Source organism: Dromiciops gliroides, chromosome 4 (assembly GCF_019393635.1).
Source record: "Dromiciops gliroides isolate mDroGli1 chromosome 4, mDroGli1.pri, whole genome shotgun sequence".
NCBI classification, from domain to species: Eukaryota; Metazoa; Chordata; class Mammalia; order Microbiotheria; family Microbiotheriidae; genus Dromiciops; species Dromiciops gliroides.
In genome coordinates this window covers 339929916-340440419 of record NC_057864.1, presented here as the reverse complement: position 1 = coordinate 340440419, position 510504 = coordinate 339929916, and the positions used below count along the sequence as shown (strand labels likewise).

The following is a 510504-nucleotide window of genomic DNA, read 5'->3' as shown; positions in this document are numbered from 1 at the left end:
GGCCAGTGCTCTATTCACTGTGCCACCCAGCTGCCCCTATCCACTGTTAAAGAGATAAACTTTAGATGGTTGTACAGGTGCAGATCAAGTATCTTCCTGTGGTACCATAGCTAGTATGTATCTAACAAAGTCTGAGCCCAGATCTCGAGTCTTCATTTAGCTCTCTAACTACTGTCCCACATCTTGGGGGAATACTGCTTAGTGTATTTGTCCATTGTGATTTCAGGGTGACCAGAACGGTTTAGGCATCAGATCTAGAGGGAAGAAAATGGTTGGGCAAATTTAGTCATTTCTGAGTTCAGGAAAGGCAGGTCTTTTAGTAATGGGTGGGAATTTGGCTGATGTATCAGATGGGACTTGAGTAAATCAACTCCTCCATACTTGTGTGTCCCAGATTGGAAAAAAGCTTTTATTTTATATCTTGTCATACAAGATCTCCCTTTATGAGGCATCACTAAGTACTTACAATCACTCCATGTCTATCAGGAATCAGCATGACCAACAGATAGAGGGCTGGAGTTGAGAATCTAGAGCTCTGGGTTCAAATTCAAACAATTATTAGCTAGATATTCATTCATCTCTCTGTGACTCAGTTTTCATATATACATATATTATACTTATATATAATATGACATATGAATATTATATATATATATACTATATTACATATAAAGGATAGCACCTACTTCATAGAGATGTGAGGACCAGATGAGATAATATATGTAAAGTACTTTGTAAACCCCAAAATACTGTATAAAGTCATCTGTTATATTATGCTACACTATATAATACCATGATAGGATTATATTACACAATATTTGAGGGATCATTCCACCTTCATATTGGGTGCTAATCTCTCTTCTCTGCCTCTCTGTTTCTTTCTTGGTCTCTTTTTGTTTCTCTCATTCAAACAACTATGTACAAACAAAATCTGTCTCTATTTCTATCATCTCTCCCATCTTGTTCATCTTTATCTCTGTAGCTGAATCTCAATCTCTCTCTCTCTCTCTCTCTCTCTCTCTCTCTCTCTCTCTCTCTCTCTCTGTTTCTGTATCTATCCCTTTGTTTCAGAAAGACTCATGTTCTCTGGCTAAGAGGCAATCAGGTAATATAGTAGAGAGAGCTTTGGCCTGGAAATGAGTTCAAACCTGACCTCAGATACTACCTGTAAGACTCTAGGCAAGTCACTTAACTGCCTCAATTTCTTCATCTGTGAAAAGGAAATAATAATAGCATCTACCTCCCAGGGTTGTAAAGCTTTTTATCACAGTGCCTGGAACATGATAGATACTTAATAAACAATCAATTCCCTCCCTCCTTTCCTAAGAGGTGTAACAATTGGAATGATGCCACATGCTGGAGACTTACTGTAGAAGAGTTCCGCCCATGAAGTGAAGGTCTTTGAGGGCAAGACCAGGAGTCTCTTCTTTGGCGTCAGGAAGTGATGCGGGCTAGTGGGAGGAGGAAGGAAGAGACTGGTGCTCGGTCTCGCTCTTTTTTCCTCTGGACTCTGGTGGAGAGGGGAGCTAGAAATGCGCTCTCCCTTTAATAGATAGGAATCTATTCCTTTCTCTCTCTCTTTACCAAATGCTTATTCTCCTTAATAAATGCTTAAAAGTCTAACTCTTGCTAAAGTTTATAATTTATTGGCGACCACTCATTAGATATTTTATAGAGTTTAGCTAGAATTTTAGCCCTTAACAGAGGGTATCTGTGCCAGGATTTTTGGGGATAGGGTTGGGAAATCAACTTTGATGTGGAGTTTCTTGTTGCATAGGAGGATCTCTTTGCCTCCTTAATCATTAGTGAATCAGTTGTTTGGGGGCCCAGGAACTGGGGCTATCACACAAGATCTACCTTTGTTTCATGGTGATGCTTCAAAAATGTGAGTACAGGTGAGAGAAAACACAGTTTTCTGTCATGACTGCCTCTTGGCTTGAGTGAGACCCTCTTCTCTCCTCAGACTAATTGAAGATATGTCCAGGGGAATCAGAGATCAGAGTTCAAGCTGGGTTCCACACCTTATTAGGCGGTAGGTTCAGGAAGAATGACTTGGTCCAGGAGAAATTAGATAGTGAGTATTCTGGTGGGTAGAAATGCAATTCATATGATTAGGCTTAGAATGATATCACAGAACATCACTGGCTACCACAAAAACTCAGTTATTTACTCTTTTTTTAAAGTTATTTACTCTTGGAGGCAGCTAGGTGGTACAGTGGATAAAGTAGTGGGCCTGGATTCAGGAGGACCTGAGTTCAAATCAAGTCTCAGACACTTGACACTAGCTGTGTGACCCTGGGCAAGTCACTTAACCCTCATTGCCCCCTCCCCCTAAAAAAAGTTATTTGCTCTTGAAAGTCAGTAGTGCCCTATCCTCAAAGCTTAATGAGCTTGGTAGTGCAAATATTCTTCAACAATTTGATGGATCAGTGTGGCCACTTGAGCTAGTGATAAAGATTACAACCCATCCATGCTTGACCATCATATAACTCATTCATTTTATTTTTTGTTGTTCAGTCATTTTCAGTTATGTCTAACTTTCCATAATCCTATTTGGGGTTTTCTTGGCAAAGATACTGGCATTGTTTGCCATTTCCTTCTCCAGCACATTTTACACATGAGGAAACTGAGGCAAACAGGGTTAAGTGACTTGCCCAGGGTCACACAACTAGTAAGTGTTTGGGACCAGATTTGAACTCAGGAAGATGAGTCTTCCTGACTCCAGCCCAGGCACTCTATCTGCTGTGCCACCAAGCTGCCCCTTCTCATGTGATGCTTATTAATTTAGTGGACTTTTTTGTTCAGCTGTTTTTTACTCTTATTCAAGTCTCCATGGCCTCATTTAAGGTTTTGTTGGGTTTTTTGCAAAGAGAATGTAACTCTTATTTACGTCCTTCCATAAATCCATAGCTGGAAGGCCACCCAATGCCTTGGGGGACTTATCCGGGTTCTCTTTACAGTCCCTGGATACAATGAATACCACTGATTTTGTTTCTAGTATGATGCATAACGAAATAAAAATATTGAAGGGAAACAACTAGATCAGATGTTCTTTTTTTTGTAGGACAGTGAGGGTTAAGTGACTTGCCCAGGGTCACACAGCTAGTAAGTGTCAAGTGTCTGAGGCCAGATTTGAAGTTAGGTCCTCCTGAATCCAGGGCCAGTGCTTTATCCACTGCGCCACCTAGCTGCCCCCTAGATCAGATGTTTTTAACCTTTTTGGTGTCAAGGAGTCTAATAGACTTATGGCAGTCTACCAAAGCTTATGGACCCCATCTCAGAATAGTATTTGTTGTCAACATTTATAATAAAAGGAAGTGCTAAATTTCAGTTAGAGGTTAGTGAAAATAAAGATCTACTATTTTTTCCCATTCAAGTTCATGCACTCCTTAAATTGTACTCGTGGACCCCCAAAAGATCCATCAATCCCATGTTAAGAACCCTTAAACTAGGGAGAAGATTGTCAGTTTTATCTTTCTTTTTTTTAGTTTTTCCCAAATTGATTTGTATGGTCATTTAAACAAAATTCATCATCCCACCTCCATATTACTCCTTTGTATTTTTGCTAAGAAGAGCCCACATGATCATTTGAAGTCTCAAATTGTCCAGAAATATACTAGGAAATGAAAAGAAGTTTTCTAATCCCTAAGTGAGACAGGAGGCTGTGCTCAAGGAGCCCAACCCCTCCCCCTCCACAAAAGAGGGGGGGGGCAGCTAAAAAATGTCAAGGGCTTTTCTAGCTGGATGGTTGGGTGTGGCTGGTTAGACCTCTATGAGTTGCCCATCTGTTTGCTGGAAAGCGGCTCATAATAGTAAAAAACCAGTAGGTGGTAGCAGAGAGCAACAGTAGAGATGCCTAACAGAGAGTCCCAAAGTGAAGCAGAGGAGATGCAGATGAAAAGATAGAGAATAGCCAGTCAGTCAACAAGTATTTATTAAGCAGCTACTATGTGCCAGTCACTGTGCGAAGTGCAGCAGAGCAAAAGAGAATCCCAGATCAGTAGAAAAAGTAACTTGCCCATTGGCATCACTAGAGTAAAATGTGAGTTTGGTGGCATTTAAGACAAGAATTAATTTGGCCATGTCTGTTTCCAGGCTACATACGTGCCTCCTTTATCTACATTCTCTATCACATATCTTGCCTACCCATCGCTCCCTCCATCTACATAGGGAATCATACCCTTACCTGTGGGTGCTCTGCCCAAAGGAATATAAATTTGATCTCTGAAACTTTGCAAGAGATCTTGGGGTTTACAAGCTAGATTTTTTTTCTCTTTCCTACTTATTTGTTTTATCATTTTAAAAAACTGAGACAATTAACTCTTCCCCGTGCAGTTTTATTTGTGATTTATTGAAATACAGCACTGGGAAAAACCAGGCTTTGATAAAGCCTACTGGGATTCAAATAGAGCTACTTAACCATACCTTAAACCCAAATCACACTGGCTTTCATTGATTGACCAATAGTAGAGCCTAGCCCAAGCCTCACTTGGTCATTCTTTGGGTTCTGATGGCTCAGAATGAAGCAAATAGTAATTGTTTCTGTTCTGGCTAGAAACCTGGAGGGTCTTCCCCTCCCAGACTGATTTTTTTTGGGGTATAGGTAGGTTAAAGAGGCTGGCTTTTACCTCATACCTAACCTTAACCACTGAATGGGTATTGCCTCAGAAAAACTGAGACCTGAGAAATACCTTGGCTTAAAAAGGCCAAGCTTTCCCACTGAATCTGGCGTTAAGTCCAATTGTTCTGACTTATGTCTTTCCACTGGACTCTAATGACCCTGGAGAAGAAGGTGAGACTGATAATTTTGCACAGCCCAGCCTCATTTAAACCCAATTCACTTGCAAGTCAAGACATCACCTTCCTGGTGTAATTGGTTCCCTTTGAGGACTAAGGACAAACAATAACCCATTGCCCCTCCATATAGGATCCATGTGTCTTCCATATAATACTTCCCCAGTAGTGGTATGGTAATCTGTAAGAGAGTAAACAATCAAACAAATAAATATGGAGGAAATACCTCTTGGTTAGTTAAATAAAGATATATTTTTCCCTAAGTTAATAAACTCCTTGAAATATATCTATGGATCTCTGTGGACCCTAGGTTAAGAATCTCTTATCTAATGTAACTCATTTCTTAGAATCAGATCCCAAATTTTCCAAAATGCATATAAAACAGGTTAAACATGAGGTCTTGGTAAATAGACCCAGGGGAATAATAAGTATGAGGAGTAACTGAGTTCCCTCTGCTATCACATGGGTACAGGTATCAAAGTATTCCTTCTCTCTCAGCCAGGTGAAAAGCTCTCTCTCTGGCTCCCCTAGTTGGGCCATGTTTTGAGGTAGTTAATGTGCTTCATGGTTTGTTGTTGTGGCTATGGGGTAAGAAAGAGGGCTGGATATTTGAAAGCATGTTGCTGGGACTCCTAAGGAAGAAAATTAACAACAAAAACAGAATAAACACTTATTGAGCTTATGTTATGTGCAAGATCTTGTGCTAGATATTATAAATACAAAGATAGATAAGACAATCCCTGTCCTCGGGGAGTTTGCCATTTAATTGGAGCAATAAGATAAGTAGATATTAAAATAATCATGATTAAAAAGATAATTATGTTTTTTATTTTTGTGGGGCAATGAGGGTTAAGTGACTTGCCCAGGGTCACACAGCTAGTAAATGTCAAGTGCCTGAGGCTAGATTTGAACTCAGGTCTTCCTGAATCCAGGGCCAGTCCTTTATCCACTGTGCCACTTAGCTGCCCCCTCAAAAGATAATTATGATAAACACATCAGTACACATAAAAGTCTTCTAATAAATTTTAAATTAGTCTGGGGACACAGGAATGCAGAAAGGCTTTATGTGGAAATAAAAGACATATAATTCCAGAGTTGCAAGGGACCTAGCCCAGTTTTTTTCATGATGAGGGTTGGTAATATAATTAGATGTACAGAGATGTACACTTTTTACACAAAGAAAGACAGATTTAAATCATTGGAGAAATATTAATTGGTCATGGCTAGGCTAAGCCAATATAATAAAAATGACAATTCTACTTAAGTTAATTTACTTATTTTTTGCCATACTAAACAGAAAACCAAACAACCAAAGAATTATTTTATAGACCTAAAATAGTAACAAAATTCATTTGAAAGAGCAAAGGGTCAAGGATATCAAGGGAATTATGAAAAATAATATTAAGGAAGGCAGCCTAGCAGTTCCAGTTTCAAACTATATTACAAAACAATAATCATCAAAACAATCTGGTACTGGCTAAGAAATAGAGTAGTAGATTGGTGGAATACATAAAGTAGTATTACGCTACAGTATATCTAGTGTTTGATAAACCCAAAGATCTAAGCTTTTGAGGTAATAAATCACTATTTGACAAAAACTGCTCTGAAAACTGGAAAGTGGTTTGGTAGAAACTAGGCATAGGGGGCAGCTAGGTGATGTAGTGGATAAAGCACCAGCCCTGGATTCAGGAGGACCTGAGTTCAAATCCAGCCTCAGACTTATTAGCTGTGTGAACCTAGGCAAGTCACTTAACCCTCATTGCCCTGCAAAAAGAAAAAAGAAACTAGGCATAGTCCAACATCTTATGCCATATACCAAGATAAGGTCAAAGTGTATAGATGACTTGGATATAAAGAGTAAAATCATAATTAAATTAGGGGAAAATGGAAAAATGTACCTGTTAGATCTATGGACAAGGGAAGAGTTTATGACCAAGCAAGAGATAGAGGAAATTATAGGAAGTAAAAGAAATAATTTTGATTATGTGAAATTTAAAAGCTTTTGTATAAACAAAACTTACGTAACCAAAATTAGAACAAAAACGGGAAACTGGGGGAAATTTTGCAATAAATTTTAGGAAACTGAGGCAAATTTATAAAAAATAAGAGTCATTCATCAGTTGATAGATAATCAAAGTATATGAACAGAAAGTTTTCAGAAGAAGAAATCAAAGCTATCAATAATTACATGAAAAAATGTTCTAAATAACTACTGATTAGAGAAATGAAAATTAAAACAACTCTGAGATACTACCTTACACCTATCATGTTTACTAGCATGACACAAAAGGAAGATTACAAATGTTGGAGGGGATGTGGGAAAATTGGGACTATGTTGCTGAAGTTGTGAACTGATCCACCCATTCTGGAGAGTAATTTGGAACTATACCCAAAGGGCTATAAAACTGCGCATTCCCTTTGACCCAGAAATACCACTACTAGATCTGTTTCCCAAAGACATCACAGAAAAGGGAAAAGGACTTATTTGCACAAAAATATAGCAACCTCACGGTAGTAAAGAATTGGAAATTGAGGGGATGCCCATCAGTTGGGAAATGGCTGAACAAGTTGTGGTATATGTGTGATGGCATACTATTATGTTATAAGAAGTAGTAAGGGGGGTGATTTCAGAAAAACCTAAGAATTATATGAGCTGATGCAAAGCGAAGTGAGCAGAACCAGGAGAACATTGCACATAGTAACATCAATATTATAACAATGATTAACTGTGAAAAACTTAGCTATCCTGATCAAGACAATGATCTAAGACAATTTAAAAGGACCCATGATGAAAAATGTTATCCACCTCCACAGAGAGAAACTGATGAACTCCTAATGCAGATTGAAGCATACCTTTTCACCCTCTTAATTTTTATTGTTTAATTTTGTGTTTTCTTTTGCAACACAGCTAATATGGAAATATATTTTGCATGACCTTATATGTAAAATTGAAATCAAGTTGCTTTACTTCTTAAGGAGTGGAGTGGGGCAGGTAGGAGGAAGAGAATTTGGATCTCAAAATGTTTTTTTTAATTGGAAATATCTACTGCAACAAATAAAAATAATTTAAAATATATACAGAGACATAGATTGAACTGCCTGTTTGGACTGTCCTGCACTGATTGGGTGTGACCCAATAAAAGAGAAGGTTAAGAAAAAATGGTCTGCTACATTTCCCTTTCCATGGGGGATGGGATAGTTTCCTCAGGAGAAACAAGGAGAGAGGAATGAAGAAATATTCCATCAAATTTTGAATCCTCATCTAGACACTTTCTTTATTCAAGGGTATATTCCAATTCTGTAATGATACTACTGGTGGCTATGTTTGATATATCTATATATCTATCTATTTTAAAATATAAAGAAACTTGGGGGATAAAAAGGAAGAAAACCAAGGCTGACAGGATATGTTATATTCCACACCAACAGTTCCCTTCAACAACCCCTTGGAAGCATATACTACATGCAGGACACTGGGTTAGGTGCTGGGGATACAGTAACAAAAATGAAAAAAGCACCTGCCTTCACAGAGATTGCATTTTACAGTATTTGAAGGACACAATAAGTACCCAGAGAAGTACATACAAAATGGAAAAAAAAATAATACAATAATCTCTTTTTTTGTTTGTTTTTTTGCAGGGCAATGGGGGTTAAGTGACTTGCCTAGGGTCACACAGCTAGTAAGTGTCAAGTGTCTGAGGCAGGATTTGAACTGAGGTACTCCTGAATCCAGGGCCAGTGCTTTATCCACTGTGCCTCCTAGCCGCTCCCAATAATCTCTTTTAACAACTGGGGAGTGGGGCAATGAGGAAAATCCTCCCATAGGAGGCTTTGTCCTAAAGAAGGTTAGAGATTTGGATCAGCAGAGATGACAAAGGAAATTCCAGATATTGAGGGGAATGAGGGGAACCTGCGCAATGGCAAGAAACAGGAGGCAGGAAATAGAATGTCATATATGCAGAACAACTAGTAGACCAGATTGAATGGAATGCAGAGTAAATGAAGGGGAATAATATGAAATAAAACAGCAAAGTTTGGAGGAAGACAGATAGTGAAGGGTCTAAAATATGACACTAAAGATTTTGAGTCTTCTCTAGCTAAATTCAGACTGTTGGTGGTTCTAATCACCATCTTCAGTCACAGAATGACAAATGGACACAATTAATTTCTCATCAGGAGAAACACCTATATAATTCTTCCTTGTTGAATCCTTAGCTTCCTTTGAAGCTTACCTCAAAGGTCTATTCCTTTGAATGTCGGGTCCTGATCCCTTCACTTGCTAATGCCTTCCACATTTCAAGAATTACTTTGTATCTGCCATATATGTGTGTATGTATACTCACATATGTACATATATACACCTATATATTTGATATTACTTTTCTGTGCATGTATTATTACCCTCCCCCAATCCACTCCCACATAAACAGTAGAATATAAGTTCCTTGAAGGCTGGGATTGTTTCATTTTTGTCATTGTATCCCAGTACCTAGCTCATATCTGGCATATAATAGGTACTTAATAAATGCTTGTCAAGTAAATGAAGGGACAGGGGAAGATGAGACCAAAATGGAGAATGGCCTTGATGTATTTGAACTGAGTTATGATAACAAGGTCCTATGGACATACGGCCTCCCAAGGAGCAACCATTCACATTGTTGGATTCTAGGTGCACAGTCTGCCATTTTTAAAAAGGTCGTCAATTTACCTAAATCTTATAACTGAATGTTCCACCACAAGCCAAAAGGCATCCTTCTGAGTCTAAAAACCCCAGCTGTACCATGAACCACAAGCTTTTCAAAGCTGAACTGCCGTGGTGGTTTTAAGGGCTGCTTTGGAGTGCAGTAGAGAATGGTCTCTATTGTGCTTTCTGCTTTGATTGATTTCTTATGGGTTTCTGTTTTCAACCTCGTGATTCCCTGCTCTCTGTGTTGCAGTGAAGCAAACACAGATACTTCATATCATGGCCTGGTGGCCAGCTATTGCTAGGGTGTATACGAGAGAGTCTCTGGTTAAAGAAAGGGGCATTTTGGCTTTTCTCTGTACGGGGACTACTCTCAGTGGAGCAGTTCAGAAGAAAGGGCAGCGATTGCCTCAGGCAACATGAGAAAGCAGAAGGGAAAGATGCCATTGAAAGTGCCTTTAAAAGCTGCTGGGGGTAAAATGCTGAGTTTTTTTGTTAAAGGGAACAGTTAAAGCCAAAGTGATCCTGAAAAGTTGGGTCCTCATTTCTTTGGTTATTTAATGAGGATAAAACACATACAAACACAAAGCTCATTTTTTTTTTCAGGGAAAATTATGATATCTGTGGATCACGGAGAAATGGGAGGCTAATTTCATTTATCTCACTCTCCCTTGTAACCTGGCAGCTAGGTGGCACAGTGGATAGAGTGCTGGGCCTGGAGTCAGAAAGACCTGAGTTAAAATCTGGTCTCTTATTAGCTGTGCGACCCTGGGAAAGTCTCTTAACCCTGTTAGCCTCAGTTTATCTGTAAAATGAGCTGGAGAAGAAAGGGCAAACCACTTCAGTATTTCCGCCAAGAAAACCACAAATTGGGTCATGAAGAGTCAGACATAATTAAACAACAAGTCCTATAACCGCCAGAGAGTGGGTAAGACTGGTAGTAGGAGTGGAGGGGGCTAGTTAAAGAATGTGTGTGGGTTAATAAACCTTTTGAAATGGAAGGTTAAGTTCCTGAAAAAGATGAAGGAAAGAGAGAGGGAGAATGAAAGCAGGAGCGAGGTCTCAGCGTGTGGGTTAGCAGATTGCTTCTTGTCAGAAATGAGATTGATTGTCAGACATTGTCTGATAATGTCCAAAAACACTGAGACAAGCCTGAGTCATTCTTGGCAAGTCCAACGTTCCCTTAAGTGGCTGTTGATTTGTTATGATTTCAGGGACCCTGGAATGGTCCCCCACTCTCCTGTTTCTGATGCCCAAATTGCACTGTAGAGAATTATTATCTTAGGGTTATGGTACTGTTATTAAAGGGCAAATACCCTTGGAGGTATGACACACTCATTTGCACTGTGGTATATATTAAGTGTATCAGAGATTCCCCAAGTGACAATGGAGAATAAATACTGGGATGGAAGTTTTGAAAGGAATAAGTGGAGAAAGTAGGGTCATTCCCCAATGAGGGGAGCATGTCAGGGCAGAGAATCTGGAATAGCCAGTGAATGATATGAGGCCATCAGGAATGAGGGAGAAAAGGGCACTTGAAGGGAGAGGTGAGAGGGTCCTAATGTAGAATAATGTGAGGGGAGGAAAGAGTACTAACCAGGAGTCAGTAGACCAGGATCTTATTTCTTGAATGAAGAGGTGAGAGGGTCCCAATGTAGAACAATGTGGGGAGAGGAAAGAGTACTAACCAAGAGTCAAAAGACCAGGATCTTATTTCTGGTTCAGCTGTGTGATCTGGAGTAAATTACTTTAACTTTTCCAAGGCTCCACCGTTTCCTCATTTGTAAAATGAAAGTGTTGGGCTAGATGGTATTTAAGTTCCCTTCTAGCAGTAATATTTTATGGTTCCAAGAGAAACTTCAACCTACCTCATCATTTCAGGCTCTGAATCTCAGTCTTTTTATGTTATAGATTGTTATTAGAGGTCCAGTACTCCCTTTCAGATTGTTCCCTCTAGTGGTAAATAAGATGAACCTTTAGTAGTAGTATGAGACTCACAGAAGAGCCAAGAAATAGGTCAATTAGCATCACCAGTTCCACCCCCTGGAAACTTGGCCTATTCAGAGGCTGCTTTGGGGTCTCTCCAGCCCTGCCCAGGGATAAACAGTCAAGCGGAATTGCTTTGAGAGGAGTTTACTCTCTTGGGAACATAGAAGACACAGGGATTTTAAGTGACTTTCTCCTTGGTTACGAAAGGAGTAAGTGGCAGAGCTGATATTTGAACCCGGTTTTTAAACTCTGAATCTATTGCTTCTTACATTTAACCACATAAGGAGGAGCTCAACTATCATCAGTTAACTTGTGCTGGCCAACTTTGCTGGCATATGAGGAGGTTTTTTCCTAAGTAATTCTTTAGGTAGTTGCCACGACAAACAGGGAGTTGTGTGTGTGTGTGTGTGTTTTAAAGCATCCTAATTATCCCACATTCACCACAATATTTATATCAGAAGAGACATTGTAAAGATGGAATTAGGTAACATATGAAAAGTACTTTGCAAACCTTAAATTGATACATGAATAGCAATTTTATTGTTATATTACTGGGTGAATCTACCCATATTCTCTTATTATGTGATTCTCTAGGTCTTGTTACCATGCATGGACATACCACATAAACATCTATCTGCATATTACAAGGGCAGAGTCAAGATGTCAGAGCAGCAGGAAGAAACACAGCCTAGCTCCCATTACATACTTCCTCCAAAAAGATCTAAAAAATGGGGGCAGCTAAGTGGTGCAGTAGATAAAGCATCAGCCCTGGATTCAGGAGGACCTGAGTTCAAATCCAGCATCAGACACTTGACACTTGCTAGCTCTGTGACCCTGGGCAAGTCACTTAACCCTCATTGCCCCCCCCCCAAATCTAAAAAATGCATTGATGGATTATGATTGAGAAACCCAAGAAAAAGTCACAGAAAGTCATTTGATTTTTTTTAACCGAGAGAGCAGCCTCAGAAGAAAAACAGAGAGGTTTAAAAACAAACCTATGAGGGAAATGAGGGTTGAATGAACCATACTGACTCCATCTTGTGACTCAATTCTGGATCCAGCTTAGTTTCCTTTGGATTCAATTATGCCAGCCTCAGACACTTACCAACTGTGTGGCCTTGGGCAAGTCACTTAACCCCAGTTGCCTCAAAAAAAAGAATTGAGGATGATTCAATTATGGAATCTAGTTCAACTTTTGTTTTGGAAGAAAACTTCATTCAGTTATGAGAACTGTGAGAAACCCATAATGCATTGTTTGAGCCTAACCCTGCCTGGTTGGAAAGCTGGACTACCTCTACCTGTTGCTTAGAGAACTTTAACTAAGGATCTATATGATGCTTATTAGATATAAAGATTAATGGGAAAAGGTTTTCTCGCAATTATGCATCTTAAGCAACTCATATGTCTCCTACGAAAACTGGCCCTGTACTAGTTAATCAGCTATTGTTTCTGTGTTCCTTTGATTGAATGCAGACATTTGGGGGGGGGGACATAATTTTTTTCCTGATTTCAGGGAATTTTGACTGTTAACTCTCCCCTCCAAGCTTGGAGAGTCCCATATCTTTCCTCCAATTAGAAATTGGATTACCTAATTTTCTATCCTGGTTAATTGTTTTCTTTTAATTAATTGGCCTTATTTGATGAATTATTTTTAATGCACAAAAATCTGTTTCCCCTTGTATTGGGGGTCCAGTGTCAAAGCTGAGGAGACCTGGTCCTGATTTGTTCTACAATTGACATGCATTGCCTAATAAATTGATATGCCTGGAAGCTTGAAGTTTCATTTCCTCAGTCATTTCAGATCCAGCCACCATACAAACAGACATATAGCCCTACAAACTAGCGATGGGGTCTTGTCAGGAGCACCAAGCGTAGAGCATTCCAGCACCGAGGAAACAAAAGATTGCTGACACTAAGCATCGGGGTAGGAAATACCAGGGCGGGAAAAGATCCCAAGGGATCCCTGGACTAGTATGGGGCCCCAGGATGAGTGCCATCTGGTAGCTCTGTTGACCATTTCTCAGTTCTCGGTCATAGATCCAGCATATACTCAGGAGGAGCAATGAAGGGTGGATGGAGTAGATTGTTTGCCCTGGCTGCATACTGATTGAGGAGCAAGTTCAGAAGCAAACAGTAGCCATGTGTCTCTGATTCCAGGAGCAGAGCAAAGACTCAGTTATGGCCTCCATCCTAGGGTGAAGCCTGTAGTGGAGTAACCAAGGCATGAATTATAGATCAAAGGAAGAATCTCTCAGTAGCTAAGTCCAGCAGGAGTCTACTGAAATTTTCACTCAGGAACAAGTTGATAGGCCCAACCTAGATCAGGAATTTGTGGAGCCCAAATGAAGAGGGCAGTGAGCAGACTTCACTCCAGGTCACATCACTTTGTAGCACTGAAAGCTAGCAGGCCCTTGCAGGTGGAAGCTGTGGTCTAGCTAGATGACTGCTTCAGTTGCCACTTGGAGAAGCATTTGTTTCTGACCTTGGACCGCAGATTCTGGTTCAGAACCATAGACAGTGCACAGGTGCTCATTCTATCTGGAAGAAAAGGAAGTGGTGGAGCTACTCTGCCGATCATAAACTAGAGCTGGTAAGTCATTTCATCCAAACTCTTCATTTTCCATATGGTCCTTGCTTCAGTGTAAGCTCTGGCTTCTCTAGTTACTAGAGATATGAAGTAGTAATTCATAACAATAATACTTGACAGTTACATAGCATTTTAAAGTTTGTAAAATATTTAAAATGTGTTATCCATCTGATCCTCGTAACAACTCTATGAAGTAGGCAATATTATCTCCATTTTATAGATGAGGAAACTGAGGCTGAGGGAGGTTAAGTAACTTTTTTGGGATTACAAGCTAGTAAATATCTGAGGAAAGATTCAAACTCAGATCTTTCTGACTCTAGGTCCAGTGCTCTATCCACTACACTACTAGTTCATCTCCCTATGACCTTGGAAGTTATCTTATCATCCCTAATATATGCATTGCTTTTTCCTTACCTTTCTTCTCTTCTTTTCTCTCTTTCTTCTTCATTTTCTACTCCCCTCTCTCTCTCTTTTCCTCTCTTCTTTCTCTTTTTTTGCTTCTTTGCCTCAGATTCAACAAGAGCACTTATTCCCAAGGGTAGGCACACATCAGCAATGCTGATAGACAACAGAGGTATAGAGACAGCTGATGTTTGCCAAGGATGTTCTTGAACTGTTGAGGAAGAATGAGAAAGGAATAGGGAAGAAGTAAACCCTGGCCCTACATTTGAACATACTGAAGCACAAGGGGATTTTTTAGGTTAGGACAAATAAATATTCAATCCTGAGAAGACTCATCGCCTCTCTTAAAAATGTTGGTTTTATGTGGGAAATGGAGATCTAAGGAAATGGCCAGGGTGAAGTGATCTTTTGAGATAGCAAAGCGAAGGCAGTTGTTGTAAGTTTCAGGTACTTGGAGCCATGTATTTCTCATCTCAGTCTCAAATAATTAAGTTTTAATTCCACCATTAATTTTTAAATGTCTGCACTGCTTATGTTTAAAACTTTCAGAGGCTACTTAGAAACTAATTTCCCTCCCTGTGCAATCTAATGGTATTTGAGAATTGTGAATCAGCATGACTGAATACAACTGTGGGTAATTACTCTGCATGGTTAGATGATATGTTTCTTTCCTGAGGGATAGACTCATTTCTGGATGTGCTTAACTCCCATTAGAGTTAATGGAAGCTATGTGCACACTAAAAGAAGAATGCAGCAAGTATGTAAAGACTGAATGTCACTGGAAGCAGAAAATATGTACAGATATGATCATGCTTTGAAATTATGTATCTAGTATACAGAGTCTAAATGTGGAAGAGATTTGGGTCTAAGGAAAGCTGAAAGTAAACTTGAGGAGCCCAGCTCATGAGAAGTAGCACTCTCTTGTTCTTTACATGGATATTGTGGAAAAAGAAATAACTTGAATAATGTTTGTAGTTCTCTGGCCCTCTCAGGAAGTTCCCAAAAGGCCCTGAGAACTACTCTCAGAATATTCACTCAGTCTTTTTCAGAGATGAATGTTGGTATATTCTGTTTTGTAGAACCACTGGCTAATATAAATAGAAGCATATTCAAATAAATACAAAAAATTAAAACCCTGTGTATATTACTACATGTAAAAAATCACTACTTTTAGAGCCATAATATTTGGTATAGTCTTTTTTTTTTGTGAGGCAATAAGGGTTAAGTGACTTGCCCAGAGTCTCACAGCTAGTGTCAAGTGTCTGACAAGGTCCTCCTAAATCCAGGGCTGGTGCCCTGGAATCCACTGCACCACCTAGCTGCCCCCTGGTATAATCTTTAGCCCAGAATTTAAGCTCTGGATTTACATGGATCTGGTGCATTCTTAGGGGCTTCTCACACATAACCCTTTCTTTGGTTCATGCTCCCATTGAAAGTTATCCCTGGGAACATCAAAATTTTGTTCATGTCTAGTTCTCTCAAGAACTCTCAGTTCTCAGAGAAGCATTTAGGATAATGATAAATCAAACATAGGATAAACTTTACTTAACCTGACCAATAAAAAACCAACCAACCAACAAAATATATAACCAAAAGTATGAAAAGGCAAAATCATCTTTCTTTCTCTAGGGGGCTTTCACTTCCTCAGTTTTTCAGACTTACACTATTGCTCTGTAGTTGAGGTCTCCTAAAAAGAGAAATCACTTGGAGTGCTAGAGAATCAAGCAACCCACCCTTGCAGTGACTCCTCCCCTCCCTAAGGGGCAAACAGTCTATAATAGTTAGAGCACTGTAGTAGGGTTGTCTCTCCAACTAAGAGAAAAGATTCAGTATCATTAAGAAGGGAGGAACTTTTCCCCTTGGACCTTTATAATCAGAAAAACTATTAGTGCTAATGGAGGAAAAGGAGCAAGTTTGCTCTCTCACATTGGGTCTCTGTCCCTTGCTTCTCTTCTGCTTGCACTACTGCTCGATCTCCAAACTCTTCTATGTGGTCTAGGACAAAAGTTCTTCATGTCTGTTGTATCCATGTATCCTTTGGCAGTCTGCTAAAGTCTACAGGTCCATTCTCAGAATAATGTTTTAAAAATAATAAAATAGGGGGCAGCTAGGTGGTGCAGTGGATAAAGCACCAGCCCTGGATTCAGGAGGACCTGAGTTCAAATCTAGCCTCAGACACTTGACACTTACTAGCCATGTGACCCTGGGCAAGTCATTTAACCCTCATTACCCCACCAAAAACAAACAAATAAATAAATAGATAAAATATAGGATTGCAAAGGAAACCAATCATATTGAAATGCAGCTTTAAAAAAAGTTCATAGACCCTGGGTTAAGCAAGGTCCAACAGCTCAGCATTGTCCAGGAACTACTATTTTTTGGTCCTGAAAGTTTGGTTCCATAATAGCTCCACTTTTCTACAAACTTCTCTGCTTATATAATCTGTGACTATGTGTTTCCTCTGTTCCTAGAGTCATACAATTCCCTGAAATTACCTCACTGATGTGCAGGCCTCCTCTCAGAAGAATTCTCATCTCCCAGACCAGCTCTCATGGAAAAGCCAAGTCCAAGAGTGAAGGTCAATATCTATGGACTAACATTGAATCAATCATGCATGAGTTTGTCATCAGTGAGCCAAAGATTACTCAAGACCAATAGAGAAGACATTTTCAGAACCTGGACAAAAGCCTCATGTGTAGGTGACAACAAGGACTCCAGACAATGCCTGGGTGCATACCACTTAGCCTAGTTATTTTATTTTGGGCAAATAGCTTAACTTCATTTGAATTCAGTTTAGTTTCATTGTCTATAAAATGAGAATAGCAGAGCCTATATCATAAGGTTGATGGAGTGGTGGAATGAACCCTCCTTTCAAGCTCATTTTAAGCTTTATCAGCTTAAAACTGTACTAAGACTTTTGGAACACCCTATGTAAGACCTTTCAGAAATCATAGCAGGGGCAGCTAGGTGGCGCAGTGGATAGAGCACCGGCCCTGGAGTCAGGAGTACCTGAGTTCAAATCCGGCTTCAGACACTTAACACTTACTAGCTGTGTGACCCTGGGCAAGTCACTTAACCCCAATTGCCTCACTAAAACAAAACAAAACAAAACAAAAAAACCAAAAACAGAAATCATAGCATATTTACATGTCAAATACTACCATTATCATTGTTATCAGCAAACCTGAAGTAAAACCTGTAACTGCTCACAGAAGATAGATAGAAACATAGAATGAAATGGCCACTCTATTTTTGGATAACTCTAATAGGGAAATTTTCCTTACATCGTTTTCCACCCATTGCTCCTAGTTCTGTCCTTTGGAGTCAAGCAAAATAAATAGGATCCTTCTCCCAGGTAACAGTCTTTAAATACTTGAACACTATTTTATGGCCTCCATAAGATTTTTATTCCTCAGGCTAAGCATCCTCAGGTTCTTGAACTGAGCCTGAGAGTACATATTCTTTTAACCAGGCTTCTCATTCTATCTGTAGCACTAGCAACAAATCTGATGAAATCTGAGTTCATGGAGAAATAAACATCTCTCCTGGTGTATGAGCACATTCATTTTCATATTAACAAATAGAGGACCTAGAAAAAGTGCTCTGTTCTCTAATGTATTATCATCTTCCTCTTCTTGCTCCACTTTCTTCTTTTCCTTCTCCATCACCATTATTTCCAGGTACCTGCCCAGTTTTCCTGAGCACTGGCTTGGTAATGTCCTTGGGATAATGATGCCAGCTAGTTTGTCTACTGTTTAATTTTTTTTAAAGTGAGGCAATTGGGGTTAAGTGACTTGCCCAGGGTCACACAGCTAGTAAGTGTTAAGTGTCTGAGGTCGGATTTGAACTCAGGTACTCCTGACTCCAGAGCCGGTGCTCTATCCACTGCGCCACCTAGCTGCCCCTACTGTTTAATTCTGATAAAGTCTTGGTTTAGGTCTTCTGTGATGTATACCTGCATATTAGCAGAAATGTAGAGCAAATAATCCCTTATCTCTTTTTTTTTCCAGACACATCACCCCTTTTGTGTATAACTGTTGCTTTTTAATTTTTTAAAAGTATTCTGAGTAAAAAAGAAAGCACCATGCAAATCAAGCTGAACCCCTGGAGGTACATTGTTCCCACTAAAAAGAAAGCATTTGACTAAGCAGCTTAGATTGAGCAATTTTGAACCATAACTTATATGTATAACTGTGTGTGTATATGTATATAAATAAATGCAACACATATAATACATATATTTTGTGTATATATGTGTATAGAACTTGGAAAGCAGACTAGCACAGTGCAACATATATGTGCATGTGTGTGCGTACTTTTCAATTTCTAAAATTTAAAATTCATATATGTATATATAGGCACACAAATATGTATATACATATATACACATATGTATATATATATATACTTTAAAATATGAGGGGCTTGGATTAGATTATTTCCAAAGCTTCTTCCATTAAAAAAATTTAAATTCCTGCATATATACAATGTATATGTGCATGTATATATGTAAGTACTAAATAAATGCATGTGTATAGGTATATGTACATATATAGACATGTATATATATATGTATGTACTTTTAAAAATGAGGGACTTAGACTAGATAACTGTCAAAACTCCTTCCATTGTAAAAATTAAAATGCATATATATTCAAACTATATGTAAATTCATGTACATATTTTAGATGCATGTATACATAGAAACATGCATTTTGAAAATTAAAAATGGAAATATATATATGTGTGGTCATGAAGAGTTGGATACAATTGAAAAATGACTAAACTAAACTGATATACATATGAGTTGTTTCCTCATTTGTAAATTGAGATGTTTAAACTAGATGCTCTCTAATTTCCTATCTAGCAATAAAATCCCATGATATTTAATAATGATACCACAATTTGAGAAATGTTCTTTCCATTCTAGGAAGATCATGTGAAAGGGAAAGATTTGATCTAGTATTTTTTTTTTAATCCTAAGCAAAGAGAGTAAACAGGATGATAAGGGGAATGCTTAACCTACTTAAGGGAACTAGCTATTTTCAAGCATTTTAGAACCACTTAGTTTCCTTAGAAATAATATATTTGCTCATTTTAGACCATTCTTATCTATTCACTGAAGCAAGTCAGGAAAGATTTCTGCTTGCCTGTATTTAGGTTAGTTTACTTCATGTTTCTGCACTTACTTGAAAGTAATCCAAGTATATTTAAAAATTACAGAGAAGATCAGACTTTTCACTACATGAAATAGATTTCCCTTTTAAGTTGATGAGTTGAGATCAGTGAAGTACAGGACTCTAAATGAAACATGTGATTTATTTGTGGTAGAGAAGGGGCTACCGCCATTAGGAGGGACATTTTGTGATCTAGGTGAGGCCCATCACGTGTCATTTTAGCCTCTCAGCTCCAGTAATGCTTGGTCTGTGTGACTCAGAATTCTGAGAAGGTTCACTGCCTGCTGACTGTCATTAGATGCAGCTGGAGCTCAGGTCATTGTGACAGGGGAGGCTAGGTTTGTAGGTTTCACATTTGCCTCTGGAGGCTCTTGGTTTCAACCCAACTTGGAGGGCTCAGAGTTAAGCTTTTGGGGAGGGAGCAATGGAGGCGGGGGGGGGGGAGGCGGGGGGCGGGGGAGAGGTGAGGCTGCAGCTTCATCACTGTCCAATGGTTCCACAGCTTCTTTTTTTCCAGTGGTTTTGTTATGAGGAAGATTTTTGTGTTCCAGGCTCACCCCCAGTTCTTGCCACGTGCCGCATGTGGCTTCAGACAGAGATTTTATTTTAGGATTTTCATCACATGCAACTAGGATAAATTAATGAGTTCTCTATAGGGGCAAATTTCTTGGAGAGATCTGTTGCTAAGGACCAGTAACACATGTCTCTCATCTTGTTGGGATGTTAATTTGATTAAATGTTGGTCATCTCACCTCAGGCAAACGTGACAGAGAAGTCTTGCTACAGAGGATGCCTTGTGCAGAGAATAAAATGTGATTGATCTGTCTAGCTTACCCTATTTTGATTTCATGGAGGAGCCAACAGGTGCTCAAAGGCCTTCAGAAGGTTTCTTCTAGTTCATACAGGACCTGAAGATTTAAAATTAGTGGCTTCACAGGTATATACTCAAGTCAACAGGTATTTACTGAGTGTCTATTATATACCCAGAGTAGTGTTAAGCACAGGGCATGGGAAAACAGCTCAAAAGGAGACAATGACCCTGTCTTCATGAGGCTTGTGATCTTCTTAGAGAGATTAAGACATAATACAGATTGGGTTGTATGACATTGTATACAGTCTCACACTGCTATTTAAGCACCCAAATGGGAGGGATAGATAAATAATTAATTGTTGCTTCTGCAATTCTATGGAGAGAAAGATAAATTAGGACTGAAAAAATCAACCAGAGAAGTGTAAGTCCTGGAAAAAGAGTAGATTTCATATAAGTAGAGTGTATAGAGGAGGGCATAATAGTCAGGGAATACAGCATGAGCCAAAGCAGAGGTAGAAATGAGCATTGTGATGGAATACTACTGTGCTCTAAGAAATGATGAGCTCAATGATCTTGAAAAACACAGAAACACTTGTATGAAATAATGAAGAGCAGAATCAAGAGAACAGTGCATATAGTAACAGCAATATTGTTTTAAGAATGACTTTGAGTGAAGAAGTAATTTTGATTATTATAAATACCCAAGTTAACTACAAAGGACATATGAAAAAAGATGCTATCAACATTCAGAGAAAGAATAGATAAATAGAAGTATGTGTAGAATAATTCTACATATATACAAACATATACGTATATACACATACACACATATATGTATACCTATACCTATTACCATACCTATACCTATTACCATACCTATACCTATACCTATGCCTATGCCTATGCCTATACCTATACCTATACCTATACCTATACCTATACCTATACCTATACCTATACCTATACCTATACCTATACCTATACCTATACCTATTTGTGTCTAATGGTAGCCATCTCTAGTGGGGAGAAGAAGGAAAAAAGAAAAAAGAAATTTACATGTTTATTATATATTTAAAAGACAAAGCAAGTTGTACATAATAGATTTACAATTTCCTGTGCACATTTTATTCTCTTTTCATTATACTATGTTATGGAAATGATTCTTTTATTCTATAAATTAGAAATAAAATAAATTCATTAAAATTTTTTTTAAAAGAAACGAACATGGTATATGCAGCGGGCCATGAGGCTAGCCAATTGATCTTTCTAGTTTTATTGTCCATTACTACTCCTCTTGTACTCTGTGATCTAATCAAACTGGTTCTCTGATCTTCAAATAAAGCATATCTCCCATCCCTGTACTGGCTTGGAATCCCAAGTTGGGAATGTACCATACTCATAGAATCCTTCTCTTCCTTCAAGACACAGCTCAAGCATAGAGGGTCTTTCACAATCCCCTTGATTTCTAGTGCTTTTCCCCTCAAATTACCTCATATTCAGCTACTTTGTGTTTGTTCTCTTTATATTTTTCTGTATGTACTTATGTATGCATGTACTTGCCATCTCCTCTATTTGAAGATAAGCTCCTTGAGAGTAAGGGTTATTTCATCATTTGTATTTGTATTCTCAGTGCCAAGCACAATGGTTGGTCCTTAACAATGTTTCTTAAATGATCAATTGATGTGGAAAATTTGTATTGGAGAAGAGTAGGTGATTAGGTTAATTTGTTAATGATTAGCCTTGATGGCCAGACTGGAATTTTAGAATTTTTTTTCCTTTTAAGTTTTATTGATAACTTTCATTTTTACATCCCAGTCATTTCCAGCCATATTCCACCCCAAAGAAATTTTCCTTATAAAAAGGGGGGGGCAGTTAAATAAAACTAATCAATACATTAGCTATGTCTGACAACGTATACAGTGTTCCATACCTGTAGTTTCCCATCTCTCCAATGAAAAGACATTTTTCTTATACTTTCTCTGGGGCTAAGATTGACCTTTATAATTATATAGCATTCAGCTTAATGTTATTGTTGTTTTAATTTGCACCGAGTTATTCATAGTGTATCCTATGTTCTTGATTCCGATTAGTTTTGACTCTTCATCAATTCTTATAGGTCTTCCCATTTTCCTCTTAATTTTTCTTTTTCTTTTTTTTATATTGGCCCTTTATCTTGTTGGTCATAGTTTGTCTGTACGTGCAGGTGTATGCTTAACACAGACTCTGGGAATTCATCCTATGACCCAAGGTCATCAAAAACATTAAATATTAAATGAAAAGGGAGGCTGGTGTGTTCTGTAACCCTGTAGCTACAAGCCCTCAGCTCCAATAACATCTGATTATGATAAAGATCACTGCCCTTTCATGTAATTAGATGCACCTAGAGCACATGATACCGTAAAACACTTTCGAGATAATTTTTCTGGGTTTAGCATGTTGGTAACTGAAACTAGAGAGAACAACTTCTGTAAGACAGCAATGGAGCAAGGTGGTCTCAGGAGTGGGGTTGGGTGGAAAGACTTGCCCAGAATCATACATAAAACAGAGATTGGACCCCAAATCAAGTTTTCCTGACTATAAGACCTGCCTTCTATGTACTATTTCATGCTGGCTTCCTGAGATATAGTAGTATAATGAATATGCCAAAAAATGGATGGATATTAAGACAAGAAAGAAATAGCAAGATTAGAGAGATTTCATGGCAATTTTTTTGGCAATTATTGTCTAGAGAAAGCACTCTACCACTGGTTCAGAGCAAATTTTGTTGCTCAAGACATTTTAGGACAATAATGAAGGTCCCGTGGTAGCCACAAAAAGAGAGAAGTATGATTACCACCTTAATGGCACCTGAAGAGCAGGCAAATTCAAGGGACCTGGGTTGAAAGAAAGAATATGATGGGAAGACAGATCCTAGGTGTCCAGAAAAGCCACAGAGAAATTAAAAAATCAGTGAGTATCACTGTGGAAGCTACTTTATCCTTTTGATCCCTCCTTCCTTCTAGGAGGAAAAGAAGTGAATCAGATCTAGGCCTCACCTATCTCCACTCTATCCTCTTTCTTATAACAGGGGCTAGAGATTTAATCCTGGAATGACAGTTAGCTCACTTTTATCCTAGAGATAATATACTATCCCTCACATTCGTATGGTACCTTTCTCTGTTATTTTTACAGCATCTATATCAGAAGAAAAGTTATTAGTACAATCACAATAACTCAGAGACCCCAGTTAAAAAATACCATTTGTACAGAGGTTCTATGTCATAATGTACATTTTGTGTACTTCCAGCTAACTTTTGACTTCTTTATTTGAAGACACAATTAGTATACTGGAAATATTTTCATTTTAAAAGTTAGCTGTGAATATTATAGTTCTATAGGACAAGCATGGAAGTGGGTAGTTCGAGAAAGAGTAGCCCATGAAAAGGCTATGAGAGTGACTGGGAGCTTCAGTGTGAAGTCTCTCTTTTGAGATTTCTGTTTTAGATAGCTCTAATTGTTAGACGGGGGAACTAGGTGGCACTTGGATTGAATTCCTGAATTGAAATCCAGTCTCAGATACTTACTGGCTGTGTGACCCTGGGCAAGTCACTTAACCCCATTTGCCTCAGTTCCTCATCTATAAAATGAGCTGGAGAAGAAAATGGCAAACCACTCCTGTATCATTGCAAAGAAAACTCCAAATGAGGTTACAAAGAGTTGGACATGACTGAACTGACTGAATAACAACAACAACAATTTTTAGGAACTTATTCCTGACATTAAGGCAAAATTTACCTATTTGCAACTTCTTCCCAAATCTGCTAGTTCTGCTTCTGAGGCCAAACAGAAAATATCTGATCCCTCCTCCATATGACTGCCCTTCAAATACTTGAAGATAGCTTGTACATTCCCCATGAGTCTTCCTTTTGCCACACTCACCATCCTCATTTCCTTTAACTGATCCTCATTACATTAAGCTTTTTTAAATTAAATTTTATTTTTTAATCTCCAAAAATTTGCCTTCTCTCCCTTCCATCTCCCCATTGAGAAAGAAAAACAAAACTCCTGTTACAAGCATATATAATCAAGCAAAACAAATCCCCACATTGGCCACGTATAAAAACAAGTCTCAATCTGAACAAATCAATCACTTCTCTGTCAGGAGCTGTGTTTCATTATAAATGCTCTGGAATTATGATGGGCAATTCTGTTGATCAGTGTTCCTGAATCTTCTTTATAATAAGTTGTCACTGTATAAACCATTTTCTCCATTCCACTTACCTCATTCTGCACCTTTATTCTGCAAACAAGTATTGCCAGATTTCTCTGAAATGCCTTCACAATTTCTTTTTTTTGTTTGTTTTGCAGGGCAATAAGGGTTAAGTGACTTGCCCAGGGTCATACAGCCAGTAAGTGTCAAGTATCAGAGGCTGGATTTGAACTCAGGTCCTCCTGACTCCAGGGCCAGTGCTTTATCCACTGCGCCACCTAGCTGCCCCTGCCTTCACATTTTCTTAATGATATTCTAGCATATTTATATGCTACAACTTGTTCCATTATTCCCTAATTAGTGGGGCCCCCTCTGCATTAAATTCTTTGCCATCGCAAAAATTCGTTATAAATGTGTTTGTACATCCTTAGAGTTTTCTTTGCTTAGGGTCATTCCTTCCTTTAATCTTAATCTACCTTCTTTCTTTCCCCTCTTTTCCTTCTTTCCCTCCCCCCATCCCACTTCACTGCTTAGTAAAATGTATTTCTGTAAACAACTCTAGGGGTGTGTGTGTGTGTGTGTGTGTGTGTGTGTGTTTCCTGCCTTTGTCCAGTTCACATGAGGATGAGGTTCAAGTATCCATTACTTTCCTCTACCTATTCCTCTTTGTATAAACTTTTGTTGTTACATGGCAACCATTTGAGATAAAATTTACACATCCATTCTTCCTCTCCATTATCCCCTTGTATATCCCTCTTTCCCCCTTTCCATTCTTCTAAGATCAGCAAAATATCACAGAATCCTAGCTCTGTCACTAATAATAACTGACATTTAGCTAACACTTTAACATATGCTAACACTTTTTCTCTCATCTCAGCCCCACAACAACCCCATGAAGTAGGTACTTATCCTATTCCAAAGGAAAACAAATTAAGCATTGGAGAATTTTGGTGGATGCCTAAGGAATCAAATAGGAGTCATTGTTGGGATTTGAACTCAGGTCAACCTGATTTCCAGTCTAGCATTTGTTTTACTAGACCAAACTGATGCTCCAGGTATATGAACTTGGGAAAATCACTTCATCTCTTTATGCCTTAGTTTCCTCATCTGTAAAATGAGAGAATCAAACTAGATAATCTTTAAGTACTTTTACAGCTCTAAATTGGGATTTTCAGGCTAGTCCTTGACTATTGTCCCTATTGGTGATAATTTGGATATGTGGCTGGTTCAAATCTTGACAGTGTTGAAATGCTGGATGTCTTGCTAATTTTTATTTTCTTACTATCTTTCCACAAAGGTAATTCTAGTCCTGAAAAGAAACACATTTACCCACTCAAAAAAGTTGACAGAACTAAAATTTCATAAAATCCCTAAAATTTTGCTACCTCCTTATTTTCTTGATAAGTTCTCTATTTTCTGGAATTTCTACTACAATCCTGTATTTCAGGCAGATAGTATGACACAATAGATAGAGGGCAGGCCTTAGAATCAGTACAACCTGGGTTCAAGCCTCATCTTTTAAATATACTGGATGTGTAATCCTGGCCACATCATTTAATCTGTAAGTATCCCTGGGCAAGTCCTTAAGAATAAAAGTTGTGGGGGAGCAGCTAGATGGCACAGTGGTAAAATACTGGCCCTGGATTCAGGAGGACCTGAGTTTAAATTTGGCCTCAGCCACTTGACACTTACTAGCTGTATGACCCTGGGCAAGTCACTTAACCCTCATTGCCGGGCAAAAAAGAATAAAAGTTGCAAAGTAGGTGTTGATCTGTGTTGGCAGAAGGAGTTTCCTCACTTGGGACTTTCCTGCACCAGTGAGATCATAGGTCTAACCCAAAACCCATCAACAAGAATAAAGAACAGGCACCAAGACAGGGTAGAGGGTGTTTTTAGATAATGGGCATATATGGATATTGCTGAGTGCAAAGATGCTTATGGTCCTCTGTTGGATGAGCTTATGGCATAATATTTAAGAAACAAACAAGAGTATTTGTTTTTACTGGGGAATGATACCTTTGGTAAACCTTTGGTAAACCTCTCGGTGAAAAACTAGTGAGCCACCACTAATCTTCAATATTTCCTTATCTTCTAGTTCCTTCCCTGCTATGTAAAAACATGCCCCTCTCTCCTCCAACTTGAAAAAAATCTATTTGATATGACCATTTTCTACTAGCTATCTTCTAATCCTAGCCCTCTTTAAGGTTAAACTCTTTGAAAAAGCTAACTGCACTAGCCCTCTCTACTATGTCTCCTCTTACTCGCTTTAACCAAAACTACCCTCTCCAAAGTTACCAATGCTCTCTTAATTACCAGATATATTGGGCTTTATCTATTCTTATTGTTCTTGACCTCTTGAAAACTTTGACACTATTGGTCACCATCTTCTTTGGGATATTTTCTTCTCTCTAGGTTTTTCTGACATTGTTCAGTCATTTCAGTCATGTCTGACTCTTCATGATCCTATTTGGGGTTTTCTTGGCAGAGATACTGGAGTGCTTTGCCATTTTCTTCTCCAGCTCATTTTACAAATGAGGAAACTGAGGCAAGTAGGGTTAAGTGCCTTGCCCAGGGTCACACAGCTACTGGACCCCAGGCCCAGGATTCTATCCACTGTGCCACCTAGCTGCTTTGGTTCTCCTCCTACCTAACTAAATATTCCCTTTCAGTGTCCTTTACTAGATCCTGATTCAAGCTGTGCCGGCCAACCTTGAGTGTGTCACAAGGATCTGTCTTGAGCTTTCTTCTCTTCTATATGATAGATTACAAACTGACTAATATATAGACTAATAGAGACTGAATTCACTTTATCTTGATTGGTTCTCTCATTAGCTTTAGTGAGTTTAATTATTATCTTCATGCTGATGATTTGCAGATCTATCAGTTTCCTCTCTCCTGAGTTCCAGTCCCACATCAAACTGATCTTGAACATCTCAATCTAGATGTCCCAAAGGTATCAACTTCAACATTCCCAAGACAGAATTTACTATTTTTCCTCTAAAACCCACTTCTTCTCAACTCCCCTATCACAACAGAGAGTGCTACCATCCTCCCAGTCAACCAGATTCACAACCTTGATATTATCCATAACTCTTCACTTGTACTCACTCATATTTCCAATCTCTTGTCAAGTCTTGTCATTTCTGCCTTCACAACATTTCCTGCATATGGGTCCTTTTCTTTACTCACAACCACCAGTCTAGCTCATACCTTCATCACTTCATGCCTGTAACTATTTCAAAAGCCTTCTGGTTGGTCCCTTTGTGTCATGTCTCTCCCCAATCCATTCTCCATTCAGCTGCCAAAGTGATTTTCTTAAAGTATAGTTCTAAATATGTTCCTTCACAACTCAAAACACTGCAGGGGATTCCAATTATTTCAACGATAGGTTATAAAATCCTCAGTTTTCTGTTTAAAGCCCTTCACAGCCTTACCACTTCCAATCATATACTTTATTTCTCTTTACATACTTTATGGACCATTTACACTGGATCCCTTCTTGTTCCTTGACTCTGACACAACATCTTCCAAACTTTGTGTCTTTCAAAAAACTGTACCCCATTCCTAGAAGACTATCTCCCACCTTACCAACATTTCTTAGTTCCCCTGGCTTCAGGACAGTTCAAATACTACCTTCTGCATAGGCCTTTATCAGTCTCTTGATGGCTAGTGCTTTTTCTCAGAGGCCTAGAAAGCTGAAGCTCTTCCAAGGAAGGGGTTGTCTCATTTGTTTTCCCAGAACCCATCACAATGACTAGCATGTGATCAGTGTGAGTGAATGCTAATGGGAATGAGAATGGGAATGGGAGAGGTGGGATTTGAACACAGGCCCTTACTCTAAATTCTCTGCCCTATTCATGGTACCATACTGCCTCTCACATATTAGGTCTGAACAGTATGAACATGTAAGTGCTCAATATGGATGGGGGATTGAATGATTTGTTGGTCTCACTCACAGAGAAATATAAAACAAATGCGAAAGAAATATAATTAGAGAGGCCTGCATGACTATGGAGATATTTATTACCAATCACATCAATGTCCATGTGGGTTACTAAAGAGGACCGTGGATTTTAGGTTCATATATGGCATGAATAGAATGCTTATAGCTCTGCTGATTAGTATTCAGGTTTATCCCTAAACTTTTTCTTCTAGAGATTCAACACAATGAAATATAAGGCAACCTCCCTCCCTTACTGCTAATCCTTTGAGTGGGAAAATGTTATAGGTAAGACTTATCATCGAGTTCTTCCTGCCTCGGTTAAAGTCTTACCAATGAAATCAATCAGGAAATAAATCCAATAAATCAATACTGACTGATCCAGGCAGTGTGTGGTGTGAGAAAATAATGGGATTTGGCAGATACTCAAAGGCTCACCTAGAGATTAATCTAAATTGATTGAATTAATTGAGAGTGATTGACTGCTGATTAGCCGGCTTCAAGTTAATTAGATTGTAACCACACCTGGCTGACCCTTAAGGAGGTATTGTTCTCAGAAGCTAAGGACTTTGAACTTAACTTGAGACCAACTTCAAGTCCAGTGAATCAATGGATTTGGATGATTCCAAACAATCAACTTGAAGCAGTGTGTAAGGACCACCTCTATTCCAGACCTATAAAAAGCTTCCACACTCAGTTTGAGGCAGTTCATGATTGAAGCAGGCTCGTGGCAGAGGACTTGAGGAAGAACCAGACCAGACCAGGTTGGAACTCTAGGCTAGATAGGCCTTTTCTTAACTCCACTCGTTCTCTTTTTTCTAATACCTAGTATGCTTTAATAAATGCTTAATGCCCAAAGACTGCTGCTAAAACTTCTAATTTAAGGCGACCACATATTTAGATTTTAAACATCACAGTGGAGAGACAAGTTTCTACAGCCTGAAGCTGGGAAGAAGTATTCTGTCTGGTGTTTTAGGGCCCTAAAGATGGATAACTATGTGATGTTAATGTGGGTCATCAGCTTGTGACTTTCATGTTTACACTGGGAGTCCAATTCAAGTACAAGTCCAGACATCACTCTGTGATGTCATTGATCCTCTTCAAAAATGAAGGATAAACAACCACAACTACAACCACCACCAACAACAATGTATTTGTGTGAAAACCCATATTTGCAAACAGATAAAATAGGTAACATTCTTCCATTGGCCTTGGTTTCCAATGGAACGCAAGTTCTGGCAGTTGTAGCATATAACATTTTCCTGCTTCCAAGGCACTGGGGTAAATTTCACATATCAGAGTTCACCAGTTCTTGAGAAAGTCTTCATGGTGTGTTGAGGGGTGGGGGTTAGGGTTAAACCTGAATACTAATAAGCAGAGCTATAAGCATTCTATTCATGCCATATATGAACCTAAAATCCAAGGTCCCCTTTAGAAAGGGGAGAAAACAATGACCAGGATCAATGGATAAATGCTTCACCTTCATTAAAACAGATAAAAAGGTTTCTGCCACCGAGCATACTGATTGTTTTATCTCGATTAGGGTTCTTAGGAAGTGTTTAAAGAGCTGTTTATTCTCCAGACTGCTAATTAAGACATGGTGTTTCCCTGAACAGGAAAACCTAGAATTCCATGTTGTTTCGGTGCCTTCAGTTGGTCAGTGCCTTCTATTTTCTGCTCACCAGGTACAGTGTTCTGAACACAATAAACATTCCATAGGTGCTGCTGATTGATGGGCAATTTCCATGTCATTTATATAAACCGTTGTGACCTAGTGTGTGGCTTGCTGTTCTCTAGAATCAGGACAATGCATGATTAAAATGTCAAGTTCAAACCTCTGAGGTACATGGAACATTGAATAATAACCTTATAGGTGTAGGCTTGTCCCACTTTATACACTAGGTCATGCTTTTGAAATGCTTTGTAAATTTAATTTTTGTATAATGAAACAAATTTTTTAAAACGGTAAGCAAGCTCTGCCTATAATAATAGGTACTTAATAAATATTCCTTGTACTGAGTTATAATGGACTCGCTAAAGAATCCTTTTTGCAAAGTGTTTAATCTTCAATCTGTTTGCATAGAAACAATGAAAACAATAAAACAATGCATAATTAATCAGAAAAGCAGCATATCATGCTGGATAGAAAGCTGGCCTTCGAGATTCAAGAAAACTTGGGTTAAAGTCCCTTCCCAGACACATGCTGGTCATGTGACACTGAACAAGTCCCTTATCCTCGAGCAACTCTAGTCCTACATGGTATTGGGAAGGTGCCCATATGCATTTGTAAAGGAGGTTACTCACTGATAGCTTCCTGAACTGATGAATCATAGGTCTGGTAAAAAAAAAAAAATCTAACAACATTTTCTGTCTTCAACCTTCTTGACATCTCTTGTGCATCTGACACTATTGACTACCCTCCCCTCTTGGGGTTTTCATGACACTGTTTTCTCAGTTCTTCTATCAGACGGACCCTTCTTTTTCAATCTCCTTTGCTAGATCATTATCTTTATCTCAACCCTGAACTGAAGGTGTATGCAAAGGTTCTGTCCTGGACTATATTTTCTTCTATTACTTGGTGACTACATGTACTCTCATGCTTAAATATCATCTTTATTTATGTTGTTGTTCAGTTGTTTTCAGTCAAGTCCAACTCTTTCTGACCCCATTTGGGATTTTCTTGGCAAAAATACTGGAGTGGTTTGCCATTCAATTCAATTTAAAGATGAGGCCAATAAGGCAAGTGACTTGCTCAGGGTCACATAGATAGTATGTATCTGAGACCTTATTTGAACTAATGAAGGTGAGTATTTTTGATTCCAGGTCTGGCATTCTATCTGCTGTACCACCTAGGTGCCCATTTATTTATACATTTATAATATTTTTATTTTTAGGATATATACTTATAGGATTTCATATATAGGATATATATGAAGATAAGGGCTGGATATATATATATATACATATATATATATGTATATATAGGTATACACACAGATGCATATATATACATATGCATACATAGATACATGCATATTTTATATATATCTGTATGTGTACTTACATATATATCCAGCCCTTATCTCTCTCTAATCTTATATCACTAAGTCTCTACATTTCTTTCAGGTCTTTTTGGGAGGGAATCAAGGCCATCTTTTTTTCCCCCGGGGCAATGAGTGTTAAGTGATTTGCCCAGGGTCACACAGCTAGTTAAGTGTCAAGTGTCTGAGTCTGGATTTGAACTTAGGTCCTCCTGAATCCAAGGCCAGTGCTTTATCCACTGTGCCACATAGCTGCCCCCTAAGTCTCTACATTTCAAACTGGATGTCTTGTACATAGCCCAAATTCAATGTATCTAAGAAAGATCTCATTACCTTTCCCCCTCATTCCATACTCTTCCTAATTTTCCTGTTTCTGTTGAAGGCACTACCCTGTCACTCATGTTCTCAACTTTGGAGTCATCCTTGACCTCAACTGTAACAATTTGGTGATATATAATCAATTGCTGAACCTTGTCAATTCTACCTCCACACCATCTCTTTTCTTCACTTACAAAGCAACTACCCTAGTTCTGTTCCCCATCACCTTTATACTAGACTATTATGAGAGCCATCTAATTGATCTCCTTGCCTCCAGTCTCTTTCTTCTCCACAAAGAAACCAGGAGTTAGTTTGTAGGCAAAGGGGAGCTACTGGAGGTTTGTGAATGATCTTGTCACTAAAAAGTTGATGCAAAGAGGTATGTTCCTAAAGCAAATTATTTTAGTGGCCATGTGGAGAATGGCAAGCAGAGAAAACAAATAAGGAAATTATTATTCCATTTGAGAGGTGAACAATGTTTGATCCAGGGTTGTGACTATGTAAATAGAGAAAAAATGGACAAATGTTAGAGAGGTTATGAGGTAGAATCAATGATATTTGGCAACTTGTTGTATATTAAAGGGTACAGTCATGGGAGGAGGATTCATTTGGAATTAGTCTGGAGAAATAACCCGAGCTCTGAAGTCAACAAGCACTCATTTCAATCATCTGCACTCACTAATTCAGATTGTATCAGAAAAACACAAGAAGCTAATATAGGGCAGCACGTTTTGACATGAGGAACTCTTGTGGTTTATCCAGTAAATGATATGTAAACTCAAAGTAGTATGTTTCTTCCAAACAGATGGAGGCTGAGTCCTTGTTTTTCATTATACGAATAGAATCTTCTTTTAAAACTATTAAGTTTCATAAAACCCAGTTCTATGACTGAGGCCAAGAATGGGGAATTTGTTTCTATCAAGGGTTATGGGCCAATGGGGGAAAAATAAATTAAGGGACAAATGGAAGTAAAAATGATTGGATTTGGTATATTGCCTTCCCTATTAGAGTATGGGCTTCTTGAGAGCAGGGTCTGTTTTTGCCTTTCTTTCTATCCTCAGCTCTTAACACAATGTCTGGCATAGAGCAAGAGTATAAGAAATGTTTGTGGGCCTGAATTTGGTTAATTTAGTCTGCTTATTTTTCTCTTGAGAAAAACCCAAAAGATTATGAAAGTCACTCACAGAAACAGTAGAAAGAGAGAAAAAGATAAAGAAAGGAGGGAGAAGTGATAAACAAGTGCAGATTGAATTTTCCTGTGAGCTATATAAAGAACTATAATGCAAGAACCCTACATGAAGATTATACCATAACTAAGGAAACAAAATGTGAAATTAAGAGAGAAAGTAAGTCCTGAATCAGTTGATCAATAAATATTTATTTGGCATCTACTTATTTTATGCCAAACACTGTTCTAGGAATTGGGGCTAAAAAATAAAACACAGTGGCTCTTTTCTTCAAGGAGTTAACATTCTAACAGAAGAAACAACATGAACCCAGATAAATAAACACAAACTATATATACAAGGCAAATGCAAAGTAATTAGGAAGAATGGCATTAGCAGGTAGGAGGGGGGGTGACACTTCAGCTGGCCTTTGAAGAAAGGAGGAAGTACAAATGAGGTATAGGAAAATGTCTGTGTAAAAAAAGCAGACACTAGACATGTAATGTTTTATATGGGGAACTGCAAATAGGCCAGTTTGGCTAGAATAAAGACTATACCTAGGAAAGTAATGTGAAATCAGTGTGGAAAAATAAGTGGAGACAATTTGAGAAAGGCTTTAAAAGTCAGAGGGGAATTTGCATTTTTTAGAGCCTATAGGGAGCTACTGAGCCGGGGGAATAACATGGTCTGACCTATGATTTAGAAATATAAATTTATCTTTCTGTACAAACAGAAGCAATGCATCCAAAATTAGAAGGGAGGCAGAAAACTGGGAAACAATTTTTGAGGCCAATACTTCTGATAAAGGCCTCATCTCTAAAATATATAGGGAACTAAATCAAATTTATAAGAATCCAAGTCATTCCCCAATTGAGAAATGGTCAAAGGATATGAACAGGCAGTTTTCTGATGAAGAAACCAAAGCTATCTATTCCCATATGAAAAAATGCTCTAAATCTCTAATGATTAGAGAGATGCCAATTAAAACAACTCTGAGGCACCACCTGACACCTATCAGATTGGCTAAAATGACAAAAAAAGAAGATAATAAATGTTGGAGAAGCTGTGGGAAAATTGGAACACTAATTCATTGTTGGTGGAGCTGTGAACTGATCCAACCATTCTGGAGAGCAATTTGGAATTATGCCCAAAGGGCGATAAAGCTGTGCATACACTTTGACCCAGCAATTCCACTTTTAGGTCTTTTTCCCAAAGAAATCATGGAAAGGGGAAAGGGACCCACATGTACAAAAATATTTATAGCTGCTCTTTACGTGGTAGCAAGGAATTGGAAGTTGAGGAGGTGCCCATCAATTGGGGAATGGCTGGACAAGTTGTGGTATATGAATACAATGGAATACTATTGTGCTGTAAGAAATGATGAGCAGGAGGAGTTCAGAGAAACCTGGAGGGGACCAGAAGAACATTGTACACAGTATCATCAACATTGAGTGTTGACCTACTGTGATGGACTATATTCTTCTCACCAATGCAATGGTACAGAAGAGTTCCAGGGAACTCATGATAGAAGAGGATCTCCAAATCCAAGAAAAAAAAAAAAGAACTGTGGAGTATAGATGCTGATTGAACCATACTATTTCTTTTGTTTTGGGTGCTGTTGTGTTTTTTTTCTATTTTGAGGTTTTGCATTACTGCCCTGATTTTTTCTCTTATAACAGGATTAATGCAGAAATGGGATTAATGTTATTATGGATATATATATATATGTGTGTGTGTGTGTATATATGTGTATATGTATATAGATATATAGATATAACCTATATCAGATTACCTGCTGTCTAAGGGAGGGGGGAGGGAGGGGAGGGAGGGAGAAAAATCTGAAATTGTAAAGCTTGTATAAACAAAAGTTGAGAACTATCTTTACATGTAACGGAAAAAATAAAATACCTTATATGTATAAAAAAATAAAAAATAAAATAAAATCAGATTGTAAAAAAAAAAAGAAATATAAATTTATCGGTTTATGGAAGATATATTGGGGAGAGGTGAAACCGAAGGCAAAGAGATTTGCTAGGTCATCATGCCTGTACTGTCCCTTAACTGTGAATATACCTCAAGGTTCTTGCAACAGTCCTGGTGAGAGGTGATAACAGGATGGTCACTGTGAGTGATGAAAAGAGAATGGATGCAAGATATGTTGTGGAGGTAAAATCTATGAGACTTGGGAAATGAGTAGATATGTGGGATGAGGCAGGCTGAAAAGTTGAAGTTGATGCCAGTGGGGTGAACCTGAATAACCACTAGGATAGTCATTCCCTAAACAAAATAATGAACATTAGGAAGAGGAGTGAGTGTAGGGGGAAAAGACACTAAGTTTTGTTGTGGACATGATAAATTTGAGGTGCTTCTGGAACATCAAGTTTGAAATGTCCATAGGCATTTGGTAATGTTGGATAACAGGAACTCAGGATAGAAACCAGAATTAGATATGTGGATATTAGATAAGTTGATCATTAAAACCACAGGAGAGAATTATTTTAGTGAGAGTGAGAAAAAAAAAAGAGATAGAGAGGAACGATGAGGATCCTGGATATAGTTTTGAGGTATATTCACAGTTAAGGGACTGGACAGCGGTGATGACCTAGCAAAAGTGTCTGAGGAGTTGCCAGATAGATAGGAGGGGGACAAGGAGAGAGCAATATCATAAAATCCCAGAGAGGAGAGAGTATCTAGGAAGAGAAAATGGTCGATAATGTCTCATGCTGCAGAGAGGCCGAGAAGGAAGGGGGTTTGAGAAAAGGCCATTGAATCTGGAAGTTAAGAGTTTCTTGGTAACTCCTGGAAAAAGCAGTTTCAGATGACTGATGAGCTAGGGAGCCAGATTGCAAATGCTTGAGAATCATTATAGATAGGTTTTTCTAAGAGTTTGGCTGTGAAAAGGGAGAGAGACACTGGACAATAGCTTGAGGGAATCGCTGAGTCTAGTGATGATTTTTAAAGGATGGGGAGAATTGGGCATGTTTATAGGCAGCAGGAAAGGGGCCAATAGATAGGGAGAAACTGAAAATTGGAGTAGGGATGTGACTGAAGAATTAATCTTTCAGACAAGATGGTAATAAGATCAAATGTTCAAATAGAGGATTTAAGTCCAAGTACAGTGGGAATTCAGAGAAGGCAGAGATTAGTATGGCATGGAGTGATGAGGAAAGGCTTTTTGAAGGTGGCTACGCTTTATAGGATAGGAAAAGGAATAGAAAAGATGCCTGTCGATCAGCAGAGGAAGAGAGTTCTAGATGAAGGGAGTGGCATGAGTTGCTTCCAGAGGTGAGGAGTATGGTATCTGTGTGACAGTGAAAAAATCAATCTGGTTGGAGAAGCTCTGTTTCAGGGAATGATGGGAAATAAGGTTAATTCTAATTCAGTAGGATTAAAAAGTGCTTGTCAAAGAATGATGCTACTCTTGTTGCTAAGCAGCTTTTTAGTTGTCTGTCTTTATGACCTCTGAAATTAAGAAAATAAACGTGTTGATAACCACTCATCAGCAAAGACAATCAGTAAAAGTAAGCTCTTGAGTTTTTCATTCATGTCTTTGTATTCCTAATGCCTAGAATAGTCTTTTTCTTGCTCATAATAAGTGTCTGATAAATATTGAATTGAATGGACTATCTGATCAGGTATACGGTAGAACTGCTTGAGGACTGTTGCAAAATTTCATCCAGGCCCTACCTGTTCTTGGTGATGCTAGCATTTGAAAGCTGCACTTGTACAAAATGCCAAAGAAAATTTCCCAGCAGGGAAGGAGCTTTGTGAATGTGCTGAAAGAAGAGAACTATTCTATTCTAAGGGGGCTGATGAAAGTCTCTTTTGATTTTGTGCTGTAACTGATCTCATCAGGTAGCCAAGGTGGAAAACTACAGCTGAGAATTGCAGGCTTTTGTGGTGGGCAGAGGTAGATTCTTATTCTCTTTCTGTCTCTGTCTCTTTCTCCCTCTGTCTCTGTCTCTTTCTCTCTGTGTCTGTCTCTGTCTGTCTCTGTTTCTGTCTCTCTGTCTCATATTTCCTTAGTAATAATCTCAACCAAAGCCTGAAAGGAGAGATAATTTTCTACTCCTTGGTTCTAGGGTAGGGAATTGGGGGACAGTTAGAATACAGGGAGAAAAATCACAATCAAATTTAACAAACCTTAATTAAGCACCTGCCATTATAGAGCCTAGAACAGATAACCAGAATTGTGTTTTCAACTTTCCTTCCCACTGCCCCAATATTTTAAGCTTACACAAAGCAGGTACTATTTTATAATTAAATTTTACTAGTGTTTTATATAATCCTGTTTATAACTTGTCACTCATCCCTTCAGGATATTCATATTGACATAAAAATAGGATCATAAAGCTAGAACTAAAAGGACCTAAGTGGTTTTTAAATCCAATTCCTTCATTTTATTTTATGCATTCATTCATTCATTCATTCCTTTGTTTGTTTTGGGTGGGGTAATGAAGGTTAAGTGACTTGCCCAGGGTCTCACAGCTAATGTTAAGTGTCTGGTGTCAGATTTGAACTCAGGTCCTCCTGAATCCAGGGCCTGTGCTCTATCCACTGTGCCACCTAGCTGCCCCCCCAATCCCTTCATTTTGGATGAAGAAACTGAGGCACAGAAGAGTTAATGACTTGCCCAGGGTCATACAGTTCTTAAGTATCTTGGGTGGGATTTGAATCCAAGAATTCCCACCATATTCCAATCACTAAACCAGAAAGTTTTGTGTATAAGGAGATTTGAAACCCATTATTCTTGTGTCAGTCTGGGTACTTTAAACAACAAATGCTCAAATGGATCCATGCCTTCGTTGATATTTATGCTTCCTCTAATGACTACCCATCCATGCCTGCCTATTCTTGCCACTCTCACCCACATCCTTCCAAAAATTGGGATCTATCAACAACCTTGTAAAACAGATTACTAAGATTACTCTTTTTTTATAGATGAGGAAACTGGGGCAGACAGAGGTGAACTGACTTGTCTAGGATTACACAGGGGAAAGTGGCATCCTTTCCCTTCTCTCAATTCACCTGACCCCTGCCTTTATTTTATCTTTGTATCTCATAGCACCTACCTTAGTGCCTTTCACATCATCATTAACATCATCACCATCATTAACATTTAGTGCTTTAAGGTTTGCAAAGATATATGAACTTGTTCATTCTCACAACAACCCTGGAAGGCGTGAGCTATTATTGCTATTTTATAATTAGGGAAACTAAGCCTCAGAGATGGTAAATGCCTTATCCAGAGTCACACAGCTAGTAAGTGTCCAGGGAAGGTTTTGAACTCAGGTCTTCCAACTCCAAGTCCTTTTCTCTATCTATAATATCACATGTACACCGAATGTAGGTTCTAAAAATTATCTTGTGTTTACTATAATTATTATTGAGTACTGACTGCAAATCCTTCTTTCTCTCTACTTCCCCCTAAATTTTACACAGGCTAGGGCAATACAGATTTTAGCTTTTGGGCAATTTTAGTTTTTTACTGTCGTTCAATCACTTCAGTCATGTCTAACTCCCATAGCCCCATTTAGGGTTTTCTTGGCAGAGATACTGGAGTAGTTTGCCATTTCATTTTCCAGATGGGGAAACTGAGGTAAACAGGGATAAGTGACTTGTCCAGCATCACACAGTTACTAAGTGTCTGAGGACAGATTTTTAATTCATGAAGATGGATCTTTCTGACTCCAGGCCCAGCACTCTATCCATCTCACCACTTAGTTGCTCTTCAGAGTTTTTACATTAGCTGTTTTTCTACCTTTGCAGTATATGCTTTTTCACCTTAGAAGCTGGTCGTTTATTTTTTTCTCTTCTCATTTATCACAAAAGTTCTCTCAGCATTTCTGGTGTTACATGTTACTCAATAACAAATTAATTCTTCCTTCTATTGACCCTTGTTAGAACAAGGAGGCCCAAACTAGTATACTTCTCAGAATGAGAATGGTACCTGCACACTTGTCCTTAAACATGACTATCTCTAAACCTTTTCACATTGGGAAATTGTAACTTCCAGCCTCTCAGATTCTATCCTCTCAATGCAGTTCAGTTAAATTCGACTTGACAACATTTATTAAGGATGTACAACATAGGGGGAAGCTATGTGGCACAGTGGATTAAGCACTGGCCCTGGATTCAGGAGGACCTGAGTTCAAATCCTGCTCAGACACTTGACACTTACTAGCTGTGTGACCCTGGGCAAGTCACTTAACCCTTCAAAAAAAAAAAAAAAGGATGTACAACATAGAAGGCATTGGGAATGCAAAAAATGTAAAGTACTAACCCTTAGGGAGTTTTCATTCCACTAGGGGGGTTTACAATGTTTATGTAGAAAAGTAAATACAAGCAATACCGGCTGTTGGAGAACACAGTCAAGTGGGGTGGGGAAGGTCTATTTGGATAATAATTAACATTTATATATCACTTTGAAGATTGCCAAGCACTTTACACTTTACACATCTGATCTTCACAACAATCCTGTGAAATGGTGTGATTATTATCCTCATTATACAAATGAAGAAATTGAGGCTTGAAGAACTTAAATGGCATACTAAGGTTGGCACAGTTTACAAGGATCAGAAGTAGGATTAGAACCCAGATCCTTTCTGACTCCAAGGTGAGAGCTCTTACCACTCTACCACATTGCCTCTCTACAGCTGTGTAGAAGGTAGTACCCAAGTAATACCTCAAATGAAGTCAGAGATACAAAGAGGTGAAAGTGAGGAAGAATAAGGTCCTCTACTCTCACAGCTTCAACTATTCTCTCTATGCTGACCACTCCCTGTATCACTAGATCTGATTGCTTTTCTGAGCTCTAGGTCCACACTTCCAATTATCTGTTGGATATTTCCTCTGGAATGTCCTCCAATGTTTTCAGACTTGATATTTTAATGGTTCTGCAATCTCATTAATGTGGGAGTCCCATCTACTGGTGCATATGGCAACATATTCATAGTTGAGAAGATGCAAATATATAATATTTTTAATTTAAAAAGTTGCTAGAGGAATTCACATGACTTTGGGTCCACCATAAAACTATGTTGCCTAATCTCTTTTAAAATTTTTATTTATTTATTTATTTATTTTGGTGAGGCAATTGGGGTTAAGTGAATTGCCCAGGGTCACACAGCTAGTAATTGTTAAGTGTCTGAGGCCAGATTTGAACTCAGGTCCTCCTGAATGCAGGGCCAGTGCTTTATCAGCTGCACCACCTAGCTGCCCCATATTTTATTTGTTTTGTTAAATATTTCCCAATTGCATATAAAAAGAGTTTAATATTCATTAAATTTTTTTTATTTCACAATTCTCTACCTCTTCCTCCTCCTACTCTTTGGGAAAGTAAGCAAGAGAATGTCAATTAAACACATAAAGCCATGCATTGTGTGTTATTAGCCATGTATGTCATCTAATCTCAGTGAGGCCCTCATTTCACCTTATCTCTTTAACTATTTCATACTTCCTTTCCTCCTCAGCAGAAGACCTTGCCTCATAATACACTGAAAAAATTGAAGTCATTCACTTTGACTTCTATCTTTGTTCTTATTCTATATTTTAAAACCATTTGACATACAAATATTCTTTTTTGTTGTTTTGTTGTTGTTGTTTTTTACATACCAGTATTCTTATGGGGTTTTCATTGTACACCCATTCTCTCCTTTAATTCAGTCTCTGATTAAGAAGTGACCTGTTGGGGGGAGCTAGGTGGCGCAGTGGATAGAGCACCATCCTTGGAGTCAGGAGGACCTGAGTTCAAATCCAGCCTCAGACCCATGACACTTACTAGCTGTGTGACCCTGGGTAAGTCACTTACCCTCATTGCCCTGCAAAAACAAAAAAAACAAATGAAAAAAAAAGAAGTGACTTGAGGGAGGGAGGGAGGAGGGGGGGGGGAGAGAGAGAGAGAGAGAGAGAGAGAGAGAGAGAGAGAGAGAGAGAGAGAGAGAGAGAGCTCTTCTCTTAAGTCTCTAGGGAGACAAGTTAGACATGGGGGAAATGTGAAGGACCCATATTTCCTTTAGCTCTCTGTCTTTAAAACTCTCTCTCTCTCTCTCATCTGGAACCATATGAGTTTATTATTGAATCAGAAGCTCTCTTATCAGCTCCCCAAACTCTTTCCATAACTACTCACAGTGGCGAGCAACATTGAGTAATCATTCTCCTCACCAATGAGCAGTCTTATGCAAATGCTCCAAGCTGGAACTCAAGGTTAGGCAAGAGTACCAACATATACCTTGGACAGTCCATTAGTTTTTTTCTCAAGTTTCCTACATGATCAGTCCATCTTCTTTTCTAGTCATACATATCCTTGAAAATTGCCTCTACATATTCTTGTGCAAGTCATCATTAATTTCATTCTGCAGTTGCTTAAACCCATAAAGTGTCCTTCCATTGCCTTTTGGGTTATTTACATTAATGTCAATTCTAGAGATAGTATTTTAGGTTTTGGAGCTATATAGTCTCACTTTTATAATTCTAGTGTCAGGGCAGCTAGGTGGTGCAGTGGATAGAGCACCAGTCCTGGATTCAGGAGGACCTGAGTTCAAATCAGGCCTCAGACCCTTGACACTTACTAGCTGTGTGACCCTGGGCAAGTCACTTAACCCCAATTGACTCACCAACTCCCCCCCCCCCCAAATGCTAGTGTCAAAGGATGGGCTTTTTCATAATAAATAATAGTGTAATTATTGAAAGTGCTATGCATTTCCTATCCTTATCTCCTCAATCCTAGTCCCAGCTTGCCCATTCAATTTGAAATAATTTAGCAAACATTTAGTAATCTCCTACTATATGTAAGGTACAAAGCTAGATGCTGAAGACATGGACAAAAGTGATATAGTTCTTTCACTCAAGGAGCTTACATTCTACTGTAGGGAAACAACATATATACTGATTAATAAATGAAAATATATATGCATTAGAGCTGACTTAGAAGTCACCTACTCCAGTCCTTTTGTTTTAAAGATGAGGAAACATACAAAATAAACACAAAAAACGTTTTAGAGAGGTGAACACTAAGAAAATGGGAGGATTAGTGAGAGTCCTATGTAAGAAGTGGCACCTGAGCTGATCCTGAGAGGGATATAGGGATTCCAGGAGATGGAGGAAGTGGGTAGAGCATTCTAGGCTTGTGCAAAGACATAGAGGCAAGAGATTAGAAAACAGAATTCAGGAAACATTTATTAGTTCAGTTTGAATGGAACATAGCATGCACTAGAGAAGAAAAGACTAGAGGGGAACAAGTAAGAGCTTGTTTTCATATATTTGAAGGGATATCATGCTGAAGAAGGTTTAGACTTCTTTTGGGTGGCTCCAGAGGGCAGAACTAAAACTACAGGGACATATATTTTGGCTCAGCAAAAGAACTAGGTCAGAGAACTGTGAAATAATTACTATTATTTTAAAATGAATCTAACTTCCTTTTCAATTCTAAATTCTCCTAGAAAACTCAGCTACTCCTTTCCACAATGTATTAAGCCTTAAATTTACAGACTCTGTGTGAATGTATTACATTTAAAAGGTTCAATTTAAGTTAATGCAAAAAAATAGCTCCCTACTTTTTTAATAGCACAGTATAAACCATATTACCTCATTGGCACACAGATCTGATTTTCCAAAAGACCTAAAAGAAAGGTGAAAGGAAAACTATTCAATATAATTTCCTCTCAAGGAACAATTTCCAAGAGTCCCTTTGTTTAACTTCCACTCTTTGATTAAATGTTCCTTCCTTTGCAAGATCTTTATTATGTTTTATGTCAGGGTCTCCACCCTTTCTACAAGTTGCAACTCCTTATAAAGTCTTGAGAACTAAAGCCTTGAGTCTCCATCCTTGAGAAAGAAAATAAAGCAAAGCAAGGTAAGGCAACAAGCATTTTCTGTTTACCTTGTGTCAGGCACTGTCCTGGAGATACAAATATAAGCAAAAAGAAATAGTTCCTACTCTCAAGAAACTTCCACTCTAATGGGGGAAGACAACATTTAAAAGGTAAAAAGTGGGCATATGGTGTCCAAGTCCAGAAAGTCAGAAGCAGAGCAGGAAAGGAATGAAGGGCTGGCTTCCCCAAAATGGAGGCCCTGGGAAGAAATCACCAATGGGAGGAGATACAGTATGTCTCTCTCTGTCTCTGTCTCTCTTGAATATAATTGCAATAATTTACACACCCAACACAATGTAGGAGACCTTGAATTTCTAGTTCTAGGAATTGTAGTCCCTACAGTGTCAATGTTCACTGCATTAAATATCAGAAGACTTGGATTCTGGTTCTGACTTAGCTATAAAATAGCTTTGTAACCCTAGGCAAATCATTTAACCACCTTAGGCTTCACTTTCCTCATCTATAAAATGAAGATGTTAGCCTAGAAAATTTCTAGAGTTCTCTTAACTCTAAATCCTGTTATCATCAAATGACCAAAGACTCCTTCTAGCTATAATATTTTATGACTTTATGAAAATTATTTAGTGATTATAAGCTTTAGACAGAAGATTGACCATGGTCCCAGGCCAGAAGCATCAACACAATGGTAAATATAATTTATATCCTATTTACCTCAGTTTCTTCTTCTGTAAAATGAAGGTGTTATACTTGATGGCTTCTAAGGTCCCTTTCAACTCTAATGTTCTATAATTCTATTGAAATGATTGGGGGATAAAGAGCTCTAGACAGAGAAATGCCAGACCAGAAGTAACAGAGCAATGCCAAATATAATTTACACCATGTTATATCATGTAACTCCAATTTCCTCATCTGTAAAAGAAGGTTAGATTCAATGACCTCTTAGGTCCCTTCCAGATTCAAATTTGTCCTTTTACAATCCTATGTTTCAGGGCAGCTAGATGGTGCAGTGGTTAAAGCGCTGGCCCTGGATTCAGGAGTACCTGAGTTCAAATCCAGCCTCAGACACTTAACACTTACTAGCTGTGTGGCCCTGGGCAAGTCACTTAACCCCCATTGCCCCACAAAAAAAAATAAAAAAGCCCCCCCAAAACAATCCTATGTTTCTCACATTTTAAAGTTCAATGGACAATTTTAAGGAGAAATATAAGACTGGTTCTTTTTAGCTGAGCTCACATAGAGGGGCAATTAAAAAACAAATCTGACTATGAGCAAAAAATAACCAGATGACAAACAAAGTGAAACAGAGGAGGGAGCCTGCTATAGGTTTTTAAAAACGGTCAGTGGTGTAAAATTCAGTGACTGTACAACAAGGGATTCTTAGTAATCTGAAAGGGGACCAGAGTAGCTAGGCAGCAGAACTTGCTGATAAAACCCAATAACAATGGCAAGCCAAGGCAACGGGAACTTGAGTAACATAAGCAAAGTGAGGTAACTGGGCAACATGATGGGAGGAGAAAATAAGGGGAGACTGGTAGTTCAGGAAATTATGTCTGAAGCAATTATCCAGAACGTACTGGGTCTCTAACCACCACTGACATAGGAGATTATAAGCTAGTGCTAAGACTATTTCAGGTCAATGGATGTCAGATGAACTCCAAGCAAAGTCCTTTTCCCCCACCAGAATGAGCACCAAGAACTAGGATCCCAAAATACTAAGATAACGAATTCACATACTCAAGATCTAAGAACTGAAAAGCAGCATCAAAAATTACAAAGCAGGATCTAAGTCCCCAAATGAGATAAGTTATTTTTTTAATGCAAAGGAGTTGAAGTAGTCCATCCACATGTATATCTTGGGCAAGTGCTGATCCACTGTGCCTCAGCCTTTCATAATTAGTGGCAGCCCAGACACCAAGCCTCTTGGTAGCATAATGGCAAGCAAGTGCTTGGTGGCAATCAGCTATCTAATATCAGCCCAGGCCCAGGCCTCAGTGTACCTCAGCTCCCAATAGTGAGTGAAAATCAAGTCAGCATCATAGCTGAGGTCTGGGAATTATGAGACAATCTATTGTCCTGTGGCTGGAAAGCACTCTCCTTGTCCTCTTTTAGTCACTGAAATTCAAAAGCTATTTATTCAAAATCTCCTGTCCTCCTGCCACTCCTCAATCCCTCATCCATATTCACTTTAACCCTCTAGTGTTCCTGTCCTGATCAATCATTCCCTTCCATTGTGTCCTCTGGAATCCCTCCCTCTTCGTTTTATTGTTAAGAAATTGCCCTTCGTATTAGATCTCTTTCTTTCATATTCCTTTCATCTTCTGGCACTCATTGAAACCTACCTTCCCCTAAAAGTCGATGTATCCCTGGATACCCTCAGTACTAGGTGGAACTTCCTTTCATCCTCACTGGTACACAGGACCAGAGGAATAAACATAAACTCTTTATTCCTCACAGTCATTTCCAGACTCTCCAAAGTCAAATGAGAAAACTGAAGCATTCAGGTGTTAAGGGACTTGCCTCAGGTTACACAGTAAGTAAGTAACCATGGCTGGATTTGAATTCAGGTTGTCCTGGCTCCAGGTCCAGCACTTTATCCAATGAGCCACCTTATTCTCTAATAAGTGTCTTACCTTCTATACCTGATTTTATCCCAGGGCTCTGTCTTGGGCTCTCTCCTTTTTCTATACTATTATTGATCTCATCAGCTCCTTGGGTTTAATTATAATCTCTATACAGATGACTCCCAAATCTGCATATCTAGCACTTATTTCTTTTCTGAGCTCTAGTCTCACATCATCAACTGCCTCCTGGACTTTCAAGTCTCCTGGGAATCACAAATTCAACAGATCCAAAATGGAACTCATTACATCTTTCCCTTTAAATCTACCTTCATTCCCAATTTCCTGCTATTTGTTAAGGACACCTCCATTCTTTTAATCACTCAGGTTTATAATCTCAGAGGCTTCCTTGACTCTATACTCTCCCTAAACCCCATATCCAACTGATTAAATAGTTTTATCACACCTATCTTCATAGCATCTCTGGATTCCATCCTTTTCTTTGTGCTCACAAGGCTATTACCCTAGTTCAGGCCCTCATCACCTCCCACTATGGCAATAGCCTCCATTAGTATTGGTTGCTCTTCCTCCAATCTCTTCCTTTTCTAAATTGTCCTTCCCACAGCTGCCAAACCTGGCATATGTCCAAAGCACAGTTCAGTCCAAGTCACTCTGCTTAAGAAGCTTCTGTGGCTCTCCATTATAATTCCAAACTGTGCTAACTGCTAGAGACACAAAGCCAAAAAGGACCATGGTCCTTGCCACCACAAAGCTTATATTTGAATAAGGGGAGAGAATACACATAGGGGAGTGGTGACCAAGGAAGGATATATTTATTTAGAGAGTCACAGAGATAGTGATACTTACCTGCCTTGATTGGCAATTAGCACTTTCATGCCCTAATGAAAATGGAAGTTTCTCTGATCTTCAAGTAGGAGTCCAATTACCAGCAAGGTGTTCTCAATCAAATCTAATTACCCACCTCATTTTTCCTTTTTCCACTGAAACACAGATCCTCCTTTTCCTTCCCTGTTCATTATGGAGCCACTAGCTGCTCACATTTTTTTGAATATCAGCCTTCAAGACTTTAAGTGGATGGGAATATTTGCAGACCAGATATCTAGTAGCTTCCCTTTTTTTTTTTAGTAAGGCAATTGGGGTTAAGTGACTTGCCCAGGGTCACACAGCTAGTAAGTGTTAAATGTCTGAGGCCAGATTTGAACTCAGGTCCTCCTGACTCCAGGGCCGGTGCTCTATCCACTGCACCACCTAGCTGCCCCATCTAGTAGCTTCTTGAGGTTGGCACATAGAGAAATGGTCAGGAAAAGAGTTCCCCTCCCTTTTTATTTCCATTTGGGCACTTGTGAAAGTCTCCATATTCAACTCCTAGGAGGTAGAGAATGGACTTGTCATTTAATTAGTATAAGAAGCTCCCAGGATGAGGAAACCCCTTGTATCAATGCAGACTGACATCTTCTTCAAAACTTAATCTTAGAGAGTTGTCTGGAGTGCTAAGCAGTTAAGTGACTTGTCCAGAGCCACACGGCCAGTATAGGTCAGAGTCAAGACTGGAACCCAGGTATTCTTGGTTCTGAGGCTGGCCCTCTACCCACTACTCCATACTATTTCTCTGTGTGACCCTAGGCAAGTCACTTAACCCCAATTGCCTTAAACATCTGGGGCCGTCTCCAGTCGTTCTGTTATGTATCTTGCCACTGGACCCAGATGGCTCTGGAGGAGAGAGGGAGGTTGGTGACCTTGCACAGCCCTCCCTCAATTAAATCCAATTCACTTGAGTCATGACATCACCCCGATGTCACACTCCTCTTTGAGAACAAAGGACAAACAACAACAACTATTTCTCTTAAGATTAAAGATGACTTTCCTCCAGCGTAAGGAGGAAGGTGAAAGAAGTGAGAAAAGAGATAATAGAATTATATCCTGATCTGGAATAAACTCTTCCTGTTTAATTCAAGCTTATAGCTATTTGCTCACCATCACTTTTTAGCATCTAATAGAGAATAAAAGACAGGAGGCCAAGTGTGGGAGGGCTGTAAAGTACCCATATTCTTTCTGTGTTGTCCTTTACTGTTCAAATGTTGAAAGCAGAACTGAAGGTCAGGAGGGGGACCTTCAGGGACTACCTCTTCCACTTGCTCTGTCTGAAATAGGACTGCATTCGACTCAACCTGAAAATACTGGGTGATCACTTTAATTTTTTAAATAGTCTCCAGGAAAGGAAATTCACCACCCCCAATGAATGAATCAAGTAGGACTTCTGAAGTACCTACCATGCCCAGGCACTGTGATTGGCTCTGAGGATATGATGACAAAAGTGAAACAGTCTCTGCCCTTAAGGAGGTTACAACTTCCTCGTTAACCCTCTCCAGTGATAGCAAGTGGGAAAAGAGGCTGGTAGATGGCAGAGTGGATAGTGTTGGACCTGGATGAGGAAAGACTTAAGTTTGAATCCTGCTTCAGACACTTAGTAGCAATATGACCCAGAACAAGTGACTTCAATTCTCTAAGCCTTAGGTTCCTGTCTGTAAAGTGGGGATAATAATAGTATCTACCTCACAGGGTTATTGTGAGGGTCAAATGAGATGACAAGTAAATTGCTTTGCAAACCTTAAATGGCTATAGAAAGGGTATCTATTATTAATAAAAATAGACAAATGACTTGATGTGAATTGACCAGGCTCACTCAGGGAGAGGGGGTGAAGGGGCCCATGGAATATGGTAGCCTTGGTATCACCAATGTCTCCAGTACTACTCTGCACAAAGAATTCCAGTATATTGAAGAACATGTTAGTGGCTGATGAGGGGTAGGCATGCTCACCTTTCAAAAGAAACTGAAGGCAAGTGAGGTCTTGTTGCTTATACAGCTGTCACATTCTATTAGTGCCTGGGGAGGCCTCATCCGGCACAGAAGTGATTTCATTTACAGACAGAATTTGCATAATTAAGCTTGATAGAACTTTGATGTTTTCTTGGCAGCACAATTGTTTCATCACTTACCAAACCTTTGGGGAATTGCTCACGTGGAATTTAGAATTCTAGAGTTCCAAAATACCTTCCTTTTCTACATATTAACTCATGTGCCAATTTGACATCAGGGCAAATTCCAAGCCCATTTATTTACTCCAGAGATGGGCCTGATTCTACAGGCTGCCCTCTGGCCCAGCATCCTCTGATTTCAATGGGAGACTGGATAAAGATGAAGATGAATTTCACTGCCAAGATTTTTGAAAGCATGGTCTGTGCTTGTTGCCAAGCTTCATCACCTACTCTTTTCTTTTTCCCTCCTCACTCTATCAAAGCTATACTCTCCAAGGTCACCAACAATAAGCTTATCATAAAATCTAATGACCTTTCCTTAGTCATCATTTTCCTTGTTCTATTTGTTGATTTTCATATCATCGACTATTTTATCCTTGACTCCTCCCCCTTTCCTTGTTTTCTATGACATTATACTGTTTGTACTTGCTTAACTTCTGGTGTTGTTTTAAAAAAATAAGATTTTATTGATATTTTAATTTCATGACCTTATTTTATATTTATTTTATTTTATACATTTTATAATTATATATTTTGTATATTCCCAGTATGTTCCTTCCCCCTGACAACTTCAGAGAGCCATATCATTTTTCAAAGAATGAAAGAAAGAAAAAAATAATTTAGCACATTAACCAACACATAGAAAAAGCCTGATATCATATGCAGTAGTCTATACTCATCTTCCACCTTCGCAAAGTAGAGGGGGCACTTTCTCATATTTCTTCTTTGGAACAGAGCTTGGCCATTATAATTTCCCAGCATTCAGTTTCTATTGCTATGTTGTGGTTCTTCCCACTTATATGATAGTCATTGTAAACATTGTTCTCTTGGTTTTGCTTACTTAACTTTTTATCAGATTATCCAAGCCTTTCTGTGTGTCTCTATATTAATTATATTCATTGCTCCTTACAGCACAGTAATATTCTATTTTTTCATGTGCCATAATTTGTTTAGACATTCCCTAATCAATAAACATTGACTTTATTTCTAATTTTTCAAAGTTCTGCTATATTGAACAAGTTGTGCTATATGACTGTAATGAAATACCATTTTGCTATAAGAAATGACAAGCAGGATGATTTCTGAAAAACCTAGAAAGACATGAACTGATGAAAAGTGAAGTGAGCAGAACCAGGAGAACATTGTACACAGTAACAGCACCATTTATGATAATCAACTGTGAATGACTCAGCTATTCTCAGCAATACAATTCCAAAGGAACCCATGATGAAAAATGCTAACTACCTCCAGAGAAAGAACTGATGGAGTCTGAATCCATATCTAACCAAGCATGCTATTTTTTCACTTTATTTTTTAATGGATTTTTTCTTTTGATCTGTGTTTTCTTCCACAACATGACTAATATGGAAATATGTTTTTGCATGATTGCACATTTATAACCTATATCAAATTACTTACTGTCTTGGGGAAGGAGAAGGTGAAAAAGAAAGGGAGAAAATTTGGAACTCAAAAAATTTTAGAAAAACTTTTAAATTATCTTTACATGTAATTTGGAAAAATGAGATATTTCAAAAGAAGAAAGTTCTGCTATAGAGTCTTCCTTATCATTATTGAAACTTTTTGTGATATGCCTATAGTAGCAGGATTTCTAGGCCAAAAGGTATAGACATTTCAATCACTTTCTTTACAACTGACTCATCTTTTTTTGTCTCCTTAAAATAGTTCTTATTTGTCATCTCATTTTCTAAACTTGGGTGATCAGTGTTGAGCCATCTTTACTTTACTCTCTATCCCCTCTCCCTTGAAGGTTTAGAGCTAGAAGAGACTACAAAGGCTACCTAGCCCAATACTCTCATTTTCTACATGATGTAACTGAGACCTGAGGAATGGGCCTTTAAATGACTTGCTCACTGGACACATAAGTAATAGGCATCAAAGACAGGATTTGAACCCAAGTTCTCTGACTCTAGTGCCAGTGCTCTTTTCATTGCATATCATTCACATATAGTCTGACTCTTTATGACCCCATTTAAGGTTTTCTTAGCAAAGATACTGGAGTGGCTTGCCATTTCCTTCTCCAGCTCATTTTACAGATGAGAAAACTTAGGCAAATAGGATGAAGCAACTTGTCCAGGATCACTCAGCTAGTAAGTGTCTGAGGCTGGATTTGAACTCATGAAGATGAATCTTCCTGGCCTGGCCTTTGTCAAAAAGCCTTCTATTGAGTGAACTTAGTGAGTTCTTTAAACCCCTTTAGGAGAGTCAGTTTTAGGCTTGACTGTAAAATACGTCAAACTTGTCTTCATTACTCTCCCTTCTCTCACTAACCCTGGTACCTTCCACTTGACCTTGGGTGACCATGGTATCTCAACTGGTCCCTCCCTATTGGAGTAATCTCCCAAGATCCAGACTTTTCAAAATCTAGCACTATCCTTGTTCCTGGAACTGTGACCAGGTCCCTTGCTCCCTTGTGACCAACCACCAGTGCTCCTCTCCAACCTAGAACTGCAACCCAGAATGTCTCTGGCCTGAGAGCTCCTGGAAGCTGCTACTGTTGCCACTAGCTGCCTTCAAGGTCCACTATTGGTGCTATGTCATGTGGACTCTGGATCAGTGTGTACTCCAGACTGGCTTCCATTTCAGTATAATAGACCTCTCCTGCCAACTTTCTAAGTCTGCTTAGGCTGAAAAAATCTCTCACCCTGACCTTTTATTGGTTTTGCCTCTCCAAAATTTGATTTGAGGCATTATTTAAAGTTGTTTGGAGGGGAATGTTGAGAGAGTTCAGTTGGCTTGCTGCCTTTAATCTGCAATCTTTGCTCTACCTTGACAATATTTTCTTTAAAAAATGAATAGCAGAATAAAAAACAAAAAAAGATCATATATGTGTACATAAAAACACACACAGCAGGTATTGTCTCCAGCAGGTTATACCCCAGCTAGAGAAGAAGACAAATGTAGAGCACATATGTGACTGGGGAATATGCATGGATAGGTACATGTATAAGGAACATATATGGACAGGTAATATACATTAAAAAGGGTGCAGATTGGGGTCATCGAGGTGGCACAGTGGATAAAGCACCAGCCCTGGATTCAGGAGGACCTGAGTTCAAATCCGGCCTCAGATACTTAACACTTACTAGCTATGTGACTCTGGGCAAGTCACTTAACTCTCATTGCCCCACCAAAAAAAAAAAGGGGGGGGGATGCAGATCTAAGAAACACATGTGGTCAGGGTTTAAATATGGCTTAAGTAACTAATAGCTATGATTCTGCATGGCCACAGATGTTCTCTGCTATTACCAATAATTAAGAACCTTCTGCTGGCACATTGGTAATGTCCTTAGTATCTCTACTAATGCTGCATTTATCTTCTGTGCTGCTCTCTGAAAGTTTTCTCCACTATTGTTCCCTGGTGCCATCACCTGATGTGCAGCCACAGTGTGGCTTCTTTGCAGTTGCAGAGGTCTACTATCTCTTTACCTTATAGATTAGAGACCAACTTTAGCTTTTTTTTTTCTGGGAAATGAGGGGTAAGTGACTTGCCCAGGTTCACATAGCTAGTGTCAAGTGTTTGAGGCCAGATTTGAACTCTGGTCATCCTGAATCCCGGGCTGGTGTCTTATCCATTGTACCAGCTAGCTACCCCAACTTTAGCTTTTCTGTGATGTAAACCCACCCATGAGCACCCAGACACCAGTATACAATCAGCTAGTTAATGAGGCTCTCAGATATTTCAAAGTCTGCCCTCTTCTCTGTTGTCTTTTACTCTTTTATCTAATTTATGATCAGAAAATTCCCTTTATTTTTATCATGCCTAATCCCAAGAACTCATTTCTGTGAATTCTGCTTAGCAGAACTACAAAGGAGCTAAATCAAGCTGTGGCAGAGACTAACCCTAATAGACCATCATACCCCTCATTCTCCATGCAAATCACAATATCTGACCTGATTGAACAAGACCAAACGTATGGATGATCTTTTTCCTACTTTTCTCCAATAGAGTTGCTACTTTTCCATAACAATAATCCTACAAGTAATGAAATGAGCAACTTAAGTAGAAGGTAACTGAGGTAGTAATCATCACTATATTTGTTCACCTGTTGTCTCCCCCATTAGATTGTGAATTCCTTGAGTATAGAGATTGTTTGTTTTTACATCATTTTGTATTCCTAGTGTTTATCCCCATACGTAGTAGATGATTAATAAATGTTATTGACTGACTGACCAAAAAAAGAAGGTAACTGAGGGGAAAAATAATCCTGAGTAGAATAACTTCCTGCTTTCTACTTCACATTCCAAAGGTGAAAAATGGATGTTATGTCAGGGAGAAAACTGGGACAACTGTTCTATGTGAAATAAGATTGAATGACTTGAGCCAACTTCTATGAAAGGTTATAATGACAGGCAATTTGTCATTTTGCATTTGTAAAAGTATGTGAGACATTCATGGACCTTTGTTTTAGGTAGACAAAAAAGTAAAAAGAAGAAGCTCATTATTTAAAAGGAATTAATTTCTGCATGTATTTATGTTTCTGAGCCAACCATCCTGTGAGAGTGAAGGATGGATAACCAATGGATTGTCAACATACCTCATTTGGCATATATTCAATGTTAAGAAAACTACAGGAAGGTCCCTAACATAAATAGACAAGAGTTGCTGAGACAAGAAAGCATAGATAGGTGTGTCCTACATCATTTCAGGGTGTTTAGGGGCTAAAATTCTAGCTAAACTGTCTAAAATATCTAATGAGTGGTTGCCAATAAATTATAAGCTTTAGCAAGAGTTAGACTTTTAAGCATTTATTAAGGAGAATAAGAATTTGGTAAAGAGAGAGAGAAAGGCCTAGATTCCTATCTATTAAAGGAAGAGCGCATTTCTAGCTCCCTTCTCCGCCAGAGTCCAGAGGAAAAAGCCCCAGAGTCCGCGCCAGTCTCTTCCTTCCTCCTCCCACTAGTCCGCGTCACTTCCTGCCGCCAAAGAAAAGACTCCTGGTCTTGCCCTCAAAGACCTTCGCTTCATGGGCAGAACTCTTCTACAGTAAGTCTCCAGCAGGTGGCGTTATTCCAATCGTTACAGTTCCCCGCTTTGTTTCCTCAAGAAACGGTACATTTCCTTGATGAAACAGTCAAAAATAACAGAATATAATAACCTATGCTAACTAACAATATGTGAACAACAATATAGAAAAGGAAGAGAGGAAAGTTTTGTCCAGAGGGGCGATTTTTTTTTTGTCCTCATGAACCGACGCTTTGACATTAGTCTTGCAAAGGGAGGGCCTCTGCAGAGAATACATGTTACAGATGGTGTATATTATAACAGAAAGAGAAAAAAAACCAACAAAAACAAATCAAAACTGTTCATTTAAAGTCTCTGAAAGTCTTTTCTCAGATGTCCTCTAGGTGTAATCATGGAATGGAAGTCTTTTCAGGGGTTGATGTGTGGATGCTGGTAATCAGCCAGGAATATTTCCTACAAAATTGAGCTTAACACAACTTTAAAATAGCTTTGTCAATAATCAAATCAAACAATGAAAGTTCTCAAAAACATGTCTAAGGGTATTCAGAATCTTGGTTGTTACACATGAAACATATAATAAAACAAAAATTGAAACATTCTTTAAAATTATAATATTACTATAGTCCCCCCTTATGGAGGGTAATTGAGAAGACAATTGCTGCAATATTAATTATTAAAAATAATTTTTATCTGTTTCATCACTTTTTGCATCATCTGCCTAATTATCCTCATGCCATTATGAGAAATTAAAAAATCTAATATAATTGGTAACAGGTGTCAAGGCCAAATTCAACACTGTTATTTATCATGACACCTGAGATAATTATGGGGGTTACCATAAAAGAACAGAGAAATGATGGGATATGAGCATTCCCACACTTGAGCAATATATACTGCCCATGCCGTATGCCAGGCTTAAAATAGGTGGATGGAACATATGTCCATGCCACCGAACATATTGGAGGAAACTGAGTCAGACTTAATCAGATGCATGGGATTGAGATGTCCATGGCATCAGGCATATAGGAGGGAGCATAGAAGCCAGGTGTAGAAGTGAGATGGGTGGGATGAATACTTCCAGCCATTTGTACAATATTGTGGGGAAAAATAAAATAAAATATTAAACCAAGAGAATCCAACCTCAACATTAGTCAAAAGCCGTTCCCTCGGCCATACCTTGACTTCATGCATGTCTCCCCTCATGTGACAGTTCAGTGTCTGCTCTTGCATGTATTCCTCTTGTGATTGGATGGCATCTTGGCCAAGTGGCATCTGATAACTCAGAATAAAGGCAATTAATATCTTAAATGATAAGTTCCCATAATCCAAGTTTCATATGGATTTAAAAATTGAGGATAATAAATGATTGCAAAAAATGTGAATACATCTTGACTCAGAACACAATATATAATTATGCAACAATTTCAAATAATACCCCTTTTTTAACTTAGTATACAATTACTTTTTTGAAAAATCTGAACATATTTAAATACAAGTTAAAGCACAACACAATCTCAAAGAAAACTTTTACAAATGTTCCCCTCTTTTTTTTTTTTTTGGAATATGCTTATCAAAATAATACTTCTAGAATCAATTTACACTTGCCATGGCAAACAATTTGCCAGGGAAATGCTTTAAAGAGTTTGATCAAATAATCAGTTGAGAAAAAAATAACAAAAACAAACAACTCAGAAAATGGAAGCACAATACTCCTAGAATTAACATTGTATTATGAAATCAAAACCATGTTTCAAAATTAGAGAGATGAATAAATAGAAAAAAATACACATGGAACAATAAAAGACAATGAAATTCAAACTAGGGAAATCTAAATGAATATGAACTTAATATCAATAAGAGTAGTATAAAATATAAACCTGATCACATGACTATAAAAAGCTTTTACAAATATTCTCCTTGTTTTAATTTTTTTTTTTTTAGTGAGGCAATTGGGGTTAAGTGACTTGCCCAGGGTCACACAGCTAGTAAGTGTTCTGTCTGAGGCTGGATTTGAACTCAGGTCCTCCTGACTCCAGGGCCAGTGCTCTATCCACTACGCCACCTAGCTGCCCCTTCTCCTTGTTTTAAAAACTAAGTATAAGACACAATCTCAAAAGCATGAAAATCTCTATGAAAATAAACCCATACCATTAATTTCAAAATGCATATGTAATAGCATAGAAATCCTATGTAACTTCTGAACTGATACTATTACTCTGAGTGAATTCAGAACACTTTTGATTCCGATATCTAAAATCCCCAATACTCATATCAATACCTTGCTGCTTACTGCTACATTTCTGTGAAATATATACCCTTCCATGGCAAAAGAAGCGGAGTCTTGAACTATGTTGATGATTGTCATTCTTATTCAGTGTAAGTTTTTCTTCTTTAACCCCTCTATATTGTCTGTCAGTCTTTTCACCATACAAATGCTTTATAAGATTACTAATTAAAGACAAAAGCAGGTTAGCAAAATTATGAACAAAACGAGCATATCTGGAATTTAAAGGGCTTTCTAAGGTTGTCTCAGAAGCACAGCCAGGCTGGGGAAGGGCTGAGCCTGAAGCTGCAAATGTAGTTAGAGAAAGTTGCGCATGAGTATTAGATCTCTGGACTTCCCAGGCAGGGGAAGCAATGGGCTTGGCCATGGGAGGAGTAGAGGGTGGAGTCTGGAGAGGAGGGGAGGGACCAGCGCAATTTGAATCAGACTTGATTTTGAGCTCAGGCCCTACCCCCACTCCTAGGGAATAAAAAGCTTCTGGAGGTTGGGTCATTGCCTCTAGGCATGCAAAATTAGAGAATCTCTCAGCATTAGAATTTGAAAAAAATACAGGAGTGCAAGGGTTCTCTGAAAAAGCATGGCTGGGAGAGGGGGAGATATTTCCTTGTCTGAGCACCTTGCTGGCTCTTCTAACAAAAAGAAAAAGAAAAATAGAAAATCCACAAAAACAAAGCATTAACATGATCTTATCACCCATTTGTCTGGTTAAACAGACTAAACTCAAAAATAGGGTAATTAGGGAGTTTAAAAGGTCCATTTGAAAAAATTTAAAGGGAAAACACAGCCACTACGCCAGTACTTAGCAGTTAAAAGGAGAGGGTAGGGGAAATTTCTTACCCAATCAGAAGATCAGAAGACTGAGGTTTAGCTTTCCTCTTCGTGGTCAGCCATCTGTTTAGGGGCTAAAATTCTAGCTAAACTGTCTAAAATATCTAATGAGTGGTTGCCAATAAATTATAAGCTTTAGCAAGAGTTAGACTTTTAAGCATTTATTAAGGAGAATAAGAATTTGGTAAAGAGAGAGAAAGGCCTAGATTCCTATCTATTAAAGGAAGAGCGCATTTCTAGCTCCCTTCTCCGCCAGAGTCCAGAGGAAAAAGCCCCAGAGTCCGCGCCAGTCTCTTCCTTCCTCCTCCCACTAGTCCGCGTCACTTCCTGCCGCCAAAGAAAAGACTCCTGGTCTTGCCCTCAAAGACCTTCACTTCATGGGCAGAACTCTTCTACAGTAAGTCTCCAGCAGGTGGCGTTATTCCAATCGTTACAAGGGACCACTCATATTGATGAAATTGGCTGATTTGACTGGATTAGAAGTTGACTAGATTCTAAGCACATCTGGCTGGTACTTGAGAGTACTTAAGAAAGCATGGTTCTCAGAATCTAAAAAAAACTTTGAACTTCCAGCCCAATCAACCAACAAGCTTGAAGAACCTCCCCATTCTGGGAGGGGACAGGAAGGAGGAAAGGGGAGCCTGCTCGAAGAGCACTGTCTTTTTGGTTCCTGACTTGGTGGTGATGGCAGGGATAGACAGAGAGGAGCTGAGGAAAGATAGGATTGTGAGGTTGTAAGAATTCTGTTCTCAATCTTTCTCTTTCTATATTTCAATAAACCCTTAAAAATCTAAACTCATTTTATCAGTGATTTTAGTCAGTTCCCCCAAAACTGGGGGGACAGATTAGAACCCACATTTAGAATTTTAAATTACACAAAATCATAGATCCATCAATGTATCAATGTAACACCATGAAGAGGGAACAATCTTGGATCATGGCAGTATGGCACAATGGATAGGGCACTGGACTTAGAATCAGAAAGACTGGGGTTCAAAGTCAGCTTCAGATTTTTACTGAATATGTGACCTTGCACAAGTCACTTAATGTTTCTGTGCCTGTTCAAAAACAAAGAACAAACAACAACAATGACTAAGCCTAAGGGGTGGGGGACTGGTATTCATCTGAGTCCAGTTTTGTCCTTCCAAAAGGCACTTGGGATAGAGAATGTGGCTAGTGATATGTGAATTGCCTAGAGCAGGAGAAAATTGGCACAGCTTTGCGGTCCAGACCCCAGGGAAACTACAATGGGGAAAAAGAGTCAGAAAGTGAATAATAGAGGAATATAAGAGGAAAAATGAAATGATCAAAGACCTCAGGAGGAAAATAATTCAGTTAAAACCCTTGATATAAGCAGATATCCCATGAGGAAGATATTCATAAAAAAGGGATGATGGCCTCCAGATCAGTTAAACAAGTCCAGACATCTATGAATAAATATTTTGCAATAAAGGACAATTAACCAACACCTAAAGATACAGAGGAACCTGTGGATTTCTAAATCAGCATGGAACCACATCTGGATATTCCTGAGTAGTTTAGAAGAGAAATAAGAATTATAAAACCAAAATTTGTGGACTCCATAGCAGAAATAATAGGCAGAATTGAAATCCATAGAAGTCAATTTCACCAAAGAAACAAAAGACAGAACAACAGATAGTGCAATAACTGGTATTGCAAATACACAGAAGTAAAAAAGAAGTCTGGAAAAAGAAAAGCAATGATGTTATAAGAAAACATGCTCTCCATACAAGAAAAACATTGATCTTAGAAATATGATGTGTAGAGTCAACTTAAGGATTATAAGTATCCCAGAAGAACATGACAAATAAAAAAACTGAACACAATGATACAGGAAATAATATAAGGGAAACCATATAGAACCCCTGCTTGAAGAAAATATGTCAACTGAAAGAATATATTTATTGCCTTCAGCATATAAGCTCCTTATGGGTGGGGACTGTCTTACTTATTTGTATCTATATTCCCAATGCTTAGCATAGTGCCTGACACAGTAATTTTTTAATAAATGATTTAACTTTCGGTATATCTATCTGTTTTCTTTTGTCATGGATGGTATTTTATAACCCCTGGCTCTGACTAAAGAGCTGTCAATATGCCCTTGACATGGAGAGGCTTTGTAGTCACTATCCTAGCTGACAGGAGCTAATATAACCAACAGGTGTCCCTGAAGAGATTGTGGAAATATTTTAGCTAACTAGGGCTAATTTGGGGGCTAATTTGACTGGAGGACTAATCTGGGGACTTTTGACTGACTGGTTATTTGACTGCTATTAATTTAATATGGGCCATTTATAAAGTTCCACCACACTGCTCCACTCCCAAAATTGATAAGCAAAAGCTTAAGAAGCCTCTTAACTAAATAATCAAAGCAGAGTTTATTTATGAGATACTATTTAAAATTAAGAATATAGGGAAATAAAATGTACAACCTGACTGCATTGCAGTGCGTCTCTTTCCACTGCATCGCTGAGCCTGGAACTTTTTTTTGAATACAATAAGGGCCTTAGCCACCTCTTGCCTTAGGGTATGTTCCACTTTCACTGCTCAGATACTTTCTTCTAACTTTCCTCTTAATCTTCTGGCCTCCTTCCAGCATCTCTAGTCTCCATTCCCTCCTTGTAGCCCCTTTCTGTCCGTTTCTCTCCAACCTCTTAACCTTCCAGCCTCTCCCTTGCTCCTAGTCCTTAATCTTGTCCTTTGGCCTCCCTCCTTTCTTGCTCTTAGCTTTTTCTCCTTCCCCCATCTCTTAGTGCTCCAGCCTTTCTGTTCTCTTAATCTTGTCCGCCCCCTCTTAATCTTGTCCGCTGGCCTTGTCAGTCCCCTTTTCTGTCTAACTCCCAGGTCTATATATATTTTCCTTTTCTCCACTCAAATCTCAGGGGCTTTTTTTTCACCCCCACAGATCCCAAGCTAATCCGCCAGCCAGGGCTGGGGCTGGGGGGACACTTGAGCACCACGTGCCTCAGTACAGGCTATGCCAGAGCCCGGCCTGGACAAGCCCAGGATCTCTGGGATAGATCCGCTCAGGTCAGAGGGAGCTGGGGGCTTTTTCCTCCCAGCTGTCTGACCCGGAGTCTCATACAGCCCACAGGGCCTTTTGGCTCAGCTGAAGCAGAGGGGGAGGGGCACCAGCGCCTCCCACACAGAAGAGACCCTGAGGGCCTAAGGCTTTCTAATCTCAGCCCAAAGGTAGGGTCCCCAAATCAAAATAAATTTCCACAAGATGAAGTCCAGAGGCTGGGAGTAGAGAAGTTTTAGCAACCTTCTTCCAAACAGAAATACCCAATGGTAACCCGAGGAATGACTCCTAGCAGAGACAGGCAACCAAGCAGTGACCACAAGACCAAGTAGAGCAAGATACCTAGCAAATAGCAGGTATTTTATGCCCAGATGAATGAATGAATAAATGAAATAATGAAATGGAGCAAAATTTATTCTGGAGAAATCTTCTGTGTTCCCTTTTATCATGTGAATGAGTGAATGAATGAATGCATTAATAGAACCTTGATTTTTACATGTTCAGTTTCTTATTTACTGTGAGATTGTAGATAATATTCTATAGCCTACAGAATGTGGGTAATGTTCTAGTGTAAAATTAGAGGGAGTAGAATGATTATTTTTTATTCTTTATCTTTTATGTTGGTAAAAGAAGAATGGGGGCAGTTGGCAGACATTTAGTAGAGGTTTCTTTAGACTTTGCCAGGTGCAGAATTCATTAATGTATATTTCTCATATTCAAACTGTTTCATTTCTAGCTTAAGATGATGTTTGATCTTTTAAGCTTAACTAAACAAGGCATGTTTTTCCATTTACTTTACATTTTGATTTGAGTTCACAAATGGTGATTCTGGTTTTTTGTTATAAATGAGCTTTCATGTTGCTTAATGATTCTCTGAGTTACCAATCAGCAGTTACTGGCTAGATGAGAATGAATATAGAGAACCACAATGCTCTCTTTACTGATGTAGATGAAAAACAGAATCACAGAAATAAAGAGTTAGAAAGGCCTTCCAGGAATTATCTAATTCAATCCTCACTCAAATAATTGATTTTGTCTAGAACCTCCCTGGTGAGTGATCATATAGCCTATACTTGAAGACATCTAGTAATAATATACATGTTATTGTACATATTTATCTTTGTTGTTGTTGTTGTTGTTTGGTTGGGTTTTGGGGGGGGGGAGGGGGGAGGAGGCAATTGGGGTTAAGTGACTTACCCAGGGTCACACAGCTAGTATTAAGTGTCTGAGGCAAGATTTGAACTCAGGTACTCCTGAATCCAAGGCTGGTGCTTTATCCACTGCGCCATCTAGCTGCCCCCCCCTTTTTTAAAATTCTTTATTTCAACAGCTGTATAACAAGTTGGTGGGTCAGGTGCTGATGAAACCAGTATGACTGCAGTTCATATTTTTTTTTTGGTGGGGCAATGGGGGTTAAGTGATTTGCCCAGGGTCACACAGCTAATAAGTGTCAAGTGTCTGAGGCCGGATTTGAACTCAGGTACTCCTGAATACAGGGTCGGTGCTTATCCACTGTGCCACCTAGCCGCCCCCATATTTATCTTTTAAGAAGTTTTGCTTCAATTGAAGGGATGCCCACAAATTGGGGAATGGTTGAACAAGTTGTGGTATATGATTAAGATAGAATACTGTTGTGCTATAAGAAATGACAAGCAGGGTGATTTCAGAGAAGCCTGGAAACACTTACATGAACTGATGCAGAATGAAGTGAGAAGAACTAGAACATTTTACATAGTAACAGCAATTTTGTATAATGAACAACTGTGGATGACTTACCTATTCTCAGCAATACAATGATCCAAGACAATTCTAAAGGACTTAAAATGAAAAATTCCATCTGACTCCAGAGAAAGAAGTGATGGAATCTTGAATGCAGACCAAATCATACTATTTTCCATTTCTTCCCTCCCTCCCTCCCTTCCTCCTTCCTTCCTTCCTTCTTTCCTTCCTTCCTTCTTGGTTCAAGGTTTTTCCACCAAATGACTGATATTGTAATGTTTTATGTTATTACAAATGCATAACCTACATCAGATTACTTACTGGGGGGGGGGGAGGAGAAGGGGAAGAAGGGAGGGAGAGAATTTGGAACTAAATTTTTAAATGGATGTTAAAATTGTTTTTATGTGTATTTGGATGTGGAAAAATAAAATATCCTAAAATAAATAAATGAAGTTTCCCAAAAGTTTCAGAAGCATAGAAGAATCACAGACACAAAGGGAATATTTAAAGTTCATTAGAAGGACCCAAAGAAAGTTAGACTAAGCAAAGAATGGTAATAGTTCAAGATTCTCAAGTAAAGTAACTAATTATTTGTAGGTGTTTTTATTTCTTCAAATATGACTTTATATGTATTTATATACATATATGTATATATATACATGCATACATATATATACTATGTAAGCAAAAGGCTTATGGTAATTAAAAAAAATTTCCTTTATATTACACTAATCAATCTCTCCCTATCACTTTTAACAATTGCCTCTAGTTTTGCTCTCTGGTGCCAAGAATACAGTACAAAATCTCATTCCTCTTCCCCATGACAAGCACTCAAATACATATTTGAAAAAAGATAACCTGTAATGTGAGGCAGTATGTTGTAGTAAAGAGTTGACCTTAGAACCAGGGAGGCCTGGTATAAGCCCTACCCCTATCACATACTGACTGCATTATCCTGGGCAAATCATTTAACCTCTCATTGCTCTAGGCAATTGCAGAGAAGGTGCCTGATTTACCCACTATCTTGGAGAGAATCCAGAGAAGGATGACTATGATGGCCATGTCACACAGGTAGGAAGTGTTACTCTCAGTAGTAAGAGGGATGCCCATTGACTCATTTGATTCCAAATCTAGGATTTCTTCCCCTGCCTCACATTGTTACCAACTTGTAAACCCTTTTTAGAGAATACTAGGTAGGGTGTTGAACTTATACTCAAGAAGACTTGGATCCAAATCCTACCTCAGACACATGCTTGTGTGGCCCAATGCAAGTCCTTAACATTTTTGTGCCTCAGTTTATTCATCTTAAAAATAAAGGCATTGGGGGGGGGAAGCTAGGTGGCACAGTGGATAAAGCACTGGCCCTGGATTCAGGAGGACCTGAGTTCAAATCCGGCCTCAGACACTTGACACTTACTAGCTGTGTGACCCTGGGCAAGTCACTTAACCCCAATTGCCTCACCAAAAACAAAAAGAAAGAAAGAAAAATAATACATAAAAAATTAAAAATAAAAAAAATATTAAAAAATAAAGGCATTGGATTCAGTGACCTGTAAGGTTTCTTAAAGCTGTATGTACACCAACAATCCTTATGATCCTAAATGGTGCAAAAGAAGCTTTGCTTTTGCCCCACCTCAGATCATGTTGAATTATCCCTTCTTCCAAAAGAAAAGAATTTAAATGAATAGTATTTTCACCCACAGTAAAACTTCACCTTTCTGTAATCTTCAAAGAAGGTGTTTGTCTGGGTAGCTGAGGTTTTGCTACACATTAACTTTAAAAAATGAACCATTTTGGACTTAAGTTTTTCTGACCTGTATTACATAATTTCCTGCCTTCTAAAGCAGAATATACCATATGTAATTTAGCCTGTCTTTGATAATTCAAGGCAACCATTAGACATAAAGTTTTGTTCCCTGGCATAATACTATGGTGCTCAAGGTGTAATAATGTGTCCATAGATTTTTCTCTTCCGCTAAATGGGCCCAGATTGCTATGTCTTTTGAATTCTTGTCTGTTTTTTCTCTCCTTCTTCTTTCTTTGCTGTTAACTGTCACTTCTTGTGGCTGTCCATGTGCCTGCGGGGAGCAGTTTATTTTCCTCATGTATATTTTCCCACTTCCTTCTGTGAGCTTTGAAAACCAGATAACCAAGATTGTTAGAATAGTGTGACATAGGCATAAATGTGTGTGAGGGACTTGCCTATAAGTAGAATAAATGGACTTTAGACATGGATTTTGTGCCTTCTATCTTGGCTACTTAGACTAAAGCAGTGAAATAGAAAAGGTCTATATTTGGAGTCAGGAGAAAACTAGATTTGAATCCTGTCTTGAATATTAACTGGCTGTGTAACCCTGGAAAGTTCCTTTTACTTTTGAGCATCAGTTTCATCATCTATTTTTTTAAGGTGGGAAATAATACCGAGCTCACAAAATTGTTATGAGGTTCAAATGAGACCGTGTATATGAAACGCTTTGTCAACTTTCAAGCACGATTTACCTGGCAACTATTTTTTTCTCTCAATTTCTGATCTATAGTTACATTATGGATAGTTGAAGTTGTCAGTGCTCTGGGCAGTTGAAAGGATTGAGAATCCTGCCATACCTAACAGGGGTTCCAATCCCAATCTACCACAACTAGTGATTTGTGTAGCATAGCATAAGCTAGATAGGGTTACTATGAAGACTAGGAAGAAGAGTAAGCTGCCGCAAAAGCTGAGTCAGCCCAGCCAATTACTGACTAGACTTTACCAACCTTGGGATACTAATTCTTCATTCTCTAAAATCATCTATTTTTGTGTTTGTAATTTATTTTTTATTGTTTTGTGTCCACTTTCCCTTTAATTTAAAAGTCAGCTAGGTACTTGTACACTTACTGTGTGACCCTGGGTGAGTCACTTAACCTCTTTCTGCCTCAGTTTCCTCATCTAAAAATTCATAAAATCCATAAAAAATAATAGCACCTATCTCCCAGGATTATTGTAAGGATTGAATCAGATAATATTTATAAATTGCTTTGCTATACATATAGAAAGGCTAGCTATTATAATTTTTTAAAATTCCTTGGAAAGTTCCTTTGGAAAAATTTAGCATTGGACTCTGGGAAACGAGGGTATATCTCCATTGAACTGAGAGAACAAAGAGATCGGTGCTACCCTATAAGGCAGTTGTAGTGGTGATAAGTGGGTGCCCCAGTACCCTGACCGAGGCTGTGGCAAAAAGAGGAGTGTAGATAGAAAGAAAAAGAGGTAGAAACCCAAGCTTGGGTAGGAAGCTCTGAGTGGACAGCTGTAGCTTTTAATATCTTCCTTCTAATTCCTTGGGGGTGTGGAACATTGTCAGGCATGCTGGTAGTGCTGGGCTTAAAGGGAAGAGCAGAAACATGGTGGATGGGCTTGTAGGGCAGCACCAGGGATACAAGACAGAGGTTGTTATTAGCACTCGAAGCTGTGTTTCTGTATCTGGGTAGCACTCTGTCTAGTATGAACTTGACTTGGATTCTTGTTCTACTTGTCATAATGACAAGAAGATATTCAACAAAGGTAGGCATTGAGGACTACCTCAATTGTTCAGCTGAGCAAAACCTCTTTGCTTTAATTGTTCATGAAAATATACCAATCAAACATCAGAGAACCCTGGCACATATGTAACATCTATTTCAAATGGTCATGGTGAGGAACATGTTTCACAAATGGGAGTTATTATTACCATTGAATGTGGTACCTGCCATACCTGACCAGATCTGATTTCACCTTTAGATTATCTCTCCCAACACAATAACTGATTTACCTAGTACTTTACTTGGCTGGACTCTTTAAGCCTTCCTTCTTCCCCCATCTACCTTGCAGACTCAATGTTTGACTTATCTTGTCAAATGTTAGTGATTCCTGTTTGTCTGGCTTTGTTCCCTACTTTCAGGAATCTTGATGAGACTGGAATTGGGCTGAAACTGAAAGATGATGGATCATTCTCCTTGCATCTGCCTTTGTGGAAGAGTAAAGAGTTTCTGGGTAGCTTTTGTTGCTGTAGTGGATAAAGAATCTATTTGAGTCAGGAAGTCAATCAATTAATAAACATAGGTGGTGTAGTGCATAGAGCACCAGGCTAGGAACCAGGAAGATTTATCTTCCTGAGTTCACAACTGGCCTCAGCCACTTACTTTCCTTTTTGTTTTGTTTTGGGGTTTTTTGTTTTTGCAGGACAATGAAGGTTAAGTGACTTGCCCAAGGTCTCACAGCTAGTAAGTGCCAAGTGTCTGAGGCCGGATTTGAACTCAGGTCCTCCTGAATCCAGGACCGGTGCTTTATCCACCATGCCACCTAGCTGACCCCAGCCACTTACTTTCTATGCTACCCTGGGCAAGTCCCTTAATCCTGTTTGCCTCAGTTTCCTCCTCTGTAAAATGACCTGGAGAAGGAAATGGCAAACTAGTCCAGTATCTTTGCCAAGAAAACCCCAAATAGGATCACAGAGAGTCAGACATTGACTGAAACAATTGAACAAGCATCTACTATGTGCTAGGCACTGTGCTAAATTCTGGGAATACAAAGAAGGGAAAAAGAGTGCTATCTCTCAAAGACCTCACAGTTTAGTGGAGAAGAATTGGACTTGAGTCTCTCTTCTGTAACATACTAGCTGTGTGACCTTAGGCAACTTCCATAGCCTCTAAGTGCCCCAGACCATTCTCAGAAACTAAGTTGCAGAACAGATTCTGATCTGAATTGGTACAGAGAATATCCTCATTTCTTTTTTCCTTTCTCTCCTCTTTTTTTTTAAGGGACAATGAAGGTTAAGTGACTTGCCCAGGGTCACAGAGCTAATGTCAAGTGTCTAAGGCCAGATTTGAACCCAGGTCCTCCTGAATCCAGGGCCAATGCTTTATCCACTGCACCACCTGGATGCCCCCAAGTATCCTCATTTCAAGTTCTATGTAACCTATGAATTTCCATATTCAGTCCAAAAGGGTAAGAGTAACCCTAAGAGGGTGGCCAAAAGACATGTTATGAAGACAGACAAGAGCACATCTTTGAGTGGTGTGCTAGAGTGATGGCAAGCAGAGAAACTAAAACAATCTTGGATCAGATTGGTTCTGAAGAGCTGATTCTGTCTGAGCAAAGGTAGTGAGCATGTTTGGGAGAGAAAGAGCAGTCATAAAACAAGAGGTTCTATAAACTTTATCTCTCACTGTGAATGAAGTCAACCTCCACAGGTATGGTGTGGAAAAAAAGACTATTGGTCTTGAATTAGCCTTTTAAGTTTCATTCTATATATGTAGATACATATGGAACTTAAAAGGACATATAAAAACACATATGCATGCATGTACAGATATTAATACACAACACACATACATATATGTGTGTGTGCACTTATGTATGTATGTATATGAGAGGCAACAAAGTCAAATGAATAAAAAGCTGGTCTCAGTGTTAGGAAGGTCCCCATTCAAGTCCTGCCTTTGACCCATATAGGTTACATGACCCAGGGTAAGTCACTTAACCTATCAATGTTAAACTCTCTAAGAATAAGTTAAAGAATAGGTTCCAACCTGCATCAGTAAAGGAAGTTTCCTCCCTTGGAAGCACCTATACCAATGAAATAATAGATTTGGTCTAATACATACATATATATATATATATATATATATATACATGTGTGTGTGTATACACACATATATACATACATATACAGAAATATTTATATACGTGCTATATGCTATCAGCTGTCCATTTCTTACAAAATCAAGACTATATATGGAGAGAGATGTTGAATTCTGCTTTTTCAAAATGTTATGAAATGAATAATTTGTCTTTACCATATGTCTCCTTCTTTCATATGTCTTTGTGTATTAGAGAATGAACTAACCTCAAATTTAACATTTCGTCAATGAAAATGTGAAATCCATTCCTTGATTTATCTGTCATTTGTGTTACCTATAAATTATATTTAAAGGAAGTGGAAAGGAAGGACTTATTAAGTAGCCACTTTGGGATTGGCACTTGGCTAAGTGCATTATAGGTAGCTCATTTGATTCTCACAAAAACCCTATAAGGTAGGTGCTATTATTATCCTCATTTTATAGTTGATTGAATTGGGGAGACAGAAGTTAAATGACTTGTCCAAGATCACACAGCCAGTAAGTATCTGAGGTTAGATTTGAACTTAGACCTTCCTGACTACAGGCCCAGCACCCTATCCACTGGTTCACCTAGCTGGTGATTGGTTTAAAAAATACAACAAACCTGTATGTTTAACATTTAATAAGATGTGAAGGATAATAGTTGCTTCAATACCATTTAAGAGGGCTAACATGCTGGTGGATTTGAAGCCCACTCTGTCTTCAGTGGGTTCTACAACCACTTGGGGTAAAGCCATTGCTGATTCTGAAATATTTGTGAACACTTTATCTTATGAACTAGATGCTTACTCTGTTGTCCCCTCAGACATCTCATTTCCCACATGGCTGCACTCATTTTGCACTCTTTGAATTCTTATTTTGGATTTCTTCGACTTAATGTCCATGTTTCCATGTCACAGACAACCCCTCCCCCAAGCTTTTCAGCTTTCATTTGTGTGTTGTCTTCCCCAATTAGATTGTAAGCTCCTTCTTTTTTTTTTTTTGTTATTTTTATCCCTAGATCTTAGCATGAAGCTTGGCATATAGTAGGAGTTTAATAAATATTTATTAACTATTATAATGCAAGACTCATCTAACATAAGGTATGTTAATATTTCATAGATTAGGTCATATTACAGATGTCAAATCATCCTTGCCATGAAAATAAACACAATGTCTGGAACATAGTAGTCATTTAATAAATTCTTGTGAATTGATTACTTGATCTCTTTCATTTTAACTCAGCCTCCAAAATGGATATTCTTGTTCTCCTCCAGTCAGGATTATGGGAGTTCTACTTCATTTGCCAAAGTGCTAGAGATGTTCTTAGAAGCTACTTAGCAGCTATAGTTTCATCTCTTTTGTACTCTTTATCTGTATGTCCATACATGAGTATTCTCCTCCTTCCTCCACTCATGACAGGAGCTTACCGTGGTTAGGATTAGTTTTATGGGTTGTGTAAATTTTTGTATTCTTCCCAAGAAGAGTTCCCCCCATTTCTTCCAGGGGTTGTTACCAAAGGAAAGCAGTGAGGTATTTCCCATTGTACACAATCAATCAATCAATCAGCAAATATTTATTAAGTAAGCACTATGTGCCAAGAACTATGTTAAGAACTGTAGATACAAAGAAGAAGAAAAAAAGAAGGAAAAAACCCACCTCTACTTCTAATGGAGGAGAAAATATGAATATGAACAGGTATGTATGTGATATGTTACAAGTTCACAAGTTAGAGACAATTTAAGGTTAGATAAGAAGGCACCAACACAAACTACTACCAAGTGTCTTTTTTTCTTTACTGTAAACCTAGGTAAATACAGCAGCACAGACTGCGATTTCTTTTTTCCCTCTGGCATTATAGAGAAGGAGAAAAGATATAATTTGAGGAGGCAGGGATGATGTAGTCTGTGTTGATGTTATTCTGCTCAGGTATCCCTGCAGATCATGGCTCTGTTTGAAAATGAAAGGCCATTTTGCTGCAACTAGATTGACGTAAATTCCAGTCCACAGGAACATCAAAACAAAATTGAAATACAAATGATGTCCATTTGTATTGTTTGGTTATAGGATACATTAAGTCAGCATGGAGACTTTAAAAAGGTAGCAAAAATTACGTAAATGAGACATATAGAAATACTATTATATGTTGTATTTAAACAGTTCTTGATAGCAGTAACTAAATGTGTTTAAATTATATTTTTAAGGTGTGATTACTCCACACTTTCATTTTTGTTGAGGAATGGACATGTTGGTTATATAAGTATAAATAAATCCCAGCATAGAAACTCCCTCCACTGATGTAGCTTATCAACTCATCCATAACTTAGTCTTAAAAAGTTCTTTGGGACATGCTGGGACAACGTGACTTGTCCATGTTCAGGCAGCTATTGTGTGTTAGGGTCTGGGTGAGAGCCTTAAATGCAGGTTTTCCTGATGCACAGGCTACTCCTCTAACCACTTCAATATTCTGCTTCACAAAACATAAGTAACATAGGACAACATTGTGTGGGAACAGTAAAGGGAAGCTTAAAAAAAGAAGTCCACTTGAGATGATTAAACCAGAGCAGCTGAAAATTCATACTTCATTAAAGTTTATTTGGTAGTGAGCAGTTTCTGATAGTAAAGAAAAAAAAATCATCTGCTGTTGTCCTTTGCTCCACTGGGAGTGAGAGAGAAGCTTTGAGTTATTTTTCCAAGAACAGGAGGTGGTTCTTCTGTGAGCCACAGGCACTCTCTTCCCTTGTTTCCCTTGTGACTAAGGACAGGAACAGGTGGGAAGTTATGAGTATAGGGTATGGTTCTAGAACTGAGTTTTCTTTTTTGCTCAATTGACTGACCCTTAGAAAAGACTAAGCTTGTAACCTTGGCCCTATTACATTATGTTCTGACTGAGTAAATTGGTTCATACAAAAATCTTTGCAATGTGATGTCCAAGATGGGATGATAAAGAAAAGTGTATTTTATTTGAAATAAAGTTTAATTTAATGAACATTATGGTTCTGTTTTTCAGATTCTATCTTACAATTTCATTTTGATTAATTGATTGCAACATTTAAGATCCTACAAAGGCAGCCTACCTCAAAGCCAAAAAAACCTGGTTTTAAGTCCCATCTCTGACACATTCTGGCTGGACAAGTCACTTAACCTCAAAGTATTCTAGGGTACTCTCTAAGGCTAGAAGTTCCAGAGAAAGTGCCAAGTCTCATGAAATCACATATCCAAATCCTATCTCCTATCCCTTTCACACCCTAGGAATACCCTCCTTGGGTAATATTGTCTTCAGATAGCCTCCATGACTTATTTTCATATTTTAAGTGGCATCTTGAGAGGCCACATGGTATAGGGCATGGGCTTGGGATCAGGGAGATCTGAGTTCAAATTATACTTTGGGTACTTTGCTGTGTTACCCTATGTAGATAATTTAATCTGCCTAAGCCTCAGTTTTCCCACCTCTTGTTATGGATGAGGTGTGACTCAGGCCAGTCCTATGGTAGTTTAGGCTAGATATTAGAACAAAATGAGACACTTAGAGATAATTCAAAAGTTAACAAGAGGAGATTTACTTAACCATAGCAAGAGAAAGATGTTTAAGGAGGAAAGGCATTGAATATAGCTCAATTTAACTCATCTGAATGAAATTCCTATCATTTCCCACTAGTCAAACATCAGAAAGGGTGTCTAGAGTTCATCATGTTTGTTATGTATTTAGATGATGAGAAAGTGATGTCAACAGTGTTAGCTTTCCAGTCCTCTGATTCCATCAAGTTTCATGGGCGGTCGCAATACTTTTTAACAACAACAACAACAACAAAAAACCCTCCTTGCATGGGATTAAGATATTGCTTCTACCATACCTATTAAATAAAGATGAAAATGATAACACCGAACTCATTGGGTTGTTGAGAATCTACTGTGATAATGGAGAAAGGAACAAGCATTTATTAGGTCTTCTATGTGCCAGGCTTTTGAGAAATATTTAATTTGATCCTCACATCCATCCTTGGAAATAGGTGCTAAATTTTTCCCATTTTAAAGATGAGGAAACTGAGGCAAATAGAAGTTAAGTGACCTCCCAAGATCACATAGCTACTAAGTGTCAGAGGTGAGATTTGAATTCAGGTCTTCCTGATACTAGTCTCAGTATTCTATCCACTATACTAGTTCATTTCCAAATGTGGAGTGCTTTGTAAGACTTGAAGCACTATATAAATACAAGTTGTTGTCTTGTTATTAATTATTATTATTAATTATTGCATTTCAAGGGCTTTTAATGTCATGCTTATGATATTGTTGAATTGAGGCAACTTTTTAGTTAGGAAGATCCGTGCTGAAGAATGAATCTGCTTCTTTTAACTTAATATTTATGGGCTTTCCTACCATTTCTGACTGAGGTCAGTGGATAGAAATTGCCAAAAGGAAGATTTCAACATGATATGAGAGAAAGCTTCTTAACAATTAAAACTGTTCCAAAGTAGAATGGGTCACCTTGGAAGGTGGTGGGTTCTCCTCCTTGGAAATCTTCAAATGAAGATTATATCAGTATTTGGTGAGGACTTTGTAGAGGGCTTTCTTATTTAGGCAAAAGTTGGACTACAGGGACTGTGAAGGAAGTTCCAATTTTGAGATTTTGATAAAGGATAATGATATAAAATAACCAGAAGCCAGATTCTTTCATCTATATCTTAATGTTTTGGTTGGAAATGTTATTTGGATTCCGGTCAAATTCCTTGCCAGCATTAGGATATTTTTGCTTGATTGTAAGATATTTTTTCTGTAATTAAAAATGCCTCATGGCATTGGCCCTCTGTTATCCTCTGTGTTCCATCTCTGATTTTCCCCCTCTTCATAAATTTTGGCAAATTTAGAGTAAGAGCTGACATTCAGTTCCTTTGTTATTTTAGCCACTTGGATCTACCATAGGTGTTAATTGGATAGAAACAATGTTGGATGCTGTTGATTTAGACTAGAAAGATGAGTTATTTTGGAGCAAGTGACTTGATGGATAAACAAGAATATTTATCTTCCACAATCCAATTTTATAGAAAATATTAAATGTAAAAGCGTTTTGAGTTTCTTGGGTACAAATGGCTTATCCATGTCAATGTGTATATTTTCTAAAGTTTAGTAATATCAGTGATTCTTTGGATTCACATGGGACTATTTCAACCAGCTCAGAAATGTTTTCAAGTTTAAAAAAATCCCCATTTTCTTCAAGAGTTTTTGGAAGGTAGATGGGTAGCCATTTGACAAAGAACTTATACTGAAAGTGTGAATAGAATAATTTTATAAATGCTAAATAGCCTGTGGTTTAAGGTGTTTTATACTTAGGGGGCTGCGAATTTCCATGCCCCCTATTTCTACTACCTTTATCTAGTGCACTAAATAGTACCGTGGAATTCTGACCTAAATGAATTGATTTGTTTTTCAAAGTTGAACAAACTATTCTTGTAGGACTTAGCCATCATTACTCTATTAAATCAATATGGACTTGGAACACTTTAAATTTCCCCAGATGGACTGGAAGATGACAATTGCATGAGAGAAGAATGTGTTGATATTTGTGTCTTGGGTCTTAATGGTTTTTCCCTATATTCCATAGCCAAGTACTCAGTGAACAACCCCATAAGACTTAAGAATTGATATAAAAAGAAAATACTTTTTAAGCATTCCTTTGGAAATTTACAAAGATCACTTGGAGGAATTGGTAATGTTGCCATGTGTGTATGTGAGGGGAGAGTTAATACATAAAAAATTGTCCTCGAATATTTTAAAGGCTGTCTTGGAAAAGAATAGATTTCTTCTATCAGGAGGATGTTGCCAAGGGGAGGCCGGATCACTACCTGTGTGTTATATTGATTGTAGAGGTAATTCCTTGATCTAGCAGGAATTCGACCAAATAATCTTTAAGGCTCTTTCCAACTCTGAGAATCTGTAATGTTATTATTACCTGTGTGTGTTATGTTTGATTTTCTCTTTCATAATTAGGTTAAGAAAAATAAATAAAAATGTTAGGACCCAATGTTCATTTAAAAAATATATAGCATTAGATGGAAGACTGCGATACCAAGCTTTTCAAAATACTTTAATGAAACAGATTTAAAATATTGGGTTTGCAATTAGACACATACACAAATACACATTTGATGTATTTATTTGTGTACAAAATATGTTGAATTTATCGCTGTGTGTGCAGCAAAATAGACTATCACATACAACATTTTATTTTCTTTCCCCTGCTTTCCAATATGGCAACACTGTTTTGGCAGTTCAGCAGCTAGAAATAAAGTGCTATAATTAAGCAGTATTGGAATGTCTTCACTTCACAAATGTGATGTACAATTTTGGTATACAACCACATTTTTTTTTCACAGAATTGTAAGCTCAACACCCTGAACACTTTCAGAGGATACAAATATTTGTATATATATCTACATGAATATATACACTGTATATATAAAGTGCTAACCTGAAGCATGTTTTCTTGGTGAGCTTTTGTGTTAGTTTAGGTTGTTGTTTTTTTCAGACACTTTCACACTAATGGGTCTAGAAGTTCATCAACAGGCACTGTGTAGTTCACCAATATTGTCAACTTGTGCAGTGCTGGGAGGGAGGAGAGAGGACCCTTTCACACATCGCTGGGGGACCTAGAGCGGAAGTGCACTTTGGACTGGAAACAACCACAGAATAGGAGCCACATGGACCTCTGGATCTCCTGGTTCCTGTAGGCATAGATGATGGGGTTAATCATGGAGTTGTAGGTGGCAGGGAGCAAGGTGGCGTAAGTGTACACTGACGGGTACTCATGACTACCCACCACACAGTAGATGGCGAAAGGGAGCCAGCTGGCTCCAAATGTCCCAAGGACTATGGCCAGAGTGCTGACCCCCTTTCTGGTGGCTACGTAGTGAGGTGGGGCCAGGAAATGCTGCTGCAGAGCGATCTGGTGAGCGTGGCGGCAAACCACCTTGCAAATGCGAGCGTAAAGGTGCAGCATGATGGCGAAGACTACGAAGAAGGAGGTGGAAAGTAGTGCCACGTGGCTGCGAGTGAGAGGACGGACCACACTGCAAGAGGAACGGTCAGCTAGGCAGTTCCAGCCAAGCACTGGCAGGAGCCCTAGGCATAGGGACACCCCCCAGGTCACCGCCAGCATGAGATGGACACACAGTAGTGTACGCTCTGAGTAGTAAGTCAGAGCGTTATAGAGCGATAGGTAGCGGTCCACTGTGATGGCCAATAGACTGCTGACCGAGGCAGTGAAGGAGGACACGAGGAAGCCCACGGTGAGCAGGCTGATGGTCTCAGAAGGAATCACATACTGGAACACGAAGTTGAGAATGAGCCCGCAGCCCGCCAGCAGGTCAGCCGTGGCCAGGCTCCCCACTAGCACGAACATGGGCGTACGCAGCGCTGGAGTGGAGGAGATGATGGCTACCACCAGTGCGTTCTCGCCAGCAATCACAGTGCCAGACACACACAGCATCACATCCCATGGGTTGATGGCCGACAGAAGCAGCCCAGGTGAACTCGCGGGCAACTGCGATGAGAGCTCAAGGGACCCATTGGCGCCACTGCCCAGCGCCGCACTCCCTGGGGGCAACCACCGAGTTGGGTCAGATGCTGTTGCTGTCGCTGCTCCTTCCACAGCAACGGTCGCTGCATCCACAGCCCGGGAGTCGTTTAAGGAGGTGGCACTCACGTTCATAGTGGCCCGGAGCTGCAGCCTGCACCGAAGGAGAAAGATAAATGTCAGGTGTGCAGCTCAGGATGCCCCGGCAACTTCTACCAAGTGAAGTGGCTCCCCTAGTCCTAACCTATCCTTACCCACGCAACCCAAAACAGAGAGGGAGAGAGGACATGGATACTGAGAAAATACACACTAATGTAGTACATATTTTCATTTACTTATAAACTGATAGTGTTCACGCTCACATGCACATCTGCTCATCACGTGTGTGCAAGTGAATATACATACAATGCATACACGTGTGGACATAAACACGCGGGAGGTTGGCGGATTGTAAAAACAAGCTGGTTGTCTTTTGCAGGCTGAAAACAAGGCACACGCTCAGTGGGTAGCAGGTCGCTGTCCATGGTTTTGACAAGCAAAGTTTCTGACAGAGCTCTACTAAGGGGGAATCCTAGCTCTGGAGCTGAAAAACCAAATGGAAAACCTGGTTTTCCTTTTCGGGCTTGTGGAAGAGCAGGATCAAAGATGGTAATGGAGATTTACGTTGTTACATGGCACTTTCATCCCCTGACCCACCCTCCTAAACTCTTTTAAGGGGGTTTGAGCACTCACCTGGGCAAGTTAGGGATGCGGAAGCTCGTTTTGCATGGGGACCGCTCTCACATAAGTCGCCTGAAGCTCCTGCTGTCCGTTCAGAGGGTGCTCGTCTTGCTAATGACTGGTTCAGTGTGTGAGCAGGAGGTAATGCTAGCCGGAGCTCACAGTAATCGAAGGTATTTTGCTTTGCTTCCCGCTCTCCGTGTGTGTGAGATAGAAGGAGAGAGAAAGGGAGAGCAAGAGAGAGTGCCCTCCAGGAGGATGACAGACAAGTCTCTGTGACGTCAAGCAACAGAGCTTTGGATCTGAGAGGTGCAGTTTGGTCTCTTGGCCGCGCCCCCAACTCTTTTCTCCCGCCTCCCTCCAGCAGAATAACAGCAGGTTCAGAGATTAGGAGAAGCTATAGCAGTCGCCCTGGCTTAAAGAGTGGATGCTCCAAGAACCTCCAAGAATGAGAAGAGAGGAAGAAAGGAGGGAGGAAGGCTGTAGGCATTGGGGAGACAGGGTAAACTAGGAGTATGTGTAGCTTCAAAACAATAAGGAAGGAATACCCAATCGTGTAAGGAGAGTGAGGAGGCAGGTAAAACTCCAGGGTGATGAGGGAAAGGGAGAGTTAGCTGAAAGGAGATACTGACTACGTATATATGTGTACACATACACACACACACACACACACACACACACACACACACACACATATATATATATATATATATATATATATATATATATATATATAGAGAGAGAGAGAGAGAGAGAGAGAGAGAGAGAGAGAGAGAGAGAGAGAGAGAGAGAGATGGACAAAGTAGGTAGTGGTATAAAGAGAATCCAGCTGGAAGTTTGGATACCTGTTTCTTTGCACCAGCTTTGTTACTATCAAATTATGTTGCCTTGGATAAGGCACTTCTCTTCTTTCTGCCTCAATTCTTCATCTGTATAAGCAGAGGATTGGATCTGATGGTCTCTAAGCTGTTCCAGACCTAAAATTCTTTATTAAAGAAGTGTCCCAAGTAATATGTGGTTTGAGAGCAATGCAATTTGTTCATGGGGAGAGAGGAAAGGAGAGAGGAGGGATGGGGGAGTTGTGTAGAACAGGGAGATGAAGATAGTAGGATACTTTAAAGAAAAACAATTCATGTTAATGTCACCTGTGTTGTTTCTCACTTTGGAAGAAGGAATTGCGTGTTGAATATTTCAGCAGGTTTTCCCTTGCTAAAATGTCGTACAGTTTCACTAGATGATAGTGCCCTTGAAATTTACTCTTTAATTAAAGGCCAGGATTGTGTCTTATGAGAAGAGAAGAAAACAGCAAAATGTGATTTACTTTCTTGGCAACAGACTTGTCCTGTTAATTATTACCCTATAAAACAAATTACAGCACTAAAATAGTGATAACTCAGCTGCAGCAGACCAAAGGAGGCAGGAACTTTATTTTCAGCAACAGATAAATTATCCATGAAGCTTAAAGGTGTTTCCTTTGTCAGTAAAATAAACTTATCAGACTTTTTTTTAAAGCAAACCCTCCAATTATAGAGGTTGATGGAGAGACAGCTTGGTCTACTATATGCTTTGTTAATTTGCCCTCAAAAAGACCTGTATTAAAAACCCACTTCTGGCACCTTCTCTGTGATCATGGACAAATCACATAACCTCTCTGAGACTCAGTTTCCTCACCTGTAAAATAGAGTAACCAGGGTATAGACCTTAAAGGGCTGTTGTGAGAGTCAAATGAGATAATGTATGTGAAGTGCTTTCTAAACCTTAAAGCACTACATAAATGCAATTTTTATTACTTTAAGATGCATTAGATATGAGTAATTTCACATATGTTGAGTATAATAATGTATACTCATGTCATGTACTCTTTATGTCCACTTCTAATTATTTTCTCAGAGAAATTAACCATGACATGAAGATTCCACATAATTTACAAATCTTTGGCTTCTCTCAGTCCTTATTGCTGACCCACACTTATCCATATATTTTTAACCATTTTCACTTATTCCCATGTTTGGATTGAAATAATGGAATATCAAAAAGTATATTGATTTGATTTGGAAGGTCTTTAAACTTTATAGAATGCCTTCATCCTCTGCAACAGATGGTAGTAAGTAAATTACAATTATTTTCACAGAGGGTTTTTTGGGCAAATAATAATTATTAGTATTGCAATGTGAAATGACTAAAAACCTAATGAAATTATGTTTCCTGCCTGCAATTGCTTTGCCATTTCCTTCATTTTCCAAGGAGAACCCATGAGCAACGCTTCCATTTAGCCACAACTTCTTTCTGCTTTCTGGTTTCATCTATACAGAGAATGTCAAGATTGATAGAATTTAGTAGTTATAGTAGTATGTTCATTTATTAGTCCTTGGACCTTACATTTAGAGTTCCAATAATGTTAATGTTTATAGATTGTCTAAAAACAGTGTGATTCTTAGCATTTCCTCACCCAGCAGAATATATATATATGTATATATGTGTGTATAAAAATATACACACAAACACATATATCTTAGACAAACAGTGCAATTGAAGAATGAACTGGACCTGAATTGGCTAGAAGGAGGAGAGAGGGATAATTGCCTTTGGGAAATCACTAAGTTCTTTTAATTATCCCAATCTTCTCTCCCCAAAACAAAGGCTCAAATTTTAAAATATCAGTATTATTCCAGTGTTTTAGGCCACAAATGTAGCCTCTACAGTGTCCAAAGCATTGAAATTGAAAATTACAATAAAGCAATGGAGAGACTTATGGTGAGTATGAACAGGTTTCAGCACATACCAAACAAGGAATTATGAAGGATAAAAGGAGTTGTAAAGGATGACATCAAATAAATAAATGTATGAGAGGAAACGAAGACAGTTTGGTCTTATGGGAAGGAAAATTATTGAACAGTCATTGTTCTCTAATGGTATCCTCTAAATGGTTAAAAAAAAGTGAGGAAGGCCCATGAAACATTGGGTAGACCTTCCCATTAGAAGGACAAGGACAGTGTGGCACAGGTTGGAAGTGTAAAGAATTAATTGTTATTTGAGGTTTTTATGACCCCATCTTTTGGCTAGAATTTAAAAAACACCGGCGTGGGTCATAAAAACCCTCAAATAACAATTAATTCTTTACAGAAGGGATGAATGGACTGTGGTCTTCACTGTTGGAGGAAATACTAGCATCAATGAGATTTCCAATCCAATTGAATACTTGAGTATTAGATGGAGACAGTGAAGTAATATGCTATATGTCAGCCATCAATTAATCATCCAATCACTTAACAAGCAATTGGTAAGTACTTACTTTGTGCCAAATAAGTATACATAACACAGTATGGCAGTGTGTCAGAAATTATACAAAGTCAGAGAAGTGTAGCATCTGAGGACATCACTCACTTCATAGGGTAGATACCTCAGGACTGGGTATCTCAAGATTCAAGGTACAATGTGGATTCAAATCCACTTAAAAATATATTTTATGAGTCCCCCACAGATATCTTTATTTTATTAGTTAGCCAGATGACACAATTAGTTTAAAGATTTAATAAACCTAGGGAACATTCTCCCATAAGTACAGACTATGTCAATGGTAAGAGTGGGCACACATAGGGAAAACACACACAAAAACACACACGGGTCACACATGTGTCCAGAGCCTAAAGGTGAGGAGTATTTCATGTATTGCTTTAGGGACTACCACCTGCTTGCAAAGACTACCAGACTGTCCAACTATATTGTCCGTTCCATTATATGATGATCCCTTAGATACATATTCTCTGCTATTTGTGTGATTTCTGTTGAACATTGCTCAGGTGGCACTGCTCTGCTACACTGCCAGATATGACACTGTTCTGCTGGACACACCACCTTGACTAAATCCTTTCATGTATCCATGTTTCCACTGGACACATGTTATAGAGTGTTTTGTTTTTTATTTCTAGCTTCTGGATTTAGTTGAATTCTCCATGAGAATAGGGACTCAGTTTAAAATATAGGGACTTTTAATAAGTTTTTTTATTTAAAGAAAATAGCTACCTCAGTCATGGACCCCTACAAAACCTTTCTTTCAAAATACTAAGATTTTCCCCCATATACAATGACCTGTTTTATTCTCTTCAGTGTCTAGTTTATGAGTTCTCTCATATGACTAGGAGTTTCTTAACCTTAGGCACCAACCTCTTTAGGACAAGAAGCAGAGGTTCAGGTCTGTCTTTTTGAACTTCCAGGTACAATGGCTTAAATCTTTTTGTAATAGATTTCATCCTACTTTATGGTAAATATCCCTGTGCCTCCTTATTTTATACTCTGAACCCTGGAATGCCCCCTGGTCATTATCCATGAAAAGGCTATTTATTTAGGGACTACCAAACAGAGTTTGGAGGGTTTAGAGTTCTGTTTTCCAACTCTAAACTGCTTTTATTCTCCCATAGTAAGTATATCTTACTGTAGGCTGGCTTAATTACCCTATCAATATTCTAGTGTATCCTGAGAGGATGATGTATCTATATATCATTGGTTAACACCTCCCTCATCTCAATGATAGCCATTAGTGACTAGCAATACAGTTCCTTTACTACTTAACATTGATTAGCTTTTACAAATGGATATTTATTTAGAAGGTATAGCAAGAAAATAAGTACAAACATTTCTTCCAACACCTTGGGGGAAGTGAACACCTTCACCATGAAGTGAACCCTTTACCACCTCACCATGAGGATGCCTGTTCACCAGAAGAGCTTACTCTCCTGACCCTTTGAAATTTACAAGGTGGGGGCAGCTAGGTGACGCAGTGAATAAAGCACTGAGCCTGGATTCAGGAGGACCTGAGTTCAAATCTGGCCTCAGACACTTGACACTTACTAGCTGTGTAACCCTGGGCAAGTCACTTAACCCTCATTGCCCTAAAAAAAAAAAAAAAGAAATTTACAAGGCAACATTCTTTAATTCCTCCACCTAAAACCTAAGAACATATGGTGAGGCAGAGACCTATTTTCATGGAACCACATGTTGACCTCGGAGGGAGAGGGCCTAAGCTCTCTCACTTAAACTCACCTATTACTATAGTATGCTATAAGCTAAAAATTCAAACCAAGATCAGAGGTCCACCAAGAGGGGAGAAAAAGGAAACTGAGGCTAAGCCTTTTGAAAGCATTCATAGTTCTGGGTCTTCAATTGCAGCCAATTAAAGAGGCTACTACTATGCACTATGCAGTTGTCAAACCTCGACTGGTTACAGGATGTTTACGGATATAGACATGTTCCAAAGTCTTTCTAAAGCACTTCTGTTATATAGCATCATGATTACTGGAAGGCAAGTCCTTAGTCTCTTCTAGGTGGGAAATTTCATCAGCTGAGCTTACTGATGCATTCTGTTATTGTTCAATTCCTGTAATACAGTATTACTTATGTAGATTAATACATGAGAAAAATCATTGAAATAAAGCTAAATTGAGGAAATGAAGACCATTGTCTCTTCTAGGTACTCAGCCACATTCTTGGCCTTTCTTGTACAGATCAATCCAGCAAATCTTGAAAAAAGTTAGCTCATCCTTACAGGAGATTTTTTTGGTGTCATATAGGCCAAAATGAGCATGGGCATAAAGGGAAGGTAGATAGAAGTTGATTTTTAGTGTCCTATCACTTTCATTTCTCCACTCCTTTCTAGCCTCCTTCCCCTTTACTTAAATTTCTAATGTTCCCAGAGTCCTGAGGTTGCCTTTTGGTAATCTAAAGTATCACCAATGAATGTAACATTCCCCTCTTGTTTTTGTTTCCTGGAAAAATTATGAGTTCCAGCATTATCTCCTTTATTCCACCAAACCAAAACTTCCATTCTGAGAGGACAGGAACTCTTTTTTCTCTAAACTTTGTATCTATCTCAGACTCTGCAGAGTAGATGCTTAATAAATGTTTAAGTTCTATTAGTTTACCAATTTTAGGTAGAAGTTAGAGGGAGAGTATACATTCAGTTTTTCTGATTAAAATAGTTCACAATAAAATGGCTCATAGTCAACTTTGCCAGAAGGCATTTACATTTTTATAGACCTTCATTGAACCCACATGAATTTTTAATTGGCATAAGAGGTAAGGAGAAATTTTTGTAACAGAATCCTTTCTGGTGCTTTCGCTTAACTCTTGACAACCAATTGCTATTCCCCCTCCTTCAGAATTGTCACTTTATAGAATCAAAGCATTAGGACTAGAAGGGACATCAAAGAAAATCTAGTTTAACCCTTTCATTTTACAGATAAGGAAACTGAGGCCCAGGGGGATTAAGTGACTCACCCAAAGTCATATAGGTAGTAATTGGTTGAGATGGGATTTAAATTCATCTCTACTCTATTTTTAATGAATTTTTAAATGCAAAGTATGTATTTCTATATATTTGGTGGCAAAGGGTAATATGTGGCTATTATATTTAGCGTATATTTAGAAAACACCAAAACTAATAGAACCATAAACTTCTAGAGCTCAAAGGGACCTTGAAAAGTATTTAGTAGAACCCCATTATTTTACAGAACAAGAAAGCTGAAATCTGGGGAGAGTAGCCAAGTGATCTGCCCAAGTTTACACAGCTAGTTAGTGACTAAGATCAGACTTCAACACAGGTGTCTTAACTCCCAATTCAGGATCTTTCTACTACGTTTTGCAGCCTTGCCATAACCCTGTTTTTTTTTTAAATCAGTGTAATGTCCTCTGGGGCAAAAATACCCATTTACAGTTTATCTCTTTCTTATCAGTGGTGTTGAGACAAGGAAGAAAGTATAAAGAGTAGGCAAGGGGCAGAGTGTTTCTTTCTTTAAGGAGACTCTTGGAGGCAGCAACCTTATTTTGACTGAGGTGGGGTGGGAGGAATGCTTATCCTTCAGGTTGATCCCAAATAATTTTTTTTTCTAAAATTCTTGCTGTGGAATTGTATGACTAAGAAATTCATGAAGGCTTTGTTAACAAAAATTATCTAGAAATGAAATAACTTTCTTTTCACTGGAAATACAAAAATGGTCAACTTTGAAATCTACTGTCATTTTCATTTTATATCACAAAATCACAGGATTTCAGTCAGAAGGCACCTCAGTAAGCATCTTGTCTAACTCATAGCTGAGAAGGACCCCTATCTATGACATACCTGACAACTGGTAATACAGAATCTACTTGAAGATTTCTTGGGTTTTTTTGTTTGTTTTGGGGAGTGTTTTCGGTGAGGTAGTTGGGGTTAGGTGACTTGCCTAGGGTCACACAGCTAGTAAGTGTTAAGTGTCTGATTCCGGATTTTAACTCAGGTCCTCCTGACTCCAGGGCTGGTGCTCTATCCACTGCAGCACCTAGCTGCCCCTACTTGAAGATTTCTAATGATGGGGATCCCATCATTTTCCATGGCAGCCTATTCAACTTTGGACAATTCTGTACAGAAAGTTTGTTGTTGCTGTTGTTTAGTGCTTTTCAGTCATGTTCAACTCTTTGTGACCACTGTTGGGGTTTTCTTAGCAAAGAGACTGGAGTAGTTTACCATCTTCTCTAGATGATTTTATAGGTGAGGAAACTGAGGAAAGTAGGGTTAAAATAGGGTTGCTCAAGGTCACACAGCTAGTAAGTATGTAAGACTGAATTTGAACTCAGGTCTTCCTGACTCCTGGACCAGCAGCCATCCATTGCACTAACTAGCAGAAAATTTCCCTTATTGCAAACCTGAATTTACCTCTTTGCAACTCTATCAATTGCTCCTCATGCTGCCCAATGAGGCTAAACAGAAGAATTCTAATTACTCTTCCACATGTTAGCCATCAAATACTCAAAAGCAGCTATCATTACATATGTTCTTTTTGAGATTAATCATGCCTGGTCCATCAAACAATCCTCATATGGTGTGAAGTCAAGATCCCTCATCATTCTAGTTGCCTTCTGCTGGATGATCTCAAGCTTATTAATGTTCTTTCTAAATAACCAGAATTGAAAACAACATTCCAGATGTGGTCTCACTAGGACAGAGTACAGCAGGATGATCACTCCAGATTCCTAGATGGTTTGAGTCTATTGAATCTATGATTTAATTACCCTTTTGGGGGGGACCATGTCATAATATTGACTTATTTTTAGCTTGCAATCTGTTAAAATCACAAAATCTTTTTTTCCAGACAAACTTCTGTTTAACTAAACTTCTTTGATTCTGTACTTGGGAAGTTACTTTTTAAACCAAATATAAGCTTTTGCATCTGTAAATTTTCTTATTAGATTCAACTCAATCATCTAACCTTTTTGCCAAGGCAATCCTCCTTGGTCTACTATTGATCCCACCTCCTCTTGCCTTCACCAAAGATGAAGAGGGAGTGGGTTCCTGGCATGAAGAATGGCCAGTGCAAAGCCACAGAGACAAAAGATGGCATGGCATGCATGAGTAATAAAGAGAAGTTTAATTAGACAATGGAAAAAAGGAAGGAGATGTAATGTATAATGAGACTGGAAAGTATGTGTTGGTCAGGTTGAGAAGCGGTTGACATTTTATATCAGAGGCAATAGGGAATTACTAAAATATGTTGGGTAGTTGGGTAGTGACAAGGTCAGAGCTAGACTTCTTGCTGTTCCTCACATTCCTCTGGTCCTCTCAGGGCTTTTGCACAGGCTCTCCTCAGTCCCCTCCACCCCATACATGAAAGGCATTCCCCCCCTCACCTCTGCCTCTTTGAATCCCTTTTTTCCCTTCAAAGCTCAGTTTAAATGCTACCTCTTACATGAGGTCTTTTCTGATTTCCCCACCCAGTTCCTATTGCCTCCATCCCTCCCAAAATCTCTTGGAGTTTTTTTGGTTTGTGTGTGTGTGTAAACTTATTTGTGTCAATATAATCTCACATGATGGAATATAAGGCCCCTAAGAACAGTGATTGTATTATTTTTGTTTTTGCATTCCCAATGTCTGGCACATAGTAGATACTTATTAAATGTTTGCTAATTATTACCAGACATATTTACATTTAGACTGACCTATTTTGATCTCAGTTTGCTTATGGTAACTCAATGAATGCAGTTATCTTGAGATCATATATTATACAAGGAAACAGGGTAGACTTTATGTCTAATTTAAAATTTAAAACTCCACCGAAGCATAATTATTTTTTTCAGAAAGTATTCCAAAGACTGTTATTAACTGATCACGTGTCAGGTATGACCCATGTGACCATTCTAGGTGTGATGAGTCCCATAGACATTTGTATGGCCTTACAGTAAGTCAAAGTACATTTGGAAATTCTGTGATTCATAGTATGATATACTAAGTCAATATAACTTTTAGTCAGAGTCAGGACAAATGTATCTAAAATTGGAGTGCCTGAAAATAAAAATGGTGTTTTGGTACAAACCAATCAGTCAATCCAAATGTATCTTTTGAGCACCTACTATGTGCTTGAAGCTACATTAGTCATGTACAGTGGAGGACTACAGAAACATGATTCATGGTCCCTGCTCTCAGAGTACTTACAGTTTAAATATGAGGTGAAAAATTCTACCTCCAAAACAATGATAAACACAGAAGACTATATGCTACTTCTAAGTCATGTGACATGGATTTCAGGGAAGGAGATACATGCCTAACAGGGGTCAGAGAAAGCTCCACAGAAGAATTGAATCTTGAAAAGTAGATAGAATATAGATAAATGGATGAGTGAGTGAAAGGACAGGGCCGAAGGCTTGTATAGTGTATTTGTGGTTCAGTGAGACTATTCCATTAGCGTGGAGAATACATGTTGAAAAGGTTAATGAGTAGGGTGGACCCAGATGGTGAAGGCCTTGAAATATAGGCAGAGAAACAGATAAGAAGAGCAGTTTTGACAGTTGAAAGTTGAACTTATACCATTAAAAAGGGAAACAAACTATAATAGAGAGCTACAGCTTCATGTACAATCCTCTTTTTTTATTCTAACACATTTAGTGTTTGTTAGGTGAAGAATAAAGCTACATTTTAAGAAAGAGACTTAGAAGAATTTAGACATGATGTGGTAGGAGATAGGGAGCTACTGAAAGTCTCTGAGTACAGAAGAGATGTGATAAAAATGCTATTTTAGGAAGATTAGTCAGCAAATTGCATGCAGAATGCACTCATACCTTTCCTTTAAATCTGTTTTGCTCTGTGAGGGCACAAAGTAAATACATCCTTATCAGCAGAATAAAGCAAACAGTAGTTGGTATTTTTCTGTTGCAGTTGAGATAAGCCATCTTATCTGAGATCCAATCCCTCTGATCTTTTGAGAGGGATTAGAAATCTAGGAAAGGTTGTCAAGGTAACAAAAACCCCATGCTATTATGAACAACATGATTCAGGGGTTATATCATCTATTTTCTTAAAATTTCATAGGCCTAAACTAAAGGTTGGAGATTGGATTCTATAAGTCTTTGGAGTCTATCAGTCCAAAGGTTTATAGAGAGATAAGGGGAAGGTCTACCCTATACCAACCTCACCTGCCCTTCAGCAGTGGAATGACATTTAATATCTCTTCCAGTCATCTTTCCTCGGATACCTGGACAATTGAACAACTAGGCCAGTGATCTTCAACCTTTTGTGTCCTTGTTAATATTCTGTCTGCTTAAAATGTGTGATGCTTCCCTTTCTCCTTTCCTCTTTTTCACATCAAAATGTTAAATAATATGTGGATAATACTTGTTGATTGATTCAGTGATGGATTACAGACAACACCGACAACTTTGAGAATAAAAGTTGATCAATTAACCAGTCAAGAATTATTGAGCACCTCCTATATCTCAGATTTTATTGATGTCCCTGATAACACTCCTGGTAAAACAGCTGGAGACACTCCATGGTGCATACCTAGTGGGGAGATTCCAGTGATATGAAAATTCCAGCCTGAGGTAATAGATCTTGCTGAGCCTCAATTTCCCAGAAGACTTAGGTCTTTAGTGTGGCAGAGTGAAAAGAATACTGCATTTAGATTCAGAAGACCTGAATTTAAATCCTGTCTCTGACAATAACTGGCTACTTGATTTCAGGCAAAATTATTTCTATTCCATGGGCACAGATTTCTTCATCTGTAAATCAACTTAAAAAAATTATTTTAAAGGAAGGGCTTACTATATGCCAGGCCCTTGAAATATGCCCTTCTCACAAAACAAAGAGTACCAAAGGAAAAAGGGTCTTAAAAACGACAAAAAAAATGTGTTTTATATATGTATATGAAAGAAATGAAGCACAAATTAATACTTCTAAAAATCACAATGCCAAATATAATAAAATATAAATCAAATAAAAGTTTGAGGAAATAAAAAAGTCACAGAAGGAATACAAATTAGAATTAAAGATGCTTAAAAGGATCAGGAATAATTAATGAAAATTCCCAAAATGGAAAATATGCTAATTCTCCAAAAATCCATAGATACAAACAACTGACTTACTACATCCAAAAACATTTTCCCACAATGCATGAAAAAATTGTAAATACCAACTCAACAAAAATCACTAAATTATCCAAAGAACTAGAAAACACAGAGATCAAAGTGACAGATCTCAATAAACTCAAATAAACAGGTCTCAATAAACTCAAATCTTAAACAACCTCAAAAATGCTAACATCCCAGAAAATTTAGAAAAACAAAAGAATGCAAATATTATATTTCAGGAAATAGTCAAAGAAAGTACCCCAGAATTAGAAAAAAATAAACATGATAAATAGAATCTAGAAGAAGGATGACCCAAGATTCAATATACCTTGACATATTTTGGCTCAATTCCAATTAGAAAATTTTGACATGGAAAAAAATAGCACAAGCTTTCAGTATAAATATAGAAACAGTTTATTAAAGAACAATAATCAGGATTACCATGAGATTGTCATGGAAGACAAGAGATGTTTGGAGGAAATGAAATACGACATATAGAAAATTAAGAGGTAAGAGCCAAACCCCAACAATTACCTACCTAGCAAAATTCAGCATGATATTTGAATTCAAGAAATGGATAGTTGGAAAGGAATTGGACTTTGAAAAGTTGGCGAGGACATACACTTCTCTAAAGTCTTAGTACAACAGGCAAGCCTCCCAGTTAAAAGGTAAAACATTTCACAAAATTTCTACTTCTCAAATCAAGATAAACCCACTATTCACAATTTAAAAAACAAATAACAAACTGCTGTGGGTAGTACTGTAACTGATGGACTTCTAGGTTTTTCCATTTGCCTTCAGGCTGAACATTTTTATGTGTTTTCTCCTTCTTAATAATAATAAAAAGCAAGTGAGCTTTTTGAGAGCTAGGTTTATCTCGATTTTTCTATTTGTATTCCCAGCTCTTGGCACAGTGCTTAACTGATAGTATGCAATTTACAAATACTTCTTCATTCATTCATTATGTCATTCAGTCATTTTTCAACCATGCCCATGTTTTCATGTACTCATTTGGGGTCTTTTTTGGCAAAGCCACTGGCATGGTTTGCCATTTCCTTCTCCAGCTCTTTTTACAGATGAGGAAACTGAGGCCAACAGGGTGAAGTGACTTGCCCAGGGTCACACAGCTAGTAAGTGTCTGAGGCTGGATTTGAGCTCACGAAGATAAGTCTTCCTAACTTCGGGTCCAGAGTTCTATCCAGTACCATTTTGTTGTCCTTTGTTCATTATACTGGCTCAATTGAGAAATGTTTCAGAAGCATATTAAAGAGAAACAAAGGGGAAAACCATTGCAAGGGGAACCTCTTTTCCCAGAGGGAAAAGAGGAAAAAAAAGTAAGGGAGAAGGAAATCCTAAGTCAAAGCTCCTACCGTCTATAAAGAAGAAACCCCATTTATATAAACCTACATATATTATTAATATGACAGGAACTTAGTTTAGAATGGTTTTGTTAAGATAAGATTAATAATAGAAACAATAAGAAAATGTGTATTCTCTTCTGAAAGCTTGAGTAAAGAAAAGAAATCTAATAATCATAAAACTAAACATATCACTATGTATAACTAAACTCACCAATAGTCACAGAACAGTTTTAAAAACAAAATCCAGGGGCAGCTAGATGGCGCAGTGGACAGAGCACTGGCCCTGGATTCAGGAGGACCTGAGTTCAAATCCAGCCTCAGACACTTTACACTTAGTAGCTGTGTGACCCATGGCAAGTCATTTAGCTGCAATTGCCTCACCAAAACAACAACAACAACAACAACAACAACAACAACAAAATCCCACAACAAACAAAAACCCAAAACCATAATCCAAAATTATGGTGCTGACAAGAAACACATTTTTTGCATAAAACTTACCTAGATTCAAAATGGAAGGATAATCTTAACATTTACCTTATTCTTTTCAGACTCTAAAAATTAACCAGTGGCACTATTGATATCAGACATTGTTGAATCCAAAACAAACAGGAAAAGAGATAAAAAGAACATTAAATATACAAAAAGATGCTACACAAAATGAAGAAGTATCAATTTTAAATTTATATGTATCTAACAAGTCAAAATCAGGTTAGAGCAAAGGGCAAAAATTAAGAAGATATAGTGTGTAGTTAAAATGGTTCCAATTTAGCCATTGATAATAGTGATTGATTATAGTGATTAGTGATTGATAATAAAAGTGATTATAGTTATTAGTGATTTATAATAAAAAAGGAAAAAATGTACAAAAAACCAGACATTAGCATAGAGTACCATCCTTTTCTATAGGAGATTAATCCAAGTAAGTCAATCACCACAGTAAGGAAGTGAAAACTCTCAGAAACCACTTCAGCTGATTTGATCTAATTGCCAAATTGAGAAATGCTATATCCATTGTAATGCTGATTTAAAATATAGCTTCATTTGTAAAATCTTTTGGAGGTGGATGGTGGGAGACTATGAGCATATTTGCTTCATGAAACAGTGAAAAGTGGTGGAGATGAAAAAAATGTATTCTAACAGTTTGGTGTGGGACCCAGTTATGCTGGTCCATCCTGAGAGCATTTTAGAATGAAATTGGAAAGAAGACAACAAAAAAGGAGAAAAATTTTAAAAAGCTATATTAGGATTTCTATGATGAAATATATACTAGGGAAGCTAGATGGCACAGTGGATAGAGCACCAGCCCTGGAGTCAAGAGGACCTGAGTTCAAATCTGGCCTCAAACAGTTGACACTTACTGGCTATATGACCCTGGGCAAGTCACTTAACCCTGATTGGCTCACACACAAAAACCAAAAAATATATATCATATATTAATGGTAGTGGAGCTACCATGATACCAAAGTTCTTTTTTTAATATGAAAATTTTACTACGAGAAAGGTGATTGAGAAAATATCAATAATTCCAGAACCATATTCTTACTATGTAATCTCTAAAGTATTCATGAGAATAATCTATCCACATATGTTAGGCATCTTTGATTAAAATATGAGAGGAAAATGGCAAACTTTATCGAGTAAATTCTACAGAATACCACACTTTATAGACATTTAAAGGGTACAGAAAAAAATCCCTCTTTGCTTGTTTGTAGACTCAAAAACAAAGCAAACAAACAAAAAACCCAACTCATCAACATGAACATTTATTGGTAAAGTAAAATGGCACTTTCAAAAGTTGTTCTCTAAAGGTGAACCTCATTTTTAGTACCATATACATTTGATCATTCACATGTAAAAGTTATACAAGATTATTTAAAAGATACAACAGAGATAACTTTGATGATGAAAGATGCAACAATGGATGACTCTGACTATTAATATCGAGAAATAAGTCAGGAAGATATATCCTCACCAAAGATGTTGTAATGGAGAATGTTCAGCACAGAATACCAATGTAAGTGGGATTCCTTGTAGATGTCCTCCAGATGCTCCTATTTTTAAATAGTTTTGTTTTAATTATGTAAAATGTAAGAATACAGCAGTCTCCAAAATGACATAGATAATTACACAGAAGAATTCAGTCTAAAACTATCCATGCAGGATAAACCAAGTGGACGAAGCCTATAAAACATTGAAATCCCTGATCTGGCTTCTTAAGGCAGTGTGAGACTTTGGGTTTATATACTTATTTTATTTTATTTTGCAGGGCAACGAGGGTTAAGTGACTTGACCAGGGTCACACAGCTAGTAAGTGTCAAACATCTGAGGTAGGATTTGAACTCAGGTCCTTCTGAATCCTAGGTTGGTGCTTTATCCACTGTGCCACCTAGCTGCTCCTGGGTTTATATATTTATTGTACAATCCCTTTAGGAGGGAAGTTGCATAAATAAAAAAGTATAAAACTGTTTTGTCTAACATTTGACCTAACAATTTGACAAGTTGGGGCTATATTCTAAGGACATTAGTGATAGGAAGAAAAAAAAAGACTTGCCAAAAAAACAATTCTAGCACCTCTATTTGTAAAGAAAAAAAAAGACCCAACAAACAAAATGAAAACAATCTATGTGTTGAAACATTAGGAAATGCCTGAACAAATTGTGGCATGTGAATGTTATGAACTATTATAGTGGTTTAAATAGCAAATATGAGGAAAACAAACAGAAGTAGGGAAACTAATAGGAAGAGATGCAGAATTAAGAAAGCAGAAACAAATGAGCAATATACACACTGATACCAACTATATTCCAAAACAACAAAAGAAATAAAACTAAGGTAAATATGAAAAAAAGATCAAAAAGGGATACAGAAACAAACATGAAGATATTATTACCTTAGAGTTAAGAGTAATTGTTTTTGGACTTCTGGGGACAGAGCCAAGATGGTGGAGTAGAACAAGCAGCCAAGCTCTACCAACATTCTCTTCTAAACAACTTTAAAATGTGGCCTCAAAAGACAACTTAGCATGTCAGAAGGACAAGTCTCTTACCCTGGGATGGGGGCCCAGAAGCAGAAGTGGCCAGATGGAAAAAGAGATATATAATCTCACTAAAGAAAATAATTCCTTAAAAATTAGAATTGGGCAGTAGAAGGTATTCATTCCATGAGATAACATGAAACAATAAAATAAAGTCAAAGGATTGGAAAAAATGAAGATAATGTGAATTATTTCATTGGAAAAACAACTGACCTAAAAAATATATCTAGGAGAGATAATTTAAGAATTGTTGGACTACCTGAAAGTCATGATAAGAAAAAAGAGCCTACACATCATATATCAAGAAATTATAAAGGAAAAATGCCCCAATATCCTAGAACCAGAAGGTAAAATGGAAATGGAAGGAATCTACCAATCAACTCCCAAAAATGCAATCCCAAAATGAAAACTTCCAGGAATATTATAGCCACATTCCAGAGTTCCTAGATCAAGGAGAAAATATTGCAAGCTTCCAGAGAGAAACAATTAAAATATTGTCAACATCATACAAGATTTAGCAACTACCACATTAAAGGAGTGGAAGGCTATGAATATGATATTCCAGAAGGCAAAGAAGCTAGGATTATAACCAAAAATAACCTATCTAGGAAAACTACATATAATCCCTCAGGGTATTAAATGTATATTTAATGAAATAGAGAACTTTCAAGCATTCCTGAAAAAGATCAGAGATGAATAGCAAATCTGACTTTCAAATTGTGGCTAAAATTCTAGCTATACTGTCTAAAGATCTAATGAGTGGTCACCAATAAATTAGAAGCTTTAGCAAGAGTTTAGACTTTTAAGCATTTATCAATGAGCATAAGAATTTGGTGAAGAGAGAGAGAAAGAGGCCTAGATTCAGCTGTCTATCTCAGTGAGCCAGCGTCTCCTTCTCCACTCCCCCTGAAGTCCTTGCGAAAGAGCCAGAGAGAGCAAACCTCGCCCCTTCTTCGTCCCACAAGCTTCCTGTGCAAACCAGGCACATCCCATTCACATGCACACACAGCTCCAAGCTAATTGGCTGGTAGCTTTGATAGACAGTACCCATGAGCAAACATCACTTCCTGACGCCAAGGAACTGACCTTCCAAGCCACATGGCTTGCCCTCAGGCACCTTCTCATGGTGGAGCTTTCCTACAGTAACTCTCCAGTAGGTGGCGTTACTCCAATTGTCACAAAATACAAGAATTAAGAAAAGCATAAAAAGGTAAACATGAAAGACATATTAAGGGACTCAATAAAGTTAAACTGTTTACATTTCTATATGGGAAGATGATACATGTAACCCCTAAGAGCTATGTGGCAAATTAAAAAGGTTTGAGAGATATAATTCTGGGTAATTTAAACATTTTATTAATAAAACCAACATTATAATAAAATGATGGTCATTTGGCCATCTCTTTCTTAAATCAAAGACCATCATGGTGGCAGCTCATGGTTTATATGTCCTTTTGGAAAAGGAGTATTCAAAAGGATGGCAATCAACTCTGATTGGTTAATAGGTAATGAGAGAATGAATATTATAATGAAGGACTGGAACTAGATTTTTATTTTGTTGTTCAAGTTCCCTTCCCCCCAGCCTTGGGCAATCTATTCATAGAAGTTATTCCCCACCCAAGCCTGAGCAGAACACAATGGCTGCCCTACCTGGGTGGAGTCTAGATAGAGGAGAAGGTTAGCTCAACCTTCAGAGTTTGGTCTTGAAATGATGGTTAAGAAAAGGGGGAAATCTGAATCTCCCCAAATTATTGGTTATTAGCAATCATTTCACTCAGCTAAATTATTGTTAGGCCCATTATAAAGACCATCCTTAGACAGAGGACCTGGGAATGAGTTGATTATGTAGGGATGACCAAAGAGATGAATAGGTGAGGTGAGGCAAAGGGATGCACTGGGAGAAGAAGAAAGAGAGAGGAAGAATAGGGAAAATTATCTCACATAAAAGAGGCATTCAAGGAAGAGCTTTTATAGTGTGTGTGGGGGAAATGGAGGGGCAAAACATGAACTTCACTCTTTCTTGAATTAGTTCAAGGAGGAGAGAATATGTGTGTGTGTGTGTGTGTGTGTGTATTTACACATTTAACTGGGTAGAGAAATCTATCTTACCCAACAGGGAAGTAGGAGAAGAATGGAACAAGAGAAGAGGAGGGGATGACAAAAGGGAGGGAAGATTAAGAGAGAGAGTGGTCAGAAGCAAATAGACTTTTGAGGAGGGACAAGGTAAAAAGAAAGAGAAGGACAAACAAAAGAACATAGATGAAGAGTTAGAGCAAAATTAGTAATCATAGCTGTGTGATGTATAATGTGTAATGTGGGTCCTAACCTGCCCCCCCCCAATTTTGGGGAGGAAACTGGTTAAGATTACTGATAAATTCAGCAAGAGTTTAGGCTTTTAAGGATTTATTAAAGTATATTAGAAGTTAGTGAAGAGAGAGAAGTTGAGAAAGCCACCTTTATTTAGCTATCCACACTTACAGAGAACATGTGGAGTAGATCTTTCTACTCTGTTCTGCTCCTGCCACCACCATGATGGTTCCTGAATGAAAAAAGAGAGATCCAGTGAGCCAGCCTTAACTTCCTACTTCTTGTCTCCCTCCCCAAAAGGGGAGGTACTTCAAGATGATTGTTTGAGAGTGGTCTCTTGTTGATGGTGTAGTCCACAGCCTCTGAGAACAACACTCTACTCATGGTTGGCCATGTGTGGTCTCGATTTTAATCATTCTTAAGTAGGTTCTCAGTCAGTTTCTCAGTCTCACCCAATTCAATTGATTCCAAATCAATCTTCAGGTGGGGCCCCTGGGCACCTGCCAAATCCCATTCTTTTATCACAGCTGTAAATGTGAAAAGCAGGAATTCACTCATAAAACAGAAGGAATAATAGAATGTATTAGAAACCAGAATCCAACAATATGTAGTTTACAAGAAACACATTTGAAACAGAGAGACACACACAGAGTTAAAATAATGGATTGGAATAGAACCTTCAGCTGCAGTAAAAAAGGCAGGGTTAGCAATCATGATCTCAGACAAAACAAAAGAAAAATAGACCTAATTAAAAGAGATAAGCAGGGAAACTAAATCTTGCTTAAAGGTACCATAGAAAATGAAATAATGTAAATGCTAAATATATATTCACCAAATGGCATAGCAAACAAATTCTTAAAGGAAAAGTTAAATAAGTTACAGGAGGAAATAGACTGTAAAACTATACCTGGGGACCTCAATTTTCTCCTCTCATACCTATATAACTTTAACAATGAAATAAATAAGAAATAAATTGAAGAGATGAATAGATTTTTAGAAATTTTAGATATGATAATCTTCTGGAGAAAATTGAATAAAATAGAAAGGAATATGCCTTTTTCTCAGCTGTATATGACACCTTCACAAAAACTGACCATGTATTGGGGCATAAAAATCTCACAAATAAATACAGAAAAGCTGAAATATTAAATTCACTCTATTCAGATCATAATACAATAAAAATTACATTCAGTAAAAGGCAATGGAAGCACAGGTTAAAAATTAATTTGAAACTAAATAATCTAATCCTAAAGGATAAGTGGATCTTAGAACAAATCGAAGAAACAATCACTAATTTCATTAAAGATAATAATTTATATTTTTGTTTCCCAGATTGACAGTCAAAGAAATAGAATACATAAACAATTCTATCTTAGGAAAGGAAATTGAACAAGCCATAAATGAATTCCCTAAGAAAAAAATCCCCAGAACCAGATGGGCTTAAAAGTGAATTCTACCAAACACTTAAGGAACAATTAATCCTAATACTATATAAACTATTTGAAAAAAATAGGTAAAGGAGTCTTAGTAAATTCCTTTCATAAAAGAAATGTGGCTTTGCTACCTAACCCAAGGAGAGGAAAAAGCAGAGAAAGAAAGCTATAAACCAATTTCCTTAATTAATATTGATGCAAAAAATTTTAATAAAATACTAGCAAGGAGATTACAGCAATATATCACAAAAATCTTATATTATGACCAGGTGGAATTTATACCAGGAATGCAAGGCTGGTTAAATATTAGGAAAACTATCAGTTTAATTGACCCTATTAATAAAAAAATCTTGATTATGTCAATAGATATAGAAAAGGCTTTTGATTAAAATATAATACCCATTCCTATTAAAAATACTAGAAAGCATAGGAATAAACTGAGCCTTTCTTAAAATGATAGGTATCATCTACCTAACACCAAGAGCAGGTATCATTTATACTGGGGATAAGATAAAAAGCCTTTCCAATAAGATCAAGAGTGAAGCATGGATGTCCATTTTCACCACTATTATTCAATAGTATATTAGAAATGCTAGCTATGGCAGTAAGACAAGAAAAATAAACTGAAGGAGTAAAATCGTCAATAAGCAAATAAAACTCACTCTTTGCAGATGATATGATGGTATACCTAGAGAACCCTAGAAAATCAACTAAAAACTAGCTGAAACAATGAATAACTTTGGAAAAGTTGCTAAAGTAAACCCACATAAATCTCCAGTATTTTTACACACTACCCCCAAAAACTTCAACAACAAGAGATTTCAATTTAAAATAACTGTAGACAATATAAATACTTATGAGTCTACCTGCCAAGAAAAACCCTGGGATTATATGAACACAACTACAAAACACTCTTCACACAAATAAAGACAGCTCTAAACAACTAGAGAAATATTAATTGTTCATGGGTAGGCTAAACCAATATAATAAAAATTACAATTCTACCAATATTAAGTTACTTATTCAATGCCATACCAAATTACCAAATAATTATTTTATAAAACTAGAAAAACAATCACAAAATTGAGGTCAAGAATATCAAGAGAATCAGTGAAAAAAAAGTGAAGAAAAGTGGCCTAGCAGTACTAGATTCTAAACTATATTACAAAGTGGTAATCATTACAATGTGTTACTGGCTAAGAAATAGAGTGGTGGATCAGTGGGATAAATTAGGTAAACAATACACAGTTATAAATAACCATAGTAATCTAGTGTTTGACAAACCCAAAGATCCAAACTTTGGGAATGAGAAATCACCACCTGATAAAAAAATTTGGGGGGAAATTTGAGAGCAGTTTGACAGAAACTATAATCTTTCTGTGACAGCGATGTCATATTTTGGTACTCAGTTGCAGTAATATATGCAATAAGAGTTTTTTCACTCTTATTTTTAAAATAATAATAATAATAATTATTATTATTATTATTATTATTTGCAAGGCAAAGAGGGTCAAGTGACTTGTCCAGGGTCACACAGCTATTGTCAAGTGTCTGAGGCCAGATTTGAACTCAGGTCCTCCTGAATCCAGGGCTGGTACTTTATCCACTGCACCACCTAGCTTCCCCCTCACTGTTATTTTTAAGGGAAAAGAGAATGCAAATTAATAAGTAATACAATAGGATAAAGCATATATTGTTATTGTTTTTGTTCTGTCATGTCTGACTCTTTGTAACTTCATGGACCATACTCTTCATGGGGTGTTCTTGGCAAAGATATTGGAGTAGTTTGCCATTCCTTTCTCCAGGGAATTAAGGCAAACAGAGGTTAGCTGACTTGCCCAGGGTCACACAACTAGTAAGTATAAGGCTAGATTTGAACTCAGCTTTTCCTAACTTTAGGCCCAAGTGCTCTATTGAATAAGCCATCCAGGCACCCATATAAAAGGAAATGTCCTAGTATAAAATTAGTGAGTACTTAGCTTCTAAACTATTCTACTTAACTATAGCTTCCCTGTTCTAGCTTGGCTTCCTGTAGGCTAGAGTCTCTAGTATCCTATGACTACCAGGCAAGAATAGCATCTTTCATCCCAGAACACCTCCAAGTCATTTTAGTATTCCCCTTGCCCACTTCCCCTTCAGTGGAGCATTCTCACTTAAGCTCATTTGTCTATTCTATAATCCTCTGGTCATCTTTGGCCAACTAAGAGGCCCTCCTGAAGGCATGAAAGCTTTTTTGGTCATTTATCACTATTATTACATTATCACTTAGCTGACTAAATAACATCCTCTACAAGTGGGGGAGGACATAGAAAGAATGATTATATGCCACTAAAATGTATCCCCTTACTTCAGAAATGGAAAATGGAAGCTAAATAGCTAAAACAGAAAGAATAATTCTACCACAGGTAGTGGACAGGAGGAGTGCTGTAAAAATGTAATTCTTGATTATCCAGCATTCAAGAGTCAGAGGTAGCAGCACTGGAGGTCTGGAAATTAGGATTGTCAATGCAGGAGCACTGAGATCCAAAGGAAATGTGAAGTATAAAGTCAAGTGAAGATTCAAGGAACCATGGGTCTAATTGGGCCTGGGTTCTTTGGTGTTTTTTCAGGTCCTATTATTTAGAGTTAACACTATCACCTTTGATCTTCTACATGAACTCTGTCATTGGACAGCTCCACAATGGTGATTGTAGTTTCTGTACTTATTTAATTCTTACCAATAATTGGACATATGAAATATGCTTTCTCAAAGGAAGAATTTTGATTTGAGATACTCGTAACACCTTTTGGGAACACTGGAAAGTTTAATGACTTCTCAAACTTGCTTTCATGAAAATATGGAACTTGGTGGCTGTGCTGGCCACAAGATAAAGACTAGTTTTTGTGTTGTTTGTGTTGTTGTTGTTGTTTGTCCTTCATTTTTGAAGAGGACCATGACAACTGGAGGTGATGTCATGCCTTGCACTGAATCGTATTTAAGTGAGACAGGCTGTGCAAAGTCCCCAGCCTCACTCTCTCCTCCAGAGTCATCTGGGTCCAGTGGCAAGACAGAGAGAGTTTTTACAATGGTTCCATTTTCTGTTTGGGACAACAAAGACAGTTGAAGTAACATTTGGTTAACTAAACTACAGTTGAATCCTAACAAATTCACTGTTATTTGAAATTCCCTTTTATTGGGTCAGTGGTTTGTGTTTGGTATTTTGAAGGAACACAAATTATTTTTCAAAGTTAATTCTGTTGCCAGTAACATGCTTATAATCGTGGGAGAGAATGCTCCAACATAAGGAATTCTAAAAATAAGAAAATAAAAAAGAGGAGAAAGAAGAGGAAGAACAGATGTTAGAGTATACAGTGTTGGCATTTCAGATATTATCTATCACCCATTTGTTATGAAAAGTATTTTTCAGAATTTCACTCTCCCCTAATATAGCTTCGAAGAAGCTCATAATTTTTTCTCATTTGAGCAGTGGTTACCACAGTGGCTGTTTTTATATTTGGTTCTTTGTCATCAAGATTCAATTTTTAAAGTAATCTTCCCAATACAAAGTATGAGTGTCCAGGGTTTAGCTGGGGATAAATGGTGTGAATCCTTATTCCAAGACATTTTGCTGCTCTTTTTTCAATTTTATTATATATTCAATTGAATAAACACTTATTAAATGTTTTCTATGTGTAAGGCACTGTGTTAGATTCTGAGGACAAAAAGAAAATCAAAACAATTGGTACCCTCAAAGAGCTTCTGCTTTACAGGAGGATAAATGCATACAGTACAAGGAAAACTGAGTTGAGAAAGAATATTAACTACTGGGAAAGTGATGAAAAGTTCCAGGGAGTCCCCCATTAAAATGTAACTTCCTTGAGGGCAGGGTCTGTCTTCTTTTGTATTTGTATTGCCTAAACATTCCGTGTGTCTCGCACATAGTAAGTGCAGAACAAATGACATGGAGATGTGTTATGGAGTATTTAGTGTAAAGAATATTGAATAGCACCAATTTCACTAGAATATAGAGTATATAAAAGGAATTGGCTCAAATTTTACATTAGGATTAAGAGGCAAATAGGAGCCGGATTGTAGAGAGCTACATATGCCAGGCAATTAATTTTTATTTTATCTTCTAGGCAGTAGGGAGCCACTGAAGGTTTGGGAAGAGAGAAGTAACAGATTTGTGCCTCAAGATAAAACAAATAAAATTTACATAGGTTTCTAAGATGAAAAGGCTCTAGTTGGGAAAAGGTAAGGGTATATTTAGAACTCTATTGTTTAAATAATGTTCAAAATGGCCAGTACAACACATTTAACTGTCAGGATCAAGTTGCTTCAGAGTATATTTAGGAATTTGTCTGGTGGTCTGTGGAAGTATCTGATATTTATGCTTTAAAACATAAAAACTTTATACACATGACCTCATTTATTCATCATGAGAGTCCTGTGAGGTAAGTAATACAAGCATTATTTAAGTTTTATGCATAAGGAAAAGGAGGGCTAGAGAAGTTGGGTGAACTTGCTTTGGGTGATGCAAGCATTAAATGGCATAGCTGGGACGAGAGCCAGGTTTCTTGAAACTAAATTAAAGCATTGTTATTATAGAAATAGTCAGCACCATGGCTAGCAACATAAAATCGGGCAATTGCTTAAATTGAGAGAAAACTGAAGACCTGTGATGGAAGGCTGACTCTGTCATTGAGGATGTTTTCTGGGGGCAAGCTAGAGTTTTAAAATAAAGAAAAGATGTCACTAGTTCCAGTAGATTTTAATTTGGTGGGCCTATGTTCATGCCATCATGTGGTTTAGTGCATTAAAGTAAGAATAGGACGTATGCTGGCCTCTGGGACTTGGTAGGAGTACCACTGTATTCTCCGGGATTTCTGAAAATAACATTCCCTAATGTGGGTATTTGTCTATCTCTTCTCTCTACTGCACTGGCTGGCAAGGAAGCAACCCAGAAAACATTTTAGATGCTACCTCCCTATGTCCAATGCCTTGTGAAAGCATTTGGTTCTATACCATCATGGCAAGGGGGTAAACACTCTCCAAACTTTAAAGCACTATAAAATGTCCATTATGATGTTGCAAAAGTGCCTTGAAAACTGGAAAGATGATATAAGTGCATGACACTTTCTTGGGCAAATCACTTCCCCTCTCTAGAACAGTTTCTTCTTCTGTAGAACTAAAAGGTTGGATTCAATGATCTCTAAGGTCCTTCGGCTTCACTGTGATTATAATTACAATTGATAGGATTTGCCATTGACTATATGAGGGCAAACTGAAATAAATGTACTAACTCAAGAAATATTTTTCTCAATACCATATTCTCTTGTTTACATGAGATATATACTCAAATCCTTCAGTTGATTTTCACTTTTCTTTAAGCTATCATTCTATATTTCTCCTCTCTTACACAGAAAAAGTCATTTGTAATTTCCTCACTTTACACTAACCTCTCAACCTCTTGTAATTAGGTACTGCATTTACCAAGGTTACCAGTGGTCTCTTAACTGCTCAATTCAGTGGTCTTTCCTCTATCCTCATCCTTCTACATTCTAACTCTGAGTGTCCTTCAAGGCTCTGTCCTGACTCCTCTCTCTACACCTTCTCTCTTGATGCCACAGTTTCAGATATTACATCTATGCAGATCATCTGAAAGTTTATATATCCTTTCCTAATCTCTTCTAAATTTGAGTTCTATATGGGTATATAATACAGAACTCCCCTAAACTCATCTACTCCCCCTTAAAAAATTTCCTATTCCTTGGAAGTTGAGGGGGTGCCCATCAATTGGGGAATGGCTGGACAAGTTGTGGTATATGAATACAATGGAATACTATTGTGCTGTAAGAAATGATGAGCAGGAGGAGTTCAGAGAAACCTGGAGGGTCTTGAGTGAGCTGATGATGAGTGAGATGAGCAGAACCAGAAGAACATTGTACACAGTATCATCAACATTGAGTGTTGATCTACTGTGATGGACTATATTCTTCTCACTAATGCAATGGTATAGATGAGTTCCATGGAACTTGTGATGGAAGAGGATCTCCAAATCCAAGAAAAAAAAAAGAACTGCAGAGTATAGATGCTGAATGAACCATACTATTTCTTTTGGTTTTGATGCTGTTGTTTTTTTTCTATTTTGAGGTTTTTCACCATTGCTCTGATTTTTTCTCTTATAACATGACTAATGCAGAAATATGTTTAATGTTATTATGTATATACATATATATATATATATAACCTATATCAGATTACCTGCTGTCTAGGGGAGGGGGGAGGGAGGGGAGGGAGGGAGAAAAATCTGAAATTGGAGAGCTTGTATAAACAAAAGTTGAGAACTACCTTTACATGTAACGGGAAAAAAATAAAATACTTTATTAATTTAAAAAAATTTCCTATTCTTGTTGATGGAAGCACTGTCATGCTAGGACTCAGGTTCAAAATTTTAGTAATCCTTGATCTTTATTTGTTCCTCATTCTTCATATCCAATTAGTTACCATGTCCTATCATTTCCATCTCCCTGACATCTCTATCTGCTCACATGGCTGCCACCTCTAATGGCTACCACTTCTCATGTGGAATACTACAGTAGCCTAAATGCTCTACCTGATTCTTTTCTCTCCTTTCTCTGATCCTTCCCCCATAATCTGCCAAAATAATCTTTCAAAGGCACATGTTTGACTCAGTGGCTCCCTATTTCTTGTTAGAGAAAACAAAACTTCCTCTGTTCATCATTTAAAGAAAGCCTTCCACCATTTTGCTCTAGCTATGTTTCCAGACTTATGTCACATTATTTCTTCACCTCATGCCTTTGTGTTTCAACCAGATTCACCTATTTGGTGGTGGGTTTTTTTTTTTTGTGAGGCAATTGGGGTTAAGTGACTTGCCCAAGGTCACACAGCTAGTTAAGTATCAAGTGTCTGAGGCTGGATTTGAACTCAGGTCCTCCGGAATCCAGGGCCAGTGCTTTATCCACTGTGCCACCTAGCTGCCCCTGGTCTACTTGTTATCCCCCACACTCAGGATCCCTACTATGTGCCTCGCCCATAATTGGTACTTAATAAATGCTTACTATATTGAATTGAATTAATAGTGATGACAAAACTGTTATAATTTACAAATTTTCCCTTCTATACTCTTGTATCACCTATTCTCTTTCTCTTGTGATGTGTGTGCCTTAAATACCTGGCTACAGCAATAGGAAAAACCTGGCCCATTGCCAAGAGCTTTCAACCCAAGCCTCTTTCTGCCTCTAAGTATGCATGGTTATTTGGCACTAGCTGAACTGGGTAACTATTTGGTAGCAGTATAGATAAAGAACTGAACTTAGATATGCTAAATATATGCCCATTTGTTTAGATGTGCTAAGGAGGCTAGATGCTGCCAACTTGCTAATCTGCTCCACAGGGAGAGAGCTCTGTAGCTAAGGAGGCATAGTAAAGGTTGCTGTTCACTTTTCACAGCTTTCACAGTGTCAAGGCAAGGCAGCTGGGTGGCACAGTGGATAGAATGCTGGACCTGGACTTAATAGACTTGACCTGGGTAAGTCACTTTACTATGTCTGCCTCGACTGTAAAATAGAGATAATAATAGCATCTATATCAAAGGGTTGTTGTGAGAATCAAATGAGATGAAATTTTAAAAAATTTTGCGGGGCAATGAGGGTTAAGTGACTTGCCCAGGGTCACACAGCTAGTAAGTTTCAAGTGCCTGAGGCCAGATTTGAATTCAGGTCCTCTTGAATCCAGGGCCAGTGCTTTATCCACTGCACCAGAGATAATATATATATATATATAAAGCATTTAGCACAGTGCCTAGCATATAGTAGGTGCTTAATAAATGCTTGTTCTAATTGCACATGTATAACCCATATCTACTTACCACCTCAGGGAGGGGGAAGGGGAGGGAGGGAAGGAGCTATAAAATTTGGGGCTCAAAATTATAAATAAATTCTTGTTCCCTCCCCAAAGAGTTAATGAGGAATCCTTTGATTTCTTTAGCTTTTATAGATGTTGCTCTTCCCCCATCATATTTGAAAAAATAATAATAAACAATGCCTCGCAGAAAGTATCTAGTGATACCAGATGAAGTGGCTGAGTCAGCCTTCATACTATTCCTCTTTCTTCATTCCATACATTATGTCCTGGGCACAGACTCAGCATTGCTGTGACATGAGTAATAGGCAATACATAATTCTCAGATGCATCCTGTCAATATGAATGACAAAAATAAAATTAAAATTTGAACTGACTGTGGAGGGAAACTTTCTCACTCTGCTGGTATCTGGGCACTAAAGCTTGATAATGAGAAAATGGTATTTTTTCTCACTTTAGTAGTGCTGGAGTCCATATGGATTCCCCTCCCTGCCCCTTCCTCAGGGATTCTATTTAGTGAGAAGCTATTGCCAGGTCAAGTGTTAGGGTGCCAAGGAAAGGTGCCAGGGACAGATTCAATGAGGTGAGGGGAGTACATAGGGCAGAGCCAAAGCTCAGTGGGCTTGTTAGCTGGAAAATTGTTCTTTTAGGTGAAACTTCTAATGAATCATATCTAATGTGGAAGTGGAGTCAAAATTCGCTCAGAGTGGCTAAGGCTTCAGTAAGCTTGAATGAGGTGACAAATTATGGGTTTTGGTGGACAAAGCCACTATAATTATAGTTAGACGACCCAGGTTTGAGGGCCAGCTCTGCTACTTTCTACTAGGGTGATCTGGAAAAGTCACTTGACCTCTATAAGTCACAATTCCCTACTCTATGAAATGGCTATAGTACTTGGATTGTCTTTGACCTGAGGATCAAATGTAACATCACAGACCTTAAAGAGGGATAAAAATGCCAGCTTTTCTTACAGTGGCTGCACACAGGGATCTTTTTGATGCTTAGTTCCTAGTTTTTAGCTATACTCAACTTGGGCAGATCTCAGAGTCCCTGAATTCCATATAGGTGATATTACTGTGATAATCTTTGATCTTTGCACTAACTTTTCAAGAAATTGATGTCTTATCTTCAGAGCCAGATAGCATGGTGAAGCCCGAGAATCCTGAAAGCATTTATGCCTCAATTTTCCCAAACAGAGAGCTAGGGAATTTTATTTTTCAATGTGGAATGCTTCATTAATTTTCATGTCATTCTTACAGAACCAGGATAACATTGTACACAGTAACAGTAACATTGTGTGATGATCAACTGTGATAGACTTAGCTCTTCTCAGCAGTGCAATGATCCAAGACAATTCCACAGAACTCATGATGGAAAACGTTCTCCACATCCAGAAAAAAGAACGGTGGATTCTGAATACAGATTGAACCATACTGTTTCTACTTTTGTTTTTGTTTTTACTTTTTTGAGGATTTCCCCTTTTGTTCTGATTCTTCTTTCACAACATGACGAATGCAGAAATATGTTTAATGTGATTGTATATATCTAAGTTATATCAGATTGCTTTCTGTCTTGAGGAGGGAGGGGAGGGAGGGAGAAAAATTTGCAACTAAAAATCTTTTGAAAACTATCTTTGCATGTAACTGGAAAATAATAAAATACTTTTATGATTTAAAAAAATTTCATTTCATTCTTGTGCAGGGACCATGCTCATCTCTGTTGTCATTGCAATTTTAATACATGTGCTGCTCAAGAGACCATGAACTATAGAATTTTAGATCTCAGCATGGAGTCCTCTGACATATCTGCCTCTTTTTATGACAACCTCTGTCATTAACTATTTCTTCTTGTAGCATGGAGTCAAAGGACAGGAGTTCAAATTCCAGCTCTGCCACTTCCTACCTGGGTAACATTGGGCAAGTTGTTGTACCTCTATAATGGGCAGCTAGCTAGGTGGTGCAATGGAAAAAGCACAGGGCCTGGAGTCAGGTGAAAGACTCCTCCACTCCAATGAACACTTTGGTATTATGATATACAATTGTGGGGCAGATAGGTGGTACAGTGGATAGAGCACTGGCCCTGGAGTCAGGAGGACCTGAGTTCAAATCTGGCCTCAGACACCTAACACTTACTAGCTGTGTGACCCTGGGCAAGTCACTTAACCCCAATTGCCTCACTAAAACAACAACAACAAAAAAAAACCCAATGAAATACAATTGCAATAGGTGGGCGGCTAGGTGGCACAGTGGATGGAGTGCCAAGTCTGGAATCAGGAAGACTCATTGTCATGAGTTCAAATCCAACCTCAGACACTTACTAACTTGTGGCCCTGGGCAAGTCACTTAACCCTGTCTGTCTCAGTTCCTCATCTGTAAAATGGGGATATGATGGAGAGAGAAATAGCAAACCATTCCAGTATCGTTGTCAAGAAAACCTCATGGACTTTTCACATAGAGTTGGACATTACTGAACGACACCACAATTGCTCTGTATTCATCTCTATTCCTCTATCAAAGGATGGACCTCTAATGTCGTTTCCAGCTTTAAACAACTGTATGTTCCTACAACTTTTTAAATTTCCTACAAGGTGAAAGACTCCTCCTTTCCAATTACCACTTCAGTATTTCAATATAATTGGTATCCTTTGTAATATAATGTATTTTCTGCATATAAAACATTATTCTGTGAAAGGGGCCATAAGCTTCCCCAGACTGCTGAGGTGTTCATAGCACAAAAAATGCCTTAAAACCTCTGCCTTTGATGGAGCTAATTATTTTTTCTGTGATTAGGGCTTCAATAGTTATAATATCCAACTACTCTATCTTTTTTTTTTCTTTTTTCTTTCTTTAGTGAGGCAATTGGGGTTAAGTGACTTGCCCAGGGTCACACAGCTAGTAAGTGTTAAGTGTCTGAGGCTGGATTTGAACTCAGGGATCCCTGACTCCAGGGCCAGTGCTCTATCCTCTGTGCCACCTAGCTGCCCACAACTACTCTATCAACTCCATAAAAGCTATTTGTTTTTGTTTTTATAATGTTGGTCATTTGAAGAGGTTGTGTCAGCACTCCTGGCTGAGTAGAGATGCATCCCAGAGACCTTGAGGACAGCTGAGTTCATGATGTTCTATGAAGTTGTATCAATTCTTCTAGGTGTTTTATATTCTCTGATAGGCAAGGTTTTACTTTTTCTTGCCTGAAACCAGGTCTCTGCATCGTTTCTAGACCATCTCCAATGTGATCCCTCTGCATCCCTTTCTAATGCCCTCTACATAATGTCTTTCCACCATTAGAAGTAAGCCTCTTAAGGGTTGGTACTGTCTTACTTTTTTGTATTTATATCCCTAGAATTTAGCACAGTGTCTAGCACATAGCAAGAGTTTAATAAATACTTTATCATTTTTCCCTGAAGAATTTAGCACTAACCTCACCTAGAACCTGGATGTTTTCTCACATCTCAATGCAGTTTGTATTTGACCTTGGAGTCTTAAAGTCTATGCAGAGGGAATGAAAGTCTGGTAGGCCCTAGCAAGCAGGAACATTTTCAGATATGAACCTGGTAGATGAACTGTCTACTATCATAGATCTGACCACCAGCCTAGTTAATTTTGGATATGTTCTTCACCAGATGATTGACCAACAGATAATAAATATTTTAGGTCACAACAACTCATCAACTTATAAAACTGTCTAGTATAAAAACCAAATGCTTCTTTTAGTGCTACCATAACCCAAACCCCAAAGCTCTTTGGTATGAGTATCTCTCCTCATTGGTTTAGATTAATTCCCTGAGCCCGCATGAGGGAGTTCATGCAGAGTGGAAAGAGTGAAAAAGAAGAAAGATTCTATCTCTTTAATCTCTTTAGGTTATTCTAGATTCCAGCTTTGAGAGAGAAGATGGTTGATACCAAACTCTCTTCAAGTCACTGAAAGGAGAGAAAGACTTTGGGAAGAAGGCAACATGTATATCTTTGATCATATACCTATTCCTACCTTACTACACTAGTGACACTAGAGAATTTCTCCTTGGGTGAGATCTAGGGCATCTCTTTCTTTTCTTTCCTTTTCTTTTCTTTTCTGGGGCAATGAGGGTTAAGTGACTTGCCCAGGGTCACACAGCTAGTAAGTGTCAAATGTCTGAGGTCAGATTTGAACTCAGGTCTTCCTGAATCCAGGGCCAGTGCTTTATCCACTGGGCCACCTAGCTGCCCCCAAAGGCATATCTTTCTTTGTTGATCTGAGATATCTCACTACCAATCATGGAGCTTCTTCAATATGAATTGCATTGTATACATTGATATATTTTCACAGACACAATTTACTTTTTCTATTTTGCTTACCATTTGGGTAACAAGATTTCTTTGCTATTCGCTATATGTATTCATTGGGAAAGTGGTATTTGGTTGGAAAGAACTCAAGCTTTGTATATAAAGCCTGGGGTCCCCGTCTCCCCATTAATGAATAGTGATAGGTAATTTAACTTGCAACTAAAAATTGTATCCTCTAGTCTAACAATATTTAAGGGAGTAGACGGATAGAATTCTAGCCTAGTACTCCCTTCTCTCTGAGGAAAGTTGATCAGCCATTGCCTGGGCCCAACCTCCTGATTCCCCTCCTAGCAGGAATAAAAGCCTCTTTTGGAGAACGGTGGGGGAAGGAAACACTAGAGATATCTATTCTTACCTTCCTGTGAGCTTCATTAAGACAGGCACCCTACATTATATTTACTTGTGTTTGGGTAGTAGCCCCCTATTAGACTATAAGCCTTATGAGAAGAGAAAGTGTCTTTTTTTTAATTGACATATTTGGCTTTTGCATCATCTTGATTTCCCCTTATCCTCCCAATAGCCATCCCCTTGCAATGAAGGATATAAAAGAAAGAAAGAGAAGGAAGAGGAAACAGTTAAACAAATTAACCAATACATTAATTGAGTCTGATAGCATGTACAGTGTTCTACACCAATATCCTCACTGGGCCCCACCCCACAAAGAAGGGAAAGGAGTGGTTTTTTTTTTCTCTTCTCTTATTTAGGGCCAAGATTGAGCATTATAATTGTACAGTAATGGACTACATTTTTTTTTTGCAGGGCAGTGAGGGTTAAGTGACTTGCCTGAGGTCACATAGCTAGTAAGTGTCAAGTGTCTGAGGCTGAATTTGAAGTCAGGTCCTCATGAATCTAGGGCCAGTGCTTTATCCACTGAGCTACCTAGCTGCCTCCCCGCCCCCCCCCCCAGACTACATCTTCTCATGGAAACTTTTTAATCTATCTTAGAGAATATTAGAATAGTCTGCATATAGTAGGTACTAAATGAACCAATATTAAGCTTGGAGGGATTATAAATTGTATCAGTAGAGGTAGCACCAAGATGGATAAAATCATGGAGCTTTGAAAAATGGATGTCAATAAATCACCTTTTCTTGCTTAAGTGAATGAAAAAGTATATTTGGGTCATATAGTGAAAGGAAATGATAATTAGTTCACAGTTTGGCTATTTCATTGGCATCCAAAAATCAAAGAAACTAGAGAAAGGTCCACAGCAAACTGAGAGACTCCCCTGGGGTGGGTTTATGGGAAGGTATGGATACAGAGAGGCACAAGGACCAGAAAAGACATATACAATTTACAATCTGCATTGTTGAAAGAAGTACCTACATTCATGAGATCAGAGATTCATTGAAATAATGGTCATTGATTGTGATAATATTGAAGTCATAATTCAAACTCATAGTCTATTTTATCTATTATTCTTAACTTCTTGGAAAAAACAAATGCAAAGAACATTCTCCGATCCCTGCTGTACATATTTTATCATAATTAAAATTTTAATTAGTAATTATATTATTATAAGATAATATAATTATCTTACATAATTACATTATATACTAATTATAATTAGAGTCATACTCAGAGGTTAAATAGTTTGTATGTGTGTGTGTGTGAGGCAATTGGGGTTAAGTGACTTGCCCAGGGTCACACAGCTAGTAAGTATCAAGTGTCTGAGGCTGGATTTGACCTCAGGTCCTCCTGATTCCAGGGCTGGTGCTCTATCCACTACACCACCTAGCTGCCCCAAGGTTAAATAGTTTGAAGGAAAAGGTGGTCAAACTTTTAGGAAAGGGAAGCCAAATATCTCACAGGTGAAGATGTCTTTAGTTCTTTGATGTTGACCAACATATTCTCTTGTGAGGCATGGATAAGAATATGGCAAGCCTTGGTGGAGGCAACAGGGTCCCCATCACTCCATTTTAATGGTGTGGTAAGTGTAAAGTAAGAGTGAGTTACAGTAGCTACCAGTGAGTTCCTATAGCTACCCTAGTAAGTCACACCCATCCTTCTGAGTTGGACCTGAAAAAGCTAATACTAAGAGCATGATTGTTTTGCTTTCCAGGCAGTGACATATTCTGTAGCTATAACACTGGGAACATCTGCTAGGAAGAAGAAATTAAGTATAAGTGGCTGACTCATCTCCAAAAGGGCAAGTGGGAAAGACCCAACTTGCTATGGAGCATTAGAAAACAAATCCAGAGCAGATGAGGCCCTGAGTCAGGGAGTAGTTTGACTCTCTGGGAGTCAGCAGTTCCAAATTAAAGGTCCTTCTTTAATGTCTTACACTCAGCTGGAGGCTTGGGAATGATAATATACTTGTCTTAAGGCAATTATTTGCCTTATGATCTAAGGACAATCCCCAGTTCAGCATCTTACATAGTCTGGTCTCAGGTGAATTTGAATTTGGCAGAGTATTTTTTGAGATAAACAAAATGTGCTGTATAAATGCTTATTTCCTTCACCTTCCCTGATAGGCATGGGGAGGGAAGAGAATATGCATTTATTAAGTGCCTACTATGTGCTAAGCACTTTACAAATATTATCTCAGCTGATAATCACAACAGCCCCATCAGGTAGATATTATTATCCCAATCTTATAGCTGAGGAAACTGAAGTAGACAGAGGTTAAGTGACTTGCCCAGGATCACATAGTTAACAAGTATCTGAGGTCAAATTTGAACTCAAGTCTTCCTGACTCTAGGCCCATTGCTATATCTACTGTTCCATCTAGCTACTAGGATTACAGAAGGATTGAAGTTAGAATTTAGAGGTCACATAATCCAAACTCCTTATTTTATAAATAAAGAAACAGAGACCCAGAGAAATGAAGGGATTCACTCAATATACAGTTAGTTAATGGCAGAGTGGGGCTTAGACCACACATTTATCTCCTGATTCCAGGTCAATGTTTGGGTGGCTTTAGTTAGTATAATCTGAAGTGTTGTATAATCTGAGGTGCTTTGGGAAACCCACCACCATTCATAAATACCTCCACCTAAGTGACAGCATTCATGATAATTATTTTGAGGTAAACAATGTTCTCTTTTCAAAACTACAAACACTAGGGAATGGGGCATAGAACATTAAATCAAAATCATAGCATATAGAATGCTAAGCCTAAAAGGGACCATTTCCAGGGTTGTTGTTCAGTCATCTTCAGTTGTGTCTGACTCTTCATGACCCTATTTGGGGTTTTCTTGGCAAAGTTACTGGAGTGGTTTGCCATTTTCTTCTCCAGTTCATTTTAGAGATGAGGAAACTGAGGAGAACAGGGTTAAAGTGACTTGCCCAGGGTCACACTGATAATAAGTGTCTGAGGAAAGGGAGGGAACTGGGATGTGTCAAGGACTTACTCCCTCATCCTTCTATCACTATGCCGGGAGAAAACAGGGGGGAATGGCCATATACAAACAAGGCATGATGCCATCATCGCTTTATAGACATCTATATTTTTTAACAAACAGAAAGTCACTCTGTGTGTTCTATACCAATGATAACACTTTTAAATGTGATCAGTAGCTTTTGAGTAGGACAATATATGATACACATTTCAACAGGAGACATTGACTGGACAAGTTAAAGCATTAACAGGTATAACAGGTATAGCCGATGAAGTGGGAATGGGGTCCCAAAATCCTTAGTGAGTATTTCTTTTGTCTTTTCTGCTGGCAAAAGTACTCAAGACAACATGAGAGCATTAGGCAATCCAGAGCCATAGCATAGCGGGGGCCATGGGGGTTTTATCTCAGGGTGGAAAGTTTAGAGGGTGCAAAATAACAACTTGGAGCAGGCTTCCTCCACATCCCTACGTAACCCTCACAGGAGTACTGATGACAGACTCCTCTCAGAAACATTTCCACTGTCTTTAGAACCTTAGAAAATAATATCTCAGGGTCCAGTTCCTTCTCCTAGCACTTGCATCCCAGTCAAGCCCATCCCTCACTCTCCACCACAGTCCTCTTAGTTGCCATTTGTATCAGGTGCAAACAGTTTAGATTTTTAGTCTGTCTCTGAGAGAGTGGATAGGACACAGGAAGGGGAGATATGATAACTTTACTTAGTTCATCATTTTGACTAGATTATTGGGGGAAAAACAGAAAATGTTCCTACACATTCAGACATCTCTTGGAAATGATGATCTATTTCCCTTTTCCTGATCTTAATCAAGTCTTCTCATTTACTCTCCCTTCTCTAATTGTTTTTCATCTGAAATGTTTCCCATCCTCTCTAAGGATGCAAGCTCACAAGAAAGAACTATTCTCACAGATGTGAATAATAGCTGATTTGAAGGGTGGCTATTTGGCTACATTGTGTTGGAAATACATTTACAAATTAAACTATCAAAACATACCAAGTACCCAGGATTGCTAGCATGCCCATAGTGTAGACTGTAAATACAAAGCAAGAAAAATAAAACAAGACTTAGTTAATCCTACTGACTGTGTTAATTCAGATCTTTGCTGCTAACTTAGTACAGTGGGATACTTTCACATTTTCTTTTTATTTCTTCCTTTTGCCTTCTTTCCTTTTCTTCCTTCTTTTCTTCCTCCCTCCCTACTTCATCTTTCTTTCCTCCTCCCTCCCCTTCTCTTTCTTATTCCTCTCCCCTTCCTTCCTTTGTTCCTTCATTTCTTCCTTCTTTTCCTTCCTTCCTTTCTTCTTTTTTCTTCCTTGCTTCCCTTTCCTTCTTTCTTTCTATCCTTCTTTAATAATTCCAGCTCTACCACTTAACTACCTAGACAAGTCACTTCACCTATGTAGTCTTTGGCTTCCTAACCTACAAAATGAGGAATTGACATAAATGATCAAAGGACTGAATAATAAGGTCATTTCCTACTCTATATTTATGATCCTCCATACATTCATAGAATCATAAGCTCATAGACATAGAGCTGGAAAAAGACCTCAGAGATTACCTAGTCAAATCCCCAGATTTCACAGGCAAAGAAATCCACAGGGGTGAAGTGACTTCCCCAAGGTCACACAGGCAAAGCCAGAACTCTTGCCCAACTCCAAATTCAGTGCTCTTTCCACTGTACTATGTCTCAACAAAATGGTTCTCCTCTGTGTAGGATTTCTTTGTTAATAGTTAACAATTTTTAAATTTTTATTTACTTTATTCTGAACTTAAGAAATAAAACAAGCATTTCAATAACAAGATGGGATATAAAAACAGAGAATTGCACCTGAAATTTCAGATCCATAATGTATAACTTGCTATTCTTTTCAAACATACAACAAAATTACCATGTAACTTTCTTTTTTCCCCTCCCTCCCCCCACCAAACTTCAGCATAGCTACCATTAGACACAGATCTGTGTGCGTGTGTGTGTGTGTGTGTGTGTGTGTGTGTATTTGAACAGCATCTTCCTTCATAGTATCTTTGTAATAAATTTGGTTATTTATAATAGTTAGATTGACTTGGCTGCTCAAAGTTGTACTTAAAAGAATACCATTTTTAAAAAAAGGAAAAAAGAATACTGTTGTTACTGTGTATGCCATGTTCCCTTGGTTCTACTCATTTCACTCTTCATTATTTCATGGAGGTCTCTCCATGATTTTCTAAAATCATTGAGCTCATCATCTCTTATAGCAGAGTAATATTCTATCGTGAACATTTACCACAATTTGTTTAGTCATTCCCCAATTGACAGGCATCCCTGCAATTTCCAGTTAATAGTTTACAATATGTTTTGAAACTTTTGTATTTTAGTTTATAAGAGCAAGGACAGAGACTGGCACAATTTTGAGTATACATAATAACCAGCAATAAATGCAAACCTAGTTTCTTTTCTATTCAAAGTACTCACTTAGGTAACAATGTTCTTCCTCCCCCTGATCTCCTTTGCACTTTTGAGGGGGAATTGCATCAATGTGAATTTGAAGTGGCTTTTGTAGTGTTTCTGTGCATTATGAAGCAGCTTGCATTGAATTTGAAGGTAGGCTTGTTCCACAGACTATCAGCACCTGACAGTGCTATAGAGCTTTTGTCAACTGTGACAGTGACTCCATCTAAATTTTTTTAAATTATTCCATAGAATCCAAGAATGTTGACACTAGGAGGGAACTTACAGATGCTCTAATCCCCCATTCCCAGTTTTGTAGATAAGGAAACAGGCCCAGAGAAGTGAAATGATACAGACCTAATTTAATGTGACAGGGCTAGACTCTAGCTTTCCAATTTCCTTGTTAACTGTGCTTTCCACTTCAGCCTCTCAGCTTTATGATATTATTTGTTAGTAAACTTGTCATATTAGATATTCATCATTTGACTGGAGTGATTATTAGCATCCTCTGTCCTGCCTGCTCATTGTAGTTTTTGCAATAGATTGTAAACTACCTGTGGGAAGCACCTGTTTTATCATTGTCTTTGTATTCTCATTGCCTAGCTCAGTGCTTAACGAATGCATGTTGGATTGATTTGAATTTTCTTAAATAGAATATTACTCAAGATCTCTTGAGCCTGAGAAGGGGCAGAGAAGATATCCTCAAGAACATATATGAACAGAAAAGGAATCAGCCCATTTATGAGTAGAAGTTGCAAGGAGGAAAAATGAAAAATAAGGGGGAAAAACTTCCTAATAATTAGAGCTGCAAAAAGTGGGATAAACTGCTTTAAGAGAATAGGAGCTTTCCCTCTTTGGAGGTCTTTAAGCAACGTCTACACAATCACTTGTTGGGTATGTTATAGGGGAAATTTTTTTTGGAGTAGACCAGGTAACTAGCTAAGTGACACAGTGGAAGGTGTGCTGGGCTGGGAGTCAGGAAGACCTAAGTTTGAATTCAGACTCAAACACTTATTAGCTCATCACCATTTCTCAGAAACTCGAATTTCCTTCAAGACTCAGGTGATATGTCATATCCTATGGGAAGCCTTTTCCAGATCCTCTTAGTTGTTACTGTTCTTTCCCTTCTCTTTAAATTACCATATATATGTGTGTGTGTGTGTATACATATATATGTGTGTGTGTATATATATATATATATATTGTGTATATATATATATATATAATATATATATATATATTGTTAAGGGCTAAAATTCTAGCTAGTCTGTCTAAAATATCTAATGAGTGGTCGCCAATAAATTATAAGCTTTAGCAAGAGTTAGACTTTTAAGCATTTATTAAGGAGAATAAGAATTTGGTAAAGAGAGAGAAAGGCCTAGATTCCTATCTATTAAAGGGAGAGCACATTTCTAGCTCCCTTCTCCGCCAGCGTCCCCAGGAAAGAGCCCCAGAGTCAGCGCCAGTCTCTTCCTTCCTCCTCCCACCAGCCCGCGTCACTTCCTGACTCCTGGTCTTGCCCTCAAAGACCTTCCCTTCATGGGCAGAACTCTTCTACAGTAAGTATCCAGCAGGTGGCGTCATTCCAATCGTTACAGTCCCCCCTGTTGTTCCTCAAGAAACAAAATGTTTCCTTGACGGAACAATATATACATATATATATATATATATATATATACACACACACACACACACACACACACTTATCTCTACCTGGTATATCCCTTCAGTATATGTTCCAGTCCCCCCGGAACCTTTTGTAGATTACCGGAATAAGAAAGGTAATTGCACTTACTAGCTCAAACACTCACTTATGATCCAGGGTGAGTTACTTATTGTCTACCTGCCTCAGTTTCTTCAACTATATAAAGGGGATAATAATAGTTCTTAATTCACAGGGTTGTTGTGAGGATCAAATGAGATCATATTTCTAAAGTACATAGCACAGTACCCAGCATATAGTAGGCATTTAATAAATGCTTGTTCCCTTCCTTTTCAAATATTAAAATCTATAATTCCATCACTTTGTGAACCAAGAAACAGTTGGGTAAAAAAAGATAGGCTGGTTACATGACAGGAGTGAGAGATAATTGACAGCTAGCCAAAAGGATTTCTGGGGTACCTGCCACTTTTCAGTAGCTCATAGAAAAGATGGTTGATTGGTGATGATTTCAATTTAACTGGAAGACCATGGGGAGACTTCTGAAGCTGCTTTATTGGCTAGAAATTGCTAGGCTCCTTTGTGATGCTTTCCAGATTTTATCTCTGATCTGATATTCCCTGGTCACACTGCTCATAAGCAGGGAAAGGCAAGGTTTAAAATCAGGTTTCACCCAAATCCATGTCAGACCAAAAGAGGAGGCTCAGGGATAGGTTTTAAGTAAAATTTGGAGGTGAATTATTTCTAACCCTAGTGGTCATTCTATTCCACAGAATGTCTATTTTGAGATGAGATAAAACCCCCAAATAAAATGTTAATCTTTTTAAACACCAATAACAACAAAAAGAAATTGCTAGGCCATTGATGAATTACAGCTCTCCCACCCTTCTGTTAAGTCCATAGTATCTGAACAAGGAGGAGAATATATTGATCCAAAGAAAATAAAAAGACCTACCATATGGCCATAATGGAAGAATTATTGGGAACTTAAGGAGTCTCTGGGGTCTATTGGTCATTACTAGAGTTTTGTTGAAAACTCTGCTATCATCACACAATCTGTCACCAATCCCATAGATGTGTAAACCAAGAGGAACCAAAAACAGAAGGACAAAAGGGAAAGTTCTGGTTTACCTTTCCAGGCTTATTCCCCATTTTCCCCTTTCATACATTCTACATTCCAGACAAATCGGTTGCTATTTTCCAAGCTTGGTGTTACATCTCTCCCCTATGTCTTTGCACCAGCTAACCTCCATGCCTATAATGCTCTTCCTCCTCATCTCCATTTCTCAGAAACTTGAGTTTCCTTCAAGACTCAGGTGATATGTCATATCCTATGGGAAGCCTTTTCCAGATCCTCTTAGTTGTTACTGTTCTTTTCCTTCTCTTCAAATTACCATATATACTTATCTCTACATGGTATATCCCTTCAGTATATGTCGAAGTCTCCCCTGGAACCTTTTGTAGATTACTGGGATAAGAAAGATAATTGCACTCTAGGGAAATTGGTAGCTGCCTCACACATGCACCAGTATTATCTTTTGCCAATCCAAGCAAGCCAAACAGCTTACATGTTGCTCACAACCTAGGTGGCTTGGGGTGATTTGTCAGGAAAGGCATGGCTACCAGAAGTCAACTGAAATCTCCAGTAGAGTACTCACTGACAATTATATGGGTTTCCCATTTTAAAAAGTTCTTGCCTTGGCATGGACTATCACTGAAAAGTTTGGGGAGTATGTACAGAGTTTTATTTCAAGTAACTAGTATCCTGACAAGTGCAAAACTGGATACCAACAACCAGAGATGCATTACTAGTCAAGGAGAACCAACTTGAATATGAAAGTCCTGTCTAATAGGCCTTATATATCAGAAACCATGGTGGATTCTATGGAAGGGGGTAAGTAGACATGAAGAGAGCAAGGCTGCTAAAAGAAGAAGCTCTATTTAAGAGGGCTCCATCAGAAAAAATAAATTTTATAGCTATTATTCAGAGAACATATGAGCTGGGAAGAGTGGAACTTCCTAGTTGGTGATTAGGTGATATGGAGAACATGGTAGGAACAATTAAGTAGACAGAGCAGCTCCTAACTGGCAGAGAGACAGGCTGAGAGAGGACAGGGATTTAGGCTAGTTTCAGACAGGAGCTTAGGAGCTATACCTAGTGTCATACTGAAAGAGGTGGACAAGACAACAGGAACCATTAGAGTCGTGCAGCCTCACCAGAGGCCAAAGAGAGGCTATAGCAATTCAATTCAATGCAATAAAATGTAATAAATACTTACTATGCTGAAAGCACTGGCAGGGCACTGAGATGCAAAAAAAATAAAGAGAGTCCTTGACCTTAAGAAGTTTTCATTTTACTGGAAGGAAATAATATATGTACAGATAAGTAGGTACAAAGCATATACCAAATAACACAAAGGAATTTCAAGAGGTAGAGGGCATTAGTGTCCAGGAAGGCCATCACAGAGGAGGCAGTACCTGAGCTGAGCTTTGAGGAGATTTACAGATATTATGGGGGCAAAAGTGAGGAAGGAGCCCATTCTAGACATCTGCAACAAATACAAAGACATGAAGGTAAACAATGAAATATTGGATGTGAGAAACACATATCAGTATAATTTGACTGGAATGGAGAGTGTATGACTGGGAACGATATGAAATAATGTTGGAATGGTTAGTTCAAGCCAAATTGTAGAGATCATCAAATACCAGGCTGAGGATTTTGTAGTTTATCTTAAAGGCAATAGGGAGCCACTGAATATGTTGATCTATCATGGTCAAGCCTGTGATTTAGGATCCATATTTAAGTAGCTATGTGGTAAATTAGTTGGAGAGGGGAGAGATCAGAAGCAAGGAGGCAAATTAATAAGCATGATGATTATGATGATAAGAAATAAAACTGGAAAGGTAAATATGAGAGATCATTGCTAAATTTTGAAAGAACAGTTTCAGTAAAGAGGAAAGGTTGAAGGCCATATGACAAGGGATTTAAAAAGGAATGGAAGAAGACTAAATGGTGGCCATGAGTGTTTGTAATCCTTTCTAGAAATTTGGGAGGTGAGCTATAGATTGATGATAGTTAGAAAGGTTGATAAGGTCAAGTGAAAGCTTTTTATGAATGAAGAAACCTGGGCATGTTGTCAGGTGATAGGTAGGCTTTGGTAAGAAGAGATATCATCAAGGTTGCAAAAAATCTCCATGACTCAATGGCTGTATCCAATGGCCTTTCTCAATCTTCATTCCATTTCTCTTTAGAATTTGATAATTGATTACTACCTCTTCTGGGTATTCTCAGGATTTTTGTGAAATTAGCCTTTCCCCTCCCCTGCCCTTCCCCCTCACCCACAAGTCCACTGAAATCTTCTTTATGACAGGGAATGCTTACCTTTTAGCTTTTTTTTTCTAGTGTCAAGCACTGTGCTTGGAGCATGGTAAGCAGGTGCCTGAAAATGCTTGTTGTAATACATTGAATTGAATTAAGAACAGCCACTCATTAGCAACTGAACAGAAGAGAGAATGAATGATAATGAAGATAGGGTTTGAGGTATGGAGTAGGGGAAAAGAGGGAATTTATGGCAGATAGTTTCTATTTTCTCATTGATGTGGTGGTAGAATTTTTTAAGGGAACAGTACTGGAATTTATGATGACAATGAAAAATAGATTTAGGAAGAATGAGGCAGAGGGAGAGATGGAAAGGAGGTTATGATTAGAGATAGGAATTTTTGACTTCAGGTTCATAGGGATAGCACAGTTATGGATGATGTTGATAAGATCAAAGCTATATCTATGAGGTTGAGTGAATGTGGAGACCATGAGAGTTGAAAAACTGAATTCATGAACCGGGAGACCAAGGTGCTCTAAGGGATATCAACCATGTATACTGAAATCTTCCAGTATGAGAGTAGGGACTGGGGTAGAGAGGAAGACTATGGGCCAGATACTGAACTCCCTGAGAAAGACGGGAAAATGATTTGGAAGCAGGGTATGAACCTGGATTCATATCCTACCTCAGACATTTTATTAGCTGTGTGACCCTGCAAAATTACTCAACCTCTCTAAGCTGCAGTTTCCTCATTTTACAAATAATGATAATAATAGTACCTATTATTATAGGTTATCATGGGGACCAAATGACATATAAAGCTCTTTGCAAATCTTAAAGCTCTATATAAATGCTAGCCATTATTATTGTTATTGTTATTATTATATCACCCTGACAAGGATTTGGACCATTGATTAAAATGGTGATTGGAATGAAGCACAAAAGAGAAGAGACTGGTAACTGATGGTGGCAAAACAAATTGTCTGGAGATTGGAGTGAGGAACACAGAGCATGTAGACTTGTTCTCTTGGTCTGTTGTTCCTGGGAACATGGGGGGGAAAGAGCACATGGTACTGTAAAAGATGACCACAGATGCAATGCCTTCTGGGGAGATGGGAGACAACCTCAGGACCTTCAATTCCAGTGAAGCAGAGACTTCAAAATGTGATTTTACAAATCCATGGGGACATCGAGTTGATCTTCTCAGACTAGAATAGAGTTCATTCAAGGACTCAGATATGAGAATTCCCTTGTTCCTTTCTACCTCATGTAAACCTATTCTATGTTTAATACTTGTGCTAGCCAGCGTTCTTACAAGGGAACTGAAGTCCCTTTGAAAGAAATATCATAGTCTAATGTTCCTAAAGGAGACCCAGTACAGGATGGGGCAAGCTATTAGGATTATTATTAGAAAAAGTCTCCTAAGAATGAACCCAGTCTGAGATATCAGGGTCTGACACATAGGTTACGGGCAGATGTGGTCAACAGAGACTACTGATCTCATCCCTCCAGGGCTTTCTCTCTCAGGATCTATAGAGAGCAAGTTACAGAAACCTGCTGCCTGACATGAGAGAGATGAAGGTAGAGGTCAGTCAGTCAATAAGCATTTATTAATGCTCTCCTGTGTCCCAAACACCATGATAAGCACTGGGGTGTGAGGAAAGGAAAAAGACAGACTTTTCCCTCAAAGAGCTCACAATCTAATGGGAAGACACTATGCAAACAGCTATGTACAAACAAAATATACAGTGGTATTTCAGTACTTGCCAGCTTTGAAACTCATCAAATTCGGTATTTGATGCATTTCTTTTTTTTTTTTGTGGGGCATTGGGGGTTAAGTGACTTGCCTATACTCTCTATATCTACAGTTATGTAGAAATACAAACCTAGATATCAAGCTGTATCTATGCACCTACATAGGTATATCTTTAGATACATAGGTATATCTATATATGCATATCTGTATGCCTCTATAGATATAGCTATACAGTGGTACCTTGGTACTCATCATTAATTGGTTCCAAAAGGTAAGATGAGTGGTGAAAATGATGAGTACTGAGCAAGTTTTTCCCTTAAGGAGGAATGTAAATTGAAACAATCTGTGTCTGAACCCCAGAAATTTCACATTTTACTAGGCAATTTATAAATTGATAGAGCCTTGGTATACAGTTTTTAAAAGTTTGAGATGACCTGCTGGCCCACAGGCTGGAGCAGAGAGGACTTGTGTTAGAGGGCAAGAACTTCACAGTTATAAAATTAAACTCCTCTGACAAGTCATCTTTCTCCAAGCCTGGAGGGTGAGCAAGAGAATTGTCCACTATTAACAGAGCCCTCAGAGGCAGTTCTTTTTCATGCCAATATTTTTGACACTGAGGCCAAACACTTTGTTCATCCATTCAATGAAGAACTGCCTGGTTACCCTGGCTTTGCTACTGGCCCTCCACATTACATTTAACTTGCTTTTTATCACATTTTTTCTCTTGAAAACGGGGGGGGGGGGATTTTCTTCCAAAATAAACCATTTGTCACAATTGAAGACTTATTGGGGAGTAAAACCCTCAGTCTCTACCTACATAGTCCTCTACATAGTCATGACTTGTAAGAACAACTACAAAAAATCTTGAAATGAAAACCTGCATAAGAAAGGACACAGTGAAATATGTGGGGTTCTGCACTGAGCTTGAGCTACTGTAAGACTAACACATGGGTCTTTGTTTTCTCCAGAGAGATAGGAGTGTGGGGCATTGTCTTGACTCATACGGGTTTTAGCAAGTGCAATGAGTGCTGAGCAAGCATTGTGTGCTGGTGTATTTTTTTTCTCATAGAAATGCATCGAGGGGGCAGCTAGGTGGTGCAGTGGATAAAGCACTGGCCCTGGATTCAGGAGGACCTGAGTTCAAATCCAGACTCAGACATTTGACACTTACTAGCTGTGTGACCCTGGGCAAGTCACTTAACCCCCATTGCCCTGGAAAAAAAATAGTAAGTTGGGCAGAAGTGGAAAAAGAATTGTGGATGAAGTATGAAGTGATTGCAGTATCAAAGGAAAGAAGGGGACATGTTCAAGAGATGCTGTAAAGGTGAAATTGACAAGTCTTTTCAACAAATTGGATACTGGACAGGGGGAGATACTGAGAAGTCAAGGATGATACCTAGGTTGTGAGCCTAGGGGAATGGGAGAATGGAGGTGCCCTGGACAATAATAGGGAAGTTCAGAAGCAGGAAGCTTTAGGAACAAAGGTAATGGGTTCAGCTTGGGACATGCTGAGTTTAAAATGCTTACAGAACATCCATTTTGAGATGTATTATAGGCCATTGGACATGCAAGACTGGAAGGAGCTTCCACTCCAGGCTTGATAACTCCCAGCTATCATCCAGGAAATGGATCATGGAATCACAGAATGGAAGTACTGGATGGGACCTGAGATATCCTGTACTTCCATTTGCTTATTGTTACAAATGAGGAAACTGAACTTTAGTGAAGTTAGGTAACTTGTTCAAGGTCACACAGTAAGTGGCAGAATTAAGTCCAGGTCTGCTGTCTCCCAGACCTGTGCTCTTTCCTTTATGGCACAAACTTGAAGCTTCTCTAGGAAGGCTTTTGGCTTGGGTCACATTCCCAGGGAACCTTTGGAATAGCTTCAGATCTCCAAGTGGACCTTGGGAATGACTCCAACACTTTTTAATGCCTCCAGGTTTTCCTATATCTCAAAGAGGATTCCAGAGCTCATCTTTGACCTGCTCCAAGTCCACCAGCCTCCCAGACTCATTCTGAGTTCAGGATAATGACTATTTATTTTTTTATTACTATGAGAGAAACAGCTGGCCAGCTTCACTTGCAAGGGGAAATAGAAGCCCTATTTCAGTTGCTAGGCAACAAACCAGTGTGACTTCCTCATTCTGTAAGCTCAGGGTAAAATCATGTCCTTTACAGCACAGATGGCCATATCTACAGCTAAGACTCTGGGACCTCCATGCCAACAATACACCCCAGACAATTCCCTTCAGCTTGGTGACTGTTTGTCTCTTAGGGTTTCTTATTTTCAGACGTAACCTATATTTTGTTCTTTTGATTTAAAGAAAAAGTTTTCTAGCTTTGAGTCTCAGTTATTTAGGGGCCGATGCTTCATTTTGTGAACTATTACAAACCTCCAAAGATAAAACTAGAGTGGTGTGTTGGGGATTTGCCACAGGGTATACAAATTGAAAGGACACATTAGGCAAGGTAAAAATGACTGACACTGGCATTTAGGTAGCAAGATTATGTAAACCCTAGTTTCATCAGCAGGAATTATTAGTTAAGATATGTTTGTAAACTAGGAAGAATAACTGGAGCATAAGACCATATATTTTGAGTTGGAAGGGACCTTAGATTCCATCCAATCCAACCCCCTTGTGTTATAGACAAGGAGAATTATACCCAAACACATTAAATTACCAAAATCACCTAGGTAGTAAGTGGTAGTTAAAATAAGAAGCTAACAGATGGCGTGCATCTTCACTGTTCTTCCATCCTATTCTCTGTATCCCTGACCCAGTTCCACTAATGAATAGAGTTCTGGACTTAAGAGTCAGAAAGACTATAGTTTGAATCCTGATTCAATGTTGTTGTTCATCCTTTGTTTTAGAAAAGGACCAGGGGCGGCTAGGTGGTGCAGTGGATAAAGTACCAGTCCTGGATTCAGGAGTACCTGAGTTCAAATCTGGCCTCAGATACTTGACACATACTAGCTGTGTGACCCTGGGCAAGTCACTTAACCCCTATTGCCTCACCAAAAAAAAAAAGTACTCAAAACAAAAAGGATCGCTGACATCATGGGGTGATGTCTTGATTGCATGGGAATTGGATTGAAGAGAGGCAGAATTGCACAAAGTTTTCAGCCTCATTGTCTCTTCCAGAGTCAACAAAGCCCAGTGACAAGATGAGAATCAAGATTCCTGGCAATGGCCCAGGATGCAATGGATGACCTTGGTGTCTTTGATGTCTGACCAAGCTCTAAGTGCTCTACAGCTCCTGTTTCAACTGCCTTCATGGCCTTTGGAACAAATTGTTCTCATCCACCCATTCCACTGGGTGAAGTCTTCACATGCTTGGGGTAGACACCTCCCTAATGCACTGACAGGTCTGAAGCTTTTCAGTTATCCTCAATCTGGGTTAGTCCATCTGCTGAGATGGTTTGGCCACTGAGCATACTACAGCTTCTTGGAGACACAAGTGGGGATTAAATACTAGGTGAACACCAAATGTGGATGAGCAGCCCTGAAAAAGACTTGGCAAGCCCTCACACCAGAGGTGCTAATCTTCTCTGAACACCCCCTTTGGACTCTTACTAGCTGTGTGAATCTGAGCAAGTAAATTTACCTAGCTGAGTCTATATCTCCTCATCAGCAAAATGAGGACCATCCCGGTGAAGAATCATAATGCTTACAGTATCATTGTTATAAGTATCATATGATAAAATGCATATAAAGGGCTTTGAAAACTTTTAAACACTATATAAATGTGTTAATACTACTGTCAGCACCACCACAACAACTATTACCACGAAACCTTCCAACAACCTCATACTTGGTGTCATGGGGTTTTGTGCTATTTGCTTTATTTACCAAAATTGATAGCTGAGATTTGCAAGCACTGGTTTCAAGTAGTCCTCCACTGATAAGTTTTATGGTGATATCATACATTCTTAGCATTTCAGCCAAGGACTGGGTGGAGAAAAATCAAGTTAAAAACACACAAGATGTGGGTGGAGGGTGGGAATGAAGGGAGAAAGAGAAGTTGGAACACAAAGTTTTAAAAAATTGATGTTAAAATTTGTTTTTACATATATTTTGTTTTGGGGTTTTTTTGTTTTGTTTTGTTGGGCAATGAGGGTTAAGTGACTTACCCAGGGTCACACAGCTAATAAGTATCAACTGTCTGAGGCCGGATTTGAACTCAGGTCCTCCTGAATCCAGGGCCAGTGCTCTATCCACTGCACCACCTAGCTGCCCCCATATATTTTGGAAAACAAAATTCTACTTAATTAAAAAAAAAGATTAAATTAAATTTAAAAACCACACAAGATGCTTTTGCTGCTTAGTAGCTGACAGGTTTAGCCCCTCCACCCCAAATCTAACCTAGACAACTGATAAGGGAACTAAATATTTCATTTAATGAGCAGGGAACTTTGTATAGGCCTGAAAGTAAAAGTGAGCACAGAGGGTTTCTAAAATGAATATATTATTCAGGAGACATTCATCAAAGTTAGTTCCTCTGGTAAAAGGTTGCTAAATTGAGATTCCTATAGTACATGTCAGACTATATCACTGCCCTGCTCAAGAAGCTTCAGTGCTTCCTGTTGCCTCTAGGTTAAAGCACCAAACTCCTTTGCTTAATATTTAAAACCCTTTAGAGTCTGGCTCCAGTTCCTCTTTACTGGCTAATTAGATATTCTTTCCCCCTTATGCACTTCACACTCCAGCCAAATTGACTTACTTGCTGTTCCCCATTCATAACATCCCTTGTTCACATACATTTCTTTGTTCTGGCTGTCCCTCGTGCCTGAAATGGTTTCTTTCTTTGTTTCTTTTTTTGGGGGGGAGGAGAGAGAGAGAGAGAGAGAGAGAGAGAGAGAGAGAGAGAGAGAGAGAGAGAGAGAGAGAGAGAGAGAGAGAGAGAGAGAGAGAGAGAAGAAAGAGAGAAAGGGAAGGAAGGAAGGAAGGAAGGAAGGAAGGAAGGAAGGAAGGAAAGAAGGAAGGAAGGAAGGAAGGAAGGAAGGAAGGAAGGGAGTTAGGGAGGAAGGAAAGGAAAAGCTGTCATTATACAGATTGTTTTCTTGCTCACTCCATTCTTCCCAGTTTCCTATGAAAGTATCGATTTCATCATTTCTTAGGGTACAGTGATATTTCATTACACTCATATGCCATAATTTGTTTAGGTACACCTCAATAGGACACTCTTTTAGTTTCCAATTTTTGTCTCCTGAAAAGAGATGCTACAGATTTTTTGTATGTAGAAATTCTTTCCATTTGGGCATAGGTTTAGTAGTATTATAACAGGGTCATAAGCATGGTTTAGTAGTGTTTGGGGCATAGTTCCAGATTTCTTTCCAGAATGGCTGGACAAATTCATAGCTCTATCAACAGAGTACCTGTTTTCTCACATTCCTTCCAACAGCTATCATTTTCCTCCTCTGTCATCCTTGCCTGTCTGAAGGGTGTGAAGCAGAATTTCAAAGTTGCTTTAATTTTAATTTCTTGAATTATTAGTTATTTAGAGCATTTTTATTGGGGCAATACCTTGGATTTCTTCCTTAAAACATTGCCTACTCACACCCATTGAACTTTGATCTAATTTATCTTGTGGGGGAGGAAAAATATAAATAACTCTGTGCTATCTATCCATCCATCCATCCATCCATCCATCCATCCATCCATCCATCCATCCATCCATCTATCTACCTACACATACACATACACACACAGAGAAATAAGATGAGAAGGTCATCTCAAAGGGACAGCACTAATGGTGGGAATGGGATGTGGGGAGAGTGGCAAGACCAGGAAAACACTCCTATTGAATCTGAATTTCTGAATTAGGAAACCAAGTTACTTAAGAGGCAGAGGTAAGGAAGGAATGAGGGAGAATATTCCAGGCATGAAAGATAGTCAATGCAAAGGCATGGAGTTGCAAAATGGTGTGTTGTGTGTGAAGGACAGCAAGTAGAACAATATAGCTGAGAGACATAAAATAGAAGAAAACTGGAAAGGTAGGAAAGAGCCAGGTTGTGAAGGGTTTTAAAAGTCAAACAAGGGGGCAGCTAGGTGGTGCAGTGGATAGAGCACTGGCCCTGGATTCAGGAGGACCTGAGTTCAAATCCTGCCTCAGACACTTGACACTTACTAGCTGTGTGACCCTGGGCAAGTCACTTAACCCTTATTTCCCCACAAAAACGGGGAAAAAGTCAAACAAAGGAGTTTATATTTGATCCTGGAGGTAACAGGGGAAGAGGGAGGAGGGTTGGAAATGTGTGTGTCTGTATGACATTGTCAGACTGCCCCTTGGGGAAACCAAAATATAGTGCCAATTCTTATGGAATTTACAATCGGGGGGAGGGGGGAGGGAAATGGTGGTAAAATAACAGCTTAGATAGTACACAGCCAACATTGCATAATAATTGTGATAGAGTTTCAAAACAAAGTACTACAAGAAGACTGAAGGAACAATTCATTATTGATCATTTGAATCAGGGAGAGAGCTTCCTGAAGAAAAAAAAAGCAGCATTTCAGTTAGGCTTTAGAGGATTGATAGGAATTTAACAGGTAAAGGGGACCTATCAATTCAATTCAGTGTAAAAAGTGTTTATTGAGTCTCTTCTATATATCAGGCCCAATTGTATTAGACCTGGGGAAACAAAAACCAAAAGGAAAAATAGGTCCAGTCCTCAAGGAAACAGACTCTACTGGGGATAAATAACAGGTACACAGCTAAGTAAATACAAGGTAATTCAAGAAGGAAGAGAGCTAAGGAGCTCTGGAATAGAAATTAATCTGTAAAGCATGAGATGTGACTACTACGTAATGACTTTTTAGAAACAAATTTACCAGGATTTATGGTGGCACTTGAGCTAACTAAACCTTGAAGGAAGCTAGAGATTCTTTTTTTTTTTTAAGCTAGAGATTCTAAGAGGCTATGCTGAGGAGGAAGAGCATACAGTGCATGAAGGTACAAGCCCATGCAAAGAGGCAGATTCAGGATTTGGAATAATGTGATTTGCCTACCTTAAATCCCCATTGAGAGAAATGATTATTAATAACCAATGATTTGGGGAAATCCAGAGTCCCCTCCCCCCCTTTTTCTAAAGTACTATTTTTAAAGTTCAGTCTCTTGAAAGACATTACTGATAATGAGATTGGATTAACTTTCTTACAAATCTTTTTCAGATCCCACTCAGGTGGAAAAACCATTGTGCTCTAGTCAGGTTTCGGTGGGGATAAATTCTTTGAATAGATTGCCCAAGGCTGGTGGTGGTCTGGGTACAGGAATAATCTCTCTTTGAAATGATGACACTCTCAACCTCTCATTGTACTATTCATTCTCTCATTAGCTGTTAACCAATCAGAATTGATTGCCACCCTAGGGAATATGCCTCTTCCAAAGGGCATATAAACCATGAAGCTGCCCCCATGATTGTCTTTGGTTTAAGAGAGATTGCCAAATGACCATCCTTTTATTAAAATACTGTTATTATTAATAAAATGATTAAATTAACCAGAAATTATGTCTCTTGAACGTTTTAAACACCAGACCATATGCCTACACAGCAGTGAAGAGCTCTGCCAAATCTTTTTTAATTAGGAAAGTCCCAAAGACACAGAAACAGTTCACTTCTGCTGAAATGCAGGCAATGACCACATTTGGAAAGTAATAGCTATCTCATGGGTGGTTAGGAAGGTAAGGCTCCATAGCCCTTTCCTACTATCTCTGTGCTTCAGGCACTTAACCTTGAAATCATCCAAAAAATATGAGACTAAAACTGAGCACACAATAAGTGCTCAATAAGAAACTCAAGAGGGACCAACTGGGGAAATTCTCAATCCTTTTGTGTTCCCCAAATGTCCTTGAATTTGTGTATTTGGAAATCAGACCTTGAAGATCCCTTCGGTATCTTAAAGGGTTGGCAGATGGGAAAGCTGTGTCTTTTTCAATTTGAGTGTTAAGCTGGAGAGGAGGAATGTCTTCATTCAATAAGCCAGTGCCATCAGTGGCAGTAAAAAAGGAGCTTCCTCCATCACGTTACTATGGGAACACATGGATTTTTGCTACAGTTTCTTCCTCCCTACAAGTGCCCCATAAATGTGGCCAAGGTTAACATACAGGCAGCTGCTGAGCCTGCTGCAAACAGGATAGCCCAGGACCTACCTGCCTGAGGGAGAAAAAAATCCTGAGAATCTTTTTTTTTTTCATTTTCCTCCCCCACTAGCAAATTAATCAATTCTCCCCTTTCCAATCTTCAGGTTTCCTGCTGAGCCCTCAGATTTGCCCCTTGAGCTTGTTGCCTAGGTGACCAACGATTGGGGAGAGAGGGGCCAGGTGTAGTTCATTCCGAGGAAGATGTCCTTCTGGTGAACGGCAGTCAGAAGTGATTCATCCTAAGGACACAGCTCAGCAGCAACACAAAAGAATGTCCTGTCATCTTTTTCATAGACACATTCATCCCTGCCTGTCTTTGTTTTGTGCTGTTTGCTGGCACTTTTCTCCTCAGAATAAAGCCAAAGTAGCCATCTCAACTGTTCTATATAAGCCAGAGTCCAGTGCTTCTGTGTTGATACAAGGTGGATGCCCTGACTTCTCCCCACCCCCATGAACACCTATCCTCTGCATGGAAATTCAATCAGCAAGCATTTAAATCCTTAGCAGGTGCCAAACACTGTGCTATTGCTGCAGGTACAGAGATAATACCAAACCACTCCCTGATCCAAAGAAGCTTTGATTCTATTGTAGGAGACAAAGTGTATTATATAAGTATATGCAAAAAGTAAACAAAACAAATATGTGGCTTACACAGGAAGTATGATTTTTTCACTTTAGGGCAGAGATGAGTGAGTTTGAGAGGAGGGTGGGGGGGCATACTCATGACTAAATTTCCCATGGATTGGCACAAATGCAGAAAGCAGCTGCAGTTTTTTATACAAGCCATGCCACTGGCAGGCACTTGCAAATATCTGTATATATCTCTAATGCTCATCTAATAATGTTTATGAAGGAATGTTTATGCTCAGGGATCTGATTGGACTGCTACATTGTTTTGGGGAGAGGAGGTCTGCTGTTAGTGCTTTGCTCTCCCTTCCTTCTTTATACTTTGTCAACCAGTTGACTAGATTTTTTTAAGAAGCTACTATGTGCCAGGCATTGTGCTAAGCCCCGAGGATACAAAGAAAGGCAAAAGACAGCCCCTGCTCTCAATAAGCTCACTGTATAATGGGGAAGACCACAAACAAACAACTATATACAAACAAGCTATATTCAGCATAAATTGGAGATAAGCATCTGAGGTGATACATTAGCATTAGAGAGATTGGGAATGGTTTTCCACAGAAAGTGGGATTTTAACTGAAGGAGGCAGAGATAAGGAGAGAGAGCATTCCAGGAATGGGGAACAGCCTGGGGAAATTTGGTAAATATTTTGTACAAACATATATGTATATGTTGTCTCTCCCATTCCGATGTAAGCTCCTTTAGATCAGAGACTTTTGGGTTTGCCTTTATGTTCCCAACACCCTGGCACATAGGGGGTGTTGTTCATTTGTTTCAGTCATGCCCAATTCTTTGTGACCCCATTTGGGATTTTCTTGGCAAAGACACTGGAGTGGTTTGCCATTTCCTTCTCCAGTTCATTTTGCAAATGAGGAAATTGAGGCAAACAGTGTGAAGTGACTTGCCTTAGGGTCACACAGCTAGTAAGTGTCTGAGGTTGGATTTGAACTCAGGAAGATGTCTTTCTGACTCCAGGCCCTGCACTCTATTCACTGCACCACCTAGTTGCCCCACATAGGAGGCACTTATTAATTTTTTATTAATTGACTGATTGATTGACCTGTAATTTCATCAGTAGGGAGAATACTCAGAATTGGAAACTCACTCACCTATGGAGATGGGCAATTCCTCTGCAACTTAGCATCTGAGGACATTGCCTTGAGGGCACAAAAGAATTAAATGACTTCTTCATTCTAATATGTTAGAGCCAGTCTTTCATATTCTATGCATTATACTACACTGCCACATGTAAATAGGGTTGTTTCTAATCTCCTGATGCCACCTCAGAGCTGTAGAATAAACAGATGGAAGTGTCACAGTGAGTGTTGGTCTTTAGAAGGGACTTTTGACAAACGTTTTGGACATTTTCCTGATCAAAGATTAGTTTAAATTTTTTTGGATGGAGGGCAGGGGTTAGGGGAAACCCAGTAATTGGGCATGGTAGTCACCTAAGAAGTGGTTAGTAGAATGTTTCTCTCTGAGCTGTGACCAGTGGGTCATCTGTGACTCTGCAGAAGGGAGGATCATAATTAGCCATCCCTTACCCTAGCTCTCTGTCTCTTTCCCCTTGTTATTGTATCTTTCCACTTTAGGGAATCTGGGTCAATGAGATGTGTGGGTGAGAGAGGAACAGAGAAGAGGAAAAAAATGAAGCTAGGCAGTTTTCGAAAGGTAAGCTCGATAACTCGTTGTTGACTCAAACAAAAGACAATTTTCAGGGTAACAAAGGACATTTTGAAAACTACCTGTACACAGGCTGCATAACCTAGGTGCGGATCATTCTGTACAAATAAACCCATGACCTTCAGATTTCTTTCAGCCACCTTGATAAAGCCTCTAGGACTTCCTAATACACCTTATTGTTCTATAGGACTCCCCCCAGTTTGGCTGATGTTTATATCTTCATTAAAGATCTAGCTGGGGGCAATTAGGTGCCTCAGTGGATGGAGCACTGGCCCTGGATTCAGGAGGACCTGGATTCAAATCTGGCCTCAGACCCTTGACACTTACTGGCTGTGTGACCCTGGGCAAGTCACTTAACCCCAATTGCCTCACCAAAAAAAAAAAAATCTATCTGGAAGGAGAGGTAAATAGTGTGCTAATTAAATCTATATTAGAGAGTAAACGGGCAAACATCGGCAGCCTTGGGGAAACAGAGATGTTGTTCAAAGAGACTGAACTTTTACATGCACAAAATGAAAAAGAATGTGATCTGAGTCTAGGGAATTCAACTCTGAGGGAAAATTGTCTTTGATATGCCAATTATTCAGCAAGTAGGAAAAAGCTAGAAGGAAATAATAGTTATTAAAATTATTTCTCAATATTTCCTGAATGGCAAGACCATAGAAATTACACAGTCCCTGCCACTGATGAGGCTTCTAAGAGAGAGCAAAATATGTCTGGGAAATAAATTCCAAACAGCGGAAAGAAGTCAGAACAGTGTTGGTGCTATTAGGTGAGTGACACTGGTTCCTCCCATTTAGTTAGGTGCCAAGGGGAAGCTTCATCCATTTGGACTTGTTGCATCAGAGAAAACCTAATTAGGAGTCCTGGACCTGCTGGGAAGGGTCAAAATTTAGTAGGGGGTAGTTTGAAGGTAACTGGGGAAAAGGAGAATAGAAATGGCTCTCCTCCCTGCAGGTGTTTCTTCAGGGAAGGGGGGACAAGGGTAGCACCTTCTAGAATAAAGTCACAATGGTTTATGGATGCCAAATGGTAGACTGGTACTGAAGAGAGATTGACTGCAATATTCAAATGAATCACAGGAGCTAGAGAGGTTATTGGAGTTCTTGCCATTTATATTTCTTATATCAACAGCTCTCTCCCTCTCTCTCTCTCTCCCTGTCTGTGCGTGTGTGTTTCTCTCTGTCTCTGTCTCTCTCCTGTCTCTCTGTTTCTCTCACTTGTTCTCTGTCTCTCTCTCTCTTTCTCACTCACTCTTTCTCTTTCTCTCTCTTGTGTGCTCTCACTCTCTGTCTCTGTCTCTCTCTGTGTCTCTGTCTCTCTTTGTCTCTCTGTGTCTCTGTCTTTGTCTCTCTGTGTGTCTCTATCTCTGACTCTCTGTCTCTCTGTCTCCCTCCCTCCCTCTTTCTGTCTCTCTACTTTTAGGCTGCAGTCTCATCTTGGCTCTGGGTCCCTACCTTCTCACTCCACTCTCCTCTCTTCCTTTCCTCCACTTCCACAATTTCTTTTTGCTCCACTATAGTGCCCTGCCTTGGTAGGAGGTCTGGTGCAATGAAAGGTTTTGCTCTGCACAAAACATGTCCATGACGATAGAAGTGTTGGAAGCTGCTTCTCAAAGGACCAGGAAGGTCAGATAGCTTGACCAATGAAGAATAACTCCTTCTTGGCTTATGTCCATAAGGATCACATGGACTAACTCAGGGGTGTCAATGTGTCCTCATTTCAATCGAAGGAGTATAACTATTCCAAAACAAAGCATGTTCCATCTGGAATACCCATGTTCTTTTTTAAAATAGATAATATAGATGAAATTCAGAGAAAAGAATTAAAAATACTAGAGAAATGGAGAGAGTGACCTATAGAAAACAGGCAGAGGCAATCAGTATGCCAACTGTAGTGGAAAGGGCCAAGCTTTTGAGTCAGAGTATCTGGATTTGAACTCAAACTCTGCTATTTCATGTATAACGGAGGCAAATCGCTTAAAAGATCTGTCTTTTCCTTTGTAAAATGGGAGACTAGATGAAGTGATCTCTAAAGTCTCTTCCACTCCTAAACCTTATGGTCTTGTTACCCTATAAATAATCTTTAGGGAGGATCATTTCCCTGGAAGGCAAATGCTAAAAACCAAAGGATGACTCATGTGCCCATCCGCAGAGGCAAGTTTTCTTCTGGGAATTGTAGTCTAGGGTAAGGAGGACTGGCCTGAGTCTTTCCCAGAGAACAAGACTTATTATGGATGTTCAGCAAGTCCTTACCCAACTTGGGGTTGTCCTAAAGGCATAGTTCACCCTAGAAAGACTTTGAGTTAGGCCCCTAACCTGTCTGGCCCTCAGTTTCCTCCTATGTATAATGATAGGTTTGGAGTATTGTAGCCTTTGGGATCCCTTTCAACTCTATATGTATGATACTATGATTCTGAAGAACTGAGGGTCCTTCTGAATGTAACCCTATCTCTACTTCCCAACCTTGAGTCACACTATCAGGCCAAGTCCTCAGAGGCAGGCTAGCTATTTTTCCTCTCAAGATTCTAGGGGTATTCTTGGGGAATGTCTTAACCCCTATTGCCTCCCCCCCCAAAGAAATCAGTTTGTTAAAACAATTTGGTATCAGAGCCAATTTAAATTTAAATTTAAATTTAATGCAATGAGCATTAAATGCCAAGCTTGGGGGTGGGGGTGAGGGGTGGAACAAATAGGTGGATAGAGCACCTGTCCTTGAGTCATGAGGATCTGAATTCAAATCTGGATTCAGACACTTGACGCTCACTAGCTGTATGACCCTGGGCAAATCATCCAACTCTGATTGTCCCCCCCACCAAAAAAAAAGCTGCACATAGGAGTTTGTGTTATATCCCAGAGGCAAGAGGAAGCCACTAAAGTCTCTTGAACAGGGGAGTGACATTATTAGGCTTTTTCTTTTTCTTTTTTTTTTTTCCAGAATATCACTTTTGTAGATGTGTGGGTGGGGAATGGATTGGAGAAGGGCAATACTGGAGGCAGGGAGGCTACTTACTTCATATGCTAAGTTTCTCACATTTTTTCATTACCAGTCTCCCTTTCACTAAGAGGAACATAAGCAGCAAACAACAACTTTTACTTGTTTGTTACCTGGAATAAGCTACTTCTCAGACAGGGTAGGAGTTTGGGAGCAGAGAGAGCTCTGGGCACTGTGTGAGGCTGACCTAATGCTTAGAATGTGGGATTCAGGAGTTAGAACATTCTCCCCTGCTCAGCTTTGCCCTTGATTTATTGTTCCCATCTCAGCAAAGGAGCCTCCTCACAGTGTACTTTTCTCTGGAAGAGAATGGGTTTTCAATGTGTGAATGAGCTCAATTCTCTAAGCTTTCCCCCTGCTTCCCTCCTTGGGTTTGTCTTGGGGGGAAAAAAGAGTGATTATGTTGAACTTGAATGGAGCCTGGTCTCTGCAGGCTCCATTCCAGAAGCAGGTATAGACAGGAAATGATTTACCTCCTGTCTGGATGCAATGACATGATGCCATTGAATGAAGCCCAACCATGAGAGCAGATAATGTGTTTTAGCTAATTTTCTCTTTTATAGAGGAGATGCTGGATGTGTCAGTAATGTAGCCTTTAACTAACAAGAAATGCCAGGCTTTGTGAAATACAGCAACAGGAAAATGTAGTGGAGACCTGAGTTCTAATTCTGGTTTTGCCAGCATATGGCTGTGTGACTTTGGGCAAATTATTGAACTCTGCACCTCAACTCATGTACAATTTGAAATGGTAGGAACAAATTATTGTATACAATCAGTCTTAGAGTTAGAAAGAACTTTAAGAGCCATCTTATCTGACGCATGCCTGAAAAGATTTTCCACTAGATGAGTATCCAACTTATTCCAGTTCTGCTAGAAGATTGGGAGGAACCAACTACCTATCAAAGCAGCCCATTCCCTTTACAATGATCACTCTTTGTTTTTCCTTATAGTCAAGTCTAAATTGGCCTCTTTGGAACATTGATCACTTGCTCCTCATTATGTCTTATGGGGCCAAATAAACACCTCATCCATATGATAATTGTTTTTAATACTTGATAACTCTTATCTCCCTGTCCCCACTTTCACGCCCAACTTTCTCTGCACCATTCCCATTTCCTTCAACCAATTCTCATGTAACATGGACTCAAGGCAAGTCTCACATCCGCCAGCCTTCATTCTCATCACAGCTGTGCTTCTGACTTTCTGGACTTCAGTACCATGCACAGCACCAGGTACTTTCTTTTTCTCTTCCCTACTCTTTTCAATTTCATTTTTGTGTTCTTTCACCATTAGAACATAAGCCCCTTGGAAGTAGAGGTTATCTTTTTTGCTTTCATTCATATCTCCAGTGCTTAGCACAGTATTTGGCACAAAATAAGTGCTTAATAAATGTGTATTGCCTATGTCACATATACACACACATATGTGGGTATGTATATGTATATAGATATACTCACATATACAAATGTGTATGGATATATGCATGCGTGTACATGCATACATACAAATGCATGCATATATACATGTTGTGGATATGTGTGTATGTATACACACAAACACATGCATATAAATGTGTTTGAATATGCCTGTATACATACAAACACTGGATATACATATATGTATGATATGTATGTGCATGTATATGGATATGGGTATATGCATGCATGCATATATATACATAAACATCAACAACACACCTGCATGTGTACATGATGTATACACATATATGCATACATACATATATGTAATTTTGAAAAGAGGCATTAGCAGCTAGGTGGATCAGGAAAGGCCCAATGTAGGCAGGTCCTTGAGCTGAATTCCAACTCAGAGTTTCAGATTATGCCTCCTTGCTTGAACATTCCTTATTTAGCCATCCATCTTCCATGCTCTAAAATACTGGTTATTTGTCTTCATCCTTCAAGTCTTGTCTCCATCCAGCTTATTCAGTCTTCTGGCCTCATTGGTCTAATTGGGCCTCAGTTTCACTTGTCATTCTCTGCTCTCAAGGTCTTTCCTACTCCTTTCTCTATAGACAACATAAAAGAAAGAGTTACAGCTCTGAAGGGCATTTCAGAGTTTGGACTCTGAAAACCTGGGCAGAATCCTATCTCCACTGCTCTTCACTTACATGTCTAGGACAAGGCAGCTAGGTGGCCTGGCGGATAGTGTGCTGGACTTTTTTTTTTTTTGTGGGGCAATGGGGGTTAAGTGACTTGCCCAGGGTCACACAGCTAGTAAGTGTCAAGTGTCTGAGGCTGGATTTGAACTCAGGTACTCCTGAATCCAGGGCTGGTGCTTTATCCACTGCACCACCTAGCTGCTCCCTATACTGGACTTTGAGCCAGGAAGACCTGGGTTTGAATTCTGTCTCAGCAAGGATTCTGTTTCCCTAAGTAAGTCACTTAACTTCTCTGTGCCTTAGTCTTTTCACCTATAAAATAAGAGAAATGGGTTTGAAGGCCTCTAATGTCCTATCCAACTTGAAATCTAGAATCCTATGTTCCTACAGCTCACCTCTGTGAGGTTCAGACTCTTCATTTATGAAAAGGGAAATAATGGTACTTGTGTTCTCTACCTCATAGGGTTACTGTGAGGCAAACACTTCATAAACCTAACAGCATTATACAAATGTGAGTTATTATCATTATTATTATTATCCCACGCATGGTGGGTGTTAATAGGCTGCAGCATATTACCAGTGATGACTTGTACTCAAGAAGTGCCATCGTTGATATCAAAGACATGTGGCTTGAAAAAAAAAGGGAGAGGGATAGTTTCAAAGCAAGAGTAAGGGATAAAATATGAACTGACCAACTATTGTACTGATATCTACAAGATATTAAAAGAGCCATAGTGAGATCTCCAGGGTGTTGGGTAGGCCCTCGGGGAGAGAGAGAGAGAGAGAGAGAGAGAGAGAGAAGAAACAAATATTTATTAAGCACCTACTAGGTGCCAGGCACTGTGACAAGTGCTTTATCAATATAATCTCACTGGAGGACTTCTAGAAAGAAGTGGACAAAACTTGAAAAGGGTAAAAGGCTCCAGATGGGTTGTGATCTAAAAGGAGGAAATATAATTCCATTTTTTCATAGGTGAAGGAAGCTATGGGGAGAAGTGCTATCCTGGACATGATTCTGAGAAACAAAAAGGAGAAGGAAAGAACTGTTGGGGGAAGGAGGGGAAATGACAAATATTCCATGAAAAAAATTGTGATAAGGAAAGTAGTGCTTTGTTGTTGTACTAGTAGTTGCCTAGTAGATAGAGTGCTAGCTCTTGGAGTCAGAAAGACCTGGATTCAAATTATTCCTCAAAAATCATTTAACCTGGGGGCAGCTAGATGGTGCAGTGGATAAAGCACTGGCCCTGGATTCAGGAGGACCTGAGTTCAAATCTGGCCTTAGACACTTGACACTTACTAGCTATGTGGCCCTGGGCAAGTCACTTAACCCTCATTGCCTTGCAAAAACAAAAACAAAAAATCATTCGACCTTTTTGGAACTTCAGTTTCCTCATCTTTAAATGAGAATAATAATACCTATGGTTGCACAAGTAACATCATGGAAGAGAAAAGGAGTGGAAAAGAAATTTCTCACATTAAATCCAACAATGAATTGAATCCAAAGGGTAACAGTTCATATAGAATCAAAGAAATTCATAAATTAGAATTAAATGTTCAAGGACGTCTCTAGAAGGCCTCCTGTGTGGCTAGATAGAGGGTGAATCTCTAAAAGAGCTAAAGAGAGCTCCTGAAGATATAAGCTACACAGTCCCCAATGGGACAAAAATGTTCATCCATGAAGATCAGCAGACCCCATACTCCCTAGTCATGTGTTCCTTGCCCTTGTCCTCTTCTCCACTGGTGGTATGGTAACCTGTGGAAGAGTACACCCCTGTATATATAGGAAGGGGAAAGTATTTCTTGTTCATGGGAAGGGGAGTAAGGAAGAAAAGGAACAATAATTTATTAAGTGCTTATTATGTGTCAAGTGAGGAAAATTAATATTGGATAGTCTTTTTTTTTTTGCGGGGCAATGAGGGTTAAATGACTTTCCCAGAGTCACACAGATAGTAAGTGTCAAGTGTCTGAGGCCAGATTTGAACTCAGGTCCTCCTGAATCCAGAGCCGGTGCTTTATCCACTGCACTATCTAGCTGCCCCCTGGATAGTCTTATTTAATAGCCAATATCTCTCTGCATAAATTTCTGAGAGAAAGGATGAAAAAGGATGAATAGTTCCTCAAAACCCACTTCTGAACAGCCCGCACTTCTTAGGGAAGTAATTACTCTCAGCCCCTAAGACATCTACTCAATTAGCTTGAATGGGGCCTCTTGCTTCTGTTTACCCTGTTAACAGAAGCCTGTTTGAGTGTCTTTGTTTTTCCTTTATCCAAGTTTGGGGTGACTGTTCTATGAAGGGAAGACCTAGTCAGTGAAAACTTAATTGAGCCAAGATTGCTGGAGACAGCTGTTTCTTTTTTTGTTTGTTTTTTGTTTTTTAGTGAGGCAATTGGGGTTAAGTGACTTGCCCAGAGTCACACAGCTAGTGTCTGAGGCCGGATTTGAACTCAGGTACTCCTAACTCCAAGGCCAGTGCTCTATCCACTGTGCCCCGACAGATGTTTCTAATAGAGGCACTGGCATTCCTTGAGTGTCAGAGAGGAACGTAATAAGCCATATCTGAAGGCCAATGCACCTACCAATCAGGCTTAGCCTTACATTTGCCAGGAGAGGTCAATCAGAAGAAAGACACATCTGAATTTAAAGAGTCCTCTGATCCTCAGATGGGATCTGTGGTAACCAAGAGAAACCAATGACCTCAATTTATTGGTTACTGCTAGCCTAACTAATACATTCATTAATCATGCTCAGAACTTTGTCATTTGGAATTTCATTTCCAACACAGGCACTGTGGCAAGAATTGTACAAAAATCTCATTTGGTCCTTACAACAGACAGATAGAGATTAAATAACCTAACCAGGGTCCCACGGCTAGTAAGTGTCTGAGGCCAGATTTGAACTCAAGGTCTTCAGACATCCAGGCCCAGTGCTGTATCCACCTATACCATGGAGCTGCCTCTAGAAGCTATGACTCCCATAGGATCACAGATTTAGAACTAGAAGGTACCTTAAAAGTCACTGAGCCCAGAGTACTTATATTTTACTGTTTAGTGTTTAATTCAAAGGCTATCTTGGAACTATTAGGCCTTCTGGTTGCTCTAATAAAGGAAACAAACCAACATAAAGTATACTATTGTTTGATTAGGGGCAGCTAGGTGGCGCGGTGGATAAAGCACCTGCCCTGGATTCAGGAGAACCTGAGTTCAAATCTGACCTCAGACATGTGATACTTACTAGCTGTGTGACTCTGGGCAAGTCACTTAACCCTTATTGCCCTGAAAAAAAATCTGGCCTCAGACACTTACTAGCTGTGTGACCCTGGGCAAGTCACTTAACCCTGTTTGCCTCTGTTTCCTCAACTGTAAAATGAGCTGGAGAAGGAAATGGCAAAACACTCCAGGATCTTTGTCAAGAAAACCCCAAACGGGGTCATGAAGAGTCCAACATGACTTAATGATAACAACAAATCATTTGATTGGATGCTGATTCACAAAGTACTTGAGACCCAGACAGGGTAGTTTTCTGAAGTCCTGCATGGGGAGCATACCAAGTGCTACCTTCCCTTGACCCTTCTCTACTAATCATTATTCTTCCCTTTCATTGCCAAACTTTTAGAAATATTTGTCTACATTCTGCTGCCTCCACTCTCCCATTACTCATTCACTGATTGGCCCATAGCATCTTGTTTTTATCCAAACTTTACTGAAACTGTTTTCTCACCACTGATCCCTCAAGTACAAAAATCCAGTGGCTTTCTTGGTCCCTCTTCTCTCTGAGCTTTCTCCAGCACTTGAGACTGAAAGATCCTTGAAAGAAGGGATTGTGTCATTTTTCATTTCTTTGTTCCTAGTATCAAGCACATAGTAGGCACTTAGGCTTGTTTTTGGTACCAGATCTCTGATTTCATCAGTTTAAGAAACATTCAGTGAAGAATGCCCTCTTTCAATGCAAGTTGATACTTTCTCTGAAACTTATAATCTTAGAGAATTTCCTGGGTCACTGAGAAGTTAAGTGACTTGCCCAGAGTCACAGCCCTTATGTAAGAGTGATGAGATTTGAACCCAAGTGTTCCTAACTCTGAGTCCAACTTTCCATTCACTACGTCATCCTGTCCTCTCTATCTACTAATAAATTAGCTTAATAAATGCATGAGTCACCTTGACTTTTTTCTTACCACTGGATTCTGATGACTCTACAGGAGAGGGGGAGGCTGCTGACTTTAATCACTTACATCCAATTCATAGACAAATCAAGACATCATTGATCTTCTTGAGAGAAAGGATGAACAACAACAACAACAACTGCATGTGGGATTGAACTAACCATGCTCTCATTCCTTGACATTCTCTCTTCAATTGTTTTGTTTTGTTTTGCAGGGCAATGAGGGTTAAGTGACTTGCCCAGGGTCACACAGCTAATAAGTGTCAGGTGTCTGAAGCTGGATTTGAACTCAGGTCCTCCTGAATCCAGGGCCAGTGCATCCACTGCACCACCTAGCTGCTCCCTCTTCAATTGGTTTTTGTAACACTGCTATGCTGGCTCTCAGCTTACTTCTCTGATTACTCCTCTGTCTCCTTTACTAGTTTCTCTTTCCCATCCTACCCTCTCAATGTAGGCATTCCTTAAGTTTCTGTCCCTGGCCACCTTTTCTTCTCTCTTCACACTTGATGCCTCTGCAACCAGCCTATTCACATATATTGTTAAAAGGCTATTTATTTATGGAGAACTCATACAAGGTATGTATTCAAGGTAAGAAGAAGTAATACAAGAATACTCTCAAGGTCTCTCTGAAGAACTTTTAAATTGATTGCATGACATAGGAGACACTGGCACAGTACTATCCAGCATGGTATGCCCACATCAAAGAAGGCACTGTGCTCTATGACAGAAGAAATATGAGATGTGCAAATTTAGAGACATCTCCACTTCAAATGTTCACTTAGACTATTTGTGCCTGACCTGTGGTAGAGCCTTCCAAACTCATTTTTGTCTGATCAGTCACAGTCAGACACATTATACCTTGACCCCCACATAGTGACATCATTTTGGTCCTCTTTGAGAAAGGACAATCACCATATATGCTGTCTAAGGCAATGGGAAAACATTATCCTGTGAGATTTCATCAGCCTTGGTTCTCACACCTCATCAACACCTTTAATTGGAGATCTGGAGGTTGGAGCTAAGAATCCTCTCATAGCCTTTATTTAAAGAGGGCTCCTCAGCAATTTTTGTAGTGGCTAAGAATTGGAAATCAAAGGAATGCCCATCAATTGGGGAATGGCTAAACAAGCTGTGGTATATTATGGTGCTTTAAGAAATGACAAGCAAGATGATTTCAGAAAGGCCTGGAAAGACTTGTATGAACTGATGTATAGTGAAGTGAGCAGAACCAAGAAACACCGTATGCAGTGACAGCAATATTACTTGATGAAGAATTGTGAATAACTTAACTATTATCAGCAATACAATGATCCAAGACAATCCCAGAGGACTAATGATGAAGTATACTATCCACCTCCAAAGAAAGAACTGATATCGATTGAACATAGACTGAAACATACTACTTTTCACTTTCTTTCATTTTTTTCATTTATTTGATTTTTTACACAAAATGACTAATATAACAATGTTTTACATAATTGCACATGTATAACCTATATCTGATTGGTTATCACATCAGGGAGGCAGGAGGGGAGGGAGGGAAGGAGGGATAAATTTGGAACTCAAAACTTTAAATAAAGGAGTATTAACCGAGGGATATCTGATCTAAATCCTGAATTTTCCAGAAGAGGAAACTGAAGTCCTGAAAGATGAAGTGACCTGAATGTAAGTCACACATAATATGATCAGGTGAATAATAGAAACCAGTGAATAATAGAACCAGGATTCTACTCCAGATCCTCTTGGTGATCTTCTCTTAGCTCATCACCGAGAAGCTGAAATTGACACAGAGGTCACATAAAATCTGAGGCTGAAGGAAAACATTTTGCAATTCCTTTCCATAAGCTGAAACACTCCAGATTGCTCCTGCACTTTATTTCCCCTACTGAGCCTCCTCAGCTTCAATTTTTAAAATACTTTTTATCCATCCTCTAATCTCTTGTTTGCAATCTCTCCTGTTGTCTTCCCTAGATTGTCTCTCCTAAACTAAAGCCTGGTTCAAAATTCCCTTCATCCTCCTGATCTTCAACCATTCATAATGTCTCAGTGAGCTTTTCACAGTCTGGTGAGATTGAGTAGAAAGGCAGGGGTCCAAAGAGATGACAATATGGGACTAGTGCCAGGGAAATAGGGGAGGAGGAGATAAAGGGAGTCCTGCCCTTTAGCCTTCCTGTGATATCATGAAGTGCCAGGGCAGGAGAGTTCCTTTCTTTGGGGGTTCTGCCTCCACCTTTTTGCCCCTGCTTGTTGTATTTATCCCAATTCACATATATGGCTCACAAGTTTGGCATGGGCAACCTGGCTTGAAAATAAGCACCTAAATGAGCCTTTAGGGCTCATCATTGTGTTACTATCTTTCATTCATTCTATGGCCTCTTCATTCTGACATTCATTCATCCACATTTTTTTTATCACTCATTGTAAAAATTGATCTGTTGTTAGCCTTTGTCTCATTAGTGTATGGGGCATGACTCTACTCCAGGTCTCCAAGCAGTAGGTCTTAGTGTCTTGCCTGGTAGATCCAAAAGTTCTGGATTTTACATTAGAACATCTGGGTTTGAATTCAGGTTCTGCTGCTTTCTACCCATATGACTTTGGTTGCCAGTTCCCTTCTATGGTCTTCATGTGTTCTTCCATAGAATGATGTTAGCAGCTAAGGGACATGGTGGATATAGTCACGGATTTGGAGTCAGGAAGACCTATATTCAAATCCATCTCTTGACAATTTTAGCAGTGTGCCCTTGGACAAATAAGTCACTTAACTTCTCTGGAGCTTAGTTCCCTTATTTGTAAAATGAGGGAATTGGATTCAGTGGCCTCTAAGTTCTCTTCCAACTCGAAATCTATGACCTCATGATCTCAAAAGTCATTTTCAGCTCAAAATCTATGATCCATTTGTACATCGTCTATAATCACTAAGCTGATGGCCATCCCCCCAACCCTTTTATCCCATCCCCAATTCCTACTTTGCCCATAGTGATCACAACCTTTCCTGACAACTCATGGCCCTCCTGTTTCCACATTTTCCATTCTATCAAAAGGTTCTGACAAAATGAAAATTTCTCCCACAAGAAGTTTGGGACCCTACTTTATACTTTAAAGGTGTTATGAGCAGTCATGGGTTGTTGGTTTTGTTTTCTTTTAATTTCCTTCAAGCTCCATTTCTTAAGCAATTATTTGTTTAAAATTACTTCTTCATAGTGACCTGTTTATACTCAATCAAAGGCAGCATTTTGTGTCCCCTGCACAGGATGTCCTCTATGGAGAACATAGGGAGACCACACTAATAATGACTATGCACATTTTGTTGTTCTATGAATTGTTTTTATTTTTCAAGAGAGAGAGAACAAATCACAGAACCTGGGAATTTTCTCTTTGGGTGAGAGAGATAGGAAATTGCTTAGGGTGTAATTAGAATTGTCTTTTCACAACCACTTCTGTGGGTAATTTATCCAGGTTGAATAATGATAGAAAAAATAGGATGATGTGAATGGAAGTTGAGCCAAACAATTCACTTCTTGTCCATATCTTCATTCTTACCTGCTCAGTGTGACAAAAGGAAGGAACACAAAGCCTCTTCTGTTTAATTTGGGTAAAAGATATCAAAAGTGGATTTTAGAAGGGACATAAAGGCAGCAATCAAAGTGAGCCAATCATTGCTGTAAGCCTGCTAAATATTTGCAATGATTCCTTTGGAAAACAGTCCCACTGATTAGGAACACTTGAATTGATGGATGAATGAGATTGGATCTAATCACCTGGACAGAAATAAACCCACTGCCTATATATTTCTACCCCCAACACATGAAAACCTTGGCAAAGCTTAACATAAATCATTACTGCAATTTATTTTCTGGCTTTCATGTGACCCATCAAATGTCCTTCCTGTCTCCGGAAGAGGTGAACTTCCATGATTCCTGGTAATGTTAAACATCAGACCACTGTGTACCATGTACTACTCACTCTGTGATCACTCTCCTAACCTCCTTATTTACAGTATCTTGTTGGACTCCTAGAGTATGGCTGACTACATATCTGCTCAGGATTCTAGGGATAACCTTGAGGGACTGAGGTCTCTAACTTATGGGTTCCCAACAGGTGTGCTTCAATCAAAATCAATCAACCAGTTGACATCAATTAGCTTTTACAAAGGGATATTTACTGAGAAAGTGTAGCAAGAATAGAAATTACCCCCCCAAAAAAACATCCCCCTAAATGGGGGCAGACTCTCCCCTGGCAGTCCCTGGGCAGAGTAGTCTCAAACTTAAAGTAAGGCGCACATGTAAAGAACCCCGAGGCCAAGGGATATGTAAACCTCCTGAGTCTTGGGGAAATTTTTATTCCTTCAAGAAGCCTCTACCAACCTTGCTTTGGTGTTTTGGATCAGAAGCAGGCAAATCTCTCACTTGCTCAACTGAGCTGGCTCCTTGCTGGGTGTGGTGACTCAGCTGGTGAGTCAATCCACTGGGCTGGTTCAAACATGCCACTCAGCTGCTATGCTGGTTTTTCACTAAATTCAACTACAACACAACCTGGTCAATTCTATCTGATATCCATCAGCCTAGAATCAGGAACGAATAAACACAGAACAAAAATGCCATGTGTTCATGGACACATGGTGTCCAGGTTGGGAGATAAGGCAGATACTACTTCTCCACCCAGCAGCTCACAGTATTTCTCCTCACTTGAAACCAGCCAGAGGAAAGAGAGACCATCTGCTCAAACTTTTTTTAATGAACACTCAGTTATCACTCAACCTCTCCTGAATCATCCATTCCTCTATCTCTTCAGATAACCAAAAGACTTTCCGTAATCGCCATGAGTCACCATGGCTGAAACTCACTCCTGAAGTTCTATATGTTGTATTGGCAGCAAATAAAAGATACTACATATGCTCTGTATCAGGCAAGGCAAATCTGAGCATGCTCAAAGGACTGGGCCTTCACCGGCTCATCCCCCTATGATGCCTGTAAATGTTGGAACCTTTTATGTTTCTTTACTGAAGGGAGAGCAGAACTATAAGTGTATAGCTCAGTCTCTAGAAGATTCTGTGAGGGAGTAGCATAAATTCCCAGTGATAGCTGTCTGGGTCCTTGGGGTTACATGAAGGCAGGTATCACATATTCTCTGGCTAAGGTACCTGAACCACAGTAGGTAATTATTTGGGAACTGGAAAGGCATAGGGATTGTAGGGGAGAGAGTTTGTAAACCATATAGTACTCACAAGGAGTTTGTTTACAGTTTGGGACAGTTCTCAATCTGACTTTAGAGAGGCAGGATAGTTCCAGGCAACCTCCCAATATTTCCCCATGTGTCAAAGCCACCCAATAGAGGTGTTTGTACATGTGTGTGTGAGTGTTCCAAGTCTGTATCAAATGTCTTGGGACTTATGGAAGTCTCACAGAAGAGACAGGGTGGCAAGTGAATGCTAAGAGCAATAGGCCTTTATTGAGTATGCCTTAACATGTACAAGAGAAATCTTTTTCCTTTTTTGGCAGAGCAATGAGGGTTAAGTGACTTGCCCAGGGTCACACAGCTACTAAGTGTCAAGTGTCTGAGGCTAGATTTGAACTCAGGTCCTCCTGAATCCAGGGCCAGTGCTTTATGCACTGCACCACCCAGCTGCCCCCAGTACCAGAGAAATCTTAAGATCTAATAAGAGACACCTGGAGATGAACAAGAGGCAATCCAAGATACAACCAAGGATGGTGCCAAAGTTCAGGTGTAATGATCCTCAGGCCACAAAATAAGGAAGATGATCCTGGGAGAGGCTGCCCTCTGCAACTGGTCCAACTATGTCATTGCAGAGTCTCATTCTTCCTCATTTGCCTCCACATCTGGATGATTCAGCTCCACAGGTGAAGGTCCATGTATTTTATAGGAGGAAATAGGTTCTTGATGCAGAACTTTTGGATAGATGAGTTATCTTTGATGTCACAGATGGAAGAACACTAGTAATTTATTGGGTGAAGGACCCAAATGTACAGATATAAGGGATGGCAGTTTTCAACATAAATGATACCAGAAAAGGTAGGGGATGTTAGGCAACAGAAGGGGGAATGTCTTTAGAAGACAACTGGAAACAACTGAGTTCTGTGGGTTTCATGGAGGTTCCCCAAACCAGAGGTGTCTGGGATTATAACTTTGGTGAAGGATGGAGAGGGGGATTATGAAATTCTTGGTTCAGTCTGGTGTTCCCACTCTGGAAAGTCCCCAGAACCTCTATCCTCATTCTTCAATACTCCCTTTCCTAACCTTCATTATTGATACTCTCAATGTCAACCTCCAGTGGATGGAACCTGCTCTACTCAAGGTAGTCCTTTTCACTAATTGAACAACTCCAAATATTAGAAAATTTTTCCTTCTATTAAGCCAAAACCTGACTCCTTTATTTCTACCCATTGGTCAGAGGGCACTCTGAGTTCAGGTAAAACTAATCCAATTGGTCTTCCTTCCTTAACTTTTTAAATACATAAGGAAAACCATCATAGTCCCCCTGAAGCTCTTTTCCAGGCTACACCTCCCAACTACTTGCAATTAAGTCTTTTGGAATATGGTTTAAATCCCACCCCCATCTTCTATAGGAAGCCTTTCCCAATCCCTCGTAATTCTAGTGCCTTCACTTTTTAATTTATTTGCTTGTTGTCCTTTCCATTAGATTGTAAGTTACTTAAGGTCAGAGTCTTTTGACTCTTTTTGTATCTTCAGCACTTGGTACAGTGCCTAGCACATAGTAGGTTATATTAAGGACTATTAACTAAATATTACTATTTAATTACTATTTAATAATATAGAATTAATTTAATAACTTATTAACTAGGGTTAATAATGACTAATTGACTATTTTCCTCTGGACATAGTCATCTTCCCCTAAAAGTTGCCCTCCTCTGGATATGTTCCAGTTCAGCAAAGTCCTTCCTAAAATGTGGCAACCAAAATGGAAGATGGGACTGCAGATGTGATTTGACCAGAGTAAAGTACAGAAGAACTGTCATCTCTTTCATTTGGAATATTCTGCCCCAGGTCATTAAAGATGATATTTAGGCAGAAGGAAGTGGGGAAGGGGTCTAGAGTAGGAAAAATGTTGCAGTTGAAAACAAAAAAAAAAATTGTATTGCTGACTAGATATGGTCTGGAAGTTTTAGATGCATCTAGCCTTGAGTGTGTGCTAAGCCATTTACTGAGGTATCTAGAGTCTTTTGGTCTAAGAACAGTCGGATTCCATGGAACTCTGCTGTTAACACAGAACTGCATTTGTGCTAGCTTCCTGTGGTTATTGACTATAAAATCAAGTCTTTTTCATCTATCTGCCTTTACATTTCTTTTCTTTTTTTTCTTTTTTTTTGTGGGGCAATGGGGGTTAAGTGACTTGCCCAGGGTCACACAGCTAGTAAGTGTCAAGTGTCTGAGGCCGGATTTGAACTCAGGAACTCCTAAATCCAGGGCCGGTGCTTTATCCACTGTGCCACCTAGCTGCCCCCTGCCTTTACATTTCTTCATCTGTAAAATGAAGGGGAAGGATTACATTATCTCCAAGATCCTTTCTAGTTCTATGTCTGCAGTCCCCTATAGTCAGTCAAGATGAGGAGGCTCAGGAAAACTGGGGGGTATAATGAAGGCTACACAATATCCATATCTGCATGTTTGGAGACACAATATCTTCCTTCCCTCACCTTTGACTCAGACCTTGTAGCCGATGGATCTCAGTTCAGAGAATGGACTCTGACATCTGAATGCAGAATTCCAAAATGGAAGGAGGAAGAGGAAAGGGTGTTGGGAAATAGCATTTGTTGGAATGAGGAAAGCAGCCAGATGAGGGGCCAAGAATTAAAGTGTGCCATTGTGGTATATGATTGTGATGGAATACTATTGTTTTCTAAGAAATGATGTGCAGGATGCTTTCAGAAAAACCTGGAAAGTTTTACATGAACTGATGCAAAGTGAAATGAGTACAACCAAGACAACATTGTACACAGTAACAGCAATACTGTAAGATGATCAATTGTGAATGACTTGGCTATTTTCAACAATACAATGATCTCAAAACAATTCTACAAGACTTATGATTTTTTTTAAAATGCTATCCATCTCCAGAAAAAGAACTGATGGAGTCTGAATACAGACTTTCTTTGACTTTCTTGGGGGGTTTTTTGGTCTATGTTTTCTTTTACAGCATGACTAATATGGAAATATGTTTTTCATGACTACACATGTATAACCTATATCAAACTTCTTGTCTTCTCAATGAGAGGGCAGGGAGGGAGAGAGAGAATTTGGAATGCAAAATTTTGAAAATAAATGTTAAAAATTGTTTTAAATGTAATTAGGGAAAAATAAGGTACTAAATTAAACCATTAATAAATAAATGAATAAATGAATGAATAAGAATTAAAATGTATCTCTTGAACTCACTATTGAATTGCAGAGTGAGAGAATCTGACACACTCCCACTATGCTACCATGTACAGGCAAAATGTTGGAACACACACACACATATACACACATATATATACACACACAGATACATAAACACAACTGTTTGGGCTGGGACTCTCCTCCACTCCCATGCTACAATTGTTCTGCAGATAGAAATGAACTCTACTAGTGGCTAAAACAAGCAAAGAGTAAGAGTGGAAGTGCACCAACCCTTCTTTAAAAAGAGAAGTAGGGGCAGCTAGATGGTGCAGTGGATAAAACACCTGCCCTGGATTCAGGAGGACCTGAGTTCAAATCTGGCCTCAGACACTTGACACTTACTAGCTGTGTGAATTTGGGCAAGTCACTTAATCCTCATTGTCCCACCAAAAGAGAGAGAGAGAGAGAGAGAGAGAGAGAGAGAGAGAGAGAGAGAGAGAGAGAGAGAGAGAGAGAGAGAGAGAGAGAGAGAAGTAGTAGTAACTGGGGAATCACTAAACAAATTCCATCACCGGAATGTAATGGAATAGTACTGGTTGGTAAGAAATGATGAATATGAAGAATTCAAAGAACCATGGAAGGGTTACTTAGTAAAGTGGAGAGCATATTTGATAATGGAGTCAGGAAGACCTTGACACTTTCTGGGTGACACTGGCCTGACATTAGACACTTACTAGCTGTGTGACTCTGGGCAAGTCATTTAATCTGTCTCAGTTTCCTCAACTGTAAAATGGGAGTAATAATAATAATAATAACAAGAGAGAGTGAGACAAATAGAATGAGTTTTTTATTACATTTTAACTTCTATTTCTCTCTTACTGACCTCATTTCTCCTTAGCTCCTTCTTTGCTGCTTTTGTATAGATGTTTGGTTGAATGAATGAATGAGCCCCATAGTCCAGGCTTCCGCTAGTCTCTCTATTCTGTAATTATCCTCACAATCATGAGCCTTGCACACACAGGTTTTCCTGGAAACCAGAAGCAAAGGCTCAAAAAATTTTCCTTCAAAGGAGAAATGATTGTCCATATGATGAATATCTGAGCCTTTAATGGGAGTAAAACATTAACCCTGAAGTCTTCGAAGTCCATTTAAACACTCTCCCATGGTTGTTCCACAAACTTCGCATTCTGCCCATAATTCATGCCTATGTGTTAAGTTCTAGGCCCTAACCTCACCCTATATTCCTGCAGAAAAGAGGGTGGAGAGTTCTTAATTCTTCCCCACTCCCTTCCTGAATTTTTGGGTTCACTTTTGCTTTTTAAAAACACGTTAAGGGGCATCTAGGTGGCACAGTAGATAGAGCACTGGCCCTGGAGTCAGGAGTACCTGAGTTCAAATCCAGCCACAGACACTTGACACTTACTAGCTGTGTAACCCTGGGCAAGTCACTTAACCCCAGTTGCCTCACAAAACAAACAAAAAAAAACTTTAAAAGACATCACTAAATTCTTGCAAGAGTTGAAATCAATTTCAGACAAATGGGAGAGGGGCAAGGGAGAGATAGAACTCAAAAGACCAAGACAAAATTCATTTCTTCTTTACCTATTCCATCATCTCTGGAGTAGTGATCACATAAAAGGTAAAGAAGTAAATCTGCCATTTATTAATTGTGCATTGGACTCTGTCTCTTACATTAGCTTCACAGCCTGCTTGGAAAAAAGGGATGGGCAGGTGAACTCCAACTACAGATGGCCTAGAGAATTGCTCTCCACATTTAACTACACTGGGAGCTCCACTCCCAAGCCTCTAGTTACCAACTTGGTTGCAGGAGATATATGAGAGAAGCTTTTAGAATATATCTATATCTATATCTAAAAATTTTCCCCAGTTTACATGTAAAGGCAATTTTAAACATTTGTGTTTTTTTTTTATTTTGAGTTTCAAATTTTCTCTCTCCCTCCCTCACTTTCCCCACTTCTGAGACAGTAAACAATTTTATATAGGTTATACATGTTCAATCATGCAAAAAATATTACTGTACTAGTCATATTGTGAAAGAAGACATAGATTGAAAGAAAAAAAAGAAACCATGAAAAAAGTACAGAAAGTGAAAAATAGTAATCTTCAATCTGCATTTGGAATCCATCAGTTTTTCCTCTAGAGATGGATAGCATTTTTCATCATGAGTCCTTAGGATTGTCTTAGATCATTGTAGTGCTGAAAATAGCTATCATTCACAGTTGATCATTGTACGGTATTGCTGTTATTGTGTACAATGTTTTCCCGGTTCTGCTTACTTCATTTTGCAGTAGTTTATGTACATCTTTCCAGGTTTTTCTGAAATCCACCCGCTCATCATTTCTTATAGTATAGTAAATATTCCATTGTCATATGCCACAACTTGTTCAGCCATCCCCCAGTTGATGAATATCCCCCCAATTTCCAATTCCTTGAAACTACAAAAAGGGCTGGTATGGGGCTGATTTATTCTACCAAATGGGTCTGTCTTCTAAGAGAGTCTAGTTTTTGAGGGGGCAGAAGAAAATAGTTCCACTTCTGACAAGAAGTAATGGGCTGCTTAATGTCTCCTGATCTTACTTATCATTCCTTCTGATAGTGTGGCTTGGGCAAGGCCTGTCTGTGAGTAATATGATGGAGAGGCTCATAATAAGCCCTCATCCATTCCCTATCTATTATATGTTTGGTATTTTCTTCATTAAAATAATGCCCAAAGGGTTCTTTCCATAAAGTACATAAAGGTTCCCTGGGGAAAATATTAGATCAGTGCCTATTAACACATTAGCAGGAATAATTTATCAGATGAAAGAGATGCCATATATTAGAAAGCAGAGCTTTGAGGAAATAGAACAAGGTCAATGTTGGTAGAGGGAAGGCAGGTGAGCGAATGAGATTGGGTGGGGGGGAAAGGCCTGACTCTAGCATTACAGTGGGAGTATTGGGCACAGAGGTCAAGCTGGCAGCATGAGATCATTTCTGACCACAACAGAAGACACTGGATATCTGATGTTAGGAAATGAAGAAAGAACTTTACAAACGGGTATGATACTGAGAGAGACACAGAGACAGAGAGATAGACACAAAGACTTGGCAATCAGTTGCCAAATCCTGTTGATTTAAACTAAACAGCGTCTCTCACATTTGTACCCTCCTTTCTGGGCATGCAGCTTCTACCTTAGTTCAGGTCTTCATTACCTTAACTATTGTAATAGCCTTTTCATCAGCTTCCCTGTTTCCTGCCTTTCCCCACTCCAATCTAAACTCCACATAGTAACCAAAAGAATGTTCCTCAGTTATAGACCTTGCCATGTCACTTCTCTACTCAAAAGCTTTCAGTAATTCTGTCTTGCCTCTATTAGAAATATTAATTCTTCAATCTAGCATTTAAAGCCCTCTTCAGTCTGACTCACACTTACTTTTCCCAGCTTATTTCTTATTACTCTCTTTCAGCTCTCCATTGCAGCCAAAGTGGCCTGTTAGGTGTTTTCAGAATTTCACATTTCATCTCCAACCCTTCATGCCTCTGGTCAATCTCCCAGGCCTGAAATATACTCCTTCCTCACCTTAGCCTTTAAGAATCACAAACTTCTTTCAAAGCTCAAAGATTCCTGTACTTGGAGTCAGAAGAACTGGACTCATATCCTAGTTCTATCAATTAATACTGATAAGACCATTGGGAAGTCATTTCCCCATATGTAAAATTTGGGGGTTAGACTAGATGACCTCCAGATTTAAATTTATGATCCTACAATTCTATGCAAAGTCTCTTTAGTGCCTTCTAGTTGTTAGTTCTCTCTCCTTCATGTAATTACATTTTATGTGTATGTGTGTGTATTTATCCATATGCATGTTATATCTCCTCCATGGATCAAATGCTTCTTGAGGGAAAGAATTATTTCATTTTTGTCATTGTATTTGCCCAGTCTACCACTGTGCTATGTACGTGGTAATCACTTAATAATTGAATTTAATTGAATCAATAGTTGTGTTACTTTAATTCTAAAAACTGAATGAATATCTGAAAACTTTTTGGCTAAGGAGACTTTTCTTTTTCTCACCTCCATAGGAAGGAAAAGAAGACATATTTTTGAGTCAAGTGCCTAGATTAGCTAAGAGGAGTCCTAACTCAGTACATAAAATTCAGTCATAATTGGAGGAAGGAAGGCAGGAAGGCAGACAGGAAGGAAGGAAGGAAGGAAGGAAGGAAGGAAGGAAGGAAGGAAGGAAGGAAGGAAGGAAGGAAGGAAGGAAGGAAGGAAGGAAGGAAGGAAGGAAGGAAGGAAGGAAAGAAGGGACCTTTCCTCCTTCAGTAGACTCTTCTCCCACTCTTCTGTGTATTTTCTTCGCCATCTCAAGGTTCTCTTCCATTGGTAGCTACCTTTCTAGCTGGGAGCTTAAAGGAGAAAAGCTTAATGCCTAGTCAAATGGCTAATGTAGCCCCAGAGCAACCCCAGTTCATCCTTCAGAGATGAGATTGGAAAAGTACACTGAAGCCATCCCTTAGGAAGGTCTTGAATGCCAGGCTAAGGAATAGGTAACATTTTAGTTTGAGAATAAGTACATTAGATGGCAGTGATTCATATATGATACTAAAAAGACCTCATGAATACAAAATGTAGTCATTCAAAGAAAACTATGAAGATTGCTTTGCTTTTTTAAGTAAAAAATCTTCACATAATAAAATAAAATGCAGACCTCTGTTAGGCACAACTCCATTCAATTCCCACAGTACAAGGACGGACTGAGATTACTCAGGGATTACATTAGGCAATTGACAGCATTTATGCTGTCATTTCATTTTCTAGCTCTATCCCCAAGTATTTGTTTTCTTAAACAAATGTTTATGAAATACCTACTATGTACTACTCTTCCATGGTGCTAGGGAAATCATAAAGAAAAATAGAGCGCTACCTCTAGCTAATTAGCCCATACCCTATCTCTTTAGTTCTCATATTAGTCTCTAGGATTCATGTCTTATTCCCATGAGGTCTCATTCATTTTTGTACCCACCATAATATCTAGCACACTTACCTGGTGGAACACAATACATAGTTGTGGGTGGATATGCCTACAGATACACATCACAGTCTGTTGTAAGCCCCTTGTTGGAAGGTGAAATCAAAGCTAGAACTTGCTTGGTACTTTGTCCACCCAGTGCTCTTTGTGAGCAGGGGCACACTCACTATGGTGAGATTTTGAAACTAGCCAATGGATTCCCTTAATTCCATCCTTTGTTAAAAGAGTGAGACAGATGGGCAGTTAGGTGGTGCAGTGGATAAGGCACTAGACCTAGATTCAAGAGGAACTGAGTTCAAATCCAGCCTCAGACACTTGACATTTATTAGCTGTGTGACCTTGGGCAAGTCACTTAACCCTCATTGCCCCCCCAAAAAAGAGGGAAACAGTGTCAAGTGAGCCAGAGAACCTGGAACAACCATTTGATGCTAAGCAAAGGAGAATCTGGGAACATGAACAGAATAGTCTGGGAAAAGGGTCCAGTCTGAGGGGGCATTTCTAAAAAGGTCCTCCCTGAAGCAAGAGGGGTGGATGACATGACCTTTCACTGTTCCTTCTAAATCTGTGCCTCTCTGAGAAATGTACTCCAAGAAAAAGTGGTTGTGATTTTCAAGTTGGGGGAGAAGTCGGAAATTGATGTAGAAGGCCATGGGGAATCTGCAAGATAATGAGCTGGCTGTGAAGATGAGCGAGTTCAGCAGGCTCAGCAGGAAAGTGCCAAGCACTGAGGTACTTGGCAGGTCCCCACACCATGTCCCCCATTTTGGAAATTAGATCTTCTCACTCTCTAGCCTGGGCCTCAGTACTCATTTCTCTCCCTTTGCCCAATCAGTTACAGTTTATAATGCAATTTTTGTGGTTGCTAATGATAAAATCAAACTGAATTTTGCTTCTAATTTTTGCACAGACATTATGCCCTAAATGAGTTATTTTCTGTGTCTTGCATGACCTTAGCACAGTGGGAGAAATGAACTCCATTTTTTATTCAGGTGTCAGCAGACACTGGAGCTGCATCTTTTTAACCTGTCCCCATTCTGGGGTGAATAAGGCTGTGACTCTAAACCTTAATGACACTTTAATCCTAAACTTCCATACATGGTTTCAAGTCATTTGTTTAGAGGCATCACATGGGAACTGAGATTTCTTGTATTTAGTCTCTTCTCAAGAACACCTTTGGAAAATGTTGACAGTTGTCCCCAGGCCTGTTTTTATTTTAACTGAATTTACTTTGGCATTCTGACCTTGATTGTCTTTTAGAGGCTCTATTTTATGTGTTCTACTGCAAATGAAAACTCAGTCATTTGGGGAAGAGGTCGGGGTGGGGCAGTTAGGAGAGGGAAAGAGCTATCCAGCATTTCAGTAGTAGACCAAGATAGTTTTTTTTTATTTGATTAGGATCATAGGACCCTAGATTTAAAGCTGAAAGAAATCTTAACCATCATCCATCCCAAACCTATTATTTTATGGGAAATTAATTATTCTTAATCCATCATCAAGGATGTATTAGGCACCTGATAGAATTGTCTGAGGCAACATTTCTTTTTGTAATTTTAAATTTTTCTTCTTTTCCTTTTTTTAAATCATAAAAGTATTTTATTTTATAGTTACATGTAGAGATAGTTTTCGACATTTGTCTATATGAGATTTCTAGTTCCAAATTTTTCTCTCCCTCCTCTCCCTCCTCCCTCCCCAAGACAGCAAGCAATCTGATATAGGTTATATATGTACAATCACATTTCTGCATTAGTCATGCTGTAAAGGAAGAATCAGAACAAAATGGGAAAACCTTAAAAAAAGAAAAGCAGCCAAAATGTAGAAATAGTATGATTCAATCTGCATTTAGAGGGGCAACTAGGTGGCGCAGTGGATAGAGCACCGGCCCTGTAGTCAGGAGTACCTGAGTTCAAATCCGGCCTCAGACACTTAACACTTACTAGCTGTGTGACTCTGGGCAAGTCACTTAACCCCAATCACCTCACTAAAAAAAAAAAATCTGCATTTAGATTCCACAGTTCTTTTTTTCTGGATTTGGAGAGCACTTTCCACCATGAGTCCTTTGGAACTATTTTGGATCGTTGTATTGCTGAGAAGAGTCAAGTCAATCACAGGTGATCAAAACACAATGTTATTGATACTAAGTACAATGTTCTCCTGATTCTGCTCATCTCGCTCAGCATCAATTCATGTAAATCCTTCCAGGCTTCTCTGAATTAATTCCTCCTGCTCATCGTTTCTTACAGCACAATAGTATTTCATTACATTCATATACCACCACTTGTTCAGCCATTCCCCCATTGATGGGCATCCCCCTCAATTTCCAATTCCTTAAGGCAAAATTTCTGTGGGCCAAAATGGAAACTGTACATCAAAACCCAAATTGAGACATCAAACTCACAAAAATAACCAGAGAAGTATCTATTTGCACCATGACTTTTACTAGTTTAAATTCACAATTAAATTAGTACAATATGAGTGAAAAGATACATCTTCCAATCTCAGTTCTGCCACTTTATTCATTCACTTGACCAGAATGTATTAAGCACCCATTTGGTGCAAGACAAAAATGAAAGGGTATCAAGGAGCTTATATTCTCCAGAGGGAAATAACATATATTCAGGTAAGTCAACACAAAATATGTAGAAACTAAGTGCAAAAAGATGTATTTTAGGAGCTCTAATAACTGAAGGAATCATGAAAGCCTTTTTCCAACCCTCATTTAAGATGTAGCACTTGGGCTGAACCTTGAAGAAAATTAGGGATCCTGAGAGGTGTAGGTGAAGAAGGTGTAGAATGTAGGAATGGGGGAGGACAGCCTATGGAATGCCACGAAGGCAGATGATAGAATGTTAGTTATGGAGAAGAGAAAGTTGGTGAGTTTAGCTTAAAAATTAAATGATGTTTCTTTAGAATCAGAATTTTTATTAAAATGGAAAGATAAGGCAATTAATTTTTCCTGTCTACACTAATTCCCACGTTTGGTGGCAAATATATTTCCAAATGAGTAATTTTATAGTAAATTAGACTTTGTACTAGGAAAAGCAAAAGAAGAGCTCCCAGGGGCAGCGAGGTGGCAAAGTGGATAGAGTACCAGCACTGGAGTCAGGAGGACCTGAGTTCAAATCTAGCCTCAGACACTTGACACTTAGTAGCTGTGTGACCCTGGGCAAGTCACTTAACCCCAAATGCCTCCAAAAAAAGAAGAGTTCCCATACAAATCCAAGTAAGATTTATAAGTGCTTATCTTTAAATCCAACTGGGGTCTTAAGAGGTATAGATGGAGGGAGTGAATTCCAAAGATGAAGGACACTTAGACAATGGTATGGAGGCAGAAGATAGGGAATGCTGTCAGTTCTTGGGTTTGTATCTCAAGGGGGGCTTCAATCTAGAGTGACCAAGCATCAGATCTGGATACCAACAAGCATGGCAGCAGCAAAAAATGACTTACCCACTTTCCCTTTATAGACAGGAAATGTTCCAACTGATGATTGTTACTCAGTTTTCATCACTTTCCAGGTGTTCCAGAACAGTGATTGATGGGGGAAACAAAGGTGTAATTTCTTACCTCCACTATGCTTTAGGATCTTTGAGCATTGTAATTGGTTAAGAGTTCTCAGACAGAGATTTGACTCTCATGTGAGTTCTCATAGATATATAACTGACTCTCACAACCATGGCTATATCCCCACAGCCCAGTGACCTACTCCTTTGCATACGTAGTTATGAGATCATTAGGGGTTTCATGGCAAAACAAAGACCAAATATACCATGAAGTTTGTTCATGATATGAATTTCTGATTTAATGCTTCACTCTCCTAAACCATTCCTTTCTCTATATACATATATTGAGCACCCTAAGGTAAACTTATCTCTATTTCTATTGAGAGCAACAATCAATCAATAAATCAGCATTTGTTAAGTGCCTACTATATGCCAGGTACTAAGCAATGTATGGCAGTATCCTGTAAGGCATGACACTATTCTCCCAGTTACTCAGGTATGAATCTTCAAAATCATCTTCCACTATTTTCTCTCCCTCAATCCCATATCTAATCAGTTACCAAATCTTGTTGATTTTAGATCCTCAACATCTCTCCTATCTGATCATTTCTCTTTGCTCTCATAACAACTATCCTAGTTCAGTCACCTCTTGTCTAGACTACTGTAACAGTCCCCTATTCAGTCTCCTCAGATTTCTCTGCTTTCCAATCCACTACCACAAAGCTGCCAAATGTTATTTCTAAAGTAAAAGTATGTCACGTTGTTGTTCAGTCATTTTTTCAGTTGTATCCAACTCTTTGTGACCTCATTTTGGCGTTTTCTTGGCAAAGACACTGGAGCAGCTTTACCATTTCCTGCTCCAGCATAATTTAACACAGCATGGTGAATAGTATTCTGAAATACTGCAGAGGCTAGTGCCGCTAGATGGCACAGTGGGTAAAGTGCCAGGCCTTGGAGTCAGGCAGACTCATCTTCCTGAGTTCAAATCTGGCCTCAGACACTAGCTGTGTGATCCTGGTCAAGTCATTTCATCCTGATCACCTCAGTTTCCTCATCTGTCAAATGAGCTGGAGAAGAAAATGGCAAACCACTCCAGTGTCTTTGCCACAAAAACCCCAAAAGGGATCACGAGGAGTCAGACAACTGTCATATTGCTGTTCAAAAAAGCATCACTGGCTCTCTATTGTCTCTTTGATAAAATACCAACTTCTGTTTAGTATTTAAAGCCTTTCCAAGTTGAGCTCTGCCCTATTTTTTAGACTGATTTCATATAACACTCTCTCATACATTCTACGTTCCAGCAAAACTGACATAATTGCTTTTCCCTGTACATGATGTCCTATTTCCTTCCTTTGTGGCTTAACACAGGCATATCACTCATACCTAGAATGTCCTCCATCTTCATCTCTGCCTTTCCAAATCTCTAGTTCCATTTAGGATGTGAATGAAATGCCCCCTTCTACACAAAGGCTTTTACAATATCTTCCTTACTCCTCTCACTCCATTCTCATCGAAACTTGTATTTGCTTTGTGTAAATTTTGTATTTTATTATCTGGGTAAGATCATGTTCCTCTAGTAGAGAATGAGCTCCTTGAGGGGAAGTACTGTTTTTATTTTTATTCTTCTGTTCCCAGCACTAGATTTATTGAATAAATGTTTATCAAAATGGAGAGATATTCTTTTAGAGTTGGAGGTTGAAATGAGGAGTAGGTTTCTTGATAGGGGACTTTCCCTAAAACATACATCAGCAATGTCCTGGCAGTGTTCATTAGCATATGCTGATCAGATGGATATACAGGCCTGAAAATCAGAGGGAATAGTAGTGGGTGGACAAGTAACTAGTTTGGATTTTCTCCTCAATTGGGAGATGGGAGTTGAGTTCAATATCTTTCCTCCTATTTTTCATTAGTTATTGGGGGTTTAGCTGAAAGTTTTTAGAATTGTGCCCAGTGATGTCATTTATCTGTTATGATAAGTTATTATGCCAATGGGCAAAACAAAAAATTTGACTTAATTGAAATGCACATTGGGCTGAGTCAGTTCCTCATCTGCTATGTCAGCTGCTATTTCCTGAAGAATATAAAGTCGATTTGACCTCTAAATACTCAGCCACTATTATTTGGTCACTATCATTTATTCTTTTTTAGTAGTCAGTAACCTCTTGTTCCCATTTAGTACGTCCATCACTTTACTTTGTTTCTCCAAGGTACTCTTGGAGGGTGAGTTTGTGGGATTTTAAAAAATTTCAAGTGACCCTCTGGAAGGCTCCAAAATTTCTCTACAAAAGAGATTAATCTTATATTCCTTACTTTGTATCAGATACTAAAAGGTAAAGTTAATTCTACAATCAAATAGCTAGATAGACAAAACATTATGGCCTAAGAAAGTAGTTTATATTAGATATGTATGTATATACTCTCTCTCTCTCTCTCTCTCTCTCTCTCTCTCTCTCTCTCTATATATATATATATATATATATATATATATATATATATATATATATATATATATATATATGAGTGTGTGTGTGTGTGTGTATCTATATCTATATATAATAGGAGCAGCTAGGTTCTGTGCCTAGAGTCAGGAAGAATCATTTTCCTGAGTTCAAATCTGGACTCAGATACTTACTAGCTGTGTGACCCTGGGCAATTCACTTGACCCTGTTTGCCTCAGTTTCCTCAATTGTAAGATGAGCTGGAGAAGGAAATGGCAAACGACTCCAGTATCTTTACCAAGAAAAGCCCAAATGGGGTCACAAAGAGTTGAAGATGACTGAAACAACAGAACAACAACAACATATATGTATATGTATTTATACATATGTACACATATACTATATATGCATAAATATATTCAAGTACAATGTTTTCTGAAATGCCTGTCTTAGCTGGATATATTAGCTTAGTTTGAGCACAATCCTACCAAAAATAGTAGGATGGATGTGTTGATCGCATGACTAAATAAGTGTTAAAAGGAGTCTAAGAAAGGGGAAATGGTATTTACCAGTTTTTTATTTGGATGGAAGTATTGAGGTGGTGATAATCAACATAGAAAGAAGAGAGAGGGTGCTCTATATGTCTGTTTAATGGAGGAATGTGGTTGAGCATTGTAGATGGACATATGGATGGAAAGAGGGTAGGGAACCTCACCTCTTATGGGAAGTTGTATGAACTGATGCAGAGCAAAGTAAGCAGAGCCATGAGAACTGGAGCTGCAGATCAACCACAACAATGAGAAAGAACGCAAGATAGAAAGCCTTCAGAATTCTGATTAATCCAATGACCAATCCCGACTTTCAAGGACAGATGGTAAAGCCTGCCTCCTGCCTTTCAGCAGAAAGGGGGTAGACATTAAGTGCAGAGTGAAGCATAACTTCTTTAATACAAGGGAGGGATCTAATAAAGGTTTGGGAAGTTACTGACATATGACAGAGATGTCAAAGGGGAGATACATCAATATTATTTAGAAATAAAGAAAATACGGACATATATTATACACTAATTTTTTTTTGGAAACACTATAGACGTCTATGATGTTCTTGCAACTTGGTGTAAGATCTGATTTATGAACACCATTTAATAATCACCATCTAGCATGGAGCTCCCTCATAGGGGTAAATATGACTCTACTGAGTAACTGATGTAACCCATTGGTTAAGTACATTGGATCATTTAAGATCAGTTTGTTAGGCTTTATGTTTCTGTTCCTTTAAGGAACAGATTAGAAGTTCAACTCTTGATTGAAGACCAATTTCGATAAGCATCAGATTTTGATGAGGGTGATCTCGTTTGAGTGGCTGTTCTCTGCCTTGAAGGGGTGCTACTTAAAATTGCAGAAACCAGGAAGGAAGCTTTAAATTTGCTATTTTTAGGTACCTAGTCAATGCAAGTAAATGAATAATGAAATGACCTGAGAACCTACAAGGAACTGCCTAGGAAACCTAAGCAAGTTGAGAAAAGTGGATAAAGGGCAGAGAGATGTAAGCCAAAGTGTAGTTAGTTATACTAAATTAGATCATAGTGAGTTACCAAAAAACAACAACAACAACAACAAAAAACAACCCAAACAGCAACACATTAGCATGACTTTGCCCCAAGCACAGCAGAAGTTGGTCCCTTATCATACCTCCAGTGTTCTGCCTTGCTATGAGGTAGCAAAAGCATTCTTCACATAAAACCCAATCTCTTTAGCTTGACATTCAAAAAAGCCTCCACAATCTGGCTCTGGTCTGCCTCTCCAACCTTATCTCACACTAGTGCCCTTACGCATGTCACACTGTAACTAAACAGGACTTCATACTCTCCCTGTAACAGATGCCATGCTTTCCCACATCCTTGTGCCTTGTTCATGTTGCTCTATATTCCTAGAATAATCTTCACTCATGATAGCTTGTGGCAATCCTATCCAGCCTTCAAGATCCATTTCAAATGCTATCTCCTCCATGAAACATTTCCTTAGCAGGAAAGGAGCTGTCCAAGTCCCGAATTTTCACAGCACCATCTCTCTCAGTCACTTTTATTATGTTTTCTAGTCTATTATTTGTATACATATATCTTTTCTGTTAAATTATAAACTCTAGGGGCAGCTAGGTGGCACAGTGGATAGAGCACCGGCCCTGGAGTCAGGAGTACCTGAGTTCAAATCCAGCCTCAGACACTTAACACTTAACTAGCTGTGTGACCCTGGGCAAGTCACTTAACCCCAATTGCCTCACTAAAAAAATTTATAAACTCTATAAGGGCAAGGACAGGGTCCTCTTCTGCATTGTTATCCATGGTGCCTAGCACAGTGATTCACATAGAAATCATCCAGTTTTTGATCTATAATTTCATTAGTGTGGGGGACTTCTCAGTGTGCAAATTCCTTTCATTGATGCAAATTGATAACTGAAACTTGTAATTTTAGAGAGTTGGGTGGGGACCTTGAGATTAAGAGACTTTCCCAGCAGTATATAACTAGTATGTGTCTGAAGCAGGACTTGAACTCCAGCTTCCTGACTCCAAAGGCACCCTTCATCCCAGTCACTATACCACACTGACTTTCTGTCATCTCAGATGACATCTAGTCCCATTTTCTCATTTAGGAAACTGAGGTCAAATGATTGTCCAAGATAATGCAAATTGGCATTGAATTTGAGATTTGAACCCATATCCTCTGACTCTAAATCTAATGATCTCCCCTCTGAGCCACAATTCACCCAAAATTGTAATAAATACCTTCTAGAACAGGACCTAAAACAAAACAAAGAAAGTTTGAGCCTTTATAGGAACAAAAATATTTAGTGTTGGAAATACATTTTTTAAATTTTTACATAAGTGAACCCACCAAATGATAATAACTTAGGTAAAAGGACAGAAATGGACCCAAAGACAACATTACTGATTGAGGAGTAACATCAGCTAAGCCAACTTTTAGGGGTTGAAGATAAATAAGAGAGTGAAAAAAATATCAGAAATCAATACTACATTTTTAGTGTTAGCTGTATTTAACCTGAGAGCTCTGACTCATCCAACATGTGATGTCAGGTCAAGCAGATCACCAGGGGCAGAAGAAGCATCCTGTTGATGAAGCTGGAAAATGAAGTATAAATCTGAACATCGTCAGCAGAGAGGTTAGAGCCCACAAGATTTTACTAACTTATCATGGGGGATAAAGATTAAAGAAGACAATGAAGGATTTTATGTTGAACCCATAGAAATTTTTGGTCTTTCTTAAACAAATCTTCTGGATGAATGCATGGTTATTCTGCATCTTCTAGGGAAAGAAACCAATGGTCAAGTATGAATCATTGACAATGAAGAAAGGAGGTGAAGCTTGGAAGTCAGAGATGGAGGAAATTTCTAGAAATCAGGATTTAAAATCACATGGTATAAGGTCAATAACTCACTGCCATTATGTTGCTCTTCAATATCTAATACAATTGAATCTCATCTCATTCTTCTGGGACCATTGCTTCCTGCCTATCACCATAAAGAACTATAATAGATCATTTGCAATGGACTTTGCAAATCATTTTATTCAGCCCCCTTTTAAATTGGTTTTTTGTTTGTTTGTTTGTTTGTTGTTGTTGTTGTTTTTTGCGGGGCAATGGGGGTTAAGTGACTTGCCCAGGGTCACACAGCTAGTAAGTGTCAAGTGTCTGAGGCCGGATTTGAACTCAGGTACTCCTGAATCCAGGGCCGGTGCTTTATCCACTGCACCACCTAGCCACCCCCTAAATTGTTTTTAAAGTTTTATGGATGCCCTTTTTTTATGCACAGGCCTTTTCCTGATATACCTCCCTTCAAATAGAACCCTCCTTTGTAACAAAGAAAAGGATTAAGCAAAACCAACTTAGACTGTGATCATGTTAATTGGCATGTTTAATACTCTGCCCCTGTAGTCTCCTACTGTTTTACTGAATAGAGTGAAACGTGTATGTTTCACTCTTTATTTTCCAGGACAAAGATTGGTCATTGGACTGCAACAAAATCTAAATCCACTGTACTCTCACTATTGTTTGTGTTTACATAATTTACATAATTACAATCATTGTTGATACTGCTCTGCTGAGTCTGCTTTACCCACCAGTTTATTTATGTATATTATTTAATTTGATCCTCACACCAACCCTAAGAGATAGATACTGTTATTATCCTCATTTTAGAGATCAGGAAACCAAAGCCAAGAAAGGGAAAATCATTTGTCCAGGATCACACAGACAGTAAGTGTCCGAGATGGGACTTGTGAACTCCAGACCTAGCACTCTATCAACTATACTCTCTCTGCCTTAAAAGCTCACCATTTTCTCTCAGACTGATCCAGACTAAACTTATGATTGTTTAGATTTTTGATACTTGGATTCAGAGACAGTTTATTTAACTGGATCAATGGCTTCTTTGCTGTGGGTAATCTCTCCAATAGTGGAAATCACAACCTCCCTTCTCACCTCTCCCCACATACTCACATACTTTCCTACCCTGTGAAACTTTCTGTGTTCTGGAAATTAATCATTCTGTGAAGTCTTTATGGTACTCATTCCTTTAGATGTTAGGGGGTTTTATCCTGCAATTTTTTTTTTCTGGGAGATCACTGATCCTTAGGTTGTCTCTACACATTCTGTCTTTGAGATCTATATGCTTTGCTTGCATAGTGAGCATATTTTCTTTTCTTTTCTTTTTCTTTTTTTTTTCAGGGCAATGGGGCTTAAGTGACTTGCCCAAGGTCACACAGCTAGTAAGTGTCAAGTGTCTGAGGCCGGATTTGAACTCAGGAACTCCTAAATTCAGGGCCAGTGCTTTATCCACTGCGTCACCTAGCCGCCCCTCTTTTCTTTTTTTTGCAGGGCAATGGGGGTTAAGTGACTTGCCCAGGGTCACACAGCTAGTAAGTGTCAAGTGTCTGAGGCCAAATTTGAACTCAGGTCCTCCTGAATCCAGGGCCAGTGTTTTATCCACTGTGCCACCTAGCTGCCCCCAATATTTTCTTTTAATGTTTTGGGGTTTTGCTTCTATTCTTCTAGGTTGCCCTTTGCTTCTGTGTATTTGCATTCCCAATCTCATGTTGTCCCTTTTGTTTCTTTGGTGAGGTTTGTCATTGCAGATTCAAGTTTTTCCATTCCGTTCATTATTTATGTATAACACATAAATTCTGCTCTTATATTCTCATTCTCTTTTAAACTACCCAGGAACAGAGTATTGTGCTTTCATGTTCTCCTCAAATTCCATAAGGTCCTCTGTCTCATTAAGTATTGGATCATTTTACTTCATTTTGAACAATTTATTCATAGATGCCCAAATTCATTTACTATAGCTAGAGACCATATTTCCTTCGGGTGTTAGCCCTTTTCCTATTTATCTATATGCTCACGTTCAAGGTCTCTGAGATTTTTTTTCTTTCTGAAATCTTTGGAACTTTCCATCTTTTTCTATCCCTTATTTTCCTTATCAGTCACTTCCTGATTCCCTAATCCAAAATCAGAGGATTATGGTTTCATTGGGTGCTAGATCTCACCCTCCTCCCAGACTGAACAACTCATGGTTCACCAGTATAGAGTTCTGCTCCACTGACTTTTGGGTGGTCAGCAATGGTCCCAGCTGGGTGCTATGCCTTGGCTTGGAATGCTGCATGGCTCCCCACACATAGGGTGTCCTTTCCTGGTAACATGTCCCACCCACTCTGTTTCCTTAGTTCTCTGGCCCAGCATTGGCAGTTCAGAGCTTTGCATTGCTGGTGCTTCTGAGTTCTAGCTCCTGGCAAGATTTTATTTCTAAAAAATTGCAGCCAAGATGGATGTTGAGGGCCAAGCAACTCACATAGCTTGGAGCCAGGGGCTCTATGGGACTGTAAAGAGGGGAGGGGAAAGGGCTACAAGAGTGAGTTTTGATGTAAGTGTGTGTTCTTTAGATTTGTTAGTGTAACCTTGTTGCTCATAGCATGAGAGATTATAGAGGGGGTACTGAGTGAACTGAGAGTCAGTAAGCATCAGATCCTGGATACTGGATCGTGTTTTTTACTTTCCTTTAGATTCTGGGTTTCCTACCCATGGAAAAAGCTGAAGTTGCTTTGTTATCTTTGGTACATAATTTCTGTTTTAAAGAGGTTTGAGAGGTCATGGAGATCAGAAAAAAAGCGTCTAGTCCACTATCTTATTGCTCACAAGGAGTTCTATTCCTCATTCCTTACTAGACCGTTATATTTTACTGATGAACAAACCTAAGCCCAGAAACATTAAGTGATTTCCCCAAGTTTCCACAGTCAGTACTGGGGTTCAAAATCAGATCCTTGGGCTCCAAATCCAGTTCTTTTTCCATTATACCACTTTGACTGCCTCTTAATATTGTATTTTTAAGAGCCACGATAAAAGGACATTACCTAACACAAAGAGCTTCCCTCCCGTATGAATCTGTATGTGTATGAAGAAGCCCATAAGTTATAGAAAGAGCAAGAAAACCCTTAGGGCTTAAGGGGAAATCTTAGGTCTGTCACAGCATTGCAGGGATGAGAGCCCTTTGGGGGAGAGCTATAACCCCAGCCAGAGGAGGAAAGAAATGCTTAGGATTCTTTTACCAGTACTGGGGTATTTGCGGGCCTTTGGGTACCACAAACAAAGGAGATAGATAAGTAACTGTTTAACTGAGACAACTCAACTTCAGATGGCAAATTTTCACTGTGGGATCTTTTGAATTTAGAGTTAGTGTCAGTTACCTGTCCATTGGTTGCCTTCTGTGTAGAAGGAAAAGCTTTGGCCAAGGATTCAGAAGGACTAAATTCTAATTCCCTAAAGTTCTTAAAACTACTAAGGAACTGTATAGTCCTGAGCAGGTCACTTGACTCTCAGGGCCTCAATATTCTTTATTAAGGGATGGGGTTGGATTAGATCATATCTAAGGTTCCTTCCAACACTAATATAATGTGTTAATATCTAATATCAATGTTTTCAATTGCCAGGAATAAATATTTACCAACCCACAAGGAAATAGCTATTTAAAAAAGAACCATCGGGGCAGCTAGGTGGCGCAGTGGATAGAGCACTGGCCCTGGAGTCAGGAGTACCTGAGTTCAAATCCAGCCTCAGACACTTAACACTTACTAGCTGTGTGACCCTGGGCAAGTCACTTAACCCCAATTGCCTCACTAAAAAATAAACAAACAAACAAACAAATAAATAAATAAATAATAAAAAGAACCACAAGATAATTCCAAAGGACTCATGATGGAAAATGCTCTCCACATTCAGAAAAAAGAACTGTGGAATCTAGATGCATATTGAACCATACTGTTTCTCCTATTTGTTGATTTTTAAAATTTTTTGAGGTTTTCCCCTTTTGTTCTGATTCTTCTTTCACAACGTGACTTATGCAGAAATATGTTTAATGTGATTGTACATATAGTACCTATATCAGATTGCTTTCTGTCTTGGGGAGGAGAGAAGGAAGGGAGGGAGGGAGGGAGGGAGAAAAAATTTAGAACTAAAAATCTTTTATAAAAACAAATGTCAAAAACTCTCTACATGTAACTAGAAAAAAAATTAAAATACTTTTATGATAAAAGGACCACCTATTCATTCATATTTCTTAAAATCTATCAGCTTAAAAAACTGTCTCTTTCTCACCATTTCTTTCTTCTCTCATCTCCTTCTCCTTTACTAGTCCATAGTATATTTTGGTATGGAGAAATATGCATTTACATATTGTAGCCTCTGCTTGCTCTTGGGAAGTTTTAGCATCATAGCCTACCCAATTAGGAGATTTTTTTCCATTTTTCCACATGCGGGAGCTCAGACCAAGAAGAGTGAGATAAATTCCTCTAGGTCCTTCACAATGAAAGCTACTCTGACATAAGCATTAAACATGGTCCTGTGTGATTCTAATAACTACAATTTTATTATTGCTACTTATGTATCACACCACTCATGCTTCAGGTCTCAAAACAGAGAATCCTCTTAGATCTTCTTGAAAACTCCAGAAAGTCTTTTCTTACCCCTTTAAGAGTTCAGATTTTTCCCCACCCCAAATTATCTTGTATTTACTTATTTGTTTACATGTTCCTTCCCTGGTAGAAGATAATCTCCTTGAGATCAGGGATGGTTTTTCCTTTTTGTTTTTGTATGCCTAGCACCAGGAGAAGTGCTTTCAAATAGAAGCTACTTAATAAATGATTTTCAAATTGAACTCTTGTAAAGTTCATCCCACATAAGATAAATGAGCTTGCCTAAAGAATGGTAGTTGGATATAGTGGAAACAACACTGGCTCCAGAGTCAGAAAATCTGTGTCCAGCTCCTGGCTCTGTTGTTTGCCATCTATATGACTCTAGACAAGCCACTTAAACTCTCTGGGTCTCAGTTTCCTCATCTCTAAAATGAAAGAATCAGATTAAATAACTTCTGAAGTTCCTTGTAGCTCTGATAGTCTCTGACTGTGCTGTTCTGTATTTAAGTTCAGTCTTCCTTTTTGAGCTATATCTAACACAACACATTACAAGCAAGGAGTTATGTAGGAAAAATGATGTAGAGAAAAATCACCAGAGAAATATATGTCCGCAGAGAAAAGTAAGCCACTCACATAGAAGATTTAGGGACAACTAAATAGAGAGTCCACATTTCATTGGTATCTATTTAATGTCAAGAGAATGGGCAAAGATTTCTGGTTAAGCTGGCAATTCAAAAGTTCCTAGAAGAGTCCAGGTCTACTGACAAACAGCCCAGTAAAGATTTAAAAGGTTTCACTGGTACTCAAGAGTACGAATGAGAAACAGTAATAAGGTCCTCCATTTGGTCCAGGACTACACAAGAAGATGGCTGGAGACTCATAATAGTTGAGAGTATGGGGGCACTAAGAGGGTCAGAAGTCAGCAAGAACTCTGCCATAAAGGGCCTGCAGCCAACCTCTAGTCTGGCAGAGCAGAGTTGGTATAAGTGTTGCATCAGTGTAAAGGGAGACAGGGTGAACAATGTGTCCCTCAGGGTACTCCAAGCAGTCTAAAGTCTGTGTTCCTATAAAAGTCATAGCAGAAGACAGGGCTAGCCAAACACTCAAGCAAACTGCATAACAGGAGGTCCCTCCAGAAGACCTAGATCAGCAAAAGTTCTGATACCCAGTTGAGACCTGTCAGGACTACAATAGGGCCTACTCTCTGTTGAGAATTTCACAAGAGGAAAGAAACAGAGATGGGACTGAGGCCAACACTCACATTGTGACACCAGGAGATCAAGGAAACCCAGGATGAAGACTACAGAAGAGATAGATCTATGCAGAGCTTGCCCACTTCATCTAAGAGTGTGAGGGAGGTAACCCACCCCTGGCACAAAGTTCCAATTCAGGAACTGTGGTTAGAAATATGGAAGCTCTGAATATAATGAAGAAATACTTTTGGTTAAGAGAAGCCCAAGAGGTATACCCAGAAGAAGAGAGTAACTCAACTGTAAACATAAATGGAACTATAGAGAAAAGAATGGTTTGGCCACAAGAACCTCAAGAGTGGCTGAAAGAAATGCAGCAAAAGTAGTAAATGAAATTAAAACTCTTGAGGAAAAAATTGGAAGATTAATAAATAACTAATAACACAAGATAGAAAACCTTACCCAAATAGTGGACTACTTGAAAGTAGAATGGAACAAACAGAACTCAGTGATTCTATGAGACAACAAGAAATATTAGAACAAATTAGAACAATGAAATTAGAACAAAGTACTTAAAATTTTAGAAGATATAAGGAATTTACTATAAAAACAAGTGACTTAAAACATGTTCACACAAAAATTTGTATATCATCTTTTAAGAAATCATAATTATGAACTGTATAAATCTATTAGAACTAGAGGGCAAAATGAGAATAGAAAGAATCTATCAGCTACCTCTTGAAAGAGTTTAAATACCAAGATACCACTGTCAGGATCACATATGACTATGGTGCAACTACTATAAAGGAAAAGAAATATTAGAATATGATATTCTAAAAAGCAAAAGATAAAGGCTTACAACCTTTCATAGAATTGAGAACTTTCAAGTATTCATGATAAAAAGACTGTGGGGAATCTTTGAAATACAATACAGAAAATGGAAGAAACCTAGAAAAATAAATACTGCTGAGCAATTAGAAAGGAAAAATCATAATAGGAATAAAAGAGACAAGTGTTCTTTCAGAATTCCACTATCTTCAAGAATCTCAGAGAATTTTTTTTTAAAAGACAAACACAGGGCCGAGGGGTTGATTTTGTTCTGCTTTATTCATTTTAAGAGAGGAAAGAAAAGGAAAGGGAAAAGTAATATGCTGGGGAAGAGTTGAGGAAGAAGGTGGAAGAAGTTCCTATTTCTCATAATTGAAGTGGGATAGAAGAAAATAGAGGAAGGGATTAGGGTAGAAGAGCTCTCATAAACCTCACTCTTATCTGAACACAAAGGAGAATCAAACACACACACACAAACAGAACTTGATATAGAATTATGTTAAATTCAAGAGGAAAACAAATGGGGACTGAGAGAAGGGAGAAGAAAGAGGAAAAGTAGAATTAAGAAGAGAATAATCATGAGAAAAACAAACTTCATCTTTAAAGATTGAATCATAAAGGGTGAATTAAAAGGAATGAAAAAATGTAAGGATCAAGAGAATGAGTGAGGAGCTCCCCAAGCACATTGGATGAACAATCTATAGTGAATTTACAGGCAGACATGGATGAGAGTCCCACAGAGTAAGCAGGCATGGTGGTTTGCAACACTGGAAATAATACTAGCATTGATGTTATTCTACCTCCATTGGAGTATCTGAATTTCTAGCACTGAACTGACTATACCAACTGAGGAACACTATGTTAAGGCTACATTATATTTGATTTTCTTCTTTGTCCCCAGTATCCCTTACCCTCTCTTCTATTTGTTTCAAGGATCTATGTCCTTTTATATACTCCCCCATTCCATTCTATTCACTGTTTCTGTAGCAACCACTATCAAGTTTATAACATAAATGAAAGGTCAAGTGTGTGGAGGGGAGATAAACAGTTTCTCATACTCCCTTAGGAAGGTGCTTTGCTTGCTTCCTAAGGGTGGCAAAGGTCACTTTCTCTCCTAGACCCTTGTAATACCTTCCTATCTAGTCTTTTTTGTCCAGCCTCTCCTCTCTTCAATATATATTTCTTTGCTTCAGTGTCTCCCCCCCCCCACCCCATTGTCCACCAAATTTTAACTCCTTGTTCTGTTTTTAGGGCAGTACAAAATTTGATTCTAACCCATTTGCTATCTCTGTCTGTGTAGACCCTTATACGAGTAGGGAAAGTTGAGGTATGGATGAAAAGAATTTTTGAAGAATTTCTGACTGGGCAAAGATTTAGGAGAGCCAACCTACTTCAGGTGATTATTACAAATGATCAATATTCCCTCAATTCTTGCTCATTCTGTGCTTGATCATCCAGTTAGTGGATTATCCAGGATGTACATCTCTCCTCCTCCTCTTCCTCCTCCTCCTCCGCCCTCAGGCCACCCCAGGAGCTGTGCCTGTGCTCATTAGCACTTCTACCAGAGGAGCAGAGGAAGGGAGCTCAGAATAGTCAATTCTGCTCCTTGTTAGCAACCCTGGCAAGGGGTTTGAGAGTGGAGGAGATTGAACCTACTGGAGGCTAAAATGAGATGTTTGCTTATCTGTAGATTGTATTTATCCATTCTAGCCCTTTTTCTACTGGCAGGTGGTCCCTTGGAGTTGTCTGGCTCTGGTGGGTCTCATGCAATAAAAGTGGAAGGCTGTCTTTAAAAAATAAAAAATTAGTAACTTTGGTTGGTATATCTGCCCTCAGGTTAATGGTGGAGATACGGGGACCTGTATATTAAGTCCCCTTCTACAGTGGCAAAAGGGGATTTAATGGAAAATAAATCCAGAATTAAAACACCAGAAGCTTTGTCTTCTCCCCCAAAGCCAATGGTATGAAACTTTTGTTTGGAAACTGAATATTCAGGACACTTAGGGGCAAATAGTATGATTTGATAAGTATCTCCCACTTCCTTTCTATGTCCCATAGTGTCTGGTATAGGCTTCTGTGTTCAGGGAGGGTTTAATAGTAAGTAGACCAGAAAGACATCTTATAGCACTAGTGAGGTAAGGAATTACCATCAGTCCAAAAACAGGTTTTACTCAAAATAGGTTATATCCCTGAGGATAATAATAACAATTGCCATTTATTTAGGGCTCCTAAGTTTGCAAAGCAGTTTGAATATTTTTACCTCTCTGAAATTTCACAATAAGCCTAGGAGGTAACCATTCTTGTCTCCATTTTGTAGGTGAGGAAAGAGAGGCCCAGAAAAGTTATGTGAATGGTTACACATAAGTGGAAGAAATGTTGACATGGAATTAGTAGTAAGTGGTAGAGGTAAGATTTGAACCCAGGTGTGCCTGACTCTAAATCTAGCACTATATTCACTAGGTCATGAGAGGAAAATATTTATAGTCAAAACCTTGAAAACAACTCTGATTATGGGACATACTTTGGCTTGATGAAAGCCATGGGGGATAGGAGTAGGATATAGCATATATTTGGACCAGTCTTAGCACCATTTGTAAATGGCACAAAGAAAATTACAACCTATTCCTGCCTTTCAATGACAATAAAATTGAGTTAGATTAGCAATACCAGGTCTCAGAATGAAGCTTTTAAGAGGCTGAATTAGGAGTAAGAGTTTTCTTTTTCATGCCAAGTCATCTTTGTGATATTATCAGGTGGCTGTTAGCAGAGTTTCATGGGAAGATGCCAAACCTTTAATCTTAGGACTCTGTAGAAAGCTATATGGAAATTCACCATGCAAAATAGCCGGGCTGCTTCCTTTTCTGGGTACTAAGTAGAAACTTTGATTTTGAAGTGTTCTTCCAAGGGATGCTGTCTAATATCTGTTAAAAAGTTTTTTCCTTTTTATCTTCTGTCCCTCTTTAATCCTTCTTTCCTTTCTTTCTTATTTTTTCTCTCCTCCTTCCTGTTGTTTCCTAATTCTCTTTGTGTGACTCCTCTGCTTCTCTCTCTCTCCCCCTTCTCTCTCTGTCTCTATCTCCTCTCTCTCTTTGTTTCTCTTCTCTGTCTCTCTTGTTCCTCCGTGTGTGTGTCGTGTCTGTCTGTCTCTGTCTGTCTGTCTGACTCTCTCTGTGTCTGTATCTGTCTCTCTGTCTCTGTCTCTGTCACACACACACACACACACACACACACACCCCTAAGTTCACAGAATTGTAGGTTGCTACTAAGGAGGCAGTTATCACTTTTGTTATTATCCAAGTTGCTACTCAAAAATGAACTTAAAATGCCACTTGTGTCAAAAGTAATTCCTCCAGCATGAGAACATCAAGTTCACAGAAACATTAATAAGCCTTTGTCAGAAAAATCAGAGCTACCTGAACTTGGGGCAAGGCCAATTTGGAGCAAAGCTAATTGATTTGTTGTTGTTGTCATTTTGGAAAGAGAATTATGTTTCTTTTATTTCCCAGGTCCTTGGTCTTTGCTTCATCTCTTGAAGAGCAAAGATTTTGTAACCTCTAAGGTGGATGGGGGTGGAAGCAGGATGAAAAAATAAGAAATTTACATAATAATTTTATTATATATTTAAAAGGAATAGCAAGGTGTACATGAGATTGACAGTTTCATGTGCAATCATCTTTTTTATCCAACTGCGTTATGGAAATGCTTGTTTTCTTTCATAAATTAAAAATAAAAGAAAATTTAAAAGAAATACATTAATCTCTGATCAGAAAAAAAGAATGAACAGTTCCTGATTCTTGTTTGTTTCATCCATGCAGATGTTTTCACTGACCAAGTGAAAATTTTAGTAAGTGCTCAGCTGAAAATTAAATTAAAATGTTTCAATCATACTCACAGTGATGTCCTTTCCTTCTAAATCCCTATAGTGTACTTTCTCTAAATCTTTCATTTAGTACTTGTCCATGTATAGATGATTTGCTCTGGAGGTAGAAGGGACCTTAGAAATCTTCTTGTCCACACTTTACAGAGGCAGAAAGGTTAAGTGATATGTCCAAGGGCACATAGTAAATGTCAGAAATGGGATTTGAATTCAGATCCTTAAACTCTTAATCAAGCAGTTTTTCTACTGCCTTGGAAGATTGGCTATTTTCCTTCACAAGATGTCCTTAAGCAGAGGCTAAAGAGCCATTGGTTAGAGACACTGAGGAATGCCCTGGAAGGGATTCCACATTAATTGGAAAGTTAAAGTAGATTATGACCCTTAAGGCTGTCAATTCCAAGTCTATGAGATTTTGCTTTGAAAGTCTCTTTTCATGCCTAGCTAATCTCCCTAACCAGATTATAAGCCTTTTGAGTACATGCACTATGTCCAGCACCGTACCATGGAGTTAGTAGACATGTGATATTTGTTTATGATTGAAAATATGATTGTTGTCAAACCATTCCTGTATGGTAGACATTGGAAAATGAGGGTGAACTTCCCTAGAGGATATCTCAATGGGTAACAGAGTGGGGAGGGAGGGAGGGGGAAGCAGATAGTTGGAGAGAAGATCAGCAATCAATCACTCCAGATGCTCTGGCTTCTAGGAGATAGAGTTGGAAGGGATCTCAAAAATTATCTAGTCCAACGTCCTCATTTTATAGACGAGGAAACTGTACCCTAGAAAAGGGAAGTGAACCCCTGAAGCTCACACTACCAGCAGATATTGGAAGGATATTCCAAGCCAGGTCCTCTGGTTCCAAATCTAGAGTTCTTTTCATTATGCCATACTCCTGCTCCTGTATGCAATACTGCCTCTCTTTCCCAGCCTGATCAATTAAAGTTGTCTAACTCTCCCTAACTGGGTTATTTAAGGAAGTTAGAAATACTCTTTCCCTAGAAATATTTTAAGAAGACTATGTTACTTTGCTTCTTACATTGTTAGAACAGTTCTCCTTGAAGGCTGGGGGTGTAGTAGCCAGTCACCTTTTAATATCTCATTGATCCTATGATTTTATATAAAAGAAGATCTTGATAAAAACAAATTTGTGGAGGTTGGTACAGAAATATCCAAAGTGGACACGTGGGTGTATCTTATTTATGGTATGTGCAGCTTTATTCAACTCTTCCAGAGAACTGCTTGCTTTACTTAGAAATAATTGCTTTTCAAAGACTGACCATTTTCATTAGTTCCCAGGTGAGCGAATCTAATAAGGATGGTCTTCTGACTGAGTGAGGGAAAGCAACAGAACAAAATGTTTAAGTGTTTGGTTTGTTTTTTGTTTTTTCTCCTAGTGAATGAGTGCCCATGTTCTACTCAAATGGAAGTAAATTGACACGTACTGTCTAGGATGTAATTTCTTTCAGTACATCAAAGGTAATGTGCCTTTAGGGCTGAGCATTCTGGGGAGAGTGCTGGGGGCCATAAGGGAGTTGAGCTTTTTGATGGCTTTGTTCCTACATTGGGATATAATTGGGAAGACAAGTCTATCTCTGGTAAGCTGCTGCTGAAAGAGACTAAAAGCCTTACTTTCTTCTCTTTTTTGGTCCAGAACCCTGATTTCCTTGTTAAATGTAGATGAGCAGCTCATTTGTTACCCACAGTCTTAGGAGATGCCTGGGGCATTGAGAGAGTAAGTCACTTGCCCATTGCCTCAGAGCTAGTAGGTGTTAGAGGCACATCTTGAACCCAGGTCTTTCTGATTTCCAAGGACAGCTCCCCTATCCACTGTATCATGCTGTCTTTCCCTAGTCTTCTTCAAAGCATAGCTCGGATGCCAAATCCTATCCATCCTCCCCCCCCAAAAAAATCCTCCATTCTTAGTACTTTTTTCCCTCTTTGAACAACTCTGTATAACATTGTACATACTTTGATTTTGCTTATGGATACGCTGTTGTATCCCTCTCCCTGAATAGCCTACTAACTCCTGGAGGGGAAGGGGTATCTGTAAGAAGGATTGTATGTTCAACACCTTGCATAGTACCTAACACAGAGTAGGAATTTAATAAATGTTTGCTGAAGACATCTTAGTGTAAGAGAAAGAATGCTAGATTTGACATTAGAAGACCAGGTTCAAAGCCTTTATTCCCTTATTTACAAAATTAGAGTTTCCTTATTTATAAAATTAGAGACTTGGACAAAATTACCTCCAAGGTCTTTTGTGCCCCTAAATCTATAATCCTATGAATGAGTGGAGTGGTCACCCTTTTAGCAAATAATACTCATTCCTTACTGGAAAAAATGAAATAATTGAGTTGACAAACAACCCCTAGGCAAGTGGTAAAAACGAAGACTTGGGCTCACTAGGACAGTCAGTCTATTGATTGATCAGTTGATTCATTCATTCATTTGTTCAAAAAATATTTGTTAAGCATCAGCTATGAGCAAAGCATTATACAAGGTTATGGATGGTATGATCAGTGTCTTCAAATAAATGGAGCTAGAATCGATCATTTGCTTGGTTTTGGAAGACAGAAGTAGGAAAGAAGCATTTGAAAAATGCACAGAGGCAGATTTTGGCTTTTTCTTTTTTTTCTTTTTCTTTCTTTCTTTCTTTTTGATTTTGGCTTAGTCTGAGAGAAACTTTCCTAACATTTAGAATTGTCCCAAAATGGAGCAGGCTTGATTTCTTGTCACTAAAATTTTTCAGGCAAATTCCTGATGACCACTTGTCAAGATGACTATAGTGAACTCAGGGAAAAATCAGACTAAAAAAGACTTTTGAAGTCCCTTCTAATTCTGAGATTCATAGACATACAAAATCCATGTGTTAATTGGCCCCTGAACCCTAATACTAACAGATAAAAATATAATATCTAAGGGTCTTGCATAAAATCTCTTTGGCCTGTGCCCCCACCCAAGATTTTACCTGCAAACATCAGTTATCTAGATTTTTTGCTCTTCCTAAAAGAGCCCTAAGCTCTCATGAAAGCACTCAGGTGAATGGAACATTGAGTAGAAACTATGTTTTATTTAGTCCAACAAGTAAACACAGAATGAAATTGTACTTTAGTCAACCAACAGGCAGAAAGTCTCTCATTCTCTTTCTGTAGGACACTGAGTAATCCTCTCTTGGTTGGATATCACTTTCCCTTGAGACCTACGCAATAGATATAATTCACAATATCAGTAAGGAGATAAATCTAGCCTGCTCATGGTTTCCTACAAGACCCATCTTTCCAGGTCCAAATGAGACCGTACATCTCTCCCCTTTTCTTCCTTGGCTCCAAATCCCTTTAGTTTCTATTTCTCCTGGGTCTCCATTTCCATTTAAAGGAAGACCAATTCATATGAATTCTGATAATGCTACAACTTGAAACTATGAACTTGAGTCAGTATCTGAATAAATGTCAATGGGGCCAAGAGGGCCCAGAAGAAGGAGAATTCACACCTTGCCCAATATATTCAGACCTTGTGAAGGAGCCAGTAGAAGAGAAAGGGGTTAACTGGACTCTTTGCTCTGTTTTTGAGAACATCTTCCAAGAAGCAAAAAAATTGTGAGGAAAAGGAAAAACTTTGCATATGAAACAATGATTGTTTTCTCCTTCCAACAACCAACTATTTGACACTTAGCAGAACTCTGGGATTAGCCGTTAGTATTTCAGTTCAGCAGATATAATAAACAATTTTCAGAGGAACACTGGAAGTTAATGCAAGAAAAAAAAAACAACACTCAAGCAGACTGATAATTTGGTGCTGCAAAGGCCACTACTACAGATATTAAAACATATGGGAAATTGGTTTAGAGAAAACAAAAGGAACAATTTCTGCTTCCATAGTCCTGTGCTCTGTGAACTGTTGATTTTCAGGGTTTTTTGTTTTTGTTTTTTTTAGTGAGGCAATTGGGGTTAAGTGACTTGCCCAGGGTCACACAGCTAGTAAGTGTTAAGTGTCTGAGGCCGGATTTGAACTCAGGTACTCCTGACTCCAGGGTCAGTGCTCTATCCACTGTGCCACCTAGCTGCCCCCGATTTTTAGTTTTTAAAATAAAAACAGTTTATTTGCTACTATTTCCATTATTTACATCAGGAAATTGAATGAGCAGTTTCTGTACTTAGTGGATGTTGCTGTTGTTCATTTTTTTCAGTCATCTCTGATTCTCTATGACCCCATTTGGGGTTTTCTCGGCAGAGGTACTGGAATGGTTTGCCATTTTCTTCTCCAAATCATTTTACAGATGAGGAAACTGAACCAAAATAGGGTTAAGTGACTTGCCTGAGGTCACACAGCTAAGAAGTGACTAAGACCACATTTGAACTCAGGAAGATGAGTTTTCATGACTCCTTGCCATGTTGTTTGTAAATTGTTCTCTTCATTCTCAATAACACATATAGAACTGGTCATAAAAGGGAGGGAAGAAGCCAGCGATAAACATACTAACCTTCCCTCTGGCCCCCACCCAGGTTATAAGGAAGAATACTTGATAAAGATCCTAGGAAATTCTCTGCCAATAGAAATGATACATCATTTTGTACATAGCTATATGTGTACATGTTCTCTGTACCTATGGAATGTAAGCTCCTTGAAGGCAGTGACTACTTAGTATTTTGTTTTTGCATCCCCAGTAGCTCATTTAGCACCTGGTACATTTAATAAATTCCTTTTGATTGAATTATTATAAGGACAATCAGTCTTTGAAGTGGAAGGACCCTTGAGGGGCAGACAGTTTGGCATAGTAGATAGAATGCTGGAATTGGAGCCTAGAAAACTTGGGTTTAAATTTCACCTCTGATATTTACTAGCTATGCAACTATGGACAAATCAACTAGACATCCTCTAAAGTTCTATTTAGATCTAAATCTGTGATCCTAATTTTTTTTTTAAAAGGCAGCTAGATGACTCAGGCACTGGGCCTAGAGTCAGGAAGACCTGAGTTCAAATCTGACCTCAGATACTTACTAGCTGTGTGACCCTGGGCAAGTCATTTAACCTCTGTCTTAGTCCACTGGAGAAGGAAATGGCAAACCACTCCAGTATTTTTGCCAAGAAAACTCCATGGACAATATGGTTTGATACATGGAGTCATGAAGACTCAGACACAACTGAACAGGGGAGACTGAATTTAACATCCTTTAGAAGCAGTATATTTGAGTAGCATCCATCCCTCTCCCTTCCATGCATAAAAGAGCATTATTCACATTTTTGCAGATGAAGCAAAGGAAGATAATCAAAGTTAAGCAACTGATAAAATCTTAGAATAGTAAAAGTATAAAGGGACCTCAGATCTAGTACAGCCACCATCTGAAGCACAGATCTTTCCTGCAGCATTTCTTTTTTTTTTTCTTTTTGTGAGGCAATTGGGTTTAAGTGACTTGCCCAGGTTCACACAGCTAGTAAGTGTCAAGTGTCTGATGTCGGATTTGAACCCAGAACCTCCTGAATCCAGGGCCAGTGCTCTATCCACTGCGCCACCTAGCTGCCCCTCCTGCAGCATTTCTGACAAGCAGCCATCCATCCATTGCTGGATTTCTCTCCTGTGTTGGGGAACTAAACTACCTCCTGAGTTAGTCCCATTATATTTTATAATAGTCCTAAGTATTTAAAGGCAGCTAGTTAGCACAGTGGATAGAGTGCCAAGCCCAGAGTCAGAAGACTCATCTTCCTGAGTTCAGAATCTGGCCTCAGTCACTTACTAGCTGTGTGACCCTGGACAAGTCACTTCACCCTGTTTGCCTCACTTTCCTTGTCTATAAAATGAGCTGGAGAAGGAAATGGCAAACCACTCCAGTATCTTTTCCAAGAAAACCCCAAATGAGGTCATGACAAGTCATATATGACAACCAAACAATTGTTTAAAAAAAAAACAACCCTTCAGTCTTTCCCTCCGCTCTCTGCCAGCTTCACCTGAGTCCCAAGGACACCATGAGCAACCAGGTTGTTTGAGAAGAGTATAACCAGCCCCATCTTCGGGGGCTGAGACCCAAGACCCAAGACCCAAGACCCAAGAAAAAGGCCCTCTATGGTTCCTGGTCGAGGCTCAGCTTGTGGGGGCCCTCATAGGGATGAAAGGATCGAGGATTCGAGCAATGGAAACCTTTTCAAGAGCTCAGATTAAAATAGATCTATTCAATCAAGAGGAAAACAGTGAAAAGCCCAAAAAAAGCAGAGGTCCTAGTAATCATTATAGAATAAGAGCAAAAGAACTGGTTGAATGTATCATCAGATGGTATCCACTGGCCTCTCCTAATGCTGCAGATGAAGCAGAGAAAGCAGTTGCCCAGATGTCCATTCAGGAAAAGAAGTAATATGCAGCCCAGCTGGTTTATGTTAATTTTATACAAAGAAATTATGTTTCCATTTTTAAAAAAACCAAAACCCTTTCCACTGCTTATATCCAGCTGAAATCTTCCTCCCTTTAACTTACATTGATTGATTCTAGTTCTGTTCTTTTAAGGACAGTCCTTGCTAAGTCTTTGCTTCTTTTGGGCTAAAAATCCCTAGAGTCTTTTGTCAGTCCTTGAAGGACACTGCTTCAGGTCCCTTTACCATCCAGGTCACCCTGCTCTGGACTTGCCCTGTTGTTGTTGTTGTTTGTCCTTCATTCTCAAAAAAGACCATGACATCAAGAGGTGATGTCATGACTTGAAACAGGATTTAAGTGAAGGGGGGGTGCTGTGCAAGGTCACTAACTTCCCTCTATCTCCCAGAGCCATCTGTGTCTGGTGGTGAGACGACTGGAGATGGCCCCGATGAAGGTAATTGGAGTTAAGTGACTTGCCCAGGGTCATACAGCCAGTAAGTGTCTGAAGGGAGATTTAAACTCAAGGTCCTCTTGACTCCAGGGCCACTGCTCCATCCACTATACCACCTAGCTGCCCTACCTGCCTTGTACATGTCTTTGCTTGTCAATGTCTTTTCTACAGTGTGTCACTCAGAATAAGACACAATACTGTAGATATGCTTTGACTAGGGCAGAGCCCGAGGGAATGAAGACCTCTTATTCAGACACTTCACTGAGAGTCTGTGGAGAAACACTGGATTTGGAATCCAAGAATCTGGGTTCAAATCTTAGGGTTTGTTGTTTTTTTGTTTTTGTTTTTGTTTTTGTTTTTTTTTACTTACTGTGTGATTTTAGTCAAGTCACTCAATCCCTCTGGGCTTCAGTTCCCTCATCTATAAAACTGGACAAGATGGTCTCTCAGGTTCCTCCCCCCTCTAAATCTGTGACCCTGTGAAATAATACAACCTGAGAAAACATGAGGTTTTGTTGTTCTTGTTGCCACAATAATACACCATTGACTCATTTTGAGATTTTAATTCACTCACAGTATTCAAGTCTTTTTTTTGAGGGTTAAGTGACTTACCCAGATTCACACAGCTAGTAAGTGTCAAGTGTCTGAGGCTGGATTTGAACTCAGATCCTCCTGAATCCAGGGCCAATGCTTTATCCACTTTGCCACCTAGCTGCCCCTATCCAAGTCTTTTCCACCTTAACTGTTTGCTAACAGTGTCCCCCTGTCCTGTATTTGTACAGTTGGTTGTTTAAAAACAAAACAAAACAAACAAACAAAAAACAGGTGCAAGGGTTTATGTGTTCAGATTAAATTTCATTCTGTTAGATCTGGCTCATTGGTCCAGACTTTGAAGATTTGTTTGCTTTTAAATCTTGCTTTGTTATCTATCATATTCATCATCCCTCTCAGATTTGTGTTATCTTGATAAATATGGCACCTATGCCTTCATCTACATCATTGATAAAAAGGCTGAATGGAACAGGAGCCAGGAAAAATCCTGAAGCATATTAGTACAGACCTCCTTCTGTTCCTTAATGCATCTATTCATTCCATTCATCACTCTTCATTCTTTGGGTCTAGTCATTCAACTTGTTCTGAAATCACCTGATTGTCATCAATATGATAATGATATAGACTATTATCCAGCCTACATCTCCTTCTTGTCCATAAGGATATAATGAGAGGCTTTTGTCAAATGGTTTGATGAAATGCAGATAATATGCTGCCTACAACACTCCCCTGTTCTACCAGTCTAGGAACCTTATCCAAAAAGAACAGGAATAACAGATGTTATCAGGGAAATAAATGTATTGCAATAAAAAAAGAAAGAAAATGGATCAGTCATAAGGGAAAGGTGATATATGACAGGTAGTTATCAGAGTGTTCACAGTATCCTGACCATATCAGGAGAAAACTCGGAAGGTCTCCAGTTTGTTGGGTGTACCCTCGTGATGAGGAGCATGTAGATGAGAGTTTCATAGGATGGAAGTATAAACCGAGGTAAACCTCTCTTAAATGGAATTTAGATCTCTCATTCCCCAAAGGGGAAGACCAGAGAACACAAAGTACAATTCTCTAGACAAGGCAAAGGCCAGTTCTTGAGATTTAAAACCCCTTCTTTCCACAAGGGAAGGAAAGCCAGAGAAAGACAATGTCTGTAAAATGTACTATCCAGCCTATGCTGAATAGTACATCATGTAGTAGATTGTGTAGGTTTACATACATATTTTTTTTGCAGGAGAATGAGAGTTAAGTGACTTGCCCAGGGTCACACAGCTAGTAAGTGTCAAGTATCTGAGGCCAGATTTGAACTCAGGTCCTCCTGAATCCAGGGCTAGTGCTTTATCCACTGCACCACCTAGCTGCCCTCATATATATATATATATATATATATATATATATATATATATACACATACACACATATATACACACACATATATATATATATACACACACACACATATATATATATATATGTATTTAAGCAAAAGCAGTTAAGGAATTTTGGAGGGAAAGGTGGGCTTAGTCAGTGGGTTCCATTCTTAAGAGGTGGGGGAGTGAGGAATTCCAGGGGTCAAGGAGGTGGTCTTTGATACACAAATCAGAAAGCATCCTTGGTGATAAGCAGTTCACAGTTCAAGGCTTGATTAGGAGATGTCTTGGTAAGGAGATCTCTCCAAAAACAGGATAATTCTGAGAGTCCCATAACCAGAGTTGGGGGAGAGCTGGAGACAATAACACCATAAATGGGATATGTTCATAGTCTCATCACTTGCAGTCAGGTAAGATAGGAATGTCTCTTAAAGGTCCATAAACCACCATCTCCAAATAGTTCGGGATCTGCTTCAGTGCTGGTCTGAGATTAATTGGCTTCAGACTTACTAATTGTCCAGCTAGGTTGACTTTAGTCACTGCAAAGGATTGTTGGCATGTTAGCCAATACAGTATGATTTGCATCCTCTGATCTAACCAAATTGGCCTTCCCTCTGATCTCTTGTCTGCACACATTTGCAATAGCCATCCTCCAGGCCTAGAATACTCTGCCCACTCATCCTCAGTTCATAGAAATCTCTATTTTCTTTAAGACATAGATCAAGTACCATCTTCTGCACAATCCCACAACTGCCAGTCCTTTCCCTAACCCCTCCCAAAGTGACCTGCAATAACGATTTTGCAGTTATTAATTTTTTAGGTAATCAAGGTTAAATGACTTGCCCAGTGTCACACAGCTAGTAAGCATCTGAGGTTGGATTTGAACTCAGGTCCTCCTGACTCCAGGGACAGTGCTCTATCCACTGTGTCACTTGTCATTGTCATCTTTGTCTTCTTCTTCATCTTCTTCTTTTTCTCCTCTTTCTCTTCCTTCTTCACCTCCTCTTCCTCCTCCTTCTTTTTCTCTTCCTTCTTCTTCTTATCAGGGTTAAGTGACTTGCCCAGGGTCACACAGCTAATAAGTGTTAATTTTGCATTTATTTGTATCAATTCTATATTTATTCTATTTATACATACAGATATATTTGTAACCTCCCTCTTTAGAATGCAAATTCCCTAAGAGTAGGAATGGCTTCCTTCATTCTTTGTATTTGTATCCCCAGTACCCTAACATCATACATGGCAGTTAATAAACGCTGATTGATTGATTGATTATGCTCTACACAGAACAGAAGCAGAGAGTGCTTCATTGAGAAACTGAAAAGTATGGTGCTGATTTTTAATCTATGCATTACTATTTTTACACAGGCACTATGCTGCAAAAGCAGCATCAAGTTCTACAAGCAGCCATTATTTTTCATCCTCAGAGAACATTTTGACGTTAGTCACTGGGACTGTTTTCCAAACTGGCATAGAGAGAGATGAAGTGCCTACTGAAAAGTCAAAAAGCAAGTCAAAAGAGTGGATCCAAAGTCTAGCCTTCTGCCTATTTTGAAGTCAAGTATCAATTAGTTGTCCTAACCCAATGGAGAGGGGCTATTTTTGTTTCTCTTGGAGGCTTAGGCTCTGTCTTTGAGCACAAAGTGATTTGAAGTAAGAAAAAGCTACTCACATAGCCAGTTTTCAAAGTGAAATACAAAGAGATCAGGAAAATAATTTATACAATGATGGCAATACTGTAAATGGGAGGGAAGGGAAGGAGGAAGGAAGGGGGAGGGGGGAAAAGGAGGAAGAGAAGAAGGGAGCAAGCAGGGAGGGAGGAATGAAGAAAAAGGAGGGAAGGAGAGTGAGGAGAGAAGGAAGGAGGGAAAAGGTGGAAGGAAAAAAGGATGAAGTGAAGGAAAAAAGAGGGAAAGAGGAGAGAGAGAGAGAGAGAGAGAGAGAGAATATTGAATACTGTGTAATTACAATGACAAAACCAGACTCCCAAAAAGAGATGAAAAATGAACTTCCCTACCCACTTTGAAGAGGTAGAGGACTATGCATGTGGCACATTGCATATGCTATCACATTCAGTTGACATTAGTACTTTTTTGTTGTTGTTGTTGTTTGTGGGGTTTTTGGTGAGGCTATTGGGGTTAAGTGACTTGCCCAGGGTCACACAGCTAGTAAGTGTTAAGTATCTGAGGCCGGATTTGAACTCAGGTCCTCCTGAATCCAGGGCCAGTGCTCTATCTATTTCGCCACCTAGCTGCCCCGACATTAGAACTTTTAAAATTCATCTTTTTTTATTTAAAGAGATTTCCTGTTGGGTAAGAAGGAATATATTTGGAGATTAAGATCACAAACAAACAAAAATATAAATTAAATTAAAAAAAAAAACCAAAGTAATATCCCTTGGGAAGGCAGCTTAAGGAAAGTAAAGTGACTAAAGTGAGCGTCTAGTAGGTGGGAGCCAGAGCCAGTGATTTCTTTGCTGAGAACAGGGATGTACCCTTAAACAAAGACTCATAATCCAATTATAACCCATTTGGTAAGTGGATGTTACTAATGGGTGAGTGACAATCTTCCATCCTAAGAAGAGGTAGCTTGACTTAATCAATACAGCACCCCCAGCTGGTAGGTAGGATTTACTTTTATAACTTGTTTTAAGAGTTAATAGTGGCATTTAGAAGGCAAGAGGATAGAGTTCAGTACCTGGAGTCAGGAAGATCTGAGTTCAAATCTTATGTCAGTCACTTGCTAACTGTGTGACCTGTTGTAAGTTACTTAATTTGTATGCCTCCGTTTCCACAACTATAAAATGGGGGTAATAATAGCACCATGGGGTAGCTAGGTGACTCAGTGGATAGAGTGCCAGGCCAAGAGTCAGGAAGACTTGTCTTCTTAAGTTCAGATCTGGCCTCAGACACTTACTAACTGCGTGACCCTGGCCAAGTCATTTAACCTCTGTCTTATTCCACTGGAGAAGGAAATGGCAGACCACTCCAGTATCTTTGCCAAGAAAACCCCAAATGCAGTCACAGAGAGTAAGACACAACTGAAAACGACTGAACAACAAAATAATAGCATTGAACTCTTAGGGTTATTATGAGGATGAAATGAGATAATATTTGTAAAGTGCTTTATATAAATGCTAGTTATTGTTGTTATTGTCTGAATCAATGGTCTCTTAACTTTTTTTATCATCCCCTTGGGGGGAAAAAAAGATTGCAGCACATTCCCAAATATATTTGTAATCTACTTATTTATAAATCATATTCATGCACTACGGTACTAGTAATTATATGCATTATAAAACATAAATGAAAGTAGAAATTCAAAAAGAAGACAAAGAAATAATAGCTAGCATTTACATAGTGCTTTACAAATAATATTTCATTTTATCCTCATAACAACCCTTGGAGGTATGTGCCGCTATTATTCCCATTTTACAGATGAGGAAAGAGAGAGACAGAGGATAGGGCTAAATTTGGACTCGGGTCTTCCAGACTCCAGGTCCAGCATCCTATCTGTTGTGCCACTTAAATAAATAAAAATAATCCAAATAATTTTTTAATCTTAAGAGGGAACCACTAGAGTTTGAGCAGGTAAATGGCACAGTCAGGCCTGATCTTTAGAAAAAATTACTTTGGTAGCTGTGTAAATTATTTTAGAGGGGAGAAACCTGAGACAGAGAGGCCAGATAGGAGGCCATTATAATAGTCTCAGAGGTGATGGGAATCTAATTAGCGTGGTAGTTATATGAATGGAGAGAAGGTTAATGTGAAAGATGTTTTAGAAGTAGAAATAACAAAATTTGGCAATTGACTTGATACATGAGGTGAGGGAGAATGAGGAGTTGAGAAGATGACAGTATGGTTGCACCAACAATGACACTGACAATGACAACTTGGGCAGATGGCAAGATGGTGGCACCTTTGATGGGCATAAGAAAATCTGGGGGAAAGATAATCCAATCATATATGTGAAGCATGACCATCCATGCTTCTCATACTGTGTGATTCACTCTGTCCCATCTAAAATGATGTACCTTTACACTAACAGGGCAGTTGTCAGGGCATTTATTCACTGTTTATTAACCACCCCCATTCATACCCCCACCAACCAGAGCCTGCCTTCTGAGAGGCATTTGTTGCTATTAGTAAGCCATCTGCAGTAGCAAGTTGTCCCTACCCTGAGTGAAAATTTTCCATTTAGCTAGAGAAGTTGGGAACTTATACAGTAGAGAGGGGCAGTGGGGAAATGTTTTTCTGTGTGAAGGCAAATGTTTAACAACCAGTTCTCTGGGGGGAGGGAGGGAAATTATATTCACAATAGACTTTTAAATTTAATCTGAATTATCTGAGGAGCTAGGTGGGTACAGTGGATACAGCACCAACCCTAGAGTCAGGAGGACCTGAGTTCAAATCTGGCCTCAGACACTTGACACTAGCTGTGTGACCCTGGGCAAGTCACTTAACCCCAATTGCCTCACCCCCCCCCCCAAAAAAAGAAAGAAATGACATTCAGGATGACTTCAGAAAGACCTGGAAAGACATGTATAAACTGATATATAGTGAAGGGAGCAGAACCAAGAGAACATTGTGCAGAGAGACAGCAATATTGTTTGATGAAGAACTGTGAATGACTTAACAATTCTCAATAGTACAATGATCCAAGACAATTCCAAATAACTGTTGATGAAATATACTATCCACCTCCAAAGAAAGAACTGATATTGATGGAAGGCAGACTGCTATTTTTAACTTTCTTTCATTTCCCCTTTTTTTCAAGTTTTCTTATATAAAATGATTAATATGGTAATATTTTACATAATTTTACATGGATAACTCATATCTGATTGCTTACTGCCTCAGGGAGTGGGGAAGAGAGGGAGGGAAGGAGGGATAAAAAAATGGAACCCAAAACTATAAATAAAAATGCTTATTACTTTAAAAAAAAGAATTACATTAGAATGTTAGAGCTAGAATAAATGAATAATAAAGCCTTGAATAAAAAAGAGGAAATTGTTTTGACCACTGATATTCCTGGGAGATTACTGTCAATCGATAAATACACTTCTGCCAGGCAAATGTGTGTTTATCTACAATGCTGTGCTCTGTTATGTTGGGTGCAGATAGTATGGTAGAGTAAAAAACATACTAAACTATGATCTTGGATACCTGAGTTCTAATCCCAGCTCTGCCAATGACCTTGCCATGTGTCTCTGGGTTGATCTCTTTTATCTCTCTGGGTTTAAACTTATCTGTTGAATGAAAGGTTTGGGTTAAATGAATCCAAAAGTTCCATTGGCAAGGTCATTGGCAGAGCTGGAATTAGAACTCAAGTATCCAAGATCCTAATATAATATGCTTTTTACTCTACCATACTTGTCTGTACCCAACATATACAGAGCACAGGATTGAAGATAAACACATTTGCCTGACAGAAGTCTGTCCTATAAAGCTCCTGTCTCTGGTCTGCAGAGCTGAGCTTCCTGTTGTGGAATGAAAGGGTCATAGACATAACATAGGAAAGAAAAGAACTTGGTGTAACTGGTGTGTTGAGTCTGGGGGGCAGCTTCCCTTGGGATTAGCATTTCTTTCTCCTGCTGGGACCTTAAAATCATTGAGCCCAAGGCCCAACAACATTCCTGCTGGATGCACTTGTCTTCTCAAAGAGAATGTAAGCTTCCTGAGGACAAGGACTCATCATTTTTTTCTCTAGAACCCACCACAGTGCCTGGCACATAGTAGGAGCCTAAGAAATGCTAATTGAGTGATTAAGGCATTTCAATGACTCCGTAGCAACAGAACACTGGACTTCGAGTTCAAATCCTGCCTCAAACATTTCTTGCTGCGTGAGCCAGGCTTGACTTGTTTGCTTCCATTTCCTCATTTGCAAAAAAAATAGCACCTACTTTCCAGGACTGTTACAAGGATCAAATAAGATAACATATGTAAAGCACTTTGCAAAGCCTTTAAAGTATTATACAAATGCTACTTAGCAATATTATTATACCCAGTTTCTTCCAGTAGTCATGACCCAGTTATATCCATCTCTCCAGTGGCTGTCACTTCCTTTCCTGCCACCATTTTCCTATGAATGTTGTTTCCCCCATTAGAATGTAAGCTTTTTGTAATCAGGCATATATACATACATACACACACACACACACACACACACACACATATATATATATATATATATATATATATATATATATATATATATACACACACACACATATACATACATACACACACACACACACACATATATATATATATATACATTTTTGGGGTGGGGCAATGAAGGTTAAGTGACTTGCCCAAGGTCACACAGCTAGTAAGTGTCAAGTGTCTGAGTCCAGATTTGAACTCAGGTCCTCCTGAATCCAGGGCCAATGCTTTATTCACTGTGCCACCTAGCTGTCCCAGGCATTTATATATGTATATATACATATACAAACACACACACACACATATATATATATATATACACACACATATTATTTATATAAATTTGTATAAAAATATAAATTCCATTTATTTCTATTCTTTATTCTCTCTAGGTTACCCAGTGACCTAGAACATAGCAAACACTTAGTGTTTTTCCATTAATTCATTCATTAACAAAATATAGTGTTTACCTTACACCCACCCTTATTTCATTGTCCCTCCTCGCCCTGTCCCTATCCTTTCCCCATCCTTGTAGCCTTGGGTATCTCAAATTAGGTCTTATGCCTTGCTTTGTGTGAGTTAAATGTATTGTAAGCTCCCTGAGGGCAAGGGCTATGTCATTTTTTCTTATTCTATGTTTAGAACCTGATACAATGCCTGGCACATGTTCCTGTTCAGTCATGTCAGTCATGTCCAATCTTCATGACCCCTTTTGAGGTTCTCTTGGCAAAGATACTGGAGTGTTTTTCCATTTCCTTCTACAACTCTTTTTTTTTCTTTTCCTTTTTCTTTTTTCTTTTTTGCAGGGCAGTGGGGGTTAAGTGACTTGCCCACGGTCACACAGTTAGTAAGTGTCAAGTGTCTGAGGCCAGATTTGAACTCAGGTACTCCTGAATCCAGGGACAGTGCTCTATTCACTGCGTCACCTAGCTGCCCCCTACAGCTCATTTTACAGATGAGGAACTGAGGCAAAAAGGGTTAAGTGACTTGCATAGGGTCACACAGCTAGTAAGTGTCTGATTCTGGATTTGAACTCAGGTCTTCCTGACTCCAGGCACCGCACCACCTAACTGTCTCAAACCTATGCCTGGAACATAGTAGATACCTAAGAAATACTAATCAATAAAGGCTTATTGACAGTGCTCTCAAGAGTCAATTGTTTAATATTCAGTGTGACCATTTACACCTCGGAAATGGGCAAATGCTACAAAACAGGGCTTGAAGTATTGTTCTGTTAATTGTCAAGACGACATAGTGTTGGAGAAAATGTTAATAATTCAAATAAAATGTAAAAGTGTGTCATGCAAAAAAAGAAAATAATAAATGTTGGAGAAGCTGTGGAAAAATTGGAACACTAATGCATTGTTGGTGGAGCTGTGAACTGATCCAACCATTCTGGAGAGCAATTTGAATTATGCCCAAAGGGCGATAAAGCTGTGCATACCCTTTGACCCAGCAATACCACTTTTGGGTCTTTTGCCCAAAGAAATCATGGAAAGGGGAAAGGGACCCACATGTACAAAAATATTTATAGCTGCTCTTTATGTGGTGGCAAGGAATTGGAAGTTGAGGGGATGCCCATCAATTGGGGAATGGCTGGACAAGTTGTGGTATATGAATACAATGGAATACTATTGTGCTGTAAGAAACGATGAGCAGGAGGAGTTCAGAGAAACCTGGAGGGTCTTGCGTGGGCTGATGATGAGTGAGATGAGCAGAACCAGAAGAACATTGTACACAGTATCATCAACATTGTGTGTTGACCTACTGTGATAGACTAGATTCTTCTCACCAATGCAATGGTACAGAAGAGTTCCAGGGGACTCATGATGGAAGAGGATCTCCAAATCCAGGAAAAAAAAAGAACTGTGTAGTATAGATGCTGAATGAACCATACTACTTCTTTTGTTTTGGGTGCTGATGTTTATCTATTTTGAGGTTTGTCATCATTGCTCTGATTTTTCTCTTATAACATGACTAATGCAGAAATATGTTTAATGTTATCATGTTATTATATATATAAAACCTATATCAGATCGCCTGCTGTCTAGGGGAGGGGGGAGGGAGGGGAGGGAGGGAGAAAAAATCTGAAAAAAATCTGAAATTGGAGAGCTTGTATAAACAAAAGTTGAGAACTATCTTTACATGTAATGGGAAAAAAAATAAAATACTTTATTAATTTAAAAATAAATAAATTCTTTTAAAAGTGTGTCATGGACATATTCTTTTTCCTCAAAGAGGAAGACACAACCCTGCCTATGACTCTAAGTAACATTATCTCATCATCCACTGGTTGTGCTGCCATTCCTACAAAAGCCTCTAAATCCTTCAAAGAAGCTGCAATGGATTGAGACAAGTAGTGCTTTTATACTAACAGAGAGACAGAGAGGGATAGGAAGAAAGAAAAAATATTCCTGCAGACATAATTAAATTGAATCCCCACAAGAATGGCCTAGGAAAGATCAGGGGACAGAATGCAAAGAATGGGACATTTGAAGTTTGGGGGCCCACCTCTATCTAGCAAGAGGTGGAGCTGGATTTACTGACAGGCTCCCTTTGGAGAGAGGATGGTTTTTGAAAGTATACACTTAATCAGTTCATCGAGAGCTCACAAGTCAGAAGCTTGGCTTTCATGGAATTTGTGTTTGGACTGCATGAGGATAAATGGCTAAATTAAAATTACAGCAGTAGTCAAGAAATACCCCGTGGACTAAAGAGGCAGATAGAGATAAATGCAGGCTCTTGCCTTACTTGGGATGTGCTGCCTGGCCACTGGTCTGGGAGCTTGTTGAGTGTTGGCCATAAGAAACAGCACTTTATAACCACAAACACTCATTAACTATGTGCTATTTTTAAAGCCCTGAGCTGGGTCCTGGGGGAGTTAGAAAACTCTCATGAGACTTACAAATAATTTAAAACATTTACAAGCCTGTGTGTTAGAAAGGCTCTAGACCTGGAGTTAGGAAGACTCATCTTTCTGAGTTCAAATCTGGTCTTAGTTATGTGACCCTGGAAAAGTCACTTAACTCTGTTTACCACAGTTTCCTCATCTGTAAAATGAGCTGGAGAAGAAAAAAGTGAATCACTCTAGTATCTTTGCCAGAAAAACCTAAAATGGGATCACAAAGAGTAGGGAGGGCATGACTGAAAATATCAACACAAGTGTTGGGGCAGCTGGGTGGCGCAGTGGATAGAGCACCAACCCTGGAGTCAGGAGGACCTGAGTTCAAATCCGACCTCAGACACTTAACACTTACTAGCTGTGTGACTCTGGGCAAGTCACTTAACCCCGACTGCCTCACCAAAAAATAAACAAACAAACAAATAAATAAATACATAAATAAATAACACAAGTGTTAGAGAAGAGCCTTACAAAATACAAAATCCAGGCAGCTAGGTGGCACAGTGGATAAAGCACTGGCTCTGGATTCAGGAGGACTTGAGTTCAAATCCGGATTCAGACACTTGACACTAACTGTGTGACCCTGGGCAAGTCACTTAACCCTCATTGCCCTGCCTAAAAAAAAAATGTGAAATCCAAGGAGAAAGATCATTACTGATAGGGAATCATAGAAGGCTTCACATACAAAGTGGCATTAGAGTTGGAATAAAAGAGGATCAGGAATTCAACCACTGAAAGAGTGGGTAGGGAGGTCCATCCACACATTGGGAATGCCATGCTTCAGGTATACAATTTATCCAGGCATCCACCCAGCTCATCCCACCCTCTGCCTGCTCCTGCTGCCATTCTCCTCCTCCCCACCTAGATCAGCACCCTCTATACCTGACCAGAGACCTGGATCTCCATCCTTCAGTCTTCTTGAATTTATTTCCCAATCCCCACAGAAGTTAATCCATTACTCTTTGGAGCTACTGCCCTAGGGCTCAGCTCAGTTGGTTAGAGACTGAGTGTGTTCACACTAACCCAGTTAGCTGGATATGTCTACTGGCTGATCCTATGCAGCAATCTATGCTTCAGCATCATAGCCCACCCAGTTATTTACCCAAGTGTAATGGGATCTTAAGTGGATTCAAGGAAATTCAGTCATAATGTTTCCTCCTCTCATAATAATAGCTAATAATCTTAAGCATGTGCTGGATCCAGCTCATACCTGGCTCCAACCTGGATCCCAAGAGCAGATTGTTCAGTTTTCAATGTGAGCATTTACACCTCCGAAATTAACAAATGCTACAAATCAGGGCTTGGTATAATAATAGCAATAATTTAATAATAATAACAAATTGCTAAGATTTATATAGTGTTTACTATGTGCCAGGTACTATGCTAATCACTTCATGATTATTATCTCATTTGGTCTTCACGACAATCCTGGGAGGTAGGTGCTATTGTTATCCTCACTTTACAGATAAGAAAACTGAGGCAAACAGAGATTAAGTGACTTGCCCAGGGTCACACAGCTAGAAAGCACCAGGCATAATGCCTGGCACAAATGCCAGGAGTATAGAATATCTGCACAATACTAGTATGAGATAAGGCTGGAAAAGTAGGAAGGGCCTTGAATGACAGGCTAAGAAATCTTAACTTTGCTAACCAGGTAATATGAAGCCACTAAAGATTTTTTTTTTAACAGAATAGTGGCATAACCAGATTTATGCATCAGGAAGATTAATTTAGCAATAAGTAGAATGGAACATAGATAGAAGCAAGGAAAGGGTGCAGGTGAAAAGACCAATTAGGAAGTTGCAATAGTCTGGGCTGATGGCAAAAAGGTCCTAAAGTAAGGTAGTTACAGTGAGAGTAGGGGATTGGAACTATGGGAAAAACGAGGAGGTGGAATCAACAGGAAACGGTGACTTTTTTTGTAGGGCAATGAGGGTCACATAACTAGTAAGTGTCAAGTGTCTGAGGCTGGATTTGAACTCAGGTCCTCTTGAATTCAGGGCTGGTGCTTTAACCACTGCACCACCTAGCTGACCTCCTTTTTTTTTCTCTTAGGAATTGGTGACTTTTGAACATAAGAAGTAAGGAATATGGAAGAAATAGTTTGATAATGAAGGCTTTGAACACAAGTGATTGGGTAAATGGATGGTGATATTACAAGTCAGAAATAGTAGATTGGGGAGTGTATGCCTAATAAGCTTATTTTTGTACATGTTGGCATTAAAATGCTTATGTTCCACAGATAGATGGAGAAGAAGGCTCTGAAAAGATGTCAAGGCGGCAGAGAGATTTGGGATTCATTTGGATGCAAGTGGTAGGTAAAACATTGGGAATGAGTGATATTATCAACAGCAAAAATGTACACAAAGACAGAAGAGAAGAGGTCCAAGGCCAGAATCTTGAGGACAGTCCCTTTAAGGGGTCTAAAAAAGAATGAGAAGCCACTGAGAGAAGATCTGGAGGTAGAGGAAGAAGCAGGAAGGCTGTGGCAACTCTGAAGCCAAGGATGGATGGATGGATGGATGGAAAGAGCATCCAGTAAGATTACCTGTAATCAGAGCTTGAATACAGCATGGACCAATCTGACCTTCCTGATTCTGGCTGACTATCTGTCCTAGTTCAGTGCCAGTGTACTCGGGGGATAGATGACAAAGCCCCTAGCTGCTTCCAGCCATGTGGGACTCAGTACTAAAGGTCTAATTAATGCCTTGAGAAGTTGAAGCAATCCTTTGAGTGGCCATGGAGAAGACCCTCAGTGGATTTTTTAAATTTAAATTTTACTTTATTTTCATTTCTGGATTCACTCCTTCATTCCCTCACTCACTCCCCTTCCCCCTAACCATGACCTTAGTGGAATTTTAAAGGAATTCATTTACCTTGAGTCTCTCTTCTCTTTTCCCAGCTAAAGAACCTAAGTATCCTTCCAGGCTCTTTCTGGAGAAGTGAGGGCAGGCCAGCTGCCTGTTCCCCAACTCAGTGTCATGGTGACTGCTAGGGCAGGACTATTCAACTAAGTGACCTTGAGGCTGGCTCCCTGGCTCCCTTTTTTACTTTGTGTTTCCTTTCCTCGGTAGGTGATAGAGCATCCATTTCAAGATGCATATGTCTAGATTTGGAAAGGACCTTTTAAGTCTGAAAGTTCTAGAAGTCCTGGTGGAGTTAACCAATGGCAGAAATTTCTGCAACTGAGAAGACAACCTTCAATACAGAAGGAGCTCAAGTCTTTGCCTGGCTGGTCAGTGGACATAGATTTTCAGGGGACAGTGCAGAGCTTATGTAAAATGTAATTATGCCTATGCAGCAGCAGTCTTGCAAATTGATTTAAGTTCTAATGAGCTTAAGTAACAACCTCCTGGGGGAGTATAACAGTTGTTATAAATTAAGTTAGTGAATCCTAAGTCTTTCTGTTCATGCATGCTTGTGAACATTCTATGTTAGTATTTCTTTAGTATGTAGGAAATAAATACCTGCCCCATACCTGATATTGTTCATTGATTAACTTCCTACTCCCTCTTTGGGGAGACCCTAGACGTTTGCCAAATCTTTGCTTTGAGTAAGTTGTTCCCAGAGTTCTGGGATTGGGATTGTAACAATCCAAAGAATACAAGAAATAGAAGTTTAACCCTTCTCATCAGAGACCAGGCTTCTCCAAGACTGAATCTGGTCCAGACTACATGAGTGTTTCCAGAGCAGAGGGGTCCCTGAGTGGAGAGGTAAAGGATCCAGCATTCCATCCCCTGCGTTAGAGGAGAACAGTATCAAATGCCACTGACAGATCAAGGAGAATTTTAAAACATCACTGTATTTTGGTGATTAAGAGGCCACTGGTGACTTTCTAAGAGAACAGTTTCAGTAGAGAGGTGGTTTTGAAAGTCAGATCTCAAGACCTTGAGAAGAGACTGGTTGGTGGGGAAGTGGAAGTATTAGACATAGGGAACCTTTTCTAGAAGCTTTGCTCTGAAGAAAAAAAAAAGGGAGAGGGTAAAGGGCCAAAGGAAGACTTTAGTGTTAGGATTAGGAAAACCTTAAGGAGTTTACATTCAAATGGTGACAGTTGGGAAATATTGTTTAAAATTATCATTAAAAGAAAAATAATTACGACTATAAAGCCCTCAGTTTTCATCTTAAATCTCTTCTCAGTCAACAATACTTATACACACAGGTCATGGACAATCAACAGTTTGTGGCCACATAGTTAATTGAACACAGTGAAAATGAAAGGAAAAATGTTAATTGCTCCTATATTAAGACTTCTGCTTCCAATCATTTCCCACAGTCTCCGCCCCCCCTCCCTGCCACATTCCAGATCTTTGGAGTATTAGGGGAATAATACTGAATGATTTGTTCCTATATGCTATGGAAAGGATTAAGGAAGGAGTTTTGTGCAGAGCCAGGGACCCATTTGGGGATCAGGGACTATAACAAAAGAAGTAGCTGATGGGATTTTCAGTAGATGCCAATCCTTGTAGCCAGACCTGCCTCCACTGTGTTCATTTCCATCATCAAGGTCTCTGGGATCTGGGGAGGATTTATTATGTCCTCATTTCTCCTTCTCCCCTTTTTCCTCTTCCTCTACTCCTGACCCCCCAGGGCAGATCAAGTCTCAGGTCACAGCTGATAATGGATGCTACTATCTGGCAATCATAATACCAAAATATGTCACTGGTTTCCCACAAGGTGATCACCAACCCTGGCTCCAATGGCAGCTGTCCAAAGCTCCATGCACGGAGGCAGGAGTCCTGAGTCTCAAAGGTCCAACCAGATGATGCTGCAACTGACCCGTGGCTCCTAAATGGCAACCATTTGAAGTTTTCTGGTATACTTCTAGCAAGCACCTCAAGTGGAACTGGATTTACCGACAGGCTTCCCTTTGGAGAGGATGGTTTTGAAGGTATATACTCAATAAACTCAGCAAGGGCTCACAAGTCAGAAGCTTGACTTTGTTAGAGAAAAACCCCTGTGAACTGTTTACATTTTTTTGGTGGGGCAATGAGGGTCAAGTGACTTGCCCAGGGTCTCACAGCTAGTTAGGTGTCAAGTGTCTGAGGCCGAATTTGAACTCAGGTACTCCTGAATCCAAGGCCAGTGCTTTATCTACTGTGACACCTAGCTGCCCCATGAACTGTTAAAGGGAAGTAACCCAGGACCAAAAAGGGGAACCCAGAATGAGCCAGAGTCTGATCAGAGTTTACAGAGATTATAAATGCATTTTATTGCCTGAGAATAAGCTTGCAAGCTGGAACAATGTCTGTTGGAAAGACTGAGATATTTGTACTTTCAAACAAGGGGAGGGAGGGAATTTGGGGAGAAAGGCAGGAATGAGTCAGTCCCTGTTCCCATTAAGGGGAGATCCAGGAGGGAAAGTAAAGAATTCCAAGTGTCAGACCTTTCGATTAACAAATCAGCCTGACAGTTCAAGGCTTGAACACAAACTGCAATATAAGGGGATGTAAAACAGGATTGTCCTAGAAGCCCATTAGGGGAGTCTCTGGAGATAAGGATGTGTCTTGAAGGTCCAGAAACCACAAAATGGTTCAAGGAAAATGCTTCAAAGCTTATATGAGCCTAATTGCTTCAGAGTTGTTGATTTTCTTTCTATGTCCAGTTAGGTTTACTCTCAGTCACTGCAAAGTATTGTGGTATGCCAAGCCAAGTCCTCATACAGTTCTTCTGGTTACCTGGATAATGAGGGGAGAAGGTGGGGTAGACCTCAATCAAATCAAGGTATCCATTTTCACAGTTTTCACTTTAGTGGAATTTGTGTGTGTGTAAGTCTTTGGCTCAAAGGTAGTGAAAGGTCTCATCACTTCCTTTTCTTTTCATACAATTTCTTGTCCGTTGTGACGAATGAGCATGCTCTTAGATTAGGTAGGGTATCTCACAAATTCTGCTCTGCCTAACTCCCTCTGTGAGAATTTTTAGGGGGCCCTTGTGCCCCCCAAAATATAGCTGTACTCTCTACTTAAACAAAAAACATTAGAGTTCAGAAAATTTAAGTGACTTGTCCAATACCTTTTCCATACCTTCTCTCTGAGTTCTGATTTCAGGCGGTTCTACAGGTTCTACAGATGATCTGCATTCCCCAAAAGCACCCTCCCAACTATGCAAAATTAGGTAATAAAAACAAGACTGTGATGGGTGACATTGAAATTAAGGAATTAAAAACTTCCTCTATGATATATAAAAAACAAGATAGGAACCTAATAAAAATGGTTTTATACATGTTAAGTGGTTTAAAAATGCATAAATATGGGGGCAACTAGGTGACACAGTGGATAAAGGCACCAGCCCTGGATTCAGGAGGACCTGAGTTCAAATCCAGCCTCAGACACTTGACACTTACTAGCTGTGTGACCTTGGGCAAATCACTTAACTCTCATTGCCCCGCCAAAAAAACCCCACATAAATACTGCAAATGATAGTGGCCACTGGATTTAAGGCTGCTACTTGACCTATGCCCCAGACTGCCTGGGGCTGCGGGAGCAATTTGGGCAGGGTCACTACTGCTCCAGGCCTTGGAAAGGAGGCCTAGAGCAGAAGTGGGAGAGGGGGTGACATGCTTTCTACTGCACCATACCTTTACCTCAACAAAGACTTGAAATTTGCTTGTGGAAATCTTTGTCAGAAGGCTTACAGCTTGTGAGTTATTGTGAGGTGGTGTTTCCCAACATTCTTGCTGTTTCTAGGGGAAATCACACAGAAGAGTTTGCTCAGAATGTTCCCCAATATATCAGTCAGGATGGAACAAATTCATGTTTTCAAAATACACATTTTAGAACTGACCATACATGGCAGATATGTGGAGCGGGGAGGGGAGGGGGCACACTTAAGCAAGTTATTGTATACATAGAGCTGATAATTTGACTCAAAAAAGTCGGTTTTTAATTTGTACTGCCATCCTGGTATTCACCTCGAGCCACTAGCCTGACAGGCTAAGCTAAAATGAAAATGAAAAATCAAACAGAACAACTTCAAATACTCTCACCAATCACTTATGAAGTGTCCTTCCTCCTGGGACCCACTTAACAGCTATAAAATTTAAGCACAGAGATAGGCTGTGAAAGTAGAAAGGGGAAGGGAAGGGAATAAGCATTTAATATAGCATCTATGATGCACTGGGCAGCTAGGTGTCACAGTGGATGGAGCACCAGCCCTGGATTCAGGAAAACCTGAGTTCAAATCAAGTCTCAGGCATTTACTAGCTGTGTGACCCTGGGCAAGTCACTTAGCCCTGTTTTGCCTCAATTTCCTCATCTGTGAAATGGTCTGGAGAAGGAAATGGCAAAACACTCACACGAGAGGATGAGATGGATAGACAGTATCAGGGAAACAATGAATATGAGCTTGGATAGACTTTGGAAGATAGTGGAGGATAGAAGTGCCTGAGGTGCTATCATCCATGAGGTCACCAAGAGTTGGACACAACTGAATGACTACTATGTGCCAAGCACTGTGCTAAGTGCTTTGACAAATATCATCCAATTGACTCTCACAACACTGGGAAACAGTTGCAGATCTTCCTTACTCTAAACCCAGTGCTCTAACCACCTTTTATTGTTCCCCATTTCAGTTGTGTTCAACTCTTTGTGACCCCATTTGGGGTTTTCTTGGCAAAGATACTGGAGTGGCTTGCCATTTCCTCCTCCAGATTATTTTACAGATGAGGAAATTTAGACAAACAGGGTTAAGTGACTTGCCCAGGGTCACACAGCTAGTAAGTGTCTAAATCTGTTTGAACTCAAAAAGATGAGTTTTCCTGACACCAGGCTTGGTACTTTATCCACTGTGCTACCTGGCTTCCCCAACCACATCACCTACCTGCCAGACTATACTTGAATGACATCTAAATATTGATAATATCATCAGAAAGGCATTTATCAAGTGGCTAAAGTGAGAATCAATCTAGTCCAGATTCCTCATCCAGGATTTTCCTAGCAGGAATCCTTTCTCCATTTCAGGCAGGTGGTGATCCATTCTCCAGTGATAAGGAAACCCCTCTTTCTAATTACTTTATCCCAGATTGGAGTCTTAGAAGATCTGAGTTCAAACACAAGTGCTTTTAGCAGTCTTGGTCTTTGCTTTCCATACATATAGTACTACTATCTTCTTGCTGAATCCATGGCCATGGAGAGGGTGGCTATGTTGGCACTGGAGTCATGAGCCATGTTCTTCAGCATCCTTTTAGACATGAGAGTAGAGGTTCCCACTCTGGTCCCCGGAGTAGACTTCCAGTCTGAAGAGCTCATTCTGCTGATGAATTTTAATGTTTCTGTTTCTCATGCCTCCCTAGGATCTATGAGCTTCACTAAAGTCCTGTTGGGAACTAGGGCTGGAAATACTTATTATGAGAGTGAACCACAATACAATTGATTACCAGGGACTGAAGAAACTACTGGCCTCCATAGAACAGAAAATACTTTAAAAGATGCTATTTTAAAAAATCATCGAAATCTTTTGTTATTACATTACCTATATTTCCTAGTATATCCTTTTCCTTCTCCCTTTCCCAGAGGTATATCCATAGTGATTCTTAACCCGGGGTCTGGGAACTTAAAAAAAAAAAGATAACTATTTCAACATAATTGGTTTCCTTTGTAATCCGATTAATTTTATATTAGTCATTTAGAAATACTGTTCTGAGGAGGTGTCCATAGGCTTCTCTAGACCTCCAAAAGGCAACCATGACATACACACAAAGGTTAACTACCCTTCCCCATAGCAAAGAATAAAAAAGAGAAAAAACATCAGTTTGGCAAAACCAGCCAATGCATTGATCAATTTCTAGCACCATACTCCTCCAGCTCTGACACAGTAAATATTTAGAAGGCAGTATGGTGCAGTGCGTTCACCAACGGGCCTCACTTCCAATCTCAGCTCTGCCACTTGGATGCCTATTTGACCTCAGACCTTTCAGGTTCCCCTAACAACAAAAGGAGAGAGATATACAAGATGAGCTCCAGACCTATGATCCTATAAACTCTTCAAAAAAAGGATGAGAGATACCTTTTCATATCTCTTCTTTAGGGCTAAATCTGAGGAAGATGAATTATTTGTGCTACCGAGGCAAAATTCTGGGCGTGTTATTATTCCCTACAGGCCAGGCTGTCCTCACCAAAGATTGCTTTATTTGTGTAAAACTCCCTAAGATGAAAGCAGTGCTAGGGGAGTGAGAAATAGAATGAATCACTCATGAATCTTTTTAAAAAGAACATTACTTTGTAAAATAAATTATTGACTTCAATATTCAGAAGTTATATATACTACACTTATTAAATAAATCTATACCCTTGATTGAAAAAACATTAAAACTCATAACCTGTCACCCAGAATCAGGCCAAAGATTTCAATTAGAAAAGACAGGAAGAGCCCTGACATTTTACCCATATTAGATTTTTCCTAGACGAACATTACCTGAACCAAGGGTTTAAAATAACATTTAAGTTGTATTTTCCTGGTGTGATGTCAACTTAGAAAATGAAAAGAGACATTAAAAGCCTATTTGAGCCCCTGAAAAGCAGGTAGTGAGCGAAAAAGTAGGGAGAGCCAGACGTTAATTTACTTTTATATCTTTTGTCTTGGCAAACTCTTTGCCAATAACAGGTGACTCAGGTGTAAGGTGTAGGTGTACTTGGCTGGCACTCCACCTGATGCTTAGGGTGTGTGGCGCTAGCAATAGCAACGAACATTTTTCCCTCGGTGTGCTATATACTCTAAGCTTACCAAAAGATGGGGTATCACTAGGTCATTTGCCACACCCCTATGTGGGGGTGATCCTTGAGCCACCAGCCCAGTTTTCTCATCAAGGTCTCTGATGGATGCCTTGGACCTCCCCCTCCCTGACCAATATACATAGTTTCAAATAGTCAAGAAAGAAAGGGGGGGAAAGCTTTCTGTCTCTTTCAGGAAGGGCTCCAGCCACAATTTATCAGACTCATGACTTACTTGACTTCCTCTCTGGATTCCTCCTCTCCTGCTACACTAGGGTACACTTGCCCTCCTTCCAGCTTCCCTATACGTATTGTCTTCCCCCATTAGGAAGTAAACATTCTGAAGGTAAGGACTTTTTTGTTTGCTTGTATTTATATCCTTGGTGCTTAGCACAGGGCCTGACACACAGTAAACCTTTAACTGATACTTTATCTGTTTGGGGTTTTATTGTGAATATCAGGAAGATCTGAGTTCAAATTTGGACTCAAATATTTACTAGCTGTATGACCTTGAGCAAATCACTTAACTTCTCCCTGCCTCCTTCTCAAGTGTAAAATGGGCAGGGTTGTTGTGAGAATCAAATAATGGGAAGGGAAGTGGAGGGGAGAGGGAAGGAGAGGAGAAAGCGGGTAGGGAAAAGGAAAAGGGAAAGGGAAGGAAAAGAGAAGGGGAAGAAAAAAGGAAAGGGGAAGAGGAAGGGAAAAGGGAAAAGAGGAAAGGGGAAAGGAAAAGAAAAAATGCCATAGGGAATGCAATAGAGAGTTTGTCAGCCTCTCCACTGGCTCTACCCCTTATACCTCCTATGATGGCTCAAAGATATCTGGTCACCACTGTGGTTGCATCCCTCCCTTACTGCCTCAGGCCTTTCCTTCTGTGTTCCTATCCCTTTGTGTCCTCTTAAACTGCAAACTTCCCTTTGTGTGCAGTAATAAAAGCCTACTGCTTTTATCATTATTGACAGGTCCAACTCTTCTGTGAATATCTCTACATCCCTCAAATAAACAGGTATAAATGGGAAGGACTAGAGAAAGAGATATATGAGAAAAGGAAGAGATATACTTAAATTGGGATAAATGGCAAAAGATAGCTGTAAGATAGCATGGTTGTTTTCATCCCTCTCCCACTCATCTTCCAGGGGGGGCATATAAAGGCTAAGAATTTCTTAGTTGCGCCAGCTCTTGATTTATGATGAAATCCCCCACTGTTATCACAGAAGGTGTTTGCAGACCTTTCATTCCTAATAATCATTAATATTTAACTATCTGCCTTTTAAAAAATTCCTGTTGATTCAGAGAACACCTATACTTTAATTCCCAATGAAATTCTTCACTTGTAAAAACAGTTAACTTATTCTGGACTCTGAGTACTTTAGAATTCATGACCATTGGGTAGACCTCATGCATTATAATAAAGTGGTTTGTCAAACAAACGAGTTGCATTCATAAGATTACAGGTGGAAGGTTGAGCCTGCTTTAAAAAAATGTATTCTTTTGGAAGGCTTTGGAAAAAGCTCTTTATCCATTCCCATCCTTAAAGCAGGTTTAGCACAAGTCCAACAAGAACATACTTTATTATCCACTTCTCCTTATTAATGTAAACGTTTGAAAATGATAGAATTTTTTTTTATTTTTAAAATATCCCTTCCAGTCCTTTATTCATTTAGATCGGTCTTTAGTTGATTCCAAATTTGTGAGACTGACTGCACCAGTGTCTGGCAAATCTAGATTTCTGCATGGATAGAATTAAGTCAGTACAGATCTTTCACGGAGACAAAGTCATGGAAATGGCCAACTGTATTAAGTGTCCTCATAAGCAAAAAGAGAAGATAATCCAAAGGAAAGGTGAAGATGCTCCTAGGACTTGTGGCACCCACCCATATAATCACACCCATTCTATTGTTGGACTCCTCTCGTTGTTAGAAGCTTCTTTTTTCATGTGTCTTCTAGGATGAGAATTGTGACCAAGATATTACATCTCCTGATGATGAATCTCTGGTGATGAACTTCTCTGAGCTTAGTTAAGGATGCTCTTTGTATATGAAGTTTCAAGGAGGTATGAAGCGTTTTCACATAAAGGCAGTATTAATTAGACTTGTTTTGTTGTGTTCCAGAGAACGGAACTAGGAACAATTTGTTGTTGTTGTTCAGTCATTTCAGTTATCTCCAACTCTCTGTAACCCCATTTAGGGTTTTCTTGACAAAGATATTGGAGTGGTTTGCCATTTCCTTCTCTAGCTCTTTTTACAGATGAGGAAACTGAGGCAAAGGAGGTTAAGTGATTTTCCCCCGGCTCACATAACTAGTAAGTATCTTAGGCCACATTTGAACTCAGGTTTTCCTGACTTCATGCCCTGCACTCTATCTCCTGTACCACCTAGCTGCCAGGAACAATCAATGGAAGTAGCTAATTTTGAATCTAATTGTGATGCAGGATAAAGAGTTCAGAAGGCCTTCAATCAAATCTGACACTTACTGTTGGGTCTCAGTTTCCTCATTTGTAAAGTGAAATGACCTCTGTTTCCTTCCAGTTCTAAAACTTAAGTATTGCTCTAATTTAGTCTATAAACTACAACTGTGGAATGGGTTAGTGGGTTCTTCTCATTAGAAGTCTCCAACTAAGGTTTGGACAACCACTTGTTAAGGACATTGCAAAGTGGTGTTAAACTACTTGATCACTGATATCTTTTCTAACTCTGAAACTTGTGATAGCAGGGAATACAATAGGTTGCTAGACCAGTGTAAGCTGCCCAAAGCTGACTGGTTTTTTAAAAATTTCACTTAATTTATGATTAATTTATGCCTATGTTTTTGGTTCTGATGGCATAGTCTTTGACAGCCCAGAGTTACCTCCATACCATGATGAATCCAGGCCTCGTAAAGATCATATACTAAAGCATATGTTCATAGAATCACAAGATTTACAGCTGAAGGGCTCTTGGAAACAAACTTGTCTAACTCCTTCATTTTACAGATGAGGAAACAGAATTCTAGAGATGTGATGTAACTTGCCCCAAATCACAGCGAGAGCAAGTAGCAGAATTTGCATTCAAACTCAAATCTTCTGTATCCAAGTCTAGTACTTATAGGATTGAGCACTGGTGGATTTCACTCTGATAAAATCATGGGTTTCTTGAAGTATTAAAATATTTCTAAACATTAATTTTGTAATTAAATGTCACATTTTCCTGCTTCTTTCCTCTTTTCTTTCTTTCTTTCTTTCTTTTTTTTTTTGGTGGGGTGGGAGGAGGCAATCAGGATTAAGTGACTTGCCCAGGGTCACACAGCTAGTAAGTGTCACATATCTGAGGGCAGATTTGAAATCAGGTCCTCCTGACTACAGGGCCAGTGCTCTATCCACTATGCCACCTAGCTGCCCTTCTTTATTTCTTTTGTAGCCTCTGTCCCAAAGCCCATTGATATGGGACCCGCTCTTTACTGGTGGAGATGAAGGCCTGCATGAAATTGGTGAGAAATGGGACACCTCCAGCCTTTTCCAATCTTCTTCAATTTCCTCCCTTTGGGAACTCTTCAAGTTTGAGTTTCCCTTCAGGACTCTCCAAGTAAGAGTCTTCTTTGGCCCAGCATCAAGTTGACTTCCAATGATGAGGGAGAAGATGGAAGGGGCCAACTTCATTTGAGGTTGCTGAAATAAAAGTCTCTAGGAAAAAAGGAGAGGAATAGGTAGTCTCCACCATATCTCTATCCCCAGCTTGCTACTCTAGAGACTTCACAGTTTTCTCTTGGGTGAGAACCAGGACATTCTTTCTTGGTTGAGCTGAGTTTTCTCACTCCCAATGGGAGAGCTCCTTCACTCAATGTTTTTCTGGTATATATTCTCCTATGTACACCTTCTCTGATTTTTTTTGCTATGATTATATAAATACGTTTCTTTATTATTTGCTCTGTGCATTCGTTGTGGATCTGGTATTAGATGGGGAAAGGGTCAAACCTTGGGTTTGGAGCTTAGGGTCCTCTTAACCACCCCCAAAAAAGACAAAGCAACCAAAAGTCAGATAGAACCTGATCATATCCTGTAATTGAGCAATATTTAAGGGAGAAAATAGGTATACTTCTGGCCTGGTACCCCTTTTCTCTGAAGAGAACAGAGGGTGACCTCTGGCCCCAACCTTCTACTTCCCCTCCCAACATGAATGAAAGTCTACTTTGGAGGAGGTTGGAGGCAAAAGAGGCTAAAGATATCTATTCTGCCTCCCTTTGAGCCATACTCTATGATGGTGCTCCTCTCCTTACATATGGACTCACTACACTTGGGGGGGGGGTGGCTCACTCCCACAACTCACCACTACACTTTCTTTTTATCACTGTATTCATTTATCACTGTATCTCCCCAAGTAAAATGCAAACTCCTTGAAGGAGGGGCTATTTGGTATTCTTTGTGCTTAGCATAGGGATTCTTAAATAAATGAATGAAATATTTATTAAACACCTAGCATGTGTAAAGCACTGTGCTAAGTGCTAGAGATACAGATACAAAACTAAGATGGCATCCAATGAGCTCCCACTCTAATGGGGGAGACAACACATATGGAAGGTTTCAACTGCAAATCAGATGTGTTATGGGGAGAAAGGTTTGGGGTAGGAGGTGTTGGGGTCCTTAGGAATTCCTCTTTAAAGAATAACACCCTCTTGCACAGAAATCCAATTAGAATAAAATAATATTTTATTTGGGCGCTAAAGAAAGGAAACCTTGAGACAAGTCTCAAGGGGAGGTACACCCAGAGACCTGGTTCTCTGAGATATCTATCTCCTTGAGCAGGAGAAAGGCAAATACTTTTATAGAGGACTGATGGTGGGACTGATGGGGTGATCATCAGACTGTAGAAAGTTCCCTTATTGGGGGTGATCACCCGAGGGAGGACCATCCCCCACTGGTGGTGGCTGGGGGAAGTTGGGTGGGAGGCAGCTCTGATCTCTCAACTCCGTCTCCCTGGCACCACCACACCTCGGGTGTGTTTGTCCTTTGGTTTAGCTTCTCAAGGAGAAAGTTCCCTGATTTCCCTCAGAAAACTTCTGAGGTACCCATAACAGGCTCATAACGGATGGAAAAGTCCCATGGTCCTTAGTGTACAGTGGCAAAACTGATGTCAATGCCTCTTTTTTTGATGTCATTTTTTAATGTCACTATTCCCAAAGCTTGTGGCTTCCTGGGCTATCACCATCAGGGTTTGAAGGGAGATGGCTATCAAGGTGATGGTGGTCGTTTGACTTGCCTGGCACATGCTGCTATGCCATTTCTCCCTCAGGAAGCCCTATTGCCTCAGCTAGGCAGATTTACCTGCCTTGAGCATGGTGGTTAGTTGACAGTTAAATTGTTCTTAACCATTTTTTGTGTCATGTACCCCACTGGTAGTCTTGTAAAGCCTGTGGGCCCCATCACAGAATAATGTTTTTAATTCTATAAAATAAAACACAGAATTACAAAAGAAACTGATTAAATGGAAATAAAGATGTAGTTTTTTCTCATCTAAGTTCATAGATTTCCCTGTCCCAAATCTATCCATATACCTTTGGGGTTCTGTAGATCCCAGCTTAAGAACCCCTGGTCTAACAAGATGCCTTACTTTCACATAGTAAGTTCTTAATAAATGTTTGTTGAACCAAACATTTATTGGGTATCTTCCTGTGCAGGACTTTGTACAAGGAGTTTTAAATTTTTGTTGATCTAGGTTTAGGGAATTGAAGACAAGTGAATTACTATGGACTTGGACTTAGGGTAGATTTGACATAAGTTACTTGTTTAAGAGCATCTGGAGAGAGAAAGGCTGTTGTGTAAGACTCTTTATGGCCCTAAACTGTTTTCCCCCTTTCAACAAAGAGCCCATCATAATTATATGCTCCCACTGGAATTACTTTTCAAACTACCCATTTCAGACTAGACCGTGCGTGTGTCTCGGAGTGTTGAGGGAAGCTGGGACTAGCACCAGGATGAAATTCTGTTATCGAACTGTTTCTTTGTTGCACAAGTTTATCAAAAAGGTATCCTCACCCAGCAAGGTTAACTAACTAAACTGCAGAAAACTTTAGAAAGATAGTGAGGCCAAGAAATTATTCTCAGCCTTGAAAGATGAAAATCATTTCTGTCAAGCCCAGATGGAATGGTTCAGAAGGCAGCTTTGCTATTAGTCTGGTTCATGAGAGATTCCCCATAGAGGTTCTGTCCATAAATGCCTCGTGGCTACTTTGAAACCCACTCTTCAGTCTCCTTAATTACAGTCTTTGTGCTATTTGCTTCAGATGGGGGAACTAAGTTCAAACCATAATTCAGTTTCCAGTAAACTTTAAAGTGATGCTTATCTCACATCCAGCAGAAAGTGAGTGAAGTCCCCAGGAATCCTTCCACCCTGTGAACTTTCATCTGTTCTCCCTAGAAAGAATTCTTTTAGGTAGCTTGTAGTTGGATTCTTGCTTGTTGCTGGTCTACTCCTGCATTAAATTTTGTTCTTTAGAAAGTTTACTAGAATTTCTAGTTAAAGTTGTGCTAGCTTCAATAGATTCTAAGCTCCTTGTGGGCAGATTTTTTTCTTTGTACCCACAGTGCCCAGTACAATGCTTTGCACCTTTTATATTTTGGGGACAGAGGAGAAGCATGGTGGATGTCTTGATTTGTGATTTCATTGTTATTGGGAACTCCTGGTGAGAAAATTCTCTCTACTAATTCAGCTTTCACTGCAGGTTGCAAAAAATCTAGCATCTATAAAATTCCTAGGAAAAACATGAATAAGTGTGCATAATTCTATACCAGTCCTTCGCTTTCCTTTCTAACCTCAGTCCTCAACAGTCAATGAATGTTTATGAAGTGCCTACCATGTGTCATGCACTGTGTTAAACATTAGGGATGCAAATACCAAAAAAAAAAAAAAATCACAGTCCTTGCCCTGACGGAGCTTAAAGTCTAATGAGGGGGAAAAAATAAAATGGAAACTTAAAACATGTGAGCTTGTTAGATAAATTAACAGGTGACAAATCCCCTTTTGTCTTATAAATACAATCCTGCAAATATCCTTGAGAACTTGCCCAAACTACATGAAATGAAAAGTTTTGAAAATATAGAACTAGTACAAGCAATCAAAAACCATGTGGAAACAAGATGAAATACCTATCATCCCTTTTGTCTTGTCTGCTTACAGTTAAGTCTGTAGAAAAAAAATTAGCATTCCAATATTTATATTCAATTGCAAAAAACCAATCATTTTATGATCTAATATGTATAGATAATGATGATGTTAGATAATATTATTATAATAGCTAACATTTACAAAGTACTTACTATGTGCTAAGCACTTTACAATAACTATCTCATTTGATCCCTGGGAGGTGTTATCATCCTCATCTTGAGGAAACTGAGGCAAACAAAGGTTAAGTAACTTGCTTAGGATCACATAGCTAGAAAGTGTCTGAGGCTGGATTTGAACTTAGGTGTTCCTGATTCCAGTCCTGACACGCTATGTACTACACCACCTAGCCTCTCTAGTTTGATGATATCAAGCTTTATCGCTCCCCTGAAAAACCCATCAAACCACTTCTTCATCTCATGGAATCTTTCTCAAATGACATTATAATGTAATTTGGACTCTGGAACTGTAGAATTATTTTTTTTCTTTTTTTCTTTCTTTTTTTGTTTTGGTGAGGCAATTGGGGTTAAGTGACTTGCCCAGGGTCACACAGCTAGTAAGTGTTAAGTGTCTGAGGCTGGATTTGAACTCAGGTCTTCCTGAATCCAGGCCCAGTGCTCTATCCACTGCACCACCTAGCTGCCCCAAACTGTATAATTCTTAACATACACCAATAAAAGATAGAGACTGGATGGAGGCTTCAAGCCTAACTTGTTGAACCAAACATTTATTGGGTATCTTCCTGTGCAGGACTTTGTACAAGGAGTTTTAAATTTTTGTTGATCTAGGTTTAGGGAATTGAAGACAAGTGAATTACTATGGACTTGGACTTAGGGTAGATTTGACATGTTACTTGTTTAAGAGCATCTGGAGAGAGAAAGGCTGTTGTGTAAGACTCTTTATGGCCCTAAACTGTTTTCCCCCTTTCAACAAAGAGCCCATCATAATTATATGCTCCCACTGGAAGCATATGGGATAGAACTTGGAATCAGGAAGACCTGAGGTTGAACAATAGGTAGGTCACTTAACCTCCATGTACCTCAATTTCCTCATCAGTAAAATGGAGACAATGATAGCACTTACCTCCCAAGGATTTTGTGAGGACCAACTGAGATAATGCATGTAGAGTGCTTGGCAAACATACACAATGCATACATGCATGTACATATGTGTATATATGTGTGTATAGGTATATGTATTTTATATATGTATGTATAGATAAATGCTAGATCTTATTATTATTAATTTGAATTTAACATCAAACCAATTAATGAAGATGATGCCAATGAATTCCTTGGTCTTCTCCAGGCAAGACACATCAGGTGTAAAGATATCAAAGAGAAGGCTATAATAAATACATCAAGAGATTTATTGGCACCTAAAATAAAACTGAGTGGGAGTGTGCCTTCAGATAAAATGGACTATAACAGATGTGGAATGTATTCTCACAAAATCTCTACAATATTAAGGAAACCAAAAGACCCATCATCCAAGGTAGCTATAAGAAGATGAACAATTCCTCACTGAAAAGAAGGAAAAGGACTGATAAGCACTCTTAGACATGATAAATAGGCAAAAAAGTCCATAGAAATACTTTTGGAGTAAACAGTCATCACTTCACCAAGTCATAGTCAAGGTTGATTACAGGCATACATCATTAGACTGGTCAAACATAATTGAAAGTGGTTTGTCTCTGGATGGATGGAGCCTATGTAATGACTAAAGCTCAAGAATGGAATCCAAAGGTCCCCTGTGGGCAATCTGCATGAAATAATCCAACAATATGTCAACAAAGAAGTATCTAACAAATACTGAAATCGTATGGATTTGTTTGTGGAAAAGCAGGGTCTTATCCTGCCAATTCAGGATTACATCATTGCCATCAGAAACTATCGAAGGGTTATCCTTAAGGAGCCCAGACTTACTGATCAATGTAGATTCTGCAAAGATAAGGTAGAAAATGTGCAATGTGTTATTACAGAGTGTAAAACTTACTACCTACCAAATACCTAGTGTGACATGACCTGGTAGCTAAAATTGTACATAAATGGCTTGCTAACTTTCATGGACTGAAAAACAACAAATTCTCATGCTACAAAAACAGACCCCAAAATACCCTTGGGAACCCAACCAATAAACTACATTGGAAATGAGCCATTATCACAGACTAGATTGTTGCCTAAACACAATACTTACATTAAAATGTAAGAACGAGTGTGTTTTTTTTCAAAAATAATTTTAATTTAAATATTTTATTTTATATCACCTCAATTTTCCCTTGTATCCCTCTCCTTCTCCCCTTCCAGAGAGCTATCTCATTTAACAAAGGATCTTTTCAAAGAAGAGAAAGAGGGGAAAAAGAAGAAAATCAGTAATACCCATTAGTACATTGTAAAAAAAAATTGACACTTTACACACCTTTGGGATTCTCACCTTCACCTCTGCAAAGGAGGTGGGAAAGATTTACATATCCCTTCCTTGGGGCTATACTTGCAGAAGAATAATGTTTCCATATGAAGTATTCATAATCTCCAAACTACATGGAAGGGTAAAGCTTTCAGAACATAGAAACCCAGCTGAGGAGGTCAAAACCATGTGAGATCAGAATAAAGTGCATACATACCACCCCCATGCCCTGCAAATTATTAGTGTTGTGCTGAGGATGCTTCCAGTGAAACTACAGAATATGAATTTATATCCAAATGATTTTATTCAACTCCAAAAAGCAATTTTTTTATTCACCTATGCAACAGTCTAGAAAACATCAAATATAACAGAATAATAACGGGGTAATGGATCTTTTTCTCTGAAGGCAGATAGCATCTTCCTTCATAAGGCGAAGTCTTTCCATGTTTTTCTAAATCAACCACCTCATCATTTCCACCACCATAGCAATATTCCAACATGATAACATCCTATCTGAGAGATTGTCTATGTATGAAAGCTTTTTCTCAGTTTTCTTCATTCCCTCTATTTCTGGCTACATTAGCTTTATCTATACGAGAAAATCTTAATTTTAAATGGTCGAAATTTTCCATTTTACACTTCAAAGTGCCCTCACTGTATACTATAGTTTTAGGTCAGATACTGTTGAATCTGCTTCCTTTACATCCTTTTTACCTGGTTTCCTTGAAATTTCCGACCTTTCGTCCTTCCAAATGAACTTTGTTATTATTTTTTCTTAGTAAGAGAATTTTTTTAGTAATTTAATTGGGATGGCATTGAATAAATAGATTAGTTAGGCTAAATTGTCATTTTTTACTATATTGGCTTTACCTACCCGTGAACGATAAATATTACTCCAATTATCTAGATCTGACTTTATTTGTATAAAGAGTGTTTTATGGTTTATGTTCATATAGTTCCTGTGTCTGGGCAGGTATACTCTCAGGCATTTTATGCTGTCTAATGATTTTAAATGGTTTAAAACAATATTAAATAATATGCTGACAGTGTAGTTTCCCTATTTTTCTCTTTTGATTAAACCTATTTGACCTTCAACTTTGTCTGAGATTATGATTACTACCTGATTTTTTACATAATAAATTCTAGTTTATTCCTGTCCTTTATTTTACCTTCCTGTGTATCTCTTCCTGAAGGCAACCTATTGTTGAATTCAAATTTTTAACCTGCCATCCATTTCTGCTTTATGGGAAAATTCAACCCATTCACATTCTAAGCTATAATTACTTGTGTATTTCTTCCTTCCTGGTTTTCCTCACTATTCTTCTCACCCTATTTGCCCTATACCTCCTCAAGTCTCTGCTTTACTTCTACCTACTACCTTACCCTCCTATTCCTTACTCTACTCAGTCCTCTGAGTCCCTCCTTTATCCTTTCTCCCAACTTTATCCCCTTACCCTCTTATTTCTTTCTGAATTTAGAAGACTTTTATACTCTTCTAGATATGTATGTTGTTCTCTTTTTAACCCATTCCTGATGAGTGAGGTTTCAGTACTACCCGCCCACCCCTCTACTAGCTTCTTCTGTATCAGTTAGTCCTTTTATGCCTCATTTGTATGAGATAGTTACTCCTTTTCATCTCTCCCTACACAATTTTTTAGAATCATCCTAACATGCACAGCTCAGCCCCAGTCTTTCTTTCAAACTACCCAAATAATGATGACAGTCATAAGAGTACTGATTAACTTTTTTACATATAAGAAGTAAACAATTTGACCTTATTCTTGTTCTTTCATGTTTACCTTATATTTCTCCTGGATGTTATATATAAAATTTCCCCTTAAGTTCTGCTGTTTTTGTCAGCAAAAGTCTTTCAGTTCATTAAATGTCCATTTTTTTCCATTCAGGATTATACTTAACTTTGCAGGGTAAGTCACCCTTGGTCGCACCCTGGTTCTTTTGCTCTACAAAATACACTCTTCCGAGACCTATGGTCCTTCAAAGTAGTAGTTACTAGGTCTTATTGCAGTTGCATGATACTTATTTTTTTTTTTCTTATTGCTTGCAATATTTTGTCCTTAACCTGGGATCTTTGAAACTTTGCTATGATATTCCTCTATGTTTTCCTCCTAGGATTTCTTTGAGATGGTGATGAGTGGATTTTTTTTTTTCTATTTCTCCTGTACCTTCTTGTTCTAGAACTTCAGGGAAATTTTCCTTGATAATTTCTTGTAATATTATATCAAAATTCTTTTTTATCATAATTTTCAGGTAGTCTAACTATTTTTATAATATTCCTCCTCAATCTATTCTCCAGATGAGTTGTTTTTCTGATGAAATGTTTCATATTTTCTTCTATTTTTTTCATTCTTTTGATTTTGTTTTATTATTTCTTAGTGTCTTAGAATGTCATTAACTTCCCCTTGTCCAATTCTAGTTTTTAAGGAATTATTTTCATCCTTAAGTTTCTGATTCTCTATTTCAAGTTGGCTAACTTTCTTATCATAATTTTCTTGATTCTCTTGGGTTGTTCTTTTTTTTTCTTCTAATTTTTCCTCAATCTCTCTTATTTGATTTTGAAAGTATTTTTCAAGTTCTTCTAAGAACTCTTTTGGTGAATGGGACCATTTGACATTTCTCATTGAAAAAGGAGAAGCTTTTTAAGCTCCATTATCTTCCTCTGAATATGAACCTAGATCTTTTCTATTCCCATTGTAGCTATCTATGGTTGAGTTCTTCTTCCTTTTCTTACTCATTTTAATTTTAATTTTGTTTTTAGGTGCTAATAGTATAATCAAGTTCCAGTCCCAAGTTATGAGGAATGATGCCCCAAGCCTCAGGTCCTTCTTGATGTTATTTTCTGAGGTGTGTCCTGGGGCCCAACTTTAAGCTCTCCTCTCTACTCCTAAACAATGGGTAGGACCCCCAGCTACATTGTCCCACAAATGATCTTGCTTCAAGTAGTCCCTCTCATAGCTGCAGATGACAACTGTCCTCTCTGCCCTGGAACTGAAACCAGGGACTCTGCTCTCCTGTAAGTGCCCACAGGCAGTAGGGTCCCCATGCCTCACCAGGCACGTACTAGCTTCTTTTCCCTGCAATCACAGCCTGGAAGGTATCTGATCAGCACTTCCTCAAAAATGGGAGGTCCTTCAATCCTCTCTCTCCTACTCAACCTGAGGCTGCCTCCTAACCCAGTTACCCCTGGGGCTTGTTATTAATTGATTCCATGGGCTCTGCCTGGAGGTATTTGCACTTCACTAAGGTAGAACCTCTACCCCTGGAAATCTGGTCTTTCCTGGGGTACTCTTTTTTTAAAGTGAGACAATTAGGGTTAAGTGACTTGCCCAAGGCCACACAGGTAGTAAGTGTCAAGTGTCTGAGGCCAAATTATAATTCAGGTCCTCTTGACTCCAGGACCAGTTCTCTATCCACTGCAGCACCTAGCTGCCTCCCTGGGGTACTCTTAAATTGTCTTAGGAGGACAACTGCTTCACCCCACTTTCATTTATTTCTTCTGCTCCTGAGGTAATGTTCTTTATTTTTTTGTGGAAATTTGGAGAGCCAAAAGATTTCTGACCTACTCCACCATCTTCCCAGAATCCTTTCCTCTCAACTTGACTGTTGACGAAACTGAGGTTAAGTGACTTTTCAGTGGGTACACAGTAGTAAGCATCTCAGGTAAATTCTGAACCCATGCCTCTTCCAACTCCAAGTATGACACTTCCCACTACACCATACTGCCCAAGTTATTTTTTAATCGAATTAAAAAGACATATGAACAAATTGTTTAACTGGAAAGTGACAGATACTTGTTTGTGTTCAATGATTTTATTTTCAATATATGCTTCATGCTCAATTATGACTCTAATCTGCAGAAAATAAACAATAAGTGAAGTCTGGTGTGATTGTTATCATCTCTTTGACTTGTTTTTCTGCTATACCAAGATAACTAAGCAAGAATTACCCTTAAATCATATTTCCCATCGCTTGGACCTATTTGAACCTCCAAAAGCTTCATACAGAGAACACTTAGGGAAGTAGAGTGTGAAAAGAGATAGTCATAAATAAACAGGGGGTATCTGAGATTATGGTAGAGTAGGTCAAAGTGGAATAGATTTGTGGAATTGGTCTTCCTAAGGTTTGAGAGGAATCCCAGGCAGCATTTCCTTCAGCAAGTATACAGGAATAAAGGCATCTAAGGTCAGATTTGTGGTTCAGCTCTCCAGCTGAGCAGACACACAGGAGACTTGATGTTCACCCAATTCTTAGAGCCAATTACCTTTGAATGTGCCTCCTATCAATAAGATATCAGGGCAAGGTCTTCTGGTTATTACAGCATTGACTCACTAGTTGATTCACTCATAGAAACAAGGCAGAAATTTCACTCTGAAATTCTTACTCTGGTGAGTTTGGTGAGATGACTGAGCAGTCCTGTTTCTCCTTCTGACACCAAAATTTTCAAGCGGACAAAATATTTCTCTTTGTATGTTGCCCCTATTTGAAACCTCAAAGAATGAGTTTCAAAATGACCTTACCTGAACAAATTTCCTGAAAACAAAATACTTCTCGACAAACAGGATTTCTGGGCAGAAATTTTTCTTCCACTCAGAAAAAGGTATATATGTTTCTTCTAATATATAGGCATATTTTGAAACCCACTCCTGTATATCATTTGATGAAAACTTGATTTTTATTCAAGTCAATAAAAGTTCCTATTGCTTTCAATAAGTCTGGAGGGAGACAAAGATATTAAAAACCCCTCTGTTGCTACGCTCAATCTTTAAAACATTTTTTAGACTTGAAATAGAAAATAGTAACAGAAATAAAGCACACAACACAGATTGCTCTACATATCTGAAAAGCATGTTAGAATTCCTTTAGTCCAAACTCCCTAATTTTACTGATGAGGAGACAAAAGCCTAAAAAAATCAAGTGAATAGCTTACAAAGGGTGGCATTCTAACTAAGCCCTCGGGACTTGACATCCTGTGTTTTCCCCTTTCTAGGAGCTATTGTACTAAAGGTAATTCAAGTTATTTTTTACTTAATTTATCTTAAGTCAGATTACTTCAATTTACTACCATTGTAAGTGTTTTTGTAAGGGATGTGTTCCTTTAAATGTTCTGGTCTAGTTTGGATGTTTTATTATCTGTTCAAATTTTTATAAAGGCATCCACTGTTCTGAAAGATGACTGCTATACTTTTAAGTGTACAGATAACTTCTCTGCATTATTGAACACAGAGTGACTACCTTATAAAAAGGGAAGTTCTTTAAAGCAGATCTTTCTGAAACACCTCAAGGCTTCCTTGTCTCAAATGAGCCAATCAACACAGACCTGGCTGACAAGACCCTCTGATACATAAGCTGCTCCATCTCCATTTCTGAGCCTTAGAGGCATACCCACTTAATAGGATGCTACTGTAGCCCTTCCTTAACTCAGATCAGTTGGAAGATCTGCCAGCATCTGCTACCAGCTGTTCTATCATGGCTACTTCATATGAAGTCAGCATTTTCTTTTCTTTTCTTTTCTTTTTTTTTTGGTGAGGCAATTGGGGGTTAAGTGACTTGCCCAGGGTCACACAGCCAGTAAGTGCCAAGTGTCTGAGGCTGGATTCAAACTCAGATCTTCCTGACTCCAGGGCCGGTACTCCATTCACTGTGCTACCTAGCTGCCCCCCGCAGAGTCAGCATTTTCAAAGAGGAGTGCAGTGTAGCATCTCTGATCATTGGAGTCCTACTTTGATGCCTCATTCAGGCATAGGAGTGACCATGTGACTTTGCTGCATTATGGTCTAAGTGAAGGCTGTGGCTGCAGAAAATAAGCAATGATCCATGAAGTCCTATGTGATTGTCCTGAACTCGCTGCTTTGACTTGTTCCTTTGATAAACCAAAGTAGAGGGGGCAGCTAAAGTGGTACAGTGGATAAAGCACCGGCCCTGGATTCGGGAGGACCTGAGTTCAAATTCGGCCTCAGACACTTGACACGTACTGGCTGTGTGACCTTGGGCAAGTCACTTAACCCTCACTGCCCTGCCAAAAAAAAATTAGCAAAGTAGAGAGTAAAGCAAGAATTACTCTTAAATCACATTGGCTATTGCTTGGAAAAGATCCTTTTCTCTGAACTTCCAAAGGTTTCATACAGAGGACATTTAGGTAAGAAGGTGAAAAGAGATAGACATAAACAGACAAGGGATATCTGAGAGTATGGTGGGGTAGGTCAAAATGGAGTAGATTTCTGGAATTGGTCTTCTTTGGGTTTGAGAGAAATCAGAGACAGCATTTCCTTCAGCAATTATGCAAGAGCAAAGGCATCTGAGGAAATGGGTCCAGGCTGTATCCTAGGCCCCCTTCTCTCTAAATAGTGATCAAGAGTTCTCAGCCTTTTCTTTTTTTTTTCTTTTTTGAATAAGTTTACCCAAACTTTAGTCAAGCTAAGTTTTTATTACCTTTTTTAAAGTCTAGAGTGGACAATTTTTTTTAATTACATAGAAATTTCCAGTGAAGGCATTTTCTCCAGCCTCATATTGGTCTTTCTGGAGCTTTTCTTTTAAAATTTCTTCCTCATGAAAATAAAATGGGTGATTTCATAGTAGTGAAACTGCAGGACACACTGGCACTGTATTCCTTTATGATTCTGCTGGTACAGGTTGCTTTCCAAATGCCTTAACTCATCGCATCCCACTTGAAATGTACTTTTTCTCTGATCCTCAGATTACCGAGTACAACGCCCTCTCAGTGATGAGAAGAAAAAAACAGAACATGGCATGGTTATATTAACATCTCTGAGAACCAAAAATGTCACCCAAAGTATTATTGGTTATTCTTATACACCATTTGCCAATCACACAATGGTTTATAACAAGTAGCCAAGTGGGCAAATTTGGGCTTCGTCAACTTCCCCTGTCAAGCCAAGGGATGGGCTGCGAGATGAAAGAGAGAGAAGAAATAGGATATGAGAAGCTACAGATGACATCATCTGGAATTAGCTGTGGTAAAAGAGCCACTTTGCAGATCATTCATCTGTGTGTTAAGCCATTGTCTCATAAATCAACTGTACAAAATCTGGATATGTGTCCTATGCATGTATTGTGTTCTCATCCAATCCATATCTTTGAAATTTGTCTGTGGTGCTGGTGGAGGGCTTTGATGTGTTACCTTCCAGCCCTGATGTAATCTGGGGTGGAAAAAAGCCCAATTCATCTGCCACTTTTCCAAAGAATTATTTCTTGGTCTCCCTTCATACATAACTTACTTTCCCCTTCAGTGATACTCTCCTCCCCTCACTCCAGTCCATCCCTGAAAGTCATCATATACAAGAGGAAACCTTATGGAGATCCAACCTGGCAACCGCCCCTGCAGCCACAGCTGCTGAAGATCCAGAAAAGATAATTTTCACTACCATAGTGCTTGGCACTGCCAAATGGTCTGTCACACAGTAATCAAATCTAATTGGTTAGCAACATTCAAATCTAATTGTTTGACATGATTGGAGATAGTTTATATTAAAATGAAGTGGGGGGGCAGCTAGGTGGCGAAGTGGATAGAACATCGGCCTTGAATTCAGGAGGACCTGAGTTCAAATCCCGACCTCAGACACTTAACACTTACTAGCTGTGTGACCCTGGGCAAGTCACTTAACCCCAATTGCCTCACTAAAAAAAAAAATGATGTGGGAGTGGGATAAGTGACTCAAGTAAAGATGACATCAGGGGAAAATGTAGAGACCCTCATCCAAGCTGAGGGGGGCATAATGGTTTCCATCTAGAATTGGTTCATGCAGACCAAATTTCATCAGTAAAATCCTTCAGTTTATCTACACAAAAGAATCTGTCTCCACCCAAGGATCCTATTGTGAGCTTGGCTTGGGTTTAGCTCAGATGGAGAGGTTTAATGGAAGCTCTCAAGGAGAATTCAACTTTTTGGAATAGGGGAGAGAAAGGATTAAGAATTAAGGGGAGGTCATGGGTCCCTCAAGACATTGATTATTAAAAATTATTTCTTACAATACCCTTTCAATCAGAGACTTCACTACTAGGCCTTATACACCAAGGAGATCAATGACAAAAGCAAGTTCACATAATATTGGCCAATTGTTGACAGCAACACTTTTTTATAGTGGTAAAGAAGTAGAAATAAAATTAATGGCTTTTGATTAGGAAATGGCTAAATACATTATGGTACCTGAATGTAATGAAATATTACTGTGCTATAAGAAACAATGAATATGATTAATATAGAGAAGCATGGAAAGACTTATATGAACTGATAAAAAATGAAGAAACTAGAACCAGGAAAAGACTAGACACAATGACTACAATGATGTAAATGGAAAAAAGTAATAACAACAAAATGAAACTGAAAGCTAGGAAATTATAATGGCCAAGCAAGGGCCCCCCAAAAGAAATATGAGCAGTTATCTTCTCCCAATTCTTCATAGAAGTGAAGGACAATGGGTCTGGAGCAGTACACATAGTATCAGACTTTTAAAAAATGTTACTTTTGTGGTTTTTTCTTTTTTTCTTCATTATAAGAGATTGCTCTCTGGAAAAGATAGGAGAGAGATAATATTGGGAAATGTAGCTGATGTCAATCAGTCAATAAACATCTATTAAGTGCCTACTATGTGTCAGGCACTGTATTAAGTGCTGGGAATGAAAATAAGAAAAATAAAGACATTTCTTGCCCTCAAGTTGCTTACAATCTAATGATAAAAGATAACACACAAAATGAAACTGAAAAGGAGGGGTGGGGGAAAGGAGGACAAACATATGTGTGTGTATAAGCAAATATGTCGATAAAATCTGTTTTAAAAAAGAAAGTGACATAAATTTTAAAATAAATTTCAAGAAAAAGGAGGGTTTTTTAATCCAACAAAAATGATTGCCTCTGGTATATCAGAGCATCAACATACTGCTACTCTTTTTGTTTTAGATAAACTGAAAAAACGAAGACAAGAACAACGTAAGTTTCTAACAGAGGGAAAAATATTACTGCTTTCACATAGAAGGATCCCAGAGGATTTTTTTTTGGGGGGGGTGAGGCAATTGGGGTTAAGTGACTTGCCCAGGGTCACACAGCTAATAAGTGTTAAGTGTCTGAGGCTGGATTTGAACTCAGGCCCTTCTGATTCTAGGGCCAGTGCTCTATCTACTGCACCACCTAGCTGCCCCTTCCACAGGATTTTTACAAGCAAGCAAGGATTCAAAAGGGCATCTAATCTCTTTGTTTTCCTTTAAGACTTCATGAACAAAAGATAAAATGGATTTTTATGCAAGATTAATTGACCCACAATTGTGAAGTGAAAGGTCACATACTTCCATTTACTAACTGCCTTCTGTGAACAAGATGACCTGTGTAGTTCTCTCCCTGGAGACAGAAGACAAAATTAAATGTTTTTATTGAATGGAATGAAGATGACTCCATAATCAGGAAGACAGATGCAGAAAAGCTCTTATACGACAATGGATTTTGCCACCATTTGTTATCTTTCCTGAAATTCATTTCTCAGGTATATTGGACGATCCTTAGAGACAGAACCATACTTTCCTTTATCATGTTACTTCAGTATGTCCCTCTTGGGGAAAAACAAAGTCGGGCGTTTGTGAGGTGGCCTGAAAGAGGGAAGCTGTAGGTGAAACCTTGCAATTAAATGAGCAGGAAGTCATTGAATCCACAATTGGAAAAGCACATCACTACAATCTCTGGTCTGCTGTTCCCTGCCAAAACTTCCATTAAAGGATCCAACTTACATATATATAAAGAGGCTTAATTACATCCATAGTCATCCAACATTGTCGATGCAAATTCATATCAATTATGTCACATAATAGCAAAAGCCTCCTTTTGGACACGGAAAATAAAATGAAATTGTATACTCCCTAAAGGGCATTCTCTGGAGAAGCTCAAAGCGTATAACGCTCCTTTCAAAACAACTCTGAGAGACAGTAGGTACTGCCAATGACCAGGCTGGTGACAGAGGAGTGCAAAACACAATTTTCTCTGCAAGATTTTTCAAATAAAGGATGAAGTCATGGGATCACAGGATTCTAAAACGTTGAACAGGAAATTTACTGATGATAGCTAGTATTTACACAGTACTTCAAGGTTTTGCAAAGTACTTTACAAATATTACCTCATTTGATTTTCAAAACAACCCTGGGAATGGGTGGTATTATTATCCCCACTTTATAGAAAAGGAAACTGAGGGAGATAGAGGTTAAATGACTTGCCCAGGGTCACACACCCAGTAAGTGTTTGGGGTCAGATTTGAACACAGATCTTCCTGACTCCAGGCTCTAGCCATGGTCACTTAACTGTAATAATAATAATAATAACAATATCTAACATTTATATAGTGCTTAGTACTATGTTAAATGCTTTACAATCATTATCTCATTTGATCCTTATAACCACCATGACAGGTAGGTGCTATCATTATCTTCATTTTACAGATGAAGAAACTGAGACAGAGAAGTAACTTGACCAGAGTGATAGAGCTAGTAAGTGCCTGAAGCCAAATTTGAACTCGAGTCTTTCTGACTCCAGGTACAGTGATCTATCCACTCCATCACCTAGCTGCCTTAAAGAACATCTAGTCCATAGTCTCCTTTTATAGATGAGGAATCTGAGGCTGAGAGAAGTAAAATGACTTTCCCAAGGTCACACAGCTAGTTAGTAGCAGATTAAGGATTAGAACTCAAGTGGCTTCACTCCCCAGATACTCCCCAAGTTAGATTAAGATCTTTTTTTTTTTTTTGAGGCAATGGGGGTAAATGAGTTGATCAGGGTCTCACAGCTAGTAAATGTCTGAGGTCAGATTTGAACTCAGCTCCTCCTGACTCCAGGGCAGGTGCTCTATCCACCATGCCCCCTAACTGCCCCCAAATTAAGCTTTAATAGCTCTTCATTCTATACCTTGCTCTCTCCAGCATCACTTAATCTCTTCTGAAAATGTTGTTGCTCAGTCATCTTTCAGTTGTTGTCTTTCTCTTCATGACCCCATCTGAGATTTTCTTGGCAAAGCTACTGGAGCAGTTTGCTATTTCCTTCTCCAATTCATTTTATAGATGAGGAAACTGAGGCAAATAGGGTTAAGTGATTTGCCTAGGGTCACACAGTTTGTAAGTATCTGAGGCCAGATTTGAACTCAGTAAGATGAGTCTTCCTGATTCCAAACCCAGTGTTCCATCCACTGTGCCACCTAGTCACCCTTTCAGAAAATGGTACCCTATAAATAAAGAAACCAAATGAAGGAATCATAATAGAAGATTCAATTGACATTTGCAATAGCTATATACCTTTCTTGTTTGGCAGGTAGAAAATATGCTGGGGCCACTAGGTGGTGCAGTGGAGTCAAGAAGACCTGGAGTCAAGAAGACCTGAGTTCAAATCTCCCCTCAGACACTTACTAGCTGTGTGACCCTGGGCAAGTCACTTAATCTCAATTGCCTTAAACATCCAGGGCCATCTCTAGTCATACTGATGTATATTTTACCACTAGACCCAGATGGCTCTGGAGGAGAGAGTGAGGTTGGTGACCTTACACAGCCTTTCCTCACCTAAATTCAATTCAGCATGTCATGATATCACCTCCTGAAGTCATGGTCCTTCTTAGAGAATGAAGGACAAACAACAACAACAACAAAGAAGATCCTAAAAAGCACTATGTACCCTTCTCTCTCTCTCTCTCTCTCTCTCTCTCTCTCTCTCTCTCTCTCTCTCTCTCTCTCTCTCTCTCTCTCTCTCTCCCTCTCTCTCTCTCTCTCTCTCTCTCTCTCCCTCCCTCCCTCCCTCCCTTCCTCCCTCCCTCCCTCCTTCCCTCCCTCACATCTATCTGATTGCCTTCTGTGTGAAGCAAGGTAGACAAAAGCTCAACTTGTGCTTAAAATGTCTTTAAAATTTTTTAAATTATTTTTTGTTAAAAAGTATTCATTGGGGGGCAGCTAGGTGGTGCAGTGGATAAAAGCACCTGCCCTGTATTCAGGATGACCTAAGTTCAAATCCGGCCTCAGACACCTGACACTTAATAGCTGTGTGACCCTGGGCAAGTCACTTAACCCCCCATTGCCCCACCAAAAAAAAAAAAGTATGCATTACTCCTTGAAGCCTGGCTTATTTTTCATCTTTCTCTTCTCTGTAGCCCAGTGTCTTGTACACAGTAAGCCCTTAAAACTGCTGAACTTAACTGAAATTAATATTAAAATGAATATTAAATTAATTACATTATTACACAAATATTAAAATACTTTCGCCTCTTAGGTAAGTTACAGCAAACCCATTCTGTCTGAATTATCTAGAATGAAAATTTGAAGAGTAACTACTTAAAGAAGTGTAGAATTTGAAAGGTGGAAGTAAATCCTCTGGCCAACAAGTCCAACCCAGGCATGAAAGGAATCCTCACCATAACACACCCAACAAGTGGTCATTTAACTTCTAGTTTGGAGATATCCAAGAAGGAAAAAGTCATCCCCTCCTAAGGCAACACATTCCACTTCTGGGGATATTTTTTTCCCTGACTTCTACCCTAGATTTACCCCTTCTCAAGTTATACCCATTTCTCCTGGTTCTTCCCTTTGGAGCCAAAGAGAACAAGTCTAATCCTTGTACCACATGACAGCCCTTCAGATATTTGAATGCTGTTCTCATATCCCTTGCTTCTGAGTCTCCTCTTCTCTAGGCTAAACATGAACATTACTTATTGTTCAAATTATTTTAATAAGGGAAAAACCCCATCTAACTTAGCTACTAGCCATAGGGAGAATAAAAACCACAGAATCACAGATTCAGGGCTGAGAAGAGAACATCGAGGCTTTCTGGTTTCATTCTCACATCTTGCAGATAAGGAAACTGAGGACGATAGAGATGATGCTGTATGTGAGAAGTCACGTGGAATTTGAATTTATGCCTTCTGACTTCAAACCAAAGCCTATATACCACAATGATAGAAAACATTTTTGCTCTGAGTGGATGTTAAGGAAAAACAGCAGGACAACACAAATACTGTGGTCTGCGGAAGGCAATTTAAAGTTGGAATCGTATTTGAAAGGGACAACCAATTTTTTTTTTCATACGTAAGCAAACAACGGAGCCCCTTTGAACCCAGAGGAGTCACTTTCCCAAGCTGCACTGCCTTTCACACAAAGTAATTTTGATTTAGATTCCCCAAATCTCAGATTAAAGTTAAATCGAAGGACAAACTACAGCCATGCGAATTTTGCCTCGTGATTTTTAAAAGGGAGCTTTTTTTTTTTTTTCATTTCAGAACCATCTGTATAGTACACGTTTCAGTACTCTTTACTTTGAGAAAGGAGGCACATCCCAAGAGATGCTTCACTAGCAAGACACATGCACGTTGAGATACTCGTGGTGGGCTGACTTGAGAAAAGCATGCAGTGGACTGAACACTGTCCTAGCTGTTAGGAGACCTGGGTTTGGATTCCAGTTTTTCCTTGCCTCTTGGGGTGACTTTAGGCAGATTACATTGCCTCCTTGGGCTCTCATTCTTCATCTGTAAAAACAGGGTGTTGTGGAAATGTGTTTTGCAAGACATTATAATCATTTATAACCTACATCAAATTGCTTGCCTTGGGGGCAGCCAGGTGGTCCAGTGGATAAAGCACCAGCCTTGGATTCAGGAGGACCTGAGTTCAAATTTGCCTCAGACACCTAATACTTACTAGCTGTGTGACCCTGGGCAAGTCACTTAACCCTCATTGCCCTGCCTCCCCCTCCTCCCCCCCAAAATTTGCTTGCCTTCTCAATAAAGGGGAAGAGAATGAGGGAGAGAATTTGGAACTCAAAATTTGAAAAAAGAATGTGAACATTGTTTTTACATATAATTAGGATAAAAATAAAATATCAAATTTTTTAAAACAGGGTGTTGGTTTAAGTGACCTCTAAATTCCCTTCCAACTCTAATAACATGCACGTTTCTAGCTATGAAATTTATCTGAGCTGCAGCCCATGAAGAATAATTTCCTCCATGATAATAGCTACAACAGAGTGAATTTACAGAGTTTTTCAGAGAGAAGGGCCACTGACACATTGTTCTCAAGTATGGTGGCCTGATGCATCTAAAGCCCGTGCATGGTGGGAAAGCCCTGGATCTGAAGTTGGAAGACATGGAATTCAGTCCTAGCTCTAGAATATATTAACTGTGTGATCGTGGACAAACCTTAACTTCTCTGAGATTATTTTCTCAGTAAATTTTGTTACCTCACAAAGTTGTTGTGTGAAAATCCCTTTACAAATCTTAAAATCTTAACTATATTCAAGCTATTAATACTACGGATACTAATTAGCACGAATAGCAATAACAATATTTTTTGGTGTTAATATTTTATGTGAAACTCTTATTTGCTGAGATTACAATTTATAATTGACTTTATATAGATAGCTCAGTTTCCGGTGGTCTCTTGTATTATTTTCTCTAACTTCCTTCTAAATAAAACTAATAATACTGCTTTGCTATGGTCCAATACACAACAAAAGCCAAACAGGGGAGGGCAGCTCTCTTCTCAGTGAGTTGGAAGTGGTATGAATGAATCAGGAGGCCTTGGTCTCTGAGTCAGAGCTGAATCAGTGCTCAGGCACAAAGTAGGAGTAAATATTATCCTGGTAAAGTTACTACCCTGAGAGCTGATATCTGTTAAACTCATTTTTTTCCTCTCATTTCCTCAGAATGCAATTTAACATATCCTTTTATATTCCATATCACACAAATACTTTATTTTTTATTCTTTCTGATGTACAACTGCAAGATAAATTATTTATATAAATTGTCATGTCTTTAATATTATTCAGGATTAAGTAAATTAGGTGCCTATTTTGACTTCAGTTGGAAAGAAAAACCTTCCTTTAATGATCTAAGTTGAAATAATTTCAGTTCAAGCTAACCTATTTTGATATTTCTTCATTCTCAGTGGAGAAAAATGGTGGAATTAATAGTCCACTGGTCAAATTCTAATCTCAAATATATACATTTTCATTGCTACAGCCATTACTCTTGACAAGAACAGAAGTGGCTCCCTTTTAAAATAGTGCCTTAACTTTTCTTCTGTTCTGATCTCAGCCCTGAATAAGCCCCCACAAGCTGTTTTCTCTGCTCTCCCTGCTAGAGATAGGTACAAAATCGTTCTCTTTGTGTCTACAGATTTATGCCTCTCACTTCAACAGGGCCCTCAATACTACAGGATGCTCATGGAATCTAAGAACTGGAAGGAATCTCAGAAGCTATGTAGACCAACAGACACCTGAACAATATCCCAGACAAAGGGCCATCCAGTCTCTGTTTGAAGACCTCTTTTGGGGGGGGGGTTTGGTGAGGCAATTGGGGTTAAGTGACTTGCCCAGGGTCACACAGCTAGTAAGTGTTAAGTGTCTGAGGCCAGATTTGAACTCAGGTCCTCCTGACTCTAGGGCCAGTGCTCTATCCACTGTACCCACCTAGCTGCCCCCATTTGAAGACCTCTTATGAAGCATCCGGTTCCACTTTTGGACAACTCAAATTATTAGGAATGTTTTTCCAATCTAGTGCTCAAATTAGACTCTTTGTAACTTCTACCCTGTCCTGTGAGTTCTTTTTATTCACCTAGAACTAACTCCCTATCACATCGCCACAGTGACTATTCCAAACTTTCCTCTCTTCTCAAATCCCCAATCCCGTTGCTAGCCCATGAAGCAGATGCTTTTGCCTCCTCCTTTAATGAAAAGATTTAAGCCATCTATAGTCTATCCCAGCTCCTGTCCTTGACACCTCAAAAACCCTCCATATCTCTTTATCCTGTCCTTCTTCCTCTTTATCTCAATCAATCAAGTACCTAAGTATCTACTAGGTGCTGGGTGCCTAGTAATTACTATGTAAGTGCTAAGGAAACAAAGAAAGAAGCAAAACATTCTATGCCTCCAAGGAGCTTGTGATCTCACAGGGAAGATTACAAGTACATATATAGCTACAGACAAAACACATATATAGGTGTAAAGTACTGACCCTTTCTCATTTGAATATTTTATTTTCTGAAAGGGGCAGAAAAAGGACATTTTGTGAGACACTCAAAGAAACACAGTGTTTTGACAGCCCGGGGAAAAAAAAGCAACCCCTCAAAATTGCTTGAGGAGAGATATATAAAGTTCTGAGAGCACCATAGTGAAAGAGTGTCCCTTATAAGAAAAGATACTGACTAACAATGGCTACAATGGATTGTTTTCCAGTAGTTAATTTGAAGATGACTGTTTTCAGGACTTTGAAATGGATTGCTGGGCACCCTTAATCAAAGAAGAGGTATTTTATCTATTTGTATTGTATCTGACAAAAATTGTAGATTGAGGAGTTTTGAATTTTAAGATAGATATGTGTCACCACACACGAGGAGACCTTAATTTCAGGCAGGAGAGTCATTAAGAAAACAAATTAATAAGCCAGTCATGAAGTCAGATGAAAAGACTCAGAACTGACAAGACAGGACACAGAAGCTTATGGAGCTGAGAAGCTAAAAGGTGCTAAACACAGTTGAGACAGTGGATTAGAAACCTGAAGGCTCTGCAACTGACATAGGGAGCTGATTTGATTAGAGGAAAACTGTTGCTGAGAGCTGATTGGAGAAAGCAGTACCCTCTGCTATGTGAAGAACTAGATGAGAAAGTGATCCTTTGCTCTCTAGTGCTACCTACAGCTTCAGAAAAAGGGGACCTCTCAAGGGCTTGGCAACATTGCTCTTTAAACCTAGCCAAGGGAGAAGGCATGGGGATTCTGCAGATCCCAGGCTTAAGGCAGCTGGTATCTTTAAAAAAAAAATAGCAGAGCTAGGCTTTATCCATCAGGACTATGGAGAGACTGAGGAATTGCTGACCTATGGTCCAAACTATAGCTTAAAAAAACTACAGACATCCAGGCTTGCAGCCCAGAGTCATGACTTGCCCAAGACAGGTGGGTTTCCCCACTCATAAGCTTTACTCCTAGGCTTTTGTAAGTTCATGTCCACTCCCAATCCCCACCCCCATCCCTAAACATTGTGCATTGGTGGGAAGGTGTGACCTAGGTTTGTGGATGATGGATTTTTATGTTTTAATTACTCCTGTTTTTGCTTTCTAGTGAGCAAATGTTATCTTGTGATTATTCTTGTTTTTAACCTTAGTTAATGAATGTTTCATGATTTAGAGTTAATGGTGTCATTATGATTGATTTGTGGAAGTGGGAAGCATATTAGTGTGGGCTCAAAAGCTAGAGTTATGTAGCTACTGATAGGTCGTTTTTTCATTCACGCACACATACACATGAATGTTACCTTCTACTACCTGAGGGTGACTTGTGGAGACACTTTTGGGTCTTGAACTGACTTTGTAAATGGACTCAGAGCAGCTTAGCCAGTCCCAGGTCAGGAAAAGAGAGCCTAGCTACAGGTCAGTTGTATGCAAAGTAACCTTATCAGAGAAACCAAAAGCAGGGAGAAGGACCAGGGAAAGCCAAAAGGCAACTTTGAACTTAGCCATGAAGGAACCTTGAAGTTCTAAGAGATAGAGAAGAGAAGGGAGAACATTTCAGGCAAAGGATAATGCCAAGGTACCAAGAAGAGAGATGGATCCTCATGTCTGAGGAACTTGAAGTACACCCATGGGGTAGACGGGGGAGTATGCAAAGGGGAGTATTGCAGAGAATAAAGTGGCCTTCCTCATGCCCTTCTGTCTTCTTTAGAACATTGCTTCCTTCCTTTCTTTCTTTCTTTCTTTCTTTCTTTCTTTCTTTCTTTCTTTCTTTCTTTCTTTCTTTCTGCAGGGTAATGAGGGTTAAGTGACTTGCCCAGGGCCACACAGCTAGTAAGTGTCAAGTGTCTGAGGTTGAATTTGAACTCAAGTACTCCTGAATCCAGGGCCAGTGCTTTATCCACTGCACCACCTAGCTGCCCTGACATTTGTAATGACTGTATCCCTACCATCACCCCTCCCAAGTAAAGCCTTACTTGTAACAAAATTAAGTTAAATAAATTTATAACTTACAAAAGAAATATACTTAAATTTATAATTTAAGTTAAATATATTTACAAAAAAAATACAGCTAAGTAAAATAAACACATTAGCCACGTCTGATGATGTATTCCTTACTCAGCACCTGTCTAATTTACTACTTCTCTGCCAAAAAAAAGGGAGGCCTGCTTCAACATCAGTCCTTCAAAGTCACAAGTGCTCATTACACTGAAAAACCAATCAACAAACAATTACTAAGTACTGTGTGCCACACACTGAACTGAGTGATGGAGATAAAAAGACAAAACTGAAGTTTACTTATGGTTCAATAATATCCCATTACATTCATATATTGCTTCTTAAGTCACTATATATTTCACGCCCCATTCTTCACTCACACCTTTCTATTGGCCATCCCCCTCTATGAATACAAACAAGCTTGCGTGTCCCCTATGCTTAAAAACCATTCAAATCAAATAAAAAATAAAAGTAAAAACTTTCCTTTGACTATGCTGTTCTTTCAAGTTAGTATATTGTCTATCTCCTCCTCATTGATGAACTTCTAGAAAGTTTAATCTATAGTCATTGCCTCCACTTCCCCACCACCATCACAATCCTCAACCCTTTAAAATCAGGCATCCTCTTTTGCTACTTTACTGAGACTGTTCTTCCTAAAGTAAATAATGGCCACTTTATCACTATTTCCAAGAGCCTCTTGCAGTCCTCAGCCTCCTTGGCCTCAATGTAGCACTCAATAATACTACTTTCTTTACAAAAAGACTATATCTTTTTTTTCTTTTTTCTTTTTTGGTGAGGTAATTGGGGTTAAGTGACTTGCCCAGGGTCATACAGCTAGTAAGTGTCAAGTGTCTGAGGTAGGATTTGAACTCAGGTCCCCTTGAATACAGGGCCAGTGCTTTATCCACTGTGCCACCTAACTGCCCCTAAAAAGACTACATCTTAAAGAAAAAGGAAACCCAAGACATTTCATTGATATTTTTTGCTTTTGCAATATATTTCCCAATATATCCTTTATCCTCCCCTTCCCAGAGCTGTCTTTTTACAGCATCCTTGATATTCCCTTTGGATAAGCTATACTGCTTCTCTTTCTACCTCCTTAAGAGGTCCTTTTTTCTACTGTCTTTACCATTTGAGCAACATCTTCCTACTAAGTGTATATGTCCTCCAAAACTTCTTTTCTCTCTTTTGGTGATTTTATCCACCCCTTTGGCTTCAAAGGAAATAACTCTCAAATCTCTATAGCCAAATGACCTCTCTTCTCTGAGTTCTAGTAGTGTACTTCTAAATGCTTTCTGGATGCATAAGAAGAGACCTAAGTGATGAGAGCTAGAATGAACTTTAAAGATCACTGATTTTTTCATTTTATACTTCCCAGCACCATGTCCAAGCTCTGCTGCCTTCATCCATTCCATCATCTTCATCTCTCCTTCCACACACTGAGGCCTTGGGCTCTGTCCCTGGGATGCTAGTGTCTGATGGGTGAGTTTTTACTTTATCTTGTCTAGAACAAGCCTCCACCTCACTTCCCAGCCACCATTTCCAAATCATGTCACCCTTTTGTTTTCCAGTTTTGTTGATCTGTTGTCTTCCCCCATCAAAATGTACATTCCTTGAGCATAAGGACTATGTTGCTTGATTGCATTTATATCTCCAGTATTTAGTACAAGGCCTGGGACAAAGTCAGGGCATAAGAAGTACATACTCTATTTACCTGCCCAAAGATCTTGGGGTTCAGAGAAAGGAGCACACTAAGCTAATCATATGACTAGTAAAGATAAAATCTAGGCCTTCTGACTTCCATTCCATTGAACTTTTAACTATACCAAATATCTCAGAGTGAGCAAAATTAAGATTTAAATCTTTCTCCTCAAACTGGCCACTCCTTTTAAATATTTCTGTGGATGACTCCACCTCTCCCTCAGTCACCTTGTCTCACTCTCCCTTGATCTCCATATCCAGTTCAACTTTCAAGATCTGTGGATTCTGCCTCTGAAATATCACCCAATGCCTCCTAGCCATTTTCACTGCTCCCACTTTGATTCCTGTTGTCCTTATATCATCACGATTATTAAAGTAGCTTCCTCAGTGGCCTCCCTGCCTCCCTTCTCCAATCTGTCCTTCACAGTGCTCCCAGAGTCATCTTCCTAAACCATAGGTCTAGTCACTTCATTTCTTAGCTCAGAAACCTCCAGCCCCTCCCCTCTCCCATGTTGCCTAAATAAAACACAAACTTCTTATCCTGGCATTCAAAGCCCTCTATACCCCAACTCTAAACTACTTTTTCCAGCTTTATGCTAATCTCCTTGGTGGACATTATACACTGGTCAGTATTGATTCACTAGCTTTTCCCTAATCTCATCCTGCCCTTTCATCTGTCTTTTCACAGTCCCTGATATCCAGCATGGTTTCCCCTCTACCCCACCTCCAATCTTCACCAATTGAAATTCTACCTTTCTTTAAAGACCCTTTCTATGAATGAAGGCTTCCTCATCACCTCAGTTATAAGTGATCTCTCTTTTCTTTCTTTCTTTTTTTTTTTTGCGGGGCAATGGGGGTTAAGTGACTTGCCCAGGGTCACATGGCTAGTAAGTGTCAGGTGTCTGAGGCTGGATTTGAACTCAGGTCCTCCTGAATCCAGGGCCAGTGCTTTATCCACTGTACCACCTAGCTGCCCCCTGATCCCCCTTTTCTTAAATCTCTCAGACTTCTCTTTTTTAGACTTATACTAAGCAAGATATTACAATATGTCTTAGCTATGTGTATGTTTGCTTTATCCTTTCTAGTCGACTATAAGTCTTTGCAGGGCAGGGATCACATGGTGTCACACTTTTGTGTTCTCATTGCTTGGACATATTACTTTATTTTTCTTTTCTTTTTTTAATCAGATATGTTCTTTCAAAGGTATAGAGAACTCCTAAGGAAACTCCTTTTCACAATGGATAACATCAACTGTTCTGCAACTTAAAATCTTAAAGAGTTATCTGGGTGGATAGAGCAACAACCCTGGAGTCAGGAGGACCTGAATTCAAATCTAGCCTCAGATACTTACTAGGTATGTGACCCTGGGAAAGTCACTTAACCCTGAGAGAGAGAGAGAGTTGTTTGGGGTACACACTAAGGTTAATGACTGACTCAAGGTTACTTAGCCAGTGTGTGTCAGAGGTAGGACTTGAACCTGGATCTCTAACACCTAATCATACACCTACGCCATCTTAACACATAATAAGAAATCAATGGATACCTGATGTATTATATTGATTTGACTGTGTCATTTAAGGCCCTGAAGCAGTAACTCATTACTTGGGACTCTACCAAATGAGCAGTATATTATTCCCTTCTTAGCAGGAGGAAGAGGTCTCTTCAGGAACAAAGTTAAAAATAAACTTGAAAGATGAAGACTGAGTTTCTGTCCTGTGTGAGTCAACATCCAAAGAGTTACCAAGGAGGAAGTAGTTTTTTAATTTAGGGGAATTATATCAGCAAGAGCCTACACTTGGCAACATGCGATTGTTGTGGGTGTCTAATATGCACCAACGCAGAATCCTCCTTGCCTGTCATCCTGTCAAATTTCCTCATCTTAATTTTGATGGTGACATCAAATGCAGAAATCAGTTCTGTCACTAACAAATTATGAGAGACAACTTTCCACCGCATTGCTACTATTTCTAACACACCATTTGGTATGGAATGTCCATACCAAGCAAACATTGAGTCAGCTGTTTGTTAGTCATTTTAGATACAAACTCTGTCATCTGGGGTGTAAGAATGCATTAGCATAGCGTAGTCCTTTACATCATACCACAGTCTGCGTTTCACTTAGTCCCTTTGAGTGTGGATACCCGACTTAATTAATGGAACTCTGATCAGAGCATATAAAGAGAATCACAGACTCAAAAATCTCAGGGTTGGAAGGGTTCTGCTTGGACCAAACATTACCTGAACAAGAGTCTTCCCTATAACATCTCTGACAAGGAGTCATCCAATCTCTGTTAGAAGATCTTCTGTGAGGGAAAATCACAACTGCTCAAGGCATCTCATTCCACTTTGGAATAACTCTAATTATTAGGAATTTTTTTCCTTATGCTTCCCCTAAATCTGCCCATTTGCAATTTCTGTTCCATAATCTTCCCTCTGGGACTGAGCAGGACAAATTTAATACCATTTCTGTTCCATAGAAAAAGCCTCTGAGAAGGCTTTAGATGGAGAGATGTTGAGCTCACTTGGTCTCTAATTTCTTTCTTTTTTTTTTTTTTTGGTGAGGCAATTGGGGTTGATTTGCCCAGAGTCACACAGCTAGTAAGTGTCAAGTGTCTGAGGCCGAATTTGAATTCAGGTCCTCCTGAATCCAGGGCCAGTGCTCTCTCCTCTGCGCCTCTAATTTTTGAAATTTGTCTTTTCCTCTAGTTAAAATGGGACATAAAATCACAAGATGAATGTAAAATACATGACTACAAATGTTTAGCAAAATAATTGAGCATAAGGTGGTAGATTTTTTGGATAGGTATCATGTTGCCACATTAAACATACTTTAATCAAAATGATTATTTGTATTCATGAAGAAAATAGGATTATAAGCATGCAATATAAATTATTTCCATTATACGAGGGTAAAGTATTACCACTGTGTGCTCAACTAATGGAAGATGCTAAGTGTGGTCAGTATAGTATAATGGAAACAAGAATGGATAGAGAGTCAAGAGACCTGGGTTCTACCTCTGGCTTTGTGCCTTGAACAAGTCACTTCCTCTTTCTATCTCAGTTTCCTCATCTACAAAATGGACTTGTTTTAGATAATAAAATTATATCACTGTTCTCATTAAGTGTCTTTTATCCAATCCAAAGATTATTAACTTAACATTGTTATGGAGTTTTAGGAACACAGGCCTTCTTTTGAACTCATTAGTGCAACTCAGATGACAAGTACTCACGTAACTCAGAGTAAACTGGATCACCTAGAATAATATTCCCATAGTAAATGCTTGATGATAATAGTTTAAATAAATGAAGTGAATCCTTGTGTGACACTTCCTCTCTTCTTTCTCACTTCTCAGTCATTCGCAACCTGGTATCTGAACTCATTGCTCAACTGAAACTGTTCTCTTCAAAATTACCAAGGATCTCTTAATTGCCAGATCTGATGACCTTTCCTTAATCTTCATTCTTCTTGACCTCTCAGCAGCATTTGATACTTCTCCCTCCCAGATGTTCTCTCCTCTGGTTTTTGTGATGCTGCTCTCCTCTGACCTTCTGTCTACCTGTATAATTATCCCCGGCATCCTTTGCTAGGTCATCATTCATATTGTTGCTCCTATATGTGGGTATATCCTAAGGATCTAAGATCCTGGCCCCTTTTTTCTCTCTATACTGTCTCCCTTGGTGACATCATCATCTTCCATGGACTTAATTATAATCTCTCTGCAGATGACTCCCACATCTCTATATCTAACCCTGATCTCTCTTATCGGTTTCCCATCACCAGCTGCCTTTTGGACATTTCAAACTGTAGGACATGAAGGCATCTCAAACTCAGCATCTTCAAAACAGAGCTCATTATCCTTCTCCTCAAACCCACACCTCTTCTGAGCTTCTGATTTCTGTCAAGAACATCACCATCCTTCAGTCAATTGGGTATGAAACCTCACATTCACCTTCAACTGCTCACTTGGCATCACATTATATATCCAACCAGCTGCCAAAGCTTGTCAGTTCTACTTCTACAATATCTTGTATACATGACCCCTTTTTTCTTTTCACTACCCAAGTCTGGGCCCTCACCATGTCTCAACTGCATTATTAAGTTTCCTAATTGGTCTCCTTGCCTCAAGTCTCTCCCCTCTCCAAGTCATCCTCTACACAGCTGCCAAGTTAATCTCCCTACAGCACAGATCATGTCACTCCTCTAATTCAATAAACTCTTATTACCTCTAGGATCACATACAGTTGCCTCTGTTTGGCATTCAAAACATGCCCCCCAACCCATCTTAACAGCTTCATTATATGTTACCGCCATTCATGCACACTACAGTCCAGACACATGATATTCCATCCCCCATCTCTACACTTTTGTCTCATTCCACTACCTGAAATGGACTGCTTCACATCTGGTTTTATATACCTATTTCTTCCATGTGACTTGAAGAGTTTCTGGCATATAGTAGTATGCTTAATATTTGTTGTGGTGGTTTTTTGGTTGTTTTTTTTTTTTACAGGGCAATCAGGGTTAAGTGACTTGCCCAGAGTCACACAGCTAGTGTCAAGTGTCTGAGGTTGGATTTGAACTCAGGTCCTCCTGATTCTAGGGCCAGTGCTCTATCCACTGTGCCACCTAGGTGCCCCATTAATATTGTTAATTCAGAACAAGTAGGACCTACACAAGGTCTTTCCTGATCCCCAAGTTGTTAGCATGAAAATTCCTCCAGGCTCATTCCCCCAACTCATAGTTGCACTAGCAGGTTGGATCCCTAGAGGGGAGATCAGTACAATTTCCAACATTTTAGGGGTAATAATTGTGGGTGAATTCACTTCTAGTTATTAAGTGCCTGAGGCAGGATTTTAAATGGGTCAACATGGTAGCATTTTAGCTCAAAGCCCTAATGTAATCTTATGCTTCATTAATATTGCCGACAAAGTGATGGAGATAGCCAAAGTATTGCTGTATATCTGTCTTGGTCAGCCACACTGAAAATCTTAAGAAGATGAATTAGACATTCAGTCTTGGGCTCAGAAAGCAGAACTAGCAGCAAAGGATAGAATTCCACAGCGAGCAGACTTTAAATCAACCTAAGGAAAAACTTTCTGACAGAGTTATGTCCAAAAATTTAGGAGGCAGAAATAGGAAGTTGTGGATTCTCCATCATTGGAGGTTTTCAAGACCAGATTGGTTGATTACTTGACTATTGAAAAAAGGATTCCTTTTTTAACTATGGGTTGGGTCAAATGATATCTGAGGTTCCTTCAAACCCTGAGATAGTCATTTCTGTAATGAAGCTATAAATGTGGGCCTATGTCAGTCAATAAACACTTAAGTGCCTACTATGTGCCAGGAATGGTGATACGTGTTGGTGATACAAAGAAAGGCAAGTTCTCAAAGTCTTTTTTATTTCTGTAACTCCATCAACTGATGAAGTAATTTAGGTGATACATAAAAACACCCCACGAAACTCTAAATCTATGATCCTGTGAGGATCCCATAAGTGTCTAGCACAGTGTTTTTCATGAAATAGACACTCTTGGGATGGCTATACAAGAATTCAATATCTTTTAGAGAGATAACACTTTTTGTCAATAATGAGAAAAGTTTTTAAAGCTACTCTCCCACCCACCACCACTGTTCCCCTCTGGGTTAGATCCAACTGTACTAGCTTTCTAGAGCCCATTGCTAAATATTCAGGGTGATCAGCAAAAACTACAAATCAGCACTTAATTTATTATTTTGTTGCTTTTCTACTTAAGAAAGTGATGGAGAAAAGGTTAATAATACTGATTAAACTTAAAAGTATGGGGGGAAGCTAGGTGGCGCAGTGGATAGAGCACTGGCCCTGGAGTCAGGAGTACCTGAGTTCAAATCCAGCCTCAGACACTTAACACTTACTAGCTGTGTGACCCTGGGCAAGTCACTTAACCCCAATTGCCTCACTAAAAAAAAAAAATTAAATTTAAAAAAAAAACTTAAAAGTATGTCCAGCAGGTTGTGTTTGTTTTTTTTTTTTTTTTTTTCCCCAGAGAGCCATAGTTAAGCATGAGGACAGCCAGGTGGCACAATGGATAGATCATCAGACCTGGAGTCAGGAAAACCTGAGTTCAAATCTAGTCGCACTTACTAGACAAGTGAGACAAGTCACCTAACCCTGTTTACCTTGGTTCCTCATCTGCAAAATGAGCTGGAGAAGGAAATGGCAAACCACTCTAGTATCTTTGCCAAGAAAACCCCAAAAGGGGCCATGAAGAGTCAGACATGATGGAAAAGATTGAATAACAACAATAGTTAAACATTTAGCAGCACCATCCTCCTACCCCCAAACATACTTTAAGTAGGCAAACTGTCTGTCGAGGTAAATCTAAAACCACTTTAATCTATACCTTTGCATAAGACCCTTCATCTGGGGGCAGCTAGGTGGCGCAGTGGATAGAGCACCAGCCCTGGAGTCAGGAGGACCTGAGTTCAAATCCGGCCTCAGATACTTGACACTTACTAGCTGTGTGACTCTGGGCAAGTCACTTAACCCTCATTGCCCTGCCTAAAAAAAAAAAAAAAAGACCCTTCATCTTCCCTGGTCCAGTAAATTCTCTACCAAAGGACTATTCATTTGTACCTAATATAAAATAAGGGATTTGGGCAATGTGAATTGTGAACTGTAACAATTATCTTATCTATTCTCTAAGTTAAAGTTTAATTCTAAATGTTTACCTGTGATATGCAAAATATTTTTGAAAATTGGTCAACGCTTTTATTTTCATGTAAAACAATTTTACTTACTACTGCCCCCTCCTCTAAAAAAATCAAGCTGTACTGTAGGAAAACTTCAGAGAGCCAATGGAAGTTTCAATCTTTGAAGTATTTCTTTCATATTTTAAAAAAAAATGAAACTTCCAGAAAACATATATAGTCATTTGGGTATTTAGAAAATTCTGCCAAAGTAAAATAAATATACAGTTATAAGCAAGGAATATTTATCATGTGGTAAGATTAGTTTTCTTAGAGTTTAATCATGTGGGGGGCAGCTACGTGGTACAGTGGATAAAGTAATGGCCCTGTATTCAGGAGGACCTGAATTCAAATCTAGCCTCAGATACTTGACACTTACGAGCTGTGTGACCCTGGGCAAGTCACTTAACCCTCATTGCCCTCCCTCCCTCCAGAGAGAGAGAGAGAGAGAGAGAGAGAGAGAGAGAGAACTCTTAACCATGTAGAAAGGTTTTTCAAATTTTACGAGAGTTTCTTAATTGTGAACAAAGTACTTTTCATGAGAAATGTGATCTACAGAACTACTGGCTATGATGTACAATGGGAATTGATTTAATTGCTTGTGCTACCTGGTAGTTGCTGGCTGACGTCAGATTAAAAACAAACGATCACAACTGCAACAACAGAGGCAGATGAACCAGGCTGGAAGAAAGTAAGTGACCAAACAGGCATAACAGTTATCACACAATCAAGTGTAATGACTAATGGTAGTTGATATGTAAGGCTTGATTTTTTTTTTTTTTTTGGTGAGGCAACAGGGTTTAAGTGACTTGCCCAGGGTCACACAGCTAGTAAGTGTCAAGTTTTGAGGCTGGATTTGAACTCAGGTCCTCCTGAATCCAGGGCCAGTGCTCTATCCACTGTGCCACCTAGCTGCCCCTGTAAGGTTTGATTTGAGATTTAATGTTAAAGTTTTTCTTAGTCCATTAGGTTCTTCTTAAAATTATTAGAGCAATATTTTTTTAATAATTTCTATTCTATGTCCAAATAATTTGTGATATATGATTGCAATGAAATATTACTGTGCCATAATAAATGATGAGCAGGTAGATCTCAGAAAAACCTGGAAAGACTTATATGAATTGATGCAAAGTGAAGTAAGCAGAACCATAAGAATACTGTATACAATAACATCAATACTGTACAATGATCATCTATCAATAACTTACTTATTCTCAGCAATATTATGATTCAAGACAATTGCAAAGAACTCAAGATAAAAAGTGCTATCCACCTCCAGAGAAAGAACTGATGGAGTCTGAATGAAGATCGAAGCACACTATTTTTCACTTTCTGTATTTTCTTCATGTCCCACACACACACACACACACACACACACACACACACACTTTGGGGTTTGTGTCTTCTTTCACAAAATGACCAATATGGTAATATGCTTTGCATGACTAAATCTGTATGACCTGTATCAAAATGCTTACTGTCTTAGAGAAGGGGAAGGTGAGGGAGGGAGAGGGAAAATTTGGAATTCAAACTTAAAAAAATAATAATGTTAAGGGGACAGCTAGGTGGCATAGTGGATAGAGCACCAGCCCTGGAGTCAGGAGAACCTGAGTTCAAATCCAACCTCAGACACTAACTAGCTGTGTGACCCTAGGCAAGTCACTTAACCCTGATTGTCTCCCCCCAATATTAAAAATTGTCTTTACATGTAACTGGGAAAAAATAAAATATCATTTAAAAATAGATGCTATTCTAGACAATGTTCTAAAATTTAGACAAAACTTCCTTAAAATTAGTTATCTAAAAGTGAAATAGGGAAATGGGTTACCTCATGAGCAAATGGAATTCTCTGCAGTTGAAACTGTCAAGAAAAGACCAGAAGACTATTTTCAGATATGTTGGAAAGTAAATCCTTTCTTACTTAGAGGTTAGAATATTTGACATCTAAAGTCCCTTCCATATTTAAAATTCTATCACAAGTCTAATAACTTTTCTAAAGAAAACATTATATCATATACTTGTCCAAAGTAAACTCAAAATTTCAATAAAAACATAAAGCTAAAAAAGAATTTAGCATATAAGAACTATATGAATGAGCTACAAAAGCTCTCATTGGGGATCTGGAAGGACAGACATACTAATGCACTATTTGTGGATCCTTGGATTGGTGTGCCATTTTGTAAAGCAATTTAGAACTATAATTTAAGTCACTAAGATGTGCATACCTTTTAACCCACTTTAATGTCACTTCTAGGCCTATACCCTCAAAAAGATCAAGGAAAGAAAGGACGCATATGTATGAAAATATTTATAGTGGCACTTTTTGATGTAGCAAAGAACTAGAAATGAAAGAAGTTCCCTTCAACTGATGAATGGCTGAACAAAACTGATATTTAAATGTAATGGGATATTATTGTGTCATAAGAAATGTCAAAAGGGACAAATTCAGAAAATCATGGAAAGTCTTGTATGGACTGATGCAGAGTGAAATAAGTAGAACCAGGAGAGCAATTATACAGTGCATATAACACTGTAAAGAAAAATAACTTTAAATGACTTGAGAACTCTGTCCAATGCAATTATCAACCATGAGACCAGAAAAACAATGATGAACCATACTTCCCAACTCTCCCCCACCCCCACCCTACCCAGGGCAATGAGGGTCAAGTGACTTTCCCAGGGTCACACAGTAAGTGTCAAGTGTCTGAGGCCAGATTTGAACTCAGGTCCTCCTGAATCCAGGGCCTGTGCTTTATCCACTGTGCCACCTAGCTGCCCCCTTTGCTTCCCAAGTCTTAACAAAGAAATTGTGGACCAGAAGGGCAGAATAAGCCATACATTCCCAGACATGGTCAATGTGTGGATTTGTTCTGCCTAACTATGCTTATTTGTTACAAGGGGATTTTTGGAAACATGGGTTAGTAAAAGAGATTCTCTCCCTGAAAAAGATGAAAAAATCCTTAATGAAACACTTTTAAAAAATACATGGAGCACAGAAGATTCAGAGTGAGACACAGATGAATAGGACAGCTTTGAAACTAACACTGAATTAATTTTTAACAAGAAAAAATTAAACTTTATTGATGGTTTCATATACAATCTTTTTTCTGTTCTTTATACATAAAAATGTTTGTGCTGGTTAAGTTTATTTTAAAAAAGAAAAAAAAACAAATTCAAATGATGCCTTATTATTATGTTGATCTCACTTCTAAATTCACATTATTACATAATTCAAAGGAGATAACAAAATACACATCCAGTTGCTTCTTTATTTTTTACAAAGTTACTTATAAGTAATAAAGAAAAAACATGCTTAAAAATAGATTGCCAAGAAATCTTACCTTAAAAAAAAGAAGAAACGTTACACCTTTGTGAGAGGAAACAAAACAAACAAGGATAATCAAATATAGATGAGTTTTGGGGGGGGGGGTCCAGTATGTCATTCTTAACCTCTATTTCACATGTATCGATTTCGGATATATTCTCTGTACATAGAGATATCCTCTTTCCCCAGAGACTGCATGATGCCTCTGCTGGCCTGGATGTGTGCCTGAAAGATCTCAGTAGATTTTCGGTCTACTCTTGGAGGCTGGACTTCATAAATGTTGTCTTGAGAGAAAGAGGAGATATGTGTTCTGTAAAAGTGAAAACACAAGTGGTACTTCATTAAGCAAAACATTTGGATAACACTAATTGGAGGTTCATAAAAGATCATAGCTATGAAAGAGTCTGAGAGAGAACCAAAGGTCTTCTCAGGTTTTTCTGAAACCATCCTACTCATCATTTCTTTCTTTCTCTCTCTCTCTCTCTTTCTTTCTTTTCTCCCCCACCCTCGGCAATGAGGGTTAAGGTGACTTGCCCAGGGTCACACAGCTAGTAAGGGTCTGAGGCCGGATTTGAACTCAGGTCCTCCTGAATCCAGAGCCGGTGCTTTATCCACTGCGACACCTAGCTGCCCCCCTACTCATCATTTCTTAAAGGACAATAGTATTTCATCACAATCACATACCACAGCTTGTTCAGCCATTCCCCCGCTGATGGACATCCCCTAAATCCCCCTTCTTTTTAATAAAGGGTTTATTTACAAAGGAATGAGTGTATGCATTCAGAAATAACAAGTTTAAGGCAAAAAGAAGTATCTATATCAATACTGACATATCAATATAGATATATAGACCACTACCTACTCCTTAATGGGTGGTGTCCAAAATTACTAATTCAAAGTAACTAGATGAGCTCAAACCGCTATTATGCCCTAGCTCCCAGAACATCATGCTCCCATATGACTTCAAAATAAGAATGTCCTTTGTCTATGCCATTTTATTTTATTTCCTAAAACTGTTATTTCTAACACTTGGCCCTAACCTCTCCTCTGCCAGACTATTGTGTAAGAGGACCTTGAATGCCAGGATAGGGATCCGGACTTTGAGACATAATAGAGACCCTCTGTAGTTTTCACAGAAAGCAAATAATGAAATCAGACTTATGAATTAAGTGAAAATTCATCTAGAGGCAGTGGGTTAGACTAAAGTGGAGAAGAGATATGAGAAAATATCACCAATAAGTCAAGGAGAGGAATAGTGAGAGCCTAAATCCCAACAATGTCTACTGTAATAGAAAGGAAGGTACAGATTCAAGATTATTGTGGAAGTAGGATTGACAGTACTAGGAGGTTCTGAGCCTGGGTAACTGGAAGAATGGTGGTGCCACTAATGGAAACCTGGAGGGAAGTCAGGAGGAAGCATAAGGTTTTTGGGGAAAAGATGCCGAGGTCAGTTTTTGACAAGTTGAGTTTGAGGTGGCACCATAACCACCAGGTAGGTGGAAAGGCTCAGTAAGCTATTCGATTTTGTGATGTAGAGTTCAGGAGAGGGATCAGGAGACAGACATATAGTTAGGATTCATCTCTAGGGTTAACAGCTATAAGAGTGATGAGAAGAATGAGGGGAAGAGAATAAAGAAGACCACAATCTCAAGGATTTTCTGTGTTAAAGGAGATAGGAGGAAAAAGCAGAATCAGTCAGGGAAACCGAAACTTGTTCTGAGGAGAACAAATTCTGATTAGGGAAATATCATAGAGGCTAAGGGAAGAGAAAATGAAGTAACAGGAATAACAGTGATACCAAATGATGTAGAAAGGAGGATGAATACTGAGAAAACGTGACTGGATTTTATAATTAGGAGATCATTGGATATTTATGTATAAAGGGAAAAATAGAAGTTGTTGTCAAACACAGAAGGCCTTTGACAAGTCTTGACATTGAGAATAATACATTGCACTTAAAACAGCCTTGGTTAGCAAAGTAGGGGAAGGGAAGGAACAAGTATTTAATTTTTAACATAATATTTTATTTTCCCCCAAATATATGTTAAAGCAGTTTTTCTACATTTTTAAAAGTTTTGACTTCCATATTCTATCCCTTCCTCCTTCCTTTCCTCCCCCCCCCACCCCGAGGAGTAAGCAATCCAATATAGGTTATAATGTGCAATTGTTTAAAAAATTTCCATATTAGTCATTTTGTACAAGACTCAAATTAAAAAAAAGAAGGAAAGAAAGAATGAAAGTGATAAACAGCCTGCTTTAGTCTGTGTTCAGACAGCATGAGTTCTTTCTCTGGAGATCTATAGCGTGCTTTGCCATGGGTCCTTTAGGATTGTCTTGGATCACTGTATTGCTGAGAATTGCTGTCATTCATAATTCTTCATCATACAATATTGCTGTTACCATGTACAACATTCTCCTGGCTCTGCTCACTGCACTTTGCATCATTCCTGTTAATCTTTCCAGGTTTTCTGAAGTCATCCTACTTGTCATTTCTTATAGCACAATAATATTCCATCACCATCATATACCACAGCTTGTTTAGCCATTCCCCAGTTGATGGGTCTCCTCTTGATTTCCAATTCTTAGCCACCACAAAAAGAGCTGCTATAAATATATTTGGACGCTTAGTTCCTTCCTCCCTGCCTTTTTTATGTCTTTGGGATATAGACCTAGAAGTGGTATTGCTGGATCAAAGGGTATGCAGTTTTATAAAACTGCCCCTTGGGCATAGGAACAAGTATTTATTAAACTAGTACTATGTGCCAGGCATTGTGCTAAGCACTTTACAAATATTCTCATTTGAAATCATTTGATACCATCTGATCCTTACAACAACTCTGGGTCATAGATGCTATCATTATCACCACTATTTTATAGTAGAGGAAATTGAGGCAGATAGAGATCAAAATGACTTGCCCAAGGTCACACAGCTAGTAAATGTCTGAAGCCAGATACAAACTTTGGTTTTCTTGACACCAGGCCAAGAACTCTATCCACTGAGCCACCCAGCTGCCTCAAGCACAGCTTTTAGAGCTGGAAGAGATCTTAGAGATCACCTAGTCCAATCCAGTCCTTTTATTTTATAGTTAAAGAAATTAAAGCTCAGAAAGACCAAGTCACTTATCTAAGGATGCACAGATAATAAGCAACAACGTCAGGACTAGAGCCAGGTCCTCTGATACCAAATCCCACGCTCTTTCCAACATACCATGTTGTTTCTCTCCCAGGAAATACTGTATCACTGTACTTGTCCCTTCTCTAGGCAGTACCTTTCTTTCATTGATTCTGAGAGCTCTTAAGAAGCTAGGGCCTCTACAATTAATCTAATTAAGAAAAAATTCACCTCTCTCACTTAAGAATACAAAATTTGAACTCAAATATTCATCACTTAGCAACAATGTGACACAAAGTCTGCAGTGACAATTTCCCAAGCAAAGCATTTCATAAAATCTTCACACCATCACCTTAATTTTAAATAAACAGAAATAAAAACTTTTAGGTATTTCACACAAAGTTTAAAATTGCATGAAATGTAAGAAATGCTAACAAAATCTTAAGGCATCAAATTCCTGTTCCATATCTTAACTCCCCCCCCCACCTCTTTTCCTTAATATGCTATAATTGTTACTCTAAAGTCTCTTACGAACACATTAAAATATTTAACATTTATAACTTCTAATTAGTGACTTTAAATTTACTTGTTATGCATTGATCTGCATAAGCCTACATTACAGTAGTTTCCACAATTCAAAGTGAAACATGGTACAAAGCATACTGGATCTATTTCAAGCTTTATCCCTAAATTCGGGCCTCCTCTGAATATTCTAGAAAATGGTCATTAAAGAATCGGTAAGCTAAGCACCATCCACTGCCCCCTGATCTGAGCTCCTCAGATAGTATATTTTACAGGCAGCATTATCCAATCATTTAAAATAATATCTTCTATTTGTATAGTACTTTACAGTTTTCAAAAAAGCACTTCCTTCTACATTATCTCACCTGATCCTCACAATAGCCATGTGAAGGATGCAGGGCAGGTATTATTATCCCCATTTCATAAATGAGAAAATTACTTTCTGCTGCTCCAGATGAGGGAGCTCATTTAGGAAATGGGAAATCTTTAAGGCCCTAGCTGTGTGCTATCTGGCAAAAATAGATTTACTGGGTACCCTGTGGATCGAGAGATACATTTTCTGGGGTCCAAACTTTAACATTCAGTTGTTGAAGGGAATGGAGCAAAGCATCAAGTAATCACTTCATTCCCTTCTGGCTCTTTTTCCAGACATTCCGGGTTATTGAGCATCAGGGCAGGCATGGGAAACAGCAGGATCTGTGGCCAAGTGACACATCAATAACTTAGTCAGGGCTGAGGCGGCTGACGGAGCTTGGCTACAGGACCAGGCTCAGCATCTAAGGGTTTTCAGGACAGTTCTTAACCTACTTTTCAGTAAGCTCTTTTAACTGCTGTGAAAAGTAATGGGCAAAAAGGAATGGAAATAACTCTGCAAATACGATATGCTGACCATGGCAGTAGATGTAGATCCTGATTATACCCAGGATGGTTACAGAACCATGCTCATGTGGGTACCTCAAAAATATGACAACTGCCCCCCTCTATTCCTCCCTGTTTTCTAGAAGTGCTGTTTTTATAATGAAAATGTAATGACATACACTATTATATGCCTATAAATAGTATGTACACTAGTATATATACTATGTCTATAGTATATATGCTAATATATAGTATATATGTGTAGCATATATAACAGTATATGTATAGTGTATATATACTAAGTACTAGTGTATATATGCTATGTGCATAGTATATATACTAGTATACATACGTAGGTACATGAATAAATATATATGTACTATGTACATGGTATATATAGACTGTATGTGTATATATATACATATATATACACATATATACACACACAACACATATACTATTGATAATATTACTATCCCTTGTATAATAACAATCCCTTGTACAGTTCCTTACATTGTTTTCCCAATGTTGCCCACATCTGAACGGAGGTGACAGACTCAGAGGGCAGAAAGAATCATCAATATTTGAACATGGCCAAGGTGGCAAATTGCTTTGCTTGACTATGCATATTTGTTACAATGGTTTTCTTTTTCATTTTTTTTTCAGACGGGTTGGAAGTGATTCTTGGCTCAGTGAGAGTGAGGAATTTGTATATGATCTCATAGCTGGTGTAACTAGTCGAGCTAAATGTTAAATCCAGGTTTTGTGACTTTTTTAGGTTCAGGGATCTTTCCCCTACAAACACACTGGTTACTGGATACCCAATACATGAGGTGGAGATAATAATACCTGCCCTGCCTCACTCACATGGTTATTTGAAGATCATAATGTACAAAGGAGTGTCTTGAAAACTATAAAGTGCTCAATCACAAATTAGAAATATTAGTATTTAAATGACTGGATAATGTCACTTGTATAATACACTCTCCCAGGAGCTTAGATCAATGGAGAGTGGCTGGTGCTTAGATTTCTGATTCTTTGATGACCATTTTATAAAACCTATAGAGGAGGCCTAATTTTTAAAATAATCCTAAAATAGTTAGCTCTTGAATGCTACCTACTAGGTTTCACTTTGAATTTTGGGAAGGAGGAGAAAAAATAAGTGCTTGTTAATTTTTTAAAAATTTAAAAAGAAAAAGTAACTTTGGGGGCTACTAGGTGGCACAGTGGATAAAAGCACAGACCCCAAATTCAGGAGGACCTAAGTTCAAATCTGGCCTCAGACACTTAACACTCAATAGCTGTATGAACCTGGGCAAGTCACTTAATCCTTATTGCCCCTCAAAAAAAAAAAAAAGATGTTGAAAAAGTAACTTCATATCCTTGATTCCAGTGGGTCCTCACAACTACATTCAATACCTCAAGTCAGGGAGATGTCATTCTCAGTATATAATATAGAGAAACTGAGGCTCACCAAGACTGAGAAACTTTACTAAGGTTCAATGCTCTTTCCACTCCAATCCAATGCATGTTATGTTACCAGACAGACAATATGTTACTCTGTTAAATTCACAATTTTACAACATGTATGTTCCTTGATGGTAACTAGAATTAAGTTTATTATGATAACAACAATGCCACCAACCTTATCCTCTCTGGAAATTATTTTATATAGAAGGTACCACACCTGCGTTTCACCTGACTACTTTTACTACACTAGGAGACAGCTAGACTGCATAGTAGATAAGGTTGGACTTCAAGTCAGGAAGGACTGAGTTCAAATCCTGCCTCTGACATTTACTTTGGGCAGCTAGTTGGCACAATGCTTTATACACAGTACGTACTTAATCCACATTGCGGTCCCAAATTTTTGCCTGATGAGCTACTTTGGATAAACCCAAGCCTTATGACTATATTGCTAAGGGTAAGAAAGATATAGCTGAGAGCACACTTTACTAAAGGGGGCTATTGATTTTTCCCCCTGTACCATACCTCTGAAAGCTTTGGAAAGGACACTTAAAGAAGCTCACTGAAAGATAAACAGGGCAATGACTTCTGCAACCATGATCATTCTTTTTACATGCTTAGAAGATAGGAGTCAACAGGGTATAGTAGAAAGAACAATGGATCTCGGAGTCAAATCCCACCTTTGCCATTTGTGTGACCTTGGGCAAATCACTTCACCTCTCTAAACCTCAGTTTCCCATCTGGAAAATGAGGGAAGTTGGACTAAATGACCTCTAAGCTCTCTTCAAGCTCTAAATCTATAACCCTATGGAATTCTGGGATCTTTTAAAAAAAATTCCCACCAACAAAGATATATCATAGGATCTCTAACTCCTTCCTTTTGCAGATGAGAAGATAGAAGCTTGAGTGATTTTCCAAAGATCACATAACCAGTAAGTCAGAGGAAGGATTTGAACACAGATCTTTCTGACTTCAAGTCCAATAATTCTATCCGCTAGGCCACAACTGCCTCTCTTCAGATCCAGCACGGCCATGCTTTCAGTGCTGAGGAAAAGGTACTAACTAGATTGTTCTCCTAGAGATAGAGGGAAGGTATATTTTCTCAGCTTCTTTTCACCCATCCACCAAAGGCATGTAATCTGAGACAAACCCAAATGAAATCCTAATAATACTAGCAGACATTGTTTAAAAGTTTAGTATAAGAGTATAGGCTAATTTCTTTTATTTTACATATAAACACTAGTTTGAATAACAAGGAGATCTCTGTATTTCCTGTATTTCATTGATGCCATTTCTAATTCTTTTTAGTGCACAGCTAATGTGCACTGTTCAGAGCAGCACATACACTGAGAAATCAGTATACTTGGTTCCCCCTGTAGTTCTAGTTCACAGAAGAGAAACATGTCAGGCAAAACTTTGGAAATTTTTTTTTTAATTTAACCCAAATCCTTGCTAATATCTTATTGTATCCTTTCTTAAATACAATGTTTCTTGTCCAGTTGGATGATGAATAACAACTTTGTTTTTCACTGAGAAAGACAACCATCTGATTTGATTTTCAAAGTATGATTCCTATGAAATCTTTTAAGTTTATTATTTTTGCCTTGCACATAGTAGCTCCTAAATATTTTCATTGTAAGAAGCTTTTTTTAAAAAAAACTCATGCAGGATGTATTACTTTGTTTCTGTTTTTTGTTTTGTTTTTTGGTAAGGCAATTGGGGTTAAGTGACTTGCCCAGGGTCACACAGCTAGTAAGTCTGTAAAGTGTCTGAGGTCACATTTGAACTCAGGTCCTCCTGAATCCAGGGCCAGTGCTCTATCCACTGCGCCACCTAGCTGCCCCGAGGATGTATTACTTTGAATGTTTAATATTACTGTTTTGTTGGCGGTGATAAATGCACAAGAATTTTTTTGCCATAATCACATTTTATAAGTTTAATAATGAGTACATGAAAAACTCAGAATTTTACATTTTTATGAATTAATATTCTAGTATACTTCAAACCCAATTTGACAGTTTCAGAAATAAAAATTATTTTACTCATAGTACCCATCTTAAATTAATTTATACATCTTCCTTAAAGAAATTATTAAAGATGCTTTAAAATATACATTTTAAACTCCCTCTACTAAAGTCCTACTTCAACACCTCATCAAAGTGTGGAGTCTTAAAATTTGCCTGCAAAATGCAAATTCTGAAAAAATCCTGCCACGTTGGAAAGTCTTTGATTTACAGGCCTAGTTAAAGGTTCTATCTATCATCTGAGAAGCAAGGTGACTAAATTCAGAGAGGCTCATCACTAGAGGGCTGGCTACCAAATGAATGTTTTGCGGCCCAGCAACTCACATATGCATTTACTAACATACAGAAAGTCAACTGAGTGAGTACCCATACAGATGAAATCATCAATCCCTGAAATACTGAAGGAAGGCATTTTAAACCAACATTGGATGATTGGACAGGGAAACAGGCAGGCAAGGGTGTTATGCTTCAGTGGAGACACTAGCCACCCAGAAAGTAGGGCACAGAGTATATGTAATCGGGGAACTGAGGTTATTCTAAAGACAAATTTTACCTACTTCATAATTTTGCCAAGGGCTGGCCTGGCCTTCTGATCTGGTTAAGGTGACAAGACAAATGAGTGTTCAGTCAACATAAATATATTTAGCAGCAAGACATCCAACTGAAACAATTCTTGCAGACAAAGAGAGAAATGAAATTAGACAGTGCCTCCACTAAGAAAAGAGGCTAGGTGATCATCTTCTACCAATTGATATGTGAAAGAAGGTGTCAACATTTTTCTTCATAGGTTTAAACATTTTTCTTCCACTGAAACTTTAGGGTTTATTTGACCTATGTCTAATAGCTTGATTTATCAAAAGAATAAATTGCATGAACCTACAGGGAGATAATATCAAAACCACAAAGCATCATATGGAATAATACTATGAAAAGTTGAAAAGCACATAATAGCTTCTTCAGGCTCTTATGCTATCAACAATGATGCAACATTTGGCTAGATTTGTTCAATTTCAGGCAAGTTTTCAATGTTGTTTTTTTTTTTTTGTTGCTGTTTAGTCATTCACTCTTTTGTATAAAAATCTCCCCTGATGTCAAATTAATGAAGAAAAAGACAATGGCTTTCTGAGGCAATGATAATAAACTAGGGAACCTTGTAATAGCTAATGTAAATTTTGAAATGAAAGCAAAACATTTGTCCCATGGCATGCTATTTAAATCACAGAATTACAAAACCATGAAATCTTGGAAGTTGGAAAGGCCCTTCTATCTCATCTAGTCCAACCTCCAACCAGTGCAAAAATCCTTTTTATGACATGCCCAACAGATCCATCCATCCTGTGCCAGAACATTTACAATGACAGGAAAATCACTACTCCACAAGATAGCCCATGATATTTTATGGAATAAAGTTCTATGGCAAAATAAACCTTAAAGTGTTATATAAAAATGTCAGTTATTATTAGTATTAGAACAAATATAATGAGTAAGAATCTGTCTCCATATAACTTCTAACCCCACTGGTACAGGTTCTGCCCCCTGGTGGAATACAAAATAAATTGACTGAAATTTTCATGTTAGCCCGGCCATCTTCCCACTGCTTAATCTTTCCTTTTCCAAATTAATAGCCCCAACTCATTTAATCATTCTTTACAGAATATGGTTTCCAGATTCCCCATCATCCTAAGCACACTTCTCTGAGTCCTTCTCATTTAATCAAAATTCCTGTTTAAAGAGTGGCACCTAAAAATAGTCACAACTCCAGATATGGTCTGACCAGAACATTTATTACTAGCCTTGATATGGAGCCCATATTTCTATTAATAAAGGCCAAGATTACAGTAGGTCTTGTAGAAGTCACATTGCATCGATGATTCATATTGAATTTATAGTTAACTAAAACCCCCAGGTGTTGTTTGCATGAACAGTCGTCAAGCAAGATCTCCCACGTTCTATACTTATGCAATTGATTGTAAAATGAGGGGGGTGGACAAGGTGATCTCTAAAGGTCCCTTCCAGCTCTAAATATGTAATCCTATGATTGGTCACAGAAATCTACTCTGACTCAGAAATCGAGGTCTTAAGGGAACCAGCAAGGGTTACAGTAGATTCCATAGTAATGGACAGGGTTTCTTAATGTGATATTACTTAATACAACCCTTTTCACAGTACTGCTCACCTGGCTCGGCTCTCACTCTCTGAAATACTTTTCCACCTCCACCTCTCATGGTAGACGTACCTTTATATCTTTTTTAAAAATAATAAACATTTTAAAATAGTTTTAAGTTCCAAATTTTATCTCTCCCTCCTTCCCTCCCTCCCTGAGGTGGTAAACAATCAGATGTGGGTTATACATGTGCAATTATGTAAAACATTACCATATTAGTCATTTTGCATAAGAAAACTGGGATTAAAAAAAATGAAAGAAAGTGGGAAAACAGCAGTCTGCGTTCCATTGATATCAGTTCTTTCTTTGGAGGTGGATAGTATGCTTCATCATCAGTCCTTTGGGATTGTCTTGGATCACTGACATACCTCTATCTCTGAGGCGTCTATCTCTATCCCGTGACTTCCTCCTAGGAGCCTTCATTTGTGAAAGTACTCCTGCTAGCCATGCTCACCTCTCACATGGCTCAGAACCTAATCTTGTGAATTATCCCATTAGAACATAAGTTTGTTGAGGGCAAGGGCTGCCTTTCTTTTTGTTTATATTTATTGTTTGTATTTACACTCCTAGTACTTGGCACAGCACCTAGATAAAGGCTTTATCTAATCTTTATATCAATTACCAAAACTACATATCCAATCTAGTCACCAGTACTGGCAGTGGATTAATCCTTTCATCTACTTCTTCCTGAGAAGCCAACCTAACAGGCCATCATGATGAGCTCTCATGACCTCTTTTAAGCATCATGGAGGGACTTCCCCTCATTTGGTAAGAGAGCATGGCCTTTATTTGCCCCGACCTTATGAAATGGCTATTAGATACACTTAGTGCAAAGATCATCTCTCATTCCCTTCATGGATTTCTCTAAATCTATAATCCAGTACAATCAATCTTCTAGGGTATTCCCAATTCCTGAGGAAAAAAATGAATTATCCAGAGGAAAAAATGGGAGAGCAAAAGCACTTATCATTTGTGACACCAAAATAAAATTGGTGCTTGCCTAAAATAGGCAAAACTGTATGGTCTGTAAGGCCCATCTCTGGATCTCTCAAACTGTTTTTAGGTAATGTCACCATTTCTTGTGGCCATCTTAAGTGTGAATGACTATAAGTTATAGTATAGTTTTCTTAGAACAATTTTACTTAGGACAATTAGCAGGCAATGGACCATTAGTTGTGTGGTTTCTGGTCATCGTCCTTCACAAGTTTTTGTGTAAGGACTACTTCAAAGACTACCTCTAACTCACATTAAGCCCACCTCCATGAAAAACCCACACTAATTCTGGGATGCCATGATAATGGGGCTACCACAAAAGCCTTTTTCAAAGCCCAAAAGGCCTGCAGTATGTTGAAATCTATCATAGAAGGTTATCTGTTATTTTTATCCAGCCCTAATTCTTGGAAGATTATAAATACTCTATAAATCCAGTTAAGCATAAATGAGCTATTCTTCCCAAGCTGTCCAAAATGAATCATAGCACAGGCAGTAGTTTGCGGTTATTTCATTGAAGGCCCCCTGTAATCAATATATGGCAATGGCTTTCCTCTTTCTTAGGGGAAAAATGAAAAGTGTCCTTGCTGACAATCAAAGTGACAAAATAAGCTCCTTTTTCACTGTTCTGATTCTAGGTCCATAGAGTTTAACTTCTCTTCCTCAGTCCCTATTAGGCACAGATGGAGTCTCTGATCCTCATGCTTGAGGAGCACCCTTGGCCAATGTAAAGATTAGCCTCCTTAATGGAGGAGATGGAAGCAAAGTGGAGTTGATTAGTTCTATATTTTGTTAAGAGTACACCAACCATTAATCTTTGTTTGTTTTTGGTTTTTTTTTTTTTTTTAAGTGAGGCGATTGGGGTTAAGTGACTTGCCCAGGGTCACACAGCTAGTAAGTGTGTGTTTAAGTGTCTGAGGCCGGATTTGAACTCAGGTACTCCTGACTCCAGGGCCTATCCACTCTATCTATCTATCAGGGCTCTATCCACTGCGCCACCTAGCTGCCCCAACCAACCATTAATCTAAGCAGAGGATCAATCCTTCCCTTGTCCTTTTTGCTCCAAGCACAGCTTTAAAAGCCTTTTGTTCGGTTACCTTGGCATTTTCATAAGCCATACTTCATTCTTGGCTTTTTGACACTATCTTTTTAGTCTACATCATTTGTTTATATTCATCCTCACATAAGCAGACCTTTAAAAACATGGCTGGGTTCCTCACACATAAAGTGACAGTAGCTTTTGCAAATCCAGATATGCCTTTTGTAAAACACACTGATGATGGCCTAGAAGGGTTGGGAGCAATTATTTAACTGGAGATCAATGTCTATCAGAAGCCTACTGCATTTGCCAATAAAGGGTTCACCAACTGTAAGATTCATTATTAGCCTACTCATAAATCGGAGTTCTTCAGAGTGGACTATTACTGATAAGTTCTGAGACTGTGTACAGAGCTCAGATCTAAGTATGTGTGTGCAATAATCCATTGATACATCCTGAAAAGCACCAAGTTGGATATCATCAGTCAGAGATGATTAGGAGTATTAAGCTATAACTAACCATAAGCATGTACTACTGACAAGGAAAGATCAAAGCTCTGCACATCCTACCCCAAATGCTCCATCTATCACAAATCTACTCACCATAAAAGGATCAACAGTGGTCTGCAACATAAAGGGAGCAAGGATAATCATGTAAAAAATGCAGCTGAGAGTATGAGACTGACAAGAGAAATCATACCATCAGGATATAAATATAATGCTAGACTAAGTCTCCTTGGCTTAATTGTCCATGGTGGATTGACAGTGAGCATAGTTGAAGAATGGATACTGGTGAAAAGTAATACAGGTCAAAAAAAAAAAAAAAGGGGCATGACTCCCAGAGACATGAATAACTACCTAGAGGGCATGCTATTATTGAAGGAGCAGTAGAACCTGGCATTATGTAATGGATTACTGTACTGGTACCAAATACTAAGTACTGAAGCAACTAGCTGACACAGTGGATAGAGCACTGGGCTTGCAATCAGGAAGACATAAATTTATACCTGAATTAGACACTCCCTACCTCTGAGACCCTGGGCAAGTCACTTAATCTCTGTTTGTTTCAATTTCCTCAACTGTAAAATGGAGATAACAACAGTGCCTACCTTGCAAAGTTGTTGTGAGGATCAAACAAGATAATATTTGTTTAAAAAAAAAAGTGCTTGGCAGTGTCTGGAACATAGGCACTGTATAAATACCCTTTTTTCTCTCCCCTTCCTGTCCTGTACCAGACAATAACATTATTATACAAGGTACAAGAAGGCAATTTGTGCTAACTAAAGTTACATTCTAAATTGCCATGAAAACATTCTGTGATGACTTGGGGTATTTGTGTCAAAAGAAATCTCTGGAACTCACGCAAAATAGGCATTAGTGGACTAAGCAGTATATGTATGCAAGAAGTGTTAGAGCTATTCTCGACATGTTCAAAGTATTCTCTATTCAAGCTGCTTATCTGAACAGCATAAACACCAGCAAGCCTTTGGAGCTGGTGGTGTGAACATAATTCCTATCTTTGGAAGAGACAGGTAAAACCTAAATAACATTTAAGTAGTAATGGACCATCTCACTCAGTACAGATAGGCCTGTCCAAACAGAAACCAAACAAGAGGCCTTTTTGTAGTAAAGTATTATGGGAAAAATATTTCTCTGAAGATAGCACCCTTTCTAGGAGCCATTCTGTTGAAGGTCAACATTTTAACAGCAAACTACTCCACAAAGTACTAAATGTGCCAGGAATCAAGAAGTCTATAACTTCATCATCACAATTCTCAATATGTTTAGTCATATATATATATATATATATATAAACGAAATGCTTTATGAATGCCCAAGACAGTTGTCAAGGAGGAGGAAAGGGAGGGAGGGAGAAAAATTTGGAACTAAAAATCTTATGAAAACAATCTTTATATGTAAATGTAAATTAATAAAATACTTTTATGATAAAAAATTATATAACAAAAAAATAAATAAATAAAATAAAATGAAATATTCCCTGAGAATGAATGACTAAGAACCTGCAAAAATGATACACCGAAATGATCTGCTGTCCTGGGAAAAATAGTTGGACTCCCCATATGACTCTAGACATGTTATTTTACTCTGGCCCTGATTCCTTATCTGTAAAATGAGTAGGCTGAATTAGATTAAATCTATGTTTCCTTACAATCGTAAATTTTATGCTATCCTTCATTTAGCCAGACAGTTTGTAGTATACTTTCAAAGTGCGGGCACTTTTTTCTCTTTTTCCTTTTATTCTTACTTAATGGCTTCACCTTTGGATTTGCATATAGCCATTTAAGCACATTAGGTCATCTCTTGTGTCTCATTTTTCATTGGATTTATTTCCTGTATAACAATATCTTTATGGATGTATTATAGTCATGAGTCCAACCCTACCAAGAATTTCTTATACCTAGGAGATCACACTTCCTTCCTTATGAAATTTCAATTCCATTTTATTTCATGTATTCTTTATTGTTAACTAGAAAGCTGAGACCATAAGCATTGTACCTAACTCTCTTATGTGTCATTTTCTTTTTTTAAATTACTAGGTATCTCCATGCACTGTTCTTCTTCTTCTTTCTTTTTTATTCCATTACTTCTTGGCCTCCATAGTAACTGGTTTTACAGGTTTTTTCTTCAGGGCATTTTTTCCTCCCTTTCCCTTGAATTTCAGTTTAAAATCTTCTTTACAAGGCCAATACATTCTCTTTCCACAGTCTTTCCTGTATTCATGAAATGTGTCGGACCTCTTAACAGGAATCCACTGCTCTGGCACTAAGATGTTTGATGACTTGCCCAGGGTCACACAACCAGTAAGTGGCAGAGGCAGGTTTGAAATCAGCTGTTCTCGACTCCAGGGCTAGTTCTTTAATGACTCCGCTATATTGCTTCACCTGGACACTCACCATGTTGCCCCAAAAGGTCTACCTCACAGACCTTATCTCTGATGGTTCACAGTTTTCTTCTGCTGCTCTCTTGTGTTCTTCCATTTTCCAAACTTTTGGCACTAGGTGAATTTCACCACCAATTTCCTTCAGAATCTTTTCTCTCTTTTACTTCCTTCCTGGCTTTGTTCTTCCATTCTGAGTAGGAATCCTTCATTCTCTCCAATAAGGCAGACACATTCCTGAAACCCTTTCTTCTTCTCCTCTCCTGGCAGGGAGATTAGGTTGTTTTTCTTTATTTGTAGCCCAAGTAATTTGAGATCATTTCAGAAAGAAAGATAAACATAACACAGACCCTAAAGGTCACTGGAATAGTTCCTTGGTGTCCACACTCCCAGGGTCTCAAGATGAACTGCAGTCCTTTATGGTTCTTCTAGAAGATTCCCGTGTAGACTAACTACCAGGGCAAACTATCTGTTTCTGTACCAGGAAACTCTTGGAAAAACTGCACATGAGAGGCTGCATGATAAAAGACCTGGATTTGGACTCAGAAAATTTGGGTTCTATTACTAGCTGTCACTTACCAACACAATGACCCTAAGAAATCAACTTGACCTTTCTGAACTTTATTTAGGTTTCCTCTCCTGAGAAATGGGGATAATAATAGCCTTTGCACAGCCTGCTTCACAGGATTATTGTAAAGAGAAAATGACAGAATGTCCATAAAAATGTATTGGAATTTGTAAAGCACAGGTGCAAACACAAATCACTGCAGCAGTATGAGATATTCAGCCTTCTGGTCCTTTCCCCGTACTTCTAACCTTTTCTATCTATAAGAGGTTTTCGTAATTGGCATCTGCTAGATATCAAGCCCAGTTTCTCACATACCTTGACAATAATATTCCAAAATACCCCATTTATGTCTTTTATTATCTTTTTCCACCACACTGCTTGCCATTCATTCATTAAGACAATACTCTTAGATCATTTAAGTCCCAAACCATATAAAATCAATAGGTACTGGGGAACCTATGACATAACTTCTTTTTAACATAATGGCCAATAAGTTTTTCAGCTATCCCTCCAGAGATGTGATATGGCAAATACACTAGATTTGGAAGATCTAGGTCCAAGTCCTACTTCTAGCATTTATCAGCAAGCTGTAGGACCTGAGACCTCTCAGCTTCAGTTTCTTCATCTAAGGGGAGTGGATTTCCTGATCTCTCAGGTGATCTTAAGACTAGGCGACCTTTAAGGCTCTTTCCAGCTCTGACATTCAATTTGTCGGTGATGCAAATATTCCTGCAGAATAACATTAACAACTGCACAGAAAAAATTCTATTTTGGCACTTTCAGCTCCACTGGGACTGAAAGCAAATTACCTTGTACAGCACACATTATCCTGAGTTAATATATCTGATTGTCACAAATATGATTGATCTCACAGATGTCATAATATATCTTTCTACATAACATATTAAAGCTTCTTAGATTTTTTTCCAGAACTGTCAAATGACATATAGAGCATATAAAAATTAACCAAAAGGATTGCTTTTTAAAACAAATCAGTGAACTAGAAGAACGATAATCCTTCTCACTTAGGTTCAGGTAACTACTAAAAGATATCCAACTTGACTAGTTATCACTGTTTAAAATATGAAGACAGGTGAGACTTCCCAATGTTTATATGTGTATGTATGTATATGTATCATATGCATATATAAGTCATGTATATATATCATATACAGTTATACTTCTTTCAAAACTTTAAAAAGCTATTATTTCATCCATTTGGGTACTGCCCCTAACCCATGCAAATTCTGATCACTTTTGCCTTAGTAGACAGTTTCATAAGTTGCTGTGTAAGAACATCACTGTCTCCTTCCCCCAAACCCATAAAAGGAAACCAACAACAACCTGTCAAAACTTTACCTGATGACCAACCTCTACTGATAGCTTTGTCCAAATTTAGCCATTCTGATTCTTGAATGAAAATACATACAATCCCATTATTGGGCCCATACTCAAAGACTTTTCCCAATTTAGCAGACCCCATCAGAGCTTCCATTCAGTTAATAGCTAATAATAGCTAACATTTATATAACGTTTACTATGTACCAGACACCATGATAAGCACCTCCTTTGATCCTCACAGCAACCCTGAAAGGTAAGTAGCGTATTCTCCCTTTTCTTGCAGATGAGAAAACTGAGGCAGACGCAGGTTAAGTGACTTACCTGAGCCCACTCAGATAGTAAGTGTCTGACATTAGATTTGAACTCAGAGCTTCCTCAGCTGGCATGGCCTTCCAGATCACACCCCCTCTGGGATTTATTCCTTCACTTTCAAAATAAGATTGCATTCTAACTATTAATCCCATGATCCTGTGAACCCAGAATGACTTCACTATTATAATGAGGCATGACAGCAGGACTTTAGCAAGGGGTATATCTTAAACGATGAACAAATAATTGACTCAAGATCAATCGAATGGCCTTGGTAAAGCCTTAAACACAATAGTAACAGTTTTACTGCCTGCTTAAATGCATTAAGAGTAACTACTTTGATTTCACATATTATATCCAGATATACACAACAAAAGCTATCACTTCTGAATGTGAAAATAACAATATACATTTTCTGTAGTTCCTGTCTGTCTAACATGAGGCCTATGCACCAAATGTGGCTATGGTCTAGCAGCCCATCTGGAATTTCTGGGAAATACAATTTTTCCATAATTAGTAAGTTTACAACAATTCATCAGCCTATGGGGCAATCCTATCTCAAGTTTCTGGGCATGTGGCCAGACTCTTTATGATATGTGTGCCAACCTGGCTCGGAAAAAGCACAACCTACTGCATATCCCCAACAGTTCTCAGGAATATTTAATCTGCTAAATAACAGTACTCTTATTGAACTGACTATAATTGACCACTTAGCCTATAACTACACACTTTTATATGAATAAAATTGATAAACAATTTATTACTACAAAAAATGTATATTTTGACTAGCTAATGAGTTATTCTTTCCCCCCTACTGTCCATAATAAATTCATGTGGCCAACACAGCTGTGAATTTTTGATTATGTGGCTCACTACTAGGAAAAGATATAGAATAGAGCACTGGGTCTTGAGTCAGGAAGATCTGAGTTCAATTCTGGTCTCAGTTACTAGCTATGGGACCCTGGGCAAGTCACTTAATTGCTATTTGCCTCAGTTTCCTCAACAATAAAATGGGAATAATAGTAGCACCTGTCTTGTCAGATTGCTGTGGAGATCAAATGAGATAATGTCTATAAAGTGCTTAGTACAGTGTCTGACACAAAGGAGATGCTTAATAAATGCTTGTTTATTTCCTTCCTTCCTTCCTCCATCAATCTCTCAACTCTGTATGCCTCCATTAATCTTATCTAAGATGTCTGTTTTGTTTGGTTTTCTTGTTTGTTTGTTTGCCTCAGAGACTATAACAATGTTCCACTTTATGTAAACTGTTTAAGGAGAAATTTCTCCATATCACTTGGACTCAATGCTAAATGCCCACCTTATATGCCTAAGAAATAAAGCTTGAGACATGATGGTAGAGTAAAGAAAGAACTCAGCTGAGATCTCTCAACATTCCTCTCTTAACAACTTTAAAATAATGCCTCAAATTGAATTCTGGAGTGGCAGAGCCAACAAAAGGTCAGAGTGTGGCATTATTCCAGCCCAACACAATACAGGAGGTCAAAAAGAAAGATCAGTGATGTGGGGGAGGAGGCTGACCCAAAGCCCACATGGATAAACCACCAAGGGAGGGATTAGGTGGTGGAGACAAAAGCAACAACTTCAGGAGTTCTCAAGCCAGACATGATCACACCACAAAACACCTCCAAAACCCCAGAACTAGCCCTGAAAACAGCAGTGCAAAAAGCCTGCAGCTTGAGACAGTATCTTCCCCCCTCACCATGCCAGGAACAAAAGCCCAACACTAACATAAATTTCCAAATCAAGAAATAAGGTGGAGTGAGCTCCCAAACTCCTGACAAGATCGCTCCAAAAAGCATCCAAATAACACCATAGCAAAATGCCTGGAGCAGCAAAACTCATAGAAGAATGTGCTGAAATCATCTTCTAACTAAGAACGGCTTGGAAGGTCAGAAGGAGGGAGCTGCTATGCTGATACAGGAGTTAAGCCCAACCCCATAGTCACCTTGACACAAATCCAGTCCCAGGAAGGCCTCACCAGAAAAGCAGACCCCCAGAGCCTCTGAATCAGCTGAAGCACCAGTGTTGTTTGGAACTAAGCTCACAGTCTGGTGAGTGGGTTGAGCTCTGGGCAGGGGGGAGACTACAGGGGTCTATGCTGGTGCTGAGGCAGAACTTGAGTTTTCCACCCCTGCTGGGAACCAGGAGGTAGGCTTGAGTAGCAGTGGCCCAGGTGGGGAAGGGGCACAGGCTCGTCGGAGCTAACAACCACAATACACAAAGCTGGTTGATTAGCAAGTTGGTCTGGGGTCATCTAAAGACCAGGGAACAGGCCGGGCTAGTGAAGAACCTGATTCTCCTTAAATCATACCACCTGGGACTTCTGAAGCTTGGGATACTGCAGTCTGGAAACAGTGCCCCACTTTAAGGAGCTAAAAGTCTAGTAAAAGAAAGGCAAGATGAGCCGACAGAGAAAGGTGAGGACCATAGAAAGTTTCTTCAGTAACAAGGAAGACCGAGGGGCACCCTCAGAGGAAGATGTCAACATCAGGGCCCCTATATCTAAAGCTTCCAAGAAAAATACAAATTGGTCTCAGGCTATAGAGGTGCTCAAAAAGGACTTTGAAGATAAACCTAGAGAGGTAGAAGAAAAAAATGGAAAGAGAAGTGAGGATGATGCAGGAAAGACATGAGAAAAAAGTCAACAGCTTGAAAAGTCAAATTGGCCAAATGGAAAAAGAGGTACAAAAGCTCTCTGATGAAAATAATTGCCTAAGAATTAGGACTGAATAAATGGAAGCCAGTGACTTTATGAGAAACCAAGACACAATAAAGCAAATCCAAATGAATAAAAAAATAGAGGGCAATGTGAAATATCTTCTGGGAAAAACTGCTGACCTGGAAAATAGGTCCAGGAGAGAGAATTTGAAAATTATTGGTCTACCTGAAAACCATGATCAAGGAAAGAGCTTAGACACCATCTTCCAAGATATTATCAGGGAAAACTGCCCTGAAATTCTAGAAGAAGAAGCTAAAATAGAAATTGAAAGAATCTACCAATCACCTCCAGAAAGAGATCCCAAAAGAAAAACTCCTAGGAATATTCTAGCCAAATTCCAGAGCTCTCAGGTCAAGGAGAAAATATTGCAAGCTGCCAAAAAGAAAGAATTCAAGTACTGTGGAGCCCCAGTCAGGATAGCACAAGATCTAGCAGCTTCTACATTAAAGGACCGGAGGGCATGGAATATGATATTCCAAAGGGCAAAGGAAATGGGATTACAACCAAGAATCACCTACCCAGCAAAAATCAGCATTATCTTTCAGCGGGGGGGAAAAAATGGGACTTTAATGAAAAAGAATTCAGTAAATGAATTTTACACTCATCAGAAAGGCTCAAAGATCTTAAACTCATCAGAGCTGCCTCAAGGAGGGACTAACAGACACACTCAACTGGGTATAGTAATCTGTTTAATCTGGGCAGTAAATGAGCCTAACATGAGAATTGGCTCAAAGACCTCAATCTCATTAGAATTGGCTCAAGGAGGGAATAATGTACACACTCAATTGGGTGGAGTAATCTCTCTAACCATGCAGGAAAATAGGAAGGGAAGGGGATAAAGAGAGAGGGGCAAAAGAAGGAAGGGCAGAGTGGGGGAGGGGACAGATAGAAGCAAATCCCTTTTGAAGAGTGATAGGATGAAAGAAGATGGATAATAGAATAAATATCATGGGGAAGGGAATAGGATGGAAGGGAAACAGTTAATGATAGTAATCATGAAAAAGAGAAAAAGGGGGAAAATTGTGCAAAAAATATTTATAGCAACTCTTGGTGGAGGCTAAGAATTGAGAATCAAGGGAAATAAACAGTAAAATTATACTGAGCTAAGGGGGGACCTCAGCTTTCTCCTATCAGAGTCAGATAAATCTAACCATTAAAAAAATAAGAACTCAAGGAAGTGAACAGAATCTTAGCAAAGTTAGAGATGATAGACCTCTGAAGAAAACTGAATGAGAATAGATAGGGACATACCCATTTTCTCAGCTGCACATGACATTTTCACAAAAACTGACCATATATTAGGGCATGAAAAACCTTACAACTAAATGCCAAAAAGGAGAAATAATAAATGTACCCTTTCCAGACCACAATGCAATGGAAGCATAGATTAAAAGTTAATTGGAAACTAAACAATCTAATCCTAAAGAATGAATGGGTCAAAGAACAAATCACATAATCAAAGATTTCACTAAAGAGAATTACAACGAGACATTCCAAAATTTGTGGGATGCAGCCAAAGCAGTACTTAGAGGGGAACTTATATCAATGAATGCAAACATCAATAAAAGAGAGAAGAGCAGATCAATGAGTTGTCTATGCAACTAAAAAAAATAGAAAAAGAACATATTAAAAATCTCCAAATAAAAACCAAATTAGAAATCCTGAAAATCAGAGGAGAAATTAATAAAATTGAAAGTAAAAAAATCATTGACCTAATAAAATAAAACTAAAAACTGGTTTTATGGAAAAAACCAATAAAATAGATAAACCATTAGTTAATTCATTTAAAAAAAAAAGAAAACTAAATTACCAGTATCAGAAATGAAAAGGGCAAATGAATCATCAAAGAAGATGAAATAAAGCAATTCTTAGGAGCTATTTTGCCCAATTATATGGCAGTAAAACTGACAATCTAAGTGAAATGGATGAATATTTACAAAAAATTTAAGCTGCTAAAACTGATGACCTAAGTGAAATGGATGAATATTTACAAAAATATAAACCGCTCAGATTAACTGAAGAAGAAATAGAATACTTAAATAATGCTATCTTAGAAAAAGAAATTGAACAAGCCACCAATAAGTTGCCTAAGAAAAAATCCCTAGGACCTGATGGATTTACAAGTGAATTCTACCAGACATTTAAAGAAAAACTGTGTGAAGTCCTTCCCTTTCAACAACAATGATGACTCATGCAGTGACAGAAAATTAGACAAAGAGTGCTAAGAAGCACACAATTTTCAAATCACATAAATATTCATCTAACTTGGCACCATAAATCTAAGATACTTGATCAATTATCAACAAGCCAAAAGACCACTGGAAGAACAAAAACATATTAGTTGACCATCCTTGCTATCAATGAAATGAGAAGAAATAAGTAAGTTGGAGCTATGACCTCTATTTTCCCTGGAGAATACTCCCTCAAAGGCAAAGAAGAGAGTTGCTGCTACCAAAGACCACAGGAAACATCATTTCATGGGATATTTGATCATCTCACCTTGCAGTGATCATGTTGAAAATAAAAAAGGGACCACAACAAAACTAACTATAGACTAAAATCTAAATCTAAAATCTGTTTCAAAGAATAAGGAGAGACAAATTCTATGAAGAACTCAGTGAGATCCTCTAAATTAAGTCAACAGGAAGCTTAATACTTGGTGATTTCAATAAATAGGTGAGGGTATGGGACAGACAGCTGATTCAAACATTGGTACAATACATTGGTAACTAGTTGTTTACTTTTTTGTTGAGATATAATTGGTTTTCATGACTAATGTGGAAATATGTTTAACATGATTGTACATATATAACCTACATCAGATTGCTTTCTGTCTTGGAGGGGGGGAAGGAAGGGAGGGAGGGAGAAAAATTTACAACTCAAAATCTTATAAAAAACAAATGTTGAGATATAATTGGTTTCATTTTTTTGTGCTGTTATTTAGTCCTCTCTATATATACTGCCTTACAAATATCTTCTTGAAAAAGCATCCATTTCATGGAGGCATGTTTTCTGTATTGTCTACAAGCCTCTGGTCACTTTCATTTCTTAAACTAAATTATATTTTCCAAAATATTTTTTGCTATCCTCCCAAATCTCTGAAAAAATTAAAATTTGGAATGACTATGGAGAGATTATGGAATTAAAATGGATAGAGGAACCTGGGTAGAGAATCTAAAAACCCTAAAGAAATATCATGAATTCAAATGTTCAATCTCTTTATCCACTGGCTCCTCCCTTGCTTTCCAGAAACATGCCCAGATCTCTTTCATCTTAAAAAAGAAAACTTCAGGCTATAATCCTACATTTATTCTCTCCCTATCTATCTATTTTTTTTCTCTTAGAAAAGGCTGTCTATACTCATTGACTCCACTTCCTTCACTCTCTCGCAATTTACTAACAATCTGACTTTTGAACCCACAACTCAAATTAAACTGCTTTCTCCAAGATTAACTACTCCCCTACTTAAATCCAATACTTTTCTTAGTCCTCATCTTTCTTGACCCCTCTGAAATTTTTTACACTGATGGCTACCCCTTACCTCATAGACACTTTCTCCTATTTAAATGTCCCTGACATTACAGTTCCCTGGTTTTCCTCCACTTTCGGCCCACTCCTCAGTTTTCTTTGCTAAATCATCATTTGTCCTTTGCCCGCTTTGCCTGCATATACCCCAGACTTTGTCCTGGCCACTTTTCTTTGTATATACCCTGTTTTTCAGTGGTCTCATCAGCTCCCAAGGGTTCCATTTACTATCTCAGTGTAGATGATAGACTGCCTTGAATTGTATCATCCTATTTCTAAAGTCAAAGGCAGCTGAGAAAGAAGCAGGAACTTTCTGCTTAGAAACACAGTTCTCAAAATCCTTCTCTAATGCAGTATGGTGAAGTACAGAGGTCCTCAAAGCGTAGTCCATGATCCTCTCTGGAGGTTCTCAACACCCTTTCAGGTGGTCCACAAGGTCAAAACTATTTTTATAATATTAAGATGCTACTTACCTATAGAGATATTTTTCCCTTTTCCAACTACATATCTGCATGAATCTGAATTTTCTTCGTACACTTTAATCAAAAGAATATATCACAACATACTGAATGCTGCAACAGATATGAGGATTTAGCCTTTTCCTATTAAGCCGGACATTAAAGAGATTTGCAAACTATGTAAATGATGTCCTTTTCACCAATTTCATTTTTGTTTTGGAAAATATATTTTTATACAAATGTTATTTATATTAACATGTAATTGCTCTATTATTGTTATTTTAAGTTAATTAATGAATAACTATTCTAAAAGTTTATGAATTTTAATTTGTGATGTGGTAAATATTGAAAGCTATAACCCACATAAACAAAAACTCTTTTGGGTCCTCAACAATTTTTCAGAGGAGTCCTAAAAATTTGAGAACTGCTAGTATAGTAGATAGATCCCTGTATCAGAAAGCAGTCATATCTTGATTCTACTATTTACTACTTGAGCAACCTTGGGGATTATGTTCCCCATCAGTAAAATAAGGGAGTAAAATAATGACTAAGGTTTCATTGAACTCTAAATCACATTATTTTATCATAGATCCCAAAGCTGGGATTAAAATACCTTATCTTTTTTACTTACAAGCTGGGCCAAAAGGCAATTAACCAGAGATATAAAGAGCAATTATCCAGAGCTCAACCTTATAAAAGTCCTTAAGATGAGGTAAAATGACTATGGTGGGTAGAGGGTAGAATGGAACCACTAACATAACAAGGGCATAAAAACCATTTGCTTTAGTTACTCATGAAATATAGTCTCCTCATGAAAAATAAGATTTATTTTGTTTTTTTAGCTTTAAATGACAAATTAGAGAATTTAAAATCATTTGGTTTATTATTATATGAAAAACAGTATAATACAGCATTATATTTAGGTGTCATTTGCTCATTTGCAAGAGTAATGTTTGCAGTTTGTTCCCTTCTTTTTAAATGCTCTTTTTCTCAGCCTTATAGTAAACTACCATTTTAAATTATGGAATGTTCAAAGTGAAAAATCCATTAAACTAAAAAGAATCTCATTTTTGTCTTATTCAAAAACATCTGAAAAATAAGCCTTTGAATATGACTAATACACTGCACATGGTTAATGTTCACTGAGGTCTACCATTACTAAAAATGGGGGAAAGGGAGGCTAGAGAGGGCATTATCAATAAAATCATGCCCAAATCTCCCTAGCTTCCCACTTCCTTCCAAGAGAAAATGAGAGAGATCAGGGTGTATAGCCAATTACACATTCATTTAGATGCCAATATTATTTTAGGATCACATCCTTCAGTACAAAATTTTGGAGCATGCTACCATAATTTAAAATATATATAATATATTACTGATTTTTAAAACAGCAAAGAAAATTATTATTTTTTTTTTTGTCAGAGACCAATCAGACACTGTGATGTTCTATATTTAGGAACTAAAAGATGGCTTGAGATTGGGCAATTACATCTAACACACACATCCTAACCCTTAGAGATGGAAATCTATAAGTACATTTTGCAGATTATCAGCACCCTTCTCCTATCCTAAAAGTGATCTGCTTGCTGCTTTGTAAACTCTCTGTCTCATATCCTTAAAGTGATCTGCTTGCTGCTTTGTATACTCTCTGAAGCCATCAGAGCAACAAGCAAACTATCCTCTTTCCATTAGATTGGGAAAAAGCAACTTGACCATTTATATAAATAAGGTTATTCCCTATTCCCCCTCTACTATTTGCAAAACAAAAGGTGGCCTGATCATTTTTTGGACTAGGCAAGGTACAAAGGCAAGCAAACTGAAAGAGAGATATTGTGTGTGTGTGTGTGTGTGTGTGTGTGCGTGCGCATACACACACACACACATATACGTGGGTTTAAGTATGTGCAGTGTCAAAAGAGGAATCAAGAGAGCCATTAAAAATAAATTTAGTGACTGGGTAAGGGACTAGATAGGTAGGAGGAGGGGGAGGAATGTCTTGGAAGGAACAGCTAAGGTTGCTATGATTATTTGTGTGCTGAGTGGAGGAGGGAGCCATCAGAGGTTAAGGAATGGAGGACACCAAGAAACTCGGGAATAATGAGTAATTCATTTCCTTTTTTTGCTTTGTGAACCTAATTTGTAATATCTTGCCTTTATCTTGGTTTACCAAAAAAAAAAAAAAAAATGGATCCAGTTCTACCCTAATGAAAGACCTTGTCTTTCACTGTTCCCTCACACAAACCCTACAGGTCAAAACTTCATGCCACTACCACCTCTCGACCCCACAAATGTTGTATTTGTACTCTCGGTCAATCGACAAGCAACTAGCATGTTCCAGGCACAATGCAAGATGCTAAAAGATACAGAGATAAAACTGAAACCATCCCTCTCCCCAAGGAGCTCACTCTACTGAAAGAGATAAACCTATTGATATATGCAGAGCTGATACAACATAAGGAGCATTTTGGGAGAAATGCACTAGCAACTGGAGGAACAGGAATGGCCTCCTGCCCAGACCACTTAAACAACCTCCTTAATTGAATTCCTGGCTTTCACTCCTCATTTCTATTACATTCTCTACAGTTACCAAATCATTTTCCTATACAACAAGACCATTTGAATCCCTTGCTCAAGAATTTTAAGTGGTTACTAACTGACTACTGGATATGAGAGAAATTTCTCAGCTTAGCATTGAAAACCCTTCTTTAAATTCTAGCCTGTCTTTCTAGGCTTCTATTTTTTTCCCCCTTTCACACACTATGTTCCAGACAAACTGGCCTATTTGCTATTCTCCATGCATGACAGTTCATATCCTGCCTTCACCCCTTTGCATAGGCTGTTTCCCATGCTTAGAACGCTCTCCAGTCTCCCTTCTGGCTCTTAGAATGTCTAGCTTTCTTCATGCCTTGGCTCACAGGCTGCCTTTTTTCTCTTTAATGGTATTTTACTTTATTTTTTCCAATTACATGTGAAGATAGTTTTCAGCATTCATTTTTATAAGATTTTGAATTCCAAATTTTCTCCCTCTCTCCCTTCCTTCCCCCCTCCCAAAGCCAGCAATCTGATATAGGTTATACATTACGATCATGTTAAACATATTTCCACATTAGTCATGCTGTGAGAAGAGTCAGAACAAAAGAGAAAAACTACAAAAAAGAAGAAACAAAACAACAACTACAACAGTGAAAATAGTATGGTTCAATCTGCATTCAAACTCCACAGTTCTTTTTCTGGATGTGGAGAGCATTTCCCATCATCAGTCCTTTGGGAATGTCTTAGATCATTTTATAGCTAAGAAAGGCAAAGTCTATCACAGCTGATCATCACACAATGTTGCTGTTACTGTGTACCATGTTCTCCTGGTTCTGCTCACTTCACTCAGCATCAGTTCACTTTAGTCTTTCCAGGTTTTTCTGAAATCTGCCTGCTCATCATTTCTTATGGCACAATAATGTTCCATTACATTCATATACCACAACTTCTTCAGCCCAAATGATGGGCATTCTCTCGATTTCCAATTCTTTGCCACCATAAAAAAGTAGTTATAAATATTTTTGTACATGCGGGTCCTTTCCCGTTTTTTATGATCTCTTTGGGATATTGACCTAGTAGTATATTGCTGGGTCAAAGGTTATGTACAGTTTTATAGTCTTCTGGGCATGGCTATCTCTTTTTTCAAGAAGCTTTTCCTGACTCCTATCTATGCTCATTAGTGATCTCTCCCTCCCCAAATAATCATGTATTTACTTTACATATGCAGGTATTTGTGTAGCTCCAGTGGAATGTAAACTCCTTTAGGGAAAGGGAATGTTATTTTCAGTTGGTCTAGTGATTAATAGAGCACCTTGCACATAAGAAGACACTTAATAAGTCTCTGTTGAGTTGGTCTAACCAGTACTACTCTTCAGCCTGAGTTACTTCCCAGAGAGTCCTCCTCCATCATCACAGATGCTCAATCAGCCTCTCTCTTTCCTTCATGAGCACAGGACAGGGCCCCAGACAGAAAAGGAAAGGGACCCTCAAATGCACCTGCATGAAAGGGAAAAGAAACAACAGTCCTAGCTGGTTGTGAGGTTGGCTAATGTTAAATGTTTTTGTAGCCATTAATAGACTAATATGAGGTAGTTGATCAATGAATAAAGTGCCCTCAACTCCAGAACTCAGCAATGTGTCCTTGTGAAACCAGGGCTTTCTTCTGAATCCTTCTCTCAGAACAGTTCTGGCAGATGAATCCATTGTCTACAGTTGAGCACACTCCTATGTGCTCCCCACAGAGATGAGAAGGGAATTATCATAGACACATATGTAAGTCCACAAACATATACTTTTAAACTTGACTGCACTCAATTTTTTAAAAAATGGTCCAGATGTATTAGCATGATACCTATTTTGCATCATTTTGAGAAAACTATAATATGAAAAATGTCATTCACAGGGTGTTTGTATTATTCGTCTTTGTGGTTTTTTAAAATATTACTTCTGGATTTGGAGAGTTGAAGAATGAGGATTTATAGGATGATATGTAAAAGATGAAAGGAATACTGCTGTACTATAAGAAATGATGAGCTCAGTGATATTAGAAAACATGGAAAGGCACACTAAATAACAAAGAACATAATGAACATAACCAAGAGAATATTGTATACAGTAACAGCAATATTATTTTAAGAATGACTAAGTGAATAAGTCTTTTTGACTTTTAAATATCCAAATTAACTATGAAAAAAAGATGTTATCTGCATCCAGAGTAAGGTATTATTGTCCTTCATTCTTGAAGAGGACCATGACATCTGGAGGTGATATCATAATTTTCAGTGAATTGGATTTAAGTAAGGAAGGGTTGTGCAAGGTCACCAACCTCACTCTTTCCTCCAGAGTCATCTGTGTCCAGTAGCAAGATATACATCAGGATGACTGGAGATAGCCCTGTATATTTAATGCAATTGGGGTTAAGTGACTTGCCCAGAATCCCAAAGCTAGTAAGTGTCTGAGGTGAGATTTGAACTCAGGTCCTCTTGTCTCCAAGGCCAGTGCTTTATCCACTGTGCCACCTAGCTGCCCTACTTCCAGAGAAAGAACTGATAAATATAAGTATATATAGAATAATTTTACATATATAATATGTACGTGTGTATGTGTGTGTGTGTATATGTATATGTATATACATACACACACACACACACACACACACACACACACACACACATACCTATTTGTGCCTTAATGGTATCCATCTCTAGAGTGGAGGGGACGAGGTAGGAATAAAAAAGGGGAAAAAAGAAATTTATATGATAATTTTATTACATATTTAAAAGGAATAGCAAGTTGTACATAATAGATTTGAAGTTCCATGTGCAATCATCTTTTTTATTATACTATGTTACGGAAATGCTTGTTTCATTTTGTAAATTAAAAATAAAATAAATAAACATGAATAAATACTAAATAAAAAGATGAAAGGATGAATTACATATATAGTTATGAATTCACAACAGAATTATAAATTGAATACTATTTACATTATTCAATAATGAAATGCGGCTTCTTTTTACTGAGAGTTATGTTTATCACAAATAGTTGGGTCAACACATTTGGTTTTCACTATCCTGTTTGGGGTATGCACTTTAAACATTTCAAATTGCGTGCTTAAGGAACACTCTGATCTGAACCATAAACTTGGAAAACTTGTTATGCTACATAGCACAGCTATCTGTCCAGTGCAGACTTTCCTATTAAAACAGAACAAGTCATGTGTCAAGTACATCAAAGATATTTTCATCAGCAAAGAACACGACTGCTTCCCTCGAAGCGAAGACAACCTACAGGTTTAATCTGTCCCTTTTGTACTTTTCCTGAGACAGAGCAGGGGGTTGCAAGAGATTGCTACTATGGAAAACTCCTTCTGGTCTGGCCTCATAGGTACTTGTGTTTTCTCAGTATCTTAGAATCATATGATCTAGGGATAATCTAGATCAACTCCCTCCTTTTCCAGATGAGGAAACAGGCCCCAAGAAATTGTAATATGTCTTTATTCATACAACTAGTAAGATGCAGGGTCAGCACTCAAACCCAAGTCCTCTGACTCCATATCCATGGCTCTTCCTTGTACTCCTAGAGGCTGGATGCATTAGAAACACTAGTGATAGTGGGTGCAATGGGACCTTCCTTAAATGTGTTCTTCCATTTAGACAAACATTCATTAAGTGCTAATTCCTATACTAGGCAGCAGACATGATGCATAAGAGTAGCTTTGCCTTCAAGGGACCTTACAATTATCACCTCTGCAGATAATCTCAGGATCTACATAATCAACCCAAGTCTCTCTCATGCCTATAGGACATTTTTTACTTTTTTTTTAAGTGACTTGCCCAGGGTCACACAGCTAGTAAGTGTCAAGTGGCTGAGGCCGGATTTGAACTCAGGTCCTCCTGAATCCAAGGCCAGTGCTTTATCCACTGCCCCACCTAGCTGCCCCGCCTATATGACATTTTGAAATGGTTGTCCTCTAAGCATCTCAAACTTAACATGTCCCAAACAGAACTTAGCATCATTTCCTCAGCCAAACCACCTGTCTCCTGACCTTCCCAATTTCTGTCAAAGGTACTACCTACCTTTCTAGGCACCAGGTCTTACAATCTCAGAATCAGTGAGCGAGACTCTTCCCTTTCCCTTACCCCAAATATTCAATCTATTGCCAAGAGTCATCTATTCTGCATCCACACCTCTCTTATCATTCTCCTTCCTTCCATTTACACAAAAATCACCAGCCCTTCATCACCTCTCACCTGTTAAAATGCTCGGCAAAAAGCTGTACATCCAACTTCAAATGAAGCAAGATCAGCTCAGAATGAGATGGTGTGGTTATCTGCTTTTATTGAGGTACTACCCTGAATGTGACTGAAGACCTGTTTCACATGAATGTTTGTCAAGCCAGGTCTCTCCCCATTCTGTACCTTTAAACTCTAAATTCAGGACTTTATATAATGTGCCCTGTGTTGTTTTTTTCAGTTCATCATTTGAATCTGCTGAATTCTAGCCAAATGACATCCAGTTTGGGGGTCATTTGCAAATTTGCTCAGTGTGCTTTCTATGTATTTATCTAAGTATTTGATTAAAACACAAACAAGTGAAAGCACTGGGATATATCACTACCAATTTCCTTCCCTTCAGGTTGACTTGAATTTGAAAGGGGTATGATTTCATAAGTGTGGTCACTTCCTCCATGGATGCACATCACTACTTTTCAATGTCTTTCTCATTCCGTGTGATTATTCTATATGTTTTATCATAAATTCCCCCATAGAACATCTACCTAATGGACTACAGTGCTTCTGCTGGTCCTCTGAGTGTCTCAAGACTAGCAATGTACTACTAAAGCCAAAAATTTATTGTTTCCAATTCACTACAATCATAACCAACTCCCTCCAATTGGGGTCACAAATATCTGTGACAATGTCTTTTATCCCCATCTTTTACATTCAAGTCATCATGGGTAACATGCTGCAGAACATATATAACCACCATGCATGCATCCTTTGCCATATGATTATTTGTATATATATATATATATATATACACACACACACATATATATATACACACATATATATACATGTATATATATACATATATATACATATATATATATATATTTTAAACAACAGAAGAAAGAAAAGTTTTATATTGGCCTTCAGTTCTGCCTAGCTTTATGATTCTGCAATGAAGGTGGAGTGGAAAAAGAAAAAAAAAAGTGGGCAGAGGGCTCTAAGAATTCCAGTTTGAATTATCTACATTCATTTCGTCATGGTATTAAACATGTGAGATCCTTATCCAGTCACCAATGAGGGAGATGGTATAATCATGTCATAGCTAAATCATGTCAATCATATCAATATTAAAATTCTTGCTATCAGTGAAACCAGAAGATACAAGGAAACTGAAGTTAAATGGAAGAGTCATCTTAAAAAAGCAAATAAAAGAGTTAGAGGAATTGGTTATATTGTGTATCCAATGGCAATAAGAAACATCATTTCAGAAAGTACATTCTGCCTTTGAGTACTCAAGATGAGCATAAAGGAAAGAAAATCTCCACAATGAAGAGTATAGTACACTACGTGCCAATATCTGTTGTTAGATAAGGATGTAGAGAACATCTATAAAGAAAACAATAAGACTTTCCAAATTAAGTTAAGATATTCTTATATAACTAATGTAGAAAAAAGACTTCTTCTGGCACACTGGATGGGAACCTCCTCACAATTTTATGGATAATTTATGGGAGGACAAAAAGAAGAATGATACAGTATAAGAAGGCATGGATGAGTTGTGATTTGTACTGTTGGGAAAAAAAACACATCAACAAAATCACAAATCCAGTGATTTACAAGATTGAAAAGATGCAGTTCATTTTGGAAAATTGCCTATTAAAATGTGCCTGTTCCCTTCTTGATTTTTCCACTGAAGATATCTTCAGTAGGTACAACCACTATTTACAAAGATATTTTTATAGTTATAAGAAAATAGGCAAATGCACTGTTGTTAATCACCAATGTCTCTTTGGTATCTTTAAACATTTTTCTTTCTTAAACATATCATTTATAATCTTTTCCATTCTTATGGAATCTTCCTCTCCTTAAGGTACCTTAAGAAATGGTCCCTGATCACTTTAAATTTTTAGTTTAATTCTTATGAATGTCTGCTTCTGAAAGGGACCATCATTAGGTGGCTTACCGAGAGGAGAAATACATATGTGTATACACACACACACACACACACACAGATCATAGGATAACAGATTTAGAACTGGAAGACATCTGTCTGGTTCAGATACTCATTAGGAGCACTGTCTAGACAGAGATCCTAAAAATTTTAAACTATGATTAATACAAGGATAAAACACAATTCCCTATAATGAAGCATGTTTCCTGACAGAGAAGTGATGGACTCAGGTTATAGAAAGAAATATAGTTTTTGGACAAGGCTAATAGAGGAATTGGTAGTAAATAGCTATTTGTATTTGTTCAAGTGTTTTGTTTTTTCTTTTCAATGGGGAGAAGGGCAAGGGGAAGGAGAGAAAAATATTTTTAGTTAACTTTTTAAAATCAAATTTAATTTAAAAAAGACATGTATCGGGGGCAGCTCAGTGGCGCAGTGGATAAAGCACCGGCCCTGGATTCAGGAGGACCTGAGTTCAAATCTGGCCTCTGACACTTAACATTTACTAGCTATGTGACCTTGGGCAAGTCACTTAACCCCCATTGCTCTGCCAAAAAAAAAAAAAAGGTAAAAATAAAAAATAAAAAAAATGTATCTTATTTCTAGATTAAAAAAAAACCAAAGGACCAAAGAGAAGAATAATTTCCATCAGTATAAATGATATCTGTGAATGCCTGCCAAAAATAACCCTTGCCAATTATAATTTCATAATTTATAATTTCTTATGGATAAATATTTATATTTATAATTTTATAAATAAAACCTCTAATCCAGTTTGTTACAACTGGAGATGAAGCCTACACTGAATAACAACTACTTTGTTATAAGTTATTTATTCATAATGAAGACAAGAAAAAACAACAAATGTTTTACATAATTATACATGTATAACCTATATCTGATTGCTTACCACCTCAATGAGGGGGGAGGGGAGGGAGGGAAGGAGGGGTAGAATTTGGAACTCAAAACCTTAAATAAAAATTTATTATAGCCTCAAAAACCAAAACAATTAATGAGAGAATGAATATTACAATGAACTGCACCTGAAATAAAAAGAACAAAAAGAAAAGGGAAAACCAACAGATCACTGAAATAATGAGCAGGAAAGTCAGTATTGTGTGACATAACTATTATTATGCGGAAGTATCTGAGATTCACCTATTTATAACAGGTGCTGGAGAGTCACCTCTCTGACAATATTTCACTCTTTTTCCTTTTGCCAAGTATTTGATATGGTTTTAGAGATTATCACATTTCTTTTCCTAGCACTAATCTATCATAAAAAGTAAATGCATTTGAATGTGAGAATATTCAGTGAATTGAACTCTTTAGTTTTCTAACAACAAAGGAAAAGAGTGGCTGTTTCAATTTTACATTTTAAATAAATGTTTATAAATATAATTTGTTTTTATTACCTTCGATTCTAAATGCATCCTTTCCCTCTCCCCTACCAATAAAAGCAACCCTTGGAATAGAAAAACTGGGGTGGGGGGAACCAGTTCAGCAAAACCAAGCAACCAATATCAACCAAGCAACCAATATCAACCAAGACTGACCAAAAAGGTGATCATCTGTAGTCATAGACCCTATCTTTGCAAAGAAGCAAGGAAGATTTTTTTTAAAAACTTTTCTACAAGGTCCTCTTTGATCACTATAATTACACTGTATTCCATTTGTGGTTTTTCCCATTCTTTCCATTTATATTGTTTTGTCATTGTGTGCATTAACATTATTTTATTATTCTCCTTTTTCCATTCTGTATCAGAACAGATATCTTTCCATACTTCTCTGAATTCTTCATATGCATCACTTCACTCATGACTTCAATGAAAATTCTTAGTGTTTCCCCATTGCAAATAATGCTAACTTTTTTTAGATATGTGCTTTTTAACCATATTAAAAACAGGTGTTCAGAATAAAATGAATACAAGTAGCTCATGTATGCTTTGCAGGGTTTTTAGCACAAATGAGTTATACTTTGTCAAAGGATCTTCTAAATCTAATAATCATATGGTTTGGGATATTTTTGTTTTTCATATGATTACCTTAATTATATTCCTAATGTTAAATCATTTTTGCATACCTCCTGGGACAGATAGGGAAAAATGAATTGGGACCAGAGTTGAGCAAGAAGAAGTGAATGGGATAGATTGCCTTGGGGAAATTGCAAAGCTACTTTAATGACCCTAAACTTCCAATGGAAACAAAAGTCCATCTTTTCAATTGCAACATTCTACCAGTGTTATCAGATAGCAGTGACACATAGAATATGATAGTCGCCAAAGAATTAAATATTAATATCACACAGATGGCAGCTGAGATTGGGTAACTTTAAGCATGGTGCCACATATAACCAATGAGAAATTTCAAGAAACAAAAGTAAAAGGTGTCATCAACAAAGTAAATTATAGGAATATAGGATGGTCAAATAAGGATGAAAGATGAGAGGTAGATATTTAAAGTGCTCTATTGGTGCCCAGCCAATGCCAGGAGAGATTAAGGAAGACCTAAAGCATGCTGGATGAACCCACTGTGGTAAACTTAGGAGAAAATATTGATAAGACCTGCAGAAAATGGGCCAGCATAGATAGGCTGTAAATATGTATCACTGGAAGGAGTTTCCAAACCAAGGAGAATACTGAACCGCTTGAGTATCTGAATACTGATATACTTCTAGCTCAGATTATACTTGAAACTTTCATATGGCTATTCATTAGTGATACTGGTTTACAGTTTTCTTTCTGTGCTTTATCCTTCCCTAGTTTAGGCATTAGGAATGTAGCTGATTCATAAAGGGGTTTAGTATAGAGTTTTCTTTAGATTAATTTTTATAGCATAAGTATTCCTTGTTCTTTATATATCTGATAGAGTTCTCTGGCAAATGCACTTGAATCTTGGTTTTCTCTATTTCCCCCACCCCATCCCTACCTTTGGCAGTTCTAGTATGCCTTTTTCAATTTCATTTTCTGAAATTAAGATTCTAAGATTTCTATTTCATGTTATGTTAATTAGGGTATTTTATATTTTTGTACATAATTATTTCTTGCAAATTTTCAGTTTTGTTAGGATATAATATATACAGTAGGTTCTGGTGATTATTTTTATTTCTTGTCTGTTTCTTATGTCTTTGTTTTTGTATTTGTTTTGTAATTTGGTGTTCCTGATTCTTCTTTTGATTAGGTTGAGAAAAGGTTTAAGAACTTTGATAGTCTTTTTTTAAAAAAAATTAGTTTTGTTTATAAATTAGATAATCTTTTTGTCTTCTGTTTTATCTATTTCTCCTCTGACTTAGAAAAATGTCCTCTTTGGGGCTTGATGTTTTTTATGTTTTCATTTGCATATTCACTTTGTTAATCTTTTTTCTTTGTTAATGTATGTGTTCAGAAATAAAAACATTTTTCTGAGTAATCCTTTATCTTAAACCCAAAAATTTTGGTATGCTGCCTCATCATTATCATTCTCTTTCACATATTTATTAATTATTGATATGATTTGTACTTTTCACCTATCAATTATTCAGGATGTCATTACTAAGTCTCTATTTAGTAAAAGCTCCAGCTTAGTCCAGAGCTTATTCTCTTGAGATAGCTAGGTGGCATAGTTGATAGACTGTGAGATTTATAATTGGGAAAGACTGAATAGAAATCCTGCCTCACATACTTACAAGCTCTGTGATCCTAGGCAAGTCACCCAAGTTTCCTTCAATGCCTCAGTTTCCTCATATATAAAATGAGGATAAAAATACCACCTACCCCCAGGGTTCTTTTGACAATCACATGAGAGAACATATGGATAGCATAAACTTAAAGCACTATATAAGTGCTAGCTATTATTTTTACTGTTCTTATTGTTGTTGTTATACTCTACTTGTATAGTCCCAGAGTCACTTCCAATCCATATTAAAGAATCAGAGTAGGACTTCAGTGCAATCAGGAAGTTACAACTCCACCAGTGTTGACTTCCTTAACATACTACAAAACTTGAAATAGCTAATAAGAATAGCAATAAGTGACATTATTTAATAAATGAGGAGCTCAAATGATACCTGAAAACTGCTTTGACTGTTATGCATAACATCAACACATGATGACATGGGAGTCATTTCCCATTAAGTAGTACATTGACCTGTTAGTGAAAAGATTAAAATCAGCACAAATTTAGAAGGATAAAATTCATAAGATAAAGCATGCAATTAAAATAACTCCAACCTGATTTATTTAAAGAAGCTACTGTTTATTCTCCCTAAATGGGAAACGGATAGAAGAATCAGCATTAGCACAGACTATCACTATAATAGTTAATGAATGCAGACCAATCTCCACAATGAAGAAACAAAAGGAAACCAGAAATGGCCTTGCCTAGAAAATGTATGGTGTACTTGCCAGGCAGAGAGATATGGCAGCTAAGAACAATATCAATTTATAATATAAACTAATTTGCAAGATCTTACTAAGGAAAATGGTAGGATTGTCTCATAAAACAGCAAGAAGAAGAGAGAAAACAAGGTTATAGAAAACTTGGTCAGAAACCCAATTAAGTTACAAAGGAATCCTGATAAAAAATGCTTTCTACTTCCAGACAGAGAACTGATGAACTTAAAAGTGTAGACTGAAGCATATTTTTCCTCTGAATTTATTTTTCTTAATTTTTTTCACAACATGGCTAATATAGAAATGTTTTACATGACTTCATAAGTGCAATGGATATCATACTCCTTGCCTTCTCAATGGGTATGGGAAGAGGTGAAGGGTGGGAGAGAATTTGGAACTGAAAATATAAATATTTATTTTAATTAAAAGAAAAAAGAGGCTCATAATTGAGAAAGAGGAAAATGGGTTGAATTGTACTTCAGAAACTTCACAGTGTTTTTAATGACCTCAGGGCTTCTCCCTGAAACAAAGGTCCAAAATTTTTTACATCAATATTCTTCTCATGATGCTATATGGTTATAAAGTATACAGTTTCTGTATTCAAAGAATTATAATTACAGATCACAAAAAGAGCAATGAGGTGGGCTAGCCATACCAAATCTGAAGCTATACTATAAAGCAGCAGTCATCAAAACTATCTGGTACTGGCTAAGAAACAGAGTGGTGGAAAAAGATCAATGAGACCTATAAGCTGGGCTTCAGTAAGCTTTAGCATGTTACAAATGAAGAACTAGTCAAGACTCGCGAGATAAAATACATTACCAATGAAATAAATGACTGAAGAATGGAGTGGGGCCAGTCATGTAATAAATGCCAGAACTAGCCAATGGATAGATCATGTGCTCCCACTGGGATCCACATAATATCCAAAGATATAAAGAAAGGCCAAAATAGTTGGTGGACTTCCTCAGAAGGATTTATTGGGGAAGTGGGGGAGGAGATGGTTAAGACTCAGGATAGAAGGGTCTAGGAAAGTTGCTATCTGCACCATTGGAGGGAGTACCTACATCTGTGAAAGCACATATTAATCAAGAAATCAAAGAAAAACATGTAAGAAAATGAAAACTTTTGGGTCTTTATCATGTATTTCCATTTACTTCATTTTAAGAACACAAATGGTTTAGCAATTTTCCTGAAAAAATCAGAGCCAAAGAGCTAAAAACAGCACAGCCTATTTTCATTTATTAGTGAACAACACCTCTCTTTACCACCAACAAAAAATCTATTAAAATATCAAAAGGTATAAAATATATTTAAAGTGTTATTCCTCAAATTTAATCACTGTGGCTGAAGGAAAAAACATAATGATAATAATTACTATCATTATCAGTTTTGGATGAAACCAGAGAGGTCATTAATTTGGGGGAATCCCCAATGAGGAAACTCCTTCTACCAATGAAGACAGGCAGATACTTTGCATTATAAGTTCATTTGTCAGTGTCATTGAAAGGGTAAGTGACTGGCACAGGGCCAGACAGCCAGTTTGTGTCAGAATTAGGACCTGAACAAAATCTTCATGATGCCAAGGCTGTCTCTTTATCCACTATGAAACACTGTTTCTCATTATTAAAATATTATACATGAGAAATTATTAGGAAACACTTTAAAAACTACCAATACCTACTGATCTATAAACATTCATATACAAAATTTTAAATTCCCTCCAGAGCTCATAAATATGATTAGAATAGTTTTTTTTACTTCTTTGTCTGCCTGTTTGAAAAATGAAAAGAAACCATCACATGAACATCAATTTTGTCTTCCTTCAGAAACTTTTTTTTCCCAAAATTGTAACTGCCATTTAAATACAAAAAATGGTATTTCTCATTGGAAAAATATCACTAGAGCAATTAAGAAGCAATTTGCTCAATTTATAAACATTCAAAAATGTGGGGGAGTTTTTCTTATTCACTTAATTATCCTATCACTAATATTCAGTCCTGTTACAAGAGTACAAAGTGCTGCCATATGTGTGTCCATTAATAAGGGGAAAAAACACAAAGATGAGTTTTAATAGGGGTTGAATTTTTTTTAAATACTTGTAAAGGCCCCAGAGACATGAGTCATCTATAGATAGGTATAGCTACCTTTAAATCCAATCACAATCCAGAGGTCTGTTGATGTTTGGTTTTTTTAAGTTGGGAAAATAAGCTTTGCTCAAAATTATCGTGGTATATAATTTGCTTAAAAAGGCAGGGCAGGATGCATGCTTTCAAATGGAGTATACTTTCAGCGTGCCAGAGATTGAGCTGAATTACATAGCAGAAAACTCAATAAACAATTTATCGGCCAGAAAATATAACTCTATTCAGGACTGCTAATTTGGTAAATCAAGCATATCGTTATGATTAGAACAGCTGAAATTTATAGGATGCTTTAAGGTTCACAAAATAATTTGGTCTAGTCTCTGATGGAGAGGTAGGTTTATCACTGCCAGACCTTCTCCATATCTGCTTGAACCCATCCACTCCCATCTTCTCTGGCAGACCGCCTCCTTGGCCAACCCTTCTCTCATTTTTAGTCTCTCCCTATCTACCAGCTTCTTACTTTGTATCTTTGTAAGTTATTGTATTGGTAAGAATTATACCACATCCGCAGTTAATCGATCAACCAAGTAAGTAAGATAGGTATTACACTATTGCAGTGTTGGGACAACCCCTCAATCAATTTGAAAGGACTTTTAGCTATTGGATGAAAGGCAGATGAACTCACGGAAAACATCTTGTTAATAGTTAAGACCAATCCCACCTCTTGGACTATGCATAAGAGAACTTTTAGTGCATTGATCTAGTACCCAAGGATTAGGACCAGTGAAAGGACAATTATGGACACAGATACAGAAAGACAGCCACCTACAGCACCATAAGGCTTGCTTTGCCTGGGCCTCCCTCCTGAAGCAGCCATTTCAATACATTTCCAGGACTACAGGGACCCTCCCTAGCCATACCCAGTTTCACAGGGCTAGTTTTGCCCCCACCTGGGAACCCCTCAATACAACACTCTACCCTCAATCTTCCCCACACCACTTCAGCTACAAAAAGCTGCCCAACCTCCTTGGAGAGCTCCACTGGAGACCACAATGGAAATTTATCTAAATTCATTCCTCAATGATTATATTTCTACCACCATCATACCCACCCCATTCCAGTGATTCTTATCCCCTGGTTGCCATTGTTCAAACCAGATTGTCCATCACCCACTGACAGCTCCTTTATTTCCATCCTCCTCATCCCAATACCCCGCCAAAAACCCTCCCATTACAAGTTAACCAACCCTTCCACTGCGCTTTCTGTAATGCCTGCTCCATAAGTAACAAACTAGCTTTTATCTTAAATCTTTTTCTTTCCCACTCCTTGTATTGTCATGAATTTGACATCTCTGGCTTAGAGCATAAGGCAGCTTGAGTTCCCAAGTGTCAGAACTGACTCAAATTCATCTTTTAGCTTGATGGGCTACTGCTCTTTCTACACTATAACATATTCAAAGATTTGCTTATAAGAAAGATATTTCTGCATTTAAGATATTTATGGATTTGCCTATGTATTCAAAGTATTAAAGGAGCTGTTGAAGTCCTCCTCTATCCTTGTCACCCTGAGCAAGTCACTTAACATTTAAATGCCCCAAAGAACTCCCTAATATAAGTTGACCAAAACCTAACATATAAAATCACAAATCCAGACAAAAAAAAATAAAAACAAAACAAAAAAACCCACAGATTTAAAGCATTACTTTAGGTAGATGTTTGGTCTAAACCAGGAATGTAAAACCATTTTCTACTAAGAAGACTCACAGAAGTAAAAAATGAAGGCCAATGAGAGAAAGCAACTTAATTTGGATATTGTTTTTCTTGGACAAATGTAAAATGTTAATTCACTTTTTAAACCTAGAGCACATAAAATTTAATAAATTATAACAGAAGAAAAGGGAAAAGGGAGACAAAGAAAAAGAAAAGAAAGAGAAATAGAGAAGGGAGAAATACATCAAAAGGAAAAGAAATAAAAAGACAAGGGGGCAGCTAGGTGGTGCGGTGGATAAAGCACCGGCCCTGAATTCAGGAGGACCTGAGTTCAAATCGAGCCTCAGACACTTGACACTTACTAGCTGTGTGACCCTAGGCAAGTCACTTAACCCTCTTTGCCCAGCAAAAAAAAATTAAAATTTAAAAATTAAAAAAATAAAAAGACAAGGCAAAGGAGGAAGAGAGATACAGAGAGAAGCTGGAAGTATAAATTTTGAGTTATTAGAAAGTCACATTCTGTTGTTTATTTGGGTCGTGGGCTTGAAAATATTATTACTTATTATCTGCTGCCTTTGACATGTAAAATAACTTATTAACTATATTTCCAGCTGTTTAACTGCTCTGTTCCTTATAATTTTAAGGAATTCTCTCTAAATTCAATAACCAGGGAGGAAATGATCCTCTCTGGTTTGTCCAATTGCTCAGAGTACCCAATGACTAGATGAAATCAAACTAAGGAAAAATATGGCCCCTGGGCAACAGGTTTTGTCTAGCAACAAAATACTAAACATTATAAGCTAGCTTATTCATATTAGAGTTAACTGAGTTGTATTATTCATGCTACTGCTTAGGGATCCTAAATGAGCTAGAAATTCCCATTCAATTTACAAAAAACAAATATTAGGATTAGCACTTTCTACAGTACAAACTAGACACTATTTGGAGGGATAGTAATTCAGGTCATAGATAACTATTTAGTGTGCTAGAATAGTTCTCAATAAGTAAAACCCTGATGATATGAAAGAATAAAGGCACTTATTCATCTGATTGACAGTAACTGGTCCAGTGTTTTAGAATGAATTCAAACAAGCTCTGGTATAAATACTTATCCTGAATTGGTGTTTCCATGAGCATATCAATCATTCCATGAACTCACAGCAACCCCCAACCCCAACACAAATATCAAAAACAAATTTACCCTACCTTTTGTCTTTCCCAGAGTTCTGACTTGGGTCATGCATGGATAGGACAGCTCAGAGAAAATGAGAAAAAGAAAGAAGATGATGATAGAATCTTTTGCCTTAAGATATTCACCTTTTAGGAGCTGACAATATGAAAGAATATGAAGTGGCAGAGGCTTTAAGGAAGAAAACTGAATTTAGAAAAAAGGGTCAAATAACAGAAAAGGGGAGAAAATGCTGGCTGGAGATGTCCAGTATGAGAATCTATGGGTGAAACAGTCTTCTTTCAGAGGTACTTTGTATGTGAGGAGATAGTGAGGCAAAGGCTTCTCAAGATTACCTATGACGGAAGATAAATAGCAATGGGAAGAGAGGAAAAAGGTGAATTCTGAATGGAAGAGATTTTTTTTTAATGATAGCAGAAAAATGTTTACAGAAGGAAAAGAGATAAAGAAAACAAAACTGGGGGCAGCTAAGTTGCTCAGTGGATAAAGCACCAGCCCTGGATTCAGGAGGACCTGAGTTCAAATCCAGCCTCAGAACTTGATACTTATTAGCTGTGTGACCCTGGGCAAGTCACTTAACCCTCATTGCCCTGCAAAAAAGGAAAAAAAGAAAAAAAGAAGAAAAAACATAGTGGAAAGAGCTCTTGATTTACACTTAGAAGACCTAACCTTAAATCACAGAGTAACCTCAAGCAAGACACTTTATTTTTCTGGGACACAGAAGACTCCAGACTAGATGAGGTGAAGGGTACCACTGAGATCTAAAGTCTATCTATAGAAGTCTATGAGAAAAGAAATACGTCGAAAACCTAAAGCTCTAAGAATGATAAGTTGGGAAAGGAGAGATGAAATATCAAATATAGAATTTTACTCCGCTCTTTAATTCCCTTTGAATTGTTCTCCAATTATAGACAAAGTAGAAAACTAAGCAAGTTTTCACTGTAAATCTTCCCTCTTTCCCTAGTAGGAAAAAATAGGCAGATATATTTTTACTATAGATTTCAGTCCATTTAATATTCCACCTGCAGGTATCTCATTTGTTCTGGGTTTTACTGTATAATACTATTAGAGAACTATCAAATAACTTCTCTATTATATAACCTAATCAAACAATGCATTTTGGGAAGTAGCTGTTAACTGAAGGGCTTGCCATACCAAGTACTTGACTAAAAATAAAAGTGATGTCCTATATTTTCTCTTTACTTACTAAAATTTATATTGATACAAGAGATCACAGAAAAAGGAAAAGGACCTACATGTACAAAAATATTTATAGCAGTTCTCTTTGTGGTGGCAAAGAATTGGCAATCGGGGGAATGCCCATCAATTGGGGAATGGCTGAACAAGTTGTGGTATATGAATATAATGAAATACTATTGTGCTGTAAAAAATGATGAGCAGGCAGATTTCAGAAAAACCTGGAAAGACTGAAGTGGACTGATGCTGAGTGAAGTGAGCAGAACCAGGAGAACATTGTATACAGTAACAGCAACATTGTGTAATGATCTACTGTGATAGATTGGATCTTCTCAGCAGTGTAATGATCCAAGATAATTCCAAAGAACTCATGATGAATATAAACTGTGGACTCTGAGTGCAGATTGAACCATACCGTTTCTACTTTTTGGCTGTTTTTTTTTCTTCTTTGAGGGTTTTCCCTTGTGTTCTGATTCTTCTTTCACAATATGACTAATGCAGAAATACATTTAATGTGATTGTATATATATATATAAATACTATATGTATATAACCTATATCAGATTGCTTGCTGTCTTGGGAAGGGGAGAGGGAAGGAAGGGAGAAAAATTTGGAACTAAAAATCTTATGAAAACAAATGTTGAAAACTATCTTTATGTGTAACTGGAAAATAATAAAATACTTTTCTGATTAAAAAAATTTATATTGATAGCATTTGGTTTTCTATCACCTTCATTTCTGAACATATATCCTTCCCCTACATTGTAAGTTATGCCTTATAATAAAGAATTTTGCCCCTCCCAAAAAGGAATTCTCTATACTTGTTAAAGATAAAGAGAGTAAAACCAAGGCAAAATATCTGAGGTAATACTGTAAACTGCCATTTACCCTAGGTCTAAAAATCCAGTCTCAGTGAGTGAGCATTTTAGGTTACAACAGTCCAGAATATTTGTTGTTACAGTTCCCAGGATGAGGTGGGTTCTTCCTTACTCAACTACTGTCAGTGGGCTTAGTGAAAGGCCAGCTGCAGTTCAGAAAATGTGAAAGAGAGGCAAGAGCCTCATCTAACTGCACTGTAGCTATGTGCTTTGATCCAGTGTTGAGCTGGCAGTGTGTATATCACCCACTTTGGACTCCATATCCATTCTCAGTAATATGTTGTGACCTGACAAGTATAATAGATACTTCTGGGAAGCTCCTGCAACATCTACTGACTAGGTCTCAGTATCATCTTTCAGATGGGGTTTCAGGGCAACCCCTCCATTAATTTGCTGCCAATCATGCTCCTGGTAGCAGCTAGGCCTCTATGTGACTATTAATGACTTCTTATCCAACAAAACTATTCTCAAGCAAACACAATAAGATTTTAAATCTACTTGTGTTCTTTTCCCACTTGTGGCTTGTTCTATGATCACAAGAGAGTCAAAGTATTTGAAATGGTACCCTTTGCCTTATTTATCCCATGTACACGCACACAAAAATGGAGGCCAGTTTAACTTATCTATTTTGAAAGACTACTATTGTATTAACGTAGTTATGATATTCTAAGAAATATGAGTTGAAGCTTTAGTCTCTTCATTTTAAAAGTGACCAAAATTTGAATAAGAAGCAGGTGGAAATTTTAGCCATTCCACCCAAGTCATTTCCCTTGTTTCTTTAGAATGCATACATGACTTTAGTACATTTTTAAATGAATAGCCAACGATTTAAGGTCCCAGTTACACAGCTTCATTTTACAGCATCCAGAAAGGGGCTTGTTGCCATGACAACATAATACCAAAGCCCTTGAGGCTTTTTTGTTACCTTTCTGAAGAAACTGTAATAAACACATATGCTAGGTTTTTGTTTTGGGTTTGGTTTTGGGGTTGTTTTTTTTTACTAATTATATAGAAAAGGTTAAAAAATTAACAGTTTCTCATGGCTTTTATTTATACTGAGAAACTAAAAAGTGAATGTTGCAAGTCTTTAAAAAAATAATTCAATAGCAGCAGCTGTAATTCCATCTACAAAACAAATTAGGGCCTGCCTCGGAAGGACTAAAGCCCCTTCATTTTATCACTGTATCACTTGCTCTATTTCCTTGAAAACTGTCCCATTAGTTAAAAAAAAAAAAGCTTTTTGAAAGTTGAGACAAACTACCTAATAATCTGCCTCAGGTTTTGCACATTTCAACGTATTCTTGGTTTAACAACAACAATCTTAATTTATTCAATGATACGATCCATATGCCACCCCACACACACACACGCTTAAAAAAAAAAAGAAGCAGTCTTGGCATTCATAGAATTCACTTGTTAAAATGACAAGATTAGATGGCAGCAAAGAAGAAATGGTCTGGGGATAGGCTAGAAATAAATGTATTACATAAACATCTGAGTGTCAAATATGGGTACAGCACTACTTCAGGCTTAATAGGAGGATAATACAAAAAAATTACCAGACACAATCCTTGCCCTCTAGAACTTTTGGGAAGAGCTTTTAAATAGGAAAAAGAGGGGGAAAATGAGAAGACAATTACCATCCAATAAATGCCAATCCAATATAGATAACTACCACCAATAAATGAGAAGATAAATGCCGTCACGGTCTAGGAGACAACTTTCTCAACCATGGTTTGAAAATAGTCCTGAAAACATGATGAAGTAGGTCTTATCTTTAAATATCTTCTGAGTCTTTCGCTCTATGATTCTGAAACAGTGTTTCTGCTTTCTTCCAATACAAGGTACTGGGAGGTTGAAAAAAAAATATCTACTATGGGTATACAAAAAGATTTGCCTATTTGGGGTCCTATGAAAGTAACATGATATTCCAATAAGTACAGACAGAAAAAAAAAGGCCTAGCTCATTAAAAAAAAAAAAAAGCAGTTAGTATATACAGTCAGATATACTCTCCTATCACCAACACTTTACTGGGCCCTTCAAAGGTACTGGACTTGAACAGCAGCAGATTATGTAAATGTCAATGGTAATGTGCCCCTGTTGGATTCATTCAACATTTATTGAGTACCTACTTGGAATCATAATGTAAGATCACAGATTTGAAGACAAAAATAATCTTATGAATCTCTTGTACAACTCTCTCATTTTACAGATAGGGAAACCAGAAAAGTGAATTAAGTTGGCCAGGGTTGCACAGCTCATAAGAGGCAGAACTGGAATTTGATTGCAGATACTAGGTGCTGAGGGAAATACAAAATTAATAGAAAACACAGTCTCCAAGAACTCAAAGAGTCTATCATCTAATTGAGGAGTCTATTTTTAGTCAAAAGAGTCACCTTAATTGCCTCCAATCAGTGGGGAGCAATTTTCATCAATATCTACCACCCCTGAAGTACTCACCTAAAAAAAATCCCAAACATATGGATACAATAAAGGAAGGATACCATATTTTGGCAGTCATGTCCAGATATTTAAAAAACAGATGTGCGTCTGAGTGTTCAAAATCACATAGTACTTACAATTTTACAACTCCATCTAAGTGTTTAGAACAATGCTGCTGGTTATTCTTTTCTTGCTTGTGTTGATGCTGTCCCAGTTGAACAAACCTATGAATTGCAATGGATAGACAGAAGATAAATAATAACTTGCAATATCAGTAGGTCAGGAAAAATGATGTTTTCTTTAGGATGATAGTAACACAGTTTTGTTTTGTTTTTCAGGAAAACATACCAAGGATCCCTCAAGAGAATGAAGGATTATTTTTAAATGTAAGCTTTATCTATAGAATACAACTAAGGCAGAAAAAAGGGGATAAGTCTTTCTTCATTATATAGCCTCATTTATTGTATTTTCACATCCAATGTAGATCTCATGTACAATTTTGTCATTATGGGTCTTAGAGATAAAGGGAACTGAAATATAATTTAGTCTAACCCCTTCATTTAAGTGTCATTTAAGGTGAAGGTAAAAAAAGAGTAGAGATGGCATTCAAGCTCAGGCCCTCCAAATGCAAATCCAGTTGTCTTTCCACTATACAGTGTTCTGATGCCTTAAAAAAGCAGAAAAGGTGAAGCAGAAATTTGACTGATTAGTTGTTTTGAACTTAGGGTCATTAAAAATAATTTGAATTTCATTCTTTGGTTACTAAGTTGTTGGGTTGGTTTTTTTCCCACCAATCCCACTGACTCCCTAGTAGACCAAGTAACAATAATATATAATTATTCATACAGTATTTTCAACTTTTCAAAGCATTTTGATAATTATCACATCTTGATTTCATAAAAACACACTGTTAGGAACGTATGTCTATTTTTTTTTTTTTTTTAGTGAGGCAATTGGGGTTAAGTGACTTGCCCAGGGTCACACAGCTAGTAAGTGTTAAGTGTCTGAGGCCGGATTTGAACTCAGGTACTCCTGACTCCAGGGCCGGTGCTCTATCCACTGCGCCATCTAGCTGCCCCCATATGTCTATTTTTGAAGTCAAGGAAGGCACTGATTTATCTCATTCACAAAGGAAATAAGTGAATAAGTGATAGAATTGAGTCTCTTTTTTTGTTCTTTGCACTAAACTATCTTGTCTTGCTTGTTTAGCTTTATAACATTTTGAACAAGAGGACTTCCCAGGACACCTAGCTCCCCTAAAGAAGGCTGCCACCACTCTGGATTGTGATAGTCCTATGTGAAGTAAGTCAGAGATCAGTGGAGGCAATTCTGTCACTCTTCTAGGCTGGATGAGTACTAGTCATGCATCCTCCTCTCAGCCTTTGCAGTACCTGAGACAGCCAAGTTGATGACTTCACCATAGAAAGCCAGTGTCAAGGCTGCTCAATACCTCTATGCCCTGGCCCACTTTGTTATAAAAGTATCTTTGTTTCCAGAGCCATCATTAACGGAGGTATCATTATATTTACACATTAGTATCAAGTCCAGAGTTATCTTCCAGAAATGTCAGCACTTTATACTTTTCTACTCTTGGGGTATACATTTCTGCACAAGAGATTGTTTTAACTCAGAGGTCTAGGCAAATGTTTCTAAGTTGACATTATGTTTCACAAAGCAGAGGCTTTGTGCATGCTTCCTCTAGTGTCTTTAACTTGAATCCTAATATTTCTAACAGAGGACTGACCCATTAATATCCTGATTATTATTGTTGGGTTGAAGTCCCTTCCATCTCCAAACCCAAAAGTATGTTCTTTGTTGAGAAAATTATACCAGATTAAAAATTATAGGTGAAGTGAGTAGAATCAAAATATGAAGTGAGTAGCACCAGAACAATTTGTATGGTACCAACAACATAGTAAAGACACACAACTTTGAAAGACTCATCAATACAACGACCAACCATGATTCCATACAGTGAGGGGATAGACTGAGGATGCAGATTAAGACACATTTTGGGGGGGTACATGACCGAGGTGGGAATTTGTTTTGTTTGAGTCTACATATTTGTTATAATGGTTTTATTTTTCTCACTTTTTCAAGGGAGAAAGGGAAGGCCAATAAGAAGAGGAAAGAAAATTGTTAACAAAAAAAAATTTTAATTGTAAAAACAATAAAAGTTTATAGGGGGGCAGCTAGGTGGTGCAGTGGATAGAACACTGGCCTTGGATTCAGGAGGACCTGAGTTCAAATCCGGCCTCAGACACTTAATTACTAGCTGTGTGACCCTGGGCAAGTCACTTAACCCCAACTGCCTCCAAAAAAAAAAAGTTTATAGGAATATTGTTTTTTCAGTCCCTTCTTAGGTTTCCTTCTCTCCTGTCTTTTGCAATCAAGCTAATCTTTTCCTATTTCTGGAATGCACTTCCTCTATATTACTGCTTATTAATATATTTCATTTCTTTCAAAAATCAAGACCTACCTCCTCCATTGATACTTCAACTTACTGTTGAAACTCAGCTCCTCATTTTCACAGCAATTCATACCTATTCTTCTGTCTCATTTTGGGGGAACAGAACTATGATCCAGGAGAGGCAATATAGGGCAGTGAATAAGGCATTGGACTTGGAAGCAAGAAGTGGGTCCAAATGTCACCTAAGAAACATACTAGCTATTTAACCCTGGGAAAATCACTTAATTTCCCTGGGCCCCAGTTTCCTAATCTATAAAATGAGGGGGTTGAATTCCATGGCCACTAAGAGTTCTTTCAACTCTAAATCAATGATCTCACAAACAAACTATGATTTCATTAGCAAGGGAAAGCCTTCATTGCAGATTAGCAGCTTCCGGGTCACCTAGCTCAGGGTCACTTAACCAATGTGTCCAAGGTGGGGCTGGAGCCCAGGTATCCCTGCCCCCAAGGCTGTTCTCTCTCCACTCTGCCCCAGAGCCCCTCCAGTCTGCCGTACAGAATCATGATTTTTGTTTATGGCTTCCATATATACCAGTTCTGAAGCTTCTGGATAGCAGAGATAATGACTATCATTATTCCAGCACCTAACACAGTACCATGCACTTAATAAACAGTTGCTGAGGGGGCAAGCCAGATGGCATAGTGGATAAATTTTAGCACTGGCCCTGGATTCAAGAGGACCTGAGTTCAAATCCAACCTCAGATACTTGACACTTACTAGTTGTGTGACCCTGGGCAAGTCACTTAACCCTCACTGCCCCGCAAAAAATTTAAAAAATAAAAATAAAAAATAAACAGTTGCTGAATTGGTGAATTACTTTACCTTGTGTATACAGAGAGATCTTCTTCTGAAGGGACCTCTGAGAGGTTAATCCCATAAACATCTTTCATAGGTTGAACTAAATTCTGGGGTTGTGAAAAAAAAGATGATATCAATGAGTCTTTTCAAAATTTTAGGACTCTAAGTCATTTCCAAGGGTAAAGATTAGAGTTATACATGAACCTAAGGGAGAAAGTGAACATTTTGACAAAAGCATATGTGCATTACTATTTATGTAACTTTTTAGAGGAAGACAACAGAATAAGATTTCCCTACATTTTTACCAAGAGAAAAGAGGTACTCATTAAGATAAATTATTTCCATTAGTCGACATGGAAAAAGGCCTGTGGACCAATTCTTATTGTTCCTTTTGGCCTCATTCTCCACAGGAGTTCTGCTCTTATGTCTCACTGTGGTGTACAAGTGACCTATATCCTTAAAGGCTTAAGCTCTGCCAGGTCTTGCTTCAAATACAGCCTTCAAACATAGTCCTAAAAACAGGCTGTTTGTGGGAGGACCAGCTCAACTACACTAAGGGAGGCTCATCACCAGAAGGGTGGATCTCAAGAGGACTGAATTTTTTTTCTGACTGTAGATATCATCTACCAAGGACCGAGAATGGCTGTGATCTGTTGGTGGACAGAATACCTACTGCACTGATGAAGTCACATATATGTTGAAGAATTAAAGTAAGCTAGTTTAAGAAATTAATGTTTAATTCTTCAATTACAAAAAAAAATGGTTAAAAAGTCTCTTAGAGCCCATTACTTGATATTTTTCTAAACTCATGCTATAAAAATGAAAAGTTGTCTTAATTTAGCAAGTAACATTTATTCCATATCCTTTCTCTCGTGCAATAAAAATCCTGGTTTTATGATCATAAAATTTTAATATTGTAATCCTTATTTGCAAAAATATTAAAATTCAAATGCTCAAGAGTTACCCACCAAGCTTTTCATTTATTTTGAAATAAGAACCACATAATTTACCTATAAACAGCACTAGGCTATAGTAGAAAGAGAACTAGTCTTTCAGTCACAGGCCCTAGGTTTGTGTTCCAGTTTTGACCCTTAATAGTTGTATGGCCATTGGAAAGTGGAATCAATTTATTGAGCCTCAGTTTCCTGATTTGAAAATAATACTTGTCTTGCCCATATCACAAGGTTGTGATTAAAGTGTTTTAACCTTAAAGTGCTATGGCAATGTAATCTATTATTAGTAATAATACCAGCAAACTTTCACTTGTGCTATTGTTTTCTCAAGAAGAATTCATTCTATTAAAATCTAGAATATAAATCAATAAAATATTTATTCTAGACATTGTCGCAAGTGTAAGCAGGGAAAAGCATCAATTGGCACATAAGACATTATATCTCTATGAGTCAAGCAGGATTCTAAATATTTCCCACAAGTACATCTATATTTGTTGTGGTTCAGGAGAAGAGAGACTTTCTAATCTGCTAGCTTGTTGTTGACTTCTGAGGCAGCCAGATAGACGCTGTTTGAGTTGGCTTCTCACAAGAACACAGGGAGTAAATGGGACTATCCACTTCACAGTGAAATGGAAGCTTATTCTAAAATGGAATTAGGTCAAGAAGGGGAAAAATACAGTGGCCCTCATCACCACACCATTCAAATACAAAATTCATTTAGACTGGATTCACATTTGCAGTGATGGATGGCAAGCCCTAATTTAGTGGGGGCGGGGGGGGGGGTATCGTCAATAGAACATTAGTTTTGAAATCAGTAAGACCTCGCCTTTCTCTGATATTTCTGAGACGTGCTTTTTACTCTGGGCACTTTACCACACTATACCACAGGCAACTCCCCAAAACTCACCTAATACTTCTTAAGCGGCTTAGAACTGTATTGGTGGAGAGAGGTTTTCTTTACTGACAACTAACACAAACATGCAAACTTAAAGGATTTAGCAAAGGAAAAAAGGTGGCTTTTCTTATTACCACACCTGAACCAACAGTTAAAAGGAACAGTTCATACATTAATCTGGATGGTTGTACTTTATCACTGACACATATACAAAGTTTAAAGTGATTTCAATCTATTCTGATGCAAAGAACACATAAGGTGTATAGTATTCTTGCTCAAGAAAAGTCTAAAGTAGAAGACCATATGCAGATGAATTACAGTGTACATTTTAAAAAGCAATTACCATAAATTCTTATTTAACACTATTTGATCATTTTGCATTGTTTAATTTTCCCTTAGTTTTAAATAGTCCTTCATATGGGCTAACATACATAGTATAGCCATAAAGAAATGTGCCTGATTTTTTTTTAAACAAGTCTATCCCCAAAGGAATAAAATTTGCTACCCTTTTAGAGTTATTTTTTAAAATAATTCCAATAGAATATTATCTCCTTGAGAATAAAGACTGTCTTGTTTTTTTTCTTTTTAAGCTGCAGTATCTAGTACAGTGCCTGACACATAGTAGGTGAGATATATATAGATATAGATATATAGATAAATGTGTGTGTGTGTGTGTGTGTGTGTGTGTGTGTGTGTGTGTGTGTGTGTGTGTGTGTGTAGAATTGGAGGGTTTTTTTAAATGTTGGGAAAAGGGGTAAGATCCCTGGAATAAGTATAGCCTCTCAAGGTGACTACTTCAAAGGTAACCACACTCACCTGGAAGTAAAAGTTTAGATTTTTTTTTTAAAAGTTTCATCATCTTTTATGAAAAAAGGAACAATCTATTTCAAAATGCCACCTACTTCCAATCATACCTATATTAACATTCAAACTACAAGATGTCTCATAAATTGCCAATTAAAGGGGTTTGAGTCACTCAGTTCAAAGTTTTCTCACTCTTAGTGGTAGGCCTAAAGAGAGAATTGTTATTGCTATCCTCCTCCAAATTGTCAGTCGTGGATTGAATATGCTGCTCTCCTTCCTTACCTCCGTCACTTTGGCACTGTCACCTGCATCTGTCATCTTGACTGGTGTGGAGCGCTGCGAAACTGAGCCTTCATCTTCTCTGTCTGTTCCAGAATCATCCTCAGAACTACTTGAAACAGCTTCTTCACTTGGAGGTGGAGGGGCACTAGCTGCTGTTTTTCTTTGTAGTACAGTCTCTTCCCTATTGCTTTTATTTCTTTTTTTTTTTAATAGGGAAGTAGGAGAGAGAGAGAGAGAGAGAGAGAGAGAGAGAGAGAGAGAGAGAGAGAGAGAGAGAGAGAGAGAGAGAGAGAGAGAGAGAGGAAATAGATCAGTTCTGATGAACATAAATGTACACAGCACCTTCCAGGTGAACCATCTACATACACAGCCTGAGCTTGACTGTCCAACATAAGATTCTGTCCTATGTCATTATACATAGGGAGGGAGAAGAACAATGCTGTGAGAAACAAGTCAGCAGTTTTGAAGGGCATTAGAATGAAAAATGCTGTATTTCACTATTTGCACTTGCCATCCATCCTTAGGTGAACTATAATCCTTCTTGTTGTGTTGTAAAATACTTTGAGAGTAATGAAAATATTTCCCCACAACTTAGCTCTTCATTTCCTAAAGCAACTTAGAATTACAGAGGAGCCTGCCTGGAGAGGCTGACTGGTGGATCATTAGAGCTGAGACGTTGTGGAATGCAGCAGGCTGAGCTGAAGGGATGTCCAAACCAAGTACGGCACCCATTCGATGATATCCCAGGAGCAGGGGGTCACAAAGCTGTCTTTAAGGCAGGTTGAATTGGGCCATGCTGAAAACAGAGCAACTCAAAAAACTCCCATGCTGATCAATACTGGGACTAGATGAGATAGGAAGACCCGGTCAAAAAATAAAAAAATTTAAAATCTTGAGAGGAAAGGCTTATGTTTGGACTCAGTAAAATTCATGTATAATTTTTCATTTCATTTCATCACATAAGCCTTTAAAAGTTATACATCTATAAAATGAGGATGATAATAGCATCCGTGTCACGGGGTGGTTATGAGGATCAGATGAGATAATATATGTATTGTACTTTACAAACCTTAAAATGTTATATAAATGCTGGCTATTATTGCTATTATTATCATTATTATTATGATAAAAATATTTTCTGCCCTAAGTCTTCCCTATACCAAGGAAACCACAACTTACTCTATAGAGATGGACATACGCACATCCAAGTAATTTGATTATTTGAAACAAAATAATGAGATAGTGAATATAAAACACTGAAAACATCTTTATTTGTAAGTGACTGGTCACTTCTAAAAACACAAATACCATTCGATAATCCATAGGTGGATTAATCCAGATAATCCCATCTCCCAAAAGAGGGGGCTAGCCCTACGGATTGGGTAGAATTATAACAGAATTAGTTATATACAGAATTAATGTGTCAAAATGAACTACGCTGTCTTCCAAAATCAATTATACTTGACTTATGAATAATCCCTAATATATGTATTTAATAGGATATATGTGTATCTATACACATATACTATATGACACACATAAGTGCACATACATACTTATGTTAAAGATCATTCAAAGTCATGTATATTTTATTTTGGAATACAGAGTAGTTTGTTCTTACACGTCTGCTCTGTGTAAAACCCTAACCCTAATGTATGCATATATACATACCTATATGTAATATAAATATATACATATATACACAGATATATACATATATGCATTTATGTACATACATACCCAGGATATCCCAAAAGGAGTACATTATAGTACATTTTAAAGTTTTAATAGCTATTATTTAAACTATTGGTTATTAAAATTGCATTAAGACTTTCAGAATACCCCATATGTATATGTTTGTATGCATATAATTACATCCATTAGCCATGACTCTGCATTCCTCTCATTTGCTTGGATGGCTAACATTAGCCTAAAAGTGTTTTTTTTTTTTCTTTTTAAAATATGCTGGGATAAAAAGCAAAAGAAATGTAAAAGGTAACAAGAAAGGGAAGGTGAAATCCTAACCACTGATAAATCTAAGGAGACTGAAGTACATCCAACACTTTTGCTACTAAGTACAAAATACTGACCCTTCCTAGCTGTGTAATCACAGGCAGGCTGTTTAAAATTTTTCTGAGTCACCATTTTTCTGCCTTCAAAATGAGGATAATATTTGCATTCATTTGACTTTTGTGCCAAAAATTCTTGATAAACCTTAAAGTATTATGTAAATAAAAACTTCTTATTAAATTTACTTTCAAACTTTAAAGTTTTTTTCAAATTTAATTTTTAATTTTAAATAAAAAAAAAAGAAAATAATGACCAGGTATCCAGATGGATACTTACTCTATAGGTCAGAAGACAAATAAACACCTGCTTTAACCATTGGCAAGAAGAAATTGTTATTACTCCTCTGGACTGTGTATTTGCAACTCCCCTAAGAGCCACATAGGACACTCTGGGCCAGCGCAAATGCTTCCCTTTTGCCATAATAAAAAGAACTAGATTCGTTCTCTAAAGGAGTAAAGATAAAGCCAGGCATAGCACAGCAGACAAAGATCAGATGAACCATTTTGCATTCATAATGTCAGTGCTATGTGAACTATGAAGGAAGCATGGATGAAACAGAGAAGAGGATGAAAAAAGGAAAAAATATTCTCTTTATATTTAGCCCTAGACAAGAACTGAGAATTTTCTGTTAGATGTATCTCAATTCTCCATTAAGAAATCACACATGTATGTCGGCACAAAGACACACTGACTCAAGGTTTTTGCTAAATAGGACTTATAGGAAAGGCATACCTTTTTAATACCAAAAAACTGAGCCAATGTCTCAGTTTCTCCTAATTTGTTCTTTTCTTAGTTAAATGTTTCATTATAAATTCAACATGGAATATCAATAAGAACTAATTAAATTTGCTTAGTAACTATATTTAAGTGATTTCATTTCAATGCATAATAAATCATTCCTATTCACTTTTCCCTTCAGATGGATGTGTATTCTGTTGCTCTCATTCAGCCTATTTTTTTTTTGCTTCATGTTATTTTACAAAGGTCTTTCCAGATTTCTTTATGTTCCTCCTACCTTTAAGTCTTAAATGCAGTATAGCACTCCTTTACAATAGTGTACAACCATTTATTTAAACAGTATTATAGTGTTGGACATTTAAGGGAACACTCCCAATAATGATATTATTGGGTCAAAGATACGATAATTTTGTGACTTTTACTGCATACTACCAGATTAATCATCCAAAAGGTTCTACAAGTTTTTTATTTCACCACAAATCAATGAATACCACTGTTTCTACAAATCCCACTATTACTAAATTTCCTTGCTTCTAAATCTTTTTGCTAATGCAGTGGCTATAATATGGTAACTTGTAACTCTGATTTTTAGTGAATTTGGAAGTTTTTGTTTTTTTCCAAGAATGCCATTTGCTGAAATCCTTCAGTGCATATTTTTGATCACTTATCACCCGAAACCTGGGAATTACCTGTGTAAATTTTAAACAATCCTTTACATATTTTAGATATTGCATTTTATCTGTTATATTTGCCACAAATATTTTCCCAATGTGCTATTTTTCTTTTAGTTATAGTGTTGTTTGTTACTCATAAATGTTTAATTTGAATTCAGCTACATATCTATTATGTTCCTAATAATTTTCTTCTATTTGTTGAATAGGGGAAAAAAGGCATCTTCTCTCTAAAATGGAAACAAATATTTTATTTCATTTTCTTCCATCTTTTAAATAGTTCCATTCTTAATATTTAAGTTTATCATCCAGCTGAAAATGACGACTATCTTGTAAGCTGTCTATATCCATTTCCTACCAAATTGCCAACTAATTTTTCCCAAGCACATTTCCTAAATAATTAATTCTTTTGTCCTTTTTTATGTTCCATAGATTTATTTAACATTAATGCATTTAATATGATATCTAGTATAGCTAGCTAATCTACTGCTCTCCCCTCTTTGCCTATAAGCAGTTAATATTTTTACCTTTGTTTTATTTTATTTTAAATTAATAGTAATTTTTCCAATCACATGTAAAGATAATTTTCAACATTCATTTTTATAAGATTTTTGAATTCCAAATTTTTCTCCCTCCTTCTCTCTCCTTCCTCCTCCTTAAGACAGCAAGCAATCTGATATAGGTTATACATAAAAGATCATGTTAAACAAATTTCACATAAACCATGTTGTGAAAGAAGAATCAGAACAAGACACTAGAATTAAGGTGTATTGAAAAAGACTTCCTATAGAGGATGGGATTTTAGTTGGGCCTTGAAAGAAGCTTGGAGATAGAGATGGGGATGGAGAGTATTCCAAGTATGGCAGAGAGCCAAAGAAATGCCCAAAGCTAAGATGAAGTGTCTTATTCATGGAAAAGCAAAGATCTTAGTGTCACTGGATCTAATTATCATGAATATGGTTGGGTTTTATCAAAGGTTTTTCCTATATCTATTGTTATAATTATATTTTTAGGTGTTTTTAATCCCATGTTTTATTAAATTAAGTTTTTTCAGTGTTGAACCAGTACCTGAAAATTCTTGTACCTGTAATTTATACAAATTTATACAAACCCTGGTCATTCTAAAAAATATTTTGCTGTATTCTATTGACTAATATTTTATCTCATATTTTATAGTTGATTCAATATAGAATTTGTGGATGACAGTGTGATACACCTGCTAGAATAATTACAGGAAAGTACAAACTGCATTCTGCACTGATCAAACTACATCTGGAATGCCCATATTCAATACAGAGAAAGCAGAGTATGCTTAGAAGGTAGCCAGGATGTTAAAAGACCTAGAAATGATGTTTCATTTGGCATAGCTGAAGGAACTGACTATGTTTACCCTGGTGAAGAGAAAACTAAGGCCAGACACAAATATTTAAAGACTCTGTAGAAGAACAAATATTCAATATTGCTCCACAAGGCAAAACTAGGACCAATACAAAGAACATCTGTGGCCTAATACAAAGGAAGGGTTTTCAAGTAATTAGTGTTGTCCAACATTGAAACAGCCTGCCGAGAAAAGGAGAAAGTCCCCTATGACTACTAAAAGTGTTCTTGGGGGCAGCTAGGTGGTGCAGTGGACAAAGCACCAGCCCTGGATTCAGAAGGACCTGAGTTCTGTAAGAAAATAATGGGCTTTTGCCAACGCCCAAAGGCCCCAGATTGATTTGGACTGAATGGATTGACTGAGAGTGATTAACTTCACTGATTAACCCACTTAAAGTTAATTCAATTGAAGCCACACCTGCTTGACTCTGAAGAGGGCATTCTTCTTAGCTCACCTCAACATGGGACCACCCTCAAGTCCAGTTAACCAATGGATTTGGGTGATGCTAGCCAATTAGTTTGAAGCAGTATGTAAGGACTGCCTCTTCTGGGGAGGCAGAAAGAGCTTCCTCTGACAGTTGGGGTCTCTCAGACAAGCTGGTGGTGGGAGAATTGAGGACGCTAGATTAGACAGGTTTTTTTCTTGGCTTTCCGACCTCTAATAAATGCTTAATGCCCAAAAACTGTTGCTAAAGCTTCTAATTTATAAGAAAACCCTAGCTAGTTTTCCCTACACTGGGGACAGGAATAAGGTGACCACACATTTAGTTTTACTCATCACAGTTCAAATCCAGCCTCAGACACTTGACACTATGTGACCCTGGGCAAGTCACTTAACCCTCATTGCCTTGCCCCCCCAAAAAAAAGTGTTCTCACAGAGGATGCTGTGAAAATAATTACTGCATTAGGCTGGAGATTGAACTAGGTGACTTAAAATGACCTTCACTCATTCTATGAACTGTTACTTTCTTTACTTCTCTCAAAACAATTATTTAGCATATTAACACATACCTAATTAGTACTGGGAAGCTTTTCAAGTTTTTGTATCAGCAAAGAGTAAAATCAATTTCAGTTTTCATTCTTATTAGATAAGGTTGCATGCCTTAGTAACAAGCACAGTAACACAAAATAATTCAGCAGGGTCCAAGGCAAGATGGCACAAACACAGGTCCCCCCTCTTCCTCATAACACTGCCAGAAATAGAGAAATGTGACCATGACAAAAAGACCTTGTATTTTAGGTAAACTAAAGAAAAAACAACCTATTAAATTCTTTAAATATATTCACCTTTGGACTTCATCAGGATGTGAATAAAAATTAACAGAGTACATGACTGTATTCTTTAAAACTAGGACTATTCCTTAGGTAATAAAAATAGGTTTACTTTTTAAAGAAGGTCAAAATGTCAAGCACCTATGATTTCATTGGGTATATGCTTTTCTAAGATATTCCACAAAACAACCTGTTTCTTTCTTATGCTTCCAATTTCATTTCTTTCCCATTTAAAATAATGAGATGCCCTGTTATAGAAATCCTCACAAAGCACAGTTTTCTGTTATTCAATTCAATGACCCGATTGCTAGTAACTATTCAGACAGACATTGGCAAATGTGCTATGGTCATAACACATAATTAAATGATCTGAGTTTTCTATTTTCTGGATTAAAATTATACTAAAGGCCACCTGCTCCTTCCTTCCCCCCCCCACCAAGAACTTTAATACTAAATAATTCCATTGTTTTCTACTGTCTATTCAAGTGTAGAGAAACAGCATGGAACAGCAGAGAGTGGGCTTCCAAAATAGAAAGCTCTGGGTTCAGGTCCTACCTCTGATACATCCTGGCTCTGTGGGCTCAGGAAAATTATTTAATCTCTTAGTCATCCCAGCAATTGTAAGGCTATAGTTTTGGGAGAAGTTACAGAACTGCTTTGGTATACAGAGTATGCTCACTAGGATTTTGCAGCACCAATGAAATCATAGGTTCTAGGTTCTTTCCAAAAACAAACACACACACAAACACAGTTCTTACCCCAGCACTGATTTTCCAGTCTCTTCAGGTTTGCGCACAGTAAATGGACTTGGATCAATGCCAACATTCTTTGGCATAAAGTCTCTGAAGGGAGGAAACAAGCAAAAAGAGGCTATTTATCAGTGTCTCCCAAGAGAAAATTCTATTGCACTTGAATACGTGCCTGTATAACATCTTCCCCATCTCTTGGCACTGCACAAATCATTGAACCAAAGGTTCAAAGCATCTTCAGGTGCTGCAGGCCAGAGAACTTCCCAGAGAAATGGCACCAACCACTTTCAGCTGCTGCTTATTAGAACCATTTATGTGTATGGGGGGAAGAGGATGCTGTATTAAACTCTGAATTCAAAATGAGTTTGCTAGCATGAAGGGTTTCCAGAGACTTATTGTCAGAAAAAAAAAAAAAAGCTCATCAGACCCAAAGTCACAAGATCACAGTGTTAAGTGGAAATTCAGAATTCACCTAGACCCACCTGTACCTGAATTGGATATATTCTCATTCTCTCTCTCTCCCTCTCTCTTTCTCTGTCAGGGCAATGAGGGTTAAGTGACTTGCCCAGGGTCACAGAGCTAGCAAGTGTCAAGTGTCTGAAGCTGAATTTGAACTCAGATCCTCCTGAATCCAGAGCTAGTGCTTTATCCACTGCACCACCTAGCTGCTCCTAGATTCTCTTTTAAGGTGGTCCCCTGGCCACTGTTTTAAGACCTCCAAAGACTCAATCCCACTACATGCTGAGACAGGTAATTCAGTCAAGTCAGTTAGTCAGTCAATTAGTCAGTTGATTGATCTGTCAGTCAGTCAGTTGATCAATAAGCAATTTGGAAAGTTCTAGTTATTAGGAAAGTTCTCTTTCTTTTGGCAACTTTTATCCACTGTATCTAGTTCTTCCCTATACCATCAAATGATACAAGGCAGATCCTCTTTCTGTATGACAACCAAATACTAGGTTAATTATCCTGTCCCAAGTCATAAAATTATAGAATCTCTGAAGTGAAAAGACATTTAAAGAACATTCTAACTCATAGCTAAGATTTTCCTCTACAACATATGTGATAATAGTCATCTAACTTCTGCACACAGACTTCCACTGAGGGAGAACGCAGTAGCATCCAACATAATCCATTCCATTTTCGAATGGTTCAAATTGTTAGTAAGTTTGCCCTAACCTTAAATCTACATTCCCCCCACCCCTTACTCATGTTTCTCTCTGATGCCAATGGGACACATCTATTCCAAGTCTTAGCCTTTTAAATACTCAAAGACAGTTCTCATGCCCTCTATGTCTTCTCCTATCCACACTAACATTCCTAGTTTTCTCAACTGAGGCTTATCCACCAAGAATTCAAGGCTCTTCATTTCCCTGCTTGCCCTCTTTTGGACACTCTATGAGTTATCAACGTCTTTCCTAAAAAATATGACCCAAAGAACAGAACTCAAGACTCTAAATGTAGCCTGACCAGGGTAGAGTACAACAGGGCAATTGCCTCTAGAAGTCTAGACACTCTCCTTCTGTGAAGCTTGAAAATACTTAGCAGCTAAGAGCCCACTTTCAGACAGAGAGGATATGTTCTTAGAGATGGGTGTCTGTGTGGAGCAGTGGAAATACCACTGAACTTGGACTCATAACACCTAGGTTTAAATCCCATCCCTGCCATTTGTTATCCATATAATCTAAACGGGCAAGTCACTCAGTAATTGTTGGCCTTTGTAGAGCCTCTGTCTTCAAGTAACTGAACAGGCCTCATGGAAATCTTCATCTAGTTAGACAATATAGGTACTGGAAGGAGGGGTGAGCATGGGCTTCAAAGGATTCAGTGGGTGGCGGATGCAGCTAGAAGTCAGAAATCAATGGCAGACGCCCCAGGGGTGCCAGTATGGGGTACAACAGGCCCAGTACTCCTGATGTAAAGCCCTCCTAGTTTGGTGGTGCTGGGATTTCGATGGAAAAGAAAGCTTGTGAGTGAGCAGGAAGATTGGAAAACCAGTTAAGCTGAGACTTCAGTTTCTCAGGGCATGTCATGCTTCCCATGTAGAAGGCTAGGTACTGGCCTGATGATGCAAGCATTTATTAAGCACTTATTATATGCCAGGCAGTGTGCTATGTGCTAGGATAAAAAGAAAGACAAAAGGAGGCAGCTAGGTGGTGCGGTAGATAAAGCACTGGCCCTGGATTCAGGAGGACCTGAGTTCAAATCTGGCCTCAGACACTTGACACTTACTAGCTGTGTGACCCTAGGCAAGTCACTTAACCCTCATTGCCCCGCCCCCAAAATAAAAAGAACCGATGTATGGTGAAGTGAGCAGAACCAAGAGGACATTGTACACAGATACAACAATATTGTTTGACGAAGAACTGTGAATAACTTAACTATTCTCAGCAATACAATGATCCAAGACGATCCCAAAGGACTATTGATGAAACATACTATCCACCTTCAAAGAAAGAACTGATATTAATGGAACACAGATTGAAGCATGAAATTTTGCCCCTTCTTTCATTTTTTTCTTTTATTCAAGTTTTCTTGTACAAAATTACTAATATGGTAATGTTTCACATAATTGTACATGTATAACCCATATTCTATTTCTTGCTGCCTTGAGGGGGGAAGACAGGAAGGAAGGAGGAATAAAAATTCGAATTCAAAATTATAAATAAAAATGTTTATTACAAGAAAAAAAAAGAATCAAGTCTTGGAGGAACCAGAAGCTAAGGGGCTAAGGTGAGCTGGTAGAGCCTTCCAGGCATGGGGGACCACCATGTGTAAAGGGATAGAGTCTTGTGGATGAGGAACAAGAAGTAGGCCAGGGTAGCTGCATCACAGAGTTCATGGAACAAAGGAATAAAGTATTAGAAAAATGAAAAGGTAGGAAAGAGTCAGCTTATAAAGGCCTTTAACTAGCAAACAAGGGACTTTACATTTGATTTTGGATAAAACAGGTAGCCACAAGAGTTCAGTGAGTAGGAGGGACACAAAGTCAAACCTACATTTTAAGAAAATTACTTTGGCAGCTGAGTCAAGGAAGGATTGGAATGGAGAGATATTCGAGGCAGGAAGACCTATTAGAAGGCTATTGCAATAGTCTATATGAGAGGTGATGAGGGCTTGTATTAAGAAAGCAGCTGTTTGAAAAGAGAGAAGGGGATATCTATAAGACAAGGCATGAAGGCGGAAACAGTAATATTTGACAACAGATTGGATATGGGGGTGAGAGTGAGTGAGTAATCAAAAGGATGACTCCAAGGTTGTGAACTTGAGTGACTTACTGGATGATGGTACCCTTGACGAGTAATAAAAAGGGGAGACGGTTTGTAGAATAAAGATAATGTTTGTTTTGGATATATTGAGTTTGAGATACCTACAGGGTCATCCAGTTTGAGATGTTCAAAAAGACAATCAGCAATAAAGGAACTAGAGATCAGGAGAGAGACTAGATTGGGAATGCACAGGAGTAGGAATAATTTGCATAAAAATAATAGTTGAACCTATGCAGGATTATAAAATCACCAGGTATTGCAGTATAGAGGAAGAAGAGAAGAGGATACAGGCTCTTCTCTTCACAGCTAAGGACAGAGCCTTGGGGAAGACTCACAGTTAGTAGGCATGATATGGAGGAAGATCTAGTAAAGGAGAAGGAGGAGGAATAGTCAGATAAGTAGGAGAACCAAGAGAGAATGAAAACCTATAAAAGAAAAAAATTTCAGGAGATGGTGATAGTGTCAAAGGCTGTAGAAGGATAAGGATTTAGAAGAGGCCATTAGATTTTGCAATAAAGAGATGACTGGTAATTTTAGAGAAAGCAGTTACATTTGAATGACAGGTAGAGAGTTTAAAAGTGAATAAGAGAGGAGGTGGAGACACCAGATAAGCAGCTTTCTTGAGAAGTTTAGTAGAGAATGAAAGGAGAGATACTGAAATAACAAGAATGATTGGATCAAGTAACTCAACCTCTCCAACCCTAATTTTATTGTCTATAAAATAGGGATAATAGTCCTATGCTATCCACTGTACAGGATGGTTGTGAAGAAAAGGCCTAGTTATCCTAATAGAGCTATATAACTGTATTATTTCAGTCAATACATACAGAGTTGTATGTCAAGAGCGGTTGTCAATTTAAAACACACACACACACACACACACACACACAATCACAAAACCCAGTGACACAGGCCTAAGTCATTCAGTTTTATAATACATATTTCCTAAAGTCTTAGGCTAAATTACTCAGAGAAGTTAACATAATTACAAAAGGCACAGTTCCCAGTGTGAATTGAAAAGTCACTATTTTACCTCATTACAGAGAGGTTAGTTCACTGAGATACTGTAGGAATTCATACAGTTAAAGGAAAATACTATGATTTATGATTTATTTTGATAAACTAAAGGTAACACTTTTCCCTCTTAGCAAGGATTAATTTTTTTTTCTACTGAAGTAAAACCTAAGGCCTCAAAATCAAGTGCAAGAAAGTATTTCCAAGGAAATAATTCCTTGGTCTAGACATTTTAAACGTTTAAATCAGGATTTTTGCAGGAAGAGAGTGTTACATGGGTGCAAATGAATACCATGTTTTTGGTTTGTAAAAAATAGGAATTCTGGAATCAGTTTTAAAATGCTGATTTTAATTTAAACTGTATTATTATTTATTACTTTTAAAATAATCCATTAGTGTCCCCAAATTGTGTCACTTTCAGTACAGCCACACCAGTGTTTATTCTTGGCCTACTTCAGCTGCCCTTCCTAAATCTGTTTTCCTTAGTGCCATTTCTACTTCCTCATGAAGGAGGAATTGTGATGTAAGAGACAAAATGGGATTGCTCCACCATCACTGATGAAGAAAAAAAGAGTATTTTACAGAAATTTTCACAGATATTTTCCACTTTGTCTTTGTGTAGTCCTCCTTAAGGCTTTATCTTAAATGCCCTTAAGCTTATTTAGATAAACCTTCTACTAATTTGTTTTCTCTCCACTGCTTCTCTGCTCTATGGTTTCTGGAGACCATATTGCTCATAATCTTCCATCATCTTCTTTTGTAAGATTTTTCAAACAATTTATACTTGAAACCAGTGTTGTTCTTGGCTGCTATATCTCTGTTTGGCAATGACATCTAAGGTTTCCTCTACTGAAATAAATATTTTTTGTATGTCAAAATCATACAGCAGAAGTAACTTTGTACAATAACTCTGATTAGCATCAAGTTAAACAAAAACCAAACAATAACAGCAATAGAGGGGACTTTGTTCCCCAAAGGGGTTTACCACTGAAGAATGTCCAAGACAGAATTCAAGTGGAAAAAGGATTCCTTGTATTGAAATACTCCTTTTTGCATCAAATCCTAGAACAGTGAAAAGCCTCCTAAAGGATATGCATTATCACAAGACTTCAATCTAACTATTCAGATAAAAAGCAGCAAGTGGATGGAAAAATGTCTTATCTAGCTAAGATATGAAAGTGAATGGATAACCTATAGAGCTCATTCCTTACATATAACTTGGACACAAGAAGAGGAAGGAATGAACATGGTGCAGAGCTGAACAGAAGGAGAGTGGGTTGGATTGGCTCTGTGAAATCGTGTAATGCTTTTTATGAACCCGAGTTTCACCCTAAAATAAAATCACCAATATATTTCCAATAATTTTGTAAGGACATGAGTTATGGAATACCATAGTTTCCAAAGAAATTTCAGGTCACCTAAACAGCAATAGAGAAGTATGTGGGCATCTGTAGGCTAAAACATATTACTAACAATGTGTATGTATGTATGTATGTATGTATATTAAGAATCCACTGTGCCAGGCAGTATGCTAGGTATACAAAGACAAAATAAATCAGTTCTTGTACTCAAAGAACTTACATTGTATTGGGAGTAAACAATACATACACATGTAAGTAAATACAAAAGCTATGTAATTTTGGGTTGGGAAGGAGGAAGGCTAAAGGCTTAATATGAATAACAGAGCATATTCTGCATTGATGATATGTCACATATATAGTAGTTTGATGAATTTGTGATTTTACTGTTCTGGGCACTCTCTCCTCCAAAATAGGCCACAACCACTCTATTCCTTCTTATATTTTATGATTCTTGTTCATAGGTGGGGCTATATCCAATTGTAAATGACACATTTTAATGGAGGCATCATTAAACAAGTTTGGTCTAGAGGATGGCAAACCGGACCATGAAATGTCTAGAAATGCAATTCAACATTTATTAAGTACATATTATGTGGAAGAAAGAGTATCATGAAAAACTCTTGAAGGAATTGGGTGGGGATGGTCATCCTGTAGAAAAGGAAAAGTAGAGACATTATAACTACCTTCAAATATTGAAAGATGTTACTAGTTTATTTTGCATTATGGATAGGGCAGGATAGTGAATAGCTGTGATGAGTTTCTGAATTTGTTTACCATAGAGCAAAACATTCTGACAATCTAAGCTCCCCAATAATGGAATAAATTGCCCTATGAAGAAGTGAGCTTTTGATCATTGTAAGTATTCAGAGGCTGGATATCAACTGTGAGAGATATTACAGAAGGAATTTCTATAGGGATATATGGTTGGATTAGATGACTTCTCAGGCCCCTCACAACTTTAAGATTCTAAAATTTTGTGATTTATGCACAGTTTAGCAGGAAACTGCAATGTATAAAGTGAAGTTATAAAACTCAAATATTTCACCTACCTTGCTGAACTTGTCATGGCCAAGCAAAAGGTGTCATCGAAACTACTTAATTCATAAGGTCGAAAGAACTCACTATGGATATCAATTTCTTCTTCATACTTGTGAAATTTCTTCACTATCAACTTCTTTCTGTTTTCCACGCAGGTTACTATAAGGGATATTTTCTGTTATTCTTTTATAAGTAACAAGTCTTTAAAGATAAAATCACATCATTTCCTTGCATTCCTTATATCTAAGAGGTAATCTAGTAGGGGAGAAAATTGAATTTGGGGTCAAAGGATATTAGCTTTAATCCCAACTCTGCCATTTCTGACCCTGAACAAAAACGGTTCTTCAAATGTCTTACAAGAGATGCAACATGCTATAGTGGACAGAGGGCCGGCCTTGCAGCTTAGGAAGATCTGGATTTTAGTCCTGTCTCTGACACATACTGGCTGGGTTACTAAGTCACTTAAATCCCCAGTGCCTCACTAAAGACTGTTACTGTTAGTTCCAAATGAGTTGCTTCTCTACATCAGTGGAACAAGTTTATACACCAAGAGCTCCCTAAACCAATTAAATCACAGGTGTTGAGCAAAAAAATAAATAAATGAACCCACATTAAAAACACAGAATACTTCAAATGTACTACCATGTTTCTAATACCTTTTAAAGGAAAAGAAAAATAGAGCACCTACCTTCATCATAAGGCAGTGGCAAATGATTTATTACCCCCGGGGTCAACCAGTCTGTATAGCTATAAAAGTGCAAAAAGAAAATTTATGGCCCAATTGTAAACACTAGCTTTGCACAATTAGTGGGTAAAAGGGATTTCCTGTAATCACCAAGTCCATTTACCCCGCTGGCTAATTTTTAGGTCCTTTATGAGATACTCTTTTGTGCTTAAACCAAAAAGGTCCAGACAAAGTTGCCTCCAACCTGTCCCTGCAGGGTGTCTCCTACAACTGTAAATTAATTAGAAAGTTCTGATAGTTATGGTGTCTTTGTAGGTTTGGGTTTGGGAGCCAGGATACTTGCCCTTAGTTTTAGTTCTAGCACAAATTTACTGTGTGATTTGAGTCGATCTATTTTCTCTCTATGTGGCTCACTCTCTTCACAGTACAACTGTAATTAATACGAGATGAAAGCACTTTCCAAAGTGCCACACAAGTGAAAGGTACTTTTTCCCAAAGAGATTAAGATCATGTTAATTTAATGACATGTTCTCCTTATTTCAAAATACAACATACCTTCTTCTTGTCTGTGAAAGTCTCATGGTGTTCTTATGATGTAAGTAAAAATCTGTTGGGAGTTCCCAAAGATGAGGTTTGCCTTCAGTGGGATGGAATACTCCCAGAAACAAATTAATGGAATCTTGTCTATCAGCATCTAAAAAGCAAAAAATACATGTTTTAAGAAATCTATCACTGATTGACACAACATGGAGGAGTATGTCCCTGCAACTTGTAGCTCAAAAGAATTATTAAACTTTCAAAGTTGATATAAGAAACACATCCACAAAACAGCCAGCAACTGTTGGATCAGAATAGAAATCTTACTCAAAAATACTGCTTCCCTCTACCCATCTCTCAGAAGATCATAAAGAAAAAAAAAGGAGTTTCATTTCCAAACAAGCTTAACGTGGGAGCATTTTTTTTTTACTTGAATCAAGTCAAAGAATATTATGATTTCTACCTATTAGGAGAAAAAAATGAAAAAAATTATTATGTTTTTCCTGGAATTGTAAAGAGCAATTCCCCCCAAATCTCTAACTGTAGAGACTAAGTAACTTACAGGTAGTGAGGAAAATGTTTTGAAAATCTTAAACTCTGTTATCAGTGTGAGTTGGCAGCACAGAAGACTGAATAGAAAGCCAGCCTTGGAGTCAGGAATGCCTGGGTTCAAGTCCTCACTGACACACACTGGCTGTGTGAACCAAGACAAATCACTTAACTCCTTCCTCAGCGCCCTCATCAACTGTCTAAGAAGGTCGGTGGTGACCCAAATTGGTAGACAGAGTGTTCTTCACTGAAAATTTCCTAAAAAAAAAAATGAAATGCACATATATGATTTTTTTTTGGCGAGAGGCAACGTGGTGTAATGGATGGAGAACTGGCTCCAAAGTCAGGAAGAACAGTGGTCAAGTCAAACCACAACAAGAGATTTATTAACCTCTCAGCACTGCAAGCAGCTCTCTAAAGACCATAAGTTATAGAGGAGGTGCTAACCTGCATTGGAAAAAGGAATTTCCTCACCTGGGAGTTACCTATATTAATAAAACTACAGGTGCAGATCTTGTCAACCTCACCAGAATAATAATGATCATCATCATCAGGCAAGATAAAAATTGCCATAACAAATGAATTTTCACCTTGCCTCAAAGAAGCCAAGGGAAGAATAGTTCACTGGACTGGAAAAAAAAAGTTAAATAATGATCTCTCTCCTAAATATGTCAGTTACTTGCCCTGCAAACTTAAGCTTGTCAGATTTTTTTTTCTGCTTCTGTCTCACAATTCTTGAAATTATAACAATCACTTGTTTCACCAAGGAGGTATTTTGCCATATTCTGTTCTTCCTAAGGGGAGGGAGACAGCTAACTCTTGATTTTCTGTCATATTAGAGACAGGGCAGGTGCTCCACAACCCCCAAATTTTGCCACATACAACAGTTATCTGCCTAGTTCTTGATGTCTCTAATTACCCTCCAGGGATATGTGGGAGCCAGTTCTAATCAACTGTTAAATTTTCAGGGTGAACCTGCTGTCTAGGGGAGGGGGGAGGGAGGGAGAAAAACCTGAAATTGGAAAGCTTGTATAAACAAAAGTTGAGAACTATCTTTACATATAACTGGAAAAAAATAAAATACTTTATTAAAAGAAATTTCAGGGTCAGCATTTACACCTTGGACATCAAAGAACTCTACAAATCAGGGCTTCAATTATTGTTTCATTCATTGTCTGACTTAAGAAAGTGATGGATAAAATGTTAACAATGCAAATAAAACTTAAAAGTGTGTCTTTCTCCTCCCAAAAGTTGGTTGTTAAATATTAATAAGCAACTCTCTGATAGCTCCTCTCCACCTCCCACCTACCTCCAGCTGTCCCCAACTACTGCCCAGGAGCAGCTAGAGCTGAGTAGGGAATTTTCTTATGGGAAGAGTATCATCTCTGCTTCTCTTACCCTCCCATCTCTCCCCCCTCCCTCCTCATTTTTTGGTGGGCAAGGCAATGAGGGTTAAGTGACTTGCCCAAGGTCACACAGCTAGTAAGTGTCAAATGTCTGAGGCCAGATTTGAACTCAGGTCCTCCTGAATCCAAGGCCAGTGCTTTAATCCACTGCTCCACCTAGCTGCCCCCCTCCTCATTTTCAAAGGAGGAACCTGAGGCCCAAAGAGGAGAGTGACTTGTCCATGGCCGTAGGATTAATGATAGAATCAGGATTTGTAGCCCAATGTTCCTTTCTTTCCCTTTCTCCTTTACTGTTTTCCTTTCACTACTTCTCTCAATTCTTTTAGCTGGGGGAGGGGGAGTGGTAAGTATGAAAAGACAATTAAAGAAAACTAAGTCCAAAACCCATGACAGGAGAGGGACAAAAAAAAAAAGGTAGAAGACAAATAAAAGCCTGACATCTCCATTAACTGCCATGAAGAAAAGAAAAATAATTATCCTAAAAGTGAAAGAGATATATGATAGTGATGGAATATTATTGTGCTCTAAGAAATGACAAGCAGGATAACTTCAGAAAGGGCTGGAAAGACATGTATGAAATTATCTATAGTGAAGGGAGCAGAACCAAGAGAACATTTTGCACGGAGACAGCAATATTGTTTGATGAAGAACTGTGAATGACTTGACTATTCTCAACAATACAGTGATCCAAGACAATCTCAAAGGACTATTGATGAAACATACTATCCACCTCCAAAGAAAAAACTGATATTGATGGAGCAGACTGAAGCATGCTATTTTTCACTTCCTTTCATTTTTTTCTTTTAAGCAAATTTTCTTATACAAAATGACAAATATGGTAATGTTTTACATAATCATACATGTATAACATATATCTGATTGTTTCCTGCCTAAGGGAGAGGAAAGGGGAGGAAGGGAAAGAGGGATAAAAATTTGAACCCAAAATTATAAATAAAAAGGTTTCTTATTTTAAAAAAGGTGAGAGAGAGAGAGAGAGAATCCTGTTTATAAAAGTTAACATCTCCCTTCTTCACTGTTAACTTGGGACTCTGAAATCTTGCATAGTGGGTAGAAAGATACCAAGTTGATTTTTTAAAAAGATATCACATATACGTGTGTAGCAACACATTGTTTAAGCACTGGCTTGAACACATCAGGAAATCAGGCAGTATTTTTATTGAATTAGGCTTTCGCCCAGTGTGCTCAGGCTCAGCTTTCAATTGGGCCCCTGTAAAAAAAACCAAAAACTAGTAAATCATGACATTTGGCCCAGGAAAAATGGTAAAACCTCAGGATCTCAGAAAGCTCCATAATTAGCTTACTTTAATTCCTCATTAAAAGACAGTTGAATATATACAGGCCTGTTTGGCAATAAACAGATGACTTCAGACTCCAGATGCTTAAAAAGACACACACACACAACACACAAATATACATACATATTATGACCAAATCTGGAGCATAGTATTAGGACTTATGTAAAAAATAAAATAAAATAATTGAGACACTTGGAACACCTACCTGCCTTTTCCCCTAACAATTAAAGAAGTGCTGTAAAACATGAAACCTTATTGCCAATTAGGAAGAGAGAATGTTTCCCTTTTCAAGTAAGATATCTGTAACCAGATAACTACAAGAGTAAGCAGATTGCCTATTAGAACTGTGTCAATTAACCACACTATTTTCTTATCTTCAGGGTTTGACTGAGCATATAGTCTAGGTTAAATAGTTTCTGTTTCAATTTATAAATGTTTCCTTGTAAAACATTGGTTTTTAAGGGAGACTATTTAAGAACACAAAGGGCTATTTAGGATGGCCACCTTGCTTTTATTAACACATCACTTTGTTCAAATAGTCAGCTTCTCAGTTTCTTAGGAGTTGGCAAAATGAACTCAATCAATGCTGGAACATTTTAGTGTTGTACTCGATGCTGACAATGGATGAAAAGGACCAAAACTGGACTAGGAAAAAGGGAATGCTCTTGGAGGTATTTTCCATTTCTGGTTGTCACAGACACAGGACTGAGAAGAAAGGCAAGTCATCCATCAATGTGAGAAATGTGATCTAGTGGAGGAATGATGTAATCCACTGATCTTCAAAGTAAAAGGTAATAGAGGGAAGACAAATAAAATAATTTTTGTACACCTCCTTTCTAGGAGGTGCGATTCCTTCCCATAGCTATTATGACTAAGAAAAAAGAATTATATTAAAACTCTAGACTTTTTTTTGCCTTTATAGCCCTTAATACCCTGACCTCTTCCCACCTTTCTAGTCTTCTTATACCTTAATGTCTCCTACATAATCTATCATCGAATGCTGTTCCTCTCACATAATATTCCATTTCCTGATTCCAAGGATCTTCACTGACCACTTCATTGGTTTTATGCCTGGAATTCCCTCCCTTCTCATCTTCATCTCCATCTCCTAGCTTCTTTCAAGTTCCAAGTAAAATCTCTTTTTTCCCAAGCCTCTTTAAAGCTAGTGCCTTCCCTTTGTGATTATCTCCAATTTATCCCATATCTCTCTGGTTTGTACATGCCTGTTTACATGTAGTCTACCCCATTAGAGTGAGAGCTGGCCCCACTTGGGTGGTTTTTTTAACCTTTCTTTGCATCCCCAGCACTTAGTACAATCCCCAGAACATAGCAGGCAGTTTTAATAAATATTTGTTCACTTCACTTGACTTCAGAAGGCTCTGGATAAAGTTTCTAGTCATATGAAGAAATAAAGAGGCAAAGGTTTTTTGTTTTGTTTTGGGGGTTTTTTTGGTGAGGCAATTGGGGTTAAGTGACTTGCCCAGGGTCACACAGCTAGTAAGCATTGTGTCTGAGACTGGATTTGAACTCAGGTCCTCCTGAATCCAGGGCCGGTGCTCTATCCACTGCACCACCTAGCTGCCCCACAAAGTATTTTTTTTAATTATCATTATTCTTGAATCATTTCTGAATTACTGAAAATTGCTTATTTAATTCACAAGAAAATATTGATTTTATAAACTCAGGGAGTTGTCAGAGCTGCTGATACTATTTTCTAAATGTTCTCATTGGTTCTCTCTCTCGTTAAAAAAAAAAAACACACTTGTGCATTATAATCAAAATGGCAGGTAATGGAAAGACTTAAGTGGACTGATGCTGAGTGAAATGAGCAGAACCAGGAGAACACTATACACAGTAACAGCAACATAGTGTGATAATCAACTGTGATAGACTTAGCTCTTCTTAACAATACAATGATCTAAGATAATTCCAAAGGACTCATGATGGAAAATGCTCTCCACATCCAGAAAAAAGAACAGTGGAATCTGAATTCAGATTGAACCATACTGTTTCTACTTTTTCTTGTTTGTTTGGTTTTTTTCATTTTTGAAGTTTCTCCCTTTTGTTTTGATTCTTCTTTCACAACATGACTAATGCATAAATATGTTTAATGTGATTGTACATGTACAACCTATATCAGATCTCTTTCTGTCTTGGAGAGGGGGGAGGGAAGGGAGGGAGAGAGAAAAATTTAGAACTCAAAATGTTATAAAAAACAAATGTTGAAAACTATCTTTACATGAAACTAGAAAATAATAAAATACTTTTATGATTAAAAAAAAAGAATGGCAGGTAAGACCAGAGCAAAGCATACATTGCAATTTTGTTTAATGTACAGAAAATGTAAGCAGTCACATATAATCACAAAATCACCAGCTTTAGGAATATAGATTAAAAACTGAAGGTGCCTTAAAGGTCATCTACTGAACCCTCTCATCTTACAGATGGGTAACACGAGAAGTGACTTATCTAAGGCAGCTGGTACACACTTATAATAATCTTTAATTAGAAACAACTATGTTTAACATTGAAGTCGTTAAAAAGTTAGCTCTGAAAGGAAAAAAAACTTAATACTTATTTTGTCTAGCTAAATCAGATAACTGAAGAAAAAATGTATACATGAAGTGTTACACAAGAAACAATAGAAACCTCAGACAGGCCTTTGTATCTCTTTGAGTTCTGAAATTATCTGTAACTCCCCATTTACCTGAAAAAGCATTACTGTAGTATCTCGACAGAGTTTGCATGATGTCTTTGGAATGCTGGGTCCACGGGGCTATCTTCCTATAAGTTTTTACTCGATGAACAAGCTGAGAACCACCATACTGAAGAGACAGAGTATCACCGTGATCTTCATATAGTTCCTCAAATAACCTATTCAAAAGACAACGCACATTTAAAAATTCTATGAGAACAATCACAAAATCATTTATTTGGCCCACGGCCTCAAAGGTAGTCTCTTATTTCTGGTTTTCCTATATTTTTTTCAAGTCACAGTTCAATCTTATTCATCTTGAAGACAGAATTCCTCTCCTTAATATGCTTTCAGTTTATATTAGTATTTCAGTGGCCAAAAAATGTAAACAATTACTCATTTAAAGTAACCTGAGCAGAAACACAACGAGCTAAGATAAATTATCTACGTCTCCTGACTGTTGGCACCTTGCATTTGACATCTATTTTATTTCTGATATGCCTTCTAAAAAAGGAGACATTCTTGTCACACAGTATTATAGCAAAATCGTTCCCTAAAAAGAATGCATAATTGTAATTTGTGCATATTTAAGTATCTGTCAAGATTTCTAGTTATAATGATATCTGCAGTGATGACTGCTTAGACCTTGCTTAAACTTTTTTTTATCAGACCACGGACAGGCAACAACAGATGTCATTGCATTTTTAAAGTAACCTCTTATTTGAGATCTGCTCTGTGATTAAACTCTTACTAAGAAATAAAACTGCTATTTTTTTTTCTAAAATGTTCTGTGGCTTATTAAGTTGTCTGTAGAATTAAATTTGCATGTGAATAAATAAAGCATTTACTACATTATGTGCAAAGCACTGTGCCAAGTGCTGGAGATGCAAAAAGAAAAATAAGACAGTTCCTACTCTCAAGATACTAAACTAACATTCTAATGAAAAAAGTTCAACCCCGCAGAGAAGTTCAATTTACTTAGACATCAAATGTGTGTGTGTGTGGGGGGGGGGAATGTGGCATGATATAAACATGTTAAATACTAGTGTTCAAAGAATTAATTTGATTAATATTATGTAGAAAACACACTAACTTGAGGAACTGAATAGTATGACCACAATATGCCTTTTACTATTTCATAGAACAGTAAACTGTAATGAATGTTTAAAAACATCATGAACAATTGCTTTGTGCCATTATGTTGAAGAAATGGTATATAAAATAAGTCTTACCTAACTGCATCTGTATCAAACTGTAGATTAGGTTTGTCGATCAAGCCCAAGGAATATAGCTGATAAGCTAAAGCACACTTTCCTACCATAAATTGGGCCGTATTAGTGCGATCTAAACAATCCACACAATTGGTTCGAAGGACTCCAGTCTAGGAAATTTAAAAGATTCTACAGTCATTATATGGTAGTCACAATTGTCTGGCTGTACTTTTCATAAGAGTCTAGTTTTCTTTTTCTTTAAGACTAATACAGGGTATTCATACACAGAGTTTCAGAGCTAGAAGAGATCTTAGTGATCACATATACCAATTCTTACCCCTCAAAGAAGCTCAGAGCCTGACAAGTAGTTATCTAGCCTTTGCTTTGAATAACTCCAAAGAAAAACCCAAGGCTTCCCAAGATTACCCATTTCTCTTTGAAATAGCTCTATTTGCTAGGAAATTTTTCCTAACACCAACTCTACATTTATTTGCCTCTTTGTACCTTCTACCCATTTCTCCTCTCCATTTCTTCCCCTCTGATGCCAAATTGAAAAAAAAATAGTTTTTCTTCAAAAATGACCGTTTTTCATGTATTTGAAGAGCTATCGTGCACCTTCCCCCCACAGTTTTTATTCTATTGCTTCAACTGAACCACATTTAGCATGAACTCAAGGCCCTTCACCATTCTACTTGCTCTTCTCTGGACATTCTCCAACTTACCCAGATCCATCCTAAAATTTGGTGCCCAGAACTAAGCACAAATGTGTTTTGTTGCAGATTAGAATGAGATTATCACCTCCTTATTTCCTGAAGTTATTCCTCTCTTAATGAAACCTAAAATTACATCAGCCATTTGATCACCATTATCACACTGTTCTTAGACCCATCAAATATTTATTGTTAAACATGTAATTGTAAGTAAAAAAGAAAGATTAAAATACCAAAATATATTTCTTGCATTATAAGAGGCCAGATTTTTAGCTCATTTAGGATTGGTATAAATCTGTCTTTAAATTGTTTGGACTATAAATGATTTTTCTTGTTCATTTTAGTGAAATTAAATCATCACCCACATCTTAGAATTAGTTATGTACTTCCTTACTTCTTTTCATCAAAGTTCAGTCTTCTGTTGAACATTTATTAAGTATCTATGATGTACCAGGCACTGTGCTAGGCACTGGGAGAGCTCACCTTATACTATATAAATTAAATATTCACTTGATTTTTATAGAATGACAAACAGGGATCAATTGTCTCATGTTCCCCCGTTATCACAACTCAAATGCCAGGAAGCACTATAATTATCAGCACTTCAGCTAGCAAGCTAAAAACTGGGAATTGTGTTCTGCATTATGACAGGGCAACACTGAACTGCTCACAGCTGGGCCACAGTGAGCCACCATGATGAAAAAGAAGGGACATATGAAGTAGAGAATTTAAGAAAGAATCTGGTCATTGACTATTTTTATAGGATGTAGAGTTTTGTAACTCCTTCAGTTGCCTTTGGAAAAAAATGTAGATCCAGATGAGCCTCAAGAAATCAAGAAGTTCATGGCTGAGTGGTAGAAATCCCCAAGAAGATTTGACTGACAAGGATGTATCATTATGTCTCTTCATAGGATGCTAACTCTTGGAAAGGGAACCAACAGAGCTGTATATGTGCACCTGTGCAAGCATACATATTTCCCCTCCCCCATGGTATTTTGCATACTGTAGCTAGGTTTAATACCTTCTCAGTGCCTCAGTATCAGTCTTTTGGTATTAATCAAGGCTGTGATATATATGGCTTTCCTAAGACAGACTAAGGTTCTGTCTCTGATACGGCACCTGTCTCTGTACTTCCTTAATCTCAGAGGGTGATTTGAGACCCTGAGATGTAACAGAACCTCTCTGATGAACTTATCATATTATAGCAATTGATGGAGGTATCATACCCCCAAATAGACTATAAGTTCCATAAAGATGGGGACTGTGTATTATAATAGTTTGGTATCTCATCCAAGCCTCAGCCACAGAACTGATCCTTAATAAATGTTTGTTGAATTAAATCCCAATTCTTTTTAATTATTATGGCTGCCATTTCTAGGACAAAGATCCCATAAGTGGTAAATAAAATTCATTAAATTTTCAACACTCAGCATTGGAAATATCTAAGAAGAAATTTTTAGCAAGCTAGAACTTTAAGAAATTAGGTACATTTTAAATTATGCCCTATGTAAGAATTATATCTTTCCACATTTGTTTTCAGATTGCTACATTAAATTCAGTAGATTTACCTACTATTAACCATTACTATTTTCTATACCTGCAATCGACCAGTGGGAACCACACATCCTCCTAGTTCATTCCACCTGTTTTAAAAGAAAGATTTCTTTTTTAATTTCAGAAAATTATTTGCATAATGACTTTTGTTCTAGTTTAAAATTAGCATAACATCAAAGTAAGAGAGCTGTACTGTTGTTGTTCAGCAGAGTTTGACTCTTTGTGACCCCTTGGACCAACACACACCAATACTGCCATGGAATTTTCTTGGCAAAGATACTGGAGTGGTTTGCCATTTCCTTCTCCAGTGGATTAAGACAAACAGAGGTTAAATGACTTGTCTAGGATCACACAATAAATGTCTGAGGCCAGATTTGAACTCAATTCTTCTGACTCCAGGCCCAGCACTCTATCCACTGAGCCCCCTAGCTGCCTCCAAGAGATCCATAAAGAACATCAGGAATTGAACTGGTACACAGTCCTCCTTTCAGGCAGATAAATGTACAACCCATCCAAAATGGATGGTTGCCACTGCTGTGCTAAGCATGCCCAAGAAAGGAACTTCTTTAACTTACCTTAGGTAATCAATTCTAACATTTTCTCTCCCACTAAATAAACTCTTGTCAGAGCCAACCAAAATCTCTTTTGCCCATTCTCCTCTTTCATCTCACAAGCATAAAGAATAACTATTAAAAATCATCTTCTGGAAGGACCTGCATGAGCTGATGCAAAATGAAGTGTACTGTATACAAAATAACAGTAATATTGTGAGATGATTCAATTATTTTCAGCAATGCAATGAAACAAGACAACTCTGAAGGTCTTATGAAAAATGCAATCCATCTACAGAGAGAGAACTGATGGTATTTTAATACAGATTGAAGCATAATTTTTTTTGGTTAGTTCCTTTAACTGAAACTTGGTTTTTGTCTGTTTTCTTTCACAACCTGGCTATTGTAGAAATGTTTTGCATGACTGCTCATGTATTGAACACAAAGTGTTTTTTTAAATGATGTCAAAATTTGTATTTTCCATGTTATTTGGAAAATAAAATTCTAAACATAAAATTTTTTAAATCATCTTCATAAAAATCTTTCCTATCCCAAAAGACATAATTAAGTCACTCGTTAATTACCCTTCTCTTCTCAAACCACAAGAATTCCTTCAACCTTTCCTTCTTGGATCAATTTTCCATCACTTTAATTGTTTTAGTTCACTTGCCTCTAGAGCTTCTCCAAGTTCTCCATGTCTTTTTCTGGGGGGGGGGGGAGGGGCCGCAGGGCAATGAGGGTTAAGTCACACAGCTAATAAGTGTCAAGTGTCTGAGGTCAAATTTGAACTCAGGTCCTCCTCAATCCAAGGCCAGTACTCTATCCACTGCATCACCTAGCTGCCCCCTTGGTTTATGTTTTTGTTTTCTTCTTTTTTTTCCTCCATGTCTTTTTAAAACATGGTGCCGCAAAGTAGAAACAATGCAAATTTAGTAGCATTACTCCCCATACTTTCTCTGTTCTACTTCAAATACATCCAAGTAAAATGCTGCCTTTTTATTATTGTTGGCTTAAATCATAGGCCAACAATTCAGGGCTGGAAGGGACATTACAGGTCTCCTAGGCCAGCCTCCTCAGCTGAAGAAACCAAGGCCCAGAAAGTTTAAGTGATTTGCTCAAGTGGTAGAACCCAGGATTAAAGACCCAGGTCTTCTGACTCAAAATCCAATGCTCTTCTCTACTGTGCCTCAGGGCCTCCCCAAACTTAGTTAAATGTAAGAGAAAATAAACACATGTGGAATATCTGATGTTGGTTACTTACATTAAGGGAGAAGGGGCAAGTATGAGTCTTTTTTATCCCTCTTGAAGCTATGTAACTACATAGAGAAGTGCACTTCCATCGAGTCTCCTTTACAAGGGCCCAGATAGAGACCAGACCCGTGACTTCACTGGTACAGGGAACTCCACACTTCTTATGTTCTACTTCAGATATATCTAAGTAAAATGTTGACTTTTTGTTATTGTTGACATATTAACAGTCTCCCAGACCAGCTTCCTCACCTCCAATGCAGGTTGATACCTTCTCTGAAACTCATAGTCTTAGAGGTTTCTAGAACAGGGCTTCTCAAACTGTTTTTCCATTCATGACTTCTTTTCAACCCAAGAAATTTTTATACAACTCCAGGTATACAGGCATATAAAACAGGTATACATAACCTTTTACTGTTGCCAAATTTTTCATGACCTCCACATTCAGTTATGCAATGCCATATTAGGTCACTACCCATAGTTTAAGAAACTTTGGTCTAGAACAATGAAAAGTTAAGTGACTTGCCCAGGCTAACACAGCCAGTATAAGTTGGAGAGTTGGGGGAGAATGGTGGGGGTCGGGACTCGAACACATTTCCTGGCTTCACGGCTAGCATGACATCACACTACCTCTCCACTGGTCATGACACATAATTTGCTATGCTCTGGAAACACCAGTGATGCCAGCACATTGATGTATAAATCAGTAATAGAGCATGACCATGATTTGGTCAGCACCCTCAAGATGATTGACTCATGTACGATGTTTCTACTCATGGCAGAAGAGTGATAATTATAGTATTGGAGTGGGAGGGGGGCGGGGAATAGAAACGCACACACAGTAAATGGGAAGGGCTGAAAACAGTCTCACATTTGACTTTTGCTACTGTTTCTGCTCCTCCCCACCCCCAACCCCACAATCTGAATTTTCAACCATGTGAAATGGAAAAAACTTGCAATGATAACAGCACTGACCCTATGCATCAGTAGCCAGTCATTCAAAGTCACTTAATAAAGGCCTCTCCTTTTTAATACCAAACAAGAAACCAACAACAAGGAGGGTACAGTTGATGCCTTTGCCACCTTGAAGCCCACCTTGCTTCAGAGGTGAAGGAAAATGGACAGAGATAGCCTCTGAGATGATGCAGAAGGCTGGAAGAAGGAAGTAATTAAAGATACCTTTGTTAAAGTTCTACTACTTTGCTTCTGCCACTCTGTTCTGTCCTTACCCACATCTCTCCCATGATAATATAAAACCTACAAATACAGAAGGTAAGATGACTATAGCAATCCATATTTTCTTTCTTTCTCTTTTTTTGTGGGGAAAGGCAATTGGTGTTAAGTGACTTGCCCAAGGTCACACAGCTAGCAAGTATCTGAGGCCAGATTTGAACTCAGGTCCTCCCAACTCCAGGGCTGGTGCTCTATCCACTGTGCCACCTAGCTGCCCCACAACCCATGTTTGCAAAAAGAGCTGTCAATAATCAGTAATTGGCTTCTTTTTGCCCAAATTAAAAAGACTCACTGTAGAGATATACTCTCATAAGGAAACAGTACTATAGTATTCATTCATAACACACAGAATATTCCAGAACTTGATGCTAGAGCTTTAGGCCACTCAATCGTGTTAATTAATTGATTTAGCCAAAAAGTACAAAAGTTATTCCTCTTACAGGTTACAGGTATTGCTTTTTTAATGTAATATTTCTACTCTTGTGATCATAAAAAAAACCTTTGCTTTTATATTTTTAAAAATATACTTACTTGAGGGGGTGCCCATCAATTGGGGAATGGTATATGAATACAATGGAATACTATTGTGCTATAAGAAACGATGAGCAGGAGGAGTTCAGAGAAACCTGGAGGGTCTTGCGTGAGCTGATGATGAGTGAGATGAGCAGAACTAGAAGAACATTGTACACAGTAACATCAACATTGAGTGTTGATCTACTGTGATGGACTATATTCTTCTCACCAATGCAATGGCACAGAAGAGTTCCAGGGAACTCCTGATGGAAGAGAATCTCCAAATCCAGGAAAAAAAAAAAAAGAACTGCAGAGTATAGATGCTAAATGAACCATACTATTTCTTTTGTTTTTGATGCTGTTGTTTTTTTTCTATTTTGAGGTTTTCCATCACTGCTCTGATTTTTTTCTCTTATAACATGACTAATGCAGAAATAGGATTAATGTTATGTGTGTGTATATATATATATATATATATATATATATATATATATAAAACCTATATCAGATTACCTGCTGTCTAGGGGAGGGAGGGAGGGAGGGAGGGAGGGGAGGGAGGGAGAAAAAATCTGAAATTGTAAAGCTTGTATAAACAAACGTTGAGAACTATCTTTACATGTAACGGAAAAAAATAGTTTATTAATTTAAAAAAATATATACTTACTTTTCATCTGGTCGCAAAATGCTACAGTAGGAATCTGGACGGTTTACAAAAAAACCTGTCTTCTTCACCAAACTTTCTGCGAGCACATTCAGTCGATCAAGAACATTACACAGCTTGCTAAGAGGGGAAAATCCAAATTTAAAATAAGTTTCTACCTTTAACGAATAGGACAAATACATTCAAGTAGAATACATTTCTGTTTTTTATAAAGCTTTCATCTAGTACTTAGTAATAAAATTATAATGATCCATTTCTAGACTGTAGATGCTAACCAGGAACATTTAATGCAAAAACACATACAAAAGGACCATAACTTAGCATCTCAAATCAGGGACTCTTAATTTCATTTTAGGGATAGCTGGGTAATGAAGTGGATAGAGTGCTGGGCCTGGTGTCAAAATGATTCATCTTAGTGATTTCAAAGTTGGCCATAGACACTTAGTAGCTGTGTGAGCCTGGCAAACTCACTTAACCTTGTTTGCCTCAGTTTCTTCATCTGTAAAATGAGCTGGAGATGGAAATGGCAAACTACTCCAGTATTGCTGCCAAAAGAACCCTAAATGGGGACATGACTAAAAAACAACAACCACAATTTCAATATATAATGTCATTACTACTTATTTTCCTATTTTATTGCCTCCTCCAAAAGCAATATCACATTCCTCAAGAAATTATGTAAATTGTTCTCTATACAAGACATTATCAGGGCAGGGGAGTGGAGGTTATATATAAAAGAATTATGAGAGATGGTCCCTACTCTCAGGAAGTTCATAATCTATTTAGGAAAGACAAAACATACGGCTATAAACTGAAACAAGCTGATAACACTAAATGGAAAATATTTTAAAATACAAACTAAATCCATGGATCAATGGTGCCCAGAAAAGACACCATTGTACTAGGTGAGCACTGAGTCAAGTTTTAAAAGAAACGATGGACATATATGGGCAGAGAAAAGACTCTAGTTATGCTAGAATACCATAAGCAAAGATACAGAGATAGGTCATATCAAGTTGAATATGTGGCAAAAGGGCTTTAAATGAAGATTAACAAGCCTTGGTATTTCATATTTATTGGTCAGGCCAGGTGACAGAAGGGCTTAATATTAGGATGGGGAATTCATATTCAACATAGGCAAGTGGGAGTCCCTGTTGATTCTTGAACAAACAAGTGACAAGTTCAAAAGTGACGTTTGAGAAAGAGGATTTGTTCAGGATTGTGAAAAGGAAAGACTGATACCTTCAAAAAGTACCAACATCCTCAGCTAATTCAAGTAGAGAGGTAACAGTGGCAATCTCAAACAAAATCTACATTTTGTATATGTTGGGGCAACTTATCTAAATTGCTTAGATTTAATCTTACTTCCTACACCAGCAGCATAGCCCCTTGTCAGACACATGAAAGAAACTAAAATATTAGCATTTGTTTGCCAAAAACATCGACTTACTGCAGTCTATTACAAGAGCAAGAACAGTACAATAACACTTAAATGCCTATTTACCTTTTGGTATATTTGGCCATGTCCCAAGGGATATAAACAATAGAGTGTTCAGGAGGCAAAAACTGATTGAGGTAAGTAACAGCAGCAACAAGTTCTTCACTCAGAATCCTTTCATGCTTTCTTTTTTCACGTTCCTTTATTTAAATTAAAAAAAAAAGTAACATTCTTAACATTGTAATTATCCTATGTCAGAAGCAGAAATTTTAAAATATCTTTCAGCTTACATAATTTAAAAGTCATAAGGCTAAGCCTACCCACTAAAATCTTAGGTCTGAGTGAATCAAGTCACAGTTAAGTTTAAAAAATGGGTTACATTATATTATTACATTAGAAAATCCCAAAGAAATGAATACAATAAACTGAAATGATTTAGGTTTACCTTGAAGTCATGAACAAATACACTTTTAACATACCACCTTTTGCTCTGGGACAGAAATAGAGCAGAGAAAAACAGGACCTCCACTGCTATTGAACATTTACTCTGACACCACTCAAAATACCTGTGCCTCTTCAGATCAAACCTTCCTTCCTAGGCCATCCCGGAGCCTCAAGATGTTTGGTCTCCCTCTATTAGAATATAAGCTCCTTGAGAGCAGGAACTAACTCAACTTTGTATCTGTATCCCCAGTAATTACCACGATGTCTGATAAATACTAGGCACTTAATAAATACTTTTTCATTTATTCATTTCCTAGTAAATTTTGTTTTCTTTTTTTTACTTCCTTGCCTTCCTTCTTTTCCTTTTTTCCTTCTCTCCTTCCTTTCTTCCTGGTACTCCCTGGCCCATTTCTAACAAATCTGTAACAAACAATTTAAAAGATAATTCAAATCAAAACTCCTCAAATCAAAAGACTGCTTCCAAGAACAGGGAAAAGTAATCACTTAGCCCCACCAGACAGACTGAAGGCAAATCCTGTGTTCATAACTGCTTAGTTTTCAAGGCTAACAAATTAAATTACATAAGTACCACGTAATGGGAAAATTTCATGAACTTCATTATCCAAGTTGAACAAGTTGTCAACCAAAGGAGTTTGACAAGAGTTCTGTGAAAAGAATAGCACTAATAGCTATACTAAGTTCCCAGGCAGATGACTCTAAACTAAAAATTGACTTGGTTTATTTATTATCTGTCATAATACGAAAGAGAGGCAGTGTGAAATATCAGGTAGGGCAAGCCATCCTTGAAGCCAGGGTACCCTGGGTTCATGTCCTGCTACTTACTGGCTGTGTGACACAAGGCAAGTCAGCACTTTTAGACTATAATAAGTCTAATACCCACCCCTATATATTTATGGCACAATAAAATTTTTACATATATATGTTTGTTTGTGTGTGTGTGTGTGTGTGTGTGTGTGTGTGTGTGTGTGTATGGCTTAATTTTATTTTCCTGTGAAGCCCTTTAAATCAGTAAGAAAAAATTTTAAGGAATCACAAAATATGGCTTCATTCAATCCTGTCACTTACTAACTCTGGGACCTTGGGGAAGTATCCTCATTTTTCTGAAACTCGGCTTCCTCACCTATAAAATGAGGTTGGACTAAGATGACCTCTAAAGCAGCACTTCTCAAAGGTTTTATTCTCAGCACCCTTTACACTCTTAAAAATTACTGAGGATCCCAAAGAGTTTTTATGCATGAGATATATCTACTTATATTTATCATACTAGAAATTAAAACTGATAAATTCTAAACTATTTGTTAATCCATTTGACAATAATAATAAACCCATCACATTTAAACACAACATGCTTTTATAAATATAAATCCCCCCCCTCAAAAAAAAGAATCTTAGCACGAAGAATCACTATGTTCTACAAATTTTTGCTAATCTGTCTGGATTAATAGATGACAGCTAGATTCTCCTATTTGCTTCTATATTCGATCTGTTGTAATATGTTATTTTAGTTGAAACATATGAAGAAAATCTAGCACAAATAGGTAACTGGAAAAGTGAGTCATTTTTAATAAGTAAATAGTACCTTAGTTCTATTATAAAGATAGTTTTAATATCATGGACTCCCTGAAAGGACCATGGGGACTTACTTCCAGGGGCCACTTGGAGAAGTGCTGCTTTAAGGTAGTTTCTAATCCTAAAATTATGATCCTGATAATCCTGGTTTTAACATAATTTTGAGGGCATCTTCCTACTTTTCTTATTAAATGGCATCTAAAATCCATACTTCAAAAAAGAAACCAAGAACATTATTCATTAACTTCTAATTTTAAGTGGTGATAGGTTTTCTGGTACCACTATTGTGTATATGCATACAGACAGACATTTTGACTTTTTAATCATAGGATTAAAAGATCTTTCTGAAGTGAACTAAATTTGCAATATTCTCTTACCCTCTGATTTACAGGAACCAATGCCACTTTAAAAAACAAAAACAAAATAACAAAAAAACCCACGGTCTACATTGCCACTAAAGAGCAATTTAATTCCCAAGTGCATAATCACCATGTTACTAACTACTTCTGGGTTTTGAATAGCAAAGAAACAATGAACAAGTAGAGTTTTTAAAATCTGCCTGCCAACCTTTTAAAACATTCAAATAAATGTATACATGAGAATTTTGGAGAAAGTACTCAAATAATTACACATCAAATATAATTTTTAATGTATTCAAATGACAGAGAGAATTAAATATAAGATCTTAAGTGTGAGTCCCTATATTGCCATAGATTTTTCAGTACATGAGAACTCTGTAAAATATAAACAATGATTCACTTTGCAAGTTCTTGTAAATTTAGATGTGTCCTAATGATATATTTTGAAATCTGACTTTGTAAATACAAGATGAGATTTTTAAAACAAAGGTAGTTAGAATTCTTAAACATCTTACTACATTTCTCAAAAGTGTTTCACAATTACAATTCTCACCAAAGTCTGATTTTGTTTATTATCAGCCCAATGCTGAATATTAGGCTAATATTCAATGTCATATTAAGAAAGGCTGGTAGAGAAAGGAAATTCTCCAAATACTCTGACTAAAAATGCTAGAAAAACACCTACCTGATGTGCAAACCATTTATTTATTTGACAGGTTCAATTTCAGACACAACATAATCATAGAACCAAAAGGGTAAAAAAATATTCTTCCTTTATTCATCAGTGTCCTACTGAGAGAAATAATTTTTAAATGACTAATTGTTAATATTAGGACGACAGGAATTTTCTCCTTTCTGAAATCTTATTCTCTACTAGGCCAAGCCAGCATCTGAAAGACACTGTTGATAACAAGACTGGATTAATTTTCTCCTCAACCTGATTCAGACCCTACCCAGGTGAGGGAACCCATTATGTTCTACTCAGGTTTAAATGGTTATAAATTCCTTGATGAGACTGCCCTAGGTGGGGGAGGTGTGGAAGTAAATGACATGACCAAAGTTATGTCCCCCTGCCCCTCATTAGAATAGGTCCACCTCTCATTATAATATTCATTCTCTCTCATTACTTGTTAACCAATCAGAGTTGATTGCCACCCTCAGGAATACCCGTACTCTTCCTAGGGCATATAAGCACTGAATGGGCTCCATAAGAGGTCTTTGGCATTCAAGAGTGTCAATGACCCCTTTTATTAATTATATGCTAGTATGATTAATAAAATGATTAATTACCCAGAAACTATGTCTCTCAAACTTTTTTTATATGTCATACCATGTTATCAAAAGTTCATGAACAGTTGAAAATTAACTAAAGCTTATGTCATAGACTTTCACAAGGTTAATATCTTCTTTTCACCTAGGTCATTTCCTATAGTCACTTGCCTGGCCAAAGGCTGATAAAGGTAATACTATTCTATGTTCGATTTCCTTTGCCTGTGGCCTAAAACAAACACTTACGGATGATGTGTTTGGATCTGACACCACTTGATCACCATAAGATCTTGTGACTGGTCAGGGCAACTTTAATAAAAGTACAAAGAGACTAGAGAGTTTAATGATATCAACATATTTGGTTCTCCTTGCTGACCCATGCCTCTATTTTCACTTCCTAAAATCTGCCTTATCATTCTGCTCTAATAGAAGCCTTAGATTTCTAAGATTTAAGTCTGGTTTGAGCTAGCAATTAACTCTGCTTTGCCTTTTATTTCCCCATATGAAGATCTTGTAGGCCAAAAATATCAAACACAAGGCCCATGTCAGTCTGAACCAGATTAAAATGTAACTGAAAAATATTTAACAGAATAAGTAAAAAAAGGTAAAACATAGATAATGTTAATGTGTGATTTTCTAAGTCAATATGTGGCCTGCAGTGATCTTTACATATGGTTTAAAGGTTCTGTTGGAAGTTGATACACATCTATGCTTCAAGGTATATCTATGGCAGCTTCATTTCCCTGTCTCTTTAACACAGATGCCCTTGGCCCATGATCAGATGGGCAAAGGTAAACTACATTCTGAACTAAAGTAACTTCCTATAGGTTTTGGGTTTGGGGTTTTTCAAGGGATAAGGGTATGGAGATCAAATGGAAATTTAACCTGTATATGAACCAGACAAAGAGACTGATGGAAGGAACCTAGATCAAGAAATCAGAAAAACCTGACCACTAGCTTTCCCATAAAAAACCTCTTATCTTCTTGAGTTATAAAGGGAAAGGGGCCACCAGGGAGTCTATGCTTGGAGGCCAAGAGGTCGGAGATTGAAGGTAAAAGGGGAAGGGAGATCAAGGTGTTCCAGGCTAGCAGATCTTGACTAGTTGAAACATTCCATTCTGGGGAGTGGTAGAAAAATATGCAGTGGGTCCTCAGCACTGAAGAAGTGACCAAATGTATCTGTATAACATAATAAAACAACCCATCACCATGCCATACCTTCACTAGATTTAAGATGATAATAGGGGAGCCAAACCTCTGGAGCATCTGGTCAAAGTGAAGAGCAGCTATATGGGCAAATGGATCCGCTTGATCCACTGAGAAAAATAACAATGCAGATAAAATCACTTGCAAAAATCAAGTAGTAATCATTCTTATCTATTTCTTTAAAAATAGTTTTTAAAGGTGCAGCTAGGTGGTACAGTGGATAAAGCACCAGCCTTGGATTCCAGAGGTCCTGAATTCAAATCCAGCCTCAGACACTTGACACCCACTAGCTGTGTGACCCTGGGCAAGTCACTTAACCCTCATAGCCCCATCCCCCCCCAAATTCAAAAAAATAGTTTTTAAAGAAATAGCATTTATTTTGAAATTATTTGAATGTGGATCCTAAATATCTATAAGGAAACATTGATGTCAAATAGTATTCTGAAGCTAAACAACTTCCAAATTCCTAGAATCAAATGCAATTTATTTCTCAATAATACTTTAAAAAGAAATTTTAAAATTCACTTATATGCATATAAATAAGCACATATAAAAATGGCAGAGTTCTCTGTTCTAATCAATGTGTATTTCTTTTAGACAAATAGGGAAGCTGTTGCATAGTGAAGAGTGTTGAAAAGTCAGAAGACCAAGGTTCCAGTCTGAGTTCTGCTATCAGTTAACTGTGTGACTGCAGCAAGTCAACTCACCATACTAGGACTCGGTTTCCTCCTCTGTAAAATAAAGGGGTAGAGTAGGCTAGATTAGGGATTCTTAATCTTTTTTTATGTCATGTACCCCTTTTGCAATCTGGTGACACCCACAGATCCCTTCTCAGCAAAATGTTTTAAATTACATAATATAAAATATTCCAAAGAAAATCATATTAAAATACAGTTATCAAAATATTTTTAAAAATAAGTTCGTGGACTCCATGTTAGGATCCTCTGGATAGATGATACTTAAGGTCCTCCCCTACAGCATCTTTTCTAGCAAAATGGGTTCTAGTAAATTTACTTGATCTCCTAGCTACTAGAGTAACTAGTTAACCACAAATTAAGAGCTCTAAGTAATCAAGTGCAAATGGTCAACACTTAATGATTTTCAGAACACATTCTATAATCTCTGAATACCCCTACTTCTCTTCAAATAAATATTATATACAAGAGGTAAGATAGTAGAAAGAGAATATTTGGGATCAGACTATCCAAATCCAAATTCCAGCTTCTGCACTTACTATCCTTGCCTACAATATATAGTAAATCTTTACAATGCCCCAGAAATCTCTTTACCTTGGAATTCACAAATTGGAAATACTCTCTATCCCTGCAGTCTCTCCCTCTGATTCTTCCCAAACCTCCATTTAAGGAGGTTCAAGACAGCCATGCCTTCAATTCTCCCAGGCTACACTCCTGACTCTCCCCATCTTTCTCTACAATTCCCCCCACCAGTTACTTTCATCTTTCCTCCTATTCTCACTCTTTTCAACTCCCTTTTTTGAGCTGCTGTTATCTATTCGAATGTAAACTCCTTGAGGGAAGGAATATCTTTCTTTCTACTTGTATTTGTATTCTCAGAGCTTAGCAGTGTCTAGCACATAGCAAGTGCTTAATTGACTTGACATGGCCTGGCCATGACCTGTCAGCCTCTATGACCTTTAGCTTCCTCATCTGTAAAATGAAGATAATAAAATTTATACTACCTACCTCACAGAGTTACTACGAAGAAAGCATTTTATAAAGTTTATAGCACTGTAAAAATGCATGTACATAAATTATCCTCTATTCTATATTACCTAGATCTATTTTAAGTACTCCATGATAATGGCTTACAATCCCTAGATTTACACAGATAAATAAAGAGAGCCTATTATAATCATAATTACTTGCTAATTTGGTATTTTAAACAAACATAATTTTATCATTAAATTAAGGTCCATGCCTACATCATTTTAGAACTGTAACAGTTTATTTTTTTAAGCTTTGCTGTTCAGTCATTTTTTTTAGTCACATCCAACTCTTTGTGACCCCATTTGGGGTTTTCATGGCAAAATACTGGAGTGGTTTGCTATTTCCTTCTCCAGCTCATTTTACAGATGAGGAAATAAACAAAGAGGGTTAAGTAAACTTGTCCAGGGTCACGCAGGTAATAAATGTCTGACACCTAATTTGAACTCAAGTCTTCTTGACTGCAGGCCTGGCACTCCATCTACTGTACCACCTAGCTGCTTTTTTTAAACTAGGCCTTCTCTAATATGCCACATTAGGTAAGGAACAATCATTAAAATTATTGCTTGAAAGGATTTTTCACATACAGGTAATTGGAGGCTTAGGCATCATAGTTGAAATATCTTGAGACCAATATAAGGGGACAGATCCTCTAACTTGCACATATGAGGAATAGCTTCCTGCTGTAAATGACATTACAGAAGCATCGCAGACTATTTGTTCAGTTTCTACTTCATTAGCAACATCACCCTAGAAAGAAACACACACACACACATATTGAAAATGCAAAAACAGAAGTATGCCTCTAAGTTATAGTGCCTGCTAACAGAAGTGTTCTGAAAGTAACAAAGGACAGCCAATATAAAATACGAATATAAGTCAAATGACAAGCTTTGAAAGGAAGTATTCATAGGAAGGTAATTTTTAAAAAAACAACAAAAGAGGTTAAAGAGAACAAAAAAAAATCAGATTAAAACCAATCAATAAAACGAGTACTAGTTGAAAAGCATCTAGAGAAATACAAACTTGTAGTTCAACTGATTGAAATTTTTTAAAAAGTAAAATAAACCAAACCAAATGGCAGAATATCAAAAATTAAAATGCAAACCAGGGGAAAACGGCCAAAGGAGATCAAAATACTGTCAATAGCTTCTTTCTGGCAGAGGGATGAGAAAGAATTGAATCAGATGTGGCACTTCTCACTCTCTGAGGCATTAATACCATTTCTTTCTGCTTATGTTATAAAAATAGATAATGCGAAGCTTGTTTAGCCTATTTCAGAAGATGGTTTTTAAAAAACCTGGCATCTCAAAAACTAAATTCTCAAAAATGTTTACCGTTGGTTTAAACCAGATGCAGAAAAATCAACTGTCCATATATACTTGCTTACCTAGCCACTCACCTTGCCCACACTCAACTAGCTTAACACAAGTGGTAGTACAAAGCCTTAACGTGACAAGGCAGGTGAGTTAAAGAAAGGTGGTATTCCTCCCTCTTGTGGCTGACTCCTGAGACGACATAATTCAGAGGAGAAAAGAGGTAATCAAGTGTTTCCATCTGCCTCCAGCTACTTATTACCAAGTATGTTATTCCCAGAATAAGTATTTCCCCCTGCCTGCCCCATTTTTGTAAATAGCTATTTCCATTTCTGTATTATCCATGTCCTTTTTTTCCCCATGATGATACTTCAGCTGATAATATTTTTATCATCCAGGAAATGTATGATCATAAAAGGAAGAAGGCCAGTCATGTAGCAAGAGAAACAACAGATGGGTGTTAAAAGACCTACACGGAAGATATTGGGGTAGATCTTCCACGGAGAGTTTATGGGAAGACAAAGGATCACAGGGTCACAGATTTAGAGCTGACAGGGACCTTAGAGGCCATCTCATCCAGCCCACTCATTTTACAGGCCAGGAATCAGGACCTAGAAAGGTTATCCAAGTTACACAGGTAGAGAGTAGCAGAGCTGGCATTTAAACCCAGATCCTTTGATTTCAAATCCAGTAAAACTCCTTCTACTGTGCCATGCTGACATGGACAGGAAGTGCCCAAAATGAGAAGGCACAGGGAGGATGCAATCTGAAAAAGAAAACTGAGTAACCATATTAACCAGATTGAAGTATTGATTTGTAGCTACCTCTCTTAAACATTAATCAGGGCCTGAGTCCCCCCAAGTAATAATGTGGATAATTTTTTAAAATGCTTAAAAGTTAATAATTCCTCCTGCCAACTTTTAGATAATCTGGAAGATGTAATATTATCTAATCAAGAAAGACACCCTCATATTAAATATCCAAAACCTCCATAAAGCTTATATATATATGTGTGTGTGTGTGTGTGTGTGTGTATATATATATACACACACACACACACACACACACACACATACATACATAGCAGCAAATAGACATAAATAGCAAAAAGGCTTTTCCTTACCTCACAGTTTGCACCTCTCTTTAAAAAACGAGTCCCAGCAAATTTACTTGATCTTCTAGCTATCAGAGTAACATAGACTGGTCGACCATAAATTAACAACTCTGAGAAATCAAGTTAAAGTTCTTTAACATATATGATTACCAGACAACATCATATGAAATAAATATTTCTAACACGTAAAAATTCACTGTTGGATTTTTAGGATAGCAAGATATCCTTCCCCAAAGTAAAACCTGTACTGCTTTCAGCGATGATGGCTTATTTTCTTTCTCTCTCCTCTCTCCTATCCCACCTTCTTCCATTCCCTCTCCCTTTCCCTACCCCCCCCATCTTTCTCTCCCCACCCCCACCCCACCCTTTTTTCTTTTTGAAATTAGGTCTCCCTATCTCACTCAGGCTGGAAAGAAAGCAACCACTCATGGGCCCAATCCCACTATTGATCAGTACCAGAGCTCTGATCTGTTCCATTTCTGATGTTGCCTATTGTTCTTCCTTAATCAGCCTGGTGGTTACTACCAGAGGCTCACTATATTGGGACATGAACTTCATGTGGAGATGCCAGATTGAATTAGTTCACTGCAGTTTATAAGGCCCAAGCTTAAGGAATCTAGCAGTCTCAACCTCATTTGTAGGAGGGTTTATAGGCACCCACTACCATGCCCAATGGCAAATTCTCTTAATCTTCATATGAAAAAAAAAAATGGATTGGAACTTTCCAAACAGCCAAAAGTTACTGAAAGATAACTTCAGTTCATAAGATAAGTGATGAATAATAGTTTTTGGTCAAAAGTGAGATGTAATAGTAACAAGACAGTTCTTGTATATCTCAAAACCTGGTTTTGAAAAGAAGTTTAAAATTAGAGTTTTTAAAACATGGCTGAGTAATGGCACATCACAGAAATAAATAAAGAGTCTCCAAAGTGGCATCTTTAAAAACATTTATATTGGATATATAAACACTGATGTATTTAAAAAATACTTCAAACCATCCATTATAGCTCTCCCTTGTATAAGCCAACTTGTAGGCATTTCGCTATTGAAAGGCTGATTCCTGAATTCTCTAGCAATATGAACAACAAATTGAAGGCAAGAAGAAGCTAAGAAAACTTTACAATAGTTTTCCACATCTATCCACATTAGGAAGGAAGCAGATGGCATGGTGGAATAGATGGAGTGGACAGTGTGGAGAGCTGGTTCTAACCCTGGTTTTGTTTTACCTTGTAAATCATGTAACTTCTCTAGGCCTCACCTTCCTCCTCTATAAAATGAGGAGTAGATGCTTTGTAATGGCCATTTCAGCTCTAACATTCTAGAATTCTATCATGTCAAAATGACCCTTTTCTTAAACTTGTTTCGAGTACTATATTTGTGGTAAAATGCAGTAAGTAAAAAGGAAAACTACAACCATAGTGTCAAAAAAAGGCCTGCCAAAGCCTTATAAAATTCTATTACAGTTTCTACAAATTACACACTTAGAGGTCCTTTCAAAGTGTCTACCTAAACTGATTCCTTTAAAACTTTAGAATACCACTTTCTCAAACTGTTTTCAACATAACTCTATAGTAAAATCAATGGGAGAAGGGTAAATCTAAACACTTAAAAGAGAAAAATGGTTCATAAAACTGAGCCCAACACTCTAACCAGGGCTCAACCTACTTCACAAAAGAGACTTTAAGTTCTTCATAGAAACATTTTTTTCCACCACTTTATATAACCTGGGCCCAATCCCACAAGCAATTCCTTATAATTTCTCACATCAATCCCTTCCTTTTCACTCCCAGTGATTTCACCCCAGTGTAGGCCCTCATCACTTCACATCTGGGCTACTGCAAATGGATTCTAACAACTATGCTTTCTTTCTCTTTCTGCTCCAATCTATCCTACACACTTCTGTAGACTACTCTTCCTGAAACAAGGCTTTGTATATCTCACGCCCTGCTTAAAAACTCTGAATAGAACTTCGAAGAGCATACTTTCCTTAGCTCGATATTCAAGTCCTTCCTCAATTTGGTTCCTATATTCTCATTTCCCTAATCTAATTTCCCATCATTCACCCATAGAAGATCCTGAAGGGCATGGTCTCTGGATCCCTGGGGGTCCCTGAGATAACTTCAGGGGGTTCATGAGGTCAGAGTTCTATTTTCATAATAAATAAGGTGTTATTTATCTACTAAATTACTCTTCCCTTTTCTAACTATATATATCTGCATAAGGCCATATTTTCTTCACATACTTCTACCAAAACAACATAAATAAGAGAATCCAGCTTGGTTCTATTAAGCCAGACATTAAAGAGATCTATAAAAACATTCTCACAACGTTTTTTCTGTTTTGGAAAAGATAGCAATTTTTCATTTAAAAATGTTATTTGTGTTTAACATGTAATAAATTTATTATTGTTGTTTTTAAATGAATAAATATTTTTAAATTTTACCAGTCAATTTCTAATACAGTAAATATCAACAGACACAATCCAAAAAACAAACAAAAGTTCTGTGGGGTTCACAGTAATTTTTTTTTGGTGGGGCAATGAGGGTTAAGTGACTTGCCCAAGGTCACACAGCTAGTAAGTGTCAAGTGTCTGAGGCCGGATTTGAACTCAGGATCTCCTGAATCCAGTGCTGGAGCTTTATCCACTGTGCCACCTAGCTGCTCCATTCTCAGTAATTTTTAAACAGTGTAAAGGGAATCTAAGACTAAAAAGTCTGAGAACTGTTTGCCCTCCAAGAATCTTTTACTCTAGCGAAAACGGTCTCCTCCTTGTTTCTCAAGCACAAACATGCAGGGTCCCACTTCTGTGTCTGCCATACAGCATGACTAGACTCTACTTAGCATTGGTCTCTGCTTATCCAAGTCTTAATCAAAACCATGAAGCTTTCTCTTTTCTCTCAGAGATGTGGTTGGAGTGATTGCTCTTTCCTTTTAATTCCTGTGGTATTCACCATTTATGCCATTCTTAGTTGGGATTTGTTTTAAAAATGGGGCAATGAGGATTAAGTGACTTTCCCAGGGTCACACAGCTAGTAAGTGTCAAGTGTCTGAGGCCAGATTTAACCTCAGGACCTCCTGAATTCAGGGCTGGTGCTTTATCCCCTGTGCCACCTAGCTGCCCCCCCCCATTTATGCCATTCTTTTGGTATTTAGCATATGCTAGTGTATGGCGTTATTTATCATCTTATATTTATATGCTGTTTCAACCAGACTATCAATCTCTTGAAGGCCTTGGCCATATTCAATAAAATGTAAATCAGGGACTGCTTCTTTTTGTCTGTCTATCCCCAGTACCTAAAAGAATTCCTTGCACATAGTAGGTATTTAATAAAGGTTGAATTGAATGACAAAATCTCTTTGTATTCCCAGTGCCTACCATAATGCACTTACATTTAACACAAACGTCATTAAGTTTGCTGATAACTAAAACCTACCTACTGGGTTTATGTCTTTGGTTCATATATAGCTACCTTCTACCTGTAGAATTTTAGCTCCAAAACAGATAGCATGAAATATGACCTATAAAGGATACTTGACTGCCCACAGAAGCCATGAATAATATACAGCAGCCAGTCACGATGGATAGTGTTTTTTATTATATCCAAAAGTTCACCATTCCACACATACTTCATATAGGGTTCACTGCAAATCCCAAATACACCTGGAAAAAATGAAAATGAATTTCAGAAAGGTGAAAGAAGAAAGGGAAACTAAGCTCTTCAGCTTGTAGTTTTAACTTTAGAATAAACTCAGTGATTGAATAGTGTTGCCATTATCAGTATATCTGTCAGCACCATTGAGAATAATAAGAGATGCTCAGGCTCGCTCTCTCTCTCTCTCTCTCTCTCTCTCTCTCTCTCTCTCTCTCTCTCTCAAGCTAAGGAGGATTCAGGGAAAGTTGAACAGTGTTTCTGACTCTGTATGGTTGGACATAAATACAGGCAAGCACCATCAACCATTCAGGAAGGCAACTAAAAGAGCTCTTTGCCAAGCTCTAAACTTTATTGATTAGTTCAGTACCAAGTAGTAAAGCTTCTGTCTTGGACTTCACTCCCTATTGGCCTCCTAGTATCTCCATAGCATCATTGGGTTTGTTCTTGTTTAAGTTTCCAATGTTACTTGCCCCCTTTAGTCCTCAGTTTCACAACCCAAATTCTGTATATTGAATCTGACTGACAAGTCTATACCACACACTCTCCCCAGCCCCAACCCCAATCCAATACTTCACAGCCTTGACCTCACCTTCCCAACCCCCTAAGAAGTCCTATCCAAAAAGGGTCCTGTCACTGCCATGAACCTCACTCAAGTCACAGCCAGCCCATGGCAGATTCTGGCCCCAGCTGGCTTGTTAAAATCTGGGAGGAACAGTACAATATCTTTTATATATTTGATTGTCATTTAAAGCCTGAAGGGAAAAAAACACTGCTAGGCAAGGTACAAAGGGAATAAAGAAATACAAGTCTGCTTCTCAGGAAACTTCAACTTACAATAGCCAACAATGACACAGATACATTAAGAACGTTTTAAAACATATTGAATAAATATAATGTAATCTCTTTATAACAGCAGGGATGAAAGACAATACTAAGAAATGCCTTATATCAGACTTTTACTAAAAAAAAAAAGGTTATAGTTTTTGGGGACATGATTTATAGTATGTCTCAATCCTTGTCACAGCTTAAATTGTAAGGTTGGGTGAGTTCATAAATGTATAGATTAGAAACCCTTCCATGATTTAACAGAACTGGTTATAAGCCTCTCAATCATTAGGCCTGAACTCAAAGGCCTTCCAGTATGGAAGAATCAGCCAGATTTTGCTTTCTTCCAACAGGGTCTTTGAGAACACAGGCTCACCTCCACACCATGATTGGCATTTTGTATTTTGTTCCATCAATTAGCAAGTATTTACAAAGCACCTATGATGTTCAGTTGGGTAGTAAGTGAAGAAACTCATGAGAGTTGTGTATAGGAGAGAAGCAGCACCATTTTTTCAATTAATTAGGTCTTGGGAACACCAAATGTTTTCTATATCTGGTAATATAAAATAGTATTTCATTCAAATTATACCATTCCTCTATGGTACCCTATGGCACCTCCTAAAGTTATACCTTAAATTTACCTTTCTTCAGTATGGGTGGGAGCTTTACAAAAGCACTGCTCATGTTACTTTACTGATGTTTAAATCTCTTTATTCCTATGAGTTTCAAGGTTTTTGTCTTCATAACACCAAATTAACTTTCAAGAAGGCAGGAAAAATAAGGAAATCTCACCATAAAGAGCATATATAGTAACATGCATGTGCAAGACACAAGCACAGAAGAAGAGAATGACTCCAAAATATCTATAAGTAAAACCTCAAAGAAAAACACAGCCTGGGAGGAAAAACCAACTAGAATTCCTGGAATAGATAAAGCAAAATTTATTTACAAGAGTTTTGAAATGTTTTTATCAATGAAATGAGAATGTTAAAGGAAAAAAATAGAAAAGAAATGAGAGCTATGGAAGAAAGAATTGGAAAGTGAATTAATACTTTGGTACAAGAAGTAAAAACTTTGCCAAAGCAAGGAACTCCCTGAAAATTGGAATGGAGGGGGCATCTAGGTGGCACAGTGGATAAAGCACTGGCCCTGGATTCAGGAGGACCTGAGTTCAAATACAGCCTCAGACACTTGACACTAGTTGTATGACCCTGGGCAAGTCACTTAACCCTCATTGCCCCACAAAAAAAAAAAAGAAAATTGGAATGGACCAAACAGAAGACAATGATACCATTAGGCAACAAGAAATATTACAACAAAGTCAAAACTGAAAAATAGAATAAAGTGCAAGGTATTTTATGACAAAAACAACTGACTAGAAAGCAGATCAAGGAGGGGAAAAATTAAGAACCATTGTACCACCAGGATGCTGTGACCACCACCATGCCAAAAAAAAAAGAAAACCTATACATATTTCAAGAAATCTTAAAGAAAACTGTCCAGATCCATTAGAATCAGAGGGCATAAGAGATATTGATAGAATCTAGCAATTTCCTTCAGAAAGAAATCCCCAAATGAAAACTCTCAGGAACATTATAATCAAAATCCAGAGCTTCCATATCAAAGAAAAAATACTACAACCAGCCAACAAGAAAAAATTCAAGTACCAAGAACCCATAGTCAGAATAACACAAAATTTAGAAGCCACCATTAAAAATAAGCAGAAATCTAGAATATGATATTCCAGAAGGTAAAAAAACCAAAACAGTAAAACTTAGTACAATGCAATGGCGGGGGGGGGGGGGGGGGGGAGGAGGCAGCTTTAGGAAAGAGAGGACTTCTGAGCATTCCTGATTTAAAAAAAAATACGAGAGCTTCGTAGAAATTTTGAAGTTCAAACCCAGGAGTTAAGAGACACATAAAAAAGTAAACACAAACAAATAATGATAAAGGACCAAACCAGGATAAACTGATTACATTCTAATGTGGGAACATGATAAATATGTACCCTCTGAACCCTATCATCATCAGAGTTCACAGAGGGAATCTAATTAGACAGAAAGCTTGAGAGTGGTTCTGTTACATCTTATTCATAAAAGAAGAATGGATGGGAGTTCAAGGGGATACAGGGAAAGGAAGGTCAGGGAAAATTAATACATTCAGGATCACAAGTATATATACAAACAAGGAAGAAGGGGTAGAGGTAGGGGGTAATGACTGACAATTGAACTTCACTCCCATCTGAACTGGTCAAAGGAGGGAAAAATACAAACACACACACACACACACACTCACAGATATTGGATACAGGAATACGTTTCACTCAAACAGGGAAGTAGGAGGGAAAGGGAAGAAAGGGGAAATAGAGGAAGGGTAAATTAAAGGAGAGTTTAGTCCTAAGCAAAACAAAATCTAAATAAAAATACAGAAAAGTATGTACAGCCCTTTTTGAGTTGGCAAAGAAAAGGACACTGAAGGAATCCCCATAAACTGGGAGATGGCTACACAAAATAATAATGAAGGAGGGGCAACTAAGTGGCGCAGTGGATAGAGCACCAGCCCTGGAGTCAGGAGTACCAAAGTTCAAATCTGACCTCAGACACTTAACACTTACTAGCTGTGTGACCCTGGGCAAGTCACTTAACCCCAATTGCCTCACTTTAAAAAACAAAAAAGAAAGAAAGAAAGAATGAAGGAGATGGTTTCAGAGGAAACCTGAGAAGACTTGTGTGAACTGATACAGAATAGAGTAAACAGAACCAGGAGAACAAATTATACAATGACAACAATACTGTAAAGGCAAACAACTTTGAAAGACAGGTTCTCTTATCATCCTAATGACAAAACATGATTTCTGAGGACAGGAAACATACTATCTATCTGCTGAGAGGTGAAAAACTGCAGGGATAGAATAAGACATATCTATGAGTAGGTATAATTTTCTTTTAGACATGACCACTGCAAAAATTTGCTTTTCTTGATTATACATGTCTATAACAGAGGTTATGTTTTTCTTTTGCTCCCATTTGGGTGGGAGGGGAAAAGGGTGGAATTTTGCTAATTGAAAAAAAAATAATTAAAAAAAGAAAAACATACTTTGATTTGCTTTACAAATTGGCAAACTATAATTTCTTTAAAAATTAGAAAGCTATAATTATTCCATAATTGTGCCTATAGTAACCCTTCTTCCCTTTCAACTCCCCCACTTCCTGTGACTTTCTTATATAGATCCCATCTACTAGATGAACTAAGCCTAGAGAAGGTAGCATGATCTTAATCCAAATACCAAATTGATATTCAAGTCTAGAAGAGTATCAACACTTTGCACATGCTCAGTGAAGCTTTACCAAAAATGCAAAGAATTTATACAGAACACTTTGACTTGACTCCAGTACTGTGGCTGGTACCTAAATATCTGAATGAGGGTAGTCTTGACAGTAGAAACTATTCATCAATCAATCAATCAATGAACACTTATCAAGTACTTACTGTCCATTCTAGATAAACACTAGAAGAACAAACCTTGCCCTAAGTCATCCCTTGTCAAGCACCAAGATACTATAGGTTGTATTCATTCTAACCTATAAGGTCTAGACAAAACAAGACTCAACTCTAACTTGAGGTATTTGGCTTCCTGTGACATTTTCTTAAACTAGACCAAATTGAGCTGGCCTCTAGGAAGAGGGAGTTTGTTCTGAGGTGTGTGTACAAAGATGAATTCTCCATCTGGAACTTGACCATAGTTCTAGACTTGAATAGCATAAAGTTCAATTTTAATTAAAAACAAATTATTAAATTCTGAGAAATGTCAGCATGCAATTTTCTGCCTGTCACAAACATTAAATTACAAAATGATTAATCAAGTCTGAAACTTCTATTGGTCAAATTCACAAATCTAAAGCAATAATATGGGAGAATAAGGTTATAGAGTAGTCTTTATGGAAATTACAGAATTTTTTTATTTTTTGTTTTTTTTTAGTGAGTCAATTGGGGTTAAGTGACTTGCCCAGGGTCACACAGCTAGTAAGTGTCAAGTGTCTGAGGCCGGATTTGAACTCAGGTACTCCTGAATCCAGGGCTGGTGCTTATACACTGAGCCACCTAGCCACCTCTACAGAAAATTTAATGAAGATTTTATAGCTATCACATAACATATCCCGAAGTATAGAGAAAGTCACTTACCACTGCCACCCTGTGTGATTAGTCCTTCATCTTCAAAGATGTCAAAACTCTCCTGGCGAGTCTGAGCTGTTTCAGTTTTTAACATTTCTAGAGGCATTCTCAAAACGGTCAAGTTATATTGAAGGGAATGGGACAAATCATAGCTGTAACTGAAATTAGAATTTTAAAGTATTAAGAACCATAGAGAGAACTATAGAAGCTTTCTTACAGCTCTGACTTCCCATATGAATTGTAACTGCATAAACTAAATTATTCTGCATTTATTATTTCACTTAGAAGAATTTCTGTGCAAAAAATCACAGTGTAAATGTAACATAATTATGGCTAGGGAATAACTTCATAGTTCATTGCATGGATTATAAATCCACACAAACAAATCAATCAATAAGCATTTATTAAGTGTTATATGCTATATACTATGCTAAATGCTATGGATACACAGAAAAAGAAAAAGCAGTCCCTGCCCTGAAGAAACTTACATTTCTAATGAGAGACAACATGTTTACATCAAAATATGCACGATAAATACAAAGTACATGGAAGATAACATTAGAGGCAATGACACTAGCACCTGAAGGGAACATGAAAGACTTCTTAGAAGAGATGGCACTTGAGTTGAATCTTAAAAGAAGCCAGGGATTCTAAGAATCAGACTGGGGAGGAGAGTGTTCCAGGCATGGGGAACATCCAAGACAAAGGTAAGAAGATATGAGATAGTGTCATGTTCAGAGTAACAAGTAAGACAGTATATTTGGATCCTCAATTGTGTGGAAGGGAGAAAGATATGAGAAAATTGAAAAGATAGAAGGGGACTAGGTTGTTAAATGCCCCCCCCCCAAAAAAAAGGACTTTATATTTGAGCCTAGAGGTAATAGTGAGCCACTAAGAATTCACTGAGCAGGAGAATGACACGGTCCAACCTACACTTTAGGAAAATCACATTAATAGTCAAGTGGAGCATGGATAAGAGTGAGGAGAGATTAGAATCGGGGAGACCAATTAGAAAGCTATTGCAGCAGTCCAAGTGAGAGGTCCTGAAGACCTGATTTATGAAGTAGCTTGTGACTAGTAGATAGAGAGACTATATGAGTAAGGTGCTGTTGTGAAAGAAACTCCATGACAAGCATCTGATGGGATATGTGAGATTAGCAAAAGACAGAAGATGAGTATGAAACCAAGGTAAGGAACCTGGATGAATGGGAATGTGTCCTTGACGATAATAGAGCAGTTCAAAAGAAGGAAGGTTGAGGGAGAACAACAGTAATTTCTGGTTTGGATATGTTGAATTTGGACACAAAATACATAGTACAAGCTGAAAAACTTAAATCCATGCATTTGTATGATTCAGGTAAGGGGCATTTCTCAGAACAGTCTACTGTCTGAACATAAGCTCTTGAGGACATGCTTTTAAAAATTTTAAACTGAAGTTCACGTTAATGTGCTGCCTTGTGTTTGGTTATCATTCAAATAGAAGGGGAAGGGAAGAAGAAAGGAGTACATAGCACCTACTATGTGCCGGTCACTAAAAAATTATCTCATTTGATCCTCACAATAACCTTTCAAGGTAAGTGCTACTATTATCCCCATTTTACATCTGAGGAAACTGAGGCAGGCACTTAAGTGACTTGCTAGTCACACAGCCATTAATTGCCTGAGGTCAGATTTGAACTCAGTTCTATCTGACTTCAGGGATAGGGTTTTGTCTACTTCACCACCTAGTTGTCTATAGCCTAAATATAACTTGATAAGCCTTTTCCAAAAAAAACCAGCAATTAATTCCCAGTATGATGCTTGGTATGGGCCCAATCACAGCCCATGTGTCTGATATCCAAGGAGCAACCTAAATAAGTGTGTCAGGAGGTGAGGGTGAGGGGTATCGGGTCATTACCAGAAGTTTGGACACCAGGTGACAAACTGTTTTAGCTGTGCTAACCTTGAAACAGACCAAAAGGAACACAAGATGATACTGGGTAAATAATTTTGTCGTTTTAACTTATCCATTTTTAAATTTTTTTAAATTGTTACACTACTTAATGAATGAGTGTAATGAATAATGTCAATACAGCAAAGAGATATGCTAATGGTGTAAACTAAGGTATGCTGACAGAGACCATCTGGCACTCTAATAAGTAATGGTTTCTCTGATGGATGGGCTTAAATTTCAGACCTTATTCTAAAACCTGCACAAATAAAGTTTAGGTTTTGAGGGGCTAAGAGATGCTTTTTCATAACAGATTTCACCATAGAAACTTTCTTTTTTTCTGTAGTTCCTTTCTGTTTTACTGTTAGCAGAGAATTTCAAAGTGCAGCCAGAATATTTCCACTCTCTATGTAAACTTGTTTTCAGAATACTTTTAATTACTATTCATTACATCTTACATTATTATGGTAAGTACAATAAGATATAATTATTCGAGTATCTAACATTTCTGCAGGAGGAGCAGCACACACTATTGTTTGGCATAATGATAATTTTTTTCTTTAATTCATGTGTAAGGCTTGATTGAGAATGGTTTTTCTGCTTTGTCTTTGGAACTTAATAGTATTACATTTGTTGATTATTCCAATCATTTCAATAGTCACATTTGTTCAAATAATTTTGTTTCATAGTGACAAAAGTTGTTAAGTTCTTGATTTAACAGTATCAACCAATTCATCGTATTGGCGGAATGATTTTTCCATAGATGGTCCTCTCCATACAAATTAAATCACAGGTTTAGCCTGAAAGAAAAAACATCATCCCCAAACATCTTACTTCACTTAACAAAATAGACAGTTTTTATGAAGTATAAGAATCAATGGTTTTATAAATCATGCTTAAAGTAGGCCTAAATAAGGAATCTTGAGATAAGCCCCTTTTGTATAACACAAAATGTTTTTATAATATTAATAATTACCACCTAATTTATCTGACTGGATTTTCTGAAAACAGGTTTTCTTTAAGTTCCAAACACATTTAGACTTCGTGAAATTAATTTTCATTTAAGAAACAGAGTAAGAGTTAGCATATCCCTGATTGTTTTATTCCTACTCTATTCTCCTGCAAAAAAATTAAATTTTAATTAATCAATTAACCCCCAAGTTAAATCCAAGCTTACCTAAAATAAAAATTGCTGGATAGGTCTACATTTTGAAATATTCGCAGATATCTAAAAAAAATCCAAAACAAAGAATAACAGTCATATTAAATTCTTTGATATTTTCATCATCATTATATGTGTGTGTATCATGATAATAATTCACATTTATGTAGCACTTCAAGTTTATAACGTTTTCCTCACAACAACCTATGAACTACACAGTACAAATATTATTATGACCTTATCCAAATGAAATTGGATTGAGTTGGTTTCCACACTTTAGCTTTCTATCAGCTGAGTTGATTTCATGACATACGCACATATTTCATTGCTCTCTTTTGATATATTTTTTGATGTACTCTTCACTACATTTTTGATGTGCCCTTTGATTTTGATGTATACTTCAAAGACTGTTAGAAATAGTGCATTGGCTATTGGTGTGAGAAAGTTAAGCGATCACTGAATATGAGCAGTTACTCTGATGTGCAAAGGAAAATGCAATCAAAAATAAAAAACACCAGGGACTGACAAAGTTGCTGCTGTGAAACAACCTAAACAATCTTTTTGTTTTGTTTTTGGTGCAGGGAAATGAAGGTTAAGTGACTTGCTCAGGGTCACACAGCTAGTGTGAACTCAGGTCCTCCTGAATCCAGGGCCAGTGCTTTATCCACTGCACCATCTAGCTGCCCCCAAGCCTAATGAATCTTAAGAAAATAAGCAAGGACCTTCAGAGGGACCTGGCAACTGAAGAGGTATTTTTCTATAGTATATTACAGGCTTCTGGAAATTGGAAAAGCAGCAAAATGAAAGAACAGTTACTATTACTATGAAGGAAAAATGTCTGTCATGGGCAAGACAATACAAAGATTTGGGTAGTAAAGTTTGAAAAAGGTCATTTTTACTGATGAAACCTGCTTTTTTCATTCATTTCATTCATATAGCAAAACTGTTTTCAAAAGAAGTCCAAGTGAGCCTGTAACATTTGGGTACCTTCATCAAATAAAATAGTAACCCCCGAAAGAATTTGTTTTGGTGACTTTTTTACTTCTGCTGGTCCTGAAAATTTGGTCTTCATTAAGAGAGTGAGGTCTGATAGGTTTATTGATATATCAAGATACAGAACTACTCTAGAATTATAGTTATCGTCAAACGGAGATGGAGTATGGCAACATAAACTTGTACCATGTCACACATTGTAGGAGGTCAAGAAAAATAGCCAGGAGACACATACACTTCAATGCCCTAAAAACTTCCCTGATTTAAATCCCATTGAAATCCTAAGTGATACAGGCATATGTTGTTTAACTGTGCTTCACAGATATTGTGTTTTTTACAAATTGAAGGTTTGTGGGAACCCTGTGTCCAACAGCATGTGCCCACATCGTATCTCTTTGTCCCATTTTGTTTCAAACTTTTTCATTATTATTATACCTATTATGGTGATCTGTGATCAGTGATCTTTGGTGTTACCATTGTAATTATTTTAGGGGTGCCACAAGCCACACCCATATAAGACAATTAACTTAATAATAAATTAATGTTTTACGTGTTCTGACTGCTCTACCGGCTCGCTATTTCCTGCCCTCTCTCTCCAAGCCTCCCTATTCCCTGAGACACAATAAATAACCCTACATTGTTAAGTGCAAGTGAAAGGAAGAGTCGATCAATGCAACAAATTTCATTGTTGTCTTATTTTAAGAAGTTGCCACAGCCACCCTAAACTTCAGTAACCACCACCCTGATCAGTCAGCAGCCATCAACATGAGGCAAGATCCTCCACCAGCAAAAAGATTACAATTCACTGAAGGCTCAGACAATGATTATCATTTTTTTAGCAATATAGCATTTTTATTAAGTATATACTTTTTAAAGACATAATACTATTCCACACTTAATAAACCACAGTATAATGTAAATATAACTTTTATATGCACTGGAAAACCAAAAAATTCATGTGACTAACTACTGTGGAAGTCTGGAACTGAACCCCCAATATCTCCAAGATATGCCTCCTGTATTATCAAAGCTAGACTTGGAAAAATAGATTGCTCAAAAGAACACATATCAAAATCTTGTGATTTCAATTCCAAATTGTAGAAAACAAGTGATTGCAGCAAAAAGAGTACATGTAGCATATTAAAGGGGGATTTAATGTAAAAAGTTTTAAACTATAGTATATGTCAATAATAAATAATTCTGGCCCAGTTAATTTGCATATCACTTTGGGTTACCAACTGTTTTGGAGACAAAGACAACTACTAAAGTTTCCCCATTTGCCTGGTCACTTCAAATACTGGAGCTAAAATTATTTTATATACTTGGATTAAAATGACAAAGTGAATATTATTCTAATAATTCTTTCTAATGAGACCAAGATTTATCTTCCTATTTTTATACTCAGATATTTATTTCTTGATTAGTTTCTATCTTTACAATGTGATCTTTGATGTAAGTCACATCTATTATTTGCTCTGTGCCAAACACAACAAAATAAAACACCACTTTTAAAATAATATATACAACATACTTTCTTTCCTTAATCTGTAATATCACAATTCAAATAGTTAACCACTAGTAGTTACCTAGCTTCATCAGGATGAGTAACTCGTACAGAATCATTTGGTATATAGATCATATTTGTATCTTCTATCTTGTATATTGCATGTCCTCCAATATCAGCCATCTTCCTCCTTTTTGTTATTAATATGATGTAATAACCTTCTAAAAATCTGACAAAACCTGTTTCAAAACAGAAGAAAATACAATGTTTAAATTTTTTATGCCTTAAGAATTGGGGGTAGGGGGGCAGCTAGGTGGCACAGTGGATAAAGCACCAGCCTTGGATTCAGGAGTACCTGAGTTCAAATCCGGCCTCAGACACTTGACACTTACTAGCTGTGTGACCCTGGGCAAGTCACTTAACCCCCACTGCCCCGCAAAAAAGAAAAAAAAAAGAATTGGGGGTAGGGAAGAGATGGCAACACAGTAAAACAGCAAGGTGGAGCTGTAAAATCTGGGTCAGTGGAAGAAGTATCCCAATGGAATCACAGATTGTTAAGGTATCAAAGTTGAAATTTTTTTAAGTATTTTAAAATATTTTTCAGATAAACATGTTTAGAGAATCATTGTCTCATGATATGATTCTGACTTAAGAGTATTATTTCTTCATGGTTCAAGTACTACTAAAATGAGAAATTTCTTTAAGAACCTTTCTACAGAGTGGTATTTGCCATCACTTAAATAAGCTGAATCTTGTCAGGATGGAAGTCAGGAACTATAGATCTTGCTTTATGTTCTATTGGTAATTGATGATATTACTTTGAGCAAGTCACTTAAGCAAAGCAACCAAATCTTATTCTCCTCCATTTATAGCTGATGAAACCACCATATTTACCAATTTATAAGACCCATACATAGTTGATAATCTAAAGATTCTTTTAGAATTCTATGATCAATATGGACAAAATATATATGGTAAGTATATATCCTGTTTTCTAAACCTGCAAAAAATATAAAGTACTATATTCATTTTTCTGAAATCATTCATAATTTTATATTGCATATAGGCTATCAAGATACCCTCCCCCCCTTTTTAAATACACCTGACATGGTATAAGAAGATATAAGAGGGGGGCAAGTAGGTAGCGCAGTAGATAAAGCGCCAGCCCTGGATTCGAGTGGACCTGAGTTCAAATATGACCTCAGACACTTGACACTTACTAGCTGTGTGACTCTGAGCAAGTTACTTAACCCTCATTGCCCCACCCCCAAAAAATTATATATATATATATATATATATATATATGATGTAATTATATATATTAATATATTATTTATATATTAATTATATATATATGAACCAGAAATAAAAAGGTTGTTATAAACTCATTAACAGCTTGTTTAAAAAGTAAAAGTTATATTTTAGTTGAACAAAAGCTCAATAAAACACCTAGTAGGAACTTTTAATTGGAGTTACATAATAAGAATTTCCCAAGTCGAGTCTCCCTTCTCTACGTTCCCTTTAAATTTATTTATTTTTAATTAGACAAGGAATTTTCCCTAAAACATCTCCCATCTACTTGATTCTTAGGTGAAATTCAACTTTATCTTTTTAGCTCCAATCCAAAGCATATCATTTGGATTTTTCCTTTATATTTCTGGAATTTTGAAAGGGGAAATAGGTGGCACACTGGATAGAGTTCCGGGGCCTGGAGTCAAGAAGATCTGAGTTCAAATCCAGCCCCAGGCACTTGCTAGCTTTTTTACCCTGGGCAAGTCATTTAACCCTGTTTGCCTGTTTCCTCATCTGTAACATGGGCTAGAGAAGGAAATGGCAAACCACTCCAGTATCTTTGCCAAGAAAACCCCAAGTGGAATCATAAAGAGTTGGACACAACTAAAACTAGTGAACAACAATGATGGAAAATATATTTGGAAAAATAGGCTCCTTTAGATCACTGTAAGAATCTACATTGTGACAAGATCTACTATTATTTTTTTCTTTTGTTTTGGTCCCAATTAGCTGAAATGCCATTTAATCCAATGTTAATTTTACAGATGAGAAAACTGAGGCCCAAAAAAGTAAGATGACATATCCAAGGTCATACAGGGACTAACTAAAGAATTAGGATTTAAAAACAAAACCTCTGACTCCAAATTCAGCCTATTTCCACTATACCAAAATGCCAGGTATAACCACCAAAAAGGGCTTTAAGAGAGCAAGACATCCAATTAGCTCTTTTAAAATAACATTTTACATTTTCCCCAATTATATGTAAAAACAATTTTTTAAATTCTATTTTTTTTACTATTTTGGGTTCCAGTCGTGTATTACTCCCAGCAACTGCTTCCTTCCTTTCTTTAGGTGCTACAAAAGTCACAGTCATGCTGAGTATACTGTACTATCTAATCCCAAATGTGTCCTCATTGTAGTACATACATCATTTTGCTCTTCCCTAATTGCCTATCTAATTTCTCCACAGAGGCAGTTCCAAACTTTCCCTGTTCTCCCCAAGCCTCCCATACTACCACCCCCACACCCTACACTCTCAATAGAAGACCTTGCCTCATATTCTACGGAGAAAATAGAAGCTATTAGTTCAGTTCCCTTTGTTTTCCTTCTCAATATCTAAAGCCCTTTTGGAATTACCCCCCATTCTTTCCCGCCTCACTCTTATGAAGAGGCAGCCCTTCTCCCGAGTTAGACCCTTCTACTTATACCCCTGATCCCATCCCGTTCCTATCTCCTCCATCATCAATCATACTTTTTCTTTTTCTTTCTTTCTCTTTCTTTCTTTTTCTTTCTTTTTCTTTCTTTTTCTTTCTTTTTCTTTCTTTTTCTTTCTTTCTCTTTCTTTCTTTCTTTCTTTCTTTCTTTCTTTCTTTCTTTCTTTCTTTCTTTCTTTCTTTCTTTCTTTCTTTCTTTCTGTGGAGCAATGAGGGTTAAGTGACTTGCCCAGAGTCACACAGCTAGTAAGTGTCAAGTGTCTGAGGCCAGATTTGAACTCAGGTCCTCCTGAATCCAGGGTCAGTGCTTTATCTACTGTGCCACCTAGCTGCCCCCTCTTTCTTTCTTATGTTAAATCCTTCCCTCTCTACTGGTTCCTCAGTTGTCTACAAATATTCCCTCATCTCTCCTATCTTTATGTAATGAAAGAACTGGTCTCTGGCCAGATGATCCACCACCCACCCACTCAGCTGATGTAAGCATAAAAAGTCAGAGGCAGAAAACAGACGTAGTGAGGAGTTAAGCTAGGTGAAAAAACATGCCTACACTCATCGTCCCTTTACAAAATGTAAAGAGGTTTCACTGAGGTAACTAGGAGATCAGTTGGCCACTGACTAACCAAAGATTACTTGTCATTCTAGTGGCCTTTAAAAAGCTGACCTGTGAGGAGACACAGTAGTAAATGACTTTAGTAATGTACTGTTTGATAAACCCAAAGACTCCGGTTTCTGATGCACAATTTTTTTTGGGGGGGGGGGGCAGGGCAATGAGGGTTAAGTGACTTGCCCAGGGTCACACAGCTAGTAAGTGTCAAGTGTCTGAGGCCAGGTTTGAACTCAGGTCTTCCTGAATCCAAGGCCAGTGCTTTATCCACTGGCCACCTAGCTGCCCAAGACTCCAGTTTCTGGGATAGGAACTCAATATTTGACAAAAACTGCTAGGAAAACTGGAGGATAGTATGGCAGAAACTAGGCATAGACCAACATCTTACACCTTATACTAAAATAAGATCAAAATGGGTACATGATTTAGACAAAAAAGGTGATATCATAGGTAAATTAGGAGAAGGAATGATTTACCTCTCAGATTTATTGAAAGGAGAATAGTTTATGATCAAACAAGAGATAGAGAATATTATGAAATGCTAAATGGATGATTTTTATTACATTAAGTTAAAAAGGTTTTATACAAACAGAACCAATGCGGCCAAAATTAGAAGGGAGGCAGAAAGCTGGGAAACAATTCTTATAGCCAGTACTTCTGATAAAGGCCTCATTTCTAAAATATATAGGGAACTAAATCAAATTTATAAGAATCCAAGTCAATCCCCAATTAAGAAATGGTCAAAGGATATGAACAGGCAAAGTTTTCTGATGAAGAAATCAAAGCTATTTATTCCCATATGAAAAAATGCTCTAAATCATTATTGATTAGAGAAATGCAAATTAAAACAACTCTGAGGTACCACCTGACACCTATCTGATTGGCTAATATGACAAAAAAGGAAAATAATAAATGTTGGAGAAGCTGTGGAAAAATTGGATCACTTATGCATTGTTGGTGGAGCTTTGAATCGATCCAACCATTCTGGAGAGCAATTTGGAACTCTGCCCAAAGGGCTATAAAGCTGTGCATACCCTTTGACCCAGAAATACCACTATTAGGACCCACATGTACAAAAATATTTATAGCTGCTCTTTTTGTGGTGGCAAGGAATTGGAAATTGAGGGGATGCCCATCAATTGGGGAATGGCTGAGCAAGTTGTGGTATATGAATGTAACGGAATACTGTTGTGCTGTAAGAAACAATGAGCAGGTAGATTTCAGAGAAACCTGGAAGGACTTGCATGAACTGATGATAAGTGAGATGAGCAGAACCAGAACATTGTACATAGTATCAACAACATTGTATGTTGATCAACTGCGATAGATTTGACTCTTCTCAGCAAAACAATGATCCAAGATAGTTCCAAAGGACTCATGACAGAAAATGCTCTCCAAATCCAGAAAAAAAAAGAACTATGTAATCTAGATGCAGATTGAACCATACTATTTCTATTTTTTTTTTGGTTTTCTTTTTTGAGGTTTTTTCCTTTTTGCTCTGATTCTTCTTGAACAGTAATGCATAAATATGTTTAATGTGATTGTACATATATAACCTATATTAGACTGCTTGCTGTCTTGGGGAGGGGGAAGGGAGGGGAGGGAGGGAGAAAAAATTGAAACTAGAAATCTTATAAAAACAAATGTTGAAAACTATCTCTACATGTAATTGGAAAATAATAAAATACTTTTACAGGAAAAAAAATATCCTGAAAAAAAAAAAAGCTAACCCGTGAGCCCTGTACTAAGAGCAAGCAGGCAGGAAGCAGCCTCCTATTAGAAGACAGCAAGGAGGGGATTTCTATCTCCTCAGCTACTGTCAGCCATAGTGTTATGCCAGAGCTACTCGCCCTACAGGAAACCCTTCACTAAAAAGGGAATATAGAACAGAAGCAGATAGGTCAGTAAACATCTTCAAGAAAATTGATCCCAGGAAGCAGAGGGGAAATTCAAACATCTGCTCGAGAGAATTATCCCAAGCAGTTAGGAATTTGAGCTTCAGAGGCCTAGCTGAGCCACCCCCCTGAGCAGAGATGTGCATTTGTGGGAGAGTGTACCTCAGGACTAATGGGAACATGCTGTATTGCTACAGTTCTTAATATGCCATCTGAGTAAATGCTTTTGCTCTAAGTTAATTGTGTCTACTGGTTGACTCTTTCTTTTTTTTGTTTTGTTTTGTTTTCTGCGGGGCAATGAGGGTTAAGTGACTTGCCCAGGGTCACACAGCTAGTAAGTGTCAAGTGTCTGAGGCCGCATTTGAACTCAGGTCCTCCTGAATCCAGGGCTGGTGCTTTATCCACTGCGCAACCTGGCTGCCCCTCCACTGGTTGACTCTTAAAGGGAAGCACCCTGGCAGAAGTTTATGAGCTATAATGTCAGGAATGTAGACTCCTAGTTCCTTGAGCTTAAAGTAATAGCCCCACTCTGGGGGATCTGACCTTTAAGGGCAAACACTGAGTTGAAGAGGTAGCCCGGAGAAGGTTCTACACTTACACCCTTGGTCCTATCACCTCCTCAAGATATTGCCGTCTACTTCTCCCTTTCTCAGCCAACCTCCTAGGAAAATATGACTAAATCTTTTAATCTCACTTTTCGACCCCTTACAGCCTGGCTTCTGACCTCATCCCTTAACTGAAACTGCTGTATCCAAAGTTAGCAATGATCTCTTCTTATTACAGCAGCCTTAGTCCCTGAAGACTCTCTCCTCCATAAGAGTTTGTGAAGGGTTCTCTTGGTGTTCCTCCTACCTGTCTGCCTTCTCCTCTGTCTCCTCTGTTAGAAAGATCTTCATCTATGGCCTACCCTATAAAAGTGGGTGTGCTGCAATGCTTGGTCCTGGGCACTCTTCTCTCTTTTTATACTCTCTCAGTGACTTCATCCACTCAAAAATTTCAATCATTATCCATTTGCTTTACCAGCTGCCTAATGGACATTTCTTACTGGATCTCAATATCAACATGTCCAAAATATAACTCGTATATTTGCCCTCCAAACTCACCTCATTTTGGAACTTGCTGTTCTGGGTATTTCTACTCCAGCTTCCTTCCAGGCACACACTTTGAATTCATCCTCGACTCTTCACTCTCCCTTACCCAATATATCCAAGCACTTGCCAAATCTTATTGATTCTACCTCCACATCTCTCATATCTTTTCCCCTCTCTTCACTCATATGGTTACCAATTGAGTCCAGGCCCTTATCACTTCTTACCTCAACAACTGCAATAGCTAACTAATTGGTCTCCCTGTCTCCAGTCTTTCCCTTCTCCAGTCTAACCTCCACACAATTGCCAAGAGGATATGATATGCCTACAGCACAGATGTTACCATATAATCCCACTGATCAAGAAGCTTTGTGTTTCCTGTTTGCTTCCAGGACCAAATACAAAGTACTCTGATACATAAGCCTTCCACAACCTGGTTTCAACCCACCTTTCCAGACTTATTACACAATAAATACACTTATTGCCAAAAAATAGACCTATATAAACTCTTCATTTTGGTAAAACTTCCAACTTAAAACTTTTTTTTTAAGTTTCAGCATTAAAAGTTCCAGTTACCAAGCAATTAATTTTATTGAGTATCAACCATGTGTAACACATTTATTTATAATAGTTACGATGACAGGGGCAGCTAGGTGGCGCAGTGGATAAAGCACCAGCCCTGGATTCAGGAGGACCTGAGTTCAAATCCAGTCTCAGACACTTGACACTTACTAGCTGTGTGACCCTGCGCAAGTCACTTCACCCTCACTGCCCTACCCCCCAAAAATAGTTATGATGATGAGTACAAAAGCATTTATTAAGAAATTACTATGTGCCACATTCTGCACTAAGTATTAAAGATAAAAATGTGGCTCCAACTCTCAGGAAGCTTAGATTTTAATAGGAAGAGGTAAACGTTAACAGAGCTTGACAAAGAGAGGGGTTTTAGTCTGGGAGGCAGTGGGGTGGAAGTGAGGTCTAAGGGATGGTAAGCTGATCCATAGGGCAGACAACTGACACATCCTTTCCAAAAGCAATGATCCTATTGATTTAATTACTGTACCCAGGCCAAGTGGTAGAAATTAGGGGTTGGGGAAAAGGAGGAGTTGCTAATGGCAACCACAAGTATCATCATTTATAGAGAATTTTTACAGCCTTAAAGAATTTTTTTCGCATAATCTTGAGAGAAGAATAGTGCAAGTATTGTTATTCTCATATAATAGAGAGGAAACTAAGTGTTAGAAAAACTAGGTGATTTGCTGAATTCCACAAACTAGCAAATTTTAAAGTCAGGCCTTGAACCCTGATTCCTAGTGCCTGATTCCTAGTCTAAAACTCTAATAATAATCATCTCTAATAATCATGGTGTTATGTAATACCGTGTTGCCTTTTCATGTAAAGACAACTCATTCACTAATAACATTAAATAAATGAGACATTTAATTTCCCATATTTTTCTTTTTTTTTTTTCCTTCGGTTGGGCAATGAGGGTTAAGTGACTTGCCCAAGGTCACAAAGCTAGTAAGTGTCAAGTGTTTGAGGGCATATTTGAACTCAGGTCCTCCTGAATCCAGGGCCGGTGCTCTATCCATTGCACAACCTAGCTGCCCCATATTTTTTCTTATAACATAAGAAGTGATTTAATATAAATATGTAGCCTCTGACTCCAAATCCATTGCTCTATCCATGTACTACATTGTCCAGAAGACAAGAGACAAGACAAAAATCAGATTGGATGATAGAGTTAGAATCAGAAAGGACCTTGGAAGCCATCTGGCCCAATCCCTTTATTTTATAAATGAAAAAAACAGAGACCCAGAGAGGTTAAATGACTTGGCAGGGCTAAAATTTTAACTGAAATTAAAGAAAGAGAGAATTGTAGTAATCATAGATTATAAATTTAGAGCAGGAAGGGACCCCTTAGGCCATCAGGTACAACTCCCTCATTTTATGGATGAAGAAACTGAAGCCCAGAGAGATTAAGTGAAAGGACTGAAATTTGAAATCAGAGCTTTGGATTCCAAATCCATTACTCTTTGAGTGGTACTGGGCTGCCTCAAAAAGGAAAGAAGAAAGAGTGGGGGAAGGGGAGTGGGGGACAAAGGAAGAAAGTAAATAAAAGGAAAAGGTACAACAGATAAAAGAGAAAAGGAGAGAGAATCATATTAGAGTATAGATTCCAAGTAAGAAGGGACCTTAGAGGGGCAGCTAGGTGGCACAGTGGATAGAGCACCGGCCCTGGAGTCAAGGGTACCTGAGTTCAAATCCGACCTCAGACACTTAATACTTACTAGCTGTGTGACCCTGGCCAAGTCATTTAACCCCAACTGCCTCACTAAAAAAAAAAAAAAAAGGGGGGGGGACCTTAGAGATCATCTGAGTCCTGCATCATCTGACTCTGGGAAAGGGAAGAGATCAACAGAAGGGCAGGTTGCCCTTTTTGTTTATCTACTGAGTTCCAACTCAGCAGTCAATTAGGGAACTCTTAATCATGACACAGCACAAACCTCTCAGTTGCAATATGCAACCAAGCAGGGAATATCTATGTATGTTCCAAGGAATGGGCCCTTACAGGCAAGTCCTTATGTTACATATTATTATTAAGGATAATAATAATAATAATAATAATAATAATAAATGCCCCAAGAGATAGGTGCTTGAAGGTATTCTCTCCATTTTCCAACTGAGGAAACTGAGGCTCAGAGAGGTTAAAAATAACTGGTCCATTGGCAAGATTCAAACCCAGGTCCTTCTGACTCCTAGGTCCAACACACTTTCCACTACAATGCCCCCAACTATCCTTCCATGCAAGTAAGTTATGTCTTCCCAACTAGATCATAAGCTTAAAGGAAGAGAACAAACATTTGACTGCTTTGCATCCCTCAAATCACTTAGCACAATGCTGAGCATAGAAATGGCTTAATAAATATTTGTTAATTGACTGATTAGCAGATAACAGTGTTTGATTAGCTATTCAAAGCCACAGGTGATGGTTTACTGTACTAAAGCTACAGGCTCACTAGATGGATATTACTACAGAAGCATTATTGTGTTTCTATTTAAAGAGAAAGGCATTTTAAGGAAGAGACATATATTCCTTACCTACAACACCAAAAGCTGACACAGCTCGAAATAACCCAGAGGAGCCTTTCTGTCCCATCTTTGTCCTGTTTCCTAGATCCAAGCGGCCAAGAAGCTCCCTTACTTCTTGTTGAGTGTATACATGCTAAAGAGAAGCAACATTTAGGTTGGTGACGTTTTCAGTTGGTTTTTTGATCTCATACAAGCATGAAAAGTAAAAATTATTTAAGCAACAAAGTTTTCTCTATAAAATAGCTAAAATACAAAGCTTCACTACACTCAGCTGCAATTTTTTAAAATTACCAAATTCTTACATAAAATTTTTACACTGTTTGCTATTGAATTAATGCATACTTCTATGGTGAAAAAAGTGTCAAAATCTGGCATGTTTTCCTGTACTCTTGACATTTCTGTCCCAAGACAAGAGCCCTTCAGTAAAAGCAACATATTTCATCTCTGCATTTACGTGGCAAACATCATAATTGAGTTTAGTATAAATATCACAATAGAGTTTAGTATGATTACCATAAATTCTGAAATTAATCTTACATGTTCAAATTAGTAAGGGACATACCTTATCATCAATGATAACCAAATCTTTTGGTTCAGTTCGATCAATTTTCAAGACTCGGTACTTGGTTTCTGCATGATTACTTCCAACAAGGAAATATCTCTGTTAAAAATGTCAGCATTTTAAAAAAAAAGTCACTTCTTAGACAGGTTATCATCACATGGTTCCTTAATGCACATCTTTTAAATTATAAAAATATATTAGATTTTAAAAATAAATACATCAACATAATTTGCTGAAAACGGATCCAGTTTTTTTGGGCGATGGTGGTTTTTTCAGGGCAGTGAGGGTTAAGTGACTTGCCCAGGGTCACACAGCTAGTAAGTGTCAAATGTCTGAGGCCAGATTTGAATTCAGGTCCTCCTGAATCCAGGGCCGGTGCTTCATCCACTGTGCCACCTAGCTGCCCCTTGATCCAGTTTTAAAATGGAAGGCGTACAAAGTGACCCAAAATAGCGAGTTTTCAAACCATGATATTCTTTGTGAGTTCCTAACAAGCGATTTTTCTAAAATTATAAATTTTCATAGTATGGTAATCATTTCAAATCATGTGTTCAATTGTGTAATCAACAAACTGGCTCAATATACTGGACGTTTTCCTAATCCAATGACAGAAAGATCTTTTTTCTTCATTGGTGAAATGCCACTAAAAAGCACAGTAGCTTTCTTATGTAAACATTGTGCAAGTTAAACTAAGTAAAAACCAAATAGGGGAAATTTTTTGTGCTTCTATGAAAATGTTTCATAGACATTTAAGCTCATAAAATGATACTCCAGAACTATTTTTTTAACTCTAAGAAATGAAGAGTATCATTAACAAGAAAGTAAAGTATTGTTATATACTTAGTGGCTAAAATGGGACTAGAAATCCATCTCTCTTCCCTGCTAAATCCAGTATTTTTTCTTCTATACCATACAAAGACAGATTCAGGCCAACAGGAACTCAGAAGGAATTTCTAATCTCCTAGGAAGACCAAAGGCCTCCCAGTGTCTAAGATAAGAGAAGAGCATGTTTGAACTAACCACTAGAAATTACAGGAGTTTCTCAAGGTACTAAATCATGAATAAGCTTCTTCATTTTATCTTCATTTAAAGTCCTCATCTTCAATAATTCCCCCAATGAGTCTGAGATTTAACAAACCAGTCCATCAGCACTGGAATAAAATCTAATGTGCTACTTTACTTAGCATCTGCCTACAGTTTCCAGTCAAGGATGCCAGCTAATATATAGACTTTTACACAGCTAAGTAGGAAGAAGTCTCAACAACATCTGTATCTCAAAGACCCCAGACTTCTTTGTAAAGGAGAAGCAAAGGAAAATTAACTCTAAAGGCCCTATAGCCAAAAGGAAGTTTAAAGAGATAGGAATAAGGGACTCAATAAATCAAGCACGAAGTATTTCTTAAGTATCTACTACATGCCAGGCTCTGTTCTATGGCCTGGGAAAACAGAAAAAAATGCAAGTCTTTTCCCTCGAGTAATTAATAGTCTACTGGGGGGGGGGGGCGGCTAGGTGGCGCAGTGGATAAAGCACCGGCCCTGGATTCAGGAGTACCTGAGTTCAAATCCGGCCTCAGACACTTGACACTTACTAGCTGTGTGACCCTGGGCAAGTCACTTAACCCCCATTGCCCCGCAAAAAAAAAAAAAAAGTCTACTGGGGAAAGGGGATAGAGAGGTGACATATACATATAACTATATAGAAAATATAGGGATAGGGAGGTAAAAGGTAGCATTTATTAAGCACCTAATATATACAGGCATTGTGCTAATTGCTTTTCAAATATTATTTGATCCTAAAAACAACCTTATGAGACAGGTGCTTTTTTATCTCTGTTTAACAGTTCAGGAAACTGAGGCAAAGAGAGGTTAAGTAACTTCTCCAGGACCATGCAACTAGCAAATGTCTGAGGCTGAATTTAAACTAAAGTCTTTCTGACTTCCAGACTAATACTCTATCTACTGCATCACCCAGCTTTGCCCTGTGATTTCACTAGTATCAGAAAGTCCAGGATGAGGAAACTCCCTCTACCAATGCAGGATGGCCTCTGTAACTTATAGTCTTAGAGAAGTGCTTAGAGTAGCAAGGAATCACACCTCCAGGAGGTATCAGAAATGGATCTAAACACAGTTCTTTCAGGCTTTGAAACTGTTTTGCTAGGCAACATACAACCCTACCTATCTATACAAAACTGCAAAATAAACAAATGGTAATTTAGGAGAGAAGCACTCGTCCTTGGGGGAATGTGGAAGGGCCTAATGTAGGGAAAGAAGCAGGTGATAAAAGGGAGGGGAATATTAAAGGAAGCAGTTGTTGTTAAGTCATTTCAGTTGTGTCCACCTCTTCATGATCCTTTAGAGTTTTCTTGGCAAAGATATTAGGATAGTTTACCATTTCCTTCTCCAGCTCATTTTACAGATGAAAAACCGAGGCACACAGGGTTAAATGATTTGCACAGGGTCATACAGGCCCAAATTTCTAAGGACAGATTTGAACTCTGGAAGATGAATCTTCCTGCCTTCAGGTCCAGCACTCTCTCCACTATACTACTTAACTGCCCAAGGGAGGCAGTAGTCAGAAGCATAGAAGACTTCTGAGGAAGGGAAAGTGTAAAAAAAAGAGAAGAATAAATGAAGAGTATAGCATAGTGGAAAATACACAGTTAGCAACCAAAACTATGAATGTAAATGGGATGAATTCATCCTAACATAGAAGCATATAGCAAAATGGAGTAAAAACCAGAATCCAACAACATGTTATTTACAAGAGATACCTTTGAAAACAGAAAGACACACACACAGAGCTAAAATAAAGAGCTTGAGCAGAATTTATTATGTTGCAGCTGAACAAAAAAGACAGGGGGTAGCGATCTCAGACAGAGCAAAAACAAAAATAGACCTAATTAAGAGAGATAATTAGGGAAACTACATTTTGCTAAAATGTTACCATAGACAATGAAGTCATATCAACACTAAACATTCATGTACAAAATGACAGAACATCCAAATTCTTGAAGGAAAAGTTAAATGAATTACCAGAGGAAAGAGACAGTAAAATTATATGGGGTGAGTAGGGAAGACCTTAATTTATTCCTTCTCAAACCCAGATAAAATCTAGATAAAACCATAAAATAATGGAGAAAAAAGTTAAGGAGATGAAAAGAATTAGAAAAGTTAGATAAGCTAGACCTCTGGAGAATATTGAATAGGAATATAAAAGAATATACATTTTTTTCAGCTGCATGTGGCACCTTTTAAAAAAACTGACCACGTATTTGGTCAAAAAACCTCACAAGCAAAGCACAAAACTAGAAATATTAAATGCGTCTTAGTTGAACCATAATGTAATAATAATTACATTCAATAAAAGGTCTTTAAAGCATAGATTAAAAATAATTGGAAACTCAATAATATAATCCTAAAAAATGAGCAAGTCAAATAATAAATCACAGAAACAATAATTTCATTAAAGAAAATTACAACAACGAGACAACATACCCCAAAATTTATGGGATGCAGTCGTAGTACTTAGGAGAAATTTTCAATCTCTGAATGCTTACATCAATAAAAGAGAGAGAGAATAAATTAATGAATAGGTATGCAACTTAAAAGAAAAACTAGAAAAAGAAGACAATTGAAATAACCCAGGTGAGAAGCAATGAGGGTCAATACTATGGTGGTAACTGAGGTAGCAGAGAGATAGGGAGAGATGAAAGAGATGTTATGGGGGTAGAATCAACAAGATTTGGCAACTGATTAGATGTGTAGTATGAGGGTTAGTAAGGAATCTAGGATGACTCTACAGTTATGAACCCAGATGATTGGAAAGATGATAGCATTCTCAACAGAAAATTAAAAAGTTCAGAAGTGGGAGAAGTGAGACAGGACTGGAGAAAGTAATTTGTTTTGTTTTGAACATATTGAGTTTGAGGTGTAAATTGCACATCCCATAGGAAATCTCCAATAGGAAATTGATGATAAAGTAAAAGAGCCTTAAGACAGATATATAAACTAGGTCAGGTGAACAAAGATGAACCCAAGGAAGTTAAGGAGATCACTGAAAAGGAATGTAAAGAAAGAAAAGAGGAAAGGCAGAGCCATGAATTATACCCACAGATAGTACTATATGAATGATGATCCAGAAAAGGAGATTGAGAGGGAATGGTCTGAATTGTAGGGGGGGAAATAAAAAAGAAAAGTATTGGGAAAACCTAAAAAGTTCAGTGTACTCAGGAAGAGAGGTGGGGTCAACAATGTCAAATGCTGCCAAAAAAAAAAAAAAAGAATAAGAAGGATGAGGATTGAGAAAAGTCTGTTGGATTTGGCAATTAAGAGACCATTGGTAACTTGAAGAGAGCACTTTCAGATGAGATTGGACGCCAGATTTAAGAAAGTTGAGTAGTGAAAAGAATGGAAACAATATGTACAGAAAATTTTTTCTGGGATCTTAGGCATGAAAAGAAAGTTATAGGATGGTGTCTTAAGGAGGCAGTCAGGTCAAGTAAAGATATTTTAAGGATCAAAGAGGCCCAAGTAAATTGGAAGGCATCAGGGAAGGAACTATAAGAAAGGCAGAGATTAAATATTATAGGTAGGGATTGACTGAGAGGACAGTTGGCCAGAGGTAACAAGAAGGAATGGAATCAAGAGTCAATGAGAGGGGCAGCTAGATGGTGCAGTGGATAGAGCACCGGCCCTGGAGTCAGGAGGACCTGAGTTCAAATCCAGCCTCAGACACTTAACACTTACTAGCTGTGTGACCCTGGGCAAGTCACTTAACCCCAATTGCCTCGCTTAAAAAAAAAAAAAAAGAGTCAATGATAGTGGTTGGCCTTTATGAGGAGAAAGAACATCTTTAGAGGATGATGGCAAGAGTATTTGAGATGTATAATGGGGAAAAGAGAGGGTTCATGGCAAACGTTCTGTTTTCTCCATAAAGTATGAGGCAAGACCTTCTGCTGAGAAGGTGGGCAAAGGAGAGGTGTGAAAGATTTAAGAAGAAAAGAAAAGTTAAGGAATAGTTTCTGTGGGAAGTGAAATAGGGAAGTAATTAGAAAGAAATAAAAGGATTGTTTTGCTGCATGAGGGCTCAGGTGAAGTAAGATAGCATAAATATGTAATGTACCCAGTCAGCAAGGTTGCATGACCTCCTCCAGCATCATTCAGCTGTAAGTGGGGGAAGGGGAGGCAAATGTGCTATTGACAATGTAAGATAGGATAGGGAACAAGGAGGAGAAATTTTAACTGGTCATGATTGGAAAAAGAGAAGACAGAAAAGTCAAAGCAATGGTGGTAGCCTAGGAGAATACTGAGGGATTGGAAGGACTGTAGATCATGGTGAAGACAAAGAATAGGGGGAATTAAGCACAGGGATAAAGAGAATGGTAGGTAGTTATGATCAAATAAAGAAATTTCAGAATTCTTGATCACTGCAGTAGACATTTGTGGGTAATGATAAGATTGAAGGTGTAGAAAATGAGAAACTGGGACAGACTATCAACACATGTTTTGATGTACTCCCCAATATAAGATCTAAGAAGGAAGAGGAACACTATGATCCAGGCACTGAACTCTTTGAGAGTTCTCAGCTGTCCTATGGAGAATGATCGAGAGACTTCTAAATACCTGCCACCAGAATATGGATTGGGTGATATCCTGTATGGTTATAATGTCTTTTCTTTTATATTAAAATCAGTGCAATTTAATATGTGAATAACTGACTTGGAGTCAGGAGACATTGGAGTTCAAATCCCACCACTGCCATTGATATCTATGTGACCATAGGCAAATTGCTTAACCTCTGAGCATCGATCTGTCCATAGAATGAACAAAGCAATTAATAAGTTAGCTAGTTAATTGGCGAAAAGGAATTCATTAAGCACTTAGTATGTGTCAAGCAAAATGGGAAAGCAATATCTTTAGTATCTGACCCTTGGTTATGAGATCCCAATTGGATAAGACATGTAAAACAATAAATAAATGTCATCTATTAATAGTAGTTGTCATCATGTTACTAAAAATAAGAGGAATAAAATATCTTAGATTAAATAATAGACTAAAATTTCATTAAATAATAGACTAAAATTTCTGTTATGCTAAGCTTTAAGATGCTCAAGTCTTAGTTTATATATCTATTAAATGGGAATCTCAATTCTTGACTTCAAATGATTGTTATAATTACCTGGAAAGAAAAATTATGAATCCCTAAGTAAAATTTCTAATAAAACACAATCTAAATTAGATAGAAATATACAAAGTAATAGGAATAAGAGAAAATGGCCATGGATATAGTATCTTCTGGATGGTGTCTGGTTTCCATGGTTACAATAGAAAAAAAATCTGAGAGGAAGAAGTCTAGGTTAAAGGGAAGGTTGTTAACAATGGAAGAGAAGGACAGAGCAGAATGGAGACTGGAGAAAGACAGGGCTGCAGAGATGAATGGCAAATGGACAGTGAGGAATGGGTTTTTTGTCTAAGCAAATGGCAACTCTGGCTTACAGGGAATAGGGGGAAGGAAAGGAGAAGTTAATGGAAATTTACTAAACATAGTCATAGGTAAGTACAAGTTGACTGGTGCTCCCACCCTTAATGATCATGTTATAGTTGTGAGTGATATGGATTCTATCTCTCACAAACAACATGGTATAAGGGGTTGAACCAGGAGAAAAACTGCTTCAGTAAATTCCTGGTAATCAGATATAGAGGCCTGACTAAATTCAAACTAACTCCAATTTTCTGTGTCTCATCTCAAAAGGCTAAAAAATAGCCTACACAAACCACATGCATTTAACTTCTGGTTTGGCCTGGCTGTAAGGCCTTGGCCCTAACCTCATATCTTAGGACATTCTAATAATTACTGGAGGGGCAGCTAGGTGGCACACTGGCACTGGAGTCAGGAGGACCTGAGTTCAAATCCAGCCTCAGACACTTAACACTTACTAGCTGTGTGACCTTAGGCAAGTCATTTAACCCCAATTGCCTCACTAAAAAAAAAAAATTACTGGAAAGATAATCTGCAACTTGCAAAGACTTTCCTCCCCCAACAAATTATGAAAGGTAATGTACTTTTATTTAAATGCCCTTCAATTTTAGGCTTAAATGAAAATAAAGAAATAAAAAAAGAGATCAAATCAGTTTGCTCATCTCATTCTGTGACAAAAGGACTAACAAGTAACAATAATTAAATTTCTTTCAACACTGAAGGCAATTAGCATTAAATTCAAAATATGGGGCAGCCTTGATATGAGTCATTCTCATTTTGCTAATTCTTGTCATTAGTATTGTCCTACACACAACAGAAGAGTAGCCCATTAATGAAATTCAAGCTAACAGAAAAATATGAGAAAATCATGGCTGTGCTCTGCCTCCTCCAAAACTTAATAGCTAAGTGGGCTGAAAAGAAAAGAGGAATGGAGTCCTTTAACTATGAAAATGTGAGTCAAATTTACGTGGTCATTATTTTTTCTATGAAATGACTAATATGATTGCTGACTTTACAAAAATCACATACCTTCATTATCAAGCAGTTTTTATTCATCATCTCAGGATAAGGACAGACATATTCTATATAGTGATCTGGTACCATGATTCAAGGTATATTTCTAAGCCATCCCAAAGCTTTGTTGTTGTTGTTAGTTCCACCTCAAAATGCAGGAGTAGAGGTAGAGTAAAATCATTTGAGCATCTCACTCACTCAGAACTACATAGAAATCAGTGGCAGGATTAACTGGAATTTAAATCCAATCCTTTGGGGCAGCTAGGTGGCAAAGTGGATAAAGCACCAGCCCTGGATTCAGGAGGACCTGAGTTCAAATCTGGCCTCAGACACATGATACTTACTAGCTGTGTAACCCTGGGCAAGTCACTTAATCCTCATTGCCTTGCCCCCCCCCAAATCTAATCCCTTTCTTTTTTTGTTTTTTGTTCTTTTGGGGGTTTTTTTGCAGGGCAATGAGGGTGCCCCATTGCCAAGCTGAGGAGACTTGGTCCCAATTTTGTATGCAATTGGCACAAGTTGCTTACTAAATTGATATGTATGTAAATCAAACCTTGGTTTCCTCAGTTATTTCAGAACTCACCCACCATACCTCCTAATAATCTTGGGAGATAGATCATTTTACAGATAAAGAAACTGAGGTTAAGAGAGACGCTTGCAATCCCACAACTAGTGAGTATCTGAGGCAGAAGTCAAACTAAGCTAGCTGTGTGACCCTAGGCAAGTAACCTTCATTGCCCTGCAAAAAAATAAATAAATAAATATAATATGATGTCTAAGAAGTCAAACTAAGGTCTTCCTGACTCTAAGTCCAGTGTGTCATGCTGCCTCCACATTGCACTTGCCTATTCTCAATTTCCTCTGATCACTCTCTAGGTTATCAACGTCCTTCTAAGATAGAACACAGTCCTCAATGTGGCCTGACCAGGGCAGAATGCAGCAAGACCCCACCACTCTATTCCATAACACTGTGCCTTTCTTAATGTAGTCTAAGACCACCTTAACCTTCTTGGATTTGATATCACACTGTTGACGCACATGTGGTCCACTGAGATCATTTTCAAACAAACTGCTATCTAGCTATGCCGCTCCCATCTTAAACCTGTGGAGTTCATTTTTTTATCCCAAGTATATGGCATTACATTTATCCCTAGTTGGTTTTATTATGTTCTAAACTTTTAATATCCTGCTTGTAGTAAGTTAGTTTGAAGTATGATGGGCATGCCATTGAGCCTTTACTAAAATAGCACCTAAAAACATTGGACTGGGCCAACAAAGCCAAAAACAGATCCCCATTGTACTCTACTGAAGACCTCCTTCTAAGCTGATGTCAAATCACTAATGGTTCTTAAGGCTGGGACATTCAGCAAGTTCTCAGTACACTTCATTGTGAATAACTAAATGTAGAGTGTCAACGCAACACTTTTCAGTGAGGCCTGAGTCAGATTAAAATGTAATTGGTATATATGTAACAAAATAAATTAAAATACCATAAAACAAAAATAATATTAATATGTGTTTTTCTAAGTCAATATGTAACCCACAGAGAGCCTTATGGTATGATTTAGTGACCTGTTTCAGTGCATCTAATTCAGAGCGTCTCTCTCTATCTTTTCTATTTCAACCAAAACAGCATGAAAGATATTATCAAATTCATTCCCGGAATCTAGAACAGGGGTCAGCAAACTATGGCCCGTGAACCAAATCCAGCTCACTGCTTATTTTTGTACAGCCCACAAGCTAAGAATGGTTTTTACATTTTTACAGCCTTATTGGAGCAAGGCCATGTTCATTTGTTGACATGCTGTCCATGGCTGCTTTCACACTAGATCAGGAGAGCTGAGGAGTTGTGATAGAGAGCGTATGTGGAGCTCCCATTGCTACTGAAAACCTCAGGGATACAGTTATAACTGATTAGCTTTTCAAGTACCACATGAATCACTGTACTGGAACATTTTACTTTTTATGACCAGTTTATATCTGTCGTGTCAAAACAAGAAGAGGAAAAAAAAAGTTTTACTATAATTTTTTTAACTCAGGGCAGAGATTTTTTTGGATGAGAAGGATCATCCTAAACCACTATTATCAAACACCAAATGGTTTTGGAAATTAGCTTTTGCTGCAGACTGGATAACATTTCTTAGTGAATTCAACTTCAGATTACAAGGCAATAAAGTGCCTTGTATATGTGAAACTTATACTGTGTAAGATATAATGGGTTTTTTGTCAACACCCAAAGGCTCCAACCAGAGGAGATTAATCTAGACTGATTGAATTAAGTGAGACTGACTGAGAGCCATTGACTTTGCTGATTAGCCTACTTAAAGTTAATTAAATTAAAACCACACCTGCCTGACTCCCAAGAGGGAGTATTCTCAGAGGCTGTGTACTTCGACATCAACATGAGACCACCCTCAACCAATCAGCTTGAAGGACCTCCCCTTCCTGGGGAGGGAGACAGCAAGTAGAAAGTGAGGCTGGCTCCCTGGGTCTGTCTCTTTTCAGTCTGGGACCTCGAGCTGGTGGCTGAAGAGAAGGAAAAGGAGTCCACTCTGAACCCTAGGGTAGATAGGCTTTGCTATCTTTCTGAACTCCACTTGTTCTCTCTTTACTAAACCCTAATATACTTTAATAAATGCTTAATGCCTAAACTATTGCTGAAGCTTCTCATTTATAAGTATATCCTAGCTAGTTTCCCACACACACTAGGAGCAGAAAAAGGCGACCACACTTATTAGATTTTAAATGTCACAACTGTGATAGTCCCAAATAAATTTGCAGCAGATCTATATTCTGAGCTCAAATCTCACTTCTAGCAGCTTCAGACCTCAATACAAATACAAATACAAAAGAAATATCCATGCTTCAAAATCCACTTAATTGTACAATTAAGGAGCTTCTACCAGAACTTCAATTAGAAGTGATTAATATGCAATGTAATGACATGCTAAAAGGCAAATATCAAGAAGAGAAGAATCTAATTAGAATTATATAAATGTCTTCCAAATGATGAATGTGTTTAATTAAAATCATATGTGCATGAACTCATTTCAGTTTTGGTCAGTATCTATCTGAGTGAAAAGGCATTTTCTAAGATAAAACAAAATCTCATTAACAGATGTACATTTTACAATCAATTTTGAAATAATTTTGAACCCAAATTAAGTGAAATATTATCCCAAAAATATATTCTTCTCATTAGTAGACCTGAATTATAAAAAAAGTTCAATTATCATTATTATTAATAATACTTTGTAATTTTGTCAAAAAATGTGGAAATGTGGTTTTTTCTCATTATATTAGTACCCATATAATATCTTCAATTTTGCCTCTTGACCTACAAAGCCTAAAGCACTATTTGGCCCTTTCCAAAAAAAAAAAAAAAAAAAAAAAAGAATTTCCAACCCCTGGTTAAGATAAATGATACCTAGACAGAGCTAATTTCTGATCTACCAGGCTAGTAATCCTGTTGAAGAAAATAAGGCATAACCCTGGAATAACTTGTTCTTGATTTTTCTGGATTTTTTTGATTGCCAATTCTTTTTCTAAATGTTTACTAACCATCTCTTCAGTAGTACATTGTGGAGTTTTGCAATAGCTAAGGGATATCTAAACCACACAAAAATCCTTCTCTGCTAACTGCTCCCCTTTGGTCCTCACCGCTCAAAGGGCAAATTCTCTTACCTGATGAAGCAAGGTCAAGCCCATTTAACTCATAATCACCCTTAAAAAACTGCTGAGAAAGAAGTTTGCTATGAAATTTACTAGTAGTTTCTTAGAGCCAGAAAACTGCAGAGCTCAAGACTTCACTCACCAGGATGCTACATCATCCAATCAGCTGTCAGCCAGCTGATCTAACAGCAAATCAGCTTCAGTCTGTATTTCACCTCTCTATTTTTCCTTTTCAAACCAGAAAGGGAAACAAAGAACAAAAGGCACTTGTGAAAGGCTCACTTTTCTCCACATGTACATGGTTTTGTGTGTTGTGTGTGTGTTGTTCAATCACGGTCAACTCTTTGAGACCCCATTTGGGGTTTTCCTGGTAAAGATGCTGGAGTGGCTTGCCATTTCCTTCTCCAGATTATTTGATAGATGAGAAAACTGAGGCAAACAGGGTGACATGACTTGCCCAGGGTAACACAGCTATTAAGTGTCAGACTGGATTTGAACTCAGGTCTTCCTGACTCCAGGCCAGGTGCTCTCTCCACTGTACCACCTAGCTGTCCACCTGTAGATGGTGCTAGAGAACAATTCAGTTGTCTGCCTGTCTTCCAATGAGCATCATTCTTTATCCAACTAATCAGGAACTAGATATAGAAATTTCTTGTCGGTTGACAACTTCGGCTGGCTTCACAGAGCTTTGGCAGAAGGGGATTTTCCCGTCTGCTGAGTTCTTGACTCTTGTGGCTCAAATAATGCCCTCCTGGTACAAAGTGAATCAAATTTCCCTTATGAAATTAAAACTCACAAACTTCCTTTTCCCTCACTTATAAAATCAACAGTACTAATTCAACCACCCCACAGTCTCCAAACAGTTATTTATCATTGCGTAGGGTTTAACCTCTTAAGCCTTAAAAAACAGTTCCACACAAATGAGTTAAGGGACCACAATACCCTACAGCTTTATCAATTTCTCAGTCCTCTAACTGGTCCTCTTAACACTGTATCTCTAAAAACTATTTCTTCACACTTGCATTTTATAAGTTTTTAGTATATGCAAGGTCTTCTCCTACCTCTTTCAGCCACTAAACTGTTTATGCATAAAAGGGGCATGACCTTCTTTCCTTTACAGGGTGATTTAATCCATTTTGTTTTCATTTTCTCTCTGGTTTGGCAACCAAGTTGCTCACATCTTATCAGAAAACTTATTTCCTTTAAACATGGATTTTATCAGATTTCAACAAAAGTTCTTTTTCTGACTCTCTCAACCACATGGAACATTACTTTACATTCTTACAAGCTGATTATTTCGTCTTCTTTATGGCCCTTTCCACAACCAAAATTCTCCCATATGAAAGGGGCAATACCTCATGTAAACATGTGGTTGTTCACCCAAGTATGAAAATGCTGATGAGGATTCAAACTAGTCATGTTATTATACGTATGGGAGTCAAATGTTCCATTTGCTTCACAAAACATCAGTTCCCATCTACTCAGGAGCATCCAACTTATCAAAACATGATAATATATTTTCCATTAAAATCAATCAGTGATGCCAGTTCAAGACCTCAGGAGCAAAGTCAACACAGAAACTTCAGGGTACAGTAGAATGTATCAATGCAAATACAAAGAGATCACGATGACCCAGAATCTATGAAACAGAAACTACTGCCTACAGCTGTAGATTTTCATATTAGTCAAAAACTTCTTTTTCATTAACTTAAAAATAAGATGTTTCCTTCACCTCACCCTAAGCTAGTAATAAATGATAACTAAGTAACCTAACTATCAGTGCCCAGGATCATTTGAACAACGGGATCAAGTGAAAATGGGACCAATCCAGCATTACAGCTTGTTGGTTTAGAAAGAGATAAGACAAACTCACAAGACTTTGGAGTAGATTGGAAGTGAACTTTAAGTCAGGAAGACCTGGGTTAAAATCCTGCCTCAGACACTTACTGTGTGGCCTCTGGCAAATCACTTAAAATGAGAAGCCTGGATTAGATGACCTCTTCAGTCCCTTTCAGCCCTAAATCTATGATCTTATACCTCAGCTTGAGGATATGTTTGAAACCTAAAACTAGAACAGACCTTGGAAGTCATCCAGTCCAAACCTCTCCTTTTACAGAGGAAGAAACAGAGAGGCCCAAGAAAATTAGGTGACTTGCCTAAGGTCATTCAGGTAATAAGCAGCAGAGGAAGAATTTGAAACCAGTTCCCCTGACTTAAAGCCACCACTCTCCATTGTAACACGTTTTCAATCACTGGAGAAAGAAACTGAACCGTATTTTCCTCATCTACAAAATGGGGATAATTTTTGCACTACCTGCCTCACAAGGCTGTTATGAACAAAGTGCTCTATAAAGTGCTGTATAAATGTAAGGTATTATTTTTTAAATGATAGTAACTATATTCAACTTACTTGGATATTTTAGATTAAAATAAGGCCAAATATGTGCTATGTGAGCTTAAAAGAATTCCAAACATCTCTAAAATACTGGAAGAGGAGGACGGTTTCTAGTCACCATGATGACATTTCAGGAGCCAGCTGAAATCTTATAATGAAAACTCAATTTATCCATCAAGCATTATTCTAAACTGAGATAGCATGATATAGCAGAAAGAAACCTGGATTTGGAGTTAAGACCTGGGTTCAAATCTCAGTTCTGCCACTTACAACCTACGTGACCTTGGGGAAATTATTTCATTTCTTTGTGCCTCAGTTTCCTTCCCCAAAAATGAGAGTGTTAGATTAATTGATCTGTATAGTCCCTTCTAGCTTTAAAACCCTAGTGTGTACATTACCATGCCAACAAAGCAAAGAATATTCAACTTGTTTTAATAAAACATTGTCTTCTCTGGTTTTATTTCCCAGAACTCTAAATTCCTGCTCTTGCTCAACAAGAAATTCTCTGTTGATTGGAGTAAACAGACCTACTTTCCAATATTGTAGTTATTAGAAAGGCTTATTCCCTAAGGCTCTTATAGAGAAAGGCAGGAGGAACAAAAGTGAGCTGTGGATCTAACAGAGACTGAATTGGGGAAGAACATACTTTCTAAATGGCAGAGAATAGCGGAGCTATATTATAGCACAACCAATTATGTCCAGTATTAACTTAACCTACTTTCTTCCATTTGGAGAGTAAAAAGCCTTGCAAGAATAGCAGGGTTTAGGATAGGTAAGGGAAGCTCATAAGTAAAATTTGCTGTTATAACTACTTTAAAAATAACATTAATCAGCTGTGATAGACTTAGCTCTTCTCAGCAATACATCAATGATCCAAGACGATGCCAAAGGACTCATGATAGAAAATGCTCTCCACATCCAGAAAAAGAAGTGGGGAATCAGGGGGCAGCTAGGTGGCACAGTGGATAAAGCACCAGCCCTGAAGTCAGGAGGACCTGAGTTCAAATCCGGCCTCAGACACTTAACACTTGCTAGCTGTGTGACCCTAGGCAAGTCACTTAACCCCAATTGCCTCACCAAAAAAAAAAAAAAGGAACTGGGGAATCTGAATGCAGATTGAACCATACTATCTCTACTCTTTGTTTTCTTTTCTTTTCTTTCTTGAGCTTTTTCCCTTTTGTTATAATTCTTCTTTCACAACATCACCAACACAGAAATGTTTAATGGGATTGTACACATATAATCTATATCAGATTGCTTTCCATCTTGGGAGAGGGGGAGGGCAGGGAGGGAGGGAGAAAAATTTAGAACTCAAAATCTTATAAAAACAAATGTTGAAAACTATCTTTACATGTAACTGGAAAAAATTAAATACTATTAAGATTGAAAAAAATAATATCAGCACAAATTAGCATTAGACATTCTCTCCTCTACAATCTAAAATGGCAGTGGGTTAACTAAAATCTGCCATTGGCCTTTAGCAGACAGTATGAAGAATTGACCTGCTCCTCCCATACTTAGACACTTTACAAATTCTAGGGGTGAGAGATCCCACTTAGTCTCAGAAGTAAATCTTAGGAGGGAGGCTTTCAGAAATGGATAGGAATTTGCATATCTGTACATTTTATTCCAAAGAGCCTTTTAATTTTATTTTTTTTCATGTTCTTCCAACATTAAACATTTAGCACGGATGATAGCGACCTCATGTGGACTTACTCAAGCTGCAGGGGAAGAAAGTGTGTTTGAACTAAGAGTATACAAAGAAGACAAATGTCTCTACTGCCCTCTGGTGTCCAAAAAAACTTCATACATGGCACTTTTTTCAAAAAAAGCACAATTTCTTCTGAATTGTCATGTCCATCCATTCTTTTAAAAGAACTCTGTGACTAATTTTTTCACATGTAATCAATTTAGATTTAATATGATATACCAAAATGGTTCTCAGAATCTCTGGGTTGACGACTGCCCTGAATTGGCTTTTCCTAGAATTTTCTCCCTCTCCCACCCAGCCCAAAGTTTCTAATGATTTCTCTGTAGGACTTCTCATTGATGTCTAATAAGTAATGTATATCTTATATGTGTGTGTGTGTATCATATTAGAAGGTGAAAAGCCAAATTAAATCATCAAAATACAATCAGCTCAATTAATGTACCAAGACAATGAATACTTGGGGATGGGGACCAAGAGTAGATCCCTAACAGGTAGCAAGGGGAAAAAGCAGGGTTACTTCAGGAGAGCTTTTCATTCTTGACTAATAACTGGTATCAAATGAATGAAAAATTCTCATTTCAAGGTATAAACTCCACAGACAAGATCTCATCTTTATTTATTCATCTTACCATTTTCTAGTTCAGTTAAATGTCTTTCCCTCCTTTTCATGTGTCCTACTTTTGAAATACTTTTTTCTTTTATCCAATGACAAAGGAGAGAGAGAACCATACTAAATTATAAATTGATGGCAATGATGGAGTCTTACTTGTCATCCTCCTGGTACCTTTCACAGCACTTAACACAAAGTACTCATCCAATAAATGTCTAAATGGGTGGATGAAGAATACAGTCAGGGTCCTACTACATTCACTAATAGATGGCAGTGTGGTATATAGAGTAGAAAGAGTGTTGAATTTAAAGTTAGAAAATGTTAGAAAATGCTCCTTAACCATCTTGCTATTTAACTATTTTTAACTTAACTAGCTATGTGAGCTTAATGCTACTAAACTTTCTGGGCTTCAGTGTCTTCATCTGTAAAATGAGGGGATTGGACCAAATGATAGCTAAGGTCTCTTTCAGTTCAAAATCATATGATTATAAGATCAACTGGAACTAGCATTATAAACATAATCATTGGGTTCCCAGGCAGTGTTTGGAAAACTGACCCATAATATGGCTGAACTATAGGACCAAAATATCATATAACATAAAACAATGCTTCTGTTTAAAAAAAACAACAACAGTGTTCAGAATTGCAACTTAAGTTTTCTATCTTAAGATTTCAGGAATTCTTCCCACCTTCCAAAAGTATAAGCAACAAAAACATGAATTCCCTCCTCCTTCCCCTCTAACCAGCCCCCACTCTCATTTTATCAGACAATGAAAATGTAGATTTCACCTATGTGAAGTCACTGGTACTGGTCCTGTGTCCTAGAGAGCATGTATGTACTCCAGTCTCTTGGATATCTGAGAGGAGGTCAGAGGGAACCAAGGGAAAGTATGAATGATCTAGGAAGTGGATCTGAGAGCTCTGTGGTAAGAAGTAGAACAGGTATGGAAGGGGGAAGTCATGAAGAGTGATAAGAGATAGACTTTCCTTTCCATTAGCCAGGGAAGATAGGAAGGTTCCCATGGGGGCCTCCCTTCCTCAACAGTCAACAATCAATTAGTCCTAAAGTACAAGGGGAAAGACAAGGCATAAGAAGAAGGGATTTCTCTCATCCCTTCCTCCATCCCCATTTTGTCTCCTCTTTCCCCAATGACTAAGATGATCTTATGCTGGGGTAGAGACAACTAAAGCTAGGTGGGGGTCAGGGGTATAGGGGAATGGCCTAATGGTGCCACTGTGACAGCAGAAAAGGATTTGCTTTTCTTTCTTCCCCTTTTTTCCTTCTCCCTTTTCTATTCCCGCTCACCATAACCCCTGTAGATTTCCTTACCCAAGAGATAGGATTTCAGGAATCCAGGTAAGAGGCTGGGGAGGCAGGAATAACCTGAGAGCAGTCTATACTGGTACTGGAAAAGGCAAAAGAAAGTACTTTTAGGGACTGATATAGGTCTTTGAAAATAATAGATAGATAAATAGATAGACAGACAGACAGATACTACACATGGGGCAGCTGGGTGGAGAGTGCTTATAGAGTGCCAGCCCTAGAGTCTGGAGGACCTGAGTTCAAATGTGACCTCAGACACTTACTAGCTCTGTGTGACTCTGGGCAAGTCACTTAATCTTATTTGCCTCAGTTTCCTCACTTGTAAAATGAGCTAGAGAAGGATATGGCAAACCACCCCAGTCCCTTTGCCAGGAAAACCAAAATGAGCTAAACAACAAAAGTAGTATTCGTATGTTTGGGTTGTTGTTTGTATTTTTATTTGTGATTTCACTTCCCAGTTCACCAAATGACTGAGTTACCCCAGTGAGTACCCCAAAGTCTTTCATTCTGAGCACCAATGATCAATCACCATACTATAGATAGAAGGTATGAGCAAACTAGGCAGAATATGTATTAACCCTGGCACATGCCTAGAGATTTATTTTGGGGATGTTTAAGTAATTCCTCAATTAGCTGCTTATTTTATGAAATAACATTTTTTTAAATATTTCAAAAGCTGTGCAGTCCTATCTAAATGTGACTTATTTGTTTTCCTATTAGCCTATGTGAGGGCAGGGATTATATTTGTCATTGTATATCTCCTGGCATCTACCCCTAGATTTGTGGTAGTACTCGCACTATCTCATAGGATTGTTATGGAAAAGCACTTGATCAGCCTTAATGTGCTATATTGCCATCAGCTATTATCGTCTTTTTTTTTTTTTTTGAGGCAGGTAAGTGTCAAAGTAGATAGTAGTAGCCAAGTCCCACCTCAGACACTTACTAATTGTGTGACTCTAGGTAAGTCACTTAACCTCTGCTTGTCTCAGTTTCCTCAAATGTATAATAAGGATAATAATAGCATTTGCCTCATAGGGGGTATTGTGAGGATCAAATGAAATCATATTTATAAAGCACTTAGCACAGTGCCTGTCACATAATAGTGCTATGTAAATATTAACTTTTTTAACCATGCAATTTCATTGATGTAAGGATCTCCACTAAGTAACTTCTACCATGTCTATGACCTTATAGAGTTGTCTGGACACTGAAAAGTTAAGTGACTTGGCCAAGGTCACATAGACAATATGTGTCAGAGATGGACCAGGATTTTCTGATTCCGAGGCTAGTTCTCTATCCACTATAACATATTTCCTCTCTATTAATTATCATTTATTGTGTTTTAATTGAATTATGAAATGAGTATCCATCTCCTCTTCTTTCCAAACATTTTTTCAAAGCCCACTTTGGGAATATTCTTCTGGGCAAAATGTACAGAATATAGGCACTTCATCTAAATAGTACTGATGGCTGTTGTCCTTCATTGTCCTTTGTTTCTTGAAGAGGGCCAAAACAATATCACAAACCATCCCAACATAGGGATCAAGTGTATCTGACTGTCACTGATCAGACGGATATGAGTTCAGAAGCCTCTACCACAGGTTGGGCACAAATTGTCCACATGAACATCTGGGGTGGATTTGTCACTAAATGTGCACATCTCACACTTCTTTTGAGCAATTCTGCTTTACTTATAGAGCACAGCACCTTCTTTGAACAGCACACACCATGCTGGGCAGTCCTTTGCCAGTGTCTCCCAGGTCATGCAATCGGTTCCAAAGTTCTTCAGAGAGTCCTTAGAGTGTCCTTGTATCACTTCTGAGCACCATGTGGGCACTTGCCTTTTATGAGTTCTCCACAGAATAGTCTTTCAGGCAAACGTACGTTTGGCATTAGAACGGCATGGCCAGCCCATCAGAGTTTCACTCTCTACAGCAGAGTTTGAATGCTTGGCAGTTCTGCTTAAGAAAGGAGCTCAGTGTCCAAGACCTTGTCTTGCCAGGTGATCTTCAGAATCTTCCTAAGACAATTCAAATGGAATTGATTCCATTTCCTGGCATGGGGCTGGTAAACCGTCTAGGTTTCATAGGCATTCAACAATGAGGTCAGCACAACAGCTCTGTAGACCTTCAGCTTGGTAAGCAGTCTAATAATACCTCTTCTCTCCCACACTTTCCTTTGGAGCCTCCCAAACACTGAGCTATCTCTGGTAATGAGTATGTCAACCTCGTCACCTATGTGTACATCCCTGGAAAGTATACTGCCAATGTAAGTGAACTTATCCACAGAATTCAATATTTCTCCATTTGCTGTAACCAATGTTTCCATGTATGGATGATGTGGTGCTGGCTGCTGGAGAACCTGTTTTCTTGGTTTAAATTGTGAGACCAAAATGAAACCAAGCAGCAGAGAACTGATCCATACTTTGTTACATCTCAGCTTCAGAGGCTACATTGAATGCACAACCATCTGTGAACAAAAAAATCATGCACCAACTTTCTTTCCACTTTAGTCTTGGTTTGTAGCCTTTTCAAGTTAAATAATTTACCATCAGTGCAGTAGCTGACCTTGATGCAGCTGTGTTCATCCTCATTGAAGATGTCTGACAACATTGCTGAAAACAAGCTAAAAAGCATGGGAACAAGTATATAGCCTTGCTTCACTCCCTTGGTGACTAGAAAAGTGCAAGAGAATCATCTATCATATAGAACCTATGCAAGCATGCTATCATGAAACTGACATAATACCAATGAACTTTTTTTTTATACCAATGAACTTCTACAGGCAAATTTTTACGTAATTTTCTACAAGCCTTTATGACGGACATAGTATCAAAGGTCTAGGTCATATTGATGAACGTTGGGTACAGACCTCTATTCTGTTCTGGGCATTTCTCTTGGAGTTGTCAGGCAACAAACACTATATCGACCATTCCTTGGCCCTTTCTGAAGCCACACTGGCTCTCAGATAGATGGCCACCTTCCAGGTGAAGGATTAACCTATTAGTCTTGCCAGCAATGACTGAGACACCCTGTCACTGTCAAGTGCTAACTCTATAAAATGGTCAAATACATTGTCTAAATAATACTGGTAGATAGTGCTAATTCTCATCCTAATTTTTTAAAAATTCATTTTAAAGGATATTTTTTAAAAACTCAACAAACAGGTAGATGTGACCTTGACTATTTTTCCCTAGGTCCTCACATCTCTCCCCACCCCCTCACTGACCCACTCCACCATGTACAACACTTACAGTTGACAGAGTAATGAACTATCAGTGGGTTTAGCCCTCTTCATTGTCTCACCTGACCCCTACCCAACCAGTCGAAATGGTTGTCAATTCTATCTCTACAGCACATCTCCCATCTGTTCCTTAGTTGCCACTCAATCACTACCCTAGATCAAGTCCCTCTTCATTTCTCTGGACTATTACAAAAGCTTCCTAGTTAGATTTCCTACTTTCAGTCTCTTCCTTAAACAGTCCATGATTCACAAAGCTCCTAAAATCATCTTGCTCAACACAAGTCTGACCACATCACTCCCTTGCTCAAAAATCTTCAGTGGATGGGGCAGCTAGGTGGCGCAGTGGATAGAGCACCGGCCCTGGAGTCAGGAGTACCTGAGTTCAAATCCAGCCTCAGACACTTAACACTTACTAGCTGTGTGACCCTGGGCAAGTCACTTAACCCCAATTGTCTCGCTAAAAAAAAAAAAAAAATCTTCAGTGGCCTCCTATTGCCGCTAATACAAAATACAAATTCCTCAGTTTGACATGTAAATCTCTTCCTAATCAAGCTCCTGGAACCCCTTTCCAGACTTATCTCACACAATTCCCCTTCATGCACTCTAATATCCAATCACACTGGTCTACTTGCTGATCTTCATACACAGTGCCTCTCACAGAGTAGGTAGGCACTTGATAAGTGCCTCATAAATCGAATTAAATTTAGAAAAGAGTAGGGTCAATGCTGAAGACAGTGCCAATTCTAAAACTGAGACTGCAATATAATCAATACCAAAAGTGAAAGAAGAACCAGTGACCAGGAAGAGGAGTAGGTACAGACTAGGAACCAAGTTGTCATAGGCATGATTCCCATCTGAATTCTGATATTGTATGTTCCTCAACGTACTGTCCAAATCCATATGTTGTATAGCTCAAATGAAGTTTCGGGTTCATCCTCAAATACCTATGTTAGCTTGCCTCAGCATAATCACTGGTTTTTCACATAGACAACACACACACACACACACACACACACACTCCCTTAGGAAATCTGTAAGATGCCCCCACATTTCCTTAGGAAAAAAGGATGACCCTAGAAGGATCCAGATTTCAACCTCAAGCCCCAGGAACTCACACTATCACCCCAAAAGGTGACAGAAATTGGCCACAAAAAAGTCAGTCAATTCAATTCAATGTTGTCCAAGTATCAGCTGTCAGAGAATAATCAATAAATATAATAGAAAATAAAAATAAAACAAGTATTTATTAAGCACTAACTATGTATCAGGCACTATACTAAGTAGGACGGATAAGAAGTGCAAAAAACAAGTACCTACCCTTAGGGACCTCACATTGGGAGAGATAACATGCAAAAACCTAGATACAAGCTATTTTTCAAAAGAGTTGGAAAGCAGTCTCAGAGGGAAGACACTAGCAGTGGGGAGGATCAAGAAAATCTTTCTGCAAGTGAGTCTCAAGCTGAGTCCTGAAGGAAGTTAGGGAAGGCAAGGAAAGAGAGCATTTCAGGCATGGAAGACAGACAATGAAAAAGCACTAAGGGGGGACGGCTAGGTGGTGCAGTGGATAGAGCACTGGCCCTGGGGTCAGGAGGACCTGAGTTCAAATCCAACCTCAGACACAAAGAAGATGAAGGAAAGAAAAGGCATGAAGTGGGGAAATGGAGTGACATGTGAAAAAAAAACACAAGAAGGCCTGTGTTGCTGGAGTATGTGCTGAGGAGTAAAATGTATGAAGACTAGAAGAAAGGTAGGAAAGGGCTTTAAAAGAAATGTTTGTCTTTTAAAAGATATTTGAGCGGGACAGCTAGGTGGCGCAGTAGATAAAGCACTGGCCCTGGATTCAGGAAGACCTGAGTTCAAATAATAATAATGCCCCGCTAATAATAATAATAATAAATTAACCAGTGATCAAGTAATGTCAGGGCAGCTAGGCAGCACGAAGGATAAAGCACCAGCCCTGGATTCAGGAAGACCTAAGTTCAAATCTGGCCTCAGACACTTGACACTTACTAGCTGTATGACCCTGGGCAAGTCACCTAACCCTGATTGCCCTGCAAAAAAAAAAAAAAAACCAACAATGTGCAAGTTAAAATCAGAAATACAGCATCAGGAAAGACATGGCTGCTGTGGTCATGGAGTTAATAATCAAATATAGACTCATGGGATCATAGAGCCAGCTCTAGTCAAAGGAGCTTAAGGGACATTTTAGTCCAACACCTTTTTTTACAGATGAGGAAACTGAGGCACAGGAGATTAAGGTGACTGATCCAAAGTCACAGGGGTTAACAATCAGCAAGGGTAGAATTAGGTCCAAATGTGAGGTACAACATCCAGCATTCTTTCTGCTGTAGCCCACTGCAGCTCCCATTGTGAAAGCACCCTCAGGAATATGTTGGTGTGCTGTTGTTTTTTTTCCAGCATGAAGTATCAGTTGTAATTCCTTGTAACCTAATTCAATCATAACTAAAAGCTTCCCATCCCTTTCCCAAAACAACAGTCTCCAGATGAAATGTATACTATGATTAAGGTATTTTTTAAAAGTATTTGTCTTAGAGAAATCACTGTCAACTTGAAATATCTGGTCCATAAATTTCAACCAAATTCCAAAATCATATCAAAGAATTGTTCAAAGTTTCAGGAAGGAAGGAATGCACAGCACCAGGAATGCTTCCAGAACTGGATTCATATGTTAGAACAAACAACAAATTCTGGTTTGTTTGCTGAATATAAATCTTTAAAGTGTTTCAGACAAATATGAGTTATGACTTGTCACCAAAAAAACCAAAACACTTGTTCAACATTATGACACATGATTTCCAAGTAACATGGCAGCTTAGGCACTTTCTCCAAACTCCTCTACCCCTCCAAAAAGAGAAACCATGCACCAGATGTAAGCAATTATAGCTAAATCCACAGAACAAAGAAGGGAGACCGACAGGTAAAATCCTTATGAACCAACATTGGATAATTCTAACCCTTAGGACACTCACTCAGCATCCTTCCCCTATGAACCTACACACTCCCAGAAGGAGCACAAGCTGACTGGCAGTTTTGCCTAAGGTCCTTATTGGGATCCCTCCCCCCACCCCGCTGCAGAGACTTTTGGGGAATCCTCAAGCCCAACCCCAGCCCAACACCTATCTATAGCTGAGAAACAAGCAGAGAAGGGCAGAAAAACCTGCTGTCTTCTGATTGGAGCCCAGCCCTAGGTTAGGCAACTCGCAAGGCTACAAAGACTCTAACCAGGATGCTTTTTCTCCGCCCTTCAAAAAGATGTGGATGCTGATTTAGTTCAGCTGGCGAATAAAAAGAGGAACCACAAAGGAAGAACTGGGGTAGGAGTTGGGGAGGTGGAAGGAATGTGTATATGTGGAGTGGGCCTAAAGGAAAGGAGAAGGAAACTTAATGAGGGCTGGTACTGCCCCACCAAGATTACTCAGGACAGCAACACAAACCAGTAATTACTAAATCTTGCCAAGGCATGGAGACTGAGGGAGCCTGACAGTGAAGTTTTTTATATGTAGTCACCTCAAATAAGGAGAGGCTAGAACGAGAACCGAGGGAATACAATCAAAAGGCCAAAACATCAAAGTTTTTAAGAAAAAAACAATAAGAGTCCAGAGAACAAGCAGCTAAATCAATAGCGAGGTACCTAAAACCACCAATAGATTCTCAAACAGAACACAAAACCTCTTCACAAATACTACAAGACAAAGGAACATGAACCAATGCCTAATGAAATACAGAACCCTGTGGACTCCCAAGAGAGGGTGAAATAATAACAAGAAAAATTGGTCCAAAATTGGTCAAAGGAGAAATTAAATCTATATAAAATATTAGAAATTACTGTAGGTGAAAACGGGCTTTTCAATAAATATTTTAAAAATACAATGAACAAGTTAGGAAAACTGAATCTACAATGGAGAAACTCTCTAAAGAAGTAAAAAATTACATTAATAGATTTGGAATACAAAAATAGGGAGATGGATATGGTGGTATGACAAGTAAAATGCAACACCGCCAAAAGAACATATTAATGCTAAACAAGCAAATGAAGAATATATAGAAAAACAGCACATTGTTTAAACATTCTTAATGAATATAGCCTTACAATAAAATTACTTTCTCAAAAACATCTTTTAACTAATCAGAAATTATCACAATATTTACAGAAACACTTTTGGTGTTACCAAAAAACTGGAAACAAAGTAGGTATTCTTTAACTGGGGAATGATTGAACAATTTGTGGTACAACAATGTAATAGGATATTGCTGCAGTCTAAGAAAGGATGGATATGGATTCAGAGAAACTTGGAAAGACCAATATGAACTGATGTAAAGTAAAACAATTTTCTCCAATGACCACAATGACATAAAGAAAAACACTGAAAGGCATTAGTGCTCCAATCAAGGCAATAATTAAACCTGACATCGGAAGAGTGGAGGTGAAACACACCTTCCTCCTCCTGACAAAGAGCTTGTAGGCCACAGATACAGGAAGAACAACATGTGAATTCCTATACAGGAAAGCATTCTGCCAACAATCCAACACTTAGAGCATGAAGACCAGAGAAGTACAATCATCTGTGAGTCAGGATAAGGGAAAGACAACAACCAGAAGTCTCTCCAGTTTATTTACAGTTGTATAGATGGAGCCTGCCACCTACAATCAATACCTTTGACCTGCAGTTTCCTCTATAGTTATGAAATCTACAACAACACAAGAGTAATATTTGGGCACTATGACAATTCTCCTAAATCAGGAAGCAAGTACCAGTGAATTTTACAGAAAGCAGAAGAAGGTTGATCTGGTGTCAAAATGATGCTCTTGTTGTTTTGGACTCTATAAACATCAATACTCCTTTTACTATGAAGTATGATCTGAAGATTTATTTATTAATAAAGTATATTTTATGGGGGGCAGCTAGGTGGCGCAGTGGATAGAGCACCAGCCCTGGAGTCAGGAGTACCTGAGTTCAAATCCTACCTCAGACACTTACTAGCTGTGTGACCTTGGGCAAGTCACTTAACCCCAATTGCCTCACTAAAAAAAAAAAAATTTAATAAAGTATATTTTACTATTGCATCTTTTGCCCAGAAACTAATCGAGTTTTCCATTTAGGGTCCATTTAGACCATTAAGCACCATTTAAAAATCTGAAGTTTTTTTTAATAAACAATATTTTACTATTGCATCTTTTGCCCAGGATCTAATCACGTTTTCCATTTAGGTCCATTTAGAAATCCATTTAGGATCATTCAAGCTTTTAAATATACTGGGAAATTCACTGTAATGCTTCTTAGAGTTTATGTCACAAAATTCTGTTATGGGTGTATAATAAGCTTCTTCTGCTGTGCCCTAAAATAGACTCCTTTGGCAAAGATACAACCTTGAATCTATATACCCAATTCTATGTTATATAAAAGTGTTACAGAAAGATTCCAATACACAATTGAGCTTTGTTATGGCAGTGTGCAATCAGTAATATATACCAGTGTAAAAAACATTTTACATTGAACAATAACCATTACAAGTAACATGCTTCATTTCAGAAAGAGAAAGAGTGGATTGACTTTATTTTCAAAATACTTAAGTAAACACAATTTAAATATTTCGAAGTCCACAAGGTTTTGCCCAGGCTCCCTAAGCCCTGGAAAAAAAACATTGTACTAATTAAATTTTTCATATCCGATTAAAGGAATTAAAATGTTTTGTATTACACACTCCCAAAGAAGGTGCATGGAAAATATTTAAATATTACAAGTAAAGTAGAACTATTTTGTTCATGCAAAAAAAATTGCTTACTTGGGAAATTCTATAAAGACAAAATAAAAAATCAATAGGGGATAGGAGAAAGTCAGCTACTGTTACTAGCAGAATCCAACTAAGCACCAATCATAATGCTATTTTCAAGCAATTAAAACAGGAAAGAAAAAAAAGCCAGCTACCACTACTAACACAGTCCAATTACACACCAGTCATATTTTGACATGAAGCCCAAATACATAGTTTCAAGTTCAGAAATCCTAATGGAAACATTTTTACTTTGAAAGTGGATTTCATGTTTCATATTCACGTTCCATAGGGACATGGATATCACACCTGTATTCCATGTATTCCTACAAATATTATATGAACTGTAAATGAAGAACTGCACTTAAAAGATCAAATGAGCAATTTCTGTGGGGCCGGGAGAAGCTTTTGTAAGCGCATGTCACTTGTTGCCAGTATACTCCTGATTTAACAAATATTTAAAACATAATCAGGACTTAACAAATGCAATATCCCTTTACTATACAGAGCCAGAGACCCTCAATCATAATGATATTTTAAAGCCCAAATATATAAAGTTCCAAGTGCAGAAGAAAGTCCTAAGTCAAAGTTTTCACTTTGCACACGGATTTCACATGACACAGAACAGAGGAAGGCTGACTTTCCCAGAACTGTGACTGAGATTAAGGAAGTAGAGAAAAGGGAATTGATGGGGTGGTAGGATTTTGATCTAGAAGGGCCTCTAAAATCATTGGGCACAACCGACAGACGGTGGAAAGAGAGCTGCCTTTGGAGCCAGAGGACTGGAGTTCGAATCCTGCTTCTGCCACTTACTACCTGTGGAGTCCTTGAGGAAGTTACTTAGCATTTCTGGGACTCAGTTTCCTCATCAGCAAAATAAGGGGGTCGGTCGAGATGGACTCTGGGATCCCTCCGAGTTCTAAATCTATGTCCCTAAGAACGGGAAGGTCCGAGAGGCGGGGAGTCACTTGCCCAAAGTCACAGAGGTAGGTGAGTACGCAGCAGAGAGAGGGGATTCGAACCCGGGTCCTTTTGTCTGGCTCCATCCCACCCGGTCCCTGTGGACACACACATACACCCCGCCCCCACCCCACGCCCCAGGTGGGTCAGCGCGTGGTCACTACTCACAGCTCTGGTCTCATAGAGCACCAGCTTTTGGACCGAGCTGATGATGGGGGCCGCGGTGGGCATGTTGGCGGGGCCGGCGGTGGGGACAGGGAGAGAAGGACAAAAGCAGGCACGTCGAGCCTTCAATCCAGCGAAGGGGTCATAGTGGGCATCCAGCCCCGGGTCGGTGGGTACTTGTAGTGACAGCGGCGCTACTTCCGGATCACTCTGGACCGTCAGGCCCCGCCCCAATCCGGGCAAGGGCTGGGCAACCGACTGCGCGCTGAGAGGGGAAGCGCCATTTTTCTTAAGGGCAACGGGAGGGTGGGAGGGATATGGTGATCAATGATTGGTTGCTGGTCTGTCGTGCGTGTCTATTGGTTGAATTTCTTTGAACAGATTGTGTAGGAGAGAAATTTCATTTATCGGGGAGTAGAAAGGAGTTTGGGTTCTATCCAGAGTCGTGGTCATTATTATCATTCTCATCCTCATCCTCATCCCATGAGTTCTCATTGAAGAATGCACTCCTAAGACATGGCTTGAACTTGGCTAATAGGGAAATATGTTTTGAATGTACTCACAAGTGGTGTTGGTGTTGAGTCGTTTCAGTTGTGCCCTACCCTTTGTGACCCTCTTTGGGGTTTTCTTGACAAAGATACTGAAATGGATAGTATTTTTCAGCATAAATCTGTAATTGTTTTGGGTCATTGTGTTTATCAGCATTACTAAGTAGATTATCTTTACAATATTGCTGTTGCTGTGTAAATTGCCTTCCTGCTCACTTCACTTTGCATCAGTTCATAAAATTCTTCCCAGATTTTTCAGAAACCATTCCCTTGGTCATTTCTTACAGCACAGTGGTATTCCATTATGTTCATATGCAATAATTTGTTCAGCCATTCACCAACTGATAGGCACCCCCCTCCCTTTCCAATTCTTTGCCATCATCCAAAAAAAAAAAAAAGCTGCTATAAATAGTTTGGTACATAGGGGTCCTTTTCCTATTTCTTTTGTCTCTTTGGATATAGACCTAGAAGCAGTACTGCTATGTTAAAGGGGACTTACAGTTTAATAGTTTTTGGAGTATAGTTCCAAATTGTTTTCCAGAATGATTGGAGTAGTTCACAACTCCACCAACAGTGCATTAGTGAACCTATTTTCCCATATCCTCTCCAACATTTGTAATTTTCCTTTTCTGTCATCTTAGCCAAGAAGTATGAGGTGGTATGGGGTGGTACCCAGAGTTATTTTAATTTTCATTTCTCTAATTAATAAGAGCATTTGGAGTATTTTTGATATGACTATTGATAGCTTTGATTTCTTCTGAAAACTTCATCTATTTTGACCATTTATCAATTGGAGAATAGCTCTTTATGTTAATTTGACTCAGTTCCCTATAAATTTTAGAAATGTAATATTTTCCAGAGAAATTTGCAAAGATTTTTTTTTACCTTTTTCCTGCTTTTCTTCTAATTTTAGTACCATTCGTTTTGTTTGTACAGAACCTTTTAAATTTTATATAATTAAACTTATCCATTTTACCTCTTGTGACCCTCTCAATCTGTTATTTGGTCATGAACTCCTCCCCTATCCATAGAACTAACAGGCAATTTCTTCCAAGCACCACTAATTGATTATTGTGTAACCCTTTACCCCTAAAGCATGTATTCATTTTAAGGTTATGTTGGTATATAGTTGTCAGGGTCCCTATGCCAAGACCACCCCTCTTTCTTTGCTCCTCTCTTTTTACTATTAGGAGACACCCTGTTTTCCAGAGCTAAGGCCCACCAAGCAAGCTGTGCTCTGAGCTTGGCATAACAACAATCCTTTGTGCTCTTCCTCTGGATGAACTCAGCCACAGCAAAATCCCAAAACTGTTTCATACCAGCACCAGGTGGTACCTGAGCTCAGATAAGTACCTGCAGAAACCATATTCCAGTCATGAAGCCCTACTATGAATCAAACTTGTCTCATTGTTGTTACCCTTCATTGTCAGGGCTACAGCTCACTGCATAGCCATTGGTATATGTATTGAGATTTGCCCACACTAAAGTGGGTCTCCTACTAGAGGAGGCCCCAGCACATGTGTCTAGTTTCCCTCCTCCAACAAAATAAAGGTTTTTGTTTGTGACCGTTGTGAGCCCTTTGGTTTTATTTTATTTTTATTTTACTTTATTTCTTACAGCTAACTGTGGTTTTGATAACCTATGCGAGCTCTTTGGTATTTTTAGAGTTAATAGGAATTGCATAACCTCTGGCACTTTTTGGTCATTTGTTTTCAGAGCTGACATGGCATGAAATGTTGGTATATGCCTAGTTTCTGCCATACTGCTTTCCACTTCTCTATTAGTGATTTAGAGGATTTTTAAAAATATGGTTGCTGATAGTTTAGATTTCTTCCTTTGGAAACCGTTCATATGCTTTGACTATCTATTAGAAAATTATTGTTGTTGTTGAGTTGTTTCAGTCGTATCTAACTCTCTGCAACCCCCTTTGGGGTTTTCTTGGTAAAAACACTGGATTGGTTTGCCATTTCCTTCTCTAGTTCATTTTACAGATGAGGAACTGAGGCAGACAGGGTTAAGTGACTTACCCAGGGTCACACAACTAGTAAGCATCTGAGACCAAATCTGAACTCAAGAAGATGAATCTTCATAACGTCAGGCCTAGCACTCTATCCACTGTGCCACCTAGCGCCTGTATTGGAAAATGGCTCTTATAAAATTGTATTTGCTCCTGACATAAAATTTAAACTGTTTAGATACTGGAGAGAAAAGACACTAAAGAGGACTTTCCAGGCTTAGGGTACACAGCATGAATAAAAGCAGGGAGACCAAAAATGCAAGTTTTCAAGGGGGAATCGCAAATAGTCTGGTTGGAGACAAAGTGAGCTGTGGAGAATGGTGTGAGATAAGGCTAGAGAGGTAAGCCTGGAAGGCTTTGAATAGAAGGACACTGGGTTTTATTCACTAAGTAATTGAAGGATTTTTAGTAGAATAGTGATGATCCATGATCTGGGCATAAGGAGATTAATTCCATAACAAATGAATAGACTCTCAAAGGAGTCGAGTTTAAAAATGACAGTTGGTGCTTTAAATAAACCTTGTAGCCTAATTATTCATTGGGAAGAAGAAGAAAAAGAATAGAAATATTTCTCTTGCTAAAGCAAGGGATTTGCACCATATGAGTACCTGAAAGACTCAAAAGGAAATGAGGTAGGGTTCTAACTTTACCTCCTCCTACTTTATCTCAGCCCCAGGCATTTATTTCCACAGCAATAACAGAAACAACTAACATTTATGAAGCGCTTTAAGATTTGCAAAGCGCTTTACAAATATCTCATTTTATGATATGCAAGACCTATGGTGGGTGGGTTGGTGGATGGGCGGGTGTAAATGTGCGGGTGGGTGTAGGTGTGCGCGCGCATTTATCAAAACTGCAATCCCTTACCGGGCTAAACCAATCCCCAGAGTCCTACGAGTTAGATCCAACCCTTTTTCCCAGTTCCTTGTCTTGCACCAATAGGAACCACCAAAGCTGCGGGGAGTCTGGGCCCCGCCCCGTCCCGGGCTCGAGCGCGAGCCTCTACTTTCCCCAGGGCGTGCTGGCTCCTCTGGCTGGTTTCTAAGGCAACGACTGGAAACACATCTTGCAGGTGGCTGCGGCGGCGGGACGCCGTGCAACCGGCCTAGACAACGGAAGCAGTGGAAGCTGCAATGAAACAGTAAGTACCATTCTCCCTGGAGGAACAGAGACCCTTCACACCCACCCCCCGCTTAGACCCTCTCTATCTCCTTTCCCTTTCTTTTCTCATCTTCTTCCACACTCACCTCCATCGAGAAGCTAGTTAGGACTCTTTGTGTGATAGATAGATCTCTGGTGTTGAGGTCAGGAGCAGGATTCGAATGAGGGCACGGATGCTTACTTACTACGTGTGACTGCACAACTCCCTCTTCGATCGGCCTCAGTTTCCATATCCGTATAATAAGAGGGTTGCCTTTGATCACTTTTGTGTGTGTGTGTGTGAGGCAGTTGGGGTTAAGTGACTTGCCCAGGGTCACACAGCTAGTAAGTGTTAAGTGTCTGAGATCAAATTTGAACTCAGGTACTCCTGACTCCATGGCCGGTGCTCTATCCACTGCGCCACCTAGCTGCCCCGCGACACCTAGCTGCCCCTTCCCTTGATCACTTTTAAGAGTCCTTGAAGTTCCAAATAAGATGCTTCCAGCAGCCTCTCCACCTTCCTCCCCTTGCAGCAGAGGAGGGTCCCCGGTTTGGGACACCCCTCAGGACTCTCTGGGCTTCCCCTTTTTGTGGATGGAATCACATTTCTCGACATTATAGGGATTTTAAAATCCAATTCCATTCAACGAAGTTTTGGAACAAAACATCTGGTCAATTCTCCTACATTTTGTAAAATGAAGTGAAGTGTTGAGTCACACCACAATGCAGGCCTTGAACTCTAGGCTTCTGACTCCCAGTCTAGTGGGTTTTTTTGATACCCCAACACTAATTCTTCCTCAGTGCAAGCTGCTTCCAAGCTGCTTTTCAAAGCTTCATTTGATGCAGGTTTTTAAAATCTGTTATCCTGCAAGTGACCCCATGGAACTGAGTGAAAATCTAACTGTAATTCTACCTTTCTCTACTTTAAAAAAAATGGTTCTGGAATTTTCTGCAAACTCAGTAAGGTTAAATACTTTATTCATCATTTCTATATTTTTCCATAATACAGAAATTTTTCTGTAGGTCGGCTTGATTTTATTTGTAAGACTGCACTGGCACCGGGTGATCTGCTCTTCTTTTCACATTCTCATGGATATTTACAGCCAAGATTTAAGCAATTCTTGGAATAATTGACCACCGATCATGCTCCTTCCTAATTTTCTTCTGCCTGGTTATACCTAAGAACTCTGATTGCTCCTGTCCTTTGGTTTTGCCTGCTCCCTCAGACTCTGATTTCATATATGCCTTCCAAACTCAGTGACTGTTCAGTGTGTTTGACTTTCTGAGCTTTTCTCCTGGGTTGTGATCTCAGGCCTATGTACTACTTCCTATCCTGACCTGATTACCAGTCTTAGCCTTTCCCGACTTTCCCTGTCCCATGGCCACCCGTGCCCCAGGGCCAAGAGATACCAAAGAACTTTAATATCATCTTCACTTGTAATTTTGATTTGCACATTTCTTAAGATCTCCATAATGTTGGGATTTTCTCTATGCTATGATTTAAGGTCATACTGGAACTATTCATTTTCATTTTCCTCAGAAGTATTTTGTATTCTCAATCTTTCTTAGGATGATCAGAGAAAATAAATCTTTGGTGTTTCTGTTTAACACTCAAAATATGTAGCAGAACAGGATGAGTATTTATTCAAAGTTAACTTTCATCTCTACTCTTAAGAGTCACTTCTAGGGGCAGCTAGATGGCGAAATGGATAGAGCACTGACCCTGGAGTCAGGAGTACCTGAGTTCAAATCTGGCCTCAGACACTTAACACTTGCTAGCTATGTGACCCTGGGCAAGTCACTTAACCCCAATTGCCTCACCAAATTAAAAAAAAAAAAAAAGAGTCATTTCTAGGGGGCAGCTAAGTAGAGCAGTGGATAAAGCACCAGCCCTGGATTGAGGAGGACCTAAGTTCAAATGCAGCCTCAGACACTTGACTTGTACTAGCTATGTGACCCTGGGCAAGTCACTTAACCCCAATTACCCCGCCCCCCCCAAAAAAAAGGCAACTCTAATAATCAACAATTTTTAAAAATAACTACTTTGTGGGGCAGCTAGGTGGCGCAGTGGATAGAGCACTGGCCCTGGAGTCAGGAGTACCTGAGTTCAAATCCAGCCTCAGACACTTAACACTTACTAGCTGTGTGACCCTGGGCAAGTCACTTAACCTCAGTTGCCTCACTAAAAAAAAAACAAACAAACAAAAAACTACTTTGTGCCAGGTATTGTGCCAAGAACTGAAAATACAGACAAAAATGAAAAAATCCATGCCCTAAAGAATCTTAAAGCCTTTTGCACTATCTATTTGAAGTCAAATCACTGACCTATCAGTCTTGTGATTAATAGGAATAATAATCCTCCTCACTGTCCTCTACTATCCTTTTAGCATAAGTAAGATATACCATCAATGGTAGAGCTTGTACTCTAGGATGTAGGCACTATTAATGATCCCCATTTAACGGCTGAGGAAATTTAGGATAACTGCATCATATATCATCAGAGACATGTATGCAAGATCCTGAATTGGTTATCAGGGATTAGCTAGGAAGCTCTTCTTTAAGGATATAAAGGAATGAAGCTAAAAGTCATTCAAACCAATGTTAATTGCCTTTCCCTATGATTTATTAATCATCCTGAGTTCAAAGCTGTCGTCAACACTATCTGCGTGACCCTGAGCAAGTCACTTAACCCTGTATGCCTCCATTTCTTCTTTCACAAAATGATCTAGAGAAGGAAACGGCAAACCACTCCAGCATCTTTGCCAAGAAAACCCCAAAAGGGTCACAAAGATACAACTGAAAAACACTTATTAATATTAAGTAGCAGTGTTAATAAGCTAGCAATTATATAATATATATTAATAGGCAATTGTAGTGCCTATTATATGCCGGGCAATATGCTAAGTGCTTTTACATTGTCTCTTGATCCTCACAACCATCCTGGGAAGTAAGTGCTAATAATAGTCTCTATTTTCCAGTTGAGAAAACTGAGGCAGACAGAGATTAAGTGACTTACCTAGGATCATATAACTAGTATGTGTCTGAATCTAGGTTTAAACTCAGGTCTTTTTTTTTTTTTCCTGGGCAGTGGGGGTTGAGTGACTTTCCCAGGGTCACACAGCTAGTAAGTATCAAGTGTCTGAGGCCAGATTTAAACTCAGGTCTTCTTGACTCCAGGCCCAGCATTCTATCCACTGTACCACTTAGCTGCCTCTATATATCTTACACCCAATTATATCTACCTGCTCTGTGACTCTAGAGTGAGAATGCTCTCTTGCCTTGTCAGCTCAGAATTTTGCATTCCTGTGCTGCCAGACTTGTCAGAGAATCTTTGAAGCCCACACTTCAGTGTCCTGCTGAGCTACTGACTGTCTGAGTCCTTTGATTTCCAACACAGACCCATCAAAGGAATATGGAATATAAGGAATATAGCTCAGGTGTTTTCAGAGATATAACTGTCCTTTGCCTTGCCGCAGATTCATCAGCACCCATCCTTTTGTCACTCCTTACTTAGTTCAGGATTTCATTGATTCCTTATAGGCCTCTAGGATAAAAGATAAACTCCTCTGTTTGACATTTAAAGACCTTTATAGTCTGGCCCCAGACTGTCTTTCTAGACAGCTTTCACATTACCTCCTTCATACGCTTTGCATTCTAGACAGACCGGCCTGTTTGCTATTCCACAGACCTAATATCCATCTCCTTCCTCCATGCCATCTCCTATGTTCCCTATGCCCTCTACCTCTTGGAGTCCCTAGCTCACTTCAAGGCCCATATTAAGTGCTACTTTATCCAAAAATCTATTCCAGATCCCCCCACCCCCACCCCCGTTAGTTCTTTCCCTGTCCCCAAGAAATTACCTAGTATTTTCAGTGTGTGCATTGTATATTCCTTTATGTGGACATGTTGACCCCACCCCAGCTCCTTATTGGCAAGAAGTATTTCTTTTTTGTATCCTTAAGACCTTGCAGAGCGCCTGATATGTAGCAGGTGCTCAACAACTGCCTATGGAGTTACAGAGTAAAATGCTAAATAAACTAACTTTGAATATATGAGCAACAAATAAATGACTTTTTTATTTCAAAAGCCATTGCTGAACTCAGGGATAATTTCATCACTAAACACTTAACTGCTCACTTTCCCTAGGGATCCTTGCTATTAAATTAGCAATCCACCCTCCTTCCACTCCCTCCTCCCTTTCCCCTTTCCCAGGGCAATGTGATGTGCAAATTCAGGTGATAGAAACAACTCATATCCCCCCTCACCCGCCTTGTCTTAAAGTGCATTTTGTTCTCTATCTAGGGTCATTTTATCATGTCTCCTCCACCACAGACCTAGAAGGTTATTGGTGCACCCTGCCCTTTTAGCACACCTTGGGGAGGTAGCTACATGGTTCGGTGGATAAAGTGCTGGGCCTAGAATCAAGAAGACCTGAGTTCAAATGTGACCTCAGATGCTAGAATATGTAATCTTAGACAAGTCACTTAACCTCTGTTTGCCTTATTCTACTGGATAAGGAAATGGAAAACCACTCCGTTATCTTTGCCAAGAAAACCCCATGGACAGTATGGTCCATGGGGTCATGAAGAATCAGACACAACTGAACAAGAACAAATCCACATTTTGGTTTCACTATTCCCGGTTCTTTCATGCTGTCCAAGAGATTCTTGTTTGTTCTTCAGTCATGTCTGACTCTCCAAGACCCCATTTGGGATTTTGTTGGCAAATATATTGGAGTGATTTGCCATTTTCTTCTCCAGCTCATTTTTACAGATGAAGAAACTGAGACAAACAGGCTTAAGTGACTTGTTGAGGGCCACATAGCTAAGTAAGCGTCTGAGGCCAGATTTGAACTCACAGAGATGAGTCTTCCTGATTCCAGACTTGGCACTATCCACTGTACCACCTCATTTCCCCACCTAGTACATAGTAGGTGTTTAATAAATGGGTATTGATTGATTGATAGTGCCTTTCCTCTTTTAATTATTTCTTATTTTTCCCATAAGTAACTTATTTGTGTCTATTTGTTTGCTGGTTGTTTCAATAGTTTGTGAGTTCCTTTTGGGGGGCTCTCTTTTTTGTATCCATAGCACTTAGACCAGTGCATGGCACATACTAGTTGCTTAATAAATGTCTGTGGATTGTTAACTGACTTTAGAGCAAATAAAACAGAAACCCTGTTGCCCTGCCTCTTAATTTTTGTAAATTATTGGATGTTACTCAGTTATCTACTGGAGTATTCTGATCCTGATTCAGAGATCCTCTGATTATTTCTTTTCTCGTGGTGTACTTTCATCATCTCCTCAATCCCCCTCTCCCCCATTAATTGCCTTTTATTGTTTCTTACCCTAGAAATGACTTCTTTAAAACCAGAGGAAGAAAAAATCCCTTTTGTTGATATATTTGATGAGGATGAAACCGAGAGAAACTTTATGTTGTCTAAACCTCTCTGCATCATTGTATTTGGGAAACCAGTAAGCTATCATTTCTGAATTTCCATCTGATATACATTTTGTTTATTTTGCAATATCATAATCCGTAGAAGTTGTCTGATAAGCATGAAAATGTACAAGTTTTGTTGGATTGTTTTTTATTAGACTGCTTATAATTTTATTCATATGAATTCAGTCTGAAATTATTCTAGCCAGTAAAGTGGGCCACTCTTTTTGTATTTGTTTTAATACTTGGAAAGTTTTATTTTGCCCACAAACTAGAGAATGATTCATTTTATGGAAAAAAAAATTGGTATATCTGGGTTTCAGCAAGACATTTGACAGACTCTCTCATGATATCCAAGTGGACAGTATAGCAAAATGTGGAATGAATGAATAGTATATGTGGATTCAAAGCCTCTTGTTCAATCATACCTAAAGAAAGTTAAGTAGTAGATTAACAGCTACTTGGAGAGAGGTCTCTAACCAGTCAATTAGTCTCTCAGTCTCTGTCTCTTTCTCAACCTCTCTCTCTGTCTCTTTCTCTCTGTCTCTCTCTGTCTCTGTCTCTCTGTCTCTCTGTCTCTCTGTCTCTCTGTCTCTCTCTCTCTCTCTCTCTCTCTCTCTCTCTCTCTCTCTCTCTACCTGTTCAACATTTTCATCAATCTCTTGGACAAAGATATGGCTGCAATTTGTATCAAATATATGGTCTATGTTTAAGTGAAAAGGCTACCTATTTCATTGACAAAATAAAGATCTAAAAAAGATCCCAATAGTTTGGAGTGATGAGCTACGATTACTTAAAACCTTCTAAGACTGTTAGTGTGGTTACTCCCTGGGCTGATAGAGGTCATAGCCTCTCTTTGGCTTAGTAGAGAGTCTACAAGAGTCTCTGGGGCTGAAAAATTGATCCTTCTAAGCCAACCTGGTGGTAGCTTCTTTTAATTTAAGTAGGCTGATCTTCAGCTAATAGACAAATATGTGAAGTTCCATACAAAAGTTCAATAGGATCTGCCAGAGTTTATCTTTCACTGATTTAGCACTTGAGAACCCAGAATGATCTACAATTTACCCTGAGGAAACAGAGAGCCCTGAAGTGTGACTGAATGATAGTTAGAAATTGTACTTCCCTTTCCTACCCTCCTTTTTTCCCCCAAGGTGAGGAGGGCTTCTTTTTAAGTGAAAACAGGGTAAAAGAAGGTATTGCTAATGAAGACAGAAGAAAAGCAAGGAATATGAATAATAAACCTAATAATATACTATAGATCAGGAGTCTTAATGTTTTCTGACAATGCATCAGGTGAAGCCTATGGATCCCTACTCAGAAGAATGCTTTTAAATTAAATGCATAAAAGAAAATCTATACAATTGTCAAGGAAACTAATTGTTTTGAAATAGTTATCTAATTAAAAAAAAAAAGTTCATGGACCTGAGGCCAAGAAAACTACCTTTAGCTTTCTGTAGTAGATGCAACCCAAAATACACTGATATATTGCATATACTATGTAAAAAAAAGGTTGGAAATAATTTTAATTCTGACAATAATTTTAAAAACAAGCTTTAAAGGTTAGAATATTCACATTTGTATTTTATTTTTATATTTGTTGCATGACTGTTGTACTGATTTTAAACTAACTTACGTATTTTAAAGGGGGTTGGAAAGACAACATTAGCCCAAAAAATATCACAGACATGGAAATGTATTCTTGTTGAAGGTAAATATTATCTATACTGCTATCATAATATAATCATATTGATAGATTTTACACTTCCACTTTGCTTAATTTCTTGTTTGTAGAATTTTAGCATTGGAAAAGATCTTAAAAGATCATTTCATTCATTCCTATATCTCCTGGAAGGATTCTATGTTAATGTACTGGGAAGAAGTTGATATTTTCGTGCAATGACTCACCAAAGGAATTAATGAAATCCTTTCTGAAGGTTTTTAGAAAATAGTAGGGCCAAAATGATGTCATTTTCCTATGCCCACAGCCCAGGTATTTTTTTTAATATATAGTGGGTGCTTAATAAATGTTGCATAGATGTCATCTTAATGACTACTTTGGGAAGGATGTGGTCTTGCCTACAAGTAAAGAGATGAAAGGTATTTTCTTTCCATGTCTCCTCCCGCTCTATAAATCTATAATTCAAAACTATCTCAGATAGAAATGAAATATACAGACATTCATGAGTCTTCTTTTTAAAGAAAAGTATTCCACAACTTTTCTTACAGTATATTTTATAATGTAGTAGTCCTCACCATCAAGCATCATTCTTTATACCTAAATCATAATCCTACCATGTAAGTAAATCCTTCATCTTAATCCCATTTCCTCTTTTTCTATCCTTAGGAAACATGGAGAATAGCTCATCAGTTTCCTCCATGTAATAGTCTTTCATTGATTTGAAGAGTAAGATTATCATTCAGTCTTCTCTCCTCCTGGTTAAATATTACCAAAATCTAATGTCATGTGATTTCTATTTTTTTAGCTTCTTAAACTGTCTTTTTTATGATAGTGTTTGCATGCATGCTGTTTATTCATAAAATTGTTATCATAACACTGAATAAAATCACCACACCTTTTGGAAAGAGATGAAAGTCACATCCCCTCTCCTTTTATTTTTTTTGAGGGGGGGGGTGTTCTTTCTTTAAGTGAAAACATCAATTACCAAACAGTGGCTTTCTAGTCTAGTCTCAAGGCATCTAAATTTGTGTAGAGGCTTTATCAACTGTCTCAACCTGCTTATCTCTAAAACAGGTATATTAATACCATTTTCATCAGTACATGTACCTCTACTGTGATAAGGGCTGGAAAAAAAAAACAGAAGGAGGAGAAAGAGGAAGAAAAACTATATAAGGATCTGACTATAATAATTGATTTAACTAAATATTTTACAGTGGCTAGCCTCTGTCACCCATAAAGGTCTTATCTATCCTAAATTCACCAAGATTACAGAGCTATCCCATAATAGACTATCATCTCATATCTGTCCTCTCCACCCTTTTATATCTTCCATGGAAATTCTCCATTCTGGACTTTTGCCCAGTTTATATCTCCTCCAAATCACTTGGGTTAGTTTATTGATGGTGATATGTGAATGACTTATAGGTAGATATAGAATATGTTGATATATTTAAGTATTCATTAATCAGTCATGTCCAACTCCTCATGATCACATTTGGACTTTTCTTGGCAAAGATACTGAAGTGGTTTGCCATTTCCTTCACCAGCTTATTGTATAGATGAGGAAGTGAGGCAAACAGGCTTAAGGGATTTGCCCAGGGTTACACAGCCAATAAGTGTCTGAGGTCAGATTTGAACTCAGGAAGATAAATCTTCTTGACTTCAGGCCTAGCACTCTGTCCACTGCACCACCTAGCTGCCCCAGAACCCATTGACAAAATAATGCTCAGGCTATTTTATCTACTCATGTATAATGTTTAATAACCATTTTAATACTTGTTTATTCTCCTTCATGATTTTTTTTAGCTCTACCACTTATGGAAGAACATATTGCTACTGGAACTCAACTTGGAATTATGGTAAGCAACTATAAATTGTTAAATTTCTTTGCAAACGAAGAAATAATACATATATATTATATATATATATACACAGATACATAAGAAAGTAATATGTCATATCTCTAATTGCTTTTAGTTGAATGATTTACTCATTAAAGGACAAAGTATTCCAGATGAACTGGTTTTGAGGATGTTACTAGAGAAACTCCACTCTCTGGAAGTTATTCACTTTGGTATGTTTATTTTTATACTTGTCTCAAGTTATCTCAAAATTGCCTCATCTTTAATCCAATAACTTAGATATAATGTTGTGGTAGTCCTATGTTACCATCTTGAATAACTCTTTTGAAGTTGCCCATTTAACATCCTCAGCCCCTTTGAAAATTTTGCTGACAAGATATTGGCAGTCTTTTTTTAAAAAGTATTTTATTTTTCCTCAATTACATATAAAAACAATTTTTAACATTCATTTTAAAAATTTTGAATTCCAAATTCTCTTCCTCTTTCCCCACCCTCTTTTCTGAGACAGTAAGCAATTTGATGTGGGTTATATATGTGCAATCAAGCAAAATATATTTGTGTTAGTCATGTTGTGAAAGAAGACGCAAACCAAAAAAAAAAAAAAGATGGTGGCAATATTTTTTAATGTCTCTGATAGAGGTTTACTACCACCAATAACAACAAAAAGCGTTTATTGAGCAGCTACTATGTATTTGGAATCGCAGTAATAATGATAGCTAGCATTTGTATAGAACTTTAAGGTTTACAAAGCATTTATAAATAATTATCTCATTTTATCGTCACAACAACCCTCAGGGGTGAGTGCTGTTATTATCCCCATTTTACAGATGAGGCAGCTGAGGCAGTCAGAGATTAAGGAACTTGCCCATGGTTACAACAGCTAGTAAGGGTTTGAGGCCAGTCTTTAACTCGGGGCTTCCTAACTCCATATCCAGTGCTTGATCCCACTGTACCACCTACTTACCTACAAAAAGGGCAATAACCTGCTCCTTGCTCTCAAAAAGCTAACATTCTAATAGGAGAGACAACATACAAATAACCCTGTATGAACAAGCTACCATGTAAATGGGTGATAATCTCAGACAGAAGGCACTAGAATTTGAGGGGATCAGGAAAGACCTCTTGAATTAAGTGGGATTTGAGCTGAGTCTTAAAGGAAGTCAGGGAATCTAGATGTGGCATATAGCTGGTGAAAAGGCAAGACTTTCAGAGATGGAATGTCATGTGGGAAGAACTCTCCTCTTGGTCATTCATTACTGAGCATTATGAATATGGGGACTTTTTATTTGAATTATTTGGTTTGGAAGGCATAGCTGTCCCTAGAAAACTTCTCTCCTTACCACCTTATAAGGACATATCCCAGCCCTCCAGTTTTACTCTTTTTAAACAAAATATTTTATTTTTCCCAATTACATGTAAAGACAATTTTTAATATTCATTTAAAAAAAATTGAGTTCCAAGTTCTGTCCCTTTCTCTCTTCTTCCTATATACATTGTATTCCTGGTTCTGTTCACTTCACTTTGCATCAGTTCATGTACGTCTTTCCAAGTTTTTCTGAAGTCCTCCAGCTTGTCATTCCTCATAGCACAATAGTATTTCATTACAATCATATATCACAACTTGTTCAGTCATTCCCCAATTGATGGGCATTCCCTCAATTTCCAACTCTTTGCTACTACATAAAGATATTCTAAAAATATTTTTGTACAAATAGGTCCTTTTTCCCCTTTTTAAAAATTTCTTTGGGATACTGACCTAGTAGTGTTACTGCTGGATCAAAGGTTATAGACAGTTTGGTAGCCTTTTGGGCATAATTCCAGATTTTCACCAGAATGATTGGATCAGTTCACAACTCCACCAACAGTGCATTAGTGTCTGAGTTTTCACATATTCCCTCCAACATTTAACATGTTCCATTTTTGTCAGATTAGCCAAGCTGATAGGTATGAGGTGGGTACCTAGGAGTTGTCTTAATTTACATTTCTCTAATTAATAGTGATTAATAGCGATTCAGAGCATTTTTATATTATATATAACTCTTATTTCTTCATCTGAGAACTGCCTGTTCATATCCTTTGACCACTTATCAATTGGGAAATGATTTGTATTTTTATAAATTTGACTCAGTTTTCTATATACTTGAGAAATGAAGCCTTTATCAGAGATACTTGTTTCAAAAATTCTTTCCCAGTTTTGTTTTCCTTATAATCTTGGTTGCATTTGTTTTGTTTGAGCAAAAGCTTTTTAATTTTATATAATAAAAAATTATCTCTTTTATATTTTGTATTGCTCTCTATGTCTTCTTTGGTCCTAAATTCTTCCTCTGACCATAAATCTGACAAATAAATTCTTCCATGCTTTCTTAATTTACTTATGGTGTCACTCTTTATATGTAAATCATTCCTTAACTTCTTTCTTATTTACTTTTTGGTTAGATTTATCTAGTTCTAAGAGAGGACAGTTAAGATCCCTAACTAGTATACTTTTACTGTCTATTTCCTCCTGTAACTCACTTAACTTATCCTTTAAATATTTCGATGTGATACCACTTGGTGCATATGTTTAGTATTTATATTAATTCATTGTTTATGGTACCTTTTAGTAAGATATAGTTTCCTTCCCTATCTCTTTTAATCAGATCTAATTTTGATTTTGCTTTGTCTGAGATAAGGATTGCTACCCCTGCTTTGTTTTTTGCTTTTTTTACTTCAGATGAAACATAATAGATTCTGCTCCAGCCCTTTACCTTTACTTTGTGTGTCTCTTTGTTTCAAATTGTTTCTTGTAAACAGCATATTGTAGGATTCTGGTTTTTAATCCACTCTGCTATCTGCTTCTCTTTTGTGTATGAGTTGATCCTATTCACATTCAGTTATGATTACTGCATATTTCCCTCCATTCTGTTTTTCCCTGTTTGTTCATTCTCATTCTCTCTTCCTCTCTCCTTTTCCCTCTCTCCTCCTCTCTCTGTTCTCTCTCTCTCTTTCTCTCTCTCTCTCTCTCTCTCTCTCTCTCTCTCTCTCTCTCTCTCCCTCCCTCCCTCTCTCCCTCCCTCCTTTCACCCTGTCCCTCCTCACTACTGTTTTCTTTCTAACCACTGTCTCCCCTAATCTGCCCTCCCTTCTATCAGTCTCACCCCTTTCTTTATCCCTCTCCCTTCCTACTTCACTGTAGAGTAAGATAGATATCTGGGCCCAACTGAGGGTGTATATATTCCCTTTCTGAGCCAGTTCCAATGAGAATAAGGTTCAAGTGATGCCCAACACCACCCCTTATCTTTCCGTCCACTCTAATAGGTCTTTTATGTCTCTTCATGTGAGATAATTTACCCCATTCTTTCTTTCTTCCCTCTTCTCCTAATTAATTTTGTTTTTTTATATCATCCCATCAAAGTCAACTTATATCTGTACCCTTTGTCTCTGTATATTCCTTCTAACTGCCCTAATAGTAATATAGTTCTTAAGAGTTACAAGTATCATTTTCCTGTGAAGGTACATAAACAGTTTAACCTTATTGAATCCTTTATGTGTTCTCTTTCCTGTTTACCTTTTCATGCCTCCCTTGGGTCTTGTATTTGAAAATAAAATTTCCTGTTCAGCTCTGATCTTTTCATCAGGAGTGCCTAAAAGTCCTGTTTCACTGAATGTCCATTTTCCCCCTGAAGGATCATGATCAGTTTTGCTGGACAGGTGATTCCATATTGACTGGTAATTTGATCAGTTTGGGGTGGCGGGGGGAGACTTTCTAGTAGTTGCCACAACTACAAGAGGTCTTACAGCCACTCAGACATGAAATACATACAATAACTCTGATTCTAGAATACCTAGAGCCTCTGGTAGATTTTATAGTTGAAACCAGGTCTCTGAACAGGGTTATCAGCCATATCCCATCAACCCCAGAAAAGGCTAAGCACTTAAGACCTTTGGCTATAAATTATATGAAAAGTGGTACACAGGCTTAAGAACATTCACTCTTCATATTGAACAAACAGAACAGTCTTTGAAATCTAGACATTATCTGGCACTGGTGAAATATAGGGTCATATCACCAATTATAATGCCCTGAACTTTACAGCTACTCAATTAATGCCAATAGGATGTATATTACTATTTTTCACCTGGTTTGAGCAAACATATATACCTCTAGTGCCCAGAACAAGTTAGCTAATACCCTCTCAAGGAAGTCTGAATGCAGGCCACCGATAAGGAAATAAATACTCCTCTTTACCTGTGTTTTGAAAAGCCAGCCCTAACTGGATCTGATCTCAATGATCAGAGTGACAGTCAAAGGAACTATTCTTCAGAAACAGATAAAATTGAAAAGCTAAATTAATAATAGATTTTACAGGACCAGGTTAAGCAGTTGGGACTTTATTCTGTACATAACAGGGATTCATTGTAGATTTGTTTTTCTTTTTTTTTCCCTTTGTCTAAGATTGGGCCCAGATGAAAACAAGGGTCAGGAAGATTATTTGGATAGCAATATGCGGTATGGATCAGAGGAGAGAAAAATTTCCCAGGTTTGCTAGTTGGAAAGGGTGAGACTCAAACAAATATGAGTGTTAGAGTCTTTAAAAAAATAACCTGGGGGTGGGGCAGCTAGGTGGCTCAGTGGATAAAGCACCAGCCCTGGATTCAGGAGTACCTGAGTTCAAATCTGGTCTCAGACACTTAACACTTACTAGCTGTGTGACCCTAGGCAAGTCACTTAACCTTCATTGCCCCACACACACACACACAAAAAAAAAAAAACAAAAGAAAAGAAAGAAAAAATAACCTGGACCCTTAATAACCATCTTCTCTTCCACAAGATTAACTAGGAGGAGAGAATGTAGAACAAGAATTCTTAAACTTTTTTTTTTGTCTTAGATCCCTTTGCAATCTAGTAAAGCATATAGAACAATTCTTAGAATAATGTTTCTAAACATAAAATTAAATAAATAGAATTAAAAAGAAAACTATATGTTAGTGAAAATAAAGATATAATTGTTTTTCCAATGAAAGTTTACCAGTCTCCTTAAATCTTTTGATGGACTCCAAAGTTAAGAACCCCTAATTTAGAATCTCCTTTTTAAAAGGACTTTAAGAAAGGATACATTCGGGGCAGCTAGGTGATGCAGTGGATAAAGCACTGGCCCTGGATTCAGGAGGACCTGAATTCAAATTTGGCCTCAAACACTTGACACTTATTAGCTGTGTGACCTTGGGCAAGTCACTTAACCCTCATTGCCCAGCACAAAAAGAAAAGAAAAAAAAGGATCCATTCTTATGTCTGAGTAATTTAGTTTAAAACTTTTTAAGATACCTCTTAGCCTAATGATCCTAATTGCTATTATAAATATACTTCAAGTCTAAGTTCAGAAGATACATGACAATAAAATAAACTGGTTTCTTTACTAAATTTGAAATAAGCTTCAAATATTCATATAAAAGAATAGTGAGAAAGATTTATGACTTTCTTTAATTTGATTTATGTTATTATCTAAATATTTTGCAAACTACTACTAATACATGTTTTAGAATATTTGTAATAATACAAAAGTTTTAAAGAGATAATTTGTGTTACAGGTTACGTTCTCAGTGGGCTGCCGTCTCTCTCAGAGGACGCAGTGACTATTTTAGAACAGATAGAATTAATTAAAAACCTAAGCTTAAAACCAGATATCATCATTAATATTAAGGTAAGAATCATTATAATCACTTGTTCTTTTAACATTCTGAAATAGTCAAAGGAACTAGTCAGATTTTTAGTCAGTTAAGCATATTTAATCATATTTCATTAAGGCAGGAAGAAATGGTATTGTCTGGAAAGAATACAATTTAAAAATAAAGCTATTGTTGGAGATATATTTTTCACATCTTCCACTTCAACATTAACCATTTTATATTTGTGACACAGCATGAGATTATAGGCCTAGAGAGCCTTTGTAATGCTAACTTATGTCATTCTAAAGCTCTTCTCTTTGATGCTCTCTTCTCTCTAGTTTTTCATAACACTTCTTCCTCCTACTTCTCTTCCTACCTGTCTCACCACCCTTTCTTAGTCTCCTTTTCAGGATCTTCATCCAGTTCATGCCCACTAACCATGGATGTGCCCCAAATCTCTGTCCTAGGCCCTCTTCTCTTCTCCCTTATACCATTTTTCTTAGTGATCTCCTCAGCTCTGATGGTCTCAATAATCATCCTTAGGCTGATGATACCCAAATCTATTTATCCAACCCTTACCTCTTTTCTAACCTGCAGTCTCACATTTCCAACAATTTACTGGACATCTTGAACTGGATGTCCTGTAGACATCTTGAACTCACCATGTCCAAAATGAGACTTATTATCTTCTACCACTCAAGTTCCCTCCTCTTCCTAATTTTCCTTTTACTTCAAGGGCACCTAGGCCTACAACCTCAGTGTCGATCTTGACTTCTCACCACCATTCATCCCACATGTACAATCTGTTGCCAAATCCTATTGATTCTACCTTTTGCATCTCTCATATATGTCCCCTTCTCTCCTTTGACACCCCCACCCCCACCCTACTTCAGGCCTTCATCACCTTGTAAGGTGATGGACTTTGCTATAAACTGGTTGGTCTGCCTGTTTCAAGTTTCTCCCCACTCCATTCTATCTTCCACCAGACTGTAAAATTGATCTTCCTAATTCATAGGTCTGACTAGTAAGCCCCAGTGGCCCCCTGTAACCTCCAGAATCAAATGTAAAATCATCTGTTTGGCATTCAAAACCCATCATAACTTGGCTCCCTCCTGCTTTTCCCTTCTTCCTACATAATACTGTGATGCAGTGACACTGGCTTTGTTGCTGTTCTTCACATAAGGCATTCCATCATCCAACTCTGATCATGTTCATTGGCTTTCTCTTATGCCTGGAATTCTCTCCCTTTTCAACTCCATATCCTGGTTTCCTTGGCTTCCTTTAATTCCCAACTAGAATTCTACCTTCTAAAAGAAGCTTTTCTGTTTCTAGTACCTTTATTCTCTTGCTTATCTTTAATTTATCCTGTTTATAGATCGTATAATGAAGTTTACTTGTATGTTGTCTCCCACATTAGACTATGAGAGCAGGAACTATCTTTTGCCTTTTTTTGTATCTCCAGAGATTAGCACAGTCCCTGTCACATACTGGGTGCTTAATAAATGTTTGTTGACTGACTGGTTGACTAACTCCAAAGACTTTCTTAGGGGGAAAAATAAGATTAAAAACACAAGATACTTTTGGTAAGATTTTCATTTGTCATCCATTGGGCTAAATTTTATTTTATCCATATAATCAAGTTGAATATTTTAAAGTTTGAAAATGAGATAGTCAACTTGAAATTTGAATGACAAACTGTATTTTAATGCTTAAATTACAATGGACTAGCTAGCTAGATGAAAATAATATTAACAACATACTTTTTAATGCCTATGAACAATTCTTTCTCACAGTCTCACTTTGGGGAGATAAAACTTGTGTTGAAACAACAAAATTTTGGAGCTGTGACATTACTTTATGTCATCCTGAATTATATTTTACTCAGGTTAATAAAGAGATATATACATATATACATACAAACATACATATACACACATGATATAAAGCAGGGGCTCTTAACCTTTTTTGTGTCATGGACCCCTTTGACAGTCTAGTGAAACCTGTGGACTTTTCAGAATATTTTAAATGCATAAAATAAAATGCATAGGATTAAAAATAAAATTAATTATATTGAAATACAATTATCAAAGTATTTTAATGAGTTTATAGACTTTAGGTTAAGAACCCCTGATCAAAAACCACGCAAACCTATTTTGAGACAATAAAGTTGGTATGTTTATCTCTTAACCAGTGCCCTGATTATGACTTATGCCAAAGGCTTTCTGGACAAAGACAGCACAGTCTTTCAGGATTCATATATATGCGAGAACAATGGGATCCCGAAATTATTGAGGGTCGTCGGAAAAAGAAGAAAGATTTCCACAAAGAAAAAGAAGGAAAAGGAGAAGAAGAGGAAGAGGAAGTAGAAGAGGAAGAAGAAGAGGTAATAGCCTGATTGGTCAGCACCACATATTTTCTAATTTATGTCATACTAAAGAATGGTAGTTTAGATAATAGAAAACAGCAGGTAACATACAGACACATGTATATATTTATTTTGAGAAAATCATTGTTTTCTCTAGAGTTTGCTGATATCTAATGGAAATAAAAACTTAATTAGCCAATAAAAGTATAGAATCACAGAATCTAGGACTTTGTGGGCAGCTAAGTGGCTCAGTGGAGTGTCAGACCAGGAATCAGAAAGATGAGTTTCACATCTGGCCTCAGACAGTTACTAGCTGTTGTCAAGTCACTTAATCTTTGTCTGCCTCAGTTTCCTCATCTGTAAAAAGAGGTTCTAATTGCACTTACCTCCCAAGTGGCTAGGTGGCACAGTGGATAAAGCACCAGCCCTGAATTCAGGAGGACCTGAGTTCAAATCCGGCCTCAGACACTTGACGCTTACTAGCTGTGTGACCCTGGGCAAGTCACTTAACCCCCATTGCCCCGGAAAAAAAAAAGTAAGCAAAACCAAGTTGTTAGGATCAAATGAGATTATATGATAATATTTGTAAAGTGCATTGCAAACCTTAAAGCACTATACAAATGCTGTTATTATTATTAACAATCTAATTCAATGTTCCACCAAATGCTAGGTTTTACTTTACAATATTTTTGTCTGGGGGTTATCTACCTACCCACAGCCTGAGTGCCTCAGGCCAGAGGAATCAATCATATTACTTCACAGTGTACTACATTCTATATTTTAAAATAGATCTAATCATTATGAAGTTCTTTCTTATATTGAACAGAGAGGTCTGTCCCTATAATTGTCACCCATTGGCCCAATTCTGCCATCTGGAGAGACACAGAATAAGCCCAGTAGCTCGGGGCAGCTAGGTGGTACAGTGGATAAAGCACAAGCCCTGGATTCAGGAGGACCTAAGTTCAAATCCAGCCTCAGATACTTGACACTTAGTAGCTATGTGACCCTATACAAGTCACTTAACCCCCATTGCCCTGCCCCTCCCCCCCAAAACAACAAAAACTAGCAATATCAGACTAACCTTGTTTCCTTTTTGATAGAGTTAATAGTCAGAAGATGCTATATATGTATATATGACTTACTTGGCATTTGCCAAAAACCCAGAACAAAACCTGAAACCTCAAAATGTTAAGTGACTTGTCCAAGACAGTAAGGATAGTGACAGAAGTGTAATTTGAACTCAGATCCTGACTCCAAGCCAAGCTCTCTTTCAACTACATAACCCTACTCTACAATTGTAGTGAGTCAGAGACAGCAGCCTTAAGGCTTCTTATTCCTCATTCCTGTTCTTATGCTAACTTTAAACATTCATTTATTCTTCTGTTAATTTTCAGTACATGAGTTGATAGAGTTTACAGTCTTCCTGGCCTTTAGAGTCAGGAAGATGTGGGTTCTATTCCAACCTTTGTATAGAGCTTTCAAGACGAAATAGCACCTCTGGCGCTGAACCCTTCTTAGGGCTGCTCATCCACCTTTGGTGTCCACTTTCACTCAGTTCTCACCTGTGCCTCCAAGCAGTTGTAACAAGGCCAGGGCCAGCCCTGTAAAGCCATCTCAGGAGACAGGCTAAACTAGGTTGAGGATAACCAATAGGCTTCAAAACTATTAGTGAGTTAGAAGGATGTCTACATCAAGCATATGCAGACTTCCGCCAATAAAATGGGCAGATGAAAACAATTTGTTCCAACATTCATTAAGGCTCAAGGGGATAAGGACTAATGGAAAGATTCCCCTCCCTCCTGCATACAAGAGAGACACATATAAAAGTCATTATAACAGAAGGATTAACAAGGATTGAAGTTCTGAAATCTAGACTGAGTACAGCCGCTTTCATCTGTTGGTGAAAGGTGACAAAGTCCTCCCACACCCATCTTCCTGGTCCCTCCACCATTTACATAGGGCACAGGGAGAGATTTTGACCTTGAAGTCATTGGAGAATGGTAGCCATTTGGAATTGGCTGGGAGAGGGTGGGAAGGGGAGTGAAAGATCTCTAACCTGTGTAAAGTTGCTATCTGTAAGGGGCTAAAATTCTAGCTAAACTGTCTAAAAATCTCATGAGTGGTCACCATAAATTATAAGCTTTAGCAAGAGTTTAAGTATTTATTAAGGAGCATAAGAATTTGGAGAGGAGAGAGAAAGAGGCCAAGATTCCTTCATCTATCTATCTCAGGGAGCCAGCACCTGTGCTCCACTCAGAACGAGGTCCTGGGCAAAAGAGAGCCTCGCCCCTTCTTCGTCCCAGAAGCCTCCTTGAAAAACAGAAACAGGGCCGTCCACACACACAGACAGCTCCAAGCTAATTGGCTGGTAGCTTTGATCGGCAGTACCCATGAGCAAACATCACTTCCTGAAGCCAAGGCCACATAGAGCTCACAAAATGTTCCTACCAGCAGGGAGCATTATTCCAACTCTCCCACCTGGATCCCTATGCTGAATTTTTCCAGTACCTGATCAAACACTGGACTAATTGGCTATTTTCCCTGGAGAGCACTCTTCAGGAGCCCTGAAAACTCACTCTTTGCCTTTTTAATTAGAGCTTTCTTCCAAAGTATAAGATGGGTGGAGGAGAAGGGAAGCTAATGGGCTCCAGTTTAAGTTCCAAGACCAAAGCCAAGCTGAGACTGACTTCTCAGGGCTTCCACACAGAGATGACTGCTTAGCTGCATCATCCCACAGGCAATCCCTGGCTTCAAGGTCACCATGGTTCAAACTGCCAGGTCCTGCAGGTTGTGGCAATTAAAAAGGTTTGAGAGACATAGATTCTGAGCAATCGGATCATTTTATTAATAAGGCTAGTGGATGGTCATTTGACATCTCTCTTAGACTAGAAATAATCATAGCAGGCAGGCTCACTGTTTATATAGCCTTCAAAGAGTGGGTATTCCTGAGGGGTGGCAATCAACTCTGACTGGATATCACAATGGAAGGTGAGCTGCATTTAAAAGAAAGGCTAAGAGTAACATCATGTCGCTCTTGGACAGAGAAACTATCTCTATACCCAACCACCCCCAGCCTAGAGCTACCTAGGCAAAATGATTTGTTTCTACCCAAGATCAAGTAGAACACAATGGGCTTCCCCACCTTAGATTAAATTCCTTGAAAGGTTGGGTGGAATCTGACCAAAATTGAGAAGAGTTCATTCAATCTCATTATTAATAATGTCCTTCAAGAGACTGAACTTTTCAGATTAGCACTTTAGAAAAAGAGAACTCTGGAGCTTCCCAAATGAATAGTTATAAATAATAATTTTACTCAGGGTATAACCTCTCACACCTGAAACTGAGGAAGAACGATGCAGAACAGAAACAAACACTACCAGAGCCATTTCTTGGAGATGGGGTAAACAAGCCTTAAGAAGTAGAAGGTTTCACTTCTCAACAGTTCAATTTATAGGGTCCTTGCTGGGCCCAGCAGACAGGAATGAGGCAATGAGATATAGCTGGATATAGGACTAGGCCTAGTCAGAGATGACCCCAGGTTCAAATCCTTCCTCTTGGATTTACATCTTTGTGATGTTGGGCCAGTCACTTCATAGTTCACATGATCTCTAAGGGCCCCATGAGCAAGCTCTAAGTCTTATGAATCAATAAATAGTTGAGGGAAAGAACCTTTATAAAAAGGTCTTTAGGGGGCAGCTAGGGGGCACAGTGGATAGAGCACTGGCCCTGGATTCAGGAGGACCTGAGTTCAAATGTGGCCTCAGACACTTGACACTAGTTGTGTGACCCTAGGCAAGTCACTTAACCCCAATTGCCTCACAAAAACAAACAAACAAATACAACTTTAGAATCTCTAGCTCTAAAGTCACTACATTTGCAAAAAAATATTTTTTTTAATTCTATTGCAGAAAAGGTATTGTAGATTTCTGGGGTGCTGTTTTTAAAGCATGTTTAAACATTAAGGAATTTCAAGGAAATGTAATATGGTAGTTTTACAAATAACTTTTTCTAAATAGTCTGATCTGAAGAAATTACTGAAACTTTTTTTTATCCTTAAGATGTTCATAGCAGAGATGCAGATGGTGGCAGAAATTTTTCGTCATTTAGTGCAGAGGCCTGAAGATTTTCCAGAAAATATTGAAGCGAGTATTCACCATTATAGGGATGAAATGCTACGTCTTCTAGAGGTAAGAACAAAACATTTCATGAAAAATTGAGGATAGCACTGAAAACTTGGAATATTGTCATCTGTGTATTTAATTACTGTACATAATTACTTACATTATTGAATTAGGCTTTTTAGTGCTTGTTTTATTTTGTTTATTAATTACTGTGCTGATAAAAAATAAACTGCTCTATACTTTCCAACACTCCAAATCTGGCTTTCACTATATTTTATATTCAATAGGCTCTCATTGTTCTACTATCAATTATCCAAATCTCCTAAGTTAAAAGTTACATTTTGGTGCAGACCTGTGATTTCTTTTGTTTTTTTTTAATTTAATTTTTGTTCACATTTTAAGTTTTGAACTATCTCCCTCCCTGCCCATCCCACACTAGAGAAGACCACCATTTGACACAGATTTATAAATATATGTAAAACTCAACTATGCGTACTTCTATTCATCAGTTCTTTCTGTGGAGGTAGATAGCATATTCCTTCATAGGTTCATTGTAGTTGATTTGAGTATTTCTAATACTCAAAATAACTTGGTTGTTCACAATTATTCTTTGAACAGCATTGCTGTGATTTCTTTATTTTAGGTATCTCTTCTGCCAAAACAACTGTTTCCTGGGAAATTGACAGGTTAAATAATTTAGGGTCATATGATTTGTATGTATCAGATGTGAGGCTTGAATCCACATCATCCTGACTCTGAGACTGAATGACTATCTACTTTTTAATGCTTCTTCCCTATATATTTTCATAGGGAAACAAAAGTCATTATCACCCAAGAGTATTCACTATAATTTATAAAATTATACCTCACTCAAATATAACTCCCTACTTAACACTAATACTGTACCTACTCTATTCGTCCTTTCTCTTGGGGTCAGTTTCTTTGTAGTTCAGTCTCTAACCAATTGTTCATGGGCTCCTTCAAAAGAAAATTATGGTCAACAGTTGACCTTGGCAAAAATGATGAAGCCCTTTAATATTTTTTTCTCAGAAATATTAAGTCAAAAGCCTCCATCAACATCTCAGTCTTGGTTTATTCTAAGAATTTGTTTATGGTTGTAATTAAAATGTAAATTTATTTAGTTCAAGAAAAACTTATTTTCATAATTTTAGTTTGTTATGTATTTATTTCCAGATAACAGTCCCAATCAAATCTTTTTCCCTTCACTGTTTACCCTGGAATCTTGGTTCACATTTTAAATGTCTTTACTTTAAGTATGCTTTTCCGTTGACAGTTACCAACAAATAATTGTGTAAAATTGTTAGATATACCTCTTTTGTTTGACAATTACCCTATAATAGACCAATACAGTACTTAATAATTTGATTCTCCTTTAGAAACATTGCACAACAAGTCAGAATTAGGATATAAACTAATAGTTTTCTGAGAAAAGGAAAAGCATCTCACCTCTGCGCAAGTTAACCAAGACTGCTTTACAGAACTCAAGCAGTCTTAATTTTACAGTCCCAAAAAGTCATATAAAAATTGAATTTTTATAAAGAAAGTCATATTTTCCATGAAATAATTTCTTCAAATACATAAGCAAATATTTGAATTTTTTCAAACCAGTGTACTTTGTTGGTGGCAATTCTAATTAGTATTAACATCTTTCTAATCAAACTAAGATCAGTTGTCCAGTTTCTCTCTGCTTCTTAAGACATAAACCAACAGGGTCTTCACCCAGGATCCCCACCTCCCTGAGAAACAGTGGTCAGACGCTGATGATGATTGAGCCTGTATGAGCTAATGAAATCACATGAAATAGTATAGAGGTAGAAAAGAAGACCCAGGACAGAGTCTTGGGGTACTCCCAATTAGGCATGACCTAGATGAAGATCCAGCAAAGAAGATGGAAAAGGAGTGATCAGACAGGTAAGAAGAGAACCAAGAGAGAGCAGACAGTGTCACATAAACCTAGAGAGAAGAGCACATTAAGGAAAAGAGGGTGATCAACAGTGTCAAAGGTCAAGAAGGATAAGGATTGGGGGCAGCTAGGTGGCGCAGTGGACAGAGCACTGGCCCTGGAGTCAGGAGTACCTGAGTTCAAATCCGGCCTCAGACACTTAACACTAACTAGCTGTGTGACCCTGGGCAAATCACTTAACCCCAATTGCCTCACTAAAAAAAAACCAAAAAACCAAAAAAACAACAACAACAACAAAAAAAGAATTGAAAAAAAAAAAAGAAGGATAAGGATTGAGAAAAGGCTATTAGATTTGAAAAGTTAAGAGATCATTGGTAACTTTGCAAAGAGCAGTTTAAGGAAGTGTGGACCTTCCAAAGGAGTTATCCAAGAAGGGTGGAGACATAGAATAGTAGGTAGTGGGGATGATTGGATCAAGTCAGGGTTGTTTTTTTTTTTTGGTTTTGTTGTTTTTTTAAAGAGGGAGGAAAACATGTCAATAAAGAGAAATTGAAGATTAGAGAGGGTAAGTATTGATAAGAGGAAGTAATCTGCTGCAGAAGACAGGAGGGAATGTAATCAAGGATGAATGTTGAGGAAGTTGCCTAGGCATGGGAGAGGGATGAAGGAAGAGATAGTATAGGAAGATAATCTGAATGGTTTTAGATGAGGAGGGAAGAAATAATTATTGATGAATGGCCTCTCTTTTGTGTAAAGAAGTAAGTACAAGGCAAGTTGAAATATGAGTTACAGGGAGGGATGCTGTGAAGGGCTGAAGGAGAAATTAAAATGTTTGCAACCTCCATTGTGGTAAGATTGATTAGAAAGGTATAAAAAGGATTGGTCCTTTGCAACAAATCTTTATCCTCATGAATATTGTTTAGATACACTTCATAATTATGTTTATATCACTATAGTATGATATTTAATCAGTCTTGAGAACACCTGGGTTCACGGTTCAATTTGTGCTATTTTGATCTGCCTTGATCTTTTTTTTTTTTAATGTAGGAAATGATGGCTGACCATGATTCTCAGTACCTTATTGAACTAGATGGAAATAAGACTGTAGAAGAGCTCCATAAGGTAACTAGAGTATTCATAAAGAATAAATATCTTGCACTTAAAACAATAAATGTTAAGTGCTTCAATAGGCCTTAGTTATTTTTCCTAAGTATTAGAAAAAATAATTGAACTTACACTAATAGTTTTGGGAAGAGATGATTTATTTTTATTTTTAAGATTAATTGAATACTATTTTTTATAATTTTAAAAAGCAATAATATTTGAAAATATGTGAGTTTGAGAGAGTCAAAAAGATCAACTACATTTCATGCTTATATTTTCAGCAACATTTCATGTGATAACTTTCCAATCCACTGGTAAGGGAAATCATTTCCAAAGTACTATATGGAATTCTCTATAGTTAATGGTGGTAATTGATATCATCAAAAAGATACTTCCTGGAGAAAAAAATTTAGAACAATAAGCAGTTATGTCAAAGTGTTCGTAAGAGGGGATGCTGAACCTCCTCTAAGTCAATGTTCTTTTGCTAGACTTCTTTGCTATCAAATTACCTCCTCTTCCCTCCTCACAGCTCATATTTATGCTAGCTAGTTGGGTTCCTAGCGAGATGACTACTCTCCTATCGATGTATTTCCATTCACTATTTATTTATTTGTTCGTTTGTGTATGACATTTAAAAAAAAATTGAGTTCTGAATTCTCTCCCTGCCTCCCATCCCTCCTGCACCCATTGTAAAGGCAAGAAATGTGATATCAATTATACATGTGAAATCATGCAAAGCATATTTCTGTATTAGCCATTTTGGAAAAAAAAGCAAGAAAAAGAAAATGAAAAAATTATATCAGTGTATCAGAAGTCTGCAATGGTGTGCTTCCCATTCACAATTATCCAGTCCTATCAATTAGGTCTTCCAAAAAAGGCACCTATTCAAGCAAGCACAGCAAGAACATAAGTTAGAAATTATTTCCTCAAAACAGGCGGTACATTCTCTCATGTATACAAACAGAGAAAAAGTGGGTATACGTTTATAGGACAATTGTAGTATGGCACATGTGTAAGAAACACATCTAACCAAGGCGTGATTGCATAACTTCAGGGGCTCTGTGTTCTTTTTTTCTTTGGTTAGTGCAGGGTATAGCACTGAGGATGGACAACTTGTACTAGTGTTCAGATAGACTGACCCCTGCAAGTGCAGAGTGTCCTAAGGTACAACATCTCTGCTGAACAAGTTATGTTAATGTGGAGCTGGGCCAAGCACAGTTCTTGCTAGGCTTGGCTGGGGAAATCTACTGGTACTTTGCAGAACGTCACATTTCTGATGTATGTGTTGACCCACCGGATTCCCTAGGCTTAAGTTTTCGTTATTGTTAAGTCATTTTTCAGTTGTGTCTGGCTCTTCATGATCCCATTTGGGGTTTTCTTGGCAGAGATACTAGAGTGGTTTGCTATTTCTTTGTCCAGTTCATTTTACAGATGCGGAACTGAAGCAAACAGGGTTAAATGACTTGCCCAGGGTCACAGAGCTAGTAAGTATCTGAGACCAGATTTGAACTCAGGAAAATGAATCTTCCAGATTCCAAGTCCAGTGCTCTACCCACCACACCACCTGGCTGCCCTAACAACAATAATGACAACAAACATGCTCTTTCTGCTATGGTGTTACAGCACTCTTTTCATTTAGAATGCTATTTTACTCTTTCAGATAGGACAGAGACCCTCATCCTGAGATTGGCAAAAGCCTCTGAGGTTTATTATCTCCCAGACATGAGATAAAAAAGGTATACTTCCCTGGTTTAACATTTTTCCTTGGCTCAGAGCTAGGTTATCTCAGAGAATGACCTCACCCTTACTTATGGTGATCATCCGGTTACATTTCCCAGATTCCTTTGAAGGTTTATGCAAATGAAGAGCAGGAAACCAAAGCAGATATTCTACGACAAGTTCTTTTTTCTGACCTTTTCATATGCAATTGAGCTATTCAAAGCCTCAGAACCTCAAGGTGTATAATGCTTCATTTACACATGAAACATCTAACCTTTACTTATTTACTTGAACTGTGCCCTTCACTGATCTCCAACTTTGCTGAATTTTAAAGGAGGTACCTCCTTATAGCATAATATGCAAATAAATAAATACTAAGTGATGAATAAGAAGTAAGGAAAAAATTAGGTATAAAAAATGAAATATGGCATCCATAAATTTGGTCATGGTTCAGTCTCAAAACAGCTTGTAGGAACACTAACAACGTTGTTCTAAACCAGAGGTGTCCAATTCACCATGTGGTAAAAATTATTTGTGGTAAAGATTAATATCGGAAGTATTAGCTGAATCATTTGAGAGACTGTGCATGCTACTGAAGCAGCTTTTGAAGGACCTCCCCTTTTGGGAGGAGAACTCGAGGAACTTACAGGATGCGAACTTAAGCGTTCTCTGGCTGTTAAATTTAGCCGTGGTGGCACGCAGGTGAGAGGAGTTCGGAAACACATGGTTGGTGTTTGGCTTTGGGTGTGCTGGTTCGCGGCCTGGCAGGCAGTTTGGGATTCGGTGAGTTTTATAAAGGAAAATAGACTAAGCTTAGATCTAAGACCATCAATCTGTATTTCTACTTCCCTATTTCCCTAATTGGTTTCACTTTTTGTTGCCTAATTAATTCCCAAGCAATAAAAATTAATCTGTCACAGATTAAAGCTCAGAGGCTCCTTTTTCTTATTGGTCTGGGAGATATATATAAAAGGGAAAAGTTAAAGGGGGAGATTAATGCTCCATATATCCAATTTTGAATCTCAAAACCACAGGCCTCAAGTGCAGTAGAAGGACATTAAGCTGTAATTGGGAGATGTTTAATAATCAGAAACACAATTCAACATAGGCAGTATTAATCTACAGTTTTCTAGGTGGCACAGTGGAGAGAGAGTGCTGGGCTTGGAGTCAGGAAGACTCATCTTCCTGAGTTCAAATCTGGCCTCAGACACTTCCTAGCTGCGTGACCCTGAGCAGGGCACTTCACCCTGTTGGCCTGTTTCCTCATGTGTAAAATGAACTGGAGAAGGAAATGACAAACGACTCCAGCATATTTACCAAGAAACCCCGCATGGGGTCACAAGGAGTCAGATGTGACTGAAACAAGTGAACGACAACAGAGTTAAACATTTATTTATCACCTGCTATGTGCCAGACATTGTGCTAAGTTCTGGGTGGGGATACAAAAAGAGGCAAAAGACAGTCCTTGCCCTCAAGAGTAGTCCCAGGGAGACATAAACATTGTCCTTTTACTTGCTTCCCAGTGCCATAAAGGAAAGATTTAGTTAAGAATCAATATGAAGGGGGGCAGCTAGGTGGCGCAGTGAATAGAGCACCGGCCCTGGAGTCAGGAGTACCTGGGTTCAAATTTGGCCTCAAACACTTAACACTTACTAGCTGTGTGACCCTGGACAAGTCACTTAACCCCAATTGCCTAATTTTTTAAAAAAAAGAGTCTATATGAAAAAAAAAAGACTGCAAAGGGGTAGCTAGGTGGTGCAGTAGATAAAGCACCGGTCCTGGATTCAAGAGGACCTGAGTTCAAATTCAGACTCAGACACTTGGCACTTACTAGCTGTGTAACCCTGCAAAAAAAAAAAAGAAGAAGAATAAATATGGCACTGAGTTTATAGAGTCCCACATGTACAAGTAAAAGGTCACAATTTCCCCTCAATATCAAATATGTAAAGTCAACAAAAAAAAAATACAAAGTTTATCACAGCCTACTTACTATCTCAGTGCTCAAAATGGGTTTAGAACCTAGAGTTGACTCAAAGTTTCTTTCCTCTCCCCCTCTTGTGAGACATTAAACTGATTTGATTGGTATTTGTTTTGGAAACTCAGCTTCAGCAGCATTCTAACTTGAAAAGAAAGGACACTATTAACACCCAGGCAAACCTGAGGCAGGAAATGGTGGAAATGCACCATCATAGAGAATTACTTGTCCAGCAGCGATTCCTTTCAATAGGAGGGGCAACAATCTAGTGATCTGCCAACCTGTGAAGAACAAGAACAACTGAGCAGGGTCACCAACTCCCTTCCCTGAAGAAAATACTCTGGGGAAAAAAAAGAATATCATTTCATATTTTTTCTTTCAACTTTTTCTGATCTTCCATGAATTTTTTTTCTTTTTTATAAATTATTTCATGAGGAAAAACCTTGTAGGTGCTACCATTCACAGCTGTTCTATGATATTCCATAAATTTTAAATTTGCAAGACTAAAATTAGAAAGAAGTATAGCTTCTTCCTTTATGAGATATTTCAAATAACATTCAGTCCTTCGTTCTTTAACCTTAGTCAGTAATAGACAGATTTGATTGCCTTGGATTGAGAAGAGCAGCAGTTATAACTAGACTTCAGAGTTCTGAGGAAGAACTGTCAGAGGCCATGGATAACGTAAGTTGTGTTCAGCTAATTTAACATATTTATGTGTATGTGTGTATACATATATGTGTGTGTGTGTATTTTTTTATTTCTGTTACATTTTGTGTTTTCTATTTACACTTTTCTGTTTTACAGAAATGTTTCAGGCCATCTTTTAAAAAGTAGATTCACAAAAAATGTGTTATTTTATAAAACATCTTATTCTAAAATATAGCATTGTACTATGTGCCTTATAAATAAATAATATACAATATAATTTTTATCACATCAACAGGCATTTATTAAGCACTTGTTCAATCGTTTCAGTCATGTCAAATTCTTCACGACTCCATTTGGTGGGGATTTTTTGGGCAGAAATACTAGACTGGTTTGCCATTTCCTTCTCCAGCTCATTTTCCAGATGAGAAAACTGAGGCAAATAGGATTAAGTGGCTTGCCCAGGGTCAATCAGCTAATAAGTTCCTGAGGCCAGTTTTAAAATCAGGAAGATTTGTCTTCCTGACTTCAGGTCTGGCACTCTACCCATTGCTCCACCTAGCTAGATACTGTGCTAATTAATGGGACCACAAAGGCAAAAACAGTTCCTAGTCTCAAGGAACTCACATTCTAATAGAGGAAACAACATGCAAACAATCATGAACGTACAAGAAAGATACATAATAAACGAGCTAGGGAGGCAGCAGTGTCAAAGGATCAAAGGGGATGAATTCAAGAGATGTTATGAAGGTAGAATTGATAGAACTTGGCAACAGATCTGATGTGAGTGAGGGGATGGGAGGTATGAATAATATGCAAAGTGAATTAAAGATCCAAACTTGTCTAAGGTGGCAGAGTTGACCCTATTTGGACTTGGGATGGGATGGGATCCATGATTATAATATAGTTCTGGAAAAGTATCCCTTATTTGAAAGTTGTTTTGTTGGTACTCAGGGTATTATCAGAGAGCTCTTATAAAAATGTTTAATTTAGAAATGTAAATTAAATGCAAACCATTTTAAAAACTGACAAAAAACCATGATAAGGTAGGGGGCGGGGTTTGTTTGTTTTTTTATGGGGCAAAGAGGGTTAAGTGACTTGCCCAGGGTCAAACAGCTAGTAAGTGTCAAGTGTCTGAGGCAGGATTTGAAGTCAGGTCCTCCTGAATCCAAGGCCTGTGCTTTATCCACTGTGCCACCTTGCTGCCCCCAGTAATTAAAAAAAAAATTTTTTAATTCAATGAAAAAATGAAGTAGAAAAGAATATTGCTGTTCAAAGTTTAATAAGGATGTATGAACAAAACTTAAATTTCATTTTGTGGCCAACAGGATGAATTATTCCGGACTCTTTCATCTTATAAATTAATTGCACCTAGATATAGATGGCACAGAAGCAGATGGGGGAGAGCTTGCCCTGTTGCTTTAAAAGAAGGTAACATTGCAATGGGATTGCCAGATTTGAGTGTCAGGTAAGCAACATTAGCAATGGTTTTTTTTTAATTGGCCTTTTCAACCTTGTTTTTATGTTTTCACTTTGTTAAAATCACTCTTTTTCAAAGTTTTCTAGGTAAAATGTACTGTCTTTCATCCGAAGAGGCACTCAGTGAATTTATGAGGAACCCACGTCCCTACCTCCTTCCACCGATGCCAATCCCACCGTGCAAAGTGTTTTTATATGGACCAAAATCCTCAGGGAAAACAACTCTATGTCATTTAATTGCAGCTAACTATGGAGGACAGGTATGTATACGTACATATACACATATGTATGTATATATGTCTATTTGTATATACAGAATTGGTCACAATTTATAGTTTTATATTTAGACTTTTATATTCTACATTGTTTTATTGGATATTGGGGTTTGCCCCTCCCCAAACAGTGTCTGGTGCATAGGAAACATTTAATACCTGCTTTAGTAATTCACTCCTCTTCTGAATTTCCTTATTTCTGTTGAGAGGATAACCATCTTTCCAGTTACCCAAGTTTACAACCTTGGCTTAATTAAGTGGGTGCTTAATTTCCCTTGACTCTTCACTCTCCCATATCCCATACATCCAGTTAGGTGCCAAGTCTTGTCATTTCTACCTCCATGTTCTCTCTCTAGTCTGTAACTGTCTCCTCACACAGCTACTGCCATAGTTCAGGTCCTCACGATGACGTCTTAACTAGGTCATTGAAGCAGCCTGGTAATTGTTCTCCCTGCCTCAAGCCTTGCCTCTTTCCAATCTATCATGTACTCAGCTGTGGAAATGATTTTTCTAAATTACACATCTGACTGTGTTATGACCCTACCCAAATGTAAGCTTCTCAGTTTAGCTTTCAAAGCCCTCTACAATCTAGCCTTAAGCTGCCTTTCTTTTGTTTTTGTTTTTTTTGGTGGGGCAATGAGGGTTAAGTTACTTGCCCAGGGTCACACAGCTAGTGTCAAGTGCTGAAGCTGGATTTGAACTCAGATCCTCCTGAATCCAGGGCCGGTGCTTTATCCACTGTGCTACCTAGCTGCCCCCTTTCTAACCTTATAATACATTATTCTCCTCCTCTTGTTCTCTGATCTAGTCAAACTGGCGTTCTTGCCTTCCTCACACACTACACATCATCTCTTGTCTCTCTGATTCTGGTCTTAATACCTGGAATGTCCTCCCTCCTTACCCCCCTCAAGAGCCACCTTCTACATGAGGCCTTTACTGAGCCCTCACAGCTCTTAGAGCTCTCCTTCCAACCGATTTGCCTTGTATTTATATATTAGAAGTAGTAGATGACCCACTGAATAGAGAGCTGGACTTGGAATCAGGAAGACCCAAGTTCAAATCCAGCCTCAGACACTTACTGTATGATATTGGACAAGTCACTTAACCTCAGTTTTCTCAACCTCAGTAATTTCTGCTTCAGTTTCTTTAACTGCAAACTAGGGAAAATAATAGCACTTACCTCACAGGCTTATTATAAAATATAAAATGAGATGTTTGTAAAGTATTTACTACAGTGCCTAGTGCATAGTAGGCACTTAATACTTATTCCCTTCCCTTTATATTTTTTTGAACTTTGTATTATAAGCAGGACTTAAACTTTTACAAGTATGCCCTATTGGATTTCTAACCCAGTGCCTTAACCATGTAGCGTGGAATAATGGATACAATAGTTCTTCAAGCTAGGAAAACTTGGATTCAAATTCTGACCTATAAATAATGCTTGTGTGATCCTGAGCAAACCACTTATTTCTCTAGGCAGCTCTCTAATTCAATTAAGTTACAGCAAAGGTGCTGACCTATATCAGTAGAGGGAATTTCCTCACCTGGGAGTTCTTGATGTCAGTGAAATCCCAAGGCTAGTTTCTATCCCTGTATTTCATATGTACTTATTTATGTATGTGTTCTGATCTCTTATAAAATGATAAGTCCTTAAAAACAAGGTCTCTTTCATTTTTGTCTTTGTATCAGTAGTGACTAATATAGTACTTGGCATGTAGTGGGTGCTTAATAAATGCTTATTTATTAATTGATTGATGGTTAAATGTCGATAAGTTAAGTACCAAGTGAGTTCTCTTCTACTTAAAATAAGTCACCAATTGACAGATTATATTTGCTCATTTTTGTTATTATCACAGATCTGGGGCATAGGTTTCTTTATTACTATGGAGAAAGTACGCTTCAGTAGGTATAACCTGGTCAGTGCCCAGTGATATCCATAAAAACCAAACCATGTGTGCTACAGCTAAGAAAATATTTTTTCACATAGACATCCATCAGTCTGCAGTTCATCTTTGACCCTCAACCTGATGTTTCATCTCCCCCTGGACTTCTGTCTTATCTCCATTTGGCTTTTCTCTAGTTCAAATAAGCAGTTCAGTTTTTTTTTTCTTTTCTTTTCTTTTTTTTTTTTAGTGAGGCAATTGGGGTTAAGTGACTTGCCCAGGGTCACACAGCTAGTAAGTGTTAAGTGTCTGAGGCCGGATTTGAACTCAGGTACTCCTGACTCCAGGGCCGGTGCTCTATCCACTGCGCCACCTAGCTGCCCCAGCAGTTCAGTTTTTAAAGTATTTATTAAACACCTACTATATACCAAAAACTGTACTATATACTAGGAATATGAAGTGTGAGTTTTAAAATTGGATATTAGAGCATTAACCTCCCCTTTTAACTGTTTCCCTTATTTATCTCTCAGACTAGTAAATGGAAGAAGCTTCTGATCTCTAGTTAGAGCTTTTATTGTTTGGAAATCACAAGGTGATGTTGATTAGAGGGATAGGAAAGTAGAAATACAAAACAAATAGTCTTAAATCTAAGCTTAGTCTATATTCCCTATAAAACTCACCAAAAGCCCAAGGCCACCTTTGGGGGGGAGAGCCGCGTCAAGCACGTGCTGTTAGGGTGAGCCGGGCCGAGTCCAACCTCCGTCAGCCTCTGTGTGTGCAGCACAGGCAGCAAAGAAGGAGAGCCAAAAAGAGACCCTACTTCCGTTCTTTCCTTGCCTTTTAAGCTTGCACCCCGGAAGTGGAGTGCCTAGTAGCTGGACTGGCGTGCATAGCCCATGCACGGCCATCGGTCTCCTCCCCGAAAGGGCGGTCCTTTAAAAACTGGCATCTTTCCGTATTCACTAACTGACTGTTAAAAACTTAAAAGGGGAGGTTAATGCTCTAGTTTCCAATTTTAAATCTCACAGTTGACAAAAATGAGAAATAGTCCCTGTCCTCAGGGAACTTTCCATCTACTAGGAAACAGCTAAGTAAATACAAGATAAGTTTAGACAGTAGAGGAAACCATCAATAAGAGAAATCAGCTAATATTAAACAGAGATGGTACCTGAACTGAGCCTTAAAGGAAGCTAAAGATTAAAAAAAGCAGGGAAAAGGGCTAGAGGTACTATATGGTACCTAGTTAGGGAGACAGCTGGTAGAACAATTTGGAACAATAGGCCTTCTCTGGCAATGGAAATGTTTTCATGCCTATAGATCATCCTATACCAATTCCCCATCCTCTCTCCTTCTTGCAACCCAGCAGTCTGCAAACTCATCATGTCAGTTGGTAACTTTTCTTTCAAGAAGGAGGAAAGGAAAAAAGGAAGGAGGGAGGGGGAGGGAAGAAGGAAGGAAGGAAGAAAGGGAGGGAGGGAGGGAGGAAGAAGGAATAAGCAGTTATAGAGTGTTAAGCACTTGATAGATATTATCTCATTTAATCATAATTTGGATCATGACAATTACAGACTTATTACCTCTATGGTTTCCCTCCATAACTTTCATCAGGGAAAATGCCATCTTGCAAGAGCACTTGTTTAAGAAGACAAGATCCCTAGTGCAAAGAGATATCAATCAACATTGATACATTTTTGGAATTAAACTCACTGATATGATATGATAACATAGATAATGCTAAATTTGTCTAATTGTGCTTCTTTTCTCAAATATTCCCTCCAGGTTCTTGATTTTAATGAACTTATGGAACCACATATTGAAGAAGCCAAAAAATCATTTATAGAGAAATCTAAAGCTGAGGCAACAGAAGCAGCTATTAAATCTGTGACAGATAGGCTGCAAGTAGAAAAAATGATTAAAAAACATGGTAAATACATATTTTTGATTCTAGAAAAATTTGATCCTATTCTGCTTTAAGCCAGAAAAAGAAGATAACTGTGATCTCTGAACAGGGGTAAGGATTAAATTCAGCTCTCTCAACAAAATAGAAATTTCAAAAAAGGTCCCCTTACTTTTTGTTAACTGCAATTTCAACAGATCTTTACACTGGGATTCTTCTCCTTTCATGAGCCTTTATGCATTGCAAAGACCCATGGAGAAATATTTATGCTTTTAACTATGTTGTAAGTTTGTTATCATACAGCAAAAACAGAGGAAGAAGGCTCAGGGTTCCTTTTGACAGTAAATGAACAAATAAATATTTTCTGCTTTTTATATTTTACTTTCTTAACTTATCTGTGAGCCCTGGCTGGGTGAGTTCCTTGGTATTAGAATCATTGATTTCAGATTCATTTTTATTAAATAATAATATTTATATCAATTTGGTTTAACAAACGTTGCCAAGCTGCTGTGGATAAAGCACAGGCCCTGGATTCAGGAGTACCTGAGTTCAAATCTGGCCTCAGACACTTGACACTTAACAGCTGTGTGACTCTGGGCAAGTCACTTAACCCCCATTGCCCTGAAAAACAAACAAACAAAAAAAGTCCATTGCCAAGCATTGTGCTAGGGGAGAATATAAAGACAACTCTTGGCCAACTATGCAGAATCTAGAAGAATGATGGTGAAGCATGTTGCCCCTTTCTTCTGACAGAGAGGGGATGATCAGGTGCAAAATGAGATACGCATTTTTTTGGATATGGCCAGTGCAGGAATTTGTTTTGCTTGACTATGCATATTTGTTATAAGAGTTTTGTTTTTCTTTTCTTTTTTCCCATTGGGAAGAGAGAATATAGATTTTTATTAATTGAAAAATTAATTTAAGAAACAAAACCAATATAGTATCTGCATTCAAGTGACTTACATTATTATACTGGGGTGGGAGTGGGGGCTGGGGGCTGGAAGGATGGAAAAACCCATATATCAAATAGCATTAGAAAACAATTTCCTTTCTTAGTAAGAAACCTGGTTCTTGGTTATAATTCCTGTTCCCCTAATGAGACAACCAGGAAGTGATACTTGAAAAGAGCCAAAGAAATATGCCCGGTGCCCTGCCTCTCTTACATATTTACTCTCACCTTTTCCCAGTTCATGACTAAAATTATAGACAGAGTAAAGAAACTGGTGTTTGTTTCCCAAGTTACACCTTTAATGTAAGCTTAGATTATGAGACCCTGAGCTTAATCAGGAAGCCCAAACCTTCATTTCTTGGGTCTCCTTGAAATGAGCAGGCTGTTGTTTTCTTCAGAATTTGGCTGTTTTGGCTGATACCAATGTCTACGGTTGTCATCCCTTTGGTCAGTCACCCTTAGACATTTCAGAAGATCATGCGCAAAACAATGTTTTAAAGGGAGGCAAAGGGAGTCTCAGTTCACCAAGGTGAAAAGTTCAGACTTTTTGGTGTTTATACTAAATTGTACCACAAGTTGAAAAGAATCAACAATGTTATTGGGGTGTTTTTTTTTTAAAAAGGTATAATGATAGGAGAACATGTGAACAGTGGGATGGAACATAAGAGTTATTATGATTATGTGAGCTCTTACTAAGCTATATTAGCATATAGGAATATGATTCAAAATAGCCAATGATCCTACAAGAAATTTTGGAGTATATTGCACAATTATTTTTATAAGAGAGATAATTTGTCAAAATATTTTTCTTAGGCCAATAAAATTTGTTGTTGTTGGTGGTGGTGGTGGTGGTGGTGGTGCTTAGGGAATATCCTAAGTGTTTGGGAAAAACTGGCCTGGAATTTTAATAATATGCCATGGACCAGCTCTATAGTGACTAATGCCCATGCAGATAGTAAAGTATAGGCTGGAATACCTTATTCTAGCTTATTTCTTTTTTTTAGACTAAGATTAAACATGAACACTTTATATAGAGATATAAATACATATTTTAATATAAATATTATTAATATAAACTATAAACATTTTATTCTAAATCATACGTAATTATGATTTAGAATAAAATGATTGATCCTCAGGAGGTATTTTAGATATTTTGTAGAGAAAGAATAGAAGTGTACAATCCTAACCTGCTGGTTTTCTGAATCACGGACATTTTTGATCTAATGACCAAAGCATTTCAAAGAAATATGATCCTTTGTTTTTCTAAGTCATGGATCACTCCCAGTGGACCCTGCTGAAGACAGTGGGCACAATAGTATGCTTTTCTCCATGTCCAACAAAAGATCCTTAGTTTATATTATTATACAAATTAAAATTTTAATTATTAATACCATTGTAATAATTTTGAATCAATGCCCTATACATGACTTCACTTTTATATATTCAGCAAAAGAATAAAAAGTGGTCAGGGAGTCCATATGTATATAATATACAATTACATGATCAATTACATAAATCAATAACAAAATTTTATATATTTTATGTGTGTATGAATTTCATTTTATTGTATATAAATGTATGTTGATAGATAGATAATTTCTCTATAACCAAGTAGCTCAACCAGTTGTTTAAAAACTTCTTAAAAGTCAAAGATTATCTTCAGCAGTCAGGGTTAATTGGAGAGTTATCTCCAGGTTTAATCTACAATAGGCCATATAATTCTGACCCTTCTTTTAGCAGCAGAAATCAGTCAAAAACTTCGATTAACCCAAAGAGATAAGCCCAGCCTGTCCCACCCAGAGAGTAAGCCAGCCAATAAAGCAGCTAGATCTAAACCACTTAAGGGAGGTTAAATATCCACAGATTTCAAATAGTGGATAACTTATAAAAAATAGGACCACTGAAAACAGGTTAAAGAAGTTATCATCATTTCATCTAAAGAAAACAAAAACCAAGGGACTTCTCAGTGCCCTCAAGAATCTAAAAATGTATTATAGAGCACATGAATAGCTTGTTTCTTCATCTCATAGACCAAGGTGTTGTATATAATGAAAGCAGGGAAGTTTTAGATTAAAATTAAGGAAGACCTTCTGACAAAGGGAATTACCCCAGATAAAAATGAATGTGAGAAGGAAATAGAGTGGGGATGGGAAAAGACTTAAGTTCAAATCAGTGAGAAATTACTGATATGATGTTGGCCAAATTGTTTCAGTAAGAAGTATAGGAAGAACAGGGAGACTAAACTTGGCACACTGAATAAATAAATGCCTTTCCATTCATTCATAAGAAATAGGGGACAGAAAGAGCTAGGGCAAGAAGCAGAGTTGGGTATTAGAAAGAGCAAATACTATCAGTTGCATCATTTCATATTTTAAATTCTCTTTCCTGCCTTTCACAAAGTAGTTTCGATCTGGTTGCTTGATTGGCTGGTTGTCTTGTTCTCTGAGGGGAGTGGGTTTATTCTCTTCCATGGAATCAAGCTGGGCCAATCTTTTCTTATTTATGCTTGGAGAAGAAGCAGGTTCAGATCAATGTGGACTGAGGTGGAGTGGGCCTACAGCTTTATTTAACTTTACTGTACCCCCTATGTCTGACAATTGGACCTTTCTGTTTGAGAATATCTAAAAATATTTAGCTATTGATTTTTCTCATGCTTTAAAAAAAAACACAACTGGGTTTTCCCTATCTAGTCCAGGCTGAAAGTCCAGGGCTATGAATGCCCATCTCATGGGCTCAATCCCACCACTGATTTGCACAGGAGTTTTGACCTACTCTGTTTCCAACATGGTCCAGTTCATTCCTACATCAGTAACCTGCTGACTTTCTCCCCTCCACTCATAGAAACTAACCATATTGATTCTAGACTTAGTGGTGACACCTGGTTGGTTTCATACACTGAAGTTCAGAATTCTTGAATTCAAAAGATCCACCAGTCCTGGAGAGCAATTTGGAACTATGCCCAAAGAGCTATGGGGCTGTTCATACCCTTTTGACCCACTACGAGGTCTATATCCCAAAGATATCATAAAAAAGGTAAAAGGACCCACATATACAAAAATATTTATAGCAGCTCTCTTTGTGGTGGCCAAGAATTGGAAATTGAGGGATGTCCATCAATTGGGGAATGGCTTGAACAAATTGTGGCATATAAATGTAATGGAATACTATTGTGCTATAAGAAATGATGAGTAGGGGGCAGCTAGGTGGTGCAGTGGATAAAGCACCGGCCCTGGATTTAGGAAGACCTGAGTTTAAATCCAGCCTCAGATACTTGACACTAGCTGTATGACCTGGGCAAGTCACTTAACCCTCATTGCTCTGCAAAAAAAAAACAAAAACAAAAACAAAAAAAGAAAGAAATGATGAGTAGATAGATTTCCAAAAAATTTAGAAAGTCTTAAGTGGACTGATGCTTAGTAAAGTGAGCAGAACCAGGAGAACATTGTACACAGTGATAGCAACATTGTGTGATGATCAGCTGTGATGGACTTGGCTCTTCTCAGCAATACAGTGATCCAAGACAATTCAAAAGGACTCATGATGGAAAATGCTCTCCACATCCAAAAAAAGAACCATGGGATCTGAATGCAGATTGAATCATACTATTTTTACCTTTTTATTTTGTTTTTCTTTCTTGAGGTTTTTCCCTTTTGTTCTGATTCTTCTTTCACAACATGACTAATGTGGAAATATGTTTAATGTGAATGTACATATATAACTTATATCAGATTGCTTGCTGTCTTGGGGAGAGGGGAGGGGAGGGAGGAAGAAAAATTTGGAACCAGAAATCTTATAAAAACAAATGTTGAAAAGATCTACCAGCTTCAGCTTCCTTGATAGCTGGAATTATAGGCATGTATAACCATGGCTGGCTCTTTTTGTTTGTTTGTTTTTTGGTGGAAGGAGTTGGGGTGGGGTGTACCAGTGTGACATGTTCTGTTTCTTTTTTTTATTTGTCACTGTTATTTTGTGTGTGTATGTTAGGAGGTCTTTCTGTTTGTTTTCATTTTTAAAATGAAAATACCATTTGCTGACAAAATCTATTACTGACTTGTAGAGTATAAGGAAATAAGAGAAGAAGATGAAGAAAAGTCTGATGATTCAAAACTAGACTCACCAAAAAAAATCGGGGAGGAAGAAACCACCGATGAAAAAACCACAGAAGAAAAAGGCACAGAAGAAAAAGGCGCAGAAGAAAAAGGCGCAGAAGAAAAAGCCGCAGAAGAAAAGATCGCAGAAGAAAAAACCACAGAAGAAAAAACCACAGAAGAAAAAGACATAGAAAAGCGAACCTCAGAACAAAAGCTTGAAGATCAGGACAATGAAAAAGAGGGTAAATAAATATATGCTTAATTTTCTGAGTGTGTATTGAGGCACTGAATTTATTTATTTATTTTTTACATTGTAATCGATTTTTTTTTTTAGTGAGGCAATTGGGGTTAAGTGACTTGCCTCCCCAGACCTAGACTACTGCTGGAAAAACAGACCACTGTCTCTAAGGTCTTCAGAGCTTTGCACAAGTTACATAAATTCCTTGTCCTGACCACTCTATCTCTCAAGAGCTTATATTCTGTATTGCTCTCCTTGTCCCTCCCTTAACCAACATACTCCTAAAAACTTTGAGGAACACATGGATTCAGATATCAAAAATAGGGGAAATCTGTCCTCCGACACTTGACACTTACTAGCTGTGACCCTGGGCAAGTCATTTAACCTTCATTGCCCCGCAAAAAATAAAAAAATTTAAATAGGGGAAATCAAATAAGAAAAATATGTCCTTACCTACAACTGTGGGTTAAAAATCTTAGTAAATAATTTTGGTTGGAGGGTTGTTTTTTTCCTAGTACCATAGTAAATCCATTAGAAGAATAATGTGATGGGAAAAGCACTGGTATCAAAAACCTCAAACTATGAATTCTGATTTTACACTTCACATATGACTTTGGGCCTTAGATTCCTTATATGTAAAATGAAAGGGATGGACTAGATCTTTTTTTTGGACAGGGCAATGAGGGTTAAGTGACTTGCCCAGGGTCACATAGCTAGGAAGTGCCAAGTGTCTGAGGCTGATTTGAACTCAGGTCCTTCTGAATCCAGGGCCAGTGCTTTATCCACTGTGCCACCTAGCTGCCCCCCAGACTAGATCTTTAAAGGTCTTTCTGGCTGCAAATTTGATCCCCCTCCCGCCCCATTTATTATTTATTTTATTTAAATATTAATTTATTTTAAAATTTTGAGTTCTGAATTCTCTCCCTCCTACCCATTGAGAAGACAAGAAATGAGATATCAATTATACATGTGAAATCATGCAAAACACATTTCCATATTCTGGCTGCAAATTCTTATGACCCTATGAATATTTCAAGCTCATTCATAAGTCCAAGATTTATACTGGAGTATTGAACAAACTACAGCATTTTAAGCAGATATGCCCTGCGTCCACCTTTCATAAAAAGATAAAGCGAAGTAGATGTTTCTATACCTTCTAAAAGATAAATATTTTGGGGGCAGCTAGGTGGCACAGTGGATAGAGCACCGGCCCTGGAGTCAGGAGTACCTGAGTTCAAATCTGGCCTCAGACACTTAACACTTACTAGCTGTGTGACCCTGGGCAAGTCACTTAACCCCAATTGCCTCACTAAAAAAAAAAAAAAGATAAATATTTTTATTATATTATATTATTTAGGTAAGGAAGCTACTTCAGCAACCAGTGTCAAACAAGTCACTGAATCTGTAGATGATACTGACTCCAAAACAGACCAGGAAGCACCAGTTCGTGAAATCAAAGATGGTAAATTGATATTTGAGGTATTTTTTTTATATTTAAGAAAACAAAACAATTCTTCTTGGAAAAAAAGGAAAGAGGAAAGTGAAAAGTGTTTTACAAAGTATTGTTCATATATAACATGACTTTAGAACTTGAATTGTTAAAAATTAGATGTGGAAAATAGAGAAAATGGTTTGTGATGTGTTTGGGTTTTTTCCCCAAAGGTGCTAATATTTTAAGTAGTTTAGTGGAATTAGGTTATCTCTGTCATATTGGGGAAAATACTTCCTGCTACAGATTGTTTCTTGTTTTTGCATTTATATCCTTAATGCCTGGGACCTACTAGGCATTTAATAAATGCCAACATAAGTCATATAACTAAAAATGTTCCTTGCTTCCCCCATCTGTAAAATGGACATAATACCACATTCATATGATTTAGTAGCTAGCTTGCTCAGAAAATTTTTTTTAAAAGGCAGCTTCTTTTATGGTAAAACAGGGACCTTAAATCTCATAGCCAGAAATATACTTTCCCTTCTAGGGGAGTGTCTTCAGTTGCTTTGACTAACACTTTTTTTTTGTACTACTGACCTTCAAGACAATTTGTCAATGATGGATTTCGGGGGGGGGGGGGAACCTCTTGAATGGAATGAAGAAAAAACACACAAGTAAATTTAGTGTTGCAGCCCTCCCTGCCTTCTTTATAGGGTTGTGAGAGAACAAATAGGAAAGACAAATTCTTCTGAGAGCCTTAGTATGATGAGTTTTATTTCTCTTCTGAAGAATGTGATAGTCTGGGGACTATAGTCAAGTAATTGCTTGGTGTTATACAGTGTCCATTATGTTAAATACCCTACAGTGAGACTGACTACATCTAGAACAAAATAATAATGATGATGAAACAGTAAATCCTGATCGAAGTGCTTTTATAGTGATCTTGAAATTTAAACCATGTTATTAAGTTGTGTTCTAGTCAACAAAAACTTACTAAGCTTCTATTATATGTAGAGCATTGTGCTAGTAGGAAGGGAGGAAGGGAGGGAAGAGGGAAAGAAGGAAGGAAGGAATGAGGGAGGGAGGGAAAGAAGGAAGGAAGGAAGGAATAAACATCCATTAAACACTATGCTAAGTGCTTTACAAATAATTATCTCATTTGATCCTCACAACAACCCTGTAAGGTGGGTGCTATTCTTATCCCCATTTTACAGTTGAGGAAACGGAGGCAAACAGAGATTAAATGACTTCCCTACAGCCATATTGTGAAGGGAGGAAAGCTGGACCACAGCAGACTGGGAGAACAAAGAGGGCCGCAGTGGACACAAGGAATTGATTTAGGGGTAAAACAGAAGTCAAGAAAAAAGGATAGCTTGTGAGAGAAGAATTTTAGAGTTAGAAATCATGAAGGGGGGGCAGCTAGGTGGCGCAGTGGATAGAGCACCGGCCCTGGAGTCAGGGGGACCTGAGTTCAAATCCGGCCTCAGACACTTAACACTTACTAGCTGTGTGACCCTGGGCAAGTCACTTAACCCCAATTGCCTCACCAAAAAAAGAAAAGAAATCATGGAGGAAGAATAGTTATGGATGATGGTGAAATGTAGGCTATGACCCTGAACATATCCCTCTGTGTGGGACTGGTAGAGTAAAAGTGGAGGTCATGGGAATTGAGGAGGTCAGTGAACTTGGTAGTCCAAGGTGTTTGAGAGGACATTGACCTACATCTTGAATTATGAAGGCAGGGTTGGGATGCAAAAAACACTATGAAGCCAGGTACTCAAATTTCTTGGGAAAAAAGTAGAATGACCAGGAACTTGTTAAATAATAACAATAATAGTAGTCCTTCATCAGCAACTTTGTCTTTTGTGATATTTCTTAACCAGTTTTCCCCTTATTGGTACAATGCTATAGGGATGTAAAGGCAGTACCAACAAGAATGATTCTCTTGGGGGGTCGGGTATTTGATGACCACTTCTTATTGTCAGATTGCCCATCGCCTAGCTGAAATGCTCATGCAATGATAGTAATATTTAATGAACTTTTTTTAAAAACCCAACTTCATATCTAAAAGAAACAGATTCTTCAGAAACAGTGGTAACTGCCAATCATCCGGATGTCCAGGAATTGGTTGAAGAAGCCATGAAAATTGCAAAGGAAGTTCCAATTGAACTTCAATTTGAGCAACAAGCTGATGTGTTGGACCAAGTCTATAAAAATGTAAGCATTGTAGACTATAAGTCTTAACAGTATATGGTTTGAAGTAACAGTGTAATATTTGTTACATTAATAATATAGTCATAAACCATTTTGGTGTCATGACCACTTCAGGCAGCCTGGTGAAGCCTTATGGACCTCTTCTCAGGATAATGTTTTTAAATGCATAATATAAAGGACACGAGATAATAATGGAACTCATTTCTATTGAAATTCAGTTATGAAAATGTGAAAAAAGGAAGAGTAAGGAGGAGGAGAGGGGAGGGGAAGAGAGGAAAGGAGAGGAGGGAAGAGGACTTCATAAACCCGAGGTTAAGAACCCAACCCAAATTGAGAGACCTAGATTGGCACCATAGAAACCATTCCCTCTTTCTCAGTAACTTTGGTGTGCTTAATTTGGGTTATATAGAGACTAATTCCAGACCTTGCAAACTATAAACAGCAAGGTAAACTTCCCAGCAAGAGTGGCCAGTTCATGTTGCAGTGACCACTCCTCTATCATCTTTAAAGAGCAGTTATACAAATGCTGGCCTTCCTTAGTCAGTGTGAATTAGCTTTCAAGAATCAGCCTCTAAGCATCTGTGACCACTGTGACCAATCAGTGTGGGTGGCTTTTGTGGCAGGTAAATTAGGAGGAGCTGTCCTAAGAATTGACAGGATGAGGGGAGCTTCTTACTGGAAAATCATAAAATAGGGTTCCTGGCCATGGGAGAGAGGGAGGAAGGGAGGGAAGGGAGGGAGGGAAGGAAGGAAGGAAGGAAGGAAGGAAGGAAGGAAGGAAGGAAGAAAGAAAGAAAGAAAGAAAGAAAGAAAGAAAGAAAGAAAGAAAGAAAGAAAGAAAGAAAGAAAGAAAGAAAGAAAGAAAGAAAGAAAGAAAGAAAGAAAGAAAGAAAGAAAGAAAGAAAGAAAGAAAGAAAAGAAGGAAGAAAGGAAGGGGCGAGGGAAGGAAGGAGGGAGGGAAGGAAGGGAAGGGATTGTGCTAAACACTATAAATATCTCATTTCATCTTTACAACAAACTAAGGCAGGTGCTATTATTATCCATCTTTCACGGTTGAAGAAACTGAGGCAAATAAAGGTGAAGTGACGTGATCAAGGTAGTACAGGTAATGTCTGAGGCTGCATTTGACCCAGGTCTTCTGGATTTCAGGCCCCTGTGCCACCTAAATCACCACATCACAACTAGGTAGCTTCATCAAAGCCATGATGTGACTAAGGCCATAAAGGAGCTATAATTAAGAATATTGGAGGGGCAGCTAGGTGGCACAGTGGATAGAGCACCAGCCCTGGAGTCAGGAGTACCTGGGTTCAAATCCAGCCTCAGACACTTAACGCTTACTAGCTGTGTGACCCTGGGCAAGTCACTTAACCCCAATTGCCTCACTAAAAAAAAAAAAAAAAAGAATACTGGAGTTGTTATAATCAGAGCCTATGTCATTAACGTATAATAATATGCATATACATAGAGAAGGAGAGAGGGACGTATGGTTTGGAGGAGAAAGATTTTGGAAGGTATTGAGGAACCAATATTCAAGTTATCTAAAGGAACAGAAGCTACCAAAAGGGTGGAAAAAAATCTTTGACCTTGTTAATACTTTTAAAAATCATGGCTGAAAGAACAGAAAGAACTACCAAGCCTCCTCTTCTGTCTTTCCAAAGTCTTTTTGAAAATGGAACAATGGAGAGAATACCAGACCTGGAGTCAGGAAGACCTGATTTTAAATCCAGTCTCAGACCATTACTAGCTGTCTAATTTATTTTGGATAAATCATTTAACCTCTATTTGCCTCAACTGTAAAATAGAGGTAATAATAGCACCCACTTCACAGGGTTGTCATGAGGATCAAATATTTATGCAAACAGCTTAGCTCAGTGCCTGGCACACAGTAGGTGCTTTTTAAATACTTATTCCCTTCCCACAAATGCTACTTCCTCCATTAAGTCTTTCCTGATGCTTTCTATTCATGGATAACTCCACCGGACCTCACACAACACTATCTGTAGTACCTCTCTTATGTACCCCTCCTATATTATTCTGTATCATAGTTATTTTGGGATGTGCTTTGTCAATCAACCCTCATAAGTAATATCCCTTAAGCTGATGGGATGGAGGAAGCTGTATCAGAAGTGTAGAACTGGAGTATATCTGGGCATTATCTTCAGAGATCCCATTCTTACTGCATAACTGACCCTCTATCACATGGAAATTTTCCAGGAAGCCCAGACTATATAATTTCCCCTTTTTTCTTTCTTTCTTTCTTTTCTTTTTTGCAGGGCAGTGAGGGTTAAGTGACTTGCCCAGGGTCACACAACTAGTAAGTGTCAAGTGTCGGAATCCGGATTTGAACTCAGGTCCTCCTGAATCCAGGGCCGATGCTTTATCCACTGCGCCACCTAGCTGCCCCATAATTTCCCCTTTCTTGAACCCTAAAAGCTTCCCCTGGGTATCATTTTTACTCAGTAAACAATCAAATCCCCCTCAAGGGAACAGGATTGTAACCGTCTAAATTATCCAGTAGTAACCAGTAACAGCCCTTCCAAATATTTAAATAGCCACAGCTAATAATGTGCAGATATTAAGCACATCGGTATAATTCTAACATATTCCATCTGGTTCCTTAAATTCCCATATTGTAGTTAACCATTTGACGAGCCAGCAAATATTCCTAAATCCCTAAGAGATTTCTCTAGTTATGGTGCTAACAATTGGACAAGTACACGGTGCAGTGGATAGAGCACTGAGCTTGGAATCAGAAAGGCTCCAATATCTTTGCCAAGAAAATCCCAAATGGGGTCATAAGTCACTGATGTTGTTATTTGTTCTTTGTTCTCAAAGAGGACCATGACACTGGGGAGGTGATGTCATGACTTGCAGCGAATTGGATTTCAGTGAGGGAAGGCTGTGCAAGGTCACTAACTTCACTCTCTCCTCCAGAGCCATCTGGGTCCAGTGGCAAGATATAGATCAGGATGACTGGAGATGGCTCTGGATGTTTGAGGTAATTGGGGTTTAGTAATTTGCCCAGGGTCACACAGCTAGTAAACTTTTGATCTGAGATTTGAACTCAGGTCCTCTTGACACCAGGACCAGAGCTCTATCCAGGAGTCAGACATAATTGAACCAAAACAAAAACAATTAGACTTCAGGGCTAACAACTCCTTCGGGGCAGGGACGCTATCTTTAAATAAATTTAAAGTCTGAGTTTTAGATCTCACAGTGTTTATGAATGAATGGATGGGGAAAAAATCATTGTTAAGTACTTCCTAGTTATCTCACTGCTCCACACACAGTAGGTGTTTAAAGGTTGTGTTGAAATGAATTGATAACCGTGCACTGAAATTTTCCATGAAGGCTTTCCTGTCAAATGGTAGATGATTGCAGTAAATCTATTTGGGTTTCTACAAATTCTTTCCCCTGATTATGATTATATGTGTGCTGATGTAACACTTCTGATTCAGGAATTTTTGTTGGCTCATTAAATAGTTAACTAAGGTATGGGAATTTAAGACAAATCTTTAACTACAAAGCTAACAGCCATCTGCTCTGTTCTGATATGCATATGGAAGTGCTCATTTTAGTTGATGTATGGTAAGCTAAGAAATTTTTTAACGGAAAAAATCCTGTAGCTAAAAGCAGACAGTAATATTTCAGAAAAGGAAAAATCTTTGCAGAAGAATGTGCACCTGTCATCAATCTGTTGTCCGCACTCTTTTGAGAAATCTTGTGTTATCCACAAGTCTGTGTTGACAAGAGTGACTACTGATTTCATTAACTCATAGCATTCTACTGTTGTATTCAATTTAATCAAGTAAGCATTTCTTAAATACACATTATGTGCTTGACACTGCTGGACCTCTGAGGATATAAAGACAAAACTAAAGGCAGTCTCTGCCCATAAAGAACTTACATTTGATCAAAGGGGATGCAATATTTATGTAGATAAGTAAGAACAAGATAACTTGGAGAGGGAGAGAGTGTCAAGAATTATATTTGTTTTTTTAGAATAATAATAATTTGAGAGAGTACATTTCTCAATTCCACACCAGCCCTTCCCCTCCTGCCCTTGGGTTTCCCTTCCGTATGTCCAACTTGCGGTCACTTTGATGCTTGTAAAGTTTCTTTGCTGTTCCCAGGATAATGAACTGGGGCATAGTTATTAGAAAACTTCTTACCTTGTTACCCCATTGTTGGTGGAGCATGTACACGAAATTTTTTTTCCACTCATAGTGATAATGCACTACCCACTGGCTCTCCTTTGACCAGTGTTTTGGCACACAGAGGGAAACAAGTGATCAAGTTCTAGGGTCCATCAGAGTGACCATAAAACAGAGTGTACCTTTTTTTTTTTACTGCAATTGTCTGTTGTAAGAATTATGTGTTTGGGGTGGGGTTTTTTGAGGAAATTAGGGTTAAGTGACTTGCCCAGGGTCACACAGCTAGTAAATGTCAAGTGTCTGAAGCCGGATTTGAACTCAAGTCCTCCTGAATCCAGGGCTGGTGCTCTATCCACTGTGCCACCTAGTTGCCCCCATTGTAAGAATTATAATATTTATAGCTCACATTTCTATAGCGATGTAAGGTTTACAAAACACTTTCCATATATTATCTCCTTACTGCCTCCCGCTGAATAAGGCATTCACACTGACTGTACAAGTTTAAAGTCTCAACTTTTGCAGGGCAAATGAGAGTTAAGTGACTTGCCCAGGGTCACACAGCTAGTAAGTGTCAAGTGTTTGAGGCCAAATTTGAACTCATGTCCTCCTGTGCCACCTAGCTGCCCCCAAAGTCTCAACTTATAATCAAAAGTTGAATTGGATTTCAGGTCCAAATACAACGACCCTGGGCACTGAGGATCAAAGTGTAAAGGATGGATAGGGAAGACAGCTAAGCTATCAAACTACATTAACCAGATGGCAGGACTTTCAAAGTCTGATAGAAAAAAAGGAAAATTTATATATCTCTTTCACCTACCATCCCTCATTTTGTTTTTTCTTCCTTCCCCTTTTTTCCTTTCTGCTTTTAGCTTTCTCCCTTTCTCCTTCACTTCCCTATCCCCATTCCCCCCTCTTACCTAATGTGACCAGACATTACATTTTGGTTTTAGCATTTGCTGTTGTTGCAGAATTAAACTTTATGTTCCCTATTCTTTATTAGTGAGGCGGAATGCATATATAGTCCTCAATTTATTTCCCTCCTCCCTGCCCCATAAGTCAGTGGTGCATGGTGCTCCCAATATAAAATAGGTCCTATACACTTAACTTAGAGCAGGAGTTCTTAACCTGGGGTTCATGAACGTGGTTTTTAAAAATATTTTATAAATATTTTTCAATTAAGTGACTTCTTTTATAATTCCTTGTGTTTTATTTTATGCATTTAAAAACATTATTTTAAGAAGGGTTTCACCAGACTGCATGACACACAAAAAAAGTGAAAAAGCCATAGATTAGAGCCTCAAAGATAGAAGAATAGTGACCTTCCATGTTATTCCTCCCATCTCAAGTCGTGATTATAATACAAATTTACAACTTTACCACAGCTTGCTGAGAAAAACAAAGATAGATTCCCTGGTGCACCAAAGAATGGAGGATGGGTGATGGATAATGTCCCTATGATTCGAGAACTGTGGGTAGCCTTAAGCAATAAAGGAATTCTTCCTGATATCGTTGTCGTATTAGATGATTCAGAAAATCAAGGTTGGTAAATATTCATCATTTTAACAAGAAATGAAATTCCCCATTCCACATCACTGCTACATGATAATGTCTTTTGACATTCATTTTTTAAATTAAACTTATTTATTTTGTTACATTTTAAGTTCCAAACTGTCTCCCTCCCTCCTTCTCCACCCTGTACTAGAGAAGGCCACCATTTGACACAGATATATAAGTGTGTGTGTGTGTATGTCTATTATATATATGCACATATATATACCATACTATGCATGCTTCTATTTATTCATTATTCTATTTATTCATACTATTACTTCTATTTATCAGTTCTTTCTCCAGAGGTGGATGGCACTTTTTATCATGGGCCCTGTCAAATTGTCTTAGATCATTGTCTTGACTGGGTAACTAAGTCTTTCATTGTTGATTGTTGTTATGTATTGCTGTTGCTTTGTACAATGTTTTCCTGGTTCTACTCACTTTACTTTGTATCAGTTTATATAAGTCTTCCCAGGTTTTTTCTGAAACCATCCTGCTCATCATTTCTTATGACACAATAGTATTCCATCACAATTATATACCACAACTTGTTCAGCCATTCCCCTCAATTTCCAGTTCTTTGCCACCACAATGAGAGCTGCTACAAATATTTTAGAACATATATGTTCTTTTCCTTTTACCTTGATCACCTTGGGAAACAGACCTTGGGTCAAAGAATATATATAGCTTTATAACTGTTTGGGCATAATTCCAGATTGCTTTCCAAAATGGTTGGATCAGTTCACAATTCCATCAACAGTGTGTTTGTTGTTGATTAATTGGTTTTGAGTCATGCCTGACTCTTCATGACCCCATTTGGGGTTTTCTTAGCAAAGATACTGGAGTGCTTTGCCATTTCCTTCTCCAGTTCATTTTACAGGTGAGGAAACTGAGGTAAACAGGTTTAAGTGACTTGCTGAGGATCACATAACTAGTAAATGTCTGAGGCCAGATTTGAACTCAGGTCTTCCTGACTTCAAACCTGGTGTTCTATCTACTGTGCCACCTAGCAATTAGTATCCCAATTTTTCCACATCCCTTCCAACATTTGTCATTTTCCCCTTCTATCATTTAGCCAATCTGATTGGTATAAGATAATATCTCAAAATTATTTGAATTTGTATTTCTCTAATCAATAATGTTTGAGTATTTTTCCACATGACTAATATATATATATATATATACACACACACACACATACATATATACACATATGTATATACATATACATTTATACAGAGAGAGCGAGAGCACGTATTTCTTCTTCTGAAAACAGCTTATTCAGATCCTTGGACCATTTTTATCAATTGGGGAATGACTCATATTCTTCTGAATTTGACAAAGTTCTCTATATACTTGTAATATGAGACCTTTATCTGAAAAACTATCCATAACATTTTCCCCCTATTTTCTTCTTTCTTTTTAATCTTGGCTACTTTGGTTTTATCTGTACAAAACCTTTTTAATTTAATATAATCAAAATTATCCATTTTACATCTCACAATGCTGTTTTTCTTGTTTATTCATAATTTCTTCTCCTATCCATAAGTCTGGTAAAAAATATGTTCCATGGTCGTCTAATTTACTTATGATATGTCCCTTTATATATAAATCATGGGGCAGCTAGGTGGCGCAGTGGATAGAGCACCGGCCCTGGATTCAGGAGTACCTGAGTTCAAATCCGGCCTCAGACACTTAACACTTACTAGCCGTGTGACCCTGGGCAAGTCACTTAACCCCAATTGCCTCGCTTAAAAAAAAACAAATAAATATATCTAAATCATGCATCTATTTTGACCTTATCTTGTTAAATAGGGTAAGATATTGGTCTATACCTAGTATCTACTAGACTGTTTTCCAGTTTTCTCAACAATTTTTACCTAATAGTGAATTCTAGGTTACTATAATTATTTGCTTCTGGGTATAGTATGCCTACTCTGTTCTACTGTTTCATCTTTCTATATTTTAGGCAATACTGTATAGTTTTGATAATTACCACATTGCAATATAGTTTAAGGTCCGGTACTACTAAACTTCTTTATATTTTTTTTCATTAATTCCTTTGATATCCTTGACCTTTTGTTCTTCCCTATGAATTTTGTTATTATTTTTCTACCTCAATAAATTTTTTTATAATTTAATTGGGATGGTATTGAGTAGGTAGATTGGCTCAACATACTTTTTTAAAAATTTGAGTTCCAAATTCTCTTCAACCCTTTCAGTCCTCCCTCACTCATTGAGAAGGCAAGCAATATGTTATCATTTATACATATGAAGTCATGCAAAACACATTTCCATATTAGCCATGTTAGGGGAAAAAGCAAAAACAAAATAAAGTAAAAAAAGTATGCTTCAATCTGCTGACAGAATTTTATCAGTTCTTTCTCTGGAGGTGGATAGCATCTTTCATCAAGGATCTTTTGGAATTGTCTTAGATCATTGTCTTGATCAGAGTAGCTAAGTCATTCACAGTTGATCATTGTTGTGGTATTACTGCTAATGTGTACAGTGTTTTCCTGGTTCTACTCACTTCACTTTGTATCAGTTCATATAAGTCTTCCCAGGTGTTTCTGAAACCATCTTGCTAATCATTTCTTATAGTGCAATAGTATTCCATCACAATCTTATACCACAGTTTTTTCAGCCATTCTCCAATTAATGGGCATCTCCTCAGTTTCAAATTCTTTGCTAACACAAAGAGCTGCTATAAATGTTTTTGTACAAATGAGCCCTTTTCCCTCTTCTTTGATCTCTTTGGGATATAGACTTAGTAGTAGTATTGCTGGGTCAAAGGGTATGCACCGTTTTATCATCTTTGGGGCATAATATTTTTTGATTTAAAAAAAAAAGCTGAGGTGGGTTTAGTTGCCTCAGTAGCCCCTGCAATTTTGTCTGGACTATCTACTGAATAATCTCTCCCTCTTAAACAGAGAGCATGTGAAGAGCATTTCTAGGTGGGTGAGAGATGGTCTAATACTAGTGCCTGTTATAATTCCTAAATGAGCAATATGATGCCCAGGACAGGAGCTATATGGTTTTGTCCCTTTTTTAGTCCAAGGAGAAAGACCTTGTAAAATATAAGCAAAACTAAATGTATTCTCTTTGTAATATAACAATTTGTTTTGAGTGCAACATATTTAAAGAAAATTTTCCAGGAGGGAAAAAATCCTTTAAAAAATGCCTTCTAGGGGCAGCTAGGTGGCGCAGTGGATAGAGCACTGGCCCTGGAGTCAGGAGGACGTCAGTTCAAATCCGACCTCAGACACTTAACATTTACTGGCTGTGTGACCCTGGGCAAGTCACTTAACCCCAATTGCCTCACCAAAAACAAAAACAAAAACAAAATGCCTTCGATCTCCAAATCTAAAATCCTATTGTTCTTGGTCAAAATATAGTACTTCAGTTGAAGTAATAAAATATAGATCCATCTCATAATAAGATTTGTAACTGTTATAATGAATAGATTATAGATTCCCAGGTATAGAAAGTCAGTAACTTCTACTTTCAATTTTTAAACTATAAACCACTATTTTAAAAGTTGTAAAAGCAATGTAAAATTATTTTTTGAAAATTGTATTACAGGAAAATTTTTACTGAATAGGCTGTTTTTAGAGAACAAATCTGATATTGTTGCTAAAGTAATGACAAGAAAAAATGAAGAAGCAGAAGAAATTAGGATACTTGAACAATCTCAGAGGTAAAGTCTGCTTGGTATATTAATTAACCTATTTTAAATATTAAGAAAGATAGTAAAAGAACATTTAATAATGTATTACAGCTATCCAGTTGATTTTGCTAATTCTTATTGGTGAGATTTTTATAATACAAAATAATTATCTGCTAGTTAGCACAAATCCTAATTCATTTTTTTTTCCTTTTTTTTTTTTTTTTTTAGTGAGGCAATTGGGGTTAAGTGACTTGCCCAGGGTCACACAGCTAGTAAATGTTAAGTGTCTAAGGCTGGATTTGAACTCAGGTACTCCTGACTCCAGGGCCGGTGCTCTATCCACTGCGCCACCTAGCTGTCCCAATCCTAATTAATTTTTAAGGAAAACTGTAACTTTTCTAAGTAGTTTTCACATCTTTTAGGCAGAAGTTGTGTTTATCTTAGCAGTTAGCATCACAGTTATTTCTTTCACTTAAGAATTAGCACTCAAGAGGCTCTCAGTAGAAGGAACTACAGTAAATTAGGTATTTTTTTTATTTTTACTAATTTAGCTATCCCTAAAATAACATTGCAAACTGAAATCTACAGTTTGGGAAGACAAAAAGTAGAAAGGAAGTATTCATATACCTAAGTATATGGGTGTATACACCTATGTCTTCTTCCTCTTCTTTTTTTTTTTGTGGGGCAACGAGGGTTAAGTGACTTGCCCAGGGTCACACAGCTAGTATGTGTCAAGTGTCTGAGGTCAGATTTGAATTCAGGTCTTTCTGAATCCAGGGCCGGTGCTCTATCCACTCTGCCACGTAGCTGCCCTCCACCTATGTCTTCTGATGGTCTTAGCATGGAGGTGACCCTAAGTTCTCAAAAGCTCTGCTAGCTGATTAAAAGCTATGAAATGTCCTCTCAGACTTAACTTTGGCCTCTAGTATTTCTGAGTTACCCAGACAGTGATGGTCTGATGACTACTGATGGGCTATTTGTCTAGCAGTTTCAAATATAGTTCCCTTTGGGCTAGGGTCTAAGTCCTAGCCATGGAGGTTGTACCATGAGGTTGGCTACCTGAAAGGGTCTCTGAGGTGAAAAAGGAAGTGATCATCCATCTATTGGGAGGGGGAAGGGGTTGCTTCCCTTAAAGCCCTAATTTTTTTTTTCATTTGGAGAGGTATGTTACAAAGAGTGTAGGATGGTAATATATGAGTCTAGAGGACTATAGAGGATCTGGAAGGAAGATGAGACCGTTTAGAAAGGAAAGGAGAAATTAACAATCACAAAAATAAAAAGAATTACATTGTGGGATTGTGTGTGTGTGTGTGTGTGTGTATAATAACAGAATAATCCATTGGCACAATAGACAGTATTTCTGCAAGTAGAATCTGCCCAGCCTCAGTGGGAACCCCTGTTCCACAAATGCTGTCATATTCTTCTATATTTGATCACATTATAGAATCATAGATTTGGGGCAGATTTTTCCTCCCTGTGCACATTGTTCAGACCCCCATTCAGAAACTTCTTTAGAGCTTAAAGTGATGATACTCCTTCCAACAGAACTGAAAATTTACTGGTTCCATTATAGGACATAATTAAACATTGAAGTTTACATTTAAGTTTAAATAATCTTGAATAGAGGCTACATAAAGGAGTGAAAGTAAAGAAAGAGATAGCAAGAATTATAAAAAAAAAAGGTCTCTAATTCTGTCTGCAGAACTTTAAAGTCATGAAATTGCAAAGAGATTCATTTTGGAAAATTCTCATTTCAGAAAAGCAGAGGAACCAACAGTTAAATTTGAAGATGACAGTAAGAAAAAAGATACTGAGAAAACTGAAGGCAAGTATAGTTGTTCTATGTAATATGATTTTGTAGTGTGTTATTTAATATAATTCAAAAGAATTAAAGGAACCTGTGGTTAGTGTCAAGCTTTGTGGTTCACATTGCATACACACTGGGTACTTAAAGACACTTCATGGATTGCTAAATTTGAATCCTGGCTCTTCTACTTAATAGCTGTATGACCCTGGAAAAACCCCTTCACCTCTTTGAGCCTGAACTTCTTTGTTAGTATAATGGGGATGGTAATAACAGCTTCCTCAAGAAAGGTAAGGACATAATGTGTATAAAGCATTTTGTAAATAAATATAAAGTACTATACACATGTAAGCTATGATTCTTTTCTCAATAAGTAGAACTTTTGGGGTAAGATAGAATTGGCAAGTTTGATTAGATTACAAACTATAGTGAGATGAAATCACAAACTACATCTCTACTCTGCCAGAAATATTCAGAGATTTAAATATTCAAAGATTTATGGAACCCAAAAGTCAAATGTCTTAAATAACAATAATAATAACTAGAATTTTTCAAGCACCAACCATGTTCCAGAAACTGTACTAAACACTTTATAAATATTATCTTGACTGATCTTCACAAACCCTGGGAGGAGGAAATTGCTAGTATGATTCCCATTTTATAGTTGAAGAAACTGAGGCAGACAGAAAGGATTGCGTAATATGACCTCTCAGGTTCTTTCTAGCTCTAAATCTAGGATCTTATGGGGGTTTTTTGTTTTGTTCTGGGTTTTTTGAGACTGCATCTTTCTATCTTGCCCAGGCTGGACACAAAGTGGCCACTCATAGGTCCAGCCACATTGCTAATGGTCAAAGAAGCTTTGACCTGCTCCATTGACTTTTCCTTAGGCATCCTAGTAGTGCTCCTCCGAGGAGCTCACTTTATTGGTACCAGACTTCTTGGGGACATTGGCAGCTCAGAAATCCTGAACTCATAGTCCCCTAATAGCAAGGATTACAAGCATGGGCCACCAGCCCAGCCGGATTTTATGAATATAGACATTAGAGTCAATTTTCAATCATCTGGTGGCAAATAAAGCTAGCAGATTTCAATATACATAATTTCCTCACTTTCTTTTTATTCAAAGGAAGCCTGCCACTCCACCTGAGGGATAAATTTAAGATCCCCCTCCAACACTGACCCACTGGGGAAGTCAAGTTCTTTTAGACAGAAATAAACTTTATTACTTTCTTTCCACAAGGAAAGTGTGAGCCAGGCAGGTGGCAAGCTCAAATAGAGGGAGTAATAGTATGCAGTTAAGCTTGCATTGGTGCTTTGCATTAGACTGACATGAAATATTGCCCATCTTTAGAAGGGAGCCATTGAATAGGACAGACAGAGTAAGGAAACCAGCTAGCTCCCAATATAAAACAATCTAGTACTCTTCAGTACCAACTCACACACTTATGGAATGAAAAGGAGGCTTGGGTACTGTTCATTAGTCCTCCCTTGGCTACTTATGGGACAAGTAACGTTAGACAAGTCAATGAAATTCTCTGGGCCTCTGTTTCCTTATCTTCAAAATAAAGGGTCAGGGGCAGCTAGATGGATAAGCAGCAGTGGATAAAGCACCGGCCCTGGATTCAGGAGTACCCGAGTTCAAATCCGGCCTCAGACACTTACTAGCTGTGTGACCCTGGGCAAGTCACTTAACCCCAATTGCCTCACCAAAATAAATAAATAAATAAATGAAATAAAAATAAAAATAAAGGGTCAGATTAAATGATATCTACGGGTCCTTCCAGCTCTCAACTGTATGAATTCATGAACAGTGTCGCTATATGCACCACATGTTGACCTCTGCCACTGTCATGTCTTTGATAATGAAAAACTGCAAGAAGGAGACAATATCTGACTAATGCTTTATAACAAAACATTTAGCAAAATACTCAGTAAGAACAAGTATTGAAAACTTTTGTTGTATGACCTTAGATAATTGGGTTGGGGTTTTTTGCTACCTGTCATAAATACCACGTAACAGGAATTGCTTAACAGAGCAAATGCTTGGTATATACTTTTCTTTGGAATTATACACGGTAGTATTTCTTTATATATATATTTGGTTCTCAGAAACCCACTGAAATTTATCAAAAGTCTAAGAAGGAAAGCAACAGGGAAAAAAAATCCATCAGGTGGTATCTTCTGAAGAGTTTAATGTTTGAGGACAAGTAGAGGTTGCACTAGGTGGCTGTTACTGGCAGTTGGTGGGGCAGTGGATAGAGCCCTGGTCCTGGGGTCAGGAAGATCCAAGTTCAAATTTGACCTTAGACACTTACTAGCTTGTGACCCTGGGCAAGTCATTTAACCTTTATCTCAGGTTTCCTCAACAGAAAAATGAAGATAAATATTAGCACTTTTCTCACTGGGTTGTTGTGAGGATCAAATGAGGTAATATTTACAAAGTACCTGGAAAACATTAGGTGATTAATAAATGCTTGTTCCCCTCTCCTTCCCTTCCCCACTATGATCTGCACCTGAACCTGAAGCTGCCGAGGAGCCTGAGGCAGAAGTGGAAGCTGAGGGGACCGAGCACGAGGCCACGACGGTGGAATCTGAGCTACCAGCACTGGAAGGAGAGGAGTCTGAAGTTACAGCAGAACCAGAGGTTGAGGGAGAGGCCGAGTTAGGTGAGACTGCATTTCATACGGTCTCATTACCTTTACCCACCATTTTAGCACCTTTCCAGTCCGATTCTCTCTTTCTCTCTCTTTTTTTTTTTTTTTGGTGGGGCAATGAGGGTTAAGTGACTTGCCCAAGGTCACACAGCAAGTGTCTGAATCCAGATTTGAACTCGGGTCCTCCTGAATCCAGGGCCCATGTTTTATCCACTGGGCCACCTAGCTCTTATGTAATAGGTGCCAAATAAATGCTTATTGACTGTCTGAATTACCATATCATATTGCTGACTCATATTGACCTTGAATTGTACTGAAAAAAAAAAGCCCTGTGGGGGCGGCTAGGTGGCACAGCGGATAAAGCACCGGTCCTGGATTCAGGAGTACCTGAGTTCAAATCCGGCCTCAGACACTTGACACTTACCGGCTGTGTTACCCTGGGCAAGTCACTTAACCCCCATTGCCCTGCAAAAAAAAAAAAAAAGCCCTGCTATTTTGCCACATCTCCATCATCCTGTATTTGTGAAGCTGATTTTTTAACCCTATATTTGGAACTATCTATCTATCTATATACATGTGTGTGTGTGTGTGTGTGTGTGTGTGTATATTTACATTTCATCTCATTAGACTCAGCCTATCACTCTCCTCTGTCAGGAAATTTTTTTTTGTTCCTGACTCTATCATCCAATATGTTGAATATCCCTCAGTTTGACTCAGTTTACTCATTTGTAAAATGAACTGGAGAAGGAACTGGCAGACCACTCCAGTACCTTGGCCAAGAAAACCCCAAATAGGATCACAAAGAGTCAGACACAACTGAAAAACAACTGAACAAAATAAATTTAACAAGCATACTTTCTATGGTTTCATCCAAGCGACTGCTAAAAAACTTGAACCATATGGGCCAAGGAGAGAACTTGAGGAGTCTCCATTAGAGATCTCTGTTCAAACTGACATCGGCCTATTGATTACTCTTTGGGGCTTGTTAATCAACCCATTACAATCCATGTAACCGTACTATCATCCATCCAGTATCTCTCTTTGTCAATAAGAATAATATGGGAGGCTTTAACTAATATTTAGTTGTAATCTGAGTATATGACATCCAAAGTATCTCCCTGTTTACTAACCTGGTTACCCTGTTGAAAAAGAAAATAAGGTCAACCCGATATAACTTGTACTTAAGGAGGCCATGTTGGCTTTTAATGATTCCTGCTTCCTTTGTCTAAATCTTCGCAAACAATTCCTATAATAATATGTTTCAGTATTCTTCCAAAAATCAAAGGCAAGGTCACAGGCCTGACGTTTGCAGGCTCTATCTACTGTCATCCCTAAGAGCACTTAGCAGTGACCAGTGCCATTTCTTTTCTTTTCTTTTCTTTTTTGCGGGGCAGTGAGAGTTAAGTAACTTGCCCAGGGTCACAGCTAGTAAGTGTCAAGGGTCTAAGGCCAGATTTGAACTCAGGTCCTCCTGAATTCAGGGCCGGGTGCTTTATCAACTGTGCCACCTAGCTTCCCCCAGACCAGTGCCATTTCTTATGGAGCTCTTGGTTGGAGTTTGTCCATGTCCAGTGATTTGAACCCATCAAGGGTATGATTTGCCTTTCCTTGTATCCCTAGCACTTAGCTCAGTGCCTAGCCCATAGCAAGCAATTAGTGAATACCTGTTATTATTGCTATCTGGACACTACTACTCAGTTCAATCACCTGATTGAACCAGAAAGCTGTGAAGTTTCTCTACCTTCCCAGAAAATTTAATCAGAGCATCTTGGGGTGTAGGAAGACATCAGACCAGAGACAGTGTGGCTTAAGTGACCTCCATGCCCAGGAATTAGAGGGGATGAATCACCTAAACCAAGAATATGGGCCAAACCTAGAAGGCACAGTTTTCCATAGACAATTGTCTGATCTTCCCTGTCAGAGTGATATTTTCTCCATGCAGAGCCATGTTTGGGGCCTGCAAGAGAGAAGAACAATGATCAATTTCATTCAGTAATGGAAGTTGGAAGGCCACAAGAGAGGAAGACTAGGAGATAAGAAGGTAGGGTAGAAGGTGTTGGTTTATGGGTGACATAATCCAGGGCATGGCTCCAGGATATAGTTTATTGGTTCAATACACTAAGATGTCACCATAGCCAGCAGAGGTCAGCAGAGGCCTCCATCTGGGCACCAGACAAGCCCACATCTGATAGCGAGATGCAAGAGATACCAGCAAGTTATAGAGAGCCCACAGTCCACAAGGAAGCTGCAAACAGGCGGGTTCCACCAACTAGGACAACGAAGGGAATAAAGCGACAGGTCATCAGGTTTAACAAGATTGCATAGCCAAGACACAAGCCAGAATCCAAGTGTGGAGGAACAAAGTCCAGAGTCAGCAAAGCTGAATAGAAATAATATGATTAAGGGTAGAAGACCAAGGAGGGGTCAGAGAAAGGCAGCCTGCTGCAAAGATGGAGAACCCCCATCTAGCTATTAGTCACACACTTTCTTAAGCACGTGCAGCCAGCCAAACCTTTAGGGATCTTTGGGTCTGATTTTTTTTTAATTAGTTACGGATAAAGCAGCTGTGCAAAGTGATCATGGGAATTTTAAGAAAGTGGATTTTAACTGATGTCATCAATTCTTCAATTCAGCTCGAATAAATAAATGAAGAAAAAAGAGGCCAGTTAGAAGACTAACTGTAGAAATAAATTTAACAAAAATGGGTTCTTTCATCCAGCCATTCTGGAGAGCAATTTGAAACTATGCCTAAAGGGCTATAGAACAGTGCATACCCTTTGATCTAGCATTACCACTGCTAGGTTTATAACCCAAAGACATCCCCCAAAAAAGAAAAAGACCTATTTGTACAAAAATATTTCTAGCATCTATTTTTGTGGTAGCTAAGAACTGGAAATCAAAGGAATATCCATCAGTTGGGGAATGGCTAGACAAATTGTGGTATATGATGGTGATGGAATATTATTGTGCTATAAGAAATGATAAGCAGGATGACTTCGGAAAGGCCTGGAAAGACATGTATGAAATGATCTGTAGTGAAATGAGCAGAACCAAGAGAACATTGTACACAGAGACAGCAATATTGTTTGATGAAAACTGTGAATGACAACTATTCTCAACAATACAATGATCCAAGACAATCCCAAAGGACTATTTTTTTTTTTTTAGTGAGGCAATTGGGATTAAGTGACTTGCCCAAGGTCACACAGCTAGTAAGTGTTAAGTGTCTGAGGCCGGATTTGAACTCAGGTACTCCTGATTCCAGGGCCAGTGCTCTATCCACTTCGCCACCTAGCTGCCCCAGGACTATCTATTGATGAAACATACTATCCACCTCCAAAGAAAGAACTGATATTGATGGAACAGACTGAAGCATGCTATTTTTCACCTTCTTTCAATCAAGTTTTCTTGTACAAAATGACAAATATGATACTGTTTTATATAATCTTACATGTGTAACCCATATCTGATTGATTGCCACTGGGGAGGGGGGTGAAGAGGGATAAAAATTGGAACCCAAAACTATAAATAAAAATGTTTATTACCAAAAAAATTTAAATAAAAAAATTGGTTCTTTCTTGGTTCCTAGGCAGAAAAATTGATTACTAGGAATACCAGAGGGGCACAATCCTAGCATTTTCATTTCACAAGCTTCTTGGGAGTATAAAATGAGAAAAATATACCTAAAGTGTTTTGCAAATCATAAAGCATCATAATTACTATTGGCTATTATTACTATTATTACAGCATGCTCTCATGACATTTGTACAAAAGTTATTAGCATAACAATCATAATAGTGTCTGTTTCCCTAAACTAAAATTAACTCAGATGCCCAGAATCTGAATGAAATTGAGTGGGGGGGGGGGACAGCTAGATGGCGCAGTGGATAGAGCACCAGTCCTGGAGTCAGGAGTACCTGAGTTCAAATCCGGCCTCAGACACTTAACACTTACTAGCTTTGTGACCCTAGGCAAGTCACTTAACCCCAATTGCCTCACTAAAAAAAAAAAAAGAAAAGAAATTGAGTGGGGGACAAAACATGTTGAGAAGGAAATGGCAAACCACTCCAGTATCTTTGCCAAGAAAACCTCAAGTGGGGTCATGAAGAGTTGGACATCCCTTAAAATGACTGAACAACAAAAAACCAGCACTGTGGCAGGCCCCGTTCTCTTTTTGTCTTCAGTAGTAGGCTTCATTTGCTACTCTGTAAAATTCCTATATCCTTTTAAACAGGCTAAGAAATTGACATCAAAATGGCACTATTCAATGAAGCGATCTGAATGCGGGCTCTTTCTAGAAGTTTTAAAATGGGAGAAGACTCAATCAGTTCCTTCCATCCATTACACTTCCCATATTTGTCAGCAAAAAAAAAAAAATCTACTCCAAATGAGTGATTATGTGGTAAACCAGCATCTGCTGAAGAGAAAGGAAGAGGTGAAAACCCAAACACCAGATTATAATAAATAAGATTTACTATAAAAACCATCCTGCGATTGATAAATGGTCTAAGGACACAAACAGGCCGTTTTCAGAGGAAGAAATCCACACTGTGGCAGTTGGTAGGCAATTGCCTGGAACCTAAAACAGGCACCAACACAATTATTCCTCCTGAACTGGGATGGGAAGAGGGCAGCAGCCACGTAGTTGTGTTGCACTTTGTAGTCATAAATGATTATGAAACTATTCCTTAAGATTACTATTATTATTGATATTAAATATAATACAAAGCATTAACAAATGGGTGTTTTTTACAGCTACTTCTTCTGTTTTAAAAGAACCATCACCCTTGACAGTACAAGAAGAGGCTTCAGAAGAGACTGATCCATTAAAAGGTTAGATCAAATGTCACCCTGTAGTTCTTTCTCCTTTTTTCTTACAAAGAAGCATATAGTACACCCTACATTGTTACCTATCTTTTAATGTATTTCTCTAATACCACATGATGCATCATTTTTTATAACTACCTCCTTTACACACACGCACACACACAAGTGTTTTGAAATGAATTGTGTACTTCTATTCCATCAAAACGTTTTATTTCTTTTGTCTCTCCTCCCCTCCCCCCAATTTTGTTAACTGGAAAAAATAATACTATTTCAATTTCTAAAAGCTATATTCTAAAAAAATTTAAAAACATAAACAATAAAATAAAAAACATTAAAAAAATTTTTAATTTGAAATTTTAAAAAGCTATATTCATATAGAGAAGAGAGCTATCCTGATGTGACATCAGGCCTATTGTACCACAATGCATGGCATTCTGTGGCTCTTCTTTTTTTCTTCTAGCAAACCCTAAGACTTGGCTTTCCTGGTACCTCCCTCATAGGCTTCTTGTTACATCCATCCTCTTTGAAGTCAGAATTTCTGCCACACAGCTTTATCTACAGGAGAGAACACAGGCTTTTCCAATCCTTATCTTTTGTCCTGCACCCCTGGAAACAACCCACATAACCTGATGTCATCATCATCATCTGTGTATTTTTTCTGGTTGTGGTGGTTGGAAGGAGGGGGTGAGGTTGAAAACAAAAGACCTATGCCTTGCCACAGAACTTCAAATGACTTTGAAGGAGAGAGTGAGGCTGAGTGAGCCCTGCCTCACTCAAATCCATTTCACTTGCAAATCAAGACATCACCCTCCTCATGTCATTAGTCCTCCTGGAGACTGAAGGATGAACAACAATCCTTTTACTAACTTCTGTTTAACAACCCCAGCCAGATCTGTTCCAAGCAAAGCCTGTCCTACTTTTCCAGTCTCCTCTCACTTTACTCTCCTCCATACACTTTATCATCTAGCTACGTTGGCCGACTCACTGTTCCTAATTGACAACACTCAATGTCTTATGTCATGCCTACAATGTTCTCCATCCTTATGTATGCCTCATAACTTTCCTAGTTTCTTTCAAGACTCAGCTCAGGGGCAGCTAGGTGGCACAGTGGATAGAGCACTGGCCCTGGAATCAGGAGTACCTGAGTTCAAATCCGACCTCAGACACTTAACACACACTTACTAGCTGTGTGACCCTGGGCAAGTCACTTAACCCCCATTGCCTCACTTTATTTTTTTTGTTCTTTTTGTTTTTTTGCGGGGCAGTGGGGGTTAAGTGACTTGCCTAGGGTCACACAGCTAGTAAGTGTCAAGTGTCGGAGGCCGGATTTGAACTCAGGTACTCCTGAATCCAGGGCCGGTGCTTTAATCCACTGCACCACCTAGCCGCCCCCAATTACCTCACTTTAAAAAAAAAAAAGATTCAGCTCAACCTATACCTTCCCCTGGAAGGTTATTCCTGCTGTTAATTAACAACCCTCACTCTGAAAGTACCTTCCATAAACTCTGTTTATATCTTATCTGTAAATAGTTATTTACATGTTGTCTTCCCTGTTAGGCTGTGTGTGCTCCTTGAAGGCAGAGATATTTGTGGGAGTTTTGTTGGGTTTTTTTTCCTCCTTTGCATATTCATTGCTTAGCACAAAGCCTGACACATTGCAGACTATTAATAAATACTTATTGGCTGACTCACTGACCAACTTTTCAAATGAATCCTTCCATTGGACAACATCAGGCTTGTAACAAACCTCCCTCACCATGGGCATACTGGCAGTGGGTCTATGGAAATCTTTCCTTACCCGAAATAAAGCTCCTTCATTATCTGGCTTCCAAAGATTTCTCTTCAGAATTTTATCCTGCAAGAATTTAATACCTTCCTGAGGTACTAAATGCTATCACCTTGAGAGTTTCAGATCTTACTTAAAGGGAAACTCTCTAATAGGGACATGATGGAGACTGCCAGTTCTTCTCATGCCTTCCCAGAGCCTTTTTCACCAGCAACCTAAAGTGAGGTTGGCCTCCTTCCATCTTCTTTTTCAAAGCTGGAAGCCAGAAGTGTCCAAAGTGACTTGAAACTTGAAGAAAGTGTCAAAGAAGACTGAAGAAGATGGGAGCTCTCTTGCCACCCCCATCCCACCCCTCATGCAGGGCAAGGAATTCATCTCTACCCATGATGAAGAGTCCCCATGTCAAGGGCTTTGGAACTGGGGTTATAACAGTGAGACTGCCCAGTCAATCAGCAAGCATTTACTTATCTCTTACTATGTGCCAGACATGGTGTTAAGCCCTGGGGATACAAACAAAGGCAAAAACTGTGCCTTCCCAAAAGGGGCTCACTTTCTGATTGGGGGAGATAGCATGTAAATAAGTAGGGCCTGGGGGCAGCTAGGTGGAGCAGTGGATAAAGCACCAGCCCTGAATTCAGGAGGACCTGAGTTCAAATCCAGCCTCAGACACTTGATACTAGCTGGGTGACCCTGGGCAAGTCACTTAACCCCCACTGCCCCGCCGAAAAAAAAAAAGAATAAATAAGTAGGGCCTTAAAAAGATATTCTCAGATTAAATGAAAGAGAATCTAGTGAGGGGAAGGCATTAGCAGCAGAGGGGATTGGGACAGAAGGTGGGATTTGAGCTGAGTCTTGAAGAAAGCCTGAGAAATTTAGAGGTGGAGGTGAGGAGGCAGAATATTCAGTTCCTGGGGGCCTGGCAGGAGATGGAGGAATTGAAAGCAGGCTGAAGGTGCTAGATCATGGTATATGTGTAGACTTGAGTTGTTGTGATTTAAGGAACTGAAAATAATTCTATTAAAGTGGCAAAATTTTTTAAATTTTGTCTTTTTCCCCCCCACTCAGGAGTATTGCCTGAATATCCAGAAGATGGTTACCCTGACGTCCCAGAAATGGAGCCGATGAAAGACCTTCTTAAAAATTTCACAAATAATTGGAAAGCCTTAGAGGTGTTGGCTGTTGACTCACCTTTGGTTCATATATTAAACTTGGAGATTGCAGGGAAAACTCCAGAGTCTCTACTTCATCAAGTAGTTGAGGCTATGGACAGTGAGTATTATAATGGCGCGTAGAGATCTGTATTTATATTGCAGAAGGAACATTACATGTCCCCTGAAATTTTAAGAATTTTTTAAATGATTCACATATTCTATAAGCATTTGTCATTAACCCTTTTGCCTACAGGGCACTCTGTTAGGTATTGGGAAAGGGCAAACTTTTAATCAGAAAAGTCTTCTTCCCTCCTGGACCCTACAGTCTATTAAGGGGATAGTTCAATTTGGTAAACATTGATTAAGCTCTTACTATGTGTACCATGTCCGGTGCTAAGTACTGGGGATAAAAAAGAGGCAAAAGACAGTCCCTGCCCTCAACAAGTTTACAATCTAATGGCTAGGGAGGGGGGGAAAGGGAGCATGCACATAAATATATACAAAACCAGCTATATACAGGATAAATAGGAAAAAATTAACAGTGGAAGGATCCTGGAATTAAGAGAGTTTGGGGAAGACTTCCTATAGAAGGTGGGATTTTAGTTGGAACTTAAAGGAAGTGAGGGAGGTCTGTATTTGGAGTGGAGGAGGGAGAGCCGGAGACCAGGGTCGCTGGATCAAATAGTACACACTGGGAAGTAAGGTGTGAGAAGACTGGAAAGGTAGGAGAGAGCTAGGTTATATGGGGCTTCAAGACAGAAATAGAAATGCCTAGGTAACACAATGGATAAAGAGATTGCCTTAGAATCAGGAAGACCTGAGCCTCAGATACTCACTGGCTGTGTGACCCTGAACAAATCATTTAACCTGTGCCTGACTCAGTTTCCTTGTCTGTAAAATGGGGGTAATAATAGCACCTACCTCCCTGGGTGGTTGTGAGGATAAAATGACACACATATATACATATGTGTGTGTGTGTTTTAAAGGAAAAGTTATTATTTTCGAGAAGATTAAATGGCCACTCTTTCTTCCTATTTCTAGGACCTTTCAGATATATTGGATGGGAGATGGGTTTGGAGGATTTTGATGAAGAAGCAGATGACTTTCAAGCTGAGACAGAAGCTGAGGAAGAGTTAGAAGAAGAACAAGAAGAAGATGAAGAAGATCTAGTATTTTTTTTTAATTATCAATTTTCCCTTGAGATTCATTCTGGATTCACATGGCTAATGGTGGATTTTTAAATCTGAGGAGCACCTGGTATCACTTAGATGAAAGATCTCATTCCTAGAGATAAAATGTTAAAATGTAGATGTAGGGGCAGCTACATGGTGCAGTGGATAGAGCACCAGCCCTGGAGTCATGAGTTTCTGAGTTCAAATCCAGCCTCGGACACTTAACACTTACTAGCTGTGTGACCCTGGGCAAGTCACTTAACCCCAATTGCCTCGCAAAAAAATTGTAGATGTAGATGTAGCTGCAGACGACTTTAGCATCCATGTGGAAGGGCTGGAGTGGGGAGGTGCATAGCAGTTCACTAGGCCAGAGGAGGTGAAGGTCTGAGCTAAGTCAGCTGTGTGAGTGGAGAGGAGGAGTTGGAGGTGAGAAATGTCCTAAAGGCTGAAAGGGCAAGGCCTGGCAACTGACTGGTTATGTGAGGTGAGAGCAAGGGAGTCATTGGACAGGATGCTGAGGTAACAAACTAGCCTGGGAGACTGTAAAGATGGTCTTCCCTTCTGAAATAGAAAAGTTTGAAAAAGGAGAGGGCTTGGGGGAGAAAGATGATGAGGTCTGTTTTGCTTGGCTCCAGAGGATACAATCTGCAGAGCATGCAGATAGATTTTGTTGATTGTAAGGGAAAACTTCCTAATGATCATAGCAGCCCCAAAGCAAAATGGACTCCTTGAGGAGAGAGTGAAAGTTTTCTCTTTACTGGAAGTTTTCAGGGGGATGGTCACTTGCTGGGATGGGACGTGGTACAGAGACATTGTTGTTGTTTTGTTACTATTGTTGAGTTGATTAGTTTGTATCTGACTCTTTATCTCCTCCTTTGGAGTTTTCTTAGCAGAGGGACTGGAGTGGTTTGCCATTTCCTTCTCCAGCACATTTTACAGACAAGGAAACTAAGGTTAACGAGGTGAAAGTGACTTTCCCGGGGTCATACAGCTAATAAGTGTCTGAGGTCATATTTGAACTCAGGTCCTCCTGATTCCAGGACCAGCATTCTATCCTCTGGGCCACCTAGCTGCCCTGAGAGCTTGTTAACTGATTACTTTGTACTGCCCATATTGCACTCCTTCCTCACCTCACCTCACAGAATCTCTCTCTTCCTTCAAGACTCAGCTCAAACACCACCTTTATAAATCCTTTCCCATTTCATTCCACTGCTGGTGCCCTCCCTTCCTAGATACCTTGTACTGGTTTGTATTTATTCTCTTGATATTTACTCTGTGATTAGGTCCTGTTTTCCTCCTCCTCCTCTGCAATGAGGGTTAAGTGACTTGCCCAGGGTCACACAGCTAGTAAGTGTCAAGTGTCTGAGGCTGGATTTGAACTCAGGTCCTCCTGAATCCAGGACTGGTGCTTTATCCACTGCGCCACCTAGCTGCCCCCTCCCAGTTCCTTCTGTCAATCCCTGAATGATATGTTCTCTGTTCACCTCACAGTTTTAGTTGAACTAATTTCACTGGTCTCTGTCCAGAGTGGCTGTCAGGTACAAAAGGGGGTCCAAGTACATTCTCTGTCTACTTCCAGTGACACTTGGGCTCTTCCCCTTTCTGTTCTTTCTAGGATGAAGAAACACTTAAGGAGAAAAGGAGACATTTGGGAGACACAAAGAACTTTTGTCCAGTGGCTCTCAAAGAAAACTTTATGCTATTTCCAGGTCCCCCAGAGGATGGAGCTAAGTATCGAGAAAGGGTTTACTATTTTTCAAGTATTGAAGCAAGAGAAAAGTTTTTGGAGAACTCTGAAAACTATGTGGCTCATGAAGAACCATTAAAGGTAAAAAATGATAATAGTAATAATAAACAGCATTTATCTAGTGCTAGAAGATTTGAAAAGTGCTTTATATAAGTTAATTCAAGGGGCAGCTAGGTGGTGCAATGGATAAAGCACCAGTCCTGGATTCAGGAGGACCTGAGTTCAAATCCAGCCTCAGACACTTGACACTTACTAGCTGTGTGACCCTGGGCAAGTCACTTAACCCTCATTGCCCCTCAAAAAAATAAAAAAGTTAATTCATTTGATCCTCAAAACAACCCAGTAAGGTAGTTGCTATTATTATTCCCTTTTTTACCGAGAGGAAAAAGAGTTAAGTCACTTGCCCAGGGTCACACAACTAATAAGTGCCTGGGATAGGGTTCAAACTCAGATCTTCCTGACTCCACAGAAGTCACATTCTATCCACTGCATCACCTTAAAGCTTGCAAAGCACTTTACAAATATTGTCCTCACGACAACCCTGTAGGGTAGGCGCTATTTTTATTTCCCTTTTACTGGTGAAACTTAGGTAGGCTGAGTTTAAATGACTTGCTCAGGCTCTACAGCTGGTGTCAGAGGCAGGAGCTGAACCTATCATTGTATTCATTACCCCTGCTACCTCTCTCTATGTCTTTCTGTCTGTCTGTCTCTCCCTCTCTCTGTCTGTCTCTGGTTCTCTCTCTGTCCCTCTCTGTTTCTCTTTTTCTATCTCTCTGCCCCTCTCTCTGTGTCTCTGTCTCTGTTTTTCTCTGTTTCTCTCTGTCTTTCTCCATCTTTCTGTCTGTGTCTGTTTCTCTTCATCCATCTCTCTCTCTCTCTCTCTCTCTCTCTCTCTCTCTCTCTCTCTCTCTCTCTCTCTCTCTCCTGAGAGCTTCACTGTACTTGTGATTTTACTGATGCAGGGAGCTCCTAAGTGAGTGAACTGCCTTTACCAATGCAGGTTGTCACCTTTTCTACAACTTCTAGTCTGAGGGTTGCCCCTAGAGCACACTAGGGGCTAGAGCTGACTCACACAACTTGTACATGTCAGACATTGGTCTTCTACCCAGTATACCAGGCTGCCTACATGTCTGTACTAACTAGTCTCATCCAAGTCAAGTTAAACAAACTGCTTTAATTCCAAAAAGAACTCTCGAAACAAGGATTCCATTCTTTCAAACAAAACTTCAGCGGCCCCTTGCAGTTAAGTATTTTTAAATGATTTAATGCCTCTGACAAATGGTGTGTCAAATAATATAAACTTGATTTTAAATTTAATTTAATTTTAGATTCATTCCACAGTAGAACAAAGAACATTGTAAAAACCCTCCTTAGTAAGAAGGAGCATATAAACATTTTGCTATCTATGTGTTTTATAACTGGGAACAACATTGGCTGGGACAGCTCTTGTAAGATGCTTTGCAACAATTTTCATCTTCCCCTTTGTATGTGTAATCCAATATTTGAAGGGATTGTTTCAATTCATCACATCTGGGCTTTAAAAATTCAAGAATTGTGTTTTGTGTCTGGTTTACAAATGTCTTATGTAATGATTTCAAAGACATGGAACTGGTTTGTGTGTGTTTATCTGGGTTTCCTGCCACTACAACATTGGGGGGCGGGGCGGAGTACTCTTTGTACTACATCCTGGGGGCTCAGGTTTCTACATAACAGCTTGGTAAATGTTGCCATAGATTGTTACATCAACGATGAATTAGCCATTTTAACATCTTATCTGAAGGAATGAGATCTTCCACTTATGTAAATATTGGCAGATAACTAAAACTTACCATCCTGTTCTAGGTTGGTTTTTTGGTGTTTTTTTGTTTACATTTTAATGAAAAATCTGAAATGTCTAACATCCCTGCCTTCTTAAACAGAATACTAAACACAATTCAATCCTTTTTATGACTTTAGATGACCATTATGAGCATAAATCATTGCATTATGTCATTCTCTGGTGATGCTTTTTACTTTATACTTAACTGGACCCCTAGGCTAGCTCTTTTATAATTTTTCAGTCCACAGCCTCTGAGGAGAGCTGCCCATTCTTCTTCCTGTTCATGCATTTCCAGGTTCCTAAACTACTGGCCTATTTTACTGGCTTCATATGAGTGAGGACCTCAGGGCTTAATTCTAGACCTCTCTTGAAGAGGTTCATGAATTTCTGTAAAGCTACTTCTCAAACCTGTCCAAGGTTTGTTGCTCCCCTCCCCCACTCCAACTTCTAGATTCATGGCTATATTTTAGGTGTTTTAAGTATCTGGAAATATATTTTCCTGGTAAGCGTGCCTTATTTCTGAAGCATTTCAAATGTGATTCTATAATTAATCCAAGTAATGTTTGGTGACCAAAAAAGCCCAACCCCTAGAAAAATTCTTGGCATGTCCAGTTTTTAAGGAATTCAAGGTTTTTCTTTTTATTTAACTGATCACACAATATAGCTTCATCCTATTTTGGTGTTTGTTTTTTTCTTTAATAGAGATTGCAAACAGCTGGTCGCCATTTTCTGTGTCATAATTCTTCATGCACTTGAAAACTATTACTGAATTGCTACTCAGTCTTCCCATCGCTCCCTCCCTCTATTCCTTCCTTCCTTCCTTTCTTTTTTCCCTTCACCCCTTACACAAATATCTATTGAGTGCCTATTATAGGCAAAGACTTTGGCTAGACACTATGGGGTTTACAAAGGTGAATGAAACATTTCCTGCCTTTAAGAATAATACAATCCAGGGGCAGCTAGGTGGCACAGTGGATAGAGTACTGGCCCTGGATTCAGGAGAACCTGAGTTCAAATTCGGCCTCAGACACTTGACACTTACTAGCTGTGTGACCCTGGGCAAGTCACTTAACCCCAATTGCCTCACCAAAAAAAAAAGAAAGGAAGGAAGGAAGGAAGGAAGGAAGGAAGGAAGGAAGGAAGGAAGGAAGGAAGAAAGAAAAGAATAATACAATCCAAGGGCAGCTAGGTGGTGCAGTATGTAAAACACTGGTCCTGGATTGAGGAGGACCCGAGTTCCAATGTGGACTCAGACACTTGACACTTACTAGCTGTGTGACCCTCATTGCCCTGCCAAAAAAAAAAAAAAAAAGAATAATACAATCCATTAAGAGAGGTGAGACAGTACACAGCTAATTATAAGACTAGACACAATGTGTCATGTGCCATTAGAAAAATACAAATGCTATGAAAGTTCAGAGGAAAAAGAAATCCCAAAGGTGGCATTTGATATTTGGCCTTGAAGGATAGATAAGGATTGGACAGGTGAAGCTCAAGTAAAAGGGCATGCTTTGAGAAGAGGGAAGTATGAAGAAAGAGGCAGAAGCAGGAAAGCACATAATATCTGGGGAATGACAGAATGTCCACTGGGTCCCTCACTCAGTCTCAGTCTTCTTTTCTCATATATTTTCATTTTTAACATTTTAATTATCTTTACAGTGTTTCTATATACCCATCCTGTGTCCTTAACTTATGTCCCTCTTAAAATGCAGAGGCCAAAAGCATTCATTATCAGCACCTAATAAATATAAAACAAGAGAACAATATGTGAAGAAATGTTTTTTGTTTTTGTGGGGCAATGAGAGTTAAGTGACTTGCCCAGGGTCACAGAGCTAATAAGTGTCAAGTGTCTGAGGCTGAATTTGAACTCAGGTCCTCCTGAATCCAGGACCAGTGCTTTATCCACTGGGCCACCTAGCTCCCCCTGAGAAATGTTAATAGAAGTATATTTATTTCAAAATTATTTTAATATTCTTTTTTCCCTCCCTTTCCTCTTCATCCTTTGCCAGGCTCCTCCACTGAGAGTATGCCTTTTAGGTCCTCATGGATCTGGCAAGACTGTTTGTGGTCGGTGGTTAGCTGAAAAACTTGGCATATTTCACATTCAGTTTGAAGAATTTCTGCAGGAAAAAATCATGATCAAGACCGAGAGGAGAGTTGGACCTGAATATGATGAAGAAGTTGAGGAAGAAGCAGCTGAAAAACAAGAACTAGAAGAAATTGCAGCTCAGGCTAATATTATGCTTCAGACTGAAAAAAGCAAACTGGTATTGTAATGCCTAAAGTTTCGAGACAGCCTACAAATTACGATTTGCAAATAACTGTGTTTCTTTGGTTTACGTGGAGTAAAAAAAAGTACATTAGATGTTTCGTAATAACTTGTTATATGACCAAATATTATTATGCCACCAAAAAAAAAAATGTTTACCAGTCCATAGTCCCCACACTCTGGAATAGATACATTGTCCTGACCAGAGTAAAAGTGAACATAACCAGTATTGAATCATTTCCTTGCTTTTATCAGGGAGTGGGTGGGAGGCAATGTTATTTCAGCTTTATTGTTCATAGACTTTAAGGTCTCTGAGTAATGATAATCTGTTTTCTGTAGTTGACAGAGCCCTACCTAACCTATTTCTGCATGTGGTCAATTGCCATTACAAATCATTCTTTCAAAACAATAAACAATATTATTTTAAATTGCCTGCTTTTCATTTGGAAAGAAAAATTTACATAGACCTAAAACTCACTCCCTTATAAGATACAGTCTCACAGATATGATTTCAGTGGCCACAGAAATTGATAAGGTGATTGAATCATGAGATGAATTATATCAGCCATTTGGGAAAAGAATATAGGCACAGATTTGTAACCATTAGTTGTAGTATGTTGTAGATTTTGACCATATTGAATACTGGCACAAAGTAAGCCAAAATTTGCAATATTTTCATAAGCCCCAGTATGACAGTAGTTTGAGAGAAATAGGAGTCTTCTTAGTCATTCGTGTACTCTTCATTAATGTGTGTTTATTGATATTTTTTCCCATTTGTCTGAGTTGGGTTTCAGAATAAAGATATAGTGTTCACTGATGAGGAAGAAGCTATTAAAGCAAACCTCGTAGAGAATGAAATATTACCGCCAGAAATTATGGATCTCTACCTTTCCGAATGGTGGCTTAAAGAACCAATATGGTAATTTTGACTTTTAGTAGTATCCTTCTGCATTCTTTTTTCCATTTTATTAAGTGCTGCAGTGGAAAGTGCCAGGCCTGGAGTTAGGAAGGCTCATCTTCATGAGTTCAAATCCAGCCTCAGACACTTACTAGCTGTGTGACTCTAGGCAAGTCATTTAAACTTGTTGGCTTCAGTTTCCTCATTTGTAAAATGAGCTGGAAAAGGAAATGGTAAACCATGCCACTATCTTTGCCAGGAAAACCACAGATGGGGTCATGAAGACTCAGACACAACTGAAAAATGAAACAGCAATACTTGTAAAAAAAAAATTTAAAAAAAAAAACAACAACATGAGAACAAGCACACAATCTTGCTTCAGTCCATAGGTTACTGTGAAAGCTTGGAAACATCATTCATTATCCGGAACCCAAGCAACCATGCTGTCATGAAAAGGCATGCAATACTGATGAACTTCTCTGGCCAACCAAATTTTGCCATGATCTTCCACAAGCCCTCATGATTGACCATATCAAAGGCCTTGATCAGATTTGAACTGGGGGAGATGAGTCTTCCTGACTCCAGGGCCAGCAATTTATCAACTGTGGCACCTAGCTGTCTCATTAACATTGTTAATTCTTACTTAATTTATTTTGAAGGGTTGTTTATCCACCTGTAGACATCCCTCCAGATTTCTTACATGGTTTCTTTATCCTTCTCCAAAGCAGTCAGCATTTTAACTGATTCAGTTGCTTTATCACTTTTTCTTGTACTAATGATCTACTTTGCATTTCTTTTTTTTTTAATTTTGATTGATTTTTATCTTCTCATGTGGCTTTTTTTAGCCATTTTCCTCCTCTTTAATGTTTTTATTGGTTGTTTTTTTTATGAGGATCCTAGCTCTCTTCAATATTCTCACACCAACATCTTAGGTCAGTCTACAATTTGGACTTCCACAATTTTACCCTTTCAAAAGAAATGTAATAAAATAATAAATTATAAAAATAAAACTAGATGAAACAAAAGCAGAAATATGCTTTAAAAGATCAAGTAAAAATTATGTACATGTTTACATAAAACTGTCATCTTAGTTGTCTACATTTTTACTTACAAATGTAATTTCACTTTAAAAGCTGAAGATATTTTAAAGATAAATAAAGCAAATTGTGAATTTTCTCATCTAGCTCCACAGGCTTTATCCTGGATGGATTCCCACGAAATGTAGATGAGGTACAATTTCTAGGTGAGCGTGGATTTTGCCCAGACATTGTTATCGGTCTCTTAGTTGAAGAACAAGAAATTATAGATCGCCTTCTTGCTGAAGCTGTTGCAAAGTGGAAAGCTAAACAAGAAAAAAGGATCGCAAGAAATAAAATGATTAAAGAAATGAGGGCAAGAATTAGGGTATGTATATCTTTTTTTTTTTAAGTGAGACAACTGGGGTTAAGTGACTTGCCCAGGGTCACACAGCTAGTAAATGTTAAGTGTCTGAGGCCGGATTTGAACTCAGGTACGCCTGACTCCAGGGCCGGTGCTCTATCCACTGCGCCACCTAGCTGCCTCGGGTATGAATATCTTTAGAGAAAAAAAATCCAGTAAAATTTTCAAGGGAATAAATTGATGGAGAAAGTAAGCTCCCTGAGGGCAGAAAATGTTTCCTTTGTATCCTCATCTCTTAGCACAGTGCCTGACCCACAATTAAGTGCTTCATGGGTGCCTTTTTTTTTAATATAACCTCTCAGCATACTGTAGAATAAGGAGATGGATTCTATTATTTGAGGAACAGCAAGGAGACCAGTGTCACTGGATTGAAGAATACTTAAAGGCGGTTGCTGTTTTTCTATCATTTCAAATCATCTCAGTGGTATCTGACCTCATTTGGGGTTTTCTTTGTAAAGACACTGGATTGGTTTGCTGTTTCCTTCTCCAGCTCATGTTACAGATGAGGAAACTGAGGCAGACAGGATTAAGTAACTTGCCCAGGGTCACACAGATAATAAGTGTCTGAGGCCAGATTTGAACTCACAAAGAGGAGTCTTCCTGACTCCGGGCCCAACACTCTATCTATCCACTGTGCCACCTAGCTGCCCCACCTATAAGGGGAGTAAGGTATAAAAATACTAGAAAGATAGGAAGAGACCAGATTTTGAAGGACTCTAAAGGCCAAATAGAGGGTATCATATTTTGACCCTGGAGTTTAAAGAGAATCACTTGAGTTAACTGAGTAGGAGAGAGGATGTGATCAAACCTGGGCTTTAGGAAAATCACTTTGCTGTCTGAGTGGGGGATGAACTTTAGTGGGAAGAGACTTGAAACAGGGAGATGAATGAGAAGACTTTGAAAACAGTCCAGGAGAGAGATGAGGGTTTATACTTGAGTGATGGCAGTGTCAAAGGAGGCATAAGTGAGAAATGTTGCAAAGGTAGAATCAACATGACTTGACAAAAGATTGTGTAAGGGGTGGTGAGAGAGTAAGGAATCAAAGATGATTTGAAACAAAGTGGGGGCCCATTGATGATAGAATAACTGAACAAAGTATATGAATGTATTTAAACACGATTATGTGGAAAGAATTTACAAATATGAAGAATTCGGGGGGTTTTGATGCAAAGTGAAGAAAAACTGTGTGCCTGTGTGTACGTGTATACACATATATGTGTGTATGCACATGTGTGTATACATGTGTGGGGGGTGTATACATACATGTGTGTGTGTTACTGTTATGGTCAGTTTTGTTCCTAGAACACAGATGAAATAAATGTCCCTCCTCTCAGCAGAAGGATAGGCTAATATGGGAACAGAATGATATATATTTGGTCAGACATGATCACAATATTGATTGCTTTTGCTTAGCTATTTTTTTAATAAGGCAAGGATCAATTCTCTGAGCAAGGACAAGATATTTGGAAATCACTATGATACAAAAATAAAAAGCATCAAGTAAAAAATGTTTAAAGAAAAACATGCCAGAACTTTTACATCTAAATGAAGTATGTACAATGGCAAATCATTTGAGAGCAGATTTTTAGAAACAACCAATAGTCATTCAAAGATAAATCTAATGAATGATGTTCAAGGTGAATCATTTTGCTTGTGATTTAAGTAATCACAAACTGGGTTTAACCATAAAGGAATGTGACTGATTTTCTTTTATGACTCACAAACTCCCAGGGTAATTCTTAAAGAGGAATCCAAAAGTGTTCTAAGCAACAAACATTCCAGTAATGCTTAGAGCATTACAAGTCCACAACTTCCCAAGCTGCTTAACTTTGAAGGACAACACCCATTTGAATGTAGGACTTCTCATGTTTACTTTTTTTAAATGTCTCATTCTAGTCTTAGTGTATACTTCACAAAATCATAGAGTTTCAGTGTTAGATTTCAACAAACCACCCATATTTCAACAAGAATCCCCTCTACATCTCCAACAAGTGGTCATCCAACCTTTGCTTGAAGACCACCAATGTGGAGAGAACCCACCACCCACCAAGAAAGTCCATTCAACTTTGAGAGAATTCTGTTAGAAAGTTTTCCCTTATATCAAGCCTAAATCTCCTTTTTGTAACTTACAGTTCATTGATTGACTGATGGATTTTCTCGAATGGAGAGAAAAATAGGAGAATAGACTCAGATGAATAAAATAAGTGTATAGTTTTATGCATAAATATTTTATAGTTATATTTAGTGTGTACGTGTTTGTACATGTAACAGTTATCCAATTATAAAAAACAAGAAGCCTTAACAAATAAACCCATATTAATAAGTTTTAAAAGCTGCAAGCACATTTATAAACTCCACAAAGGGTCGCAGCGTCTCTCAAACTGACTAGACATATTTGGTTAATTTGAACAGATAAAAAACCCAGGGAGGGGGCAGCTAGGTGGCTCAGTGGATAAAGCACTGGCCCTGGATTCAGGAGGACCTGAGTTCAAATCCGGCCTCAGACACCTGACACTTACTAGCTGTGTGACTCTGGGCAAGTCACCTAACCCTCATTGCCCTACAAAAGTAAAAAAAAAGAAACCCAGGGAGGTTCAGAAACCATCTGCTTCCTTGGATTCACTCTAGACCTGAGTCCATCCTCTAATGCTGATCTGATATCCTAGGTGAGAAGAAATACTCTAACTCCAATGTCCAAAAAGGTGAAACCATGGGGTCCACAACCCCAGAGGTACTGATTGATATTCATGTCAAGTTACAGGATATAACAAATGATCCACTGCCTTTCTTTTTGTCCATGTTATTGTGATAAATGAAAGATTATCTAAGCATTCAATGAGACATGCCATTTTGTCACTCCATGGCTGGCTATGGGATACCCATACACAACATTTCTACTTTTTCACATACAACTGGTGCATCTTCAGACTTTTGGAGTGCTTGTCCATTACAACACTCTTCTGCAATACTTTTCATCCAATGTCCTTTAAGGACTGCCCCATTCCTTTCTCTTTTATATCACCTCTCTCTCTCTCTCTCTCTCTCTCTCACTCTCTCTTGCTCTCCCACCCTCCTTCCCTCCCTCTCCTCTCCTCTCTCTCTTTTCTCTCTAAAAAAAAAAGAAAGAAAGAAAAGAAAAAGAAAAGGCCAAAGCAGCTTATCTGGAAAGGAAAGGAATTCAGTCATCAGGAAAAAAAGAGGACAGAAACAGCTACCCCCCTGCTTTGAGATTTCCCCAACCTCTTTGTAAGTCTTCCAAGACTTCAAGTGGGTTGCAATTCCCAGTTTTAGAAATACTGAACTGTATTCAGAGGTAGAAACTAATTTTAATCAATCTTCTTTTCTTTGCCAACCTAAAGCTATTCTTTCTTTTACAGGAGGATCAGATTGCTAAAAGAAGGGCTGAGCTTATAGCAGAGAGAGAAAAAAGAAGAAAACTAGAGGTAATTGGAAACTTCAAATGGAGTATAACCTGCAATGCTACCAGAAGCCAATTTTTAGTATTTCTGTTGGGTTTTATTTTTGCTTCCAGCTGACATTTCTCATCAAAGTCTCAGAGAGATCTGGAGAAAGTTGATTTTTCGCTACTTATCCAAATGCTTGTCACATCAAGCACGTCACATTAACTAAATGCACGTCAAATCAAAAATTAAGCACTCGTAAAAATTTCCATCCCAAAACCATAAATGACTTAAAATGATAAATGGCATTATTGTCTTATAAATTGTGATAAAATAATATATTGAGCCAATAAACTAAACCATTGGAATCCAGTGGTACCTGAAAACTTGCCTCTTGATAAGATTCTGTTTAGTTATGTCCACAAGCTTAGCACAATGCCTAGTACTAGTAAGTACTTCATAATGTTTGTTGGCTGACTGTGTCCCATAGAAAGCATAGCATGTAAAGCTGATGTCTTAATGCTCAAATCTGCCCATATTCAATAGCTCAGCAGAGTAAGAACGAGTCCTCAAACTGACACGTACTTGACTTGAGTGTACAAATCTCAAAATAAATATAATCAACATATTTTCTTGTTGTTGTTGTTTAGTCATCTCAGTCCTGTTCCATTTTTCGTGACCCATTTTGGGTTGTTTTTTCTCTTGGCAAAGATACTAGAGTGGTTTGCTATGCCCTTCTCCAACTCATTCGACAGATGAGTCAAACAGGGTGAAGTGACTTGCCCAGGGTCACACAGCTAGTAAGTGTCTGAGACCAGATTTGAACTCAAGAAGATGAGTCTTCCTAATTTCAGGTATAGCCCTTCTATCCACTGCACCACCGAGCTGCTCAGCAACAGCCTTCATAACCATTAAAGAATATCTCCTCCATGAAGCCTTTTCTGACTACTCTAATCCACAATGAACACTCTTTTCTGAGGCCTTCCTATAGCACTGATTGTCCTTATCATTCAATTTAAACACAATTCTATTCATTCACTCATTCAGTCAGCAACATTTATGTCTTTTCTTGTTTTGTTTTATAGTTGTTTCTTGGACTTTAAAAGCATTTCCCTAAATAAAGTATATGGGCAGCTAGTTGGTACAGTGGATAGAGCTCTAGGACTAGAGTCAGGAAGACCTGAGTTAAAATCTGACCCCAGACACTTACTAGCTGTGTGACCCTGGGCAAGTCACTTCACCTTGTTTGCCTCGGTTTCCTCATCTGTAAAATGAGCTGGAGAAGGAAATGGCAAACCTCTTCAGTATCTCTGCCAAGAAAACCCAAATGGGGTCATGAAGAGTCAGCCAGGACTGAAAGGACTGAACAATAACAAATAAGCTCTATACTCCTTGAGGAGATAGCCTCCTCTTATATTTGTTGTACCACCCTCCCTGCCATAGTGCCTGGTCCATTGCCTAGTATAAAGTAGATGCTTATGTTGAATTGAATTAAATACTGTTACTAAAGATCAATAAAGCCACTTTGCATTTTTCAGCAACAGGAGTAAATAGGATTTCACTTGCTTAGCTATTCATTTGTGAATTTTTTTATAATCATAATTGTTGAACTTATGTGAGTCAGATTAAGCAAGGTCTGTCATGTCACAAATAAATCATTTTGTGACATGCATGTCAGCAAAAATTGAGCGCTTATAAAATTTCCCTTCAAATAATAGAAATGACTTACAATGGTAAATTATGATAAAGCAATATACTAAACCAAATTTCAATTCCATTCTTCAGTCAAGCAGGGATGAAGATGACCTAAGTGAAGAAGAGGCTGAAGAGGAGGAAGAAGATAATATTGAAGCTATTCTGGAAGAAGAGTTCCCCAAAGATGAGGAAGAAATGAGTGAGGAAGAAGAACAGGAAGAAGATGCTGTTGACAGAATAAAAACTGAAATGGGGGAGAAGTATGAAACAGATTTAAATAATATGCAAATAATACAGGTTATTACCTTTCCTTCCTGGTTTTCTTTAATTTTTTTATTTTTACAAAACAGCGGTGTTTAAGAATGAATCCAGGAGCAGCTAGGTGGCGCAGTGGATGGAGCACTGGCCCTGGATTCAGGAGGACCTGAGTTCAAATGCAGCCTCAGAGACTTAACACTTACTAGCTGTGTGACCCTGGGCAAGTCACTTAACCCCAATTGCCTCACCAAAAAACAAAAACAAAAGAATGAATCCAAATGGTAAATAATTTTTGGTCAGCTTTATTTTCATCCTTCAGAGATTTATGTTTTAAGCTGTCCATACTGTTTACTGATTGCAATCCTTCAAATGCTCCAAGGGATTCATGATTTCAACAGTGTGGACATACTCTCTCTGATGTAACTTGAAACCCATCTTTGATTTAGGATATCTGTAGGTTATTGTGAATGGAAAAATAATCATTTGTTGGGCCAAAGCTCTGGTGAGGAGCCTTTCCAGACTTAACTAGGCTGGTCTTCAGAAGACAGATATACAAAGGAAGTAATGTGAAATCAATCTGGAAAGGTAGGCTGGAGCCAAATTGTAAAGGGCTTTAAATGGCAAGCAGAGAAATTTGTATTTTGTGCTAGAACTAACAAGGACCTGCTGGAGATTCTTGAAAAGGGGGATGATATGGTCAATCCTATGATTTAGGATAGTTATTTTGGCAACAGTGGGGAAAATGGATCAGAGAGGGGAAAGGCTGAAAGAGAGACCAGTTAATGAGAAGGCTATAGCAAGAGTCTGAATGATTGATGAGAAGGGCCCAAACCAGGGTGATACATGCCTTGTGACTGGGAAAGAGGGGAAAGCCCTCCATAATCTGGCTCCCACATATCTTCCTAGTCTTATCTTGCTTTGTAGCCCATTATGCAATCTATGTTCCAGCCAAACTGGCATACTAGTTGTTTTCCAAACTTGATGTTTCCTCTCTCATCTTCATGCCTTTGAATAGGCTATCCATCATTCCTGGAATATACTTCCTCTTCTCACCTACCTAGTGACATCCCTCACTCCCTTCAAAGCTTAACCTGGGTACCATATCCTGCTTCCCAGTCAGTCACACATAGTAGGCATTTTACAAATAGCTGTTAATTGATTTGAAGGAAGATATATGTTTACCAAAAACATTTACTAGTTTCATGATAATATCATGCATAGATTCCAAATGGAAGACAAATTCTCTAGATGGTATAAGGTCTTCCTCATGTTCCTATTTGTGTAGAATAGTATGTTGATTGCATCAATCTTAGAATACCACAGGATTTCTTTAATGAAATCCATATTCACTCAAAAGATATTACCCTCACAATGAACGGAAAAAAATGAAGTGGACAAAAAGTGCATGTTATCTGGATTATGAAATACATAGGTATGTGTGTGTATATATTTATGTATATATGTATGTATAAATGGGTATATACATGTGTATGAATGTGGGTATGTGTATATATTTCTGTATGTCTATGGATGGATGAATGGATATATACATGGGTATGTATATGGGTATATGTGTATATATGTATGTGTTTGTAGGTTTGCACATATACTTATCTACATGGGTGCATATATAGGTATATATGTACATATGTATAAGCATGGATAGATATGTATATATAATATACATGTATCTATATATGGGTAGCCCATTTATTTATTTCATCTATACATATTTCTTTGAAAGGTACGGGGGATGGACAATGTCCTGGGCCCAGAATTTAATAGGATCAATACAGTAGGATAAATGACAGAATCACAAAATCTCAGAATTGGAAGGGATCTCATAGACACCTAGGCCAATTCAAAAGTCAGCAAGTTTCTTCTATGATCTATATGATAAATGTTAATATCTCCAGTGAAGGGAAAGTTACAACACTGAAAGCATAATCCATTCAACTTCTGAATAGTTCTGATTCTTTTTTCCCTTGGTCAGTTATCTTTTTTACTATGAACCTAGCAATTATTGACAAATATTTATTATAAACATGAAAAAAGAAAGAAAATAAAACACTTGAAAATACAGTACTTAGCACAGTACCTGGCATATGATAAGCACTTAAAAAATGTTTGTTGACTGACTGTATTTCATTTTATGCATTTGAAAACATTTTTCTGACAGGATATCCATAGATTGCACAAAAGGGTCCATGACCACTTTTTTAAAAAAAGGTTAAGAACCCCTGATTGAAAGGGATATGGTTAAGTGATCTGGAAAATGCACATTTATCTTCTCCAAATCCTGTACAATGGTTTCCATGCTATTTTCAAATCCAACTTTTGATACTGGCAATGGACAAACAACCCATCTGAAACTCAGTTTCCTCATTTATTAAAGGAGAATATTAGACTTTCTGGTCTCTGAAGCCCTTTCCATCACCTTAGAATCACCTTAGAAACTTTAAAAGTTCTATATAGGTAGGTGGCACAGTGGATAAAGCACTGGTCCTGGATTCAAGAGGACCTGAGTTCAAATCTGGCCCCAGATACTTGACACTAGCTGTGTGACCCTGGGCAAGTCACTTAACCCCAATCACCTCACCAAAAAAAAAAAAATTCTATGTAAATGTCAGTTATTATCATCTCTAAAGGATAAATATTTATTAAAATCAGCTGAGCATGTTGACAAGCCTCGTTGAGTACCAAAATTATTAAGTGCATATGTAAAGTAGGCTAATCAGAAAGGGAATTTTCTTATCACACAGGTTAACAGGTTTCCTGTGATATATGGAAAAGATGTGTGTGTTCCTGAAGAGGAGGTTTAAAGTAAATGCCCATATTACAGATTCGATTTTACCCTTCATCCCTCAGTCAAAAATGTTAGGTGTGAGAAAACAATTTAGAAGCTAGAATGATAATAGCAGCTGCCATTTATATAGTATTTTCAGGTTTTGTAAGATGCTCTTTTCATTATACTGTACTGTCTCAGATAAAGAAGAGGAGGGGAATAACATCAAAGAAGGGTTCTACTGTCTTCTTCAAAACCCTGTACCTCATTAAAAACATGATCATTCTGATGAAAGCTTATCTTTCCCTTCACTGGACAATCACAAGCAATACTCTCTACTAAGTGTGATGCTGGCTCTAGTTGCTATGATGGAAAAAATTTGTGTTGAGAAAAGGAAATTATATTTTACCTTCTTAAGTAGATAATCCTTTTTTATGGATCTATAAAGCACATCTTCAAAGTGAATGATCACAGTGCACAACTGTATCTTCATTTTGTAAATAATGTTATTGCTATTAAAGAATATACAAAATTAGAGCTCTTTAGTAACAAGCTGATCCCTCACTTTAAAACATTAAGGTCTGTGTTTTTTTCATTCTTTCATTTTAGGAGGAATTTGAAAAACTATTGATTCCATTTATTAACATTCTGGGAGGACGGAAGCTTCATATTGTACGTTATCTGGTGCATAAGAGACTGAAGCCTCTGGTGGAAAATCGTGAAAGTATCTTTGAGAAATGTTACTCAATATCATTACCACTTGCTCAGAAAATGCTTAGTCTCACCTACAAATATGTAAGCTCATTTGGTCAATGGGACCCAGTAAAGGTAATTTCACCAAATACATCTGAGAGCCATAATTGTTATCTTGCTGAATATATATAAAAAATCACTATGATCATAAATAATGGTGAGGCAGCATTGCCCAGTGGCAGTGAGTTGTAAATATATGTGAAGATGATTTCTGTATGTGTTTGGCCTATAAATTCCCAAAGAGTACAAACATGTTTTGAATCATTACAACATCTTCAGAATAAATATCTCTCTTCCAAAGGTGGCTGTGCTGAAGAATGACATTCACATCAGGATCTAAATCTCAGTATACAGAGAGCTGCTCTTGGAGTCAGGGAGACTTGGGTTCAGGTTCTGCTTCTGACACATACCAGCTGTGGTATCAGGGTCCAGTCATTTATCTTTTCAGCATCCTAAGTCACTTTTTTTTTGGCAGGGCAATGAGGGCTAAGCAATTTTCCCAGGGTGACACAGCTAGCAAGTGTCAAGTGTCTGAGGCCAGATTTGAACTCAGGTCCTCCTAAATCCAGGGCTGGTGCTTTATCCACTGTGCCACCTAGCTGCTCCCCAAGTCATTTTCTAAGAAAAAAAGTTGTAAAGCAGAAGCCAACTGCATTTTTTAAAGGAGTGCCTGGAGGTAGCTAGGTGGTGCAGTGGATAAGGCACTGACCCTGGATTTAGTAGGACCTGAGTTCAAATATGACCTCAGACACTTGACATTTACTAGCTGTGTGACCCTAGGCAAGTCACTTAACCCTGGGGGGGGGGCGGGGAGGAGTGCTCCCACCCTCATTGGGAACTTCCCATGCCAGTGAAATAATAAGTTTGGTTTGCTTTTAAAAGTCAATATATGGACTCAGGAATACCTGAGTTCAAATCCAGCCTCAGACACTTGACACTAGCTGTGTGACCCTGGGCAAATCACTTAACCCTCACTGCCAAAAAAAAAAAAAAAAGTCAATATAGTATCCTGGGGAGACTATAAATGAATAATTCCAATGATCTAAAATTCTCCACCATTTCTAGTAAGGTTATAGCTTCACTTACTTTAAAGAATGTTCTCAAGTCCTCTCAGAAGCCTTCAAGGAAGTACAAAAGACAAACAACTTGGCATGGTAATGCAAAATTGTGACTGCATTGTCAAGTTCAATCACCATCTAAAGGATTGAAAGCTGTCATGTGCCAGAGAAGATCACAAGACTCGGAAGGAGACTGGTCAGAGCTCAAAGCAGCATGTTGTGTGTGCAAGGAGAATCCAAACTGAGGATAAGAACTGGGAGAGCAGAAGGTCCCTGGAGGGTCCAGATAGTCCATCAGGCACAATTTGCTTGGCTCTCAGCCTTGCCTGAGACAACCTCTTTACGACTGTCTAAGAATCCTCACCCTCTTGATTAACCCAACATGGTTTTGACAAAGACTCTCTCTCCATGATTTGGAGAGTCAGACAGATTTGAACTAAATAAGGTGATGCCTCCCCACACTTAGGCCAGATGTAATACAAAAAGCAAGTGTTTTAGCCCAATTTGGAAAGCCTCACAAACAACAAAAGTTTCCTCTAGCCCTTCCCATCTTTATCAGTGTCCATAATGACCCAATGCTGATGGTAAGATGAGATCTGGCTAGATAATAATGAGTCTTATTTTTTTAATTTTACATTATAATTTAGAAATCATATGAATGTCATTCTTCAAAATGATCAACTTGGAAAGGGAGATATTTATTCCAAAGATGTTGCCATTACTTGTAATCTTCTTTGGGAGCTGACTTAAGTCTATTTGTAAGCCAAACACATAGAAAAGTCAGCTTCAAATAAAATTACAACTCATTCTTTTTACAGAAAAATCTATTCTGCAGATTGCTAATCATAACAATAATTATAGCCAGCTTTTAAATCAAGCTTTAACATTTGCTAAACACTATATATCTTATCTCATTTGATACTCACAAGCCTGTGAAGTAGATGTTATTATTACTCTTATTTTTCAGATAAGGAAACTGAGGCTAGAAGAGGCTAAATGACTTGTGGCTATTGGGACCACAGAGCCACACAATTAGCAAATATCTAAGGTGGGATTGGACTCAGATTTTCCCAATTCCAAGTTCAGTACCACCTATAATAGGCATATCACCCATAAAACTCAACAGTCTTTTTTCTGAATTATTGGGTCATTTCTGATAATCAAAGTCATCTTCTAAGAATGAAGATTTGCCACCATCAAACATATTCAAAAGAATTCACTCCTTTACCACTACTTCAGAGAATCTCTCTTCCTTTAAAATGCTGCTCAATTGGGGGGGGGCGCTAGGTGGTGCAGTGGATAAAACCCTGGCCCTGGATTCAGGAGGACCTGAGTTCAAATGTGACCTCAGACACTTGACACTTACTAGCTGTGTGACCCTGGGCAAGTCACTTAATCCTCATTGCCCCACAAAACAAACAAACAAACAAAAAACAAATTAAAATGCTGCTCAAGCATTATGTTTTTCCAAATTTCCTACAACTACTAATACCCTTCTTCCCTAATTACCATTTATTTAACTACCCTGTATTTATTTTGTATTCTGCATATATTTGAAGTCCCTAACCTGCCCACCCCCTCCTCTTTGTCAGGGAGCTTACTCTATAGGCTCATGATTTTTTCCTTTAAAGTCCAAGACATTTGATCTCTTGAGTTCACCTTCTGTGTTTCTTGATGTATTTCTCTTTCTTCCCTCTTCCTGTATAATAAGCACTCACAAAAATAATAAATAATAAAATAAGAGTAATAATAATAAAAGTCATCTTATCTTTAATGATCATCATAAAAGTCAGCTTGTTTTTATGCAGAGATAAAACCCATTGCAAAAACATAAACTTTAGATAAGGTTTAGAGAGAATGGGAAACTGGTTAAGCAACATCATTTACTAGACAGTGATGAGGAGGGTGGAAAAGGAAGGTGGAGAACAGATATATTCAATAGGTGTCAGTAGCCACAAAGTAAGCACATTCTGGCAGATCTCTAATTCTGCCCAGAGAAGTGACTCCTTAAGTTGCTCAGAAAGCCAGACAAGGTTCTAACTGCTCACAGTTATATTCAGGGTAGCAGCCCCCTTCATTTGCAATTAGCTCATCACATTAAACTGAGGGTCCAACCCAACCCCACTCCTCTCCTCTGAGTTCATGAGCTTCCAATGTTGATTCTTAGGATCATTCCAGCTAGTAAAAACATAGTCTGTATTTGTTTACAAATATCTCCCCCAATTAAATGTTTCATGTTTTGTACCTTCATTGCTAGCATGTACAACAGGTCCTGCCACAGAATAAGCTTTTAATACTTGTCTATTTAATATATCCCTACATTTGAAGGTAATCCCAAGAGATGATTTCCAAAAGGTTTTAAACACTGATGATATCATTGGAATATATTTTATATTTTCCTTTACTTTGCAGAGGACTGTATTTATTTGGATATCTACTCCTATTTGGATAATACTTAGACTGGAAAAGCTCCAAAGTGCTAAGAGGGAGGGAACTGAAACCCAAGGAGATGGGTAACTTAGCTCACATTGGATCACAGGGAATTAGAGCAAGACGGCACCACAGAGATCATGTGCTCCAACCCCTTCTTTTTATAGATGAGACCCTAGAAAGCAACTTACTTGCCCAAGATCAATCAGTATTAAGTATGATTAAAAGTCACATCTTCCTGACTCCATATTCAAGACTCTTTCCAAACAAGTAGTCTTAGCTGAATGTTATACTTATGGAAACTGAGATCCCAAGAGGTGAAGTGAATTTCTCAAAGCTTCTTAGATAATAGATGACAAAGAAGAGATACAAATCCAGGTATCCTGACTCCAAACCAAGGCCCTTTCCATTGTAGCATGGTGGTGATAGTCTTATTCATGCTAACTGGGGCCAATATTTTCCTTCTCAAAGCCAACCCCCTAAGTCAATCTTTCCCTGACCAATGCTGGGCTTTGTTCATCAGTACCAATAAGGGCTTTCTTTCTGCCTGTCTAGGTGCATTGGATAGAGTGCTGAGCATGGAGTTAGGAAGATATGAATTTAAATCCAGCCTCAAACATTTACTAGCTGTGTGACTCTGGGAAATTCACCTAACCTCTCTAAGCCTCAGTTTCCTCAACTTTAAAACAGGGATAATAATAACACCTAACTGCCAGGGTTGTTATGAGGATGAAATGAGACAATATTTGTAAAGTGGTTAGCATAGTGCCTGGCCCTTAGAAGGTAGTTAATAAACACTTGTTTTCTTCCTTCCTGGCTGTGGTCTGTTTGTCTATCCTTCCCTGCCCTAAAACTTCCCTGCGCTGGACTAGTACTCAGAGATATAAAGATATAGCTGCTTTCAAAGAGTTCAAATCTCCAGAGAGTCAAAGTCCATCCCAGGGTACTAAATATATATATATATATATATATATATATATATTTGGTGGGGGCGATGGGGATTAAGTGACTTGCCCAGGGTCACACAGCTAGTAAGTGTCAAGTGTCTGTGGTCGAATTTGAACTCAGGTACTCCTGAATCCAAGGCCGGTGCTCTATCCACTGCGCCACCTAGCTGCCCCGGTACTAAATATATTTTGAAGAGGTCATTATAAAACCGTCATCAGTGATCTTTGAGAAGTCACAGAAACAGGAAAGATGTCAGATGACTACTAAGATAGATAAATTTCTCAGTTTTCAAAATGGGGAAAATGATGGACTTGGAAAACTAAATAGAGAAGGCATGCCATTGATATATTCTCAGCCAAATTCTAGAATGGATTATTAAAAAGACAATCTGGAAAGCCTTAGAAAATAAAGGTATCATCATCAAGGGTCAGTTAGGTTCCCTACAAAAAACGTACTTCAGTGGTAAAGAACAATGGTAGCTTAAATTGAACCATTACTCCTGCTAAGTCAGAGTGAACAAGTATGAAGTTGTATAACTAGGCAGTCTCTCTTTGTTGGAGGCAGTTGCAGCCTCTATGGTCCAACATCCGTGGGTGCTTGCCGTTTTTGTGTTTTATTGGTAAAATTACCATCTGAAAAGGACAGCCTATTGTGGCCCCCTAGATATGTATTCAAAGTCATAGGATTTGGGACTGGAAGGACATCATCTCATTCCACCCTTTCATTTTGCAAATGAGGAAAATGAAGCCCAGAACGGTTATGTCATTTACTAGAGGTCATGCAGGTTGTAAATAGAAGATTGAAATTCAGGTCTTCTGACTCCAAATCCAGGGATGTTCTTTCCATTTTACCATAAATGATATGTATTATGTAGTCATGTCCAAGTTAGCAAGAAGCCTAGAACTTCTGGCACATAAAACATAAAAAAAAATAATAATAATCAGCCTCGACAATCCATGTACCTTTGCCTTAGCTATTGCTGTTTATCTGATACGACTTTCTGAGACTCTTCCCTTTCAATCAAGGCTCTTCTGTAGCAGAGATTAGAGACCTTAACATCATCTGATAAAATCTTTCATTATATCCTTGTGGATAAGATGAAACAGTATGGGCTAAATGATAGTATCATCGGGTAGGTGGACTTAGCCCTGATTATCAATCATACCCAAAGAATGTTAATTCAGTATAAATCTGAAGATAAACTGCTAATTGCTGGCCATAAAACTCTCTGCTTGTTCCTAACCTAAGCAAGTTTTTAACAGGGACTTGGTTGAAAACATAGAAGGGAATGGCTCAGGAGAAGAACCAGAGGAGGCTGGTGGTGGGAGTGATTCTTGTAGGCTTAGGGAAATTCCCTTTCATGATTATGATTTACTGTTCTTCAATCTTTCAGCCACTTATTTTTTTTATTTTTTTTTTTAGTGAGGCAATTGGGCTTAAGTGACTTGCCCAGGGTCACACAGCTAGTAAGTGTTAAGTGTCTGAGGCTGGATTTGAACTCAGGTACTCCTGACTCCAAGGCCGGTGCTCTATCCACTGCGCCACCTAGCTGCCCCTTCAGCCACTTATAATAAGAATGTCAAAAGAATATGATTCAGCTCCTACTTTTTGTTGTTGCTGAATCACTTCAGTCGCATCCTATTCTTTATGACCGCATTTGGGGTTTCTTGGCAAAGATACTGGGGTGGTTTGCAATTTCCTTCTCTGGTCCATTTTACAGATGAGGAAACTGAGGCAAACATGGTGTCTTGCCCAGGGTCGCACGGCTAGTAAGTGTCTGAGACTGGATTTGAATTCAGGTCTTCCTGACTCTAGGGCCAGCACTTTATCCACTGTGCCAGCTAGCTGCCCCTCAGCTCCTACACTAGTGTGTTATTTACTCATTGGTCTTTGGACAAAGGTTGTACCTTAAAAATGACAGTTACATTGTCCATAGCACCATCTTCCTCCTCTCTACCACTTTGCTACTTCTACTGTGTGGGAAAACAATCTATATTTTTGCCCATTTCATGGACTACCGTGACCAAAAATGTTCATTTTCTGCTCCTAAGCCTGTCTGGTTGTCAGATGACAGATACACAATCTATCATTGGCTCTGACTTTGAAGTCTTTCCAACATTGTAGCACTAGAGAGAATTCACATGTTGCTGACATGGCCTTCTGGAACTCAGATTTTCTTACATGATATCATGAGGAAGCAGAGCACGGTTTCGCTGAAGGATCATTAATGTATATAACTGACCTTGAACTGCTTGGTGGGGGAAGAGATCACCTGAACTGTAAGCAATATGAAAAGAATTGCAGCTGTTGATACTAAATTTCATGAAAATTGATCATTAAAAGACAAAGAAAAGAAAGTTCATGTTGACTTACATGTACGTGCAAAGACATCTAAAGCTGTTATAAAGTTCTCTGAACAGAAGCATTTTGAAAATAACAAATTCTCCACAGGCAGTGAGGTGGCTTAGAACTCCAGGCTTGGAGTCAGGAAGACTTCAGTTCACATCTGGCCTCAGACACTTACTAGCTGTGTGACCCTGGGCAAGTCACTAAACTGCTGTTTGCCTCCGTCTTACTATCTGTAAATTGGGGATATTAATAGCACCTACTTCCCCAAGCTGTTTTGAGGATCAAACAAAATAACATAGTGAAGCACTTAGCACAGTGCCTGGCACATAGCACTACAACTATTTGTTATTATTAAGTTACAGATTCCAAATTAATGAAAACAAATGTATATGTTAGAAATAACTGAAGAGAAATCATTTTGTTTATATTACAGCTATATGAAGGAGATGCTATCAAACCTTTAGTGAATGCAAATAATCCAACCTATCCTGTGATCCATCGACAATATATTTATTTTTTATCCAACAAAGTAAATAAGGATAAATTTATGAAGAACCCAATCAAATATATCCGTCAGCCCAAACCAAAACCTTCTGTGCCCATTAGGATTGCGATTGTTGGGCCTCCAAAATCTGGGAAAACTACAGGTGAGTCTGCTTACTCGTTTTCTTAAGTAAAGGGGAGCTGCCTGAAAACTAGGATTATATATTCACGAACTAACAGCATTTGATTAACCCAAGAACATAAACTGCTTGGAGAACTAAATACTTTGCTGCTAGGAAACCTAGAAACTCATTTGGTAGAAACAGACTTCTTCCCCATCATCATGTGCTCAGACTAGACCGTGTCACATGGAACATGCTGAGCTGAACTTGTCTGAGCATTTCTGGTACACCATATGTGCTCCGATGGTAAGGGACTTGGCATTTGGGGAGGATGCAGCAGGAGGAACAAGATGTGGCAAAGAAGTTTTGGCACTGAGCCAAAAAACCCATCAACTTAGCAAACTTTAATGGGAGAGAAGAATCTCATATTCTCATTCTCATTCTCTCTCTCTCTCTCTCTCTCTCTCTCTCTCTCTCTCTCTCTCTCTCTCTCCCTGTCTCTCTCCCTGTCTCTTTCTCCTTTTCTTTCCCTTTCTCTCTTTCTGTGTTTCCTTCTGTCTTTGTCTCTCTCTGTCTTTCTGTCTCTCTCTCCCTTTCTTTCCCTTTTTTCTCCCTCCCTCTCTCTCTGTCACTCTGTGTCTGTCTCTGTCTTTGTGTGTGTCTCTCTCTCTGTCTCCTCTGTCTCTCTCACTGTCTCTGTCTCTGTATCTCTATCTCTGTGTTTCTCTCTGTCTCTGTGTGTGTGTGTGTGTGTCTGTCTGTCTGTCTTCTCCTCCTCCTCCTCCTCCTTCTCCCATCTTCCAATATTGTGGGGACTCTGTCAGGCTCTCTTTTGTACTTTCTGGTGAAGTGAAGAAGAGTGTCAGTCTATCGCAGCTGCTCACACGTGACAGCTAGGCTAAGTGAACCTGAGTCAGGACTAAATGGAAATCTTGAGATAACCACTTATAGCCTCAGAGGAAACATCATGAGTCTAAAATGTCAGGAGTTCTTAGGTCCCTCAGCACTGAGCCAGGGCATACATGATGTACTGGAAATGACCAAGGGAGCTCAACTTTGATCTCCACACACACTTCCTGGAGTGACTTCTAGCTAGAGCACATACTGAGGAGGGAGAGTGTTTCTGGTTGGGATTATACAAAAATGAAACATAAAAGTTCTATGTGCTAACAAAACTGAAAATTTTAAAATAATGGTAGATTACCTCCAAAAAATATAAAATATCCAAATTAACAGAAAGTAAAATAGAGACCTTTATCTAATTCGAAGATAAAACTGAGTGAATCATAAAGAAATTAACTAAAAGGGAAAAAATAGCATAGAAAGATTTATAGGTGAATTCTACCAAATATTTAAAGAGTAGTTAATGCCACACAAATTATTCTTGAAAATTGAGAAAGAAAAATCTTTACTAAATTACTTTTGTGATAGAATCCTGATAGCAATGGAGAGAGTTTACAGGAAGCCTTCCCCAACCCTTCTGAATTATAATGCCTTATCTCTGTTAATTATTTCCTATTTATCCTGTATATATCTTGCTTTGTATAGATTTGTTTGCATGCTGTCTCACCCATTAGATTCTAAGCTCCTTGAGGACAGGGACTGTCTTTTGCCTTTTTTTTTTTTGTATCCCCAGCACTTAGCACAGTTCCTGGCCCGTAGTCGGCCCATAATAAATGTTTATTGAATGAATGAGTTTACATATTGATAGTCCCCTTCAGGAATAAAGACACATATCCAAGTCACTCCAAAAAAATCTCCAAAAGTTAAATAACTAAAATATCATAAGATTGACAGACTACTAAGGACCTTAGTCATCTGGTCCAATCACTTCATCACACAGATAGGAAACTGAGTTTCCAAAAAGGTATGGGATTTGTCCAAAGTCACATAATTAGCAAGTGGCAGAATTAGGATTTGAATACAAATCCAGTGTCTTTTGTACTGTTATATGCACTTCTAAGATACATTTGTGTAAATAGCTAATATTAATATAGCACCTACTATGTGCCAGGCACTGTGCTGAATGCCTGACAGTTATCTCATTTGATCCTCACAACCACCCTGGATGGTAGGTGCTATTAAAACTGAGGCAAACAGGTTAAGTGACTTGCCCGGGGTCACACAGCTAGTAAGTGTCTGATAATGGATTTGAACTGAAGTCTTCCTGACTTCCAGACTTGGAGCTCTATTCATATTTAAAGGAATAAGATCCTAAACATATGTGCCTGCTCCATGATTGCCTACAGGTGCAGTTACATTTGGTGGCAGAAATCTACTATCTCCTAGCCACCTTATTAATTCTATCTTCAGATTGGATAAATTAATTGCTCAACTAGCCTAATAATTTCTCTTAAAGATAATGCAGTTTTTTAGCTTGAGATACCTTTACAGGTCTTAATTAAAGGGCCAAAACATTTTCATTTGGTAAATATTTTAAAACATTTTGAATGTGATTAAAAAATAATAATCATAGCAACTAGCTTTTTGACAGAACAATATTTTCTCCACAGTTGTCAGTGGTGGAATTTCAGGTATCAGTGGTGGATGGGTGTGTAGGCACATACACATATATGTATATACCTGCATGTATCACATAAATATATATGCATATACTTTTATGTGTGTTTACTTGTGTGTGTGCATAGATATGTACATAGACATATACCCTCATACACAAATACATGTGTATATGTTAGGGTAGAGAGGAATTTTTCCCAATAAATATCAAATTAGACCATATAGATATCTATCTACTGCTTATATGTGTAATGCTGACTCAAGATAAATAAAGTGAAAGCACTGAAATGATAAGGAAAATGTTCAGATTTACCATGATGTTCTTCAATTTGGCTACCAACCTAAGAGAGTGACCTTAAGGATCAAAGAAATCCAAATTCTAATAAGGAGTAAAGGGTGAGGTTTCTAACATTATTTTTAAAAAGGAGCTTCATTGTACATAGCCCTGTACTAGGTGCTGGGGGAAACAAAAATTATGGATGAAACATAGTCCCTGCCCTCAAGGAGTTTACACTCTAATCCTGCCCAATGAGAATACAAAACCAAAACTATAAAATGTTTTCCTGTTGAAAAGAAAAGGAAATTTGAAAAGATTGGTACAATCTCAGTTTTCTATTCTTCAGAGACTAAATTCAAAGTTGCCTATTTAGCAAATATTTCTTGGATTGCTTTGAATGATTATGAAGCAACTGGCATAGTGAAGAAGGAGCTGGCCTTTGAGCCAAGAAGACCTGGGATCAAATCTTGCTTTCTGACACCAGCAAGCCAGATAGTTTCTTAGTGCTCTACGCCAATGGTGTCAAAATCAAAGAAAAAAACTGCAGTGACTTAGAAAACCACAAATATTATCTGTGTTGTATTGTATTTTTATTTATTTTGTTAAATATTTCCCAGTTTTATTTTAATCTGGTTTGGGCCATCCTCCAAAGTGGTGGCTTCCAGTCTGACATCTCTGCTCTAGGCAACCCTCACACTTTTAGGTTACAGAGAAAGTAGCAACCTGCATTAGTAGGAGTTTCCCATGCCAATGAAATCACAAGACTAGTCACTATCCTTTTAATTATTGTAACAAAATTATTTTTTTAAATTTTCTATGTATCCATAATTAACATTTATAAAACTTTTAACTTTGAGGATTTTGTTAAGAAGATAGGTAATTGGAAAGCAAGAGCATGGGGCTGAGACCCAAGAACCTGAGTCTATCAGTTCCTTACTGTGAAATATTAGGCAAATGATTTAAACTTTCCAAGCCTCATTTTAACTCATTTTTTAAATGATGGTATTGGATTAGATGATCTATAAGTCCCCTTTGGGACCTTTCTGGCAGTGCTCATTATTCTACTTTCCTTTGGCACTGCTAGAGCTTCTTTTTAAAAAAATATTTAATATTTTCTTTTCCCCCAATTACATGTAAAAACAATTTTTAACATTTGTTTTTAAATTTTTCAGTTCCAAATTCTCTCCCTTCATCCCTACCTTAAGAAGACAAGCAATTTGATTTATAGATTTTACATGTGTAGTCAAAAAACATTTCCATATTAGTCATGTTGTAAAAGAAAACAGGCAAAAAATAATTACAATAAGTATGCTTCAATCTGTATTCATGATCCATCAGTTTTCTCTGAGGACATATTTTTCTTTTTTCTTTTCTTTTTTTAATTAGTGAGGCAATTGGGGTTAAGTGACTTGCCCAGGGTCACACAGCTAGTAAGTGTTAAGTGTCTGAAGCCGGATTTGAACTCAGGTACTCCTGACTCCAGGGCTGTTGCTCTATCCACTGGACCACCTAGCTGCCCCTGAGGACACATTTTTCATAAATCCTGCAGAGTTGTCTGGATTATTGTATTTCTGAGAATAGCTAAGTCATTCACAGTTGATCATCTTACAATATTGCTGTTACTGTGTAGAGTGTTCTGGTTATGCTCATTTCACTTTGCATCAGTTCGTGGAAGTCTTCCCAGGTTTTCCTGAGGGCAATCCTGCTCATCATTTTTCATAGCACAATAATATTTCATCTCAATCATATACCACAACTTGTTCATCCAGTCCTTAATTGATGGGCATTCCCTCAATTTCTAATTCCTTGCCACCAGAAAAGAGCTGCTATAAATATATTTGTACATGTGGCTCCTTTTTCTTTTTATTTCTTTTGGGATATAGACCTACTACTAGGTCTTCTTCATATATCATTTTCATTTTCCCCAGTCACAGACTCCAAGAGGACCACAGCTCTAGCCTCAGAGATCTTTGAGTCTAAACCCTCCACTTTGTAGATGAGGAAACTGAGGCTCAAAAGATTAAGTGACTTGTTCAATGGTCATGTAAGTAGTGTCACAGGTGGGATTTGAACCCAAGTCCTCTGACTCCAAGTCCAGCATCCTTACTACTATCACATTGACAATCTTAAAGCAGGACTTGTATATTGTGACTAAAGTCCTGAGAATTTAATGTTTTATTACTTTTAGGGGCTTTGCCAGAAGTAGAGGGGATCAATTTTCTCAGGATCCAGGTGTTATTTGGATGAATGCTGTGATAAGACAAAAACTATTTTCATGATGAAAGAGCTTTGTTCCCAGAGTATCCATTAAACAAAATATTGTTGAGGATTATTGTTGTTCAGTCATTTTTCAGTCATGTCTGACTCTTTATAATGCCATTTGGGGTTATCTTGGCAAAGATACTGGAGGGGTTTGCCATTTTCTTCTCTATCTCATTTTACAGATGAGGAAACCAAAGCAAACAGGGGTAAGTGACTTGCCCAGGGTGACACAGCTAGGAAAAGTCTTAGGCCAGATTTAAACTAAATTCTAGGGGGCAGCTAGGTGGTACAGTAGATAAAGCACCGGCCCTGGATTTAGGAGGACCTAAGTTCAAATGTGACCTCAGAGACTTGACATTTACTAGGTGTGTGACCCTGGGCAAGTCACTTAAAATTAAATAAAATTTTTAAAATAATTTTTAAAAATTAAAATAAGTTCTGACTCCAGGTTTAGTGCTCTATATACTGAATTGCCTAGTGGCTCCTTAAAGTCATAGGACCTGCATCCAAATCTAGGCTTTGTTACTTAGAATTTGTGTGATTTCGAAGAAATCATTTAACCCTTAACCTAGGCCTCAGTTTCACAATCTTTAATGTCCCTTCCAAACCTAAATTTATTAGCATATGATCCTACAAGCTGAGAGGGCAGCTAGATGGCATGGTGCATAGAGTGCTAGGCCTGGAGTCAGGAAGACCTGAGTTTAAATCTGGCCTCAGATACTAACTAGCTGTGTGACCCTGGGCAAGTCACTTAACCCTGTTTGCCTCAGTTTCTTCATGTGTAAAATGAGCTCTTGAAGAAGAAAATGGCAAACCATTCCAGTATCTTTGCCAAGAAAAACAAAATGGAGTCATGAAGAGTCAGACGTGACTGAAACAACTGAGCAGCTATGAACCAAAATTATTAACCAGATATATTAAGGCATAATTATCTGTGATCTTTAATGATGTTAATTTAGTGATAAATATTATAATTTTTTCACATGTCTTTGACTAATGTTAAGTTTCACTGGCTACTAACATTAACTGGAGTTTGAAGCTAAGATGTAAATGATGAATTTTTGAAAAGCATTTCACAAGTAAACTGCTAAGAAAATGTTTAGTGCATTAAAAAGTTTTTGAACAAACAAAACAAATGCAGCCAAGATTAGAAGGAAAGCAGACAGCTGGGGGAAAAAATTACTGTGTGTCTCTGATAAAGACCTCATTATTCAAATATATAAAGAAATATATAAAGACTTATAAGAATATGTCATTCCACAATTAATAAATGGTCAAAGGATATCGAAGTTTTCAGATGAAGAAATCAAAGCCTCTATGTAGACATATGAAAAAATGCCCTAAATCACTATTGATTAGAGAAATGCAAATTTAAACAACTCGAAGGTATGACCTCACACCTATCAAAGTGGGTAATATGACAGAAAAGGAAAATTATAAATGCTGGAGAGGATGTGGAAAAATTGGAACACTAATGCACTGTTAGTGAAGTTGCAAACTGATCCAACCATTTCTGGAGAACAATTTAGAACTATGCCCAAAAGGCTATGAAACTGTGCATACCCTTTGATCCAAAAATATCACTACTAGGTCTGTATCCCAAAAAGGTGGGCCAGGGCAGGAAGTACCTATCTGTACAAAAAATATTTACATCAGCTCTTTTTGTGATGCCAAAGAATTGGACATTGAAGGGATACCCATCAATTGGGGGATAGCTGAACAAGTTGTAGTATCTGATTGTGCTGAAATACTCTTGTGCTATAAGAAATGAGGAGCAGGATGATTTCAGAAAAACCTGGAAAGACTTGCATGAACTGATGAAGAGTGAAGTAAGCATAATCAGGAAAACAAAACATTGTACCCAGTAATAGCAATATTGTACACTGATCAGCTATGAACGACTTAGCTATTCTCAGCAATACAATGATCTAAGAGAATTCATAATGAAAAATGCTATCCACTTCCAGAGAAAGAATTGATGGGGTCTGAATGAAGATCGAAGCCTTATTTTTTATTTTTATTTTTTCTGGGGTTTTTTGGTCTATTTCATAACATGAGTAGCATGTTTTGCATGATTACAACTGTATAACCTATATCAAATTGCTTATTATCTCGGGGAGGGAAAAGGGGAGGGAGGGAAGGAGGGAATTTGGAACTCAAAAATTGTTTAAAAATGAATGTTAAAAACTGGTTTTGCATGCAATTGGAAAAAATAAAATATCATTTTAAAAACAAATAAATAAAGAGAAAAAAGAAAATGTCTAATGCTATTTATGCTTTGCAGTTGCCAAAAGATTTGCACAGGAATATGGTTTACTGCGTTTGTCAGTAGGAGATGCCATGCGTATGATACTGAACGACCATCCGGAGACAGAGTTGGCACTTATGTTAAACTGGCATCTTCATAAAGGATTAACGGCACCTGATGAGCTGGCTATCCAAGCTTTAGAAATTGCTCTGATGGATACTGTGTGCAATACTGCAGGGTAGGCTTTCTGACATTAACATTCATGTTTAAAATGTTGATAACATATCATAAGACTTTTTATAGAATGGACTGTGTTATATTTTAATGAATCTCCTTTGAAAGATAGTTTTTCAAAAGTTTTTAAGCATCAATTATATTCTGAAAGACAATGAGAAACAAAATTATACATTAGATTTAGTATAATAAGACTTTAATCTGCATTTCTTTTGGGGGGGGAGGAGGACAGGGCAATGAGGGTTAAGTGACTTGCCCAGGGTCACACAGCTAGTAAGTGTCAAGTGTCTGAGGCTGGATTTGAACTCAGGTCCTCCTGAATCCAGGGCCAGTGCTTTATCCACTGAACCACCTAGCTGCCCCCTTTAATATGCATTCTTGCAACATTTGTGACAGAGTTTATACTTTCATCATGCATGGATACTTGATTAAATGAAGTTGTATTAGGACTTGGTGTCTCTTTTCCTCCTATGAAAGAAAATATATTAATGATAGATAAGAAAAAATTAAGAGATTTAAATAGCTAAATTCCTCTTTAATAGGGTTGTAATTGATGGATACCCTGTCACAAGACATCAAGTGAACCTCTTGGAATCAAGAAGTATCATTCCTGTGATAATTTTTGAATTACAAGTCCCTACAAAGGAGATTTTTAAACGATCACTACTGGATAATCAAATGAGTGAAAGGTAAGGTGGTCGATAATTTTTCTTAAAATACTGGGTCTCCCTATCATTTCTCTATCTGTACTTGTAACTGAAGGGGCCACTCATGTGCCTGATACGACCTCGACAGGCATTACTCCTGGGAGCTCACCATATTAATATTAATGCCCAACAATGCAGACACCTGATGGGTCTAACATACTGTAGTTCAGAACTCCAGAGCTCAAGAGATCCACCAGCCTGAGAGCAGGAATTACAGACATGCACTACCATGCCTGGCTGCTCAGCAAAATTTAATGAAGAACTGAAAATAGTACTTACTTACAAAGTAGTGTTTTTAGCTCTGCAAATCTATCAGTCAGTGGTTTTATACAAGTTCATATAATAATAATAATACCATTTATATAGTGCTTTAAAGTTTTCAAAGCACTTTACAAATATTCTCTCATTTGATCCTCTCAACAACCCTGAGAGGGAGGTGTGGTTATTATTCCTATTTTATGAGTGAAGAAACTGAGACAGAGGTTAAGTGACAGACCGAGAGTCACACAACCACTATCTGAGGCCATATTTGAACTCAGGTTTTCCTCCCTGACTCCAAGTTCAGCGCTCTGTTCTCTGTGTTCTAGCTTCTTCAACTGTGGGTCATGACCTCATATGGGTTGAGTAACCAAATGTGAGAGTCACGAAAAATTTGGCAACAGTAAAAAGTTATGTATACCTATTTCACATACTTATATACCCGGGATTATGTAAAAATTTCTCAGGCAAAAAGGAGTCACGAGTGGAAAAAGTTTAAGAAGCCCTGCTCTATGTCACCTAGTTGCCTTCTAGCAAAATAATTAAAATAAATATGAAATGTGTCACCTCTCCCCATGAAAGGGTAAGTCAGTGACAGTAGAACCTTGAATATAATAATGGAATAATATAAATACATACTCATAACTGGCATTTATATACCACTTTAAGGTTTGTAAAACACTTTATACATGTTATGTTATTTAATCCTCACAAGAACTCCTGGAGGTTTGGTGCTATTATTATATTATTATATTATGAAGGAAATTGAGGCTGAGAAAGGGCTTTAAATTGAGAAGTAATGACATGATCCCAGGCACTTGTACTCACCCAAATTAAAACACAATAGAATTAAAGATTAAAGTAGAAGAAAAATAGTTGCCTCTACAAGTTGAATTAGGGGATCCAAAACACCTGCCCTACTATTAAATAATACTACATTACCCCATGAAAATATTTCATCCAAAATTGTCTCCCAAAACATGTGGTTTTAGCTATTTCCAAATATTTATCTTCTGTACACATCAAATAAAACCAACCAAATATATGTTTTGGATGGTGATAACACTTAATAGGATTAGGCTATGCTAGGGGTGACTAGAATTGGCCGGTGAGATCCTGATCTTTATGAGCATTCATGGTGTGCTTTGCCTGACACAGTCTTAACAAGGACTTGAATATGTACAGGTATCTGGTTCTGGTTGGCTTCCTATTTCTGGGGATAAAGATCTCCTGAGTTTTATAAATTTACCTGTGGGGATTTGTCCAAATTCCTCTTTCCAACTCCTCTTCATAATTGATGAATCAGGTCCCCCTAGAGCAAATAGATCAAAACATGAGTTAAAAGTTACATCTCCTCTGGGTTCTAAGGGCACCCCTGATGTGTTTGGGAAGCCTTTCTCTAATGTGGACTCAAGCCCCAGTTCCAGAGTGTTCTCAACGTCAATCACCAGTTCAGTCAGTATCACCCTTAAATCATCAATACCCTTAAGTCCCTAGCACTCCAGTATCACTTAATCAATTAATTGAATTAGCTTTTACAAGAGATATATACTGAAGTTTGGCAAGAACATAAATTACAAAGCCCCGCAGTACTTGGAGACACATTCTATAATCAAGGGTTCAAATCTGACCTCAGATACTTGCTAGCTGTGTGACCCTGGGCAAGTCACTTAACCCTGTTTGCCTCAGTTTCCTCATCTGTAAAATAAGCTGGAGAAGGCAATGGCAAACCATTCCAGTATCCTTGCCAAGAAAACCCCAAGTGGGATCATGAAGAGTCAGACATTACTAAAATAACTGAAGAACAACAGATATTAAGAAAAAGCCGTGTTTTGTGGAAGATGGCAGAGTGTCCTTGGTTGGTTGGTTGGTTATTGTCCTTCATTCTTGAAGAGGACCAAAATGGCATCACTATGTTAGAGTTGAGTTACAGTGTATCCAACTGTGTTTGATCAGACCAGTACAAGCTCGGAATACTCTATGACAGGTCAGGCACAAATAATCCATGTGAATATTTGGGGTGGATTCTCTAAATTTGTACATGTTTTGTTTGAGCTACCTCAATTCTGCTTTGCTCAAAGAGCACAATACCTTTTCTTTTTGTTTTTTGTTTGTTTTTCCGCAGGGCAATGAGGGTTAAGTGACTTGCCCAGAGTCACACAGCTAGTAAGTGTCAAGTGTCTTGAGGTCGGATTTAAACTCAGGCCATGACTGGTGCTTTATCCACTGCACCACCTAGCTGCCCCCCACAATACCTTTTCTGATGAGGGCATGCTATACTACACAGTCCTGTGCCACTGTCTCCCATGTCATGCTATCAATTCCAGAGTTCTTATGAGATACCTTGAGAATGTCCTTTTATCGATTTTTCTGAACACCATGTGAGTGCTTGTCCTATGTGAGTTCTCCATAAAACAGTCTTCTAGGCAAGCACAGGTTTGGCATTAGGATGACGTGGCCAGCCCATTGGAGTCGCACTCTCTGCAGTAGAGTTTGAATGCTTGAAAGTTTAATTCACGGAAGGACCTCAAGTGTCTGGTATCTTATCCTGCCAGGTGATCTTCAGAATCTTTCTAAGACAATTCTGATGGCAGAGTGTCCTAGAGACATGGTATTTGGTAGCTGTAAGGCTCAACAAGTATTAAATTTACTTGGCTGAATTTCAAGTCTCTGAAATAGAAGACAAGCATAGATTATGCTTTCTTATCTTCAAAACAATTGGTCTATGAAATGAAATGAAAGATGGAGTGGAATTACTAAATAAATCTAAAGTACAGGTTGCTTTTATTTTATCATGCTTTTTGGAATTTTTTTCATGATAAAATAGAAGAAAAGTCAAGGTGACAAACACTCCTAATAGCAGAATTCTATTTCTAAATTATTTTGAGAACATGCTGCAGAGTAAGGAGTTTAAAGTATAGAATATATCAACAGTGAAATCAAGCTCATTTACACAACTATCATCCTCAAACTTGTTTTTCAGGAAAATATATGCAACAGCATTTTTTTCTCTTTATTTAGTTTGCCTTATCCAGTACACAACAGCTCACAGATTTTGTCTATCAGAAACTCATGTCTAAACAAGCACAGAGTTGTTATCAAGGAATTCTATGAGGAAGAGCATCAGAATTGGTGTGTAATCGATGGATTTCACAGCAAATGGTGGGTGTGGAATGAAGTACTTGAGAATGTTCAGATGATGAATAAACGGATCCAGCTGTATTTGGAAAGGATAAGAGAAGGTAAGAAAACATTGTTGCTGTTAAAATAAATTTCTGCTTTTAAAATATGTATTCTGCACATTTATTTCAAGAATGTTAGGGGACAGCTCGGTGGCACCGTGGATAAAGCACCAGCCCTGGATTCAGGAGGACATGAGTTCAAATTCAGCCTCAGACACCTGATACTAGCTGTGTGACTTTCAGCAAATCACTTAACTCTCATTGCCCTGCAAAAGAAAGAAAGAAAAAAAGAAAGTTAATAAGTTCTTTCTTATCTGATTGACACTAGTCTCCTCTGAGTCTCCTACCTATCTGACCACACCATATCTCATTCCCCAACTGTGGGTGTTCCCCAAGGCTCTGTCCTCTCAAGCCTCTTTTTTTTTTCTCTCTCTCTCTCTCCATTCTCCTAATTGCTTTATCTCTCTAGCTACCCTATTTTTAATTATAATAACTAGGCTGATGGTTCATAGACCTATACATTCAGCCCTATTCATTCTTAGTTCCAATCCTACATCACCAGCTCTCAGCTGGGCATTTCCAACTATCTCAAATTCAACATGTCCAAAACAGAATTCATTATTTTTCCTCCCAAACCCAAGTCTCTTCTGAATTTTGCCATTTCTGTCAAGGTATCATCATCCTTCTAATCTCCCAAGTTAAGTTCTTTAGTGTTATCATTGATTCCTCACTCTGCCTCACCCCACATACCCAGATCATCTGCCAAATCTTATCACTTCAACCTCCACAGTATCTTGTATCTGTCCACTTCTCTCTACTCATGTAAATCACCAACCTAGTTCAGGGTCTCATCACATATTGCCCGGACTACTGTGGTGGCCTTTTCATTGGTCTCCCTCCTTCCATTCTTTCCCTTCTCCAGTCTGTCTTAAACAAAGCTTGTTTTTTTTGTTTTGTTTTGTTTTAGTGAGGCAATGGGGGTTAAGTGACTTGCCCAGGGTCACACAGCTAGTAAGTGTTAAGTGTCTGAGGCCGGATTTGAACTCAGGTACTCCTCACTCCAGGGCCAGTGCTCTATCCACTGCGCCACCTAGCTGCCCCTTAAACAAAGCTTGTAAAGAAATTTTCCTTATTTTCCAACTGTCTTTACCCCACTAAATAAATCTCCAGCTGCTCTCTAAAACTTATAGGATTAAATATAAACTTCTTTTGTAGCTTTTAAAAGAGGGTAGTTTTGAATAAGGGAAAATTTCATGCACGGAGACCAAATAGGAGGCCATTTGCAATAGTCCAGGTGAGAGAGAGGTGTGATGATGGCTTTAAATAGGGTGCGACTATGTGAATGGTGAGGTGAGGGGACAGATACAAGAGATGTTATGGAAAAAGAGACAGCAAAACTTGGAAACTGAGCAGGTATGTGAGATAAGGAAGAGTGAGGAATCAAAGATGATAACGTTGTGAACCTTGACAATTAGAAGGATAGTGGCACCCTTATAATATGGACATTTGACTGGTTGAGTTTGAGACGTCTATTTGTACATGCAGTTAGAAATGTCCAACGGGTGATGCAGGAAAAATTAGTGCTGGATGTATAACTCTGGGAATCATCTGCACAGAGATGATAATTGAACTCATGAGACCTGATGAGATTAATAATCACAATAGTATAGAGGAAGAAATGAAGAAGGCCTAGGACAGACCCTTGGGGGATATTGATGGTTAGTGGAAGTGAACTGGTTGATGACCAATAAAAGTGACTAAGCAACAATCAAACAGGTAAGAGAAAAACTAGGATAGAGTAGTGTCACAAAAACCTAGAAAGGAGTGAGTATCCAAGAGAATAGAGTGATCAACAGTGTGAAAGGCTGAAAAGAGGCCAAGAAGGATGAGGACCGAAAAAGGATTTGGCAATTAACAGATCATTGGTGACTATGGAGAAAGAAGTCTTAGTTGAGTTATGAAGTCAGAAGTCAGATCTCAGAGGGTTGAGAATTGAGAGGGAGAGTAGTGGCAGTAGCTTTTTCTAAGAGTTTGACTAAGAAATGTAGGAGAGATATAAGAAAATATTGTGAAGTTTTAGCTGGATCTAGCTAGATCTTCTTAAGAATAGGGGAAGCTGGGGGCAGCTAGGTGGCATAGTGGATAGAGCACCGGCCCTGGATTCTGGAGTACCTGAGTTCAAATCCGGCCTCAGACACTTGACACTTACTAGCTGTGTGACCCTGGGCAGGTCACTTATTGCCCTCATTGCCCCGGAAAAAAAAAAAAGAATAGGGGAAGCTTGGGCAAGTTTGGGCAGCAAGGAAGGAACAAGGAACTAGGGAGACATTTTTGTTGTTGTTTGCCCTTCGTTCCCAAAGAAGACCATGACATTGTGGATTTGACCTATGGTGTCATGACCTATGATGTCATGACTTGCACTGAATTGGATTTAAGTGAGGCAGGGCTGTGCAAAGTCACCAACCTCCCACTCCCAGAGCCATGTGGGTCCAGTAGCAAGATACATATGTCAAGATGACTGGAGATAACCCCATATGTTTAAGACAATTGGGGTTAAGTGACTTGCCCAGGGTCACGCAGCTAGTAAGTGTCTAAGGTCAAATTTGAACTCATGTCCTCCCAACTTCAGGGCCAGTGCTCTAGCCACTGTGCCTCCTAAATGCCCTAGGGAGAGATTAAGGAGAGGAGGAAGTAGGGAAAAAAAAAATCAGCTCAGGAATCAGAAGATCTAGGTTAAAAGCCTGCCTACTACCTGTGTGATCTTAAACAATTCACTTCCCATCCTTGAGCCTCAGTTTTCTCACTTTTGAAGTGAAGGATTTGGACTAGGTGACCTCTGAGAGACCTCCCAGGTCTAGATCCATGTTCCTGAATGAATGCTGATACCCTGGGGCACCCTGAGTTTCTCTGGAAATGGAACTTTAGGAGGCCTAAACCAAGGATTGAGGGCTCAGGTAGAAAGTTCTTTAGCCTAGGCCAGAAGTTGGAACCTCAGGCCAAGAAGGGTTAATGTTTTATAGCTAGATTACAGGGAAGGAAAACCTGGAAGGGATGGAAAACAATTTGCAATCAGGGCAGAGGTCTAACCACAATGTAGAAACCACCTAATACATATTGAAAGCACACAGTAAATATGCCCCAGCACACACATACACAGCCACACACACACACCCACATACTCCTTTGGGAAGGGAAGCCTCATTTAAGACAGAAATACATCTGCAACTCATGTAAAACACAAGCTCACAAGTTCCTTCCTTAGGTATGGTTGTAAATAGAAAGTTCAATGTAGATTCCATAGAGTTAGAAATCTTGCACTTAGAGAACATATATATATATATATAAAACAAATTCTCCAGATATGTAACTAACCTAATTTTAACTTCCTAAACAAGAGCACAAATCCTTACTAATGAAGAGGCTTGAATACTGCTCAAGCAGTGGGAACTCTTCATTGTTGTATATTTATCACAGATTGTTATTGTATTTAGTTGTGAAAATAGTGCTCAGCTCTTTCAAAGCAAATGAGCGATTCAGAGGTGCCTTCCCATAGGTCAAATCCACAAAATATCACATTCTTCCTCCAAAGTATCATATAAATCTAACATTGTCATAAAACTACATAGAAAATATCAAAAGCGGGGCAGCTAGGTGGCTCAGTGGATAAAAGCACCAGCCCTGGATTCAGGAGGAGCTGAGTTCAAATCCGGCTTCAGACACTTGACACTTACTAGCTGTGTGATCCTGGGCAAGTCACTTAACCCTCATTGCCCTGCCCCCCCAAAAAATATCAAAAGCAAAACCCTGTACAAAACTTACAGATAACTAAAAATTCCCCAGGGGAAATCCAGAAGTATTACTAATTGGATGAACCTAAGCGTTCCTATCCTTGGAATGGCAGGGTGAGACATTAATAAGGTAGTTTAGAGATAGGGCTTTGATAAATTTTTGCTGATTTGTATTTTTCACAATGAATAATTATGCAATAGAGTAGCAGTTAATGAATAAGAATGCCCAGAATTATATGTGCCTCCATTAGCACCTAATCCTCTCCCACCTCTGCATTTTCATCATTATCAATATCATCGACATGTATTTCAATATAACTATTTCAACATGGCCTCTCCAAACACAAATCTAACAACCTATGGAGTAGGAATTAGCCCCAAAACATATGCTATAAAGCACTTCTGCTCTAATTCTAAATATGCTAGTGTTTTACATACAGTGTCGAAATAACACTTTAATTCATTAACAATAGGAAAAGCTGCAAGCATTAACAAGCTATGCATCACTCCTCAAGAGCTGCTTTCTCGACTCGGGGAATTTGGACAATATTGTCCTGTCAGTTTGGCAGAAAAGGGTGAACTTGTTGACTGCTCTGTAACCACCTCCCTAGAATTTTCAGCTGAATTCAGAGGACACTATTATAAAATGGCTTCTAAAGTAGAACTGGATGTAAGTATATGCCAAACCCAAGAATTTGACTTGTGTTTTCCTGTTGTATATATGCCTGGTTTGTTTTGGGGATTTGGTTTATTTTTTGTTTTGATCTTGGAGTGTTTGGGGGGGGGGCTCTTTTAAATATCTGCCTCATTTCAGATTTAATGGAACTCAGTGTGAGTATTTGTTCCCTGGTGGGGCTAAGTTCATCATTCCTAGTCCTCCACTGGATACCAAGTGGCATAGCAGAAAAAGAACCAGACATTCAAACTGAGTTCAAGCCCCTTAATTACTAGCTCTATGACCTTGGGCAAATAACAACTCCCCTGAGCATCAGTTTCCTCGTTTGCAAGATGAGAATAATAATACTTGCATTACTTATCTAAAAGGACTGTTGTAAACAAAATACTTTGCAAACTGTAAAGCACTAAACATGAAATATCATTTTTTATTTTTTTTCATTGACAGACCAAAAGCATTGGTAGTCTGAAAGGTAACCCAGTATGTCTGGGCTCATTTTTTTTTTACCATTAAAGTGAATAGATAGATAGATAGATAGATAGATAGATAGATAGATAGATAGATAGATAGATAGATAGATAGATAGATAGATAGATAAACATCAGTGTTCTCATTAAGTAGACTATCTTTTTCTTGTCAGGTAATCATGAGTCAGTAAACAATAAGTGCTTATTACGGTGAATAAGCATTTATTAAGTACCTACTATGTACCAGGCACTGTGCTGATTGCTGGATCTTGCCTATTTAAGTGGCAATCACAGAGTAGGAAAGCTGGAAGGGTGCCCCCCTAGTTTTAAAAATGAGGGAACAATAGCCCAGAGAAATTAAATTACTGGCAAAATAAGTTATTCATAGCAGAGACAGAATCCAGAACCAGGTTCCTGGCTCTAAGGCCAGTGTAGTTTCTGTTATTCTATGTTGCCACCCCATTTAATAGAGGAAATAGACAAAGAAGGTTTAAGTTGGAATTAGTGAAGTAGATGCTCCTCAAAAGAAAACTAGTTGGGGTATAATTAATTTCTTGTAGCTTTGGGAAAATTAATTCCTATTGGAAACTAAGAGCAATAATAAAAGAACTTCAAAGGGATATTTAATTTCTTTGGTATTTGTTATAAACATTTTCATATCACTTAATTCTTTTACAATAGAAATTCCTGGAAAATCCAGAATTATATGTGCCTCCATTAGCACCTAATCCTCTCCCACCTCCAGAGCTATTACCCAAAAGGCTAACAGTGGCAGAAGTAAAGAACAAATTCCCTAAAAGTGCAGAACTTCAGGGATATTGTCCAGTCACTTACCTGGATGGGAAACAGAGGTAAAACTATGAATTTTCCTGGCTATTAAACGATGTGTTCACTCAGAACAAAAGGAATCTGTATAATAATAAACTATCTTAAACTACTGATCAAAAATTATTTTGTTTTTTAAATTAAATATTTATTTTTTTCTATCACCAAAAGTCAGACTTTTCTTACCATCTCCTCCCCTTACACCCATTGAGAAAAAAAAGTAAAACAACCCCCTGATACAAACATGTATAGTCATGTCCACAAAAATTGTGCATATGTGTGTGTGTGTGTGTGGGTGGGTGTATGAACCTTCACTTTGAGTCTACCATATTTCTGTCAGGAGGTGAGAAGCATTTTTCATCATGAGACCTCTGGAATTATGGCATTGGTTAGAGATATAAAGTATTTCAAAGTTGTTTGTCTTCTCAATGATGTTGTTATTGCATAAATTTTTCTCTTGGTTCTGCTTAATTCACTCTGCATTAGTTTCTCTGAAACCTTCCCTTTTGTCATATCTTATAGCACAATAGTATTCCATCATATTTGTACAGCCGTGACTTTTTCATCTATCCCAACAAAAAAATTTCTAATTCACTTTTTGGGGGAAAAAGAGATTTTGTTTCCAACCTATAAAGTTACACGGGTAGTAAAATAAGGCTGATAGCCAGCCTAAAGAAATTCAAGAAAAGAAGATCCATATAGATAAAAAAATTTAGAGCAACTGTTTTTGTTATAGCAAAGTATTGGAAACTAAAAGGGTTGGCATCAATTGGGGAAGAACTGAACAATTATGTTATTTTTTATAATAAATGTTTTTATTTATTTAAAGTTTTGAGTTCCAAATTCTATACCTCCTTCCCTCCCTTCTCTCCCCACCTCCCTGAGGCAGTAAGCAGTTATACAGGTGCAATTATATAAAACATTTCCATATAAGAAGACTTGAATAAAAGGGAAAAAATGAAAGAAGGTGAAAAATTGCATGCTTCAGTCTGCATTAGGTCAAAATCAGTTCTTTTTTTGGAGGTGGATAGTATGCTTCATCGTTAGTCCTTTGAGATTGTCTTGGCTCACTGTATTGCTGAGAATAGTTAAGTCATTCACAGTTCTTCATCAAACAATATTGCTATCACTGTACACAACATTCTCCTGGTTCTGCTCACTTCACTATACATCAGTTCATACAAGTCTTTCCAGGCCTTTCTGAAATCATCCTGCTTGTCATTTCTTATAGCACAATAATATTCCCTCACAATCATATACCACAGCTTGTTTAGCCTTTCCCCAATTGATGGGCATTCCTTTAATTTCCAATTCTTAGCCACCACAAAAAGAGCTGCTATCAATATTTTTGAACAGTTATGTTATGTGAATGTAATCAAACATCACTGCTTCATAAGAAATGATGAAAAGGATGGTTTCAGAGTAACCCAAGAGGACTCATATGAACTGATGGAAAGTGAAATAAACAGCAATAGAACAATTTATACAATAAAAAATATTGTAAAGATAAACAAGTTTAAAAGACTACATAACGGGGGAGGGAGGCAGAGCCAAGATGGTGGAGGAGAAACTGTGACTCCCACAAACTCCCAATAAACCCACCCACTCACTCCCAAATAATCACATAAAAAAAAGTTCAGATCAGCCTAACTCACATAAGAACAGAGTAAGACTATTTTCCAGCCAAAAATGGCAATTGGGATCACCTGCTGATCAGGCTGAGCGAGGAGATCAGAGTGCGGCTCAGACCCAGCCAGGGACAGATCACACCTACAGCACCTCTGAGTCTTTGGCACCAGTGGCTTCTTCTGAGGCTCAGCTAGCAGACCAGTGAGGATGTTCAGCAGTTGACTGTGGTGAAGTGGCTGCAGTCCTTGCTGGAATTGGGGCAAAGTGCCCTGGTTCTGAACCAGTGGGCTGAATTGAGTGGTAGAGGCCCAGTGAGGGAGGGGCACAGGCATGCCAAACTTCCAACCAAAGAGAATCAGATTTCAATCGGACATCTGCTTCCAGCTTGAGATGAGTTGGCAAAGAAAACAGTGGAAAATAGACAGCTTCTTTGGGGGAGGGGTAGACCAGAATACACCCTCAGAAAAAGATAATAACAAAGTCAAAGCTCCAACATCTAAAGATTCCAAGAAAAATGTGATTTGGTCTCAGGGCATGGAAGCACTCAAAAGGGACTTTGAAGCAAAAGTAGGAGATATAGAAGAAAGATTTAGAGAGGTAGAGAAAAGAATAGAAAGAGCAATGCAGGAGAGTCATGAGAAAAAAGTCAACAACTTGAAAAGCCAAATGGGAAAGAAGATACAAAAGCTCTCTGAAGAAAATAATTGCCTAAGAATTAGGATTGAACAAATGGCAGCTAGTGACTTTATGAGAAACCAAGACACAGTAAAGCAAATCCAATTGTTTTGTTTTGTTTTTGTTTTTTGGTGAGGCAATTGGGGTTAAGTGACTTGCCCAGGGTCACACAGCTAGTAAGTGTTAAGTGTCTGAGGCCAGATTTGAACTCCTCTTGACTCCAGGGCTAGTGCTCTATATACTGCGCCACCTAGCCACCCCAAGCAAATCCAATTGAATAAAAAATAGAGGGCAATATGAAATATACCCTTGGAAAAACAGCAGACCTGGAAAATAGATCCAGGAGAGATAATTTGGAAATCACTGGACTACCTGAAAGCCATGACCAAAATAAGAGCCTAGACATCATCTTCCAAGAAATTGTCAGGGAAAATTGCCCTAATATTCTAGAAGCAGAAGATAAATTAGAAATTGAAAGAATCTACTGATCACCTCCAGAAAGAGATCCCAAAAAGAAACTTCCAGGAATATTATAGCCAAATTCCAGAGATCCCAGGTCAAGGAGAAATATTGCAAGCAGCTAAAAAGAAGGAATTCAAATACTGTGGAGCCACAGTCAGGATAACACAATATCTAGCAGCTTCTACATTAAAAGACCAGAAGGCATGGAACATGATATTCTAGAGGGCAAAGGAAGTAGGATTACAACCAAGAATTACCTACCTACCCAACAAAATTGTGTATAATGTTTCAGAGGAAAAAATGGGACCTCAGTGAAAAAGAGGACTTTGAGGCATTTGTGATGAAAAGACCTGAACTGAATAGAAAATTTGACTTTCAAATATAAGACCCTAGAGAAGCATAAAAAGGTAAACAGGAAAAAGAAATCATGAGGAACATTAAAAGGTTAAACTGTTTACATTCTTACATGAGAAGATAATACTTTCAGCTCATAAGAACTTTCTCAGTATTAGGGCAGCTGAAAGGAATATACTTAGATAGAGGGCACAGGTGTGAATTGAATATGAAGGGATGATATCTGTAAAGCATTTATCCTTGTTTTTTGTGGGGCAGACAGGGTGGGGTGTCTTATGTCTGGGGCTGGATTTGAGCTCAGGGCCTCCTGGGACTATGGACTGATGTTTTGTCCACTGTGTCACTAGCAGACCCATGATGACATCTTAAAAATAAAGTTAAAGGGTAGGAGAAATGCACTGGAAGAAGGGGAAAGGTAGAGGTGGAAGGGTGTAAAGTAGCTCATATAAAAGAAACAAGAAAAAGCTTATGGAGTGGAGGGGGAAATGGGGAAGGAGCAGGGGACAGAATTGGCTCAAAGAGGGAATAACCTAAACACTCAAGTGGGTATAGTAATATATTTTGTCCTGAGGGAAAGTGGGAGGAGAAGGGGAAAAGGGGGGAAGAGGTGAAGTGGGAAGAGAGCAGATTGGGGCAGGGAGCAGTAAAAAGCAAAACACTTTTGCGGAGGGGGGATAGGGTGAAAGAAGATAGAAAATAGAGTAAATATCAAGGGGAGGGAATAGGATGGAGGGTAATGCAGTTAGCAATAGTAACTGTGAAAGAAATGATGAGCAGGATGCTATCAGAAGGACTATGAAAAATGCAAACCATCAACAGAGGAAGAACTGATGGTATTTGAATACAGAATGAATTATAATTTTATTTTTTAGTTCCTCTTTCTAAAGTTATTCTGTCTATTTTCTTTCACACCTTGGACTAATGTGAAGATGCTTGGCATGACTGCACATGTATGATTTATATTGAATTGTTTGATTCCATAGGGAGGGTTGAGGAGGGAAGGAGGAAGAAAATTTAGAACACAAAGTTTTTTTAAAAAATCAATGTAAAGAAATGACAAGCAGGCAGATTTCAGAGAAACCTGGAAGGACTTACATGAACTGATGCTGAGTGAGATGAGCAGAACCAGGAGAACATTGTACCACAGTATCAACAACATTGTGTGTTGATCAACTGTGATAGACTTGACTCTTCTCAGCAATACAGTGGTCCAAGATAGTTCCAAAGGACTCATGATGGAAAATGTTCTCCAAATCCAGAAAAAAAGAACTGTGGAATCTACATGCAGATTGAACCATACTATTTCTACTTTTTTTGTTTTCCTTTTTTGAGGCTTTTCCCTTTTGCTCTGATTCTTCTTTCACAACATGACTAATGCAGAAATATGTTTAATGTGACTGTACATATATAACCTATATCAGATTGCTTGCTGTCTTGGGGAGTGGGGAGGGAAGGGAGAGAAGGGAGGGAGAACAAGGGAGAAAAATTTCAAACTAGAAATCTTATAAAAACAAATGTTGAAAACTATCCCCACATGTAACTTAAAAATAATAATAAAACACTTAAAAAAAATTTAAAGACTACATAATGAATAAGTTGATAAACTGATTAATTCAATGACCAACCATGATTCCAAAGGACTGATGATAAAGAATACTACCCACCACCTGACCCAAAGGTGATGAATTCAAAATGCAGAAGGAGACATCATGTTTTAACGTGACCAGTTTAGGAATTTGTTTTACTTGACTATGTATATTTCTTATACATAGTCATAGTAAAGTACTGTAAACTAAAAGGGTTGGCATCAATTGGGGAAGGGCTAAATTATGTTTTCTTATAATAAACATTTCTGTTTAAAGTTTTGGATTCTAAATTCTATGTCTCCTTCCCTCCCTCATCTCCCCACTCCCTGAAGCAGTAAAAAATCAGATATAGGTTATACAGATGCAATTACATAAAACATTTCCATATAAGAAGACTCAAATAAAACAAAAAAAGTGAAGTTTTGTTTTTCTTTTTTCAGTGAGAGGGGAAAAATGTAGAGAGATCATATATACTCATTCAGATTATTTGATGTATCATTGAGTACCTATAAATACATATGTGTGAGACACACATATCTTAAAGTAAAATAAGTCCAGGTCAAAGCTCCTATACCCAGCCTTAAAGGGATTGGGCCCATGAGTAACCTCTGTACTTCTGGCCTGGAAGAGATGGGGAGACTGAGTCTTTAAAAATATTTTTTTGGGGGGTGGCTAGGTGGCGCAGTGGATAAAGCACTGGCCCTGGATTCAGGAGTTCCTGAGTTCAAATCCAGCCTCAGACACTTAACACTTACTAGCTTTGTGACCCTGGGCAAGTCACTTAACCCCAACTGCCTCACTAAAAAAAAAAAAAAAAAAAAAAGATTTTAAAATAAAATAATACACCCATTTAAACTTTGAATTACACACCAGTATAGTCAATGAATTAGGCAATGAGGGGTGACACGATGGATAAAGCACCAACCCTGCAGTCAGAAGGGCCTGAGTTCAAATATGACCTCAAATACTTACTAGCTATGTGATTCTAGACAAGTCACTTAACTCTGTTTGCCTCAGTTCCTCATCTGTAAAATGAGATGGAGGGATATGACAAACCACTTCAGTATCTTTGCCCAGAAAACCCCAAATCTGGTTACATAGAGTTGGACATCACTGGAAACAACTCAACATTATACTCAAAGTCATTCTTTTTCTGCCTCTCAGATATGAAGCCCTAATTCCTGGAAAAATTGAATATGCTTTGGAGTATCGTGATTGTATATACTTTTGTGAGAGTGAAGATAAACTGCAGAAATTTTTGAGGTAAGTTGGTGAACTTTTTACTTTTGTATTTTCCTTTGTTATCTGTTTATTTGTGTGTATGTGTGTGTGGAGCTATAGACAGACTTGTATGTAGAATATGAGTATGTATACAAGAAAAGGGGGAAAAACTATGCAAATGGCCTTGGACATTTTATATTTGCAGGTTACCAGAGAAATACTGGAATCAGAAACTTCCAAATAAACTTCCTCCAATTAAGGAACCAATATCACTTACCAGCCTTCCTTTGCCAGGATACCTGGAACAGGTATATTGTAGTTTCTTGCTTTGTTCTGTGTGTATAGATAGAAACTAGGGCAATAGAAACCTGTAATGTTCCATTTCCTTTTCTTTAAACATCGGTGGTTCATTCAGATTATTTGATGAATCAGTGAACTCATCGGTTTGGGCCCTCCTCCCACTATAGTTGGATGATGTCAGTAGAAAGAGCATTGGAACTGGATGGCTTAGGCTTGAATCCCAGTTCTTTAACTCCCTGTATGACTTTAGAAAAGCCCCTTCACCTCTCTGGGCCTCAGTTTACACTTCTGTAAAAAATGAGGGGTTGGGGTACATTAGCGGTTTCCTTTTTTTTTTCATCATGCATCCCTTTGTTTAGTGAAACCTCTAGACTCTTTCTCAGAGTAATATTGTAAATGCATTAAATAAAATACATAGTATTACAAAGGAAACCAATTATATTAAAGTATAGTTGTCAAAATATTTTAAAATAACCGGTTCACAGGGGCGGCTAGGTGGCGCGGTGGATAGAGCACCGGCCCTGGATTCAGGAGTACCTGAGTTCAAATCTGGCCTCAGACACTTAATACTTACTAGCTGTGTGACCCTGGGCAAGTCACTTAACCCCAATTGCCTCACTAAAAAAAATAAAGTAAATAAAAAAATAAAATAAAATAACCAGTTCACAGATCCCAAGTTAAAAATCTGTAGACTAGATGATGTCCATGGTCCTTCCTGTTTCTTGATCCTTGAGCTTACATTCACTCCATATCACAATTAAATTAAGATTAAGCCTTAATTCTGAAATATCTTTAATTTTGTCACTGAAATTTCAATCCTTGGAAAGTACTAAGTCCAATGGCAGTGACAAATAAAATTAAAGACTCACTCCTCAGTATAAAGGCTGACATCTATCCTTTATTTCATCAAGCTATTATACTTGTGGTGAACTAATGAGACTTTGGTAAGAATAGGATTCAAAAGACCTCCTTAAATATTATTGTGCTATAAGAAATGACAAACAGGGATGATTTCAGAAAGGCCTGGGAAGACTTGTATGAACTGATGTGTAGTGAAGTAAGCAGAATGCAGGAGTCCCAGACAAAAGAAGAGCTGGGAGTCCAGACATTCTGAACCTGCAGAGCCTCCCAGTGGACTAACAGTGACTGAGTCCAGCAATAATGTACTAAAACTCCTAAGCAAACTTACAGACCCAAAACAAGGTCAGGAACTTGAAGAGCTCAGACCAGGAGGACAATGAAAAAGCTTCACCCTGGATCCCACCACTTTTAAGAGTACCAAAATCTTGCAGGCCTTCCAGACTGAGCTATGAAAGCAGCAGAAGTCCATAAAAAGACAGAAGCTCAGGTCAGACATCCCCCCAAACAGACGTAGAGCCTAATGCTAATATAAAATCAAATGACAAGAAGCAGGTTGGAAGAATGAGCAAACAAGCAAACAAAAAAATTTGAAAAATTCAATTTTATTTTATTTTCAGTTCCCAGTTCTCTCCTCCTCCCATCACCCATCTGTTGAGAGGGCAAGAAAAATAAAGTCCATTATAAATATGTATAGTCATGCAAAACAAATTCCCCCCTTACCCATGATCAAAAGAAGGAGGGGCAGCTAGATGGCGTAGTGGATAGCGCACCGGCCCTGGAGTCAGGAGGACCTGAGTTCAGATCTAGCCTCAGACACTTAACAGTTACTAGCTGTGTGACCTTGGGCAAGTCACTTGGCCCCAACTGCCTCACTAAAAAAAAAAAAAAAAAAGGAATACCATTACATACCACCACCACCTCTTTGGGGGCGGCTAGGTGGCGCGGTGGATAAAGCACCAGCCCTGGAGTCAGGAGTACCTGAGTTCAAATCCGGCCTCAGACACTTGACACTTACTGGCTGTGTGACCCTGGGCAAGTCACTTAACCCCCATTGCCCCACAAAAACAAGAACAAAAAAAAGAAAGAAAGAAAGAAAAAGGGGCAGCTAGGTGGCGCAGTGGATAGAGCACCAGCCCTGGAGTCAGGAGTACCTGAGTTCAAATCCGGCCTCAGACACTTAATACTTACTAGCTGTGTGACCCTGGGCAAATCACTTAACCCCAATTGCCTCACTTAAAAAAAAAAAAAAAAAGGAAGGAAGGAAAGAAAGAAAGAAGGAAAGAGGGAAAGAGAAAAGGAAGAAAAAGAAAGAGGAGAAAAAGAATGAATGAATGAATGTTTCAACCTGCACTTGAATCCATCAGCTCCCTATCTGTATGTGAATAACACATTTCATTATGAGTTGTCGGGAATTGTGGTTGGTCATTGTGTTGATCTGAGTTACTTTGTCTTTCAATGTTGATTATCTTTCCAATATTGCCATTAATATATACATTGTTCTACCTGCTTCACTTTGCACTTCTTCCCAGGTTCTTCTGAAACCATCCCTTCATCATTTTTTGCACCACAATAGTATCCCATCACATTCAATGCCATAATTTGATCTGACATTCCCCAATTAATGGGCATCCCCTCAGTCTCCAATTCTTTGCTGCCACAGAAAGAGCTGCTATAAATATTTTTGTACATATGAGGCCTTTTCCTCTTTCTTTGATCTCTCAGGGGGTATGGGCCTAGTATCATTATCTCTGGGTTAAAGGGAATGTACAGTTTAATAGTTTTTGTGGCATGGTTCCAAATTGCTTTCTAAAATGGTTGAACCAGTTCACAGCTTCACCACAATTCATTAAAGTACCTATTCTCCCTCCAGCATTTGTCGTTTGTCATTTATTTTTTCATCTTAGCCAAAGACTTAGTAACTGATCAATACACTGACCAAACACAATTCCTAAGGACTCTTTCTTTCTTCCTGTTTGTTTGTTTGTTTCTTTCTTTCTTCCTTTTTTCTTTTTCGGAACATAGGTAATTGGGAAATTCATTTTACATGACTACATTTTTGGAATGGATCTTGTTTTTTCTTGCCTTTTCAATGGGGAGGGAAGCAGGAGGAGGAGGATTGAAGAGAATTCAGAATTGAAAATAAAATAAAATGGTTTTAGAAAATAAATAAAAATAAACTTTGCAAAAAAGCTACCTTTCATCAGTTAGAAATTTCTCAAGGGCAGATTCCTCCACCAATGAAAATTCAGATTAAAAATAAAAATTCTCATGTAAGGATAATGACAGGACCTGTGATTTTGTTGAAACAAGGAACTCCCAGATGAGAAAGCTCTCTCTCTACCAATATAAGCAGACACTTCTGCAATTTACAGTTAGAGAGTTGCCTAGAACACTCAGAGGTCAAGTGACTTGACCAGGGACACACAACTAATATACATTAGAATCTTGAATTCAGATTTTCCTGCTCTACAGCCAGCTCTCTATCCCGTACACCAGGCCAACACTTAATTAAGCATATTTTATATTTCTGTCATGATAGCTTATTGGTCTTCCTAACAATGACCCTACACTCTATAAATGTGATTCGATATAGTAGAGAATAAGTGGTGTTTTTTTTCTCCTTTAACCATAATAAACTATCTTCAACTATTCAACAATGTAGCCATCTTTGCATCTTCTCAACAGGGGGCAGCAACTTCTCTAATCAAAGCCATGAATGAAGTAGGATGCTTAAAGCCCAAGTTCCCCTTCCAAAGTGTCAAGAGATCTGCCTTACTCTACATAGCATTTCATCTAAAAGGTAAGTATTTGTGTTGGAACCTTCAAAATAAAATAAAATAAAATACCTAACGTTAGTGTGTAGTGGGGTATTTAAGATGCCCAGAAGCATAAAATTTCAGAGATGGCCCTAGAAGCCGTGTAGCTTAACTTCTGGAAAAAGCATTTTCACTCCACTCCTCACCCTATAACATCCCCAGTAAGCAGTAGTTCAGGCTCAGCTTGCAGATCCTCCAAGAAGAGGAACTCCCTGCCTCCTGCAGCAGCCCATGACACTTGGGGATCGTTAAGAAGTTTCTCAAGGGTGTGGCAGCTAGGTGGCTCAGTGGATAAAGCACTGGTCCTGAATTCAGGAGGACCTGAGTTCAAATCTGCCCTCGGACACTTGACACTTACTAGCTGTGTGACCCTGGGCAAGTCACTTAACTCTTATTGCCCTGCAAAAGAAGAAGGAGAAGAAGGAGGGGAAGGGGAAGAAGGAGAAGGAGAAGGAGAAGGAGAAGGAGAAGGAGAAGGAGAAGGAGAAGGAGAAGGAGAAGGAGTTTCTCAAGCCTAAATCTGTCTTTTTGTGATTTCTACCCATTGCTCCTAGTTCTGGTCCCTCTGGGGCCAAACAGATTAAAACTCATCTCTCTTCCGCATTCATTAAGGCAGCTGTCTCATGATTATCAAACTAGTAAGGTGGAAATCTGGAACAGGAACCAGGATCTTCTGATTTGAGGCCCATGGATTTTTCTACTACACCAATTATGTTTTTCTGTATCTGAAGCAACTAGGCAGCCCAGCAGATAAAATACTGGGCCTGGAGTCAGGTAGTCCTGAGCTCAAATGTGACCTTAGATACTTACTAGCTGTATGACCCTGGTGACTCACCTAACTTCTGTTTGCCTTAGTTTCCTCAGCTATAAAGTAGGGATAATAATAGCACCTTCCAAATGGGGTTGTTGTGAGAATCAAATTAGATAATACTTCTAAAAAGTGCTTAGCACAGTACCAGGCACATAGGGGGTACTAGAGAAATCCTTATTCCCTCCCCTTTCCCTAAACTTTTATACTAAATCCATAACCAAATCTTATTCATTCTACTTCTGAGTCTGTAGTCCACTAAAATCCCCAAATCTTTTTTAGACAAACTGCTGTCTAACCGTACTTCTCCCATCTTGTACTTATAAAGTTGGTTTCTTAAAGCATAAGACATTATGTTTATACCCATTAAATATCATCTTATTATGTTCATACCAGTGTTCCATCCAGCCTGTCAATAGCGTTTTGGATTCTGAGCCAGTTATTAAATTAGAGCCACTTACCAGCAATTGGAATAAGAGCTGAGTTCGAGGAATTTACAAAGAGGCAATATTGATCATTTTCTCCCACCCATTTAAATTCCTTCATTTATAAATTCCTCCAAATGAGTAATTATGTGGCAACTCTGTGCCCATATAGAGAGGGGGAAAGGAAACCTACACACAAGACTTTTGTGTACGAAAGAGATTTATTAAAAGATATTCTTTATGACCAGCTAAAGATGGAAGTGGAATGTTACAAACCTCCAAATCTACATACAAACTGAAGCAATAGTATGACAGTTCCCCAGTTTGGGGTGGTATGGCAGCTTCAGAAATGATCTCCCAGTTCCAAAGGACTCATGATGGAAAAGGCACGCTAAATCCACAAAAAAAAAAAAAAAAAAAAAAAAGAACTGTGGAATATGGATGCAGATTGAACCATACTATTTCTCTTGTTTTTGGTGCTGTTGTTTTTCTTTTTTGAGGTTTTTCCTTTTTGCTCTGATTCTTCTCTTATAACATGACTAATGCAGAAATATGTTTAATGTTCTTGTACATATATAACCTATATCAGATTACTTGCTGTCTTGGGGAGGAAGATAGGGGAGAGGGAGGGGAGGAGGGAAAAAATTTGAAATTAGAAATCTTACAAAAACAAATGTTGAAAACTATCTCTACATATAACTGGAAAATAATAAAATACTTTTACAATTTTAAAAAAATGATCTACCAACTCCCCTTTCCCTACTTTTTTTTTTTTAGTGAGGCAATTGGGGTTAAGTGACTTGCCCAGGGTCACACAGCTAGTAAGTGTGTGTTAAGTGTCTGAGGCCGGATTTGAACCCAGGTACTCCTGACTCCAGGGCCGGTGCTCTATCCACTGTGCTACCTAACTGCCCCTCCTACTTTTTTTAAAATAAGAAAAATCTCATTTCTGATGTGTGTTGTAGATGAGCCCTCCTTTTCAGGGGTTCCAGTATGTTGATTGGTAGGGAATGAGTTGTTTTCTTCTACCTCCAGCTCTATGCTTTTTAGTCTTTGAGCATAGTCCCTGGTGGAGGAGGATGAAAATATAAGATGGGAATGTTTCCTGATTTATCCAAGGTTAGCTAACAGTGGGAACTGGGAGGATCTCATCTATGATATAAGGTGCCATTAAGCCCTCAGGGCTCAGAGGGAGCCTTTGTGAAGTTATAATTGGGAAAAGAGGGGGAGATCTCTGCTGGTTTTAGGGATAAAAGACACAAACAAGAAGAAATTAACACAGGATACAAGCCAATTGATAGGGGCATCTCTTCCCAGTGAGTTCAGCCTGTGGGTATACTTGAATTGTTCTTACAGATTTTCCCTCTTGGCATTTTTCTTATGAATGCAAACTCATATTCCATAGGAGACAGGGAATAAGTTGTCAATACCCAAAGATACTACTAACAAGGAAGAAAGGTCTCCATTATGAATATAATACTTATTTATTATTTATTTATATAGTTCTCTACAAAGCAATATTGATTCATTTACATTCCTAGGAGTAAGAAGAATGGCACTTAACAGTTACAAAATTCTGAGAAGCAAAATCATATACACAGTAAGACGGGGGTGTGGCACTACAGAGACCGAACATAGTGGAAAGCATTGTAGCTGCTAAAGTTTTGTTCATTCTACCATAGTCATTCATTGTATTGCCTTTCCCGCCTCCTTGGTGCCATCAGCAAATATGATAAAAATGGCCTGTTCTTGTAGCTGATTTTCTAAGAAGAAATTTAGTTCAAGAAATTTTACCTATATCTCTTCCGTACCTTTTTAAGTCTGCTCTCCTAAAACCTAGACTGCATGTTAGACTGTGTCCAGCTTTCTTCTCGTTCTCCTTCTCCATCACAAAATCTAAAAAGGGAAGGAATCACTTCCCCTCAAAGTTTGTATCATTTCCATCCCAGCAACCACTTCTGCCCTGTTTGGTGAGAATCAGATCCAAAATAGAATTTCCCTTTGTCAGTTCCTCCAACTTTTTAAGGATGAAATTATGAAGGATGAAGGCAAGTTAAAATGTGGCTAGCTGTTCCTCTTTGGAGACTTTCTGAAAGTCTCATCATCAGTTCTTCCTAAATTGTTCTATCTCCCTATATGGTATCTAACTTAGTATATCCACCAAGATATATACTTAGGCAGTTTTCTCCTTCCCTTGTCCTTTTTAATTGAAAGTAATTTTGGTTTGATTTACAAAACACCAGATAAATATATTCTTTTTTCTTTTCTTTTTTTTTGTGGGGAAATGAGGGTTAAGTGACTGCCCAGGGTCACACAGCTAGTAAGTGTCAAGTGTCTGTGGTCGGATTTGAACTCAGGTCCTCCTGAATCCAGGGCTGGTGCTTTATCCACTGTGCCACCAAGCTGCCCCCTCCACCTCGCTGCCTACTGATAAATATATTCTTTTCTTTTCTTTTTTTTTTTTTGGTGAGGCAATTGGGGTTAAGTGACTTGCCCAGGGTCACACAGCTAGTAAGTGTTAAGTGTCTGAGACTGGATTTGAACTCAGGTATTCCTGAATCCAGGGCCTGTGCTCTTTCTACTGCGCCACCTAGCTGCCCCGATAAATATATTCTTAATGGCATTTAGTAGGTCTACTCTATCCCCAGCTACTACCAATCCTATGTTTTAACCTGTGATTCAGATAAATTCTATTTTCAAATACCATATTATTAACCAGATGTTCACCCACCAAGTCATCTTTTCTCTTCTCCCCCTCTTGTCTTCATCTGGCAGCAGTGATGAAAATAACCCCCCCCCCCACTACCATGGTCTGCAATTTCTTACATTTCATCAATTCCTTGGTGTTGTCTAGGTTCTTTATGCCAGTATCAGCTGTTCCCATTTGAATCAATGAGAGTAGAATAATGGTCATCATTTTTGACAGATGCTGGGAGGTTATTTATTATGCCTTGAATGCATGGCCCAGAAAGACAAACATTTCTTTGCCATTATTATCAAGTCGACAGCTCTCTCAACTCCTCTTAACAGGGAGGACTGTCTAATTTTGTTTGTTTGGGGGAGGTCATTCTACAGGCATCACGATTCCAGGTGCTGTGCTGAGCACTTTTTATCAATCTCTCATTTGATCCTCACAACCACCCTGTGAGGTGGGTGCTATTATTATCCCCATTTTACAGTGGAGGAAGCTGAGGCAAACAGAAGTTAAGGAACTTGCCTAAGGTTATATACTAATAAATATCTGAAGTCATAGTTGAATGCAGGTCTTCCTGACTCGAGGCCCAGCGCTTTATCCACTCCAGCAATAGCTGCCTGTATGGAGTAGATCAGCCTCCTCTGATGGACCAGAAAGGGAAAAAAAAGTATGGTATAGAGTAAGAACCATTGGCAAGAACCATTGGCTTGAAGTCAGGAGAGATCTGGATTTTAATTCTGCCTCTGATACTCATATTTGTACTTATGGAACCATTGGCAAGGCACTTTAACTCTCTGCATCTCAATTTCCCCATCTAAAACATAAAGACAATAATCCTGTAGGACCTGAGTCACAAGGTATTGTGAATCAAACAAATGAGACAATGTTCCTAGTGTTTCTGCAAACCTTAAAGCACTATATAAATAATGTCAACTATTGTTACCATTTCTAGGCAGATTTAATTAAAATCACTATCACTGGTATTGCCGATTTTAAAAAAATTTAATGATAAAAGCGATATTCAGTCAACTCTTAATTTTTCATGCAAATGGGAACAGAGGAAAGGGCCACCAGTATTTTGATAATGTAAAATAGTAGATAATCTGAGAATTGTTTGTATTTGAAATGAATTCTATACTTACACATCTCAACCATGAAGTTCTCTTTTCTCTTCAGTCTTCATCCTCATCTTAAAACATCAGCTTCACAGCAGATATTTATGACTTTTGTTTACTTCCCCTACAGCATTTAATCCTAAAGGTTCTGAATATTCACGGAAAAAGTATAAGAAGAAGCTGGAGCAGTTTATAGAAAGATGTGAACTCATCCCTTACTTAGGTTCCAAGATGACCAGAAAATACAAGGAACCTCAATTTAGAGCTATTGACTTTGACCATAAATTACAGACCTTTATCTCTCTTAAAAATGTGAACCCAGTCGTTGGTTAATTTTGTTTGGGTATTCACAATGATGTATGGTGAGATTATCCTCCTGTAAGAAAATCCCCATAATTTGGGATAAGAAAAGAAGATCAAATGCTACCACACTGTCTATTCTCTAGTTTTCAAGTTACCTTCTGAATGGCATGATAGAGTGTTCAGACATAGCACCGGTCAGGTGCTTCTGTCCGTCAGCAAGGAATGTCTTTCTAAGAAAAGAATTTCAAGTCAAAGGAAGCATCTCTTTTTCTGACTGAGTTTTGGTGTTTTAACAAAAGAATAGTCATCTAATAATAATACTTGCCAAAGCATGCTTTAGAATGCTATTACACGTAACCATGTTTCTTTGCTTTGTTAGTTTCTGTTCTTTAAAAATAGGTTAACAGAAAAACAGAATATCCTTTTCGATCATTAGAGAAAGATAGTCGTTAAATATATTGGGCAACAACAAGAAAAACTAATATAAGTAAAATAGGAATGTTGGATGTACTTCGATCTATGTGATTGTTTTGTAAGCCAAATGAACATATTATTACCTTAAAATTTTCCCTACCTACATGTGAATAAATATGGGGTGGTTTTTGTTTTGTTTTGTTTTGTTTTGTTTTGTTTTAACAGGGCAATGGGGGTTAAGTGACTTGCCCAGGGTCACACAGCTAATAAGTGTCAAGTGTCTGAGGCCAGATTTGAATTCAGGTACTCCTGACTCCAGGGCCAGTGCTCTATCCACTGCGTCATCTAGCTGCCCCTGATGTATATTTTTAAAGTACATTTTATGTAATTTAATTGACACAGAGATTGCACCTTAAGATTTAAAAACCGATGGCATTTGAAGAGTAAAGCATTAGATCATCATTTGTGTGACTAAAGAAGGAAAAATATCTGAAAACCAGAAGAAATTAGGTTGGGGTTAAAAAATATCAGACTACAAATACTGACTGTAAGACCCAAGGCAAAACCTTGGGTCTCTAGGCCTCAGTTACTTCATTTGTAAGATGATAGAAGCAGACTAACTTATCTTAGGGTCTCTTCCATATGTATGATTCTAATAATTTTAATAGCAATTAAAGACCTCTTGCCAAAGTTAGACAAGGGGTCCACAAGTTGGCCAGCACTTTTTCAAGAGAGATAATAGCAATGGCTGACTACTAAATTCTGCCTGCATCCCAAACTTAACCCTTTCCCTTATATCTATTTTTGTTTGTTTGTTTTGTTTTGTTTTTTTGTGAGGCAATTGGGGTTAAGTGACTTGCCCAGGGTCACACAGCTAGTAAGTGTTAAGTGTCTGAGGCCGGATTTGAACTCAGGTACTACTGACTCCAGGGCCGGTGCTCTATCCACTGTGCCACCTAGCCGCCCCTTTCCCTTATATCTAAAAGGTATCATAGACTACTAATACCAGCCATTTGCTTTCTGCACATCACAGAGTCCAAATTGCAACCTCTAGTATTCCTGAGGTGGTCGGAAATATCA

The 510504-nt window shown here is 38.2% G+C and overlaps 3 protein-coding genes and 1 non-coding gene across 5 annotated transcripts; 1 reads left to right on the top strand and 3 right to left on the bottom strand.

The window, feature by feature from the left end:
* Window positions 1–73064: 73064 nt before the first annotated feature.
* GPR6 (G protein-coupled receptor 6) lies at window positions 73065–75637 on the bottom strand. The gene is made up of 2 exons (XM_044004636.1): window positions 75323–75637; window positions 73065–74744 (listed from the first exon to the last, which is right to left on the bottom strand). Exon 2 carries the CDS (start codon window positions 74723–74725, stop codon window positions 73646–73648), a length of 1080 nt encoding a protein of 359 aa, XP_043860571.1. The 5' UTR covers window positions 74726–74744; window positions 75323–75637; the 3' UTR covers window positions 73065–73645.
* A 28698-nt stretch (window positions 75638–104335) lies between these two features.
* Window positions 104336–104437, bottom strand: LOC122727048. The gene has a single exon (XR_006353018.1). It is a non-coding gene; the product is annotated as a U6 spliceosomal RNA (small nuclear RNA).
* Window positions 104438–238971: 134534 nt separating this feature from the next.
* On the bottom strand, window positions 238972–382676 carry FIG4 (FIG4 phosphoinositide 5-phosphatase). Of its 2 annotated transcripts, XM_043999418.1 has the most exons (24): window positions 382458–382509; window positions 372300–372375; window positions 355090–355188; window positions 354537–354660; window positions 345204–345360; window positions 342640–342690; window positions 339542–339690; window positions 334414–334542; window positions 330891–330991; window positions 329039–329201; window positions 326740–326837; window positions 321926–322059; window positions 320425–320541; window positions 316259–316304; window positions 313973–314121; window positions 312753–312919; window positions 306793–306931; window positions 306241–306299; window positions 305564–305711; window positions 298883–298966; window positions 291997–292192; window positions 289087–289169; window positions 285931–286017; window positions 238972–239500 (listed from the first exon to the last, which is right to left on the bottom strand). In XM_043999418.1, the coding sequence occupies exons 4-24, from the start codon at window positions 354592–354594 to the stop codon at window positions 239323–239325; spliced, it is 2493 nt and encodes an 830-aa protein (XP_043855353.1). In that variant the 5' UTR covers window positions 354595–354660; window positions 355090–355188; window positions 372300–372375; window positions 382458–382509; the 3' UTR covers window positions 238972–239322. The 2 variants fall into 2 exon arrangements, with proteins under 2 accessions (XP_043855353.1, XP_043855352.1); XM_043999417.1 differs by lacking the exon at window positions 372300–372375 and having other exon boundaries at window positions 382458–382676.
* A 3358-nt stretch (window positions 382677–386034) lies between these two features.
* On the top strand, window positions 386035–509516 carry AK9 (adenylate kinase 9). The gene is made up of 40 exons (XM_044004957.1): window positions 386035–386160; window positions 391512–391633; window positions 393243–393306; window positions 395083–395135; window positions 395254–395350; window positions 400707–400819; window positions 402976–403167; window positions 407208–407336; window positions 410242–410316; window positions 414575–414673; window positions 415966–416105; window positions 416196–416376; window positions 420051–420195; window positions 425178–425335; window positions 425426–425453; window positions 428953–429098; window positions 434632–434788; window positions 438383–438497; window positions 440225–440292; window positions 442776–442937; window positions 447681–447758; window positions 450604–450807; window positions 451731–451858; window positions 453477–453689; window positions 457437–457694; window positions 458491–458615; window positions 459779–459998; window positions 463412–463477; window positions 465221–465427; window positions 468783–469001; window positions 476145–476358; window positions 483660–483861; window positions 484400–484546; window positions 487844–488064; window positions 492266–492462; window positions 493617–493786; window positions 499631–499729; window positions 499893–499995; window positions 503534–503648; window positions 508838–509516. Exons 2-40 carry the CDS (start codon window positions 391514–391516, stop codon window positions 509038–509040), a joined length of 5631 nt encoding a protein of 1876 aa, XP_043860892.1. The 5' UTR covers window positions 386035–386160; window positions 391512–391513; the 3' UTR covers window positions 509041–509516.
* The last annotated feature ends 988 nt before the right edge of the window (window positions 509517–510504 follow it).

Coding starts and splice junctions, on each gene's coding strand:
- FIG4 (XM_043999417.1), bottom strand. CDS start 382,520: ATGCCCACCGCGGCCCCCATCATCAGCTCGGTCCAAAAGCTGGTGCTC. Junction 342,691..345,203: donor ACTCATCCTGATGAAGCTAG/GTAACTACTAGT, acceptor GATTTTTTTTAG/ATATCTGCGAATATTTCAAA. Junction 334,543..339,541: donor AATCACACAGGGTGGCAGTG/GTAAGTGACTTT, acceptor CATTTTTTCCAG/GTGTATTTGGGATTTGCAGT.
- AK9 (XM_044004957.1), top strand. CDS start 391,514: ATGACTTCTTTAAAACCAGAGGAAGAAAAAATCCCTTTTGTTGATATA. Junction 469,002..476,144: donor GTCAATGGGACCCAGTAAAG/GTAATTTCACCA, acceptor TTTATATTACAG/CTATATGAAGGAGATGCTAT. Junction 483,862..484,399: donor ACTGTGTGCAATACTGCAGG/GTAGGCTTTCTG, acceptor CCTCTTTAATAG/GGTTGTAATTGATGGATACC.
- GPR6 (XM_044004636.1), bottom strand. CDS start 74,725: ATGAACGTGAGTGCCACCTCCTTAAACGACTCCCGGGCTGTGGATGCA.